General features: G+C 48.3%; 12 protein-coding genes across 24 annotated transcripts; 4 read left to right on the top strand and 8 right to left on the bottom strand.

Annotated features, from left to right (window-relative positions):
• Nucleotides 1–8,340: 8,340 nt before the first annotated feature.
• Nucleotides 8,341–19,377, bottom strand: LOC144722072 (dual specificity protein kinase CLK2-like). 2 transcript variants are annotated; one of them, XM_078600186.1, is made up of 13 exons: nucleotides 19,246–19,377; nucleotides 16,307–16,479; nucleotides 15,665–15,902; nucleotides 13,181–13,274; nucleotides 12,149–12,215; nucleotides 11,935–12,051; nucleotides 11,562–11,728; nucleotides 10,991–11,085; nucleotides 10,534–10,663; nucleotides 10,322–10,404; nucleotides 10,150–10,229; nucleotides 9,667–9,757; nucleotides 8,341–9,115 (listed from the first exon to the last, which is right to left on the bottom strand). In XM_078600186.1, the coding sequence occupies exons 2-13, from the start codon at nucleotides 16,477–16,479 to the stop codon at nucleotides 8,930–8,932; spliced, it is 1,521 nt and encodes a 506-aa protein (XP_078456312.1). In that variant the 5' UTR covers nucleotides 19,246–19,377; the 3' UTR covers nucleotides 8,341–8,929. The 2 variants fall into 2 exon arrangements, with proteins under 2 accessions (XP_078456312.1, XP_078456313.1); XM_078600187.1 differs by lacking the exon at nucleotides 13,181–13,274 and having other exon boundaries at nucleotides 19,246–19,356.
• Nucleotides 19,378–22,955: 3,578 nt separating this feature from the next.
• On the top strand, nucleotides 22,956–54,612 carry LOC144722073 (chondroitin sulfate proteoglycan 4-like). The gene is made up of 11 exons (XM_078600188.1): nucleotides 22,956–23,617; nucleotides 29,000–29,163; nucleotides 30,952–34,647; nucleotides 35,161–35,364; nucleotides 36,982–37,266; nucleotides 37,675–37,851; nucleotides 38,793–38,991; nucleotides 39,760–39,891; nucleotides 41,232–41,407; nucleotides 42,327–42,507; nucleotides 48,507–54,612. The coding sequence occupies exons 1-11, from the start codon at nucleotides 23,524–23,526 to the stop codon at nucleotides 50,633–50,635; spliced, it is 7,437 nt and encodes a 2,478-aa protein (XP_078456314.1). The 5' UTR covers nucleotides 22,956–23,523; the 3' UTR covers nucleotides 50,636–54,612.
• A 24,942-nt stretch (nucleotides 54,613–79,554) lies between these two features.
• On the bottom strand, nucleotides 79,555–87,088 carry LOC144722074 (sorting nexin-18-like). The gene is made up of 3 exons (XM_078600190.1): nucleotides 86,505–87,088; nucleotides 83,018–84,101; nucleotides 79,555–81,958 (listed from the first exon to the last, which is right to left on the bottom strand). The coding sequence occupies exons 1-3, from the start codon at nucleotides 86,865–86,867 to the stop codon at nucleotides 81,705–81,707; spliced, it is 1,701 nt and encodes a 566-aa protein (XP_078456316.1). The 5' UTR covers nucleotides 86,868–87,088; the 3' UTR covers nucleotides 79,555–81,704.
• A 23,409-nt stretch (nucleotides 87,089–110,497) lies between these two features.
• Nucleotides 110,498–119,551, bottom strand: ESM1 (endothelial cell specific molecule 1). The gene is made up of 3 exons (XM_078600191.1): nucleotides 118,566–119,551; nucleotides 114,965–115,123; nucleotides 110,498–112,958 (listed from the first exon to the last, which is right to left on the bottom strand). Exons 1-3 carry the CDS (start codon nucleotides 119,005–119,007, stop codon nucleotides 112,936–112,938), a joined length of 624 nt encoding a protein of 207 aa, XP_078456317.1. The 5' UTR covers nucleotides 119,008–119,551; the 3' UTR covers nucleotides 110,498–112,935.
• Nucleotides 119,552–124,278: 4,727 nt separating this feature from the next.
• ATR (ATR checkpoint kinase) lies at nucleotides 124,279–189,381 on the top strand. Of its 7 annotated transcripts, none has more exons than XM_078600196.1 (49): nucleotides 124,279–124,372; nucleotides 128,341–128,478; nucleotides 129,523–129,614; nucleotides 130,053–130,214; nucleotides 130,898–131,106; nucleotides 132,713–133,408; nucleotides 134,018–134,196; nucleotides 134,673–134,864; nucleotides 136,028–136,209; nucleotides 136,484–136,636; nucleotides 137,681–137,885; nucleotides 139,969–140,288; nucleotides 140,745–140,965; nucleotides 141,849–141,949; nucleotides 143,239–143,413; nucleotides 144,891–145,028; nucleotides 145,789–145,983; nucleotides 146,958–147,143; nucleotides 148,471–148,563; nucleotides 149,507–149,637; nucleotides 150,383–150,526; nucleotides 151,334–151,427; nucleotides 152,145–152,270; nucleotides 153,060–153,266; nucleotides 154,777–154,890; nucleotides 155,326–155,441; nucleotides 156,898–157,018; nucleotides 157,348–157,485; nucleotides 158,056–158,248; nucleotides 158,962–159,164; nucleotides 159,979–160,143; nucleotides 160,928–161,019; nucleotides 161,391–161,482; nucleotides 162,188–162,362; nucleotides 164,059–164,241; nucleotides 164,891–165,041; nucleotides 165,786–165,968; nucleotides 166,555–166,697; nucleotides 167,762–167,859; nucleotides 168,511–168,749; nucleotides 169,559–169,693; nucleotides 171,289–171,489; nucleotides 172,617–172,760; nucleotides 173,940–174,090; nucleotides 175,103–175,259; nucleotides 175,856–176,009; nucleotides 177,812–177,963; nucleotides 179,233–179,338; nucleotides 187,865–189,381. In XM_078600196.1, exons 2-49 carry the CDS (start codon nucleotides 128,420–128,422, stop codon nucleotides 188,039–188,041), a joined length of 8,043 nt encoding a protein of 2,680 aa, XP_078456322.1. In that variant the 5' UTR covers nucleotides 124,279–124,372; nucleotides 128,341–128,419; the 3' UTR covers nucleotides 188,042–189,381. The 7 variants fall into 7 exon arrangements, with proteins under 7 accessions (XP_078456322.1, XP_078456320.1, XP_078456319.1 ...); XM_078600194.1 differs by having other exon boundaries at nucleotides 124,284–124,372; nucleotides 128,330–128,478; XM_078600193.1 differs by lacking the exon at nucleotides 124,279–124,372 and adding an exon at nucleotides 126,219–126,395 and having other exon boundaries at nucleotides 128,330–128,478.
• Nucleotides 189,382–191,944: 2,563 nt separating this feature from the next.
• On the bottom strand, nucleotides 191,945–287,686 carry LOC144722078 (phospholipid-transporting ATPase ID-like). Of its 2 annotated transcripts, XM_078600199.1 has the most exons (28): nucleotides 287,559–287,686; nucleotides 264,382–264,450; nucleotides 251,117–251,175; nucleotides 241,861–241,974; nucleotides 238,382–238,480; nucleotides 236,637–236,698; nucleotides 234,825–234,897; nucleotides 232,588–232,658; nucleotides 231,322–231,404; nucleotides 230,119–230,277; nucleotides 229,577–229,665; nucleotides 223,129–223,325; nucleotides 214,044–214,252; nucleotides 211,833–211,876; nucleotides 210,445–210,610; nucleotides 209,754–209,942; nucleotides 208,826–208,941; nucleotides 205,648–205,812; nucleotides 203,898–204,009; nucleotides 202,829–202,934; nucleotides 200,470–200,620; nucleotides 199,900–200,083; nucleotides 199,172–199,395; nucleotides 197,738–197,821; nucleotides 196,418–196,663; nucleotides 195,387–195,525; nucleotides 194,346–194,476; nucleotides 191,945–193,863 (listed from the first exon to the last, which is right to left on the bottom strand). In XM_078600199.1, exons 2-28 carry the CDS (start codon nucleotides 264,410–264,412, stop codon nucleotides 193,306–193,308), a joined length of 3,861 nt encoding a protein of 1,286 aa, XP_078456325.1. In that variant the 5' UTR covers nucleotides 264,413–264,450; nucleotides 287,559–287,686; the 3' UTR covers nucleotides 191,945–193,305. The 2 variants fall into 2 exon arrangements, with proteins under 2 accessions (XP_078456325.1, XP_078456326.1); XM_078600200.1 differs by lacking the exons at nucleotides 264,382–264,450; nucleotides 287,559–287,686 and adding an exon at nucleotides 262,381–262,814.
• Nucleotides 287,687–293,625: 5,939 nt separating this feature from the next.
• CFAP53 (cilia and flagella associated protein 53) lies at nucleotides 293,626–305,459 on the bottom strand. The gene is made up of 8 exons (XM_078600201.1): nucleotides 305,247–305,459; nucleotides 302,747–302,976; nucleotides 300,465–300,638; nucleotides 299,590–299,893; nucleotides 298,255–298,473; nucleotides 295,511–295,727; nucleotides 294,940–295,042; nucleotides 293,626–294,731 (listed from the first exon to the last, which is right to left on the bottom strand). Exons 1-8 carry the CDS (start codon nucleotides 305,313–305,315, stop codon nucleotides 294,488–294,490), a joined length of 1,560 nt encoding a protein of 519 aa, XP_078456327.1. The 5' UTR covers nucleotides 305,316–305,459; the 3' UTR covers nucleotides 293,626–294,487.
• An 18,310-nt stretch (nucleotides 305,460–323,769) lies between these two features.
• Nucleotides 323,770–337,890, top strand: LOC144722080 (uncharacterized). The gene is made up of 6 exons (XM_078600203.1): nucleotides 323,770–324,642; nucleotides 328,127–328,410; nucleotides 330,423–330,567; nucleotides 331,043–331,207; nucleotides 333,328–333,529; nucleotides 333,702–337,890. Exons 1-6 carry the CDS (start codon nucleotides 324,354–324,356, stop codon nucleotides 335,887–335,889), a joined length of 3,273 nt encoding a protein of 1,090 aa, XP_078456329.1. The 5' UTR covers nucleotides 323,770–324,353; the 3' UTR covers nucleotides 335,890–337,890.
• A 3,223-nt stretch (nucleotides 337,891–341,113) lies between these two features.
• On the bottom strand, nucleotides 341,114–455,867 carry LOC144722081 (unconventional myosin-Va-like). Of its 3 annotated transcripts, none has more exons than XM_078600205.1 (40): nucleotides 455,065–455,867; nucleotides 407,467–407,577; nucleotides 406,402–406,567; nucleotides 404,084–404,228; nucleotides 398,902–399,058; nucleotides 396,278–396,421; nucleotides 395,932–396,013; nucleotides 395,597–395,704; nucleotides 395,168–395,280; nucleotides 394,206–394,471; nucleotides 393,256–393,337; nucleotides 392,856–392,996; nucleotides 392,278–392,403; nucleotides 391,554–391,637; nucleotides 387,761–387,949; nucleotides 386,790–386,887; nucleotides 386,092–386,178; nucleotides 384,319–384,430; nucleotides 383,585–383,796; nucleotides 379,179–379,335; nucleotides 378,269–378,508; nucleotides 377,476–377,724; nucleotides 376,727–376,820; nucleotides 375,417–375,565; nucleotides 374,469–374,591; nucleotides 372,933–373,055; nucleotides 372,043–372,141; nucleotides 370,519–370,743; nucleotides 369,836–369,939; nucleotides 365,551–365,616; nucleotides 362,614–362,800; nucleotides 362,011–362,104; nucleotides 361,457–361,600; nucleotides 359,759–359,913; nucleotides 358,735–358,821; nucleotides 358,332–358,482; nucleotides 353,997–354,282; nucleotides 350,860–351,034; nucleotides 350,445–350,525; nucleotides 341,114–349,035 (listed from the first exon to the last, which is right to left on the bottom strand). In XM_078600205.1, exons 1-40 carry the CDS (start codon nucleotides 455,089–455,091, stop codon nucleotides 348,883–348,885), a joined length of 5,592 nt encoding a protein of 1,863 aa, XP_078456331.1. In that variant the 5' UTR covers nucleotides 455,092–455,867; the 3' UTR covers nucleotides 341,114–348,882. The 3 variants fall into 3 exon arrangements, with proteins under 3 accessions (XP_078456331.1, XP_078456330.1, XP_078456332.1); XM_078600204.1 differs by having other exon boundaries at nucleotides 358,735–358,824; XM_078600206.1 differs by lacking the exon at nucleotides 365,551–365,616 and having other exon boundaries at nucleotides 358,735–358,824.
• An 11,502-nt stretch (nucleotides 455,868–467,369) lies between these two features.
• LOC144722082 (cAMP-regulated phosphoprotein 19-like) lies at nucleotides 467,370–479,492 on the bottom strand. The gene is made up of 3 exons (XM_078600207.1): nucleotides 479,115–479,492; nucleotides 471,330–471,437; nucleotides 467,370–468,908 (listed from the first exon to the last, which is right to left on the bottom strand). The coding sequence occupies exons 1-3, from the start codon at nucleotides 479,160–479,162 to the stop codon at nucleotides 468,696–468,698; spliced, it is 369 nt and encodes a 122-aa protein (XP_078456333.1). The 5' UTR covers nucleotides 479,163–479,492; the 3' UTR covers nucleotides 467,370–468,695.
• Nucleotides 479,493–480,792: 1,300 nt separating this feature from the next.
• PIGO (phosphatidylinositol glycan anchor biosynthesis class O) lies at nucleotides 480,793–494,415 on the top strand. 3 transcript variants are annotated; one of them, XM_078600209.1, is made up of 12 exons: nucleotides 480,793–480,868; nucleotides 482,915–483,428; nucleotides 484,000–484,143; nucleotides 485,646–485,769; nucleotides 486,487–486,646; nucleotides 487,145–487,402; nucleotides 487,796–489,183; nucleotides 489,748–490,046; nucleotides 490,445–490,651; nucleotides 491,136–491,311; nucleotides 491,776–491,846; nucleotides 492,074–494,415. In XM_078600209.1, exons 2-12 carry the CDS (start codon nucleotides 482,924–482,926, stop codon nucleotides 492,201–492,203), a joined length of 3,462 nt encoding a protein of 1,153 aa, XP_078456335.1. In that variant the 5' UTR covers nucleotides 480,793–480,868; nucleotides 482,915–482,923; the 3' UTR covers nucleotides 492,204–494,415. The 3 variants fall into 3 exon arrangements, with proteins under 3 accessions (XP_078456335.1, XP_078456336.1, XP_078456334.1); XM_078600210.1 differs by having other exon boundaries at nucleotides 480,802–480,863; XM_078600208.1 differs by having other exon boundaries at nucleotides 480,868–483,428.
• Nucleotides 494,416–499,458: 5,043 nt separating this feature from the next.
• On the bottom strand, nucleotides 499,459–572,470 carry ATOSA (atos homolog A). Its single transcript, XM_078600211.1, has 11 exons — nucleotides 572,219–572,470; nucleotides 510,604–510,782; nucleotides 510,084–510,298; nucleotides 509,353–509,478; nucleotides 507,090–508,479; nucleotides 505,201–505,356; nucleotides 504,216–504,292; nucleotides 503,481–503,580; nucleotides 502,918–503,145; nucleotides 501,780–502,108; nucleotides 499,459–501,283 (listed from the first exon to the last, which is right to left on the bottom strand). Exons 1-11 carry the CDS (start codon nucleotides 572,232–572,234, stop codon nucleotides 501,130–501,132), a joined length of 2,970 nt encoding a protein of 989 aa, XP_078456337.1. The 5' UTR covers nucleotides 572,235–572,470; the 3' UTR covers nucleotides 499,459–501,129.
• Between the last annotated feature and the right edge of the window lie 4,246 nt (nucleotides 572,471–576,716).

Consider the following 576,716-nt stretch of genomic DNA (forward strand, 5'->3'; position numbering starts at 1 on the left):
CACTCCGAGTAATTCACAACAATTTTCCAAACCTCGTTTTCAAACTCTCCATGCTGGCCTCAGAGATCAGAGCACTGAGCGTATCACTGCTGATATCCTGGCTCCAAATCCAGTATAGTGAGTTGCTGGTCTCAATTACCAATGATTGCACACACGAAAAAAACCCATCGCATTAAATCTGTTATTGCACTGAACTTGGCTAAATTCCAACTCTATAAATAAAAATGTACCAGTTTGACTATTGGACAACAGAAACTTGACACTGTCGCTGGATGGGTGGAAAAAAAGGCTGCCCCCGAGATTGGGTAGGGTGTCACTGCAAGGGATCTCAGTCGTACTTCTCTGAGATCTGTTTCTGAAGACTGTTCTCGAACAGACTGCTGTGTGAGATGTACACACATATATGTGGGCTTTCACGGCCAATATTACGATTCAGAATGTGTTTCTTTTGGGTTAGATGGCCGTGTAGATATGATGTATTTTTTTTCAACAATAAGTCTCCACCACCTGACAGAGCCAATAAAATACAGTTGTCACGTGGGGCAAATTTGCCAATCGATTTGGTTTGTTCAGCAGACTGGAATGTTGAAAAGCAAAAGAAATGTGAGAACTTCGTGTGACATCAGGTGTTGACAACAGCTGAGCTTTCGCGTGCCACTTGACAGTTGTCAATGAATTATCTGTCTCACAAATTAATGCCGATAACACAATCAGGGTAAAACAAATAGTTAAACTGCTGTGCTTTAAGTTATTTAAGAGTTTAAATGTCACATTGTAAATACGTGTCCGTTACTAACATATTTCCGTGCATATTAAGAGCTGACATTTTATACATGAACTATATATTTTTTCATAATAATTCATAATAAAGTTGTTTGGGTTAGATCGCGTTATTTATAAATGTTGCGTAACCCTCCACCACCCGACACGGCCAATCAGTAAAAAAGTGTCATATTGACAAAAGACAAATAGTTCACTACTTTAGCCCACCGGTGTATTGAAGAGTGAATCCACACCATTTACGATTTTTGAGTACGACGTTTCACTGGTAATTACATCCAGCATCATCGAGCAATTTTCCAGAATGGTGAAGCCCTCACTTGCTCCCGGTCTTACCTTTTTTAAAATAGAATAACTTACAAAGCTCACCATTCAAAAATCATGTAATGACTTCACAAACATTTTAACATAATTTCAAGATATTGCGTTGTGAAGCAATAACTTTGATATTACAGTCTCAATTTGATGATGTAATTCAAGTATTTTCTATTTAAACTGTGGTTTCAAAGTGTCTCTATGCCCCAATGAGCACCAAACGCCTCTTACAATGTTAGAAGGGATGTGCCAGTGGTGGACATTCCACATTTCTATGGCAGCAGTGGCCAATTTCTCCATACTCGTGGTGGACTTCGGCCAAAGTGGCAGGGCTACATATTCGCGCCAGGAGGCACTTGGGGAAAAGGTGGCCGAAGGATTGACTCACAACAAGAAGTGTGCGAGTTCACACCTTAATTTGGGGCCAAGTTGACGAAATCACCCCTCCCATGCCGCACGCGTTCGCAACAAACATTCGTCGTCACCCAACCGGCCATGTCAAAACACGGACTTGCTCGCGCGTAGCCATGCGCATTCGAACATACTTTGCGCTGTTTCGAATGCATGCGCTGGCGCTGTGGGTGTCCGATGCAGACTTCGACCATTGCCTCAGCCGCATTGACATGTGATGGTGTCAGTGCGTCGGCGCGCTCTGCTGAACGAGTCTCATCAGGTCTCGGTTCGCCAGGAATGCACGCGCAGCGAGCTTCTCGCTCAAGGAAGGACTCCGCGCGCCAAAACGTGCTTCCCAAAAAAATCACAACGTCGGCGAAAGCCGATTGTATTTCTTCGCGTGCAAATTACGGCGGGTCGCAAATTATCAGCAGGGATGAAATTAACGAGATTGGGAAGAAAAAAAGCTATTTGTTGCTAGTTAAAATTGGTGGATGTTGTATTTACACGTGAATGCAGTATTGATGAAGCGAAAAATATTGACAGCATATATTTAGTTGTTAAGATTTTTTTTGTCACAATTAAAATATATAATAACTTGACTGTTGTGTACTGAAAAGAGCCCAGAGCTCCCTGGACTCTTGCCTAGAACACGTGGAAGTCTACACGCTCTTGTTGCAACAAGTCCAACTGAACTCATGACAAATCAAAACTGGTCCACAAAGTGTCTCCTTAAACAAAATTCTCCTGGGTAAACATTACTCGAGAAGGCTCACAGGCTGTTGGACTGAAATGTTATCTTATTTCTGAATGGAGAGATAGATGCTTGCACGTTCATTAATTGTATCGTTAGTTAATATATTCAAGCAATGACCGGTAATAGTTACCCGATGGAAAACTGTTGATTTTACAAAAAAAGTCACGCTTTCTTGAATGTTCTCTTGTCCTCTGTTTGAATCACAAATTGTAACTCAAAGAGTGACATTCAAGCTTCCGTGTTACCAAGGTGAATACAAACCTTTGTGTACATCACCTACGTGTGCATCTACCGTGCCTATCTTCACTTGCATTCTGTCTAGAGAACCACCTTTGAAAAAAGCATTGGGCTTTTTAATCCTGAATTATATACTTTTTTCTTAACGTGTACGTTAAATAAATATGCCTTTATGTTCATTATTTCAGTACATTTAGATTGTACACATTTTAGTCTTCAAATAATTGTGCAAATTATTACATTTGGGGCAACAAAAATATTTCATTCATTTCTTATTTTACATTATCAAAAACAGACCAGCTTAATTTTAGGTTTTCATTATAAAATATTGACAAGTTATATTAATACCATACGATTAAATAATTAGATTAAGATCAAGAGGTCCTCATAGCAAATGTCACCAATGCCATCATACCAGGGCTGCTGCCCAGCCAACAACAAAGCTTTAAGGTCTGCAATTATGGTGTCGCACCATCGCTTATTCCGCCTGTTTAAATAAATATATGTTGCCATGGCCTCTAGTTACCTATTCTTGGTTCTTTCGGTAAAGTCCCGTCAGTATATTTGGCCCCTTCCAACCTGCCAATCACAATCATATTTCTCACCATCATCAGCAAAGCCTTCGATATTTTCTCAATTGTTTTTATACCAAGTTCAATTCTAAACTTCCAAATTTCCGACTATATTTTTTCCATTACTCTATTCATTTTCCACATATGCTGGTACTCAAAGCTAGAAGTGTATTTCTTGTCGTTTTGTTAAGTTGCGCATCTCTTACCAATACACGAACAGATGTCCATTCTGCCTCAAATTCACTATTTTAACAAAAAAACGAGATTTTTGTCCTCTTAATAATGTTGGAAAAACCAACCGTCTTAAATAAACACATCTCTTCCCACAACGCCCTGCTCCGCAATTTGCACATTTATATCTAGATACACTCAGCCCGTTTTTGCCTCTACATGTCCTTATTAACGATGTACTGATAATTGTTATTCTTTGGGTCTTTCGGTAAAGTCACAAAGATAGGTTCAAAGAAAATAACAAAAAAATAACAAAAAACTACGACGTTTCGATCACAACACAAGCGATCGTCATCAGGATGACGATCGTGACGATCGTTTGTGTTGTGATCGAAACGTCGTAGTATTTTGTTATTTTTTGTTATTTTCTTTGAACCTATCTGTGTGACTTTACCGAAAGACCCAAAACATATGAATTCCAGCAGTCACGAAAGCTTTAAGTCATGATTATTATTGTTATTTACAGATCCTCGTAATATAAAATGTGATACAAAATACATCAAGCTCTGGCACACCCATCCCATCACTCAATATCTGCTGTGGGTGTCCTCTTGGGAGTGTTCTTTCATTCGGCTTACACTGTCATTAGTCTCAGCCACCGGCGACCATCGATCCGAGCAAAGTATCTTGACCAAGCCCCCATAATTTTCTTAAGGCAATACTGTATGACGTCTACAACCTGCATATGTATTCAAATCCACGTTTTCCCTCTTTTTTGTCCGTCAGCGGAATTCCAAGCATGCACCTCTCCATGCTTTTTGTGTGCACTCGTTACATTGCAGGACTGAGAGATGGCGACGCTTTGAGGAGGCCTTCATCCAGCAGTGGATCGATCATGGCTGATGATGATCACACACAAGAATTGCAAAACTACAATACTTCAATGGGCCCTATGGCACCATAGGAGGCCTCATGATGTATATCCTTTGCCAGTACCAAAATATAAGAATAGGTTTTCCCCTTTTTTTATGGCAAGAAAACTGAAACCTTTTTACAAGGAATCATGTCTGCCTTAACCACAATACTTGTGGTCAGAATGCACACAAAAAAAACACTGATAATGTATGCATTGTCCTTGAAACTGAAAGCTGTCTCTGGTATAGACCAATCAGTTTCAAGGACAATGCATATATTATCAGTTTTTTTGCATTCTGACCACAAGTATTGTGGTGAATGCAGACATCATCCCTTGTAAAAAGGTTTCTGTTATGTTGCCAGAAAAAAAGGGGGAACCTATTGTTATACTGTGTTGATGGTATTGCTATACAATTATAGAAGAGGATTTACTAAAAAATTAAATTTCGACGTGTTAAGTCACGTCGTTGAGCTATCATGTGGCCAGGTCGCATCTGAAAAATAATCTAATAGCTTAGTGGGCTTTACCTAATAATATATTTTAAAAAGTTGTATTTTTTCGTGGTTTACCTTTCCTATACTTTGCACTTCTGTCGTGTTTTTGCGTTGTTTGTTGTAACGTTCTAACCCACCCCTACTTGTCATCTTTGAAAGAGCTTTACAGCTCATCGGATTCCTCCAGTATATTCTTATTTAACGAGGGCAATTCTGAATGTGCCAGTTTGTGTGCTGTTGTATTGTGGTTGCCAATGTTTTTTTCTTCCCATTGTGTTACCCATAACAGGTTTTGTTTTCTTTACGTGGGCAGTACTCTAGCATGTGACGAACCGTTGATTATTGAGGATCCTTACCGTTTGACTAAATATTGGGTGCATTCCTAATACGTGTTTTTTACACATTAACATGAGCACAGGGGTTCGACTCACCTTGTCTTCCTCACCAGGGATGGGAGGGGGGAATTATGTGTTGGTCCCCTAATTGACTGGAATTGTGGGTCGCATGGTTTAGCTTTTGGTCCAGTCTTGGGGAAATCACGCCAGGAATTGCGGCTCTCTCATCTGCCCGCTGGACCTGGAATTTGGATAGATCTTTTTTGAAATAGCACCGAATCTCCTTTCAAATACATATCGCGGTTATCGTAACCTCCGCGATTAGCACGGTTGGCTACATACATACAAAAAGCATACAGCTCTGTAGGCAGATCAGCCAGCGATATCGCAGAGCCGAACATTCGCAGTAAATTTGTTTTAAGTGTAGAAGGAAATACTGTGCCCAAATTCCAAATCTTTAAATGACGAGAAAACCCATCACAAGATAAACGTTAGCGCAGACAAGATAATTAAGATTTAACAACACACACAGTGATGCGGACTGCATGTGAAGCCTCTCATCAACCTGATCAAACAGTATTTTTAACATCGTTTTTAATGATTTCATAGAAAATTTTATTTTCTCAACGGTTAACATTCTTTTTTTGTATGTTGAACTTCTTTCGCATCGTACGTAGCCAAACCGTGCTCATCCGAGGTGTATGAAATCAATTACTGCTCACCACGGCCATTCGCATTCATAGAAGAAAATGCAGACTTGAAGTGACATCAATTCATGTCACATCCAAACCTGAGCAAGCCCCGAGTTATTTGCTTGTTACTGACCTTAGTTCCCCTCTTCAAGAGCGTCTCCTCCACACACACTGCATCCCGGCATCACCGCGATGCCAAAGCGAGGTCTCTTCTCTTCTCACCAGCCTCATTTAACTTAACCCACCTTTATGTACTCGTTATGCCGAGATCTGAAGCCACCCCCTCCCCAATTTGTGACCGACACGAATAATCGTTCTTGCAAGTCTCAACAATGGTCTCGCATGCCTCTCGCCATCACTCACCGGGCATGCAACTGTGTTTACCGCTTTGATTTTACTCGTGGTGACTCGTGGGCATATTTTCACCTCTTTGCATAAACTCAGCTCACCTTGCAGGCATTTGTAAGAAAGGTTCTTCTGTTCTCCCGACAGCGATTGCCCACCCAAGCAGTACAAATACACCAGTCGAACAGCCCAGGTGTGGCGAGGTAAAGCGTGGGTGTTCCCATTTTGTCCAAGACGTCTTGCCAGCAAGGAATATTCCAGAATACTCTCGAGGTCATTCAAATCGACCCTTTCGTCAACAGTGACGCGAGCAATTGTAGAGCCGTGCCTCAATGTTTTACCTACTCCCAGAACACTATATTCTTAGGTATCCCTCTGGATGCGTACACCGCTTTTGTGGTCATATAATTGGGGTGAAACGATGCCTATTTTAATGATATAGCAACATTATACATACTAGATTCGAAGCTTTCGTGACTGCAGGAATTACTCTTTGGTTCTTTTGGTAAAGTCACGTCGAAAATCAAATCAAATAGAATACGACGTTTCGATTGCAACAATCATCATCAGGTAAGAATAAATGAGAAAAATATTACCAAAGAGTAATTCCTGCAGTCACGAAAGCGTCGAATATAGTTTGAACCACCTCTACGGGGTTCCCTCACAACTCACACTTAACTTCTAATTTAGCAATCTTTGGGAGAACGTAATCAACCAGGCTATGCGTTAACTGTTAGCCGACTCTGTGTTGCATTGCATTACTCTGTAATTTTACTAAATTTGTCAAACGTCCTATTTCTCGACATTTTTCCTCGCTTGTCTGTTTCACACTTAACTTCTAATGTAGCAATCTTTGGAAGAACGTAATCAACCAGGCTGTGTTGCGTGTTAACCGACTCTGTTGCATGCATTACTTCCTAATTTTACTTTCTCAAACTTCCGATTTTATTTCTCCAAACAATGCCGTGCTGGTTTGTTTAGTCCATTCTCTCCTCCGGGCACTATGGTCCGGAATTCCACACAACTCTGTCCTTTACCCCCCCCCTCTCTGCCCCAACCCCTCCTCCGCCGAGTTAAGGCCTCGACAGTGGTACCGTAATTCTTTGGAAGAGCGTAATCAACTAGGTGGGGTGTTGGCTTGTTAGCCGACTGTGTTGCATTGTATTATATTTCTAAGTTGTATCTCATTCATTCTTACCTGATGGTTGTTGCAATCGAAACGTCGTATTCTATTGATTTTTTTTTTCTACGTGACTTTACCGAAAGAACCAAAGTAGTATGTACAGTATTGAACCGCGTAAGAGTTTGTTTAATGCAATTTTTATTTCACCTTTAACCAGGTGCAAAACTCTTCAGGGGTTATACACCCCTTGAGGTTATAAACCTCTTGCTTTTGGGGACGCGACATTGATGCAACTGGTGACGCCGAATCACAATTCATTGAATTGGGGGGGAGGGGGCTATATAACACATTACATCCCGGTTTAATTTCTAGGCCAATTCAAGGGTTCTCAAAATGAACTCCCGTGTTCGCACACACTGGCCTGCGTACACAAGGAAGCTGCATACATATTGCAGCCTACTGGGAAATCAAGCAAAATCTTAAATGCATGTTTAAAAGAACACACTGCCGCATGAATGTACATCCAACAAGCCGATGCAAATGTCGGCAACGTTGTGCATCGGCCAGTTAAATGTAGCTCACGCACAACACTGGGAGGGGGGGCATTCACACAGCGATTGTTCGTAAATGTCAAATTTTGGCAGACAGATGACAAGTTTGTAGATAGGACCCTTTTCTGCATTCTTCAATTCGCACGTTTTCTGGAATTCTCTCAAAAGCATGAAATCAACTTATCCGTTGCAGCCTGCGTGTTGACATGGCAGTCCATTTGGATATGGCAGATATTAGCATTTAATGTTTGCAGAATATAGAGCAGGCATGCCCAATGAACGAGTGTCAGAAGCATCCAGCAATAAGTGAAACAAGTTAATTCATAATAAAGGTTGTTGGGTTAGATCGTGTATGTCGTAACCCTCCACCACCCGACAGCCAATTAGTAAGGGATTTTCACGTAAACAAAACGCCAATTAGTTACTTCAGCCCAACGGTGTTGTTTATACTTATGCGATCGAACCCAAAAACCTTTATATTGGTCGCGAAAGCCTACTTATTTAATTATTCGTTGGACATTTTACTATTGTAACGTTAACCCGGTTTTCAACAATAGGCTAGATTCATGCATTTGTTCATGATTTTGAAGAATATTGGCCATTAGCCTCAGCCACTGCTAGAAATGAAAAGTATGACAAGAAGCCACCAATAAAACAGAAACTGTATATCTGCGTTTAATATAAAAGTACATATGTGCAGAGCTCACATTTAAACTATGAGAATGACATATAAATGGCCCAACAAGGCACACATAAATAACTCAGCTCCTCCAGCCTAAATTTGTAGATAACAAAAAAATTACATTTATCTTCTGAACTTACACCAATTATTGCTGGGTTCTTTTTACATTTAAGTAAAAAAGGTTTTTTTACCCAAACGTAATTAAGCTAGTATGTTATTTACATGATCGGGAAAAAACATCTGAACTGGTATTTCATAACTTGAATAAATAGAATGGCAAAAGCTTCATTTCAGGACAAGCAGTGTTAAAAATAGCTTTTGTCACCGGCTAAATAAAGGAATCTGGGGCAAAAAAAACCCAGCAGCAAAGGCTATTTTGTGACATAACACTGATGCAAAATACAGAAACAAGGAAGGTAATCCATCTAACCAGACCAAGCACCATCATGTAAAAGACAAAACATGTTAACTGTCAGGAATTCCAATAAAAATGGACCACACTTGTAACCCTAAAATGCCTCTGTGTGACAAGGTGTGGGTGTCCATTAGCGAGTCGTGGCTTCACATCATCTGCTCAGGTCTCTCGGAGTGTCTCGCCGCACAGCTGAGCGCTGATCCTGTGCGAGCAGGTCAAAAAAAGGGTGCTTAAGAGCTTCCCCCAGCGTGATGCGCTTTGACGGCTCATACTGCAGCATCTTCTCAATCAGGTCAAAGAGCTGGTGGTGCTGGGCATCATCGCACACTACGTACCTCTGCGGGAATAGAAGAGACAAACCCGTTAAATAACATGGCAGTTTTAGTTAGGATTATATTTAAAAAAAACACAAAATGCAATGTTGTACAGCATTGTGCGAGTGACAAATAAAATAAAAAGCCCATCTTCTCTCTCAATGCACAAAAAAACACATCCATCAAGCCGAGGGCCATCAACCAAGATTGTTAGGTTTATCAAGTCAATATCTACACTCAAAGTAACATTGTTTTATAAATATGGTTATTTACGTAAAAGCCTGTCTCAAACCTCTTTTCAAACAGTGCCAACAGCTATATGAAAAACGTATGAATAACCTAAGTTTCTTAATAACCTTAGACATTTCGGGTACTTTGTATTGATTTGCTTAACGAAAACACGTTAATTTTATGACAGCCAAAAGGGAAAAAAAAATCAGCTCTTGTAAATATTATAACTAAAATCATACGTTCCAATTACATAAAGCTATACAATATTCCCATGATTATAGAAATCATGTTTATTTGCATTCACTGGTAATTAAAATGTTAATCCAAGCACAAATAGACTTACCCTCAGTGGTTTGCAATTTTCCCGCACGTATTTTCCAGCAGAACTGTTTTCATCCCAATCCAGATGACCATGGTGGAAGTACTTCTGCTTCCTGTAGTAACAGTCATTAGAGTCAATAGAGCACAAATTTTGTTCCAAGCATTAGAAATTAAAACTCACTTCCAACTGAATCCCAGGATGTATTGCATTCTCGGGTAAAACATTAAGTGACAACTAGTGATGTCTCCACAACGCTAAACAATTTTCAATGCATACGGTTAGTTGTCAACATCTAATAATTTGATGTGACCAAGCTATAATTTAGTTTGAATCGTGTCAAATGCTAGTCGACAAAAAGGTGCTATCACGACTGGTGACTTTTTTTCACCATTACTAACAAACATTTCTAAGAACACGGTCATCTCATTAACACGGTAACATGCATCGCATATTGAATGCTTGCGCGTTTTCCAAACTACACGTGACAAAAGTGAAGAAAATTACCTTGTCCTTCTGACCATGCGAGAAGGAATCAGACCCAAGGTCCTCTCCATCATGGCCAAGTGCTCTCTGTTGTCATGAGTCTGCAGAATAAGATAAATTCACAAGGTATTGCAATGCATGTAGACACGCAGGCCACGCTCATATGCAAAGTGTAATTGTATATATGTCGCACCTGGAACAAGGTGAACCCCAAATAGAACTCAAAAACAATGCATCCGATGCTCCAGACATCACAAGGCTGCGACCATCCAAGCTCTGTTAATAAAAGACAAAATAACAGTCCTTCATTATAACGCACAATTAAATCAGCGAGATAAGAGTTGATGTTTGTGCACTGCAATAATCAATGTTGACATAAAATATTTACCGGGCAACTGAACTCACCCAAGAGGACCTCTGGCGCTCTGTAATGTCTTGTCGACACAATAGTGCTGTGATGTTCATAATCAAAGGTTGCACTTCCAAAGTCCACCACCCGAATGTCTGCATTTCTCACAGTTCTCTCATCCCGCTTCTGTAAATATAAAAAACACATTCAAATAAGTGTATAGGTTTAAAAATGCACACGCTAATCTCATACGTAATGCACCCATGATGTTAATGTCTCAAAGTGCAGAACGATAAATGTGGTTAGACCAATGTTCAGCAGTTTTATATGCCCCTGCCATGATGTAATCATTTTGTTGAATGGTTGTCATGTGTTTCTCATTATCCACGTCATCAATTACCCATTAATGGCCCTGCATTACTCAGCACCGACTAACAGTGTTTTACTGTGTAAAAATGTGCTCGCACTCTTATGTTTAACGTTAACAAATGCACAAACTGCTAACATACATACTTTTTGTGGGTTGTATTTGATGTCATATTCTGAATCCACAAACAGAATGTTTTCAGGCTTCAGGTCTGTGTGGGTCAATTTGTTGTCGTGTAAAACTGCAAAGGCAAAGAGAACACATTAGTATTTTGTAAACTAAATATTTATGGGTCAACTTTCCCAGTATAAGTATTTACAAAGTTTGTATCAATATATTAATTATTTTTAATCTGTCCCCCCCATACTCAAAATGGTGCTCAATGTTACAAATCTCGTTCACATTTACAGAGCAACTTTACAAGATATGACCAACACGCCATCTACCACTGTAGATGGGCAAAACTGAATTTACCACTCAAGTTGGGTAATTTAGCACTCAACCAAAAGGTTCATTTCTACACGATCACAATGCCCTCATGCTATATAAACATCCAGTTCACTACATCTTTTTCAGCACCTTTGGCAAGTGTTTCTACGTTCAGAAAGTCAATACTCACTCACCGATTGCATAAAAAATACAAATCAAAGCAACCTCGTGTTGACAAACAAATAACACTTGTGTTTGCCTCAAATGCACGAACGCTCATATATTTACATTTGATGGCGTAGCAGAGTTGGTAGGCCATGAGCCTGACTTGGTGCAGTGGGTATGGCAGGTAGTTGTTCTCCTTGAGGAAATCAAATGTACTCAGGCCGAGCAGCTCAAAAGCAATGCACATGTGCCCATGGTAGTCAAACCAGTCGTACATCTGTACGCACAGACTGCAAAGCACACAAAAGGATTCCGTTTTCAGAAGTGTTTCGCAACAAACAAGACGGCAAGTTTTGAAAAATTAAAACGTTACAAAATATCCGAATGCTTATTTGCATTAAAAAGTTAAGCACTTGTTGTGCTTTAACATGAAAAAAAGGGCACGTAAAAAACTATTTTCAAACCTTCATACGAAACGTAAATGCATCACACTTACTATTTATTTCGTGGATCCTTCTCATTGATTTTCTCCAAAACATTGATCTCCAGTCGTGCAGCTTCTCTGTATTTGTCTACATTTTTTATTATTTTAAGTGCAATTTTTGCTTTCCCCCTGTAATACAAAACACAGAGCACAACTAAGCCATGTGGCACTCTCTTACTCCAGTGCAAAATAAAATAAAGTTATTGGTTATACAAACCAAGCTTACCGGTCATGATCGATGCAATGGACCACTTTTCCAAAGGTACCCTCACCTAAGGTACTGATGATCTCATCTAAAAAAATAAAAACATGTATTTAATGTTTCACATCAAAACATCTGAAAGAAGCATGACGTAACTTATTTTATGCTTGATTTTCTCTTTCGATAAATAACAAATACTGTAAAAATTGCAAACATTCGCGAGGTTCCAGCCAACCGTAATCTGTTAATCGAATAAGATTGCTCACTACTGTGCACATTTGGCCAATATGTGCAAATCTGTTGTCATGTCATGCATTTGATACAAGCCAACAACCTTCCCATCATTTCATGCAACTATATAACTATGAAAAAATGTCAAATACGGTGGTTGCTGGATATAAGCACACCCCCCCCTTTTGAGAGCAAAGTCGGATGTTGCTTACATCAGAAGTGTCCTTGTTTCAGAAGTTTCCCACTGCCTCCCTCCCCCCCCCCCCAAGTGTAAGGATGTTGTATACATCAGAGCTGTGCTTCTCTAAGATGCGCTTATATCCAGCAACTACCGTACCTTGATGCAGTGGACTAGTATCAATAAGGGGTAATGGGTTATTAAAGGAAGTTATTACATATCCAAGTTTATCACTCGTGAGTAATAAACATCAATGTGACATTAATATGATATGCCCATTGTCCTGAGGGTGTAATTAATTTAAAAAAAAATCTCCCATTAAATAATTTTTATATCTTGGCCAATTTTTGTCACAGGGACCTAAAATAATGGGCGTGTTAATATGTTCATGAATATGCTTTTTTATCTCAGATGTTCAGGTGTGGACCTTTAGTCGAGTTGACATGGAATGGCTCTGATTGATAAGTGTATTGGACATTGCATTCCTATGATTGTCGCATATATAATCAAGCTTCATTTATCTACCAGATAGCACATATTGTATATTAACTTTAACAGCATATTTAAAGACAGAAGACAACAACTTTTTTGTACATTGGGAACATTATGCAACTAAAGAGCACTAAATGTTACGAAAAACGCTGTACATCTCGCTTGTAGCCAGTCGCCGATCCGATAGATCAGATGGCCATCTTCATCATCTTCCACACTCTTTGCCCTCCTGGTGCTCTGCTTGCTCCGCTGAACCAGGCCGTGCAACATCCAACCCATTCCCGAGGCCACACAATCGGCAGCACGTACGGCCCGGTGTTGGCATCAAAGCACATTTTCAAGGGTGGGTAGCCCGCGAGTTTCCGGTTTGCCAATCATTCGATGTCATATGGTACATGGGATGTAACAATAAGGATATTGCAAGGCACATGTGAAGAAACATCACTATTCCATACACCATTACATACCTCACGTGCTTACAATTAACAGAACAGTGAAATAAATAGCAATCATTAACCAATATCTTCCATATTACAAAAATTGCATAAGTGTAAAAGCAAATAAAAACAAATAACTGACTAAAGAAACAGTGTATTTTGTTAATAGTTATAATACATAAAACACCCTCATCTCAGTTTTTTTATTCAAAGCTGTTTCATGATTTTATGCCAAAACCTAAAATTGCTTGTTAATGAGTATAAAACATATGAACCAAATTGAATTGCTTAAGGTCCGTGTGGAACGAATTAAAATTTTTAAAAAGGCAGAAATTCCTTAAAGCAGTGGTTCTCAACGTTGGCAGTGTACATTTGTCAAACATATTGATCAAACTGCAAGTGGGCACGATCCCTCCTTCGACTGCCCACTCCAGCAGCGGTCTCAACCATTGGCCATCATTACTTTTAGCGATGTGTCCTGCCCAAGCTCACCACTTACTTTCCTTTGGATTCAACAATAAGCATCCCGTTATTGTCCACCACCCTAGCTTAAAAAAACACAAAACCATTCTTGGATAGTAACTTTTATCTTTTGGAAGGAGGCACCTTTGTACCCGTTATTGCCAGGAGGCAGTTTTGGCCAAGTCAACCATCGTAGATTAGACAGAGCAGATGCTGCGGATGTTGTTCCAAAGTCAAAAAAATAGAGTGACACTGGCTGTTGGGATGTCCCTCTTCAATGCATAGAGTTTATAAAACTCGGTTGAGCGTAGGAAGTAGTGGGCCCATTAAACAATGAATCAGTCATTTTTCATGTACGGTATATCTATGCAAGCAGCCTGTGCCACCCCAGATCTATGGGTTGCGAACCGCTGCCCTAAAGCTTTCAACCTGAAATGGCCAGTTTTTATTACACACCATAAGTGGCCATTGCACAATTGAACATGTTAACTACTATAATTTTATCAATTGGGTTCCGTTGAGTTACATCTTGCAGGCATCTCAATTAGAGCTATTCCCTCCACCACGTGACAAAGTCAAACAAATCGCGTTGTCACACGTGCAAATGTGCCTACAAATAGTTTTGCAAACTAATGATGCTGGTTGTAATCTCGACTGAACCATCATTGTATACAGCTGTCAAATTGTTCCTTTCTTTTTCAACATGGATGGTTGTTGAGAAACAACATCAACTGACTTTGGAAGGTGGTTCAGGGTTATAGATCTATTTGACATATACCTACATGACTGAACCCAAAAGAAACCAATTATTAATAGTATTGGTCGTGAAAGCCTTAGTATGGAATTTACTGCAATTTTATAGTTGAATATGGATAAAGTAGTTATGAAAACTGAGTAAGGGTGCAAAGTCCACATATACAAGTTATTTTACCTTACAAATTTAGAATAAGTTACAAAAAATTACGAATTATTTTTCAAATAACAAAATTTACCAAAACAGACAAGATAACTAAAAGTCTTCAAATTACTTCTAGTTTTTTTCCGAATTAAGGGTTCATTCACAAAAAGCAATTGTAGCAAGCTACATTTCAATGTACATATAGAGCCCTAAAGTTGTCAATCCAATGAAGGATGATAGGGCCTTCTTACTGTGCGGTCAATATAATAAGTTATTTGACCATACTTCACCATATTGGTCAATGCAGGTTGAAGGCAGGAGCATTGATATGGCAACATAGAAGTATAGTGCAACAACTGGTTTTGCTGCACCTATTCTGCCCACCATTGAGCCCCACATCCTGTAACAACCTGTCATGCATGGTGGTCACCCATCCAAGCATTATTTAGTCCAATACCTGGTTTTGCAACCAAGATCTGATGAGATCGGGCACATTCCAGGTGATTTGATCAAAGGCATAATTTTGCCAATACTTTAAGAGCAAACAAACACATTTCGCTCGACTATTTCAAGGTAATTAAATGTGACTAAAATAGAACGCAAAGTCACCATGAGCTGCAAACTTGAAGGCCACAGTGGAAATTAAAAACATCCCTCTTCATTAAATCTATATAAAAAACACACTAGTTTCGCTTTTTCATTGTGTTCGTGTCTGTAACAAGAGAACAAGCAGTCGAACTCACATCGACTGAACCCTCGTGAAAAAATATCTAAGGCATGCTACCTGAACAAAGCGAGCATCTACATTGAACATAGCAAAGACGGTTCGAGAAAGTACTCACCGAGGAGGAGCGACTGTACGAGCGTGTGCGATGTCTTCTCCTCCTCAGCCGTCGCCGGCTGCTGCGGTAGCTCTCGTCGTGATCGTAATCACGAGAGCGGTGACGATAATCGAATGACTGAGGGGGTAAATTGAAGGCCTCTTCGTAGAAACCCTCACCTCTATCCCTTACATAGTCCCCTCTGTAGTCAGCGTAGTATCTGTCGTCATACATTCTCTGCTCGCATGAACGAACATAGCTGAAAGAGAAGAATTGTGTCACTTATATAAACAGTCACCCAGCGGTGGCACTTTGTTTCAAGAACTCAGATCACAATCAGAAGGTTGTGAATTAGAATTGTTAATAATCCTTCCAGATAAAATAGCGCTTTGCAGGAAGTCAAGAGCAGATGACGTATGAACATGCTGGGAATGTAAAATGTTTACTGCTTCAGGTATCCAAACGGAAACACCAATAAAATTATCGCCCATGATAGAAACATGGTATAACATAACATTCCTGCAGGAATCACCCAGCACTAACGTTTACGGAAAGGAACATGACGGGAGAACACAACAGTCAAACAATCGCCACTATATTAGGACTTTGTGGGAAATTGTGAAAGTTGCTACACAAACTGGTTAAGACGGCAAAATGTTTTACCTGAAAGAACGCTGCGATTTTGTGTAGCAGCTGTCATTACGATTGCGTCTTGGAGAATGCTCCCTGCTACTGGATTTCCTCCGATGCCTCTTGCGGCTGCTGTAATCGTCTCTGTATCTGTAACTGTCCCTGCTGCCTCGGTCCGATGACCGAAACCTTTTCGGGTGAGGCATCTTAAACAAATAAAAAAAAACACATCATTAGCCATATACAGTACAGCCCACATTCCACATCGCTTGTCAAGTGTTCACCAGAGCGCAACCTGCCAGGGATAAGTTAGCCTATGGTACCTATGAAATCAACACTGCTTAACTGATGAAGACTGGCCTATGGTACCAATGAAATCAACATTTCTTAACTGATGAAGACTGCCACCCACGAATGTATATTTAGATTGTCCAGCACTGGCTCAGGGATACAAAAAAAAACGAGTACCATGCGACACATTTGCGCGCACGAGGACATCGTTAATACATCATCTGTATTTACAGTGTATTGGAAGTTTTTTTTAAGCGTACAACTTTTGAAAATTAGTGGAATGTACAAGTACAACTTTCCAAGGTAAAAGAAAAACAGTTTTTCTTTCCGGTATTATTTTAGTTTCAATGAGTGGCGGCAAGGTCTATTACGCAGGATTCTAAAAAGGAAAGCCTCGTAATCAGAAGCACGTGATCTTGCAATAAAAACAGGGGCCATAACGTGGCTTCTAGTAGACTTTAAAATACCCTTGTTTTTCGTTACATCATAAATCACAAGTTCGTGTAAAACTGTGTAAACAACTGCCTTTATGCAGCATGCTATTCAAAAGCAGTTGTATGTCACTCATAGCTCCACGAAGGTGGTGAAATCATCATACGTAGGCGTCAGTGAAAATGTAATAAAAAAAGAAAACCATTGGGAGTTCTTGCATAAGGTTGTATATGGCCGATGAGTAGACTTGCATGCATATGTATAAGCAATGTTAAAAAAATTAAGGAAAGGAGATATGGGCAACGGTGATCAGCATATAACTGCACAGACCAGAAGAGCTGAATAGGGCCAAATGTCCTGAACTGCAACTCAGTATTTAGCAGCGGGTGCGGTGTAGATTGGCCACGATGCTATTCAGAACATGTTCTCATTGGGAAACCGCAAGCTGCGAGAACATGTGATACCCGAGGTATGAATCAAGGTTGGACATGCCAAAACAGTTCTATCATGCATGCAATTTAAAGTAGGGCCCTTAGAATGGCTGGGGAAGCAGATTGAGTTTGTTGTTGAGGTTAGCAAAACAGGTGAGGCAAAGTTATGCCAGTAAAGTGGGGACTACTATGGCAGAAGTGTGGATAATTTGGATTTTAAGTGTAGAAGTGATATCAGATTCTATCAATGTTCAGACATGTCCACACTGACCTAGTACGCGGTTCCCACTAGAAAAAAGCCCTTGGAAGTAAATTCAAAGCGCTTCCCCGCTCAAATTAGCATGTCATGCTAATTAATATACGCCGACAGCTGGAATTCAGCAAATTTCACATTTATGAGAAGCAACATCTCCATCAGACAACCAGTTTAATTCTCACAGCGTGGCACTCACTTTATCGACCCCAGGAAGATGATTATGATGGGTTGCATCAACCCACAATTAGGCTTTACATTTTTCTCAACATTCCCAGTGTGCGGCTTTGCCCTCAAGCACCACGTGGGCAAATGGCGGCATACAAAAGTTGGGCATTTAAACAAAACTCCCCCCCCCTACACCAACATTGCAAGTTTGGTATAATAGAGGGTGTTTTGGGTTAGATCTCGTAAATGTGTTGTTAAACCCGTCACCACCCATTTATAATTAAGCGACATGCGCTAAAAAAATCCCCTCTATTATGGATATTGGTCGCGAAAACCTACGTGTTAAACAAAGTTTCGCATTTTGTGGTTATAGTGCCACATCCAACCAAGTACGATGACACCGATAAGGCAATGGAATATTCGAGAACTTCAGAGTACAGTACCACTGAATTCTGGAGTAAATATAATTACGTTGTGTTTTTACTGACGAGCGAGAAGTTTCCCAAGTTACATAACAGCTCTCAGTGCTTCCTCTTCATACCCCCAACAATCCACTGCCATATTTGCCCCAATTAAGTGACAAGTGACGTCAACACGGTTCTTTGTGCCAAGCTAGGTGCACCTCGAGGCCACGTGGCCAAAGTGTTATGAGATTAACGGCCGAGATGACTGGCAGATGGACAAACCAATGCTGTGTTTGGTGGCGAGAGACCATTGGCAGTTGTGAGCCTCGCTCCTTTACCAACGGGCCACTACGAATTACAACCACCACCATCCACACCACGACCACCACCAACCACCTCATCATCACCACCATCAACCATAATTATCACATCAACCATAATGATCACATCAACCACAGCCATCGCCACCTCCAGAAAAGACGTCGTGTGCGATGGCGCGCTAAACAAAACGGCCATAACGTGAACCCACTCCAGCAGGACACGGATGAGGGGTGGGAGGATGCCGTGGCGAGGGCCTTCACCCAGCAGGGTATCGACCGCGGCCCGATGGATGACCGCGACCGGCCCCACAACGGCTCCATCATCATCACAGCAGCAGCAATCCGCCCTCCTTTCTACAACAACCGCAGTTTAAACGGGGAGCGGCAGCAGCCTTGCCAAAACCATGGCGACAACCGTTTTAGTTAATGGTTTATAAAAAAAAATGTTTCCGTTGAGGTTTAAGAATTTAACATTTAAATTTTCGGGTGGCGGAGAAGGGCGAGGAGATCCCGCCCGCTACAACCGCCGCCATCTTTTAGTTCTAAGGCGCTGCGACGTCTCTCGGTTTTATTTCAAATAAAATTCCCTCCTCTTCCTACGCATTGAATTAAAGACATCGGCGCGCAGCGCACGATAGGCCGTCGTCTACGGGTAACCTCAGCGGCCGCTCACCTTGTGCGCCGCAACGCCCGTGTGCTTGTCCCAAAGGAAGTCCGTCGTGGTGGTGGTGGAGGTGGCCGCCGCTGCCGCGAACGTCGCCGTTGATCGTCAAAGCCGTTCGAGAAGATGGCGGCGGCGCGTGACGTCACGAGCCGCGCGCGCGTGACGTCACCGCTCGCGGGGAGGGGGCGTTGGAGGGAGGGGGAGGTTGGAGGGAGGGGGGGGTTGGAGGGAGGGGGGGGTTGGAGGGAGGGGGGGGGTTGGAGGGAGGGGGGGGTTGGAGGGAGGGGGGGGTTGGAGGGAGGGGGGGGGTTGGAGGGAGGGGGGGGTTGGAGGGAGGGGGGGGTTGGAGGGAGGGGGGGGGTTGGAGGGAGGGGGGGGTTGGAGGGAGGGGGGGGTTGGAGGGAGGGGGGGTTGGAGGGGGTCAAGCTGTGATGGCGCCAAAATAATAAACAACAACAAAGTCACAGCAAGAAAATTAGAAAAAGTGGCGGTTTTTCAAATTTTCTTGCTGTTTTTTTCACACCTGATGATGATTGCTTGTGTTGCAGTCGAAACGTCGTGATAATTTTATTGTTTTATATTTTTATTATGTTATTGTTTCCCTTCTACGTGACTTCACCGGAAGAACCAAGAATATGAATCCCTGCAAAGTTATTTAATCTTGATTTGAAGCTTTCGTGACTGCAGGAATCCATACTCTTTGGGTTTTTTTCAGTAAAGTCACGTAGGTAGAAATACAATAAAATAAATCACGACGTTTCGGGCGCAACACAAGCGTCCGTCATCAGGTGGGACAACCACAGCAATAAACAAATGCTGAAGTGGGCAAAAGGGCTGCTGTAACAAGAGGCTTTATAGGTAAGAGAGGGGGGAAGGAGCCAGGGAGGAGAGATAGAGAGAGGGGTAGTGGACTGCTTCAAGCTAGAGGGATTACAGGGCGAGCAAGAGCACGACAAAGTAATGCTAATGTGAGAAAATCAGCATGTCAATGGTACAGGATGCTGAAATGAAGGTTGATCTTCATTGGCCATGCGAACTCGTGATCGTCAATCGTCATTGCGCACCGCGGGCAGTAGGTGGCAGCACTGGCGGACAGCGCCAATTCACGCGGGGTGGTTTGGCAGCAGGAAGCCTCCAGTGGGCAGCAGAGGCTGAGTTGATGGCAAAGGCGACCACTCAGCTTCAGAGTCAGTCCCGGATTATCCCAGTAGCAAAAGTAGCCACATATGTAGTAGCTACGGGCCCCGCACTTTCAAGGGCCCCGCGATAAATGATTTCAAGCTATCAATTCCGGTTCAGTGATTCTGCACTATTACTATAGTACTACACTGCCTTCAACTTTTTTAAATTAACGACTGGGTGTTTAAAGTTAGCGATTTGTAGTTTTATCTGGCTGTATAGCAAATGAAAAAATGCAATTACTTTACTGTGCAAGTAAAACATATGTGTTTTAATATTTACGTGTTTTTTATTTAGAGCCCTTTTTATAACATATGCTACAGGCCCCGCACTAGCTTAATCCGGCACTGCTCAGAGTGAAGGTCATCAACATCAGCAGCAGCGACAAACAAAAGCAACAGAAATTTGGAAAATTATTTGATGAAAATGCGTTGTCAGCGGTAAACAAACACAAATAGCAAAAACTGAAGACTTTTGTCCATAATACCGCCTTCAGAGGAAAACATAAATACTAAGACGACGTTCCGGACAATGGCTTTTGAGAAAGGGCCATTGCCCAAAACGTCGGCTGCTTACTCAAGAACCCCATTGTGGGGCAGGCGCGTGACAACACGTCTCGTGCAGTACAATACAATTTGAAATCACGATCTAAGTATAACCTCTGTACACATAGAGGCAGGCAGTCGTGGATTTGAGCCCGGATTTGAACAAGGGCAGGGAATCGACATCAAACGCACGGCTGTTGGAAGAGAATTCCAAACCATAGGGGCAACAGAGGTTACTTATAGAGCTCCGCATGCAATACCAGAATCTTATAATATGATATACTCTTGATACATATTTGCTCGCCTATAAAGTAACTTGCATGCATAACTCAAGAGTCCGTGTCTCGTCGCTACCCTTACCCTCATTCTTCCCCTTTCTGGATGATCCCCGACCTGACAGTGTTCTTCCTTTTAACACGTAGGCTTTCGCGACCAGTATCATTCATAATAAAGGTTTTTGGATTAGATCGCGTTATTATAAATGTTTCACAACCCTCCACCACCCAACATGGCCATCAGAAGCAGGTGGATGGCTTCACTATTCTGGCAAATCGGCCGAAGATGCTGGATGTAATTACCAGCGAAACGTCGTGCTCAAATTCTAAATGTTGTTGATTCACTCTTCAAACACACCGGTGGGTTGAATAAGTAATTAACTGGCGTTCTCATCAAGATTGATAGCTAACTAACTGGCGTTTTGTTAACGCGACACATGTTTTACTGATTGGTCGTGTCGGGTGGTGGAAGGTTGCGACACATTTATAATAACGCGATCCAACCCAAAAACCTTTATTATGAGTAGTAATAGATTTTTACCCTTTCAACTGGTACAAAACTGACACCTTTATACAAGGCATCATGTTTGCAATAACCACAACACAAGCAGTCAAAATGCAAACAAAAAGAAACAACTCTGATAATGATATGCACTGTCCTTGAAGTTGATTGGTCCACACCCGAGACAGCTTTTCTTAGAGCCTAGTCTCCATTGGTGTTGGGCTATGAGTGTTCTTCATAGTGCGGCCCCGACAATACACAACATGTGAAAACACCCCCCATCATCATCGTGCTGTCAAACCCCAACGGTTTCAAATGTGTGGCGGCCCTCACATTGACGATGTCTAATCGGTGAAAGTGGCTCCCTGTCTGAAAATCAGTGAAGAACCACTGCCCTACCCACCAGTGACATAGCAGCTCCACTCTCAGCTCAGGGGGTTGTTGGTGCTGCAATCGGTCAGATGTGGTGCCCCAATATTTGATTTTGTCTCGCATGATCGCCAACACGTTAGCGCTCTAAATAAATTCAAATAACACGTGTAACGTAAATTAAAGTGATTTGAAGCTTTCGTGACTGCAGAAATCCATACTCTTTCGTTCTTTCGGTAAAGTCACGTAGTGAGATATAAAATATAATTATTTTAAATAAAATATAATTATTTTAAATACAATTATTTTATTTCTAACTACGTGACTTTACCGAAAGAACCAAAGAGTATGTAAATTAAAGTATTACCATGAAGGACATTTTAAGCCGCGTTTTAATTGAGTGTTGTTGTTCTTTTACACTGCTGTTGAAAACATCTCTCATAGTGGATTTTAAGGGGGCCCCCAACTCGTATCTTTGGCCATCAGGGGGGCCAAGACACCCCCCCCCCTGCATGCCCCACGCTCGTGTCGCCACTGCCAGGGCTGCTTCGTGACCTTGTGTATGAAGAATCACCGCCCGTCTCGTATTTCTACATTGCGGCTCTCGAAATACTGAATTGTTCATTGTATTTTACCCAATTCGAACAACAACAACAAAATGTAGCTCGTCTTGCTATTCCCTCTTGGTGACCCCTTGCGCAGCCACCAGTGACCCCTTGACCCACGGGCGCCTTCTGCCCCAAGACCCCCACGGGACTCCACCGGGCAGCCCCCCGCGTGTCCCCCCGCATCCCTCCACCCGAGCCCGGCTGGGATTTTAACGTCACGCGTCCGCATTCCTGTGTGGCTTCCAACGTTGGTTCGAGCCACATTTTTATTCGTCGCTGTAGATGTTAGCGACTTGTGTTCTTTTCTTTTGTATTGCTGGTGTGCGCTGCGGGTTATAATACATCTCTAGCGGCAGTCGTTACTTCTAAAGCGACGGGCTACAACTTATAGCTGCAACAAACACAACGATGTAGGCCAGGGAGCGAACACACCGGCTGGATACGCGCTGAAGGAAAGCGCGTCAGTGTTGGCGATGCGCGTGTGTCGTGGCGATGATGATAACCCGTGCTCAGTTGTCAAAAGTACTGTCCTTTTGACGGCTTGGGTAGTCCTTTATCCAGCAGTGGATCAAGCATAGCTGCTAGCTACCGCTAGTGATGAGATTGAGAGAGGAATGGGCTATCTAGCGACCTTTCTTTTCAGTTTCTTTTGATGACTTTCCGATTCGTATCTAACCAGGGAGTTGGCAACGCAGGAGGAGGATCAGAAGCGACCCCATCTGCCCGGGGCTGAAGCTGCCTCGCCCGGCCAGGAGGAGGAGAGGGCCGTACCCCCCCCCCCAACGGCCCCACGTCTCAAGACGCCAGCCATGGGCTCACAACGCGCGGCCAGAAGTCGGGGGGGTCTTCTTCTCGCCCTCGCCGTGGTCACCGCGCTGAGCCAGAGCGACCCTGCGCTGGGCGGTGAGTTTGGGGTGAAGCTAATGATGGTGGTGGTGGTGATGTGGTCACATTTGCTGGTTCGTCTTGTTGGTTCGGGTGGTGCTGATGGTGGTGTTGTGGTCACATTTGCTGGTTCGCGTTGGTGGTACGGGTGGTGCTGATGGTGGTGTTGTGGTCACATTTGCTGGTTCGCGTTGGTGGTTATGGTGGTGCTCATGGTGGTGGTGGTGTTGTGATCACATTTGCTGGTTCATGTTGGTGGTTATGGTGGTGCTCATGGTGGTGGTGGTGTGATCACATTTGCTGGTTCGCGTTGGTGGTTATGGTGGTGCTCATGGTGGTGGTGGTGTTGTGATCACATTTGCTGGTTCGTGTTGGTGGTTCATGTGGTGCTGATGGTGCTGATGGTGGTGTTGTGGTCACATTTGCTGGTTCGCGTTGTTGGCTCGGGTGGTGCTGATGGTGGTGGTGGTGTTGTGGTCACATTTGCTGGTTCGGGTGGTGCTGATGGTGGTGTTGTGGTCACATTTGCTGGTTCGCGTTGTTGGTTCGGGTGGTGCTGATGGTGGTGGTGGTGCTGTCGAGGGGAGAGGTTGTGTAGTGGTTAGTGCGCTGCGCTACGAACCCAGCCGCCCGATTTCGATTCCCGCTCACGGCCAACATCAGTGACCGGTCATGAGCCTCCCCTGGGTCGACTCAGCCTCAAATGAGTACCTGGTGCGTTGTGTAAACATCCGACAACAAGATAGACAAAGGCGGCCGTGCGTGGTGCTGGCCACCCACCTCCTTGTGTGCCGACCTTAATAGGTGCTCGCTAACAGCACTTGCTCCAACAGCCTGATGAAGGCTATGGGGGGGGAGGAGGAAATCTTTGTCTCTGGTGTTGTGGTCACCTCTGCTGACAAACGACTGCCGTAGATTGTCGCGGTTTTGCAGAATATCAGCCGGGATTGTGTTTTCATGTTGGTCGGCGCGATGTCGGAATTTTCAATTCCTGAAGAAGCTCCCAGTAACGCGGAGTGGAACTCGGGGCATCTTGCCCAACAACACGGGTGACAACCTTAGAACCAACCTGTCGAGAGATGGAGGTCATTCACAGACGTTGCAGTCAACTTGACTGGCTGTCGAGTTAGAATTGAGGACATTTTGGGCACCTCTCTACGTGCACATACACACACATATGCCCTTTTTGTCAATCCACTGCTGGATGAGGGGCCTCTCCAAGCCGTGCGGTTTGTGTGGGGGTTAATCGACCATACTTCACCACGCTGGTCAGTGCGGGTTAGTGAAGCCAGTCAATATAGACACGAGAGCGTAGCAGTACAGCAACAGCAATGGATTTGCCTTCACCGATCTACTGCTCACAACGAATTCTTCGTCGGAGCCTATCACAAGCCGTGTGTGCGCATGGTGGTCACACATCCAAGCACTATCCAGGCCAAAATCCAGCTTCTACTTGTGAGCTCTAACAAGACCGGGTGCATTCCGTGTGATTCGGTCAGAGGCTTAGGTCATCTTTGCTGGCTGATAAACCGAAAACTAAACACTCAGATATGGGCCTTGTATGTCGTGACTGTTGTTGTTGTTGCATGCCAGCAATTTAATATTCTTTTTAATTATTCACACTGCTCTCTAGCAACTGCATCTGACATTGGTGGTAATGGTTGAGCGAGGAGGACGCTGACACGTGCTAAGTTTAGCAGCACTCTCTTCTCCTGCAATAGTTTGGTGTCAGTTAAAACCATGATATGTGTTCAGAAGTGCCGTACAAAGAGCGTACGAGGTAGGGCAAGCATGTTCCTGAATCCATCTGTGCAAAGCTTGAGTGTGGATGTGGAATTTCAAACAACTGACCAATTGAGGGTTGCCAAGCGGAGTGAAGATTGTCCGTTCCATTTTATAGTTTCTACAAACTATGTTCTGGCATGTACAGTGCATGGTAAACATGTCAACGTTTGTGGGACGTTGGCCCAATGTCAACCAATGTTTGCAGTATGGAAACAAAGGGTTTGTGAATCCATCTGTGCGGAACTTTTAGTTCTATCCCAGAGAATGTGCAGGTATTCTCTAATGCAAGTCTCGAGTGTCAGTGAGGCTTTTCTGGGTTAACGAATGAAAAGATGAAAAAGCACAAATGGAGACCTGTCATCAAGCATGCAAGGTTCCACTTTATCAACTGCACTTGCAAAAACCTGGCATTTGATTTCCGTCGGTTTTCACCGCTTCTTCTCCTTTGCCACAGCAGTCTCCAACAACTTCTGCAAAAACTAATTTCCGCTAAAATACGATGGATGAGTCTGGGTCCGTGAATTTTTTTTTTACGCAAAGGGGAAAATGATTGCCGATTATGTTGCATTACGCTCGTGTTATGAAGACCAGATTTATAACTTACCAACTGTGGTTTCATTCTAACCATCGCACGAAGCAACTTGAGCCTCGCTGTACTGTCTGAGTACAGTATAACACATTCCAGAGTTTGTGGTTCCTAACGTCATACCAGGTGTTGTGCTTAACATGTTTACTCCAGAACATTCGTCTGTTCTGAATCGGCTCTTCGAGCTCTCATGCTGCAGACATATTGCACCAACAATCTGGAAGTTATCTCAATTCTTGCCAACTAAAAAAAAGGGCGATCCACTTCTTGTGATTCCAAATTGTCTAGCCCCTGAATCTGTCAACAATAAAGAGATTCTTTATCACCTGGAGTCATTATTATCAATTGTGAATGACCATCAGTAACATTTCCAACGAGCATGCTCTCGATGTAAGTATGTTAGCCAATGGAACTCATATCTGGACCTCTTGTGTTGTGAGCATGTTGGAGAATCCGTGTTTATCTCTTTTGACTTTTCCAAAGCGTGTAATCGTGTCTGGCATCAGGCGTTCCTTGCCGAGCTGCTGCCGTGCGGTGTCTGCCCTCATCTGCAAGGATAGGGCCTCTGGCTTTCTTACTCACTGAAAAATATGTTCCTATAACTTTGCTCAATAAAAAAAAGTTTCTACTTTTATACTACTCTATGTTAAACCGGAATACTCTTCATTCGCTGGCCACTTTGCCTTGAATGCCTCCGGCTCCGTGCCCAGCAACTGGTGATAAATATCATGCCAAGTATGACGCCCCACTCGAACAAAAATCGAAGATATATGTCTTCGAAGATATATATTCCTATCACCGAACCTCTCCACACCGGTTTGTGACGCTCGCCTTCTTCATTCACGATGCATTTCCTGAAGCTCGCCGAGATGTTCACGCAGCACCATTTCGTTCGGCAAATCGGGAGAGGGGGTCAAGGACGAGGATCGCGTGACCTTCCCTTTGTGTCCAGCTTTGTCGCTTCGTGTTTGGGGAAACGGAACATTGGAAAGCCACAGCGGCAGCATTCCTGGGGCCCGTGGAGGCACAGGTGTGAACTGTGAATGGGAGGAATGCGTTAACCACAGTTCTCTCCACCTTCCACCCTGTAAACACTCTCATACACACCCCATGCCTTCCTGGCATGCAACACAAGATCGGCGGTTTTACCTTTCGCTCTCGAGCCGTTTTTGCTCAGGAGCAGCGGTTCTTAACCTTTACTGCAGCCTTGCGCCACTTTGGTTCTCAATCGCTAACAACATGCATCATGTGAATAAATACAGAGGGTTTGTGGAAACAAAGTAGTTGTACTACAGTACGTGCTTAATTTGTTGTTTCGATTATTTGCCTTCTAAAAAAAAATCTGCACGTATCTCGCACCCCCAGAAAGGGCATCTCGCACCTGTGCACCCCAGGCTAAGAACCGATTGCTCCAGAGCCTCGGCTGTGATAGTTCTTGCAACAACTCCGTGGCTAAATTTGTAGGCGAATGAGTCATTCCGCAAGTAAAACCGTGAATTAATGACATTTCTAAACGCAGTTGAAACGCTCATTGGCCTGCTACATTGCAGTTGTATTCAAACATATATTGCCGAATAGGTGTCGGAGCAGAAACTGATTTTCAGAAGCTTTTCAGAAAAGCATAAAGGGTGCTGTACTCATTCACACGTATAGGTGTAATGCGATTACCGTAAGGCTTTCCAATCTGACAAAAAATGTAAAATGTCACTGCAATTATCTTTCGAGGTGTATCTATTTTAATAAAGCATCTTCAGTTGAATTGGCATGTCCACTGTGACCTCGTTAATGCACTGTGCCAGAGCTGTGTGAGAGACGTGTGTGAAGCAACTGGTGTGCACACAATGATGGGTTTGTCTAGAAGAGGCGTGGTGTCCCGTGACGGACTGCTGATTACATGTGAAAGTTCCACTTCAAACTTTGGCAAAACAACAAAAGGGCTGAAGTATGCTGCAGAGAGACATATCACCCAGGGATCTTGTTATGATAAGCAGATGCCTGCAGATAAATATACAGTACTGTGCATTAATATAGTAGAAGTACTATATCTATAGTAGATGTACTATATTAATATACAGTGTGTTCCAGATATCCCCTTTCACATTTGGAAGAAAGCCCAATACGCATAAATGGTGAAAACATGTGTTGTAATGAATGTCATTATTCATTGTGACGGTTAATATTTTATTCTCCAATCAGATTTCTGGAAGAAAAATATATAATGTCATTACAGAATAATATTAGCGTCATGCATTAGATATTTTTGTTCATTATTACACATGCCCCCTTTACGAATGAGATGGTGAATCTTATTGGCCTTTAACTTTTTAAAATGCCACTAAAAGGATACATACAGCCGGGTGCCCCCCCCCCCCCCCCGTGTGTTGTTCAAGCCACTCTCGTGCGTTGTTCAAGCCCCTCTCGTGCGTTGTTCAAGCCACTTTCATGCGTTGTTCAAGCCACTCTCGTGCGTTGTTCAAGCCACTTTCATGCGTTGTTCAAGCCACTTTCATGCGTTGTTCAAGCCCCTCTCATGCGTTATTCAAGCCACTTTCATACGTTGTTCAAGCCACTCTCGTGCGTTGTTCAAGCCACTTTCATGCGTTGTTCAAGCCACTTTCATGCGTTGTTCAAGCCACTCTCGTGCGTTGTTCAAGCCACTTTCATGCGTTGTTCAAGCCACTTTCGTGCGTTGTTCAAGCCACGTTCATACGTTGTTCAAGCCACTCTCGTGCGTTGTTCAAGCCACTTTCATGCGTTGTTCAAGCCACTCTCGTGCGTTGTTCAAGCCACTTTCATACGTTGTTCAAGCCACTCTCGTGCATTGTTCAAGTCACTTTCATACGTTGTTCAAGCCACTCTCGTGCGTTGTTCAAGCGACTCTCGTGCGTTGTTCAGGCCACACTCATGCATTGTTTAGGCCGCTGTCATGAGCTGTGCCACTCTCTTGCATTGTTCAAGACGCTCTCGTGCGTTGTTCAAGCCCCTCTCGTGCGTTGTTCAAGCCACTCTCGTGCGTTGCGTGCACGCAGCTTCGTTCTTCGGAGACAGCTACGTGGAGCTTCTGCTGACCGAGGCGTCTGACCAAACGGAGCTGAGTCTGCGCTTCCGTACGCACCAGCGGAACGCGCTGCTGTTCCTGGCCGCAGGCAGCAGCGACTACTGCCTGCTGGAGCTACGCGCCGGGCGCTTGCAGGTGGGCGCCTGGGAGAGTACTTTTGTTTCACAGGAAAATAAACGAATTTGTACGTTGCTGTTGTTGTTCTTGCAACATCCCGAATATGCTGGGATTACACTGCTCAACACACTTTTTCTGGCATAAGGTATTCCAACGGTTTTAATGTAATTTTGTGGTGCTGATTCCAAATCTGGCATCAGTTTTTGTCTATCACATCAGGTTTTTTGAGATATCAAATATTGCATTTTCAATAAAAACTGCAGAAGAAAAATATTAAATAAATGTGGATATCTACATAAAATGATATTATAAACACACTATCCTAAAAATACAGCACCATATTTTAACATTAAAGCAGTCACTGACTCGCAACAACTTGCAATCATAAGTGACAGAGTTAATTTTGGGTAAAATCAATGAAAATGGGGTGTGCCGATAGCATAAAAATGAGATGTGATAGAGCAAATCTGAGATCAGATTTGGAATCAGCACCCTGAAATTAGTCTAAAACAGCTGCAACAGACCATAATTTTTTTTTTTTGACCAGTGTAATTTGGTACTTTTTGCTTCAGACTTTTATAATGTGCGTAATATTTTCGGCCACGTTAAATTACAAAATCGAGGGGAGTAATCTTTATTACATGTGTAGTGAGCAAATGAGTTAGCCCACCCACAGCAGGGGATCATCTTTGTTTCTGCAGCACAGCACGATATGATGAACTAATCTAGCACAAACATCTGGGCTGACCTAATGCACTGGAAAGCTGTGAGTACCGGATGACAGGTGAAACCTTGTAACCGATCGAGGGATCACTGCACGCCTTAAACCACTTGTTTTAACAACTGTAAGCGCTTTGTTTATCGTTCGTCAATCACTCTCTTCATACTGTTTTAAAACACACACCTTGAAATACGATTCAAAAACGGCATTTCAAGCATCAGCTTTGCATTGTCCACCATCTGATCTCTCACGAATAGATCGTTCGGATCCCAGAAAATGGGTTGCCTTTCATCTCTGTATTCACAGATTCTCTTTGAGGGAGAATAACATGCTTAATGAAGATTAATTGTCCTTTAAAATAAGAATGTTTACATATTTGAAAAGGCCTTCCCGTACCGTATTTGTCATGGAGAGTGTTTGACCGTACTTTACCACGCTGATCAACGTGGACAGGTGATGCTGTTGCACAATACTGCTTAAAATATCACCATTGATGTTAGCCATGGCCTAGACTCGAACTTAGCTCGCTGGATTCATAGGATAGGGCGCTAACAATCCAATTACCAACATTAACATGTAAAGGTGAATCTACAGTGGTGTTTAGTGGCAAAGGCGTTCCATCCTTACACTCGCAGAAAGTAACATCTTTAATCGATGGAATAGCAATCCACAGTCGAGGGAGAGTCAGTGAAAAATAGGCCTCCATAACATTGACATTGTTGAACCTTTGCGGCGAACTCCCGCTGATCTGCAACTGTATTTTTAGCCAGTGAGTTAAAAATAACCTATGCACACTTATTGGCAGGGACACATGTTCGCTGTCCACTTTTCAAAGGCATATGCCAAGTCCAGGGGGTCTGGGATACAACGGTGACAAACTGCAATACTGTATAGTCAGTATTGTAGATATTGTTCATTTGAAACAGCAACGAAAACACACACCTCTGCAGTATTAGGGATTGGATCGTTGAACTGGCATTACATCTTTAATCAATTTACTACACTGATGCTCTTAACGTTTTTTTTTTGCAATCTACGTTTAATGCTTTTTTCCCCATTTCCTCGTATGTTTTGCACGGATGCAGCTGCGAATGGAGCTGGGCTCCGGAGAGGGCATGCTACGGACCGAGCCTGGCGTGCGCATGAATGACCTGGAGTGGCACCGCGTGAGAGTTCAGCGCAAGGGGGAGGCGGTTACCATGACGGTGGACGGCCGCGCACCCAGCTCAGCGCGCCTCCCAGGTCAGCTGCAGGAGCTGAACATCCAGCACGGCCTTCTGCTTGGCGGGATCGGCAGCCTGGAGCGGCCCTACCTCACCGGCCGCGGAGGCGTGCAGTCCTTCAGGGGCTGCGTGGAGGAAGCGGTCTTCAATGGGCACGACATTCTGGCGTCCCTGCGGTCGTACGCCGGTCACAAGACGGTGCACGAGGTCTCGGCAGGCTGCAGCCCTGAGTTTGAGGCCAACCCCGATGATGCCGTTAGCTTCTTCAGCCCGTGGTCATACTTGGCGTTCCCACCCGTCTGGGGGGACAGCGGCAAGGCGGTCTTTGAGTTCCAGGTGCGCGTGAGTGTCAAGAGTGGCATCTTGCTCTACCACTTCCGGGCGGGCAAAAATCCTCCGTTTGCAGCGCTCGAAATACGCGAGGGCCGCTTGTGGTCACTCCTCAACGTCGGCGAAAGAACCGTGGTCATGAGTCCCAAGACCATGGTGAACGACAGCCGCTGGCACCACGTCCATTTCGCTTTCACCGCCCGGCACGTCACGTTGAGGGTGGATAACTATACCGTGACAGAGAGCTTCGTGGTGGTTGACACCCGCAAGTTCCTGGAGCTGCGGCGCAGCGGCGAGCCCCTGTTCGTCGGCGGCGTGGACTCCAGCACGAGAGCCGAGGCGCGGAGGAACGGCCTGGTCTCGCTGAGGGGCGGCAGCAGCCGAGGAATGGGCGGGTCGCTGCGCGGCTGCTTGCGCGACCTGAGGGTGGACGGGGAGCGGCGGAGCCTGCAGGACGTGCAGGTGTCCAAGGACATCGCCGTGGGCTGTCGGGACGGCGTGGCGACAGCAGCCCCGACCGCCAAACTCAAGGCGCCCGTCACGCCGACAACCAAACCACGGAGAGTTAAGGGCACCACGAGGCCGACTGCGCCGCCGACAAAGGCGCCAACGACCACTGTTGCCACCACGGCTGCCGCTACTTCCACCACCATTAAGCCCACGGAGCCTCCTCTTCTGCTCCTGCACGAGCTGGAGTTACCGGAAGGGGGGAAAGCAAACTTGAATTACAAAAATATCAGAACGAACGTGAACCTCCAGGCACTGGGAAATCGACCATCGCAGTTGTTCTTCAGAGTTTTGAGCGGGCCGTGGCACGGCAAGATTAAGGTCAGCGGTGCCGTGCCAGAGACTGAGTCAGATGCACCGAGCGCAGGGCACGTGGTGTTCAACCTCCTGGATGTGTCTCAGGAGCGGGTGGTGTACGTGCACGACGGCTCCGAGGCCCCGGGTGACACGTTCACCTTCGAGCTCTACGTGACCGGCAACAGGAATAAAATGCCCGACGTCGTCCTCAATGGACTGAAGGAGCGGTACGTCTTTAACATAACCGTGTTGCCGGTAAACGATCCTCCGGAGTTGGTGCTTCCAACCGGGAACCTGTTCACGCTTGTGGAACAGAGTAGGAAAAAGCTCACCCCGGACGTACTGCAAGCCATCGACGCGGACACAGACGCCGCCGAGCTGAAGATCTCCGTCCTGGGCAACTTGAACGCGGGAGCCGGTCACCTGGAGAGCACACGGGAACCGGGCAAGGTCATCACATACTTTTCATACGCGGACATGCGGGCGGGGGACGTGTACTTTGTGCACCACGGCTTGATCAGGAACTCGCGGATTGCTTTGCGCGTGAGCGACGGGGAAAAGGTGAGCAACACCGTGGTGCTCCGGCTCCTCGCTATCCCCGGTGAGTTTGGCGTGGAGAACAACACCGGGATATCCGTGTCGGCGCTGGAAGGATCGGCGTTGATTCTCACCGCAAACCTCTCGGTGCGCACCAACGCAGCGGACCAGGACGTGGAGATACAGTACAGCGTCACGGAGCTGCCCAAGCACGGGGAAATCCTGCGGCTGTACGAATCCAACGGGAGGTGGAGGAGGGCCGAGTCGTTCACGCAGCGCGCGATGGAGAAGAAGCACGTGAGCTACGCCCTCAGCGATGGCGCCAACATCGCCGCCGGCGTCACCGATCGCTTCCGATTCAAGGTGTCCGTTTTCGGAAAGGTTTTGGAGGAGCCGCAGGAATTCGCGATCCGTGTCAGTCCGGCGAAGCTCAAGGTCGTGAACAACAGGTCCTTGGAGCTTGACAAGGTCGAGCGAGCGCACTTGACGCAGAAGAACCTGCAGACGCGAGTGGAGGGGGCCAAAGTGAGCGACGCAGACATTAAGTACGACATCATTACCCTGCCCGCTAAAGGTCATTTGTACCTGGGAGACGTGAAGTTGATGGCCAATGCGTCGTTTACGCAGCGCGACGTGAGGAGTGGAAGCGTTTCCTACTTGCTAAAGGAAAGAGCCAAGTCCGACATGGAAGACATCGTATGGTTTCACGTTGTGGCCCAGCGCCTCAAGTCCAAATTGCACAGTTTTCGTTTCACAATAAAAGCCGATTCCGAGGCAATTGAGGTTACTAACAATGGGCTTAGCGTCGTAGAAGGCGAGGGAAAACTTATTACGAAGAACGAGCTGTTTTTGAAAACCCTAAACACACAAAACTTTCGCTACCAGATTAAACAAAGCCCAAGGCATGGAAAACTTAAGAAAATCAACCTCTCCGACTCTGCAGATAGTAACGACAACGTAACAACCTTCACAAACGAGGACATAGTGAGCAAACGGCTCATGTACATCCATGACGATTCCGAGACCGCCGAAGACCGGTTCACTTTCTCCGCCACTCCCACGGACCTGAATTTCTCGTCAGCGTTCAACGACGCCTTCAACGTCACGGTGCAGCTTCGGAACGACGAGAAGCCCGCCCGCACGGTGGACCGCGTGCTCCGGGTGGTACGGAACGGCCACAAGCTGCTCACCCTCTCCGACCTGGCTTACCACGACGCCGACGTCGACTCGGACGACGCCGCGCTCGTGTACACGAGGCGCGGCATCCCCAACGGCGAGCTGGTGGCGGAGGACGACCCCGGCAAGAAGCTCTACCAGTTCCGCCAGGGAGATCTAGCGGAGCGCCGGGTGCTCTTCGCGCACCGGGGCGCAGACCAGGGTCGCTTCGTCCTGTGGGTGTCGGACGGGAAGCACCAGGTGACCGCGCTGTTGGAGGTCGCGGCGAGCGAGCCGTACGTCCGGGTCAACAACGGCACGGGCCTGCTCGTGCGCAGGGGACACTCGCGGGCCATCGCCGCGGCGAACCTGAGCGTCGACACCAACGTGGACGTGCGGGACGACGGCGACGTCGCGTTTCGGGTGACCGAGTCGCCGATGCACGGGCGGCTGCTGCTGGACGGCCACCCGGCCGAGTCGTTCACGCGGAGCGACCTGCGGATGGGTAGGGCGACGTACCGGCACGACGGCGGCCGCGGCGGGCTGCACGATCGCTTTCGATTCGTCGTGGAGCTGCGAGGGCACGGCGAGGGAGCGGAGATGCGGGTGGAGGGCTCCCTGTCCGTTCGCATATTCCTGGAGAGCCACGAGAAGCCACCCGCCGTCGTGCGCAACGCGAGCCTCGTTGTGGGAGAGGAGGAGCCCGTGTCCATCGGCAGCGCCAGCCTTCAGGTGCGGCGGCGGTGGCGATTGCTGCAGCGATGCTCCTGCAAAGTTCAGCACGAGCGTCGGTGCAGGGCGCAGAGATGACAAAGTGTGTGTGATATTCATCGGGGCTGACGACGAAGCGATAGCGCGTTTTACACTTGTTGCAGAGATTCACAGATCGATGCCAGCAGCCGTCCTGGTCAATTTTGTGGTTTCATGAACCAAAAATACCACGCTGTCTGCTTCACAGGGTGGAAAGAGAGTCAGCCATGTGCCAAATTAGGAAAATTGCCCACTAAATCCAACCCTCACCCCCTCTCCTCCCAGCAGTATAAACGGGTACACCACAGTCGGCCAGCAGCTCGCATGTGGCGAGATCAATTGTGGGCAGCGTGGAAGAGTTGCCAAAATGTCTCCCTCTAGTGGAGGCCCTCGTGCCAGCGGTGGCTTGAGGAGAGACATCTTACCTTTCCCTTCCACGCTTGGTCAGCGCGAGTTACACGCGCCCGTTGTCGCTGCGTTCCCGCGGTGCGGCAGGTCACGCACGAAGTGAGCCCGCCGGCCGAGTTGGTGTTCACGGTGAGGGAGCCGCCCCGGCACGGCTTCCTGCGTCGTCTGGTGGCGCACGGGGAGGAGGAGGAGGAGCAGTACGAGGGCTCGCTAGCGCAGCAACTGGAGGCTTTCACGCAGCTGGACGTCAACTTGAACCGCGTGCAGTACGTCCACACCTCGCCTGGACAGGTAGGCGCTCGCTCGCACCATTTTGAGTGACATTTTCCATTTCGAGGGCAAGGCGGCATTTCCACCGTCGTAAGTCTTGACTCCCACCAAACCACGAGGTTCGCAGGTTTAGCTTTCCTGAATTTGGCATTCGATGGCTTTCTCGTGGTCTCGCGCGAGCAGAAATAAATGGCAACATTTCTAGGTTGGATCAATCCCTCCATGGTACGTATACGAGCGTTGTGATATACAGCCGATATATTTAATATTCCGATGTCAAGCATCCAGTGATTGGTGACTGGTATCGGGTGAGTGGTGAGGGTCAGCTGGGTTGATGACTGGTGAGTGGTGAATTTCAAGTGAGTGGCGTGTGAGTGTTACGTGTCCACAAAATGGGGTGCCCTCGAGTGTCATATTTTATGAGGCTTCCCCATACCGTATGGCAATATTTCACCATCAGGAACCGGTGGTTTTTCACTTCATTTGACAAAATTCCAGCTCTGGGAATTAAAATATCAGTTTTACTGTCGTTCGACAGTCACCATTCCCATGGCAGGAGAGTCCGACGCGTACTGTAAACGTCCTTCAATGAAAATAATTGAAAGTCACAACCAAGTCGGTCGGGGATCACCGCTATAGCACCCTCTAGCGGCCTCACAGCCAGCCAGCCTTGGACTCTCCTCAATCTCCTCTTGCCCAGGGAGCTGGGCAACCTCCCGACCGCACACGTAATAATGCTACGGTCATTCTCCGAAGTTAAACACATTAACCACGTGTTTAATTAGCCACTATCAATCGGTAGCATCACGGTGGCGAGATGTTAACTACCTCACTTGTATACAGGAGGTCGTGGGTTCGATCCCGAACCTGACGCCTGTATATTTGGAGTTTGCGTGTCTCCCCATGGTTGCATGGATTTTTCTCCGGGTCCTCTGGTTTTTCCCTCGACATTTAGAAAAGTTTTGATTTAATGCTTTCGTGACTGCAGGGATTCATATTCTTGGTTCTTTCGGTAAAGTCACATAGAAGGGAAATAATAAAATAATAAAAATATAAAACAATAAAAAATTCTCACGACGTTTCGACTGCAACACAAGCAATCATCATCAGGTGTGAAATCCACAAGAAAAATTATTGCTGTGGATTTCACACCTGATGATGACTGTTTGTGTTGCAGTCGAAACGTCGTGAGAATTGTTTCCACAAGAAAATTTTCTTGCTGTGGATTTCACACCTGATGATTGCTTGTGTTGCAGTCGAAACGTCGTGATAATTTTTTATTGTTTTATATTTTTATTATTTTATTTTTTCCCTTCTACGTGACTTTACCGAAAGAACCAAGAATATTTAGAATTGTGTGTAGAGTATTTGGCTGCTATAAATTTCCACGTGATAAGCCACTTTGTTGAGCTATCATTTGTGACCAGGTCGCTTCTGAAAAATAGCTATATAGCTCGGTGGGCCTTACGTGGTAAAAAATAGTTTTATACCGGGGTTTATAAACCCGCAAACAACCGTCCGGCAACAGAATGATCAACATTAAAGACATTGGCGATATATTTTCAAAAATTCGTGTTTTTTTCCCCTCCCCTCCCCGCCCTACCCACCTACCCACCGACCTCTTGAACGGCCCCGCAGCTTAACGACAGCTTCTCCCTGGACGTGGGCAATGGCGTGTCGGCGCCACTGCCGGCACTGCTGGTGGCCGTCGACGTCCTGCCGCGCCTCATCCCCCTGCGGCTGCCGGGCGGCGGCGTGCTGGCGGTGCGCGAGGGCGGCTCCGCGGCCTTGCTCGTCACCGCCGACAGCCCCCACTTCGCGAGGCGTCAACTCGAGTTCCGGGTGTCGGAGCCGCCCAAGCACGGGCGCGTGGAGGGCGTCGACCAACCTGGAGTGGCCCTCGCCGCCTTCACCAGTCGGCAGGTGCGGGGGGCCGTTCCTCGGCGTCGAACCTCTCGCCGTGACGAGGCCGAGGTCGTCGAGGCGGGAAGCTCTCGGACGATTGGGCGCCTCGGTAGCTGGGAGATGTTAACCACCTCACCTGGTATGCAGGAGGAGTATTTGGCTGATATAATTATGCACGTGATGATAAGCCACTTCGGTGAGCTATCATTCGTGGCCAGGTCGCTTCTGAAAAATAGAGCCACATAGCTGGTAAATAAAAAAAGTAGTCAATAGCAACTTCACAACGTAGCGGTGCGCTAACCACCGCTCCATCGCCGCACCCCTGGTTTGTATCGGGAACGGTTGTCAGCACCGTCGGCCTCTGCGATGATGACCACGGCCACCCCACCCCCCCTCACCCCCCCCACGGCCGCTGCGTCTGCGCAGGTGGAGCGAGAGCTGGTGTACTACGTGCACGACGGCAGCGAGACCCGCGATGACAACTTCACGCTGGTGGCCGTCGACGACGAACTGCACAAGCGCAGCAAGCCGACGGTCGTGCCGGTCGCCGTTTCCGCCGTCAACGACGAGCCTCCCGTCGTCACCGCCAACCAGGTCCTCAAGGTGAGGAGGCGTCGTCGCGCGGAGCCTCGCGGGGGAGCTGGCCAGCTGCGTGAGTTCGCGGTGGCGTAGCCGCATGCTACTTGCTGCCGTGCCACTCGCTGGTGCTTTACGCGGCTACATCGTGCGGGATGTTCCCGAGAGCTGTGGATACCTGTTAGTGCTGTGAGGATTTCATTCGTGTCCTTCGATTGAGCAGATGAGAGGAGGATGAGTCATCGAGTATTTTGGTTTCGTTTTATGAGTCAATTTAGTATCAATTAACGGATCAAATTAATTGAATGGTTAATGAATGTCCTGCGAACGTAATACATCACACTTACGTAAAAAACGAATCGTCAAATTGTCAGGCGATTCTACCACCGAAACACCTCGGGTTCTGCTTACCGAGCCCCCAGCTGCAGAGAGAGAGAGATGGTGGCATGCCCCAAAAAGATTCGTTTGCCAGCTGTGGCTGGATAAACATTGTCTCGTGTTTTTTCTGTACGAATCGGTTTACTTTCTATAGAGGTTGATTTTTGTGGTTTGGCTAGCACACCAGACTTGCTCACCAAAGGTCACCGGGTCAATCACCTGGCATGGCATTTGAAACAGCGGTGCAAGTTTCTTCATTCCTCCCGCCTGCTACCCAGCAGTGTAAATGGGTGCACCAAAGTGAGTCGATCGGCAGGTTACGTGTGGTGGGGTAAAGTGTGGGTACTCCTACTTTCTCCAAGACGTCTGGCCAGCGTGTAAGGTGAAGCCAACACGGGGTCTCTAGAGCTCCCTCCAATGGAAGTCCTTCCACCAACGGTGGCAGCATGAGCAAGCAATTTCAGGGCAGTCCCTTCTCTTTTTTTGGAAATTTGTTCTGGTTTTTCCAGCGCTTGGACAATGGCGAACAAACCGGAGGTATTCGTGAGTGCGTAAAGTAAAAGTAAAAGCGCATCCAAATGCGTTGGCAGGTGTGGGTAGGCTCCGTGACGGAGATCACGTCAGCCGACCTGAGGACGGAGGACAAAGACACCACCCCGGAAGAGTTGGCGTACTCCATCTCCCCTCCCAGCAACGGCCTGGTTGCCCTGCGGGAGCGGCCAAACCAGCCGGTGCTCAACTTCACGCAAGCGGACGTCGACTCGGGCTCGCTCGTCTTCGCGCACCGCGGTGAGGCCTCCGCGTCACGGAACTCTGCGTCGCTCGCTCGCAGTGGCGGCACTTTTGACAAAAAATTGCTCCCAAGGCAAATTTGTAAACACACCGGGCCCAAATTGTCGTGCGATCTCGTTCGCCCATTTGCGACTGGGTCCAAAAATACATATTGGGGGGCTGGTGAGGAAGATGTTTTGCAGCTGCTGAATATACGGGGACTTCATGTGAACTGAGAGTGTAAAATAAGCTATGAGGCATACACATTAGAGGTAATACAATATTTTAATTTTTTTAAATGTTTTTTATTAGTCTGATCACATTTACAATTTCCCCACACAGACTGGCCGACCGGCCCTCAGAATGGACCGACCCTCCAGCCATTTGCTCGACGGACTGCTGCCCTATTGCCAGTGCGGGCCTGTTTGTCCTTTGTAATAATACTATTATGATGCGATTCCTGCAGAAATTCGCGTTCGATTCATATGAATCCCGCCTGGATGGTTCCCACAGGAATTGCGATTCCTCTCCAGGCGATTGCTCCATTAAAATCTGCATGAAATTGAATGGGATTCTGACAGGGATTCTGTCACAGAGGAGTCTTGTGCTACAAAGAGATGCTATTGCCAATGTGGTTGAGCTGAGCTTCGGCTATACTTAGATAAACATATGCCTTATTCCAGCTGGCCACTCCAGCTGGCTATGTTTCTGTACTGTACCCACGTGCTTTAATTAAAGCTTACATCGTTTTTTTATTTGATTTCATATCCTCACCTCTGCCATTAGGAGCGACCTCTGGAGGATTCAACTTCCAGGTCACGGATGGAGTGAACTTTGCTGCTCGTCAGATCTTCAGCATCACAGCCAAGCCGCTCGTCCTCAGTGTGGAGGTCAACAACGGACTCAGCGTCTATCCTGGTGAGGGCCCTGGCACGCTCGCGGAACTCTTGCCCTTAGTGTCGCCACATCCCGTGCCCTTGTGGACACGCGCGTCGCGTTAACGGTTGATGGCGACAAAAAATGATACGTTTTGTTTCGTTTATTTTCACACATATAGCAAAGTTCATCCGGCAGCAGCAGCAGCAGCAGCTTGATATTCGTGAGCAAATCAGGATTAAACAAATATTCGTCACATATGTATCGAAAATGCTTCAGTAAAATCAATTGTGGTATATAGAAAATGCCTGCCATTTATATTCCCCCGTTGAGCTGCATATGAATGTTGACACTTTGCTGCCTTCGAATGCATTTTTGGAAAAAAAGAAATGAGGAAGTTATCCAGATTTTTCTTTGCTTGTGGTGCGAAAACTCATTGAATCAAACAAGGCGGAAAGGAGATGTGTTGGCAGCGATGCACAATAACAAATAAAAAAAAATAAAAGTACTCGCTATGTTCACAATTAAAACTTAATATTAATTGGAGATTTATGTAATGGTCGTACATTTTAGACAATGGCTCTTCTTCTCGATAGAGAGAGGGCAGATACATTGACATATCACTGAAGGTCACACTTTACACTAATGTCTGTAAAGTGCACCCCCCAACTATTACTCGATCAACATGTCCACTCTCTCTGTTCCCAAGAAGAGCCTTTGACCATAACACACAGCTAGCCAATTCTGAAATACAAAACAAGTCTCACGTTCTAATTTTCAATGAGATTAGATGAACACATCAGAATCAGAATATTTATGTATCCTAGAGGAATCCGATGAGCTATCAAGCTCTTTTTCACAGATGTCCAGTCGCGACACGGGGTCAGAACGTTACAACAAATAGTACAAAAACACGATAGGAGCGCAAAGTACGCCTTTTGGCGTCCTCTGGTCTAGCACCGTTTGAGACGAGGCTCAAAAGAAAGCTGTCTCTGGTGTGCACCAATCAGTTTCAAGGACAATGCATATATTATCAGAGTATGTTTTATGTTTGCATTCTGACCACAAGCATTGTGGTTAATGCAGACGTGATTCCTTGTAAAAGGTTTCAGTTTGGTGTTTTAACAGCTTAACAACTGTTTTGTTGCCAGAAAAAAGGGGAAAAACCTATTATCATATTTTGGTACTGGCAAAGGAGATCCCATGCTCTGAACAAATCACTTAAAAATATACAAATGAAACCTAACCATTGTATCATCTTATCAGGTAAAGCCCACACGGCAGAGCTATCGAGCTGCACGTTCCAGGCAATTGTAAACTCAAGTCACGAGACGCTCTGTGCGTGCCTCTGCTTCTCTGTGTGTGCGACACTCCCCATCCAGGGTCCCTGCACGCTATCACTGAGCAGGACCTCAAGGTGGTCACCAACGACGACAAGTTCCCCAGCAACCGCTCCGTCGTCTACTCCGTGATCGACAAGCCCGGGTTGGGCCGCATCGTGCGGACTGGAGCCAACAACAACGCCACGGCCGCCGTAGACAACTTCACCCAAGCGGAGGTGCGGGCGGCTGCAGCACTCCACTGCAGTTTGACAAAAGCGTAAACCCGAAGCCATTTCTGCTTGGGCCTTTCGGGGCATAATTATTGGCCATTCAAAGTGTCTCTTTAAATTATGGGGATGCTGCATGAGGACATTTAGGCACCCCCCCTCCTTCCCCCAACCTCACTTTTTTTTCCTTCTCCTACAGAAGTATTGGAGCTTCGGAAGACACCACGGGGTTGTAGAGTTTGTTGAAGCAGTTTATTGAAACATGCGGGTCAGACCGGTCTCCATTGCACTGTAATCCGAAATGTGTTTGGTGCTGGTGTCAACCCCCCGTTCATATCCTATGTGTTGTGTACCTGATATCGTTTTGTTCATAAAATACTTTGGAAGAAAAAAAATACGGGATGCTGCCGCCGGTGTATCGGGTTAGCACACCGAACTCACAATCCAGAGGTGATGTCGCCGGTTCGATCTCCCACTGAAACAATGGGGAGGTTTCTTAAATGCCCCAAACACACATCCATCCATATCAATGGGTGCATAAACAGTCGCGTCACGTGTGGCGAGTTAAAACGTGGGTGCTGCCACCACCTTCCTCCAAGGTGTCTGACGAGCATCAAAGAGTAGGTCAGCTAACGCTCTATCGGGGGCCCTCTAGAGCCTCGCTATCTTGGAGGCCCTTCTGCCCGCAGTGGCGTGAGCAAAGACATTGCAGGGCTGCACCTTTAGTCTGTTGTGGGTGAAATGTCTCGTAACCACGTGGCAGTTTGTTCAGATTTCATTCTGCGAAAAGGCAACAGTACCGGTGTGATAACGCCCCGATCCATCTAGCGGTAGCCAAAGTGCAACTTATGTATGCACGTATGTTGAACTTCTTTCGCACCGTGCGTAGCCAACCACGCTGATCGGAGCGGCGTTTGTGATTGGCCAGGTGGCGGAGGGACTGATTGCGTACGAGCATCGGGGAGGCGACATGGGGCAGTGGAGCACCACAGACTCCTTCGTCTTCCAGGCTTCGTCAACGCCCTCCAAGCTGCCCGCACAGACCTTCCACATCAGCGTGTCCTTTGACAACGCGGCCGGGAGGAGCGGCGTGCTGCTCGCCAACACAGGTGACCGTCAGTTTAACACGTAGGCTTTCGCGACCAATATTATTCATAATCAACGTTTTTGGGTTTAGATCGCGTTATTTATAAATGTGTCGTAACCCTCCACCACCCGACACGGCCAATCAGTCTTTTGTCAACGTGCCACTTTTTTACTGATTGGCCGTGTCGGGTGGTGGAGGGTTACGACACATTTATAAATAACGCGATCTAAACCCAAAAACGTTGATTATGAACAGGTGACCGTGCGCGACGATCGCAGCGCGTTCACGCGAACACACGCCGACCACTGAACGATCCACCACCGTCGTGTCTCAGTAGCGGGGGCATATTTGGGCATCGTCGGAGCAATAAATAATATTCAGTTTTATCTCTATGGGACCTTTTCGCCAATGTCAAAGTATGGAAAATAATAATAGGTTTTACCCTATAGAGCAATAAAGCAGGTGTTAAGATGCTCAAACACCACTTTGATACCTTTTGCAAGGCATCAAGTCTGCATTGACCACACGTAGTACTTGTGGTGAACTTGCACACAAACATGCTCTGATAATATATGCACCAGATTTTCACTTTCTACCATCATCAGTCTTCTTTAGCCATGGTCAATCGACTGCTTTGTCAAGGCCTCCCCTTCCCTTAAGCTGTCATTTTATTTTCCGCAAATCCCATTGTAGACCGGGGCCAGAGACTTGTAAAATGTTCCCTCTGTGGAGCCCCGAGGATTAACAAAAACAAATATTGGGTGAAGAATAGAGAGACATTTTCAAAGAAGACAGTGAAGCCTCTGCAACACAGAAACACCCTCTGTAAAGTATGTAAAATTCACAATAGAGGTTCTATTGGTTAGATCGCGTAAATATATAAATGCATCGTTAAAACCCGCCACCACCCGACACAGCCAACTAGTAAGGGTTGTCAGGTAAACAGAACATGCCAATTAATTACATCACGTCCATCCATTTTAATCCTTGTAAGGACACATTTAGCTCTACTTGCGTCGCTCTCCAGAGAGGGCAGGTCCTTGTCATCGTTGATTGTTGCTCACGAGACGCTACGACAGAAAGTGCGCGAGACAGCTTTTGCATCGTGCTTGTTTTTGTCGGGACACTTTGTGCCTAGCGTCGCCTTTGCCACGCAGACCGCATTGTGTTCTGCATCCGGTGTTATTTTCCTCGTCTAAGCGCAACTGCTGGGTGCACGTTGGCAAAAAATTATACTTGCACGTAAAAAAAACCACCACGCCGTAGTGCGTTAAACGGTGTAGAGCGCAGGCGACAGGGACATCAACACACAGTCGCAAGATGTGCAACTGTCGTCAGAGATCTTAATGTGCGGTTGTGATCACTAACTCTAAAGAAAAGGAAGCCATGACAAGTGGCTTAGGACATTTCTCTAACTACTCTTTGGATCCTTGACACATTGCTTTTCCTTTGGCTGTTGGGACATTTTGCATTTACACCGATTCGTAAACAAGGTCTAATGTGACTTAGGCCAGGGATTTTTGTTTTCACTAATTATGTATAATCAGTAGCAGTATTGTTGCGAATAATAAGAGCAATTACTTAGCCATGGCACGAGCAGGTGAGTAATAATAGTAATGCTATTACTCGTAATTACCCTTACAATTTGTATTATTATTATTATACTGTATGTAATGGGCGAAGACCCCGGGGCCAGCCCAGGACACGCTCGGCTGGTCTGGGAACGCCTGGGAATTCCCCAGGAAGAGCTAGAGTCGGTGTATAGTAGTGTAGTGTATAGTGTGGTGTATAGTGTATAGTAGTGTATAGTGTAGTAGTGTATAGTGTGGTGTATAGTGTATAGTAGTGTATAGTGCAGTAGTGTAAAGTGTAATAGTGTGTAGTGTAGTAGTGTATAGTAGTGTGTAGTGTAGTTATAGTGTAGTAGTGTGTAGTAGTGTATAGTGTAGTGTATAGTGTAGTAGTGTATAGTGTAGTAGTGTAAAGTGTAGTCGTGTATAGTAGTGTATAGTGTAGTAGTGTAAAGTGTAGTCGTGTATAGTAGCGTAGTGTATAGTGTAGTGTATAGTGTAGTGTATAGTGTAGTAGTGTATAGTAGTATATAGTGTAGTGCAGAGGTGTGGACTCGAGTCATGTGACTTGGACTCGAGTCAGACTCGAGTCATGAATTTGATGATTTGCGACTCGACTTGGACTTGCATAACAATGACTTTGTCCCACCTATGAGATGTGGACTCGAGTCATGTGACTTGGACTCGAGTCAGACTCGAGTCATGAATTTGATGACTTGCGACTCGACTTGGACTTGCATAACAATGACTTTGTCCCACCTCTGGTGTAGTGTATAGTGTAGTAGTGTATAGTGTAGTAGTGTATAGTGTAGTAGTGTAGTGTATAGTGTAGTGTATAGTGTAGTGTATAGTGTAGTAGTGTATAGTGTAGTGATGTAGGGAGGTGTGGACCGCCACTACTCAAAGCGCTGCCGCCGCGACCCTCACCAGACAAACGGACTGAGACACGAGCGAGCGAGCGAGCGATAGTTTTTGGCAGTAATTTCAGGATTGACAATCCGCTCAATGCGTCTCGCAGCAATCACTTCTCCAGACCCAGCACCGTGTGGCGCTGTCCCACAGCAAATACTCTGAGATTTTTGTTACGTTCATGACGGAAATTGGGAATTTATTTGATCTCAGTTACGTTAAAACTGCATGTGCTCGCGATTTTAACTTGTGCATGTCACCAAATACAACAGCTACAACTTGCTTTTATTTGTATATTATAAACAACTATACATATTTTATGTATCTCTTTCACTGTATGGAATTGTCTATTGTTATGTTTATGGGTACTGGTGTGATGGTGCTTTTGTTTGGCAGATTTGTGCCAGAAGGCACCACGTGTTTACACAAGAATTACATTTACTCTGACCTGATTAAAGGTCCGGAGATTTTCATTTAATTCAAATACTATTTAGAAATATATCCTTGCACAATTTTAGTTACGAAAAAAATGATTAGCTTTGGTGTGCGCTCACAGACATGAGAAATGCAGAACGGTAGTGAGATGTTAACTACCTCGCTAGGTATGCAGGAGGTCGTGGGTTCGATCCCAACTCTGTTTGCACGTTTTCCCCGTGACCACGTGGATTTTTCTCCAGGTCTTCCGATTTTTCCTTCCACCTTTAGAAACATACGTTTTGAGTATTTGGCTGCTATAAATTTCCACATGATAAACCACTTCATTGAGCTGTCATTTGTGGCCAGGTCGCTTCTGAAAAAGAGCTACAGCTCAGTGGGCCTTACCTGGTAAAATAAAAAAAGTTTTTTCGTTTAATAGTTCGAACGTTCATCGCTTAAAACCATATGCGTCGAGAAGTAAGCCAACGCAAAAACCACACGTGCTCGACTTCTGCTCCATGCTCTCTTGCGCTCATCACTTCCTGTGCCGGGCATGAAACGCTCTGTCACGTGCCACCGTTATGTAACTGGAACATTTTCCCCTTTTTTGCTCAAGAGCAAAATGGGAGTTTTTTTGTATCGCGATTTTGTCAAAACTACAGCGATTTGGATTTTTACATATTGCATCTGCACGTCAAGAGCATCTTGACAAAATGGGACGCGATCGATATATAAAATCCAAATAAATAATTAGATACATCTTTTCAAGAGAAATAGAAAAAACGGATTTCGAATTAGCCCCAGGTTATGGCATGATTCATTTGCCAATGTTGGGTTTAATCTCGTTAATTTGTAAAAAAACATTTATGTATTTTTGATGGGTTTTGTTGTTGTAAAACGCACACGTAATACATTGTAAACGCATAACTTAAAAAAAAACGTACATGTAAATCGGCTGTTCTTCTGCAAGACCTCCCCACGTGGTATCACTGCTTTTGACGTCACACCAAGAAGACATGTGGAAATGCGACACTGCCCACTTGTAGCACAGGATCTCCAATGGAAAGGAGCATGGCACCAATGCTCGTTTGAGGATGGTGGCACTCTGAAAAGTTTACTCGGTTTTTGCCTCGCCACTTCACGCTCGCACGCGAACCGGGCTGCGTATTCACAGCGTTTTGTGGGGCTTTGTCCACACTCGGTGTCCTGCGCTCGCTAATTTACGTGCGACACGGTAAATATTATGAACAAGTTCGTCAGTCGCGAGAGTAACGCCAATGCCAAATGAAGGCAAAGAAAAAAACGAGCCTTCGTGCGCAGAAAATTGTTGAGCCTATTTGAGGAGACCTTGACCAGGAGCAGTAGTGGCAGTGAGTAAATGAGGGATGCTATTGAAGATAATTACGCGGGTTGTGGGCCCTTAGCCATGGGGGTTGCAAGCGATTGATCATCGCCGTAATGTGGGACGATCGCTGGGCATTCGAGGAGTCTGCCAATGCACGAATGCTGTAGATGTCTTCCAGCAGTGAGCTCCCTTTCAGCAATGGGTTGTTGAGCCAACCGTGAGTGGCTGAAAGAAATACCAAACCTCCTCTCGGAGGCCAAAACAATCCAGATAGGTGTGAGACCATTCAGTGCGGGTCCCTTCATGGAGGCGGAGAACGAGGTTCATGAAATATCGAGCAGGGGTGGGGGAGAGAATGGCAGCAGAGTTGATTTCATTGCGTCAGTTGTGATTTAATAAGTTCACCAGAAAGAGGGTTTATTTTGCAGCGCACAATTCAACCGATATTGTAGCCAAGAAGCAAGATCGTGGATCGCAAATAGCATCCTCAACCAGCATTCCCTGACGTTTGAGAATATCTCTTGCCTGTGGTGGTTTACAAAGGCAGAGATGAGGCAGCGACGAATTCTACAAAGCGCTGGACCACCAGGCAGTGTCGTTCCTTGCGGGAGAGTAGCCGACCTTTATCCAGACGATCGAGGGTCCTGTTACACCTTCTGCTGCAACCGCTAAATGATGTACGCTGTCCCAAACTGCCCTAAGCACGGCATCCCACCTTCACACGTGCAGCATGCGATGGTGCGCTTCCTTGGGGAACATTTTTAAACGTGTAAAGACACTAGTCGCTTCACTCCTCGTGTTCATTTTTCAATCTTAATCCACCAACGACGTGTTTGCACGAGGTCGGGTGGAAATAAAACACGTATATGTTTAGGTTTAAATGTAATGTACATTGAAATGTTAGAAAAATAATTAGTAATATAACGGTACGTCCGCAGTGTACAGAGAATGTATGTGAGTATGATTGTAAATGGAAGATACGGGATTTATAATATATTTTTGGGTGAGGCCACGTATGGAACTGTACTTTACTTTGCGATCGTGTCTCGCTGGATTGCACGTGTTAACACAGGGCAGGACTATTTTCAGCTGTTTTCTTGAAGATTGGAAACAGCTTGCGGAACCATATTTGTGACGGAGTACAGGCACATGTTACATGCACTTTTATTACTTGGACAATCGTGAGTGACTACAACCATCCATATATAACCCATTAATTTATACACAAAACAGCTCCCCTGTTGAGCCTTATAGACTGGAGGGCAGTTGCGAATAACTCGCCACAATTACTGCCTGTCTGACGGTGCAGTCTACAATGTGCCGGCTTCCTTCGTATCCCCAGTGCTGTTTACACACCGTTTAAATCGTCTAAGACTGAGTCAACCTAGGGGAGTCCCAGACACTATTTTACCCACTGACATTTGCCCTGGCCAGGAGTTTTAACGTAGGCGTCAAAATACGTGGCGTAGTGCGCTGGCACAATAAACGCGTGCCGTGAACACACGCACGCATACATCCACGTACTCAGAACGTAAAACCTGTAAACGGTGTAACATTCCAGAGCCAACACAGTCGTGCTGCCTGTGACGAAGGTGTCGCGTCCGCCACTCTTGAGCTACGTAACGTTCACGTAAACCATCGAGGGACACTTGTCGGAGCAACCGTGACTGCTCAAGTGCTCTATTGGGGTGTTTCTCCGCGGAAATGTGTTTCCCAATACACCCGCGTGTTCTTACGCTCCCTTTGACATCACGTCCCTCGTTGTCCACGTGTTGACAGGAGCGACGGTGGTGGAGGGCCAAGAAGTGGCGATAAACAAGTCGAACCTGGACGCCTCGAACCTGCTGGCCAAGCTCGCGAAGGAGCTGCGCGGCTCGCACGAGGTGTACCTGCAGGTCACCGTCCTGCCCCGCCACGGCTTCCTCTGGCTCGGCAGTTTCAACGTGACCAAGGAGAAGCCGTACGTCTCCCAGGCGAACCTCGACCGCCACGGCTTGCGCTATCGGCACGACGGCTCGGAGGACGCCCGCGACAACTTCACCTTCGTCGCGTTTCCCAACCCCAAAAACAAACGCGCCGGCCGACCGGATGGCAGCAGTGACGCCGGCGACTCGCTCGTCGTCGAGGAGGTCTTCCTCATCGACGTGCTGCCCGTCAACGACCGGGCGCCGGAGCTCAAGACCAAGACGCCGGGCTTGAGCGTCGTGCAGGGCTTCACCGCCACGATATCCGAGCGCAACCTGAAAGTCGTCGACCTGGATAATCCCGCGCCTGAATTAAAGTTTACGATCATCAGCGGACCGAACAACGGGCGCGTCGCGTTCAACGACAGCCCGAGCGTCGCCGTGAGCGAGTTCACGCAGGCGGACGTGGACGCGGGCCGGGTGGTGTTCGTGCAGGACGGGAGTCCCGCATCCGGCGTCTTTTACTTCCGCGTGACGGACGGCGTCCACCGCCCGCTCTTCACCCTCTTTAACCTGGCGGTGGAGCCGCTGTCCATCCGGCTGGTGAACCACAGCGTGGTGGAGCTCGTGCAGGGCCAAGCGACGATCGTGGTGACGCGCGGCCACCTCGCGGGCGAGACCAACGGGCAGAGCGCCGAGATTACGTACCTGGTCACGCGCGGGCCGCAAGCCGGCCTCTTGCTGCTCAACGGCAGCAGGGTGGACACCTTCCCGCAAACCGAAATCGACGCGGGCTCGCTGGCCTACCGCATGACCAACATGTCGGCATCCGAGGACGACTTCGAGTTCAGTGCCCTCACCGCCGAGAGCAACGTCACGGGCTTGGTTGCCAAGATTGCGGTGATGCCCCTGGTTAAGATTCCCGCGGACCTGGCACTACCCGCCGGAGCGGCCACCCCCGTGAATCTGGACATGCTGGACGCGCGAGAGCTGGCGAACCTGACGGGTCACATGCCGCACTACGAGGTGCTACGGCCGCCGCGGCACGGCCGGCTCACGCGCCGCTCGCTCCGCGGCAAGCGGGACGCACGGGGGGTGACGCGTTTCACCCAGAGCGACGTCGAGATGGGGCTCGTCCTCCTGGAAGTCGGCGACGTAAACCTAACGGATGCGCGTCAAGCAAACGATTCCTTTAGGTTTGTGCTGAGAGCAGAGGGGGTCCAGCCAGCGGCGGGTGAGTTTGCGTACAGCATAGTGCCTCTAGATCCTTCCGCAGTGCCCAATATAACGTCGCACCTCGAAGCACTTTCAGAACACGATTCGTCGGTGACCCCCCCTGTCACGGGAGGCACTACTGCCGTGGACTCGAACGTGGCCACGGAGGAGGCGGCGTTGCCATTCAATGCGACCGTGTCCCCTTACAGCGAGGCTCCGGCCAGAAGGCCTGCACCCCGATGGAGGAACAAAATTTCGGATCGCTGGGGCAATCGCAACAAAAACAGCAGTGCCGACCCCGACGACGCCCTCGACCCCAGCCCGTCGTCGTCGTCGCCCGATCTGGACTGGGCGGCGGCGGAGTCGGTGGACGAGGGCAGCGGCGGAAACCTGAACGTCATCGTCCCCGTCGTCGTCGCCGCCGTCGCGCTCGCGATCATCGCGGCTTTGGCCTTGCTGGCGATCGCCAGGAGGAGGAGCCGCGACGTCGCGAAGGGCTTCCGGGCTCTCAAGCCCAACAACCTGGGCCCGAGCCGCCTGCTCACAGTGGGCCACACGGAGCGGAGCCCCACGGTGCCCACCGTCACCGTGACGGCGCTCGGCGGCGGAGGATCGCCGTCCGCGGAGGCCGACATCGTGGCGGCCATGGTGGCGGATGCCCGGGCAAACCCGTCGCCACCCCCGAGTCCCACCGCCCTCCCGTACACCTGGTGCCACTTTAACGCCGACATGCTGCAGTACTGCCGAGCCACAAGTCCCTCGCTGCGCAAGAACCAGTACTGGGTGTGACGCGGGAAGGCGGAGCGTTCCGTTTCGGGGGGGGCGGAATGCGGGGTCGCGGCGTTCAACCCCGTATGCCCCCCTTTCTGGTGCGGCTCGACCGAGGTCGACCCGTGGAGGTCGCTCACCCCCACCTGACCCCCCCGCCCGCCCCGCCGTGTTTTCTCGCGGGCCGTTGAGAATGGGCGATTGCGTCCGCTCCGTTTGTTTTGTCTCGTGTAAATTGACCCGAACACATGCCGGGTGGGCCTTCTGCCTAGAGGACTGCTGCTGCTGCTGCCGCCCGTTGCGATTGGCTGGAGCCAACCAAACCAGCGGCATTACGACGGCCGCATATTAGAACGAAGCCTGTGTTTGTGCTTTTCTTTTGGTGTGTCTACGTTCATATCTCGTTGGTACCATTTCTCTTTTGTTTTTACATATATATAAACGTTGTGCAAAGAGCGTTTTGCCAAAAATACGGCCGTCAAAAAGGGCAGGAAAGAAAGAAAAGCGTTATAATTTGACCAGTGTTATCAGTGGCTGAATAGAGAGTTTGTACTTTTTTTTATGAAAGGTGCCACATTTTGAATTTGTGACAAACGTAATTACCGATATGAAGCAACATGTGTTCAACGAAACAAAGCTCCTTACGGATCAATGTTTTCCCAGTAAAATTAGTGTTGTTCGGGCCGACCTTCACAAGGATTCGCTTTACTGAGTATCATCAGCAGGGTGTTGCCTGTTAAATGCTACCGGATAGTATAAGAATATACAGCAAATACCGAGTAGCGTTTGTGAGCATTTTACAATACATTTGGAATCGTTTTTAGCATCACTGCGCATCAATATTGTCCCAACATTGGATTGCTCATCATCGTTATTGTTGACCTAGCGTTGTAGAAGAGAAGCGGAAACATAAACTTGGACTTCTTGTTGTTATTTTGGTTTGCCAGTCAACGTGGTCTTGGGCTAACCGACCGCATCCCATGTGAAAGCGTAATTTTTTATTACTATTTTTGTATGTGGATTTTAATCGTCAAGGTTAAGAGGTCACGATGAGCGGGGGTGACCGGATTGCTTAGAGGTCAGATCACTGAGCTGGCAACCACTGAGGCCGTGGGTTCAACTCCAGGCCTATGATTAAATCAGCTTCTCAAGTATAGAGAGTTGATGGTTCATGAGCATTACTCTCAGTTGAAGACAGGTGGGAAAATGCTGCTTCCTACCGTATGGACGATAGGTCACTTGAAGACATATCAGAGGTAGCTCTGTGGTAGCCACTTCCATGGGGCCGTTGTTGCACTGCTCTGCAAGAGATACAAATTTATGCCTTAATTAAAATAAGAGTTCATCATGGCCAATGCTGTTGATACCACCACCACTTGCCATTGCTTCTCTCCACAAGATCCCACTTCCCTTGCAGTGGTTATACACAACTCTTAAAGTATGCCACGATCTGGCTTGAGACCGTATGCTTTGTCTCCAGACTTTGGGTGCTCACTCTCATACCTGTCTCAGTAATCTGCCCTCCAAATATGTTTCTTTAATAATTGAATGCGCAATACAATTTTATGGTACTATACAATTTTAATGTTTAATGCAGCAACATAATGCCAATAAACATTTAGTGGGCAAGTAGAATTAGTTGGGATATCAGAAAGGTACTTTGACCAACATATCGACATAGTGTAGAAAATAAGTGTTAAATATTTAATCTGGATTTGTATATGTTTTCTACCCACATTTTGAGAATTATTTTAGAAACTCCACAGACGAAAACATGAATAGGCTTATACATTTCTGTCTTTGTTTATGCCAATACATATTTCAAATTATACTCTACGTTCCAAAAAAAACCCTCTGAAAAGGTAGTGAGTGAGTCAATGTTTATCCGTTAGGCGCTCGCTGTATACACACGAATATAATTCTCAGGTGATATATGCAATCCAGCATTGGCTAACGTGTGGCCGCGTGTGCTCTGGTAAACTATTGAATCGAACTACAGCTGAGCTATCCCGATTATGTCAATGATCGACTACTCCAACGATTATCGTGCGACTACTTGACGAATCGGATTACGTGAAAATATTTGGCGGAAAAACACTGTGGAAAGTAAGGTAGGTGACAGACTCATCATCAGCCGGGGGTTTCCTGCCTTCATTATGCTGGGTGTTTGGCGGGCGGTCAACTTTTTTAAGGGGCCCGAGTATAAAAGGGGCTGAAGACAAATTGTTTTGTCGTTGATGAACCAACTTTTGTGGCCTCATCGTCCCTAGCCACAAATCAACCCCAGCCAAAAGCCCCCTTGATTCTGACCCGCAGATATACCTGTGGTTGGCCAGGCAACACCACGGCCGACGAAATTGAAGCGGGACGCAAGTTTTTTCTCTCAGCGGAAATGTTTATTTCGGTGCATAATTATTTCAAGGGTTATAAAAACCAGGCTCTCTTCAACCGCTTACGTTCCACTCGGAATGCCTTGAGAGTTTCCTTTGTTACACCAGTGTTTTTATTATTATGTAAGATGTCTTTCAATAATACCACTAGTTGTTCCCTACGAAGGGAGAGAGCATGACTATGCACGGATCTGTATTGCATATGCCGTGGTAGGATGCTCAATGCACGAATTGGCGGTGTCATCTGTCGTTACATGCTGTGCTGTGCTTGTCACGTTCGGGCTGTAGTTAACCCCGGGGTGTCTCTGCCACGACTTGTATTGGCTTCAAAATGTGCTTTCAACAGCCATTGTCGACACACTTGGTTTGTTTTATTTTTTTTCTCACGCACGGCTGCCAGATACTCAAATTCAGGTCGAGTCGGCCCAAGGAAACGGCCCCACGCCAGCTGCCAATTGCCGCTCGTTCGCTAGGGGCCGGTGTGAGGTCGTAGTTCAGCGATTAGAACTGCCGCTTCACACTCGCCGGTTCACTCACCCCAGTTTGTTGGCATTGGTGGTAGCGGGAAGCTACGGGGTAATACGTTTGCAGCCAGTTTCCAGTGGTGCTCAATTAAAGTGACTCTTTCGTCGTCGAAATCAGTGTTCCTTTATAGGGTGATCCATTCCTAATGTGCCACAACTGTCCGCCAAGAAGGGAGGTTACCTACCGGGTGCTGTTAACGACAGAGAAGGGTTCACGGGCTGCACAAAGTTCCATTCATTGGCAACCGTCACAGCCAAGTTTCCAAATGTGTGCGTTATCCCATTGAAGGGTGTGCCACGTTATTGTACGCGAAAAATAAGAGCATGCTCATTTGACACCGACACTATATACAGAACGAGGCAGTTCCATTTGGGAACTAGAGTTCAATCGCTAAGTTTTTATCACTCGGTTACAATGATCGTACCGACATGTATTCACGGCATACGCACGGCCCGCTGTATAATATCCACACGCTGCTAGATGGAGGCCCTTCACACGGCTTGAGACTGTGGAGATTGTTTGATCGTACGTCGCGCGGGCACATCAGCTCGGGTTGGTGAGAGGGGCTGTCCGGCCGGGAATTCGAACTCGGGGGTCATGCGCTTCAGGATTGAGTGCGCCAATCACTGCACCACCGCCCAGTCTCGATAAAGGCATTTGTTTGATTCCGATAACCGGTGCTGTATTATGCAATCGTTATGCAATGCAGAGATTGTCTTTTAAACATTTTAGGGAAACTAAATATTTATAAAAAGTCGTATCCACATATTGTTCGGGTTATTTTTTTTTACAATCATATAATATCCGGCCAGGGGCTTCTGTGACAAGGTGGTCTACTCACAATAGAAAGGTCAAGAGTTGAAGTCCCACTCGGTGGTCATCGACTCCACCCTTCAGTCTTTCAAGGTGTATAAAATAAACACCACTTTGTGGCTATTTAGCATTGGTTGTTTTATGTAGAGACTTTTCTTCACCAAAGGAATGTGGAATTTCCACTCTCGGTTTCAGAGCTGCTATAGGAGATGAGCACCCCCCCTCCCCATATACACACATTGTTGAATAAAGACACTTGGTTTGAAGAAACATGTATTGTGGATGAGTGCGTTGGAGCGTGATGAGCCGAGGTAATCCTTGGACTTCTAATTGTGAGGCACGATCCCACATTGCCATCTGCGCGGGTGTTGTGGATTCTGACATGGAACAAAAATGTACTTAACAATCACATCTGCTAAAGTGTTTTACTATCAATTGTCACCACTGTCTTGAAATTATCAAAGCAAATGATTAACTTTTTTGCGTATTTTCTTATACAATGTGTAAGCACAGTATGCGCTATGGAAAGTCCATAATGCTGATAAAATTGCGTGTTGCATACAGCGGTGTCAAATAATGTCACCTGTGGAGGCGGTCCAGTGGTCGTGAGTGGATATGCTCGGACAGAAACCTGCGCCCGAAGTTACAGTGATCGTTGGCATTTAAGGCTGCTGAGGTTTATCGGAGCTTGTGTCCTGGATACAAGGACGACGACTTCGCGTGTGAGAGTGGGCCAAGCGATTCAAGGGCAGCAAGACAGACATTGCTGATAGTCCTATGAGAAGCAGACCCATTAGGCGAGTGATCCCAACGGAAGCTTGGAGAGCGGAGAACCACGTGACCGAGCTGGAGTCAGGGACATCACGGAGGCATTGCAGATTGGCCATGAAGCTGCACAATAAATGTCTGAAGTGGAGTAATCGTTAGGTGCGCGTGGTGTGTGTGATGGGTACCAACATTATGAACACGTGTCCAAAATTTGACCGATCTGCGGATGTTACTGCAGTAAACGTGTGCTGTACCGCAGATGGTGTGTTGATTCTAGATTGAAGCTTTCGTGACTGCAAGGATTCATACTCTTAGTTCTTTCGGTAAAGTCACGTAGGTAAAAAATGAAATTAATAAAAAATAAAATAAAAATATACGACGTTTCGGAGGCAACACAAGTCTCCGTCATCAGGTGGGACCGTCACAGCCAGATTTGCTGCATCAAGTGTTAAGGTTGGTGTCCCGATAGCAGAAGTTCATCGGTCCTCGATCATGCTGTGGGTTACCTGCGGAAGTGGCAGTGCCGTGACCGAACGATGCTCCGTTGGGTCAGTGTCTTCTGTAAGTAATGAGGATTTGATGTGTTCACTGTGTTCCTCATGTTAAGGCATAATAACTATACCATCACGTTCTGAATATAAAGTAAAATGTTTATATCAAAATATTTATCGTTTAAAAAAACATGTACGTGTCCTTAATATAATCTCACTTTTACTACTGAATACAAAGCTATACATTTAATGATGCATTGATTGATTGAAATCTATTTCTTATGCTCACAGTAGATGCATCTAATTGTGCACGTAATAATCGAATACCTCTACAGGTGTATGCAAGTTAGATGCCGTGTTACACTCGGGGTTATGGAGTGAATAGAAAAAAAACTGAACAAACGAGGCAATACAAACAAAACGGTACGAGACAATTCCAAGTGGTACAATTGTAGAGGCATTAATCGGCACTCTCCATTCTGTTAGCGGGTAGCTCCCCGTTCTCGTCACCAGGAGGCGGCAGCGCTGCCACGCCAGAGTTGGTGACCGTGGCCCAAAGGGGCCAACGACAATCCCTGGGAAGCCGATCCTGGGACACAATCCCCCGGACCCCGGGAGGGGGGACCGGGGGATGATGTCACCTTCCAGAAAGTTCTGGAAGGGAGGCGTGGCTAGGGCGGAGCAAGCCACGAACCAGTAATATAAGCCGGACCTCTCAAGGGTCCGGCTCAGTCATCATGGGGCTAGCAGTAAGACCCTGGACCCCAAACTCCGCTGCCCTTCGCAGGGCCGGAGCTGAGTGTGGCCAGTGGTGAGACCCTGGGGCTCCCCTCTCCCGATGTCCTTCTCAGGGCCGGGTCTGAGCGGACCAGAGGTCAGGACCCGTACACCTTGGCACGGCCGGGTCGGGATAGCCTCCCCTAGAGCCCCCTAGAGCCCCCTAGCCGGAGGGATACAAAGACGTGCAGGGTGGTCCCAGTGTTGGGCGGTCGTGTAGCCCAGAGGCCATTCACCTCCTTAGGTATCGGGTGGAAGGGGCCGTTACCCCTTTGTGTTAGGGACCTGTACCCAGATTGCGAATAAACATCGTGTTGCCTCGCAAGAAGTTCTCCAATTATTTACCCACTACACAAATTATACGAAAAGGAAGTTTATCGAATTATTTCCCTGAATCGTAACAACTTGTCCACACCGTGGCCGAGTCGCTGCGTGATTCAGCCGCGGGCATGTTCGTTTAACACGTGGGCTTTCACGACCAATATTATCCATAAGAGAGGCGTTTGGGTTAGATCGCGTAAATATTTAAATGTGCTGTTAAACCCGCCACCACCCGACACAGCCAATTAGTAAGGTTTGTCACGTAAACAAAAACGTGCTAATTCATTACTAGTACAGCACTACACCGGTGTGTTGGAGAGTAACCCCACAACATTTACAATTGAAGTACTGTGACGTTTCGCCGATAATTACAACCAGCATCATCAGGCGGCAGCCAGAGTTGTGGAGAAATCCTCGCTCTACTGAGGACGCGCGTGTTAAAGAAATCCAGCTTCTCACGATTACGTAAAAAAGGAACGCGTCATTATCATTGTAAAACACTGCATGTTAAAACAATATGCGGAAACACAACTAAATCGTTACCGTCAGTTAAGATTTTAGTTATCCACAACGGTAACGTTGTAAGTTCACGTGCTTCACTGCATATAAACGGTTACGTGTTTTATCAGCTGTGAAACAGGTGACTTCATTCTGGTGGTCATCTGGTCTTTTTTTTTGCAAGTGAGCTTTTAACGCTTTGCAAGTGATGAGTCTGCAGGTGTTGTGAGCTCTGTGTTGGTGCTGTGACGTTTGTGTTTGTGCTGTGACCAAACATCAAGAAGGGACAGGCAAGCATCTTCAGCTGTTATTCTCCCTGCCTTTCGAGCCCCATCCCAAGAATGCATGCACAGTCGAATATTTTCAGTCAAAACTTAAAGGACATTTACTCAGCCCTGAGTTGGAGTGGTGGCCATTCGGGGTTTTCTGTATTGTCAAGAGTTGTGATGCATTCTGGGATGCTCTGCATGAAGAGCGCCTATATACAAGCGAAACTGTGTTCCGTTTTTTTGAATAAATACCACATTACCTTGAATTAAACGACAAAACATACCACTCGTGTCACAAATATGTTGCCTGTGAGTCCCCTCTCATCCTGGGTGGATGATAGAAAGTGAAAAGATGTTTCTCGAGAGGCTTTCCTTTGAAAATTGATGGGGCTCTGGGTTAGCGAGCTTTAGATTTTTTTTTAAAAGCCACGTTCACGACTGCATCTGCCGCCTCTGGTACGCAGCTGCTACATTATTGGAAATGTTTCACAGAATCTCGAGAGTCTCTCCCATGGGATTCCACTCCCAAGCGGTCACTTACCAAGGCAGACAGCGTATTGATTTTGAACGTCACATTCAAAGCTAGTGACCAGAATATTCGGGTGTACTGTTAGCGGAAAATAAAAACAACTCAGAAGACATTTTCTGTTGTAAATATAACAACAAAAATAACCTCGGTTCAAAATCAATCGGGTGAACTTTCTTTGTGTAGGATCGCTATGTGTGTGCATTGCGTGGCGTTCAAGCTGCGTGGAAGCTGAATGACCAAAGAAATCTGAATTAGTTGAGAATTAAAAACACACGTGACCTCTCAAACACTGCGATTGGTTGGGTGGCTGCATTCGTGGAATATGTTGAGCTGCTGGCAATACACGGCCAGTTCTCAAGTTCTGCCCAGTTCTGTATCTTAAGAGCCTTGCTGTGTAACTGCTGTGTTTATTACAAACGCGTGCTCTGCTGTTAAGGCGTTTTCATTGCTGGCTGTACAGAAATGCAATAAAATGCAGCTGTGGCCCCTGCTACCACATGACTGGTTCAGACATCGCTCGCCACTGATGGAGGGTGCTCGTGGTGGTCACGAATCAAACTCGGGAGGATCACTTGCAGGTTTCTTACGTAATACTCCGTGATGAAGATTCTTCGGGTTCAGTGTAAATTCATTTGGTATTTCCGCTAAAACAGCCAAACGTTTGGCTCGCCATCGAACAAAGAGGGTCACCGCATCGCGCGCTTTCGAATGTGCTTCTGCGACCGTCTGGAACGCTCTTCCTTGCGATATTAGGAAGCCACGGTGAGCTATGCACTTTTAAATCATCCAGTTTGAAAACGTATTTATCTTTAACTGTTTTTGTGTATTAGTCTGTCGTCCTTCTCCCGCATCTCCGATTAGCGCGGTTGGCAACGTACGGTGTGAAAGAAGTTGAACATACACACTAAAGCAACTCCATCAAACTACAGCAGCAGCGTCCCCAGGATGTCTATAGCATGGCAGCTTTGTTTCGTTTCACATGAACACTGTACTACAGTTTCACGCTAGTGTTTCTGTCGAAACTATTACATTAAACCCGTTTATTTACTAGGGTTGTTTTGTTAAATTATTCTCTTACAGGGCTACTGACCACATGAGTAGTGACTAGGGGCCAGACGTCTTCAGCAAACTCAAGCATAAACTCGCCCCGATGATACCACACTAAGTCTGATAACCACTGTTACCTTAAAGAGAAGTGCCGGTGATGTATGGTTATTATTATTTTTCTCTCAGGGATTTTTGTTTCGTAACAAGACGCAGCAGGAAAGCGGCAAGATTTCTCAGAAATGTGGCTGATTTCTCTGCGGCGTCTAGACTCCACGTCGCTAAGGCTGCGACAACAATGGAGCTGCGTTTGTCTCCAAAAGAAATATGACTTTGCCTTAACCCGATTTGTCTCGTCTTTCCCTCCCAACACACCAGTGGTGTGGAATCTAGGATTCATATTAATCCCAAGTAATTATAGCGTCATTTTTTTTGCTTCACGGCTTCACATTGGGAAGTAACGGATCTGCCTGCACTGGTTGTGAGAAACTCGAATCAAGTGGCCAACCCCCTCTCAACGCTGAGTGGAAGCCCTGGGCAGATGGGGAGAGAGGGACACACACACACAGAGAGAGACAGAGACACGCAGCGAGACACACGGTGAGAGAGAGAGACGGAGTAGAAAGACACGGAGGACAAAGACAGTGAGATGCACATATCGGAGAGCGGGTTGGAGACGATTAGACACAGAGACGGAGGAAGACCATGAGACAGACCTGGCGATCCACAACTGTGATCAGCAGTGACAGGCGCAGAGACGGGGAAAGGCACAGCGAGAGAGATGAAGACACATACTAGATGCATTGCTAGAGACTCACAAAGTTGTAGAGAAAGATGTCGACAATGGAGACAGAGACACTGACAAGAGAGACACACCGTGTTCGCCTACATTGAGACAAACAACGTGAAACACGGATATGGGGAGAGCTTAGTGTCGGGTTAAGCTAGTGCGGGGCCTGGAGCATATGTTATAAAGGGGCCCTAAATACATAAAAAGATACATCAATATGAAAACACACCTTTTTTTTGCTTGCATAGTAAAGTCATTGTATTTTTTCATTTGCTATACAGCCAGATAATACGACAAATCGCTAACCTTAAACACCCAGTCGTTCATAAAAGTTGAAGGCGGTATAGTACTATAGTAATAAAGCAAGTGCAGAATCACTGAACCGGAATTGATAGCTTGAAACCATTTAGCGCGGGGCCCTTCAATAGTGCGGGGCCCGTAGCTACTAATGTAGTACTACATATGTAGTAGCTACTAATGTAGTACTACATATGTAGTAGCTACTAATGTAGTACTACATATGTAGTAGCTACTTTTGCTCCTGGGATAATCCGGCACTGGGAGAGCTACAGACATGGGAGGCATCCAACCGGCGAGATCGAGAGATTGACACAGCGACAACGGACATGGAGACGGACGCATACATTGAGAGAGAGAGAGGTTTGGGGAGGGCAAAACGACCATGGGGCGGGTAGAATGATCCATCTCTGCTGCTTCTTTCGTCGGGACTCGCAACCGCTGCATCTTCGAACGCGAGCGTGACTGTGAGTGGCGCGCCCGAGGCATTCCCGATGCTCTGAGGATCCAACTCCCTCCGCTGCCCTTCCCTGCCGGCTTAGAGTACAATGGTCACAAAGCTCAAACCCTTTTGGTTGTCGCCATAGCAGCAGCAGCAGGAGTAAATTGTGCGAGGAGAGTGGTGGCCGCCTCCTCCTCCTCATCATACAAGTGGGGCTCTACAACGACGCTCAGAGCGGCTCAAACAAACAAACAAAACCAACAACAACAACAACCACGGAAAAATAAATGCAGCGGTGTCGGCTTGGGATTATTGTTGCCAGAATTCGCGTGACGGAAAATCGGTGAACATGACTCACTGCCGTTTCCCCTCCTCCCCCCGCGTGGCTAAACAGTTACTTTTGAGCAACGTGACATACTTGAGTGGCCCTGGTCAAGAATAACAACCGCGGTGAGCGCCGGGCTGACTTGCCTAGGAATGGAACGCGTCTTGGAGGAGGACGTACAGCGGACGGAGACGGAACGATGAAATCTGCTCGCGTGGCGAGGTTGATCGTTCCAAATGGATCGTTACATTTTTGTTGGGGTGGGATGGGATGCTGTACTGTAGTTTCGTGGTTCGCTACGAAGTCTGCCACCCGGGTTCGATTCCTGCTCAGGGTCACCACCGCCCAGTGACGGATTCTGTGAACCGGTCGCAAGATTATTGATTCGTCCCCAGTCATAACTGCAATGAATTACAGAGTGCACCAATCTAATTAAACGTTGACGTTCAGAAACCCATTAAAGGAAGCAGTCGGATGGTTGGATTAGTCAACTGCTCGCAGCTTCACGAGTCCTGATGTATTTATTAAACGAGGGGTTTGAAAATATTTCCGCAGCTGGAGCCGCACGTGCCTAGAACGACTCGTCAGCCGTATGGGGGTGATTTCTTTTACTCGACAATACCAAAAATAGCTGCAGCTCCAGCTTTTTTGTTTAAAAAAAATTACAAAATCATCAAAAACAAAAAAATCTCACAAGCCCTTTCAAATACGGCCCGCACAATGAATGATTTCAAAGCATTGGGGGAATCGGTAGCACGGTGGTTTGTGCACAGCACTATGAAACCTGGATCTTATCGGTTCAATTCCCGGCCATGGTTGGTAACAAACATCACCATGCTGAGCTGTGCTGGGCATGCTGGCCCGTGACCAGCATGGTGCAGTATGGTCACAGCATGTCAGAGGTCTCATCACAAAGGGCTGTGAGAATATTGTAAACAATTACAACCAAAGAATATAAACTCTCAAAAGTTGAAAACAATCGTTCTTTTACACTCAAGGCAGACATGGTATTTGCATGTGGGAGATGTTTTCATAACTACAGTAGAAACGTTTTATTTAGACAATTATTTTTACAGGCATAAAGAAAAATATGCGTGACGTTCGTTACAAGTTTACATAACTTGTCATCCTTGCATGCTTCGCTTTAATGAGAAGGAGTCTAAAATAGCTGTTCCCATCTTGTATCCAACTCGCACCAATATAACAAAGTGGCTCGGGGAATGACGGTCACGTGCACTGGGCCCAACTACGGCTGACAGCTGTAAGGAGGCGTTTCGCTGCTGCTGCTGTTGCCAGGCTCAGGATACGACTGCTCGAGTCGAAATTCCGAGACACCGCGACACTCGGATGCCGAAGCTGCTCTTTATCACAAGCAGCTGTGTGCTTGCACGCTCGGTCCGCAGACACGGTGATCATTGCCCCTGGCGTGACAAGAGACGGCTCGTGTCGGAAGCACGGACGTGAATTCGAGTCACCTTATGCCCCCTTGGGAGCGCTGGGGATTGTCGCATTACAGTAATCGTTAATGTGTTAGGGTAATCGGATTACCAGAGGTGGTACCAGTGAAGATATAGAATTGTGTGATCTGGTTATTGTTTCTTGGTTCCTATGAATGTATTACTTATTCATATTCTTAGGTTTTTTCGGTAAAGTCACGTAGGTAAAACATCAAAATAAATACAAATAAAATAAAATAAAAATAAAATAATATTTATTTTATTTTATATTATTTTATTTTTATTTTATTTTAGTTTTATTAATTTTGATGTTTTACCTACGTGACTTTACCGAAAAAACCTAAGAATATGAATCCTTGCAGTCACGAAAGCTTCAAATCTAGAATTAATGTATTACTTGTTTTTTTTGTAGGGAGGGACATCAGAATCAGAATATGTATTTGTACTGCAGGAATCCGATGAGCTATAAAAAATATTTTCACATGTCCAGACATTAATTATGATTGATGCAAAGGCAGTAACAGCCAAAAGGTAGAGGTGACGCTGTAATATTTAATCAAAGTGTTGGTGCTTCCAGTGATAAAGCAGCCGAATGTTTGTTAAATATTAATAAAGTTGTCATAAAAGTCATGGAGTCAGGGTTACTGCAGTGTACTTTTAAAATATTAAATTACTCTACAGAATTGTACGTCGTTTATTGAGAAGTAATACGTTTTGATTATTAAGGCTTTGTCTGTTCACTCAAGAGCTACTGTTAGGTAACTATTCATATGGAAATAAAAAAAAACTGGTCATCATTAAAACATTTATTTTAGATCAGGACCCCATGGTGTAAAGTGGAGTCTCCAACTCTGAGTATCCTCTCTGTCTCTCTGGTCTCAATTTCCTCTGCAGGCCACTTGTTATTGACGAATGTGTCGACGAGTTTGTTTTATCCCCTTGAACGAGACATAATAAACAACGTTGCGTGTCTCATTGTAACAAGTGTCCTACGTGACTGAATGCAGTGTAACGTGTTAAATACAACGCAGTACCCTCATCCGTAGACAAACCCAGGGATGTACGCACGCACAGGTCCTCGTCTTTGCGGCTAAAGTCGTGCTGTGTTATTTAAGTAGAGACACTGACGCGGCCACATTTCCCGTCGGTCAGAGCACTAAGCAGGCGCCGCTGAGAGCCTGGGTTTGAGAGTCGCGCACTCAGCAGCCGTCAGTCGTTCAGCGGCGAGCGGAGTTTCTCACACCGGTCATCAGTGACCGCGCACAACAACAACAATAATTATCTTTTATAAAAGCCCGGCGTTCCGTTTGTCTGTCCCTTTTTGTCCGCCAACTAGATTATAAGAGAGCCTTTCGGACACTGGCGGAGCCAGTGGGGGTGTGGGGTGGTACGTGCCCCCCCCCCCCCCAATTATCCGATCGAAATGAGGGATTTTGGGGTGTATTAGTAATAAATCGGCATTTTGACAGGACAATAGTCTGAGTCCATAATTGGCAATAAGTAACGGAAAAGCAGTTATAAGTGACTCGCAGAATTGTGCGCAGTTGCGTCTACAGGACACGACTTCGCTGAAGTCATTCACCTTCAGCGAGCGCGATGCCGATCACACAACGCGGTTCGAATTCGACCCTCGATCGATGGCTGAGCCATCGCCACACACGCGTCGAAAAAAAAGCAAGGGACAAGTCCTTAATTACTAACAACTCCTCTATCATTTCTCATTGCTGGAGGGGTTGCCCCCCCTACCTGAAAATCCTGGCTCCGCCATTGCTTTTGGAAGGCCTGATTAAAATTATAGAAAGTGAACCCCCAATTCCCTCCAAATGTGGGGGTAAAATGTTGATCCAAAAGGGTCACAACAATTATCGCCCACCCCCCCCCCCCCCTCAAAGAAAAAAAAATCACTACCCTCCCAAAAAAATTAATCTCTTTTGTAGGCACATATATATATACCAACACACCCTACATACAATCGTCAGTAGTATCTGCACACATTGGGGGGAGGGCAGAAGAGGACATCAGTGGGGGCGCGGCGCGACGCGGCTAGAATCCAGAATAAGGCGGCCGCCGAAATTCTGGTAATAAAACAAATCCTTTTGTGGCTTTTCACCGAAATTGGCTGCATTTGAGCTCTGAAACTTGATTCGTTTTTGTTCGCTTGATTGACATTCATTAAAACAACTTTTTTGTCAGGGCTCCTAAACGCGCGCACACCTAATGTGGATGAAGATGTATTTCGAGAAGGAGTGTCTGCGGAAGGAGTTACGTGGTATTGTCTTCTGCATCTATCCTCTGACACGGGGTGATGCACTGTTAGCTGCACATGTCAGACTGCAACGTGTCTTCGTCTCGGGACATAACATTAGGAGGAATGAATTGTTTGAAATTAAGCCTAAAATGATTTTGTATGCGCTCTCGAGTGACGCTTATCCCCACGTCTGGCCTTGAGCCAGCGTTGTTGGACATGGCACATTCTTGTGGTAGCAACTTGAACACCCGCATAGCAAAACCATCGTTAGTATCCCATCAGGCAATGGGGCAGCTTCACAGGCTAAGTCTTGCACGGTGTTCTGGGTCGACAGTGGCCAGGGATTGGATGGCGATTGTAAACTTGAGGCTTCGTGCGATGTTGTTGCCATAAAAAAAAATACGTAAATTAAACTAGACATCTTTATCATAGATGAAGAGACTGCGCTTAACGCATTGTATCCTCGTTTTATTTTCATGAGATCAGGGTGGAAGCCCTGCAATTTCCTCTAGAGATCCCTTCTAGAGGATGTCATTGGCCTACTCTCTCCACGCTGGCCGGACGTCTCGAAAGAGGGGTTCTATTTTCATTTTTAGAAAGACAAAAATACATATTTTATTTCGATGTGATTTCTCAAAGTCTGCAAATCTATCCAGAATTAGTTCCTAAAAATATCTACTCGTGGAAGGGCAAAGCATTTGACAGCGCTGGCGGGGCAGGCAGTCTTTCCCCATCCTCCACATGTTCAGGCACTTAGGGGTAGTGGTGTGGGGGCAGACCCACAACAGTTCATTACCTCCCAGGCTGGGGGCAGCAGGCCATGGGAGGGGGATGGGTGCTGTGCTCACGTTCCTGCCAATGGTTCGATTGAGCGGCACTCAAGACCTGACAGCGGCGTGTGATATCTACCATCGAGCCCTGAGAGCTTACTCGCTCGCCCACTGGAGTCGACTTTGACAGCTACCGCAGGGAGGCATCTGCCGCTTCGCGAAGCCATCACACCAACGCATGAGATCACGTGGCTGTACTCTGGGCAGCACTGCACACTATGAACCCAACCATCCGAGTTTGATTCCTGGCCACGGTTAAGTGATACTTGAAACGGTCCAGGGCCCTCTCATCAACGCACACAGTCAAACAACAGCCATGACTGATACTGTACGGGAGAGGGCCTCTATTTAGCAGTGGATTGATAAGGAACTGTACGTTTTCTTTTACATGTTCTGATTAAATGCAATGCTCGGCTGACTGATATGGTTTGAAAATAATTAAACATTCCAGGAGCACAATTGGCAAGTAATGTGGTATACTGTAGGTCGTTTGATGAGTCACTAAGAGACGTCCATCGATTTCAATTTGGTGGCTGGATAACAGGGTTGCCACCTCTGATGTACAAACAAATAAGGACATACCATGGAAAGAATAAACAAATTTCTTTTAAACGGTCTTTTTGTGTTTAGTTTGTTGGGCCCTACCCCGCACCTCCGATTAGCACGTTTAGCTACGTACTGTGCGAAAGAAGTTCAACATACCGGAAGAGTGGCGAACTTAGATATACGTGCATTGTCTTGAGTGGTGTATACTTTTCTTTTTTTACACAACCGACAGAAACCAGGAATGTTAATGTCTTCCCGGGAAGACTGAGCGAAAGATTTCCCGTGGCAGCAGCTAACTGTACCTCAACATGAGGGCGACCCTGGGAATACCGGGACAGGCGGCTACCGTGACCAGAGAGCCTCCTGGGCAGTGTTGTCATCACCGTGTTTCACAGTGCACACATTATTTTCACAGTGTACAGATTTCAGCCACAGCTTAGTAATGTCCATGACGCAGCATTACCTAAGTTCTGTATGCCATACAGTGGTTGTGTAACACCCTGTGTAACCATGCACAACACTTGGTCACTCTGTGCCGGTTTCATTGGCCAAATAAATAAATAAAAAATTACGTCCCAAAAAAAGATTAGGTTTACTCTAATTTCACTGCAGTGGTTCCATAAAGTATCGGCCCTTTAGCATAACATTTCTGCAATCGCCTGGCTCAATTCGATCCACACACCACGATCCTGTCGACTTTAAGCCATTCTGAAAGTGCAGACTTGGGAGTGGCAAAAAAATATGCTTTAATTTGGAGAATTTGATGTCAGTGTTGTTGGAATTGCATAAAGGAGCCGATTTTTCCACAAAAACTGCCATCGTTCCACAAAAACGAAGCACAATGATTGCCAAAAACTCCACACGAATGGGGCCCAGAGTGTCTTACAGACCAGCTCTGCAGATGCCGCTCTGAACCTAGAATTAAACATATTCATCACAGCAGAAAGTCAAAATATATTCCTGCTGTTCTCAACCAAAAGGAAAGGAAATGGAACAGAGCGAATAGCGGTCTTTGAGGTTTGGGCGAGAGGTGGGAGGAAGAGGTTTTGGGTACACGATGACTCAACGGCACCATTGTATCAAGACTATTATTCGTAATCATTGGTTGTTGAGTGTGTATGTAGGACATACTTCTTACATTCGTCAACACTTCACTGTTACATCCATTGTGGTTTCAAAAATTCTTAGGTGTCTGCTGCAGTGTGTGACCATTCTGAGTGTCTTCCGGCTCAAATGACCATGTAGGCGTTGCTCATCTCTTGTTTACAGCCCGGAGCCAGCGGTGAAATTTCCACTTTTCTATGGCAGGGACAGGTCTATCCATAGGACAACCACTGTTGACTTCCCCATTATGTGGTGTCTCAACGTGTGCCCATTATCTCCAAAAATGAATGTACGTATGTAGAACTTCTTTCACACTATACGTAGCCAAGCGTGCTCATCGGAGGTGCGAATGAAGGATCTGCGATCGTGAATTTGTGTAAGGCAAGCCAGTTCTCTCCTTGGCATGTTTGCAGATGCTGTCGTGACAGTGCAGAAGCATAGTTTTGTATTTTAGTGGCAGTGGTTCCATTTCTAAACCACTCTCCTAATCTTGCGTATGGAGATATGTTCGGGAGCTAAATACCGGCGTCGCGGTCTGTTAGCCACAATGAGAGGGCTACAGGAGAGTGGTTGTGTTGTTTTGTTATTCCTCCTCGGTTGAAAGAGCCCAGGCGATAGTGGTTTCGTTTTTGGTCCATAGATTGGAATGCATGGCCACAATCGCACTGTGGGTTATCTTGAATGTTCCATTCAGACCACTTCTGTTTAATCATTACTATTTCTACGTTGACTCACATTTTAATCACACCGGGGGTTCTTTTCATTCTCGAGACCCAGGTATCACTTTAAAATTAAGCGTACGTCTCAACACAGACAAAATATGACATTAAACAAATATAACATCCATTAGAAAGGACACGGCAAATAATTAACATACACGTGCTATTAATTTGGTTGAATATTTTCATGACAAACTGTATTCAGCCAAATCAACCATTGCCACATTCGGTATTCACGCCAACGTTTTAGTGCAAGGCTATATCGTGAATGCGCTACGCTTCACAGACGAGTACAGTCGGCAGGAGCTTCACAATAAGGAGGTGAAATGTTGCTGGGTGGTTTAACTCAAGTAGGTATTTTCATGAGTAGTCTTTGAATTTAGACAGTTTGGACCACGACTCTGGCACAGATGGTCTACTCTTTTTTTGGAATAACCTTTCGGAATCTTTTTTTTTTCGAGTCAAGCCTCCGATTTAGCACGGTTGACTACATAGTTTTTTTGGTTGACGCTACTGCTTTGTTAACCGGGTTTGGTTTCCTGGCTCGAACCGCAAGCCTCTACGCCTAATGGAAAAAGGCACTACCGGTAGGCCACGTCACCGCCCCAAACGCCCTCGATTGACTGAGTGCAACATATGGCAGTGTGTGCAAAAGGTTTATTGGAGAAAGCTTTCGAATTGCATCATCTCGAGTGCCCTGGGTCCACATTACAGTTTGTGCTGCTCACCTATTTCATTGTTTCAGATTGCTTTAAATGGATCAAAAGAATCCTTGTAAATGCCAGGACGGGAAATCAACTGGGTATTAATTTTCATCACGAGTCCTTTAACTTGTGTCAGTTGAAAAGTAGCGTTACACTGTAAGCCTTCTGATGATTATTCAATGACCTGTTGGATTTATCATTAACTTTTAGTATAAACCAATGCTGCTTGGTATGTTAGCTCACTTTCACAATCGACGTGACGAAGGCAGACACATAACACATTCCTGCGGAGGGAGCTGGTAGGAACGTTGGGTTGCTCGGTCAATGGCCAGGGTCAACGGCGGCGTGGTGTATTCCGCAAATATGCCCGACTGTGAGGGCGGGCACAAGCCGGTGTGAGTAGGTTAAATGTTGAGTTTTATAAGGGCACCACGGGATGACCAGCCCCTCCCCACCCAGCCCCACCCCTCCCACCCCCCACCCAGCCACCCCCACCCAGCCCCTCCCCACCCAGCCCCTCCCCACCTTCCCTTCCCCACCCAGCCCCTCCCTCTCCACCCAGCCCCTCCCTGCACGACGGACACAATAATCCCCTGTGGACTGGTGTAACCAGGAGGTTCCTACCAGTATTAAAGTACTATCTGAAATGAGCAGCCAAACTTAAGGAACTGCCCCAGGGTGAGGCGGTGTTGGGATGTGTGCGATGACCTGGACCAGAAGTTGGCAATCTGCGGCTCTTTAAGACTCCTGCTTCGTTACGTCGTTTATGAAGGAGGACCACCATCTTATATTCACACGCATTGCGGCTCCTGAAATATTGGGATGGGTTTTCTTTTTTCTTCTACCGAATTCGAAACAAAATTACTCTTTTTGTTATTTCGATTGCCCACTCCTGGCTTAGACTTCTACAGTCTGCACTGTAAGGTTCGCCTTTTGACGACGTGCTCTGAAGGAGATCGGTTCTTCACCTGCTGATGATCAACACTTTGGAATTTCTGAAGTTGTAAATATTATTCAGTCCAGTCATGCAATTTCCTGTGTGCTTACAAGATGGTGCATGGCTGCTCTTGCGTAAACATCATTCTCATCCTCAAACAGTTATGTCAGTATGTTGAACTTCTTTCGCACCGTACGTAGCCAACCGTGCTAATCGGAGATGCGGGGGAAGGACAACAGACGAAACACAACAACAAGCAGTTCTAAAGAAATGAAAACAGAAACTTGCGGCAGCTCGATACCTCCTCAGGCCTCATCCCACACTTCCCACCCCTCTCTCCCACCCATAACACCACTGTGGCACTCACACGGTTTGTTTTCAAATAATTCACAGCCCTTTGTCAATGGAATGCTACGTGAAGGCCTCCCAACATCATCTTTTACGCCGCGTGGCTTGTTTGGCCATACGTCCCCACGCTGGCCTGCGTGGGTCGGTGAAGAAGGCCCGGCCACCCGGTTCAGATTTCGCCCTAGCTGGGAATTCAATTGAGATCATTGAGTTCATGACGCAGTGTTGCTAACAGCACCACCACTACCGGCCCCCCATCATTACACTGCAAAATTACTTTGCCTAATCTTTTCAGCACACTTCGATGTAAAAAAAAAACACAGTAACTTCATGGATAACTTATATGCAGTATTTCCAACATCAGACTGCAGATCCTGAATGATGCTGGTCCTTACGTTGCGCCGTCAATGTGATTTCATCATCATCATCAGCCGTGATCCTTCCCACTGCTGGAAAAAAAAGATCTCCCCGAAGTGTCACCGTCCCTCGCGGCACCAGCACACGTTTGTCTGCCGCTTGCTCGGTAGTGACTCTCTCGCGACGTGTCCTGTCCGAACGAAGCCAGCTTACTCCCCCCCCCCCCCCCACGGTCAACGCGATGTCTAACACATTCCTGCGGAGGGAGCTGGTAGGAACGTTGGGTTGTTCGGTCAATGGCCAGGGTCAACGGCGGCGTGGTGTATTCCGCAAATATGCCCGACTGTGAGGGCGGGCACAAGCCGGCGTGAGTAGGTTAAACGTTGAGTTTTATAAGGGCACGACGGAGTGACCAGCCCCTCCCCACCCAGCCCAACCCCTCCTACCCCCCACCCAGCCCCACCCTCCCCACCCTCCTCACCCAGCCCCACCCAGCCCCTCCCCACCATCCCCACCCTCCTCACCCAGCCCCTCCCTCCCCACGCAGCCCCTCCCTGCACGACGGACGGACGGACACAATAATCCCCTGTGGGCTGGTGTAACCAGGAGGTTTCTACCAGTATAACCTTCGGGTATATGCCTTCCCGTAGCCTCATATCCCATGGTGTATGAAGAGAAGTACTGTAAATATAAATGCCTTCCCCGGCCTGTTTTGCAAACCCTTACATAGTTTTCTCGTGGCACATTGGCTCACGCTCGGTTCGTTTTCATGCTTTTTTTTGGTTCAGCTACAAATAATCTCAGGGATGACAAATGTACTCCCCTGTGCGATGCAATGCAAGCAAATATCTTGCCTGCAGCCCTTCACTTGGACGCTTCTTGGCAATGGGAATATGACCGCTGGCAGGCGCATCCATGTAAAACCAGGAAACTCGCCAGCTCTACACTCACCCGAATGGAAACCTCCTTTCCACAATAGGCATTCATCACATGAGCAAAACACATTTCACCGGCCAGAGGTTTAATTTTTTTTATTAAGAAGCAAAAATTGTGGCTTGTATTTAGCTTACAACACGTGTCTAATTTATGCGACTGTACGGATTTATTTTCAGCATTAAAGTATCTCACAAAAACAATACCATTCTTGACTAGTTTATGTTGTAAATGTGGATGCTTGCAATAGTTTAATACAATGGTGGATATAGGTGCATCAGGAAACAAAGAACCACGTACATTTTGACTTAAAACTTTTGTAACTGCAGGAATTCATATTTTTGGTTCTTTGGGTAAAGTCACGGAGATAGAAAATAAAACTAAAATAAAAATTCAAAATAATTGCATTTTTATTTTATTTATTACATTTTATAAAAAAAAATGTATTTTCTATCTACGTGACTTTACCGAAAGAACCAAGAATATAAAAGAACCACATCTTTTGACTTGTCCTTTTCAGTGTAAATTACATTTGTCGTACACACATAGAACCGACACTTCTATAGAAACCTGCATGGGCATCAGAGGAAAGAAGCACATATTTGAACACAGCCACATGCACGCCAGTAACTGAGATCATGTTTTCTCGAAGTCAAATGTGAGTTCTGCATGCTTCGTATACATTTTCATGTGTGACCAAGTGGCAAAGACAAAGATCCCCCATATAGCCTTCACAGACTCTTGGGAAAGCGTTGTTAGCGAGCACCTCCGAATTCCGGAACGGCACACGAGGGGGTGGGTGGCCAACACCACGCCCGGCCGCCTTTGTCTCCCTAGTGGCGATGTTTGCACACCGCACCAGGTACTCATTTGAGGCTGATTTCCCAGGACCGGTTCAAATAATCGTCACTGGTGTTGGCCGGACTCGTGGTGAAGCGCACGAACCGTGACAGCACCACTCCCCAGCGTGGGAGACCACATTCGCTTTGATCTGCTCACTCCTTTTGGCCCGAATGCTGCGTTATCAGCTTGACCGTGAGCTCCACGTTTATTGTGTTTCTGCAGCAGCTGGGAAACAAGATGGTTTGACTTTCAACGCAAACGTGATTTGTAACGTTGAAATTTACCCGTGTATCGATTCATATTCTTAGCTTGTGTTGCCTCCGAAACGTCGTGATTTTTATTTTATTTTACTTTTATTAATTTAATTTTTTTACCTACGTGACTTTACCGAAAAAACCTAAGAATATGAATCCTTGCAGTCACGAAAACTTCAAATCTAGAATAAACGTGTATCGATTGTTAAATTGTAATGTGCAATGTAATTGAGGGAGTGTTGTCTTAGACTGTTGTTGTTATTGTTTTGCAGCCTTGCCCCAAGTTTGCATTTGGTGTTGACATATTGGCGGGAATTGATGTACTTGTCAAATTTGTACAACTATACTTTATATTCATTCATTAAAATAAATTCCGACGTTACCTTTTCTCTATCTTGCTAGTGCAGATGTTACTGTAAGGGAAGTCCACGTGTTTTTTTCAAGCAAAGGGAACGGAGATAACAGAATGCGCCAATCCCTCCGAGGAACGCCACTCTCAAGAGGGCAAACCAGGTAGACATTCTTTGCAAAGTTTCTTTCACTTTGGAGTGGGTTGTGCTGCTGGGTGGCACCCTGAAAACAGTATAAAATTCCAACCACTTCCAATTACCTCTCCCCACTTGGCTGTCAATTCAAATGCGGAATGTGGAACATGATTTGCAGGTGTAATTGCGCCTCTCTCTTGACGTTTCCCCGGCTGAGCCCTCGTCCCACCCACCTTAGATCTCATTCCACGGTGTGGAATGCAAGCGGAGACAGAATGCATTCCACATATGGCAAAGGCGTTTGGGCGAATCCTGTGGTGGAAAACTATTGCACAGCTACTTTCTTGCAATAGTAGATATTCCGTTTACCAATATTCACTATTCACGTCCAAATTAAGGAATTAAACACGACGCACTTTTTTTTACCACGGTTGCCAAATAGAAGGGCCTATCAACCGCGGCAAGGCAGGAGGAGGGCACACACGACGACAACACAGCAGATAAGAATGTTTATTCAGAGGAAGTGGAGGAAAGTAGTTCCAACATCCATCAATTCGAGGACAGGAGGGAAGGGATATTTTGCTCCCTACAAATATGGTAGTTGAACACAGTACTGTACGCGCAAGACGAAACGGCCAAAAGGGATGCTGGTATAGCATAGTCAAATCACTCAGTTTCAGGAAAGACAAATGTTGCAGCTTACAATGAGGTGCAATAGTTGAACACAGTACGGACCAGAGGAAACAGTCAAAGTGAGTCCTTCACGTAGAGTTCATGTAACGATGACTGGTGGTCGAAGCGATAAGAGTGATACATTACTGAATGAGAATGAGAGGGATTGTCGTGGATCAGCGAGCACAGCATCAACCCATCAACCGATACGGTGCCGCCAGCGATGGCAGGATGTTAACTCCCTCGCCTGGTATGCAAGCAGGGCCTGGGTTCGGTCCTGACCCTGATGCCTGCTGTTTATTTAGAGTTTTCACGTCTCTTTCCCCGTGGTCGCTTGGATTTTTTTATATACGGGTTTTCCCTCCACCATTTAGAATCAACGTGCGTTAAGAGTATTTGGCTGTTATACATTTCCACACTGCGATAAACCACTTCGTTGAGCTATCATTTGCTATCGCCAGGTCGCTTCTGAAGAAAGATCGATTGAGCTCAGTGGGCCTAACCTGGTAAAATAATAAGCAGCAGTAAGTCCTTGATAATTACCTTCCTATTTTCCTGGCATAATATTTCATCCTCATCCAGTGTTCTTGTAGCACTGTTACCATATTTTCATCTTTATAGCATAATCGATCCTCGTTCTCATCGTTGTATTTCACCTTTTTCCCTCCCATGTCTCTACACAACACCCCGAGACGTTTCTGCTTTTTTTTTTTTACAGAATTTATTCGCCTTCGATCTTTTTTGCATGAAGCAAAATTACATGTTCGGGAAAGTCACAACAATAATTATTGTACACGTGCACATCAGGCACATAATGCAGTTAAAATATGCACGCGTGGTATACACATCTCTTTATTTCAACTCATTGAAACAGCATGCAGTTACACAACCCTGTGTCAAAAAAAAATCACATAAGTAGGAAATTGTAACATGATTATATATTTATAGAAATGGTTTTAATATTAACACAAGAAAAAAAATCCATTGTGACTTGCACAATGCAATAAAAAATTGCACTTTTATCTTTTTAAAAAATCTAAATATGTAATACGAGAAAAAAACCCGGACAAAAAGGCATTAACAGAATCGGTTACTTGAAAAGACAGATATTCTGAAAGGCAGACAGTTTATCTTATTCCGATAACACGAGATTATTGTTAAGTTCTCCACTTAATTCATGTGACAGTCATACAAACAACTCTCCTGCAAACTCCGAGAAGACTTATTTACAACTTGCCTAGGTTCTGACCACTCAAGCACAGCCGGCAATGTATCGCGATACCAGGACGACAAGCGCACTTGGCAACGACTTCCTCATGGATTTTTTCGGATTGTACCGCGTGTTATTCCGCGTGATGTCCGACGTTTCGCTCCACGTGCCGGGAACTTATCCAAGAACTGAAATATTACATTTTCATAAAATAGAAAGAAGAACTGAATGGAGCTCCCCTCCCGAACAAGCTCAGAGGCACGTGGAAAAAATATGCCAGGCGTCTTGTTCAACGGCAGGCGGTACAATTTTACAAACGCGTTGGAGAGCTACAACGCGTTGGAGAGCTACAACGCGTTGGAGAGCTACAACGCGTTGGAGAGCTACAACGCGTTGGAGAGCTACAACGCGTTGGAGAGCTACAACGCGTTGGAGAGCTACAACGCACACACGCCGTGGTATAGTGTTTGCAAGTGCCCACTCAAATTCAAGAACTGATGTAACAGTGACAGCATTTGTAACAAGACACCAGGTGGGATTACTTTAAATACAATCTAATGTTATAGCAATGTGTTAGGTGGGGGGTGGGGGGGGAAAAAAACCTCAACTGGATAGGTCTTTAATAAAAACCGTATTTTTTCTAACCTAATGAACAAATCTGAAGTCTTCCTTGTGAGTACCACCAAGGTCCCAGGGCATCGACATCCAATGAGTTGACGACATCCGTTACACGTCTACTCTTACTTCCGATAGGAACGCACGTTTTAACTAATGAGATTATTCTGCTGCTATAAATGTCCAACTGACAAGGCCACCTCGTTCACCTATCATTTGTAGCCAGGTCCACTTTTGAAAAGTAAGTTAATACCTCGGTGGGCTTCATCTGGTAGGATGGGGATAGCTTAGTGTTGTGTTTGTATGTGTTTGGGAGATTTTTTACCTTTCCACTCCTATCATGTTTTGTATTGGTGTTGTGACGTTCTTACCTGCTCCCACTAGATATCTGTTATAAAAAAAAGTGTTATAACTCATCGGATACCTCCAGTATGAATACATTCTGATTTGACTCTGAATATAAATTGGATGTGTGTGTCTGTGTAAATGCCCACAATGCAAGGGCCACATCTCCACTCGAGTTCGAATGGCGATTCGATGGCGTCAAATGTCCTAAAATAGGGATGGCGCAAGTCCCAATTGAGAGTTAAGACGTCTCTCATGCGATGATATAAAACATTGTTGTTGGTCTTAGCCAGGGCTTAACATTCCCAGGGAATATTTTCCAGGGCGCCAGATTATCCCCCCCACAATAGGCAGCCAAATAGTCAAAATAACGAGTCAAGGAATGGCTCACGCAGCTTGTACCACTGTAACTTGCTGAATATCTTCACTGAAACCCCCCCCCCCCCCCCAATTGGATCCAGAAAAATACGAATTGAAATATTTTACTGCGCTCATGATAGTATAATTATCACTCTCGTAGCTCAGGGCGCAATAAAAGCCACCAACCTATGTTGCCGTGTAGGCAATAACTTGAGAATGGGAGAACTTGTTTCAAAATCTGCAAGCGTGCAAGCAATGCATCACAGAGCGGACTTAACGGGGAAATAATGTACACAGGACAAGCATTGGACAAAAGGGTTCAGTATACCGAGAAAAGGGGTCCCACTTCAAATCCCATTGCACACACTCCGACTGCAGCATCTGCAATAGTAAAGCCATCCTAGCAGCAGGCATGCACACAGCGTTGTACTACTACTACACGTAATGTAAATATACAATTGTATGAATCATACAGAACTGTACAGTACAGTAATGTTTGTAGTAAACTGTACAATGGCCTGTATCAAAGAACAGTAATACTGTATACAGTAAACCACAATGCATAGATTTGTTTACTTAATTAAACAAACTTGGAGCCCTTCTCCAACATCCCACTGCTGGCCAACTCACATGGGCTCCCCCCCACGGACATGTCAGTCGTGACGGTTGTTCGACCATACTTCACCCCGGTCGTCAGTGTGAATCGGTGAAGAAGCAGACGGACCCAGGACTGGTTTAGATATTACTCGCCAAATGTTCGCCACATTCCAGAACGTTTTCTGTCAATATACTCGTAGAACCTGTTAACGACACGTCCCAAACTATCGCATTCTCTCAACAGAGTGTTGGGTCCTTCGTCACTTTGCTAAAACCTTCAAACCACCGTAACAAAAACGTGTTAACTCCATTACACGTTGACCTACATTTAGTTTGGATTATTAGCCGCTCTGTGTCTTGCCCTCACTGCCAGCCTGCTGGGATGGGTGGCATTTCCACAACAGAATTGGGGGTTCAGGATGGCAATGAAATCCGGTGGCGACCTCAAAGCGCGGACCCCACGAGGGCTTTCTGTTCACACACACACATAGCAATTGTGCAAAATGCAGATGATGGTGTAGCCGCTTTGCGAAGGGGGGCGCCGATTGGGAGCCGTTGCCAAACGTGATGATGCACGAACAATCACGAGCAGGCCAAGGAGAGGGGCAGGGGGGGGAGACCAAGGAGAGATTGAGCCAATGTACGGCGAGAACTACTTTAGGGGGCAAGCAAGTTAATTTGGAAAGATGCCGAAAGCACCAACAGGAGCTTCTTGGCCACCGACAATATTTTCGTGACGTCTTGAATGTTGTTCCCTTGTTTGATTATCCCCCCTCCCCATATTTACTGCATTCCTTATTATTTACAAATACAAGCAAACTCGTATTTGGCCAATCATCAAAAACCATGACTCCTGAGCCAGGTGCATCGGTGAGGCTTTCTCAGAGTAATTAATCGCTGCCGCTCTCATAACAGTAGAGGTGTGCATCGAGTTCAAGCCGACACCTTCCAAGAAGGAGCCCGGCAGGACGTGGGGGGCATGATCAGCCATACAAAGCTTACCTTCTTCGACTGCCAAACACACACCGAGACTTCCGTTTACAAAAGCTCGTACAATAAAGACACGGGCTGCGTGACACGCCTGGCTGCGAGACGACAGCTCTTCGCTGATGGACCCACGCAGCACAGTCAATACATTTGTTTCCTTCCGCAAAAAACCCTGGTTCCCTCACGGTCGGTCAGCCGTCACGCGATCCCCGGCACCCTCGCGCACAGCAATCTTCTGTAACCACGAAGACGACGGCAAGCTGGCTGCCAAGGTCACGTTCACTTCCACAACAGCACCGCGATGTTCAACAAGACGGCTCATTGGAGGGGGCACGGGGGGGCACGGGGGGGCACGGGGGGGCACGGGGGGGGGGGCTACGGTGAGCCCCACTGCCCCATCTTTGACAACGCCAAGCAATGAATGTTGAGACCACCGGCAGATGCCGACCTTGAGCTGGGCCCCGGAGGTCATCGAGGAGACGTGCACAAGTGCGCCGCACATTTCTATGCCGTGCATGATGGACTCAACACGCTCGTCACAAAAGAGACCGCTTCGGACACTGCGAGGGGAAGAAGGACGATGCATGGATATATTTTCCAGCGGAGACTTGAGGGCGTTGCTGGGGGTACGGGGCTCACCGAGCAATCCCTGTGGGAACAATGCGCTCAGCCACCAGCTGGAGGGACATCGGAGGAATCGGCAGGAATTGGGTTACCTGCCAGCCAACCTAAGCTGCCATGTCTGCCTGCTTGCCTGGGCTGCTGACCTGCCTGTCTGCTTGCCTGCCTGTCTATCTGCCTGCCTGCCTGTCTGTCTATCTGCCTGCCTGCTTGGTTGCCTGTCTATCTGCCTGCCTGCATGTCTGTCTATCTGCCTGCCTGTCTGGCTGCCTGCCTGTCTATCTGCCTGCCTGCTTGGTTGCCTGCCTATCTGCCTGCCTGTCTGCCTGCCTGTCTATCTGCCTGCCTGTCTGCCTGCCTGTCTATCTGCCTGCCTGTCTGCCTGCCTGCTTGGTTGCCTGCCTATCTGCCTGCCTGCCTGTCTGTCTATCTATCTGCCTGCCTGCCTGCCTATCTGCCTGCCTGCTTGGTTGCCTGTGTTCTCCGCGTGCCTATCTGGGCTGCTCGCCTGACTGTTTGCCTGCCGCAGCTGCCACGCCTGCCTGCGTGCCCGAGCTGCTGGCCAGCTGACCTGCTTGCTTGCTTGCTTAAGGTGGAATTGTTTATCAGCGACAAAGACCAAACTCTCTATTGTTGTGAACTCTTGTCAATGCTCGCTGTCAAGCATTATAGAATTATGGTTCTTGGCGAGTTCAATGTGCATATTGACGTGGACGGAGATCCCCTTGGAAAGGATTTCATGAGTTTTTTTGAGCACTGTTGGTTTTGTTGAACACGTATGAAGCCCCGCGATGCACATTCACGGTCGCCCACTTGATCTAATTATCACCCGTGGTCTTGACACCCAGAATTTGTCTTATCAGCGATTCTTGCAACCTCAGTCTATTTTGTTATTACTTTCGAATAATACCTCGCCTAAATAAACCCCCAAGACTATTGTATGAAAACACAAGTCCCAATTCTTCCACTGCTGGGAAATTCTTGGAAGCTTTCTCCACTTCAGTTCCTATTTAATGTAGTGTACTCGCAGACATTTCAACAGCTCCACCCTAAGTACTATTTTGGATATCGAGGCACCCCTTACAAGAACAAAACATAAATTCAAAAGGTCATCCCGGTGGTTTCATGATACAGCTCGGGAGCTTAACCGTGCGAGCTGTAAGCTCGAACGTGAATGGAGAAAAATTACTCAATTACAGTTCTTATATCTCACCTGAAAAAAAAATCTGATTAAATATAAAGCTGCTCTGTCTTCAGATAGATCATCAACTATGGTATAAACATGTAAGAATCATCCTTGTGTTCTATTTAAAACGATCGCTAAACTAATAAGCTGGAGTTCTACATAAATACACAATTACCAGCGGGTTGTGATGACTTTATATTCATATTAGAAATCATATCAGATAAAAGACTCTACCTAGATGATAAGTTCTGTAATAGCCATAAAGCTACTCAGGCCATGTGAAAGCAGATCATATCTTTGAAGTTTTTGCTTCTATTAGCCAGCTTGATCTGATCTATTTAGTTGTTGGGACAAAATTAACTACATGTGCTTCATACCGTTCCCACTAAATTGTGTCAAGACGTATTTTCTACTTGAGATTTTTCTATGCTTTCTTTCCATGGAATATGCAGAGAGATTGACGCCTTCATAACATCCAATCCTTGCTTATAGCAATGCTTTGTTTTCTGGCATTCACGGAAATGTGAGAGACCCGACTGCGGCTTGTGAAAAACTCCGCTCCTGGGGATTTAACAGGAAGACATGATTACATCACGCCGGTATTGGCAGCCCGAAGTTTGCTTCCTGTGAGATTTAGGATAGATTTTAAGGTCACACTTATTACCTAGCATTAAACGGCTTGGCCCATTCATATGTAAATATTTTTAACTCCGTATATATACCAACGCGACCAGGATGCAGGATTGCTCACTTACCCTAAGGGTTTAAAAAAACACAAAGGTGGTGGTGCATTCAGCTATTCGCCCCCCCCCACCCCCAAATGATGAACTCTGCTGCTGCCTGTTTCCGTATGGGAGTTGCCAAAGGTTTCGGTTTTTAAAGCTCGATTAAGACGCTTACGCGAGCTATCGTTCACTTGTTTTACACTCTATAGCATTGCATTTTAAATTAATCTCTGTGATGAATGTTTTCATCACTTATTACTGCCGCATAGTTATCGACGGAATTTGATTTCCGTTATGCTGTGGGTTTTTGTTCGTGAAGTGCGCTATACTGAATTAAAACATGTATTGATTGTGTAAGAGCAAAGAAGGCATCAATGTAGTAGTAGTGTGGCCGCTAACGGCGATCTAAAGGTGTTTAGTACAGCAAAAAAGATGTGACGAGGCTCAGGTTATATAAGGCTTTAGAACACCGTGTTTTAAAAGTCATATTTTTGTAACTGTCATCAGCTATTTTGGTTTATCAGTGAGAAAACTTGCAGTTTTACAACAAGATGCCAAAGTTACCCGCATGAGAACACGCAGAGTTGGTGTGTTGTCTCTGTGTTACCCCGGCAACGAGACTGCACACTGCCAGGGGCGAACACGGAACCCCCTTTAAATCTCAAGCGTCTTAGGAATTACATGGAATCGTCACTTTAATGGGTGGGTGGGAGTATGTGTGGAGTCACGTGCACTAGACGAGTATTAAAATAAGTACAGCACAGAATGTTGAGAGAGAAAAAAAATGATAATTCGTATGCACATTCCGTTATAATATTTCAGTATCTGAGAGTTTGTATTTTCAATTTACTGCGGACACTCAAGTCATTTGAAATTCATTGCCTGTAAGTGGGCGGAGAGGGGGGGGGTCGATATTTGAACATCGCAGACTCCACTGTGACGCAGGCGAGCTTGAAGCACACCGTGTTTTCCTCACCTCTTCTTTCCAAGGAAAAGCCGAGGAGGGGGTCAAAGACTGCAAACGTCCCGTGACACGCGGAGCGATTAAAATCGCCCCCCTCTTACATTCTTTGCGGTCAACGTGACCTGAGCAACACAGGCGGACCGAAGAAGCAGCCTCGACTTGTGCTAAGACATTACTTTCATTTTTTTAAAAAGGCGCAAAACGGCTGCAATTTTCCGCATCGACTGAAAAATCAGAAATACCGTAACATGTTCCCTGGGTCATCTGCTGTTTGAGGGGGGTGGGTGGAGGGACAGCTTAGTATGCAACAGCTGACTTATCCTTCTACAAAGAGCCATTTCACAAAAACGCCTGCGTATTTCATAACCCGTGATAAATGTACGATGCGACACTAAATATGGCATTAAATACGTCCAGAATACATGCTTTTGCTTAACTGTTTCATGCATCATTTGTCACGCGCAACAGGGGTAAGGAAACCCTAACTACATGCTTGATTTCTACTACTTCATTGATTCTTCTTTCTTTCTTTAATCTTCCGTTGGCAAACAACAGCTTTGAAAATCTCGCCTACGAAACATTTTCAACTCGAAGGCTTTCAGGTCCTACAATAGGCACAAAAGTACGTGTCAGTGCGTGTCCAAGTTTAAACCTGTTTTCAGGACACCTTGTCCACAAAGGCACCGCAGAAAATTCGAAACGGAAGTCCGCAGCGTTCGTCACAAACCTCCACTGTGAGCAGGGTCCTCGCCAACAATGCTCCGTCACAGATTTTTGTACTTCTGTAAGGAATCATCCAGGCGACCGGCGATGGCCTGGTAGAACGCAATCTGTTGCTGGAGGTAGAGCTGCATGATCTGCCCAAAGTCCTTCACGCGCGTGCAGTGAAAGTGGTTGAACTCCGCTAGGGTCGCGTGTGACACCGTGTTGGTCCGCGTTTGAACCTCCGTCAGCTGACCGGCATCCATCTTGCCCTCGTCGGCTGCCCGCTGGCTCTCCTTGACCTTAGCCACAGCACCTGTTGGCCACACGGAGAAACGATTGCGCTGAATTATAAAATATCTCTAATTATTATCCACTTCACATGTTGATATTCTTAAGTGAAAAGGACATTGCTTTTTTTCAAATGTCATCCGGTTGCCATGGTTATGATGAACTGCAATGTTAACTTTTTTGTATTTTTAGCATTTAGTAAATAAAACGCCCTTTTTGAGTCGTGAGCTACGTATGTTATAGGTGCTTTAAGAGGGTCAGATAACTTTTACAACAAATGTGTGGTACAGTGCACCTTTCATGTCAATAAATCATTAAATAGTCATGCCTTGTTTTAAAATCATAAAGTGAACGAAAAAGACAATAAAAATATGTAAAATGTTGCTATATAGAATACATTTGGAATGTTCTACCACTGGCTAGAACTTATATAATGGGCTTCAAGGAGAGGAAACTAAACTGTAGTCCAGTGTTTATTAATTGTAGGCCTCTTGCAAGTTGCACCATCGGGGGCATGATGCAACTTCCGCCAATGCCGTGAGGTTCCTGCAGTGTGCAGTGGCATCATTTGCATGTGAATATAAATAATTGGTATTCACAGACGAGTAGCCAGCGAGGGATAAACGAGGACTGGAGTGGAGAAATACTGCTCAAGCTGGTAGAAATCTCAACTATGATGTGCTGTTAAGCCTGACGAAATATATTATAATTCCTAAAATGGTGTTTATAAAATACTTTAGTTTATACATATTTAGGCAAGCTTGTCATGATAACTATTACAATATAGTTATTTGAGTTAGGCCTCACATGAAGTTTAAGATTCAAACTATATAAGCAAATGTATTCCCTTTGTTCCAAGTGTCTGCCTAGCAACAGCACATGGTAGATTAGACGAGAGTTATCACATTACACGTGACAAATGACGAACACTGCTATACTGGGACAACGCAGTACCAATTTGACAGGGTTCTAAAATTGATGGCACCTAAACAATAGAAAAATATCACAGCAGCATTTTAGGTTATTCTCTTCACGCCAATGCCAGCTACTGTATATGAAAAGATTTGACGTAAACAATCTACACCTTTTTGTATGTGAATGATGTCTGGGAAATTGGCGAGCAGTCCTTGGTAGAGGCACGTCACGTCCATCAGGGGCTGGAGGTCCTGCTGTGGCTGTTGTGCAAATAGCTCCCCGATTGCCACGTAGGTGTTGCCTGTGTGGGCGATTGCTTTGGTGAGGTTGTCCGAATAGTGCTGGTCATCCTGCTCAAACGACTGTCCGAGATTCTCGAACACCTGGCCCATCTTCTGAAAGTCGCGCTTGTAGTCAATGCAATGTTTGCGTGCCATCTCCCCAGCCGTGCCATTGAGCAGGACCACACTTTCATCCATTCTTTTGGAGAAGCTTCTGAAAGATTCGGTCCGTGCCTCGACGTCCTGCAGGTCCAGGTGTGACGTTGGCGGTGCACTGATGGTCAGGTAGAACTTGGCTCCCACGGCATCATCTTTCTCAGCCCTTCGCTTGCCCTGCTTCCACGCTTTCTCGTCGGTGCACGTGAGAAAGTGCTGGAAGGCGTCGCACTGCGCGAGCACCGGATGGCCCGTCATATGATTCATCCAGAGGATGAGGCCCCGCCTGCGCTTCTGAACAAAGTCCTCCACAAAGCGCCCGGTCGCCTGCTTCTCGGGCAGGTGGGGCACCGACACCACGGGAAACTTCTGCACCAGGCGACCGTACAACCAGTCGAAGTGCTTATAACGACGGCTCACCGCCCTCCCCGTGAACGTGGGCGTCAGGCGGTAGGAGATGAAGCTCTTCATGCCTTTGAACTTGGTCTGCTTGGTGGGGTCCTCGATGGAGCAGGTGAATGGGAACGGGTTGTCGGGCCACGCCGGCCCGCGGTCCGTGATGTCGACGCGGACGCGGTCACCCACGTTGACGGTGCAGCCCGTCACGTCGCCCGAGATGAACGCCTCGCCGCCGGCCTTCACGTAGCGAGACAGCGACGAGACGCCCAGGGCGGAGGTGACCGTGCCGTTGGCCCCGAACTGGCCGTGGGTGCTGCTGCTGTCCACGGTGGACGAGTTGTCGTCCCAGTCTGCATCCCAGTCGTCCTGGTCCTGCTCTGCGGGCTGCTGGGGCCACGTGCCTGCTGGAGCTTGTTGCTGATGATATGCACAACAGCACGACGATGGCGGTTTGGATACGTCATCTACTTTCACGGTCGCAAAACTTTAAACATGTTGCCATCATAACATTCATGAATACCACGAAATTTGTTTTTATGATTAAAATATCAGCTGTTCTCTTCAAAGTAAAATCCACCAATTTTATGTCTAAAATACGTTATTTTTTTACAAGTCTACCAACCTCGTGACCCTCTAAATTTTGCAAATGAAAACTTGTCAATGGTATCGCATCTGGTTGCAGTGGAAAGACATTACATTGAGTATCTTTAACAAGGTTCCCTCCATGTTAAAACCAATTTCATTACAGTACCCCAACTAGAAATTGCCCATGAAATGTCACGAGTGAATTCCCCTCCCACCCTCATATACCAACATTCTGTAGTAGTGAATCTCCCAGCCCTTACACACAGACCGAAATCACAAATATCTCCCACGTGGCCTTGAACAAACTTTCGGGGCAGGTCCTGATATCGCCAGCGCCACTCACGGCCGCCTTTGCATCACCAATGCTGAGCTATTTGTTCTATACACCAGGGACTCAATTCAAGTTACAATGATTGGCGATACTGCATGGGCAGAGGTGCACGAGCACAAATAACAAAATATTCAATACGTTCGGCAATAACACTGCCTCAAAAGAACATGTAAAGTTTTGAGCCATTGGCCCTCTTTTAATAGCACGTTATTTAACGTTGAGTCGACCTAGAGGAGGAAAATAAATGGTATAGACACACGGCACTTTCGCATCGGCGGTGTGCAAACCACAGCACCACCACTCCCCAAACCACTGCACCACCACTCCCCAAACCACAGCACCACCACTCCCCAACCACTGCACCACCGCTCCCCAAACCACTGCACCACCACTCCCCAAACCACAGCACCACCACTCCCCAAACCACTGCACCACCACTCCCCAAACCACTGCACCACCGCTCCCCAAACCACTGCACCACCGCTCCCCAAACCACTGCACCACCGCTCCCCAAACCACTGCACCACCGCTCCCCAAACCACTGCACCACCGCTCCCCAAACCACTGCACCACCGCTCCCCAAACCACAGCACCACCGCTCCCCAAACCACAGCACCACCGTTCCCCAAACCACAGCACCACCGCTCCCCAAACCACAGCACCACCGCTCCCCAAACCACAGCACCACCGCTCCCCAAACCACAGCACCACCGCTCCCCAAACCACTGCACCACCGCTCCCCAAACCACTGCACCACCGCTCCCCAAACCACTGCACCACCGCTCCCCAAACCACAGCACCACCGCTCCCCAAACCACAGCACCACCACTCCCCAAACCACAGCACCACCACTCCCCAAACCACTGCACCACCACTCCCCGCACAGAGACAACAAAGACAACGGATCCTCTGAAGCCTAGCGTTGTTGTTGGAGCATATTCTGCGAGATAGAAACACTTAAGTCAGCACACACACACAAAGACACTGAAACACACACATTTTAGACTAAAACAAACGTATGGATTAAGTTTTACTGCATCCAGATTTTTTTTAAACGCTTCCCAGCAGCTTCTCAACTCAAAAGACGGGGCAGAGAGGGTTCTTGCAAGAGTTTTTAAAATATATAACCAGTTATTAAGATCAGCACGGTGATAATATTCGTTCACGGCTTTACCGATGACAACTCTCGGTCATAAATGCCGGAGTTAGTTATACAACTCCGTTAGTGACTCAACTCCGTTAGTGACTCAACTCCGTTAGTGACTCAACTCCGTTAGTTACACAACTCGGGACGCCGTGACGAAGATCCTTACACTGCATGTGCACAGTCCTGTTTAAGTACTGCCATGATGTAGGCGCCATGGTGCTGGTGCTTGCCGTCTTATCTGCCGACGAACACTTTACCCGGACAGCGCCCGGGTGTTGTAAGAATCTAAGCAGGGTTATAAGCCTGGATAGTCCTTTTTAGATTTGCAATCACCACGTTCGTAAACACGCAGGGCTGCAATAGGCGTTGTGGACAGAAGAGGACGCGGCTAACAGCCATCGCTATGCACCAAACCTTCCCAAATCCACACTGACCAGTTTGGTGAAGTATGGTCAAGGGCCACACCCGGCAGTGTATTGACAAGACTGCCGGCGTGTGCACTTGACTGCTCCACGTGCTTGCGTGTTCTAACCCATTGCATGGCCACACCATTGAGCCGGTGTCTATCCACTGCTGGGTTGAAGATCTTCGTCACTGAACTCAGCGCTGCTGCTGCTGCCACCAATTCAAACATCGGAGTTGATCATTTTAACAAACAAAAAAAGACCCGAAAGGAAAAAAAATCCACATCCAACGTCGCAAATCCCAAACACATTATTATTATCATTATCTCTCGGTCTCTCTCTCTGTATCTCACCTGGTTGTAAAAAGTCTTGAAATTGTGCGACTGCTGCTGGTTGCTGGCGCTCCAGGCTGCAGCGGTGGCGGACTGCGCCAGGCTCCCATCGCGAGCCGATGAGGCCACTCCACCTCGCTGGCTCCCGGCCACATCCCTGACACCACCACCACCACCACCGTCACCTTCGTCGTTGTCGTCGGGCAAAAACTCCACGTACGTGGCCGGGAAGAGACCTCTCTCGCCTCGGATGTTGGTGCCCTCGAACCATCCGTCGCCGACGCCCTCGTTGAAAACCGTGAGGACCTCTCGCTCCCTGATGGAGATCTCGCCCTCGTTCTCGCTCTGGAAGTCGTACAAGGCGCGGGCCCGGCGCGACACCATGGTTCAACGGCGGTGCAGGACGATGAAGACGATGATGGTGGTTGAATAAGGATGGAGGGGAGGATGAACCACCGTTTTTGTTTCTGAAGCCGAGCAACGGTGGAGTTTGGTGTGTGAGCGAGAGGGCGGAGCGTGTGAAGCGTGATGGGTCCGGTCTGTGTGTGTGTGCGGGAGAGGAGGGAAGAGAGAGAGTGTAGCACGCCCTCTCTGTCGAGGCGACGTCACTAATGCTAATACACAAACAACAACAACAAGAAGAAGAAGCAAAAGGGAGGAAAATCCCACGAATAGCCTCTAACCACGCCAGGCTGTTTGGGGCCAATGCCGTTTGCGAAAGTGTTGTGAGCCCGGCTGCCTTTGTCTCCCCAGTGGCGATGTTTGCGCACAGCAACAGGTACTGGTCATCCAAAGGCTGAGCAAACTACCGTGCCTTTTTGTTTGAACTTCTAGAGAATAATAAGCAGGGAAACGAAGAACGCGAGCGTGGAGATGGAGCCATGGAATCGTTCGTCTGGTGTGCTTTTGGCGGATGATCGCATTGCTGGATTGCGAGTGGCCTTCATCCAGGAGTGGTATGACAATGGCTGATGATGATGATGCTTCAGTACAGATTGGGGGAGAGGGAGAGCCGTGTTTGGGAATCAAAGTCAAAAGACTTGTGTCCGATTGTGTCCGCAAACCGCTCCCCATAAAACTGGTGTCCGATATTAGGAAGCCACTGGTAGCTCTGCACTTTGAAATCTAAATGTTTTTTTTTTATGAATTTCTTTAGAACTGCTTTTGTGTATGTATTTAGTTGTGTCCCTCCCCCACACCCTCCGATCAGCCACGGTTGGGTATGTACGGTGCGAAAGAAGTCCAGCGTATTTGCTGTACCCCGTGCGAACCTTTGACAATGTGTTAACAATGTCAATGTGTTCAGTAAAAGATACAAGATGGCTTGAAGCAACCATAATTGACAATGATTAACTGTACAATGGTACAGGGAGAAAGTTAAAGGTGCAGCCCTGAAATGGCTTCCTCGGGCTACTGCAGGCGGATAAGGGCCTCCGCCATCGAGGGGAGCTCGAGAAATCCTCATGGGGCTTTTGGCCTACTCTTCCACGCTCGAAGTGAATCGACATCCAGCGGCGGATCAAGCATGTTGGCACGGGACGTGTCCCTGTGTTGCAACGCAGTTCACACAGTGACTATTCACTGCTGGATGAATGGCCTCCAACCACAGTCCATCGGAATTGATCTCTCATCCATGCACATCCTGGCGGTATCGCTGAAGTCCTCACACTGCGTGGACCACGATGAACCACCTTTGCATTTCCACAATGTGCCGTACGACAGAAGAAGAATAAGAACTAATCTCGTCGTCCCATCTCCGTGATGGTCGTTCCCACAAATCGTCGCCAAGTTACTCAGCGTCGCCCATTGCGCGTTAAAGCCTCGAGAAGAGTTAACGGACGCACACAGCAAAAGACGCGGCGTGGATTTCCGGATCGGTGGATCGGGATTGTGTTTGGCAAAGCAATCGCCGCTCCGTGATCCGCAACTCCGCTCCGAGATCCGTGATTCCGCGGTTTCGCGCGAGCCCTGGAGCGGAAGCGCCGCCGCTGATGAGCTGGCGTCTCAGACTGCTCCAGAACAGACAAAGGATCGAGATTTGAAGCTTTCGTGACTGCAAGGATTCATACTCTTAGGTTTTTTTCGGTAAAGTCACGTAGGTAAAATAATAAAAATAATAATGTAAAGAAAATATTTCTTTTATAATTATTTAGTAAAAATAAAATAATTATTTTATAATTATTTTATAATTATTTTACTTCTATTATTATTTCTATTATTTTTATTATATACATATTTTTTTACCTACGTGACTTTACCGAAAAAACCTAAGAGTATAGACAAAGGATCCCCTCCCACGGGTGTAGCGTACACAGGCCGATGGGGCAAGTGCTGTTAGCGAAGCACCTATCATTAAAATGCATATTTATGTACTGGAGGAATCCGATGCGCTATAAAGCAATTTTTTTTCACAGATGCCCAGTAGGGGCGGGTCAGAACGTTAAAACGACAAACAATATAAAAAAACACACAGCAAGACGGCAAAGTACAGGAAAGACAAACAGAACACTCAAAACAATGTACAAGTAAAACTAAACCAGTGTTTCTATATTACCAGGTAAAGCCCACTGAGGTATTAACTTATTTTTCAGAAGCGACCTGGCCACAAATGACAGCTGAACAAAGTCACTTATTGTATATGGAGAGGTGTAGCAGCAAATCAATCTAAATGCACGCTTATGGTGGTTACGTAACGAGGTGATTGGTGTGTTCAGAACTCCACCCGGCCGCATTTGTCTCTCTCTCCACGACTGTTATTTTAGACACCGTGCCGACTACTCATTTAAGACTGAGTCAACTTAGGGGAGGACCCATGACGGACCAGTCTCGATTACAATATCACTCGCTGCCACACCGATGTTATCCGTTGAAACTCAGGTGGGTCGGTTGTAATCACTGCGCCACCGCTCCCCAACCACGAACAACGCGGACGTCCTGATTAAAAAAAAACACCTAATTTAGAACCCAAACATCACAAACCTCCTAGGTTTGACATTCCTCCTCAAATACACTGGTCGATGTATTTTGAACTTCTTTAGCACCGTACGTAGCCAACCGTGGTAATCGGAGGTGCAGGGGAAGGACGACACACTGAAACACTAAAAGCAGTTCTAAAGACAGATCACTCAGTTCTAAAGAGATGCGTTTTCAAGCTAGATGAGTTCAAAGTGCATAGCCCGTAGTGGCTTCCATATATGTTGGAAGAAGAGCGTTCCAGACGGCCAACATCAACACCCCGATGCAGACATCTTAAACGGAAGATTAAAGACAAGCCACAGTAGTGCGATTGTGGCCTCTGCAACCCAAACTATGAACCGTTTGAAGGAGCCTGCGCTCCTACAACGGAGGCATAGCAAAACTCCACGAACTCTCCCGTCCCGAAGCCCCTCTCGTCGCGACAAGCAGCAGACCTCGACATTAGCTCCTGCACACATTGACATGAGCAAGGGTGGAACCAGTGTGTCGGCACAAGGGGACACTGTTGGGTTTGTGTGAACAATTCAGGAATCTCCTCCCCTCCCTGTATGCCCTGTGCGTTCTTTGGCCATGCCAAGCCACGCCGGCCAATGCTGGTTTGGTGCAGGCGGGAGGAGGGAAGTCAACAAGTCCCGTGCACTGAGCACAGTGGATTTTGCTGCACTGCCATCTGCCGATGGCGGGAGCTCAGTGGCAGTCGATAGCGACCTGCTGCTACTGTTAATCGTGGTGGTCGTCCATCCGAGCACACTCCCTACCAACACCGCTTCGGGCAATTTTGCCAATTTATGCGATTTTGTCCACTAGATTTAGTGACTTTATAGCAACAGCGTACAGTATTGTCAAAGCAATCACAAATAAATACATCTCAGAATATATTGGGCCGAGGGCGTTGTACAGAAGCAGGAGTGGTCCCAGGTCTACATTTAAAGGGTCATGTAACTGTTTACCGAGTTAAAGTTTAAGTGTCCTACGTAATTTACTAATTTTCAAATACGAAAACGCCCAACACCGTCGCACGACCGATTGGGCCTCATGACATTGGGTGGCTAAGAATAACGCGATGATGTCATTCAACCAAGATCGCATGGCTGTAAGATGACTAAACGAGTTGGCGGTTTCCGAGATAACGCCCCGTCCATCTGGTTTGGTTTTATGATGACCTCCCATTCCTGACCCACATCCTCAACGGAGATCAAAGTGGCTTTTACTGGCTGCTCCTGACTGACGTGGCCATCAATCCCCAACCATTCAGAAACAATTATCAAGCAAAAAAGATGGGATGAAAGAAAAAAAAATCCGTTTACAACTATTATAAACATTTCAGTGGGTGAGGTGTTCGTGTAGCAGTGGATTGGCTGAGTGTTGTTAAACGACGCGAGCAGCACTTTCTGCAGTGTTGCTAGATATGCGCATGCCCTCCATCAGAGGGTGTTTTCACGGGAAGACGCTGACTTTGATATATTAAATATTGCACATTATTTATGGAAAGTCCATCCGACCTTGTTTCGATGTTATAACATATCTAATTTTATAACTTGACTTTACACGTAGGTGACACGCGAAATGTTAACCATTTCCCTGCATTTTGGAATTCCCAGTGGTTATAGTGTTTCAAGACACGACGCAAATTAGTGTACGGTCCGCAGGTGATGTATAAGTCACCAATGCCAGCTGTCCTCACAGCACCGAAATAGGACGGTTTCCCTTTACAATGCAGTGCGATTGACATAAGGTGGTGGAACATATGAAAGGTACAGCCCTGCAAATCCATGTTTACACCACTGCTGACAGAAAACCATCTGCTAGGAGACGTTCTAGAGAGCCCCTCTACAGAGTATTTGGCCTACTTTTCCATCCTGGCTCATACGTCTTGGAAGACCTGGGAGTGGACCAACACTTTACGCCACCAAACGTAACCTGCCGACCTGTGTAGCACGCATTTAGACGGCCGGGTGGACGGTACCAAAAGGGTATTTCTGCGCGCATTTCCACCACGGTTGGTTACGGAACTTGTTTGACCTTTAGGAGGAATTACCAACAACAACAAAAAATGCTTGAGGTTGCAAAGAAATATGCTGACCGATCGCTGTTTGTGCGGTAGCCTCACTCCTCGCCGAGCTGAACGCTGCAGCTTGATCAGCACTTGTCTCGCAGCGGGGGTTAAAACAACACATGTGTTTACAACTATGTACCATCGATTCACTTGCTTCTAGCATGGACGGCCACCATGCCGACCACCGGCGTGGCTTGTTTTGTAGGATGTTGGGAGGCGTGCTGCATTATTAAAGCCACGGTGGAAACATTTCGGGTCGCCGTTTCTCTTTGGCTTGTGCGTGTCCGATTCCGTTATTTTCCACGAGGGTGTCGTTACCTTTTCAGGAAACGTGCACAGAACAATTGGAACCTGGCACCATTGTATAAAGAACTAAAGTAACAGTAATATTTACGGTGCATATATAAAAACGATCACGAAGCAAAACATAGGCAGATATATCTACAGTATAAACTAAGTAAAATATTAAATATAATAAGCAGTTACATTGAATGGTGACACGGTTGGTTTAACATTTTCAAATCATATATTTTTTAAAATATTCATGTGTATTTTTATATATCTATAACGCCTGTTATCTCGAATATGTTGAGACCGGGATGCATTTATTGTGCGCCTCCTCTTTCGTGCGAACAAAACTATCGCAACAGGATGCCGCTTACAGTTTTATCCGTCCGTGTTTATGTTCTGCTCGGTTAACACCAGCAAAGTGCACACGCGCAGTGCACGTGCCCAGCATTTTCCAGGAATCGCCTGACATTGCGCGCCCACTGAAATACAAAGCTCGGCAATTTGTGTTCCGATTTCCAAAAAACGATTGTAAAACGACACCGAGCCGCGCCGATCTGGCCCGGGCACGAACCCCATTCCGTGTCCCGTCTCTTCAGGTAGCTGCGCGGCACCACAATGATCGGCTCCTTCCTTTCCAGGATTTTACTGCATCAAGAAAGGCAGAAATAACAAAAACTAACAGAGCTACGTCTGACCGAAAATCACAGAGTAAAACACAAAAACACAGTAATTACAGCTATTAAACGGCAAATAAATACGTGACAAAAATAGTTGCTTCAAGAAATTACAAATGACAAACCGAACCAAAAACAGCAAAACAATTAACGAGGGGAGAGGCAGGAGAGTGCGTGGAGGGGAGTAGAGAGAGATGAGAGGGGAGAGGCAGGAGAGTGCGTGGGGGGGGGGGGTGAGATGAGAGGGGAGAGGCAGGAGAGTGCGTGGAGGGGAGTGGAGTGAGATGAGAGGGGAGAGGCAGGAGAGTGCGTGCGGGGGGTAGAGTGAGATGAGAGGGGAGAGGCAGGAGAGTGCGTGGGGGGGGGGGGAGTGAGATGAGAGGGGAGAGGCAGGAGAGTGTGTGGGGGAGGGGAGTAGAGTGAGATGAGAGGGGAGCGGTAGGAGAGTGCGTGGGGGGGGGGGTAGAGTGAGATGAGAGGGGAGAGGCAGGAGAGTGCGTGGAGGGGAGTAGAGTGAGATGAGAGGGGAGAGGCAGGAGAGTGCGTGGGGGGGGGTAGAGTGAGATGAGAGGGGAGAGGCAGGAGAGTGCGTGGGGGGGGGGAGTGAGATGAGAGGGGAGAGGCAGGAGAGTGTGTGGGGGAGGGGGGTAGAGTGCGATGAGAGGGGGAAGTTGGGCAGTCGTGACTGCCACCTTGAAATCGACCCGGGACCGGATTGGGAGCAAGCCGAGTAATCGCGAAACTGCGGTCACGTGGTCTTGTTTATCCACGGACGCTTTGAATCTGCAGCAGTCGGCAGCACGGCGCGTGCCAAACGCTGAGCTCACATGCACACGAAGCTAGACAACCAAATACATATATATCGGCAGGGCACGTCTGCGTGGCGGGGTGCGCTGTCACGAGACGCATCTCCTGTGCTACAACAGCAGTGACACCGGCCAAACGGGAGCATCAGCGTGGCGAATTAAACACAAACGTACCGCTTGGGGTATGCCCCTAGAAGCGGGTTGTATGCCATCCCGTTTGCGAAATACAATGACAACTTTAACGTCAAAACCTTTCGATGCCGTCGACTCTTCAACCATCGGCCACTGGGTGGCGCCCTCGCATCGTGCACCGCTCCCTCTTCGCGCCGTATGGACCAGAAAACTAAATTTCGCTGGACAAGATTGCGAGGTAAAACGTAATGGGTTGACACGGCATGTGATTCCCCTGCTTTGGGAACGAAATTTGGGTTTCAAATTGTGGACGACGACGAAGACCACAACGAGAGCGTAGACACGTGGTGTCGCACTTCTCCTGTCCTCCTTCAACTCCCCCGGCCTCTCGTCTCCTGACGCCGCTGTCTTTTCAAACACCCGACTCTCGTCTTGAAATCGCTCCATGGCCTTGCCCCACCTCAGTGTGCAACTCTCGTCTCCTTCTATGCTCCGTCTCGCCATCTTCATTCCCAACCCTCTCTCTCTGTGTGTGTTTCTCTTCTCTCTCTCTCTGTGTGTGTCTCTCTTCTCTCTCTCTCTGTGTGTCTCTCTCCTCTCTCTCTCTGTCACTGTTTCATTGCTTTCATGGCTTTATTTTGGTGATTTCGAAAAGTGTATTGGTTTAGCCATGTTTGTTTGTTGTAGTACAGAGTTATACTGATGGCCTTAATCTAAGTTACGTGACTTACGTGACTTTACCGAAAAAACCTAAGAAGATGATTCCTTGCAGTCACGAAAGCTTCAAATCTAGAATTAATCTAAGTTGTCTTGTGGCTGTTGTTGGTTGTTTGACTTGCATCCCACTGGGATGTTTGCACACAGTGTTGGTGTACGGTGATTGTTTTCTGCAATATTTTGCTGTCTTTTCTTGGATTTTCTGTTTGCACTTAGTCACATATTCACTTTAAGATGTTTTTTGTTCATTTTTTTGTTCATGTTTTTGTTTTTTGTTTGTTGCGGTTGCACCCGATTCAAGAGCCGAATGGCTCACAGGGCTATACCTAATAAATGAACTTGAACTGTCCCTTCTTCTCCGTGTGCTCAATCTCGTTTCCAGTCCTCCCTCCTTGCACCCCTCCACTGGAATGAACTTGTAATGGGTGGTCCAGATGTCTTGCGACCCCTCCCCCCCCCAATTGATTTAACCCGAACATGTTTTTCTTTTGCATATTCACTTCTGTTTTAAATAAACCTTACTTCTAAACAAATGACGTTTTAGATAATTAAATGGGGGTCACAAGACCTCGTTCCGCCCCTCTCTTAAAGCCTCCACCTCTTCTCTATCGCGCATTCTCTTCCTCTTCTCTCTTCCCGCCCCTCTATTTCTCCTCTCCCCTCACCCCCACGCACCCCTCTATCGTGACCACCCTTTCCCTCATCCCATGCACGGCCTTGCCATCTTAATAATTACTTTGTTCATACAGTTTTTTACTATTATGTTAAGCGCCGTGATCAAAGGCGCTTTATAAATATAAATTCAGATACGATTCCAACGGTCAATATTGCCGTGCTCATTGCAGAAAACTTAGATTTCATGAACACGCCGCGTATGGCTAAACATTGTAGGAGGCCCCTCTAACAATTCGATACAAACAGATGAAGTAACTTTTTTTAACCAGGTAAGGCCCAAGCTCAGAGTCGGGATCGAACCCACGACCTCCTTGCATCTCGCCACCGCGGCGCCCAAATGTAATGTCCTTTGTCAAAGCACTGCTGGTTGAAAGTCTCTCTACACCCTGTCGCTCGTGGGAGTTTATTGGCCATAACTTTACCGGGCTGATTTGTTCGAGTTGGCGAAGGAAGAGGCCAGGACCGGTTCAGATAATATTCACCGCTCATGATTATCCGTGGCCCGGAATAGAACTCCGGTGACTTCAGACAGCAGTGTGCTAACATTGCAAATCTCTGGCATGTTCTAGGAGTGCGTCTGTTGCTCATCTCCGTCAATACCGTGGGACGGCTGTCCACACATTTCTGTTGCGTGATACACGGATCGCGAATTTAGGGGAAATTCTAAAGGGCGCCTTGTGTGCTTCAACTCTGCCCTCGTGCCGGCTAGCGAGCGGCGTGACTCCACGTGGAATGCGTGGACTCGACACGTTGCAATTCAGGTTTCGGGTAAATAAGTGTGGAATGTTTTGTGCCACTATTTCCTGCGATGCAGCAATTTTTTTTTCCTTTCCACTGACCGGCAATAGAATTACAGCTTCCGCCATGATTCCCGTTGCGCGACATTTTTCTCAGCGGGCTCCGTGCTGTGCTTGAGTCACATTTTGCGTAAGTTTTCTGATCATACCCTCGTCGTTTCTTTCCGTGTCATAAAATGACACGCTCAACAGCACTATTGATGCTCGTGAAATTTCTCAAACAGACATTTCATATCAATCGCAAGACAGGAGGTTTTTTTTTGTATTTCCGGCTTGTGTTTAATTTTAAACTATTGTTCGCTTTCCTCCAAAAGGTTTGGATGACTACTGTCCTGCATTCCTGACGTGCGTCCATCATTGTGTTTCGTTTATTGTCCTTCCCCCCGCACCTTCGATCAGCACAGTCTGGCTACGTACCGTGCGCAGGAAGTTCAACACACATGCAGAGTGTCTGTGAGCGCTGGAGGTCACGACAGTTGATCCTGGGACGTGCTGTTCACTGGCCCACCGGGTGTGCCACTCTCACGAGGAGCGTCCAAGCATGCGGGGCGAGCTGTAGGATCGTAGACGCCGGCTCCTCTATCGATAGCATCACAAACAACTCCGAGCGGTGGGACAAAGCGGCGCTCCATCCTAACGGTGCCCGGGTGCGCGAATTTCATCCCAGACGTCGGCACTCACAGGGCTCGAGGCGGGAAATTCAAAAAAACTCAGTCATTGCAGTTCGTTACCAACTCTTTTGTTGGTTGCCACAAGTTGCACAACGAATACGCCGATGCGAGGATTGTAGTTTATTGTTAAATAAATATCCGTTGTAAACGAGCTCGCAGCAAGCTACAACCATACGGAATCTTTGTAAGTAGGGGGGGGGGTAAGACCTCGTGATCTGGTTGCTGTTTGCGGTCGTGGCTAATGGGAAGCTGCCAGTGGTAGCAGAGTGATTAAGTCGGAATTTGAAACTCCCCGGGCTCTTGTATACGCGCTGTCGATGCATTTCATTTTAATGTACAACTCGGACTCAGTCTCGTTTCGTTTTGTGAAGACTGTGGGGGGGTTGACGGACAACCCCCGGAACTCTGTATTTTGAGGAATGTAAATAAACCCTGCTGTCCCGTAACCCATTCTGCATCCCGGCGAGTTATTTCACGGTTGCTGATGGGAAGGGTTCACTTCCGCTATTCGTCTCTGTTGTTTGCGGTTATTGCACAAGCAACATCGATGTATTGGCTCCCTCCAGTTGTTTATAAGTCGATTCGTATTCCATTATCGCGTCTGCTCGAGTTGATACAGCTGCCCGTGGGTTTCAGTTTACGCTGCGCCCTTCATCCATACTGCTCTTATTGTGGTGGTGGTGGTGGTGATGATGTTGGCTCGATACAGTAATTCGATCCGACTGCATATTATTTAGTCTCAGCGTAGCTGCTTGTCCATCCCATTCTTTGAATCCCGCCATCCAAATTCTGTCCCGTCCAATTTCAGCGCTACTGGGGTTTTGTTGTTGTTGTTGTGTACTCAGTTTTTTTACATTTTGCGTTCCTTGCCCAGTCAGCGATTAGTTCCACTCCGTGCCGGTTTTTCATCTCGTTGTTTCCTCCGGTTCGATCGTCTGCCGGGCCTTCGCTAAAGCTTCTCCGCCAAGTCTCATCCTCGCCCCGAGTTGCCGCAGTCGACCTGTCAGCCTCACGCGACCAAGCGCGACTCAAACCTTGATAAACTGTTGGCTCACTCTGTGCATTGCAACAATCTTCCAAGTGTGCCGATACTATGTTTTTTTTTTATTCGGTGGAATGAGAAATGAGGTGCCCTGAGCCTGTGGTGGAAATTCCACATTGCTATGGCCGGGATCAGTTTTTTTGTAGAATAAACACCGTTGGTTTTATGCAAAGTGCAATTAATTTTATCAGCCCCAGAATTATGACAACAGGCTAGGTTAATATATAAAACAGATTATGTGATCTTCTTGGTTCTTTCGGTAAAGTCACGTAGAATGGAAATAATAAAATAATAAAAATAAAACATAATAAAATAATTCTCACGACGTTTCGGCCACAACGCAAGCAGCCGTCCTCAGGTGGAGAACAGGTCTGTCGAGAAGACAGAGTCTAAATCGAAATCAGATTATGTGAATTACATATTTATAATTTACAGCACTTTTACAATCCACTGATGGATTAAGCCCTCCCCACGCCGTGTCAGTCACGGGGGTTTGTTTGACCATACTTCACCACACTGGTCAGCGTAGGTCAGTGAAGGGGTGAGGAGCCCAGAATAGATTCAGATGTCGCTCGTCAGTGATGTTCGCCTTGGCCAGGAATCGAACTCAAGGGGGCGGGTTCGTCGCGTATTTCAGCGTGCAATATCCAGATTGTGAATTAAGCCCCCAAACCACAACTCCACCCAACCGGTTACATAAGCTCTACTACATATCTCCATAAGAAGACAAGTACAAAGATCTCCCGTATAGCCTTAACAGACTGTTGGGGCAAGTGCTGTTCGTGAGCAGCACCTATGAAGGCCGGCACGGCCCACGTAGGGGGTTGGTGGCCAGCACCACGCCCGGCCGCCTTTGTCTCCCTAGTGCTGATGTTTACACACCGCAGCAGGTACTCTTTTTGGGCTGAGTCAACCTACGGGAGGCCCAGGAGCGGTTCATATAATCATCACAGGTGTTGGACGTGAGCCGGATATCGAACTCGGGTCACCGGGTTTGTAGCGCAGCACAGCAACCGCTAAAACTACCACTCTGCGCACACACACACACACAATAATCATTGAATTGAACAATCCGTGAAACGGACCATTCACTATTGTAATAACATTTCTTTTTTACTACATTTCTCATTGTAGCAAAGTAGACTTTTGGTATTTAATATAACTCATGCCCTTCATTAGCATAACATATTGGCATTGATATGTTTGGCCGTAGATTCAACTCAGGACGCAATGACCTCTCCTTTTGAAATGCATTACTAACGCCTTGTTCTGAGTAAGGAGACAGGAAGAACGCACGACATGGGAAACATACCGTGTGCTCCTGTTGCAACATCATTTTCCGTAGAGACAGAGAAATACCATTGAACTGCAACTACAAAAGACTTTACCGATAGCTTAAAGCATGCATTCATCATGTGCGTGTATACCAAGAAATTAAGAGTTCGTCATCTATTTTGTCATATTATGTATCTGATCCCCCACTTGTATTCAGATTGTGCTCTCAGCTGTAAGTCAAGGGGCCACAATCACCATTTGGATCGTTCACATTTCGTCAGAGCAGAGTGCAAGTCCACGTGCTCGAGAATGGCCCACGGAGCTGGACATCACAGAGCTTCTTCCGAGATCCCTTCAATTGACATTCTGCACGACACGGTAGGGGGCAGCACTTCCTTGCCCACTCTGCCAATGAGATTTCTGCAATGTCCATCACGTGACAGTGAAAAACCGAAACGTTTTATTTTCGGACCTGGAATTTAGTCAGGTTAAGATTGTTGGTGTGCGTTAAATGGTGACTGGCTTGGGACCATCAACTCACTACACGTGAGAACCCAGTTTAATCGTTGTCTGGATTCTAACCATGTTATATAAGGCACACTTTTTTAAACCACACTATATTAGGCATGCAAGAGTCCCGGCTCTCACACATACGCCTCCCCTGTGTGCAGCGTCACGGCGTTGCGCCACGCTGCTCAGCATTCCCACTTTTCCTTGCCAAGTTTATCCCTTCTCGACAAGGCGGCGGTGTCCACTTTATCGCTCGGGCGCATGCCCCAACAACGCCCTTTATCTCAAGCCCAAGGCCCCCGCAATCTCTCTTTGCTCACACTGGAATCGTTCCCATCACCCCCACGCGTGCCCGTTCGATTCCTGGGTAATTACGGGGTGCACAGCGCTTGTTGAGTTTCCCATGATCCGCGCTTGGCGCTGATTCAGAGGTTGCAAATGGGTTTTGATTCCTTACCCGTACCCGTACCCGGCCGCACCAAGGTCGCAAACGGGTACCCGTACCCGGCCGGGTACCCTACCCTACCCGGCCGAGTACGGGTAGGGTACGGGTATCGGGTACCTGATTGCGACCTCTGGGATGAAGCCATGTTGCAGACGCGGGTGGGTTGATTCTAGGAACTTGAATTGTGAGAAGAGACAAGACGTTGGGAAATTAGTGACAAACGGTGACTCACCAGTGACTCACGGTCTACCCGTACCCGGCCGCACCAGGGTCGCAAACGGGTACCCGTACCCAGCCGGGTACGGGTAGCCGGGAATCGAGTAGGGTACGGGTATCGGGTACCCGGTTGCGAGCTCTGCGCTGGGGGACCGCTGTGCCCGAGCAACGGAGTGGCGAAGGGATGATTGTTGGCTGTCCCTGTGCCGTAGGCGTGCTTGCCACTCAACACTGGCAGAGCCTGCCGTGCCTTCTCGCCCGGTTTCTCTTCAATCGTCCGTAAGACGGAACAATGCCACCCACTGTGTGTCGTGCTGGCAGAACGCGATGACAAACGTGTCACCTTAGCAATAAGTACATATTTGCCTTTTAGTGGCGTCAAAAACTCTCGTGTTGAAAAAAAAGGAGCGTGTGTGTGTGTTGAATGTTATACACGCTGGCATGTTAAAGTGTTTCCCATGCTAAAAACAAGCGTCGAATTGTGCCCATCTTTATCAGTGATCCTGAGCCAGTGGCTAACATCTCATTCGCTTTACATGCGCATGTTATCACGTGTGTCTCTCGTGCCCGTGTAGACACAATGTGAACATGCACATGGAAAGCCCCTTGCCCTTTGTCAATCTACTGCTGGATGATGCCCCCCCCCCCCATGGCGTGTGAGTCGTGGGGGCTCTTTGACCAAACCACACCACGTTGGTTACCAATGGTTGCTGAAGGCTGGGACGCATATAAACGGGAGCATAGTACAGCACAATATTGTATTTGACTGCGCTGCCGTCAGCTGCCCACAATGTAGCCTTGCAGCTGCCGATGACACAAATGCATCATTAATTAATACAGCCCTAAAAGGGAAAATGTATTTTTGTTTTGCTAAGGGTAATGTTATTCAATATTGTGTCGAGTTTGTTGATGTGTTGTTGATATTTTGTGCAATGGTGGTCGCACATCCGAGCATTCTCCCGGATCAATCCTGCTTAGCTTCCGAGGATTGACGGGATGGGGTACATTCTGTGCGATTTGGCCGTACGAGACGTGTAACGTGTACGTATGCGATGTTTATTTATGTTATACTATCATGGTGTGAGTCTGCCAGTCAGCTGTCTGAAGTGCTCCAGAAAATATATCCATACAATGACAGAGGCATCAACCAACTCGAGCTGCTTTCTGGGAGAGATTAAAAAAAACGCTGCAAAGAATGAATGTTCTGATGTAAAAGTGTGGGGAATGCCATGCATATCATTATCACCCGGAATATTTATTGTGTCAAATGTCTGCACTATTTCTGTTGCTCCTCGGTAACAATTCGTAGATATTTTTTATTCTAGATTTGAAGCTTTCGTGACTGCAAGGATTCATATTCTTAGGTTTTTTTCGGTAAAGTCACGTAACTTTACCGAAAAAACCTAAGGATATTTTTTATCTCTCGTGTTTTTCATGTAAATAACAGTGAACAGGCATAGACCAAAAACATCAAGGCTACTGGGTCAGATCACGTACAATAAACTTCAATATCTCGGACTCGTGACCGTGGTGAAGGGTGACCGGATTCAAAGAATGGTGATGATGGTAGCTTTGGGAAGAGAAAGACCACACGATCTGACTGGGCGTCGAACATCGAACACTGGGCAGGATGGAAGACGTCTCAGTTGAAAGACGCAGCGATGGACAGTGAGAAAGTGGAGAGACACTGAAAGGACATATCGGCGAAGGACACAGTCATGCCCCAGCAGCCCGAAGAGCCAAAGAACGAGACGACAGAGAAGACATCCAGGTATACAACTGTTGAATTTGTATTCATCAAAAGAGACAGTGGTGATGTCCCCCTGTGTGCGTGTGTGTGTGGTCGTCTGCGACTCTCGTATAATTAATCTTGTGAATCATGCGAATGAGTAACAAGATACGACTTAAAAAATGGCTAGACCGAATGTGGTGAAATTTGTAATGAGTAATTCAATCTGACAATAACAGAACAGGGCTGGAGTCTTGGAATTGGACTCCGTTTATGAACGTTTCTGAAGAGATTCAGAATCTGGGCAGCTATTGAAAACGTGTGGTTTTGTACAGCCAGGTGCCTTCGTCAAACATTGAGCCTTCGTGTAATAATAAAAAATATATTTTTTGTATTAATAAAAAATATATTTTTATTTTATTTTATTTTTTCCCTTCTACGTGACTTTAACGAAAGAACCAAGAATATCTTAACACCTGTTTTGTTGCCAAAAAAAAGTGAAAACCCTAATATCATATTTTGGTAAGGCCCACTGAGCTATGTAGCTCTTTTTCAGAAGCGATCTGGCCACAAATGATAGCTCATCGAAGTGGCTTATCACGTGGAAATGTATCGCAGCCAAATACTCTAAAATGCATGTTTCTATATGATGGAGGGAAACAGCCGAGAATCCGGAGAAAAATCCAAGCAATGATGGGAAAACATCCAAATATACAGCAGGCGTCAAGGGTCGGGATCGAACCCACGACCTCCTGTATACAAGGCGAGGTAGTTAACATCTCGCCACCGTGATGATTAAAGAGAGACACGCAAACTCCAAACATACAGCGTCAGGGTCGGAATTGAACCCACGACCTCCTGTATACCAGGCGAGATAGTTAACATCTCCGAGCCACAGTGGCGCCCCTACCGCACAATGGCCACGACGCAAGGCTCGCAGAGCAAGCAAAGCGAACGTGCCAAGATGAATGACTGCGATTGGCTATTGACACATGAGTGTGATGGCTGGCCTCTGCGTGTGTCTCTTGATGCGAATGATGGGGCAGTGTGAGTCCACACTTGTTTGCAGTTTGTGGAACACACCTAACCTCTGTGCTTTACCATCCCATGCAATGCGGTCACATGATTCATAGCTGCAGAGCGGTGCAGTTAGTTAACACTTTAATGTGAACTGAGTGCACATGAATAAAACAATAAAATGTGAATAGTTCGGATTGGCTCCTCTTTCCCGTTTCTCTTTTACCATTCTCGTTGCAATCTCAAAGTAACGGTGCCCTTTTGAAAATGGTTTGGGTAATGTTTCATTCTAGATTTGAAGTTTTCGTGACTGCAAGGATCCATATACTCTTTGGTTCTTTCGGTCAAGTCACGTAGGTGAAAAAATAAAATAAAAATAAATTAAGTAATTTACGACGTTTCGGGGGCAACACAAGCGCCCGTCATCAGGTGGGATAGAGAACAGCTCTCTTGACAATTTCAGCAATTGTTTTCTTGCTGTGGTTGTCCCACCTGATGACGGGCACTCGTGTTGTGCCCGAAACGTCGTGATTTTTTAATTATTATTTTTTCACCTACGTGACTTTTACCGAAAGAACCAAAGAGTTTGGGTAATGTTTGTATATCTTTATGAAGGATGATGACGATGATGATGATGTGATGACTGGATGGTTCACCTGTTTAATTCCTATATTATACTGGTTGGAACCTCCTGGTTACACCAGCCCACAGGGGATTATTGTGTCCGTCGTGCATGGGAGGGGTGGGGCTGGGTGGAGAGGGGAGGTTGTGGGGGGGCTGGGTGGGGAGGGGAGTGTGGGGAGGGGCTGGGTGGGGAGGGTGGGGCTAGGTGGGGGAGGGGTGGGGCTGGGTGGGGAGGGGCTGGTCACCCCGTGGTGCCCTTATAAAACTCAACGTTTAACCTACTCACGCCGGCTTGTGCCCGCCCTCACAGTCGGACATATTTGCGGAATACACCACACCGCCGTTGACCCTGCCCATTGACCGAGCAACCCAACGTGTTCCTACCAGCTCCCTCTGCAGGAATGTGTTAATCAGAGCACTGAGCCCACACTGCTGAGATCCTGCGTTGAAATTTGGGCAGCCACTCATTAATTTGGAGAGATGCCCATGATTAAACTGGGCACTCAAGTGTAATGAGTTTGATAGTCTCAGCACGATAACCATTGTCTTTGTAACGAACATAACATTCGGTTTAAATTTAAGCATACACTTTTGATTTTACAGAATTCTGGGATTGGTTTGGTTGTTTGGCAAGATATTCACAGAGTGGATAATTGACCTCTTTGCACAGTAAAACAAATATACAATCCACGGATTACACTCTGTCACACAATTTTTGTTCCTGGGTAGTGAGTGTTATTTCGTAATTGCTTATGCCTAAAACGTATAGAAAATGGCTATTATTCCCCACAAACATTTCTTTTGTAACCAAGACAGTGATATTTTGAAATTTTCGTATTTTCAATGAGAAAACGGGCGATTTTGTGTCTTTTCGTTCACATAAAGTCAGAAGAAAAAAAACATATGAATCAAAATTAACATGTATTTATACTAAAGTAATACAAAAATTACTACAAAAGATTTAGAAGTGAGTCGTTTTTCGAGATTTACAATCATACTGTAAATCACTTTCACGAATCAGCCCCCAAATGTAGTCTCCCATTATGTTCTCGTTATACTGTCCTTGTTAGCGGCGTTCAAAGTCCAGTATACCCTGGTGGAAGCGCTCACCTTGCTCCTCCGAGTGCGCTCCCATGTTCTCTTTGAATTTATCAAGATGAGCATCAAGTATATGGACTTTGAGGGACATCCTACAGCCCATTGTGCCATAGTTCTTCACCAGAGTCTCAACCAGCTCCACATAGTTTTCGACCTTGTGATTGCCCAGGAAGCGACGAACCACTGCGACAAAGCTGTTCCAAGCCGCTTTCTCCTTACGAGTGAGCTTGTTGGGGAATTAATTGCACTCCAGGATCTTCTTTATCTGTGGTTCGACGAAGACACCGGCTTTAACCTTTGCCTCAGACAGCTTAGGGAAGAAGGGAAGAAGTATTGAAGGTACTTGAAGGCTGCCGACTCCTTATCTACAGCTCTGACAAATTGTTTCATGCCGAAATATGCCTTGTAGGCCTCACACATCTTAGCAGATGCTTCCACGGAGTACTTTTTCGCTCTTGTCTTGATAAATTGGCCGCAGACATAGCAAAATGCGTCAGCCGGATGCTTGCAGCCTTTTGATGCCATCTCAGAAAAATGCAGATATGTATCCACTTAGGTAGCTGGAAGTAAACTGAACTAGTGGGCTTAAGGCCCCTGTATTTATACTACTATTTATATTACTGGAAAATTCTAGAATTTTCTCGAAGTTACTCCAAGTTTACTCAGCACTGAATCTATCTGGAATGTTCTGGAAAATAGGTCAATTTCAAAATATCAATGTCCTGGTCACAAAAGCAAAGTTTGTGGGCAATAATAGCCATTTTCTGTACTTTTGAGACATAAGCAATGAGGAAATAACACTTACTATCCAGGACAAAAAAAAAACAATTATTACACAGTGTTATAATAAAATGTGACCGTTGGAGCAAGTCAGACAATGGATTCGGTCAATTTTCACTCATTCCCAAACTTTATCCACAATGCTAAACGTCCGAGAGCACGACAGAAAAAAAATTCCTTCTCCGCATAGATGTTTAACCACGCGGTAGACGAGCCCACAAAATACGAAGATAACAATATGCGAGCAACACTCACGTCATTGCATTGCCGCATGATATTGTAAACACAGCGTTAGAGCGTACTGCGCCTTTCGTGCCACAATGGTAGGAACAAGTGCTTCCTTCATTTCGTCGGGCACATTTTCACGTTCCCTCGTGCGTGAACACCACTCGCCTCTTTTGCTTGACGCACCCTCCGCATGTTCTCAATTTTTTCTGGCAGAGCGTTTTGTGCGCGGCTCCACAGGGTTGCACGGTGGAATTCGCTTCATGCGCCCCCACCACCACCACCACCCCCACCACCACCACCACCCCCAGAATGTACCCTCTCTCTTTTAACTATTTTTAGGCTTTTCAACCGACATCGTTCGCCCCCGCCTCACGCCACACCACCACCACCACCCCCCCCGGCCTCCGTCCCCATGTGCTGTGCACACTGTACACATTCTGGAGAGTTCAGCTAATAAATACAGGCCACATGGCTGACCTGCGAAACTTGTGGCACGAGGAGCAGAAACTCGACTGAAGTTTTGCGATTCAATGGGGGTAGAAGTCAGCGGCGTGAAGTGAGCGTGGCAGCTCAAATGTCGGCCTCCGTTTGTCAGCGTTTTCTCGTAAAATTATTTTGGTAATGCACCATTGTGGCTCAGCGTTAGAGAGTTTTTTTCTGAAAACCTTCTTTTTCATTGAAACGTTGAAATGAAACAAACATTAAACATCAAACACGTTGAGCAGCTTGATATATTTAAAATATGAAAATGTAGTTTCATGAAAGAGCCAGATCGATGAACATAATTTTTATTCCAACACGGTCAACGGGGAGGGAATTGTTTGATGTTTGCTTTAATGAGGCTATTAACAACGGCAATGACAGATTTTGTCCTGCCTTTTTGTACCCTCTCATTCGTACTGTATTTTGTCTTTGGTTCGTCAGTGACGCATTTTATTTTTCCCTGCGTCTGCCTCTGTCAGATCGCTCATCAGTTTGTGCTCGTCAATCTGGATATTGATGTAAAATCAACAAACAAATTATTCATTCTCTGCCCAAAGGCCGGTTCTTGGCCCACGCTTTCTCCACCCAGTATAACCCTGTGCTCCCTCTTTTAATTTCCAATATTTCTCTCTTCCCAAATAATTTAGTTGCTGCTTCATTTTCTATCTCTCGGTCTCTTTCTCAGAATCCTCCCCTCTCGACAGCTTCCTTCGGCAAGCCTTGAACTGCTCACTTGTTTAGAACAGATTTTTGTGTGTGTATAAGTTGTCCTTCCCCGCACCTCCGATGAGCACGGTTGGCTACGTACGGTGCGAAAGAAGTTCAACATACATAAATGTACATACTTCCTCTCTGACAATGCGCCCTATCCAGTTGTAGCTGCCAACGTGATCACATCCAATCCCTGCCGAACCAGTTGATTTCTAATTAAATGCCAAAACCACGTTTCTAAACTCTCCAATCTTCTAATGATCTATTTCCTTTATCAATATCCATATTCTCTTTAGCAACAACCATACCACCAACATCACACTTCGCACCAGACTTTTGACACTCATCTCCCTCTGGTCTCTCTCAATACTTGGGACAAGGTGCACTTTGTTCTGATTGAACACTGATTGGCCCAAGGCAATCCCTGGTTGTAATTTCACTTCAGCTTTTGCCATCTCCTGTTGTCATGTTTCCTACAATATTTAACCCGTTGACCCGTTCCAGCTGGTTTCCTTTAACGGTCACGTTCAATTTGTGTCCACTCTTCCGTAATATTTCGTAACTTTGTAATTTCACCAGATTTATTCTCATTTCGATTAGTTAACCTACCAAACTCGAAACATCAACAAGCTTTTTTAAATTTTGATAAAAAAAATGTCATGACTGCAGGGATTTATATTCTTGGTTCTTTCGGTAAAGTCACGTAGAAGGGAAATAATAAAATAAAAAATATATAAAAAATAAAATTCTCACGACGTTTCGACTGCAACACAAGCAATCATCAGGCGATGATGGTGATGATGATTGCTTGTGTTGCAGTCGAAACGTCGTGAGAATTTTATTGTTTTATATTTTTATTATTTTATTATTTCCCTTCTACGTGACTTTACCGAAAGAACCAAGAACATCAACAAGCTTCTATTGCCCCTCCTTAGAATCGGCCAAAATATATTTTTCATCAGCAACCCCAACTGATTGAAGTATTTGGCCAACCAACTTTCATTCCTTCATCAATGTTTATCCCAGCTCCCATATCATTGCCTCCGCATAAATGTACCGTACCGCATAAACATATCCGTGTCAGTACGCAAACTTGTCTACTCCCTCTTGTACGATCCTGCCTCTTACCTCATATCTGCGATATTGCCCACTGTCGCGTCGAGCCTGGGTGATGGAAAACAATCGATTATCGGGTGAGTGATTTGTTGCACGTATCGTTTGAGTCAAGAATCGGAGCATTGTTCTGGCCCTACTTTAAATATATATATACACCAAATATATATTTTTAGATAAAATACTTTCCTGCAAAAATATTTAACATTTAAAAGAAGTTAATATTAAACGTACATTTTCAGTTACACCCTTTCATTCCCCAGTAAAGCCTGGCTCAGTCCTCAAAACCACGTTTCAGGAATGCGCTGCTTTAGATGTTAGGTCCGCACTTCTCGTTTCACCAACATCACCGTAATTCATGGTGCCTAAAGCAAATGGCATTACATCAGTCGAGCGAACATGCAAGGAAATGCTTTAGCAAAATAATTGCCTCAAAGTATGTAAACCAAGTTGGGCTCAGAAAGAGAGCACCCTTTGTGCACACAAGATGCTTTCCACTCACCGCTTCACTCTGGAACTCCCATCATCTATTTTCCAAAGTTATTATGATTATTACTGTGCTTGTTTATACAGGAATGCCTCCCCCCCCCCGAGTCTCATCGCTCTTTTTCAAGAGAGCCCTGCCACATTTTGTCGCAGTAAGGGGCCGATGATTGAAATGTTATTTCCGATGGAGTAATTTGTGATATTAACCATTGCAATGGTTAATATAATGGTAGTAACCACTGTAATGGTTAATACCATTACCATACACCATTACAATACACAGTGGTATTAACCACACAGTGGTATTAACCAGGGTGCCCACTGGATTAAAACCGTGAATCCTTGCAACGAGCAGTGAACGCGCTACCGCTGAGCCAAGTCACTGCCCGTATAAGGTTATAGCGGGGAATGTGTTAACATTTACCTCATGTGACTTTAAGAATGCTTACTCTTTGGTTCTTTCGGTAAAGTCACGTAGGTATAAAATAAAATATTTAAATATTTAAAATATGTATTTTATTTTATACCTACGTGACTTTACCGAGAGAACCAACGAATATGGATTCCTGCAGTCACGAAAGCTTCAAATCTAGGAATGCTGTTTGTTGATAACCGCTTGGCATTTTGGGCTTTTGGGACGTGCTCAGTAAATCTTTTTTATAATATCAACATATGCTGCTCGTTGATATGTTGGTATCAGAATTTCCTTTGTTGCACCTGCATGATGGCATCACCTCTCTCCAACCCGTGACCCTGTCGCTCATGACCGTTTGTTGCCAAATTGTCCGATCGTCACAACCTCCGTGCAGACACTGACCCTTGAACTCCTCTGGCTGTAGTCCTGACGACGATTTAGCCTGCCATAAGGCGAGCCGTGTAAATGCTCTAACTCACCGCGTGGGTTAGTCTGCGAGTGTGTTTTTTGTTGTTGTCGATGTTTTAATGATTGTTAGCTTTAGGTTGGGAGGTGTGGGTAAAACATTGCTCACTCTGTCCCACCTGGTGTCTCACCATTGTTCCAACCGCTCTGAATTTTATTTCTAAATAACTTTTCTGTTTCCCCTGGCCAGAAGATTGCATCATTTTAAGTGACTTCCACAGTTTACCGTCATTCCTTTTTGGATTTTCTCACCGTGCGGTTTTAGAAAGTGAGAAAATGTGCAAGCTAGGTCACGGCAATGTGAGGTTACTTTGTGAGAATTCGCTTATCTCTGAATCTATTACCATTTTCTCTGATTGCTTTACCACCGAATTACCTCCATTCGTAAAAAAAAAAGTCAAAATAACTCCGAACTTTAATGAACATTAGGTGGTGCTCATTTCCCCTGGTAGCTGTGAGCCAGGAGTGGAAATTCCACTATAAACAAGGGCCCCTTCATCCATGGAGAGAACCCAATGTTGACTGCCCACACAGCTGCAGTTGCCTTGCGCCAACATTTTTGCACGAGGGCTTTGACCCCCGAGTTGGATTCGAACTCAGGTGACAACGATCCCAGTGGCATTATCATTATTGGACATCTGTGAAAAAGAGGATCATAGCTGGTGGGATTCCTCCAGCATATATATTATGATTCTGGTTAATAATGAGTAGTTTGTGAAACAAAACTATGCGTTCTTCAAGGCAGGGATTTTCTAGCAAAATAACTATTACTCAACGCGATTCATTGCTTCCTTTATGTCTGTGGACTCTGCAATTGCCTCCCCCCCCCGTATGAATTCCTATGCGTAGCACGTGCATGCACACTTAGGTGTGGTGTGTTCCGCACTGTTGCTACTGCACGTGTAGCATATGTTTAAACATGTGAAGCATGATCTGTCTGCAAACTTGGGGAACGGTCTCGTTCTGGTCAGGAGGGCAAGGCCAAATTTCTGAAAGGCGGTCCAAAACGGATGTGATGTCACGTCTGTAATCAAGCCACTGCTGTATAAATTCTTTTTTTTTACCAGGTGAGGCCCACTGAGCTATATTGCTCTTTTATCAGAGGCGACCTGGCCACAAATGATAGCTCAACGAAGTGGCTTTTCAAGCGTACATTTATAGCACCCATATACTCTAAATGCATGCTTCTAAATGTTTGGGGGGGGGACCAGATGACCCGGAGAAAAATTCACGTGACCACGGGGAGAATATGCACACTCCAAATATACAGGCATCAGCGTCGGGATAGAAACCACGACGTCCTGTATACCAGGCGAGAGAGTTAACATCTAGCCACCATGGCCATCCCAAGCCATATCAGTTGTGGGAATTGTTAGTGCGAGTTGGGGGCAAGAGTGGTGCAGATATCGCCACGCATGTTTGCTGTAGCAAGGAGTTGAACTGGGTTCACAGCGGAACTCAATAACCATTGCTCCACAGCTCTATGCATTCATTCATCACCATTATCATCATCATCACAATTAAGATGGATGGTAAGTTTTTTTGCGAAACGCCATCCCAAAACAACGACCAAAAACAATGCTTGACACATGATAAATTATATTTAATTTACAATAATATCCATATACAAAGAAGCAAGATAAAAACAAAGAGAAATTATCCATAACTGTATTAATGTCTATGCAAAACGTTTATAACTAATGCATTGTAAACACAAAAAACTGGTTTAACACTGTAAACAGTATAACCATATTATCGATGTTAATATAAATCAAACATTTCTTAATGCACCCATTAAGAAACCAAATAGAAATATAAAACGTACACGTAGCATATATCACGCATTTTGCCACACGCAATAACCGAATAAAGGAATCTTGTCCGTTTAAATAAATCTTATCATTTATATTTAACTTAGCTAACAAAATATATTATTTCTGTAAAAAATATCGAATCGATCACAGAAAAATCTATATACGGTTTGTTGAGTATGTGAACTGTGCTGTTACCGTATTGTCTGGAGGAGAAAGTCTGCTCTGTCCCCCTGTATTTAAAAGCAATATTTTGGGGTGCGTCTCATAATCCGCTAGGGGTCCGTGCGTGTGACCAGATTCGTATGGAAAGGCAGCTGAGTGTGGTGCTGGCCACCCACCCCTCATGTGCCGTGCCGGCCTTCATAGGTGCTCGCTAACAGCACTTGCGCCCCCCTCCCTCCCCAAAAAAACCCCTTTATTAGGGGAGTCTGTTCAGGCTATCCGGAGGATCTTTGTCTTTGTATAACTTTACGGACAAAGGACACACATGCGTCTCATAGCCCCGGAGTGTACGCCGATTGTGTTTGTCGAATGATGTGGGTAAAACACTCTTAAGCACGAGAATCGGTCAACAGGTGAATGTTATTACATCCATTCAAGGGCACTGTGTCTGCTTTCGACTTACATTTTTGCAATACACTAAAACCAATAGCCCTGTTGCTTACAATGATAACAATAATAACATATTAAATATATATTTTTAAAGAAACATTTGTACAAAAATAATTTTTAATTTCTGCATGGGTGCCCACATATGAAGCACATATGTTGTTATCCTTATAGCTGAATTCCCGTGTCACTAAACTATGAGTCTGAAACCACACAATCGATTAACAGCCTTGGAGAGATTGGTAGGAAGTTCACCGAGTCGTGTTAGATTTATGAGCTTGTGATGACCTAAAATAAAGTGTTTCAGTAAGGAGACTTTTAATATTTCTCTGACATATATCAGAACTATTTTAGCATTGTGTAGTGAATGGCACTTGACTGTGTACAATATAATATATACATGCAGTCCCCGGGTTGCAGAAGACCCAACTTACGAAAACTTTCAGGAAATGCTCCCGTAAATCGTGTTAAAAAATGTTTTAATATGCTGATTTTTTTGCGTTAGTTACGAACCCGCGAATAGTGCAGCGCGGTTAGGATGCGGTTGAATACCGCGGAGCGAGGCGTAAGGCGACCCACCTTACACCTCACGCCACAAAAACGCCGCCTTCACCAAGCCCGAGCTTCATTAGGTTTAAGGTAAGTAAATTCTTCTTCGTAGCGTTACCTAATTCTTTTCCAGTACTGAGAGAAAACGAACTAGCAATCGAGTAGGGGAGGCACAACGATTTCCGACATACGGAAAATTCGAGTTATGGATCGTTTCTGGGGAACCTAACTGTTCTGCAACACCGGGGACTGCCTGTATTTAAGCCTGTATTTGTTTTGTTCCCATATTTTGTCACTGAACATTGGAAGAGCCACGAGCTGGTATTCGTTTTTGCTCCTCTGAGAGGCTCAAAGACAAATGCCATTCATCAAGAATAAGGCTGCAATATGATGACAACTGTATGGATCAAGACAATGTTTATCGAAGGGTGGACCTGCTACACTGAGAGAAATGCATTCACTGGGAAATCTGGCCAATAATGCAAGACAAATGTGAATAATTTTGTTGTTTTTGTTTTCCAATAAAATTTCGGTCACACAATGGGTAAACACTTTTTTGGAAATTGAACTTGTCATTGTTAACCGAATTAGCCGTTTCCACACTCAAACCCTATGACTGCTGATTGTGTGCTGAATTCCCACTTGCCTGTCTTCCAAAATCAACCTCTCAACACACCCAACATCGGGAAAAGTGGAAGTATCAACTGGCTTTGGGCTTCTCTGGTCATCACAAACACGCCCATGTCCAAACTGCATCCATTCTACAGAAATTATAAATGGTGCCATGATGCTTTGGTATAGGTTACAGAATTCCAGTTTAAACAGGGGCAATGGTTAATTTTCCCACGACTGTTGATCTTTGCAAAATGGATTTTAAAAACTTGTATTCTTACTTGCAAGAAATAAATGTTTCTGCTTCACTACAATAAAGGGTATTTTAATTTATTGAATACTATACTTAATACATATGCTCAAAAGATGTGCCCCCAAAGACCCAAAGACTGATCCTGCTGTCTCTGCTTCATTTGGGGGAAGTCTTCTCTCTCTCTTATCCAGTTCTGTGCCAGCGATCTGTAAATGATAACAAAAAAACAGACACACATGTTAAACAGCTGTCACTCCACACCTCGTATTAGCAGGGTTGGCTACGTACGATGCGAAAGAAGTTCAACATATATACAAACGTACTTCCCAGCACAACGTTTCCACGCAGCTATCATTAACGGAGTAGTGGTGAGTGTTCTAAACATGCACATCATGTTACTTATGTCCAATTTGGTAAAAGATATAGGTGCATGGTGGCGAGACGTTAACTACCTCGCCTGGTATACAAAAGGTCATGGGTTCGATCCCGACCCTAACGCCTGTATATTTGGAGTTTGCATGTTTTCCCTGTGGTCGTGTGGATGTTTGTCCAGGTCCTCCGGCTTTTCGTTCCACATTTAGAAACATGAGTTTAGAGTATTTGGCTGCTAGAAATTTCCACGTGATAAGCCACTTCGTTGAGCTATCATTTGTGGCCAGGTCGCTTCTGAAAAAGAGTTATACAGCTCAGTGGGGTTTACCTGGTAAAAGAAAACAAGTTGTTTTTTCACTGGTGGAAGGGTCTCCCTAGAGGATGTTTGCTCTCCTGTTCCTGGCTGGCCAGACCTTTCGTAAGCGGTGGAAGTAAACACACTTTACTCCACCACATGCGGCCTACCGATCGAATCTCTAGGCATTGTTCTCCAACTAAAGAAATACGTGCACTCGTGCGTTTATATGACTCCACAGAGGCTTTTTATCTGTAGATATGGGCAAGTACAACTACTATACTGACATTTTACATCTCCGATACTTCATTAGCATGATTATGCGCTTGGAATTAGAGTTCATACAATATATTTTCAACAATTACTACTCATTTGTGAGTCGGGATCGTTCGTGGATGGTCGACAGTGCGTAAAACAGGTGTTATAGGATGTGGGACTCTGCTGTGAGCAGCAGAAAGCAGTGTATATATATCCACAGTTGTACTGTACTTCTATATTCCCATGTCTAGGCTCCCTGCCTTCACCAACCTGTGCTGACCAGCGTGGTGAAGTATGGTCAGATAAACCAAACAGTGCAAGGAGACCATCATATAGTATTGGGTTGACAAAGGTTGCACATGGTCCAATGTAATAAAGCAGAAACAAAGCTAAATTAATTCAGCAAACTAAATTTCCTTGGTAAGTAAGATGTATACTTTATGTCTCCCTGGCTGGAGGTGGTGATGCAAACCACTGCAATGTGACATTGGTGAACGATACGGAAGTGGCATGTGAGAGCCACAAGCAGGACAATGAGGTGTTTAAGTGAAGCTGAGGGTCAGATGAGATGAGGTCATGGGCAGTGTTTGGCTCATTGGCTGTCATTCGGACAGCCCTCATTTTAAATCACCTTTAAACTGTGAAAACATTCCGTGGGACGCAAATGGGACACAGTTAGCCAATGTTTACTTGTGAACTGCATGAGATGTATTTACTCGCAAAATCAAACTTGGCAAAAAAATGTAGGGCCCCCAAGCAACCTATGAAAAAAATAGAGGTCCTATTTTTGGAAGTCAAGCAAATATCATTTAAAATTCCAATCCTCCTATTAAAATAAGCTCATAACTTCAACAACACTATCAATATAATTTAAAAAGCCACTAGTCTACCAACTTAATTATTTCACACAAGTGGAATGTATTAAAGGTACATAGCGTATCCAGCATATACTGTTTCTTATGAATTAATTTATTTTATTTTTACCTTGCTTTCAGATATTCTTGATCCTATTTGTAAATTCGCTGTATTTATTTATCATTTGTATTTTTAATGACAATAATATTACATTCCCTCATTTTCGAGTCACAACACGGTAGGTTTTTCCATGTGCCACATTGATGTAAGTTTGTTGTATATAATAATGTTTTGATTAATTTACAGTCACTACGACGGACGCATACAAAATGTACTTGTTTCCTAGCGCGCCCCAAATGGACTGCCGCTGCTTCTCCTGAGCGGCTCGAGACGTGCAGCAGCAGCACGCGGTCGCTCGCGGGAAAAACTCACAGTTCGTGTGCGAGGCAGCCAGACGCTTCTTGGGCGGCGTGCGGGCGGCGTTCTGCACGAACGGCAGACGGTGGCACTTGCCGCTCTCCGGCTCGCAGCGGCCCGACAGGCAGTTGCAGACGCCCGAGCAGCCCAACCCGTACGTGCCTGCGGGGCAGTCTGCAGCCCGGAAAGGTGGGAGGGAGGGTAAGGAGTGACACGAGGTTGTCAATGTGTGTATGTATTTATGTTGAACGTCTTTCACACCGTACGTGGCCGACCGCGCTAATCGGAGGCGCGTGGATCGACAGCGATCGGTGCATTCGCGTCGACCGTGTCCCAGCGGTAATGTAACGCGTCTGCCCGCTTGTTGCAGAGGTTTACGGTTCAGATTGGCAGGCTGCCCTGGTTAGTGCCGAAACTGAATTAACTGTCAAATACGCAAGGGTCTGCTTCAAAGTGGACACTAAAGATCCTGTGTCATCGTTGGGCGCGACAGTCGAAATTCGTCAAAATTTGAAAATGTGCCCGCAAAATATTGGATGGGGATGACACATTGCAACATTTCCACCATACTGCGAAGCTGCTGCAAACTGTGTCCGTGAAACATACCGCCTTCGTGATAGCCTCGTGCTATATGAACGGCACGAATACCAAAACGTAGCAATTTGATCTATGTGCATTTACGTACGAACCTTGCAACTTTTCACACCAGCGGCCATAGTGTGGCTCAACACACATTCGTGTTTCATGAGCATATAATAATATTCATACATCGTAAATAATTTATTCTTGCACACGTGAACGTAATAATCTATTTAAAACAATGAATTGATTCATTGTTGGCTCCATGAGTCAAATGGCTGCAATATAAAAACAAATATTTCACCGGAGGTGTGGACAGAAGACTTTCCCACACTTCTGCTGAGGAATTTACAAAATCCAGCGTGGCACAGATCCACAACTAACACCGTGTCCTGCCAAAATCTGAAAGTCTGGCTCTTGTATTAATATGTAATTTCACGCATATGCTAATGATACATACATACGTATATGTACATATTAAGTCCACCTCAAACATCCCTGTACTCAGGCAATGGCCGTTAGTCAGTTATCTGGAGAGAAAAAATCCAAAAAATATTTTATGAGTCTGATATGTCTATTCATGACGTGAATAGTCTGTATAACCCATAAAGTATAAGTGTGTGTAACAAACTGATTCTTGCAACAACTGCCTGTAATATAGGCACATACACGAGCGAATGTAGAACGAATGGATGTGTAGTTAATCCATACGAATGTTTTAATGTTAGGTATCAAAGTCAATCCAAAATAACTCTGCACCAAAACAAAAATGGGGTGGCACTCTTCCATTTACAGCCATGAACCTGGTGGAAGTTACACATCCCTAAGCTGCGGAACCAGTCCCGTTCCATGATACAATCCACGTGTTCTCAATTTTACGTTTCATGTACAGGTTGAGTGCCACAGCTGCCCTGGAGTATGTACCTAGGCATGGACCAAGACCGTTCATATATCATTTGTCACCGATTGTTGGCTGTGGCTGGGAATCGAACTCAGGATGCCTGGTTCTTAGCTCAGAGGACAACAGCTCCACCCCAACGCACAGCAATAGCCGCCAGTCGCCACTGAATGACGGTGATGTGATCCCTGGTGCTTGCGTCAGGCTAGGTGCACATTGAGGCCAAGTGAAGTGTCAAAGGCTTGCTAGCAGGAGGTCACGAGGTCAGACCCAGGCATCAAGATTCAACTGACGGACAAGGTCCATGTAAGTGTATGTATGGATGTTTAACTTCCTTTGCACCGTACATAGCCAACCGTGCTAATCGGAGGTACGGGGGAAGAACAACAAACTAACACGCAAAAAGCAGTTCTAAATAAATGAGTTTTCAATCTAGATTAAAAAGTGCATAGCTCCCAGTGGCCTCCTGCCTATTATGTGATACGTGCCCCGAACAAAACTCTTTGGAGATTGATTCCCAAACACGGCTCTCCGCAGGGAATAGCAGGCGTGGTGTCGGCTACAGTGAAGACAGTGCATATCTTGTAATGTTCCTGTATGAGAGTCGGTCATGTTGATTATGCTGAAATTAGTAACTGCCCTATGTAAACAACATTATTTAGGTCTTTCTCACGTCTCTCCATTGGAGAGACTGGTCCCCAGACATGGAAATGTGGAATCTCCACCGAAGACTCAGGCTGTGTACGACCATTGTAAATTAATTCGAGGAAATTGAAAATTTCCACTGAGAATGATGCAAAGGTTGGCTTAAGATAAATGAGTCATATTCCACAGGTTTGATATACATGTGGACCATGAGGTGACCTCGCTTAACACGGCAAAGGATTATACTACTCTGCATGCCAATGGCTACTAAATACAAATGCAATGTTGTTGTAACTTGAAAAACTCCGTAACCTGAGGCAAGGGCTCGAACCCAAATTCTTTGTGCGTTTTACTCCACTTCCTATTGATCTACCCCCCTCGGTTACAGCTCCTTCACATAGTAAAAGCTGCTTTTTCAGCCTGAGAAACGCATGCCATTTGGCCCTCACATCGTCCAGTGCACTGGTTCCCAAATGTTTTGGACCCCTGATTGTTAAGGAAGTCACAGAGGTCCACTGTCACCACCTAAAAAATACATTCTAATTTTGCAGACCTGAACCAATCCAATGTTTTTATTGTAAAATTTCAAATTTGAAACCACTCTGAATCAGAGTACACACGTCCACTTGTCATGGACAGCGGGCACACAAGTTGAGAACCGCTGCTCCAGCAGAAGGCTGACCTGAATGCAAGTTCATCATACACATGCGATCGTCATCCCAGGAAAGGTGAAATCCATCGCTAAACATTTCTCAAGTACAGACAGGCGTTAAAGATTTTTAAAAAACCATTGTTTTCGATACAGTGCCTTTCATGCCAGGGCATGTGAGAGCACTTTGCACGCGACTAAAGCAAATAATTGGAAGGACTTTTCGGTGGATTATTCTCCTAAAGCATCATAAATTGAGCACTCGTTGGCGTGTCCTCTCCACTTAAGCTCCCTGCCGTGGCGCGCTTTCGCTGAAACTTGATGCCTTCGGTGTAACGCCACGCATCAGAACAGCGTGAGGAACTTCATTCAGTATTTACCAGGCATGCTACAACAACAACAACGACCGCCATCATCAACTAAGTGGCGGTGACGTGACCGCAGACTGTTTGGGCAAGACAATTTGCACTAATTGGCACGTTTTGTTTCCGTGACAAATCTTAACAATTGTCTGTGAATGGTGGTGGCGGTGGTGGTGGGTTAACGACACATTTATATTTACGCGAACTCACCCATAAACGTTTATTATGAGCACCTACGAAGACCGGCATGGCACGCGAGAAGAGGTGGCTGGCCAGTAATCACGCCCGACCGCCTTTGTCTCCCCAGTAGCGATATTTTTACGCACCGGGCACTCATTTGAGACCGAGTCGACCTCGTGATAACTTCCCAGGCATCGGTCCCCGTCTCACGAAAACCACGATCTCAGAAGCTCAGTGCGCGCACCACCACAACCACCCCAACAAAAACAACAACAACAACAAACAAACAACCGCGGAACTCACCCTCGCAGAGTCCGTACGTGTCGCCGAACTCGTCCTCGCCCGCCGGGCGGCATCGCAGCCCCTTTGCGCACTTGAGCCAATTGAGCCCCACCACGGCCGGGTAGCAGCGCTCCCCGCGACCCGCTGCGCACACGGAACAGCAGCCGCAGTCGTCGGGCACCGCGCGGCGGCACCAGCGGCGCGCGGGCAACGCGGGGCACGAGAAGGCTTCGCAGCCCGGGCAGTCAACCGCGTAGCCCTTCCACTCGAAGGGCTCCAATGGCTGGTTCTGCACTTGCTGTTGTTGTTCTTCTTGCTGCTGCTTGTTGTGTTGTTGTTGCTGCTGCTGCTGCTGCTGTGAGTCTTTGCCGGGGTAGGGAGGCGACACTCGGGTCGCGTGAGTCAACTGCAGTTGTAGGAGAATTGTCATCACCGTCACCGTCGTTATCGTCAACATTTTCATCTTCTTATTGCTGTTATCGGCTGGAGTGAGAACGAGGGCGCTGGAATGAATTCGGTGGGGGGAAAAGAAAGGGTCTATTTTTTATGTCAAATCGGTCCCGGTCAATTTTAGAAATAATAAATATCTGATGCACAGTCGATGCTTGCCGCAATTAGCGCGGTCTGAGTGCGGTGTTGACAGAGCGCGCTGCACTTTATAAGCGCGTGTTCAGCCTGCTGATGCGACTGCCGCTATCGATTGCTGTGCTGCTGCTGATGGTGGTGATCTTGGATGGTGATGTTGGATGGTGTTGGATGGAGGAAAGAGTGACCCACGCTGGTGCTGGGTTCGTGTGTCGGTCGGTATGAGACGGGACACGGCGAGACTGGCTTATATGAAGGGCCCTGCAAAAGGGGCGTGTGTTGGATCAGGCGTACACACCATCACCAACACAATACGGCAATACGCGTCTCACAACCTCTTTTTCCGGATGTTTGAATAATGTCTGGATTTTTGCTCTTCTTCCAAATGGTTATTTAAGGAATGAACTGTCAATGTCCACAACGCGCACAGGAAATGTGTGGGCAAGAGGCGTGCGGCGCGCCTGTTGAAGAGAGACACCCAGCCCAGCTGAGATGCGTAACGCGTGGTGTTTGCACCCAGAGGGGGTGGTTGGCAGCGAGAGAAGGGTGGGGGATGTTTGGTGTCTCCCACCTCTGTGTATGTACATGACGCACGCGTTCTGTTGAACATTTTCCACGACGTTAGGAGCTAGACGTTCCGCGGCCAGACGCAGCGACGCCCGCTGCTTGTTAGGTCTCCCGTTCATTCCTTTCGGAGCGATGTTTGCGGTGGTTCCCGCAGAAATTCCTGAGAATTGACGCCAACGCCCCCTGGTTCCGTGGGCTCCGCGATGTGACCAAGCGATGACTACACGCGAGATCCTCGTTGTGCGGAACTTTTGAGTAATTATCCGCCGTTGTTACGCGTCGGACTTTCTCCCCCCCCCCCACCACACACACACCAAGAAAGAAAACAAACAACTCCATAAATGGGATTTGCCAAATTTACCGCAATACGTCCAAAAGTTCATCACGGCACCCTGGACACACGGATCGTGCCCCCATTGTGTGTTCTCCAACATCTCGGCTGTGCTGGTTACAAATGCTTTTGCTATGCGCTGTCGAAGATCACTCTGGATTTTTGGTTAAAAAAAACCCCCTTCAAGTATATCAGAAATATGTTCCCGGTTTTGTTCCCGGACACAGACTTGGCAGCAGTGAGCATTGGTGACTACTATAGTGATACGTCCTAATAAGGCACACCAAGTCTATAACTGTGTCTGTCTCACTGCTGCCTGTCCTGATGGTCACAGTTGCTCAATGTATTCACGGTGACTCGTGAAAATATTACCATAATGTGTAGTTCTTCCGGAATTGGTGGGTTTTGTTTGCCCCATGCACGCAACTTTTGTGCGTACGTGCGATGCACGTGTTGTGGAATCCGCTCCGTGCTCCCCAGCCTGCACTTTTATTTTCTGTTACGGTAAATGTTCTCGTCATTTACGGATTTTAATTGAAGGAATATGTTGCAAGCATTTAAAGCAAGCAGTTCAAATTGCTATTCCATGAAATTGCTCAGTTACTTTATCATGCCACTTCTGGCGGATGCTGATTTTTGACGAATTTTTAATGACGAATGATGCCTCTATGGACACTCGATATATTTAGCACCTTTGCATGATACACATCCAGTATCCAGCGATGTATCGAGTATATGTACCGATACAGAAATATTAAAATTAACACAACATTTATGCAGAATGGCATTGCCATCTTTACACTTTCTCCTGCAGGAAGTACTATAGCCTCCTGCATTCAGTTGTACATATACATTATGTAACGATTTATTATATATTGTATCCCTGGGAGGCTCCCAGAATCAATTTGGGGGAGGCCCCCGGCCGGGTTCAATTGATTCTGAGGGAGGCCCCCAGGCCCCCAGAATCAATTAAGCTCGAGCAATGAATTGAACTCGGCACCGGCCGGGTTCAATTGATTCTGGGGGAAAACCCCCCCAGAATCAATTGACCTCGGGCAATGAATTTGCCCGCTTTCCATCGGCCTTAGCGTCGCACTCGTGCGGGATACCAATTACACTGCGGACACGTACGGTGGGTACTTCGTGCCATCCACGATAGGGATCGTATACTTTTAAAAAGTGTTTATTACGAGACTTCGAACACATTACAGGGCCTAGGGATGGATCTGAGCTGTGAGTAAGATTTTGGGGGACAATTAGATTTGTTTTGTTTCCCTGGCTATTTGCCGAATTTAATAATCAGCGGGACTGTTATGGCTGATTAAATTATTGATGTATCTCTGATGAACTTCTTTCGCACCGTACGTAACCAGCCGTACTGATCGGAGGTGCGGAACCGTACCTCATGATGCCTCTTCATAGAATGGGATTAATGAATGGCACCATTTTTTACACGCTTTTATTTAACTCACTCTGTTGTTGTCATCGTTGCATCCTCAAATCTTTAAACTCAATTTTGTTGTTGTTGATGTTCTGATGTGGTTGATCATTCCACCGGTGTCTGCCAAGAGGAATGTCAAAGCCATGCCGACCTGCAGTGTGGATGTTACGTTCTATACAGCACTGAACATCGGTTAATGCATATAAAAGTACCCTTTATATGTTAAGCTAAGATAAAGCTGCAGATACCATCATGGCCAGGACAGTTGATGGCAACTACCACACCTCGCCCAAAATAGCGAAATATAAAATAAGCACGACATTTGTCCAAGATCTTTTTTCATTTGACTTCCTCAAAAAATGTTACTCCCCCTTGCGCGTTTAGATATTTGTGGTATACTGCAGATAAATGCAGGTTTTATGGCTAGAATATTTGCTAGGCTTCTGTAGTTTGTTTTTATATCACACGAGTAGAAAACCAGTTGCTCTGCAACGGAACATATGGTATACATTTCATACACACTCTTCTCACAATCCTTCCGTACTCAGACAACTAAAAGTAACCTGATTTTTTTTATATATAATGTAATGGAATGCCAAGATATGTATGATGAAGGTTTTTATATCCTCCAGGATTTAAAGAATGCTGGACAATATTATGGTGAAATAATTATATGGAGGACACATTTAAAAGTTAGAGCCATTTCAAATGAACCATGTCAGTCTTCGGAGTTGTTATCGATCATACGTCTTCTGAACTTCCGGCGGTTCAATTCAATCCAACGTTTAATCCCGTTTAGCCAGTTACCCAGCTAGCTTCGGTGGCGACGGCGGCAGCAGCCACTAACAGCAAAGTTATTGTTGGGGTGGAAAGGAGCCCGACCAGCAGCAAGCCAAGAAACTCGAAGCATAGATGGTTTTTTAAATCGTATGATTTGGGTAGTTAAGACTGAACGCAGGATTATGATGAATATTCCTAAAACTAATGTGATGCCCACGCAGCCGTCGTGATTGGTGGGCGTTTCCTGCATGTTTACTGGTGGCATCACAGGCGATATGATCGGTTGATCGTGATACAAACATGTTACTATATTTTTCTATTTGACTATATACAATACTTTGCCGAAAATTTCATGCACGCGATCATGTAAATCTGGTTGAAAAATCTCATCACCGCCGTTTTATCATCGCCACTTTCGACACCATTGCCAACACAGTCCCTTTTTAACATTACATGAATTTACGTCATGTAAATATGTATAATTTAGTTTATGATAATAAGTAATGAGTAGGTCATAGGTACAACATTTTTGTTGCATTATTCGTGAGACTGACTCATGGTGTCACAGACAAGGCAGCCATGACTGCAGACAACTGACCCATATGCATTTTTTGGTTAAGAGCTGGCTAATCTGTCTCTGGAAGGAATGCCCACGACTGGTTAAAACGTTCCGGAAGGAGAGCCCTGCCCTACCTTGTAGTCATACAATTATGAGTTTTAGGTATTTTTATGCCAAATTTGGTAGAATGATTGTGTGGTGGCTGTGAGTGTGAGGAGGCAGCAGGGTCATGAGGGCCGTGTCTGTCTGGGTGATCACAATCCATTGGGAGCGGCCAGGAAAAATTCCCACTCTAAAATAACAACAAGATAAACAATGCACGGCTAATTACACAAGGTTTACTTATTCGCAAAAGTTAACCTCTATAATCTTCCCCAGGGTGCAGCCCGTTGTATGTCCAGTAAGTTGAACCTCTTTCGCACCCTACGTAGCCAACCATGCCAATCCAGGGTTAGTTTGACCATACTTCACCACTCACCAGGCTGCATGGTGAGTGCGGGTTGGCGAGTCTTTAATAACGTCGCTTAAGTATCTTAATCTGCATCCTCGTTCCATCCACTTGATTTCAAAAGTTCATAGCCACTTACCAGAGGTGGGACAAAGTCATTGTTATGCAAGTCCAAGTCGAGTCGCAAGTCATCAAATTCATGACTCGAGTCTGACTCGAGTCCAAGTCACATGACTCGAGTCCACATCTCATAGGTGGGACAAAGTCATTGTTATGCAAGTCCAAGTCGAGTCGCAAGTCATCAAATTCATGACTCGAGTCTGACTCGAGTCCAAGTCACATGACTCGAGTCCACACCTCTGCCACTTACACTTTGAGCGTTGATGGCTTAAGTGGTTGTGATCACCCTCACGATTAATTTTCATCCCACTCATTGTCATATTTGTTCATAAGCAATGTCATATTTGACCAAAAAAAAAAACACGACACTGTTGACAAATACTATCATCACTAATTTTGTTAAAGTTAACACTGACTGGGAGCATTGTTAAGTGATACCCAGTTCTTATATAGCTACAACATTGTGTTTTTTTTACTGTAATGCGGGTAGTTTGGTTGCCTGTAGGTGAATTTCCAAGTATTGCAATGTGAGTGGTACCGTTTTTTGTTGGGTCAGTGGTTGTTGGTGAGTTTTTCAGTGTATGGTGAGTGTTGTTGGTGGATCTTGTGTGGGCTGCTGCTGCTGATCAGGCTCAATATAACCACATCTGGGAGACAAAACTCCATAACTGGAGGTCTTTTTCAACGGTTTTACTTAACTTGATTTCTCTGTTTTCCGTAGTCAAATCTTGTAATCAAAATTTCATCCACTTCATGTTCAATCAATTTTGCAAACGTACTCAGATCCGGTGGCAATGCATGCCTGTATCAAAATCAATTAATCAATTAATTCGCCACTTTAAAGCAATTAATCAATTAACATTTTATATGGACGCTTTATTATTTATATATATTTGTGTGTAGGTCAAAAACGCCGCGGTCCCTAAACTGTGGCATCGGCTCGCACACAACGCAGGCGCCACGTGGCTCTCAGGCGCCATTGACGTCCTTCTCGACCGTGAGTTAAACGAAATAAAACCATTTAAATAAAACCGTGTTTTTTATGTAAAGCTTTCGTGACTGCAGGGATTCATATTCTTGGTTCTTTCGGTAAAGTCACGTAGAAGGGAAATAATTAAATAATATTAATATAAAACAAAAATTCTCACGAGGTTTCGACTGCAACACAAACAATCATCATCAGGTGTGACATCTACAGCAAGAAAATTTGAAAAACTGCCACGTTTATCTAATTTTCTTGCTGTGGATTTCACACCTGATGATGATTGCTTGTGTTGCAGTCGAAACGTCGTGATAATGTTTTAATTTAATATTTGTATTTTATTATTTCCCTTCTACGTGACTTTACCGAAAGAACCAAGAATATGAAAACCGTGTTTTTTTTACTTTTAAAAAGGAGTTTATTGTACACGTTGTTTTGGTCAGTTTAACACGTAGACTTTAGCGACGAATATCCTCAATAGAGATTTTTTTGTTAGATCGCGTAAATGTGTCGTTAAAACCGCCACGACCCGACAGCCAATTAGTTTGTCACATCAACAAAACATGCAAATTCGTTACTAGTTCAGCACACCGGTGTGTTGGAGAGTAAACCCACAACATATACAATTATTTTGGTGTTACTCTTTGGTTATTTCGGTAAAGTCACGTAGAAATAAATTAAATAATAGAGTACGACGGTTCGATTGCAACACAAGCAACCGTCATCAGGTAGAACGAAATTTGAGAGAAAAAACACAGACACACAAGCGGAGAGACAACATAGAGAGACCACAACATAGACACAGAGTTCAAATCAAGTTTTATTTTGGTGTTGTTTGAAACCACTGGTTAGGCTGTTGGTGTTATTGTTGTCTGTTCAGAACACGGCCGGTGTTTCTCCCTCAGTTCTAGAGGGGTTCATCTCTCACATACTTTGCTGGGTCTCTCCTTCAAGCCACAGAGGGGTCAATCTCCCTCAGACATTGCTGGGTCTCTCCTTCTTCAAGCCACAGAGGGGTCAATCTCCCTCAGACTTTGCTGGGTCTCCTTCTTCAAGCCACAGAGGGGTCAATCTCCCTCAGACTTTGCTGGGTCTCTCCTTCTTCAAGCCACAGAGGGGTCAATCTCCCTCAGACATTGCTGGGTCTCTCCTTCTTCAAGCCACAGAGGGGTCAATCTCCCTCAGACTTTGCTGGGTCTCTCCTTCTTCAAGCCACAGAGGGGTCAATCTCCCTCAGACTTTGCTGGGTCTCTCCTTCTTCAAGCCACAGAGGGGTCAATCTCCCTCAGACATTGCTGGGTCTCTCCTTCAAGCCACAGAGGGGTCAATCTCCCTCAGACATTGCTGGGTCTCTCCTTCTTCAAGCCACAGAGGGGTCAATCTCCCTCAGACTTTGCTGGGTCTCCTTCTTCAAGCCACAGAGGGGTCAATCTCCCTCAGACTTTGCTGGGTCTCTCCTTCTTCAAGCCACAGAGGGGTCAATCTCCCTCAGACATTGCTGGGTCTCTCCTTCTTCAAGCCACAGAGGGGTCAATCTCCCTCAGACTTTGCTGGGTCTCTCCTTCTTCAAGCCACAGAGGGGTCAATCTCCCTCAGACTTTGCTGGGTCTCTCCTTCTTCAAGCCACAGAGGGGTCAATCTCCCTCAGACTTTGCTGGGTCTCTCCTTCTTCAAGCCACAGAGGGGTCAATCTCCCTCAGACTTTGCTGGGTCTCTCCTTCTTCAAGCCACAGAGGGGTCAATCTCCCTCAGACATTGCTGGGTCTCTCCCTCTGACATGGCGCCTCGCGCGCCACTCAATTCTATAGCCGAGATAGGGCACCGCGATCTGATTGGCCGCTAGCGGGGCACGTGACGTCGCGTCAGCTCGCTGGCTTGTAATCTCCCGCCATTTCCCCGTCTTCTCTCTCTCGCTCCCGGCCAGGAGCGAGCGAGCGAGAGAGAAGATTGCTTCCCCCTCAGCGTTCCCACTAACTCTCTCTCATACACACACACCACACAGGAGGTACTCAAACGCACGCGAGACCTTGCGCCGAGTGTAAGTTTCGTGCCACGTTTGTTCCCTCACGCGTGTGTGGAGTTTCGCCGCCTCTAGAAGTGATGAACTCGTCCTGTCGGGCGTTTGCAGGATTCACGATCATGTGGCAGCTCGGCTCCCTGCCGTGATGATGTTAAATGCGTGGCCGTCGGAGAGTAAAGCGGAGACATTCGTTGGGTTAACGATTCACCCCCCTTAACACTACAGTACAGTATAGCGATTGCATCCAAAAAAGGTGGCGAGATGTTGACTACCTCGCCTGGTGTACAGGAGGTCGTGGATTCAATCCTGACCCTGACGCCTGCTGCTGTATATATTTGGAGTTTGCGTGTCTCTCATCATCACGGTGGCTATGAGATGTTAACTACATCATCTGGCGTACAGGAGGTCGTGTATTCGATCCCGACCCCTGACACTTGTATATTTGTAGTTTGCGTGTCTCATCATCACGGTGGCTAGGAGATGTTAACTACATCACCTGGTCTACAGGAGGTCGTGGGTCCGACCCTGACGCCTGCTACTGTGTATTTGGAGTTTGCTGCGTCTCTCTCCCCGTGATCGCGTGGATGTTTCTCCGGCTCCACAGGTTTCCCTCGTGCGTTTAAAGAGCATTTGGCTGCTGTGAATGTCCACACGATGAAGCCAATTCGTTGAGCTATCATTTGTGGCCAGGTCGCTTTTGAAAAGCGCTACATAACTCAGTGGGCCTTACCTTGTAAAATAAAAAATGTAGTTTAATTGAATTGACGTTTTAAACATTTTAAGTAAATGTAGAGACCTCTAGTGGCTGTTGTGGTGCACATGAAGCCATGGCTACCAATGCACAATGGTGGTGCTACTTTCGACCTATTTTCTGACTTGTAGGGGCAAACCTCGTTAAGGCGATGTCGTGATGATGGGTGGTGGTTGTTTTATATTCACTTGAACGTAGAGGTTAGATGACACGATGTATAATTATGCATCTAAACGTGGTTACATCGTGGTAGAGTATGTGACATGTGAAGCACATTATTAACCATGCAGTTAATAAACTAAACAAAGGTTTGGTGGGTAGAGAAATGCGAGTTACGCGACAGTGTCATCTCGTGGAAAATCAGGATAACATTCGCAAAAAGACGAAAAAACATCAATACTTTAAGCTCAAAATCTAACCAGAAAAGTTAGTTAACATTTTCTACACTGGTGTTCCCTGGCCCCTTGCTCTTTTAAGTATCTGAAACTTGAAATATTTGCCACAGAAAGGCTGCCAATTATGGGCCTTTTTCAACGGTTTTACTTAATTTGACTCCTAATATTCTTGGTTCTTTCGGTAAAGTCACGTAGAAGGGAAATAATAAAATAATAAAAATATAAAACAATAAAAATTCTCACAAAATATGGAACGCTTCACGAATTTGTTTTATATTTGTATTATTTTATTATTTCCCTTCTACGTTACTTTACCGAAAGAAACAATAATATGAATCCCTGCAGTCACGAAAGCTTTAAATCAAAATTTGACTCCTAATGTTTGTCGTGGTCAAATCTTGTAATCAAAATTTAGTCTAATTACTGTTGTCCAATCAATTAAAAATTGTGCACACGTACTCACATCCGGTGACAATGCATGCCTGTATCGACATCAATTAATTGGCTCTTTTAAAGCAATTAACATTTAGTATGGACGGCGCATTATTTAAATATTTATTTGGGTACGACAAAAACGCCGCGGTCCCTAAACTCTGGAATTGCCTCGCCCAAGAAGAAGACACCACGTGTCTCTTGTAATCAAGATGTCGTCCACTTCCCGTTGTCCAATCGAGTTATTTACTTGTTAGAGCAATTTAAAATAAAACCGTTGTTTAAAAAAACTTTTTTAAAGGAGTTTATTATTCAATTTAGCACCTGCCATTAGGAATTGAAATTAATTGTGACTTGCCTTGTAATTATTTGAGTGGCTTGACAGGGCACAGATTTCAAGGCCGCCACCAATGATTCAAGACTGCAATTTCATTACCTGAGTGGTAAACACGGCAACAATAACGATGGCTTCGGGGAACATAGGGTTGGCTTCTTTGGTGCCAGCACTTGACGAGGTGGCAAGGTGAGAGCACCGCACACACTGACGAACGCCACATTTTATCCAATCGAATTATCAAGTGGATCGCCGTTCTCAGTGCAACGTTTTCAATAAGCACAAGTGGATTGTCGACCTGGAAGCATAGGTGACGACATCACGTAGGAAAGGCAATTTTAACTCCCATTAAAATCTGAATGTAAAGTAAGGTAAACGTAAGTTTCGTGTTATGAACACAGGGTTTAAATGTTAAAGTAAACCTAAAGTAAATTTAAGACTAAAGTTCTATATTTTGCTCATGTTCATGAAAATATGTCGCCAAGGAAGTTGAGATACGAGGGAGTGACTACATGGGAAGGATATAGATTCCGTCTACTCATAACAGTCAAAAGACTTATTGGTGTATTGTCCCTGTGTAATGCTGTCAAGCTCTGACATCTGTAAAGGAGGCGTGTGCAGCTTGGGTGAGGCTTATCCTTCAAGCGTCAGTTTTTAATCTTGACTTAAAGCTTTCGTGACTGCAGGAATTCATATTCTTTGGGTCTTTCGGTAAAGCCACGTAGATAGAACATTTCCAAGTTTTGGGCAGCATTTGATCAGTTTGGCATGTTTTCAATTCCCTAACAGCAATACAACTTTATACTAAGATTTAACTGCTACTGGATCATCTTTGTAAGGGTTATCATGACCCCTTCTACAGATAGATGGACGGAGCTAGTGCAATTCATGCTTTTAACCTGCGTGGAAAAAATAAAAAAAGAGAAATGATAAGTAATTATTTTATGACCACTATTGTAGATCCATGGGTGAGAACAACCTACTTTCCTATACAATCAGGTTTTTTTGCTGTTTTTTTAATTGATAAAGATATTTGGGGATACAATTAACCTTGGTTTCCAGATTACATTTTTGCAATCAATTTGCATAGAATTCAGTGCAAATTTTTAAAAACTCAAGCAAACAGATGCAATTTATCGTAATGGTAGAAATGTCCTGGTATGGCATGGCTGCTTTGTCTTAAAATGTTCTCTGCTGTTCTGTTATTGAGTTGTGTTTCTCTGCCATGGTCAGGGCTACCCAGGAGGAGTATCCTGCATTGGTCCAAAAACCCAGACGCATTCTTTGTCGATTTATAGAACAGTATTTAACAAACATCAATGTCGGTAAGTCTTTTTCAGCATTTTTCTCTCCACTTTCAGACATCTATTTTGACATTTTTCTGCTATCCCCTTTGACTTATGCTGCATGTCACCAAGTGGCTATTTGGGTACAGTTGGTCATGTCTAATCTGCTGTTCATAATATCTTGGTATTCAGAGCTGTTCTTTGTTATTATAAAAAATAATGTCAATAAGGCTTCAACAACAGACGTGCACATTGGTGGTAGTTTGTGCCTAAGGGAAGAAACGCTTGACAAGCCCGAGAGGATGACCCCCATGCAGATGAAGCGATAAGTTCAGCTCATGTGCACGAACGAGATGATTCTGGCATCACAGGACTGGGGGTGGAAACTGCATGGGGTGGCCTTCATGCAAAAGTATATAAATCTTGACAGTGTTGCATTACTAACTTTATTGATATATTTTTTTCTTTTTTGAACAGTTGCACATGAACTTGGGGAGAATATTGGGAGTCAACAGTGTGCTATGCTTGTGAAATTCATCAAGCACATAGTCCAGTCCTCCCCACACATGTTTGTGAACCCAGGTCTTCCTGCATTGGCCTCCACCGACCTCGGGAATGAGATGACTTCAGGTTCTAAAGGTATGATTGTCGTTAAGTATCTGAAAATCAACAGTTTTTTCTCTGAACACAATGATTTTCCTCCATGCCTTGTGATTAATAATGTGGCCTCAAATGAAGTGAAACCATTACAATTAAACACTTTTTTTTAAATAGTCATCCATCATTGATACATAGAAACACTGTAAATAATATTTAATAAAAGAAATGTGATTGAATGAGTCCCATAATATTGCTGCACTTTATATTGAGTTGGATCAAGCTGAGAATCCTGTGCAGAAAACGCATGTAACAGCACAGTAAGTTGATCTGGGAAAATGAATTCAGGCCGAAAAGTAGTATACTTGTATAATTGATCTCATACCCGAAACAGGAATATTGAAGGAGAAAGGCTTTAATGGACAATTATTGCAGCTTTCAAATATTTTTGTCATATATATCTTAACAATAATCATAAACAATCTTCCAAAAGCTATTTGTATTGCTTTTAACTAAATATTAGTAAACAGGTTATTTTTCCTCTAGTTATATCTTCATCAAAACAATATACATTCAACTTATACCTGCAGAAATAAATTAATTCGTACGTGCAGTAAATTTGGTCATTTTTACCATTTACCAAAATGTAGTTTATCAAGAGTATACCTTGTCATGTTGTTTGGCTGGTAGAGTCGTGCATTGTAACCTGCGTGAGTGTTGTGCAGACTTCTGCAGCTGGATTGTACTGCGGCTTCTGCGCATTCTGGCATCGGGCGCGTGCAGCGTGCTACATGGCAGTGTGATGGAGGCAGTAGCGTTGCTGCTGCATGTTAGCCGACTGCCAGCCGTGACACTTTTCGCACAACTCTGCCTCGACTTTCTTGGCCTCATGAGAGACCTTGCGTGCATTTCACGTCAGCAGCTCGACTCACCGGTACACAGTGCCTGGAAGCCCTCATTGTACCCACACACTGCTTTGGTTTCAGATTACGTTTCCCCTCTTAGCTTCTGTTGAGAAGAGTAAATATCTGCAGTAGATTTTAAATATTATATACTGGATCTTGTCTGTAAAATTTCACGCTTCATTCCTCGACAAAATGTCACTTGACCTAAAGGAAATCCTATGACTGGCTCAGGTAAGGGGCCAACCGTTTAGTATGCACGCATTGAGAGGGCAGGGGGGGTTAACCCAAATGCGTACCCTTGCCTATGGGGGTTCTACTGACTGTACGTACACATAGGAAAGGGGGGGGGGGCGTGGACTATCTGTTTGCTTAAACACGTTAATATTATTAATCCTTGATCGTTTCTGCGTGGATTAAATATCAGCCGTTCTATAGGATTTGGGGGGTACGTCAAGCGTACGTACGAAGGTGGGGGGGGGGGGTGTAAAAAGTACGCATGCGTACAGAGAGGGGGGGAGGGGTCAAGTTTTGACAGATTTTTGCGTACGTACTAAATGGATGGTCCCCAAGTGCTAGAACTTAAAAATTATAGTTTTACCTTCATTATAAATGAAGTTTTCATTTATTAACTGACCTTGTCCTTGGCATACATCAATATTCATTTATTCCATGCTTGTCGCTGCATTTCTGTCAATTATATTGAATATGTAAAAAACTAAAATAGCATGATGAAAATGTCAAATCCACAATTTTATTTAATCATATGCGAGATACAATGGACAGAAGTCCAACAAAAATACAATAAATATTATTAGAGTTGGATAAATGGCTCTTGTGGCATATTTTGCATATCAGGGCACTGAGCCAGCAAAGCTAATATATTGGGTGCAATGTCTGGCTGAGTTACTAAAGCGTACGTGTTAAGCTGACGAAACATCTAAATTTTTTTAACGTTAATTTGGCCAACCCAAATTGGACGGCGCAAATGTATTAATACACTTATTAGATGAGCAATATGTGTTGTGCTATTGTTTCCAATGCATGACAGAGCTAGAATTAGTTCTGTGGTGTCATTTTATTGACATTTTCTCAAATGTAGAACTCTTGATAAATAAGGGATTCTGTATTGTGTTTTTTCAGGCAATGTTTTTTTAAAATAAAAATGCAATTTCACCCTGGATTTCACCTACTCTTTACCAAATTGTATTTCTTTTCCAAAAAGTAACCTGATATCTTGAGTTATGGAAAATATGATGTCATTTTGATTCAACACCCTTAAAAAGATTTAACTTTCTTTTGAGTTAAGTAAAAACTACTTTTTTAATTTTTGTTGCATGTCTATTTCACCAAGTTTTTAAATCTCAGAAGTAGAATAAATCTAAGTGACTAAAAAGTTTAATACGATGCTTTTGTTGCTGTCATTTGTGACCATGCTGAGACCATCAACTCGGTGCACATGAGAACCATGTTTAATCACAGGTACTGCTTGGATTCTAATAATAGATTCCAGAAGTGCTGGGGCAGTACTATGACATGACATTAACCCTCTAAACAACCTGGCCATTTTATATATGGCATATATCTTAATTTGGTGATTGCTTTAATGCCACTTCGAATTACTTTTGTAACCCATAGATGGATGTCACACCTTGGCCCGTGACGCTCGTCGGGAGGTTTGCAGTGGTCCCAACGGACTTCCTGCAGGAGGCGTCACTGCAAGTTGACTCCCACAGCAGTCTGGAGCTTTTTCAGATATCTCTTACCAAGCTGGTGCTGCCCATTCTTCCGGACATTGCCCATCTGCTAGATGGTCATCTGCCCGAGCTGTGGGCTGTGGCATGCTGCCAGCTGCAGATGGGCCGACCGCAACTGAAAGCAATTTCCATGACAGTTCTCGCTCAGCTGACAGAGATGGAAGGGCCTTCGCATGACCACCTGAAAGACTTTTTAGTGGAGATGCTGGTAGGCGTGATGGAAATCCTTGCTGACAGGAAGGTGGAAGAACGGGATGAAGATGCATCCGTAATGGAGGAGCCGTTCATGCAGCTGATGGCAGCCATCTTCCCATCGCAACGCGAGAGCGAGCGAGAGCCGTATTGCCCCCCCGAGTGCCTGGACTGGCTCATTGATAAGTTGAGGGACTTTGTAAGTAGGGGGCCTCTGCTGCAGGTGAAAAGCTTGGCGGTTCAGGCAGCATTGTGTGGCGTGGTCCAGCACGTGCTTTGTTGCCCTCCGGCCGAATACGAATGTGCTGACCGCATAAGGCGTGAAAGAGTGGTGGTCATCTGCGCACACCTGATTGGAGTGCTTGGTACTTTTACATCACAGAAGGTACGTTGATATCGACACTGTAAAGAGTAAACTCGAGTAAAGTTTGATGTTGCAATGTAATGTTTAAAAAGGTATTTCTAGGGACAACAGACCCTTGACAAGATGCAATGGTAATTTATTCAAGTTAGGAAGACTCAACCCTGGTATATACGCAGATGCAGGGTATGTACATTCAAATATATCTCGGCTTGGCTGTATACTAACGCATTTTGGAAAGTAGTTTTTTTTTAAATATGCATGTATATTAAATACACAAGCAGGATTGGTAAGACCAGAAGTTATTGCGATATCAGCATCATGGTAGTATCTGGAGGGTTTACTGGCAATGCTGTTGATGTCAACAAGCCCATTTCTGCCAGATCTATCAGCTGTTCAGCTGTGGCACAGCTGACATCCAAAGTCTGCTCTAATAGAAATCCATCATCTGGCTTTTAAAGGTTTTTTCCTTTGCTTGCTAACCTCAAGGTTGTCAGTGCAATGCCTGCCTTGGTAACCTACCTGTCTCTTCAGCACATACTCTCCAGCCCACACCATAACATCTTTTAAAGAATAAGCATGTATAAGTGACAACTCTTTCCCAGATTTCTGAATGTAGTTTGCACTTCACAGCATTTTATCAGGTGCTTGGTCATGGCCATAATGCATGAACTTGGTGTCTTGAGCGAAGAAAACGTGTGGCAGGACACAGACCACAGTACCGAGCCAAGATCAGAAGTTCTTGGAGAAGAGATAAATTGCAATGATCAGCTGGACTCTGGCCCCGCAAAGAAGAGGCCTTGCCTAGACAGGTATGTGAGTTGACGTGAATCTACTAAAATAAGCATGGTCCCACTTTGCTGCAGGTGAGCTTGCCATCAGATAGGTGCTGTATTACTATGGTTTAACAAAATGTATTTCTTGTGTCTCAGTGTTTAGTATCACTGCTACAGCGCACATTTTTCTCTAAAGTCAACACTTTAAGAAGAGTGGTGCAATTGTGTGTGTCATATAAAAAACATGTATTTATAAAATGTAACTTGCACGATACAATTTTTTCACTCTTTTGTAAGTATAACAGTTATTATAGAATATTAAAAAACAATGCACAGAGAGCAGACGGGCATGAAAAGTATCCTTTCTGTTTATTGCAAAATAAAGTGTCATACTCTGAAGACAATGTAAGGTGTATGGCCACGACAAGTGATTAATGGGACGGACGTGGATGTTGATACTTCTACATAGAATACAAACGTTCTCTGAGCCGTGGCTTGGTTTTTGCCATCAGCAAGCAGACAGGCAATGGTGAGGTACAGAGCGGCCTGCTGCACAAGCTGCAGGAGCGTCTGGGGGTACTGCTCACTCAGCTGAAGGACAAGTCACTCCCAAACACCTTGGATCAGCTGGAAGGAGTGGCCACCATTGTGCATGTCATTGCACTGGTCTGTGCTGGTGTTGCCCGCTTGGTGCCAAATGTCAGGTACCTATTAAACTCTGATACGTTTTGAATATCAGGCAGGTGCTTTGTTTAATGTTCTAAAACTCTTGTCGTAGTCTATCAGTGATGTTCAAATACTGGCAAGTATTATGAATAACACTTGACATTTATTGAGAAGCCTAATCACAATGTGTACTTCCTCCTAGAACGGTTTGTAAACTGTTTAGACCTTTGAATTGTTGGAGCTATATTTGAAGTGTATTTCAGTAGATAAAAAAATGGGGCACTGCAACATGATATTTTTTTGTTAAACTCACGCGAATCTGGAAATACATGTAGCCCACTTTATAGCAGTCAAACCTTTAGCAGGATTATTTAGCTGTGTGAAGCCTGGTATATAATTGAACCTTATGGCGGTACCCCAGGGTACCATAGTACCCCGGCTCTCGCATAATGTCCGTGTTGCAGTCATTTTTAGTCTGTTGACGGTCAACTCGTCTCGACGAGCTGTACACGATGCACTATGGTGCATACGAGCGTTCAGGGTTTCAGCGCAATCGTCCTCTCTGTGTTTCGACATCGCGGAGTAGCACCGATTTTCGGATTGAGTGGTACCCCAGTCGCGGAGTTAAGTACACCCCTGGAAAAAATAGTGACCCAGAAATAAAATATTTAATTGCCTCGGCCATTTTGTATTATTTGGTACCCTGGGGTACTGCCATAAGGATCAATTGTAGTAGTTTCAGAACAGCATTGAGTCTTTGAAAAATTAAAAAGTTGTTCACTATACCAAAATGTAAACTATACTTATATTAATCATTATTATAACAACATTTTGGAATATATCTTTATCCAGTTTCCAACCACTACCCCTATAAGCTTATTTTCTGTATTTACTTGAGGAGAAAAATGTGCACCTTCAAGTCACTATATGGATAAGAGTAAGAAGAGGGTGGGAGCATGTAGTGGGACATTTAGGTGGTGAGGAAATGGGAGTGGCATATATGTTATGGAGAAATTGGTTTTCCTGGCTATGGATTAATACTTGTTGAACTTCTTTTTCACCGTACGTAGCCATCCGTGCTAATCGGAGGTCCGGGGGAAGGACAACAAACTAAACACAAAAAGTAAAACCGGCACGGCTCTAGCCTGTTTGGAACATATAGTGAAACAAAGTTCGAGTCTTGTCTGGTTTTGCCTTACAGGGAGCCTCTCAAGGAGGTGCCACGGTCAGTCGTGGATAGGACCTGGATCCCATGTAGGGAGATCCTCACGCAGGTGGTGCAAGTGCTGATGGCTTACTTGGAGGGGCTGGCTATGGGTCCCTTGACTGAGCAATCACTTGCAAGGCTTATCTCCATCATCGATGGGTTATTGCTCATGCATGGTATGAATAGCCTTCCTACCATATCCCACTTTGTGTCATGGCCAAGAAAATGTTTTGCAAGTCGTATCAATTGTGGTAATTAATTGCAGTGGGAGAGGCAGGTTTCTTTACCTTATAATTGAGTGAGGGTCCATTTGGACAGTCTGAATTCATGTGAGGAGGCCTGATTTCCTTGCATTCACAGATTGATAATATTCATGGCTGATGATGGCTTATTCTTGAACACAATGCATAATGTATCCACACTGCCTTGCTCCTTACGACTGAATTTCAGTTCACTGTACGGTGTTTTCTACTGATACCCTGGAGCACTTGTGCTGGGTCCTCTCCCTGCCGTGGGTGCACAAACGCAAGGAGAAAACTGAGGTCGCCATGAAGAGTATACAGGAGATGACATCTATTGGGCAGCGACTGGAGGCTGCCTTCAGTGAGTTCAGCCCACAAGATTCACTCGTCGCAGATTTTAGCTTCACCGTGAAGTATGCTGTCCTCCACAGCTGCCAGTGGAAGCTTGTGGCTCATATTTGAGGAAGCAGTAAATTATGCCTTGGATTTTCTCAGCTCCAGATGCCTCTTGGCACAAGTGTTTTTTAGTTTAGGAATTGTAATTCAATGACATTGACACTTTCAGACCATCATACCAATGGAGTCATACCAGAATTCTATGCAATTCTTCGTGAACTTGTGTGTTTTAGATCCCGGTATTTGAGCTCATAATTGTTTTACATGACCGAATGATTCACATTGTCATCATTGCACATTTTAACTGAAACTGGAAAACCTGACATTTCGGCCTTAGGCCAGATCTGTCACTGAATGGCAGTTTCTTATTGATCTTGTTAAACATCTTTTTTTTTGTTCATGTAGCTGTAGTGATATAAAGGTAGCTGCTAACATTACAAAAACTTATAGAAAGCAAAGTAGTATTTTTACATGAAAATAACAAATCACTGGCATGTTTTCATAATAGTTTGTGGTTCCTCGCCCATCCGAGTTCTCTCTTCGAGAGGGAGTGAATACTGTCCGCATCACAAGTTAAAATTGTTATTGTACTTGCCACTTTTCCGATTTGCTTATAATTGACATTTTGATTTATGCATGTGCTCTACAATTTTCTATAGTATATTTTGGCAGGGAAATTAGCACAAAGTTGGTCACGAATTCTTGTCTTCCGAATGTTTGAGTATCTGTAGTGATAAGTCATTACATTCCATTTTTTTAGAATTCAGTAACTTAAGCTCATTGGTAGTGTGCTTGCCATTGTTCGTATATGCATATAGTTGACTTTTTGATTCATGCATGTGCTCAGTACTTTTTTATAAAGCTCATCTGGCAGTGAAACGACCACACAAAGTGGGTAATGTTGGCTGCAAGATTTTCTATTTGAAACTGGATGAAAATAAGTAAAAATTTTTTTACAAATGGGTGGTAGAAATTGAGTACAGTTTTGATCTTGTTTGTGTATCCCCAGCACCATGCTTGCGAGCACGCTGCTTGTGCCTGCTTGCGCTGCTGCCCATTGACATTAGCTCAAGCTGGCGCATGGTGGTGCTGCAGTTGGCGTCGGAGAGCTGCGCAGAGGAGGAGCGGGCAGCCGCAGTGTGGGCTGGCCCAGTGCTCCTACGGCAGCTGCTGAGCCTCAACGCCTCATCTGGTCTCGTCCGCAGTGTGTTACAGTGGGTAACAACAATATTGCTCACTTTTTTCTGAATTCTACATTTTTATACTTTAATAAAATCTGAACTACAAAGTTTTCACCATGTGGCATCTGATATTGCCCAGTTTTAACTCTGAGAAAAAGCAAATAACTAGCCAGAGTTTCTAACACATCAAGGGAAATAGATCATCATGGAAAATGCCAATGATAATATACCTTGCCTTCGTTTTTATTGTCTACTAGCCTTTTGCCCGTCCAAGGACGGGTGTATTGCAGTAAATCTCAAACTTACAAGCGAAAAGCAGACCGCGACGTGATATTCATTGCATTAATGCGTGTGCAATTTGTAAGGGCGCAGTGACACAGACCTATTTCATTTTAAAGTTATAATCCCTTGTTCATCACGACGTCCTTTTTACTTTGATCGCTCAAAAGCTTTACGGAGATAGCGTGAAGTGAGGGTTCTGCCTTTGCTGTGAGGGTTGTAAGTTCACGCCGAGGAGGGGGGAGGAGGAGCCTCGGCCCCCCATGTGGAGTGACGTCAGCTGCTGATTATTAAGGAGGGGTGTCCATTTGGAGAACGTCACCTGCTTATGATTATTAATGAAGGGGGGTGTTTGATGTGGAGTTGCGTCACTTGCGCATTATTGTTAGTGGGGGGGGGTAGTACTCCATATTGAGTGACGTCACCTGCTCATGATTATTAATGAGGGGTGGGGGGGTATCCATTTGGAGGATGTCACCTGCTCATGAATATGAATGGGGGGGGGTGGTCGATGTGGAGTGACGTCACGAGTGTTAAGGACAGGCATCCCTGGGTGATTAGAATAGGTATTCCACAGCTATTGCAGTGACCCATTATATTGATTTAGGTCTTCTCCTTGATCACTGATTTCTCAGAACCCATATAAACCTTTCAGTAGCCAGTCCTTTTCCATTCTAACCACTTCTACCCACCCAATATCATTATCCTTATTACATAAACTTTCTTTCCACTTTATCATTAACTTTTTATTTTCTCTCCCTATCATTCCTTGATATTCCTAGATATTTTCCCTGCATCTATGTTCAAAGCCTTTCGACTTCTTCTTGATTGGTTAAGCTCAAAACAACACGAAGCTGACATGTTTTTTCTAAAATGGTATAGTAATGCACAACACAAATTGCAATTCCTTACAGGTGAGTCACATGCTAAATGGCTAATTACTGATCTATTACATAATTGCATACACCCCCACCTCTGTCTTTGATCTCGAATCCTGATGGGGTTCAACAATGATAACGTCATCCTGCACCATTTAAGACTGGAAGCAGGTGGATGGCTTCACTATTTTGGCAAATCCCCCGAAGATGCTGGATGTAATTACCAGCGAAACGTTGTACTCAAATTGTTGTGGATGCACTCTTCAGCACACCAGTGGGCTAAAGTAGTGAACTATTTGTTGTCAACGTGACACATTTTTTACTAATTGGCCGTGTTGGGTAGTGGAGGGTTGCGACATTTATAAATAACGCTATCTCACCCAAAAACCTTTATTATGGAGAAATATATCTAATCAACAAGGCATGTTCAATGCACATGTTGCATTAGCAGCATGAGTTTTGATGGACTTTAGAAACCACTATGAAAGTCTAGACTGGTTAACTTTAAGGTTAAGATATGTTTGAGGAAGGATTAATTTGTACATTGCTGCACAGGTCACAAAGCTGTACTTTAATAAGGCAACTAGAAAAAAAAATCTCACCCTGAAATATATAGATGTGGAGGGTGATAGGAAGTTATTGGCAGTATCGGAGAAGTTACTTTGACGTCTAGAATAGAAAATGTCAATAAAGAATTACCTCATCAAGAAAAGGTTATGATGAGTGGAGCATAAACATAAAATGCCACATTCAAATTGCATATTTTTTCCATAAAATATTGGTCCTTAGAGTCAAATTGTAAAAAAGTTTGCAAGATTTGATATTTTTTCTTCACAAATTAAGCCATTAAGAGACATTTGTGCCAACTTAGTTGTGCCTACAGGTACACTTAAAGTTCTCACTCTGAAGAATGGTAACATAAAAAAAATACTTGCATTTCTCCATTGTTGCTTTGACAGGGAAAGACTGACCGACCCATCAGATGCAGTGCAGAAGAAATTGGCAGCTGCCATTGGCCCTCTGGCCTGTGTGCTGTCTGGCTGTTCGAGTCTGCTGTGTCGACCGTTCACTGCTGCCCTTAAGAGCACAAGTGAATCGGCCATTGGTGATGAGCTGCTGTGCCACAATTTCACACTTGGCTGTGGTGGTGGTGGCAGCTATGGTAGTGGAAATGGAGGGGCGCAGCCCAAATCCAGTGGAAGGATATGCTTACCAGCTTCTACCTTAACGCCATTTCTACTGTTGCTTCAACCCAACACTGCTCCCGAGGTCAAGCTTGGTGCGTATGAAATGGGTGTATAAAAAAAAGTCATGAATATTAAAGGCATTTTAATGTTTCAGTGAAAACTGATTTTTAATGATGGCATGGAAAGTGATGGTAGTTAATATTCATGAATTTTCAATTCACCGATGTCAATATATTCCTACAATGTTTAGTGATATGTTTTATGATAATCAGGCCTTGTACTTAGGAACACCACAGGTATTTAATTTCTAAATTTAGTTTGTTTCAAGATATGGATTAGATTTAGACTCATTTGATGCTCAAAAGTAGCTTGGTGGTTCAGGGCTCGTAATACTGAGCCAGCGTCGCAGAGGTCTTTGGTTCAATTCTGGGTAAGTGTGGTCAAATAAGGCCTGCATTACCCGGACAGCATGGGGAGTCCCTCATTCAGCAGTGAATTAACAAAGGGCTGTACATAATTTGTTAACACCTTGACCATGCTGTCTCCAGCATTCATTGGCAGCCTGCCCGAGCTGCTAGTGCACATTAATATGCGTGGCGGCGATGGCAACGGTGGAGGCAACTCGGATGTACTAGACATCATGGACTCCTGTCTTGGTTTAATGGAAGACAAGGATCTGGGGGTGAGGATGAGCTTCAGCCTGGCTGTGCGACACCTCATTGCTGTGCTCGGACCTGAGGACAAAGCGGAGCCCAGCCCCTGCAGTGAGGTGAATAGGTGTGCATGTACTAATGAGACCAAACTTGGCTGGGTGTGTCGAGTGGTCACAATGCTGGACCTGTAATTGACTGGACAAGGATGTAATTTTGTTGGCTTGTGCAGATGGAGCCGATATGACACTCATTAACTGAGTATTTAGGAGTAGGTTTATAATTGGCTATGAGAGAGCGGATACAGAGAGTACATGTAACAATCATTTTTTAATTATTAATGCAACAAAATGTTACTTACCTGGCATGGTGGTGTTGCTTCTTGTGGTTGGGTGGGTTTGAGTAACAATGAGGGTATGCCGGGACTGTATAATTCCACATACATACCCATAATTCCCAAACCGCTCAGCTGCGCAGCCCAAGGAATTACTTTGTGGTCAACCACTCAGAAACCTCGTTAGAACGGGTGCTCTCCATGTTCTACGACAAGTCTGGATTAGATTCTTGGTTTAGACTGGAGGAATCTGATGAGTTATTAAGCTCTTTTTCACATGCTCAGTAGGGTGGAGTTTTCCCTAATAGAATAACCGTGTTATAACAAAAACGCTTTGTGTGAAAAAACTTTAAGCGAGGACTTACTATATTTTAAAATAAAAGGATACCTCAGGAACAATAGAATAAATAAGGGAGATTTGAGAAAAAAGCAAGTTAATGCAAAACAAAAAGCAAACATACACTTATTTATATCATGTGAAAGTGTTTGTAAAAGTTTATTATGCCAATAAAAAAGGATATGCATTATCACTTGTAGTTGTGCACAGTTACTCCATTTGTTTTTTAAGCAGAATACTCTTGATAGCATATCTTTAGAAAGAAGGTGTTACTTTTTTAAGCCAGCTGATGAGTGGTATTTAGTGATATGTGAATGCTGCTTCTCTGAAGTTGCTGATCTCCAAGCTGAAAATGGCCTATAAGAAGGCCAAGTTGGCACGAGATGAGAGTCTGCGCACCACCCTGGCGCTCACCACGGGGCAAATCAGCAGGTGAGTACCACAGCTGACCAAGTACCAGATAGTAAGTGAGAAATGTGGTGTGATAATAAAGCATGCTTGTATTTCGGTGGCTTTAAGCTGCAATGTGGATCATGTCAAATGTATGTTGACTGCAGGACAATGAGGTGGTTCAGAAAGTGTGTGTTTTATAAGACTGAAGCAGGCGTTTTAAAGTGTTCCCTTTACATGCCTGCATTTTTCTCTGTACCCCTTCTCAAATTCAAAAGTAATAGAAGAATTTACTCGATGTACGTAAAGCAGGACTCTTAAAATGTGAAACTGAGTGATGGACAATAAAGGATTTGCAAATGAAGGAGTCAATTACAGTATTGTATTGATTAAATTACCTAATCGATGTGTTGTCCCCAGCTTTATACAAAATACAATGAGTGTTTACAAAACAATGCACTTTACATAACATTTAAATGTAACCGCATCTGAAGACACTGTACGTGTCTGTAAATACAGAATAAAAAAACACAGCGAGACGTGTGTGCATATCTTGCGTGCATTTCAGCATTCGGACGTGAATGCTACTCAAACGTGAGATGGCCTTTTTTTTACATCGTTGGTTTTGGTGCTAAAAATAGTTATGTTAAAGTGCAATGAGGAAGGGGCAGACCAGGGTATATAGTGAGAGTAGCTTGCGTGTTGAATACACACAATGAATATTACACCCACTATGCATACAAACAAACATTAAACAGTACATAATGAACAAAGAAAATGTTAAATATAACACTTAACCACTAAATAATCCACATAACATGTTATTCTTCATATGAACATAATGATTACTGCATAAACACAACACGGTACAAATGACAAAAGTCTAAATCATTTTGAATATCAAATGAGCATTGAGGCAGTGCTCATCTACTGTTTACAGTCAAACAATCATGCAAATTCCATATTCGTATGGGGGAGGTGAGTCTCAATAGGTCAACCACTGTTGAGTGTACAACTTTCATCAATACAATTAACACAACATAAAAAATATAGTAAAAAAAAAAATACCACGCAATAAACAATACAATACTGACTTTACCAAATAATAACAATACATAATCATAACGCATGATATTTAATAAATGTAATCCACAATCAACTCAAATCAAAATATCGAAATGTTCAACAACTCCATTTGTAGCTTGCTTATTTGAAGAGTGATACCCCTCGGGATCATAATACCACTGATAATAAAGATGGTAGTGATTTTGATGATGGTATTGATGTCCGTCGATTGTCATGATGCAACTGCTGATGTGGATGTGTTACAGGGTTGCTCAAGGGCACAGTGTTTTGCTGTGCATGGTGCTGAGCCTGGTGCACAGCGTCACATCCAAGTGGCCCCTGGTGGCTGCCACAGCACATGGCCAAATCCGCCAGCTGGCCAGTGTGCGAGGCATCTCCCCGCAGGCTTTGTTCAGCCAGTTCAAGAAGCCCATATGTCAGGTGAACATACTCCCAGCCCTCTAGACTGGTGATAACCTGTGAGCGAGTGAGTTCGTTTTTATGGGAAGAGTAGTATTGCTGCATTACTATATTAAAATGTTAGGTAATGGTCCAAGTTAAACCAGATTCTGAGTCTGTGCCATACATTGACTTTGAGGTTAGGTCACTTCAGTGGATCACATGTAGATGATGACCTTAGGTGCATGAAATCGTCAGATGTAGGATAACACTTTTTCTGTAAGAGGCAGTAAACCAAGTAGTTTGTATGCCTCATGATATTGTCATTATCTGGGTATTCCTCTTTCCTGCAAATGACTCAAAACGTAATTGGCCAAATAACATGGTTTTAGTGCCCATACATAATCCATCCACAATGTTCGTATTATCTGTAATTAATGTAAAATCTCTAACGGGAAGCGTTACAAACCAGGCCTGTCCGCACAGATATTCCTTGATATAACGGCTGCAGATAATAGGTGTTTTTTTTAATATGATCTAAGTACTTTGAAGGCATAATTAGTATTCTTTGGGTTTCATAGAAATAGACATTCCAAGAGGAAAGCTAGAATTTTTAAGATTTATGGTTTGATAGAAATACGTGAGACTCGACCAGCCCAAGCCAAGGCTTAGTGCCAATTTTTGGATTGGGTTAAAATGGCCTAAGGCTCAAAGGGCAAAATGAGGATACAGTTGTGATTTTTCGGATTCAGTAGATTCTTTCAATTGAGGAGCATGACATTTAGTGGAATAGCACACAACATTTTAAAGTAAAATTGCCATTTGAATGTTTAAAACAGCTGGAGAAATGTCCCACTGGCTTGAATAGCTGTCTTATTTGGATATTGTTATTGACCATCCCTGGCCCTGGCTAAATACATTACCAGGTTCAGATGGCATTTGTTTAGCCGCATAGCTTCAATAAGGAATGGATACATCTGCTACCTTTTCATGTTATTATTAATAATGTGTTTGATTTGTTCTGTACATTTATATCCCTTTTGTGTAAAAAATAGAAAAAATGCACATGCAAATTGACAACACTAAAACCCACAAATATAGTCTGTCATAAATATGCTGTTCATACTGCCTCCTACAGGCACACATCACAATCCTGCAGGTGGATGTCAAAACACAAATCATGCATAATTTTCCAACACTGCCTCCAGGAATTCATCATTGCTAAATACAACCCTGGCTAAATAGATTACAATTTGTGTTAACTTAAGCTGCAAACTTTTGTGATGTGTTTTTTTATTGATAAAATCCATGTCATTTAAATTCTATGTATGTTGTGAAAATGAAATGAACAGCCTCTAAAAATGTCATCAGCCTGTCACCCGCCCCCCCAAGATTATGCGATGGCACAAAGGTGAGTATTCTTGTCTGCCAGTTGCTCTGCCCATGCTACTCTGCCACTGCTCCCTAAAAGAGAGGCTCCCTTTCTTCTGCCCTCACCTCCCGGTTGTGGCGTGTGCAGTTTCTGGCCAAGTCGATGCACGACTCTCAGCAAACTGCCAGCTCGGAGCCCTTGCCCGAAGAACGAGAAGCCTCCCCAGATGTCTTGTCTGAAGTGGCCAGCGTGTTTGACTTTCCTGATCTCACCCACTTCCTAAACGTAAGGGGAATCTGTCGTGTGGTCTTAAGAAGTTTCTTGAGCAGCAGCCCATTGCGCTGAGGACTTTGACACGTTTTGGTTAAACAGTGAAATTGCTGAGTGTCATTTTTTTCTTTTAAACCTTTACTTGCAATACAAATACCATGGTGATGTTATGTCTATATAAATAAGCTATGTAGTATTATTTGTATTGCTGTTGGAGCATAAAGAAAAAAATGTGTTGAACAAAGATTGTGTAAACGTGTGTGGTGTGGTTAAAATTAAGTCGGTCATATTAGATCATAATGTAACAATAGTACATAAGGATTTGGCATTTCATATTCAAAACGCATTTGGAGTCAGTTTATGGATGTAAAGATGTGAGAAATAAAATAGGTTTTCATAAAGAAGGAGAGAACTCTACTTATTTGAATAAAATTCGTAGAAGACCTTACAGTCTGCTCTAATGTACACTAATTTTTTAAGTATTTTCTCAAGCAATTGCATTAATTTTATTAACTATGTTTTATATAAACAGTACATTTTAAACCCAGAAATATACTAGAAACCCAGAAAGACTAGGATAAGGGGTTGGGGGTTATGTGAGATTAAGTCAGAGATATAAGAAATGCAAGACCACTTAACATCTGAAACATAACTTCAACTTTGCATTCAATAGATCAGAAGATCTTAGGATTTGTGTCATCGCATATTATACAGGTTCCAGCAAAGGTAACCAACTTATTCTAATACTATCCTGACATTGTTGCTCTCGTTGTAGAAGACGTTGCGTTATCTGCTCACGTTCCTAGTCGCGAAGGCGACGCCTGCATCCGCCACGCTCATGGGTCTGCTGGCACAACAGCTTCACTTAGGCTCTCGTGAGGCTCTGCTCACCAACTTCAAGTATATTTTCTCTCACCTGGTGTGCTGCTGCTCCAAGACTGAGCTGGAGGCTGCTCTGCTGTTCGTGCAGGTCGGTGTTCTTCATTGCAAGGCCTGCGAGCCACTGGCGGCCCCTGGTGGCCATTAGTGCGGCCCCTGACGTGCAGCCCCCGACAATACGCAAATGTGAAAACACCCCATGATGCTGTCAAACTCAGTGGGTTTCAAATGTGTGGTGGCCTTCATACTGAAAATTAGTGAAAAACACTTGTCCAGGTGTAACCCACGTCACCCCCTACTCTCATACTGTCCAGGGGCTGGGTTTATGATTTACGCTATCCAACTAAGATTGACAGTATTTATGCATTACTATTGACTGTCCATCTGTCTGTCCTGTTTATTAAGGAGGCAAAATTTGAAGGTGATTCAGTACAAACTAAGCTTTATCATAGCATTGCATTGCTATTAGGGACTCATCCTGGCAAAAAACTGTCAACTTGATCTAAAGGATGATCCATAATTCACCAATATAACACATTTTAAATGATTTGGCATCTTTTGCCATTGCGTGACATCATGACTTGAGGCTAATAACGATGCTGAAGAGTGAATCTGGTCTGCCCTGATTGCCTTACACAGGGAGGTGCAATGGCCCAGGCAAGGAAATAAAGAAATGCATCCCTGACCCTGGAGCCCTGTGTAAAGTTTATACATTATTTATGAACAAGATGCCGTTATCTTATGTGTGATGTAATCTCATTTACAATTAACTACAGCAATTACATTTAAATGCTTTCGAGGCCGAGTTCCCTCCATGACTAGGCCTGCCTCGCCTGGTTTCCCTGCCTCAGTGTTTACGCCTTTCCAGGCAAGGGAATCATGGCCATGCCAGTTTAGGCCCAAGTCAATATCTATCGTCATCATAAACCATGATCTATCCACTTCTGGATTAAGCGTCCAAGATCTTAACTGATCTGGTGCATTTCGGGGGATTTAGGCATATGCTTTCTATACTAATTATTACTGCAATTTGCACACCATCTTGTCCATGCGTTGGCTGAGCAGAAGGAGACAGAAATTGAGCTTGGCAGCCTCCTGCGGCAGGACTTCCAGAGCCTCCACAATGAGCTGCTGCTGCGGCTGGGCGAGAGTTACCGGCAGGTGTTCAACGGACTGGCCATGCTGGCCTCTTTCTCGTCCTCGGAAGCTGCTCAGCACGTGTGTGGTGATATCTCCTCATCTCAGCAAATGGTGCGCTTGTACGAATGCATGTGTGCATGCACGCATACATGCATGCTTTCACATATGCATGTAGGCACACAGGCGTGTGCAACTAAGCGTGCATTCACGGACTTCCTTAGTGTAATTTGATGAAAAATAAACAAATGCATACACGTGCACACACAATCTTGTACATTTAAAGATTCATTGTGAACAGAGAAAGGAATTCAAGTCTTTGCAGTGCTTGATTTAGTTTGAGTAAGGAATGGCCAATAATCTAAATTGTTAAATAGCTTTCTTTCTTTTTAAGTAAACACAAGAACTGAGTTGGCTCTAAGACATAGATATATGGAGAGATGCAAGGCAGAGAGATTTACACAGGGTCAGAGACGATGAGCATTGCCTTCCCCGCCTTCCACTCTACCCACACTGCTTGACACTACATGGAGTGTCGAACATTTTTTTTGCCAAGGATGCTATGTATGTTAGGGCATACCCGAACGTTACTGGTACAAGAACAATCTGAAATATATAATGGCCGAAGCCATTGATTTAATTACACACTTTGCCAGATCCCATAGCTGTTGCCAGATCACCACATGTGACTTATTTGCTCCTAGTGATGACAATTAAAAATGTATTGTATTGAAAAAGAGAATAGCTACCAAAACCATAACTACAGCATAAGTTAGAGACGTGGATATCTACTCTCCATATTTAAGAACCACATGTATCAATAATTTAAGATTATTGTCGATGGAAGTACAGATCACATAACTACTTCTGAGACTCCTTAAAGTAATCTCTTTTAGCCACAGAGGTGTTTCATTTTTCCACACATCGTGCTATATCGACACTCATTGTATGGTCGTCAAGCCAGAATTTTTAATACCAAATTAAGTTAAGGATGAAATGTATTGATATTATTTTGAAGGTATTGTTAATCAGGTACTATGACCTCTGCTCAATACACTTGATCATTTTAGTATGGGTGGCTACCCCGATTTAAACCCAGGATCTTAGTTGTGCTGGTCCAGTGGTCTGACTCATGCCACCACCTGTTTACATTCCATCCGCAGCTGTTTTATACAGTCATGAACATTTCCAATTTTTCACAAATTAATTGTGTATGATCCTATATTTACATACTCATTTGACCTCATTCGGCTACTCTCTCACACTTCAGTAAGTGATATTTTAATCCTAACATTCATTATGACCTTTACGTTTCCACATGATGCAAAGTTTACACTAATTCTTATTATTTTCACTCAGATGTAAATATTGTTTTTATATTACCACTTTTGCCAAGGCGTGCCTGTTGAGAGTTATGTGTGTTTTGCACCTGGGCATGCAGGCCGAGTACTTACAACCCCGGCTGCTCGGAATTCTGGCGTTTTTCAACCTTCAGCTCTTGAGTTCTGGGACCAGCATGGAGGACAAGAAAAAGGCGAGTGGAGCTATAGCCTGCTTCAATGCTTAACAGCAATCCAATGAAATTAAGGCCAGATGCGAAGGAACTCTGACATTTTTAGCAAAGATGAAATCAAAATAAATATTTAACAATTACTAAAACTCTTTTTGTGTCAAATGACCTTTGTCACAAATTACGTAACCTGTGACACCCTCAATATTAATCCCTATAAAATTACCACTTTAAAGGAAAATGCAAGTTGCTAAACAAATTGGTGCTTTGTCTTAAACAAAAACACCATGAGTTTGCAGTGCGATAAGTGAATATGGAATAAAACAACTATATCTAGGATTTATGCAACTCTGGCTATGGTGGTTGTCACAGATCCCTGATGGGTTTCATGACTTAACAGGGCAGGGAAGTTGAGATGCCTAGGACAGCGTGAAGGAAGGAATAAGGGTTGGGACAGGCTCAATCACATAGTCGCAGGGAAGTAGGAGGAAACAAGAATGAGCGGTGACTACACCACATGGGAATGTGTTTATATGGGCTTGTGTGCATATATGATTAATACAAATAATTATTTGTATTTCTGAATGTGTTTGTGTGTGATTGCAAAAATATGTCTGATGTATGTTTGCGGAGCGGTATTGCATTGAAGCCCAGTGACCCGAGTTCGGTTCCCGCTCAAGACCAATACCAGTGACGATTATCTGAACCAGTCCTGGGCCTCCCCTAGGTCGACTCGGCCTCAAATTATTTGTGCGGTGTGTAAAAATCGCAACTAGTTATACAAAGGTGAACAGGCGTGGTGCTGGCCACCCACCCCCTCGTGTGCCATGCCGGCCTTCATAGGTGCTTGCTAACAGCACTTGCCCCTACAGTCTGTTAAGGCTATACGGGGGAATCTTTGTATTTATATAAAACTTGCTTCCCACAACTGCAGTGTTGGAGTTAACTGCAGTATGTGACTTGACAGACACTTAACAGCCTGGTGTCCCTGATGGAGCTCATGGGCTCCAAACACGTGACGTCCGTACGGGTCAAGATGATGACAACCCTACGAACAGGGCTGCGCTACCAGGACGACTTTCCCGGGCTCTGCTGCAAGTTAGTGGTGCACAGTTGTTGCTTTATAAATTTTATTCACAATGATAAGCAGGGCTTCATGTAATTTATTGTATTAAATGTTATGTCTTAATTATGTTATTGGACAATTTTCATATTTGGAGAGATATGTTTTGCCAAACTAATTTAAAAACTAGGTTTATGATTTATCTTTTGGCAGGCGCTAAGACCATCAGGTTATCCATGACAACCTGAATGTATCTCAGTCTTTCCAAGTGATATATGTATGTGGACCTATCGCACATAAGTGTTAAACAGCCTAAAAAGACTTCCCATTGTCGTCCTGCAAACACATGGCGCTGTGGATAAAATCCAGTGCCGTAAGTACTGCGACCTAAGTTGATATAAAAACCAGTCCTGCCCCCCCACCCCAAGCAGATGTGGAGTCATGCCAATACACATTGGTCAGTGTGGTGAAATATAGCCAAACAACCCCCTTGGCTGAATCCAGCAGTTAAGTGACAAAGGGCTGTACATAATTTGTTAACACCTTGACCATGCTCTCTCCAGCATTCATTGGCAGCCTGCCAGATCTGCTGGTGTACATATATATACGTGGCGGAGATGGTGGAAGCAACTCAGATGTACTGGGTTCTAGCTGAACTCGGCACAATCTTCTGTGTGCCATACCATCTGTAAAAGTGTTCGCCAGTTGTACCTACTCCACTGGTATAATCAAACTCACAAGTGGGGATTTAAGTGTACATGACTTGTGGTTGTATTGCAGGGCATGGGACTGCTTTGTCCGTTGCCTGGAACTGACATGCCTAGGCCCCCTGCTGAGCCAGATCAGTGTGGCCCTGCTCCCTCTCATGACACGAGAGCCCAAGAACGTGGCCTGCATTTTCCACTACATGATTGTGGAGAACAAGTAAGGACCGCTGTTTTGGAACGGCTTTGCAAAACTCTCGTGTGTTATTGGACCATCTTGGGTAGGTATCGCACCTCCAATGAGCATGGTTGGCTATGTACGGTGCAAAATAAGTTCTATATACATGCATAGGTATAGTGTGTGATGCAGTGTTGGAGATAATGTTTATTCAAGGAACTATAAAGTTTGGAAGAATATTAGATTGAGGTGGGAGTAGTCAGGCTTGAAAGTGTCAGAATCTCTGTTATGAAAGCTGGAAATAGGGAATGAGAACAAAGTAAGATTATTTTAGTTCACTTGTCAATACCAATATGGGAATACATTTGATCCCCCATTTTGTAAATTTGATAGCAAACTTCTCTTAAGCTCTACAAAAGAAGAGATTTGATGTGAAAATAATGAGGAAGAGAAGTAAAGGAGAGTAATTGGGCGAAGACGATGTGAAAAAGGAGAGATTTAAAAAAAGCCATTCAAACATGATAACAGTGTTGTATGGCTCAAATTAAAGTGCTATTGACATAGATTGTACCTCGTTCCGAAGGTATGACATGCTGTTCAAATGTCTTAACAATGTTGGATCAAGCCTATTTCATGCTGACATAGAATCCAGTGTCCATTTTGCATCTTCCAGAACCCTTTGGTAATGCTACCACAATATTACTCTGGTTTGGCATTCAGACTGTCTTTCCCATTCATTCTGGCTTTAGGCAGATCGCTATAAAATCTGGTTCCACTTGTTAGGATGTACTGTTGTTCGTGTGTGGAGTGAATGTTTACAGCGTCGTTTGTTTATTTCATGGCTAACAGGAATGCAGTGCAGGATTATCTGCATGAGGTGTACTTCATGCCAGACCATCCTGACTTAGGCCCCATCCTGGATGTGCTGAATGCATACAGCAAGGTGGGATACACAAAAATAAACACTCCTTTTTATTAGCTTTTTATATTACTGTTACATATGCTGTGATTGAACATACATGTCCTGTAATTTATTGACTCCTTAATAACACCTGAGGTAGTGGGGCTGATAATATCACCAACTAAGGTGGTCTTAAGTGCTAATGCTGATAGCTGCATTGTGAAATTTATTTAGGCTGGGGGAGTCCCAAGCCTTATTAAAATTATATTTGCCACTACGTAAGTGGTTGGTTAGGAAATGACCAGGCTGAAACCATCAAACTCTCTCTACACCTGGGATCCTGGTTTTTATCATGAATAGCTGCCCAAGTTTTAACCCACACCCTTCCTCCACAGCCTCTGCCTATCCTTCCTGTTTTGTATAGCTGCTCAGGTCCATGGCTCTGGATCTGAACGAGCATTAAAAAGAGTCCAGATGTGCAGTGAAAGCAAATGTGGATTAATAGATATCGTATCCATAATTTTTACTGATGCATACCACTAGCTATTAATATATAAGCTTGGCCTCGGCTTTTTAATGGTAGACTCCACCTAAAATACCATCTTAGGTTGCAAGTCAATGTTAGCACTGGAGGGGGGGGTATGCTTCTTACTGGTTCCAGCACTGTCATGCGGCATGTCTACTTTAAGTAGGTGGTTGTAAACTACACTTACCCTAGTGGTGTATTTTGACTACATACGACATCTGTGTGCATTACAGGAGCAGTCTCGTTCGGCAGACCTGGTCGCGGAACTGCAGCGGTTGATGCGTTCCGTGCAGCATGAGAACCTGCAGATCCGCATCCATGCACTGTCCCGCCTGCGCCACACCCTCTACCAGAACCAGGTCCGCCACCCAGACGCTTTTTGTTTTAAACAATACACATTTTCCTCGAGGGCTTCAGTGCATGCTGTTATAACTACTGACATTTGCATCCTACGAAAATTGTAAAACTCGATCACAATTAAATATTCAAATATACAATAGGATAGGTTTATATAAGTTCTTGTCTATGACATATAACTTGGAATGTTTTTAGATCCTGTTAGATCTCAGATGCTAAGCAGGTTTGAGCCTGAATATTGCTTGAATGGGCAATGACCAAGTACTACAGAATGTTATAGGCTGCATGTCTGTGTTGTGGGCAGCAGAGGGAAGTACAGAACAATTTTTTTTACTGTTTTAAGCTTTGCCATCTATGTTTCTCGCCGTCACAAAACCCCATCACTCATAATGCATGTAAAATATATTTTGACAAAATAGGAAGTTTTTTTTTCAATCATTTCCTCTTAATGTCGAGGCTACAGGTGGCAGCAGGTTTCCCTGTCCAATTGGTTATCTGTTTCCCTCCCTCTGGCCTTTGTTTTTCCACATTGGCCTTATTTGTTCTCCCAACTTGCCTCATCTGTGGTCATTTACTTGTCTGACCTAGCCTTCTGTTCCTCTCAACCTTCATTTTCCCCACCTCGCTGTTTCCTTCTTTCTTTGGCTATGGCATTGCCTGATTTTCAAATGTCTCACTCAATCGTCACCTGCCTTACTGAGCCTTTGTTTTTGTCAGCTCGCCTTTTCAAGGGCATTGCAACTGAGGCTTGGTTAGCACTAAGTGTGGTTTTTGTTTTTGCCTGTAATCAGGGCAAGCTGATGAAGTACGCGTGGGAGAGTGAGACAGTAGAACCCGTGATCTCGCATCTGGTCACTGTCCTGTTGGAGGGTTGCCATGATGCCGACCTATCTGCACGCCTGCTCTTTGGCGAGTGCTTGGGCGAGCTGGGAGCGATAGACCCTGGCCGTCTTGACCTGTCTGCCAGTTGTCAACCAAACAGAACTACTACATTCCTGGTAAGAAATCTATTACACTCCTCCGAGTAATTAGAATAACTGGTTGCTCAATTTACATTATGATTACTATAGATATTCCAGATGGAGTGCAGACATACGGTGTTGAATAAGACATGATTTTTTTAAATATGAAAGAGTACGTATACATGTACAGAATGCTCACATGATAAGTAAATTGGACTTGCAGTCCAAGGATCGCTGATTCGATTGCCTGCTTAGTTGATTGGCAGGTCGCGTGTGGTGGGCTTCTTCTTTCGTATTGCATTGTGAAAAGCAACAGTTTTTATTTTTTCTTAATGATCGTCGTAAATGAATGCAAAGGTTCCTCATCCAGTCCAATGATGTGGTTGACTTAGTGTGGATTTCAGCGATACCGTCAGGATATGCATGGATGGAGCATTCATCGGTGATGTGCTTGTTGGTTTGGACTTTTCCACAGTCGCAGTTTGGCGATCCTTTGATCTTCCATTTATGGAATGTGTACGCGCATCTGCCGTGTTGTGTTCGAGCGCGGTTCAGTGTGGTCCATAGTCGTCATGGAAGAGAGAATCCCGGTACTTCCACCGTCGGATCGTGAATGATGTTTTTGTTTGCCACGTCCATAGCCGCCCACGATTCAGAGCACCGAGTGGCGGTGTCTTTATTGTCGGCTGCTAGAGCGGAGGCGCGTATCCAGAACGGTTTCCTGGATTTTAGCCTTGGGCGGCGTGGGGGTTCCTTTAGATCTTGATGGAGCGGCAGAGTGAAGTTTTTCATTATCTTGTTGATGTACTCCCGTGTCGTCGCATCATCGCGTCGGATGTTGGCCGGAGCGATATTCGCCAGCACAGGAAGCCACGGGAGTGGAGTAGACTTTAGGGAACCGCTAATGATACGAAGCGCGTTGTTAATTTCGACATCGACATGGTTCGTATGAGGGCTTTCACCCCACACACCGGGGCACAGTACTCCGCAGTGGAGTGAACAAGGGCCTGCGTCGATAATCTTCAATGTGCTGGCATCGCTTCCCCAGGTTCCTGCAAGTTTCTGAATAATATTCACTCGTGCTTTCGTCTTACCTTTAGCTTGTTTGAGGTGATAGTAGTTAAGCGTCCGATTCAGGGTAACTCCTAGATACCGATTGTGTTCATCATGCCTTAGCTTCACCCTGCAGAAGTTAACGTTAAAGTGTGGATACTATTGGATACTATTGCATCTTCCAAGACATCTGATCAGCCTCGAACAGTAGACTAAATACCCTCTAGAGAGACCCTCTAGTGCCATGTATGGATGGGGCCTCGATCATAATGTAGTTTTTAAGTATGTGTCACGAGCAATGTCACAGTCTACGACTAAAGATGATGATGGGTAAAAGGAGTTAATCTCGTCACCTTATCAATTTAACTTTAGTACTACCACTACTTTGTAACTGAAAAAAATAATTGAAGAAGAACCATTGTTTGAATGGTCATGACATCGGAGGTATTGTTTCGTTCTTGTTAATAAGAGTTGGTGCACATTTGCCAAACAGGCTGCAGTGGAGGAGCCTGAATTTTCTCGGGAACTGCTCACGGAGCTCACTCGTGCCTTCTTGGCCACGGCCGACAATGTGCGAGCACAGGATTGTGCTGCCTATGCAATGCAGGTCAGCCCACTGCTCACACAAGTTCCCCATCGTGACACCCCTTCCCTATCCTCTGATCAGATGCATACGCTCAATTGGAGTTTTTTGTTTATTATGCTTCTGCTTCACGTTGAAATTTTGTACACCTATACATTTTTACCATCAATTTAGCCTGCTGATAAAGTTTGAACTGGTGATGAATTTTCCTAAACAATGTTCCTTTAATATATTGATCTGGAAGGCCGATTAGCTGATAGATTAAGTGTTCATTTTATTTCCCTCCTCAACTTACTTACATACCTAAATCGCATTTTGGTACAGCCTTTTGTCAATGCACTTTTGAATGAAGGCATCCCTAAACTGTCGGTTATGGATGTTGTTTAGGCATACTTCACACTGGGCTGTGTGAGTTGGTACCATTTCTAAACGTTGTTTTTGGTGGCCTTGATTGAGCAGGAGCTTCTGCAGATCTACGCCTGCAAGGAGGGCACTGAGAGCACTCCCGGGCGCTGCCTCTGGAGATCCTTTCCTGACAATGTGCAGGAGATTCTGGAGCCACACCTGCACACGAGGTTAGCACGGTTTTAAATAACAGAGTTTTTAAGTTTGACATTTATTGGTCTGTATAATGTAGTATCAAGAAGTGGTATTTTACTATGACAAGCGTTAACGCCAATAATATATCCGTCATAATAAATAAGATAATGGAAGATCACAAGTTTATAAGGGCATTACCATACAATTTGTGAAATGTAGTAAAACCTTAATCTGAAGACCCAGTAACCCTGATTCTCAGATTATCCCAAAATATTGACAAACCCCCTCGGTTCCACAATTTGTAGAACAAGATAAGTCGTTATATACCCTTTTCTTAAAAGCCTTTGTTACCAGTGGACTTCCACTCAAACTTTATATAACCCCGTATATTCATAAATATTAATGCCAACTATGGAATGAAATACCTTTATGAACTGTACAGTTAAATCTAAACCCTCTATAATTCCATTCAAAACGTTAAGTAAAAACTGTAATCAACCACTTGATATGTGCTGTCATGCGTTACTGGAGGTAATACATGTACAAGGGTCTGTTAAATCACTTCAAAATCAAATACAATCTTTATCAGCGTATTAATCTTCTGGACCCATATGTCCTAAGTCTCATCAACATAGTGTTGACCTGTTCAACCCATGCTGATAAGCTTCCTATCATAGGAAAGAAAACATACATTCAGTGGGATATGTTCAACATGGTGTTGTGCAGTAGACCACGTGGAGACGGGATTTACTATAAGGGCTGTTGCCGTTTATTTACACTGTTTCACACAACACTGGAACTCACACCAGAGGTAGGTGCTCTATTTTTGGTCCTTACCCTGGACTCCCAAACTCTACATTGTCCTACCCTCGGCTATCCCTTGGGGCTCTCTCACTCGTCTGACCAGAGCGGGGGTTCATCCAACACCGCCCGGCGACGAGGAGAGAGAACCCTCTCTCTCTCTCAGCTGATTCTTACTGATTACTCGGGGCCCTGTTCTCGGCTATCCCTTGGCTCCTCCCACTCGTCTGCACGGGACGTGGGTTCATCCAACACCGCCCGGCGTTGAGAAGGGGGAGAGACCTCTTCCAGCCGATCCTTGCTCTGGCTCCCCACAATGACCACACCTTCGTCACGGGGGTCCCCCTTAAGTATCCCTTTGGCGGCTCCTCCCCCTAGCTCGGACCCGCCTTTGTTGCCGAAGGTGTGCCCCCTTACAGCCCCCGTGACATGACGTCATCCTCGGCTGTCAACTCGCTTGCACCTCCCTCTGTTTGCTCCCTCATGGTTGCTCACACTACTCCTTTACAATGGTGCAGAAAACATGAAAGAATTATGCATTGCTGATATGTTGGATTGTAAGTAGTAAAGTATTTATTGTGTAAGTGGTGGATTTTTTCCAGAGCCAAAACTCTACTGCATATTGCCATATGTATCTTTTTTGTGATTTGGGCATTGAGATGTTAAAGGTGTATTCATGTTTCACCACAGGTACATTAATTCATCACCCATGTTCAATTGGGCAAAACTGCGGAAGCCGATTTATGTCACGAATGTGAGGAAGACATTCCAAGATTGGGCATGCACATGGGCAGGCTACCTCCTCACCAAGGTAAACACACCATTTATGCAAACAAAATTAAAGCCCTATTTTAATAGATATCCCTGAATATATTATGTTCAGCCCTTTGTCAATCCAAGACCTTGCCACACCGTGTTGGTCATGAAGGTTGTTTGACTACTCTTGAGCATGCTGGTCAGTGTGGATTGATTGAAAAAGGAGGTGGGGAGGGGGGGGGGCTTGGACCTGTTTAAATGTATTGCATTTCTTATTGAAGCTTTTTTTTTGCCATTGTGGTGCCATGTGCATTTCCCTGCTACCTGTGAATTGTGTGGTGGTAGCCCCTCCAGTTTCAATAAATGTATCTGCTGCTGCTGCAGGTGCGGCAGGAGCCAGCACGCAGGGTGTTCACGTCGTGCAGCATGATCATCAAGCACGATATCAAGGTGACGCTCTTCCTGTTGCCGCACATCCTCGTGTATGTGCTGCTGGATGGTGACGTATCCGAAGAACAGGAGGTAATAGTCGCAGTTGGCATCGTAATTTTTTAAATATTCAAAACAACAACTACAGCAGCTTCTTTTCTTTCCTACGATTATAATTCTTGATAGGTTTCTCCAGTTTAGTTTTTTCAGATTTTAGGCATGTACACTAAATCTCAAAACGTACATACAAGTACTTTAGAATCTGAGTGTGTATTTATACTGCAAGAATCATGAGCTTTTAAGCTCTTTTTCACAGATGTCCAGTTGGGGCGGGTCAGAGTTTCAACAACAAACAATACAAAGACAAGATTGGGGTGCAAGGTATAGGAAAGCTAAGCAAGTCACTAAATAAATATCAAAGTAAATAAATTATACAAGTACAAATTGCACATTTGCCAGTCGCATACCGTTGTCTTCACATGTGCAAGTTTTGATGGTGAAAATGTCATCTTTATATTTTGAACACTTCAATGATGCTTGTTCTCCACTTTCTGCCTCCTAAAGGTACTTCCAAGCATACACTTGTACTTGCATGTAAACTCATATGATATACATACCTGTATGTATTTATTTATATGTAATATCCGTTCTTTTCTATGGCAGGTTTTTGATGAGATGTTGGCAGTATTACAGCATGACGTGGGCCAGGAGGGGTCTGAACGTGCTGATGCGTCAGACCTCAGTCAGATGAGTGCCCAGACCATATTTTCGGTGCTTGACCACTTGACCCTGTGGTCTAGGCATAAGTTGAAGTCGCTCAAGAAGCCAAATGGAGTCAAGTCCAAAAGCAAAGCTGGTGGGCCATTACTTTGCACCCTCAGGCCAGCAGGTCACAAATCATTGTGCAGACTCTGATGTGTTAATTTTCTCAAATATAATATAAACCAAAATGACACTATATTATATAATCCAAAATGTAAAATAGTCACATTTTCATTGCTAGAAAAAAATACAGATTAATAATATAATTTTTAACGTACAAAATATTACTTGATATTACTCATGAGGCCATAATTTAAACAGAGAGCACCTAATTAACTTGTGGTTTTGATGTGACCAGGGCACACACTGAGCAAGAGCTTTGCTCGAGTCCAGTAAACATTCTGCAAATTCATAGCCCTCATGGTAATAATGTGAAGACCACTCCCCAAAGTGAGAATTATTTTTTATTGTTATTTAGTTACCTGTTGAAGTTTCATTAGAACTTGAGAAAGTGAAAGTAAGTAGATTAGTTTGTGTATTTAGAGTAGTATTGTGGGTTACACTTGGTTTTTGTGGTGGAGATGAAGAGATATTGCTTTAGTAGGGCAGTTTTTTAGATGTACGCTTTTAAAGAGTCAAGATGCATACTTCATTGTTTAGATTGGTGTTTGAGGTATGAATGCTCGATCTTAATTAAACAATACAAAAGCAAGCAAGCCTCAGACCTTTGAGTTTAGGAAGTATGTATGAAGAATGTGACATGCAGTTCCCGCTCTTATTTTTGTGTTTCTCTCCTTGGTTGGGCAGGCACGACGAGTAGTGCAGTGGTCACACACACCTTAGGAAACGAGCAGTACCAGCGAGTGCAGAGCTTCCTAAAGCGCATTCCCCAGAGCGTGCTCTCCTCATCTTCATTCCGCTGCAAAGCTTACACACGTTCCCTCATGCATTTTGAGGCACACATCGGAGAGAGCAAGCAAGACATACAGAAGCACCTGGCATTCCTGCAGGTGAGAGCTAGTTTGGATATCTGCAATTGTGAAGGGTTGTATAGGAGCTAAAACACTCATGAGCACCATGACCCAGGTTATGTTCCTGGCCATACAAGCAACCTGTAAATGTTGCTATCTTATTCTGGCCTTGGCCTTCTTATGTCAACTTAGTTGGAAAGGATAATCTGGTATGGTTAACCAAGATCAGCTAAATAAGCAGACAATGGCAGTTACGAAGTGGTACTAACGCCACTACAAAACATGAGACATCTTTAATTGGGGTATTCCATGTCATGTCAAAACAACAGGTTATAATAAATAGCCTTACTCCCCACTTGTTTTCATCATATTTTTAGAGTGGTAGTAACCCTAAATATGCAGATTTTCTTTAACCAAAATGAAAAGTTACGCCTGGAAGGCTCACACTTAAGTAACTGTAACGTCTGATACAATGCAAGTACAAATTGAAGAAATGTAAATCTGGATTATATTCATTGGAATGTATTAATTGCCTACTATTTCAAATTGCCAACCAAAAGGTCTTTGACCAATGAAACGATCAAAAATATATCGAATCGTGCTGTAAGAGCATACCTTGGATGTTCAGTGTCAGTGGTGCAAGAGTTGTGGAATGTGGCGCAAGAAGGTAATGGCAAGATGTCATGATGGCAACATAATTGGAAGTGATGATCTTTTGTCGTTGTGTGTGTGCTCAATTATTATTGTGGATATGTCTGCGTGAATACCTATCTGTAACACAACCACATGTATGTGTTTTTTGTGTGTGTGGTGTGCGTGTGTTTTGGGAACTTGTGGCGGTTGTGGGGCCCAGACATTGTACGTAGCCATGGATGAACCAGATGGCGTGGCGGGCGTGACGGCACTTCGCAAGGAAGAGCCATCGCTTCACGAGCAAACGCTGGAGCACGAGAGCATCGGACAATTGCGTGATGCTACCGCGTGTTACGAGAAAGCCATCCAGGGCGAGCCACACAAGGTGAAACGTCTTGCTTGGATGGTCATTTGGGTTGGTCTGGGCTAGGATTGCTTCTGGCTAGGTTTGGCTTGGATGGGATAGAGTTTGACCGAACCTTTCTGGGCCAGGGATGACCTCGTTTTTAGGACTTGGGATTTCCTGAAGCTACACTGGACTTTCATGGGCGGGAGGGGGTGGCTGATTCTGCGTATTCACGCCCATTTTCATTTAAGCTTGGTAAGCTCAGGGGACGGTCCATTTACCATTACAGGCTTAACCTGCACTGCTCCAATCCATGTGCCTATTCTTAATAAGCCATGAACCGCTGGGGGCTTGGCCTCTCCAGGTTCTTTCACTCTGCCCCTCTAGTCATCCTCTCCATGGCCAGAGGGAATGCATAAAAAATTGTGTATCTAATAACACATTTTTGGATTAGTTTAAACTCTCTCAAGATGAAATCTAAATAAAAAAAAATGCGCTTTTGAAAAAAAATACATGTTTGAAACCGACCTGATCCTGCAAACCTGGTTGGTGAACTGAGCCTTCTCACTGGTCGTGAAAACGTTACGTGATTTGGAATGGGTTGTGGCTGCAATGGTTTAGGCTTTTTTTGGGCTAGGGCCTACCTGGGCTATAACTGGTGAGGTATATACACTGGGTTAGTCAGCAAGTACCTTTTTGAGTCTTGAAGCATGAAAAAAATCTCCCAGGTGGGAAAAGACTTCATACTGTGTTGCACTGTTGTTGGATGAATGAAGGTTTCCTGTTTTGGTATTGTTGCCTCTCGCGGTGTTCGGCAATGCAGATTTCATACCGTCACGGGTTGCTGCGATCACTGCTTGGCCTTGGGGAGCTCTCCACTGCCTACTCTATGGTGAACGGCATACTCTCCCAAAGGTAGTGCTTTCCCTAGCTGCAGGACATGAAAATATAAGTATTGCTTGTCAAGAGATCACCTGCCATCGTGTCACCGTATTATCTCTGTGAAGTAACTCGTGAATTTTTATATAGCTGACATTTATGGTTTTTGTAGAATCTCCCATCAGCTGGCAAAAAATGTGTTGCTGCCAACACAGGATAATTTGTAATTTATACATTTTTTAATTTGTTTCCTAAAAATCTGTAAAGTAATTGATTCCAAAGTGAATGAATATTTAGAGTCCAAATACTGGCAAATGCCCTTTTACACTCCCATAACATAGCTATAGTCAATGGTTACTCAAGCTGACCTTTTACCTGTACTTTGAACGATCATTGTAACCACACAGGCCTGAGTGGACAAATGAACTCAACGTGTACCGGGTGGAGGCTGCTTGGAAGCTTACCCAGTGGGGTGACCTGGAGACCTGTCTCACCAATGGTATGCATGGCTATGCATTTAATTGTGTAACGATCTCATTGGTCTGTTCTATTGATCAATCATTTGTCCATTAATCCACTCCAATCCCACCATGCCACTTACATTAATCTTCTCGCAAATGATTCTACCATCTTGCTCACTCACCAACTTATGTACTCCATCACTATGCTAATCGTTTCACCTACCCACAATGTTAGCATACCACCTCCTGGGCCACCCATTAAGTAATGGATGACATCACCACAGAATGTGCTAGATTGGGTGAACTTTAAGACCACTTGAATTGGTGCAGAAAGTATTGAAATTCCTTGGCACTATCCTGCGATCGCAACCAACATCCAGTCCTCCAAATCCACTTACCATTTGACTTACCCACCTACCGATCCACTCATCATGATTTAGGTTCATCTACTTACATACCAACTCACCCACATACCAACTCACTGCTATACTTATCCAGATACTCACATACCACCCACCTTTTCATCAATTCACTTACATTGGAATGTTTCAGTACATTTTCAGTAACATCATAAATACTTCAAGATGGTGGACCTAACACACCTCAGGTTTTCACAGGAGTTGCATTATGATTTCATTCCAGGACTGATATTCTAAGGTACGACGTCTAGGTAAATCCCTTTTCCAAAATATGAATGATATTGGTTTTGTTGGTCTTCCATTACATGTGCGGTATTCGCTCAGAGACATCTGGCTCCTGGAGCATTGGACTGGGCAAATTGCTCCTAGCGGCCAAACAGGGTGACCGCGTAACGCTCGAACGCCAGCTCAAGGTGGTGCGTGCCGAGCAGATGGTGCCCCTCTCTGCTGCCAGCCTGGAGCGTGGATCATACCAGCGTGGATACGAGTACATCATCCGGTGCGTCTGCGCAGGATACAGGATGGTCGTGGGTCATGGTGTTTAGAAGGCATCGCACAACTGCTTGGCGGGGGGGGAGGGGCAACTTTTCTAAATACTCATGCCGGTTGGGGTGGCATACCCACCACATGCCTCAAGTTGGTGACTCATACTCAAATGTGGAGGAAGGCAAAGCATATATATCTGTATGTATGTTGAACTTCTTTCGTACCGTACGTAGCCAACCATGCTAATCGGAGGTGTTAGACTAGGTGGGGGAGGATGTTGGACCCATTCTGAGAGGTTGATGGCCAAGACTGTAATACCTACTTTAATTACCAAGGAATGTCCTTAATGCTCATAACGTCATTCCACATCGACCAGCCCCCCCTAATTAATATTCATGAGCAGGTGACGTATTCCAAATGGACACCCCCCACCCCTCATTAATAATCATGAGCGGGTGACATCACTCAACATAGAACAGCCCCCCTCATTAATAGTCATGAGTTGGTGACGTCCTCCAAATGGACACCCCCCCATTATTATTACCGACTATAAGGAGCCAAGAATGTCTGTGTGCAACGCTCGTGACGTCACTCCACGTCGACCAGCCCCCCTCATTAATAATCATGAACAGGTTACATCTTCCATATGGACCCCCCCCCTCATTAATAATCATGAGCAGATGACGTAACTCCACATCGAACAGCCCCCCTCATTAATAATCATAAGGTGACGTCCTCCAAATGGACAGCCCCCCCCATCACAATAATTAGCGGGTGACGTTGCTCCACATGGGGGGCCGAGGTGCCCCCTCTCCCCATCCTCGGCGTCAACTTACAACCCTCACTACAAAGGCAGAACCCTCACGTCACGCGATCTCCGTAACGCTATTGAGATCTCAAAGTAAAAATAACGTCGTGATGAACAAGGGATTATAACCTTAAAATTAAATAGCTCTGTGTCGGCGCGCCCTTACAAATTGCACATGAATTGATGCAATGAATATCACGTCGTGGTCTGCTTTTCGCTTGCAAGTTTCAGATTTACTGCAATACACCCGTCATTGGACAGGCAAAAGGCGAGTATAAACAGATTAAGGTTCGCACGTTGAGCCTGTGAGAATTAGAAGCTCTCAACAATGCGATTTTTCTTTGAAATGTGAAATCCACGATCTAGATAGTTGATATGATTATCACAGTGCAGAAAATATTTAACAAGGCTTAAGGCGTCATGCATAAAACATCTTTGGTCAATTTGTGACAATGTGGCAAATAAAATTGGAGTACATGCAGGAGTCAGGTGATATTTTTATTCTGGGTGTTACAACTTGTATTGTTGCTTACTGTTCTTTCCAACTAAGGCTGAACATGTTTTGACATCAGCTCTGACAGTCCTTAATAGGGGGGGCACAATAACTCATAAGGATGATCCTATATGAACCAACCTGTAGTATATAGTTATGTTGGAATTAGAGACTTGCCAATAAAACCTGGCAAATTGATAAAAGTTTTTTCCAAAACATGGAGACAAAGCATAGCAAAAAGGGATATATACCAATATGTAAGAACCCTTCCCCCTGACAACTACCCATTGGCTTCCATTTTGCTAAATACACATAATCTATGTGCATGTATTGTGTTTCCAAACTTGAAGTTGTTATTGTTTCTTAGCTTTGACATTTTCTGTTTTGACGTTGTTAATGGTGGTGTAGGCTGCACATGCTGAGTGAACTGGAACACAGCGTGAGCCGCCTGTCGGCCGGTGAAAACTTAGAGAATCGGAGCGTTTGGTCCTCGGCGTGGCAGGCGCGGCTTGAAGTGACGCAAAATTCATTCCGTGCCAAGGAGCCGATCCTGGAGCTGCGCCGGGCCCTGCTTTGCCTCGCTGGCGATTCGTGAGGACTGGGATTTGCACCGCACGCTTAGCATCGACCCAGTATCACCTTCATTGACACAGCGATGTGGCTGTTAACACTAATGGAGAGTTATGTATGCTGCGCACAGGACAGAAATTAATTCAGAAGATCCATTTAAAATCATCTAATCTGTGATCATTTTATACTTGGCTAATATTATCAATGGTCTGGAATCGATTTGTGAAAATGTACATTATTTGCAGGTTGATGTTTCATATTCGTTTTTTTCCCACGAATAAGAGGAGTCTTGCTTCAAATGTTTCCGATTATGCACGATCTTTTTGTGATAAGACGAGTCGTGGTAACATTCGTACTGTTTGCAGTTTTGTGTGGGTAATTTTACGGATAAAATTACGTATTTTCATGGATGTAATGATGCACCAACAGTGTTCCCTACATCAGAGCAGATCGGAGGAGTTTGGTTTTGCTCATTACTGTATACATACCTCAGCCCTACTCTAACTGTATGGATTTTGCTCATAGCCTGAACCAAAACTCATTAGTTCTATCCCAGTCCTGCCATCTAAGCTTCTGGTATTTATTCTTAGCATGAACCTAAATCTCTAACCCTAAACTAAAACGACCTCCACCAGCCTTGATCACTAACCCTGTGATGCTGTGTGTGCAGGGATGCACTGGTCGGGGAGTGCTGGCTCCAGAGTGCACGGGTGGCACGGAAGGCAGGGCATTACCAGACGGCGTACAACGCCCTGCTGAACGCACGTGCCGTGCACCCCCCAGACCTGTGCGTGGAGAGGGCCAGGTGGCTCTGGATCCAGGTAGCCCCAGCGCGCTCTACATGACCGGGCTGACACACCCATGTCTTTTGCTCTCAAATATTCGGAATCAGCCGTTCCCAAACTTTCTTTTGCTTGTGTATCCCTCTTTTCAAATTGTATGTATGCATGTGTGTTGAACTTCTTTCACACCGTACGTAGCCAAACGTGCTGTCATGTGATTTATCACCGAGTATTATTTTTTTACTACCACTGTAAAAGAGGCCCACCCCCCTTTATTAATATTCATGCCCGCGTGGAAATTTACACGAACGCACAAGAAGGTCGCGCACTCCACATGCCGCACCCCTCCACAATAACCATGAGGGGGTGACGTCGCTCCACGTTAGGCAACCCCCCCCCCCCCCCCCCATCATTAATAATCATGAGCTGAACAATTTTTCTATTGAATATTTCAGATTTACTGCAATATACACCCATCCTTGGACAGGCAAACAAGCTAGTCATTAATAATGAGACAAGTCATGGGTTAGCTACCACCCATGACTTTTATTTCATATGGCTTGCGGACACAAAAGGCCTACCACTTGTAAACGGCCTGTAAACGATGTCCATCCATCACTTTAGACATCTTAGGAGCACTTACCGCATACATGAGAAAATGTTGGAGCTTGTATGTCATTTTAGCACACTGCCACCTATTGTTTTCAGTAGTTCTGATTATACAATTAATTCGGACCTTTCATGATCAAAGCTTACGTCAACTGATGTGTGTCCTGCCTTTAGGGAAAGGTGCACCAGGCACTGCTGCAGTTACAGAGAAGCGTGGAGCAGCACGTTGGGGGAGAGGGCTGCCGACCTTCTGACCCGCGCCAAACGGCTGTGCTGGCACGTGCCTTCCTCCTTATTGGCCGCCTCATGGAGGAGACGGCTAACTTTGAGAGCAACGCCATCGTCAAGCAGTACAAGGTGTGGGCAAGGAGGGGATGGGAAGGGGAAAGAGGGGCATTCAATTGTTAGCTATGTCCCCAGCACTTGTTTCTGAAGCGGCTGTAAGATGAGGTAAGATAGGATTGACATATCAGAGTGGGTTGCTTTCAACAGGGTTTGTATTGTTATGATAATGAAAAATGGAATATCTAAGATGTTACTTAAAAAAAAACATTGCAAATAGTAATGTTATGAATACTCAATTGGTTAATAACCTATCTTTGCCAACTGTGCAATCTACATATCGGCATTGGCAAATTTAATTGAATCCCTCCAGGTAACAGTTGAATTGGATCTTCCCTCCTAGTTTTCAACACTAATTCTATTCTTCCATAAGTGTCTTATAAATCAACGATTACTCATGTCGACGTAAAAGGGCTAACTTCAAGGGTGTTTTCAGTTTATATTGGCAAAGACAAATTGACCACTTTGGTATTTTATTTCGATGCCATTGGATATTTGGTTGAAAATTCCCAATTGACATTGATGACATTTAAAGGAACATTCTTACAATATTCATGTGCTTGTTTCAATGTACATGGCCTCTGTATATCTTGATCACCAGGAGGTGACCTCCCTCCTTCCTGATTGGGAGGATGGGCATTTTCATCTGGCCAAGTACTATGACAAGCTGATGCCAACAATGACCGACAACCGCATGGAGAAGCAAGGCGACATCATCTACCGCATTGTCTATCACTTTGGGCGGTAACTGCAGCTACCTGATTTTTCAATCTTACTTTCCTCTTTTTATTTAGCCAAGTAAAATATTCTACTTTTGTCTTCCATTGATCCACTTCACAAACAACGCTTTAATGTTCATCCTTTTTTTTGTTTTAGTTCTGGACAAAGTTGTACGTCAATTCTTTGCAATGCACAAAACGTCGGTAGAATTTATATTTCAACAGTGTTAGATTTCACAACTTTTCCCACCCACATTAAAGGAACCCAAGCATCAATTACACTTATTTGATGGCTTTACAATTGTAGTGCAATAACACAGGCTTTTAAAATTGTGTTAATCAGTCGTGGCCATGTAGCACCTCCGATTAGCAGGGTTGGCTACGTACAGTGCGAAAGAAATGCAACATACGTACATAAATATACAGCTCATACATGTGCTAAGTCATGCCAGAAATGAACTGTCACAAATGAAAACCTGATTTTGAACAGCCACCTAAGAATAAGCCAGATTTTCACAAAGTGATATGGTCTCAGCCTGGTTACCAATATTTGACAATGTGGTATTTAATTTGTGTCTAAGGACCTCAATTTGATACTGGCCCACCTACCAAAGTTCTCAGGAAAACATAAAATGAATCGCCATTTGGTGGCCGATGAGAGAGAATTATTTGGCAAGAGATCAGAAATGGTTCTATTCATTGTCAAGTGATCTGACTATTATGCTAAATTTGGGATAAATTTTATTTGGCAAACCCTGAATCAAATCCAAAGCCTTCTGGTATTTTTTGACTTAAAACTTTTGTGAGTGCAGGAATTCATATTCTATGGTTCTTTCGGTAAAGTCATGTAGATTATTGTTCTATCTATGTGACTTAACTGAAAAAACCATATAATATGACCTCCTCTGAGAAGTTCCTATTTCAAATATAAGTACACATCTTTTTTAAAATGAAAGATAAAAAAGAAACACCTGAACAAACTTCCAAAATTGATTATTACTAAACATTTCTCGACACAGAAGCATTTGATTATGCTGATGCTGGTTGCTATGAAATGCTATTTAACACATTTATTTGTATTTTTTGCAGGTCCCTTATGTTTGGGAACCAATTCATATACCAGAGCATGCCCAGGCTTCTCTCACTCTGGTTGGATTTTGGAGCCAAGGTCTTCGAGCTTGAGAGAGGTGCAATGCAATTCCTTACCAAAAAGTCACTGCTTTGATATGGGAATTACTTTGATGGATTTCCATCCATCATCAGCGGGAATGTGAGATGTTACTAAAACTAACCATCTTCTGCAACATGGAATTAAAGACCCTTTGACATAATTCTCAGAAATAGTTGGTACCTTGCCTATATTTTCCCCGAAATCCAAAATGTAATAAAAAAAATAAGTCTCCTTTCTCAATAAGGCAATGGCCTGTGCACATCTGCCCTGACAACTCTGAGTCGGTGAGATAAATCTTACCTCAAATTTGCACTGTCCAGTCTTTCTATAACACAGTCATGCTTTATCTAGAGGATATTTAAATAGATTTCATTCATTTATTTTTGTGCAGGTATCTGAAACATCTTCATGACCTCATTAAAAATAAAATCGTCATTAAAAAACACATGCAGACACATGCATACGCGCAGAAAGAAATTACTTCCCTCATTTAGTCTTTCTTGGAGCAAGTACTCAACGAGATATACGAGAGGGTGGTATGGTTGACACCATGCTCCGCTCATTGATTGGTGACCAAGCTGTACTCGACAGCTCAAATGTGCAGTTTCTCATCTGTCACTTCTCTCTTCGCCAACCCCCATACCATTTCGCACATTTCTACCTCCAGGCAACCGCTCAGAGCGTCAGCATCTGCCTGTTGCAGCCGACCTGGCCAGGATCATCAAGATCATGACGGAACACACAAAACAGCTGGCCCCCTACCAGTTCTTCACTGCCTTCTCCCAGCTCATTTCACGCATCTGCCACCCGCACGCAGCCGTTTGTGCTGCTTTACAGGCTATCATTGTTAAGGTGCTGACACGCTACCCACAGCAAGCCTTATGGATGATGATGGCTGTCTCAAAGGTGAGGATCAATTCCTTCCATCGTCCTCGCCTTCATACTACATCATTCTCTTTTACTATGCTTTCATTCCCGCCATCCATCAACTTAATAAAGTAATAACGATAATGATTTGGTTCAATTGTTTTATAATCATGTGATAGCATGTGTAAGGAAATCGAGTGTTTGGGGTAGTAATGGTATAACACAGAAAATTGAGATGTCACAAGCTACTTCGAAACAATAGAGATGTCAACTTGAGTGTTGAGAGGGGTAATATATGTGTTACTGTATGGGCCAAAATTAACAAGAAAAACTGCAATACTCTTAGTTCTTTCGGTAAAGTCACGTAGGTAAAAAATGAGATTAAAATTAATAAAAATTAATGAAAAATAAAATCACGACGTTTCGGAGGCAACCCAAGCTTCTGTCTTCAGGTGAAAAAAAAAACCTGCAATGTGAGGGAGCATCTTGAACGTTCAAAATAAATTGTGGCAAGCACAGTAGATATAATTAGGAAGAAGTTGCAATGGGTGGGCCATTTTTATGGAAGATTACATGTCATGTTACTACGACAGGCATTGGTTTTGGAACTCGGCGACTTAAAGAAAGACTCAACGCCAGACAGTGAGATGCTGTAACAATGGACTTTTGAAGGACGTGTGTTCACTTTACAGCGGTAGCAAAATGAAGTAAGCTATGGTATTGTGTGGTGGCATTAACCAACATGTGCCGTTGTCATTGATATTGCTTCCAAGACTATTTCCCCACAGTTCCCACGTGTTATAATTGTGGCCACATCTTTCTTTGTCCCCCTTATTAAATGTTCCCAGTCGTCACATACCACACGTGCCGAGCGCTGCAAGGCCATCTTCAGCAAGGCGGTGCAGGTGGATGGCTCCCTGAGAAAGTTCATCCGAGATGGCACAGTGTTGACCGACCTCCTGCTTGAGCTCTGCAACAAGCCAGTCAGTACTCTTTGGTTTTTTCGGTAAAGTCACGTAGGTAAAACAATCAATGAAATAAATGAAAACAACTAAATTAAATCACGACGTTTCGGAGGCAACACAAGCTTCCTTCATCAGGTGTAAAAAAGGCAGAGCAAAATAACTGTAGCGAGAGTTATTTGTGATGAGACATTGTTATATAGGGTAAGAGGAGGTGGAGGAGCCAAGGAGGACGGGCGCAGGATGGGGGGGGGGGGTTGGGGTGTTGGTGGAGCCAGGAAGGTGAAGGTGGTACTACACGATGGAGCCACAGAGGGGGGGAGGGGGAACGCAGAGCGGGGGAGAGTAGCGGTTGAGGTTTAACATGGTTAATCACATCTTTCCAGTCAGTACCACCAAAGGAACTTCATGATTATTTAAGGCCTCAATACAGGCAGACCTCGCTTAGCGTGGCCCCATAGAACGCCGTTTTGTTACGGTGTTCTTTGTCCTGGAGAACATTTTTTCTTCAAAGAAATAGAAAGAAAAACATCTACAAAGTGCGAGCGAGAACACGCAGCAGTGCTGGCCGAGGAAATGTAGAAATAACGTCAGGAATGCATTCCCATATATACTATGGAATAATTACCGCTTTTAGCGCCGATTTGATAGGCACTCCTCTAGGAATGCATCTTGAGCGCTAAGCAAGGTCTACAAATAACAGGGCTAGAGTGGAGCCGGAGTAGGTGATAGATGGACTATATTCGGAAGGGGTTTGAGTTGAAAGAGAATTCGGATAAATATATAGAGACAGCATGTGTGTAATGTACTCACCGCAAAGGTCTCACCCACCGGTCCCCCCCCCCCAACTTCTACGTCACATTGTACAAAGGATACATGGTGAGCAAGATTGTTACATTGATTAATTTTATTTAAAAGTAGTCAATTACCACTTTCAATAATAATCCTCAATGATGTGGCAGGCTGAATTAAATTAGCTCATAGCTTGTATTAGTTCAAAGGCCCGGCTCTAATGGAAACCTCATCCCTGATTTAGGTTTGGCTACCATTTATACAGGAAATAATAACCCAATGGAATGATATAAACATTTGATGATGAGCTCGGCCAAATTAGTTTTTGGGAATATTTTCACTGCTGGAACTTTTTGTGGTGACACATTCCATCCTACTCATGAATTGTTTGTTTTTGGTAAGAGTTTGCATCACAGCCATTGCTGTTGAGGGGCACCACCTCACCATCAATCCCTTTCTCTGCAAGAGCCCGTAGCAATTGTCAGAGTCAACTGAACTCATTATCTATTGATGTCAATAAATGTATTGTCACGTGATGAGCCTATACCACCACACCTGATAGGCATTTGTTGTAATTTCACCACCATTCTAGGACTGCGATCAATGATGAGCACCACTCGGAGCTAGTTTGAGCATGATTTGCCGTCATACATTCATTGGCACACTTGGTTCTGCATAATTGCAGTGGTTCTGATCCTTAATGAAAATGTTAATTTGCTTTACATCTGTCACCCTCGCTGTAATGAGAATTACTGAACAGTGCTACCACCCACCATCCTGGTTCTAATTGTCACCGTCTCCCTCTCCCTTCTCTCATTGTTCAGTCAAAGGACAAGAACACCATGATGACCATGAGTGTAAACTTCCGTGGGCTGAAGCGCTTGGTCGAAGACCCCAACTTCAGCAATGTGCTCATCCCGCTTCAGGCTGTCATGACGCCCACGCTGCCATCGACACCTGGGGGCCACGCCGACCATGACCCTTTCCCTGGCAACATGGCCTATATCGTGGGCTTCAATGACCCGGTGCTCAAAAACTTTTTTGTGGATATATTTTTTTTGCTAAGACATTTCTGAAGTGGTTAATTCGACTATAAATTGCAGTAATGGCATACCAGCCTTTTGCAGCATGTTTCAAGTGCAAATATAGTATTGCCATCTAGTCATTAATTACATTATACTGGTAGGAACCTCCTGGTTACACCAGCCCACAGGGGATTATTGTGTCCGTCCGTCGTGCAGGGAGGGGCTGGGTGGGGAGGGAGGGGCTGGGTGGGGAGGGAGGGGCTGGGTGAGGAGGGAGGGGCTGGGTGAGGAGGGGCTAGGTGGGGAGGGGCTGGGTGGGGAGGGGCTAGGTGGGGAGGGTGGGTTTGGGTGGGGGGTTGGAGGGGTGGGGCTGGTTGGGGAGGGGCTGGTCACCCCATGGTGCCCTTATAAAACTCAACGTTTAACCTACTCACGCCGGCTTGTGCCCGCCCTCACAGTCGGGCATATTTGCGGAATACACCACGCCGCCATTGACCCTGGCCATTGACCGAGCAACCCAACGTTCCTACCAGCTCCCTCCGCAGGAATGTGTTATGTTATATATATTATGACAGGATAATTTTGAGTAACAGTATATTTTACAATACACCTGCAGTTAATCAATAAGCTTACAGGATACAGCTTATATATAATGTAGATTTAATGGCAATGCTTCATTGATACATGATTATCTACAACGCGGTTAATTTATAACACACTTAGAAAGATTGGAAAACGTTATTCGAGTACACTTTTTTGACCAATGCACTAAGGATGTTAAACACACTTTAAAATGATGAACATGAATTTTCATAGAATCTTTTTAAATGCATTTGAGTCTGCAAATACACTAGAATATTAAATAAACTGGAGAATATATTGCACCACCAATTAGCATTGTTGGCTATGTACAGTGCGAAAGAAGTTAAACATTAATAATTTTTCATTTAGTTTCAGTCAAAATCTTAAGGGCATGAAAATGTTTAACAATACACTTTCATAATAGTAATAATGCTAGTTGTAATAGAGTTTTAGATCAACTACCATGACACTTAAATGGAACTATGACTGCCTTTTCTGAGCAAGTGCTTTGTTAACGGAGATGGCATTCCGTTGTTAACAAACAGGTGGAGGTGTTGAATTCGCTCCAGCAACCCAAGAAGATCTGCATTCGTGGCAGTGATGGCCGGTCCTATACAATGATGTGCAAGCCCAAGGATGATCTACGCAAGGATTGCCGCCTTATGGAGTTTAACTCGCTCATTAACAAGGTGACCTTCATAAATTAATAACAAGAGTGGAAGGGTTGTACATCAACCCATACATACATAACACAAACAAATATCCCCGTGTAGCCTTAACACACTGTTAGGGCAAGTGCTATTCGCGAGCACCTATGAAGACCGGCACAGTACATGAGGGGGTGGGTGGTTTGCACCACGCCAGACCGCCTTTGTGTCCCCAGATGTTTTTACGCCCTGCACCAGATACTCATTTTGAGGTTTTGTCGACCTCGGGGAGGCCCATCACTGGTTAAAATAATTTTCACTGGTATCGGCCATGAGTGGGAATCGAACTCGGGTCGCCCACACATAAACATATGCACAAAACTGTAACGCACATTTTTTTATGCCTTGAAATTGCACTTTTATTTTCAGTTCGTGAAAGATGTCTGATTGTTCAAGTAATTTTTACCCAACTTTTGCATTTGGTGACCATCGTTTTTAAGCACACTTTTATTCTGATACTGTGGTGGATCGGCATCATGTGATGTGGCTTAATGACATCATCAAATAGTTGTCTATAATGGAGCATCCTGATGCAGTTTGAAATTATTTTCATTGTTCTCAACAGCAGGCTAAACTGTGTTCTTAAAGGGTTTTTTTAATGCTTGCTTTTTGCAAGATTTGGTTATTCTTTTATCAGTTTGACCAGTTTACTCTCGCGTAGGTCCGTAAGAGCCATACAACTTTATACCAACCCTTTATTTACATTAGATACTTTTCTAGAGTTTGTTTGATCCCCTGCTACAGGCATACGGACAGGCAAATGGTGATATGGAAAGATATATAACATTAACGCTATAAACCTGAGTTGGAATGGGTTACAAATGGGCGAAAAGTGGATAGGAGGTAATTTGTGTGTGCTTGTGTGCGTACCGTCCCCAGTAGCGTTTAGCGCGCTCCGCTACGAACCCGGCAGGCTCACGGCCGACACCAATGACGATTATCTGAATCTATCCTGGGGCCCCCCTCGGTCGGCTTAGCCTCAAATGAGTACATGGTGCGGTGTGTAAACGTTGCCACTAGGGAAATAAGGCGACCGGGCGTGGTGGTAGACATCCACCCCCCCTCGTGTGCCACAGTGCCGGCCTTCATAGGTGCTCTGGTAACAGCACTTGCCCCAACAGTCCATTAAGGCTATACTGGGGGAATCTTTGTCTTTGACAGTGCCTGCGCAAGGATGCCGAGTCCCGGCGACGTGATCTTCGTATTTGCACTTACGTTGTGATTCCCCTGAACGAGGAGTGCGGCCTGGTAGAGTGGGTCAACAACACCGAGGGCTTCAGCAACATCGTCAAAAACCTCTACATTGAGAAGGGTGAGTGTCCTCTTAAAAACACACAGGCTTGATGCTAGTACTTGGGTGAGTTCTTAAAGTTTTGATTTTAAAAATCGCCTTTTGGTTCAATTGTGCGAACATTTTGCTTAAACAAAAGCTCAGTTTTTACTTGCACCCTGTATACTGAATACAAGTCGTGTTTCTTTGAAGAGGCTGAAACGTTTGGGTTAAAGTTTATTGTGTAATTCTTTTAATATTCTAGTTAATGCGCATATTCTTCATTTTCAAAGACATAAAACATTTAATGGCTGAACCACATTTAATGTAGCCTTAATTTAGACTAATGAGTAGTGATTAGCATTTACAAAATACCCTACCCCTTCCTGATTGGTAAATTTAATTTTACAGCACTAGCTTCGCCCATTGCAGAAAACATTACTTGGACTTATACTACAACTTATTCAAAAATAATAAGTCGTATATTTGTATTACCAAATGGTATCGGTCTTTTACCAGACGTGTTTTTAAATCCCCCAAAAAGGAATTGTGCATAAATTTTACTAAATTCAAGCTGGCACCTCTCAATCAAGGCAAGGCTATTGAAATGTACAGAAAACACATTCCACATCTCAGAGGAGACATTTCTAATGATGCTTTTATCATATAAAAAAATATCTCTAACATTATGACAGGGTCCTTGAATAATATGCTTTTGGTATTTTGAAATTGGAAGGAAATCCAAGTGGCCAAATACTCAAACTAATGTGGTGACGCGCAGTCCTACTACTTAAACCACTTCTTGTGGATGTTCACCACTGCATAATATGTAATACTTTTGTAATAAAAAAATAATAGTGATGGTGTATAACTGTGCTGAAGAACAACATATTTGGGTCTACACATCACACACAGCCACTAGTTTCTGGAAACTATAAAACTGTATAGAGGGATTGGGTGGCTTTCGTGACAAAGTAGAGAGGGTTGGGGTTGGGCATAACCAATATCAAAACCCTTTCTACGTGCACCGTTACGTGTCTCTGCGCTTCTGCAGGTATTGGCCTTACCATGTCCGAGGTTAAGAAATTCGTCTTGCCCAAGGAAGCACCGCTGGAACAGAAGCTGCGTATGTACCATGAGAAGCTGCTGCCACCTCACCCGCCTATCTTCCATGAGTGGTTCCTGCGCACCTTTCCAGACCCCACCAGCTGGTGACTATACAAACTCCTCATACATAAATACAAATTCACCTCTCTGTACATAACTAGAAGTACATAAAACAGGTTTGCACTACCATGCAATTGTTAAAAAGATGAATTCCTGGTGCAGTGGTATGGTGATCTCTGGGGTGATAAAAGCACCAGTTCACGTGTTGTCCCGGTGATACCACCCCCTCGTGTACTATATCAGACTTCATAAGTTTGTTAAGATTTTGTCATTCCAATGATATATGCAGGGCAAAACACTATGTTTTGTTTATCATGGTGTTCATCATACCTGTCAAACCCTTATCAGAGTGTTTACCTTATTGCAGACAAATGCAGACCTTATTGGTTACCCCGTGCCCTTATAAATCTCAGCGTTCATCCTACAAAGTCCCATCACAAGGGAGAAAAACAAATAGACAAAAAAAAGTGCCTGTTTTGAAACAGCTGTATGCTGTATGGACCTGGAAAACTCAATATCCCTGTACAAAAATACAGGTAAACCGTATGGGTTGACAGGTATGGTTCATGTGCATATGACACAGTGTGCAGATACTGTGATGTGTGTGTGTGCGCACCCTATGTGCATGTGTGCATAACAGGTACAGTAGCCGCCTGGGCTACACCCGCTCCACAGCTGTCATGTCCATGGTGGGCTACGTGCTGGGGCTGGGCGACCGCCATGGCGAAAACATCCTCTTTGACTCTCTCACTGGCGAGTGCGTGCATGTCGACTTCAACTGCCTCTTCAACAAGGTGCTTCTGGGTGTTGGTGGCACACGGGCTAAATTGGGTGGTATCTTTGTATTTTCTGTTTTGGTTATGCTTGTGGAGTGTTATTACATGGTGGGTACAGGAGGTGCTATCGTCCTGGTGATCCAGGTTCAGTTTTTTTACTTGAACTTCACCAGTAGCACTTGGTATTTGATCATTTTTTGGACCTACCCTATGTTGAGTTCTAATTTTTGTGTGCCAACAGTACCAGTAAGAAAATAAGGTGGCCAGTTTTGGTGTTGTTTAGTTTTAATTGTATTGTACTGCAGGGGTTGGCTCTTGTGGTGTTGTGGTTGTTATGTTGGGGTAGTAGTTATAATAGTGGTGGGCTGCCGCCTCCGCTTGCGGGGGTCCGCGCGGGCGGCGTTCAGCGCCGCGCTCGACCTCACGCCGCGACCTTCGCCTGCGCGCGGTTTTTCTTTGCGTCCGCGTCAACTCGGGACGGTTTTTCCCGTGATGGAGTGGAGGAGGCCATGAGGGCGTGGAGGAGGCCGCAATGGCGGGGATGAGGCCGTGATGGCGTGGAGAAGGCCGCGATGGCGTAGAGAAGGCCGCGATGGCGTGGAGGAGGCCGCGATGGCGGGGGGAGGATGCCGTACTACACTAATCTTACACCGACTCGCTCACACATCCTTCACTCACTCACACAACCACTGACCCATTCACTCATCATACACTAATTCACTCATCATACATTCACTCATCATACGCTGACTCACACATCATACAGTCACACTACCACTGACTCACTCACACATCATACACTGGGAGTGTCATGCTGCCAGCTGTGGCTGCAAGTTTGGTCGTACATGTTATGTATATCGTTTATTGTTCAATTTGAATCACAGTTCCTATGATTACTGTTGTTACATTGTTTTTATAGCCTTGTTTTGGCGATTTCGAAAACATGTGGTTAAGCCATGTTTCTTGCAGATGTGCGGAGTTGACCTTGATAACTTTAATCTAAATTGTCTTGTGGTTGTTATTCTTTGACTTGCATCACACTGGGATTTTTGCACACAGCTTTGTAATACGGTGGGGTTTTTTTTCTGGAAGATTTGCTGGTTTGTCCAGGATGTTTATCTTGCACGTCATCGCTTTAAGATGTTCTCTGTTCATATTTTGTTTGTTGCGGTTGCACCCGACTCAAGAGCCGCGTGGCTCACAGGGCTATACCTAATAAATGAAACTTGAACTTTAAACTAATAGTGAGAGTTGTGGCTATGTTAGTGTTGGTGGTAATGTTTGTGGTGGCATTTGTCGTTTTTGTGGTAGTGGCTAATTGTTGTGATAGAATATATTGTGTTCGTGCTCATAGTGATGGCAGTGGTAGCATAGACAGAATCACAGGAGGATAGGGTGACCGATGACCCGTGATCTGGCAGACAGTGTGCGAAAAATAGACTTTGACCCAGCCACAAAAGTTGTATGGGTGACCACTGGTGGGTGGGCAGTAGCTAGGGCATTGTACATATTTCCAATTTATTGATAACATCCATACTGCATTTAAAATGTATTGTACTTTAGATTGTTCAAGTAAAAAAAACAGTGTTGCTCAATCGAGAGATGCCGTAGTCAAGGGGTGGGTCACTGGGGGGGTACCAAGTTACTCGATTAGTAACGTGCATCGCTACGGCAAATAACAATCATCAAAACTACCATCATGTGTCCATGGTTCACAACTGACCTCTTCGCCCCCCACCCCCACTTTTTAATCATCCCACCTTTTCCATGTCATCATCCTGAATTCTTTAATGGTGTGCGGAACACGTGTTGGCGCGCAGGGCCTGACGTTTGGTTATCCGGAATTGGTCCCGTTCCGGCTCACTCACAACATGGTGCATGCCATGGGCCCCATGGGGCTGGAGGGGCTCTTCCGGCGTGCCTGCGAAGTTACCATGCGGGTTATGTGCGACCAGAGGGAGTCCCTCATCAGGTACATTTCCTCTTAGAATGTGGTGGAATTTTGGTGCTTCTCTGGATTTTGACTTGCCTTCCTCGCACCCCCAACCTGATTACTGGTTTCACAAGTATTGAATTAAATTTTTTTAACATAAAAGTGTGATTTTTCTTTATTTTTCAAACAAAGATTATTTTAAACGTATCTTTATTGTTACTGCAAAACTATATTCTTTCAATATTTAATAAAACCATAATACTGTAGTGGGTGATAAACGGGAGGAAGCTTTCTCTGAGGCAACATGGTTATTACAACTTGGCAACTACAATACAAGTCGTAACGGGCCCTTCACCCGATGTGCTACGTAGCCGGCTAGCTCTCCTCTTGGCTATTCCTACGGCTACCCTGCCGGGGGGAGGCTTGAGTCTTCTCTGATGTCTTCACTGGTTATAAGCTCGGAGCTTCACTGGTACAATTCCAGCCTCACCCTAGCCAGGGGTTCGGCTTTGCCCAGAGGGCTCTTCTCTTCAGGGCTCCAGGTTGGTCTTCAGCCGGACGATACTGAGCCGAGCCGTTCAGGACCCTGGCTTATATACAGGGTCCCGGCTCACTCTGCCCCTGGCCACCACGCCTCCCTTCCAGAACCTTCTCGAAGGCCCTGGAGAATGGCCTCATCCCCCAGCCCCCTTCCCGGGGGCCTGGGGTCCCAACCGTTGGTCCTGATGCTTCCCCCCAGGGATTGCCTCGGGCCAACTGCCCCTCATCATCATCACTCTTGGGCAGGTCCCGCCTCCCTTCTGCTCTCTACTGGCCTGAGCTCGTACTGCCGGCCATGAGTCGTGGCGATCGTGGCCAACCATGCCACTACAATGCTTTAGTTTTTATCCAATTTTAACGCAAGATGCAATGATTAATGGGATGTATATATTTTATTTTAAAGTATAACTCTTCACATGCCATCCTATCTGGGATTCTTTCCATTTTTGGCAGATCCAGAAGGATTTCCTGATAAAACAGACGATGAATAATAATTAATTTTAGCCTTGGGAACACCAAGATGAAAATGTGCAATGCACCACACCTTCCTCTTGTGTACAATAGGTTTAGGACCATGAACACAAATTGAAAACAGACCACAGGAGTGTTTAAGACAAAGTTGAAGTGACCTCAGCATTAATACAATTATTTGTAATAAATACAAAAATAAAAGTTCTACGTAAAGATGTAATCACCACCATTGGCATTATGTCACGCCCATGGAAATGAGCATTGCACGTATATGTGTATATTTTCCATGGGTGCCAGTGTGCTGAAGACCTTCATCCATGACCCGCTGGTGGAATGGAGCCGGCCGTTACATGGGTCTTGGAGTGGTTCGGCCAACGAGGCTGGGGAAGTGGTCAACGAGAAGGTGTGAATGCACACACACAGTTTAACACATAGTAGTTAGTAGTACTAGGCATTTGCGACCACTATCATCCATTAGAGGGGCTTAAACCCACCATCACCACAAAACGTGCCAATTAGTTACTACTTCAGCACACCGGTGTGTTGGAGAGTAAACCCACAACATTTACACACAAACATTTATATTGTTACACTTGCACACCAGCATGTTGGCAGTAGGCTATTCACCCAGGGAGGTACAAAAGCCCCCATCCTAAGATGTTATTTATAATATGGAGGAATCCGATGAGCTACAAACCTCTTTTCCACAGATGTTCACTGATTTTGCCTCGATTTGGTTATGCCTATTCCAATGTATTGTCTGTTGACTGTGTAATGCACTAAGGAAGAAGATGATGTCTGTATCATGGGACCTCCTTTACCAGTGTTAAGTAGTTGTTGCTGTTGTAGACGGAGGTACTCGGAGACGGAGGTGAGTTAGGGGCTTCCGCCAGGGTTTATTAACAGGTATCACTATAAGGGTTCCCTCTTCACCCCTTCCACTATCCCCGTTCCTCCAGTGACCCCGCTTACGTCACGGGGTCTCCCTTAAATACCCTCTGAGGCGAGACGTCACGTGCACTGCCCGGCGCGTGCGACCCCACGTCCCGTGATGTCACAGCACCGGACAGCGCACGCGACGCCACCACTCTCCTCTACTCCTCTACATCACCCCCCCCCCGTGAAAAAAAACAGCCGACCCGGCTGCAAGCACCCCGCAAGCGGGGCCCCACACCGGACCGAAGACCGAATATTCACGAGTTCCTGAAGGTATAACCGGCTGCTAGAAACTAAACCTTAGGGCAGCACGGCCCCTCAAGCAGAACAGCAACAACAAAAAACAAGACAAATAGACCCCGAAGGCCTCATCCGCCGGATAGCGCCGAACGGGCGCCAGGGGCTGGGCCCGCTGAACGGCCATCAGGGCCGTCACCGGAGCCGCATCCCCCTCGAGCGGGTATGCGCTGCTGGCCCGCTCCCCCGTATGATGTCCGTCTCCCATGCAGGTGGCCCGTCAGCGGGCAACAGGCCCACCGCCGTGGCCTCCGGTGACCGGTGGGTCTCTGTCGGCCTCACTCGGGAGGGGCCTGGGGGCACACACACAGGTCGGACGTCACCTCCGTCAGCGAGACCCAGCCGGTCAGGCACGCCGGACACATCATCAGCCGGCCGCTCCGGAATTGGGGGTGGATCCCCCAGGGTAGATGGAACATAACGTTTGAGCCGGGACGGGTGCACTATCCACTGCCGGCGACCGAACCGAATCCGGACGCATTGCGGCCGGCGGACCTCCACAACCTCCACAGGGCCCTGCCAAGGGCGATGCAATTTGGCCGATGTGCCAACGGGGACCTGGGGACAATGCAGCCACGCTTTTTGACCCGCTATCCACGGGAGGCCAGCTGCCTGGTGTTTGGGCAGCCGCTCATTAGCCGCCTGCCGGCTTGCGGAATTCTCGGCAGCGGCCTGTCGCGCCTCGCGCAGCCGGTCAAGCGCGACCTTCAAAGGGGTCGGCACCGCCGACCCCTTCTTGGAGGAGCCAACGTCCATCTGGACGTGCACCGGGGGCTCCGGTTCCCTACCGTACATCAAATAAAAAGGCGAAAATCCCGTGGAGGCATGAGGGGCCAACCGATACGCCGCCAAGACCCCCGGGACGAACAGGTCCCAGTCTGACTGGGACGTGTTCACCTGGTGGCACAGCATGGACGTAAGGGTGCGGTTCAAGCGCTCTACCATCCCGTCTGACTGGGGGTGGTAGGGCGAGGTGCGGATTTTCTTGGTGCCAAGGAGGTCACACACCTCCTTGAGCAACCTAGACGAGAAATTCCGCCCCTGGTCAGTCAACAATTGTTCCGGCGCGCCCTTGTCAAACACGTACCCCTGGACGAAGGCCTCGGTGATAGAAGAGGCCAACTGATCGACCAAAGGCCATGCCATGGGCCAACGTGTGAGGTACTCAACGCCCACCAAGAGGTATTTGTGGCCCCGTTGGGATGCAGGGAATGGCCCCAAAATGTCGAGCGCCACGAGCTCATTAACGCGAGAAACCCGGATGGACTGCAGCGGGGCCCGGTCCCGGACAACTGGGGCCTTCCTCCGCGCGCAGTCGTGGCAACCCTTTAAAATCAGTGCCACGTCACCTTCAACACCCGGCCAGTAATAGTCCCGCTTAAGGGTCAATAAGGTCTTGTGGTAGCCAAGGTGCATAAGCTTCTCGTGAATGGCTCGGGTTAATTTACCACGCAGGCTAGTGGGCACAACCACACAATAGCGTTCCAATTGGGCATCCCAACGCATGAGTAGTCCGTCATGCACGGCGATCTCCGGGGCAGCCGACGAAGCTGAGCTCCGGGCCTTATGTCCGACACGGCGCCGTAGCTTCAGCAGAGAGGAATCCTCCATCTGCAAGCCGGACCATACCTCCCGGGGAAGTCCAAGGCCGAAATCCGCGGGCGACGCCGCACCTGGAGGGGTGTCCGCCTCGGCCGACGCGACCAACTGGGCCGCGGCGTCCCCTGGGGCCTTGCAACGGCTAGAGCCCAGGGCGCAAGCACACCCACCGCCTGCCGGCAATCGGGATAAACCGTCCGCATTTCCATGCTGTGTCCCCTTCCTGTGGATTACATCAAAGGGGTAATCCTGGAGCACTTCGAGCCAGCGAGACAGCTGACTCGAGGGCTGACTAATCTTCAGCGAATATTGCAGGCCCGCGTGGTCGGTTCGGACCGTAAACAGCCTACCGTACAAATATGGTCTATACAACTGAACAAAATAAACTATGGCCAAAAGTTCCCTCCGGGTCACACAATAACGCTGTTCCGTCGAGGACAGAACGCGACTGCCATAGGCTACTACCCTCTCAACCCCGTCGACCACCTGGGCCAGGACAGCCCCAATTCCCGTGTCGCTGGCATCGGTATCGAGCAGGAAGGGTTTCGTAAAATCCGGGTACCCCAAGGGCGGCGCATCCGCCAAGGCCGTGCGAAGCGCCGCAAAAGCCGCCTCCTCCTCCGCGCCCCAGTGAAACCTTTGGCCTTTGGCGGAAAGGGCGTGCAGTGGCTTCGCAATGGTCGCAAAATCGCGGACAAACCGGCGATAGTACGATGCGAAGCCAACGAAGCTACGCACCTCCGCGACAGATGTGGGAGTCGGCCACGTCCGGACACAAGCCGTTTTATCCGGGTCCGTGGCGACACCTGACGTGCTAACAATGTGTCCCAAATACCTCACCGATGGTTGTAGCAAGTGGCATTTCTGGGGTTTGAATTTCAAGCCAGCAGCACGCACTTTGACGAACACCGCCTCAAGGCGTTGCAAGTGCTCGCCAAACGTACGGCCAAAAACAATAACGTCATCCAAGTAGATTAGACAAGACTCCCACTGCAGCCCCGCCAAGACCATCTCCATGAGACGCTGGAAGGTGGCCGGGGCCGAATGGAGACCCATAGGAAGCCGATTGAACTCGAACAACCCCTGGGGTGTGCGGAACGCTGTTTTGGGTCTAGAGGCCTCATCCAGTGGCAATTGCCAGAAGCCGGAGAGCAAATCTAAAGTCGAAAAGAACCGCGCGCCCGAGAGGGCGTCCAGGGAATCATCCATGCGAGGCAATGGATATGCATCAGCCACCGAGATCTTGTTCAATCTACGAAAATCGACGCAGAACCGGAGACTCCCGTCCCGTTTCTTGACTAGCACAATGGGGGCACCCCAAGGGCTAGTAGATGGGGAGATGATGTCCGCCGCCAACATTTCCTCGACAGCCGAGCGGACATGATCTTTTTCCACTGGGCTAAAGCGGTGGGAATTAAGTCGAATAGGGGCCGCGTCGCCCGTGTCTATGTGGTGGTCCAAAAGAGTAGTGCGACCCAGATCAAACTTACTTTGGCTGAATACATCGGTGAACCGCTCGATGAGGTCGCGGAGTTGCCGACGTTCCCCGGAGGACAACGAGGCATTCTCGTCGCACAACGTGGCAATCCATGATGCGTCGGGGTCCCCCATGCGCATCACGCCCGCCACGACCCCTCCATCCGGGGCAGCGCTCTCGGGTGGAGGAGCCGGGGTCGCGTGTGCCAAAACGGCGCCGGCCGGGACTACGACCGGCAAGGGTCCCGAATTGAGGACCTGCAAAAAAAGGTCCTGGCCCCCCGACACGGCTGTCAAGGCGCCCACCAACCCCTTCGTCCTTGAAAAGTAGCTTGACGGGGACAGGAGGATACCCGTCTCCGTGGAGCCCATTTCGAGCGGTTTGCGCAACCTAAGGGGTATCAGGATTTGTGACGCCGGTGGTACGGTCACCGGCACTTTATTCAAGGCCCGTACACCGGCGACCAAGGGAGACAGGACGGTAGGCGATTGTAGGAATTTCAGCCGCCTCCCTGACGGCATTTCCACACAGCCCTGGTCAACGAGAATTCGGATGGGCATCCTAGACAAAAAGTCGGTCCCCAAGAGGCATGGCACTGCCAAGGTCCTGGAGACCAAAATCGGCCCGGCCAACTCAATCTCGTCAACCCGAACCGACGCTACAACGTGGCCCAAGATGCCCAAACTGCCGCCGTTCGCGGCGACACAAGCCCCGCGAACCGGCCTTAACGGACCCACGCTGCGGGGTAGCAGCCCAAAAATGTCCTCCGAAATAATGGTGGCCGATGCCCCCGTATCCACCAGGAGGCGAACGTGCACCCCTTGCACATATCCTGCCACCGCTGAGGAGCCGGCAGCTGCCGCCACCATCCTATGCGCAAGTGCATCCCAGTGGCGGGTCTGTCTGGGCCATTGAGGGGGTGATGACGATGGTGCACCCGACCCTTCGAGGACAACCCCATGACGATGGGTCCTAGCCCCGCTAGATGCATGAGGTGAAGGGAGCGGCCGCGCAGATGATGCGTCGCGACTCGCCTGGGGCCCCGGACCCGATGCCAAGGAGGGTCTAGGAGAAGGTGGAGTCCCTTTTCCAAAGGCCCCCGGGGCATTCCGGCAGCCCCGCTCAATGTGGCCCCGCTGACCACAGCGGAAGCAGGCCACCGTGTCCGCCTCCTGTGGACGGGAAGGTCCCGGCCGCCCCCGCTGCTCCGGACGGCGACCACCCGCCCCCCTTCCTCGACGATCGGGCACCGCCAGGGCCGCGAGGGTGTCCACCCCCTGAGAGGTGACCCCCCCGTCCGGCGCCGGGACCCCCGCACACGCCGCCATCTGAGGCCGTTGGCGGAGGGAGAGGTGCGCCTGAATGTTTTCGGCGACCGCCAAGGATGTGATCTGCCGATCATTGTTGATCGACAGAGCAATTCCTAGCTCCCTTGCCAGGTCAAGCAGCTTCCCCAAGGCCATAGAATCAAGTGCCCTGCCGTACAGGTCAGGGTATGCAGCCTGTGCCAGGGCCAGGAGCGAGCAGCGGAAGGCCAGCGGCAGTTCCCCCTCCTCCCGCCGCCGCAATGAAAACTTTAGCTGCGCGGTGGACGGCGGCTCAAAAACGTTGGCCATTTGGATATAGGCCGCCGGGAGTGTAGCCCGATTGGCCGGATGGATGGACTTGAAGGCCTGCAGAGCCCTTTCGTCCAAGCAGGTCGGAAGCGCCGGCAAGGCCTCCTCCATGGACCAGCCGACCGACATGTATGCCGCGTCGAACCGGTCCTGGAAGGCCGACCAGTCGCCCCCTTGCGCGACAAACGGCGCAACGTCGGGTAACCGGCGCTGCCATTGGCCGCGCGGCGCTGCGAGGTGTGGAAGCCAAGCGGCACCTGCGGGCCACCCGGCGGACGCGACGTGGTGCGGCGGTGGCAGCATTGCGGCTCCCGCGGGCCACGCCGAAGACGCGGAAAGGTGCGGTGGTGCTGCGGCTCCCATGGGCCACGCCGTAGGCGCAGCGAATTGTGGCTGAGTTGCGGCCCCCATGGGCCACGCCGTAGACGCAGCAAAGTGCGGCTGAGTTGCGGCCCCCATGGGCCACGCCGTAGACGCAGCGAAGTGCGGCTGAGTTGCGGCCCCCATGGGCCACGCCATAGATGCAGCGAGGTGTGAAGGCACCTGCGCTTTCGCGACCCACCTGTCAGCGGCGGCGTACGAAGCCACGGCGCGGTCGCCATGGCAGCCATGTCCGCCGGCCGCCGCGTCGCAGCCGTAGTAGCGGCCGCATACGTCTCCCGAGCCAACATGGCCGCCGCGGATTGCGTCGCAGCCAACATGACGGCCATTTTCGGTGGAGCGGTCGCTGGGAAAACGGCGGCGCTTTCAACGTTGGCAGTTGACAGTTGCTCCCGTCTCAAGTGCGGGGCGGTTGGCTGCGTCCGTGCCTCCACCTCGGCCAACCTGACGGTCAGCTGCCCCACCGCCTGCAGGAGCTGGTGCAGCAGAGCTGCGGGGACGCTTTCCGTCTCTGGCGGCGGCGGTGAGCTGGCACTCCCCGCAGCCGAATCCTCCCGCTCCGGCCCGCTCGTTTCCATGGGGACCGTCACCGGGGTCCCGGGCTCCGGGGTCACTGCTGGAGCCTCCTCTCCGCCTTCGGCACCCTCCAAGTCATGTGCCGGTGGGTTCTTACGCCGTGCGCCCGCTTTTGACATGTTGGCGACGGTGTAAACTTCTGACACCAGTTGTTAAGTAGTTGTTGCTGTTGTAGACGGAGGTACTCGGAGACGGAGGTGAGTTAGGGGCTTCCGCCAGGGTTTATTAACAGGTATCACTATAAGGGTTCCCTCTTCACCCCTTCCACTATCCCCGTTCCTCCAGTGACCCCGCTTACGTCACGGGGTCTCCCTTAAATACCCTCTGAGGCGAGACGTCACGTGCACTGCCCGGCGCGTGCGACCCCACGTCCCGTGATGTCACAGCACCGGACAGCGCACGCGACGCCACCACTCTCCTCTACTCCTCTACACCAGTACCAAAATATGAGAATAGGTTTTGCCCTTTTTTCTGGCAACAAAACAGGTTAATGCAGACATTATTCCTTGTAAAAGGTTTCAGTTTGGTGTTTTAACATCTAAACACCTAGATTTTAAGCTTTCTTGACTGCAAGGATTCATACTCTTAGGTTTTTTAGGTAAAGTCACGTAGGTGAAAATACTAAATTATAGAAATAATAATAGAAATAAAATAATAAATCACTTATTTTATTTCTATTATTTTATTATTATTATTTATTTTCACCTATGTGACTTTACCGAAAAAACCTAAGAGTATCTAAACACCTGTTTTGTTGCCAGAAACAAGGGGAAACATATTCTCGTGATGCCTGTACTAATGTGTCTTACACTCGGCGTACCTGGGTCAAACAGTTATGCATTTTATTTCCGAGGCCTGCACACATAATAAACCATCGGCATGTACAACATTTGGGGTTGCTGCATTAGCATCTAGACACTTTTACATTACATCTGAACAGAGATTGTGGTTTTAAATAAATTGTTATAGATATCACATCTTGGACAGGCTGATCCCTTTTCTGACTTGGCACATGTATTCCGTATGTTTTCTGAGAGTTTATTTTTCTTAATGTGACATTAAAGAGCTTGCCAGGATTGCAAGCTGGGTGTTTTCCATTGTTAGGCGTTTGCACAAACATATTAGCCATGTAACTATTTGACCCCCCCCCCCCCCCCCAATTTGATTCGAGAATACATTTGTTTCATTTGTAATGACTCATTTTATTTTCTGCCTCATGTTGTTCTGTCTGTGAACTGTCTTATTGTTTTACTAGCCTCAATGTAATGTTTGAAAATCATTTGCATGAAAATGTTTTTCTAAGATGCAATGAATTGATGAATCGTAATATGACTTATACATTCAATTATAGAAATATAAAAAGCACCTCCTGTTAGTCTGAATAGAATGTTGGGCAAGTACTCTTAGTAAGACATGCACTGACCCTTGAACGCAACAATAAGTATGTACTCTTTGGTTCTTTCGGTAAAGTCACGTAGATAAAAAAAATAACTAATCTCGACGTTTCGATAGCAACACAAGCCATCGTCTTCAGGTGAAACAACACAGCAGGCGGACTGCTGAGGCAGGAGGAAATGTAGCGAGAGCCACCGCAACCAGAGGCCACATACGCCTGTGGAGGGCACAACACAGGGCAAGTGAGCGGGGCTAGGGATGGAATTTGCAAGTAAATGCAAGATCGTGATTTATTAGTTATTTTTTATATCTACGTGACTTTACCGAAAGAACCAAAGAGTGAATTCCTGCAGTTACGAAAGCTTCAAATCAAGAATAAGTATGTAATTATTCACTTTTATATGCCCCAAACAACTATGCACCAATTGGTTGAGAGGTAGAATGTGTGTGGAGTTATGATTTGTATCTTAATATTTTCATGGCACTTAATGTAATATTACACCTCGAAGTGATTGCAAAATGGTTTAACATATTAACCAAATAGCTGCAAAATCTATAACCCTGACGAAAACACATTACAATGAAGTAAACATTCAGTATATTTCCTCATACAATACACACATCTGTTGTCTGTGGGGCCGTGACTCTGTAGGCCAAACAGATTGTGCAGGACATCGAGCAGCGCTTGCACGGCGTGATCAAGAACCCCAACAACAAAGTGCGTGGCTTGCCGCTATCCATCGAGGGCCACGTGCATTACCTCATCCAGGAGGCCACCAATGAGAAGCTGCTCTGTCAAATGTACCTCGGTTGGACTCCTTTCCATTAGGACGGTGATCCTCCAACCATCGACCACCTACCCAACATGGACTGTCTACCATCCATCATGACTTGCCTACCGTCCAAAATGAGCCGACTTAAACAACTTGTCCTTGAATTTTTAAAATGGACTTTTGTCATGGACCACCTGCTTTCTGGAATGAACCACATTATGCTCATTTTTGAGCTCCTCAACAATGTAACTCAAACATTTTATATGTCCCAATCTGTCCCACTCATCACCAAATCTGCAATATGAAGTACCTTTCTCCAACACAGGCTGACTACTGAATAAAATAACCTCGCAACTGGCAATTCAATCAATTGTCTCAAAACATTTCAAATACATTAGTAAGAATTATGTTGTCATTACAACTATGCAGGCAGACTTTGCTTGGCGTGATCCCGTAGAATGCTGATTTGGTATATCCCTGTTTGTCTTGAAGACATTTTTTTTTACTAAAGAGTGTTTGTAAGAATTGTTTTTGTAAAAATCATCTACAGGACAAAGTGTTTACGAGTGAGAACATGCACCAGCGCTGGCTGAGAAAATGTACCTGCCCCCATGAATCGCTCAGCCAATGAGAGGAGTTGATAGCCTATGAGGATGGTGGTGAGGAAGGGGAGGAGGAGGAGATGTTATTTTTTGGAAGTAGAGCCCCCCTCCCATTAAAACTCCAGGAAGCTGAAATTCAGTTTTTTTTTTGCTCTTTCTCTTTTCTGTCTTTTTTCTTGACTTGGACCTGGTTGAGGCTCACCAGGTTTGAGTTTTACTAAAAAACCTGTCCATTGAAGTTTGTTTTTGCCTTCTAAGAATGTTCCTGAAGTGTGACATTGTCTGGTCATTCCACACAATAGTGTTACGGCTTGTTAGAGCCGTAACAGTATTGTGTACGCGAGACTCATCCCGACCCATACAAGTTCTAGCAAGCGCGTCGTATCCCAAGCAAGACGTATTCCAAGACGTTTTTTCGGCGTCAAAACACGACGTATACCAAATTCGACGTATTCCAAAGCGGTCGTATACCGAGGTACGACTGTAAAGCCTGTGGTATAATGACCCAATTTTGCGCTGATTCGATTGGCGCTCACTTCTCCAGGAAAGCACCTTCAGTGTGCCCGGCTAGGTCTGCCTGCAACATGTTACGTATCATTTCATGTTTGAGGTTGCCACTGCATTTGACCCATTCCAAAGTAGGTATTTACATAGAGAAATGCATTGGAGAATGTTTCATTAATGTATTTTTCATTCACTTGAATATGCTTATTATTTGGAAAGAATACATTTTGTATATATGCTTTCATCACTACGACTGTACATCTGATGAAAATAAACTACATCTGACAGCCTTTTGTTTGCCCCTCATAACAAAGGTTATAATCATAACTTTTTGCATACTTTTTGGCAAGAATGTGTGAAGTGAGAAATGCATTAAAAGACATTACGGTCATTAAGTGTTTTGAAATGCCTGCACCAGGGCTACGTCGTCCTCCAGCCCCCACACTCCTTAAAATGGGATCAGGGTGAAGCTGGAGAGTTGTAGGGAAAATCCAGGCACATCTGCTCGCGAGTCTACGAGTGGCAGCCCACGAACAAAATGATGGCTGCCCGAGTTGAAGTTCATGCACCTTGACGCAAAACAGATGCCCGACTGTGAGGGCGGGCACAAGCCGGCGTGAGTAGGTTAAACGTTGAGTTGTATAAGGGCACCATGGGGTGACCAGCCCCACCTCTCCCACCCCCCACCCAGCCCCTCCCAGCCCAACCCTCCCCACCCAGCCCCTCAGCACCCTCCCCTCTACCCAGCCCCTCCCCACCCAGCCCGACCCCTCCCACCCCCCACCCAGCCCCTCCCCGCCCCTCGTACGACAGACAATAATCCCCTGTGGGCTGGTGTAACCAGGTTTCTACCAGTATGATCCACTGCTCAGGTCCATCTTACACCTGGGTTGTGTGCATGCAACCTATGATCGCGTATCGATCACTGACCAAATTGGGATCGATCGTGGGAGTCGAAGTGCCAGATGCCCACACAAAACGGTGGGACTGCTTCTGGGCATAGGTATACACAACATATTTGTTTTTCTAAGGAAGAGATGCAGGATTTGGGATCTCAGGACAACTGGTAAGCTCACAGCAAACTGCACAGATCCTTCCAATTTTTTAATTCACGTGTGGTGGCAGCATCAATTGTTCTAACCAGATTCCACATGAGGGTGTGTTCAATGGAACTCTGGTAATTGCAATACCAGGAATACCATAACCAGGATCGTTTATTGGGAACCATAGTTCTACCACGGATATTAGTAAATAAATGCCAACAGGTGGAGCTGGGGAATTCCTAATGGATGGGGCTGTAGTTGAATGGGCACCATCTTTTGTTGTTAAAGCAGGAGGGACAATTATCTTGGTCCAGTGTGCCCCCCTGCATGTTAAATGTGTAGTGACTGTGCTTGTCACTATGGTGCCGGGGCTTGCGAAGCCACGGCCGTTAATGTGTTGTCATTACGGGCAGCCCGGGTTACGGGGTGTAGTACCACCAGCCCGAGCGGGGCTTGGGTGAGCGCTGGTTAGCGCGGAGTCTCCGCGAGTAGTGTGGGCTCCCGGTGAGGGAGCGTCAGTCAGCCAGGGTTTCCTTGGGGCATGATACGCTGGTTGACCTGCTGTCACGTGACCGGACGATATTGGAGGGGGGGGGGGGCACCGGGGGCGTGGGGCGGTCACGTGGTCCAAAGCTCTTGGGAACCTTTGAGAAGGAGCTCGAGAGGCCTGGAAGGTGGGCGGGGTGAAGGGTGGAGCCAGCCCCAGCCGGGGGCATATAAGGAGGGCTCCGTGAGGAGCACGGGGTTCTTCCTGTGCTGGTGTTAGGAAGATCCACGTCGGTGAGAAGAAGCCTCTAGCCACGCGGTCTGGGAACCAGCTTGGTGGTCCGGACCAGGATAGCGAACCGTGCTTCCCGGGTGTAGATCGTGTTGTGTTACGTGTCAATGCGGAATAAAGTGTTGCTCCCAAGATAACGTCTGCGACTCAGTTGGACTCACTACAAATGCAAACATTTCCAAATATCCTGAGTTCATTAAATGAGGGGTTGATTATACTGAGAGTGGTGGTTTAGTCTGAACAAAGAAGAAACGTCATGCATTTATATTACTATCCAACATGCCTTTGTCCTGGGAGGTACATAATTTAATAGACTTCGGAACCAATGGAAATAACCCCCCACCGATCTTAGCTGTGGTCAGGTATTTAACCCTTGATCATTTGTAGCAGTGCACAAACCATTACACCACCAATACACACTACCCCATCATGGGGTGAAGTATGGTCAAATAACCCCACAACCAACATGGGACAGCATAGGGATGGTTTCATTCAACGGTACATTAACAAAAGGCTGTGTTATTATAACGTTATCTTCTGAGTCACAAAACGAGATGTCGCCCTAACAGGCATGCAGATGGAGAGTACTAACACGTTCAACCAAATTTGGAAACACATTCAACCTTTGTTGCAAGGTGTTAAATCAGGACTTAAAACAAAATGAACACTGCCCACATTAGAATGACATCCTTTATTTTAGCGTGATCTTATTTTTAATAAGGCCTTGGTGTGTGAGAGCATCAGTTTCCAACCAATCAAATGCCTTTTCGTATAGTCTACAAAAGTTAATCTACTTTGCAGCCTTCGTTGTAAATGTTTTCATTCGTAGGTATTTCATAGTAATCTAGTCCAAACACTATAGTCTTGGGCAACTGACGTGTGGTAGGTTTCGTGGCAATTTAGGTTTTTGTCGCTCTGGTGGAAACAAAACGAGGTGATTATGGACAGATGTCGGATTTCCTGGTGGTTGTGGTCAAATGGATGTCTTAGAAATATTTGACAAGTTGGCAAAAAAAAAGCAAAAAAACATGATAATTATACCTCATTATTTATTACTCAAAAGATACCAATCCTTTAAATGTATAAATGTGCAATAAATTATTATGGAATGTTGTATTTACAATCTGATATTACTTTTAGCTCTTTGGCATTAAAACATGCTTGTTTGCCTTCAATATGTACTGTGCTTCCATTTGCTGCACAAGGAGCAAACGGTCAACAGTAATCATTACAATGTATAAACAGCAAAGGCAGGTGACAGCTTAACTGAAAGCAACAGTCCCAGTTGCTACATTGACATTTCGTAACAAATGACAAAAACAAACTCAACAAAGTAAAAACATGTTAAGGAGGAACGAATCAGTGTTTTGGTCAATAGAAATTACTTGCCTCAACTCGTTACCAATTCTGAAGGGTATACTTGGCCCATTATATACTATTCTGCATTGTTTTATTTTCAGAAAAATGATAGTCGTTGCCAAAAAGAAAAACAATGCACAACTAGGGTCTATAAAATCCACACCTTCATATTTAAACTTTAATAAACAGAATGTGGTATAAAAATAAACAGCTTTAAACACCCTTGCTCAAATCTGAAGCACTGCAGTTTTGAAATATGAAACAAACATTTGGGTTTTATTAATATAGTTATTTTGCTAAATTTTTTATGTTTTTTACAAAAGAAATGTACATTTGTAACATGTAATTAGCTTTGCAAACAATTTTAACTAAAACCGTAATGTACACTGTCAGCTACAGAAATATGCTACAAAGGCAACTGACGTTCTGGTGTTCAAGGTACACTTTTTTACAAATGCACGTACATGTGTTTAGAAAATACACACAGCTAACACCGCACTTCCACTACAAAATGCTTTCCCCAACAGAAGCATCTCCATGTAGTTGTAAAAATGAACAAAAAGGCACAACATTGAATAGACGGCTCATGTCGGTGAGAAATAAATTCTACAAATACGTCTTTCTGCAGTGTTTAAAGCTGGTCGGCAGATGTTTTCGTATACACCAATCGGAGTAAAACTACCTTACCATTATTTTTCAACTAATGCCAATATGTAAAAATGTGAACTAGAAGCTCTGCATTGTGAAAACTTTAAACCAAATTTAAGAAGGCAATATGAGAAATTCTGAACTGGTAGCAGACAGTGCAAAATAAGTGTCCCAGTCATCTGCAACAATTTGGGAATCAACGGGTGCCCCCTTATTCCCCTGTTCCTGCTGAACTCGTTGCTTTGCCTCGCCAGCAGAAAACTGCGGCCTGGCAGGGATTTGCTGAATGGTGCTTCACTTCACCCATTTGCGTGAGCACAAGTGTGTCACAACGGTTCTCACAGTGTGCAAAAGGCCTCGTTCAGTCATTGTGTTGTTGAAAGCAATCACTGGATCTCGGTGTCGTTGAAAGTGGCAGTTCTTTCTGGTGTCGATGCCAGCTCTGTTGTTGATGCCAGCTCCTCCAGTGTTACCGCCATCTCCGGCGTCGACCCCGGCTCCGGCGTCAACCCCGGCTCCGGTGTCGACACCGACTCCGGTGTCGACACGAGCTCCGGTGATGCGCACAACAGTAATGAAGCTTCCACCGCTGGTGCAGCTGCCTCTTCTCCCAGCTCCTGCTCGATATCCTGTTCTTCTTGCTGCTCGCTGGCATCGTTGGCTGGCGTATCGCCGCCCACCTTAGGCTGCTGCTGCGAGGTCGGGTCGCCTGCTCGCCGCTTGCCCAGCGACTCGAACCAGCTCGCGCTGCCGTGTGCGGCCCGTGTGAGCAGCGCCGTAGCAGAGTGGAAGCCGCGCATGTTTTTGCCGGACGTGATGAGCTCGCCGAAGCCCTCCTGGTGCGCAAACGCATAGCCCGAGCGGCGCGAGCCTGTGCGGTGCACGCGGTGCAGCCTCAGCGTCTGCGGCTTCTGCTTGCGTCGCTGTCGCTGCATGTAGCGCTCCTGTGTCGGTAAGAGAATGGAATTGCAGGTGCATTCGTTAAAGAAAGTAAGCCTTTTGTCATTTGATTTGTTGAGACTTATTGACATGTCTTGTTTTTAGTGCCTTCAGATACGGTTAATTAGGGAACACATTTTCTTATAAGTTAAATGTTTCGCATATGCGTTATTTAAAAAAAAAATGCTCAATAAATGTTGGCACAATTTTTTAACTAGGAATGTACATGGTGAAAATGTACATCTGTGATGTTAAAAAGTACATTACGTTTACAAAAATACATATATGTTAATGCCATTTAGTCACATTTATTTTCTATAAATATAAGCTAAAACATTTTAGCATTATGTTTATGGGTAATTAGAGTTTGCTTGAAGTAGAATTTCCCAGGAATGCATCCCTTCTGTATAGCAAGGTTCCAGTATCCCAAACCAATCTAAACTTAGAGCTCTGCATCCCGTGTGTGCGCGTGAGATGGACTCGTCACCTTGTCGCTGAGCGTGGGCCGCAAGTCGGTCTTCAAGAAGCGGAATGCGGCGATAGGCATGATGCATACAATGGTGGTCAGCGCAATCACCAGCCACACAGATGGCTGGTTTAGCGTGTTCCGTGCTGTGCCTGCAGTGACAACGCATATTCAACACATCAGTCATTGCTTCTAGCTTTCTTGCGCATGGGACGCCTACCAGAACTTGCATTGGCAAGAAAATATTACAATAATTACATCCTGGAGTTTGCGGGTACAGCCTCTAAGTGACTTTTAAGTGCTGGTGCAATGGAGGTTAATGCAAGTTCATTTGTATGAATGTACCACACTTTGAATTTCAGGTCATGTAGATGCTTGTGTCTTTGGGACCCCAAGTTAACTACTTGGCTGCTCCTTATCTCAGAGCCACTAAACTTAACTTAACACTTGTTAAAACTAAACATGGGAAATGCAGCTACCTCCTCCATTAGTGGCGATTTACCGAGTCGTCCAATTGTAATGGCGGTGATGTGCAATCCATCGATCACTTTGTCGATCATCGCATATCCTTTTGCAGGAGTTACAAATTAAATCTATCTGACAACCCTAGATGCCATTGAATGGCTTCTCCAAATCCAACATAGTTTTAAAAAATGTCCGTTGTCTTTTAAATACCATGTGAAAGAATCACTCCAAATTTAAACTGCCAATTATTTTAGCTGTGCTGGCAAAAGTGTTAAGTTTAAACAGAAATGGTGTTTGCACTGCTTGATCTATACATTGACGAATACTTGTTTTCAGAGATCAGACGCTTGAACTAGATTTCCTCAGCCTGCAATAGGTCACTTACGCACCATTCCTAGTGCCACCCCACTGTAAAGTGAATATCAAGTTAAAGGTCAGCACTCACCCACCTTAATAAAAAGATAAAGACAATATACTCAATCTTGATGCACCAAAAACAACAAATATTCCCAATAAATAATGGTCCTCAGTGTCCCTGATGCCGCCGCCGCCACCACCACCATTATAATTAGGATGGCGTCTGCATCATCACCGCACCTATGAAGCGAAACTGGGACGGGAAGATGCTGTAGAGGCCGGCGCTGTACATGGCGAACATGATCGCAAAGTAGACAGCCACGCTGCCCCAGATGAAAAAGTGGTTGATGGCCGTCCAGTAGGCTGTGTCCAGACCCATCTGGAATGAAAATGCATACACAGTGCATGGCTAAGAGTCAAACCCTTTCCCCCAGGATGGATAATCACTTTCCTGAACAGTGAATATAAAGGGGTGTCCTGAAATAACTTGCCAACTCATATTTAGTTAAGATAACCCTTGGCAGCTTACTTGTGACTTTTACAATCCACTTTGGACCATTTTTATTGTATCTCTCAACAGATGCTTGTGCAATTACTATTTTAATTCACTTAATCTGCCTATTCTCAACAAAAGCCTCCTTTTATGGAATATCAGAATGTGTAGGTTATCAAGTTATTTTCCAGGACACCCCTCATTTATTATTATTTTTTCTGGACAATAAAACGCACTTTTCCCACCCGCAAAAGTTCAGAATCCATTATATAATCTGACAGGCATGTGATGAGATTTAAATACCTTTATTGATACTTGGCACACGTTTGTGGCACCAAAGCAAATGTCAACAAGATGCCAAAAAAATTGTTTCAAACCAGACAGTGGACTTGCAAACACTCTCCAGATGTCCTTAGTTCTTTTGGTAAAGTCACGTAGAAGGAAAATAATAAAATAATAAAAATAAAACATAATAAAATAATTCTCGCGACGTTTCGGCCACAACGCAAGCAGCCGTCTTCAGACCTGTTCTCCACCTGAAGACGGCTGCTTGCGTTGTGGCCGAAACGTCGTGAGAATTATTCTATGTTTTATTTTTATTATTTTATTATTTTCCTTCTACGTGACTTTACCGAAAGAACCAAGAAGATGAATCCCTGCAGTCACGAAAGCTTTAAATCGAAACTCTCCAGATGAACTGTGTTCCCAAGGCCCTCGCAGTTACCCACAAAGGAAGGGGGCAGGGGAAAAGAAGAACAGCTGTGGAGTCGTCGGTCACCTGCAGGCTGACGACGATGATGAGCGACGTGGAGACGGCCACAGCCAGGGACTGGTGGTCGGACAGTCCGGTTCCGTCATCGCGCACCGCCTCCACAAAGGCAGCGTACGGCACAAAGAAGAGCACGACTGACGTGTAGATGCCCTGCCCGATGCAGATGAAAAATTCGCGCTTGTTGAACAGCAGGTTGAGCTGCCCCGGCTCGTAGAGCTTTGGGCAGTCGATGCTCCACTGGTCGTTGATGTCCTGCGAGCGAAAGAATGGGATTTCATCGTGGGAGCTTTGTTCTGGGTCGCAACCGTTACATCTTTGGTTCAAATCCATGGTAGGCTCTCGTATATGGCCAGTTGGTAATCTCAAATCTGGTGAAGAGTGGATTCTTAACAAAAAAATAGCTCTTACTGTACAAATTTGATTTTGAATGAATAGTCCAGCCTAGCTACATAGACAGGTTCAGAATTTAGGTAAAGAGGCAACCAATCACCAGTGCAACGAATATAAGTAGAGTCTACAGTTTTGTGTAGGATAGAACCATGAATGCATTGAGGAGATCATTTCAACGTGCTCTTTTATAACAATCAGACTCTAACATGAATTACTCATTGCGCTGCGCTAAAATGTCTAAAGCACATTTGGGATATTATGGCGGTGTGGAGGAAGAAGAAAAAAACACCGACGCAAACTCAACATAATAATGGCCTGCAGTGCTGTTGAAGCTGTTCCTAATTCCGTGCTGTTTTGATTAAGTGTTACAGTTCCTCCAGCATGTTGGCTTCTTTCATTATCCCTACAGGAATACTACTGCTTACATTTTTTTGTCTTGACTACAGCACCTCTGTTGTTGCAATAATAAAGTATTGGTATTCAATTTTATTTTCACTCTACATATTTTTTTCCCATGAAACATCTGTCAAGAGTTTAAAAAAATTCAATAGAGTTAAAGGCTTGTGATTTGCCAAACCTTCCTTGAGTTATGTGCATGGAACAATATCGCACTCAAACGGTCAGTGCTGGCAAGAGCAGGTTCAGTGTGAACCAAGAAGGCTGTCTCCTCTCTGGTGAAGACCAATCAGTTTCAATTACAATGCATATATGTTTTTGTTTGCTTGTTCACCACAAGTATGTGTGGTTAATGCAGACATGATTCCTTGCAAAAGTTAGTTTGGTGTTTTAACATCTTAACACCTGTCTTATTGCCATAAAGGGTAAAACCTATTTCTATACTTTGATACTGCAAAATAAGTTCTACATACACACAACTTGATGAGAGGGAGTACAGCTAGCCTCACTGTGGCTACGGTGCATCTGACACATGCTTACCTGATCGAACACCCCCATCGCCAACACTGGCAAGGATGTGTAAACAATGTTGAAAAGCGTAATGAACCACTGGTCATACACCGTCTGAAAAGATAGAACGACATAAGATAGGGGGGGGGGGACGTTGAGCATTATTGAACACAATAAAATGGAGGTAAGGCGGGAAAAGAAAAAAACATTGTTTGGATGCGAGATTGGAAATTGGAGAGTAAAATAGTAGAAGCACCATGAAAGGAAGGCGAGAGGATGTGGAAAGACGCATCAACATTAAAAGGGGAAGAGTTTTCCGGAAATGAGGAATTATAATAACGATTGTAAAATAGAAAAAGTATTATGGTAGTGTTCGGGCAAGCTGAGAAAGCAGATTGAAGGAAGGGATTGAAAGTGTAAACCAGCTGTGTTCACTTCTTGCAAATGTGTTTGTTTGCCAGTTCGTATAGCGCTTAAAGCACACCCTTGTGAAAATTCCAAAACAGTCTCAAGGCCAACACATACCTAAAAACACAGCATTCCACTCGCATGCAATAACATGCATGTTTCTCTACAAGCAATGGAATCACGGCTTACCTGGGAATGCTTTATGTAACTCAAGAATGCAGGTTTCAATCATGTGTTCATGGTTGGTTTTAAATAGTTTTTTAAATACATTGGTCCGAAACGGTTTGAATTTTTATGATAAGAATCAATCTTATGTTTATAATTTAATCAATTCTTGTTATGTGCATTAATTGCGTGAAGAAACATGGATGAAGGCTTTAAACCTCACCGCTTATATTATAACGCGCTAGGTCAACCGTAGGCAAGACAAATCATTCGAGTTTAACAGGCGATTTAATTACTAACATTCAATTGCGTCTTCTGACTTTCATGTTTCCTTTGGGTGGAATGTGTTTTGGTGAGAGTGAAATTTCTTCCTGACAACCTAACACTACTTTGGGTATGCAGATAAAATAATGTCAGTGCAACGCAGCACACTTGGGCTATTAATGAGTACCAATTTAGTTTCGATTTAAAGCTTTCGTGACTGCAGGGATTCATCTTCTTGGTTCTTTCGGTAAAGTCACGTAGAAGGGAAATAATAAAATAATAAAAATAAAACATAATAAAATAATTCTCACGACGTTTCGGCCACAACGCAAGCAGCCATCCTCAGGTGAAGAGCAGGTCTGTCGGGGAGACAGTGTTGCTAGTTGGCCTGCGGGGTTTATTCTGCCTGGTGCACTTGTTTGATTCGCTTTCCCATTTCCTTGAAGCTATGGATGGTCACAGTTGAAGCACTAAGCTGTATGCATAATTGGGATGCAGGAAAATGCATTCCTAATGCAGGACCCTCCTGAAATAATGAGTTTCGATTCTACGTGGCTTTCCTGGATCAATAAGTTATTATTAAATGCACCTGTGTAGGCAAGCCAGCGACCCGTGATGCTTTCTCACCTGGGCGGAGAAGCCGCAGAAGAATCCGAACCAGAAGTGAACGAGCGTGAAGGCGAAGTTCTTGTAGAAGAAGTAGCACAGGAACTTGCACATGCGCAGGTAGGACCAGCGGCCGTGCACGAGCAGCAGGCGCTGCAGGAAGCGGAACTGAGCGAAGGAGTAGTCGCTGGACAGGACGGCCTGCATGCCCTCCTGCCCGCTGATGCCCACGCCGATGTGAGCCGCTGCAATGACAACGCGGGGGGGGGGGGGGGGGGCACAGCACGGTGAGTTATCGCCGGCGGCTGGTTCGCTCCACGGGACCTTGCTGCATGGTCAGCGAGGGTCACTAACCAGGGCAACCAGCCGAGTGCTGTGGGACACGGATAATACCCACCGCTCCGGCAATTGTAATCCGAGCTTATTTTCAATCACGATACAATTATGATTCAGTCTCCCATCATTCAAACCAATCTGGTATTTTCTGATTCTGAACTAAAGTTACATTATGCCCCTACTCACAAGCATGCATTGTAACACAGGAGGAATCACATATGGGCATGTGGCCTTCGGCAATAAACTCTTGACTTGTTGCACAACATATTTTGCCATTAAGTGCACAGAGCTACCCGGCCCTCTCATACATTCTCCTCTGCCAGCCCACGAGCTCGCCTACCTACCGCCTTGCTCACCCGCCCACCTGCTCGCCCGCGCACACTCGGTCGCTGGCTCGCCGGCGGCACACTCACTCTTGATCATGCTGACATCGTTGGCTCCGTCCCCGATGGCGAGCGTCACGGCCTTGCGGTACGTCTTCACCAGCTCCACCACCTGCGCCTTTTGAAGCGGCGTCACACGGCAGCAGATCACCGCCTTGCACATGCAGGCCACCTCCAGGAACTCCATCTCCATGTCGGCCTCCAGGGCATGCGCCTGCGGTGGAAGCCACGCACACCCGCCCACGTGTCACGGGCAAATCGGAATGCGGGAGAGGTCTGGGGTGCACCTACCTCTTCACCAACCATCGATGCTTTTCACCAATGCGTGGTGTCCACAGAGCACATGGGACACACGTTTGTGACAGGAAAATTAAGAATAGCCCACAGTGCGGACTGCTAGCACCATTCTCAATACCGTGGACCACATGGTAACACCACTGCCCTCTTACATCATTCACCGGCAGCGTTTCAGACATTCAACAGGCTAATCCTGAAGCTGCCCAATGGCTCGCTCACCAACCTCGGCATGGACATAAAAACTTTCTGGTCAACTCCCTGCTATACGAACACCACCCAGCGGCATGCTGCACCCATCCGTACCAGGCTGTGCCCATTGATGATGATGGCGTACTCCCCCTCCACAGTCGTCTCGATGGATGGGCAGGCCTTGGAAGGATCCTTCACCGACGAATAGAGGAAGCCATTTGCAGCCGAGCCCTTGCTCAGTCCAAGCATCTTGGCCTTTGCGCGTCTGTCGCAGACAACGCAGGAAGACGCGGGCAATGCACGCGTCTCATCCTCAACAACAACGTACAATAGCTCGGCCACCTGCATGTTGTCCAATTGGGCCGTGGACATTCGAATGTATCAACTTTACAATTATTGAACGGATTTATCAAAAACGACATTTTATCTCAAGATGTTGGACAACAGTGCGCAGATGTATGGAAGCTAACGAGGATAACCGAGGAGGTAATTTCAAGTATTATACACGTCACAAAAACATAGACGATATTAAGAGTACCATTAGCAATGGCATTTCACAAAATTGCAGGTCAGGGTCGGCATTTAAATGATGGTCCTAAATTAAATGCAGCACTCTGATTCGAGCGTTCGCCTTGATTGAACGATGCCCCTCATCCTCCCCTCCAGGATCAATACAATGAGTCCCCTTTCATGGAAGGCCAATGCTAGTTTTATAATTGATGAGACTAGCCATCCTCGTCAAGGGAATGAGGAATTTCCACCAATGGATCATGGTCACCAAAGGCTATGAATTCCCCATTGCTTGCTAGAGTTGGGATAATGCAGTGTTTTATTAAATAAAGCATGTGCACTATAATTAGGATGAATGTATTCCCATACAATGTAGTCTTATATAATGTAGTGTCAACATTCAAATGTAGCACTCGAAGCTGATGTTTTAATAAACTTTCCATCTGAATTAAATTAAATTAAGACAGCAAAGGAACACTTTTGGCAGCCATGGAAAAAGTTATCTGTTAACACTGGCAGGAGCAAATTATTAAGTGACATAGGGCATCATTCATGTTGGTAGAGATGCAGCTTCCATCAATACTCAGGGTTAAAACAACCAAACCACCACAAATTGTTCCACTGAGAGGAAAATTTTCCAAAAAACACGATAAGAAAAAATATATATTATTAAAATGATCAAAAGCTAAAGAGCAAGTCTCTTCTGCTGCTATGCGCTTGGTACAGAGAAGTATGGCTTTCGGATAAACAACATCTCTCTTATGCAAGAGCAGCGCAAACATCAAGATGTGTCGTCACTGCGAATGACATTTCCACGTGATCACGGCACAGCATCCGCGGCTGCATGCCTTGTATACCTCACGAAATGCTCTCGTGGAAAATAAAATAAAAATACTCAACCAGCTGCAAATGCTTTACTCACTGCCAAACCTAACACATGGATTGAGATCAATAGATGAGACGAAACAAAGCTGGGGCGTTATTTAATACGAAGCGGCAAAGTTATCCCGATGGTTTGAATTTCAACAAGATGTTAAAGGTGCTCCACAGCCCGGGATGATCTGGGACTTCATTCCCCGTTGTACCGCGCGTGGCAATGCAGACTCGTCGGTAGAATGAATAGCAAGTGAAAAAGTGAGCCTCTCAAAACAAAGTGGATTGCCACGTGCCAGTTGATGGTCGATTCAGCATTTTGTCCCTCCAGAGGTTGGTATTGGATGAGTGGACCTCGCCAAAAGGAATGTGAAATTTCGACCACTAGTTTAGGACCTTCAGTAGTAGATTAACCACCAGCTCATTCTTCATCATGAAGATCACCAGCCCTGACTATTTCACCGCATGATGGTCTCCTCAAAGCCATCGCTTTTGCTCGCGATCCTGCGACCTAATGATCCACCTGCACACGAGCGGATTCCATCGCTCCATCTCCACAGTGGCCATTAGCTGGTGTCCACAGACATGACACTTCACTACCAATTAAACTGGAAGACAAAAAAAACCCGAGTTGCTGATTGAAACCGGTGATTTATATTTGCAGGGAAGCACTACCTAATGCCAGTAGCTGTCTTTTTCGTAATACAGGGACTCCTCTACTTACAAACGAGTTAGGTTCCAGAGGTTCGTAACTCAATTTGTTCTTAATTTCAACTACTCCTGTCGATTCCAAACATGTTGTACAGCATGTACACTAAACACGGGGAATGGCTTTGAAAGTTGTACAATCTCCTGCAGCTGTAGATGCCACTGGTTCTTCACGTTCTGCAGATGGAGATGCCACCACCGCCATCTATTGCGCGGCGGTCGAACTTACGACTCTCGGTCCGAGCAGGCAACTGGACATCGGGACAGGTTGGTTCGTATCTCTGAAAGTTCGCACGTAGAGGAGTCCCTGTACAGTGGAAGTGGATGAGCATTGCAGGGTGAATGAAGCCCATTATGATAGAGGCAGACGACGCGTGCTCACCCCAGCTCCTCGCGAACCTCCTGGACCGTGTGCCCCGACACCACAAACACCTCGTTCATGTCGTCTGTTAGCATGTTGCACGAGTAGCCGATATTCACCGCCGTTTCTGCAACAACACAAGTGCCAACAGCTCACACGGTTATTTCCAAATACTTTCCCACCTCCAGGAGACAAAAATAAATGGTTATGACTGTAGTCGTCACCGTGAATGTGGTACATGTATGTGCAATAACGTTTCAACTGCAGATGAACCGTGTGAATATTTTCCATGCATGTTTGGGTACGATCTGCAGGTCACATTTGGTGCGGAACAGTGTAGCTACTTCCACCTCTTCCATGAAGTCTGCCCAGAGTGGAAGAGATAAAAACTCCGTGGAGGGGATTTACAGATCTCTCTCCACCGGAAGCCCTCCGCCGTCAGTGGCGTAAGCAAGGCATTGTATGTACAACTGCATATATACAAGCAATTTGCTGTTAGTGGAAGAGTCCAACGACACTGCACCAAGGCACCGCAATTTACGGAATAGTTTTGTCAGACACGGCAGTCTACGCGTGTGCATCAAGACAAATGAAGGCCTGATTGGGCAGCCCCTAGCTGCCGTCCGCAAGAGTGATTAAACGCCCTTCCCACATCGCCTGATGGAAATTAACAATGATCGCCTAATAAATTGAGCAGAATGTGTCTGGTGGAAATAAATTTGCTTCAAACCTTTGCACTTAGTCAATTCCATTCAGATTATGAATTTGGCCATGGGTATGTTTAGCACGCATTTATTGGATTAAATAAAGCAAAGCACTGTAAGCAAACTCTACATCAGAATTAAGTGAACATTTTTGCGCACAATGCTTGTAAGAGTTAATGGTAGAAAGCCGCACGTGTGGATGCTGTTAATGCGTGCACACAGCGTGCGCAGTGTACACGCGCCACACCTTTCAAAATGTGTGTATAAATTCCATCATGTGCCTGCCATGTATGTGTCCGGCTGACACTGTGGACACCCTTGCGAATGAGACGCTCCACCTCGGGCGAAATCTCGAGGTGAAGTAGTTTAAAATGTTAAATGAAAACCTTGTTTGTCGCCCGTGAGAACCCAGATCTTGATGTTAGCCAGCGCCAGCTTCGCAATGGTCTCCGGCACACCCTCCTGCAGCTTGTCCTCGATCGCGGTGGCTCCCAGCAACTGTCCGCATTCAGAACACCGACACGCACCCACGGGCACGCAGACGCACGGCCAGGTGAAACACGACAGCGGGCATCATTCGCCGCGAGGCCACGGCGATGTTGTCACCGCGGCGCTTGTACCAGGCGAGGTGAACTTTGAGGTCAAGTAAAGTGTTGGAAGGCTCGCTGGTGGGGAGGTTGCAGGACAGACCCAGATGTTATGGGTTAACCGAGATGATTGGCTGAAACCAAAACAATCCAACCACCTCGCGGTAACATTGCGGAGCGTGGTGATGTTAAATCAATTTCAATCAACCCATGCAGGTGAAAATGCGGGATTAAAATGTGCGTTCTTGCCAGTGAGCACAGAACAGCTGATTCAAACTCATCTGAGACGCATTTTTTTAAAGTTGAACACGCTCGGTGTCACACAACTCATGCGGTCAATGTCAGAAACTCCTGCCAAGTTAGAATGCAGTAAAACACCAGAGCCGTGAGACAATACTGCGGCAAGAAAAGAGGAACAGGCCCTTGGAGAAATCTGGGGAATTGCCACTGCAGTTATAAATTCTGCAGTGTCACTATACTTACGTTTCTGAGTCGATCAATTCACTCTAGGAATACATACAAAAACAGCTAATGTATCATATCTGCTTTACTCTAAAAAAAAGATAAATGAGAAGTCCAAATTTTTTTTTTTCTACTTATTGTTATTGTCCTTGTTCAATGGGTAAAACACACGATAATAAAGCAACAGTGACCACAAGAAAATAAACATAAACTCTACAGATTCTCCCGTCAGACATATCTGGCTTCCCTGAAAGAGACACTGTACTATCCAACATTGGCTCTGGCAGGATACCTAATGATAATGGATAATGGTCGGCAATAGCCAATGTGATATTAGTGGCTATCTCATACCAGTTTGGCTGATCAGTGCAATATAATCCCACTGGTCTATCAACCCCATAAACACATTTCTGGAAACTCTTAATTAATTAAGCTGTATGACGAATGGGCACGGCTTGTACATGGCCGTGGACACAATGGCGAGGCATTATTCAGAATTTTTGGCTTATGTGTATAATTTCAGATAAAGCCACAATGACCGGGTACCAAGAATATGAATGCCAGAAAAGAGCTCTGGGTCGCACCAATCAATCTCTGTTGTTGGTTATGAACCAGAGCTGGCAACTGAATGTTTCTGTGAAAGAGATGTTCTATTCTAAACATAACTACCATTGACTGTTCACTACAAATTACTGTAGTGTTCATTTTACTGATGTTGAATTAACGAAATATAGGCTAAATGGACTCAAACCAGGGCTTTCATGCAAAACCCCGAAAATCGTGAGATCAATGGTCTACCCAACATGGTTCTCTTACATCACAAAACGCAAGCTAAAGAGGGCGTTATATCAAGTGACACCGACGCCACCGGCCAGCGGTGGACCGGCAAAGGGCTGCAAAATAATACGCTTTGTATACGAATGTAACCGGTGGCATTGTAATTTCCCCTTAGTTTAAAACTTAAAAGGTCTTTGCACAGAGGTGAGAATCTCACCCATCCATGTCCCCTCCCCAACCCTCCCACCCCCCCCCCCCCCCGTGTAAAGGGCACGGTGCGAGGAAGCGGCCGGTGCCAGGCACTGCGCACCATCATGTTTTGCTCGATCTCGTCGTAGACGGCGGCGAGCAGCTCCTCGCGGCCCTGCAAGGACGTGTTTGCCTCGTGGTGCCGCTCCTGCCACTCCTCGAAGGAGGCCTCGTCCAGGTCGCGGTACGCCAGGCACAGCGTGCGCAGGCCCTCGCCCGCAAACGCCTGCGGGGAGCGCGGCACGGGGAGACGGGACGTTAAACGCGAAAAGCGGAACGGTTAAACGGTTCGGTCCTCCTCCGTCTATCGTGCGCTCTGGCCTCTCGCGCGCCCCGAGTACACGAGGGGAAAGGCCGTGATGATTTATTGCATTTTGTACGTTATAAAGGGACCCTGCGAATAACATTTTTTGAAATAATATAATGATACCGCAGCAGATCGGTCAATGTGTGTGTGTGGCAGCAGTCGTTACCACATTACGTAGGGGAGCTCAGCCCCCACTACATCATCAACCCCACCCCAAGCGTAACTCTGGGACTGCCAAATAGAGGGCGGCATTGGGTTGCACAGGGAGGTCTTTAGGCCGCATGTTTAACAACTAGGACAGATATGAAGCCCATTTAATGTACACTGGTGATCACGGAGGCTATGTGCGGCAACACTGGGGAATTGTCGAGGGGGGATCCTAAGCCACGCAGAGGAGGCTTTAAGGTTTCGTAACGATTGCTCAACTCAATGTGTAAGGCTCGTTCCATCCGAGCTCGGTGCATGAGTGAAGAGTTAATGAGACGCAAAAATCTCTTGGCGAGACATCCCTGAAGAACGGAGATGGAAATGACGGCGGTGGGGACGAGCGGCAGCAAGGCGTTGCGCTGCAGGGGAATATCGCTAAAAATAAAACGTGCGTTGTTGGGTGTCGCACACGTACAACGCTCAACGCACAAGCAGGCCGCCTGGCTCAAAGCGAAGATGAAATTCAGTTGTTTGATAAACATAAGAACCAAAGAGTATGGATCACTGTATAATTAAGGTTGCTGCACTCTCTGCCACGTTAATTCAGCCACAGTGACACGAAGATGTATCTGCACACAGACTGGTACACCGTTGTAATGATGCTCATCGCCGTCCTAATTTGTCTGCTTGCCAATGCGTTCCATTACATGTTCCTACATATTAAAGGTGTAAGAAGCTTGTAATTCAAGTGCATGCCCATGTTATAGCAAAAATTCAATTAACTTTTACGTTCTACTTTCTGACTGTATTCTCTGGATCTTATAATCAGGAGAATATGCTAAGTACCATCCTGTAGGAGTTGGGGCGACGGCAAGGATTGGCCAAGTGCAAACATTACACGAGAGGAAGGCATCAAACGTAACACAGAGAGAGGTGAGCAAGGGTAACGGGTCCTCCCGGAAACATGGGCACACAAATTCCACGAATGCATACCCATAAGATGCGAAGGAGTCCCTGAGATTCAACTGCTTTAAGTTGACAGCAAAACATGACTGGATGATGATGATGATGACGAGCAAAGAAGTGGGGGGGGAGGCGTGGGTTACGCCACAGGGGGCAGCCTGGGACGGAGGGAAAGGGAAGCCCCCTCAACGTGGCCGCCTCACGCTGCAGAGACGTCGCCCCACGTCAAAGCAGGCGACGTAGGGTGCGCGATTTGGTCGTGTAACCGATGGCTCGGGTGTGGAGGACTTGCCGCCTTCAGGGCAGGGGGCGGCAGCGGGCGGGCGGGGGGGGGGGCAACGGAAGGGAAGATATAACGTGAACTGGCCCGGCTCCGTAGCGTCGGAAAGAGGAGAGTAACAGACGGAATCCAAACACGGGCACACGCTTTTGTGCCGTAAATAACACGAGTGGCCAGTAGGGGGGGTAAGACCCCTTAGCAGTGGTGTGAGACCTGTGGGAGAGTGAGGGGAGGGAGACAGGAGAGGAAAGGATGATAGGAGGCATGTTTGGAGGAGGAGTAGGAGATTTGTGTTTTAGGCTTAAATGTAATACAACCGGCTATGAAGTGTAGACAGTGCATGTGTGTGTATTTTTGTTTTGATTAGAAATGGATACGCTTAGGTTATACAGAATACCAATACCATGTAAATTGCCGGCAATTCTGTATACTTTGGGTTTTGACTCCCTCGACTGCATATATTTTTGTTTGATGCACTTATTTGAGTAACACATAATTGTAGATAACACGACTGCATAGGTTTTCGCAACTTAAAGATCTATATCCGTGTTTGACAGAAATGTGCAATGGCTCGAGGTGAGGCCGAATGAGCTGCTGCTACTGCTGCACTCCGTTGAAATCCCGAAGTTGGTCGTGATTCACAGTGTGCCCTACGGTTTGGTCAAATGCATTGACGGTTGGTGAGACAAATAAACCTGTTAACAGTTTTAAGACAACAAATCCACTGGTGACATGTCCCTGAAAAATGTTAACATTTTAGCTAGTGGCAGTGCATCTTTTGGAACCTCCATTAAAATAACACGTTGGTATATGTAACTGGCTGCATGTAACATGCCAAGCGGAAGTCAGCAACAAAAACCCTGGATCCACTTAAACGGCATTTTATTTGCAAGGTCTCATGGTAATTGGTTGCCATTTATTTTAATTTGCATTTCGAGAAAATATTAAACAAACCGTGGCATGTATTTAAGCGGTAAGGGTCGCCCACATTGCGAAATTGCCAAAAAGCCCTCTGTGACAGACTCACTACGGAGTTAGTGACCGCACCCCAAGCACAAAGCGTTATTACAGGATGGCCTAGAAAACAACGGGGAAACTACCGACACAATAAAATGATGCAGAGCAGCAATTCCTAACATGTGGGCATGTGTACCCCTGTGGGGGACACTGTGACATCTATGAGGAAGGGGAACACACATAATGGTAGTGGTCACATGGCAGTATGGTCATGTGGTGGTCACTAAACAGTGCTGCATTCATGTGTGCACTAGCAATTATAATTTTATATATATTTATAATAAAATAACACATTCAAATAAAGGCCCTGTTAACAGTTTTTTTTCTGGACTGGTTTGAACTTTTGAGTTGTACTCATGAGACCCAGAAGTTCGAATCTGGTGCAGAGTTTTATTTGCAAAGGCAAATGTTGCTCGGGACGGACTAATAACACATCCGTATTTCTAGATGTTTCGAGACACAGCCCCGGTGTCCTTGCTTGACTATGCAATGGCCATCTGCGTGCAGACATGGTGGGAAACTCACACTCAGGTGGTCTGCGGTGATGTTCACGAGCTGCTGGTTACAGGGGTGAAGCCTCTCAAATATCACCGAGTCGGCGCCTTTGCAGTACAGCTTCAGCCGACCTTCAGCATTCCGCACTACCAACAAAAACACGCACACACACACACGCGCGCGTTCGGTCCTGTTATAAAACGTCCGCTAAAAATAATGTGATACTGCGTTCGCGCTGGCGCACAAGTAACAAAAACTCACATTCGTCAATGTCGCTGCCCTCAGACAGCACACAATGGCCCGTTTTCATATGAGATCATTTTTATACATTTTTCTTCCAATTTAGGGCACTTGTTTTTTTTTGCAGCATTTCAGCAAAGCTATATCATGAGACCTTTTTGCTAGTATCAAAGTATGAAAAATAAGAATAGGCTTTACCCTTTCTGGCAATAAAACCGGTGTTAAGATGTTCAAACACCAAATAAAAACCTTTTGCAAGAAATCAAGTCTGCATTAACCACACGTACTTGTGGTGAACATGCAAAGAAACTCTGAGAAGATATGCATTGTCTTTGAAACTGATTGGCCTACACCAGAGGAATCAAGTCTCCAGCAGAATCAAGACAATGCATATATTATCAGAGCAGACTTGATTCCTTGCAAAAGGTTTCTATATGATGTTTGAACATGTTAACACCGGTTTTATTGCCAGAAAGGGGAAAACCTATTTTTTTTTCATACTTTTATATGAAAAGAGAACAGTTTTTTCCCCGTCACCATAACACAGCATTATTTAGAACAATAACAACAAACGTCTCCGCAGGAGTGAGGGGCGAGCACTCGCTGAAAAACCCAAACGTTTAGAAAGAACCAAAGCGGAATTGTACCACCTCCCAGAATTCACTGCGCTCACAGCGACGGCCATCAGACGTGGGGGCAGGGGGGACAAGCGACTGACCGATGACGGACATGCGCTTGCGAAAGTTGTTGAAGTCAAGGATGGCGAGCAGCTGGTAGGTGCGTGGTTCTCCCAGCTCGTGCAGCGTGATGGTCTCGGGCGTGCGCGAGCGGAAAACAAAGCCAAAGTTGCGTGCGGCCGTCACCAAGGCACCCTCGTCGGGGGACTGGGCCTGGTAAGCCAGCTCCCCTGGGGGGCCACGGGGGTGGTGGAGGCAGTGGGGGGCGGAGGGGGGGAACAAGAATTTACGTGAAAACACACGGAGCAATTATGATGAGTCATGCGTGCCCCTGATGACCTTCACAGGTAAGAGAACGACAGTGAACAAAGCCAAGATGTCGCCAAGATGTCGCCAAAAACCAATAAATGTCGGGCAAGGTCAAGTCTACTGAATGCCCTCAGCCAGCAGTGAAAATTCCACATTTCAATTAAAGCCAGTCTGTTATATGGGTTCAGCAGAGGGCAGTGCAACTTAATATTCTGTTGTACTGTACTTCTATGGTCCCATACCTATGCTCCTCACCTTCACAAACCCTCTCTGTGACTGGTGCGGTCAAAAAACCCTCGTGACCTGCAGGATGTGGGAAGGCTCTCACCCAGGAGTGTATTGACAAAATGGGCTGCAAAAGTGCCATGTGGTGAGGGCGAGGGATGCAGGGGAGCGGCGGGGGATGCAAAGATCTCTATGTACCCTCAGTCTTCTCCTCGGGCATCACGGTATGGCAGAGTCCGAGCAAACGGAAGAACTCGTGCACTCCCCACTCGCCCAGCCGTATGGCCTCCAGCATGGTCTGATCGTAGAAGAGGAACCGCCGGTCGGCCAGCAGGTTCCGTGAGAAATCCACTGGCACCGACCTCTGCGATGGGAACGTATGGGAGAGCGAGAGAGAGAGAGGAATGACACAACGAACACAAGCTGCATGATCTTAGTAAACTTTATTTTACCTGGTAAGCCCACTGAGCTAAAGAGCTCTTTTTTCAGAAGAGACCTGGCCACAAATGATAGCCCAACGAAGTGGCTGATTGTGTGGAAATGTATCGTAGCCAAATACTCTAAACACACGTTTCTGAATGTGGTGGGGAAAAAACGCAGGACCTGGAGAAAAATCCACACGATCAAGGGGAGAGAGAACATGCGAACTCCAAATATACGGCAGGCGTCAGGGTCGTAATCTAACCCATGGCCTCCTGTATACCAGGCGAGGTAGTAGTTAACGTCTCACCACCGCTGGCACAGAAGACTTCTCCTGCCGGAGCAAGGCAGCACAGGCAATCATGCCTCAATTCCAGCACCACATGTGAGCCGAGCTAGCGCAACACACTCTGCCAAATAACCACTTTAAATGCCATGTACCAAGCTCCAAACAGGAATAAATAAAACTGCTTCGATTTATTTCTTTAAAACGTAGCACCTATCTGGAAGCGTTATGAATCTCATTCTGTTGTGAAGTTAAACACAGGCAAGCCAAAGTGGTGAACAAAGTCTATTTTATACCGCGAAAGATATGACGTAATATTCAACATGGTACAACACAGCCGTTTAATGCAGACTGTCTACTCATTACGTACATTTATTGTGCCGTACTTTGTTCTAAATTTTCCAAAATGCACATACGCTAAAATGAGAGGATAGCGCAGCTCTTGCTTCAGTACAAAATGTCAGTGGAGCGTCATTGGTTATAAAGTAAAGTCGACTTTCTGTACCTTTACAATGATCATAAGAAATGTCTTCATCTATCGGCCTATTGGTATTTTAGATGTACCCAGCAACAACTGTTTGGCAAACAAAATTTGCATCATATTTCAGCTCATGGTTCTCATCAGAAGTCAAGTTTGGGAAATAAACACCGCTCGTTTACCAAATGTTATTGGTAAGAGGACTCCCTCCAAATGACGGAGGGCCTTGGTACCAACAAAAAAGATTGCACAAAAGCGCGTTATTTGCCATAGTGGAGTGTTCTACTCCGGGACTGAGAATGGCCCAATGATGCAGAAAGAGGCGATTTAAGATCACTGGTTAAGCAGCCACAGTAGTATACAGTGGCGTGTATTCAAACATCAGCAACAGGTTTTGGTTACCTCATTGATTTCCACTTTGTGACCCGAAACATCATATGCTCCTCCTGCAAAGCAAGGGAATGCAATTAGTCTTGGCAATGACATTTTAACACGATTTAAAACTTATCTTAAGTATAGTGCCCAGGACATGGTAAAGCAACTAATGAGCACACATCCACACTGAAATCAACAAACGTGGACACAATGCAACAGGATGTAATAATTTAAGAAATCCAATCCAGTTATAAGTGTATAGCATCTTTAGCAATATAACATAAACATGTTTATTTTAACACCATAACATGAGCATAAAGCACACAGCAGTGAACACTCCCACAAAAAAACTGATACAAGATAGCACCCAAAGTTTGTTCTTATATTTAGAAATCGTAGGTGATTTAGACCCAAACGAATGCTGTCAACAACAACAACCACAGCAACAATAATCAACAACAACTACGGTGAATATAGCAATAGAAAATTAGATTTCATGCAATTCAGTCATGGGTAATAATTTCATTGCAAAACATTAAGACATTGGTAGTTTTTGCCTCTGGGTAGTATTACCATATGACACATTACAAGAGCAAGTGTGCAATTGATAAAAGGTCAGAGTTCATTTTGGTCTAATTTAAATATCCACGAAAGGCGAAACATTCATGAGTGCTTCATTAACGGCACAGTGGCTCCGTGATGTCTTCAGTCAACTCGCCCTAAAGCGAGCACTGTGCTCTGCAAACCGCCCGACCATCACAATTTACAAAGACGTTCACATTTTCCCCTTTCGAGTAGCACAAGGGACATCACACAATGTCCATGTATATAACCTACATGTCACGATGCACACGCACATATGCACCTCCGCTTAGCACGGTTGGCTACGTACAGCGCAAAAGAAGTTCAACATACATACATACAATACATTTCTGTTGTGTTTTAATCATTTTTACGCGCATTTACCCGCCTATCAAGAAAAGTGGACAAACTATATCTGTCTGAATTACAGTTCTAATAGGTTGACATGCGATGCTCAACTGTAAAGCCAATTCGTGATACCACGAATGATTATCCACCACCTTTAAATGGTGAAGTATGGTCAAATACCCCCCACAACGCACAAGCTGAAGTGTGGGGAGGAACTTCATCCAGCAGTGGATTGACAAAACACCTGGACATGCACCGTCAGCTAGCCATCGCGTGACAAATCCGACAAGAGTCAAGGTTGTCCGATTAATTATTTTTGCAGTTGTAATTTTTCCCACTCGCGTCAAAAAGTCAACCAAAAGCTCAATGCCACGTTACGCTCGACCCTAACAAGATACGCTTCACGAGTAACGCATGCAATGCGTGCACACGTAGGGGCCGGGGAGGCAGCAATACAATGCTAAATTTTCCATCTGATGAGATGAATTGAAAACAGCACGATAAATAATGAAATGAATGCACTCTGCTCATCCGGTGAAGCGCATCGCGTTGAAAACATCCACGATTAATAATGAATCTCTACTGTCCCGCCGACTCCGTGCGCGGCGACAGAAAGTTTCGCCTCAACAAGGGGAGGGACGAGGAAGGCCGTGAACGACTGCAGCAGCAACGCCACGAAAACTCGCGTAAACGATACAACCGTTGGCGTGAGACATTACCCATCTTCGTGTTACACTCGTAAAGCGGTGCATATTTGTTTGCTTGTAATACTGTTGAAAGTCTTGGACTGGCAACAGAGGCAAGGTGAAGCAGTGGAAATGTCTTGCCGTTGTTTTCGAATTACAATTGCGCATTACGGAACCTTTTCCGGCAGACGTCATCACGTCTTGTGAATCATTGATAGGGCACGTGACAGGATAAGCGTGTGTGTTTGTGTGACCCTCCACCTGGCTTGCAAGACACTTAACCACATCGGGGAGGGTATCGGTCACTGGGAATGAAACGTGGAGGTGATCTCCTCCTTGGCGAGTGCAGAAAAGCTGCGTGCGAGGGCACACGTGTGTGTGTCTGTGTGCACTTTTGCACTTGCGTGTTCGGGTGTGCTCATTGACAGCCCTTGCCCCAACAGTCAGTTCAGGTCTACATGGGGGGACATTTGCCTTTGTGGAAAAGCATATATATATATATATAAAGCAGAACTCCATTTTGATTCATATTTAATATTGTTTGGTAAGGCCAACAGGAAAGTTTCGCGACTAACCCACAGCGCACCGCAATAATGCAAGGCGGTGCTGCCTCCGTGCGTACCGTAAACGCGGCCGTTGATGGAGCACTTGTTGAAGGTCATGATGTTCTGCGTGAGCGTGCCCGTCTTGTCGGAGAAGATGTACTCGATTTGCCCGAGCTCCTCGTTGAGCGTGGTGGTGCGCACCTCAGCCGGCGTGTCCCGCTTGCCGTAGTACATCTTGCGGTCCCAGTTGATGAAGTAGCTGTGGCCTAACCGTATAACCTCCACACTGCGCAGCGAGGAGGGGGGGGGCACAGACGTCATGCGGGCGGCGAGACCTCAACGGTGCTCGTTATTGCGACGACCGGCCGAGGACATCGCAGGTTATACCCACGGCTGTAGGTACGGTACTCAATACCTATGGCGCCGAGACTATCGATATCTCCGTGTGTCGTGATCCCGCGGGTGCTACGGAAACACAGTAGAGATGGAACGATTGCTTGATTGATCGACTGAAAATAACGCAGTTATACTTTTTAGTGGTCGATCACTTGGTACAATAAAAAAATGGCGGCCGCCCCCACGTCCTGCCTCCATACTTTGTCAACCGCTTATCATACCTTATTACAGACCAATTCAGACCTTATTGGTCACCCCGTGCCCTTATAAATCTCAACGTTCAACCTACAAAGTCCCACCACAAGAAAGAAACACAAATAAATAGACCAAAAAATAAATATATATTTTGCCCGTATTGAAACGGCTGTACGCTGTATAGACGTAAAAACTAAATTTCCCTGTACAAGAATACGGCTAAACCACATGGGATGACAGGGTATGTGCCTCCACGAAGACGGGAAACCCCCGTCAAGCAATGCCCCAGTGTGATGCGGCCGACGATGCCAATGACATCAACGAGCCCAGCCCATCACCTCCTGTCCAGCGGCACACGTGGGAATAGAAGTGAGACTTTTCTTGTTTTTGTATTGTCCGATTATGTTGAGTGATCGTACCGATAATCGGCAGAGTAATCGATTACTTATATTAACCAGATAGTACAGGTCTGCAGTAAAGTATTTTCGTGGTAACTTCAGAGTACACGCATGATACCACACGACAACAGATGGTATTGCTTAATATAGACAGCAACCTGGAATTGTCTTTACCAAATTTCGGTTCCAGGCAATACCTGGGTACTGATTATATGGGAAATTATTTGGTCCGGTGCTAAGCTAACTCGTCTATTTAGAGAAAACGAAGTATAACTTAAGGATCGTGGCAATACCATGGAGTGTATTTTGACCTGATTTCAGGATTTCCAGTAACTCAACATGAAAAATTAGCTAGCGTTACTACCACATCATAATAATACCAAGATTAAAATGCTCACTGGGACTCACTACGGATGGAGTCTCAGGATATATTTAGCCGTGTTTAAAGTTTAACGGATGTGTAAAGCATATCCTGTACACATACACACAGCTATAGCCCTGTCATTGAGGCATCAGTGCACAGAATCATGGCCTGTGTTTTCATAAAACTGCTGAAACTATCGTTACGTACGATGCGAATGTATAGAGAGTTAGACGCGAGCGCTTGACCACATCCCTTGGTCTTGTCAGATCTCGGGAAGCTAAGCAGGGTTGCTGACCCGCTGTGAACAAGTGCCAGTCGCCTGAACAACACAGACGAAAGCGTCTTGTATTTATAAAGGAAATATGGCAAATGATTTTATAATAATCTAAGCCACGGGTCATCTATATAAGTGGTCGCCACGGGTGCTAGACTCACCCCGTTATCCGCAGGTGGTGAAATCTTATTCCCAATATCTGGGCTTTTCCACAAAGGACGAGCCATCTGGAAATAGTCTCCCGCAAGTGCCAAGTTTACCCTATTATCTGCAGCTTTCCTCCCGGATAATAGTTACGCGGGCAAAAGGAGCAAATCGTCCTAAAGATGAGTGTGGATAAGATAATCCACGTGATAGGGAAAGTGCCTCTTAAACCAGAGAACACAAGAGATGAGACGTTTAAACAACTATGTTTCCAAAGACAATACGGAAATTAAGCTATTGCTTTCATGGATCTCTCGTGCCCCCACTTTGCATAACTCGCTGGTCTGTGCCAACATTTTCGCAGCTGTTGTCGTTTGTCTCCTTGTATCTTGAATGTACCCACGGAGTCTCTTGATTAGGAATCTCACTGTCTCAGCAGGGTCCTCATTGGGTGTTTGGTTACACGATTTAGTGCCTGCTGCTGTTGTTGAAACAAAGTCAACTGCTAAACAGTTGAGCAATAGCAAAAGCTAGCAAAATGTAAAAGGGACATCCAACAATGCATTGCAACCTTCCATTAAAGGCCCCCCTAATGGAAGTGGGAGGAACAGTGGTTAGCGCATTGCACTATAAACCCAGCGACCGAGTTTGATTCTAAGCCATAGCCGCCATCTGTGGCGAATAACATCTAAACTGATGCTGGGCAACCCCCCTTCACCAACCTGCGCTTCCCAGCATGGTGAAGTATGGTCACATCACCCCAATGAGCAACAAGGCATAGGGAGAGCCCTTTGTCTATCAGCCGATTGACTAAGGATTGTAATTAGATACACGTGTATACGTGCAGTCAACAGTGTTCACGAAGCCAATCAGCACATGGCCATGTAACACAACGAGTGGTTTCATTACAAATGCAAACACCTTTAATCACATGGCTGTTTATTTAGCTTAAATAGCATGAATCCACTTTAAGACCCTGTAAAGTTTACCGGAGGAATGTTCCGTCTCTGAGTCATGCTCACCAAGCTGATGCAAACACCACAGCCACTGGCGAGCGCAAATATTCCACTTGGCTGAAACAAATGTGTACATGGCAAGCGAAGCGAAGATCCCCCGCGTAGCCTATAGCAGACTGTTGGAGCAAGTGCTGTCAGCGAGCACCTATGGAAGCCGTCACGGCACACGACGGGGAGGGTGGCCAGCACCACACCCGGTCGACTTTGTCTCCCCAGTGGCAATGTTTACACATCGCACCAGGTACTCATTTGAGGCTGAGTCGACCTAGGGGGATGCCCAGGACTGGTTCAGACAATCCTCACCGGTAACCGGCCGTGGCCGGGAATTGAACTCGTGCCGCCGGGTTTGTAGCGCTGGGTGCTAACCGCAACACCTTCGCTCACCGTACACCTAATGAGACAGACACAAGTAAGCAGGGTAATGGCAGGGGTTTTGTTGGCCAAAAGGGAGCGGAGGAATTACAATAATATCTTGCACCTCCGATTATAATCGGAGGTGCGAGATATTATTAGCACAGTTGGCTACGAACGGCACGAAAGAAGTTCAACATACAAAGATTCATGGTGCAGCATTTGTAATACGGACCAACACAGTGGCGGCCTACTGTTCCAAGTGGTGTCAGGATCATTAAAATCCAGATTTGCCATAAGTTGGTTTTATGTTTTGCAGCATTATAAAATAAGGGCCTATCGCTATCTAAAGATAGTGTGTGCCAATAGGGGTACACGCACACACGCTCATTATGAGGCCTTGATGATGTTCTGCATCATTTCTGGGCACAGGCGATATTACAACGGCCAATCGGCTGCGATGTTTTGTGTGGCAATGTACTAGCAGAGCCAATTTCAATGCATGCCAATTGGCATTTCCTTCAGCCACCATACAATAACACTACGTATTTGACTAAACCAAGATACATTCCCAACGGTAAAATAAATAATCGAATCTCGACCCTGACTCACGACCATGTATGGCATTTACAATATACTGAATCGGCAAACCCTCACGATGCGTGATACGTCTAGAGCAGTGGTTCTCAACCAGGGGTACGCGGACCCCTGGGGGTGTGTGGCGATGTCCCAGGGGGTACGCGACGTGATTTATAAAGGTGCGAGAAATTATGTCATACATGAGAGTCATGGGTGAATAATCACGTATGAATCTGCCAATATAAAATAAGTATGATAGAATGTAAATACATACGGTAATCTAGAACCATGTTGGGTCCGGCAAGGGGCTACTCGGTTGAAACAAAACTCAACAAGGGGTACAACCATCCAAAAAAAGTTGAAGAACCACTGATCTCGACCGTAATTCTGCTTCACCCATCACAACCAGATACGTTACAAAGTGACAGCAGTTCCGAGCAATGGAAACAACTCCAGGGAAACGAGCCACGCGACGGACTGACGGTACCTGCTATTTAGTTTTCCTCGGCACCACAAACGACACCATGGGGATATCTGCTTAAAGGACGCGGCGTTCAAGCGCTCGACCGTCAGCGGGTAAAAGTTGCCCAAGCTGAGACACAATCGCCGTGAAACACCTCGGCTATTGTCAGCGCTCGCTCGCAGCGCTGACAAAAGGGGGCGCAAACTCCTACGGCGGCGTGGCTCGTTGCAGCTCGCGTGCGAGTGGGCGGGCGGGCGGCAACGGGTTCCACGCGGCACAGGATACCAACCGCAAACCTTCAACTTAACCGTCTTCATCACAACAACACTCAAATAACATTTGTAAATGTAAATAAGCAGTCTAGGATGGGATTTTTTTTAATGATGGATTGTGTTTTTTTGCTTTGCGCAAACGTCTGCTCTACGTAATACGTCATTCTCCGTGCTCTGCGCGTACACTCAAATGCATTCAGTCCCTTCCTTTGTAAAAGTAAACGTGTCATCTCCATTGGCATTCACTGCAATGTATTTTCAGGTGCAGGCATGTTAAGAGTGGAGCTTCTCAGTGCGGGGTTCATACTTTCTGGACGACCAAAATCAAGGCTGCAAATGCGAATTCATTGCGTGCTCATATCATGTTTCAAACATTGCATATCCCCCACATTGCAAGTACATGCTGACAGTATCCAAGCATATGCTGACACTACACGGACATATTAGACTATATTTATTTATTTTAAACACATCAGGCATAAACGCGTTCCGGAGAGGAACTTGAAACCAAAGTAAAACTACACAAAAGGTGACATTCTTAGGGATCCTAAGGGCAGAAGGGAGGAGGAGAGGTAAGCCAAAGCCATCAAAACAAGCACGCACTCACACTCATCTCCCATTAGCCAAGATGCACCAGTGTTGAAGTGCTGTTGGTTGGCATCAGAATGACACACAAGGCGATTGCGCAGGTCTGCACCATGCCCAGCCACCGTTGTCTCTCCAAATACCAAATGTCAATCATGGCTGTTATCCAGGTAGCAGGGATCACACCATAGTATGCTCACCACTACAGCCACATCTCACAAAAGCTCACACACACACAGGCACAGAGGCAGAGTTGCCAATGCACGCAAATGTGTGCATGCACAGACAGCTGCGCGCGTGTACGCGTGCCTTGAAGCGCGCATGAGGACATGCGCGCGCGCGGGACGGCATCGCGATAGCGCCGTGCAGATGGCGGGGCCTTGGGGACGGTACCAGCGCCACCGCCGCTGCCGCTCTACTACTTGGGAGCGCGCCGACTCGGGGTGCTACGCTAAACCCGGTGGCGGGTGCACAAACACAGCTGCTCTTACCTCGCTGCAACAGAGTGAAGGACGAGAGAGAAAGAAAGAAAAGAGAAAAAGGTCTGGGCGGAATTAAACACACGGCCAGGCTCGTTGTACGCAGAGAAACCACTGACAAAAAAAATGGAAGAGATCAACAACACAAATTTTGCGAATGGAAGATACTAATAAGCCACGTTCTTTTAAACGTACGGGTACTTGCTTGAGGGTATACGTCGGGGAGAGAACACAGAACTGCTCACGACAAACGATTTTAAGTGGAAAGTTGAGTTGTTGGAAATGTGAAAATAATTGTAACAAACACATGTTCCAAGCTTTTATGTTTAACATTAACTTAAATTTGCCAATTAATGTTATAGGGATTATTTTAAAAATTAACGAGCTTGTATATTACGGACACATTCACTTTAGTTCTGCATCAAAAATGAGCAAGTTGGTCGGTGTTTTGTAGCAATGTCAATAATCCAAATAGCTTTGTCGAATCATATGCCATACCCTCATATCACCTCCCGTCCAGCGGCACATGTGGGCACAGAGGCGAGACGTTTTTGTTCAAACTATTATCGTATTATCTGATTAGTCGAGCAGCATGAACCATTAATCAGTGGATACATGATGAATTAACAAATCAGCTAGCCCGGTTCTAAATGTAATTATTAAAATTATAATTGCATTTGTAACACGTCATGTGGTGTCCTGGCCATGGCACCTGAGTCAGTCAGAATTTTCTGACTTCATATCACACTCCGGACACGGACTCAGGTCTTCAACCCCTCCACGGGTCTATAATTTAACTACACCTTTGTGGGCGGTTAACAGTGATTGTCTTATGGCACGACTGCGGAGAATTTACACGTGGAAAAAGAGCACGGTTTTTTTTGCAAGGCGTGCCCTTAAGCAACACATAAACAATGTGATGGCTTCAAGACAAGAAAGATTAGGAGGGGGCCAATGATATAATGGTGAGAAAGAGGAACAGCTTGCAAAGATACCGGCGACGGTTTTTGTGCCGGCTTGGCAGAGACGAATTAAAGTTTGGGTCACAGAATGAGCGAGAGGTGAGAAGGGAGCGAGTCACTCGAACCCATTCCGGTCTGTTGCAGCTTTTTTTGTGCGACCGGCCTGCATATTAAATGTGGAACTCTAATGATGCGTATTATCATCATCGTCGACATACGAGTTGGATTGGGTTGCTTGCTCGTGAAATAAGATCATTAATAAATTAGAGAAAAAGGGCGGGGGGGGGGACAAAAATGAGCCCAGTCGTGTGGCATTGTTAATAGGAAACGGGTAGGCGCCCGCGCTGCGCCAACAACGGCAGGGATGAAACAACCGCATTAAAAGTTGGCGATTCATGCGGTATCGCAGATAAGCAATCTCGGGTTGCTGGCGTAAGACGACACCGGGCAGGCGCGGGTTCCTATCGCTGGCCAGAGATTCCATGGATCGGCTGCGAGATATGTTGATATATAGATATCCATTACGCATCATCTCTCTCGTCGACACACCCACACGAGAGGCACAAGCGCCCTTGGCTTGGGCATGATGGGGCCCTCGCCTGAGGATTTAGTTACAGTTATCGTGGCAGGTGGGCATATGGTAGACACAACACTCCGTGCCATCGCAGGACCGCAGCCTTTACTGCGTAATAATAACAACAATAATAGTTTACACCGACCTTTGTGAATCCACTGTGTCGACTATAAAGGGATGTTTGACCATACTTCGCCACCATAGTTGGTGCGGGCTGGTGAAAGGGTGGAGATCCAGGATGTGTCAAGATGTCAGGACATTTCTAGTTGATGGACGAAATCCGAACCAAACACAAGGCAGCCAAACAAACGTGTCTCCTGCCATGTTTACTTTACTTTGCCTCCTCATTTTGCAAAATGCGAGCGAACCACAGGAAGCTTTGGTGAAGAAGAAAGCAGCGTGCGATATGCGACAATCCCATTGACATTCACGAGCGAGCGTGTGGTGACTTGAGGCACATGTGGTCGGTGCTTCGTGTGTGATGTCACCAGTGGCGGATCCAAATGGGGAGGGGGTATGAGGCCACTGCACGCAGGTTCATATTTAGGAGAGAAAATACATTGACATCCCTGGCCTACAAGGCCAATATAGAACGACACAAAAAAACAAAGATCCCCCATATGGCCTCAACAGACTGCTGGGGCAAGTGCTGTTAGCCGGCACCTATGATGCCAGCACGGCACACGGGATTGTGGGGGTGGCCAGCACCACACCCAGTTTCCTTCGTCTCCCTTGGTGGCGATGTGTACGCACCGCACCAGGTACTTATTAAAGGTCGAGTCGACCCAGCGGACCAGTCCCAGGACCGGTTCAGATAATCATCACCGGTGTTGGTGGCCGTGAGCGTGAATCGGGGTCGCAGGGTTCAGTGAGCTGCGCCACCGCCGCTAACCACTGCGCCACCGCTCGCCACGATAGAATGGCAGGCACGCACACTCATGCATATTGATGAGCTCATGGGTGGAGTCCAAATGCTGAAGCCTGGGACTCAAACGCCGTCTCGTGCCGCCCCAACCTCTTCCCACCTCCCACCACCCTCCCAACAAATGAACGACAGCGCAAACTCATCCAGCGCGCCACATTCATTATTTATTTTCCTCGCACGCACTGCGGACATGATCCCTACAGCCATGGCACGTGGTTAATGTGGTTATTCGGTGTGGTGTGTCAAGCCGGTTAATGTGGTTAAGATGGCATTTTGGTGAATAAATGTTTTCAAATTCTTAAGCAATTATTCCCCCACCCCAACTGCTGTCACCCCCCCCACCCCCGATTATTATTTCTGTGTGGTCTGAAGTCAAGAATGGAGAAGGTTTCTACGCAGCGAGCGGCCAAGAATCGCCTCGCACGAGAGAAGCGCTTCGGGTGATCACGTGACGCAAATACTTCTGCAGTCGCTTCTAGAGGCCTCACCAGGCGGTGCGCACACCAGAGCATAATGCTCTGCAAGGAGTTGCTAGTGGCATGTTAAACAGACGTTAACTTTCGAAGCTGGAATAGGAAAGTTAGGATCCCGAATAAAATAGGTGTGGCGCTTTCCCCTGAACACATGAAAGCAGCGTCATCTCATTAACAGAGACGGGGCATTGCTATATGTCCTGCACTCGCTGAGACAGAGTAAGCTGTAATTATATTCGGGAAAAATTTCTCCACAGACGTGGACTCGACACGGATTTTACATTCATAGGCCGCCTGCTTAAATGCCACGACAACTGAAAACCAGGGGTGGGATTTGGCAACCGGCTCACCGAGTGGATGCCCGCTCCGCCAGTCTGCGGTTTAACGGTCTCCCTCTTCCAGAGCGCGCGAATACCGTGCGCGGCGCGCGTTGCAAGGTTCAATTATTAATATTACTCCTGTAACAAGGCGGCTTACATCTCATCTCAGTCATCTCAAAGCCCTGCAGGCGGTCGAGCCAAGGGGGGTCTCTTGGCGGCAGCTGCCCCCATGCGGCACTGCGCACGTGTACGCACAATGCGTGTATACGCAGAGTGTGTGTGTGTGTACGCGCAGTGTGCGGTGTGCGTATGCGCAGCGCGTGCAAACGCGGTGCCGGCCTGCAAACGGCCCTTGGAGCCTGCCAGCAGAGGGCGAGCGTGGACGGGTGTACCTGACGTAGAGCGAGATGGGCACGACGGTGTTGAGGATGATGATGTACGACCAGAAGGTGAGGAACCCTGAAAAAATGGCGCTGTCCACCGCGCTCTCCCACGGCAGGTACGGCTGGAAGTAGTAGCCGATGGCGCTCTCCCAAATGGTGTTTCCGAGCCCCAGGATGGACCCCATGCACACGAGGAAGCCAAAAATCTGCACACGGTCAAAGACACGTCGTCGTCATCATCATCATCACGATCCATGGGCAGGGAGCCCGCAAATATCCACTGCACATTTCCTCATTTGCTTCCACTGTCCTCTCTGCCTTGTAGTGCCAATATGCTCAAGTAGTGGCCACATCTCGTTGGCACCAATCTCTCACGTCATCGACAAGCCATTCTATTTCTGGTTCCTTACATTTTTCCGAACAACAACAACACTTTTAATTTTCCTCTTGTTGTCCATCCTATACGTGTCCAAACAGTGCCAGTTCCCTTCTCATCATGACCTCCTCGCGTGTTGCTGGGCAGGGGGGAGAGACGGGGCATGGCGGTCAGGGTGCTGCACTACGACCCCAGTGACCCCAGGTTGATTCCCGTCTACGGCTAGCATCGGTGGCTAATGATATACGAACCCCTACCTGCTGCTTCACCAACTAACCTGCGCTGACAGGCGAGGTGAAGTTATGGTCAAATAACTGATATGATCAACACAGTGTGGGGGTGGCCTTCAACCAGCAGTGGATGAACATAGAGCTGTACATCGATCAATAAAATCACTATGGCGAGGACCCAATAACAACATCACCCACTCCCTAGTTTCATCCTTGCTTGCTTATCTTCTGTACTCAGCCATGGCTCTCTCGGCCCACGTGTCACGCTGACCGCAGCAGGGTCTTCGTCCCCGCGTACGTGGCTTACACTCTGCTGTCTATTGCTTCAGCTTGTGAACCTGTGGTGCTACTTATTTGTATTTCATCGTCATTCCGTGCACCGCCTAGAACAGCACCGCAAGCTGCAGCTCCACGTGGTTCTTTCTTTTTTCTGTTATCAGGTAAGGGTCCACCGAGCTATGTAGCTCTTTGTCAGACAAGCGACCTGGCTATTACCAATGATAGCTCAACGAAGTGGCTTATCGCGAGGAACCCACGGCCCTCTACATACCAGGCGAGGTAGTCAATATCTCCTCGCCACCGTGGCGCCTTGTTGCTCAAGAGGGAGCGGAGTGTGTGGCGGTGGCGGTCGCCGTAATAAGGAGAGGTAATTAACGGGGATGGGGGGGGGGGGCGAAGGGGCCGGGGAATGGGAGAGAGAATTGCACGGCTACAGTGCAGCAATTCTCCAGCAGTGCCCCCCCTTTGAATGAGACACTCCCAATAAAACGGCATTTAACCACATTGAGCCGTAAAAACGAGCTTCACAATTGAAAGGGAAACATTGCAAGGCACGCGGCCTTTTACAATGTGACGCGCACACGTGTAATGGTATTGAAATGGAATGGCGAAGAGGTTCAGGTTCCCAGCTTCGACTCGACGCAGAAGAATTGAGAGTGCTACGCCGCGGGCGCTACGACGAAAATAAAAAAACACCGAAAAACGATAACCGATCGCCGTCGTATTTGGGGCGATGGCGAATTGATGAAAAGACATCGCCGCTCGTTTCAGAAATACAAATGATCACTTGATTACCCGAGACTGGAAATCGGTTACATTATGCATGACCATCTGCCCGATGCACGCGGCACACACACACACACACGCGGACAATCTGCACGTGCATTCACCACGCAGTAGCGCTGGCCTTTGCGACAGCAGCACGCGGGTTAAGGACATCTTTTCATTGACGTTTGTGGAAAACGAAAATAAATAAACAAAGGGAAGTGTGATATAACAACACTGGCAAACGCATCTCTTGTACGTACGTACGTTGAACTTCTTTCGCAGCATACGTAGCCAACCGTGCTAATCGGAGGTGCCCAGTCATGGACTATTTTACTAAGAAACTGCATGCAGGGAAACACTACGCACGATTAATATGCATTACATTTTGGTTTTACTCGTTTGCGCCGCAATATTAAATAACGATTTTTCGTCCCGTGTCAATCCACTGCAGGATGAAGGTCTCTATGCGGTGTCACTCATGAAGACGGTTTGACCATACTTCACTGCGCTGGCCAGTGGTAGGTTAGCTACGAGGGTTACCCCATGCCGGTTCAGATATCGCTCGCCGCTCGCGTTAGCCACGGCTGGGAATCGAACACAAGTCGCTCAGGTTTACAGTGCACTGCGCTAAGCACTGTGCCACCGCTCCACCCATAGGCACTGCAGAACAATGTAAAAGACTATTACCAAAGATGTGCAGACATAAGGGACGGAGGGGGGGGGGAGTTGCCCCTCAAAACCTTGGGAAATCGAGGGAGGAAGCAATATGCTCTTCCTCCTCAATGAACTGCCCTCAACAACCCTCTTGGGTACCCGTGCCCTCAGCCCAATCTCAAGACCACCCCATTACCCTGCAATATGGACAGCAGAGTTAAGACGTTGCAGCCAATGCTGCACCTCAAGGTGGACTACGTAATCCTCAAACTGTCGATTGCAAGGCAGCGTCGTCGGTGGAGCATTTAGCATTTAGGGGTAACATGCTCTCAACCAGGTTTGCCAATTTCCCCTATGTCAATAACTCTCCTTTGCCGGCCATCCGGGATCAATTCCTTACGCTCTCTCTGCGTGTTTGGGGCCATCGCTGCCGGGTTCTTGGTCTGCCACCGCCAGTGTTATCAGCGGTGTTTGTTTTGCCACCCTCGAATGACTCGACCCACTTCCTAACATTGCGTTTTACACATGCAGGCATCTTCACACGCAACATCCTCTCAGCCGTCAATTTCAGCAGCCTTAACACCTCTCGCTGGAAATTCGATCGCCGCTTTCTGCTCGAATGATGCGTCCGCTTTGGCCAAGTTGTTTACGACTACTCTAGAGTGCCTTGTGCAAGTACAACCCTCTTGGCAATCTACTGCTGGATGAAGACCTTCGAGAAAATGGCAGCGATGAAGATGGGGACGACAGCTGATGGGCCGCTATTAACAGCGCGGGAGGATGGAGTAGCATCCCGCAGGCGTTACACCGCAAAAGCGGCGGGTGATGGCACCAGACCGCGAGAAGTGGGGGCGCTGGGTTTACGGGTTTATTATTGACACAGAACGTAAAAATGCCAAGTAAACCAACAAGCTGTATTTGATTAGCACACTCGACTGCTAATGAGCCGCAGAAGGGTGAAACCAGTCCAGTAGACAAAAAAAAAGTAATGGTTTACGGGGAGATACAGAGCAAGTAATTTATTAACTAAATTATGCAGCGCAATGTGGAATTAATGCTGCAAACAAGTAAAAGTGTATTGACATTGGAGAAAAAATATAATGATGACGAAAAGTCTACCCAAGCGATTACAAACAACATCTCAACGTTAGCAGAGAAGCTGCGTGGCAAAATCTTTTCAGCTCACACACACAACCGCACGAAAGGCTGCAAGGACACGATAGCTGCCGCCCCCCACACACACACAAGACACTGACGCAACAGGACACGGTAACTTCAGCAACATCTCGCCCGATGCCAGTGACACGCGTTCATCGATTAACATACAAGCGACGGCAGTGACAAGGTAGAGGCCGTGTCATCTTGGTGCACTTTGACCAAGGAAGAGGCTTAGAACGTCGTGTGGCTACTTCCGTCGGCTGGACGCGCGAGAAAGTGACAACCGTCGCTGCAACGAGATTCTCCGCAAAGAAAAGCAAAGCGCAGAAACGTGCGTGTCATCACCCGGCAAAAGCAATTAAACTCACGCTCAATTAAGCAAGCCGCCTCGCGTGAACCGGGGACCACTTAAGCCGCGATCCCTCCTCGCAAGCACACGTGTGGTGACGTTACCAAAGTGAGAGGTCCGCCGGGGATGAATGCGTCTCTTGTGCCGTGAACTTTCTCCTGCCCCGTGGCAGTTCCCGCGACGTGAACATTTTTTTAAAATTTATATAGAATAAAAATGTGTTTGCGAGCTCCCCGGCTAGAACAAATTATGAAATGTTACATGCAAATGTGAAATGTGTTCCCATCATGCGGCGGCACGGGAAAAACTGCAATGTCAGGGTGTCACAAATGAAGCCCCACTTAAGCGCTAGACACTGTGGGTACTCGTACAGTACAAGTGCATGCGCGCTCCTTTCCTCAATCGACTGCTGCATGAAGACCTCCACGTGCACTCCACGTCATGGGGGTTTATTTTATCATATTTCATCACGCCGGTCAGTGAAGGCGGGGAATAGAAACGTATGAATGTTGGACTTCTTTCGTGCCGTACATAGCCAATCGTGCTAATCGGAGAGACACGGAAGCATGAAAGTACAGCGCTACTCTGAATGGTGCCGCACTACCCCCTCTACTGACCTACACGTATTTCCTGTGGCCCTAAGACAGCCTGTTTGTTATGCGTGGTGGTCACCCCCCACCCCCCTCCAAAACCACTGTCCTGGCTCCACCCTCCAGAGCTTCCCATGAGTTTTCGTCGACTTGAAGAAGCTCCCTGCACGTGCAGAGACACTGCCAGCATCCCACCGAACCACCATGCGCGCGGCACAACCCAAAAACGCATCGGCGAGCTACGCAGCACGACCGCAATCACCCACGTGGGTACTGAAATTATGCGCTCCCAGAAGGCTATGTGACTTGGGGGTGCACCCACACCACTCAATGTCGGTAGATCTCGTGGATCTAGTGGACTGTGGGAGCCATGGATTCGAATCGAATCTGGATTCAGATAACCGTCCTTCGTATCCCGTTTAAATACACAGATTACTGAACGCTCTGCTGTCTCTGCCGATGAGACACTGCATGTCAAAAAACCGGTGCAGAGGTTTGCCTGTGTTGCTCGATTTATGCACTCGTGGAAAGCCGTGTGGCCGAAGGGACGTGTAGCGAAAAAACGACTCACGTCACATGGAGGGACAGATATGTGAAGGAGGCGAATTGTCTTGCTTATTTATTTTGTTAGGCAACAGTGAGACCGCTATTATGGTTTAAGCTGATTTTCATCAGACATGTGTGACAGCAGACCTGGAATGGATATCACGATGGGTGTGAGAACACAGAGGGAATTGTCTTTCTAATGTTTGGATCGCGGCTCAAGCCAAACATGTCTTTCATCAGCTAATAGCTTTCATTGGCCCTCGATACGAGCACCCGTGGCTCCCCACATTCATAACCATTCCCACACGCACGGATATCAAGTGGCCAAGTGCCGTCCGCTGGCGACCCGTTACGCCGCACGTCCACGGAAATGCATCCTTCGGAGCTGCTACGACCAAAGCCACCAGACGTGCGCGGAAGCGCAAACATCTTTCAATCGATATTTTCGTGTAACGTGCGGAAAAAAAAGATATCCCCACTGGTTAATCAGCTGTGCGATACACCGATTGACTTGAGTAAATTTGGTAGGCAAAGTACTCATAAAATCACCACAGCGTGCTGCCGACGTATCAATGTTCGCGAGGGTTTAGACTATCCGGTAGCACGTGACCGAGAGAGATCCCTGTATCTGCGGCCTCTCATGAAGATTTAACCGGGACGGAGACCAGCGATGGAAATCCACACCTCGTGAGAAACAGCAACACTCATTCATAATGTACGTGCTGCCATTGCGGAACTTGTTAACAGACGGTCCAAAAATAGTGGCGCATTATTGTAAAAGGCAGAAAACTTGGTACTCATGAACTACCGCCTGCCTTGTTGTTCAGTTATTATCAACGGTGGGCGAATGAGCAAATCACTTTGAAGCTAAGCAGTGTTGAGCCTGGATAGTGCTTGGATGGGCAACCACCATGCACTAAACAGGTTGGGAGAGGCTGCTGCGGGGCTACGTGGTGGTGGGCGGCAGTGGGAAGCGCAGCAAAATGCATCGTTCTACCGTACTTCTATACTCCCGCATCTGTGCTTCGAAGCTGCACGCCAGCACGGTCACCCTGCTAAGGGAACGAGCCAAACGAGCAGTGGTGAGTCCGTCTCACGCACGAACAAACGCACAGTGTGGAAACACTGGGGAACTTTATACAACTTGACATATTCATTATTTTGTATTCAGATATGATAATTTTGTCCGTTACATGATACGCCAGCGTAAACTGTAATTTTGAACCAATTTCTGTTAAAGACATTTACGAAACCGAAATACTTTCATTTAATTTCCAGCAGCAATTGTGTCACCGTCTAGGAAGGGTGAACATCGCTCCCTCTCGTAACCTCTGCTTTGTTCACCACCCACGCGATGGGCTGGGGTACGAGAGCCTAAAATCCTAAAATCCTCGAGATGTTCGCAAACTCCAGCTGCTAACGCAGAGGCCGCGATCAACGTCCGGGCCGTGGAGATTCGACAAACGCTGTTGCCATGGCGACACCTCAACGCGTCCGGGCCACTCACCCACAGCACGAGGGTGTTCATGAGGCGGTCGATGCTGGTTCTTTTTAACTTCGTCCGTCCGCTGTTCTGCATCAGCTTGGTGTCGGGGCCTGCGGGAGAGGCACCGCTGGTGAGCATGCGATCCGTCCTCCGACGACGACAACAACAACAGGCAACTGGGGCGCATCCGCGTTAGGTTGCCGCACAGATGGAAATGTGTTTTTAACACTTTCCCGTTTCGAGATGTCTGCAAGTTGCAGGATGTGGTGGTCCCGGTCACCGCTGAATTTCAGAACACGCGAGCAGTTCGGCGTTCATTTTATTGTGAGAGACGTAGCGCCGTTGTTTTTATAACGTTGTACTCACCGCAGAGAACCATAGCAACATGACCGCCACACTCTAGGATAGCTGGTGCCAAACTCTGGCACACGTTCTCCCGCATGGCCTTTTACTTTCGGGAATAGGTTAAGCTGGCAGAGCCATGAGCGAGGACCTCTCAGGCCGCAGGTCTAGTGGACGTTGACGCGTCTCTGGGGCGGCCCGTTAGGAGTGGCGGCTCTCACCTGCGAAGACCACGAGGCCGTAGCACCACTCGGTGTTGCGCAAAACGCAGCCGCGCAGCAACATTTTGTCGTTGTCCAGCGCGTACGTGTTGCCCCGCCAGTACAGCGTGCCGGTGAACCTGTCCAGCTTGTTGTTGGGCGGTTCGCAAATCACCTCGCCTGTGCGCGTGCCACACACGAGAGACAACGGTCGCGGCTCAGCGAGTCCAGCGACAACGCCGGACGAATTGTGTTCAGCTGCCTTGCTTTAGACCACGCACTCGATAACATGCACAACTGCCGTCAGCGCCAGGACGATGTTACAACTCTATCCCGGCCTCGTCCTTGTTCGGTAATCATCAGTACAGCCAGACTGCGGTGTACTTTTCAGTGTGATGAATCTCATCGTTTTTTGCAGAAAGCGATAGGAAAAGAATGCTTTGCAGATGTCGTGAGGAATAAGAGGTTGCAATGGGAGAGGTGTGTCCAGGACCAGGAGGGCAGATCACCGAGTTGGGCACTGGAGATGGCACTCGGGGTTCCATGACCAAGGGAATGCGTAAATCCACACGGCGGCAGTGGGGAGTAAATTATTGATGGACTATAACCCACCCCAGTGCCAGAAAGGGAGAAAACAATGGCCAAGTATGGGTGGCATTAGCAGCACTGCCCATGGTGATGACCTCTTTTGATGCCGATCACGTAAATAATGTCAATATGTTTACAGCGGGACGTCTTCTGACAATAAATGCCAGAGCAATTTCCGAGAGAAGCTTTCCAACTACGAATACCAAACGACAACTTTAAAAACAGCCAACACGTAACAGAATAATATCGACCCAACATGGCATAGGTCACCCATAGACAGGCAGCAGTGACACAAGAGGAGGACGGATATCCACATGGTTTGGATATATATATTTTTTAAACAGAGTTGATGCCAATAGGCCCAAATGCCTAAAACGCCAAGCGGCCATTAATAGAGAGCGCTATTGAAGGCATAACGGATACAAATTAAATTTGTTTCTTGAACTGAGAAACGCCATAAGAGACCTGGCGAGAGAGACGATGGGAGGGAATTTCAGAGTGCAGCTGTGCGAGGGAAGAAGCGGAAAGCGAAGCGCCGCGTGACCTGCCGCGCGGTGGCCAAACGCCCCGCGTGAAGACGAGGCGACGCTGTCCGGTCGGGGCAGGAGGTGACCGGGAAAGCGGGAGGGAACTTACCGTCAAAGTGCGCCAGCTTGTCAATGTCGTCGGCAATCTGGGAGGTCACGGGAAGAGCCTGCCGCACCTTTAAGTTCGTCTCGCTGCAAGGCGCGGATAAAACAAAGACAAACATCCCCCGTATAGCTTGTAATAGACTGTTGGGGCAAGTGCTGTTAAAGAGCAGCACCAATGAAGGCCGGCACAGCATACAAGGGGTTGGGGAGTAGTCAACACCATGCCCGGCCGCCTTTGTCTCCCTCGTGGCGATGTTTACACATCGCACCAGGTACTAATTTGAGGTCGAGTCGACACACACAGAGCTCGTCGTCGTCGCTGTTGTCATTGTTACGCTGCTGCCTTCACTTCCCCGACGAAAACGTGAATACTGCTACAGCTTTGCACCTCCGATTAGCACGGTTGACGACGTAGAGCGCGAAAGAAGCTTTAAACCCTTTAATTTTCAAACAAAGACTTCTCGGCACACATCGATATTCATTGTGAACGGCAGAGAGATTATTTGAGAACAGTGCACACTGCAGGCGTTTCAAAACATCAAAACTGTTCGCAACTTAATAAAAGTTCAATGTGGGCATCTTTAAAATGGCTCGTACAATGTATAACCTACGTTATTTTGTATATACTTTCTATGCGCCGAATGATAGGCCATGTTTTTATACGTATGTGAGCATCTTTCCTCCTGAACTGATGGAGTTCGATGTTGAACAGTCGATTCAAAATAACTAGAAATATACATCTTAACACCTATATACTCTTTGGTTTTTTCGGTAAAGTCAAGTAGGTAAAAAATTTAATTAAATAAAAACAACTAAATTAAATCACGACGTTTCGGGACACTTGTGTTGCGCCCAAAACGTCGTGATTTAATTTAGTTGTTTTCATTTATTTTATTTTTTACCTACGTGGCTTTACCGAAAAAACCAAAGAGTATAAATCCTTCCAGTCACGAAAGCTGAATCAGAATCTTAACACCTCCGACTTACTCTTGGGCAATAAACCAAAACATTTTTACGCAGCATATTAACAAGACACGCGGGATTTTTACCCGCATTCAGCTGCTTTTGCCAGTTTATAACCCTCGATAAAGATGATATACGACTGCGCATTTCTATAAAGTATGTATGCAAAGCGGCTTTTAGCAGCTCGCGTTTCTCAAGGCGGTGCGTGCGTGCGTGGTCTGCCTCGACAGTGTCGAGCATCGCGTGGCAGAGGACGTGCTTGAGAAGCAGGAGGGCCCCGTTACTGGAGCCGTCAAGAGCAACTTACCCATCAAGCTCCGCCGTCTCGATGTAGCACAGGCTGTGGGGTTCGCTGCTGGACAGCAGCATGAGGTCGGCCTGCGAGACACGTCACGCACTCCGGTAAAGCCACGGAGAGAAAATGCCGAATTTGAGACGAGCGCTTTTTGCACGAGCGGAAAAAACTGCTTGGGAGAAACGTCGTCAGCGCGGTGATCCACTCTACTCGCTCGCAGCCACGAGCATTGCAACGGCGTCAACGTGGCTGACTGTGCATGGGAAGGCATTCCACCTCGAGGATCTACTAAGTTAAACAACCGTTCATTTGTTTACTGAAGAGACAAATACCAAAGTGCCCCAATGCTTTTTTTCGTTTTGCTCTGTCAAGCGATGGGTCCCTGTATCTCCATTTTGGGTTCTGACCCGGTGGTGTATAATCAATGTTTCTGTCTCTCACACAGCACAACCAATGTCCACCTTCAACATCTAGTGCTGATCAGCTGCTACTGATCTTAATCGGATGACAGTGATGCGCTGGGTCAGCGCGAAACTGAATTTGAACTCATGACCAGGGCTCTATCAGCTCCCTACCATGGACATGACTTTTAATCTTTTTTAAATGTATTAATTACAAATTAAATGTATGGGCCACAAGAGGTCTAAAGACAAGTCCCGTTGGTCCAAAGCATGAAAAGTGATTGTTTAAAAATCCGACAATACACCTTCACAAATCCCTCAGCCACCACAGCCTTCTGGGAGTTCACAATTTTTGCAGCATTGGATCAACACAAGCAAACTCTGGACCGGGTTTTGACATTCAGTGTCTCATTGAATGTCAGCAGAGCATTCAATACTCTGTGTATTTAAACGGGTATATGAAGGACGGTTATCTGAATCCAGATTTGATCCAAATCCATGGCTCAAAGTCCACCGGCTCTACCAACACGGTGCGTGTGCAGCCCCATTCACACTGTAAATGGAGGAAGAGGAGGGGGGTGGAGGGGTAGTGACAAGGTGGGAGCCACAGGGAAGAGCAAGAGAGAGCGCGAGAGGTGCCATGGGAGAAGTGAAAGGGAGAGTGGCGATGGCAACAGCTGCCTGTGCTGTTATGAAGGTGGGATCTACGTGCGTGGGGGTGTATGTACGTGTGTACGTGTGTATGTGTGTACGTCCCACGCTGTGATGCTGTGAATCGCGCTTCGCACCTCCTTGGCACGGCACGTTGTCAGTCAGCCGCTCAGTGTGGTGTCTTCTCCCCAACACTTAAGGCTCTGAAGCCCCCCCATAGTACATTTTTGGGTCTGGGGAATCCCAATCACACCATAGCAAAACATAACAAATCTGTGACCTGACCGTGAGGATCAGGGATTCGACCCACTTTCTTCAATTTTTTGAAGATAACAGAAGCGGTGCTGTGAGTGACCTTTTTTGATGGCATTAAATATTATTTTGTGATCGCGAGCGGCCGGCCGAGGAACTTTCCAGGTCCTCACTAACCCGTAAACGCCACTAGGCCTTGCAATGCCAAACAGTTCTCCTGACCTTCGAGCGAAGGTTGGGGTGGGTCGGTAAGCCTTCTCCTTGGGGGTGATTAGTTGCAGCTGATGTGATCAGACTTTGCCTCCTCTCCCCTCAGATAGATGACACGCACGCACACCTCTGTGAGCCAGCGTTTCTGGGAGGGTTCTGCATCTGTGGCCCGTTGCAGCTGCTTTGGCCACCGTTTCAGGCCATAACTCTGAACCAATCTCCCCACCCACCCCCCAAGCGAGAGGCGTAAGAAACAATCTGGTAGGAAGCAGAGCAGGCGAGTTTGCGAGCGAACATCTACGCGCAGTGCAAGGCTGCCAATGTGCCGGTGCGCAGGTGCATGCGCGTGTGTGTGTGCGTGTGTGCATCTGTGAATGTGTGTGGGGAGCATTAGTATAGCGGTTAGCGCGCTACTCTACGAACCCAGTGACCCGAGTTCGATTCCCGCTCACGGCCAACACCAGTCGACTTGGCGTCAAAATGAGTACCTGGTGCGATATGTAAATATTGCCGCTGGGGAGACAAAGGTGGCCGGGCGTGGTGCTGGCCACCCAACCCCTCGTGTGCTGTGCCGGCGTTCATAGGTGCTCATCGCTAACAGCACTTGCCCCAACAGTCCGGGGATCTTTGTGTGCGTGTGTGCGCGCGTGTTCATCAAGCGCTGTGCCTAGAACACATGCGCCGGGGCGAGGTGAACAGGGGGATGCCCGGTTGGGCGAGTGACGCATTTCTCACGGCAACAAATTGGTTGTTCTCCATTTTGATGATGTCCCCAACGCGCACGTTCATCCATTTTTCATTCTGCAGTCTTCCGGACCAAAAACGGAAAATGATCAAATACACAAAAAAAAACCCTTGGGGTAAATGGAACACATAAAGAAAATAACACTTGGTGAAGATTTACTTTTTTTTCCCTTTTCCACCAACCGCACATGTGTTACGACCCCGTTTACATTTCATAGCCTCGAGAGAAATAAACACGGCACCTGATTTGTTTGTTTGCGGAAGTCTCATTTTGTACCGGGATGTTGGGTGAAAATCAGCGAAATTGATGGAAAGTGCATTCCAGGAAACATAGCAGCCTCGACACTGCGGATGTTTTCCAATCTGTAGCAACCTACCGTGAAGCTACACCTGCTGCTACCGGCTACCCAGAACGTAAAATCGTCGTCCATGTGCTGCATAAATCTATTATGCGCATATACACTGTGTGTTTCGTATATATTGGATTTATTACAGGGTGGATAGAAATAAACTATTTCCATTTCCCTTCACGAGCATTGTTATCACAACTTGTAAAATAGAGGGGCTACAGCAGACTTCCCTCCTACACACTGCAATGATAACCAACGTCAACAATGAAGGTGCACTATGATTATCACACCAAAATAATTCCCGTATCCTTACACTCCTCGTGACAAAGTGCTCCCACAAAGCAGGTGTGTGCGTGTGTATACACTTCACGTGGCCTCAACGTGCACATATCCTGGCACAAGCGCTGTGGCGACGTCACCGCCACTTAGTGGCAAATGGCGGTTGTTATTATACATACAGGGCTGCCCAAACGTTAGTAGTAGTAACGACACATTTATATATTTTTATGGCTTAATGACACATTTATATATTAACGCGATCTAACCCAAAAAAAAACTATTGTGGAGTAGTAGTGTATTTTGAATTGTCCTGTGAGCCAAGAGGCTCTTCAATTGTGTTTCATCAACAAACGACAACAACAACACCACCGCCGCTTCTCCGACGCTCGGGACAAGTCACAGTGAAATCAATTAATGATGAACTGTAACAGATAAGCGAAATAAAAAAAAATTGATCGCAAATCATTATCGCAATATAAAAATGTACCTTTTATTTAAGCAATAACAAGTTAAATATAGGTTATTATCAAATAGCGCGCTGTACAACATAGGGTTATTTAATTTATTTTAACAAACGTTCAAATTGACTTTCATTAACATTAATGAAATGCATGAATTCTCCTTTGAATTGAAATGAGGACTTTTTTTAAGATTACAGCTCTGTGCGTGATCTTTGAACACTCATCAAATGGTGTTTCATCTCAAGCCATGCATGGTTGGTTCTTGGTCGAGTTTTGTAAACAATTGATTGTAGGCGACTTCACAGGAAGAAGATGAAGAAAATTTGAAAATAATAGATACAATAATCAAATAAAGAATTAACAATTAAAATGTTTTAATACCAGTGTTTAAATAAATAAAATAACCCTGTGTGTCCTGACTTTTGGGCCATATATATGTACGTATGTTGAGCTGCTTTCGCACCGTACGTAGCCAACCGTGCTAATCGGAGGTGCGGGGGAAGAACAACAAACTAAACCCTGTATATGTATATATATATAAAATGTAGAGGGAAATAGCATTCGCCTCCACCCTCACACCTCCCAAACGGCCACGGCAATGCTCGACCACCCTGCAGGTTCGACAAAAAGGCCGCTCACGCACATCAGCAACATTCACAAAGGCCAAAAAAGTGACCGAAGCAAAGGGCAGACAGTGGTGGTGGTGGACTTACTTTCCGTTGATGTGAACCTGAGACTGTCTGTTGTTGACCTGGTTGTCACTCCTGTGACGGAACTGAAAGCAAAAACGAGGAACACAACATCAACGGATCAAGAGAAGCGTAACGACCGCAGCATTTCCGAGTGGTTGGAGACCGCTGAAAACGAAGCGTCAAATGTCCCTCGTGGTACGAACATGGCAATACAACACCTCTCACTTGTGGCCCTCTTATCTGCAAACTCCCATTATCCGGATTGGCCTTTATTATTGTTCGCAATTTGTCGGATTACACGAAACTTACGGAGGGAACTGTTACACCACAAGGTTGCGATTGGCAAGCCTTCTATGAGGAGATAAGAGGAGAAGTCTGTGGCTTTACACGGCAAGCAATGGCTGGCTTTGATGAAACTGCGCCAACTTCGAATACAAATTTGCGCCTGTTGAAGCGAAAGCCACTTGGTCGACGAATGTCAAGGGTTTTAACAACAACACCTTTTGTCTTGCATCTGAAATCACTCATCCGCAGCACACACCACTTGTCACCACGTCAAATGTTTTTCCCCTCCCAAGGTGAATGTTAACGATGGAACACACGCGGAAGTCGTGGGAAGGCAGGTCTGGTGAATATGGGGTGTGGGGGTGAGATCCAACTATTTTATTTCATAAGTAGCCCCATCTCCCATGAAGACTGGCAACTTGGATGCAGGAAGGTGTTGGCGGAAAATGTGAAAAAAATGTTGGTAAATAAATGGGACGTTGGTCAAACTACCAGGCTACTCCCTCCTATACTAAAGACTTCAAACAGTGGCCGAAATGCAGATTCTACGAGCCTTGGGTGCAACACGTGATTTGAAATGTTTCACTGCATACCACAGGACAAGGATGGTAACTGGTACAAAGGGGCAAAGGTTACGGAGGTTAACCAAGCTGATCTGTTTAATGTGCCCTCCACAAAGTTCCCTAATGAATATAAAACATCTGCAATTATATGGTAATTGATTTAAATTAATTAGATTGCAAATTACATTTGCAATCTGCGTCATTGCAGCATGGGCTTGTCTTAACGAGATGCATTCCTCGAGCGGTGGCAGTTGAAACTTCTTAACTTCAAATTTGGTCAATAATGCAATAACCTCATCGACTTCATAATCAACATCATCATTGTTGTTAGCATTAAGCAAAACTATATTTGGTAGTTTATTGACGTTGTAATTGCAAGCGCATCGTTACATAACCTAAATCGTGTTGGACAGGAACGGTTACCGTATTCTCCGTTATACAAGGCGCACTTTTTTTTATCCTTTCGTAACTTTAACGGAGCGCCGGGAGCAAGTTTGGGTTGCCTCTTACTTTTCAGAGAGCACCTCATAGTCCAGAGAACACGGTACCTCATGCTGTTAGGGAGGGGTCCCGTCGAGGGAGGGGCACTCGTGCGAGGAGTCCAAACGGTACTCACCAGAATGGGACATTTTTGCCAGTGTCAAAGGATGAAAAAATAACAATAGGGTTTTACCCTTTCTGGCAATAAAACGGGAGGTGTTAAGATGTTCAAACACCAAATAAAAACATTTTGCAAAGAATGATGTACTGCATTAACCACATATTCTACTTGTGGTGAACATGCAAACAAACATGCTCTGATAACATATTTGCATTGTCTTTGAAGCTGAGCGGCCTACACCAGAGACAGCCTTCTTCAGGGCCTAATCTCACCAGTGTCAGACCAGGGTAAAACCGCTATTTTTTGTTGATACTCACCAGGTCGTCGGAGGCATCCTTGACAGCGGTGATGGTCAACACCAACACCAAAGGCACGATGGTGGTAAACCAAGACAGGGATGAAATCTGAGGAATCAGCTATCAGAACGGAAGGGGGTGGGGGCGCAAAAACACACACACACACAAGGGGTGGGGGAAAAGAACCCAGAATCACTTCGTGTTCATTTCAACCGAGCCAAAGGCAACGCCGCCCACTGTGGGCTGTGACGGTTTGGGTGATATTGTTACCGTTTGCTTCACTTCACTTTTGAGCACCGTTACATCTTGCTGCGTTCCGGAAAGATTTTTCACGGGCAATTTGTAGATGCCAAATACATTAAGGCAATAAAAGCTCAATTAGCCAAACTAACAGCAATTGGCTGTGCAGATTCAAATTAATTGAAAAACCCTAGTGACCAGTTTGGCTGACTGCTTCATTAATATTGCAATGAACAACTTGGCTTGATTGATAATTAAACACGTGTAGGCACAAAGCTCTCGCGGCACCCTGCATGAATGAAGTCCAAAGCTCCATTTCCTCTCTGGAGATTACAAGCAATGAATGACACGGGCATGGATTTGTAAGTCCTGGGTGAAACTTTGGCCCGAGCTAGCCTAATATTCCTTGCAGCTCCGGCTAAATATCGCTCCGAGAACACGAAAAAGAAAATCTGAGCACTTGTTCAGAAAACGTTTGGCGCGAAGGTGATGTAGGTGGAGGGGTCACGCGGGTGGGATTCCTGCAGCCTGTCAGTAATATTTATACAATAATTAAATAACATTAATTCAGTGCCCCCCTGCACTCAAACCCAAGCTCCCTTTTGTTCTGAGCCCAAACGATGCTATGTTTATCGCGCAAACAATTATTTGTAGGCATAACAAAAATTACGCTATTTTGTCACAGAGAATAACCTGTGGTCAAAATGCAAATGTACAAGTCCTGGCATGAAACCAGTTTCCCCTGCGCGAAAACATCGTGGTACGGGAATAGCAAACCATTGTGACAAGTTCGCGCCCCTCCAATGAGCAGGGTGGACTACGTACGGTGAGAAAGAAGTTCAACGTACGTACGTACATACGCGTGGCGTCCCGAGACGTGCTAACGTGGCGTGTAACTTCGTACACCGTCACAATTGGGTGTGACAGTTGAATTATACATTATGGTACTTTAAAGTCCATAAGAGGTTTTTTTGGGATAGATCGCGTCAATATAAATGTGTCGTTAAACCTGCCACCACCCAACACTGCCAATTAGTAAGGTTTGTCACGTAAACAAAACACGCCAATTCGTTACTCGTACAACACACATTTATATTTACGTGAGCCAAACCAAAAGCCTCTACTATGGATCATATTGCTATGTGTGAAACTTAAAGTCGGTTAAAAAACTGGTGGAAATTAATCTGACGAGTTCACAATGAATTTTGGCGATCCCAAAAATAAAAAAAACCCCGCAAGCCAATATGGCTCGAGGTTTACCTCTGTCACTCGTCGTGAAAACACACCAGGCGTAAACACTCCTGCACAAGGCAATGAACATTCCACTGTTTAATGAGCACATGGAAAATGTTTAAAAATTGAGTCTCAACGCACATTGTTCCCTTTGCCCACTAAAGCTCGGCTCGGCAAGCAAATGTAAGTTTCATACATGTATAATTTAAATCGACAAGTCCCGGTGGGTTAAGGAAAATGAGAACACTTTCCTGCGAGCCGTTACAAAGAGATAGTACAAAGAAACCACCGGCAGTTGTATTGTCACGCAGGAGGCCGGGTTAAAATTGCACTTATCCCGTGACAAGTGTCCACTGTGGTACACGCCCCCTTCCTCAACAAAGGAGGTGTTGTTGATTCACAAAAGACAAGGATCCGCCATATAGCATTACCAGAAAGCGGGGCAAGTGCTGTTAGCGAGCACTTATGAAGGCCGGAACGGCACACGAGGGGGTGGGTGGCCAACATCACGCCTGACCGCCTGTCTCCCTAGTGGTAATGCTTTTACACATCGCACAAGGTACTGATTTGAGGCTGAGTCGACCTACAGGAGGCCCAGGTACCAATTCAGATAATCGTCACCGGTGTTGGCTGCGAGCGTAAATTGAACCCGGGCCGCCGGGTTCATAGCGCAGCACGCTAACCGCTACGCCACCGATTCAAACACACACACACGTGTTATGAGGTGACCTCCAAATATGAAACCCCCGTCGACTGCAACCATAGCGAGTGCTGCCTACCGCGAATGATACACGCACGGGTGAAAAATGTTCGTACCAGAAACCCACCAAAGGTTTGCAAAACAAATCCACCTGCAGAGTCTGACACGTGGATTTGCGTGCCTAAAATCAAAGGTCCGTTGCGGCTTCTCAAACTTCATGGCAGTAAAGCAAACACGCACTGAAGAGCAGCAAGCACGCTTCCACAGCGTTCATAATCCTTTGCTCTTACATCGCTTGAGGGCTCGTTCTTGCTACGTACGTAGTTAATGGGTTTACGCATGTAATCATCGTCAGCCACGCGATATCCACTGCTGGATGAAGGCCTGCACAATTCGTCACCATCCCTCACAATCACGGAGATGGACAAACGACAGCAGCTCGTGTGAAGGTGCTGGATGAATTATTACGTCACGCAACTGTGAGTATTATATGTGTGTATGTTTAACTTATTTCGCACCGTACGTAGCCAACCATGCTAACCGGAGGTGGGGGGGAAGGACAACTAAACACAAAAAGCAGTTGTAGAGAAATGGATTTTCAATCCAGATTTAAAAGTGCATAGCTCCAGTGGCTTCCTGTGGTCAAAATGCCTCCACGCTGCCATCATGAGACATGGTGGCGGCTTTGGGAGGCCTTCATCCAGCAGTGGATTAATCACGGCTGATGATGATCATGATGACGATGTAGATGGGGCAGGAGGAGCTATACTATTACTCTTTACTATTTTTATTTCACCAGGTAAGGCCCACTGAGCTATATAGCTCTTTTTCAGAAGCAACCTGGCCACAAATGATAGCTCAACGAAATGGCTTATCATGTGGAAATTTAAAGCAGCCAAATACTCTAAACCCATAATTGTAAACGTGGAGTGAAAAAACGGATGACCCAGAGAAAAATCCACGTGACCACGGGGAGAAAGAGAGAGACATACAAACTCCAAATATAAACAGCAGGCGTCAGGGTCGGGATCGAACCCATGACCTTCCGTATACCAGGCGGATATGGCAGGGTTCAGAGCAGGTGGACAGGATGTGTTGTATACAGGGCACAGATCAGCGTGACCGAGCTGGGAAAGTGCAGGGGATGTTCCGGACAGCGTCGGGAAAACTCTGCGTGTGTATCCCTCACCCGCCCCCTCCGCTCCCCACTAACACGCAGCAAAAAAAACAACTTCACACATGCGTGGTTGATCATTACAGGAGCATCTGCTCAATTCCACCGCTTGTCAGCGTGCGTCACCACAGAAGTGATTGAAAAGAACCTCACCTGCAGGATGAGCAAGAACAGGAAGTAGGCATTGGCCACTCTTTGGAACTGCTCAAACAGATTGACGGGCAGGAAGGTCACCACATTGTACTTGGAGGTCTTTATCCGGTTGGTCTGGGAGGTACAAAAAAGAGCAGAGGGTAGATGTTACAAACATAAAAAGACTCGCACAGCAGGAGCAGCCCAGTCGGCGACTTGGCAGCAGAGCACGCAGACGCCCTGTCACAGTGAGGCAGCTGCTTGAGGCGCGCGCCGAACGGGAACGCCGAGGTACTGCAGAGCACTCGATGTTACTTCACGTGAATAGTTGTTCACACTGGATATCGCAACGATAGCAAAACTCCTCTCACCTGCGACCCCATCCACCTCGACTCCTATATTCCTGTGATCCGCATTCATCCACTGCAAATTGAATCAAAGGGCCAACCGATGGCAATTCCCCTACAAAGTGGTACGAATTTTATCAACCCCCAAAAGGATGATGGGCCCGAGTCAACCCCCAACTCAGCATATGAACTCCTTCAAACTGCGAGTCGCTCACTATATCACCCAGCCACCTGGAAATTAAAATAAAATCAGTTCTTGTATCTTCGTCTAGTCGAAAGCTGCATTTGCCAGAATCTTCTTTTAACCAACAGATGGCGGCAATCAGCATGGGGAAATGCCACGAGTCATTTTCTAGTGGGGTGCGTCGCCCGTCTTGATGCACAAACTCCGGCAAACTGCGCTCACTTCAGTTGGCGGTCGACGTTCGAAGTGAGGACTGCGACCCCCCTCAAAAGGAATGACGCCACCCCTGTGGCTGCCCCCCCCCTCCCGACCCCCCCCCCCCACCCACCATGATCCGTGGATCAAACAAGTCACTCGAGACACCGGTGTACGGCAGCAAGAGCAGTGTACGCGAACGCTGTCGCAAGAGGTCACACGACGTTAGGAGCAACGGTCCTTCGCTGACCAGGCGTGAAGAATGAATGAAATGATGCTGGCACGTTACTGGGTACGGACTCTGAACATGAACCTCCGGTCTCTCCGCTGCCACTCGGACGGCCTGTCGCCCCCGTGCTGCCGATCGGCATGCGGACCGTCACAGCGCAGGTTCCGCGCGGTTCACGCTTAGACAGGGGTGCACTCCCACCTGCCCTGCTTATGAAACCTGGGCAGGGGGGGGTCTAGGGTGGCGCGACACCGAAGTGTGGGGGCTGCCACCACCGCCCGCCATCAAACTCGGCCCTCTATCCTTGCCTGCGTGGTGCGTCAGGGCAGCTCGCAAGCACGGCGGTCAGAAAAATCTTTAGAGACAAAAAAGGTCTTTGTCGGAGGCGTTACGGGCCGCGGTTTGTCGTTATCTTACAATTTGGCAGGGATCCAAACAACGTACAACATTACGCTCGCCCTCCCCCTCTGTAGACGGAATGCTAACAGGCACTCTTCTCTAAGCAGATGGCACAGCACTCGATCTTAAATATTGTTCATAACCACAAACTTTAACAGTTCTTTAGTTAACCCTTTGGAAATTGCATCAAAACGACTGCTAATATAAGACTTTCAATTCGATCAATACTCTCCATTAGCATACCCATCTACTAGCTGCACGAACAAAATTAAACTAAATGTGTATGGCAATTGTTAATTTACCAATGTCAAAAATTGAACTGTACTCCTACATGTACTCATAATGTTTAGAAGATGTGAAATTCTAAGTTCTATCCATAAAGTGAGTGAAGCTAACTTAATGAGTGCTAAGTAACAAGACATGTTACTGTTTAAAAAACGTAATTTTAAGAAAAATATAAATGCAGTGAAAAATCCTATCATTCCAATAAACGCTGAACATCACGGTCATCTACTGACACTTTCACACAACACGTCCTTTCCAACAAGATAAATAGATTTAAATTGTTAAGGTATTAAGCGTAATTTTTATTTGATCGTGGGATCACGAGGTTTCATTTAGGGATTGGGGTAAACTGGAGCCTTCGACCACCCAATGTGAGGGGTTACATCATTTAGTTAGACAAGGAACACGAGGAAAAGACAGACCCAGAAAGAGACAGGGAGAGAGAGAGAGACACAGACAGAGTGAGAGACACGCAGAAAGACAGAGAGAAAGATGGAGAGACACAGAGAAGCACACAAAGCAAGGTAGGGTAGGGAAAGTGATGCAGGAAACGGCAAATGTGGATATATAGTGACATACAGACATATGTACACAGAGAAAGAGAGATAAATATACGAGAATGGATTGCAGACCGAGTTAGAGCCACAGAGAGATTGATATGCACGGACACGCACTAAATAATATGGACAGGGCAAAGAGAAATGTAGAGACACACACGAGAGCCGAGCACAATGAGGCACACAAACCGGTACCGTATTCCCTCGGTATTCACGGACTGGCTATCCGCGATTCGCAACTGGAACTTTACACAACACCACTGGGAGAGAGAAAAATAAAGGGATGAGATGAAGAGATGGAAGAGAATGTGATGCGAGAAAGTGATGAGATAACGTTACGAGAGATAAAGTGATGCGGTAAGGCACGTTCATTTATAAACTATAATTTAATACTTTAATATCTCTTTGTATTGACTTCATGTTTATTATAATACATTGTCATGCATTTAATAGCTTATTTGCGTATTTAAGGTAATTAATTACAAAGATAGGATTTTGTAAGCCATTATCATTATCCGCGAAATTGGCTCTTCACGAGTGTCTCCGGAACGTGTCCCTCGTCGCGAATAACGAGGGAATGCCGGGCACAACGGGAGACACAGATGCCGAGACGGAACACAGCGACCGAGGCCGAGAGAGAGGAACCAAGACGGGGAGAGCGAACCGCAGAGGCCGGACGAGAGAGAAGCGAGAGGGACGATGCAGAAAGACGACGAGGTATCGTCAGATGCCTCCGAGTGTCGTGCACAATTATATTGCAACAATGTCAACCAGTTTAAACAAAAAAAATAATAAAATCATCGATTCTTAAAATGTATTTAGAATATAATTATGTTTTTGCTGAGTGTCTACTGCTGCTGTTTCCTGTACAGCGCTTCGAGATTCTCCATGAAAAGCGATATATACATGGAAATATTATTATTCATAATAATGTTCCATTAGTTTGAAAATGGATAGCAGACAGAGTTAGAGCCACAGAGAGATTTATATTAATAATGTTTCCATTATTATTAATAAGAGGGGTGGGGAAATGTCTTTAAATGTATAACGTCAACGACCTGCCGCATCGTTAGACAATTCTACCTTAATAGGTGCTTAATTAATCCCAAGCACACTCGCCTGCACGGAGACCAAGAGATGGCAGTAAAGCAAGTGGGATCATGAACCTGTCTGTGTGGCTTTCCCCAGACACTCGGGTTCCCTCGCACACGCCAGCTCACGTCCACACCGGCTCAATTTTCCCCACAAAAAGTAAAATGGCACCGCAAGCTATACTTTGTTAATAAGTTATTGTGCATTGGACCCTGATTAAAGCACAGGAAAGGGGCGCCGACTATAGCATGCATAGATAAGTAGGAACAATGCCAAACGTTGCGGTCGGAAGTGAGTTTTGTGTGCGCGCGTGCGTGAGTTAATTTCAAGGAACTTAATGCTAGAGAGAGAGAGGGAACCGTGTCCCAGCGGAGGGTGCCGGGGTGTGCGTGCGATCGCCGTTATTTCTCAACGGCAAGCGCCGCTGCCGTAGTTTCACGAACGAGCCACCGCGTGGCTCCTCTTCCTTCTCCTCCTTTTCCCTGTTACCTCCTTGAGTCTCCGCACGGACACCACCAGTCAACTCTGGGTTGGACGAAAACTCGGCAACCCTGAGGGAGCCCACGTCGAACTGACACTAAAACACAAACGCGGAGAGGTCCACCTTGAACAATCATATTAATTGAACGCGGTGTTAAACATCAACAACAACTCTTTGTGCGTTGCTGTGGAAGCATACGTGAGCAGAAATCCGTTCCGTGCCTCGACATATACACAGAAATGTCTCAGTCCGTTGAACTACGTATGGGGCGAAAGAAGTTTAACATTGACACCGACTATCGGCTCTGCAGACCAATACTATCCAGCAGCATTTGATCAAGCAAACTAACTCTGGGCTGGTTTCAACCGTCCCGGGCCTCATCAGCAGTCATGCCTATTAAAACGAATCCTGCATTATTGGCAAGCTCACGACAAGTATTCTCAGATTTGGTTAATTAAAATACATCGCCATTACGCGTGTAGAAAATATATCGTGGATGCTTGAACGTGATGAGTAACTTCCTGTACTGTATGTGGTAGTCTCAGCTAGATTGGCGCAAATGACCATCTATTGTACAGCCAGCGTGCACACAACTGCAACTGTTCACTGAGAATTCTTCTTGCCTTACATTTGCGAAGTCATAAAACATTTTAGAAGAAAAAAAATGACAAGATGCGATTTGATAAAGGTGACACTATTAATTGTGCAACATAACACGGGTCAAAAGAGCAAAACATTTGTTTACGGAAGTTGCATATTGTGAAATCATTGGACAAATGTGTGAACAAGGAATCGGTGTATGATAATTCAGACTTTTTTACATATGCTAATAAAATGCAAAACTGTCACCAAAGGTTATATTGCCTTTCATAAGACACTTAAGTAAGATAAATCTAAACAAACAGTGCTTGCGATGACTCATTAGGATAACACTCAGCCTTTTTTTTATTCAACTGTTGCTCCAGTTTTAGAATAACTTGTGAAGCGCAATGTTCCATAACGATGTTTGGTTACGCAAACACACTATTTGGCCCCTACAAAAGGACGCCGCTGCCCAGCCCAAACAATCACAACCCCGGAGCACCTGGGTCACGCAGACCAGCGGCGGCAGATAAAATACAAACACGTGCAGTCGATACGTTTGAACCACTCCGAAGCTGTAATTTACGTATTAAACGTGACACTAATTTAGAGCTGCTCTGTTGTCACATTCACTCGACGAATTGAGAACCTGCGCATCGAGTGACTTGGCAGACTTAAGCGCGTAAACATGGGGTGGTGTTTCAAAGGCGTAATATGTAAAAAGTTCAGATGTTGCTTTCGCCTGCACAAGAAGCAAATACGCGGGTGGCTGCAGAAATGGGATTGTTCACCGTCAAACTGGCAACAACAACTGGAAAAATGTCAAGGAGCACACTTGTCGGTCACTTGCATTGAACATCGTTCGCTGTTCTCTCCCTCGTATGCAACAGTGGCTTCATGCTGCCGAGGGCCAAACAGCCAGAAAACGTTGAAACCGTCCACCGAATGTCCGTCTTGAGCCAAATGCCCTCCGCACATTCCCATCACCGGAGCGAGGGAGCGCACACGGGGTGTGCCGCCGCCGCATGTCCAAGCAAGCTCGGCCGCCTCCGCTTAAACAAACGCCGGCCAATATCCTCCTGGCCACGCGCCAACCCGCACGCATCCCGAGCATCTGCGTTATGGCACAGAAAGTAAAACTAAACGGTGACGGTGAGCGAGCGAGTAAGCGAGCGAGTAAGCGAGCGAGCGCGCGTGTGCGTGCAAGCTACGCTTTCAAGGTTTCTCCATCAAAGGCCACAATGCCGAGAAAGAAAACGACCGCCTGTGTGCCGAGAGGAGACGCGCAGTGCCTAGCAGATACGCGCAGTGCCTAGCGGATACGCGCCGACGATGAGTGGACATCATAACGGTACGGTATTAAAAAAAAGTTTCCTGGAATTTCACAGGGCTTGACCTCTTACACGTGCAGAAAACAGGGATCAACCCACCTATTGTGCACACACTGGCAGAGACTCATCGTATTTCAGCGAGACTGATCTCTCCACCATGCTGAACATCGAACCCACCGCTCTACCGTTTGGTGCTCTATCAACACCACGACTCCAACCTCTCTTAACCTACACTATTTATTTATTTAAGACTCTTCTTTAAATAGATAAATAATCTACCACACGAACAGAGAAAGCGGCTCGGCAGTGCGAACAGTCAGGAGCAAAGAGCTCCAGATCGCATGGGCAGCAAAGGAGAAGGGGACGACCTCCTATAGAACAGAGACCTTGGTTGCCAGAGCAGAGGGCAGTGGAGATGAAGGGTGAAAGTCAAGTGCGGGTAAGCCTACGGAGATATATTGAAAATTGATGGCGCATTATAATAAATGGAGGGGCCTGAGAATGTGGAATTGTTTGTGGGTGTGGCCAAGGGACCCGGAGTGCTGAGGTTGGAGGCGAGCGGCTTAGGGGAGGGCCGCAGATGAGAACGTTACGCAAGTCCACGGGTCACGAGCAAAGGACGTGGCCAACGGCTTTTGGTTCGTCGTCGAACAAAGACGGTCACCGCATCACGCGGTTTCAGATGCGCTTCTAGATGCACTTCTGCGGCTGTCTGGAACGCTCTTCCTCTCGATATTAGGAAGCCACTGGAGCTGTGCGCTTTTAAATCTAGACCGAAAATTAATTTCTCTCGAACTGCTTTTTGTGTTCGGTTTGTTGTCCTTCCCACGCACCTCCAATTAGCATGGCTGGCTATGTACGGTGCGAAATAAGTTCAACAAAGATACAAGAATTTGCACCCTCGGTAATATTGGCAGCCTTAGTGAACGCCATTGAAAGTGTGCACATTTTTCCAAACATCGTTACGTAAAATGCCATGCTAGACTAGCTCGGGCTCGATTCACTTCCCATGAGGCATGCCTTGGGGGTATAAAATTCTCCTCTTAATAGGCACGTAATAAGATTTGTAAAATTCTGCAAAAGACACAGAGCTTTTGGGTCTCGTGATAGGGGGAAAATCGAATTATGATTAAAGTTTAATAGACTACATTTCCAGTCTAATTGTTTATTTCAGCAAGACATGATTAGATTTTCAATAAAGCTATCATCAGCTATTTTTTTTTATTCAATACCGGAATGAAAGCCTCTCTGTGTCGGAAGGAGTGCTGTGCAGCTGTAATTATTTCGTACATACGCCATCGTTTCATTACGCATTCTCTTGCGAAGCCATCCCTTGCATAACCGTCAAGAGACTAATTTTGCGCAACGCTTTTGCGCGTGCCAAAGGACAACGTTTCAAACGACCAAGCACACACACACACGCGCGTTGCCATTATCCCACTATCCTGTTATCGTAAAAAAAACGCCGCGCGGACATAATGAGACCGAATGGAAGCATTAGGTCTCGTTAGGGAGGAAGAGAGGCATGAGAGAAGAAACACGACAAAACGCACACTGGCCGAGCCACGCCGATGGTCAGGCTCCACCTGCAACTTCCCCCGCGGGGAGGAGACGGAGTGTGTGCGTGTGTGTGGCGGTGAGGAGTCTGTCACATTCCACGGCCATACACGTCACTAACGAATGCCCAACTGTTCAGGCTGCTATCCGCTATTACTTTTTTTTTAGCATTCGTTGTGTTTTGTGCATTCCCATTGATGTAGTGCGATCGGCATTGCGCCGTGAGATAAATGTCCATTTGGCATTCTGGAAAAGCGGTGCATGATCACGAGCTACAGAACAACCCATGGAAGGAGAAAACGCAGTGCCAATAATGCAATCCTTCAGTGACCTCTCGTATCCACACTCGGGGCTCCCTCCGTTCTTTCCCATGGGCGCTCCCCGACACGGAAATGCCTCGCAAGCAGGTCATGTGACCCGCCGGATGGGATGGTCACAATTTAAACTCTCATCGAGTCGTTGGCCTAAACGATTCTACGGCCACGTGTTCAGCTCTATCGAGCTGGTGATCCAAACTAGACTGAGAGCATTGTATGTGCTGTGTACAATGCATGTTCATTGCCCGTGTACAATGCATGTTCAACGCATGGGTACACAGCTGCAAAATACATATTCTGCTGGAGGATAGACAGTGCGGGTTAGGACGTCAAGAGGAGGAAATAAGGTGAATCCAGAAAATATAGTGACGTCCCATTTACATTGGTAATTGAAAGTATTTTTAGTAGCCGTGTTTCCTTTTGGGAGGGCAAGAATAATCAGTTACAAATTGGCCAATATATATACACACACACACTGAAAACACGCATGAATACATTTGCTACGATTGTATGTTTGCGAATCGAAACCTGTTTCCGTAAATAAAACACAATTAATTCAAATGCCCATTGGGGTTATCAGTGCAAACAATTTGCTTGCTTTTTTTTATTCATTCCGAATTCCCAAATGTACAACGAAAGGAAACGGCAAGTCGCCTATATCCTCGGATCAAAACTGGGCCGCAAGGTTACACACGCACACCAATAAACTCATCACAATGTGAACAATATTAGGCCTCCTTTAGCCCACTGCAACACGCCACCTGCCAATTCGGCCCACAAAAGCCGGTGGGTAAACAAGATCCTGGATTGTCAAAGGAATGCTCGACACGTATATTGCTCCCAAACACGCGACCACAAGCAACTGCTTATTTTGGTTCGAGCAGGTCGACACACGCGGAGGAATGCAGGTGGCCGAACGCAGAACCTGTAGGTTAGTGCCTACATACATATATAAAAGACAAAGATTGCCCCGTAGAGCCTTAACAGACTATTGGGGCAAGCGCTGTTAGCGAGTAGCACCTATGTAGACTGGCATGGCACACGAGGGGGTGGGTGGCCAGACCCAAGCCCGGCCGCCTTTCTCTCCCTCGTGGAGATGTTTTCACACCGCACCGGGTACTCATTTGAGGCTGAGTCGACATAGGGGAGGCCTAGTACTGGTTTCAGATAATCGTCACTGGTGTTGGCCGCGAGTGGGAATTGAACTCCGGTCGCCGGGTTCATAGTGCAGTGCGCTAACCACTACAAAACTAACACCGTTTTCACACCACCTCCACCATCACCTCCAACAACAACTGCCAATCGCCACTAAGTGGTGGTCACATCACCACAGCGCTTGTGCCAGGCTATGTGCACTTTAAGGCCACGTGCAGTGTTGAGCGATTGCTGGCATGGGACCCAGGTCCCATGTATTGACTAAGATGACCGGCAGTTGCACCACCTGTGCCCCCTACTGTGCCAACTCGATGTGTTTTAGCCGCCCGGAGCTCCGCTGGTTGTTGTGAGCGTCGCTCCTCTGCCCTCCGTTGTTGCTGGAGGGCGACTGCCTGCCATCTGCTCAGTAGCGTCCTTAACGATCTTGACACCGCTGGTATTGCCTCCACCTCCACCATAACCGTCCTCACCCCCCCACTCAGCTGGACAGGGTGAAAGCCAACACAGTTGTGAAGAATACATGAAGTCCGCCGATATTCAAACAGAGGAGGAGTTAAGACTCTTACCGCGTACTGGAATTTCTCGTTGAATTCTCTGTCGTTTGCCTTCAAATGTCGCTGTTCCTCTGCAAGGAGACAGATGTAAACAGTACACACAGGTTGTTATTAAGACGTAAAAACAAACATTTTACCTGTCTTGAGGTAAAGAGAAACATTATTTAGTGAGACAAGAACTCCAACGTGCTGGGATAGAATTCTGAACAAAAAAGATAGAATCTTTCATCAGGTGCAGTTTAGCTAGCTCGTTACAAACACATCTCAAAATGTAAATACAGACTCGAGAAGCACGACGCAAATAAAACAACAACAATCATTTCACGTTATCATTCTTCAATACGTAAAACGAACAAGCCTACATTTAACTGCACACTCCCAGGTGCCTTGAAAGGCAACTTCATCTCATCTGCTAGTACAGAAGCAGGGACGCAAAAATGTCAACCACGCGGTGGTCGTAATTAAGTATGCGGAACATGACAATCTTAGCAGCACAACAAATAGCATGATTTATGCCCCGTGGGTTTTACACATCACGCAAGACAAATTCGCGAAAGGCCCTCTCGTCAACGCCGTCATTACATTTTCATTTCAAACCATGGATATTTAAAAAAAGACAGTGAAAAATTGTTCCAGCGCACATTACGCTTCGAACAAAATAGTATCTGGGGCTTTTTTTTGTTACTTACTGCCAAAGATGCATGGGAAAATGTCATATCCCAGAAGAAATGTCAATAATAAACTGGCATTGCTGAACATTCAGCTATGCCAGTTTATTATAGACATTGTTGAATACAGCAATACCCAGCAATGCCATTTCCCTGCGAGCTTTTCCCTAAACACAGTCGCTGAGCACAGGCCTCAAGATCCAAAATTCCCAGCGGCCAGTAACAAACAGCACAATTTGAAAGTCTAACAGAGCTCTTGAGTTAATAATGGTTTCTTGAAGTGAACACATGGTTACGTGTACTTGGGAAAAGGGCCGATGGCGAAAACGCCAAAGTCAAGCACCGAGAGGGGAGCAGCAGAACGGGAAGTGCTGTGTCCTGCGGTGTGGTGGTGGTGGTTGAACACAGCGTGATGGATGTGACAGAGCAGACTAGGAGACCGAGTCCTCAACACGGGTGAGGGGAATCAACAAGTGGCGGGAACGGTCATCCCATCCACAGGGTACAGATGACATCAGCTTCGTACTTTGCTGTACCGCTCTTCCTAGGAACCGGGTGCTTCCACCCCCAGATACGACGACAGCGATTGTGTGGCAACTCCTTGCCCCGACATCTGCACTCTGCACGGCATCAACGCCGATTCGGAAGTTTGACGACGGCCGCCGCAGCCGCGCGAGGCCGACGCGGCGGAGCCTCGGCAACGGAGAGCGCGAGCGCGGCGCCCTCGCTCGCGCCTCGTCTCCACGCACGGCACCCCCGTGGGCAGGGCGAGGGGGGGCATCTCCTCGCCCCGCTGCTGCTGCTCAGCGCCCATGGCAACCGCGCCAGCCCCCTTGCGCTGCTTGCGCCACAATTCAACCGAGGGTGCTGCTAAGAACGGGGTGCCAATAAAAAAAAACCCGCCCACAAAGGTGCGGAGGGACTTCTTTTCCCTCAGGTATCGGTTCAACAATGTGTTTTACGTTAAATATGCACTGTACACGGTGCCTGATGCCATTATTTTAATACCATCCAAAAGGGGAGGTGGGTACGAGGATCTCGATATATTTATGATTTATAAAACAAACAGGGCAATACTCTTTGGTTCTTTTGGTAAAGTCACGCTGGTATAAAATAAAATAAATCACGATGTTTCGGGCGCAACACAAGCGTCCACTTACGTGACTTTACCGAAAGAACCAAAGAGTATGGATTCCTGCAGTCACGAAAGCTTCAAATCAATATAGGGCAATATCAAATTAAATTGTGTACTATGTGCAAAGAGTCAACTCCAGTAGTACGGACAACGACCAGCTCTAGGTCGACAGGACACAGGTATAACTTGGCACCTCGGATTTTGCAGCCAATATCGTGGGTTGGACCACGTAATTATTTGGCCAAATTTGTGTCTAACGACCATCCATCACCCAATGTAGCCACACAAATTAATTTGTCACGGGGTGTACAAGCATTTAATGGGCCAATTATTGTTTCGGTTTCGCATTCAACTGATTAACAACTGCCACGACCAAACTTAGCAATTGGATACGAAGATTCACTCGAGCCTACGCCAAGCGCCATCAGGAGAAAATACAAATCCAGTCTGGCTTCACCGAAACTGCTACATTTTCTCGTGAGAACTTGAAGTCTCCAACTCACCGGTGAGCCGAAACAATAACAACTGGCATGCTAAACGCCTCGACTGGTATGGTATGGTAGGGCCCGATCCTTAGCAAGACAGCAACACTCAAGCCCTCGGGGACTGATGCAGCACCTGCTCTCCTGACACAACAAAGACAAGGCCGGGCTCAAGGCTCCGGATTCAAGAAGCGTACACTTCCCCCCGCCCCGCCCCCATCCCCACTCCAGCACTCTCACTCAGTGGGGGACACTTGTGGGAGCGAGCGCTCCCATCGTCACTCTAGACTGGGCCGAGATCTCCAAACTTGATGGCGCACGAGAACCTGCTTTTCAAAATCTGGCAGCCGATTGGAAATGTGAAACCCGGGAAGCGCCACCGTCACCACCTTGGTGCGCTCGACGTACGAGAGGAGCCTCTCGCCTCTCGTGGTGTCCGCGACGACTCACAACCGTGCCCAAATTTGGCCGGGGCCGCGGGCGAGCGAGCGAGCGGGCGGCTTCCTGAGACCGACGGCCTCTCTGGCGAGCGGATTTTTGCAACTCGTTTTCTCCCAAGATCTATTGAAAAGGAGCGCCGTTCCTTTCGGTCCGGGTCAACCGCGGAACGAGGGGCAACATCGCAGGGTCACAGCGTGCCAGGGGAGGGAGCGTGCTGCGACATTCATCTCCGCTTGGCGCGGCATCACGCTGTGTCCGTTTTAAAACTGCACAGCCAAAAGCTACAACAACAGATAATGTTTTTAAGTAAAATTGCCTGGGGTAACCTGTGGGCATTTCCACAAACTAGGCAACCTCAGAGTGAAAATATATGAATAATTCTCAAACGTTTGGGGTGTAATTTTTAAGGTAATTATCTATGGATTTGGAACACTTGGGTTATTAATGGGATAAATCAATGGCTTGACACGCACACGGAACTCAACGCACCATCACCGTCCCCGCGTGAATGAAAAACCTGACACCGCGGTCTTGCCTTTCATTATTCATTAAAAATTATTTGGCAGGGCTGCATTGCCAGTGCGGCACAAGCGCAAACAACAACAGCAGCAGCATTGCTCAGTAACACTGCCTTAAGTAAGAAAGCCACTTCGTCGTTGTACCGACGACGCTTGCGTTAATTTTAGGCGAGCGTTATTTGATTAACCATCACGAGCGTTTTCCTCGCGAGCGCCTCCTCACCTCGCCCATTGTACACATCCTGTAAAGACGGGGTGAGACGTGGGCTCACTCACTGGGACGCAGGAGGTACGGGGAGGGAAAGGAGGCCGTGTGGAGAGAGGGACACAAGGCATGGGGCAGGTTTTCCGTGTCCACTCAAGGCGTTCGTTGTAATTACTGGTGAAACGCCGTACTCGTCGTAGTCTCAGTGTACGACAAACCTGTGTAAGTTTAGTCAAATCTGAGAGTTCATCGAATTCATCGGATGCTTCTCTTAGTCTCGTCGAATAAAACGGCAGAAGATGTGATCCACTCTTAAGTCGTTAAATGTTGGTGTGGGGCGAGTGCCAATTCCCCCCCGCCCACCCTTTCTCCCCCAATATCATCAGGTTAGCCAATCGGAGAACTCCGTACATTTGTTAATATACATAAAAACCATAGCCAATCAACATTGTCCGTCTTCCTCAGCGCACCGCAGTCTCTAATCTTAATGCAGATTAGTCGCTTTGATATTCTGTGGGAAGTCAGCCATCGGCGCGCTCAGTCATATTGGCGTCCACCGATAGCCATAGCTGGCTGAAATAATAAAACCCCTGTTGACAATATCGTGGGCAAAAAATTTACACCGAGCCCACCGAGCTTGATTTGCTTATGGAGCGTGACTGCCGGGGAGGGGCCCTTGGTCACCTGGTTTAATCGTGGGCCATTTCCAGGCCAGCAGAGCCCAGTTCCGAGTGGCCGTGTAAACAGCGCCATTAATTGCTCCGCTAAAGGCCACTGACTGCTCGTTAAGCTTATTAAGCCTCAATTTTCACTTTGCTAATCGCGTAACATAACTGTACATTATCGTAGCTTGCGGGTTGCAATACTGTACGCGCAAAAAAAACGGGGCGAGAATGCACGTTTACCATCTTGCACTCTTACAATACTCTGTCCATCCTTTCAAGATGCGACCTTAAAACTCAACTTTTGATTTCAACTTTAAAAGCGCGCTACCCAAGCAGCGATGCCATCGGATAAGGAAAAGCGGCTTGTTTATACAGGAAACAGCCTCGTCTGGTTTACAGAACGTGGGAAGGTGAGGCAGGCGACTTTTTCCATGACCGTACGCCTCACTCCCTCATTACTTAGTTATGAACTTGGCATCTCGCGGCCACAATGACAATCACTCACAAAGGACTGTGGCGAACTGCCCCCAACACTGGGAATGGCAGAGCCGAGCTTGTTCCTGCTCTACCTCGTCTACCTTGCAGATGTGCTCGAGGCATGAGCAGAGTGAAGGAGCAAAGAGCTTTATGAAAAATGAAAAGTCAATCTCGACCGCTGCTATTGTCACTTTAACGCAAGCACCTGCCCGTGTTTAAAAGGCTTACAATAGATCCCGCGCCTCCGTTTATCACGGTTGGCTACGTACGGTGCAAAAGAAGGTCAACATACACATGTACAAAACCTTCCGTAAAAAAACTAACATTTACAGCCCTTTGTCAATCGACTTCTGGAGGAGAGCCTGCTCATGTTGTGTTGGTCGCGGGGGGTATTCTTAACTGTACCTCACCATGCTGGTCAGTGCCGATTGGTAAAACAGCACCCCAGGACCGGTTTAAATATCACTCGCTGCCGCCGCTAGCCACGTCCATGTGTAGAACTCTGATCCCCTCCGCTTCATCGGGGCAGCACCGCACAATAAACCACACTCAGCTCGAACGTGAAAATGATGTTACAACGGAGATGGGTTTGTTGTTTTTTTCACTTCAACATCCATTCCAATTATTCCATCAATATTTTGGAAATCATGGATCACGGACGTAATGGTATTTTGATGCTTGAATGTCATGTTTAACGTGTGAATGATTGCACGTGATCAATCGTGGAAATTCTATCGCCGAGCCCAGCGTCTCCACAATTCTGGCTGTCGCCTCATGAGGCTGGTTGTAATTACCGGTGAAACGCCGTACTTGAATTGTAAATGTTGTGGGTTTACTCTCCAACACACCGGTGTGCTGAACTAGTAACAAATTGGCACATTTTGTTTACGTGACAAACCTTACTAATAGGCTGTGTCTGGTCGTGGCGGGTTTAACGACACATTTATATTTATGCAATCCAACCCAAAAAACCTCTATTAGGAGTAAAATTTCCATACTTCAACCGCCTGAGATGTTGTTAAGGACTGTATATAGTGTAACAGTAGCAACGTACATACGTGTAACAACTGACTAAAGGATCTGTAAATCTTTTAATCAGTTTTACCTACATTTCAGAGCAAAATAAAGACTAAATGCTGCATTCCAGCATGAAGGTACTTTTAGCTAAAGTATGTGTAAACAACGAGCGAATAGGCGTCGCGTTGTTACATGTGTAGTGGTGGTGCGGACGCGCGCCCGCAGTGAGAGATCACGGGGCGGCGCGGGGTGCGTGGTTGGGCACGCGATGTAGGCGTGGTGTTGACGCGCGCGCCGGGAGTGAGAGATTACGGAGCGGCGCGGGGTGCGTGGTTGTGCGCGCTGACACAAGGTGGGAAAGAGGATCGTGGGCAGCGCGCAGTGATTGGTCAACTGGGGTGGGTGCTCTCAGCGACGTCCGCATGAAGGACTATAAAGGGGGACGCGCGGGAGCACTCGGGGGGGGTTGTTAACCAGTCGAAGACCGAAGACGGAGTTCAGAGGTAGGCCCTGAGACCCCTAGTCCCGCTGTCCTTGTGAGGGCCGGGGCCCTGTGTGGCTCGGAGGCGAGACTGTGGGACCCGTGGTCTGACGTCCCTGTGGACCGAGACTGTGGGACCCAGAGTCGAGACGGACACCCCGGCTGGGTGTGTTCCGAGAGGCTACGGGGCGTAAGAGCCCGTGTGGGTGTAGCCGGGGGAACCCCATGGGTTAAGGCTGGAGTTAGCCACCCGTGTAATATAAGTTGGTGTTAATAAAAGAGTGTGCTACCCGTAAGGTCGTCTCCCGCCAAGTTCCTACATTACACATGAACTGGCCTCCCTTCTCGGAAGACGTCCACAGCTATTCCGTCTGGTGGAGGAGCATCACCTTTCTTGATGATGTGGCTACTTCCTCAGTTGTAACATCATTTGGAAAGTCACCTTGCTGAACTGAAAATTATTTTTTTTTATTCTGCGGAATAAGATTATTATTATTATTTTTTTTCTATAGAGATCGGTGCCAAATCCCTCCATTCGATGTGTGATTCTGTTCCGATCATACAATATCGTTCTATCTTGCTCCTCCAACGGCTATCATTTGTGATTTCACAAATCAACTTCATTTTTCTAATCTTCATGCTCAGATCTTTTACTCTGAAATCTTCAATCACATTTGTACTTTGCTACCCTTTATTCGTAACGGTTTGAGAGTGAATGTTACCATTTTACATTACGCCCTCGTACCACCCTATTCTGTGTCACGTATTTTTTAATGATTCCAGATCACTTGTTTTCCCACTTCCTCCTCGCTTTATTATGCGCCATCACTGCACTGTCTATGACAACGCGGCAAACATCGTTATTTATGGCTGGCACGCTGTTCGTCGTCACGTTGCTTCTCTAGGGGGTTTGAATCCGTCGCTAAGCATCAATTTCGATCCTCCACCCTTTTTTTTTTGGAGACTACGTTTCGGGACGTTACGCCCGTCGCATAGTCGACGGCAACGAACGATGTTCCCTCCCTTTGAGCAATGTCGACGCGTGACGGGCGGGAACGCCCGTCCTGCAATTGCTTCCCGTGCCAAATTGAGGACAAGATATCTCCGACTTTGTGAAGCTCGTCCGTCCATCGTCGTCGACTTGAACGTCATTTTTTATTTCGCCAATTGGACTCCTCCACGTCCATTTTCTAGTTACTTTTTGCTGTTGCAAATTTTGTTCACTATTTCCATGCCCCCTCCTGGCTGTCATTTCCAATGCCCTACTCGAGCGCACGTTCTCTTCGCCCGTTCCTCTTTCCGATGCCTGGCAACCAAACATCTGCTTGGCAATAAGTGGAAATAAGAATGACCTCCACGTTGCACAACGTAGAGAACGTTTGTAAGCGCACAGCTGTCGATGTGCCCCTCCATTGAACCTAGCCAACTTAAAAATGGGAAATTTAAAAAAATGTATAGTCATACTGAAACACATTTAAAAATTACAACAAAAAATTAATCACAAAAGAGCCAGAACAGCTGCTAAGAGGACATACATTTGTAATTTTAAGACAAAATGGAGTTTGTAAATGAATTGTTTTCAGTGGGGCAAAGTCGCGTGTGTGCCCTTGCGGTAACCACATAATGCGCGCGCACACGAGAGCGGCACGGGGCTAAGTGGCTGACTCACCACCTTTGGCCAGGAAACTGAGCAATGGGAAGGAATGAGACATATGCCTCCCACACGCCAAGACACATGCTGCGTTCCACACGCCAAGCCACGGCTACGGAGCAGAAAGGCATCCAGTGGACATGGCTGATAGTGGTGATAGTTGTGTAGTTTCACAATGCGCTATTTAAAGCAGAATTATGTTTTAGATGTCCTTCAACATATTTTTTATAAAGCAGCTCTCAAATGTGGACGGATAATGGGGTCTAAATTCAGAGCAAACGTGAAGTACGACAGAAGGCAAAAAGGATCAAGAGTACGCAACCCTCAAACATATAACCAAATGTACAGTCTCTTGTGACTCCACTGCTGGATGAGTGCCTCCCTACACTCTACCACACTGGTAAGTTGGTGAAGGTGGGGAGCAGAGATGTTGGGAGGATAGTAGCACATTACAACAGCATTTTGCCAAAATGCCCTCTACTGCCCACCATATTGCCCCACATGTACGTATCTATGTTGAAATTCTTTCGCACCGCACATAGCCAACTTTGCTAATCAGCAGTGCATAATACAACCCGATTGTTCGAGCATTATTTATGATGAACCCTGTTAAGAATCCCCCCCCCAATATCCGACGAGATACGGCATATTCTGGGTGATACGTACAAAAACGTACGCAATATTAACGATTCATTTCACCCCCCCCCCCCACCGGAATGACGACGAGCATCAGCGGCGTCGGTCCTTCGAGAGAAAGCGCGAGAGCGAGCATCACCGTAAGCCCCCTTAAGATCCGCCGTGTTACGATGGTGCTGGAACTTCAAACCAGGACACGCGCGCTCCTCCCAGCATGGCCATCCGAGGTCACTGCAGCGGGGGGTAGGGGTTCTAAACGCACCCCCACCCCTCCCTGCTCGCAGACACCCAGGCAGTAAATTGGGGGAGCGCTCCCTCCCATACGGAGGAACCATTGCCGCTCGGAACTGGCCACACGGTGGAGAAATGTTTCTTTGGTGGCGCAAACTTTGCCGGTAACGACGAATGATGAAATCAAGCTGCAGTCTTACAACATTTGTTATAGAAGTGCGCGGCAGCACCTGGTTTTGCGTTGGGGATGAACTCAGAATATTGGAATTGGTTGCTTCCGAACTGACGTTGGCCATCTGCCAGTAACTACTAGGCGAAACTATAAATAGTTTTTTTTATATTCCCTACACACTGATACACGCACACAGGGGTGGGCAAGGCGGGGCCGGGTATGCTGGAGAACACTCGAGTGGGGAAAAGGCAGAGACGGGGAGGAGGGGAGGGGCAGAGACTCGTGAATGCGTGGCTGTTTGTGTGTGTGTATGGGGAGCGGTGGCGCAGTGATTAGTGCATCGCGCTTCGAACCCGGAGAACAGTGAAGATTCTCGCTCACGATCGATAACGGTGGTGAATGTCTATACCGGTACTGGGACTCCCCCCTCGGTCGACTCGGCTCTAAACGAGCACCCGGTGCGGTGTGTAAACACGCGCACTGGACAGACAAACAAAGGTGGCCGCGCGTGATGCTGGCCACCCACGCTAACAGCACTTGCCCCAACAGTCTGTTAAAGGCTATGGGGGGGGGGATCTTTGTCGTGTGTCTGTAGGGTAGTGGCTACTGTGTTGCTCTCCGAATCCCGCGCCCACTGGAAAAGGGCTCCAACGCCGTGAGCTCCAACAACAGGGGAGTGCATGCAGATGAGTGGGGTGGCCATTAGCAGTTATAAAATAAGAGGGTGGCTGATTAATGTTCAGTAAAAGAAATGTTGTGCCAATGACCAGTATAAAAATGGAAATCTAAAAGTCAACATCTGGGCTACTTTCTTTGGCTGCGTAGTGCCATCATGCGTAATCCGTCAAACCGAGGACACTTCACATGGTTTCCCAAAATATATTTATATAAAACCTACAAACAAATTGTTTTGAAACTAGAACTCACAACTCACCTAAACCAAAAATATAGTTTGTTTTATCAATATTGACGGCAAAAATGCGTTCATAAAGCATTGGTTATATTTTTGTAACTGTGGCAGCACTCGGGCACGAGAAGGCGAGCGTGCGGTTGATCGGTTACGCACCGTCACTTTGCGTTCGAACATCCGTCTGTGCACTTGCGTGTTTCCATGCGCGCATTTCGCGCAGAAATCTAAACTCAGGCTCCTGTTAAGAGTGTGGCTTGCCAGCTTGTTTTTTTTTACTTAATTTAACCGCATTATTGACCCACCAGAGTTGACGGCCATAATGAATGTTTTGACGGAAAGACAGTTGCCATCACTGTAAGGTGGAAAGACCGGCAGATGTCCAATGTTGTCTTTGGAGTGTTTCTGCTGATACTGGCAGAAAAGTACTTTTTGCCAACACATTAATCAGGCCCATCACCTTTTTTTAATCAATCTGCAGGAGTAATTTGAACAGTTACAAACTGGTGACAACTTTGCTGCTGTGGTAACTTTACAGGTTTACAATTTGAGCTGTAACTCGACAGTGGCTTCTGCTCCCAAACTAAAACACCAGGTCTTTAAAAATGAGGGCTTGGGCACTGACGTTCGGCCCCATTTTCACAAGCGGTCACAGACACGTTCCGACTGCGTCATGCATGAACCCCGCCCTTCCCATGTTCGCACATGAACACCGTCCTGATCGTGTGTTCACATGCGACCCTGTCCAAACTAACTCAAGGACTGGCACACCGACTGCCGGGATATCCAGAAAATGACTTCTATTTCTACGAACCGATTATTTTTAGTTAATTTCCATTAGCCGTCACAATAACTATATAAAAACGATGTTGTCTACAAATCTTGCGCCGGTGAACACTTTTCGCCATCGATACAACGTTTGCCTCAAGACAAATTACGAGCAAAACAAGTTCGGTGAAGAATTGGAAATAACTGTTGGGAGGGACGCAACCGGAAAAACACGGCAGAATATTTATACTCCGGTTAATTACTGGACACAGGGCAGGATCAGTTCCTGTACTGCTATGTTGGGATGCTTGGCCAATACCAGCTGCTATATTCTGTGTGTGTGTGTGTTTAGCTATTGGAGGAAACCCATGCATAACAGGGGGAGAGAACACACAAACTCCACACACAAAGGCACTCAAGCGGGGAGTCCAACACAGGCCCCTTCTTGCCGTGAGGCCCGAGTGTTACACCACTCCGCACCACCCTGCCGAGTATGCCTCTTGAGAGTAGTGGCATTTTTAATAAGCACAGGAATCATATTCCGTCGCTTATGATAGCCTTGATTACATGATTTACCACATACTCAACTTGTTCATAAAGCCATACAGATAAGCAGAGTCTAAGTCACATAATGTAGGACTAATGGACATGCAAAAAATATGAAGGTTAGTTTATCTTGGCAGAAATATTCATCATACGAGTCGCACATGATTTTCACATTAAAATCTAGAATTCACAAAACAGCAGAACAATTACACGCGTGCAAAAAACGTGCCCATCCGCACCGACAACATTCGACATCTTATGGAAAGGAGACTTTACCTGCAGGCTTGATTTTATTTCGACGCCTGTGCATCACCCTTGTGCAGCTGCAGAGAGTGCTTCTGCCGTGCCGTGCGCGGCCGGCTCTCCCAAAAGCACCCGCTCTCCTTTGACGGACGCGAGAGCATCTCTCGTGAACATCGCTGCGTTGCAGGATTCCACCCACCAATGGCCTCATGCCCTCACTCCGTACCAAAGCATTCTCTACCCCAGCAGCCACCCAAAGCCATCCAAGCACCAACAATTCTGCTTTAATCTCCACCTTGCAGTGTGCAAGGCTTGACAAACATGGACCCTCTCTCTCTCTGTCTTTTGAAAATGAGCCACCTCCTTTGTCATGTCACGGGCAAGGCAGGATTCCGAAAAGGTTGTTGCCTCTGGAGATAGCAGCTTATCAGCCACTGCCAGAATTGGTCGTAAAAAAATGTAGAACAAAGGTTTTAAAGCAATCGGCAAGGGCCAACTGTGGGGGCGAGCTTTGGGATGCGATATTTCAAAATGACCTCAAAGGCCAATACTCCACAAGCCAGTTTCTCACACAGAATGCTGCACAGCGCCAAGTCGCGTGCTTGCATTCGCCGTAACGTACGGTCCATCTGGCCCCGAGGTTCTAAGCCATGTTTAGTGCTGTGGATTCAAAAGAACCATAGTTAGATGTCTTCCTAAACATCCACGGACGGGTTAGTGTTTTTGATCACAGGCACAGACCGCTGTAGGGGCATAGCCTCCAAATCGTAGGGAACCAAATAATGGACATTTCAGAGACCAATAAACCGTGTTGGCGAGCCAAATTTTAAGGAAGGCTTTCTGCCATTGACCATGGCATTCTAGCATAAACAAACGACGTGGCAATACAAGCCTCTCACAATACAAGCCTCTGCGTATGTCGGAGAAGCGGCGGCGTTGTTTTTTTTTTGTTGAAACCCGACTTAAGAGCTCCTTGGCTCACAGGGTACTTCAAATAAACTACTACAACTATAAGCCGATGCTTCCTTTGTTCTGATTTTGCCCGATGTAAATCCCGCTGTGCTGTTGGCATCTCGTCACGAGACACCGAGTCCACTGGGTAACCTCGCAGCACAGCGGTGCGCCCCCACGCGTCGCAGACAGACGCGGAGGAGATTTTCTTCACCGGACTTCTCCCCAAAGAGTTCCCTTCTTATTCCCATCCACCACCCCTGCTGTGAGATTGTTGCTTTTATTTAATCCTTGGAGCTGAAATGTATCCAAAATAAAGTGCAGAGCTAAAAACACTCAACAACTCCGTTTCATCACGTATTGTAGCCCGGGCTTGAAACCCAGGGGTTCGGGTGATGCCAGCTCGGCGATCGGAGCGATGAGCCAAGCCAGCTGTGCACATCACTTGCAAACATCTTAATAAAATGATCAAAACTTTGTTCGTGAAGAAGGAACCACTGTACTTAGACGGCGGAGAGTGGAAATATACGACTCAGACGAGGAGTCGGGCAAGAAGATACGCTCTCACCACGGCCATTTAAGGCAGCAATACTAGACATTTTCTGAACACTGGACTGGAGGATTAAACGCATAAACGTGAACGGACAAAGCATTCGCCATCTCGAACTTCCTGTTGACATAGTTATTACAACAACTGATGGAAATGAATCACAGGAAAGCATGGGAAAATTAACAAAGCAAAAGTCACTCGCGTACAAGTCTGCTAAACAAATACACCTCGAATAATTGTATGTATGTGGGAAATATAATAATTGCCGTGGGCATACATGTCCTGCTGTGTCTCCAGTTTGTGAGAGGTCACAAGTTAGAGACTTCATGTCCAGAAAAGAGGGGACATGGGCAGGACATGTCCCTCAGAAGGGATGATGACCGGTCCAAAGTTTGCTTGCTTGAAAAGTGCTGCTGAATAATATTGATCGGAAAATCCAATTAATAGGTCAATGGACTCGCAATGCATTGTATTTATATGTGGAGGCACTGGGATCACCACACACACACACAGGTAGAAATATCTGGACTCACCTGGAGGTCGGGTCTCCCCACAGAGCTTCATCCCGTTAGGCAGGTACAGGCAGGCCCATGGGAATTCATCTGCAGAGAAAAGCGCCACTGGTAAGACTCGGCAGTGCGTCATAGTTCACTCCAAACGTGCGAATGAAACCAAATTCATATTATCGTGCAACTCTCACACGGGTAAACATTTTACAGGTTTAAAAAAAAGTTGCACTCGGATCATCCGAAATGATGGTCAGGCTTCGTTATCTAAAGCCGGGCATTCCAAGGCCACTCCCGCACCTCATTTGTGGGGCCAGGTCGCTTATGAAATGAAAGAGCTGGATTACTCAGTGGGCCTTACTTGCCAAATTAAAAACAGTTTAGTTTTAGTTTCATTTAATAGTTTAACTCGGCGAAAGTCATTCCGCTTTCGGGATTCGTGGCGAGCGGCATTTCATCACGGGCAGTTAAAAATCCACACCGCGTTTTGGACGGGAAGCAGCGTTGAAGCAAGGTAGGATGGAGTTCTCAGCCGCACGTGGTGAAACAGTGACGAGATTGACAGTCGAGAGGCTGTATTGCTGCGCATTGCGTGTCTTATTGATATTCAAGTGGGATGACTCGAGTAATTATTAAATGGGGTTACTCCGAATTGACAGCACGTCACTACCCCTTCCCCTTTGGGAAACCGCACCGACAAGCATTGTGAAGTATGGTAAACAACCCACAAGCGGTTTGAGAGACGGTAAAAGATTAATTTTAGTATTTATTATTCATTATGTAATATAATTTTACGTGTTTACTTCATTATGTTTCTAGTGCATTGTGGGCAGGAGAGAGCAGTGCTATGAATTTATTGCTGCGCTGTACAGTACAGTACTTCTATGCTCCCACGTCTATGGTCACCACCTTCACCGACCCATGTGCATGGTGAAGTACGGTACAGCATGGTGAAGTATGGTCCAGCATGGTCCAGCATGGTGAAGTATGGTCCAATTACCCCGGGACTAATTGAGCATGGGAAGGTGCTCATCTCGCATGAGACTGACAAAAGTCGCTTGTGTAAACAATAATCGTTATTCTGAATGAGACGTAATTTTAAATGATATGCAATCACGACTGTTATCTCACGTTGTTTACCCACAAAAGCCTCACCGGACGATGTTGCTACACGCAACCCCAATTGAGTCATTGGCCGGTCATTTTTTAACACCGGGACGTTTAACCAATTCCAGTTACGTTGAAAAACGTTTGGCACGCGGCAGGCATCCAGAGAACCCGAAGGGAACCCATGGAGAACACGGGGAGAGCGAACAAGCTCCACGCATAAAGTCGCCCGAAGTTGGGCGTCGAACCCAGGCCCTGCTTGCCGCGAGACAAGCGTTACCGCTGCGCCACCACCCTGCCATGCCTCCCAACGATGGTTGTAGAGGGGGCATGGAGTAATGAACCAAAAATTCGCGCCGATAAAGATCTCCACCTCACTCCGCTCCGGCGATTCAGCGGCAAAAGGAGGGGGCGACAAGTTGAAGTTAAGCGTGTCCTGCCCGGTGGGATGGGGATGCCTCGTGAGATAGAATACTGGGACAGGGCAGGGAAGGGCCAACGATCAGCAGCAGAAACATTGAGACTAAGCCCAGGTGGGTCAGGTTGAGACTTAATAAAGAAGGCACGTTAATGAGCCACACCCACAAGCAATTTGATGAATTGTCACGATGCTGTGTCAGAAGTCAATTGCTGTTCGTTTTCTTTGTACCGCCTCGTTGGTATTGGGGCCCGCGTGCCCGGGGCTCTCAAGTGTCACGTAGCACACGAAGCGTGACACGCGCAGTCGGCCCACGTCACATCCTCGCATGTTGGCACGTTAACGTGCTCCCACGCAAACTGAACTCTGCCGAGGCTGACCACAGCCGTCCTCTACCTCCCTCCCACTCACAGCGCCAGCAGGCAAACACGCACAGAGGGCATGCAAGTCACACTCACTCGTACACACAAACGGCTCCGAGTGTTGACCACCACCACTTGACCACCACAATGCAAGACAACAATTTATAGCTGTTATTTCCAGATGACATGCAAGCTGAACGGGAGGGCAGTGGCAAGGTATTTAACGCAATGTGCCATGATCCCAGTTTCTCGAGTTCAATTTCCGGCCACGTTTGACGTCAGCTTTTGACATCTGAATCCGTTCTATGCCCCAAAACTGCCTTCAAACTAACCCACACCGATCGGTGTGGTGAAGTATGGTCAAACCCTCATAACCAACAAGGTGCACGACCTTCATCTAGCGGTGAAATGACATAGGGGACTTCACCACCCTGTCTATCTCATTTGTATTGTCCGTTTAACTTGCGCTGGGGGGCACTGAGGGGTGCCATAGTGGCTAGGAGATGTTAATTCCCTCGACTGGTATGCAGGAGGTCGTGTGGTTCGATCCCGACTCCGATGCCTGTTGTATAGTTGGAGTTTACGTGTTTCTCTCTCTCCCCGTGGTCACGTGGATTTCTCTCCAGGTCCTCCGGTTTTTCCCTCCACATTTAGAATCAACATCACGTGTTTAGAGTATTTGACCGCTATAAATTTCCACATTGTGATAAGCCCACTTTGTTGAGTTAACATTTGTGGCCGGGTCGCTTCTGAAAAAAAGAGCTGTATAGCTCAGTGAGCCTTACCTGGTAAAATAAAAACATTTTAGTTTAGTTTGTTTTCTTTGTATTGTCTGTCATTTGCACTGCCCCAATTGGTACTGTCCGTTTTGTTTACAGTGGCTGCCTCGTTTATACTGTCGGTCAAATTTGTACTGCCTATCTCATTTGTTGTCTGTCTCAAATGTATTATATCTCGTTTTTATTGTCACTCATTTGTACTATTTACCTCGATTATAATGTCGTTATGTTTGTCTACCTGGTATGGAATATTTTACATCTAGTCTCGTGCCCTTGTTACCATGAGCTTGTGTTACATTCACACATCAATTGCATAAATCACCAACAATTGATCCTTACGCACACACGACTCATTTAATAAATTATGAGCCAAATAATAATCGTTGAATAGATGCATTGTTGCATGGCGATCAAAAAAGCAAGGCTAGAAGGAGTGGATAATGGCAGGCCAAGGTAACAACACCCTGATGTGCTAAACCAACGCACAAAGACAATGAAAATTCAATATTTAAGATCATTCACAACTATGCCTGCTAATTCTGAGATATAGAAAATGTCATTTTGGACTGGAGTAAAATGTCCATATGGATTGGGCAACAAACTTAAAAAGACCTTTTTAAGTTTGGGCAATGGTGCAAATAAAACCAATCGTGCTTTTGACTACGAGAATTGACAAATGGACTGCACAAACTTGACACGTGAAGAATATTATTTTATATGCCTTGTAAAAAGAAAAGAAAAATACCAATGCAAATGTCCTACTTGGTCAGAGGTCAGTCACGGAGAGAGCAGCTGTGATCCAGCGTGACACAGCACAGAACGGGAAGAAAGATCGAGCTGTTCATATCAACCCAGGCCAGTTCATAAAATGACATCTCCATAATTCAGACCCAAAGAGGAAGATGCACAAAGTCTCTGGCAGATGGTCAAGATGAAACCAGATCTACGTATGCAAGGAGAAGCCTGGACCTCTAAAAGAATCTTCAATGACTAACAAGGGTGGTGACGTGGCCCCCAGCAGTAGTGATTGTTGCAGAGAGGGTTATGGTTCGAAAGCAGAAGCCGTCACAATTATTACTGCGGGGATATTAACCATAGTAGATGGAATCATAATTAGAATTATTAGCATAATTATTAATAATTAGAATTATGATTATTATAATTATTATTCTACGTGCCGTCTGCTTCACAGTGGTCGTTAAAAATCCACTGACGTTATTAATTGAAAAAATCCTAAAAAATGACACCGGAAATTACTCAATTTGGATTATACTATAGAAACTAAAAACTATTTTTATTTTACCAGGTGAGGCCCACTGAGCTATATAGCTCATTTTCATAAGCGACCTGGTCACAAATGATAGCTGAACGAAGTGGCTTATCACGTGGAAATTTATAGCATCCAAATACTCGAAACGCATGTTTCTAAATGTGGAGGGAAAAACCGGAGGATCCGGAGAAAAATCCAAGCAACCACGGGGAGAGAGACATGCAAATTCCACATGTACAGGCTTAATGGTCGGGATCGAAAACACAACCTCCTGTATACCAGACAGTAGTGAACATCTCGCCACCATACACACACACAGCAGCAGCAGCAATCTTCGCCCCCTCCTGGCAGACGAATGTCCCAGGTCACTCCTGCAAACAAGATAATCCTGGTCTCTTGAATTCTTACCTGCTTAAAAGAAATAAACCTGAAGTGCATGATTGATGAGGCAGGAAAGCACGCGTGGGTCACAAGAAGCAGGCCCTTCGCAACATGTGCCCTTAGCGCCTCCATGCAGTAGCACTCGATAACCCCCGATTAGAGCCTATTTAAATGTATGAATGTTACAGCTGAGGCTTGGGGCTGCCTAAAACAGGAAAGGGGCTGTTTTAGCCTTTCCGTGCAAAATTCTCACAACAGCCGGGGAAGATGAAAATATTCACAGGAGACCCAAGTGGCCCTTGCAAGCCTTGGCTTCAACATTTGATGCCTGGGAAATTGACGACGGCATATTATTCTTGATAAGTTCATCGCTTGTAAATATATTATTTTATAAATGCAGCCTTACAATAAATCGGATGACAGCATCCCGACAATGAAAGCCACGTGAACTCGGAACGTGCGAACAATTTTTTTTTTAAGATCAGGGACTTTAAGATCAGGGACTTTAAGATCAGGGACTCCATTGCAGGTGACAATGAAACCTGATATAAAGCTACTTTCACGATTATTTTTTGTGACAACGGTCAGTCATCCACCGACCACTGCGGGGCACAATCATGCTCGCATCTTGTCAGGGATATTTGAAACGAAGACTTTTACGTTGTACTTACTACATTGCACTTTTTTTTCCACAGAGACAACAGATTGCTGATAGGCAGACCTGCGGTGAACAAGAGGTGGGGGAGATTAATGAAATTACTTTTACCCATTGTTTTAAAGTGCTGTGTCGGAGATCGAACCAGGGATCTCCATAACCCTGACACCACGGTAGCATCCCGCGACAACATCAAACATCGGGGAACTAATCCGTGCCTTTCAGAATAAGCACATCGAATTTAAGTAAAACACGATTGTGAAAAAAGAGGATGTGATGAAAAACTGAATATTTAATATTATTAATAGGATTAATTTAAATTGTGAGAGGCTGCAGTTTATAACTGCAGTGGTTTTATTTCCTTGAGAGTTGTATAATCATGTGGACCGCTTCCAAATGTCCTCCCCGTGGTTCTTAATAAGCAGTGCACGGTACACGTTGTAACCATGTGCCTTGCAAATACCGCTAGAAGCAGCTTTATTAAAAGCTACTTTTGAATAACTTAGTATCCATGCTCGAAGCAACGGACTTTCACACTGAGTGGTGCCTACAGAAGGCCCCACAACACTGCTCATTACCCCCGCAAGTTACATGAAAGTGCATCTCTTAGGCAAGTAACAATGTATCTGCAGTATTCCCTCGTTATTCACGAACTTGCTATCCGCGAATTCCATCAGAGAGAGAAAGAAAGCGTTGAGATAAAGTTATGAGTTCCCTTTATAACCTACTGTATTATTGAATACTTTCAAATTTATTTTTATTTACTTCATGTTTATCATAACCATTTAAAATGTTTGTGTTATTATGACATTTCAATGTATTTAATAGCTTATTAGAAACGTGCGTTTTGAGTATTTGGCTGCTATAAATGTCCACACGATAAGCCACTTCATTGAGCCGTCATTTTCGGCCGGGACACTTCTGAAAAAAAGAGCTACATAGCTCAGCTTTGGGCCTTACCTGGTAAAAATATACATGTAGTAAATATATATAGTTTAGTTTCAGTTTTTAGGAATAGCTCTTGATTTAAAGCTTTCGTGGTCTTTCGGTAAAGTCACGTAAATAGAAAAATAATAGATCACGACGTTTCGATCGCAACACAAGCGATCGTCTCACCTGAAGACGATTGCTCGTGTTGCGATCGAAACGTCACGATCTATCATTTTTAGGAATAATTCATCGAATTGCAACAGGGGCGAATCATCCCAGGTCGAGTCTCTTTCACAAATCAGCCCCAATCACAGACATCAGCTGAGCAGACACTGCCATTTGATCTGCCAAACATAACCCTTTAGAAGTTGAACTTTCATAAATGAGTAACTGCCCGGCTGAAAAACAACAACAAAACAAGAGATCTCACTTTGAATCTCGAGTGGGATTCCCAGGATGAAACCCCAGGACCCCAGACGGCACTGGCTTTACAATTCGATGTCAGCAGGCCAAGTCAGCCATCGCAACGCGACTAGTTTTAAATACCAGGTAAATCGACGTGGGCGTTGCGTCAATAACCTCCCACCGAAGCCTCCTTATAATAGAGCAAGATGACGGTTGTTGTCCGAAAGCTAAAAGGGGGTAAACGGAAAACACAAATAACTAGAGTAGATGACGTCGTATGCTATTATTTAATTTATTATTTTATTTTTATACGTGACTTTACCGAAAGAACCAAAGAATAATTCCTGCAGTCACGAAAGCTCCAAAATTAAGATTGAGCCTATTTTTTATTTTACCAGGTAAGGCCCACTGAGCTATAGCTCTATAGCTAGAGAGCTCGGTGGTCCTTACCCGAGACAAGGGCCGTGATAGTCCCGAGAGCGGTGGGACCCAATTATTATAATTGATCATTACGCTCACAATACAAGCCTCAAACGATGCATCAATTATTTCACGATAACATGCAAATTCCATGCACGTTGTGTGCTAAAATCACATTAAGGCCGAGGCATCGAACAACACGAATGAAACGAGATGCAATTCTAAGGAGAGGGTAAAAATATGTTCCTAAAATAACTGATTCTTGAATCAAATCAATAGCATTTTGTAAATTAATTCGAATCACGAAGATAACTTGGGGAGGTGAGCTGTTACATGGCCCGGTGATGATCACCACTGGTAGCACACATCAACGGTCCAGCAGTCAAATTACCCACGGTCACATTCGGTTCAGACTTGAGTTTCTACTGCATTAAGTGTCTCATTATCGTCGCATTACAGAGACTAAAAAAAGGCCAGGGCATAGCCGAATTAGCAAATTGTACAGGAAACGGTCATCACAGTGCAGTGCTTGCAGACTGAATCCACAAGCACAAGTTCTTTCTCGTGCACATGCGACTCCGAATGATAAAAGCACTGGCGTGGGTGGTTAATTGGCCGAGGCAGATATGTGACGGTCGGACGCGCGCCGCCGTTGTATTTTCCATTTAAATCACCGCAGTATTCCCAGCGCCTCGTGTATTCAGATTTTGTCAGCGCACGCGCTTGCGTAGTCCTTATGGGTTTGCCCGGGCGTATGTCTGCAATATCCTCTGCATTTGCACAAGAAAACCCACAGCGACAGCCGCCCTAATGCAAACAAAACATGTCTCCACCAGAAATGCAACTTTCATAAAAAACACTATTGGCTGGGCCATTAAAGGGCACTAGTTAAATGGCTGATGCCTACACTCTTTCATGCATTGGCTTACGTGCGCGGCTATGAAATACTTTAAGTTAAATGGTAAAAGCTCTCGATAGTGCAGTGCAGTTACTCTTGATAAAGAATGCAGTGTGTGTGCCGTGCCCATAAAACATCACCACTCATATCCTACCAGTGTGCAGCTCAGCTCATGCGGAGAATGCTTCTTTTCTTTAAAACTGCTTTTTGTGATTAGTTTGTTGTCCTTCCCCGGCACCTCCTGACTAGCACGGTTGGCTACGTACGGTGCAAAAGAAGTTCACCACGCAAACATACGTACAATTAACAGCTTCTATGTTGCCTAAACATATCAAGACAAACACATTTTTATAAAAACACACTTACAGCAGCCGTAACTGTTAACCACAAACAAAAGCCTCGTACACACGGGCCGAGCGCTCTCCAGTTCTCTCTAGAATTTGCTGCCCAAAATAATAAAATTAAAAACCCTCATTACACTAAAACTATATGACAAGGACATAACCAATGACCCCAACAATGATGACGTGAACTAGAAACATTTTGATTACTTTTACCCTTTCTATCCCAACAAAACTGGAAAGCATTTTCTTTCGACAAACGGCTCAGCAGGAAAGCTGTTATTCAACAAATGCAGTGCTTAGAGTACACTCCCAAGAAATGTAACAATAACCACGGCAGAATGGAATAATTTTGTACCCAACAAAAGACTGCCAGTTCCTAAGCAAAGAAACCTGATACAGGGAAGACTTCCCCTTTTATAAGGACAGGATTCATCGAGCGCTTGCAACAACCGCTATTGAACGTACGTTCATAAGCTTCTTTCGCACCTGCGCTAATCGGAGGTGCAAGGAAAGACAACAAACTGAACACAAGAAGCAGTTCTTAATGCCTTCCCTTACTTGTGGATGAACGCGAAGAGGACAAAATTTGCCACGCAAATGCCGCTGTTCGTAAAAACGAAGATGGATAATGTGCCACGACTAAAGCACCCGTTGCAACCACGTCCGAGCCACTCTTCTTACATCTGCAAACGTGTGGATAAACACGGGCGAATGCAGCTGCTGCTGCGGCGACTACTTCCGAAACACTTCTGTCCGCGAATAGGAAGAAATTCACGTGCAGATTCTCTCATTCATGATGGGCACGGATAATAGGATGGATCAGCGACAATGTTGGCCAATTCTCAGTAACCCCTCTTCTGCAGACTGATTTGGGACCGCGGATAATAAGAGTCGTGGATAATACGCCCATTGCTAAGAGGCGCTACACTGCACATAACACACATAAATCCGTATGCATAATGTTAACAAGTAAAAAAAATGTTATGGATAAGATAAATTTCATACAGGGACTCCTCTACTTATGAACGAGTTAGGTTCTAGAGGTCTGTCCATAAGTCGATTTGTTCGTAAGTCCAGCTTTACTCCCGTCGATTCCAAACACGTTGTACGGCAAGCACACTAAACACAGGGAATGGCTTTAAAAGTTGTATCATCTCTTGTACATGTAGATGCCACTGGTTCTTCACGTTCTGCAGATGCAGATGCCACCACCGCCATCTATTGCGCGGCAGTCGAACTTACGACTCTCGGTCCGAGCAGGCAACTGGACATAGGGACAGGTTTGTTTGTATCTCTGCAAATTCGTAAGTCGAATGTTCGTAAGTAGAGGAGTTCACGTACTTGCACCGACATACCCTCTTCTGAATTAGATCCTGTAACGTTTGTATTTCACCAGGGCATACCTAAAGCGCTACGTGACAGCGCCACTGGTTTTTAACATAAGTACAGTAAAGACAAGCAATGGTATTCAGTCAAGCTACGCTTTAATTGCTTACGTAAATATTTTTAAAGTAGTAACAAATTGCCCAAGCATATAATTGCAATACACTTTACTCAATCACTCAAGGCTAGCTACACATGAGCATCTATGAATGTAAAAATGATACAACGCAACATGTGTTTATCACATCAATTTATACGTATGTATGTTGAACTTCTTTCGCACCGTACGTAGCCAACCTTGCTCATCAGTCCACTGGTGGATGTTTGTTGTTTAGTTTAACACGTAGGACTTTAACGACCAATATTATCCACGATGTATTTTTTGGGTTAGGGGCCGTCCATAAATGACGTCACGCGATTTTGGACGTTTTTTGCCTCCCCCCCTCGTCACAAAAAGTCAGACCCCCCTCAAATATGACGTCACAAAGCTCTGCCCCCCCCCCCCAAAAAACACAAATCGCTTTAAACTATTGTCATTGTAGTGCGTATTTAATGTGCCGCTGCACTTGTAGGAGAAAACATTTATTAAAAAGTCTATTTAATTAAGTAGAACGTGTTGTCTATATTTATTTAAAGTTGCGTATTTTGATGTGACGTCACATTTCTCAAACCCGTCACACATCATCACAAATGTCTGACCCCCCCCCCCTCCTAGGTGCGTGACGTCATTTATGGACGACCCCTTACAAGTTCAGCACACCGCTTGTGTGTTGGAGAGTAAACCCACAACGTTTACAATTCGAGTGCTGCGACGGTCCGCTGGTCAGTGTGGGCTTGATGAGAGGCGAGCCCAGCACTCGTTCAGACATTCGGTCACCACTGAAGTTAACCATGACCGGGAATTGAACTTAGGCGGTCGAGTTTATCGTGCCGTGCATCAACCACTCTGCCACGACCCCGGACAGCGTACAGTACAATGATACCGGTGATAATATTGCATAACACCGCACACAGAACATTTTTATTCTGTACCATAGGCCTATTCAGACTTGAGTAACTTTACCTTTAAAATAAACCACTATGCCCTTAAAGCCCCTTTGCACCCACAAGGGTTGCTTTTCATTTGTACAGTACATGCACACATGTTCACATGTAGAGTACATGTGAACTCTACATGTGAACGTGTGTGCATGTTCAGTCCGTTTGGCAGCATTCCCCACGTGCTGGTCAGTGTGGCCTGGTGAACGTGGGAGGAGTACAGAACAGCAACGGATTTTGCTCCGCTGCCCACTACTGCCCACAACACCGAACACACCTTTTTTAGTGGGAGATTGCTGCCCATGCAAACACTCTCCAGGCTCACCCCTGCTTAGCTGCTGAAATCGGGCACGCTCCGGGTGACCCAGTGCAGTACAGTATCAGATTTAATACAACATTTTCTATGAGTTTAAACGACAGACAGCCAAGTAATGCTAAATCTGACAAATTTGGCAACTTTGAATATTCAGTATGGTTAAAAGAAGATGCCGCCATCGCTTAACGGTTAGCAACACTTGACTGGCAAGCCAGAAGCCGCTGGTTCCATCTCCCGAGGTGGCAGTCACGATGGTTAAATTCCTCAACTCCCACCGCTTCTGTCCACCCAACAGTGTGAATGGGTACTGTTACTGTTCACCACAGTTGGTAGGTTGGGGTAAAGTGTGGGTACCCCCACCTCTATGCAGGGCGCCTGGAGAGCGTGGAAGGGTAGGCCAAAAACACACTTTAGAGGGGCCCTCTAGGGCACCCTCTCGTGGAAGTCCTTCCGCAGCGGTGCCGTGAGCAAGCAATTGCAGCGCTGCACCTTTAAACCGTTTCCATTCTCAAACTTTTACAGACAATCTCTGTGATATGCGAAATGCGTATTTACGTGTCGCGAAGAGTTCAACGTAAACCAAGACTCCGAGTAATTTACAAGTACAAGACAAACACCGGCACAATGCTCATACAGCACGAGGTAAATAAAAAGGCCTGCTTGTTTAAACACTGTCAGCCCTGATGCAGTGGTGGAAATTCTCATGACAGTGTTCAGTCTCTGCACGGGACAAAGTGGTGCTTGTTTCTATTAAATCCAGATGAATGGTAGGCCGAGATGAGCATGTACTGGCATTAGAACTGGGCCAGATACGTAATGAATATATACATTCTGCATAATTTACAGCCATTCAACAATCTACAATGCTCGTTGAAGGCCTCCTCAGACTGTGGGGGTCGTTTAACCATACTTCACCAAACTGGACCGGTGCTGGTTGTTAAAAGGAAGGGGGGGGCACAGGAATCTATCACTCACCACTGAGTTTTCCATATGGGAAAAAACCAAAACCATCTACGAGATGCACACGCTTCCCCATTGTGCTGTAAACATAGGGTGCAACGGTATTGTCCAACGCCTTGTGGAGCCACAAGGCCGGGCACTGGTGTGCGACAGGGTGACGGGATGTTAACTACCTCGCCCGGCATACAGGAGGTCGCGGGTTCCATCCCGACCCTGACGCCTGTTCTATATTGGAAGTTTGCGTGCCTCTCTCCCCGAGGTAGCGTGGATTTTTCTCCAGGTCCTCCGTTTTTTCCCCTGCACGTTTAGAATTAACGTCTCGCGTTCCAGAGCATTTGGCTGCTCTAAATTTCAACGTGGTGATAAGCCACTCCATTGAGCCATCACTGGTGATAGCCAGGGCACTTCTAAAAGAGATGTATAGCTCAGTGGGCTTTACCTGGTCAAATTAAAATAGTTTTTTATAGTTCAGAGAGTGGAGGCAACCAAGACGACGACCGTCCTTCATCGAGGTGCTTTATCGTCATGAGACACTCGACGACGTTGCACTATCTCCGCCATCACGCATCAACGTCGTCATCCGTCATCATCACTCGCGCGTCTGCTAAATACTGCAGCCTACGGCCAAGTCAGCACCAGCCCTGCGAGCCTCACGTTGCAGTATGCCGCCCCCCATCGTGGATTTACGCCTTCCCCTTGGTGGTCGACCTCTAAGGCCGCTCCTCCCACGCCCGTCCCAATCAAGTTGTTTCATCGCGACGGCGATGGCGCCCACAACAAAATCCATCAACATCATCATTATCATTGCCACCATTTCACAATAGGCATCGTCATCGTTTTATTGTTATAAACTAAGCTATTAAAACATGTTTTATTTTACTAGATAAGACCCACTGAGCTATGTAGCTCTTTTTCAGAAGCGACCTGGCTACAAATGATCGCCCAACGAAGTGGCTTATCACGTGGAAATTCATGGCAACCTCATCTGCGGTGATGATATTGAGCAGTTGATGTGCGATTAACAGGCCATATATACACATCAGTAGTAGGTAAATCGAACTGATATGAAGTGGATACTGAAGCGATTTTTTTCCTCCTATTTTTATTTTACCAGGTAAGGCCCACTGAGCTAATAGCTCTTTTTCAGAAGCTCCCTGGCCACCAATGATAGCCCAACGAAGTTGTTGATCACGTGAAAATTTATAGCAGCCAAATACTATAAACGCATGTTGATTCTAAATGTGGAGTGAAAAACCGGAGGACCCGGAGAAAAATCCACGCGACCACAGGGAGAGACACACGCAAACTCCAAATATACTGCAGGTGTCAGGGTCGGGATCGAACCCACGATCTCCTGCATACCAGGCGAGGAAATTAACATCTCGCCACCGCGGCGCAATCATCTTTGTCATCATCCACAATCATTCACCATCAGACAAATCCTCCTCGCTATCATCGTAGCGCAGTGTGGGTTCATAGCAGTGTGTGCTAACCACTCTGCCACCGTTCCACCATCTTCCTATTATCCACGGATAATTGGAGGAATCACACATATGCCCTACCCTTCAGATAATGAGGACCACAAACAAGAGCGGAGGGAATAAGATTTGCAGCGTGCATTTTCCCAAGCTATTTAAATTAATTCAAGACTTTATTTACGACAGAGTTATAATATAATAGAAGAGCTGCGGAATTTATTTTTTAAGAAACCTCAGTTATAAGCAACACATACTCTAATGCATTAAATAGTCAGTTTAACACGTAGGCTCTCACGACCAATATCATCAATAATACAGGTTTTTTGGGTTAGATCGTGTAAATATATAAATGTGTCATTAAACCCGCCACCACCCAGACTATATACCCAGGATAGCCGTGAACTGAGTGTTAAGCCGCTTTTTGGTCGGGATAAATTAGATATTTGGGCAATTCTTTAAAACAAGCGTTTGAATGGTGTTGTACGAACGTTTGTTGAACTTCATAATAAAGGTTTTTGGGTTAGATCGTGTTATTATAAATGTGTCGCAACTCTCCACCACCGGACACGGCCAATCAAATTCTAAATGTTGTGGATTCACTTTGCAAACACACCGGTGTGCTGAAGTAACTAATTGGCGTTTTGTCAACGTGACACATTTTTTACTGATTGGCCGTGTCGGGTGGTGGAGGGTTGCGACACATTTATCATAACGCGATCTAACCCAAACACCTTTATGAATAATATTGGTCGCGAAAGCCTACGTGTATGTTGAACTTCCTTCGCGCCGTACGTAGTAAACCATGCTAATCGGAGGTGCTGTTTTAACGAAAACCGTGCATAGGGATAATAAAACTCATGAACCCACATCATCTGCAGGAGACTAAGTTGGAACCTGTGATCCAAGTCCAAGATAACAAACAACCGTGAGGCTGTGGATGTTGTTTTTGAGAGAGTTCTTGTCCAGATAGCGAGGAAGATCTCCATCATTCACATCTTACACTCAGAAAAGGCGAAGCCAGAAAATGTATCCTCTAAAAGCTGGAAACATTTGAACCTAGAGAGCCGACATCTTTTCGTTTTCCTTTCCTTATGTTGTTTCTATGGTTGGTGGTGCGGATGTCAAATTGCATATTAAAAAATGAGTAATTCAGTAATATGGTAATATTGCTTAAGAGAGGCTTATAAATAATGCACATGTATGAAAAATTTAACTATACCGTACAGTATTATAAATCAAAGCCTCTGCATGCCTCAAACCAACCTCAATGCACTGATTATATATTTTCACACTCTCCCGATAAGAGTTTTGCGAACATAGCCAGCCAGTGTTGGACAAAGTGCTGAAAGGAACAGAGGAGGGTCGTGAGAATTCAGTGGGGGTATTTATAAAAAGGATCGCCCCTTTGCACCGGCTTGAATTGACCGGTGCATCGGGTCACCTAAAGCTACAACGTGGGGCCCCTAGATGTTGGAATAACAAAAACAATAATTCAGTGCAAACTTAAGACCTAGGCAGTCATGCAAGCCAGCTTAAGCAAGTGTCTTCCAGCAGCAGGAATCCTACTGATTACCATGAGTTCCATTGCACAGTGCATACAGAAATGCTTTCACGGTGCACAATGCTTCCAAAAATACATGCAATCCATGACGGGGGCTTAAGGTGAAACTTAACGTTACATTTTAAAAAACGCCGCACATAGTTACAAAAAAAAGTAAATCACAGCCGCCTTGTCAATCCACTGCTGGATGATGGCCTCCCCACGCCGTGTTGGATGTAGGTAGTTGTTTGACCATACTTCACCATGTTGGTCACACAGCAGGCTGGTGAACAGGCGGGGGGGGGGAAGCCCCAGACCGGTTCAGGTATCACTCACCACTGGTGTTAGATTCGATTTATTTCAGCGGGAAGGACCCAATAGGTTTTCGGTTCTATTTCATGGGCATCCTGTGACTGTACAGAAGTCATACGGTGCACGTCTTAGTTACAATCATGGCTTCATAGGTCAGGATGCAAACAGAAAGTATCGGTAAAGTGCTTTGCTTGTTGGCAATAATAGGAACCAAAACTCAAGTCACCAGGTTCAGTGTCGCTGCAATAACCAACAACTCGGCCAGTGCCCCAGACCCATGCAATGTTACAATGTATTTATACAAAAACGTGTCATCGTCTTGAAACGTGAGCACACACACGACTTTACGCGACAAGCAAAATGTTGATATTGGCATTTGGATGTAGCGTTCTAAAGCAGATACAAAAACACCATCATATCATCAACAAGACAGCTCACATTTCATGCACTACACAAAAAACTGCCGATTTGTATAGTTATCCTATTAGTCTGTTTGACCTTGGCTCTAATAACGCCTCTAAATAAGCGGCATGCATGTCCTCAAATCTTAATGTATGATCCAAAGACTCATCATCATCCGCCACGACCAATCCACTGCTGGATGAAGGCCTCACTAAGCCTTCACCATCTCTCATGGTCTTGCGATTTAAAAATCCACCGTGCATCTGCACGCGAGCTGATTTTATCGCTCCATCTCCACGGTTTGATGAGTGAAGATCAATCGGATGCGTTCCATGCTTAACTTGGAACGGATGCTTTCTAGATTAAATGTAATTGACGCTGATTCGCAGCTCGCGTTTGTGCCATTACGAGTGCGTTTCACGCCAACATCGCCAAAGAGGGAATGTGTCCGAGAGGAGAACGTGGACATGGAGGGAAGACATCAGCTCATGCGCAGGAAACGAGACTGTGGTATCGCAGAAGCAAGAGGGACGACTGTGAGACATTCATCCAGCAGTGGACAGAACATGGCTGTTGCCACTGATGATGGTAATGATTATCGGCAAATATTTGACTTTCAGTTGCTTGGGAACACTTGGCTCTCCCAACTCAAATATGTCCATTTGTCACTGGTCAATCAATAACCCAGAGCATCACAAATGCCAACCCCCAAAAAATAGGGATTTCATTCTCCTTCGTGAACAATTTTCATTGTGTTTTGTTAAAGTATTTCTAATGACAGCATCTACATCGAAACAATATGCCTTTATATTACAGTTTAAACTAAACGTGATATCGAACGGATTCCACCAGACATGATGTATACAGTAAAGTAATTATTAAATTGTTAAAATGATATATCCTTTGAGACTATCACTGGCGTACACAGTATTGTAACTATAGAAACGAGAGCATTAAGAGGTCGAACATTGAAAAGGCTACGGGAAATTAGAATGTGCTTGCAAGACCTTGGGCCGTCGAAAATAATTGTTTTTATGAAAAAGCATCCAGTTCACCATTTCGATAGACTGCAACGTGTCCCCTGGCATGTCACACCTTTAGTAAATTACGAGATAAATATATTTGTTTCATTAAATACTCGGTTCTGTTAATAGCTGACCTACATCCTAAAACGGGGTTCCTCTCCGCTCTGAACAACTTCAGTCCGGCACTCATTTCTACGCGTCACAAATATTATTTCCCCACATCAAAGACCCACTTCTTAAGAAGCTCATTCACCAGCACAAAGTATTCACACACAGTGAATAAATACGCCCCTTTAAAAGAGTACAGAGCCACATTTAAAATAGGAATACCCTTCCCACCACGTGCTACTAATTTCCAGCACGAATGATGCACGCTCTCCCGACAATAAAAAAACATAATGCCAAGACAACATCGGGCCTATTGCGATTCAAGTGCTCCTGGGAAAGCCTCCACATCTTCTTGCCTATTCCGCTTGTGCAAACAGCAGCGTGTTTGACTTTGAAATGCCTCCTCTTTCACAGTCCTCGCACGAAGAATTAAAAAAACACAGAGGACTACTACAGTGGTAGTAGTAGTAGCAGCAGTAGCCTTGTCCAGCTGCTTGCTGCCCAACATGAAGGTGGCCAGTGTTTGCCAAAGCGGTCCATAAGGTTGACACAGCTGGGCTACACAGATGTATTTCATCATCTTTGTACCCACTTACACCCGGGCCGCCCACCGCCCACCTTATTCTCGCAGTGCAGAACATATTGATTAGACAAACACTTGCACTCGCTCGCACACAAACAGCAAGGAGGAACGGCGGCGTACACACTTGTACCGCTCTACATTAAACATTCTTTGCACGGTGTATATATATGTACACTTACGTGACTTTACCGAAAGAGCCAAAGAGTATGGATTCCTGCAGTCACGAAAGCTTCAAATCAAAACTTATTTATGTTGTCGTTTCATTTAAAGACCTTTGTCAATCCACTGTTAGACGAAGACCTCGTCATTCCGTGTCGGGCATGGAGGATGTCTGACCATACTTCACCACGACAGACAGTGAAGCTTGGGGGAGGGGGGTGCTTAGGACTGGTCCAGATATCGTGCGCCGCTCACGTCAGCTGTGGCCGGGACTCAGACTCAGATGACAGATACAATATAGTCGAACTGAAATGTGCACAAGTACAATATTATATTGTCCGACATACTGCAATGTAGAGGGTGGGCTACAGTGCATGTGTACTGTCGTCTGTTATGTGTATTTTATATCAATTGCACAAATGCATAAACATCTCAAATGTATTGGTATCGGAGGTCTCATTTTTGCAAACTCAAATTTTATACACTCCCACACAGCAGAGGGGAACATTTATTTATGGTACTCTTTAAAATATATAGAGGGTGATCCGTTGATAGATACCCCCCTAAAATACTTGAATATAGGGAGAATTGAGAGAAAACAATATACTTTATTTCAAAGCCTCTACATATCTCTTACCAACCGTATTAAAAGTTAAAATTATAAAATCCCTGTAGGATATGGAGCCATCGCTTTCACAATATTAAATCACCTGTTAAGATGGCACAATGGATCATTAGAAATCAGTGGGGCATCTTTAACGGTTCACCTCAATAATACAAACATTGTACGGTATAATATAAATACAGTACAGTTTATTCATGCAAAACTCTTCACATTGGTGACCTTGCATACCCGTAGCGGGGTGACCTTAGACCTTTTGATTATACATTTTTCCCCCGAACTCTGCCCTCAATACAAAACTCTCTCCCTAACCATACTAGATCACGTCCATGTTGTTACACGTACAGGATACACATGGACGATACCGAACTTAATATCGTGTTTTCTAGACATTGCGGAAAGTGCAGAAAAATTAACTCAACTTAAAAATAAACGAAACTATTTTGATGTTACCAGATAAGGCCCACTGAGATGTGGCTCTTTTTCAGACGCGACCTGGCTATCACAAATGATAGCTCAACGAAGTGGCTTATTCACTTGGACATTTATAACAGCCAAATACTCAATTGTTGTACCGTACTTCTATTCTCCCCGCCTTCACCCACTTTCCATGACCGGCTCGGTGGAGAATGACCAAATACCAGTGGGGCATAGCGAGGCCCTCATGCAGCAGTGGATTGACAAAAGGGATGTACAGGTCCATCGAGTAGTATCCGCACTACACAGTACACAACACATGCATACCCTGCACATACTGTACACACAGGGAGTGTGTAATACAGTACACTGCCACCATTAAATTAACCAAGACTAAATTGCTGCCCTGGCAAATCTAGGCCCATGAGACCCAACAGACCCAACATCGAATTACCTGGGGAGGACCTGACTGCAATTCCCTCGGTTCCACAAAACACTGATAATTATCAGTAATTACAATCACCTCTCACAATCATACTACAGTGCCCATGCCTTACGGGGGCTGCATTTGTCAGCAGACCACAATGCAGATTTCATTGTTGGACCATACTATGCTGGGACATCTATGCTCCCCGCCTTCACCAACCCGCAGTGTTCTGCGAGGCTGAGAGTGTAGTCAAATGCCCCTCCATGACCCATGGGGAGGATCTCATCCAGCAGTAGATTGACAAAAGGCCTGTATGTGCATCATGTGATGCATAATACATATATATTCTGCACAAACAGGTATATATGTAGGGGTATGTACACAGCACAGCAGCCAACTGTGAACATATCAATGCTACGACATGCTGCCATGAATTCTGGCCGATTTAATAAATTCAAAGAGAGTAAATAACTTTTGTTAATTTTTGTTAATTTCAACAAAATTAATTTACAGCCTCTTGTCAAAGCCACAGCTGGATCAAGGCAGTTACAGATCATGGGAGTAGTTTGACCATACTTCACCATGCTGGAAAGTGAAGGATGGTGAAAGCGGTGAAGATAGATGCGGGAGCATGGAAGCACAGTACAACCAAATATTTTCTTTGCCTTGCCCTCTGCCACCCACCACGTAGCCCCGCAGCAGCCTATAACGCCTATTTTCTACACATCCAAGCAATAGCCAGCTTCAACCAACGCTTCAAGCCCTGACATATATACTCTGGGTGATCTGGACATTTAGTCACAGGCAGTACTGTCCAACATTCGGTTGATAATTAAATGTTCTGTACGTTACACCTGCACTCCAACAAAACACACGCACACTACTCGCACGAAACACAATGTACATCGTCCACAACGTTAATGAGCTATCTGGCATTTTGTTCCCAGACCTTACAAAGGGGGGGGGGAGGTGGGTCGGCCACGTTGTAAATGACACGCCATTTAATTAACTTTTTTTTCTACACCTTAGAGGAGAGAGATCAAGCGGCCACTGTGGACTACGCAAAAGATACACAACAACACACACCGTGCCGCGTGTGCTCGTTGCCTTTACGGCGTCAACCACTGCTGCACACACACACACGTGTGTAGTGACAACTCTGCAAGCACCTTGAAATGCCAGCAGGCCCCGGTGGTTGCTGCTGCTGCTCCCCGCAAGCTATTCCAGCCGGGCCGTATTGATATTTGCAAACCCTCGCAGCACTCGCTAGGATGTCAAAACACTCAACGCATTGGGGTCAATAATACTGCGTGGCCTTCAAAGGGAAGAAGAGGAGGAAGGAGAAGAAGAATAAAAAACATAATAGGCGACGTTTCAGACAATTTCCCTTCTTTCACAGCACGCAAAGTTGAGTTTTGTTTTTAGATATTGTGCTTGTTGTGACACCACAACCAACTCACGTTGCCAGCTAACAGTTGCAACGCATGACGCTGGCGGTCAATGGATGCACACGGTACAGTACAAACATGTGTGACACACATGTACAACAGCCCCTTGCGTCGATTCCACTGCTGGATGAGGGAGATCTCACTACCCCGACGCAGTGCGGTGTGGAGATGGCGGGGAAGGAACAACACGTGGGAGCATAGACAGCCAAATGCTGTTGCTGCTGCAATGTCCTTTGCTGCCCATCACGCAGACAGATAACCACCCCACTGGAACAGCCTACAACACCTGTTATGCACAGTTAGTCGCCCATCCTTTCGGTGGACAGCGAGTGACCACGCACACACGCGCACACACCACGCGCACGCACTGCCGTCAACATTTTAGTTTCGCTGTAACCTCGAACGGTCTCCTGTCCGTGGCTTAGGGCTGAAAACTACAAAATTGGTTTGCGAGAAAGCCCATCATCAACTGCGGGGTCACATAAACTCGTTTAAGTTAAAGGGTCGCCCTGGTTTTGCCGTGTAAAGCAGAGCGAACGAAAGGGACGATAATTAATTCAACCGGCCAACGGACACGGAACCCTTTGGCCAACATTGGCCAAAGGGTTTCTACGCCTCATCAAACCCCAAACATCGCTGGCCCAACGGTTTCTACGCCTCATCAAACCCCAAACATCCCTGGCCCAACGGTTTCTGTGCCTCATCAAACCCCAAACATCGCTGGCCCAACGGTTTCTATGCCTCATCAAACCCCAAACATCACTGACCCAACGGTTTCTGTGCCTCATCAAACCCCAAACATCCCTGGCCCAACGGTTTCTGTGCCTCATCAAACCCCAAACATCGCTGGCCCAACGGTTTCTATGCCTCATCAAACCCCAAACATCACTGACCCAACGGTTTCTGTGCCTCATCAAACCCCAAACATCGCTGGCCCAACGGTTTCTGTGCCTCATCAAACCCCAAACATCACTGACCCAACGGTTTCTGTGCCTCATCAAACCCCAAACATCCCTGGCCCAACGGTTTCTGTGCCTCATCAAACCCCAAACATCGCTGACCCAACGGTTTCTGTGCCTCATCAAACCCCAAACATCCCTGGCCCAACGGTTTCTGTGCCTCATCAAACCCCAAACATCGCTGGCCCAACGGTTTCTGTGCCTCATCAAACCCCAAACATCACTGACCCAACGGTTTCTGTGCCTCATCAAACCCCAAACATCGCTGGCCCAACGGTTTCTGTGCCTCATCAAACCCCAAACATCGCTGGCCCAACGGTTTCTGTGCCTCATCAAACCCCAAATATTCCTGGCCCAACGGTTTCTGTGCCTCATCAAACCCCAAACATCCCTGGCCCAACCGTTTCAACCCCATGCCACAAACACTGCCAATGCCAGGCCGGGTGGCCACACACACAACATCAACAACATCATCATCATCAACACGGCAGCTGCGATCCCACAGTAACATCGTTGCGCACCACTGGATTTCAACTGCAATACTTCTTGGCGCCTTACATCCCTCTCTGTGTGTGTTTGTGTGCATCTCCCCCTTCGGTAATCTCAGTGGGCCGCCCCCCACGGCACCACCTGGGTCCGTGCCGAGACCTCCTCCGGCCAGCAGCGAAGCCCTTCGACGAGTCCACGTGGCCGCCTCAACGTGCACCTGGCCTGGCACAACGGCGCCGCGGCCTCCTTAAAACGTGGCAACTCTTGCTCAAGTGGCGTTTGGGCCCTCGTGAACTGTAACCCATAGAGAGCAGCAACAACAGCAACAGCTACTGTTGTCGCTGCTGCTTCATAAACCCTTCCTACCCCATCGCACGCACGGAGCCTCCCCCCCTCCTCTGCACCGCCGCTCGAGGAACGAACGCGGCCCTCCTCCTCCACTCCCGTGATGCACCGTGCAGAGAAACCATAAACAATAATATCATCACCATCATCAGCAGCACCACCGTCGCCGTGACAGCAGCTCGATGCTGCAACAATGCACCGCTCGCTCCTCCGATCCCTCCTCGTCCCCCCTCTCCCTCATCACTATTCTCCCTCCTCATTCAATTCTCACCTCCGAACTCCTCTTTACCACTTGGCCATTCCCCTCTTGCCGTCTCTCACCTCCTCTCTCTCTGGTACCCTCCTCCATTAGCTTGCCCCTCTCCCATCATAACCACCCCCATCTCTCCTCTCTCTCTTCCATCATCACGTCCCCATCACCTCATCTCTCCCGTCGTATCTCCTCTCCCGCACGACGATGGTGTCGTTTTAAAGGACATCACCCACACCACCTTCTCTACCGACAGCTTTCCCCCATCCTCTAGCCCGTCACCTCCTCACTCACACCTCGATCTCACATCCTCACGTCTCACCACCATCTCCCACCACCACCATCACCATCTCCCACCACCATTACCTCATCTCTTATCACCACCTCTCACTATCCCTATCATCTCCCACCCTCCCCATCACCCTCTCTCCATCACCACCTCCCACCCTCCCCATCACCATCTCCCCATCACCACCTCCCCATCACCACCTCCCCATCACCCCATCACAATCACCATCTCCCCATCACCCTCCCCATCACCACCCCCACTCTCCCCATCACCATCTCCCCATCACCATCTCCCACTCTCCCCATCACCCTCTCACCATCTCCCCATCACCACCTCTCCCACCCTCCCCATCACCACCCCCCACTCTCCCCATCCCCATCTCCCACTCTCCCCATCTCCCCATCACCCTCTCACCATCTCCCCACCACCATCTCCTCATCACCATCTCCCCTCTACCCATCACCACCTCCCCATCACCACCTCCCCATCACCACCTCCCCATCACCACCTCCCCATCACCCTCTCCCCGTCTCCCCACGCGCGGCCTGCCTGTCAGGCCGCGCGTCTCCGCCCAATGTAGCAGCAGCAGCGCCGCTTATTTTTACTTCTTACTGAATATCCACGCTCACGTCCACAACAACCACTCAGCAGCAGCAGCAGCACAACAACAACATTCCTTACGCACTGGAATGCCGCAGACGCCGTGATGGTGGTGGTGGTGATGAAGACGACGACGACTACGACGATGAAGGCAGCGAGGGCGCTGCTACTGCCGATGCGGACGCCGCTCAGCGCCACCTCACTGACGGCAGGGGGCGGGGCGGGGGAGGGGCGGGGTGGGGGAGGGGCTGGGGAGGGGCGGGGCGAGGAAAGGGCGGGGCTCCGGGTGAGCGGTGGGGGCGGCTGGTGGGGGGGCGCGGGGTGAGCGGAGGTGGTGGGGCGAGGTGCGCGGGGGGGGGCGAGGTGCGCGGGGGAGGGGAGGGGCGCGGGGGAGGGGAGGTGGTGGGTGGGGGAGGCGATGAGTTCGGGGGAGGGGGTGGAGAAGAGGGGGAGGAGGAATGAGTGAGTAGGAGGTGAACGGGAGAAAGAGAAGCAGGGGAGGAGGGTGGGGGAATGAGAGGTGGGGGAGGCGTGGGAGGGAATGAGATGAGGGAGGGGGGAGAAGAAGGAGGAGGGGCCGGGGGAGTGCTGCGAGTGGGGGCAAGTGAAGAGGGGGGAGGAGGAGGGTGGTGGTGGTTCTCGAAGAGGAAGCTGCGAGAGGGAGCGGGGGATCCGCCCTGGGGGAGGGGCAGAGCAGCACCCAGGGGTGGGGCCCTGGGGGAGATTGTGGGGGGGGGGATTCCTGGTGAAGGATGAGGGGGGGGGGTCTGTGGGGGGCGAGGGCCCTTCCCAAAATGTCCCGGACAAATCGTCACCGTGCCCCGTGTGCAATGCGGCTTGGAATATCAACATCCTCCTCTTGTCTGCGGCGTACGCCTTCTTCCCTTTGGTTGGAAGGCCTTGAGGCTCAACTTGACACAGAGGGCAGGGGGGTCGACAGCACAGATGACTGGCGCAGGGAAGATTGCGCCAGACAAGTCGGGGTGGAAGCAGAGGAGAATTGCAGATCTTCGCACTGAGCGAATTGATATTTCATGAACCGCTAGGAAATTCCACGAGGTGACTTGAAATGTTGATCGCTCTATAACATCCCAGAAATTATGCGAGGGACGACCAATGATTTTTGCTCACCGATGCTGGACCGCAGATCGTGGGATTGCGTCGCACAAATCGAAAGTTATCAATTGTTACTCGCGCGATTGGATACACGCCTTGTGACAATACGAATCAATAAATTGTTTAAGAACTCATCGTTAAAGAGTTGACCACGTGAGCCTCTCTGGTATTTAAAAAAACGTACTGGTATTACTCTGTATTCTCATGCATGGGCACAGTATTCCATTTACATTTATTCGATGATGTTTAACGTTGAACTTTTTTCTTACCGTACGTAGCCAACCATCGAGCTGTTTAATGTTCATAAACTTCTATTCATACTATTCAACAGCCCGATGTTATTTTAGCCTGGTCCACGCAATCCTGGATTTCACGTAGCGCTACCACATTTGAAATGCTGCTACGAGATGTTACGTTCGTTTTTTTTCTGATCTCAGTCCCCAACGCTACCCCGGCTGCAGCGACATCGCGGTGCCCGCGACCTCCGCCGCAACGAGGAGCACAGCGGCAGCCCCCCCCCACCCCCCGCCGCAGAGTTGACCCCGCGGCGTTTGACCCCGGCCCTCAAACAGAGGACCGCGCGTCCACCCCGACCCGAGTTCGCCTCCAGTCGCCGCGGTTGCGCCACCGTCGATGACGACAATGATGTTGATGATGATGACGATGTTGATGATGATGATTACGTTGATGATGATGATGACGATATTCTTAGGTTGTTAATGATGATGACGATGTTGATGATGATGACGATGTTGAAGATGATGATGACGATGTTGATGATGATGATGATGATGATTTTGATGATGATGACGATGATGATGATGACGATGCTGATGATGATGACGATGATGATGATGACGATGATGATGATGTTGACGATGTTGAAGATGATGTTGATGATGATGATGGTGTTGATGATGATGACGATGTTGATGATGATGATGATGCTGATGACGATGTTGATGATGACGATGATGGTGAAGACGATGATGACGATGTTGATGATGATGATCGTGGAGCGCAGGGCTCTTTTGCGATCTGCCGAGGGGGCAACGTGGGTCCCGTGGGAGGCGAAGTCTCCCTGGCCCTCACCGTTTCGGTCGTCGCCCGGACATGGAGGAGGAGATGAGACGATGCTGTCACGACGACTGAGCTGGGGCGAGGGTGGCGATGTCGTTCGCCGGCGTGGGTGCGCAGAATCCGTCGCAGACACACGGTCATGTGTCAGGTGGTGGTGGGTCAACGACACATTTATATTTACGTGATCCCAACCCATCAAACCTTTATCGTGAATAATAACATTGATCGCAAAAGCCATACGCGTTAGACTGACCGCCATACGCAAGCAGCAGCAGCACGGGGAGGATGGAGGCGTTGCAGAGGCAGAATAATCTTTGTTGCCGTTGTTAACTAACTTGCGCGCAATTCAGATTCGTCTTTTGATGTCTGCCTCGCTGTTGCCAGTAGGCTGCGGTCGAGGCATGCGAATGACTTCACTTTAATATCGATGCTCGGCTATGCGCGCTTCGTTCAGGTCGTGTGGCTGCTCTTCCGTGGCTTGTATTTTGGATTTCGTCCAGTTCATTCCCAGGGCCAAAGCTTCTTAGTTGTTTTTTCCCCCCACATACTAGGTGCTGCCTCCAGTCGCTCACCAGGTGGCGACTAACATCTGCAATTGGTCAGGAAACGTTGCCGTCGGCTCCTCCGAGGTGACTAAAATTGATGGAAGGTTACCCTTGCATTTTGCCCGTGGAGAGGTCATTTTGCTCCGCTGGTGCTGCTTTCTCATCAGCCCGCCTCGGGCGCTCATACCGCATCTGGGGTCTTCCATTGCCTTCTCCTGCCCTTTGTAGTCTTCGTTGGACCCTTTTACCCGTGTTTTGCATTTTTTCTCAATTTAAGCACCATGTTTTTATCACTAATCCATTCCATTCTCACGATGCAACGGGTTCCGAGGAAGGTCTTGGCGGCTTTCTTTACATAGTCTAAAAACTGGTCCCAATCTATCCGTTTCTCTTCAGAGGGAGCAGAACATCGGTTGTTACCGTTGACTGTGTACTTCTTTCTTGATTTGAAGCTTTCGTGACTGCAGGAATCCATACTCTTTGGTTCTTTCGGTAAAGTCACGTAGGTATAAAATAAAATAAATCACGACGTTTTGGGCGCAACACAAGCGTCCGTCATCAGGTGGGAAAGTTTTCGTGATTTATTTTATACCTAAGTGACTTTACCGAAATAACCAAAGAGTATGTACTTCTTGTTTGAAAGATAGGTCTGAGAGTTGTTTGATATAGCGGGGGGTATTGGAGATGGTCACTCGTTTAATCTTTATACTGATGATAGTTGCGATAACGGGGCGGTGGTCTGAGTCAGGCCCCAGGCTGCAGTACACGCTTGCAAGTTTGCAGAGCGTGCCATCTGGAGTTGATAAGTTTGCGGTCAATTTCATTCTGTGTGTGGCCGTCATTTGAAATCCAGGAATGCCTCTGAAATGCCGCGGCACTGGAGCCACGTGCCACCGTTTCTTGCACACAACTGAGTGGAGCCTTTGTGAGTTGGCGTTCGTGGGATGCCGCGCACCACGTGTACCCATCACAGGTCGGAGGCCATCTCCTGGCAGCGCCAGAGGCAGGCATTGAAGTCTCCGTGACACTTGACGAGGTCTCGATGGGGTTTTTTCAGGTTCAGCGTCTGCTCCAGGGACTAGGGGAAATGGTTCTTTAATGTTGTCAGGTACTGAGTTGGTTGGTGCGGCTATAATTAAGCCACCGAGGGTGTGCCGGAATCTGTCAAACCAGCCTGTCGTTCACTGGGTGCCACTCGATTCAGGCTGACTTGGCTTTGTGGACAGCCGGAGACAATTGCCGTGGCCGGGACATGTTGCGATGAACTCACGTTATCGCATAGCTGCCAACCCCTTATCAGTGCCCACCTTATTACAGACCAATTCAGACCTTATTGGTCACCCCGTGCCCTTATAAATCTCAGCGTTCATCCTACAAAGTCACATCACAAGGGAGAAACACAAACACGTATATAGGTTCAAAGAAAATAACAAATAATTATTATTATTTTAACCTATCTACGCGACTTTACCGAAAGACCCAAGAATATAAATTCCTGCAGTCACGAAAGCTTTAAGTCAAGATGCTTTATAATTTACAATTTATTATTTTATTATTTTTATTTTATTTTAAATGTCTATCTACGTGACTTTACCGAAAGAACCAAGAATATGTATGTTATCGGGTTCACAGCTTAGTGCGCTAACCACTGTGCCACCGCTCCCCCACCTCTCTGTTCGATACGCTCCTGCCAATGTTAATTGCGCTCTCTGCTGGCCATTCTTGGGAACGCGCACTTAGCGCTGGGTTTTCAAAGTCGCGGATTGTTATTCCGTTTGTGAAGCTAAAACCATCGTCAAATGTTCAGCGGATCAATGCACGTGGTGCACAGCAATTCCCAGAAATGGACGTCATTTTCATAACTTTTTATAGGCGCGGGCAATCATTAGTTTAGTCGTGAAATTACTTTATACTCGGGCTTGGTAATTTCAGAAAACTAGGACTGTAGTTCTGGTATAAATTAGGGGCCGTTCATAAATTACGTCACGCGATTTTGGACGATTTTTTGACCCCCCCCCCTTCGTCACGCGGCGTCACAAAAAGTCAGACCCCCCTCAAGTATGACGTCACAAAGCTCTGCCCCCTCCCCTAAAAAAATAAAACATGCTTCAAATCGCTTTAAACTATTGTCATTGTAGTGCGTATTTAATGTGGCGCTGCACTATGATGTTGTAGGAGAAAACATTTATTGAAAAGTCTATTTAATTAAGTAGAACGTGTTGACCATATTTATTTAAAGTTGCGCATTTTGATGTGACGTCACATTTCTCAACCCCCCCCCCCATCGTCACAAATGTCTGACCCCCCCCCCCCCCAGGTGCGTGACGTCATTTATGGACGCCCCTAATGAGCATCTTTCTTGATGAGAGGAATGCTCGTTCAAGTACCACGTTGTGGAATGTTCTCGGGCGAACACTTACTACCCAGGAACAAAAATTGTGTTACACTGATATTTATTGAAAGTTTGTTTTAAGTTTCCTATGGAGCGCCCCCCCCCACCTCGCCCCATGCGTGTGACTGATGGCAGTGCTACTTATACTGATGATAGTTGCGCTTTTGGTTGAGATGTTCCACGGGTTCCTCGCAGTTAGCCGAGGTGACGTTATTCTCGTTTTATTAGAACTTTTCTTATTTTTAGAAGCAGAAATCATCTGTATTTTGTATGGTGTCCATATCATTACGGTACATAAAGAATCTAGTCACTTTCCATTTCCCTATTTATCTGGTTACTACAGTGTAATAGAGCACATATATACTTAACCCTTCCCTTCTGGAAGGTTCACTGTCAACATTTTTCTGATTTTGGAGATTGTTGCCAGTGGTGGTGGTTAACCATCAGAACTCAATCTAGATTTGAAGTTTTCGTAACTGTAGAGATCCATACTCTTTGGTTCCTTCGGTAAAGTCACGTAGGTATAAAATAAAATAAATTTAATCACGACGTTTCGATTGCAACACAAGCAATCGTCATCAGGTGGGAAAACCACGGCAAGAGATTTGTTTTGCTGAAGTGGGAGAGAGATGCCGTGGTAAGAGGTTATACAAGCAGGGAAGGGGGGAGGAGCAAGGGGGGAGAGGGAGGGGTGGCGGTGTGGGGTAGGGGGAGGAAGCGCTGCGTGGACGCCAGGAGAGGGACGTGAGGCAAGGTGGGGGCTGGGAGTGGGAGGCCGAGAGAGCTGGGGATGCTGGGGGGAAGTTAACTCGGAACAAAATAGAGTAGTAGTAGTGGTACCCGGCAGATACGATAGACGACAACCACTACAAAGCAGTTAGGGTTTTACCTGGTTAATAACATCCTTCCAATGATTGCTCAATTTGTATCCATCTTCTCGGTTGAAGTTATGTCTATGTTTATATATCTGCATGCCTTCATGAACAAACCTTTCGAAAAAAGAGGCATTGCTTTGTGAGTTGGGTGTGAGAAAAACTACCAGAAGTATTTATTTCAAAATTGGCAAAGCAGTACATAAACCATCGAGCGAAAGTTGGAAATTTTTCATGAGTGCAATGGGCTGCTCCTAATTCATTTACACACTGTACTGTCGATTTGTGATAATGTATTTACTTTTGGTATAGGAAGATCTGATGAAGACATTGACGGATTTTATTTAACTTAAACCACCTGCAAAAAATGAGATCTTGAGACCGTAAGAACCCAAGGCAGTCTATTCCCTCCTCAAACTAGAACCATGACTCTTCACCAGGTACACGATGTCCCACAATTTTTTTTTATTTACCCCCCCAATTTTACCCCAATTGTGCTATGGATATCAAGGCATGAGAGGATCAGCACAGTTTGGCTATGTACGGTGCGAAAGAAGTTCAACATGCATCCATTCGGATCGCTCTCAGAGCAGTGCAGTGAATGGCCCACGGAAGCGGATATCACAGACCTACCTCAAAACTCCCTTCAAGTGACCCCTGGTCCACAGACTAAGGGGCAGCACTTTCTCACCCACCCTGCCACACAGAGTATTGTTTGTCACATGACAATAAAAAAAAGGCTATTTTCCGAGCTGGAATTTATCCAAATTAAGCTCAGTGCAAAAATGTAATCTGATGGGTTTCTTTTTTGTGTGCGGTCATTGCTGAATAATCTGAGACCATCAAATCACTAACAATCGCAAACCCGGGCCTCATCGCAGATTTGAACCCAGAATGTCAACGGTGCCAACTCAGCGCTCTGACCTCTTGAGCCATCCGCGCACCCCGCCACGTCTCACTGAATGTGTGCGTGGTTAGGCACCAAGCTGTAAGTATATACGCTCCGGCTCTATGCCGAGCCTCCTCCGTGAGGCGTGAACGGTGACTGCACCCTGCGCAGAGGGTGCACAAGCTTGCTCCCCGACTCTGGCCGGGAAAGGATGTCGTGCAGCTTCTCCTGGTAGGCGGCCTGGGCCAGCAACGTCTGCTCGTGCTCCTGCTGTGCCGCCTGGCGCTCGACAGCGTGCACTCTCTGCTGGTGCTCTATCTGAGACCGCAGTGCAGCCTGATGCTCCCAGTTCGCGCTCTTCACCCTGAAGAATAGTTACAATGATGTGCAATAGTGTTTTGAGCATCTTGTGCGGAAATGACTCAAGTTTCTGTATATAAAATGCGGACGTGTATGCTAATTATATTACAGTAATCAAAGCAATAAATGATCTATTAACCTATTATAGTCGATAAATGCAGCTCTATTTCACAGAACCACCACCTGTAATGGGAGTCATGCTCTCTACCCACCTGGCTTGCTGCTCTTCCTCAATCCGTTTGCTTTCTTTCGCAGCTTCTTCCATCAGCTTTTGATCTTGGGTCAGCTCCTGCTGCTTATGCGAATTGCGGTCCACTGCCAACACACATGCACAAAGACAAAGATCGACCCGCATAGCCTTAACAGACTGTCAGGGCAAGTGCTAATTTGAGGCTGAGTCGACCTAGGGCAGGCCCAGGACCGGCTCAGATAATTGTCACTGGTGTTGGCCGTGAGCGGGAATCGAACGCGGGCCGCCGGGTTCGTAGCGCAGCTCGCTAACCGCGACACTACCGCTTCCATTTACCTCACATGCATCCACACACCACCACCCACACACACACCAAACAAACATTATATTCCACATTTAGCATGACAGAGCGGCAGGGATAGTGCAATTAGATTACTAACAGGTATTGAACACGAGGGGATGGTTGGGCCAGCATTCAGGTGCAATCGACTGCCTTTGTCTCCATCGTGCTGTTACATTGACACACCACATCAGATCGTCATTATTCGAGGCTGCGTAGACTCATGCTTTGGGCCTGTAACGTCAGCACGCACGCTTCTCCTGGATCTGCTGCTTCCGTGCGTCCATGACGTCCTTGAAGAGGCGGTTGCGCGCCTCCTTCTCCAGGCGCCACTGCTCCTCGCGCCGGCGCCACATGCGTTCCAACTCGGCCCCCATCAGGCGCTCCATCTCGCGTGCGCACTGCCGCTCCTCCTCCGCCTGCTGGGCCAAGTGCTGACGGTACAGCTGCTGCTCCTTGCGCAGCTCCATCTGCGAAAATGGTCATTGAAACCTGGCATCAGCAGGCTGTGCGGTGGCTGCATTGCAGCGCTGTTATCACGAGCAGCCAAGCATAACACACTTAGCTGCACACATCCTGTCCACTCACTGCCACGGTGGCGAGATGTTAACTCCCTCGCCTGGTATGCAGGAGGGCATGGGTTCGATTCTATCCCTGACGCCTGTATATTTGGAGTTTGGATGTCTCTCTATCTCTGGTCACGTGGATTTTTCTCTGGGTCCTTCAGTTTTCCCCTCCACATTTAGAACATGCGTTTTGACTATTTGGCTGCTTTCACGTCATAAGATACTTTATTGAGCTATCCTTTGTGGCCAGTTCACTTCTGAAAAACAGCTATATAGCTCAGTCGGCCTTACTTGGTAAAATAACAATAGGGGTAAAAAAAAGTTAATTGTTTCCATATCCACTCTACATCAGCTCAATTCACTCACTGATGTGGCCTGCTCATCATGCGTCAACTGCTCGATATCATCACCGCAGATAAGGGGTTGCTAAACAGTAGCCCATGAGTCGCATGTGAGTTAGGGAAGCGGGAGCCAGACATGGGTGCTCCCACAGATTTCTAAATGAAAAATACCACAGCCAAACAGCATGAGTAAACCGGCCACGTGAATGCATGTGTCAAGCCGTGTGTGTATGTCCTGTGGCTCACGGCTATATGAATATTTTGGTATGTTGCTGACACGGGCAGAAAGTATGGCTACCCCGACTGGAGAAAATCAGTTGCACTTTATTAGAGTTAAATGCCTAATTAATGAGATGCTATGGGAAACACTTCAAGGTACCTGCCAACACGTGACACCACTGGGGATATTTCATATCACTGTATCATCATGACTACACAAACGATCCGTTTGACAAAAGGAAATACGAAGTTACTTGGGTGCAGTTTATAAATTGAATGGCTTATGTAAGAACAAAGCTTCACACCCCAGAAAAATGACTTCATACATGAAACGTAAACATTAAATTATTCATAATGAATTATTTAACTGAGGGGCTAATGAGAGTCTGTAACTCTAATTGTGCTCGGACAATGTTAGGCAACAGTCTACTCTGGTGAAGGACTTTACATTGCTTATTAAAGTGTACAAGAAGGTGGCTGGGTGGCTTAGGTGACAGAGTGCCGAGCTGGTACCGTTGAGGTCCTGGATTCCAATCCAGGCAGCTGCCTGTGATTTAAACCACGCAACGAGTTGATGGTCTCAACCCAGTTACCAATGGCTACGCACAAAATCCATCAAATAAAAAACTAATCTGCATATAATTTCTCGAAATTCCAATCCTGAGAATTTAAATATCAGTTTGACCGCCCCCTAGTCTGTGAACTAGAGGTCACTTCAGGGGGAGGCAGCTCGAGCATGAAGGGCCCATTCTCTAACAAGAAGGGTTCATAATAATAGGGTTTACCCTTTCTGGCAATAAAACAGTTGTGTTAAGATGTTAAAACCTAAGTTGTAAAACCTATTCTTATATTTCCATACTGGCCAGGGAGGTCCCATGATGTAGCTGCTCAGCCCGAGCTCTCAATGTCCTGAGAGTGGCATGGTCTTTGTGCTGTTCACCTTTTGGCGTCCTCTGGTCTAACACTGTTTGAGACGAGGCTCTAAAGAAAGCTGTCTCTGGTGTGGACCATTTAGTTTCAAAAGCAATGCATATACTATCGGAGCATGTTTTTTTTGTTTGCATGTTCACCACAAGTATATGTGCTTAATACAGACATGATTCCTTGCAAAAGGCATCAGTGTGATGTTTTAACATCTTAACACCTGTTTTATTGCCAGAAAGGGTAAAACCTATTATTATATTTTGATACTGGCCAGGGAGGTCCCATGAGGGGTCATTATGATTACGCTTGCTTATCCAGGAAAAACCTCACTGAGTCTTCTTCTCAAGACTCTCTTTCAGGAAAGTCCTACCAAGTTGCACGGCTCTGAGAGAGATTTGACATGATTACATGACGCTGATAACACAATCGGCATACAACTGGGGCACATTGACCATTAAAAACAAATATATAAATTAGAGTAAAGTCTACAGCAGATAGCATAATTTGGCAATTTCCACACGAAAAAAAATTACTTAGCAGCTGCAGGAATTGAACTGTTGACTGTGTAAACTGGCTCCACTGGAAATGGCCCTGTCAAATAAACAGATTTTTTTAGTTTTACCAGATAAGGCCCACTGAGCTATATAGCCCTTTTTAAAAAGCGATCTGGCCATAAATGATAGCTCAACGAAGTGGCTTATCACGTGGAAATGTATAGCAGCCATATACTCTAAACGCATATTTATAAATGTGGAGGGAAAAACCTGAGTACCCGGAGAAAAATCCATGCAACCACGGGTATATCATACAAACTCCAAATATACAAGCGTCAGGGTTGGGATTAAACCCACGACCTCCTGCATACCAGGTGAGATAGTTAACATCTCGCCACTGTGGCACCCTATACAGTAAGGTCACCCATGTGGGAGGCGAGTGGATGGACCAACTTTGCGTTGCTGCTGGTCCTGGCTCTCGTTGCTCGACGTCTGCACCATCTGCTCTAGGAGCCTCATGTCCAAATCCATCTCCTCCTGCCGCTCGCGTGCCAGCCGCTGCAACTTGAACCGCACGGACGAGTCCAGCATGGCTCGCGTCTGCTGCCGCTGCCGTTGCTTGTCCTGCTGGGCGCGCTCCTCCTCCACCTTGCAAAGCTCCCGCTGCTCCCTCTGACAAAGAATTAATGCCAAACGGTTACGAATTTGGCATCACATGCAATGCTATTTGGAGAAAAGAATGTTAATCATGGCACTGATGTCCCATTTTTACATCATGTTGCTTTTTTTCCTTTCTCTCGGTTCTTTTATTCATAACCAAGCGTGAACCATCTGAAATACATATCTTTGCAAGACATGCGATAAGATAAGACAGCATATGAGGGTAGAGCTGGGATACAAATCAGAACAATGCCCAAATTAGGACCATGCAACGATCGATGCAAGAACATTATTTCACCGAAGCGAGCGGGAGTGGCCAGTGAGCGCTATAAGCTTCAGCATTGCACACTTCAACAAGTTTCGGAAATAAGGTAGTTATAGAAATTATTTTCTAGTACTAGAAAAAAATTATATAGCATTATTAAAAAAAAATCCAGATACAAATTTTCACATGTTTCGGTTACAAATAATAATATTAAGTGAGTTTTAACCTGCAATTGACAGTGGCCCAAGATCATATAAGATGCATGTGTGTCAAATTTTTATTTCACAGCTCTTCTAAAACATCACTCAAATTTACACCACACAGTGGTCAGTTAGTAATTATTTATATATTCAGTATGTTAGATACAAGCTAGTTCCAGCCTGTTCTATGGACAGGGCCAATATTTGTTCTAAGCTAGAGTGCTTAATAACACTCAGGCGTTTATTATGTTGCATGGATTTTTCTTAATTGCAAAGAATGTATTCCCAACTCTCAACTGAAAACCAGAGGAATTGAAATAAATGGTATTCATTTCTGAAACCCAATAAGATTAGTATGGTAAATATACTAGGCCACAGATTTTTTACCTAGGTTAAAGGTCATAGTCGCTGGTTTCAGAATACGCCCTTACGATGGACGGATGCCACCAGGAAATCCGTGTATTAAATTTAATGTATGTTGATAAAATATTATTTCACCCTTTCTGGCAATAATACAGGTGTTAAGATGATTCTGGCAAAAATGGTCCCATCAATGAATGTATGGTGTTAAAAAAGATCTTCCAATCATTACCACTAAATTAGTATAACATTTAGAAAGTGGCCTATACTCTAGCAGGTTGATAATTATTTAACATGGCCCACCATGAGCTCAGCCTCCTCCTGTTTGAGTCGTTTCGCTTGCTCTCTCTGCTCCTGCGCAGCCGCCCGTTGCTGCTGCAGCGCCTGCAAGCTCTCGCGGTTGCTCTCGGCGCGCTCCAGCGCCTGCCTCTCCTCCCGCTCCGTCTTGGCCAAGCGGTCGCGCTCCCAGAGCTCGGCGAAGAGCCTCTCCTCCTGGTGCTCCCGCTGCCGCGCGGCGTCGCGCTCCGCCAGCTGCACGTGCCGCTCGGTGCACACCTGGTCCTGGTGCCAGCGCGACAGGACGGTGCGAAGCTCCTCGCTCTGCTCTCTGCGAGCGCGCACGCACGCACGCACGCACAGCGGTGGCCACGTTTACCCAATGGTTTTGTCTGAGTTGGGCCACAGCAGCCCGAATCGTGGAAAAATGTGTGTAAATGTATGGCAGCTATTGTATGTACGTATGCTGAACTTCTTTCGTACCATACATAGCCAACCATGCTAATCGGTGCGGGAGAAGGACAACAAACTAAACAAAAAAAGGTTTTGGGTAATCACTTGCGGAATACGTCATACCAACGAATAAAACAGTGGTTATCATTCAATACTGTGAATGATATGGCCCTGTAAGACCCACAAAATCATCGGTCGTATTGTGGTGGTGTACCCTGGCAGGTATGGTGGTGACACCACGAGGCAAACGTTATATAGAAAATAATTCTAAATCATCCAGTGATGGGCATGGTCTCTCTATCTCTCTCTCCAACACATCTCTTCACTCCACACATCTCTAATTCACGCACTATCCTCCGACACCGGACAAGATCGAAACCCCCTCTGCCTTCTCCGGCCATACGCGCGCTACCAAAGCCGTCCGGATGTTCGAGGGAGACGGCACCAACCGAAACTGCTGATCCAGTTTTTGCGTGACCAGCTGCTGCCGCTCACACTCGCGCTGCTCCCTCAGGGCCTTGGCACGCTCGCGCATGCGAGCCTGCCGCTCCAGCGTGGTCTCCTGCGTGCGCTGCAACTCCTCCAGATAGCCGCTTTCCTCCTCCTCCAGCAGCTTGGTCAGCCTGCGGTGGAGCACACACGTGGCACGCATCTCTGGGCATGTAGACAGTGGAAAACGCCTTAGTCTTCCAGAAAACCACGTACATTCTGCCCGACCTGATGGCACTACATTTGCCAGATCTGATGGCATTACATTGGTGTTGAGTTCATTGCAGTTCCTATATGGCATTTAAAAAAAAATACTTCAGTGATTCGAGATAGGCTTATGGATGCTTTCTTCATAAAGAGTGGACAGTTTAGAGAGTGGACAGTGAACAGTTTAAATAACTATAAACCAATGTCTAATGTGTGCATTTATCAGAAGTCCTCAATATATTATTATAAAGTTGAGAAATGTCATGAATGAAAAGTAATTAAGTCTGAGTAATATATCAGAAACTACTACAGTTCTGGCTTTTTAGATGAAAAAAAAACATGGCATTTTTCAATGTAGACAATGATATTTGAATGTGATTATTGAAACATCTTGAAAAAAAACAATTACCGTTTAATTATTTATTCGTGTGCAGTACGCCAGATCTTCCCATCACCAACAAAAATACCCCACCCCGCTGGTTAGTCTGGCTGCAAGATGTTCTACTGTACACACACACACACTCGTGTGTTTATGAGCAAAGAAAATCACAATTACCCGCGTAAAGCACTTCTTCAGTTTGGTGTTGTTGCCAATTCACTTTGGTATTCAGTTTCAGAGCCGGCACGGCAGGTGCTGGAGTGCGATCGGCTGAAAGACGCCCAAGTCACACTTACCGCAATCCTGCCGTGAAATGTTGAGCATCGTTTCCACTCATCTCTACTCAAGAGGCAGAAACCTATTCTCGAGTTTCTTTGCTAAAGCCCTGCTCTCTGGCAAGCCTGAACGGACGTTTTTGAGCAAGTGCTGTGAGCGTGCATCTAAGAAGGCCGATACGGTGCATGAGGGAGTGGGTGATCAGCACCACGCCCGGCCGCATTTGTCTCCCGAGTGGCGATGTTTACACATCACACCAGGTACTGGTTTGAGGCTGAGTCGACCTCAGAGATGTCCAGGACCAGTTCAGATAAACGGCCATGAGCGGGAATCGAACTCGGGTCACCGAATTCGTAGCGTAGTATGCAAGCCACAACACATTACTCTGACCTATATGATAACATTAATTAGAGTAAAGATGACCTCTCAATTCTTACAGGATGATTTATATAGCTGATAAATAAAATATCCCTGCTCATGCAATATATCCTTTAAACTTTTTCTAAAATCCCATGCATGTATAGATATCGTTACTTTATTGCTCACATTCGTACTTAAATGCGCAACATTCTCTACCACCCCCCTAAGAATATGGAGAACGGTTGATGAAATCAGTCAGGAACAAACAATTGATTAATCCAGTGGTTCTTGACCCTATTAGTATCAGGCCCCCCCCAATCAAGACCACTGGTCACTGCCCCCCGTCCCCAGCCCCAAAAACCCAACTAATGTTGCTAAGGCCACAACACGGAGAGAGAGAGATCTCATGCCCACTCCTATAGTCAACACGGTGTTCGTAATCCATTCGTTTAACGTCGTCTATTTGTTTGTTTTGTCACTAACGTGGCGGCGACGTACCCCACGCACATTAAAAAACGTTCCTGCACTGTGTCCATGCTGCAGCCTGCGCCCCCCTGAAAGGCTCTTTAGGGGACACGTTCCCATGGGCTGAAAACCGCTGGACTAATCAGTCACTTGACATTACATGTGCCACTCGCACAATTATTCCCTCTGGAAATAAAACTAAACTATAAAACATTTTTTTACCAAGTAATGTCCACTGAGCTGTATAGCTCTTTTTCAGAAGTGACCTGGCCACAAATAAAAGCTCAACAAAGTGTCTTATCACGTGGAAATGTATCACAGCCAAATACTCTAAATGCACGTTGATTCTAAACGTGGAGGGAAAAACCGTCAAACCCGGAGAAAAATCCACGCGACCAAGCGGAGAGAGACATGCAAACTCCAACTAAACAGAAGGCGTTAGGGTCGGGATCGAACCCACGACCTCCTGCATACCAGGTGAGGGAGTGAACATCACCACGGCGCCAAATGTTTCTCCCCCACAGAAACGTATTTCACGCTCGCTAAAATCCCAACCTTTCTCGGCGGTCCTGCAGAGACAGACTGAGGCCCTGCATGGCGGTGTAGAGGTGGCGGTCCACGGCGGAGCGCGTGGCCCGCTGCTCGCTCCGCTGCTCCCACTCGCCCTTGACGCGCGCGAGCTTGTCGGCCTGCACGAGCGCCAGCGCGTCCTCCCGCGCCTGCTGCCGCCAGTACCCGCTTGCCTGTGCGCTGAGCGCGGGCATGACCCTGGAACCGCGCTCTCGCTGAAAACAATCGAGGTCCACAGGCACAGCGACAAGTAACAGCGGTGAGTAGAGGGATGGTGCCGATGTGAAGCAGGGCAAATGAGTCACCGGCATCAACCGTGGTTTATCCGCTGCTGGATGAAGGCCTCTCGACGTCATCGTCATCCCTCGTAAGCTCCGTGGTGGTTGTACTCTCAGGTGCGAACCCTGATTTGGCTGACATTTACTCACTATTCTTGACCACTCGTCAAACTCCTATCATCTAGCAATGTGTCAAACCGCAGACCACAATTTCGAGCAGCTCTGGGAAGTAATTTATTAAATTATATAATGACATTTCGTGACCCCGCCGCCCCCCCCCCCCTCCAGTCCCCCCCCCCTGGTAAGTTTCTCGAGCCACCTCTGTCTGCCTGACCGTGAACCCAACTATGATTACACAGCTGTTGCAGACTTCTGCAAACCCACTTTTAACAGCCACCACGGCATATGGTCCAAGAAGACTGCGCGGGCCTTGTTAATCATGTTGACGTATGAGCTGACATAGCAGATAAAACATTGAGCAGTGCAGAAGCTATTCCTCTCCCGGTGTTTGTGATGGATGTCATCGGTCAACTGGAAACTCATTTTCTTTTGGTAACGCCATGAATACCCAGACTCCCACTATCCCGTTGTGCTTGCCAATGACCTGTTAAATACTCATTGTGCCTTTTGTATTAACCTTAAGAAGTTACACAATGCTGGAGCAAAGCCCCTCTCCCAGATGATTCCTCGTAATGATGTCGCCACCTACCACAACATCTACACTGCCATACATAATGCATGAACTTTATTTCGGAACAGGTGATGGACAATTGAGACAAAAGCCCTTTTATGCCAGGGAAACCTGACTATGCTAAACAAAGAACACAAATGTCACGGCTGCACACGTGAGACGTGTTTGAGCAGGAAACCACTTTGACATAAAAATAAATAAAACTCGAAACGTATCCATTTATTTATTTATTGAGTAAATATCACTGAAACTCTTGTGAAAACAACTTCCTTTTTTCAGTTTTTTAAAATAAGACAGCCCTAATGTTAGCCAAGATCAGCTATAAGGCAGTGTTAGTCGTGTATTTGTTACCACTGCGCGGTGCTAAGGTTGTATTTATTCAGTGCCAGCAAACTCTGGGCTGGTTTCGACATTCAGTATCTCATCAGCAATGTCGAGCTTGCTTGCATCAATGCTGAACCATGCCCCGCAGGCTGTTACAGGCTGCTGCCGGGCTACATTGTGGGCAGTAGAGGACAGTAAAATACTGTAACACATTCCTGCGGAGGGAGCTGGTAGGAACGTTGGGTTGCTCGGTCAATGGCCAGGGTCAACGTCGGCGTGGTGTATTCCGCAAATATGTCCGACTGTGAGGGCGGGCACAAGCCGGCGTGAGTAGGTTAAACGTTGAGTTTTATAAGGGCACCACGGGGTGACCAGCCCCTCCCCACCCAGCCCCACCCCTCCCACCCCCACCCAGCCCCACCCACCCTCCCCACCCAGCCCCTCCCCATCCTCCCCACCCAGCCCCTCCCTCCCCACTCAGCCCGTCCCTGCACGACGGACGGACGGACACAATAATCCCCTGTGGGCTGGTGGAACCAGTGGGTTCCTACCAGTATAACCTCACCAACTCGGTGAAGTCTGTTCAAACAATCCACACGATCTGCGCGTGGTAGCAGTAGTGGTCGGGGGGGGGGGGCTCATCCAGCAGTGGATTGACAAAAAGGGCTGTACAGATAATAATGAAGACAAAGATCTCCCCTAGAGCCTTAACAGACTGTCGGAGTGAGTCCTGTTATTGAGCACCTATGAAGGCCGACACGGCACACGAGGGGGTGGCCAGCACCACGCCCGGCCGCCTTCGTCTCCCGAGTGGCGACGTTTACACATCGCAACAAGTTACTAATTCGAGGCTGAGTCGACCTAGGGGAGGCCCAGGACTGGTACAGATGATGGCCACTGGTGTTGGTGGCCGTGATGGCTGCACTGCACTACCAAAGCTGTCAACCCACACGGTTTAACTCCGTATTCTGGCACAGGAGAATTGAGTACGACGAAAAAATATATTTAGTCTATTTGTTTGTGTTTCTCCCTTGCGAATGGGACTTTGCAGGACGAACTTTGAGATGTATCAGGGCCACGGTTGTGACCAACAATGTCTCAATTGGTCTTCTGTGATAAGGTAAGGGCACTGGTCAGGGGTCGACAGGCGGTACACAACCAACACGTTACCACGGCGGCGGCGGCTACTCACCAGGGCGACCGCGTGCACGCCGGGTCCGGTCACCTCCCGTCGGCGCCGCGTCCTCTCGAGAGACATCATCGTCGCCTTTCGCCGTCTTCAGGTCGCCTCGCACAATGCGCGTATGTATGATTGATAACGAGTCACTCGGGATGAGCTGAGCGAGCCGAGGTGCAGGCCTCCATCACCGGCCGCGTCTCACAAGCGGCGTCTTCTCCACGTGTCCCCCCCCCCACCCCGGCGTTGCTATGCGACGGCGACACAATCTCCATAGCAACCGCAGCGTCAACAACGCCGCACGCATGCGCGGTTCGTCCACTAGGGGGCGTCGTTGGGTGGGCGTGGCTGGAGATTGATAAAGTATTTTCGATTGCAACACAACACAAACGTCGTATTCTATTATTTAATTTAATTTATTATTTTATCTTTAGACGTGACTTAACCGAAAGAACCAAATAATAATTCCTGCAGTCACGAAAGTTCTAAAATAAAGTATTTTTTCTTATAATTTTCGATTTAAAGCTTTCGTGACTGCAGGGATTCATCTTCTTGGTTCTTTCGGTAAAGTCACGTAATAAAGTAATAAAATAAAACATCGTTAAGTACAATTCTCACAATTCTTGTATTTTATTATGTTTTATTTTTAGTATTTTAGTATTTTATTTAGGTAAGGGGCCGTCCATAAATGACGTAACGCGATTGTGAACGATTTTTGACCCCCCCCCCCCACTCCACTTTGTCACACGGCGTCACAAAAAGTCAGAACCCCCCTCAAATATGACAAAGCTCTGCCCCCCCCCCCCCAAAAAAATAAAACATGCTTCAAATCGCTTTAAACTATTGTCATTGTAGTGCGTATTTATTGTGGCGCTGCACTCTGATGTTGTAGGAGAAAACATTTATTAAAGAGTCTATATAATTAAGTAGAACGTGTTGTCTATATTTATTTAAAGTTGCGCATTTTGATGTGATGTCACATTTCTCAACCCCCCCCCCCCTCGTCACACATCGTCACAAATGTCTGACCCCCCCCGCCCGTAGGTGCGTGACGTCATTTATGGACGGCCCCTAAAGTCACGTAGATAGAAAATGTATAGATCACGACGTTTCGATGGCAACACGTCTCTCACCTTGTGTTGCGATCGAAACTTCGTGATCTATCAATTTTTTACCCACGTGACTTTACCCAATGAAACCAAAGAGTATCGATTCCTGCAGTCACGAAAGCTTCAAATCAATATTAAATAAAGAAACTTATCTTTGGATAATTTTGTCGTGTTAATTTTTTTTAATAGAATGATTATTTCATCGTGAATTTCTCAATGACGATAACATTTTAAGTTGTTCGTATTAGAAACCGTTGCAACACCGCAGACTGATTTGTGCCTCGGGGAGGTCTCGGGGCGGCTGTGAAGGCGTCCGAGTGAGAGATTCCCCCCTTCAATCATTGTGATGAGCAACTTCTAACATTGTAGCCACGCCGTTTGAGACCCATTCAGGGGACTGTAATGAGGCGAAGTCACAACGCTGGGTGGCACCGTGCAAATACAGCAGGTCACAGCCGACACGCTCTAGGCTTTTGGCAGTGTCAAAGGGGTTGTGTAGTGTGGACTTGAGAATCATGGGGATAGCATTTGAGTGCTTTGTCGTTGCGTTTCGTATTGTTTATAAATGCCTAACGTTGGCAGATGAGATAGTTATATTATTTTCACAGGAAGGCCAATAAACATGACGAGGTTTTAAACAGGTCCCTGCGGGGTGGGCTGGTAGGAACGAATAACCAAAGAATATAAACATAATGTATTATTACACTTGTTTAGCCAAGAAAGCCTCACTGAGTGTAAAGGTTTTTGTAGGGTCCTGCCAAGTGTTTGCAGTAGGGGGCGATGTTGCTACACCTAATCGGACTATACGAAGGGAGAGTTTGAGGCCTAGTTCTAGGCTTTAGGCCTAGCTGTAGGCTTTAGGCCGCTGTGAGTTAATTTTTAATTTAAATGTTTTAATTATTAATGTAAAAGCTTTAAATGTAAATGTTTCTATTTAAAAACATCAGGGAATGTAACATTGTTAAACATTAACTCCCTTTCACACACGCGGGGGTACGATACGAATGGAGAGTTTGAGGCCTAGTTCTAGGCTTTAGGCCTAGCTGTAGGCTTTAGGCCGCTGTGAGTTAATTTTTAATTTAAATGTTTTAATTAAAAACTATCTCAGGGAATGAGTTAATTTTTAATTTAAATGTTTTAATTAAAAACTATCTCAGGGAATTAAAAAACTATCTCAGGGAATTATAAGGGAATGTTACACTTGTTTAGCCAGGAAAGCCTCACTGAGTCTAAAGGTTTTTGTAGGGTCCTGCCAAGTGTTTGCAGTAGGGGGCGATGTTGCTACACCTAATCGGACATCGGACGGACGGACGATATAATCTATTGTAGGCTGGTTCACTTCGTTCCTACCAGTATGAGAATACCATATTTTCAGAGGTCACTCACAACAGCTCCACCTAGTGGAAATGTCACGAGCGGCCACTGGACAGAACCTCATCTTTCTCGCTCTCGTTTTCGTTGTTTAATAGCCGAATGTTTGTAATAGCCGTCAGGCATCTGACACTACGATGGCTGTTGCCTAGGGCACAGGTTTCGATTAGTTGTTTAGTGATGATGATGATTATGGTGGTGATGTTGATGAAGAATAAGAATCGAGGTCGTGGGTTCGATCCCAACCCTGACGCCTGCTCTATATGTGGAGTTTGCGGTGTCTCTCTCCCCGTGGTCGCGTGGATTTTTTCCCCGTCTATATTATTTAGATTATTTTCGTGCGCTAAATTTGCACATGATAAGCCACTTTTGTTGAGCTATCATTTGTGGCCAGGTCGCTTCTCAAAATAGTTTTATAGCTCAGTGGACCTTACATGGTAAGATAAAACATTGCTTCGTTTTATTTGTGTTTATATTTTAAGTGCATAATTTACTTTGTGCTCATATCGTATTTTGGATTGTTGTTATAACATTCTGACCTGCCCATACTGTAAATATTCAGATTATTCTGATTCGTCATCGACTAGAAACCCATGTCTAATTTAGAGCTAGGCCCTTGCCTTTTTGGAACATCTGGGAAATTATTTGATGATCTTGCGTTGGCAGTGATGCACAATCGTAAATCTTAAAATAAACACTCATAAAATTATTTGCCCATGTGGTTGCATTTTTTTATGACATCTGGGCAGTTCACCAGCATTGGATTCATGCGAGTCTGGCTCTGCTGAAGTGTAACTGCATATCGAAATCGATCCCGAGTTTTTGCTTGCGTTGAACCAATGATCCTAAAATCATGCGCTGCCTACACGAGGGGTGTATGACTGATACTCTTACCACGTAAATTACTTTTATCTGGTGGAGGGAGTCAGATATAGTAAGGAGATATATAGTCTGATTTTTCGTTGATTTTCTTCTCCACAACGACGCGAATGATTATTTGTGTCTATACTCATATATTCTACGATTCAACAGCTCGCGAGGGAATGTGAGATCCACATGTCCATTGAGCAACACACACGCGGAGCAAGCCCAGCATGCACAAAAACAGGCCAGCCTTATCGAGACCACCAACTCAAGAGAACTGAACGGTTGGCCATTTTGTCGTTTACAACAACTAGACGTAGAAGAGTAGTACGTCAAGTTGTCGGTGGTGTTGGTTCTAGTTGCTGGTGAGACAGAGATGTACAACTCTTGGTGGTGGTCAAATCACCCCCACGACCCACGTGGGATGGATGGGCTGTCCCCTCATCCAGCTGTGGATTGACACAATGCTGCACAGTACATGTAAATACCGGAACGTGAAACACGCTCTCTAAACATAACCTTAGGGCTACAGTATCCGTATATGCCTCCTCAAATATGGAAGTTTGATACAACTTTGGGCCCACTTTGGTCCAACTGTTCCAACCACATGCCACGTTGGTTTGATCTTTGCACGTTTACTGGAACAACACCAGCTACCCAGCCCCCCACGCAACATTAAGCTAATTTAATTACATTTGGGGGTAGTCTATATAGTTGCCTATATTATGATTTTGCCTCCATGATTGTCAATACGTAATTGAATCACAGTATTAGTTACTGCGTAGCATTGGGCGGTACTGTTGGCATGCGGTGAATCTGCGGTTCGGTGAAGAATTATGCCAAGCACACACATGTGTCCTGTGAGCCTTATAAGGGCCTCTGCCATAAACTTTTGCCGATTGTATGACGTTTCTTTTCAAGGCAGTGTTATCGACAAATGTGTTGAGTTTTGTTTTGCTGTTTGCTTCCATCGCATTGGCACGAAATATTTCGGTACAAACCGACCTCTACAGCCTATATAAATTCCCTGTACGTTATCCAGGCATTTTTCTGTGTGTGCCTCTCCATGTGTGTATGTCTCTTGTTGTGGTGTTACTCTGGTTGTCCCTCTGTGCTGCCCAAAGCATCTTTCCTTGTATGTTCTTCTCTGTGTATGTATCTGTGCTACCTTGTATTTCTTATCTGTTCACTCTGTTCCACGTTGGTATGTTCAGCCCAGAAGATGAACACGAAATTTAGCAGTCTTTTGAAATACGTGGTCAACCAGGTTAGTGTCTAACTGTGTTGTTGGCCGACTGGTTTGCATCACATTATGTTTCTAAGGTTGGTTGAGTTCTCGTCTCCCATCTTCTTGCTGTATTTGCCTCCGTGCAGTTTGCCGTTCTCTATGTGCTATGTGCGTGATGTCCCCCTGTGTGTTCCCTCGCTGTGTGTTTTACCCCATTTCCACCTGATGATGATCGCTTGTGTTGCGTTCGAAACGTCGTGATTTATTTTAATTTAGTTTTATTTTATTTCTACATACGTGACTTTACCGAAAAAAACAATGAGTATAGCAACCTAATCCCGTCGAGATTTCATTTTATTCATTTTTATTTCATATTTGTACACCTCACGTTCCATTGCTCAGATGTCTCTCCGCCTCAGGGTGTAAAGGGCTGTTTTATTCCTTTCAATGAATGGTGATTGACATCAGGAATGCATTGCTGGGTGTGCATGGTGCCTTGTGCTCACCAGAACATACCTTAACCACAAGGCATTGTGCCACCAGAAATTAATTTAACTTTTTATGTAAATGCGTTTAAGCGTGTAGTAGTAATGCTTTTATTATTATAGAAGGATTTGATCTGTTACTCAATAGCTTTAAGGTAGCTATTCATATTCCAATAAAAACTGGTCATCAGAATATTTTTTTTTATTCTCAGGCCCCATCGTGTAGAGTATAGTTTCCAACTCTTATTATCCACTCCATCTCTCTGGCCTGTCTATTTTTGTGCTATGAAAGAGGACCATTGCCCGAAACGTCGCCTATTTTAATATTTCATGTTAAGGCCACAGTGTTAATGGACGAATGTTGGTCGGGGTGCTTTGCGTGTTAAATGTTGCTTATGCAACCAATGCCAATGTATTACCCGAATACTTTCACACCAATAGGGGGCGCCAAAGCTCCAGGAGAACGTCGTGTTTCAGGATAAACACTGATCATGCGGTATTATCCGTGGTGGAGTGCAGGCAAAACCCCCCATATAAAAAATATACAAATACTGTACAAGAGACTTGTAAATTAGGGTACAAAAACACTTTTTGTTACCTATGTAAAATATTGATGAATAGGTAGAATCCATCGTCAGCTTTTATTGGTTCTTAAAGCAGCTCATAATGGAAGCAACATAGGTGGAGTGATATTTGTTTATTTTATTCACAGATAAAATAAAACTTTGAAATATTCAGATCACTAAAAAGAACACACGGGGATTTAACAGAAGCCTACAAAAACTAAATTACTTGAAACCTAAATGCACAGGAAGTGGCGTTTTAACAGCACCATAAACCAAGTGGAAAATCCCAAGGTCTCCGACAAACGGACTGGAGGAAATTGAATATGAATCACCCTGTTTAACCAAAAAGCAAAGTGTGTGTATGACCCAACAACACACAGAGTCACCACTCCAAAGAGCCGGATTATCCTTGTCGCAAAAGTAGCTACATATTCTACGGGCCCCGCTCTTTCAAGGGCCCCGCGCTAAATGCTTCCAAGCTATAAATTCCGGTTCAGTGATTCTGCACTTGCTCTATTACTATAGTACTACACTGCCTTCGACTTTATACAAGAACTGGGTGTGTATGGTTTTCGATTTGTCGTATTATCTGACTGTATAGCAAATGAAAAAATTACTCTACAAAGCAAGTTGAAAATTTGTGTTTTAATATTAGTGTTTTTTTGAAATATTTAGGGCCCCTTTATAACATATGCTACAGGCCCCGCAATAGCTTCATCCGGTACAGCCACTCCACACTCAGGGCTCAGAAGCGGTTCCAACTGGGTGGCATCGCCTCGGGGATCCTCAGCACAACCAGAAAACGAGAGCGAACCCCATGACCATCCTAGGCGCTCACAAACACAGACGGAGCAGGCTGGCGCACTCCCAATTGTCCACAGCGCTGGGATTCGGAACAGCTTGGAACTGGGTTTGGAAAATCGCACAACATTCGTCTCAATTGCCTATTACAGTACAGTACTGTCTTTTAATAGCACAGCGCCTACTGAATGAGTTACCACGCACACACACAGCATTGTTATTCATTCACCGCCAGAACAACGCGGCAGAAATGCATTCACTCATATTGTTTTTTGAAGTGCCCCAAGGATAGTAGAATGGAGGTCAAAACATAGCTGCAGGTAGTCAAAAACCACTCAACAAAAGCAGCACTGAGCCTAAATGTGTCTGCAATGCGGCTCTGACGTGGGCAGGAAGTCAACAATGTCAATGAACACATTCCTGCGGAGGGAGCTGGTAGGAACGTTGAGTTGCTCGGTCAATGGCCAAGGTCAACGGCGGCGTGGTGTATTCCGCAAATATGCCCGACTGTGAGGGCGGGCACAAGCCGGCGTGAGTAGGTTAAACGTTGAGTTGTATAAGGGCACCATGGGGTCACCAGCCCCTCCCCTCCCCACCCACCCCACCCCTCCCACCCTCCACACCCAGGCCCTCCCTCCCCACCCAGCCCCTCCCTGCACGACGGACGGACGGACCAATAATTCCATGTGGGCTGGGTAACCTGGCGGTTCCTACCAGTATAATATATGTAAATTATGAGAAAAAAAATCATAACAGAAACATCAGCGCAGGCTGGAAAACCACGAGTTTCAAATAACACACAGAAACGTGTACAAAAAGCACTCAGCATTGCGAATTACGTAAAAAGACAACAATAGTTCCTGAAGAACACTGCCTCTCCTGCCACATCTTGAGAAGGCCTGAGTTCTCAGCACATGAGAACCACTGCGTCCTGGGCTATTTCACAGTTGTGTCGACATTATTTCCTCAATCTCTCTGAGTGGAAAACTAAAATCGACATTGTATGTCGGCGTGGCCTTTTCCCCCCTTCAATTTACGGTGACGCAAAGTGCATCAACATGCTTAGGGGCCGTCCATAAATGACGTCACGCGATTTTGGAGATTTTTGACCCCTCTCATCACACGGCGTCACAAAAAGTCAGACCCCACCTCAAATATGACGTCACAAAGCTCTGCCCCCCTCCCCAAATAAAGCATGCTTCAAATCGCTTTAAACTATTGTCATTGTAGTGCGTATTTAATGTGGCGCTGCACTCTGATGTTGTAGGAGAAAACATTTATAAAAAAAAGTATATTTAATTAAATAGAACGTGTTGTCTATATTTATTTAAAGTTGCGCATTTTTATGTGACGTCACATTTCTCAAACCCCCCCCCTCGTCACACATCGTCACAAATGTCTGACCCCCCACCCCAGGTGCGTGACGTCATTTATGGACGGCCCCTAACCACATGCACATTGCAGACTTTATGAACATGCTGTTACACTATATTGTCAAGCAATCATACATTTCATCACATTATCCCTCTCTTTGAACGCCCAAACGTTACCACTTGTTTACTCTTACAGTACAATGGCTGCAATACTCTGCCACTTTGCTTTATCAATCGATGTTTATTTGGTACACGGGACGTTCCAAGAAGCCAGTTGCCCAGCTAGTTTGCGAGTGAGATCCGTGGTGTTATCAGCACAGAACAAAACTAACAACTTTTGATTTAAAGCTTTCGTGACTGCAGGGATTCATATTCTTGGTTCTTTCGGTAAAGTCACGTAGAAGGGAAATAATAAAATAATATAAATATAAAACAATAGACATTCTCACGACGTTTCGACTGCAACACAAGCAATCATCATCAGGTGTACAATCCACAGCAAGAACATGTTCTTGCTGTGGATTGTGTTGCAGTCGAAACGTCGTGAGAATTTTTATTGTTTTATATTTATATTATTTTATTATTTCCCTTCTCCGTGACTTTACCGAAAGAACCAAGAATAAGACTAACAAGGTCAGAGTGATCCGTAGTGTGTTGTCCTCCCCCCGCACCACCAATTAGCACGGTTGGCTACGTACGGTGCGAAAGAAGTCCGACATGGATACAATAGGCAACATCCGAACAGAACGCTTCAGAGGTGTAGAAAAATAGCCCTTAAGGAGAGGAGGTGAGTGCGAGGTGAAGCGAATTCGATCGAGCCTCACCTGTCAGCATAAAATGATCATGAGCAAACAAGCTTCTAGAAACAGAAGGAAAACAGATGGCGCCAATCTATTCCAGACTTAACTAAGTCACTGAAATTGAAGAACAAGCGTTAATAAATGCAAGAATATGTATGAAATACATGCCTTGGGGACAAACATCCATTTAGTAAATTGTTTATGGTCTTAATAAACAGCAGAGGTGTTGGAATGTTTTATTTGTAACGTCCGGGCAAATAGGCGTGATTGCGATAGGTGCAAAAACAGGTTTCCTGCGAGAAAAATTTAACAGCTGCTCATTTAGAAAGGTTATCGTGTATTATTTTACTTCTGTTGGTGTAACAAATAAAATGGCACCATTGAAGTTTTGCCACCTTGGGTGGTACCGATATCTGGTCTGGCCCAAGGACTAAAAACACCCGTATCGGGAACGCGATAAGTAACAGCAAACGGGTTGGGTAGAGGTCCAGCCGCCGAACTGTCATTACTCTATGGACACCTACAGCGTGGGAATGTGTGAGGCCTGCCCGTTCTTCCCCGGTTCAGTGAAACCCAGTTAACACCGTGGCCTCACGAAATATGGACCCGTGTTTACAGAGATTCCCAGTGGCCAGCTGCGATCCACATCTCTATTCTGCAAATCCTAACACACTTGGAAACCGAGGATAGAAAAAAACACCTCTAAAGCTATCTCAAATGAAAATCCAGGAGCCGGTCTGGAGCACAGGGCCATGCCAATTCCAGAAGTGTGTTTATACAGCGCATTGTAGTGTTGATAGGTGTTGATAACCATCAACAATATAAGCTGTTTTTATGATTTCGTATTATTATTATTGGGAGTGTGGCACGAAAGACCCCGTCACCTTCCCATCTTCTTCACGTTGCGGCAGTAGACAGACTCAGAATCAAATTACACAACACACGGAACACAAGAAACCAAGGGTCTTATCCAGTTTAATGCCAAAAGTAAACTAAACATGAATCATCACTGCTGAAAATAATACAATCATGAGAGGGACCTGACCAACCAATATAAATAGGAGACCAATGGCCAGTTGACTTTAAAGCTTGGGGTGTATTTTAGAACGATAATTCCAGTTGATCATTGAAAGACTCGGTTTAGTTAGCTCAAAGCTAATGATGCGAGTCATCGAAATGGTTTGTTCATGAACTCATTCTACTTTTTGTTTGCATTTTTACTGCTTGTGTTGTGGTTATTGCAAACATGATGCCTTGTATAAAGGTGTCAGTTTTTGTACCAATTGCAAGGGTAAAGACCTATTACTATATTTTGCCACTGGTAAAGGAGGTCTTACCCCGAGCTCTCAATACTATGATCGTGCGCTGTCTTTGAGTTGTACGCCTTTTGGCGTCATCTGGTCCAACACCAATGGAGACTAGGCTCTAAGAAAAGCTGTCTCGGGTGTGGACCAATCAACTTCAAGGACAGTGCATATCATTATCATCATCAGAGTTGTTTCTTTTTGTTTGCATTTTGACTGCTTGTGTTGTGGTTATTGCAAACATGATGCCTTGTATAAAGGTGTCAGTTTTTGTACCAGTTGAAAGGGTAAAAACCTATTACTATTCATTCTACTCTATCGATGGCAGAGGTTGTGCAGCAGAGAGACTTCACGCGGGAATCCCACAGGCACTCTCCCTTTGTCGCCACAGACAAAAAGACTCGGCTACAAAAACTGGAGGGTTTGTTCCTTTCTTTCTGGAGTCCAAGCTTGGTTCACTGAGGTGTGGTACTAAACTATTTTTTTAACTAAACCATTTTTGATTTTACTAGGTAAGGCCCACTGAATTATCTAACTATTTTTCATAAGCGACCTGGTTATCATCACACATGATAGCTCAACGAAGAAGTGGCTTATTGTGTGGAAAAATTATTCTAAATGTGGAGGGAAAACCCGGAGGACCCGGAGAAAATCCACGCATACAGCAGGCGTCATGGTCGGGATTGAACCCACGCGTTCCTGCATACCAGGCGAGGTAGTTAACATCTCGCCGACGAATTTCTCTTGGACAGGGGTCGGCAAGTAAAATAACAAGGGGTAATTTTTTTCCGATTTTGATAAACAAAAAACCCTCTCAATATCTCAATGCACGTGAATAACGTCACGAAAGCAGTCCAAAGAGAGTCGCATGCGCCTCTGGAGCTGCAGGTTGGCGGTGCTCTTGCGCTTAGACTACTGCGCCACATTAGAGCCGAGTGGTGAAACCGCGGGTGGTTTTGCCTTCCGCAAATGTTGATGGATTTCTCACCCATTCACGCATCGGCTCCAATACGCAAGTGCTCCCTCGTGTCGTTCTTTGCGTCTCGTGAAGATGTGTTTGAGGACGCAAAATTGTTAACCTCATTTGCCCTCCGCGGTCGTACGTCTTATTTAGGTATTGGCCGTCTGTCACGAGTTGGCACATAAGCAAAGACATTGCTGGACACAGCTGCCCCGACCACAAGCGTAGTACTGCCATCGTCCATTTTGCTGTGGTCCGTTCGCAATGGAATGTCTGAAAATAAGAGAGCTCGTCCTTTCACGGGCAGCAACGCAAATGAATGAAACAGATTATTATTAAGCTTGCCGGGCCAATAATTTGAACAATTCAACAGCTAGTTTGGACCACACGATTACAGCAATGCGATGTTTCAACATTTCATTCTCATTGATAACGAACATAATTGATGCAATATTCCAGGAGTTGAATCGTCATTCATACTAAATATGATGCAATATCAGGATATCCATTCTCAGGACTTAAATTAAGTGAACAATTTATCTAACTGGAAATATATAGAATGTCTGGTAAAATCATAAGACGGTAAAACCAAAATAAGCTGCAAATCGGTATAAGTCAGACAGGCTACCCAAAACAAAGAAAATAAAAAACCCAAGAGCAATGGCTTGGACACTATTTTAACTTTATACAAAAGCTGTGCTCATATTGGATCATCTTTACGAGGTGCTTGCAACGTTAGTCGGAAAGCGTTATTGCAAAACAGAAACCCATCTCGTATGATTATGGGCAGACCACCGCTCATGCCATCTGAAATAACTACTGTTCTCAAAAAAAACCACCGAGACAGAATGACTTGACAGAATTCCAGCTGGAAAAAATAAAACCTCCCCCTAGACATAACTGGCCAAATACTCTGCAGGGAGACAGGCGTGTCTCTTGCTCCCCGCGGATGTTGTGTGGGGGCCACCATAACAGCGATAAACAAAAAACGTGTTTTTTATTTTACCAGGTAAGGCCCGCTGAGCTATTGTAGATCTTTTTTCAGAAGCGACCTGGCTATCACAACTGATAGCTCAACCTATGAGATCTTCACTCAAAACTGCTCGAGAGGAGTTGTACACCCCTAGCTGCCACTGAAGTAGCCTAAAATACAATGTTTCGCTCCGGATGATCGCTGCAAAGTATGATCTGTGTTTTGATTTAGTGTGCTGATCTTAAAGGTGCATTGAAAAATGTTGATACTCCGACTGATGCTCCTGCTGTTGTGGAGTGACTCATGCAGACAGCTATGGCTACAGGGTTTTGGTAGTATATGTTGTTGACGTCGTTTATTGTGGAAATTCGGTCACAGTTCCTATGATCACTGTTTCATTGCTTGTATGGCTTTATTTTGGTGATTTTCGAAAAGTTTTTTGGTTTGGCCATGTTTGTTTGTTGTAGTACGGAGTTAGACTGATGGCCTTAATCTAAGTTTTCTTGTGGTTGTTGTTGTTTGACTTGCATCCCACTGGGATTTTTGCACACAGCGTTGGTGTACGGCGCTTTTTCTACAATATTTTGCTGTCTTTTTTTGGATTTTCTGTTTGCACATAGTCACTTTAAAATGTTTTCTTGTTCATGTTTTTGTTTTTTGTTTGTTGCGGTTGCACCCGATTCAAGAGCCGAATGGCTCACAGGGCTATACCAAATAAATTAACTTGAAGTGGCTTATCATGTGGAAATTTGCAGCAGGTAAATACTCCAAGTGCATGTTGATTTAAAATGTGAAAGTAAAAACCGGAGGATCCGGAGAAAAATCCACGCGACCACGCAAATTCCAAATATACAGGCGTCAGGGTCGGGATCGAACTCCACGCCCTCCTGTATACCAGGCGAGTTAGTTAACATCTCGCCACCGTGGCACCTTAAGTCATGAAGGAGAAGTGAGCTTCGGTGGGCCAAAGGGACATGTGGTGCTGCATGCGCCCAAACCATTACCCGCTAGCACTGGTCCTGAGGGCCAGATTAATAAATGCATGGCCTCGGATTTTGAGTGTACGTCCAAAAATAAAACAACGTGTGTTTAGAGTATTTCGCCGCTATACATTTCCACATGATAAGCCACTTCGTTGAGCGATCATTTGTGGACCAGGTCGCTTCTGAAAAAGAGCTGTGTCGCTTAGTGTGCCTTACCTGGTAAAAAAAACGTTTTTAGTTTAGTTTATGAACTGCCTTATAATGTTTAACACGTAGGCTTTCACGACCAATATCATCCATAATAGGTTTTTTTGGGTTAGATCGCGTAAATATGTGTCGTTAAACCCACCACCACCCGACACAGCCAACTAGTAAGGGTTGTCACGTAAACAGAACACGTCAATTCGTCATTAGTACAGCACACCGGTGTGTTGGGAGAGTCAAGCCACAACATTTACAATCTGAGTACGACGTTTCGCCAGTAATTACAACTAGCTTCATCAGGCGACAGCCAAATATGGCTGTACTAGTGACGAATTGGTATGTTCTGTTGACATGACAACCCTTATTAGTTGGCTGTCGTTTGGTGGCGGGTTTAACGACACATTTATATGTTTACGCAATCTAACCCCCCCAAAAAAACCTCTATTATGCTTTATAATGGTTGGATCTCAATCCAGCAGCACTATGGTAAATCTTGTTGGTGATTTGGTGTATTTCCACCAGTCGTGGTGGGATTAAACACTTTTTTGTTCATTTTATATTTGATTTAGCTATTGGTACATCACATTTAAATACTAGAACTAAAATAACCAAGGTAAATAACTACTGTACAGGGTTATTGGCATGGAGCCATGGGTGGTGGTTAAACAGGATATATTTATCAACCAACGTTTATCCGGCTAGGTGGCTGTTGTTGTTAGGAATTGCATCAGCCCATCATCCCTCCCACCGAGGTCGATAAGATTTGTACCACTTTGTCAAGTCCTGTGGATTGACTCACCCCTGCTATAAGAATGTGGCATTTCCACCACTGGCTGAGGGCAGTAAACGGGAAATACCCATCACCAAAATGCTCATATATTTGCGCAGAAAGTTACTGACTATTATTAATGGGTACAGCAATAAAGGTGAGGAAATTAATATTAAAAAATAACTGTGGGCTCCCCCCCACACAACCTTAACCCGGCCCTGCCTTGAATGAATAACGAAGGGCCACTGCCCATTCGCCTGCAGTTGCTTGGGCCTCCTCCTAATGTGGAATTCTACACGGAAGCTTAGGGTCGTCTTAAACTTTGGGGGCCGAGCCAGAAAAAAATTACCAAAGGTTTCCCACGCGAAACAGAATAATTCAAAGAGGGAGAAAAAAAAACATCTAAATGAATGAATGAATCTGCTTGTGATCGGAATCTTCTGCGGGGTTATTATTCGCTAAGGAATGTTACGCAACTGGCCACAGAAGCCCCTTCTGGACCCGCTCGACCAACCACTCAGTTGAAAGGGGGCGGGGTCAGTGAGTGGATGACGTCGCCTATTAACCACAAACTCGCGTCATTTGAAGCGACGCCCATATCGTGGAATGACGTCAGCATCTCCTTCCTCCGGGGTTACGTCATCGCCCCTTTTTTTCCCTTTGCCGCGTTTACTCTTGACGTCACACATCCGTGAGGTTCTGTGAGGGTAGCCCTGCCCCGCACGTGACGTCACCACGCGAAGTGGGGAGGGAGGGGTGGTGCGAATGGGCGGGAACCGTCACGACGCGAAAGTGAAGGGGGAGGGGGTGGTAGTGTGAGTGGGCGGCAACGTCACGAGGCAAAGCAAGTGGGGGCGGGGCGAGTGGGCCGTGACGTCACGAGGAGGGGAGGGGCTTGACGCCGTCGCGCGCTGTTACCGATCTCACCGAATGCGGCCGCGTCTCACCGTGAGTACAAAAACCCTCATCGCTTCGTAATAAACGTCTTGTACGCCTCATCTCACGATGTGTTTCGACAACGCCGTTGCCGTAGGCGGGTTTTTCACACAACACCACACCCACGATTTCAAAAGCGGCGACAGTAAAAAGGCCGTTTGGTGCTGCGAGGCGGCGAGACAACAAAGGAGACGGGGTGAGGGGGGGAGCCGGCGAGGCAGCTTCGTGTCCCTCAAACCCCCCACGATCGATTTACACGCAGCGCCGGTGTACGAGGTGGGGTGGGGGGCCCTCTCTCATCATCGTCCCGACCCCCGCTGGTGTTTTTAGCGGGACGGGTGGAGGCGTCGGGCGGGCGGGCGGGGGGTGTCCCGGCCCCGCGGGTGACGTGGTGGTGTTGCCGCGAGGGGAGAGAGACATCTTCACGGTTCGGGACGTGGCAACTACCGCTACGGGGATTTTAGACACCTTTCACCGTCTCCAAAGTCTCCGGACCCCGCCGTAATCGCCAAGATCCCCCCCCCTCGCTCCCCGTGCCGCGGATCGCTAAAAGCCGCGTCGCTGTGCGAGCCTCGTCACGTGGTGGGGCACGAGCCAATCAGCGCGCGCGGGAAGCCGAGCCGCTGCCATCCATTAGAGACAAAGATTGTCGCCCTCTCCACCACCACCACCACCGTGTGGTCTTACAGAGTCGCGGCTTTGAAAGCCGGCACGGCGACGAGGGGGTAGGGTGGCCAGCAACCACGCTCGGCCGCCTTTGTCCCCAGCGGCGATGTTTACACGCCGCAGCGGCTATTAATTTGAGGCTGAGTCGACCTAAGGGAGGATAGCGTAGGACCGGTTCAGTTATTCGTCGCTCGCGTTTGTGGCGGTTAAGCCGCGAGCGGGAATTGAACTCGGGTCACAACAGACAACACGCAACGCGCGGCCCGTACTGCGCATGCGCGCGCCGACGCGACGGCAGGAGGGCGGCGACTTTCCATGTGGGCGGTGCCGAATGGTGGATGGGGGGGTGTGAAGGCGGGGCTTAACGCGTTCGTGGGCGTGTCCTAGTGTGGTATTGACCCCTCCCCCCCGGTGTGGGCGTGTCCTAGTGTGGTATTGACCCCTCCCCCCCGGTGTGGGCGTGTCCTAGTGTGGTATTGACCCCTCCCCCCCGGTGTAGGCGTGTCCTAGTGTGGTATTGACCCCTCCCCCCCGGTGTGGGTGTGGCCCGGCTCGAGTGGGCGTGGTTTGTGTGTGACGCGTCTCGCGCGTTAAGAAGCCGGCGTGGAGCGGATTCGCAACAAAAAAATTCACCGGCCGCCGTCTTGTGGCGAAGCCGAGCCGAGTCGGGGGTGGTGGTGGTGGACGCGCTTTATTAACGGAGTCCGTGAAGGAGGGGGAGCATAAGTTCCGGCTACGCCGCTGGACGTTCTCGCTTGGTGGTATTGTTGGGTTACGTCCGCGGTAGATTTTTTTTTTAGAAGGGGGCGGAAGGTGGTGGTGGTGGTGGAGCTCAGATTGGGAGCGCCGTCGCAGTACTGCCACTCTGCGACCGTCCGAGTCGAGTGCGCGCGGGCCTCGCGGGTTTCGTCCCCGTGGCTGCCTCTCCCGCAGCTGCCGCGTGTGTGTGTGGCCTGCCGGCTTGTAGTTGGCCTCGCTCCCTATAACACGTCGACAGCGTTGGCGCGCAGGGGCGCCGCCGTCTCTGGCTGGTAAGGCAACCCACTCGCTCGCTAATGACATTGCGACATTCTGTACAGGGCGTTCGTGCGGCGGGGGGGTGGTGGCACTTTGGTTTGACCTGCGCGCCGCTGGAGAGGAGAACGTGTAATGTACGTTACGTGAATGTTATGGCGATCGGAATGTCCGCGTAATTTTGTTGACTGTATTATTGTTGCTGTTTTTTTAAAGCCAATATTGTCACTCGTCGGCGTCACGGCACGGGGTTTGTGCGCGTGGTGTTGACTGCCGCAGAGAGCGTGGAGAGAGAGTGGGCCCTGTGTGTGCGTCAGTGGAGCGATTACATCAGTGTTAATTTAAGAAACACCTAACTCTAATTAGCTACGTGCCTTTGTACTGATGCACGCTGGTGATTCACGCGGGCCTGAGGCAACAACATGGTATTTTAACATGTACACTGGAAATCCTTCTTCATCTGTGTTGTGCTGAGTAAATGCGGTTTGAGGGTGGTAAACGAATGTACCGGTTTAATAGAAGTAATCTACAGGATTATCAATCATTATCGCTGACTTAGACGTGCCAAATAAGCCTAGTTATGATGTGCTTGATCTCTTTGCATGTCTCATGACGAAGTATTAAACGAAACTAATGTATGGGGAATTCCGAAAATAACGCGAGTTACGTTTTAAAAAAGAAACCCGATGATTCTCTCGTATGACGTTTAAGACAAATGTAATTGATATTTATAGCCGTAAAGCGGGTAAAACCCCGCTTGGCAGCGTTAATCTTCGTAGTCGGTTTATCCGTGGGCATCTTCTACGTGAGCGGGGGGGGGGGCCTTTGGTTTGTGGCGCTATTTTTTGAGAACCTCAGCGTTCTATTGCAATGGGCGAGCGAGCGAGTCGCGGCCGTGTCGTTGACTCGGCGCTCATTGCCGCCCCCAGCTGTCCTCTCTGATCGGGTGTCGGGCCCGCGCCGTGAAAAAACCCCAAACCTTTTCTCAGAGGCCAAGACCTATTATTTACTCCTGTCACTGCAGTAGTAATGCGGGCCACGGAGAGCGCTCATAGGCACGCAAAGAGTGGCTCCGCAAATGTGGGCTATTGCAGTCTCTCCGATCTCATCCATAACCCCCCCCACACACCCTATCTTTAACCCCAAATGATAACTGTACCCCTAAACCATTAATTGTACGAAACTCAAATTAGCAGGATTCCTTCAAATGTCATTAACTGAAAAGCAACTAATATTACGATTTATAATTGTCTTTTTATGGTTATGTCGTATAATTGTATCAATTTAAGTGCTGTAGGATTAACTCAACACACCGGTGTGCTGAAGCAGTAATACATTTGGCACTTTTGATTTGCATGTCACTTTTATTAATTGGCTGTTGGGTGGAGGAGGCTTTATAACCAACAATGTTTTACACGAACTAACCAAAAAAAACAATTATGAATCATGAACACCGAGGTCTTTGATTGAACGAAAGTATGGTTTAGAATTGGATACAAATCTGTGGGGAGTAGTTGCCAGAGGCTCCGTCTCCCCACATCTACAGAGACGACAGAGTCACTTCCTTTCACAAACTTCTTCGCTATATGGGGAAGTCTTGAGCCAAAACTACGTGCTGTATATTTTAGCTTTCATACTGCTTGTATATACTCGTCTTTTTTGTTGTTCAGCTCGGCTTTTAATATTTGCATGTGAGTGGCATTTCTTATGTATTTAACGCTATTAGGGCAAAGCAGATTGTTAATTCTCTGGCATTTTAACGAACATGGGCAGTGGGATTTGGCAAGATTGTGTTTGTTAGTTGATCCACTTTTCCTTTAAAAGAACATATTTTTATACTGCAGTAACTTTGTTTTATTTCAAATGAAAGTGAGATGCATTTAAACTGAAATGGGCATGCTTGCAGTTAACAGATTGCATGCAGCTGACTTGAGTATTTGTGATGCGCTGTTTTGTTGTGGCTAAGATTTGTCTTTCTTCCACACCCACCCCCCCTGTTTTGTTTTTCAGAACACACACATGTACCATGGATGATAGCTTTGAATGCGAATGTGGTGAGCTGGAGCCACCGGATCACTTGTAGTGCACCTGTGAAGAAAGAACATTTGACATCCTCAAGCTTGAAACACCTGTAGAATTCTTGCACATCCATCCTTTCGTCACCATTTGTCCACTCACGGGCATGTGCTCTAATTTCTCAGTCAGTTTTAGGACCCACTCAGGAACAGATGTGTGACAAAACTGGCCATATTTTTGTTAAAAGTGTACTTTTGCGTTTTTATGCTTTCATTACTTGGTGAAAATAACAGGGCTGCAACCTAGGCAGTGCAGGAAAAGCTCACTTCAAATGATTAGTTTCGCAATTTCTTTAAATAGCTGTACCTCAGGCTTATTTTCAATGGTCTTGTTGAAGGCGGTTAACTTTATGAAACAGCTCTAAGTTTTCAAGCACACAAGCTAAAATAAAGAGAAGCTTGTTTAGGCAAGGTGGGTCATTAATCAAAGTATTCCAACGTCACTTGACCATCTTATAATAATAGGAAGCAGACATTTTTTTCAAATTATCACTTACTGGATATTTTGTGATAGTTGGAGAAAAATTTGAATTGGATATTTCATTTGTTGTCGAAATTGGAAAACCTTTGGACACGATTGGCTTTCTTGGCTGTGCTTTACGCGCGAAGCTTGTTGACTGGTGAAGGGTCCTGCCAAACCATGGCGGAGAAGTTCAATAGTCTGCAGAATCTCCACGGGTTTGAGTTGGGTCCGCGCTATGTGGACCTGAAACCACTTGGCTTTGGCGGCAATGGGCTGGTGTTCTCGGCTGTGGACAGTGACTGCGACAAACGTGTGGCTATCAAGAAGCTGGTGCTGAGCGGACCGCATAGTCTCAAGCACGCTTTGCGTGAAATCAAGATCATCCGTCGCTTGGACCATGACAACATCGTCAGGGTGTTCGAGGTGCTGGGCCCTGCTGGACAGCGCCTTCCCCTTGGCCAGGCTGGTAAGGGTTAATTCCTAATGTAATTTTTGATCATCAGTATTCAAATTAATGTTTTATTTTCACCTTAAGGTTTTCAAACTGAGCTTTTCACTTATAATATGCCAGAGTCTGTCTATCAGGTCGTCCAATGTTTTTTTTAAATACATATACCTTGCAGATAAGTAAATTATATTTATATTAATGGCAACAATTAATATTAGCTAACTAAAGGAAGAAAGCAAAATAATTGAAAACAAATTATTGGGAAATCTCCCATACAAATGTCAATAAAGGCAGTAATTTAATCCTCACTAACGACACTCATCAAATTTACAAAGACATTCAATTGTCACCACAGCCTCTGAACCTGCGCAGTTGTTTTTTCGGAGTGGAGTGTAGTTATGATATTTCTCCAGATTTTAAATAGGTGGAGAGGCTGGTTTACTATTGTACATTATTTAAAGATGATCTGAAAAGTAAAAATCGGCAGGAAATATCAGTGAGCACACAGTGTACCCCTTAAATCTGTTATTTTTCCCACTTATGGAATTTTTTTTCTATTCCTTTGACTAAAAATAACTGGTGGTGACATCCAAAGCTCATCTTGAGATGGTAAATGGACCCTTGAAATTCCTGCGGTGACATCTCGCTGTACAGCCAATTGAGTATTTTGAGAAAATTACACTTCCAGAGGGCATGTTCGTATGATTCTGGCTGTAAAAATGTTTGCTGGTTTATCCCTAGCTTTGCAGGACATGGAGAGGTGTTTGTGTCTAACTTGAATGGCAATGCTTGGTAAGCACTAATATATAAATCACGTTACAAAATATGCAAGGTATCCAAGAGCGGTTAACCATAATTAATCTTCTTATATAAATTACCATTTAGTACTTCTGGTGGTAATGCATATTTAATGGTATAAAAATGTACTTATAATTGGATTAATCATGCATAGACATAAGCATGGAAAAAAGCACAGAATAATAACGAACAATACATATATGTAGCGGTGGTCGTGTATAAGGAAAGAAGCCTAAAGTTTTATTTAGACATTTATTAATGTGCTGTATGTCAATCCAGAATTCTACGTGCTTTGCCCATCCACGTTTTCACTGTTTGCCTCGGTCTCCAGTCAGCATCTTCTGAAAAATGTTCATGGGCCTTAAGGGCAGTGCAAGTTTGTGAAAATACACAATCAGACCAATGCACTTTCAAGATATAAAAATATCATATATGCATATGATATTTTTAGAGGTTTTCCTTTGTGGCGAAGGTGTTAAAACGTATCAACGATATTATATTTTAACATGGAGGCTTTGGCGACCAATACCTTCACACGTGAAGAGCTCACAATTGATGTCATCATATCTACTCCTCTATTTAAGGAACGAAACAGGAGGATTTCTCCACAAATCTGGCTGTCGCCTGATGAAGCTTGTTGTAATTGCTGGCGAAACGTCGTACTCGGATTGTAAATGTTGTGGATTTGCTCTTCAACACACCGGTGTGCTGAACTTGTAACGAATTGCCATTTTCTGTTTACGTGACGAACCTTACTAATTGGCTGTCGGGTGGTGGTGGGTTTAATGATAGATTTATATTTGCACGATCTAACCCAAAAACCTATATTTTTAACAATAGTGTAGCATGTTAAGATTGTAAAATGTTTAGCTTTTCGCTTTTATTCACACTTTAAAAATACTCTGCTCAAAGACAGAGTTACTATTGTTGGTGGCTTAACAGCCAGTGGCGTGACTTGCACAACACATGATTGAATGAAAATCGTCTGGCTAGAACATTTCCAAGTTAGAGACGGACTGATGCATAGACTGTTTCTATCCCAGTGTTATCTGTCCTGAGACTTGGCAAAGGGCAGGTTTTTTAAAAGGCCACCCCACCCAGCAAAATAAAATCAGCTCGTTAGAAAGTGGTGGAGACACAGACGGAGAATGTGCACTTTAAAAAATACACCTTAACAAGCAATCCCTTATCAAAAGGCATGAGTCCAGACAAAGTGTCATTGTACTTTAGTAAAATATTGGCGCTACTTTGCATCACCAATTGTTTTATATGTGTACACCTGTCCTCTGAGGCTGGTTGTGATGACCTGCGGAGCATGTGTTGTGCATGCTGTGCGGATTACAGAACATTTAGTACAGGCTGTTGGACCAACCCGAAAATCCCAGGTGTGACACCAATGTTTTCCCTAATTATAACGGTGTGGACTGTTTGTCTTTTTCAGGGGCAGTATCTTCATTATATGCCACCCTCTGCTTTCTCAATATCATAACTTGTAAACGGAGATTTCATTTATCTTGTTTTAAAAGGATAGGATACACTGTCTTGAGCAGACTGGTCAGTCAAGTGGGATGTTGTAATTGTGCGTGTCCTTGAAAACGTTGGAATGTTGACCCCCAGTGTGGATGTAGTGTGTGACCGGTGGGGCAGGGCTAATTACATTACTGGATCCTCTGTATTAAGACTGCTTAAAGGTTCCCTGTGTGTTCATGTGTGCATAAAGGGCATCAGCTTGTCGATGCTTGCGCTCGATCAGTGAATACATTGTCCCAACAGATTTTGGTGTGCTAGGAATGTGGGACTGAATATTTTGGCCATATTAATGTGATCTAGTTTAGGTGGTATGAGCAATATTTTACATGCATGGCAGGTACCTTTGGCAATGCAATATTTGACTTGTAATGAAATTCCTGAGGAGGGGTGGGTGGAGAATACAACGATGTTGGAAATTTTTCATTTAAAATTTTAATTCCAGTGTTTAAATTGAAAGTCATTTTGCTTAATTGCTTTTTAAACAAGGCAATACTGTGCCATTTTTATTTTAAAATCACCAACTAGTTCTTTGTAAACTGCATTGGTGGTCTGTCTAAATTTCAGTATTTTAGTGCAGACTTTAATTCTACCAATAAATACATGGTTCAGTACACATTCAAGTTTTTATTTATTTGGTGCATGCTACACAGCATGATTAACACATCTAATAATGACCTCAAATAACTTTGTTAAATACATTTTACATCTGATGCATCGCTTCAGATGGAAATCAAATCGCCCAAAATGCGCCCAATCTCGTCAAATCTTGGAAGCTAAGCATGCTTGAGCCTTTGATAGCGATTGGATAAGCGAACAGCACAAACGAATAGGTTGATACAGGACTTGCAGGGCTAACTTGTGACCAGCAGAGGGCAGTGCAGCAAAATCCATTGTACTCTACATCTATGCTCCCTGCCTTCACCAGTCCGCACTGACCGGCATGCTGAGGTATGGTCAAATAACCGTCATGATGTGCACAGGTGTCTGGAGGCCCCTCATCCAGCAGTGGAGTGTTAGTGCTGTCTCCTCAAACCAATGCTTGGAGGGAACTAAGCTATTGCTTCTTGCTTGCTAAGAGTTGGCCAACCTGCACGCACGGCGCAACGTCCTGTTGCCCGCGAACTCCGTTGTAAGCGTTCCCCCATTGCCTTGGCGCGCGTGCGACTGTGTGCAGGCATTGGCACATCGGCACTGGCAGAGCTGGAGTGTGTGTACATCGTGCAAGACTACCTGGAGACGGACCTTGCCCGTGTGCTGGAGCAGGGCAGTGCCCTGTCGGAGGAGCACGCGCGCCTCTTTATGTACCAGCTGCTCCGCGGACTCAAGTACATCCACTCGGCCAACGTGCTGCACCGTGACCTCAAGCCGGCCAATCTGTTCATTAACACCGAGGAGCTGCTCCTTAAGATCGGCGACTTTGGGCTTGCGCGCATCCTCGATCCACACTACTCGCACAAGGTAATCATAATAATTTAGTACCTGTCATGAAGTAAGGTGCTATGTTTTACAGACAGTAGGGAGCAATGTTGCTATAATCTAATCCCAATCGGGTAATTTGCGGGTAATTTCTTGTATTTGGTAAATTTGGACCATGACTGGCATGCAACGGCCTGCTCCTTTGGAATCACGTCAGGGGATCTTTATTATCCACAATGCAGCAGATTGCACACATTTTATCGTTGGGCGGCCTACTGGGTAAAGATGAGCAAGTTTACTTGGAATGCATATATGCACGTGTATAAACAGACAAAAATCTCCCGTATATCACTTCACTTACTGTTGGCGCAAGTGCTGTTATAGTAAGCACCTATGTAGGCTGGCGTGGCACACAAGGGGGTGGTTTGAGCAGCACTGCTCCTGGAAATCTTTGTTTCCCCAGTGCTGATGTATACACACTACACCAAGTACTCGTTTAAGGCTGAGCTGGCCTAAGGGAGGCCAGGGTCGGTTGAGATATTCACTACCGATATTGGCCGTGGCCAGGAATAGAACTCGGGTCACCAGATCAGTATCACAGTGCGCTAACCACTGAGCTATAATATCCACACATACGCAACATGAATCATTTAGGTCATCTTGAAGACGCTGAAACGTTTGTCAGTGAAACAAGAATATATGTGTGTGCTGATTATAGTGGCATATAAAATCACCTGCACAAAGACACGAAACTTCTCATGCGCATATCGATGACATGCACATTAGTCACTAAAAAGCTTGGTTTGTTAGCAGAGCTAACGAATATAATTTTCAGCCAGCTTATGAACAGAGAAATGAGCAAAAACACATACACTCATGCACTCAAATACAAATGCCCCTATAATACCCGTACAGACTGTTGGGGAAAATGCGCTTATCAATCATTATTTAAGGCCGGAAAGTCTTAAGACATTGCAGTTTGGTGAGTACCACACCCAGTGCCAATTTTTGCATACTCGTGTAAGGTTGAGCTGACCTGTGATGAGGCCCAAGACATGTACAGTTATCCATGACCTTAAATCAAATTTAAGGTCACCATGCTCGCCACAATCTGCCAATTCCTGCACCACCGTGCGGCACATTTGCACACACACACTAACAATGACCTTGGCTTACAATACGTGCTGCATGATCAAGCCATTACATTGGCTCCCACTGATTGATGACATTTTGTCCAGATCATGTGAGTATTTCAGAGCTACTCGCATAATCCAGCCTGGTAGGCCATCAAAACAAGAAAATATATGCCGTTTTCAAAAATTCTAGAAAATGGACACGGAGTGCGAACAGAGAAATTAGATTTCAAATTAGCCTAAATTCTCAATGGAAAAAAAAAACACAGATGGTCAGATGTCTCTGCAAACGGTGCTTTACATTTCATGCATAAAGCCATTGGTATAGCCTTTCACAGTTACCTTTCTCACCTTATGCTTACGTGCTCTTTCCATGCTGATACAGTTTCCGTTCCGAGGTTTCCGTTGATAGAAAAGCTGGACATGTGATAGCGTGTTTTTTTTGTAGGTCTGTGCTGGGATTAAAGTTGCCTGGTACTTTTTGTATTGTTGAGATGCGCTACAGATAGTGTGTGTGTGTGTCCGTCATGGTGTAAGTTTCACGTTTGTCCCCAAGGCACTAAGTGGTACAGGAAGGATTTTGTGTGGGTATCAAGTGCCTCGAATCTCATGGTTGTTATTTACTTGGATCATTATTATGAAGCAACAATCCGTTTTCACGTTATTTTTAAACCACATTGAAACGGATTATTTATTTCCAAACTTAATTGAGGAATATTCCAGGAGAGGATGAACCGAAATGAATCCACTTTCATTTAAATCTTATAATTGCTTGCTTAACCAAGATCAATTCTGTCAAAGTTATGCACGCTGGGTTAGCTGTAAGTGTGCGTATGGATAAGATCGTATTTAGATGAAAAAACATCACTATTACATTTTCAAGGAGTATTGAATTTAGATGTTTTTCTGCGTTTCTCCCAGGGCTACCTTTCCGAGGGGTTGGTGACCAAGTGGTATCGCTCACCACGCCTCCTCCTGTCCCCAAACAACTACACTAAGGCCATCGACATGTGGGCCGCCGGATGTATATTTGCTGAGATGCTCTCAGGAAAGACCCTCTTTGCCGGTAAGTGTTTTTTTTTTATATAGAAATAAGGGTTCAAATTGAGCCTTGAGTGACTCCTGATATGGAGTAAGATTTTAAATGTATTTCCAACAATATCACAAGAAATGTGCCTCCGGGCTCTGGAGAACCACCTGGAGAAGATTCCAGGCATGCTTTGAAAACGATGGCGAATAAGTGCCAGCTCTGACTTTTGAAGCTATTAACATACATAAGGTTATCATGTTACAGTATATTATCCGTTTTTTGCCATTAAAAACGATAGGCCCATATAAGTGTTAACATTTTATGGATGTACCCTGGATATTAAACTATTACGAATATTTGGTAATTGTGTGTGCTTCAAGGGACTCACCCTGACACAACCTCGGCATCTCAAAGGCTGCTTTCAATTGCAGCAAAATGGGATCCAATCCCAAGATTTCAGTGGGGTGTGCTTCTGACATACCCCTTTGAAATGTTGGTCACCTGTTCTCAGGAGCGCACGAGCTGGAGCAGATGCAGCTGATATTACAGACGGTTCCCGTAATGCGCGACGAGGATCACCAGGAGCTGCTCAACGTCATCCCGGTGTTTGTGGACAAGGAGCGCCGTGAACCCCCCAAGCCGCTCGCCTTGCTACTGCCCAATGTCAGCAAGGAGGGTGAGTGTCAGTAATTAGGTGGCCACCCAGATCAAGAGGGCCTCTGCTGATCTGTAGCAGTGCGGTCATCCATAGAGATTCTGAAACTGTCTTATGCATACCTAATGCATATGTAATTGGAGTGTGCTTGAACAATGTGTAGCGTGGATTGTGTAATTCTCATTAGTACCAGTTCAGATATCATTTGCAGCTCATGTTAGCTCTGGCCGGAAATTGAATTGGGGTCTCCGGGTTCATAACGCAGTGTGGTAGCTACTGCACTACCACTCGGCTCCCTCAATAGTCATACAGGTTGATTATTTGGAACATAGAGCAACCACCACTGCAAAGTATCCTACATATGTAGTCACAACATTTTGTAATGCAATCAGAAGGTTACCTTCTTCTCCCAGGCAATGTTCAAGTTTGTAAGTTGCCTTGGCTGTATTTCATGATACCATATTTGTAATGGTTGATCCTCTCACACTCAACGGACCTTGGTGGCAGTGACTTTTACATGTTTCCACAGTTATATAATCACTTGTGGAATGGTACATTTTGTAGCGTCATGAGTATAAAATGTTATTTTGGGCAAATGGAAGCCTTGAACCATTGGTGAACCCGAGTGCTGGCACTTCAGATGTGCTATGAACATTAAGGGGGTCGTAAAGTCATTGACTTTACGACCCCCTTAATGGTATTTATTTTAATAAAAGAACCTTGAACACACCTGACAACATTTAGTCTAGTTTGTGTATGTACCATGAGGCTGTTTACATATTTTATCAAATGTTGATATCACATGTGTAAGGTTGTTTATCTACAGTCCAAGGTGCAGCACCAATGCTTTGTTTAGTTGTAAGTGATGCAGTTTACAGTGTAAAATCAGCTTGTCTTGTCAAATCGGTTGCATCTTTATAATAAAGGTCATGAGGATTGTAAATTAAACAATCGTTGCTGATGTTGCAACCCCTTATTTAGAGATGCTGAAGGTGTACCTGCATTCTATAACTTTGAACAATGTTGCTTTTGCTGCCCACGTTATAGTCTTGTGGTTTCTTAGAAAAGCAATAGCGTACACGACTTCCAATTAACTTTTCCGCTGGGATTAGAGAAGTAATGAAATTATTTTTCAAAGGACACTGCCATTAAACAACCACTGCATTTATGCACAATACGACTAAATTGGTTGTCATGACACAGTACTACATAGCGTCACATACATCACATGTAGGTGTTTCAATTGTCATGAACGGTATGAAGTGGAAGTGTTATTTAAACAGATAGAATTGGTAGTAAAACAATATCTTTAGACTGCCTAGATTTGAGACATATTGCGAGCTCTGTACTGGTGTAATGACGACTTAATACATTTCTCTTGATGGCACTTTATTGAAGACACTTTCAATTGACATCAGGCGGAGACCCCACTGCAACAGCCCAGAGTTTCTTGCGCATCTCCCCCTTATATACCGACCGACGCCACGCCTCCCTTCTCGACCCTTCTTGCTGACTGTAGACGCTCGCTCCACCGGCAGACTAGGCCGTCCTCTTTCGTCACCTGACCACGCTCCCTTCTCGAACATTCTCGTAGCCACCAGTCCCTTCACACTCACAACTCGTACCCCTGTCATTTCCTTCCGTGGCCACTAGTCCCTTCGCACCGCACGCAGGCTCTATTGTCATTACACTGGTATACCGACCGACAAGTGTGAAACCAATTTCACAAAGTGTCACGCATTTCAAGGTTGGGAGACATTCACGATTTTGCACCTGGCAGTAACAGACCAAGCACAGCACTGACCTCAAGCCACCTTACAAAGCGGAAGAAATTATTCGGGGAAAATGGCGACAATTCAGGAAAATATGGGTGCATTGCAGTTTAACCACCATGCTGTACAGGAAATAGTTTTTGAATTGGTAGGTTTCTCCATTCACAGTAAGACACCATAAAAGCTACCATTAATATCAGAATTCTTTTTGTAACATTTTGATTGTTTAATGTATTCCTTTGCTGATGAAAGCAATGTGGATAAGATAGTAACGTTAATTAATCTGCTTTGCTATGGAATACATCCTCTAGCATTGTGCTGGTGCAAAGCATATATTTAACTCCCTTGTCTTTGTTGTTTCATGCATAGCTTTGGATTTCCTTCAGCAAATCCTCACGTTCAATCCGATGGACCGCCTGACCGCTGAGCAGGCCCTGGCCCACCCCTACATGAGCCTCTACGCCTTCCCACAAGATGAGCCGGTGGCACGCCAGCCCTTCCACATCGAAGACGAGATCGACGATGCGCTGCTGACAGACGAAAGCCACAGCCAACAGGCACAGTGGAGCCGGTACGTTTCTCAAACCCAAAGTAGGGTTTTACATTAATTTTTGTTCTCAGCAGTCATGACTCTGGTCTTGCGATTGTATCAAAACACCAATTTAATCCTACGGTAATACGATTACCAGCAAGTGATAAAAAGAGTTTTTTTGCCCCCCCCCCCCCCCCCTCTGTTGTCACAGATACCCAGATAGTACCGACACGGATTGGTACAGCCACGGGGAGCTAGACGTCGCCCAGAAGGACCCTCGTGCAATGGCCTCCAGCTCCTCGGACGAGGACGGCGTCCAGCTGGACCCGCGCAAGTTTTCCGAGGGCGAACACGGCAAGTTCAAGGACGGGCGAGGCTCCTGCGCGGCTGGGAACGTCCTGTCCTACTCGTCGTCGTCGTCGCTCGACCAGCTGTGGTCCACCAGCGAGGAGATGCACGACGAGCACCACCACCATCACCACCACCACCACGAGAACAAGTTCTGCGAGTCGGAGTGCAGCCACTCGTGCGGATACAAGGCGGGCTCGCCGTACCACCCCGGGAGCGTGGTGCTCCGGGAGAAGGAGGTGCACCACTACTACGAGCCCAAGCTCATCTTGGACCTGTCCAATTGGAAAGAGCAGATCCGCGTGCGGCCTCCGCGGGAGAAGAAGCGATCGGGGGTGGGCGGCAGCAAGAGCAGCAAGCCCAACAAGTGCGAGCGCAACGGGGCGGTCAAAGCGCAGCTAGCCCAGGAGGGTAAGGACGAGGCTAAGTCTAAAAAGAGTTTCGATCTCGACGCTTTCTTTGCCGACACTATCCGCCTAAGTAGCAGGCAGTTTGATACTCTGGCAGAAAATTCTTACGACAGTACTTTACCATCAGGCGATGCCACCAGTGTCTCTGGAGCAAATGCTCTTTGGAAGGAATGTCAGAATCCATCCGTGAAGCTGGAGCCAGGTGAGTTTGATCGACATCCTTTCAGCTTAGATTCTTGCCCAGATTCTGGCTTGTCCCTTAATGCGCAGCAGGCAGAGGTGGCAGCTGAGTGTAGACACTTGAACACAGTTCGTTTCCTAGACAACTTCTCGAATGTTGGATCTGAACCAGTTAGAGATGAGAAAAAGGAGGAGGTTAAGGCATTTCCTTCGTGTTTGGAAAAGCTAACTGGCAAAACCCCTGAGCAGGAAGCTTCGGTCGTCATCAAAGTGGAAGAAAAGATGGATGTGGAAGTAGAATCTAGGCACAAGTGCTTTACCAAGCTTTTACATGTTGATTCGGAAGCTGTTCAGGAAACGAGAAATGGGGAGAGTCTGGAATATTCTCAGTGTTTGAATGTCATTGTATGTCGGAAAGAAAAAAGATGCCCAAAAAAGTCTTGTTTGAAAAAAGGCCCAAAAAGAGAGGCTTCTGTGAAACCTGGCCTGGATGCAATCAAATTTGCTGTTTCAGGTGTTGAGGATGAGCCTAAGAAATATGATAAATTTGTGGAGGCATTAGAAGAATGTCCATTGTTTTTAGACACCATCATGAAAAAAACTTCAGACACAAAATTAGAATATCATCAAAATGTTTTGCCTTGGGATGATAAAGTTGACAGTTTCCAGGAAATCTCATCCAAGGAGCAGCTAGTTGAAGAGACTAGGCATGTACCTTTTTTTGAAGGCCTAATGAACATGTCATCTGATGAACCTATAAGAGTAAGTACAGAACCTGAAGGAAATAACTTCTGCAGCTGCTTAGAAAAGATATGCAAGACTCCAATATCTCAAAAGTGCTCAATTACAGATGACCTGTTGGAAAATGTGGCTGATGTTGAATACGTGCCCTTCCTGACCAGCTTTTCCGATGCAGATTCCGTTCCTTTAATTGAGGAACGAATGCTAGTTAACGAGTGCTCAAGCTGCCTTGAAAAGTTAATGTGCCGCCAACCTGACACAGAAGATCTCTGTGAACCCCCACTTGAAGATAAACACGAGATTCAGCAGCCAGTGGTCCACAGTTTAAGTTTACAAAAGGAGACAGAATTGGTTAAAGTGACCAAGGATATAAAGGTAACCATCTCAGAAGGACAGGGGCCCATTCTCCGCAGCGAGGCCACAAAACCGGAGGTGGTCGTGGTCCAGGCACCTCTGGGAACCGATGCAGGGGAAGAGAGTCGGGCAGGAGAGGGCGGCGGCGGTGGTGGTGGTGGAGCAAAAAGCGTAGCGGGCAGTGTCATCCCTCTGGTTACCGTGGCGAGTCAGGATATGAGACAGGTGGCTCCGCTCAAGTGTCAGGCGCAGGCGCAGGTACAGGCCGGGGGAGGCCTCGCCCCGCTCAACGTGATGGCACTGCCAGAGTCCACCATACCTCACGTGAAAAACCGCAAGGCAGCCAATACGGTTAGCTGCTACTGAGGCGTCATATCCACACAGCCTTAATTTATACTAACATTTCACCAGCATTGATTCATAGCTTCAAGTGTACATTTTTAAATATTGGTTTGACTTCACTTGGTACACGTCAGCAGCGGTGCACGTTTTCTGGAGGCGGTGAGAGTTGAGGGCGTGCTCATGGGCGCGTCCCCCCTGTCGAGGGTGTACCATCTGCCAGTTGAAATGATGCAGCCTCGGTTCATCCGATCGGAATGGGTGCCAGAAACTAGCTGCTCTTTTTTTTCTGGCCCAATATGAAATGGTAAAGCCAAATTGCATTTTTTCAAATGTAATGGTTGTTAAACTTCCACGTATTAAACTCTTAGGAAAGCAATACGCAACAATGATATATTGTCAAATGTGAGTTTGAAATTACAACAAAAAGTAAAATTGCAGATGTGACTGTGTCAGATATATTAGGTTTGGTACTGCAGTAATACCATCTAATGTTTGCACACTTATTGCATTATAAACTATATAATTTATAAACGACAACAAGCCTTTACAATATATTTATAACATTGAGCTAAGAAAGTAGGCTATATTATTTCCCACTTTTCCACAAGGTTTTACATAAGATTTTAAAATATTGTGGGTTTTCTGATTTCCATTGATTAGGCCCTTATGGTAATTTGTGTAGCTGAAAACAACATTTATGAATTGAATATTCTCTGAATGAATTAAAGTGTACCAAATGTAAATGTTTACCATTAATGTTTTCCCATCTAAATTTGTTTTATTTTTAATTGATAAACCTGTTGGAGGCGGTTTTATTTGTTTAAAGACTTTAATGTGCTCTGAAAGGTACCAGCAGAACAGAGGTTTGGATGTCATTTGGTAGATGTGCAGAGAAGAAGAGTGGTAAACTCCGGTGCATTCAAGTAGAAAATGGCAAAATCCATCCAGGGTCAAACTTCAACAGCATTTTAAGAACTGCGTCAGTGTGGGACTGTCACACCACTGCCACAACACCGGGCTAAACCATTTTTGTTGTTAAAATAGAGGTATGTCAGTAACAATAGCTGTCTGAATCTTCCCTTTGTTTTTGTAGTCTTTAAAATGAACCATGTATGTAAGCTGTAGGACGTCAGTAGAATGAGACCTCTACCTCAGATGCTAAGGTTGGTTGATGCTCCTCTAGTCCGTAAGTATGATGTTCATATTTAAGTTTCTCTTGTCTATCCATGGCAGTGCATTCAGTCCAACCAGATAAAATAAAATAAAAACATGGCAAAGTTGAAAAGATCTGAATTCAAACTATTTGCTATTTATTGCATTATAGAAATAACTTTATTTATGCAAGAATTTTAAGTTATTAAATAACAAAAACTATGAAGCATTGCACATGCGAGCTGAGCGAGTCTTCATACTTAAGTAACGGTGTGTTTTTCCTGCCTAAAATTTTGGTTTTCAAAATGTTTTTTTTTCTAGACTATGTGAAGTATTGCTCATAACTATGAATCTAAATAAACATTAATTCTGATAACTGCAACAGGTTCCCTGTATCTTTAAAAATAAAAGTGTTTGCATCTTGATAGAGCTACAGCAAGTGTTGTATGATGAGTAGTGTCCCAACAGTGCATGCAAGCAACTCCAGTGTTTTGTACATATGTTAGATCTTTTTGGGTTTTTTTATTTCGCAGCACATTTGAAGATCTATAGTCTTGTCCTTATTTCATGTGTTCTTAAAACAACTAAACAAGACTTGTAGTTTGTGCTTCGTTAAATTATAGGAAAACTGGATAGAAAAAACTCTGAAATTAGATGTTTGAAAACCTTAATTATTTTCGAGAACTTTATCGTCTTATGCAATTAAGGAATACGCATGTCCTTGTTTTGTCAATTTTTAATAATGTATTTTTTTTTATCTAAAGGTCTCAATGCTGCATACTTCTAATGCTGTTTGGATTGATGTACTTGGAATCAAACTGAATTACTTTTAAGGCTTGTGTTAAGAACAGTTAAATAAAAAATAATAACATATTTGGCGAGTGTTTTGTCCGCAGCGAACTTGCAGCGTGTTGTGTTTTTCTTGCACCATTGCAGCAGTCCTGCCCAAATGAATGTTAATCAAACAACGTCGTGCATACGGTGTTGTGCACGTGTTGGGTGGAGTGGTGGCAGAGTGGTTGGGGCACTGCAATTGAAACTGGTGATCTGTCCACTTCCCAGCCACGGCTGACATTGGTGGCGAATGAAATCTGAACAACCCTGAGCTAAAAAGTTGTGAAGTATGGTCAACCGATAGTGTGGGGAGGCCTTCATTCATCAGTGGATTGAAAAGGGACTAAAAGCAATAGCAAAACCAAATAAGTGTAAACCATATGGAACCCTCACCAGATGGGATGTTCCAATACGCTTGCACGGTACTGCAGATTATGGTACAATCCTCAACCCTGGTGACCTCACTTCACTGAACTCGCTGACCTGGCTACTTTCGTGATTGAGCATTTACTCCCATCAAAGCTTGGGAGTGGGGAAAAGTAAGTAAGTGTCCTGTTAAAAAAGACAGCGGGCAATGGGGGCATAGCGTTGGAAACAAAGGCCGCCTTCGCTTTAACTTTGCGGTGGCCGAGGAAAAGGATGAGTTGAAGGTGGTGGCTCCCAATCCCCTATATTATCCCTGATGTCTGGAGATAAAAGCCCCAGGCAAGATGTACAGGACACTTCGTCCTGTACTTTTCCCATGGACGTACACAAGCGGTAATGGGTATCAATATTTAATTTTAGTCAATATGGGTCTTGACTTGCTTTGTAATTAACCCGTAAAAACAAAGTTTTTCACTATAAATCCTTTATATGCGTGGCGGCTAGAGTCCTCTCGTCCTCTGGCTTGAGATGGCTGCCACCTATGGGTCAGATGATTGCCTGCCACCATTAAGCAATTGGTAATTAAATATAATTTATTTTTTCCTAAAAAGTGTAAAATTTGGGAATTTTTTTACGAAAATAAATTGGCACGCACAACGAGTCTGTGTGCAAAATGTCAGCTCGATTGGATCACGGGGAGTGGGTTAAAATGACCGAAAGATTTGCACGGTCGTAAGCGCAAGCAAGCAAGTGAACTTAATATAAAGGATTTAAAAAAAGTCAAACTCGAGACCAGATCACGTGAGATGTGCCCGATATTGTCAGATCTCACTGTGAGCAGGGTTGCTGTGTGCCTTACAGGTGTCGTGGGTGGGTGACCATGCGTTGTCTAGTTCCCACCTTCAACCTGCTGTTAACCAACATGGAGAAGTATGGTCAAACAAGCCACACAGCACGGGGGGAGACTTATCCAGCAGTGAATTAACAAAGCCGTTACATGCCGCGCTTCTCATCACGTTTAACGTGACCTGATCGCTGAACTTAACCTATTATTCCAGATTATCTGTGGATAAGAGTTTTAGCACAGGGCAGAACATTTCGTGTTCGGCCAGAAATGATTTTGCGACCTGTCGGGAATTTGCACGATGCACACCTAATAGCGTTTAATGGACGTGGACGAGGATTATGGTTTGATGGCGGTGGCCGCCAGGGTCTGGCTCTGCAGTTGATGAATGTGAAGCGATGGTTTGCTGCTGCCGTCGAATTTCCCACGTCGCGGCCTCACTTGCCGACGAAGATGACGGATTACGATGACTGATGACGAGTGTAATGCTTATGATGACGTATGACGCGGTATGCGTCAAATCCGCCAACTCCTCCTGACAAGTACTGCACAACGAGGTGTTGGGAACACTTCCCCCCCCCCTCTGCTGCCCGCCACGTAGCCCTGCAGCAGCCGACAACGTGTTCGGCACAGTGGCCGCCCAAGCCACTGCAGGCTCACCCCGCCTGCTGAGCTTGCGGGATCTGATGGGATCAGGTGACCTCCAATTAGAGCAGTGGGGGTGCGAGACGTGGCAGGATTTTGTTGAGAAGCTAAATCATCGAAAACACAAATTTAGCACGGGAACTGAAGTGCAACGACTTTGGTTTATTTTATCAAACCTATGTATGAAGGGGCCATCCATAAATGACGTCACGCACTTAGGGGGGGGGGGGGGTCAGACATTTGTGACGATGTGTGACGAGGGGGGGGGGGGTGAGAAATGTGACGTCACGTCAAAATGCGCAACTTTAAATAAATAGACCACGTTCTACTTAATTAAATAGACTTTAAATAAATGTTTTCTCCTACATCAGAGTGCAGCAGTACATTAAATACGCACTACAAGGACAATAGTTTAAAGCGATTTTAAGCGTGTTTTATTTTTTTGGGGGGGCAGAGTTTTGTGACGTCATATTTGAGGGGGGGTCTGACTTTTTGTGACGATGGGGGGGGAGGGGGTCAGAAATCGTCCAAAATTGCGTGACGTCATTTATGGACGGTCCCTATTTTTTTTTATTACGATTGAAAACCAAAGGGGTGCAAGGTTGCAGTAAAGGTTAAGAAGCTGCATTGGAAGTGTGTTAAATTCTAGATTTGAAGCTTTCGTGACTGCAAGGATTCATATTCTTAGGTTTTTCGGTAAGTGTGTTAAAACTAATTTTTTTAAACTGCTTTTTTTAAGTCCATCATCCGCAAGCCTCTGATTTTCACGGTTGGAAACGTACGGCGCGAAGGAAGTTCAACAATGCACACGTCAGCATGTTAAAGCCGAGCCTTAAAGCGTGGCAAGCCTTACCAGGGACTTTAACCCGAGCACATCGTGTGGTGTGTGTGACGAGCGGTGGTGTAGCGGTTAGCGCGCTGCGCTACGAACCCCGGCCACCCGAGTTCGATTCCCGCTCACGGCCAACACCAGTGACGATTATCTGAACCGGTACTGGGCCTCCTCTAACCTCTAGGTCGACTCAAGCCTCAAATAAGTACCTGGTGCGGTGTAAACATCGCCACTGGGGAGACAAAGGCGGTCAGGCGTGGTGCTGGCCACCCCCACCCCCTCGTGTGCCATTCCGGTCTTCGTAGGTGCTCGCTAACTGCACTTGCCCCTGCAGTCTGTTCAGGCTATACGGGGGATCTTTATTTTGTGCGCGTGTGCTCATTTGTTTCGGGAATCTGCATTTCCAGTTGAGAGCGGCGTGGAAATGTTGGCCGTGGGGTTTCAACAAGAGAAGCAGTATAAATGCCATTTATTACCAAATATGTCTATATTGATTTCGTTTTAGTAATGAGGTTTTATATATATAACCGTATAATCGTACAGTGTTACGCGAACGAAAAAAAAACAGGACAGCATTCTTTTTAAAACTTTAAATTCCAAAAACCAATAAGGTAACATTGATTTACAAAACAAAATCTAATCGAATATTCGGAAATTATTTTCAACAGTGAAACATTCGTTTGTAATCATTCTCCTTAATGTCTGAAAGTAAATTATTGTCAATGCATTTCCTGCACGACCATATACACGTATCCACCCGCAGAAGAGACAGACGTCAAGTCTTTACAGCTGTTCAACGCGTGCCAGTTTCAATCCCGCAAATAACACGGAAATCAATCAATCTGTGTGTGTGTGTATATGTGTGCGCCACAAACACTGCGCTGAAATAAATACAACAAATTTACAACGACGACCCTGAATAAATATTCCACATTTTGAAATGAGCCGTATAACATTGGGCAGCACGTGACGGTGATGTCGAGTGGGAAACGTGGGCAGCGCCACACGCAGTCAAGAACCACACCGCCTTGAGACCGTCGTCAACTAGTTTAGGATCTTGGGGTGGAGGAGGGAACAAAAAAACCCACGTTCAAGGGAAAGAAAAGGACAGAAAATCGAGTGTGTAAAAACATTAGGATCTGGTATTTAACCTTTAAGGTTGGAATGAGAAAACAAAGACCAGAACGAATCTCATTGCACTGGAAATGCAAAGCGGCCTCGCGACCCCATGTCGCGCAGTCAGATAACGACACGTGCCACCACGTCGTTGAAGCTTAACATTGTGAAAGGATACAATCATTAAGAGTGCAATTATCTTTCGGATCAGTGGGAATGTTTTAATTATTCATAACACGATCAACGTAATTAAAACAAAATCTTGTGAGGATAATGTTTTATTGAAATTTGTGTTTTGCTTGGTGGTCGCCGGCAGAACACTGAGCAGTGAGGGCTGCTCACCCCTCTGAGTGTGGATGCCACTGTTCATCTGCCGTTTTGTACAGTCGCTCTCAATCAGAAGTCCCACAACCCTTAGTCCCTCTGAGTCACCACGTTCAGACTCAACGACTCGTGCCCTTAGCCAGATCTCACATGGTCGCTGGAAAAGTGAAGAAGTCAACGTTCATGTTTAACGCAGGGTGTTTGAAGGAGAGGTGGGCTAATGGTATTGACAGGTTAGAGATGTGGACTTTTAACGAAACGAATGGAAAATAAGATGCTGGCCTATGAATACAGGTGGATGGTATTAAACGAGGAATATGGTAGGCTAACTGGTGGCTAGCAATAGATAGGTAGCCAGAGTCTTGTCAGCAAAAGAGGTTGACGTTGGTGGGACACCTCCACAGGATGAAGCAGGGTAGGTCATTGAGAGGGACATTGGAGTGGCATCCAGATGATGTTGTTGACCAAGGGGGGAAGAGCTGGAGGCAGACGGTGGGAGTCGCTAGGGGAGGGTGAATATTGGGCTTGCAAACTGTGCAGCTGGGGCATTGAGCAAGAGGATGTGATGGAGGGGCCTGGTGGTATCATCTGATTTCACCATGACAACCTCTTGAACTTACGGTAACAATTACAAACATGTTCCATAATTAACAAAAAAATACATGTACAGCAATGGAAGGCAAATATGAAAGAAAAAAACACATCCTCTGTGGACTGAGATAATGGTTTAGCACTGTGCAGTTGTAGAGAAGCCAACGAAGAACATACTCGTGTGCAAGATGATTTGATGTTCGGAATTAGTTTAATTTATATAATTTCCTGAATTAAGGAAACCTCACCGAGAATAAATTTTCATTTTGGCCCTACATTTACATTTTTAGCCTCTTCCGATGATAATTGCGCATTCGAGAAAATGTTGAGCTCCCGCAAAACACCCAACACATTGAGAAAACTAAAACTCTGTCCAGACAGATCAGAAACATACTTTCTTAACTGCCTTTAATAGCCACCTAATTGCAAGACACACGTCCAGATTATTACACGGCCTAACGCAAACATCTATATGAATTATGATTATTATTTCCAAACATGCTTTCATAAAACTGATTAGTCATATGCCTAAGCAGGCAACTGTGTTCAATGGCATAACCTAAATAGAGGACAGTATTTAGGGCCCAAATAGAGCATTTCTATTTTAATCTATTTCAAAACATCTATTTAATGAGCATAATATGGATCGCAACGTAAGTGTGGTCTCGCACAGCAGTAAGAAATGACATTTTACAGTAATTCTAAATGTCGGAGAACCTCGGTTATGCAATATGACCCATGCGGGATTTTTTGTTTAACAAATGTCTACGGGGGATATTCAGTTACATTTCTTGTTTTACTGAATGCATAAACAGAGGCAAAAAACCAAAGTACCGTACCACAAACTCACCGCTTCATTGTTCTGCCAGAAGCATTCTGCGATATTCATTCCACAAACCAACGTGCTCCATCATAGAATTGTAATCTCAAAATCAAATCGACTTATCTGCTGGATTCCAGAATAATATTCCAACGTGGCACGAAGTCGCTGCTGTCTGTCTGTACAAGGGATTTGGGACGGACCCATGGGATAGAATTCGGGAACAAATCATCACGCGTTCAAAATGCATGATCACAGCTTGTGCTACGATTCGTGATATGCACACTATTCAGTATTGTGGCCAACGCATAATGCCGCATCTATTGCAGTTCGACGTCGGTGAAGTGATGGGCCGGGTCTCATTGCCGCAGAAGCAATTACTGCTGAAGAGATATTTGACAATGCAAACACAACCACCACGTGCATAAACAAGCCGATTCATCCGGATTGATCGCGTTTCCACCCGAGTTAACTTACGAACGCTTGATATGGAATAACAAGGTTTGCGAAATTGATATTTTATCCACAGGCAAGTCAAGGTCATTTTTAATTCGATTTTCGCGGTGCAGTCAAAGTGGAAGTTGGAACACAGTCGTTGCATTAAACAATCCCAAACTCCTCGCCAAACACAACTTTGTGAAATTAGCCCCGCTTGAATATCTCCAATACGCAATTGATGAAAAAACAACAACCATAGGCCAATGTCAAACCCAGCACTACAAAGGCAACACAACAACAGCGCTGCGAGACACGTGGCCGTAGTCATGAACGTCACAAAAATTCGACGACAACCGTTACATTGCACGGACATTCAGACACCCATCTCATCAACGAAGACGGAGGCGGTGTAAGAGACAGGGCTCGGCCAGGAAGGGTGGAAATGAGTTTCCATAAAAAAAGACAAAACCCAAGTGGAATTGACACAGTAAGGGTAACTTTTATTCTGTGCATAATGATATGTAATCTCCCGTTTATGATTTGTCCATTTTGATAATAAGCCTGTGTTTTCTTCTGCTCGACATCCCAGTGCAGCATTGGAATGTAAGAAGTGTTTTAGCCGATTAAACCGTTCCACCCTGGGATTGCATTGCAGCCACGAGACCTCACCGCTACATCTACACCCGAGTCTCATCCTCTCTTTGGAATAATTGGGCTGTAATAATTTACAATCTTCCACTCCGTGAACGACAAACGAAGACTCAAACAGAACGCGTTTCCCCCCCCCCCCCCAATGACACTGCGCTCCCGTCACGTGGGTGGCGAACCCCCCCAAAAAAATTACCCGCGGGGTTTGTAACCCCCCCCCCGTACCCCTACAGCACGGGCCCCCACGTGGTGCGTGAGGCCGCGTTCGCGCGTTCGCGAAAAAAAATGAAAAAGTCGTCGGGAGATGTCTCGCGAGGCCGACGTCGACGAGTCAGAACGCTGCGTGGAAACCGAACAACCTTCTTCACAAACACCGCGCCGATGGATCTGCAGTCATCGCTCGGATTACTGCACAGCAGACATCGCACGCTTTTGATTCGGGGGAGATTTTCGGAGATTTACTTTAGCCACGTAGGGCATTCGGTCTCTTTGTTGTTGATATTTTTCGACACACAGAGCTGCGCGTGTTGCAACCGCTGCCCCCTCAACCACCCAAGGATCACCTTCGCCTGCCACAATTGCTTCCTCGCATCCAGAATGAGCGTAACCGGCAGTGTTGAGCTCTAGCCACTGATGGACAAAGCCTTTCCTCACACGACCACCCATGTCTTCTTCCAGTGCCATGGGCCCGTGTGCAAAGCTCAGTAAATGCAGAGCAACCCGTGTTAACATACGACACTTTTGACAAAAATAAGAACAATGTTTACTCCGGAAAGCCAAAATACGTCTCAAGATTCCCGACTTGGTGATGCTTTAGCTAATTCCTGAAGGCTGCGTGCACGGAAAGAAACCCGACACCATGAAGTGGATGACATTCAGACACAGATCCCCCCGTGTAGCCTTAACAGACTGTTGGGGCAAGTGCTGTTAGCGAGCACCTATGAAGGCCGGAACGGCACACGAGGGGTTGGGTGGCCAGCACCACGCCCGACCGCCTTTGTCTCCCCAGTGGCGATGTTTACACACCGCACCAGGTACTTATTTGAGGCCGAGTCGACCTAGGGGAGGCTCAGGACCGGTTCAGATGATCGTCACCGGTGTTGGCCGTGAGCGGGAATCGAACCCGGGTCACCGGGTCCGTAGCGCTAACCGCTACACCACCGCTCCCCACGTAACATCGGGCACTGTGCCACCTACTTTGCTGCGAGCCCAGAGCGATGCCTCACCCCTCGGATAGTGGCACACGCGGAATCCGTAGCCAAGCGATCCACGACCTCCCGGTTCCTGGATGAACCGGAGCACAGAACCGAGCTCGCGCGCGCGTCACGGCAGGCGAAGAATACAGAACACCCGACGGGCATCGCGTGTTGCGGGCACGCGGTGTTTATTGACTTAGGGGGGGGGGCAGCGCTGACCGGAGCCACGGTGACAGCAGCGTGCTGTTATAGCGGTGCAACGGCGTCCAGGGAGCCACACGCACAACGGCGGAGGGCATTGCATCACTGGGCCACAACGACAACAAACTTGTCACTCCTGTCACTCGTGTCACGCGGCATCAACGGCGGGTTCACGACCGTGGAGGTCAAGACCTCGACACAGAGCATGCATTCCTGTTTTTTTCAGGAAATGTTCCTTTTTTGTTGTTGTTGAAGTCTTAACGTTAAAAAGTATCTAATAGGCACAATGTAACAACGGGTGTTTACATAAAATAAATGTTCTTGTCGGAAATTCCGCTTGGGTAAATGAATGGGTCTGACGTCTTGATTCCACGCGCGAGGCCTCACACAGCTGGACCAACTCGGCGACCGCATTTCGGGTTCCCGCTCACGGTCAACATCGGTGACAAATATCTCAAGCAGCCTCGGGGGGGGGGGGGGGGCCTCCCCCGAGTCGCCTCGGCCTTGACAGGGTACCCGGTGCCAGCGAGTCAAACATCAGCACTGGGGAGACGATGCCGGCCGGGCGTGGTGCTGGCCACTCGCTCGAATTTGTTGTCGTCTTGCCCCCCCCCCCCCCACATCGGCACTCACAAACAGCCCCCACACCAACACGCTGGTGATGGCCATAGCGGAATCCTCTTTGTCTTGCGTGCGAGCGAAGTGCAGTTTGCGCGTTTCTCTTTCTCCTCCCCCCCACCCCCTGTTCTGCATCGGTTTCCTGCACGCTCTCCAATTTCCTCTCGCAGCTAAAAACCCACACACGATGTCACCGGTATTGGCCAAAACATCCCAATGCTGAAATATTACCTGGGGATTATTCAATTGGGATCACGCGCACACGGACGCACGCACACACGCAATATCGACCACCCCTGCTGCAAACACTTGGCAGGACCCTCCTGATAAAGGGTCTTGAGACTCAAAGACCGCGATGGATTCATGGCCACGGGGCACGCGAAACCGAGGCCAGAGCCAAAAGTGGGCGACAGGAGAGAATGGGACTGCTCTTGATGCCACAAAGGCGTTGGTCCAGGTACAACCGCCAAATGTATATTTGTAGAAAGAAAAAAACCCCTAAGTGTATAAAATTAATAAATCTAAGACAACATGACCGACAAGGTACAGGTGACCCAGTACGCGTGGAAACATCGCTGTGCAGCCACCACCACCACCACTGCCACCACCGCCACCACCGCCACCACCACCACCGCCACAGACCAGGAAGCTCTGAGAGCTGCCGCACCTGCAGATAAAAAGAACCCCGCGGGCTCTCGAAGCGGCGAACACACGGCGTTTGCCCTGCCAGGATTGCCGAGAAAACCTCTCACAAAATAGGAAAAAGGATGTAAACTGCATTTAGAATGAAAAAAAATAAGTTTTCATAAACTAAAACGGCATTCGGGTTCTTGCTATTCACTACAACTTACGCGCGCACGCACAGCGTTTGCTTTGAACAAACGTTGGGTAAACGGGCGGTCGCCACGTTCGCACGTGGGTTGAGTATCCTCCTGCGGTTGCGTGGCGATGTTTTGTAAGAGGAGGCACGCGCGCTCTGCGTGCGAATTACGAGACGGCAATCTGGAGAGGAGGCCCATCAATGATTAACCGGCACAGCGGCGCGCGTCCTAGAATTACCCACAATCACTAATTTTGTCAATTCCTGAAAGCTTACTGCGGAATCTTAACCCTCGACGATGAGCGGCGACCGCCAGGTACCGATTGCAACGGGGTCAAAGCATGACGCACGGGCGGAGCCAAGAGACGTGAGACCGTGAGACGCACGCATGGCAGCCGCGACGCACCTGGGTCGCGATCTGGAGGTGAGAGAGGCAAACGTGTGTCCACATTCCGCGCCGATGGCTCCAAGGGTAAAGTACAGACGCCGTTGTGGGTTCACCCCAACACAGCCACGTGGGGGCACTGAAACCCCCCCCCCCCCTCGTGGACTCTCTCCACTGCCGCTCCCACGAATGCTCCACCGGCACAACCTTCCTTCCTTTCTTCCTGACGGTTTCCTTCGGTAGGTTTTGTTCTTGGTGGCACCGCGACGACATTGTATACGACAAAGAAAATACACACAACGGGGAAAACACGCCAGACCCGACGAGAGAGCCGAGAGGTGGTGCGCAACGCTATGGCAATGCAACCGATACAACTGGACAGGTGTTCTGCGCAAATACTCCAAAACATTGTTTGATATGTTTTTAACCTCGCCTATAAACCCCTTGTTAGGCAATTGCTCAGACCCGGATTTTTTGCAACTAACCCTTTATTTGTCGTAACTAAGATTAGTAAGAACTAACCCAACTGCGAAACTGTGGTGGAATGTAGTGAATAACGTTATGAGATGCAGATACCACAGACACGAGCCAATTACGTTTTGCTTTATTTACTGATGGTAGTTAGGCGGGTTGACGATGGTGACTTTGTCAGGGCACAGGAGGGTGGTGGTCCGTGTGGGCGCGCGCGCGAGTGTTTGTACACGTACACACCGGCGCCCTGGTGAGTCCTGGCCAACCTGAAGATACGAGGGCCATCATCACCACCACCAGCGACAACTCGGCCACGGCATGTCACGCGGTTTCTATCTGCAGCGGGCAATGAGTAAGAACCCAGCGGCGTAGCTGCAGAGTGTGCAGGCGGTGAGCGACCGCACCGGGACTCGCGGGCCTAGGGCACCCTGGGGCCTTTGAAGAAGATGGGGGGGGGGGGGGGGATGGACACATAAACCCCCATTTCATTCCTTGCACCAGGGCCCCTGACCTTGCCAACCACGGTACTGACAGCTTGCAAGCACCTCCCTGTGAAGCCCGGAGCGCGCTGAAAATTGGCCCGCGAGCCGCTCGCGTTTCTTGGCAATGTTCATGCTGCCGGGCGATGCTGGCCGCCGTTTAAAACAACAATGACAAGTAAAACGGGAGAGGGGAGATGGCGGCGGCCGTTTGTGGGAGCGAATGCGGAGGCGGCTCTAGACGCGGTTGAGGAAGGCGAGGCTCAGGGTGCCGGGGATCTGGATGGAGTCGAGCCCCAGGGTGGAGGGGTTGAAGGGGAAGGTGACGGGGAACATTCGCTTGGCGTCCATGAGCAGCTGCGTGGAGTTGGGTCGCTCCTTCAGCTGGCCCTGCCGTGCGCGGTGGGGGCGGGGGGGGAAGGGGATGCAGAGTGAGAGGGGGTCCACAGGGCACGGGTGGTGCAGCGGCACACATCGTCGTACTGTGGCCACGTCACTCCCACAGTCCACGCTGCCACGCCTTTTCACCCAACCAGCAGCGGCCAGCCGGGCGAAGTGCAGTCAAATAACCGCCAATAACCCGCAAGGGCACAGGGAACACGTCATCCAGCGGTGGCTTGACGTTTTCACAATGAGGCCGAATGCCTTAGTTGTTGAAATAACGACATCGGCCCCTAATATGTTTGAATATAAATATAATTTTAAGTACTTTGTCAATCCACTGCTCATGGCGTCCACGTAACAGAGGTTGTATGGTCATACTTCACCACACTGGGCAGTGTAGGTTGGTGAAGGTGAAGCCCAGGACAAGACTCATCAGAAAGTGACGTTAGCTGTGGCCAGGAACCAAACTCAGGTCGCCCGGTTCATAGCGCACTGCGCTAAACCACTGCTCCACCATGTAATAAGTTAATAGGCCATTATTGATTGACATGGGACGCATGACAGAAGGTTTGCAGCAATGATGCGGATCCATTTATTGATTCTGTACGAAAGGCTGAATAGAATTAAGATAAAAACGAATATTTGCGTCTTGCGATTATTGCCGACTGGCCTGAAACTGGTACCGCGTAAGGTAGCAAAGGCGATAGGAGCACCGATTTGATCTGCACGGCAAATAAGAGAAAATTATTTGATAACCCCAAGCATGTCCAAAGGTTATCACGTCGCGTCACCACGACGGCCAAGCCATCTCGGGCGGTGGTACCCACGAGTGGAACGCGTGGTCGGAGCTTACGGACGATTGCGCCCACCCACCCGACATCAGCATTTTCGAGAGAACTACAAAGATCAGAAAGCGACTGCCCCGAAGCTTCCCACAATGATTGCCAGCACCCGCGTCTACCACGTCGTGCCTAAAGCCTGGCGATGGAACGATTTAATACGAGCAAAGCTTAAAAAAGGTTAAGTAGCATAGCGGAGCAATTCGTGCGAGTGTGCGCATTAGAACACGTTACCCCCGTCGCGGTTAATGCGCCTGTGGCACCCACGAGCACATCGCAGTGGAATCTCCCGGCATAAACAGAGGCTCTCTTAACGGATCAGCCTGCCCGCTTGTAATGCTTTTGACAGCCTGGGTTTTAATCAAAGGAGCCAGCCGGTGCTCAAAAACCAGGCTGCTCGCTCAGCTGTGCTAATTAGTTTCCCCGATAAGCACGTTACGACGAGCCGCTCGGACGGCAGGGTGACCGCTGTCCAACCGCGCGGCCCACGTGCGAGAGCGCCGTTACGCAATCGTCTCCGCTAAACTCCACGAAGCCGACGTTGGATGCCGATGGCTACAGGTGTCGCCGCCGTACCTGGATGATGCGAATGAACGAGACGGTCACGCGCTCCTCAAACTCGTTCACAGGGGTGTACAGGTTCAGGATCTTCGTAATCTGAACAAGAAAGGCAAGAGACACGATCAATTAATCGGCACGATTTAAAACTCGTTCGCTCGCGATGATGGTTCACCACGGGACCGGCAAGGTGGGGAGTGGGGAGGGGGAGTGGGTGGGGTGGCGCTAGATTTGGGCCCTGCATCACCAAATGTCCCTTTGGCCCCACCCAGGTCTACTCTGCATAGGGCCTACGGTGACTCAGTCTCGATGAATACCCGATGAAGTACGTACACGTGCGTGCGTGCGTACGTGCATACGTACACGTGCGTGCGTGTGTAGGTACACGTGCGTGCGTGCGTACGTACACGTGCGCTCGTGCGCACGCGCGTACCTGCGCGGGCGAGAGCGCCGTGCAGATGGAGCAGATGGCCTCGGCGTCCTGCTCGGTCTTCTTGTTGACCTGCAACACCTGGGCGGCCTCGATGAGGGGCAGCAGCGTCTCCTTGGCGCCGCTGTCCTGCAGCTTGCGGTCCCGGAGCCACTCCTCTAGCTGGCTCACGTTGTACCTGCGGGCGGCGGGGGGACGGCGGGGTCGATAAGGTCGGCGGGGTCAGCGAGGTCGGCAAGGTCGGCGCGCCAGGCCGCAGTTGCCACGCCGGGGACGGCCTCGACCCGGAAGCGTCCGTGCGGCAGAACGCAAACTTTGCGGAAAGTTCCGCTGGTAGAAACTTTGCGCGAACTTTGTTTTGTTTTGTTTCCCCCCTCTGCAGAGAGTTTGGGTTTTGTTTCCCCCGACGCGAGTTCTGGCTTGCAGAGGAGGGAGAGGCCAAGTCGATTTCTCTGAGAACCGCTTTTTGTGTCCAGTTTGTCGTTTTCCCCCCTCCCCCGCCGCACCTCCGATTAGCACTGTTGGCTACGTACGGTGTCAAAGAAGTTCATCGTACAGCCACTATTTTTTTTATTTTACCCGGTAAGGGCTCTTTTTGAGGAGCGACCTGACAATCGCGAACGACAGCTCAACGGAGTGGGCGGCCCATCACGTGGAGATGTGTAGCGGCCAAATACTCTGAAACGCGTCACGTCAATTATAAACGGGGAGGGAAAAACCCGGAGGAGCACAGATGTGTACGCGCATTACACATGAGTAAAAGAGTGCTCGGCACTGTTAAGGGAAAGAGGAGTGTCAGATTTACCTAAAAGCAGACGGATTTAAAAAAAAATCATACCATCCCTTGTGACTGTTCCTGTTGTTGTTATTATTATTTGTGTGGCGTTTCGCTGGAAGGCACGGGCAGGCACAGAGACTAAAGCACACACACGATGCTCCGTCATTAAACTTGGCACGGCGCTCAGCTGCGTGACGTCGGGCTCTTGAGCCGAGGCCGAAGCGAGGCTGGGGATTTCCCCGCGCCGAACAGCGAAGTCGCGGTGGCATCGAGACGGACGAACAGGTCCGACCGCCACCCAACACCGCAGTCTAGCGACACTAAAGTTGAATATGACCTCACCCACGCCACCCACCCCAGCGAACCACAACACAGATCATTTACATGACAATCGAGGCTACAGTTGGAAACTTGGAAATTCCACCGCGCAGTCCCCCAGTCGGAGGGAACTGATAAGAGACGACCGCGTAGGAGATTAGGCAGCGCCTTGCGATAAATGTGGGGTGCGGTGTTTAACATTTGCGGTAATAAACAAACGTGCGTCTGTGTGTACACACAGCACAAGTGTGCGTCTGTTTGTGACACAGCAGTGCAGGGATAAATGAGAGTCAAAGACTTTAAACGCCACACCGAGTGCCTGATTTCCCCAACTGTCCTACACAGTCAGGAATTGACCTCCACGGGGCCCTCTTGCAGGAGGGGGGCTCATGCCAAGCTTTCGCAGTCGAGGCCGATGCTGCTGCCGCCGCTGCCACTGATGCCGCGTGTGATCTCAGTCGAGTAAACTGAAGGTGATTTTTTTTTTCAGCGTCGTGATTTTTTGGGAGCAAACCAGAGAAAGCGGAGGAAACCCATCGCTGAACAGGTGGGGAAAACGACACACCAACTCAAACATGCAAACTCAACACACACCAACTCAAACATGCAAACTCAACACACACCAACTCAAACATGCAAACTCAACACAGACCGACTCAAATATGCAAACTCAAACATGCCAATAACTCAAACATACCAATTCAAACACAGAAAGGTGCCGAGTTGGGAATCAAATGTAAGGCCTTCTAGCTGTGAGGCACGCAAGTCCACCACTGAGAAGTCCACAACTGAGAAGTCCACCACTGAGAAGTCCACCTACTGAGGAGTCCACCACTGAGAAGTCCACCACTGAAAAGTCCACCACTGAAAAGTCCACCACTGAGAAGTCCACCACTGAGTCCACCACTGAGAAGTCCACCACTGAGAAGTCCACCACTAAGAAGTCCACCACTGAGTCCACCACTGAGAAGTCCACCTACTGAGGAGTCCACCACTGAGAAGTCCACCACTGAGAAGTCCACCACTGAGAAGTCCACCACTAAGAAGTCCACCACTGAAAAGTCCACCACTGAGTCCACCACTGAGAAGTCCACCACTGAGAAGTCCACCACTAAGAAGTCCACCACTAAGAAGTCCACCACTGAAAAGTCCACCACTGAGTCCACCACTGAGAAGTCCACCACTGCGCCACGCCGATCCTCGTTGCTAATTCTCAGTAACCTTGCCCTGCCCCATTCCACACATGCTCCGCCGCCGGCACGCTCCTCCTGCCACTTCCCCTTCACCCTCCTGACACGAATACTTTGCATTTCGACGCGATCGTATCAGTCGCGTCAACAAGGAGTCTGTGGCTCACTCCCAACTCGGATCGATCAAGACGCCCTGAGTAGTTGGCCGCTGTAAATGTCCGTGTGATGATGAGCCACGTTCGCTGGGCTATCATTCGCGAGAGCCAGGTCGCTTCTGGAAAAAAATGTGCTTGATAACGCAGGGGGGGCCTTACCTGATCAAATAAAAAAAAACAATTTATAGTTTTACAGTTTAGAAATGGCTTTCTATAGTCCTGGCTCACGCGCGGCAAGAGACTGGGGCCGGTCACGAGTCTGGCGTTGACGTGCGAGCGATCCAAATGGATAACTTCGTCACGCGACGCGACGCCGATGGCGGCGCAACTGGGACCTCAATTTGGGGGGTTCGGATTTGGCCAAAAAAAACGAAAACAAAAGAGCCGACTTGCCGATCGTCTGCCATCGCGTGAGCGTACGCCACGCACTCGCTCGCACACGCACGCACACACTCAAGCACGCACACACGCACACACACACTCGAGCACGCACACACGCACGCACAAACTCACGCACGCACACACGCATGCACACACTCATACACACACGCACGCACATACACACGCATGCACACATGCACACACACACTCAAGCACGCACACGAGCACGCACGCAAGCACACATGCATGCACGCACACACGCATGCACACACGCATGCACGCACTCACACACGCACACACGCACGCACGCACACGCACCTGATCTGCATGCCCTTGCTCCACGAGCACATGTCTTTGCGCAGCAGCAGGTTGTTGAGGGTGGTGGAGCCCAGCTGATAGAACACCTGGCGCACCACCTGCTTCACCAGCTCGGGGTCCATGCCGTGCCGGCCCATCGTGTCGTAGATGACGGACAGCTGGCGCAGGATCGACTCGAGCGTGAAGTGGGAGCCCCCGTTGGCGATGCTGGAGGAGCGCTTGCGCAAGCCGGTGGCCTTCACGCTCGACACGCTCTGGATCGTCTCGTGCTCCAGCATTCCGGGCACTGGCCAACGGCAAAGGCAAGAGTGCACACTTAAAGAAAAGAAACACATTTGTAAAAATAAAAATGATTATCCATCCCAATTGTGCTATTGGTGTCACGCCACGAGACTACCAACAGACTCGGATCTCTTGGCACCTCCGATCGGCACGGTTGGCTACGTGCGGACGCGAAAGAAGGTCAACGTACGTACAGAGAGCGGTGCGACCGTCGTGTGCTCGAGAGAGCGGCTCGCTGAAGCGGGCTTCACAGAGCTACCTCTGAGATCCCTTCAAGTGACCCCACGGGCACAGTAGAAGGCCAACACTCTCCTAACCTGCTCCGCATATGCCAGTGAGGTTCGTCCTACGAAAGTAAAACCGATACTTCATTCTCAGAGGTGGAATTCAGACAAATTACGTGCAGAACCAAATTTTATGCAATGGGGGCTTTTTGTGTGTGAGCTGAGACCACTAACTCGCTGCACTTGAGAACCCGGCTTGGCCACAGTTCGATGTCGAAACTCAGGATTCTAACTCGGGATTCCAACATGAAATTATAACGCGGGATTCGAACGCGGGATTCTAAATCAGGATTCAAACTCAGGATTCTAACTCAGGATTCTCAGCCAGCGCCAGCTCAGTGCCACGACCTCTATGCCGCACGGCAACCTAAAAAGGCGCGTGTTTTAAAACCAACAATTCTAAAACAAAATGTAAGCCCCGCGCACTAATTGCACCGTAAACTCAAGTGCCCCAGCATTCTGAGATCAATGCAGTTCGTGTGCTGGGTTCGTTTTAAAACAAAACCATTGAGCGGCGTCCACACTAAACATGTTTACGGAGCCATCGCTAAAAAAATAACAAAAACATCTAAAAGGGAACCGATAGCTTTGGGCTATAAATAGAGACGACACACGCGTCACAAATAGCTACTTAGATCAATATCCCCGCTGTTACATTTCACAAGTGTTGGAGTTTAAACACGTGTGGGGGGAAAAAAATGTATCGATCAGCGAAGGTGGCGTTTTTGCCTACCAACTCCGGCTCATCGTGTCGAACACGGACGCCAAACTGGTACAATAGATTTGTTTTAAGCGCAGACATTGGTGACCTCTACGGCTGTTATCTTTTTTTACATTGTGTTAAATTGAATGGCCACCGGTGACCCCACGTGACCCCAACAATTCCCCCGCACCTGCGATTGTCACGGTTGGCTACGTACGGCGCAAAAGAAGTTCAACATACAGACACGCATACACATAAACGCACGCGTCACGAGCTCGACAATTGGTATCGGTCAGCGGGTCCGACGCGCAGTCGCATCCCGACTGCGGCGCGATAACATCTGGTGGCTGCGTCACGAAACTCCAGGACCTTACAAAAGATTCACAGACTTGATTTTACGGGGTAATGTCGATCGCGCGAATATATTATCCCTCAAGTTTCCAGCTCTGCCGTCTGGCCGCAGTGAAGCAATCCACGCCGCGCGCGTCACCGAGGCTGCGTTCGCACACGGGGGCGGTCACCCCCCCCCGCCCCTCCGCTACCGGAGCTGTGCCTGACAGCACTTGCCCCAACAGTCTGTTCAGGCTATACGGGGGATCTTTGTCTTTGTGCGTGTGACAAAGTCCCCTTGGTGAGCTCCTCCGGCAGGCAAGGCTGCATTGCCTGGGTCATGTTAGCTGCATGCCCAGCCACCGCATGCCTAAACAGCTTTTGTTCAGCCGGATCGAGGGGGCTAGACGGGCGCGGCACGGGCTAGAGAAGAGATGGAGTGATGTGGTACAGGAGGACGTGGAGCTGAGTGGACTTGCCAATGACTGGTACCAGCTGTGACAAGATCGGCCTCTGTGGAGGAGGCTCGTGAAGGACACTGCTACTGGGCAGTTGGAGGCAGTCGCCCTCCAGCAACAACGGAGGGCAGAGGAGCGATGCTCACAACAACGAGCAGAGTGCCAGGTGGCTAAAACACAACGAGTTGGCACAGTAGGGGGCATAGGTGGTGTTTCGGGCAGTAGTCATCTCAGTCAGTCGACCCATGGCACTTGCTGGGTCTGTCCCGTGACCTCGTGCCAGCGTGCGTTTGACACTTCACGTGGCTTTAACGTGTACATAGCCTGGCACAACCGCCGTGGGGACGTCACCGCCACTTAGTGGCGAATGGTGGCTGTCGTTGTTGTGTGGTAAGGCGTGTCTGGCAAGGCGTGTCTGGCAAGGCGTGTGTGTGTGCGTGGCAAGGTGTGTGTGTGGCAAGGCGTGTGTGTGTGGCAAGGCGTGTGTGTGCGTGGCAAGGTGTGTGTGTGTGTGCGTGGCAAGGTGTGTGTGTGTGTGGCAAGGCGTGTGTGTGTGTGGCAAGGCGTGTGTGTGTGTGTGGCAAGGTGTGTGTGTGCGTGGCAAGGTGTGTGTGTGGCAAGGTGTGTGTGTGTGTGGCAAGGCGTGTGTGTGTCTGGCAAGGTGTGTGTGTGTGGCAAGGCGTATCTGGCAAGCGGTAGTCTAGTGGTTAGCGCGCTGCGCTATGAACCTGGCGACCCGGGTTCGATTCCCGCTCACGGCCAACACCAGTGACGATTATCTGATTGGTCCTGGGCCTCCCCTAGGTCGGCTCAACCTGAAAAGAATACCTAATGCGGTGTGTAAACATCGCCACTGGGGAGACAAAGGCGGTCGGGCGTGGTGCTGGCCACCCACGCCCACGTGTACCGTTCCGGCCTTCATAGGTGCTCGCTAACAGCACTTGCCCCTACAGTCTGGCAAGGCAGGCTCCTCGTTACTGGAAGAGCACGCCAGGAAAGGGGCCAGGTTGAGATCCACCGAATCAAGTTGCAATTGGCAGCAAAGCACAAACGGTGAGCCGCGCCTCAATTCAGCGCTTCTGAGTTTTATATTTTACGACAGAAACCCAACGGCACGAATCGATGGACGCATTTCGCAATTTCATAGCAGAGTTACTCTACCAATGCAAGCTAATTTAGGCTGTGGCTACGGGATTTATACGGAGGGAGGGCTGTGCCTTAATTGAAGCCAGTTACATATTATAATGAACCCATTTATCACCGTGTAACAATTTGAAATATGAATTTACTAAATATCCTTGCCTGGAAATTACAACTATCGTGCGAGTCTTACACACGAGGCCACGCTCACAGTAGCAACGTTCAATCGTTGAGCGAGACCAACGTGTGGCGTGAATCTGAACTCGGTAAAAAGCCCCCCGGACACTCACGAAATAAAATAGCAAAAGGAAACCATCTACTCCCCACCAAGCCTGAACCGGAGATCGAATTTTCATCAGCAGACTTCACTGTCCTAAAGTTACATTTAAAATTATACCTGGCCGGGAGGTTGTCTCTTGTTAATGTCAACATCGTGCATTGACGTGTCGTTTGAATGTGACCGCGCCCCAAGATGTTGTGGAGCCGCACGTGGGCAACGTTTCTCTTACAGACAGGCAGCCAGTGAGTCATTGGCAGCGTTAAACAAAGGCGGTACACAGAGGCTGGAGTTGGACAGGGCCAGGGAGCTGACAGCGCGGACGGCTGGCGGAACGGAGCTCCAGACAGTGCGGGCAACAGCGGAGGATGAGCGACCTTTCAAACCGAACGACGGCACGACCATGTGAGAGCAACTGCAGTGCACGGAGACTCGTGGTCACTCGGAGTACCAATGCGGGCACGTCATGGACTCACGTGGAATGCATTACTCCGAATTGGAATGCCGCAGAGAGAACTGGACCAGACACACGCGTGTGCTTGGTGGACATGTGCGTACAATTAAGTCCGTGTAGGTTTTCCACAATAAACTGGGACGTTCCATGGAAAGAAGAATCTCCCTTAATGGGAAGAGGTTAGAATTACTGAACGTGTAAACGCATTGTCCAGAGTGGTGTAGTATTATTATTATTTTTAATGTTAATACAAAATCCACGACTTTCTAACGTCCCGGGAGGAACTGCACAGTTCCTCGGACAGTCGTGGCAAGCAGAGGACATCCCTGGGAAAGGCAGGACGGGTGGCAACCGTGGTTTCGTGTCATGGAACATGCGCGCCGGAAGGCGAGGGCCGGCACACGTACCAATCATGGGCTGCAGGACAACCTCGATGATCTTGATCAGCTGCTGGTAGATGTGGATCGCCAGGTCGCTCAGCACCTGCCGGTACTCGGTGAGGTCAAAGTTCTTGAGGCAGTGCTCGTTCTGCTTGGAGGTGTTCTGCTGCGCATAGCCCTGAGTGCAGAAACGGCGACCCCACGCGTCACACAAGCGACCCCCGCGCGTCACACGCGCGTCACACACGCGACCCCCGCGCGTCACACACACGTCACACACGCGTCACACACGCGTCACACACGCGTCACACACGTGTCACACACACGGCCCCCGCGCATCACACACGCGGCCACCGGTCGCGCGCCAACACCAAGACACACCGAGACACACACTCACCACCTCCTGAGACACACCAAGACACACACTCACCTCCTCCCCGCTGTACTGCTTGAGGCAGTGAAGCAGGCGGCACGTGTTGGACAGCCAGAAGCAGACGATCTCAAAGTCATCGTTGCGCTTCTGAAATAAACGACAAGACAGCATCAACGTCCGACCCTCGACGGACGCAGCGGCGTGCGAGGGTCTGGGGGACGAGCAACCGGGACGGGACACCCGCGGAGTCTCTTTGTCCACTGGCCAAGGCGGGCACTCGCACAGAGCACCGTGACGCGCCGTGCAGCGTCCGTGCCTCCCTGTGTGAGCGGTGACGAGCGGTGACGAGCGGTGATGGGGCCGTTCGATCACGAGTGAGCACGGCTCGTTGCGGTCACAATAACCGAGAAAAGACGACGACTATCGTGTTGGTAATTGCGCGAGATGAGGAAATCATTCCAATTTGGTAGAAACATGCACAGAGAGGAATATATGAATTGGTTTGCCTTCTGCTTCGTAGTTCAATGGCACACCGACTCGTATGAAACAAAAAGAAACAACGTAAAACGCCGCAGAGGCCCTTTGCAGGCCTAGGTCCAGGAGAATCTATGACTCTCCAGCTCCAGCCTGACGCCAACTGCAGACTCGCCGCTGGAAACATTGCGAATGCAAGTGCCCTTGAAGCTACAACCCCCCGTTTAAAAAAAAAAAACGAATCGTTATAGTTGTTTACAATTGCATGTCATATTTCTCAGATCGTATTCTGGTGTCGAATGACCTCTCAGCGGGTTTTACTCCGGTCACGGCTTCACACCAATGTGCCACGTGTTCGATGTCCTTGCCTTCGGTAGCTGAAGTAGCTACCAAAGAACCGCGTCCGATATCTCGTGCAAATGACCTCCGATCCCACTCTCCAGGAGGGGGGCGACGATGACACTTTCCCGTCGCCCGGCATGCCCAAGACTCGAAATGTTTGATCGACCCGACTGAAATATGCAAGAGCCGGTGAAGTGGGTGAGGAGCGATGCAGGAATGCTGTAGGAAAGAAAGGTTGTCACGTGGCCCAACACAGCGCGTGTACCTTGAGGACTTTCTTGATGCCGTTGATAGTGGAGGTGAGCAGCGAGCGGACCTTCTGGTCATCGTTGGTGTAGTCGGCGTGGCGCACGCACATGAACAGGATGTACGCGGGCAGCCCCGGAAGGAGCCTCTGGGACAGCTCATTTGGCTTCAAGTCTAGCGTCACACACACAGCAGTTACACACACACACACACAGCAGTTACACACACACAGCACACACACACACAGCACACACATAGCAGTTACACACACACACAGCAGTTACACACACACAGCAGTTACACACACACAGCAGTTACACACACACAGCAGTTACACACACACTAGTTGAACACACACAGCACACACACACAGCAGTTACATACACACACACACAGCAGTTACATACACACACACAGCAGTTACACACACACACATCAGTTACACACACACACAACACATACACAGCAGTTACACAGTACACACACACAGCAGTTACACACACACAGCAGTTACACACACAGCACACACACACACAGCAGTTACACACACAGCACACACACACACAGCACACACACAGAGCAGTTACACACACACAGCAGTTACACACACAGCAGTTACACACACACAGCAGTTACACACACAGCACACACACACACAGCACACACACACACAGCACACACACACACAACACACACACAACACAGTGGCCAATGCACACAGCCAACGGACAACAACGATTGCGACCTCCGCCTCTTAATTTGACCATTCGGCTTCTACACATTCCATAGTTGCACGCGTGACGCCACTGCACTGGCGAGCAGCAAAGCACAGCTGGCGTGCACAGAGCTGGCGTGCTTGTGTCATCAGGTGGCATCAATGTCAACAGCCCACGGCGACCCGAACATGGATATACGGTAGGCAACGTACGTATGTTGAATCTCTTTCGCACCGACCATGCGTAGCCAACCGTGCTGATCGGAGGTGCAGTGAATGGAAGATCGTTTACTGTCGTCAAAGGGGCAACGCGACTTGGCCCCCTCTCTACATCCAACGTGGCTTGGCAACATGCAGCTTAGCGCAGCGAGGGGACAGCGCCGTGGTGGAGGATCGGCAGAGCCCTCGCTCCCCCCCCCCCCCGTACCGCTCGTGGCTGTGAACTCCTCGTGGCTGTGAACCCCTCGGTCCTCGACCGTTATCGTGTCCTTTATCTGTCGACGGCGCTGCAACAGACTGACGCGGATAAGCAGGGCGTCGCCAGCGCACGTCGCGGGTTCACACGACCCCCTGCAAACACTGGAGGTGTCACATTCACCGGAGTGAATGTGGCACCTTCAGCAACAAAAGAACCCACAAGAATCGAACGATGACAATCCACCTCAAGTGGCAGCACTGTCTGCTTTGGCCCGTGGACGCTTCGGAGAAACGTGGAGGCCCGATCACAACGCTTCGGTTCCAAAGGTTTGGTTTCTGCCCCTTACGTTAATGCGGCCTGCCCACTTTGGGATCTCAGGGACGTGCGCCAAACGCATTTTGTTGGCCCGGCTGACTAGAGGCCAGTTTGGGAACAAGTGGTCGTGGAAACGAGGCGTCGGTTCGAGGCCCAGAGCCTCTTATTCCAAATGGGGGCGCAGATCTCGGCGAGGTTTCGTGAATTTCGCGAGGTAACCTCCTTCCAGAAAGCGGGCACAAGTTGAGCGGGCCGAGCGCACGGCGCACCGACAACGAGGTTCCTGATGAGGCGGTTCTCGTCGTCGTTGTGGAACTCCAGCATGCCCTGGAACTCCTTCTCCAGGCGCTGGATCGCCGGGTGACGCGTCGCCACCTCCTCGACCGCCGGCTCCGCGTGGGGCGCCACGCCCGCTGCTCGCCGCGGCACACACGCAGGGGGGCAGCCCACCGGGCGTCAACACGCGGCACACACGCAGGGGGCAGCTCACCGGGCGTCAACACGCGGCACACACGCAGGGGGGCAGCCCGCCGGGCGTCAACACGCGGCACAGCACGCGGACACCGTGCCGACGCACGGCATGCGCCAACACACACCGAGCCTACACACGGCACAGCGCCATGCTCTAACACGGCACACACACAAACCGACACATGGCACGGCACCAACACAGCGAGGCTGTGTATATATATATAAACAATATTACTACATGCGGTAGATGGGCTATCATTGTAAGGCTGTAAATGGGCTAACATTGGTGTTCGTGGAAACAGTGGGGTTTTGGGCAGTCATGTCAAGGATATTTCCAGGATATAGCTCTCACCCTCCAGGTCTTTGATCTTGCGATCCAGGACCTTCAGCTGCTTCTTGAGCTTGCGGATCGTCTTCTCCTGGTTCTCGTTCTTTTCCCAGAGATCCTGCACACGGCCACGTGGGGGGGGGGGGGGGCTGTTAGCGCCGGTGAAGCCTGGACACCCACGGCTTTTCATGGCCGGCTGAAGCGAGGCCGAGTGTAGCCGAAATGTTCTCGTGCAGCCCTCCCTGTCAATCCACTGCTGGATGAAGGCCTCCCCATGCCACGCGCGTCGTGGGGGTTATTTTCTATGCCGGTCAGTGAGTCAAGGTGGGGGGGGGAAGTGTAGACATGGGCAGAGGTACATGTTCCCTTGCTGCCTTCTGCCATCAGCCCCACAGGCAAATGGATAAAGGGGCACAACCAACGCGCAGAAATAAGTCGGAGAAACGTTTCACTGACGTCTAAACCCAGCGATGCGACGCCTGCGGTGGTGGCTGCGGTGAGTGAGTGGCGGTGGTGGCTTAGGTGAGTGATGGCGAGTGAGTGGCAGTGAGTGAGTGACGGTGGTGGCCACGGTGCGTGGCGGCGAGTGAGTGGCGGTGGTGGCTGCGGTGAGTGGCGCCGCCGTGCCAGGTTCTCGTTGGTGAGGCGCGTGATCTCCAGCTGCAGGCTGGGCTCCACGCGCGCGTCCGGGGGCAGCTGCAGCGACTGCGCGAGCCGCCCGTTCTCCTCCCTGAGCAGCGCCGCCTCGCGCCGCGACGACTCCAGCTGCGCCTCGTGGCGGCGCGCCTGGCCCTGCAGCTGGCTCTCCAGCAGCCTGCGCGTGGAGCGGCGGTGGGGGGGCGGGCGGGGGGGGGGGCGGGCGGGGGGGGCGGGAGGGGGGGGGATCGGGGGGAGGGGCGTGAGGGGGGGGGCGCGGGCAGCGGGGGAGCCGTGGCGCGGTGAGAAAAACGATGAGAAGTGAGATTACGTCGCCGCTCAATCCTCACATCGGTCCACCAACTCGCCCTCCGTCAATCACCGGCGACCGGGCCGAGACCATCAATTCACTCCGCACGAGAAGCCAGCCGAAGCGGCGCCGGATGGTGCTCAGGTGCCAACTCGTGCTCTTGGTGCTCTCTGAAGCAGGGAGAGAAGCTCTCCTCTCTCCGTTCCCCGTCTCTGACCGATTCCCCTCTCTGGGCGATCGCTGTTCTCCCCCCCGCCCCTCCCCCACCCTGTCTACAACTCTCATTGCTGCTCCTGCCCATCGGCGTTGTCACTTCCGTCGCCCCCAAGCTCGTGACCGACCGTTGCTTTTCTCCCCGCCGCTTTAGTCTAGCCATGCCTTGACACTCGGGAGAAGCGATGCGAGACGTGGGGGCTGGGGGATATACAGGGAATCGGGGTGAATTGAAACAGCGATTCCCAACGCCGATGAGCTATACCTGATAGCCACCCGTTACGACGCCGTCACTCTCGTCATGCGAACGTCTTCCCGTGTGCCTTACTCCGAAACTCTCCTTCGGACCCGAATTTACCTCAGAGCCACGGGCGATCAATGAACGCACGAGGCTATATCCCCGAGTGCCAGGCGCACGAGATGGCGTTATAACGCGCCTAGCCGGAGCGTGGCGGCGCCCACCGTCCGGAGAGGGAGAACGCACGCCTCGCGTTCGTGCTCATGTGGAGCGAGGACGAAACTTCAAAAACAAAAGCCCCGTCAAGATTCCATGGATGTCCACCGCCAAGGTCACGATTGCATTTCGCAACTCCTTTTCGCGATGAATCACAAAAATAATGTTGCCGTCGCTGTGCAATTCTGTTCTCAATTTGGATTTATTTTCCCTTCCTCGCACCCTCGCACCCCCCCCCTCCCAAAAAAAATATAAATGTCATCAGGATCTCAAATGCCGTTATTTGCATGGCAGAGAAAATAAATATCCCGGTCGCGTGCCCGCAGGTCACATTCAGGACAACACACCCAGCATGACACCAGAGAGCCGAGAGGCTGCCTGGGTGCCTGAAGGGAGCCAACGCTACGCACAGCGCCGTTACTGCGACCCGGGTTCAAGGACCGCTTTACAGCTTAAGATTAGACCCGGTTCTCAAGTCCAGCGATTGTGTACACCCAACCCAGTCACGAGTCAACCTCGCACGACCCACCCCCCGACGTGACTCTAAAACAAAAAGAGGTCACACGGCAGCCCGACGCGGAGGGCTTCGTCATTCGATTTGTAGAGGGCCAATTATTTGACGAGCAGATTGCATTAAACGCGCTAATAAAAGGTAGCCGCTTCGGTGAAGTTAATCAAACAGCGGGCAATGCAATCAGTCAGCAGGCGCGTAGATATCCTTCTATGAAAGGGCAACAAGCTATACGGCTGCTGTGCGCGGGACCTTGAAGTTACGCGAGGCAAAGCTGACGATTTCCCTTCTGAGTCATTCTCAACATGGTCAGGGTTCACCTGTGTTTAAATGACTCATCGTCCACTGGTTATCCACTCCTGGATGAAGACTTCCCCAAGGCACTGCTATTACTCTTGGTCCTGCAATGCTCCCCACCATCTCGCTTCCCGAAACTCATTTCATCGCTCCACCTCCGTGGCGGTCGTCCTCTAACGGGCGTCCGTCATCGTCCCTTCGAGCGACGCGTCCTGTCCCCCGGGCTGCCCCCGCCCCCAGCTCACTTTTCTCCAGTCTCTTTGATGTTTTGTTTAATCCACAATCTGCTGCTCCCCTCTCTTCTTGCCTCTCTCGCTTCGGCCAGATCTCTGCTCCTTGGTTTGTTTGTATTCAGTACTTTTTTGAAAAATCTAATCGTGTTCTTTGTACGTGACTTGACGCGTCGGTAAACGTTTTTTGACACTCTTCAATTAACAAAAAAAAGGACAAGCACAGACGCACGTGCATACACGCGCACACACGCACACACACACGCACGTGCAAACACACGCACACACACACGCACGTGCATACACGCGCACACACGCACACACACGCGCATACACGCGCACACACACACGCGCACACGCGCGCGCATACACACACACGTGCATACACGCGCACACACACGTGCATACACGCGCACATACACACGCGCACACGTGCATACACGTGCATACACGCGCACACACACGTGCATACACGCGCACATACACACGCGCACACGTGCATACACGCGCACACACGCACACACACGTCCATACACGCGCACACACCCGCACACGCACACACACGTGCATACACGCGCACATACCCGCACACACACGCACACACACGTGCATACACGCGCACACACCCGCACACACACGCGCGCATACACACGCGCATACACACGCACACACGCACACGCGGAAACAACAAAACCATCGCAAACGCTGAAGGTACACCGCGCCACCCTCTACACGCGTGCGAGCCGACACAATGAAGTCGCTCTAAACGAGGCGGGCACACGTCACGTATTGCGGGCAACGTGTCCAAACTACAGTCGGAAGCGAAACAAGACGGGAAATAAAAACTCTTTGGTTTAACTTGCGAGCCATCCAAATGCAACCACCCGCCATGCTGACAGCAAAGTTTAATAACCTCGTGGTCTTTTTTAACCCCTCATAGGCCAGAACAAAGTCTTCGTCTTCCAGGTCCCGCTCCCGTCTGCCCAGTGACAAGGAGGCACACAACACACAATGACAAACAAAGAGATTAAGGAAGTGAAAGCCAAGGGGGGAGGGCGGGGGGGGGGGAGAAAAAGGTAAAGACCATCAAGGAAAAGAAAAACAAATCACAGATGCAATGAAGTGGCGAATCACATGGCATGCGAGCGTTAACGATCACTTGGCACACGCGGTGCACGTACACACGAGAGATATATTGGAGTGTGGGGTGCACAGTGGAAAAAAAATCGAAATGTAAATGTTTTCTTTTTATTGGAAATAGTTGCCAATTAATTGTGGACCGTAAAAATCTGCACGTCACCGTGAACTTGAACATCGAATTTTGCAATAAAAAATAAATCGGCGACGTGCTTTATATTCACAATGTTCGCGTTACCTCTTGGCATGTCACCTCGAGGTAACGGATCTTTGAGGGTGCTGGCAGCAAAAAAAAATACAGCATCTGTCCTATCTTACAAAATAATCACAATAAAAATACTGACCTTGGAAAACCTGTTGATGAAAAAACTCAATCGTACTTTGTTTTCACAATGTTATTACTGTGTGCGTAATACACGTGTGTGGAATATATTAACGATTATATATCCATTGTTAATAGGTTAATAGCATTAGGTGCTTGATTGGCGGGCACATAAAAGCAAGCTGCATCTGCGGAGCACGTGAACGATGCAGGTTAGGGGTTAAGTATTTTGGAGAAAGGCGGTGGGTTGCAAAAAATATCTCGAGTGACATTTTCCCCTGAGCTCCAATTTAAATCAGTGTCAATCGTTGGGAGATTTTCACTTAAGATGCTTTACGCAACTGCCCCCGCAGGCCCCATGTTAATAAGCAAAGCGTTAGGAAGCGGGGGAAGGGCGACGATTAGCGGGTGGGGGGGGGGTGCGGAGGGACGACACGAGCCTCACGACGACAGCGCGAGAAAACCGGCAACTCCCACCACCAGGGCAGCATCTCGCCATTTGCATTATCCCACGAGCCACCTCGCTCTCGCCTCGGACTACTCTCGCCTCGGACACGTACGCTTCGGAAAACTGTGGACAAGTTTCTGAGAATCCACCACCTCCGTCCGCCCAGCCGGCAGCGTGAACGAGACTCGGCAGCGAGGCTGCTCTCCGAGATCACCGCCGATCGCCGCCGTGGGTCCCACCCCCCGTGCTCCCAGCTGTCCGAGCCAACTGACCGATGCGCGACGGGCAGCGGTAGCCAAATGGCGTCTCCCGAGCCGCGTGCGGCTCTTCAATCCACCACACGTGCGGGCTCTACCGGAGGGGCGCGACGTAGAACGTGCTATCGCAGCCGCAAAGAATCATGAACTGCGCCGAAAATTGTCAAAAATATATATGTTCACACACAAATCTGGCTGTCGCCTGATGAAGCTAGTTGTAATTACTGGCGAAACGTCGTACTCAGATTGTAAATGTTGTGGCTTGGCTCTCCAACACACCGGTGTGCTGTACTAGTGACGAATTGGCACGTTCTGTGAACGTGACAAACCTTACTAATTGGCTGTGTCGGGTGGTGGCGGGTTTAACGAAAAAACCCCTGTATTATGGGTATATACACACTAAAACATATAAACACTTGGCTCTTTGCAGAAGTCACGGGTACTTTTTTGGCTCTTGGTCTGTCAGGTGTTGGCCGCCTCTTGCCCGACAGCTCGTTGAAGCACTGCCATGCCCCAACGCTTTGAAGGGAGCATTGGGGCCTTGCAATGGGTATCACCGTGCGTGTGTGTGTGACCAGCAGACGGCAACACGGTAATAAACACGCATCCGTCGCGAGTTATCCGAACGCCCGCTCTAGCTCTGACCATCTCTGCTCAACCCTGGTTCTGCAGCCACACATAAGCCTTCATATTTTCCTGCCTAGATGACTACAACACGAGCATTAAACTCTAGAACACACTCACAGTTTGTGAGGAGTATACCGCATTACATCCGCCCACAATGTATTTACACTACCCATAAAACAATCTAACATTTAAAAACATCAACTGTTACCATTCATTGCTAAAAGTGTCACGTTAAAAAACTATGGACAGCCTACGAGTTTGTTGGCCTGCATATGTGACGGCACAGGTAACCGTGGTGACCACAAGGATGCCTTCTCATTCTCTGTGCAAAAAGGTAAAGGCGCAACCCTGCAATTGATTCCTCACGCCACTGCTCGTGGAAGGTCCTCCGCTCGAGGGAGCCCAAGACAGCCTCTCTGCAGGAAGCTTGGCCTGCTCGGCAACGCTGGCAAGACATCTCGCAAGACGTTGGGGTACCCCCACTTTACCCCACCATACGCGACCTGCCAATCAACTAAGCCTCATTCTCGCATGCGCGCCCCCATCATTCCCCTCGGGGCCGCCCTGCTGAGGAGGTCGCGTCGTCACGGTTCCCGTCGTCATGGCTCCCGTCGTCACGGTTCCCATCGTCATAGCTCCCGTCGTCGCGACCGTGGCGCTGGTGGAGCCGGCAAGACACTCGCGAGGGAAGTGAATTCCGCTCGCGGAGCACACACCCCATAGACGCCCTTCTAGGCCGCAGCCTGAACGCCGCCAAATACTAACAAACTTCAAATTCATCAGCCGTTATCTATCCACCCCTCGATAACATAGCGCCAAAGTGAAGAGCATCTTAGGGCCGTGATTCCGATAAGTGCAGCAAGTACGCGTGGCCAGTAAAGCCAGCGGTACTGAAAGCCTGACTTGAGGGTTGGTATTTCGGTTATGCACAGATGGTGGTGAAGAAAAACAGCCATTCCAACTTTTTTCCCTTGCTTTCTTTGCAAGAAACTGTTGGAAAGTTTATATTCGGCCAACACCGTGAATCAGGCTGCCCCGTGTTGATACGTGGCTGTGTTCATCGTTTTAATGCCACGAGACGAAATTTTATAGCCGCTCTCGTGATACCGTGCTCAAAAATTAGGAAAGGAAGCCTACAGCCAAATTAGCATGACGTTTGACAAACTTGTTACAAATAGACTATCTGTGTAAAACCACTGTCACAAGGCAGAGCTGTAAGCAAGTACCAATGAAGGCTGGCACAGCTGACATGGAAATAGCATTGAGCCTATCTTTTCCAATCCCTCCCCTGTACTCATTTTTATCCACCACACCAGGCGCGATATTCAAAGCAAAGTCAGGCCAGGAAAGGCGCCGCTGTGGTGAGATGTTAACTACCTCGCCTGGTATACAGGAAGTCGTGGGTTCGACCCCGACCCTGACGCCTGCTGTATATTTGGAATTTAAATGTCTCTCTCCATGGCCGCGTGGATTTTTTCTCCGGGTCCTCCGGGATTTGGCTGCTATAAATATCCACGTGAATAGCCCCTTTGTTGAGCTGTCATTTGCGAGTCAGGTCGCTTCTGAGAAAATAAAGCTGCAGTAAATAGCTCAGTGGGCCTTACCTGGTAACGTAAACATTTGTTTAGTCGATACATCCAAAACCGTCACACGCATCGTTGAATGCCAGGGAGAAAGGGGCATGCACGCGCAAGCGTGGGCATGCACGCGCAAGCGTGGGTATGCACGCGGCGTGCCGTGAAGCCGCCCGCGGGAGCGGCAGGCACCCTGGACAGATGAGCGCGGGCAGAAGCATTCCGGCACGAGCGTCACTCACGTGAGACTAGCGCGTTGTCACCTTCCCCGCCGACCCGCGACCTAACTCGGGGGCTCACAGCGCGTGCCCGGCGATGGAGCCGTGCGATGCAATGCTCAGGCTCACACCCGACATTCATGGCTTCATTCGGATGTGGTTTCTTAAGGCCTGAGCGATGCACAGCATCTGCGCTTGCGGCAAGAGGCACACACTGCAGCCGCACGCCGCGTGTTTCTGGTGACGGTGCTGTACATCTTGGCAACCAGGCGGATTCTTAGTTGTTGTTTCAATCAACTTCTCGTTTCTAATCCAGGCGTCGCGGTCACGTAACCGCACCTTTTACTTTCACCGAACAGGCCGATTCAAACTCGGCGAGCGTCGCCGCTCCAATTGTAATCGAGCGCTCTCCACGCCAGCGAGGCTGCTCTCCGCTTGGGTGCGAGGCTCTCGGCGGGCACGTGGCCGCCGTCGTCTGGGCGTCTCACCGCCCCGCGGCGGTCCGACGAGTTACCGCTCGCGCCACGGGACGGGCGAGTCGGCGGCGATCGCTGCGTGACGTCGGGTGGGGCCGTCACGTGGAACGCCGCGCACACGCAAGTACGCAGCACGTACCTGTTGGCCTCGCGCACGCCCATGTACGCCCTCTTCACCTCCTCCTCGTCGTCCAACTTCTCCAGGTCCTGGGCAAAGCGCGCCGCTGCCTCGGACATCGATCCCTGCGCGAGGCCCGGCGCGAAACGGCACGGTTAGGCAAGATTCGCCCGCGCCGCTCCACACGACTCCACATGCTCCCCCCACCACAGCGACTCCCCCCCCCCTCCTTCCCTAGGCGACACTAGAAGCATAGGAATCGATAAAACATTAACAAATGCAACAGAAACTAAGCTTAGTTTACTGTAAGGCTGAGGATGATGTAAGAAACCAAATTGTCACCGTTTACCCCACGACTGTTTCCCTTATGTAATTCCACCTACATTGTTCCTAATTATGGTTTCGGTGAGCGAGGATGAAGTCAGCGACCTTCTACTGGGTTAGCCCCATCACGCGGGCGAGCTTCGCTTAACCCCCACAGCGAGCCGGGCCTGAGGCCGGACCGTCCGTCAAGTCTCGGCTCCCGTTCACAATCTCACTTGGCACGTACGCACACATGTATGTTGAACTTCTTTCGCGCCGTACGTAGCCGACTAATCGTCGGGGTCCTGGAAGCGGTACGAAACAATTCAGCAACAACCCTCAGACCCCCCGGCGGGGTTGGGGTAAAACGAGCGTCACCACCGCCTCGCTCGCTCGCTCACCTTCTGCCGCTCGCCGCCCAGGATCTGCGACTTGAGGTGCAGCACCTCTTCGCGTCGCACCTCGAGCTCCTCCAGCGCGGCGTTGAGGTGTCCCAGGACGTGGTCGTACGGCGTGCAGCCGGCCGCCCGGCCGGGCCCCGTGGCCCGCTCGTCGTCCCGCAGCGAGTGCCGCAGCTCGTCCAGCTCTGACTTGAGCCGCCGGTTCTCCGCTTCCAGCTCGCTCCGCTGCCGCGGCGGGAGAGGGCGCGCGCACGTTGCATTCGCGAGGCCCGGAGCAAGGTCTTCCCTGGCTCCTCAACTAGGAGCGCTAGAGTCCGTTCTCCTATAACGCTGCGTGTTGTTTTCACGACGCGAATTGGGATATAACGCGATGAATGTGCTGGGGAACGCATTTTTGTAAAACGCGGATGCGAATTGGATGTCACGCGATCGAGCGAACGTAGCTACGTCGCGTCCAGTAGGAACAAGCGGTCGTACGTTTGCCTCGGCAAAGCATCGCACGAGGCGTTGGGATACTGCTGGATGCTGCCGGATGCTGCCCCATGCGCCTCAAGTCTTTGTTCGGCCTGCGCTACGCATCTCGCGTGTCATCGTGGACTCTGCTTTACCCCCTAAATTATAGATTATTTATTCCAACGCAATTTTTCAATAACGCGGTGTTCTTCAGGAGCACAACTATCACCGCGTTATAGGAGAACACACGGGACCTCCACTGGTGCATCCGAGCTGAGCCAGCGCAGGGGCCTTCACGGTGCCAGTGGCCTTCCGCTGCCTATAGCCGCGTCCAAATCGTGATACGCTGGCATCACGAGACACCTGAATTTAGCTTGGGGCCGAGCAGGGCCAGGGAGCAGGGCCAGTGGCGTGTCCGTTGCGTGCGACACAGCGTCGCCGCGTCATTTACATGAGTACCGACTCTTTTATTGTAAGGGATGGGAGGCACAGTGGAAAATCAACCTGTTGCCTCCTGACCTGAGCCAGGTTGTCTCGGCACGGCTCCATGTAAAAAGAGCTCTACGTGGACCATGGTAGAATAACATGTGCATATGCATCCACTGCTGGATGAGGGTCTCCCACGTGGGTCACAGGGGTTATTTTGACCATCCTTCTCTAGGCTGGTCATTGTGGGTTGGTGAAGGTCGGTAGAAGGTCGGTAGAATACAACAATGCATTTTGCTGCACAGTCCACAACAGCTGATTATGCACAGTGATCACCCATCCAAGACCTATCCAGGCTCAACCTTTCTTAGTCCCGAGTTCTGTATGCATGTTCAACTTCTTTAGCACCATACGTAGGCCAAGATTGGGCGTGTTCAGAGTGATTTGGCCACGGCCTATCAGTTAACAAATGACTCCCATTCTACAAAAGGCAACGATTAACCCCGGTGCCGACTAACGTGGCGATGACAATCTCTTGACCTTGCCCGGCGTGTTTATTTTAACGCACCGCCGCAATTACGCTGCAGCGACGTCACATCTTTTACACCCCCCTCTGTTACCGAGCCCAAGGTCGAAGGCTCATACCTTGAGGTCGTCGTACTCAATCTCCTCGTCCGTGCGGGGGTCGGCCGCCCCCTTGGCTGCCGGGAGGGCCTGGTCGGACACCGAGTCGCCGTCGATGCCCTGGAAGCCGACAAAGCCGCCGCCGCCGCTTAGCGCGCTCACTCCCAGGGCCACGCGCGCACACACACTGCAGCCAATCGGTCTCTCCGTGGGTTTACAGTGACGAAAGACCACACGGCATATCAAGGTGCATTCAGAGAAAGCACTCGCACAGGGGTCGGCAACCAAAATAACAGGAAGAGACATTCTTTCAAAAAATTTGGTGTTAAAAAAAAACTCCACATGTAAAGAGCCCCAATTGCGTGTGGTGAATGGCGAGACGGTGGTCCTCCTTAATAAACGACGTCACGAAGCAGCAGCAGCCTGCACTAGCACGGAGAAGGGCGAGAAGAGGAGACGGTGGAGGGGAGTCGGAGAGAAGGGAGAAGAGACGGCGAGAGAGGCAGAGAGAGTGCGCGGTGACACGGACCAACGGTAGCTCGTCCGCCGCTCGTTGCAGAATGGTCCACAGTTCGAACGCAGCGGCCGCCCTGATTAATACCGCGGTCCGCATCGACAGCAACGATGCTACCCGTCGTACGCGTGACAGTGGACGTTAAAGAACCCGCGTCACACGATTCACAAGAGAAGGCCATTGTGTGCCGGCGTCGCGGTCCAGATTTGAACAATAATTCGCAAGTCACTCCGTAGCATCGACACAGAAATCATCGCAGGACCGTGCTGAAAAAGAGCAATCACACAGTGAGGCTTTCGTGGGTAAACAGGCGCAATAATTCGAATGTGAATGATACAAATAATGAAGACAAAGAGAGGTGGAGAGGAAGGAGGGGAGAGGGGGGAGGGGAGAGCACCTTGCCCTCGTGTCTGTCAAGGCGCTCCTGCATCCACCGCTTCTCCTGCTCCAACTCCCGCACGCGCTTCTGCAGCTTCAGGAAAATGGTGAAGTCCATCGCGGCCTTGACGGTGTCCACCTCCTGGCACGGTGGCGGCATCGATCCCTCAACATCATCATCATCATCATCGCAATCACCACCATCACTCGTACCACCACCACCATGTTCATAACCACTACAATCACCAACACCATTATGCCAACCACCACCATCATGATCACCGCCATCACCATAATCATTAACCATGACTAATAATGACCACCACCACCATGACCACCATCACCATCAAGATGGCTAACCACAATGGGATCCCCCGCAATCATTGTGAATAAGAGGTCATTTACCCCCATTGCTGCCAGCAAAGGTTGGTGCAGCAGTAGCAGCAGTTGCAGCAGCATCACCAGCAGTAACAACAGCAGGGGCGGCAGCAGCAGCAGGGGCAGCAGCAGCAGGGGCAGTAGTAGAAGCCACAGGGGCAGCAGCAGCAGCCAGGGCAGCAGCAACAACAAGGGCAGCAGTGGCAGCAGCGGGGGCAGCAGGAGCAGCGCTAATTTCAAAGTGTCACAAGAGGCTTCCAGTAGCAGCAGCAGCAGCAACAGCAACAGCAGCAGCAACAGCAGCAGCAGCGCGTCTGACACCCACACGCGCCCCTTGGTTTTCATCGCCTCCATTAGCACCGGCACACAGCGTAATAGTAGTAGCAGTCGCACACGAGCCCGGTGTTATCTAAATTAGGCATTTCCAAAGTGCAAGCCATGACTTTTCAAATCGTCAGTAATGATCCCCAAAGGTGGTTATTGTGTGTGAACGGGCCCAAATGTCACAGATACAAATAAATACCCTCAACTGGGAATTAGCTAACATTACCAATTATGCTAATACGCCAATTATACGAATACACCTGTTACATCTCCTACTCAGGACGGATAACGAATCCCAGACGAGTTTCACGTGGTTAAATGGACGACATTTAAATTAAATATAATCGCTAGAGGAAAGCGGTGGTCTCAAATCTCCACAACACGCATTCACGCAGGGCGAGCCTTGCATGGGGAAGCAATTCTTGAGAATGGAGAATGACGAAGCGGGAGAGAGGGAGAGAAGAATGTGAACTGCTAGAGCGTTGGGGAACATCGTCACAGCAATCAAGGGCAGTGGGAGAAACGGGGCCACGGCGCAAGTTGGGAAAGTCCCGAGTCACCGACGCTGGGACCGGCGCGACGGAGTGGTGTGGGGGGGGGGGCATGGGGCCGGGCCTCGGCACGAGTGGTGGCGTCAGTGTGGGTGCCGAGAGAGAGACGCTCGCACGCCAACCGAGCCGAGCGCCACACGGCAAACGAGACACGAGACAACTCGGCGCTCGCTCGCGTACGGACGAGACGCGGACGAGCCGGGTGCCGCTGCAATCAATGCTCGAGGGGCAGCCCCCGTTGCGCATTCCGCTGCTGGATGGGTGCGAACGTAGCGGGCCACGGATATGGAGGCAAGCCGCACCTCCAGGTGGCGGGTCAAGTCCGTGGTGTCGACGTCGGACGTCATGATGGAGTTGTAGGCCGACTCCGACTCGTTGCTGCTCTGCGTGGAGCCGGTCCTCCTGTGGCCCGGCTTCGCGGTTGCCTGCGGCGAGAAGAAGCGGAACACGCGCGGTCGGCGGGGCAGTCGGCATCGCCCACTCGGGCATCTGTCCTGAGCAGGCGGGCGGCACGCTGCTTCGCTTCGTGCGGCCCGCGGGCACGCGAGGCCGCTTCGGAACGGCCCTGCGAACGATGTTTTTCCATCACGACAGCGCCGAGTGCTGTTGGCGAGCTCCTACGATGCCCAGGGCGGCACACGAGAGGGCGGCGTGGCTAGCACCGCTCCTTTGTCTCCCCAGGGCTGATTATATACAATGCACCGAATACACAATTAGGGCTGAGTCGACCTAGGCATGGACCAAGATGGTTTAGATATTATTTGTCACTGATTGTTGGCTGTGGCTGGGAATCGAACTGGGTCTGAGCTCAGAGGGCAACCGTTCCACCCCCACGCACAGCAACAGCCGCCAATCGCCACTGAGTGACGGTGATGTGTACCAGTCTGGGTGCACATTGAGGCTAAGTGAAGTGTCAGAGGCTTACCAACAGGAGGTCACGAGACAGACCCAGGCGTGAGGTCCAGGTGCAAACAAAGACAAAGATCCCCCGTACAGCCTCTAACAGGCTGTTGGGGGGGCAAGTGCTGTTAGCAAGCACCTACAAGGCCAGAACAGGACACGAGGAGGTGGGTGGCCAGCACCACGCCCAACCACCTTTGTCTCCCCAGTGGCGATGCTTACCCACCGCACCAGCTACTCAATTGAAGCTGAGTCCACCCAGGGAGGACCAGGAGCAGTTCAGATAAATAATTAATCGTCACTGTGCGTCGGTGGTTTTGAGCGGGAATCTAACTCGAGTAACTGGGCACCTTGAGCATCTCGGTCTCTTCGCGCAGGTTCTCGTGCCGCAGCTCGAGGCGCGAGAACTCCTTGACGAGCGACTGGTAGCGCGAGCGCTCCCCGTCCAGGTCCGCCTGCAGCTGCCGCGTCTCGTCCGCCAGGCGCGCATTCAGCTCATCTGCGACGGCACGGGGGGGGGGGGGGACGTGTGACGTCGATTCTCAACGTGGAGGGAAAAAGCGGAGGACCCAGAAAAAAATCCACGCGACCGCGGAGAGAACAAACACGCAAATTCCAAATATACAGGCGTCAGGGTCGGGATCGAATCCACGACCTCCTGTGTGCCGGGCGAGGTCGTTAACATGTCGTCAACGTGGGGCGCCATGGTGCTGCTCGTGAGCTCGGCACTGCCTCGATAGAGAAGGAAGCTTCGATTTAAAGCTTTCGTGACTGCAGGGATTCATCTTCTTGGTTCTTTCGGTAAAGTCACGTAGAATGGAAATAATAAAATAATAAAAATAAAACATAATAAAATAATTCTCACGACGTTTCGGCCACAACGCAAGCAGCCGTCCTCAGGTGTCCTCAGGTGTTCTTCACCTGAGGACGGCTGCTTGCGTTGTGGCCGAAACGTCGTGAGAATTATTTTGTTATGTTTTATTTTTATTATTTTATTATGTCCATTCAACGTGACTTTACCGAAAGAACCAAGAAGAGAGAAGGAAGCCTGATGAGAATTTATTGAAACACAAATTTACTCGTGATTTTTTATATTGGCATAAGCATATGTACCTATTAGTAGCTAATCAGTAGCAGGCAAACCCTTTGAATGCAATTTTTATTATTATTCTTTGTTCGATTTGGCTTGGGTAGGTCACAGTGCCCAGTACTCAAAGCCATCGATGATTAACATCGTCTCATTGTTTCATTCATTTGGGAGCACCGCATCAACAAGTTTCTAAAGGGGCAGAGACCAGACTCGCACGGGGGTTCCATGCCAGTCGCGCGCGGCTCAGCAGAGTCAAGAGCGCACGTCAGCCCAGCGAGCGCGCCATCAACACGCAGAGAGAGAGACGGACAAAACCAGCCGCGGCAAGAGACTCGCGGCACAGCTGGGCGCGTGCAACAGGAAGCGCAGCGTACACAAGGGTGACGGTCAAAGCGCGAGGGTGACGGTCACACGAGCAAGGGCAGCAAGGGCAGCAAGGGCAGTTGGATTGCTCTTTTGTCAACGCGCTTCTGGACGAGGGCCTCCCCGCGCCGTGCGGGGTCGCGGGGGACCGTTTGGCCAATGGGACGCGGACGGGGTGGGGGCGGGGGTGGTGGGGGGGCGACGCACCGTGCATCTCCTTGTCCTTGGCCTGGATGCGCAGGTTCAGCTCCTCCTTCTCGCTCTTGAGCAGCGCCGTCTGCTCCATGAGCTCAGCCACCACCTGCAGGACCGGGGACGGCGGCACCGACGACCCGAGGTCAACTCGAGGTCAACTCGAGGTCAACCCCTCGACGGATCCGCCGCACAGTCTTCGTGCGCGGGGTGAACGGACGAGCGGCGATCAAAACTCCCGTTACACGAATTGCTCTCGGCTCGCGTCTCCCCATCATCCCTCTTGATTCATCCCATCCCTCCCCAGGTTAAGGGTTCAAAATATCCAGAGCTCCCATCAAGCCTATAGACCGCACCCCCCGCCCCCCCACCACCCGCCTCCCCCCATTAGCTTTATACACTCCTCTCTCATCAATGTTGCAAACCCCACTGTGAGCTCTAATTAGGGCTGTGACAGAGAGTCCGTTTAATTAACATTCGAATTTTGTGGTCGTTGATTACTCGGGCCCTGTAAGTGCGGTGGCTGCCCAAACATTGTGGCTCCCGGAAGCGGGGATCCCCCCACCCCCCCTTCCCCCCGGGTCCCCCCGGCGTGACGCGGCGGGGCGTTGACGTCGCCGAGCGCCCGCGCATCACCTCCCGTCCAGCGGCACGGCGAGCGCTAAAGCGAGACTTTTCTTTTTCAAACTATCTTCGTGTTGTCTGACAACAACACCGGCGACAATAAAACAACAACAACGACGACAACAAGGACGGCGAGTCACCTTCTGGGTCTCCTGCTGGTACTTGCTCGCGTTCTCCTGCAGCGCACTCTTCTCGGTGAGCGCTCGCTCCAGCTGCTCGCGCAGCTGCTGCACCTCGTCGGCGAGCCCGGCGAGCCGCGTGCCCGAGCTGCGAGCCTCGTCGGCGCCGGCGCGCAGCCGCTCCAGCTCGGAGCGCAGCCGCTCCGCCTCCTGCGCGTGCGCGTGCTCCGTGGCCGCCAGGCGCTCCTGCATCGCCTTGCTGTCCCGCGTCTGTCGTCGGGGACGGGGAGGGAACCAGCCGGGGTGGTGGACATGTTAACTACCTCGCCTGGTATGCGGGACGTCGTGGGTTCGATCCCGATCCCGACGCCTGTATACTTGAAGTTGGCGTCTCTTTCTCTCTCCGCACGGTCGCGTGGATTTTTCTGCGGGTCCTCAGTTTTTTCCTCCCCACATTTAGAAACGACGTCGCGCGTCTCGAGTATTTGGCTGCAATAAATTGTCCGCGTGATGAAAAGCCGCTCCGATGAGCTTTCATTTGTGGCCAGGTCGCTTCTGATAAAAGAGCTACATAGCTCAGTGGGCCTTACCTGGCAATACAATTTTTTTTTATAGTTTTTTAGTCTAGGGCTCGGTTCCAACGCGGCTTCTCGACAAACACAAAACGCGACGGACGTTAAACGCGGGGGAGTTGCAGGTCTCGCTCGCTCGCCCCACACGAGCAGGCCGGCCAGCCATGAGTGTGTGCGCGTGCGTGTGCGTGTGTGTGTGCGCGTGTGTGTGCGCGTGTGTGTGCGCGTGCCCTCTCACCCACCTGCTCGTTGACCTTCATCTGCAGCTGCACGACCTTGTTCTCCATGCCCTTGTGCAGCGTCTTGAAGTGCTCCACCGAGCGCGCCTCGATGCGCAGCTGCTTGAGCTCGCGGCGCGCTCGCATGCGGCGCACGCAGCACTGCAGGTGCACGACGGCGCGCAGCTCGCGCTGCACCAGCCGCCGCGCCAGCCAGCCCCGCACGTGCTTCTGCAGCACCACCGCTTTGTGCCGGTACAGCATCTGAGCAGCACAAGCGGGGTGAAGGGGGGGGGCGCAGACGGACGTCGCTCGCGAAACGTGTCGTTTGTGTTTTTGTGTTTTGCGATTAAACGCAGTCGGCAAGGTCGAGGGTTTCCCAGAGGTGGCACGGCCCCCCGCACATTCTGCTCCACCACCCCCCCCCCAAACACCCTCATTTGTGGGCGATAGATAAACTTAAAAGTTTGTTTATGAAACACAAGATACATTTATTTTTCCTTTTCGATAATATTGCAAGTGCGGGATGTCCTGGAACAAAAACTCCCACGAAAATCTTCGCGCGCACAAAGTAGGCTTTTGTTGAGAGCGGGGAAAAAATAAAAGGAGCGGATTATTAAGCTCATTGTGTGACTGCCCATTGTACCTCCCTAGTTTCAGATGATAGGGCCAAAGCTTACCACTGCCCATTCTCTTCCCCTCCCCTCGCCCCTGCACTCCCTCCCGTCCTTCCCCTGTAGCCCTTTCGTGACCCCCACGTGCCCTCTGTCACGGTCACTCATTCCTCGGCCCTTGCCACCTAAATCTCTCGATTTGTGTCACCGCTTTTTAAACGACCTAAAGCGCCTTGGGCCAAGGCGCTCTATAAAATATAAAATAAGACGAGATAAATGTCACCGCGTCTCTTAAAATTCATCTCGCGCCGTCTCCGCACCTGCTGGTATCGCTGCCGAGCGAATATCCCTCGCGCCCGGGCCTGCATGCGGATGGCGGTGCGGCGTATCTTGGCGTAGGCGCGGCGCACGCGGTACATGCGGTACGCCGTCTGGATGATGACGGCCGCCCGCGTTCTCCGCATGAACTGGGCCAGCCTAGGGAGGGGGGGCAGGGGAGGGGGCACAGAGCAGGCGCAGGTGACCCGGCCCGGCACACGGCACCGCACGGCACACAGCGGGGACACGACGCGACAGGTTGGATTTACGCGGCAGGTGAACGAGACTGTAAAGCCCATTTCTTTGGGAGCGCTCTTTGTGTGTTGGTTTGTTGCCCTTCCCCCGCACCTCCGATTCGCCACGGCCGGCTACGTACGGCGCGAAAAAAGTTCAACACACGTACGTACGTGCGTAAACACGAGCGCATTTCGAGACGCTGTGTGGAAACATCGAGTCAATCACGGGCAGAGGAAAGAAGGGCGCTCTTGAGGCTGGAATTGTATTAGGGGCAGGGAGTGGACAGCAAAGATTGCTGGGGACAGCATAGGAGAAAGAGCGACCTCCCACTGAGCAAAGGTTGACTGTAAGTTGTGACAGAAAGCCTTGGTTTCTGGAACGGCAGGTGTGTGGGGAAGAGTGAGACGAGATGGGAGAGGCAGGAGAGTGCGTGGAGGGGGGTAGAGTGAGATGAGAGGGGAAAGGTAGGAGAGTGCGTGGAGGGGAGTGCAGTGAGACGAGAGGGGAGAGGCAGGAGAGTGTGTGTAGGGGAGTAGAATGAGGTGAGAGGGGAGAGGCAGGAGAGTGCGTGGAGGGGAGTAGAGTGAGATGAGAGGGGAGAGGTTGAAGAGTGCGTGGAGGGGAGTAGAGTGAGATGAGAGGGGGGAGGTAGGAGAGTGCGTGGAGGGGAGTGGAGTGAGATGAGAGGGGAGAGGTTGGAGAGTGCGTGGAGGGGAGTAGAGTGAGATGAGAGGGGGGAGGTAGGAGAGTGCGTGGAGGGGAGTGGAGTGAGATGAGAGGGGAGAGGTAGGAGAGTGCGTGGAGGGGAGTGGAGTGAGATGAGAGGGGAGAGGCAGGAGAGTGCGTGGAGGGGAGTAGAGTGAGATGAGAGGGGAGAGGCAGGAGAGTGCGTGGAGGGGAGTAGAGTGAGATGAGAGGGGAGAGGCAGGAGAGTGCGTGGAGGGGAGTAGAGTGAGATGAGAGGGGAGAGGGAGGAGAGTGCGTGGAGGGGAGTAGAGTGAAACGAGAGGGGAGAGGCAGGAGAGTGCGTGGAGGGGAGTAGAGTGAAATGAGAGGGGAGAGGCAGGAGAGTGTGTGGAGGGGAGTGGAGTGAGATGAGAAGGAAGAGGTAGGAGAGTGCGTGGAGGGGAGTAGAATGAGATGAGTGGGGAGGGAGTAGAGTGAGATGAGTGGGGAGAGTAGAGTGAGATGAGAGGATTGTTCACGAGATTCACGCAAAACGCAAAACCGAGCAGTGTGCGCGGAACAGGCAGCACAACAGGCACAGCATTACACGCGTGACACACAACACCGCACGGAACATATTACAAGACGTATGCTGCCCAGAGAATGGCACGGAACGTGATACAGGACGTATGCTGCCAAGAGAATGGAATGCAAATAATGACGCACAGTGCGCTGAGCACAGAGAATATTGCATCCTCATTAAGCGTGATTTATACCGCGTGGTGGAGCGATGCACAGCAAAGCATCGCGGGCAGAACAGAGAGGAAGCTTGTTTGGATTGACCCGCAGCAACTCTTGCGGCGGCGAACGCGCGAGCTCACGGCGACTTGTATCTCTATCGCTGGGGCTGCTGGGAGCAGCGACCGAGGACCTCGCGCGCTGCGCAAGGAAACTGGAAAACCGAGTTGTGCCAATTTTTGTATTATTATATATATTTTTTACACCGCCAGGTAAGGCAACTTCGCGTGGATATTTATAGCAGCCAAATTCTGTAAGCGCTTGATGTTGATTCTAAATGTGGAGGTGGGGGGGAAACTGGAGGACCAGGAGAAAAGTCCACGCGGCCACAGGGAAAGAGACACGCAAACTCCAAATATAGAGGTGTTAGGGTCGGGATCTAACGCATGACCTCCTGTGCACCAGGCGAGGGAGTTAACATCTCCTAGCCACCGTGGCGCCCATTCTCGGTAAGGGCGAACGTCAGTGGCGAGTGGTTTCTGATCTGGTCCTGGGCACCCCCTTTGCCAAGCCATGCTGACCTGCTTGGTGAAATATGGTCAAACTACTTCCATAGGCATGGAGAAGCGATGATGAGGGTTATTTTCACTTTTTTACGTAATATTTAGAAGATAAACAATTATAATGCTGTATAAATATTCAGCCGTTTGTCAATGCATTACTGGATGAAGTCTTCCCCACATTGTGCCGGTCACAGCAACGGTCAGTGTGGGGGTGTCCTCACCGAAAAGATTTAAGCTGCTTGTCAACAGCTAAACGTAGACAGACAAGGCATGTGGCGCACACCCACCCTTGCCGGTTTATATCATCGTGCTCGAAATCTGTTCAATGCCTCTCCAACTTAACTGTTCTAGGAACAGATTGAATTATTATTTGTCAGAGCCAAGTTGCGTCGCAGGAAATGTATCTCTTCTTTAGTACCGATTTAAGTTGGTGCCGTATTTCCGATGTCTTTCATTACAGGGTGGTGGTTTTTGACAATTTCTAATTTGTTAGGTTTTGCTCCGATTTAAAATCGCTTCAATAGTTGTCGTTCGTTTTTTTATTTTACTGGTTTTTTCATTGTGGCGACTCGGGTCACCTTGCAAATGAGACGCACCCTGGTCGCTCGCGTCCTCCCTTGGTGAAACAGATACATTTGAACTTGGAAGGGAGGGAGGGCGCGCAAGACAGGTTCAGATGTCACTCGGCCAATCACGCCAACCATGGCGGGGCATCTTACGCAAGTCAACGGGTTCACGGGGCAGCACCGTGGGCGCTGGCATCCCCTAATTATAGCCACAATTACTAAAAATACAAATTGAAATGGCTTCCTATTCTGGGCATGGGCATGGGTGGCAAATGAGTGGGCACGTAACACTATCGATGTAATCTCCAGGACAAATTGGTAATTAAATCTTTAGATGTCAGAAGCTGAATCCGTGCAAGCATCTTGGTAAGATAAATAAGTAAATGAAAATTGTACAAAATTAACCCGTAAAAACAAAGATTTTCACTATATATCCTTTATATGCGTGGCAGCTAGAGTCCTCTCGTCCTCTGGCTTGAGATGGCTGCCACCTATGGGTCAGATGATTGTCTGCCAGCATTAAGCAATTGGTAATTAAATATAATTTATTTTTTCCTAAAAAGTGTAAAATTTAGGAGAAAAAAATTTTCACGAAAATAAATTGTCACGCACAACGAGTCTGTGTGCAAAATGTCAGCTCGATTGGATCACGGGAAGTGGGTTAAAAAACGACCGAAAAATTTGCACGGTCGTAAGCGCGCAAGCAAGCAAGCGAACTTAATATAAAGGATTTAAAAAGTAGCATTGAAGAGCGCAAGTCATAGATGCAGGCCCACGCAGGGTAGGGTGGCATTTAGGTCGGACACCAAAGATGCAAGGTCGGCAAAGACGAGCCGGCCGAACGTCACCAAGTCGCCTCTCCACAGGCACGCTCACAACCACAGCCACACACTCCGCTGGTTTCGCCTTCCTTAGGCATTAAATAAGACAGCATGAGCATCAATTGCTTCTGCACTAACTTTCTTTTTGTTGTTGTTGTTGCTCCGTCAACGACTCTCGTGATTTAATCGAGTGAGAGCCCACGGAGGTCAATGAATCACAGCGAGAGGAAATGTTGCGATATGGCGTACGAAACTTCAACACTGGCACACGCTGGTTCTACTCCGTTTAATAGTGGCATTATTGTGCTCTTAACTGCACGCTGCACATGAAATGGTGAGCCCCACGTATTCTCCACGGAGACAGCCTGAAACCCAGTAAGCCAGAACCAAACCCAGCAAGGTAGAACCAAGCACTATTTTCAAACAAAGGGATATGGGATTCATTTGGAAGGGAGCTTCTTGCTGTCGGTGATTCCAACATCGTCGCCGTTATAAGCAAATAACACCGGCGGTGGAGGATATTGGGATGAGAAGGGATGGGATGACGCTGGGGTGGGGAGACAAGGGAGGGGTGGGTTGGAGCGCGGTGCGGGTGAGCGGTGGGAGTGTGGATGTCAGGCCAGGGCACTCCCAGCCGCGCTCAAAAATAGCACGATGTACGTGCGGTGTGGGGTTGCCTTGGGAGCAGTTAATCAACAGTCTGCGGCCGTGAAATCCACGTGTTCGCTCGGCAGGAGGATAAGGAGGAGCTGCTGCTGCTGAGCATCGGGTGGACCCGAGGAGGGGGCGAGGCCGCGGGCGCGTGAGTCGGACGTACCGGCGGGCCTGGTGGCCGCGCACGTGGCGCTGGATGGTGATGGCCGCCGCGCGCATGCGCAGGTAGCGCTTGCGCTGGAGCCACCCGCGGATCGTCTTCTGCATGCGGATGCAGGCCGCGCGCAGCTTGTCCGCGCGCAGCTTCTCCAGGTACGCCACCTGGCCCGCTCGGAAGAAGATCTTGGTTTTGCCAAACTGGAACTTGTCCGGGTCCTGGTTATTTTGGCGAGAAAGGAAAAAGACAGCGTGGGCATTTTTCGCTTCCGAGCAATGACGTTTTGATCCACATGGGCCTTGTTTTTAGACTCTCGTGTGTGGATACTTTGCACGTAAAAAACATTGCTGGGATGCGCCTCTTGATGGTAGGATCAAGAACGTATAATTACACTGTAGGGCATAAACACAAGCGAGCATGTCATACACTTTTTCACTGCCGACGGAATATTTTGAGGGTAGACGCGTCCTCTCATGCGCGTGTTTTTCCCTCTTTCGCCCGCCACTCCGTCGTTAACCCTGACCACCAGCGACGAGTCCGACCCAAGCCGACTCAACGATTCCCGTGTGAAATTTCCACCATCACAGACAAGGAGGGGTGGGTGGGGGGGACACACGGCACCAGCACCGCACTCAGCGCGACGTTGCCGACTTTTGATTTGACGCGAACGTGCCAGCTTTGGCGAACGGCAGGCCGGGCCCGCCGCACGCACGACGGGCAGCGGGGCCGTGCGCCCCCACCTTGATGACGTGCTCCAGCACGTTCTGCACGGTCTGCTTCTTGTCGTCGCTCACAATGTCCTTCTTCCTCATGAGCACGCGGTAGCGGTTGAAGAACTCCTGGTAGGTCCACCTGCCGGGGGGGGGGGGGGGGGGCAAGGAGAGCGACGAGGGCGTCGCTTGGCGAGCACTCGGCGGTGCAGACCCCCGAGCTCCTCCGGAGGACGCGGTGTCGGCACACAGTAACCACACCTCTCTCTTACGCAACTCGCTGTCCAACTAGAACCTGCCGTCATCATCATCGGCAGCTACGAACGATCCACTGCTAGATGAAGGCCTCCCGAAGCCGTCGGCATCCCTCTCGGTGTTGCGATGTTATCCTACGCCGTATCGCGCGCTTCCAGATGCGCTTCCGCGGCCGTCTGGAACACTCTTCCTTCCGATATGAGGAAGCCACTGGGAGATATACATTTTTAAATCATCTAGATTGAAAACTAATTTCTTTAGAACTGCTTTTTGTGGTTAGATTGTTGTCCTTCCCCCCGCACCTCCGATTAGCGCGGTTAAATCCGCACGGTGTGAAAGAAGTGTCAACATGCACACACACGGGCTGATTGAATTTCTCCTCCCCGGGTGCGTTCCCTCCCTTTGCCACCACTCCGTCGCTCGTCTGGATCACCGGCCAGCGACGTACCCTGCCCGAGGCCACTTACTTTTCCCATTTTGTAAAAATTACATCCGTAAACCTGAGTACGCTTGCGAATTCGCGTGTTCCTCGTTATGCCCTTCAGTGTAATTCCCAGTGCGCACCTCTCCGCCGTTATTTATTCACTCGTCAAAGTCCTCGTTTCTTACCCATGTATCACATCGCCTGAGGTACGCCCGATCTAGAACAACGATTGCAAATGGAATGGAGTGCGCGACTGCAAAAACGTCACGGCCGAGCCACCGAAAAGCTTACCACTGCGCCATCTAGCGTCGTCTTCTTCCTATAGCAAACAAAAGTAAACCCCAAAACCGAGAATCGACCAAACATCCCAAAAGCAGGGGACGCCTCCTCTGATACGTGCTGAAGTTTCATTGGGGAAGCATTTACAAAGTAACGTTTTTGCGGAATTGACAAAAATGAATTCTGGACTTTGTCAATCCACTGCTGGACAGAGGCCCTCCCCACGCCACGTTGGGGCCCGTCTGACCTTCGCCGCACCGATCGGCGCAGGTTTGTGAACGTGGGACCCAGGACCGGTTCAGATATCCACTCGCCACTGCCATTAGCCGCGATCGGGAATCCAATTGAGGTCACCAGGGTTCATTGCAAAGGCCGCCGATAACCACTGCTGCCCCTGTTAAGCCAACAATAATTCTGATGAAAACATGAACGGTCTTTTAGCCTTTCGGGCAGGAATATAGAAGGTGTTAAGAAGTTAAAAGACCAATAAGACGAAATGGGAATATTCATTGAAACTGGAGGAATCCGATGAGCTACAAAGCTCTTTGTCACAGATGTCCCGTTGCTTCAGAGAGACGTCCAGTAGAGGCCTATCACAGTGCACCAAGTCTGCATCAACCACGCACGCTACGTGGCAACACGTGACAACATGTTTTACCAGAAGCATGTTGTGAAACTGGCAAAAAGGGTCCCCGTAGATCCAACAATAACTCTCGGGCATATTTCTGCGCGTCTTGGGCCCTCTCTTCCCCCCCTGCTGTGGAATTAACGGGCGGGCAAGGCCGCGGGCGGGCAAGGCCCGGGAGGGCAAGGCCGCGACGTCCGTGCCGTCGTCTCCGCCGTACCTGGACGGGTACCCGGCGGCGCTCAGTCGGATCGTCTCCAGGACCCCGCACGCTCTCAGCTGCTGCACGGCTCGCTTGGGGTCAAACCTGCGCACGCGCGAGCACGCACGGACGGACAGACGCACCGACGCAGCCACGGCAACGGTTAGGACCGGGAGAGACGCGAGTCGCGCGCGGGTCATTTGGCCGTACTTCACTGTGCTGGGCGACCGACGGTGGGCGAGCGTAGACGTGTAGGGTAGAGAAGTACGAATGTGGATTTTTTTTTACGCGCTGCCTTCTGCTGCCCGGGAGCAAAGCATTATGCGCGAGAGTTAACGGCCAAACCCCAGACTCGAAATACGCTGGTAACGCATTAAACACGTTACCAATCCGTGTGTATTCATCACAACTCTCGTGTTTTGCAGAGCACCATATGATTTTCAAGGTTTACTGTGGTTTGCTACGACTGCTGCTGTGGCTGCTGCTGCCGCTGTGGTGTCGCTGTGGTGCCGATCGTGTTGTTGCTGCTGCTGCTGCAGCTGCTGCTACTGCTGCCGCTGCTGCTATAGCTGCTGTTACAGCTGCTGCGACAGCTGCTGCTACTGCTGCCACTGCTGCTACAGCTGCTGCTACAGCTGCAGATGCTGCTACTGCTGCAGCTACTGCTGCGGTAGCAGCAGCTGTGGTGCCGCTCGTGTCGTTGCTGCGAGGTTCACGTGAAGGCCATCTTGTCATCGTTGGGCTTGATGCAGCGCACGTAGTGAGGAGTGGTGGCGTTCAGTGTCTCCATGAGCAGGTGCAGAGAATTCCGGAACTGGAAACAAAAGCAAAGGGCCGTCAGGGAAGAGCCTCACATCGCATCTCAACAATTCCCACTGCCCCTGAAGGAGACTTGCCAAGGGCACCCCCGGCGGCAGCTGTCCCTGTACGGTACAATTCGTACGCAAATTTGGACCATGACACCGGCACACTTTGTCTACCTCTCATGGCAACGTGGGAACGCGCCTTGGAGAAGGGAAAAGTTGCCGGTGGCGTTTGGAGTGGGAGTTGTTACACGAGAAGCAACACCATTCTGCTATAACCCCAGAACGTCCCTTCGCGTGCCCGTCAAGGCCCTTTTGTGTGAATCTCTAAAGTAGCCGTGATAGCGACTTTGGCCAATGTTATTTTAACAGATGCACGGGAGACTCGGGAGGAACAAGCGCTCCAACATAACACGGGTAAAATCAAGCCTGAGGAGGGATTCCCTCGTGCCCCCGCCAGCGAAGGCCCTGCCACCAGGAGTGGCGCGAGTAGCATTTGCAAGGCTGCCGCAAAACAAAACAAATGATGATGAGCCCCAACAGGAAACCACGCTCGAGTCGAAGCTTCAAGAGAACGTGACAGACACGGCGCAACACAAAGACCGGAAGCAAGGCGGAGGAGTCGAGACGCAGACCCGGCAAGAAGCAGCACAGAACGGAACAGGACTTGGGAGGCAGCGACACATCGATGAGGTCACAGCAGGAGCCAGAAGCGCCCCAGCGGGTCGCAAAAACCGAGGCACCGACGACGACCGGAGGCTCGGATCTCGCGGTCGCCCAGCACAGGACCCGTGGGCCCAAAGTGCCCAGCGGGCGGCAACAAACGGCCCCGTCGGGGGTGCAACGGCCGAGGGCGAGTACGTGGGAGGGGCGGCGGGCCTCACCTGCAGGCCGACGCTGCGCTTGTGCTCGCGGCTCGAGCCCTTGGCCCCCGGGCGAGCAGAGCGCACGCTGTGCGAGGGGGGGGGCGCCCGGCTCCCCGAGCCCGCCCTCCCGCGCGCCGGCGCCGCCGTCGTCGCCGCACCGGCTCCGTCTTTCCCCTCGTCCTGGAAGAGCTCCGCCACCAGCTCAAACTGGCGGGGGGGGGGGGGGGGGGGGCATTGCGGGGAGGAACCCAACGCGCATCACACGCGGCTGGCACCGGCGTCTGCACGTGCGCGTGTCTCTGTGGGGTAGCGGCAGCGCCTCGGTTGGCGCGCTGCGCTTACGAACCGGACGACTCGAGCTCGAGCCCCGCCCGTGGCTGACGTGTCGGTCGTCGCGTGCGACGTCGCACAGCTTTGGCCGTATCGCATTGACGCAGACAACAGACTGCTGGGGCAAGTGCTGTTGTCGAGCGCCTATTAAGGCTGGCGCACAAGGGGGTGGGAGGCCAGGACCACGTTCGCCCGGCCGCCTTTGTCTCCCCAGTGGCGATGTTTCCACACCCCGCCAGGTACTCATTGGAGACTGAGTCGACCAAGGGGAGGCCCAGGACCGGTTCAGATTATCGTCAATGGCGTTGGTGGTCAGGAGCGGGAATCGAACTCGGGTCGCCAGTTCGTAGCGCAGCGTACTGAACCACTGCTCTAGCGCTCCCCGCTCACAACTCTGATTTGCACGGTTGGCTATGCATGGTGCAAAACAAGTTCAACATCATACGCACATACTCGCTGATACGCACACGTTCTCAAACACACTCGCACACAAACACCGCCCAACAGATTCGGTCGATGAGCGGTGACCGTACACACATGCGGGTTAATGAACGCGTTGCACGGACGCCAGTGTGCGCTGCTGTACAGAGAGAGTGTCTGGGGCTCGGGCAATAAGATCCAAAGCAACCAGGAGACCATGCAACGTGAACCAGACATGCGGCGCCGTGGCACAGACACTGAAAGCCCCATCAAGACAAAGAACCACCACGTGGGACAGCCACGTACCCGGCTGCTTCGTCCCCCCCTCCACCAACGTCTCATAACAGATGCCCATCTCCATTCGTCGCGCACCGCTATAACCGTGCACCCGTTATTCCAATAGGGACGAATGGCATTGTTAAATGAACGTTTTTGTATTTTCCCCCAACGCCGATTCGGGCAAAGTCGTGCCAACGAGGCAGTTCCACGAGGCCGTGTTCGCCCGCCGGTCAGTGAGCTCGCGACCAGAAGCGGACGGTCGATTCCTTTGAGAGCCCGCTAACTTCCGTGGTGAACTATGAACAAAAAGAACCAACAGCTGCAGAGGCGAAACAAATATACGGACAACGTGGCATCATCTTCTGCAGGAAAAGGCCACATTATGAAATCCCAATTTAATGTTCGCATTAACGAAAACCACACACCCTCTGTAAATACTGTCCCTATTCGCTCTAATAAATGGTAGAAACTACTTTTTTTATCTTTCTCGCCAAAGCAAAAGCAAATAGGACATGAATTTCGGTGGCATATCAATGGCAGTTATCTTTCTCTGTAACCTGGCACAGACCAACAAGGGGCAAACATACCTCGAAGAACAGCCCGTAAACATTCATGAGACGTTTGCATTTCCCACCACATTCACAACGCCCCATGAGATTCGGTTCGTCCTAAGAGGTCCTCTTTGTTCACGGCAATTTGTTTTCCAACGTACACATTTCAAGGCTTTTGGGGATATGCTACCGACACAGAGCGAAAGACCTTACAAATGGTGATGTCACAGGGTTATTTTGATATCTATTGCACACCACAGGCTGAGATTGGGTTAATTATCCACGGAAATTACCAGGTGCAAAGCCCATGTAAAATGTCTCGGCAATAAAAAGCACACCGACTACACACACACACACGTGCTTGTCGCGCCAACCACCCGTGGACAGCTGAGAAATATCCAAGCGCTCGCACCGACCCAGTTTATAGCACCCGCAGCACCTGCATGAAGTGTTAGTAGGGTAGCGCATCGGTCGAAGGTTTAGTACGCAGCAGGGCGTGAACGACAAAACGCCTCCATGGACCGGCATAGTCCCCCGTCTCATCCCAAGCAACACCCATCACACGGAGCTGTGACCTAATCACGACACTGTGGCTGCTATCACGGAGGTGAAAATATCTTCGTGAGCACAGTCATCGTCCCTTGCCAAACTCGGCACAGGCTCCTACATCCAGCCCACTGGCTATCACCGCCCACCGCGCTGCAACTGTCGGGGTAACGTTGGAGGCGCATTCTGCCTTGGGGTCGTGAAACAAGCCGGAATGCTCGCCCGCGAAGGGGGCACGGGGTTCACCTAACTCAAGATAAATACCGAGTGACCAAGTGGCTCATTTTCATGTGGAAATTTATAGCAGGCAAATATTTAAAAACGTGGGGGGGAAACCTGAGGACTCGGAGACAAATCCACACGACCACGGGGAGGACGTGTAAACTCCTAACATACAGGTGTCAGGGTCGGGATCGAACCCATGACATCCTGTATACCAGGCCAGGTAGTTAACATCTCACCACCGTTGCACCCCATTTTCCTGAACTCTTCGGGAGCCAACGTCAGACACCGCGCTGAGCAACGCACGCGGCACGACCTGCGAACAACTTCGCAGAGCTGGTTCACACCGACGACGACGACGACGAGGGCGGCCATGGCGGCGCTTGTTTAAGTGTGAAATGAAACACCGCAAGCAGAGAGACGGTCTTGGACATGCAAATCGAGGAGGTACGCAGAAGCTCAGCGGCAGGCAGCGGGGGCAGCGTGGTGGGGGCACACGTGCGTGCCGACGAGCGGTGCCGGTTACCTTCTGTAGAATTTCGCCGCCGCCGGGGGGGGGGGGTGCCCGTCGGGTGGAGACACGGAGGACGGGACACAAACGCAAGCGTGAGAAGAGAAGAGTCACAAAAGCAGACTACTGATTGGTCGGCGCCAGCGGTGATTGGCTGGTGCGGAAGAGGGCAACCCGCTCCCCGCTGAGAGGGGGCAGCGAGGAAAGTTCACGCCGAGGGATTTTGTTTTCTGCAAGAAAAGGGGCACTTTTTTTTTTGGTCAGGTATAAAACGTCTCAGAGGTTGTTGTTGTTTTTTTTTCTTTCAAATTTCTACGCGGAAATATCTGGCCGAGCAGCACTGTGGCAGCGGATTCTGGTTGTGACTGCAAGGGGGGGGGTGCGGGGGGCCAAACTAAAATCCCAGTCTGGGGTCAGCTCGGTCCGCAACCCTCCGAGATGATATGTGCCACTCTGTAGAAATGTAATATCACTTCTAACGATAAATGGCTCCAGACCATCTGCTGTTGGAGGCCCACGAACTGCTGCAACCTCTCCTGAGCAAGGAGACAACCACACAGTAACGTCTAAGATACACCTGTTTAAGCCAAGAGTCTGTTGGAGTGATAGCAAGGTCCTATCGTGGCTATCGCGCCTTTCACTTACAAGCGAATGCTTTGACCAGAACCAAACGTGGTTTGATTGCCCGTCTCGCCAAATGCGGACACACTCCCGCCACAAGCGGCACTCGTTACAGGCTCAGCGCTGGTTTGGCCAGATTTGGATATCGATGGCCGCATCATCTACATACCGCTGCCTCCGAAACAGTAACGCACGTATGTAGGAGGGACACATTTTTGCGCCAACCTGCACACGTTATTTCCAGCGGACGGGGATTCTCATGGACTGGGGGAGGAGGCCGGAAAGTTGGCTGGGCTAGCGCCGTGCCTGCTCAGGGCCACGAGACCCGTACCTGGCTGGCCTTGAGGATGTTGATCTGCTCCTCGTAGACCGTGTCCCGGTTCTTCTCGAGGAAGCCGTCACACTGGTACTCCACCTGGGCAGGGTGGCACCACCCATGCGGCACCGTTACAAGCGGCACTCATCGGATGAAAACGCGCAGAACTGTTCACTTAAACATATATACAATTTTTTTTTATAAACAAAATGTAACTAAAAACTATGTTTTATTTTACCAGGAAAGGTCCACTCAGCTATGAAGCTCTTCTTCAAAAGCGACCTGGTGATCACAATGATTGCTCAACAAAGTGGCGTGTCACGTGGACATTTGAGGCAGCCAAATACTCAAAACACGTGATGTCGATTCTAAATGTGGAGAGAAAAAACGGAGGACCACGAGAAAAATCTACGTGGCCACGGGGAGAGAGAGAGAGATACGCTCCAAATATAGCGTAGGCGTCAGGGTCAGGATCGAACCCACAACCTCATGTTTCCCATAATGTAGCAGGCACTGCTCATATCTTGATATAACGTACTTTAAAAGTATATTTTTACTTGTGTGAATTTGTAATCACTTTTTGGGATTATTGTGGGTGCTTGGCTTGCCCACACATCGGCGCTACCATCGCTACCCTGCGAGCTCTGTGACCCAGCCACGGCCCAGTCACCGATCTGCAGCAGTCCCCACAGCCCCCACTCCGGGGCCCGGGGCGAGCTACGTTGCGCAAGTCGCTCACCTTGTCGGCGAAGTGGCAGATGATGAAGGCCACGTTGGACATGCGAGGCTTCAGGAAGTGCTTGCCACGCCCGAGGTGCTTCTCGTACAGCTTCTGTGCCCAGCTCTGGTCGGAGCCCTTGGGCATCTGCGTCGGGAATCGCAACAGCAGCAGGACGTCGTTAAACGACGGGAGAAAGCAAAAGAGCACGAAGCAGCGGTGACGTCGCCACGGCATTTGTGCCAGGCGAAGTGAACTTTGAGAACACGTGAAGTGTCGAAGGCCCGCTGGCAGGAGGTCACGGGACAGACCCAGGTTGACCGAGGAAGCTGGCAGATGCGCCACCTGCGCCCCCTACTGTGCCAACTTGCTGCGTTTTAGCCACCAGCCACTCCGCTCATTGTTGTGAGCATCCCTCCTCCGCCCCCTGTCGTTGCCGGATGGCGACTGCCCCCAAACTCCCCCTGCATCCTTCACGAACCGCCTCCACAGAGGCCGATCTTCACACCGCTGGTACCGGTCATTGGCGACACACGCACACACACACGTGTCAGAATCACAACGACAAACGAGCGTGACGAGGATGACGACTCCCTCACCTTGCACTCTTCGTCCAGCAGGTCGAGAACGCCCAGCTTGGCCTCGATGAGGTCGATGCACGGCTGGTTGTCGTAGAAGTCGATGAGCGTCCAGGGGATCTCCTCCCGCATGTACTCCTCCTGCTCCAGCTTGAAGACGTGCTGACAAGTCGCAAAAACCACGGACGCGCGTGAGTACGCACGCGCGTCCGTGCGCGCGTGCATCTGTTGACCGCCCCGGCAAGTAAGGATGCGGAGAGCGTGCCGACGGATGTCTCAACACGGATGCTCGCGGTGCCGCGCGTCACCTCGCCGAAAGCGAACCGTCAGCACGGCAGAGAGATTTATTTCCTACCGTGAGATCTCCGCGCCAAGCGACCGGGCCGGCGCTTTGATCTTAGTCTCCGTGTGGCACACTTACCAGGTTGAACTGCTGCTGTAGCTTTTCATTGGCGTAGTTGATACAGAACTGTTCGAAGCTATTGATTTCAAAGGTCTCGAACCTGTTCGGAGGAACAGACACGGAACCGGAAGAGTTCACGACGATTACAACATCGTTCCTCGCCCCGTCCACATTAAAGGCCTGCCAGCGAGAAACGACTTTACCAGGATCTATGGCTTGACGCAGCCCATCCATCTGCTACCACGTGGGCATGAAAGAGCACAAGATCAATATGTGTGTGTAAATAATGTGATAGTGGACTCCCCCCTCCCCTCCTGCATCAATCCACTGTTGGACGAAGGCCTCCAAAAATGGCAATCCCAGTCAAGCTGTAATGAGGCCCAGTTAAACAAGACGACATTGGGGAAACTACACACCGCACCAGGTGCTCATTTGAGGAAGAGCCGGCCTCGGGGAGTTCCTAAGACTGGTTCAGATAATCGTTACCGGTGTTGGCCGTGAGCGGGAATGGAACTCAGGTCGCCGGTTTCGTAGGGCAGTGCGCTAACCGCTACACTACCGCTCCCACACACAAAGATCCCCTGTATAGTCTGAACAGACTGTAGGGGCAAGTGCTGTTAGCGACCACCTATGAAGGCCGGCACAGCACACGAGGGGGTGGGTGGCCAGCACCACACCCGACCGCCTTTGTCTCCCCAGTGACGATGTTTGCACATGGCACCAGGTACTCATTAGAGGCTGAGTCGACCTAGGGGAGGCCCAGGACCGGTTCAGATAATCGTCACCGGCGTTGGCCGTGAGCGGGAATCGAATTCGGGTCGCCAAGTTCGCAGCGCAGCGTAGCGCTAACAGCTACGCTACCGCTCCCACACACACACATGCGCACACACATGCGCACACATGCACACACGCACACACGCACGGGCACACGTCTCTCCGCCGGGGGGGAGGGGCCCGGCATCCCGCACCCGTAGATGTCGAGCACGCCGATGAAGGAGTGCTGCTTGGTGGAGGAGCGCAGCGCCTTGTTGATGCGGAGCACGATCCAGGAGAAGAGCTGCGCGTACACGTGCTTGGCGAGAGCGTCGCGAGCGTTCTGGGCCTGCGCGCGCCCCATGGGCTTCACGTAGGTCTCGGCGCCCGTCGAGATCTTGCGGTGGCACAGCCAGTGCGCCATCTGGTCCCTCTCCAGCCCCAGCAGCTCGCAGAAGATGTTCAGGTGCTTGTCTTCCTTCTGCACGGCGAGACACCGCCGTTGGGTGGGGTGGGGGGGGAGATACGAATATAGCGGTGTAGTGCGGTGCATCATCGTGTCGTGTAGCGTATATACATACTACACCACTGTATGTATGTACGTCGATCTTATTTCGCACCGTACATTGTCAACCGCGCTACTCGGAGGTGCGGGGGAAGAACAAACCAAACACAAAAAGCAATTCTAAAGAAATTAGTTCTAAAGAAATTCGTTTTGAATCGTGCGGTCACGGCCCCAGCCACCCGTTTCATTTCGAAGGATTACAATAATTATAATTAAAATGCTTTATCATCCTTCCCCCGCACCTCCGATTAAGCACAGTTGGCTACGTGTGGTGAGTGTGTGTGTGTGTATGCATGTCCGTGTGGTGTGCGTGTGTGTGCGTGTGTGTGTGTCAATGGGTACAGCGCGGTTAGTGGAGCAGCAGGTCGGACGTGTGTTGGGGTCAAGTGTGGGTATACCCACCTCTTCTAAAGCGTCTAGCCAGTATGGAAGAGTAGACCAAATACACGGGCCTCCTACTGGAGTGAGCTTCAGAGAGCTCTATAGAGAGCTCCCTCTAGTAGAGGCCCGAGTGAGAACTCCATTGCAGGGCTGCACCTTTATTAATTTGCTGTACGCGAGTCTGGGGTTGCCGTGCGAGCCTGCGGCGCGCGCGTCCCGCAAGCGACTCACGTTGACGAAGCAGGTCTCCTGCTCGCGGTCCTGCGACTGCACGTCCACGTTGCCCAGGTGAAGGATGCCGGCTATGATCTTAAATATCCCCATCTGATAGCTCGCACCGATACCTGCGGGAGGCACACGGCGGCGGATGGGGGGACGGGTAGCGCGTGCGGTCACGCCCCGAGTGGCGACAAACAGAGACGCAGCACCGCACAATGACGCTTTTGCCCACGTAGCAGAATCTGTAAACATCTTGCAATGAGTATTACTCTTATTGTCGCCAAACAGCCGATGGGATTTCCACAGCAATATTGTAAATCGGTACGCGCGAACATTTGCGATCACAGAACGCGCGCGTCGACACGGGGCGTCAAGCGGCCCTGGCGATAACTTGAACTCCGAGACGGCGTCACGACTCGGCCGTGCGGCCCCGCGACCCACCCAGGAGCGCGAACGCTCGCCGAGTGCGCTCCAGGTCCTCGCCATCGTCCACCTCCTCGATGACCGCGTTGCCGCCCTGCGCCGTGTAAGCGAACGCCTCCGCCGGTTCTGCGCGGGGAGCGGGAGGGAGAGGGCGGCACGCGGGGACCGCTCACGCAAGCGCCAGCGGGCGGTCGTGCAACAGCCCTCGCCCCCGTGGGGCTCTCCAGCAACGGGCTGACACCGGGCAGGCAAAGTATGAATATTGTTACTACAGTACTACAATAATGAGCTAAAAATGGAGCGAGCGTGCCGTGAGCGTGGGGGCATGGAGGGGCCCCGGCTGGCCGGCTCACCCAGGCGGAGCTCCTTGAACTCGGGCAGCTCGGCACTGGCGCAGAGCTGGTAGAACACGTGGTAGTTCCGCTCCTCCTCCGCCTACCCTCGGCATCACAGCACACGCACGGACACAGGCACAGACACAGCACACACGCACGGACATACAGCATACGCGCACGGACACAGCACACACGTACGGACAACACGTACGGTGCGAAATAAGTTCAACATACATACAGACACAGCACATACACGCACGTGGATTTTGCTCCGTCCTCATCCCCAACTCGTAGTAAAGGGTGCAGCTACCCAAGTAGTGTGCGGGCTTGGCGGGCAGAGAGCACAGGCGCCCACTCCCTTCACCTGGAAGACGACACGGGACTTCTCCAGGAGGTACGTGCGCATGTTGGCGCCGACGATGAGGTACTGCCGGTTGAAGCCGATCTCGATGTACTTGCCGAAGCGGCTGCTGTTGTCGTTGCGCGTCGTCTTGGCGTTGCCGATGGCCTGGGCAAGGAGACGGAGAGATCGCGCGTGCGTGTGTGCATGTGCGTGTGCGTGTGCGCGCGCGTGTGTGCGTGTGCGTGACCGACGCGCACACGGCTGTGCAGTGAGGTTGCCGCGGGGGAGGGATCGGTACGTGGGAGCACTGCTAAGGGATAGTGATGACTTGAGAAAGACTTCGTCCAGCAGTGGACTGATCATGGCTGAGGATCATGATGTATGTATGTAGAACTTCTTTCGCACCGTACGAAGTCAACAATGCAAATCAGAGGTGCGGGGGAAGAAATTAGTTTGTCAATCTCGATGATGATTTAAAAGTACGTAGATCCAGCGGCTTCCTAAAATAGGAAGGAAGAGCGTTCCAGACGGCTGCAGAAGCGCATCTGAAAGCACCGATGCGGTGACCGTCTTTGTTCGATGACTCGTCTAACGCCGCCGCGAGGATGACTGGACTTCGTGTGATGGTTTATGACGAGATCAGCAGGGCATTGCGGTTCATTTGTGGCATGCACTTTGTGTGTGCGATGAGTGCGACCTTGTAATGTTTGATGGTGATGGGATGGCTTGTGCTATCGCTTCCCTTCATGCGTATTTGGCCCCCGCTTTCAAAAGTGAATCTGAAGTGGAAAAAAAATCTTCACTCTTCGCATTAATGATAAAAGCTAATGGCTCACAACAAAAACATGTCCTCGTATCGATCTTATCGCGTGCGCACAGCAACATTATTCGTGAGGGAACTATTGGTGAAGGGGTGGGGGGGAGGGGGAGCCCACGACTGAATCAGATGTCACTCGCACCACTGATGTTCACAGCGGCCGTAGATCTGACCGCGGCTGCTGGGTTCGTAGCGCGGTGCGCTAACCGCTGCACCACCACCTCCCCCCACCACCAACCCACGCTCACCACCCGCATACTTCGGGGCTGCGCTGGGAGGGGGTGATTTTTTTTCTCACTGAGGAAAACTCCTCGCGCTCATTGTTGTTGCACCCGCCGGTCATCAAACTCCAAAGTCATCTTAGCGTGGGACTGGTGCGATAATTTTCTTTAACTGCCAACGCTTATGTTAAAAAAAATTTGACACCGAACGTTTCCTAATTCGGTGTTGCTGTTGTCGGAGCCACGGCGTGATGCCAAGAAACTTCCCCCAGCACACACACACACACGAGAGAGGAGCGGTCGTGCCACCTTAGCAAATTAATGTGGACGGCTCGACCAGAGGAGTTCAATTATGTTTCTTGTCCAACACTCAGCTTCCCAACATCAAACGGCGCTTCCTCGACACCGTGGATCGAGCGCCGTGCTCGTTCTCTGGAGGGGATTAATGACTTAAATTATCATTTCAAATGTACGACGAATTGGTCGAGAAATAGAAATTCACCAGTCAACGATGAGAAAGCCGAGAACCTTTGGGGAGGAAGCTTTCATCTCACGAGTTCCCCGGACTTTGAATTCAGGTACTCGGCAGGACTGGTTGAATAAACAGGCAGCCGCATTGCCTCACGAGCCATGCCGCTGGAACGTCGCGTGCATCACTTAGAATTCTCTCGCCGCTCACACGTGACCAGAGCAAAGGAATGAAAGCTACACACGCAAACGTGCGCACTCCAGCTCCAAATCCGCAAACGCCACTATGCTGCAACTTCAGGGCGGTTTTTGTAGGCAATTTCAACATACGTTAGTTTTAAATTAAGTCCTAGTGCTTTTAAAGTTCTATTTTAACATTAAGGCTTATGGATGTTAGAGTGATAGGCCGACAGACATACTTGGGAAGAGGCCCAGACTGGGGGTCAGCAACCAGATGTCATTATTGACGGGGCATCACGGTCAGGAATCGAACCTGATCCGCAGCCATCGAATCAAACGGCAAGCAATCACCACCGTAACTTAGCAAGCAAATCACTGCCAGTGTGGTTCATTTCCTGCCAACTCCATCGCGCCGACAGGTACAAGGAGAAGATGGGAAAGAAGCGGAGTGAACATGAACGGCCAGGGTGGGCCTCCACTATGTGACCTGCGTGTCCTCATGCCCTCTCCTGCGCCTCCACCCCACATCCCAACTTTTGGCCCGGTGCTCGAACTGGTTTGTGGCGTAACATAAAAAAAAATCAATCCGAATTGTATCCCGATCGTGCTGCCAGCTTCGTGTCATGCGACAAAAGCACCCGTCCAGGTATCTCGCAGAGCTGTATGAACCTTTGTCGTGCTTGACAAGTCCCCACGGGTGGCAGTGGATGTAATAAAACGACTTAGATCCCTCTGAGTGAGCCCTATGTTCCACGCACAGCAGGGGGCAGCACTTCCTCAAACCGAGGGGGGGGAAAGGGATTGCACCCTCGTCGAGCAGGAATGTGGGCGCAACCGATCAGCGCGAGGAAGCATGTCAGAGCGGTAGGTCGGTCCGGTCCGGTGGTCGTAGGAATGAGGCGTGAGGGGTGGCAGTGCGTGAGGCGTGGGGGGTGGCAGTGCATGCGGCCCTCCCTCACCTCCATGATGGGGTTGGAGGCCAGCACCTTCTCCTCGATGTTGGCCTCGCTGGCCGAGCCCCCGACCGTGGCGAAGTATCGCATCGCGTACTTGGCCGACACCGTCTTGCCGGCGCCCGACTCCCCGCTCACGATGATCGACTGATTCTTCTCATCCCTGGCGACGCGCGACGAGGCAAACCGGGACGGCCGTTACCTCGACGGTTACCTCCATGGAACAGCGAGAGACCCCACTCTGGACAGAGATGATGCTGAAATTTGTTTTTATGTTATAAATGGAAGATAACCATCAAGTCCAGAGTGGTGTCCATGCTCAACTGAACATTAGGCCGTGCTGTCTCTTCTGGCCCTCATGAGCAATGAGTCAACATTCCACCTTCATGCGCTGGGTACCAACTTATCCGAAGAAAAAAAACGCAGTTGGCCGTCCAAACAACGTTACAAACATTTTTTTCTCTGCCACATGCTACTTGGCCAGAAATTAAATGTGTAAGCTTCCGATTGTGCACTCGTGTGCTCTGACGACATGCCACTTAGACACACGACACAGGAAACCATAAACATTTACTTCACTGATTACTTGATAATGTTAAGCTGGGACAATAAAAAACAAGTTGCATTGAAATATAAAAAAAAACTGATGCCAATTAGTTAAATAGCACTGGTTATTGTTCTGTGCGTCTCTGCCGGGCTGTGTAATGCGGCAGCTTGAACCACTGGTATCTGTAAATGGCAGCATTGGGCAGCGCATTCGACCGCTCGCTGCAGAGGTTCACGCTTTGAATACGGCGGCCGCCCTAGTTATGAATGGGGTGAGAATAACCACACTGAAACCACTACACGCCACCTGCTTCGTAGTGGACGTTACAGATCCCCGGACGTCATTCCACAAGACGAGGCCGTTGTGTGCCGGCTGGCGTCAGGGTAGAAATTTAATTAAAAAAAAACACCGCAAATTACTCAATTGGCATTATAGAGTACACGTATAGGAGCACTTTTCACGCTTTATATTTGTATGTTACCAGGTAAGGCCCACTGAGCTATTGAGTTCTTTTTTTCAGAAGCACCCCGGCCATCACAAATGATTGCTCAACGAAGTGGCTTATCGTCACGTCTATATTTACAGCAGCCAAATACACGAAACGCGTGATGTCGATTCTTAAATGTGGAAGGAAAAAACATCATCGCTCCCTACTGGCAGACGAATGCCCCACAGGGTATTGCTTGCCAATGAGGCTGTTCTGATCTCTTGCGTTCCCACCCGGTTAAACAAATTCATGTTGAAACTTGGACGAGACCAGCTGTGCCTCCCACTACCACATAACTTCCAGCAGGTGGCCCGTGACAAATGCCAAGCGACGGTGCATTTAAAATGCTCACGGAACAAATCTAGTTTGACCGCAGACACGTCTGAGACTTAAAAAGCCACCGCATTTGCAAAGGACGCACAATTATTCCCAGTTCGTAAAGTGTCATGGATGAATAAATATCCTGCAAACTTCATGCATCGGGGTGGCAAGGGTTGAACTCTGGTATGAGCAAACCATACAAACGTAACGGCACGGCCTTAGTTAAACGCTCTCAAGACAAACCTGGACCAATGCAAGTCCCGATAGTGAAAGGCATCCCGATGTGGAACATAGACCACAGATGGTGAAGAGGGCAGCTCTGAATTTGAATTAAGACCGAACGAAACACCGGGGAGGTTACTATGAGGGCTATCGTGCTCTCATAAAACTCCCAGAGTGCTGTGAAGTTCTACAGGTCTCCATCCTCGGCCCAGTGCCCCGTGACACAAAACCCTACGTAATAATAATAATAAATTGGTGTTACACGGATGTGCTAAAATATTTGTTTTGTTTTTAAAGTAAAAAAAAATCACAGAATAACGCACAACTCGTTTCATACCAATTTGTACAAGAACTTGGCACGCGCTACCTTTGACCTCTCTCTCGTCAACAAGCGGAACGTAATCCACGAGCTGCGTGCGCTGAAGACTCTGCAGGGCCCTGCGAAGCATTGGGAGGGGTGCTGGGCTGTGCCCCGCGCTCACTGCGCCACCCGGCATGCGGGCATCAGCCTTCGGCCGCTCATTGCCAAGACAGCGACGGTGCAGATCATCGTTCCGTTCAGCGGACCACAAATTCATCTTTCTCAGCGGGGGGGAACTCAACCGAGCCGGCTCACCCCCAGCCGCCGGACCACGCAGCGCTGATGATGCCCGTCGGCGAGACTCTGAGTCTATCGCCCCCGCTGGCACCGCCAGTGAACCTGCCTTGCTCGGTGCGTACAACCATCCCGGGAGAGAAGAAACGCGGCAGCGGAGACTGAGGGCAACGCGCTAAAGCTCCGCAACGGATGCCGCTCTTAGCAATGTAGATGATCATCTACCCTTGATTAAAAACTAAAATGTCACGGGTAAATCCCCGTAATTTGTTGAAAGTCGCCCCGCTCGTCACAACAAGACGCATTCCACGTGATCGATCTCAGCCAAAATGTGCTCACGAAATCTCCGCCAGCTCAGCCTCAGTGCCTGCCTTTCCTTTGTTGATGTTTTTATTTTGTAAACGACAATAAAAGCTAAAAACTCGACGTTAAAACAAAGCGTTAAATTCCTGGGCGCGATGTCGGAGATGAATCGCATTGAACGCTGTCGCGTGCGTGTGGGAATAAATGAGGTTTTGGTAGGATTTTAAAAAAGGGGCATTTAGACAACGTACTGTCATCGCTATTATTGTTCTGACAAAAATACTTCTGACCACAGCGCGGTTGGACCTGCAAGTGTCGATAATTAGTGAAATGCCACGTGTGAGGATTTTGCGCGTTGAAGTGCGTCGCTGTTGAGCAACACAAGTGCCACTGAAACACAACCACAAAGATCTCAACGTGGCGGATAACAGGAAGGGCTGATGCACGGATAATGGGAAGACGATTGCACTTATCCACGTCTCCCATTCCCCTCATCTGCACAATCGTCGATAACTGGAGGAGCTCGTCTGCGGTAAAAGGGGAAGACTTGTAGATCGGCCTGATCGAACGGATGATGATGGTGGCAACTTTGGAAATGAGAGTCACGGATAAGAGGAATTGAACTCTAGTATAACACAATGCAGTCCGGCACCATCACCATGTACCGCGCAACAAGGCGTACCATTGTATCGCAAACCGTCGTTACCATGGTGATGTCAACCCCCATGCCAACCCCACCTCCCCCTCTCGTACCCTCCACCAGCCTACGACATTGCAAGTCAATTTATTCATTTCATATTCCATTTTATATTCCGGAGTTTGGGTGAAAGAAAAAAAAGTTTTCGCTTTGCATCCTTGCCAACTTGTCAAGGCTCAAAGTTACCCAGAAGGCACCACTAAGGTGGCTAATCTCTCCGACGCGCCATCTGCGTGTGTACCGCCGCGTGGCGCTGGGCAAGTTGTCTGACGTACGTACGGACGTACGTGTGTGTGTATGTATGTTGAACCTCTTTCGCACCGTACGTAGCCGACCGTGCGAGTCGGAGGCGCGGGGAAAAGATTGTGTTTAGTTTGCTGTCCTCCCCCCTCACCTCCGATTAGCACGATTGGCCGTGTACGGTGCGAAAGAAGTTCACCATACACACAGAGACCCATAGACTCGCACAGAAACTCATAGACTCATCACACGTAGGCCAATGGACTCACACACTGCATCGTGCACTTTCAGATACACTTCTGCGGCCGTCTGGAACGCTCTTCCTTCCGAAATTAGGAAGCCACTGGAGCTGTGCACTTTTAAATCATCATCGAGATTGAAAACTCATTTATTTAGAACTGCTTTTGGTGTTCAGTTTGTTGTCCTTCCCCCGCACCTCCGAATAGCGCGGTTGGCGCGAAAGCAGTGCAACGCCACGCACGTGCATGACGTGCCGGCAGATTCCCACCGTGAGCGCAACGCAGGGCCATTCGGTCGCAACTGCGAAAACCCACTCGGTCGCACCACGGTGGCCATCGAACATTACTCACAGCGGGGTGGGGGGGAGCGGGGGGTTGAAGGGGGGGGTTGAAGGGGGGGGTGAAGGGGGGGGGGTTACACGCTTAACGGTCACCCAGCTCATTGACCTCCACCTGATTGGAAGAGACAGTGAGACGGGGACGCGCGCTTTGGTGACGAGAGAGAGAGAGAGGACCTTTGTGTGACCGGCGTGCATTGGAGCCAGCGGCCAGCGCCGCCGTCTTATCTACGCACGTGCACACACTGGGCCTTGTGTCGGTCTTCGTGTGCCTGGTCGCCGCGTGGATATTGAACCCGGCGCGCTTCGCGACGTCGTAATTCTACACCGAGAGTAGCGACGCCACCCCTTTTCTTTCCCGTGAGAAGACCAATAATGGTCGTAGTCATTTGGAATCTTTCACCCAGAACAGCATGGGCGTGAGAACGAAGGAGTCATTCCCTCACCCCTCATTCCTTCACTCATTCCCACACACCTCAATTCTACACACCTCATTCCCCACACACCTCATTCCCAAACACCTCATTCCCAAACACCTCGCAGAGTTTGTAGAGGAAATTAAAGCGGCACGTGGAATCCCAAGCAGACGGAGAGAGAGCGAACGCTAAAGCTCCCAGCAGCCGCGCGTTAGAAACCTCAATGCAGCGCAGGCTCCCTGCGTGCGCAACCACGCCGTGAAGCAACACTCGCGTCTCACACGCACGCACACACGCACCGCGGCCATCGCTACGCCAGCCACTGAGTCAACTCCGATGCAGCGTGCGGGGGCACCATCGGGGGGCCCCATTACACGCTCGCTACGGCCAGATGGAAGTTCTGGCTACGGGGTGCAGCAGGAGGGGGGAGATGCGTTGCTCTGTTCCGGCAAGCCACTGGGGAAAAGTGTTAAACCTACAGCTTATTTTTTTCATTAACAAGGGTTTAACACAGGCCCACACACGCAACTGAATGCACCACTACCATCCCAACGTGAATGAAAGTTAGTTCGTCTGAGCACACGCGACAGATGGTCAACTATAGTCCTAATTGGCCGAAACGCTACGTCCAAGTAAATAGCCACTCCCATCGTCGCACGAACGGCCACTGAAATGTACATCCAAAGTTTGTGGACCTGCCCCGGTGCTCTTCCCTGCCCCATTCCCTCCCCGGTGGGGGGGGCACGGCCCCTCTCTCCTCCCTCCCCGGCGCGGGGGGCCCACCGTGCCATCTGCTTGTAGGCCTCCTCAGCGACGGCAAAGATGTGCGGGTCCATGTCGCCCATGTTCTGCCCGCTGTAGGCGAAGATGATATCCTCGCCATAGATGGGCATCTGCTCGTAAGGGTTGATGGCGACCAGCACGATGCCTGCGGTGAGACCGACGAGCCGACTTAAGGGAAGGCGGTCCGGGGCGAACACATCGAACTCATCAGAGTCCATCGCGCGAGCGTTTATTGCGCTATCTCGCCCAACGGGGCCCACCTCTGTTCATCCCCTAGGCGGTGAACCTGCATGCGGTGCAAGAAAGCGGAACGTCAAACGTCAGCGTTTACATCCGACGCGCACAGCGTGGGGGGGGGGGGGTGCAGTGGTGGCCACGTGGCTCGTGCGATGATGCGCTCCGAATCCGGTGACGCGAGTTTCGATTACCCCCCCACCCCCTCCCTCGGCCGTGCCGAACGTCGGTGGCGAGCGGGAACGCAACCGGCACCTTCATGGAGCGGCACTGATCGGAATGGTGAAGTATGGTTAACCAAACACTGCCCCTCCTCTTCCCCTGCCCCCCCCCATGACCGACACAGCGTGGTGCGGCATTCATCGAGGAGCGCATTGACAGGGGGGGGGGGGGGGAGGCTCTATTAATTAACTTAATAATATATTATCATGAAAAAGTATGCATGTCTGCTTATGCATATGCATTTAGTCCTCAAGGATGGGCTCATCCAACTTAAGTGAGAGAAAACATTCATGTCCGTGTTGTTTTCATGCAGTCATTGACGACTGGGCACAGACAGTCACACGCTCAACCAACCACGAGCTGGAGTCTCTTCCGGCCGCATGGAGCGTGCGTCGCCACGCGGCTGACATTTCGAATTTGCTCACAAGTGTGAAACTAAAAACCAAATGTTTTTTTATTTAACCAGGTAAGGCCCCACTGAGATGTATAGCTCTTTATCAGAGGAGGACCCGGCCACAAATGACAGCCCAACAAAAGTGGCTTATCGTGTGGATATTTATTGAAGCCAGATTCTCTAAACGCACGTTTCTAAATGTGGAGGGAAAAACGGGAGGACTGGGAGGAAAATCCACGCGAACACACAAATTCCAAATATAGAGCAGGCGTCAGGGTTGGGATCGAACCCACGACCTCCTGCATACCAGGCGAGGCAGTCAACATCTCCTAGCCACCATGATGATGATGATGAGAGAGGGACACGCAAACTCCAAATATACAGCAGGTGTCAGGGTCGGGATCGAACCCACGACCTCCTGTATACCAGGCAAGGTAGTTAACATCTCACCACCGTGGCACCCTACCTCTCTGCCCTGGGCTTCGAGAAGGTGAGTAGCTAAATGAAATGTATGAGATAGTAGCGTTGCTACAATTCACTATGACCGAGCTAATCAAATAAATTCACTCGACCAGAGAACGGCGTTTAACCCCAGGTGGCTTCACACATTCAAACCCAGGATCCTAGCGGTGCCGGCTGTGAACCGTACACACGGCCATGCCAACTCTTGTGGCCTACTGAAACCAGCGAGGGGGTGCGGGCCACGATGGTGACAGCTCTTGACTCACAACTGAGATGGTTGAGCGTTAAAATCCCTGTAAGGGGTCAAGTCATCGTATTGGTTTATAAACTGAGAATGAGACAAAATAAAATATTAAATGAGTACCACCCTTGTGAAAGTCAATAGTGGTCACTCTTTCAGGGTAACAAATACGAGTACTGCTGCATTGCTTGCTTCGGCAACATCTTTGTTTGTCTTTTTTTGCGCGATTTCACCGGGATTGAGCGACCGGCATCGCGTGCCGAGTTTGACCGCTCAGAACTCTCGCGGGGCAAGTGGAAACAATTCGTGTGAGAGGACGGCTCGCGGAGGTGAATATCACAGAGCGACCTCCGAGAATGTGTCAAGCGACCTCGGTTCCACACAGTAGTAGGCGGACGGCACTCTCTCACCCAACACCTGCCACTGACAGCAACATTCATCGCATTACAGTCAAACCAATATGATGAACTCTGAGAGCTGAAAATTAACCGATTTAACTGCAAAGGCAGTTTTGACATGCGCGTGGTTTTTTGTATGTTTGTTACGCAGTCAAGCGTAAGTGACCGGGCTGAGAACGGCAACTCGGTACGCGACAGGACTCGGTTTAATCATCCGGAATGAAATCTGGAATCTCAGCAGTGGCAGCAGCTCAGCGCTGGGCCTTACAAGCAGCACCCCCCCCCCCCTGAACTCCCCCACCCTGCCCCCCCAACCACCCCACGTGACCAGTGCCCGTGACGCATGCAGCAGGTGTTGCGCGCATACCGCAGTACGTGTATATGTGGTTGGACTCGGCAAAGCGGACTTTGAGGTTGTGCAGCACGGCCGGCTCATGCAAGTAGCTGAGTGCCGTCAGATCGTTCTCTCCCACCAGAATGTCGGGGTTGCGCAGGGGCGGGAGCTGCCCCCCCTCCAGCGGGTGCTGCACCACCTGCCTCGCGGGGAGACGCACCGCATGCCACGCACCACCATCATCGTCGTCATCATCATCGTCGTCGTTGTCGTCATCGTCGTCATCGTCGTCGTCATCATCGTCATCGTCGTTATCATTGTAATAGTCGTCATCATTGTCATCATCATCAGTCATCCTCGTCATCATCGTTGTCATTGTCATCATCGTCGTCATCGTCGTCATCATCGTCATCATCAATTTCAACATACATACAAGGTGTCAAATGTGTGTAAGGTGTAGGCCAATCAGTTTCAAGGACAGTGCAAACATTATTGTCAAAGCATATGCTTGCATTTTTTTTGCTACGAGCATATGTGGTTAACGCAGACTTGATGACTTGTAAAAGGTGTCTATTTGGTGCTTGAATATCTTAACACCTCTTGTATTCATGCCAGAGAGGGTAAAGCCTTTCTTATCATTCAATAATGTATCTAACGTCTGGTATCCTGGAATGTGTACACCAACAATATCGCCGTGCCATGCCTCTTGGACTCAGGGCTGAGATGTATAATTTAGATTTCAATCATGCTTTACAAACGCAATTAAATGAACCACTTTAATCTTGTGTAATTTAGAGAGTGGCCATCTGTGTGTGTGTGCTGGTTGTCTGTGTGGGCCAACACCAGTGACGATCAGTCCTGGGCCTCCCCTAAGTCGACTCAGCCTCAGATGAGTACCCGGTGCGGAGTTGTAAACATCAGCAGTGGGGAGACAAAGGTGGCCGGGCGTGGTGCTGGCCACCCACCCACTGGTGTGCCGTGCCGGTCTTCGTAGGTTATCGCTAACAGCACTTACCCAAACAGTGTGTGAACGACACAAGGGGATCATTGGTGTCGGTGGTGCTGCCCTGTGTGGCGTGTGAAGGGTGCGCGACTGACCCTGCCATCTTCGAGCCTAAGCTGCAGCAGGCGGTCTCCGTCGCGGTAATCCTGGCAGATCTCCGCCGACACCCACACCTCGTCCGCATTCGGGATCCATACCTTGGTGAGCTGCAACGAGGCCACGCACGCGCACAGACGGGCACAGACGCGTATACACGCTTGAGCATCTCTTGTGTGAGTCCACAAAAATAAAGTAGTGTTGACCTTCATCAATCCACTGGTGGAAGAAGGGCTCCCCCCCCATACTTCATTCTCAATGACAGCCACTGTTCACCGTTTCATAACATTTCTTCGTCGCGGAAAAATGTATTCCAATGCAGCATTTGCCTTGCGGTCGAAAGGGTTTGAAAATAATCGGAATCCCGCTAGAATCGGCAGGTAGGGGGGCTGGGAAGCGAGCGCACCATTAGCCGCAGCGGTCATTCGACCGTAGGCCACCGGACTCGGTCGGCGGCTGTTTGGAGAGAGGGAACCAAGACCCGTCGAGGTAGAACTCTGCCAGTGACGTTAGCCGCGGTCGCGAACCAAAACCGGGTTGCCTAGTTCGAAGCTCGACGTGCCGTGCGCAGCAACCGCGTTTGGGAGTTATTGGACCATACTTCACCGCGCCGGTCGGTGTGGGGCTGTGAAGGGGAAGACATCGGAGGGAGCATGGTACATTACGGCGATGTAGTTTTCAGCGCTGCCCTCTGCCGCGCTGGTAAGCACGTGCAGGGCAAATGTACTGAAGTAGCCAACTGATGACGAATCTCCTCCCCGACGATTCGACGAATCGTCACAAAACTGGGTTCGATTCGTCATCCAACAGGCACCACCACGATGCCTGCCAGGAGGCAGTAATTGGAATGCGATTAGTGGAAAATAAATAAACAGATTCCAAAAAAAAGGATTAAATTCACCATCTGGCAAAATGGCACGTAATCTGAAGAGTGCTGGACTCACAAGTATAACGAAACAAGTACAATTCTAAATCAGCGGTCAACTTAGTTCAGGGGTCGGATCTTTACGGACTGCTTCGTGACGTAATGTGCATGTGTGCGTGTGTGCTCTTGCGGCTCTTGAAATATTGAGCTTGGTACAAAATTCGACAAAAATGGCTCTTCGTGTTATTTTGCTTGCCAACCCCCTGACTGAGCTCAACATCCCTCCATGGTTGATAAGAGAGAGAGAAAGAGACACACAGCGCCATTCCGTGGTAAGCAAACGTAAGTAGTCCCGAGGTTGGGAGATTTGGGCCCCAACCGCGGCAAACGAGGCTCGCGCACCGCGAGATTTGTGCCGCCCCCTTGGGCGATTGGCGTCGCCCCACCGCTGGCCGGAGCCATGGACGCACTTTTACTTGAAGGCTTTTCACACATACACGCGCGCGCGTGCGTGCGCGTACACAAGCGGAGGTGTTGTACGTCGTTCCGCTTGTGAAGGATCCCCCTTCACAGGGAAACTATTGCGCAGAAAGTGCAGTGTCGAATTCCGTACTCATTCAACCACGGCCTTCGAGGGAACGTGACGAGCTGTGTGTTAATTCCCCGTGACACGGCACGTCGAGGAATGGCACGCGATCACGGATTAATTAACGCAATTTCACGTCCGACTTTCACAGAAAGGCTCCTGATTATTTTCTAACCCGCGTTCCGCTATCACTCCTGTTATTAAAGCAACATTTTTCTTGGCAAGGGTACCTCACTGAATACAGCACAGGTAGCAGGGCGACAGCGTCTTGGCAACTCGAGTTCAAATTCCAGCCAGCGTTGACACATCACCATCGCCGCGAGCAATAACAGGACATTTTACTGCGGTCAGTAAAATTAAGCATTGCTTGCTGACATTAAATTAACTTGTGACAAGCCAACAACGGACTGGTCATCGCCGTAACAATTTGCGTCTCCCAAGTGTCTCTCTGTGTCCCTGTCCGTTTCTCCTCCCTCTGATGTGCACAGGTATTGAGACGGCTCCGTCAATATGAAACTGCATCTCTGCAGGTCGCTCAGGTCAACAGATAATTCACAACACACTGGGGCCCATTCACGTCAACAGATTGAATTCGAGGAGTACCCAGACCGAGCGGGTCATCACAGCTCCATCTGCAGACACCTAACAAACGTATCTCTCCAAGCAGCTCTCGCCCCCCAATTGATACCCTAAACAACAAAAACACCGCGATAGACACCTCACTCACATAAACTGTCGGCCTACACGACTATCATCCCTGTGCACGGCCCTCTTCGCCGTGCCCACTGCTCTGCACCGAGTGACCACCGACACCCGCTGCCATTGTATGGGATTCTCCGCGCTCGCACAAAACCAAATGCCACCGCTCATCAGTCAAGCGCCCAACTGCTTGAGCGAGCCGTTCCCTCGGCAGCTCAACTCAAAGGCCCTTTTATGCCCCGCCCCCTGTGAAAACAGATGCTGCCTCGTGCAGCGTCAAGGGCCCCATGTAGTCCCTTCCTCCCGATCCTCATCTTTCCTGATACTCTGTTCCCTTTGATCCATTCCTTTTACTCTGAATTCCCAATATTTCCTGTTTTTATTTTGTCCACACATTACTGTACATCCTTGACTCCACTCCCCACCCCGTGGTTAGCCACCGGCAAAATGTAGTTCTACAACGGATACTTCACCGTTACAACAACGACAACGAGCATCGGTTCTCACGTCCGATTTGTGCAAACAAAAACATAACTGTTGACGAGTCACCGGCTGATGCTGGGATGAGATGGGACTTTGGTATTTCATGTGAACGATGCTCTTTTGAAAACTGGTGGAACTGTCACGTGACTGGCCATGCAAGCTGCCCTCCAACACAGCTGTGGCCAGCAGTACGTGTCCACGACTACTCGGCAAGCATTGGCGCCTCCGCAATGCGGCATCATAAGTGTCCACTTCCAATACGCGGCAGCCACCGAACACGATTCTGAATGAGAACGGGTTGTACGTACGTATGTTGAACTTGTTTTGCACAGTACGTAGCCAACCATGCTAATCGGAGGTGCGTGGAAAGGACAACAAACTAAACACAAAAATCAGTTCTAAAGAAATTAGTTTTCAATCTAGATTTTAAAATGCACAGCTCCAGTGGCTTCTTAATATCGGTAGGAAGAGCATTCCAGACGGCCACACAAGCGCATCTGAAAGCGCGAGATGCGGTGGACGTCTTGGTACGATGCAGTGACCGTCGGGTTGGTTGATACGTTACTTTAATCAGACGTTTACAAACAACATGAGCGTACGAACGATTGTGACTTTGGATTGGAGCGAATGTACCTGCCACTTTAGAGTGGTAGCTCACCATTATAACAAACCTGAAAATGACACAGATTTCCAGGTGCGACTCAAGAGAATAAAAGGTGGCAGAAAGTAAACGTGACTGAGTCTTCTGACGTTGATGCGATCTGAAATAATGAAAAATGTCATGATTTGAGATTACTCTGCCCCATGTGGTAGGCCTACGAAAATGTTTGCTTTGGGTTAAAATTTAAAATCCCGTGACATATAGGAGTGGATATATACCGGCACTTTAAGAGGTCCAAAGTCAACGAAAAATGTCAATGTTCGATGGCCCGTAACTCTGAGAAAAGTTAATCTCGAAACGTAAAACTTTGACTCGGAGTGTCTCTCACAGAGTCCCGCGACTTATTAATGTCAAGAAGTGTTTGACGGCGACGCTGATGCCTGCTGAGATGGCTGGAGCGGAATGAACCAGGAATAAATCACGCGTGCGCGTTTTTTTCTGAACAGCCTGGTGGGCAATAATTTGTGTTGCATCAAGCAGCTCCTTTAGCCCCATGAGGCTAATTGCCTTTAGTGAAATACTCGGGGCGGTGAAATACATCATACTATTGTCTCGTCAATCCACTGCTGGATGAAAGCTTCCTTGCATGCCACACGGCTCGTGAAGGATGTGATGACCGTACTTCACCGTGTAGGTTGGTGAAGGTGACAGGAGGCATTAGAGTGGGTGTAGTAGTCTGCACTTGAATACAAAGTAAACACAAGGCGATGGGAGTTTGTATCATTGCCAAAGTAACGCTTACTGCATCGAGCCACGCACCTTGCAGATCAATGTGTCCTTGCTGGCATTCCAAAAAGGCGCACTCAGGATCGCCTTTGCCAGTACCTTTGAATGAACAGGCTACACCCTGCTGACGAGACGCACTCACGTCGAAGCGAGTCCACAAGTTTACCCTGGTTCTTTCGGTAAAGTCACGTAGAAGGGAAATAATAAAATAATAAAAATAAAACATAATCAAATAATTGTCACGACGTTTCCGCTATAACGCAAGCAGCTGTCCTCAGCTGCTTGTGTTGTAGCCGAAACGTCGTGAGAATTATTTTATTATGTTTTATTTGTATTATTTTATTATTTCCCTTCTACGTGACTTTACCGAAAGAACCAAGAAGATGAATCCCTGCAGTCACGAATGCTTTAAATCGAAGTTTACCCTGCTTAGAATAATGTGAGCACGATGCGCTGGGCCAGAGGTTCCCCCGGTTGATGAGATACATGTTATTTAATTTTTGAAATGAAATAAATCCCCGAGCTTGTTTATTTATTTAATCTGGCATCAGCCGCAATTTGCTCCGGCAGCGGATTATGTGATGCGTGTTTTATTGTGTGATCAAATCACCTGCCATGCACCCAATAATCATCAGATCTCAGAAGCTAAGCAGGTTCTGGGCCTGCTGTTTTTCTGCCTTGCCTAAGCTAGGATTTGGTGTTGATAAATCGGCAGTATATAAGTATGCAATTTATACTTATATATTTTTTATATTTATTTCACTTGTTTTCTCTATTTTGCCCTCCGATAATGTTTTTGTGCATTGTGTTGCTGTTGTAATTTGCTGACCTGCCCCAAACTGGGACATGTCTGACAAAGACCTTCATATCGCTCACCGGACTCCTCCTCCTCCTGCAGTCGAAAAATTCTGATTCTGAATAACACTTTGTGTGGGCGACTGCCACGCACGGACTGTCATACGGTTGCAGAGATTCGTGGTGAGCAACAGAGGACATTGCAGCAAACGCCACTGTTGTTCTGGACATCCTTGAGCCCTGCACCACCGATTAGCAGTTGGCTGCGTACTGTGCGAAAGAAGTTCAACGCACGTACATCTATGCTCCACGCCTACACCAATCGACACTGACCAGTTTGGTAAAATCATCATTTCACGATGCGTGAAACATGGTAAAACAACCCCCACGACAGATGCATCAAGGGAAGGCCTTCATCCGGCAGTGGATTGACATCGGCTACGCGGCCTCCCTAAAACTCTATTCGGCAAACTGCCCGAGGAATTTTACCTATCTACCCAGCACGCACGCACGCACCCATGCCTGCACACACCCAGCCCACATTGACTCGGGAATTAAAGCGACAACAAACGATATCTATCGCCACGGTTCCTCTCGAATAACGATGCGGTCCGCCCCCCCCCGCCCCCAACCCAAGTGCTGGCACAACATGCACGCAAATCGCTTTGCGCGCACGGCGAGCAGATTACAAGCTCGTAACCTCAGCAGTCACGCGCGCCAGGATCTTGTACAGTTTCACGGAGAGCGATTAGTAAGTGACACGCAGCACTCGCGCACAGCCCTATGCACTATTGTGCAGCAATAGTGCATAGGTGTCACCTTTGCGGCTCACCTACATCTGCTCTCTCGTACACGTGCTCGTGCTGCTCGTACACACGGTGGCGAGATGTTAACCACCTCGCCTGGTATGCAGGCGGTCGTGGGTTCGATCCCGACCCTGACACCTGATGTATATTTGGAGTTTGCGTGTTCTCTCGCCCCATGGTAGCGTGGATTTTTCTCTGGATCCCCTGACATTTTTCTTCCACATTCAGTAACGTGTTGAGAGTATTTGGCTGCTATAAATTTCAAAACGATAAACCACTTTGTTGAGCTATCATTCATGGCCAAAGTCAAGGTGACTTCCTGCTCCAATGAGAATGACGCAGTGCTCGCATTCCTATGGCAGGGGCAAGTCTACTGCCGACTTTCCCATAAATTGGTACTTATTTTATCGACCCCGGTGGGATGATTGGCTGAATCAACCCCCCAAGCAGGTTTTTAACTGGCGAGTTTCATGCTGTAGGCGATAGACTATAGTCCGAGCCACCCAGCCACACGCGAGGAAATGATTATGAAGGCATGGCAGAGGAAACTGACAACAATTCAATGAAAAGAGGCTTAGTATACAATGGAGAGAGTATAAGCTGACAAACATCAAATGTGTTCATGGATTTCACTGTACATAGAATTGCGTGCACGGAAATGGACAGACGCGCAGCCGCAAAGACGCACAGACGAGACACAGACACACTGACGCACAAAACGCAGAGATACACACAACGCACAGACGCACAAAACGCACAGACGCAAAAAACGCACAGAGGCACAGATGCAGAGCCACACAGACGTACAGACGCATGTCTAAAAATGACATGGAAATTCTGCAAAGGTCAAATCGAACCAAAATTAAACCACAAACTCCGCTTGCCCTCGAGCCGGCGAGGTCCTCAGCTGCGCCAATCGGTTCCTCTCCCGTGACATTAGACCAGCGGGACACGGTGTCCAGACAAGCGGGGCGAGGCCAAAACCAACGTTGGGGCCAGCACGACTACGGTGCTCACCAACCGCGTCGAACGGACAACACCGAAGGGAAAAGCACAAACGCGCGTCAACGCACACGCACGCACGCACGCGCCAAAACAAAATTCGCTCTGGAGATGAGATGATCTCCTTCTTTATTGTGGCATTTGTGAATGATCCGTGCACACGTCAGCAACAATGGCAGTAAGTAGATGTGGCCGACAGAGATAAGCCGGTCTGCGTAGAGCACTGATAGCTCAGGAAATACATCCGGCAGAGACTACAAATTGCATTTCACTCAACCTGTCCCCAGTTCAGTCCCTCCCCCGGTGAGAGAAAAAAAAATATAGACAATTGCCAATTCAAGAAATGGATATTTTTAGGGATTTCATACATCATATCTGCGTGGTTCGTGACATCCTGATGAGTCTACAAGGTATTCCCCGTTCCTGCTGAGAAAGGTAGTTTCAATGTTTTGACCGATTTCATCGTTCACCTTCCGACAAAAGGTTGTCAACGTGGCTGTCTTAGACATTCCTAATTGCTAGAATAGGTTGACGTTCCTATGCGTCCAACCCAGAATCATAGCACACAGGCATGAACCATGCCATGGGTATGCAGATTCAAATGGCCACGTCAATCATTTAAGTCAAATTAAATCAATCACGAGGAAGTTCTCAAAATGATGATGTGTGTGCAACGCGATCAGTGCCGAACTTGGACTTTGAGTTGATGGGCAGTGGAATATCACGGCGATGTCATTTCCCAGAATTATGGTACAAGACGGAGTCTGTAGATGGCACAGTGGTCTGTGACGAGGTGTGTGTTAGTGCAGCAGTCAGCGCTACGAACCCGGCGACCCGAGTTCGATTCCTGCTCACGACCAACACCAATGACGGATTATCTGAACCGGTCCAAGGCCCCATTAGCTCGACTCGGCCTCAAACGAGTACCTGGGTGCGGTGTGTAAACATCGCCATTGGGGAGACAAAGGCGGCCGGGCGTGGTGCTGACCACCCACCTCCTCGTGTGCCGTGCCGAATTTCATGTGCAACTCGCTAACAGCACTTTCCCCAACAGGCTGTTAAGGCTGCACAGGGGATCTTTGTCTTTGATGGCATGCGGGGTCTGTGACGAAAGTGTGTGTGTGTGTCCCTGCCGGGCCAGGCGAGCGCGTTCACTTGATGGGAGGGTGGCTTTATCGGTGATTGCTCGTGAATAAAATATGGCTGTCCCGGAATAAAAACATGATGGCCAGACGGCAGATGGCAAAATCTCTGCCTCCTCGCATTGAGCCGAGCTCACGTGGCAGCACTAACGAGGCTTTGGGCAGCGACCAGGGTCGCCACCTTTTCCACGGCAAAGCAAACCCGCACGTATCTCTCGGTCGACACGAGGTCCATTCTCAAAACTGTGCAGTTTACCGCAATGAAGTTCAACGCAGCCACACCGGTACCAGATCTTGGCCACAAATAAAATTCCTGCCGCCCGAACACCGATGCCAATTCCTGGATTGTCTGGGGTCCAACCCATGGTGAAGGCATTTTGTGCCATTTCAAGTTGGTGAAGCCTCCGTGAGATACCCTGGATTCGCAACCGCTCAAGGGCAGTCAATGTCAGAGCTCAGAGCAGTCGGCATTGCCCCATTCGTTACACTGGCCCCACAAAGCGTTTCTATAACGAGCCGAGCCCAGGCACACAGAGCATTCTCTCAATGTTTATCAGCGTGGCCTGAGGCTGCGTTGCTTGCACGTAATTGTTTTCGTACTTGGTGCCATTAGCAATACGTTAGCTGCTTAGTTTTTGTTTGCATTATAAATATAATCGGAGATTTTATATTTTAGAGCTTCACACAATTGCATACGTAATTAATATATTCCTGCAACAACAAAAAACCCAGTTTAATTTCTATTCTCATGCATTCTTTACAATCACTTGTAAAAGTCCACAATAAAATTAAAACTCATGGTTAGAGAGCGGTGCCGGGTTTCCTGGTCGCCGTGAACGTGCGGTGGAAAATAAAAACATTACGATCAAAGGTCCGATAGCGAGGGGGGGGTAGAGTGGCTGGAGTGGCCCAGCGGTGGAAGGCGATGCCTGCTGTCGGTGAGCTTAGCCGGGATTTCAAGTCGCAAGTTGATTTGGTGAAGCAAGGTGCCAACTCCAAGAAACTGGCATAGATACTCATTCGTAAAAGTGATCCGCATCGTCAAACTGAGACTCCTTCCCCTCTCCTCCCTCCACTGTTTCACATCCGCTCCGAGCTCACAATGCACACCTCGGCAGCAGCACCTCTACCCAAGTCGTTTGCCGTTTACTTCTCGTGGTTCCCGCTACAGTTGTTTTAGTCGCTCGATTGAATTCGCTTCACTTCACGCTCACCTCCTCTCCAACCGTTCGTTACCTCTTCATTTTATTTTGGTGAGATTTGGCTGTTTATTTTGTTATTGTTGTTATTGTGTTTTTCAAGCACTGTTTTGGCGTGCACCTGACGCGTTCTGCTCCGTTGTTGCCTATTCTGCCGCACGGATCACTCTTGACGTTGTTCTTGTTGTTGCTCTGTGCCGATAAGCACCGCAGATCCTCCTTGCAAACTATAGCTGGGCAACTGGCGAAATGGGACATTCCGTGTAACCAATACACACCGATTGATTGATGAGTACAGAAATGAGGCGAATAAAAATCAGCACAAAAACAAAACCGTGAGTGCCTCCCCAAATATATATTAAAAATAAATCATCAGCTGAACACGGCGGGAGGAAGAGGGTAAAATAAGCAAACAAATAAATACAAACCTCGCTATAGCCCCGTGACGGAGTTAAGAGCTGGGCAGCAGACCCCCCCCCAGCCCCCAGAACAGTTGAGACTAAGCTCCCGGGCGATGTGTTATGGGACAGAATGCCGTGGTGGCATCTGAACATTCTGTTTGGTTTCAATTGTTGTGGTGAATTGGGCCCCGTGGAACCAAATGTAAAAGGTCAAGGGAGCGTGAAAATGCAGACAAAACAAACATCGTTCATTTTTGTTGTATCATTAATGTGACAACTATACAATCATACAGATAAGAAGATTTTCTTCTCATGTGGAAGGATTTGTTTTGTGTCTCTCCCCGCCCCCCCCCAGTAAAGCGTTTCCTCCATCGGAGATCTATACTGTACCTGTCAACCCCTTATCAGTGCCCTACCTTATTACAGACCAATTGAGACCTTATTGGTCACCCTTGAAAACTTCAATGTTCATCCTACAAAGTCTCATCACAAGAGAGAAACACAAACAAATAGACACTTTTTTTTGTCCGTATTGAAACGGCTGTGCGCCGTATGGACCTCAAAACTCAATTTCCCTGTACAAGAATCCGGAGTAAACCGTGTGGGGGTTCACAGCTGTGGAGATCCCTGGCACGCGCGCCCACGCTGGGCATTCCCGGTCACCTCTCCATCCACTCCATGGGGACCCTTGGGGCGCCATTTTGCTTTACCGCCTGGCTAAGCTCGTTTCTGAGGTTTTAATCCATCGGCCGCTTCCCGCGCGATCGGCGGCGTCGCTCCAAACATTCCCTCGACCAGCAATCCTCGGAGCACGCCTGAACGGGCGCACGCAACGTGCAACAAACTGACGACGGACACACGGATCTCAACTAACGGAACGCGCTAGATCTGCACTTGAAACGCGGAAACTTTTGAATCCGCGAGCTGCAAGCTACTAATCATGCTAACTAAAAGACCGACCTTTTCTGCCCCCAATAGGCCATCGCGATGTGCGTATGCAACCTGCACTTGCTGACAAATGACGACATGACACATCTTTAGAGTATGACAGGAGATTTTTGGTGATGATCACATGGGCACCTGCTTTTTTTAAGAGAGGGGGGGGGGTATCACAGCATTCTTACACATTCTTTACCGCTGACAAAATTGCCCTTCCAAATTCCATACACTCTGGGGAGCCAGAACCTACAGTTTAAGGAGCGCATGACGTGTACTTGGCAACATCCAGGAGGTTGGCCCGTTTCATTAGTTTCATTTTTACGGAGAAACATTACAGGCAGTGGCCCGGGATACACAGTCATAACTCGCAGTGAGTGGGCGCCTTGGTGCAGTTTTGTCAGCTGATAGAACAAACTCATGTTTGATAAACTAAACTTTTTTTATTTTAGCAGGTAAGGCCCACTGAGCTATATAGCTCTTTTTCACAAGCGACCTGGGCAGAAAGGATAGCTCAACGAAGTGGCTTGTCATGCGCAAATTTATAGCAGCCAATTACTCTAAACGCACGTTGATTCTAAATGATGTGGAGAGAAAAACTGGAGGACCCGGAGAAAAATCCCCGCAAAAACGGGAAGAGAGAGACATGCAAACTCCTTCGTAGGATTGCTCCTACTACTGTATACAATCTCAAGGCTTTATGTCTAATCCATTGCTGTGATCAATGTGTCCGATCTAAACGGATCAGGGTAGAAATTAGGTTGACATTTGTCCACAAATCTGGCTGTTGCCTGATTAATCTAGTTGTAATTACTGGCGAAACGTTGTACTCAGATTGCAAATGTTGTGGCTTTGCTCTCAAATACACCCAAAAAAAACTCTATTATGGTTGATATTGGTTGCGAAAGCCTACGTGTTAAACAGACATTATATCTTCATTTCCGAAAAAACACTATAAAACGATCAACTTAACGTTGAAGACTGAATATACTGCTGCCGGCTATTTGTCTAGAGAATGCAAGTGAGGATATTGGCACCGGAGGACCCAGAACTATACACGAAGAGGTGGCCACAGAGATGCCCGCGGGCACGTGTGAAACATTTCTACAATCGGGAGCGCCTCTGTGACCGACGTACAAAGGACACACGTCTACAGACAGCAGCAGCAGCAGCAGCAGCTGGTGCTGGAGGAATACGCCCCAAGCAAGAAGATGAGCCGCGACCAATGTGACAATTAGAAGAGAAAAAACAACTACAGCCATCGTCCGCTACTCACATTGCTCGCACCCGTGCCACCTCAGGGCAGGTGCGCCACCGGTGGCACGCACGCCGGTGTGCACGGAGCGGGTCGACAGCAAGGCGCACGCACCACCTCTGCACCACCTGTGCACTACCTGTGCACCACCTGTGCACCACCTGTGCTCCCCACTGAGCCCACTTGCCGTGTTTTAGCCAATCGGTCCGTTACCGCGAGGACTGCTCCTCCACTCTGCTCCGTTGCCAGAGGCTCGGCTGCCATCTGCCGCCTCGTAACATTTTTCCCGAAAACTTCTTCCACCGAGGCCGATCCCGACATCGCCACTCGCCGGCTGTCGGCAAGTCCACTCAGCCCCAGATGGCGTTGTACAACATCCGCCCACCCTCCCTCTAGCCCGCAACAACAGCCCATGGAAGGAGCGTTCCTTTTCTTTCCCATTGCCGGATAAAAGCCCCCTTCATGCCATGTTACGCATTGGGCGGAGGTGGTTTGACCATACTTCACCATGCTGGTCTGTGCATGTTGTTCACATATCGCTCGCCACTGATGTTAGCCTTGGATGGGAACTGAGCTCAGCTTGCTGCTGGGTTCAGAGGGCGGTGCGCCAATCGCTACGCCACCGCCCCATCCTACAGATGTTGCGTAGAAAGGAAAATCCCCCGTTCAGCCTACACAAACTGTTGGGGTTATCAGCGAGTGCTGTTAGCGAGCTCCTATGAAAGCCGGGATGGCACACGAGGAGGTGGGTGGCCAGCAGCACGCCCGGCCGCCTATGTCTCCTCAGCAGAGATGCACTCGGTACTCATTTAAGGCTGAGTAGATCTAGGGGAGGCACAGGACTGTTTAAAATAATCGTCACTGGTGTTGGCCGTGAGTGGGAATCATATTTGGGTCGCCGGGTTCGTAGCGCAGTACGCTAACCACCACGCGACCGCTGCCCAGGCACATATGCACACAAACGGTTAAGCGCGAGCGAAGATTGGTTGTCAAACTGACACGAGAGGGCAGGACATTTCACGACAACCGCCGGTGTTCATTTAACCCTTTCCTATTTCGACGACGTACACTAAAGTAAAATCACTCTATCGGTACCGAGGCTCCTACAAGGCCATGGCACAGTTTGGCGCTGGCTATCGCAGAGTGCGGTGATCATGTCGCTACAGTTCTCTGCGGTGAGTACAACGTCTTTAAAAACAGCGGCGCTACTACGCCTCTCTAAATAAAATTACAAAATTCAGCGGTGAACGGGACCACCGCACCCTGCGACTTGCAGACGTCTCGGCCGACTGCCCCACGGCTCCGTGAGCTTCACGAGCAGCGCCCTCAACCTCTCGCCCAGCCGCACGCAACCCCCGACCTGCTCGAGGCTCCGGACGAACGAGCGAGAGTGTCCACCGAGCCCGGGAAAAGGTCGTCCCGTGATATGGACTGGAGCCAGCGATCGACGTGCAAGTCTGCAGAGAGGGCGCAGCGGCGGCAGCGGCGGCAGCAGCAACCACTCAGCGTGGCTGCACGTGGCACGCCAGCAAAGACATCGATGCTTGCTAAATATTTAATGTGAGGATTTACCACATTCATAATTTATTTACTTTTCTTTACTGTTATTTACACGAGGTACCTTTCCTTTCTTTGGTTAGAGAATTCTCTACACTTTGAAGACGCACCTGAAGCGTTTAAAACATTCCCCAAGAGATAATATTTTATTTGCCCACGACCAAATCTAACGTAGCTTCGGCCGTAGCGCGTTCGCCGTTCGTTGCAGAGGTTCACAGTTCGATTGGAGCGACCACCCTGGTTACTACCGCGGTGGAGTGTAGTCACCGAAATAATGGCACGCACCGTCCGCTTCATAGTGAACGTGAAATATCCCGTGACGTCATTCGTCACGAGATCTTTAAATCGCACCAACCATGCTAATCGCTCCGCCGACTAGCACGGTTGCTTACGTACGGTGCGTAAGAAGCTCAACGTACGTAGACACAAGGGTAGGCGTCAGGATCTAAACTTGAGAGATTACCCGCAAATTACTCAATTGGACCATGAACAGCAACAACGTGGTAAGACCCTCATGGGAAAGCGTCATGACACTCAGTGTGACTTTCCTGGGTAGACGGGGGTAGGAGTAGTAGTGTCGAGGAGTGGTGTGAGCAACCACGAGGGAGCGAACAGAGGGAGGTGCGAGCGAGTTGACAGCCGAGGATGACGGCATGTCACGGGGGCTGTAAGGGGGTACCACCTTCGGCAACAAAGGCGGGTCCCAGCTAGGGGGAGGAGCCGCCAAAGGGATACTTAAGGGGGACCCCCGTGACGAAGGTGTGGTCGTTGTGGGGAGCCAGGGCAAGGATCGGCTGGAAGAGGTCTCTCCCCCTCCTCGTGGCCGGGCGGTGTTGGATGAACCCCGCTCTGGTCAGACGAGTGAGAGAGCCCCAGGGGATAGCCGAGGGTAGGAAATTGTAGTGTTCAGGGTCCGGGACAAGGACCAAGAATAGAGAGCACCTACCTCTGGTGTGAGTTAGAGTGTTGTGTGAAACAGTGCTAATAAACGGCATCAGCCCTCACAGTAAATTCCGTCTCCGCGTGGTCTTGCGGCACAACAATAATAGGAATAAGCTTATCACGGATAACGGATTGGATGGGCGAGCTCCCGTGCAATAGCGGGCGTTCATAGACCGCGGAGCTACGCTGTGGGGATCAAATTCCGTTGTTGTACTGCACCTCTGTGCTCACATCTATGCTCCCTGCCTTTACAAACCTACAATGACCAAGGTGGTGAAATATGGTCAAATAACCCCCGCGGTGCTGGGAGCCAGGTACTGACCAACGTAGCGTCGAGATGCCACGGAGCAAGGCAATATGAGTGTGATGATGAACAAGTCAACGCTCACAGTAGTCTCCCTGCTGACAGGGCGGGGGGCGTACCACGAGAAAACATGTCAAGCTCCCTGAGCAGGAGGGGGCAGCCTCTCCACACGACGACCTCTCTCCAAGTCCCGACGTATTAAACTTCGCGACAATCTCCTCACGGGGGGGGGGGGGCGGCTTGTCCTTTCACATTCCACGCAAAACTCTAAAGTCAGCAGGCACAAAAACCGTAGCTTCACGTTTGCAGCTACGCTTTACCTCGACAATATTAACAGCAAAACGCAATCCAACGACGGCCGAGCCAGCGGGCTGTTTGCACCGGTGCCAATGCAACCGGTGCAGCTGCACCACCTGGGGCCCTGTGTTGACGTCGGCGTGCGATCCGCGGGGCCCCGTGTCCCGATGGGCCATCGCGCACCGTGCGACGACGGCCTTTGTCCGCCCAACGCCACGGGCAGGCGAGCTCTTTGATCGCGCGTTTGGTGCCACAAAAGCGCGGCCACGTCGAGCGAGCCGTGTTGGCGCGGCGCGGGTTAAACGCAATTTTCACCGTCGCCTTCGGGCAATTTCTGGCTTCCTCTAGCAAATGTTCAAATTTACTACCTCCATTAGGCTTTGTCTCAGTTCATGCAGGACTTATGGTCGAGTTTTGCAAACGACGGATCTTAGGAGCCTGCACAGGAACATTTTGAATGTATATTATTAATAGATAAAATATTCACTTCAAAAATAAACAGTTACATTTTTTAAATGCGAGTGTTAAAATAAATGAAATAATCCTGGGTGTCCTGACTTTTGGGCCACTCTGTCTGTATATATATATTTAGATTTATCAGAACTGTCAAAGGAGGACCCTATCGAAAATGAGCCTTAAGACTCGGGGTAAACAAATTCAAAACACCACGAACATCACCCTCTTACCCACGTGTGTACATCCACCCATTCATTCGTATAAACCATTCACACGTGCAGGGGCATTACATGCCCCTTGTGAATACGTGGCATCCATCAGGACACGTTTTGCCTTCACACGTTTCTCCTCATGAGCGGCAGGAGGCCTCAAACTCCTCGTGGAAATCACCCCCACTACTCCGACGACCCTGAAATCCCTCTGGCAATGGAAATTGGACATTTCCAGCGCCCCAAAACGTCGCTCGTTATTTTTACCTCCAACTCGAACGCCGCAGTGTCACTGACGAACGCATTTGCTGCTTGTGCTGTTGCACCAATGCCAACGAAGCATCGCCATACATCGTAATTTTGTTTTAAGTCTGTCTTCAAGCGCATGTCTTGCAAAGTGTTAAAAGAGTAACCTCCTTAAATGGACAGCTCAAGTTTGTTCTCCGAAATTCCAGTGTGACTAAGAAAGCATTTGATATTCTGCCAAACCAAATATTCATTCAATATATATTATAAAACTCAAATGCCAACTACTGTACTTGGTTTTTTTGGAGGGCACAGGAAGACAGGCCTGTAGTACAGTGAAAGCAAGCAGTGTGTGTGTGTGTGGGTAGGGGGCACATCTGGTGCATCTACCAGTCAACTCAGTCAGCCAACCCATGGGCCCTGGGTCTGTCCCGAGACCTCCTCTCAGCGAGCCTTCGAGACTTCACGTGGCCTCACAGTGCACCTGGCCTGGCACAGGCGTCGTGGTGACGTCACCGTCACTTAGTGGCGAATGGCGGCTATTGGTATTGGTGTGGGTGTGTGCATCGTTATTTGTGAGGTTATGTAGTGTGTACGCATTGTAAGAGAGTGTGCATATGCACTTGCATCATTGCATGCATGCACGTAAGGGTTTGTGCGCATGTTCACGTATGTACATACAGCACTTTCCCCAAAAGGCTACACGGGGGATCTTTGTCTGTGCCTTGTGTGTGCCTCTATATCTGTGCCGACCTCACGTAGACACGTACATTTACACATCTGGTAATATCTCCCCCCACCTACTCAGAGCACAGCAGCACTGTGGCACAGCGAGATTGATGCTGTCATTAGAAAGCCAGACAGTGGCCAGCCGAGGGCCTGGGACGCATGCACTCCCGGGCTAACGGCAAGGCTCTGCGGTTTAGCTCGGAGGGCTGGCAACCCCCGCAACGTTCCAACGTAACCTAATTACCGCAAGACCAACAAGGGAAGCAGAGTTTGTCGTAGAGTCGTTGTGCCACCAGACGAAGCCTCGCGACAGCTCAACCCAAACATCCGGAAAGTTGTCAAATCGCCCGGTTGGCATTCCCGGCTTCCTGACACCTGGGGAACATGAAGCTGCTTCTGCACCTGACAGCGTGTTCACTGGCCATGGGACGAACGTTGTTTGCTCTGAAGACGTCATTTGCGTCGCAGGAGTATTTATGTACGTAGAACTTCTTTCGCACCGTGCTAATTGGAGGTGCGGGGGAAGGTCAACAACTAAACACAAATCATTTTTAAAGAAATGAGATTGTAAATCTAGATGATGATTTAAAAAAGTGTGCAGCTCCAGTGGCTTCCTCATATCGGACAGAAGAGGGTTCCAGACGGCCGCAAAAGCGCATCCGAAAGTGCGCGGAAGCCGGTTTTTCAAGAAAATAAAGAGTGAGTTTGGAAATGGGAGCCAGATGCTACCGCGGGGGTAAGTGACATAATTCCTCGCATTCCGGAAGAAACCATCTTTGCACACCGACGACGAGTTGTCTGCTTGACGAGCAACCACTGCCTGTTGCGTCAGCAGCCAAGCGTCTACGGCTCCTGCGGGCGTGCGATCTGGACTCTCGCTTCAGCCGGCGTGCAGGTGGCGATGGCAACTCGGAATCCAAACGCTGCCCATGGAAACGGAGGCGTGTGAAGATGTCAGCGATGAAAGCGGCCAAACCATTTATCCTGCTTCGAGCGGCAGAGAGACCCCACGTGGATATGTCAAACGCAGCGACACAGTAGGCGGTCGTGTTCACTGGAATAATACATGTGCTGTACATCCCTTTTTGCCAAACATGCGTAGACACATAGAAGTACAGTACAACAACAAATGTTACTGCACTGCCCGCCACGTAGCCCAGCAGTCCTATGGCACGGTGATCGACCCATCCAAGCACTCTCCAGGCTGAACCGCTGCTTAGCTTCTGAAATCATATGGGTGCATTCCGGATGATTAGGTCATAGGCAGTAACCGTAATCTAACTACCTGGGGCAATACTGTACACTACAATTATTGGCAATACAACTGCTGTAAAAAGTGTCACTGAATTACACGCATCTCTAATAATTCTCGTAACATTATTCGAGATAACGACCGACTCGTTAGGCGGTGTATTAGGTCACCGAGCGAAGCTTCTTCCAGACAGGGCTGTCAATCACGGCAGCATCCCGAGCGGAAATGACAACGCCACTGAGATTCTCTAGGGGCGACACACCCTGCAGCTGTGACTGGCGCAAGGTCTTGTCGCAGCCACCGATTTGATTTCCCACCAGAGCCGTTCGTTACGCCCGAAGTGAAAGTCAAGAGCATCCACGGCACCGTGCGCCGTGAGCGATGGAACACGGTGCACTGCTACGTTGTTATAAAGTTTAACGTTTTCTGCAACAACAGGAAGACAAAAACCATAACAGAAACATCAACCATAACCATGTCAAGCTGCGTTTGCCTCCATACTATTTGAGAACATTTTTACAATTAACTTGTATGAGCTCTCACGCGGTTTAAATAAATAACACAAGGTGAAATACTGAATCGGTGAAAGACACTTAAATAGGAATACGACAAAACTGTAATTACCACCGGCAACTTTTAATTTATTAACAAAGTGGTTTTCGGAGCATCTCTAATTATGTATTATGAATGATGGCAATAGGTTGTTTACTCATAACATATTATTCCTTGCGTACAAAGTGTCCCATTTACAAAGCCAGAAAGAAATACGATGGGGGACTGAGAGATGAACACAAAGTGGCATGAACTTATTGTTCTACGAACGGTAATCACATTACAAAACTAACCGATATCGTGCCATAATCAGCCAGCCAGGTGGCACCGGCAGACCCCCTGACTGGCAGTCGGAAGGTCAAGAGTTCAGATCCTGGCTGTGGGTGGGCTCAGCCTCGAGTTTCTTCAGGATTAGATTTTGTTTTCTGGCAACATTTGTGCAACATTCCCTCTGGTCACTGCTCACCTGTGCCGGCGGTTATGCACATTGTCCACGCGTAACAAACGAGCAAACTGGAGACGCCATCCTGCTTCGGCGAAACCTTGATGCTCATCCGGGAGACTGCCGGGTCACGTGACGCAATGCACGCTCACGTTTATAGACCTCTGGGAACGTGGCCCAATCGATGCTCCCTGTCAATACATTCCAAGGTGACATATTTATGCCGGGTGCCATAAAATCCAACACCAGGGTGTAAAAAATAATCGATATGAGTTTCCCCGGTCGCTCTCGAGGCCGGAGTCACGCTCATCCCCCCGATCACGACCCAGAGTCGACATTATCATGGTGGTGGCCAGGCAATCCACAGTGAAACCGCTCTCGGCTTTCCAGGAAGTCAGATTGGATTTTATCGATCGTGTAGGTGTGAAGGTCTGAGGGATGCCCTCCCCCAACCTACAGGCTGAAATGTGAACGCACTATGAGTCACGCTCGCCCGCGTCTGGCTCGTGTGAAAAATATAACCCCGTTGGCGCAGCGATGGGGCCAGTGCAGGCCTGGTACCCGGCTTAATAAAATATATACAGTCCTACAAAAGCAGATATATTTATATTTTAACAATACGTGCTGTTAACAATAACCTTCAACATGTATGGAAACATCTCACTGCATAGAAACTGAGGGGGGTGTGGGTAAGATTCATGTAGACGGTGACCCGGCCACGTGTCGTCACGGTGCATTCTGGTAAACTGAACGTGGAACGTGGAAAAATAGAGAGTAGGCTCAGAATAAGAACATTTGTTTACACTGCAGGAGTCTGATGAGCTATAAAGCTCTTTTTCACAGATGTCCAGATGGATGGGAAGTGCACAATGACCAAGCGAAGCTACACGGTAACTCTGACCTGCGCCCTCTGTGGGTCTCCACTGGGCCTCCTGGCGATGCCTCATATCCAGAGCGGTGTAAAAAAACAACAGTCGGTGATTTCCCGCTCCGATTAATACTGAAGAAGCGGTGCTCATCCCCTGTTGCTTGACCATACTTCACCACGTCGGTCAATGGAGTTGAAGGGGGCGGGGGCTAAGAGCAGTTCAGATGTCCCTCACCACTGAGGTCACCCAAACCGCCCCCCCCCCCGACCACTGTCCCATGCGTCACTGACATCAGTGGTAGAGTCGTAATAATGACAATGTATTACCTGCCCATGCAGGAATGCTCAGGCCGTGGGACGTTAACTGCCGCGTCACCGCTCCGCCCCACGTCTTGGTGAAGACGGTCAAACGAGTCGCCATGGACTGGCAGGGCGCAGAGGGAGGCCTTCATCCAGCAGCGCAATTACAGATTTGATCAAGGGTACTCTTCAATTCGTGAAACTACGTTCAGCATTAATAATAAAGGTTTTTGGGTTAGATTGCGCGAATATAGATGTTGTCGTACCTCTCCACCACCCGACACGGCCAGTAAGGTTTGTCACGTAAACAATGCGCCAATTAGTGACTACTACAGCTCACCGGTGCGCATTGGAGAGTAAATCCACGACCAGAATCGTTATTTGTCCTGCAGGAACCTTGCGGGCTATGGAAGCTCTATCTCCACACATTTCCAGTCGAGGTGGGTCAGCAACCAATCACGTGCGCACAGCCAGGAGCTGCTACACTGCGGGGGAGTGAGGAGGAGCTGCCAATATTCTCTACGTCCCATGGGCAAAAACATCAAATCGCAAACAATGCTTCTTTCCATGTCTGTGGCGCGCACTGCCCTGGGAGCTGAGAGAGAAAAAAATATTTTCCTCTCTTCAAAACAACGACAGTTTACGCCCTCACGTTATGGGGAGTTGAGGCATTTCGGTTTTTGTTGTTGTGTTGTTTGAAATCCAATAAAGCTGTTGTTTTCACAGGGCTTTCTGATTTCATTGCTTTTGATCGACTGTATTTTTGTTTCCACCTAACGCTTTAAAACTCTTCTGCCGAATTTATTGCAGATTAATGCCCGTTCTCTCGTACGGCATACCACTGGGCTCATACCATTAATTTTATGCAAACGTTCTGGTAACAGTGATGCACCGATATCTGTGCGGCAAATTGTGCATTAAACACAATTGCGATGATGATGATGATGATGAGGACGAAGGTCATTGTTGTGAGCCCACCGAAGCAGCACCTGCTGCGATTTTGGCCTTAAACGGATGACGTGAGGTGCCCTGACAATGTTCACATGAAAGGAAGTTGTAAAGCGGAGCGAACCGATGCCCCACACACGTTATTACGTGGCGCACAAAAAAATTAATCATCCGCTTACTCTTGGCCCAGCTTGGAAGGCTGCGATTGATTAATTGGAGAACTTATACTTGGGTACGTGTGCGGCGAAACAATTGGTGTGCAACATGAATTGGCAATCGTCATTAACCTGCCTCCATTCCTCCCTTAAAACAACCCCCATCTCTTCTCCCCTAGCCCATCATCATCATCATCGTCATCCTTCTGCTGCTACTCCCTGCCACTGCCCCGCAGCTACAACCACACCTACAACAGCTCCTATCACTACCCATAACCCCTATCACCACCACAACCCCTATCACTACCCCACCCCTATCACTACCAAAATCCCTATCACTACCCCAACCCCTATCACTATCCCAACCCTTATCACTATCCCAACCCTTATCACTACCCCAACCCCTATCACTACCCCCCAACCCCTATCACGACCCCTATCACTACCACAACCTCTATCACTACCCATAACCCCTATCACCACTACAACCCCAACCCCTATCACTACCCATAACCCCTATCACCACCACAACCCCTATCACTACCCCTACCCCTATCACTGCCCCAACCCCTATCACTACCCCAACCCCTATCACTACCCATAACCCCTATCACCACCTCAACTCCTATCACTACCCCAACCCCTATCACCACCCCAACACCTATCACTTTCTCTACCACTACCCCAACCCCTATCACGGCCCCAACTTGCTTAATTCAAGTAATTTGTTTCAACTCGTATCTGTTACAAGTCTGGAAAGTACTGCTTGTTGCTGGCCTATTTACACTTGGAGAAAATGGGCCTGTTTGCACTCAGCAACTTGTAAAACAAAATAGAATGCAAGCATTAGTTCCTGAAGGATGGCGGCTCCGACGATTGTCACCGTTTGACGAGTTTTGTGATGTTGGCACAAACTTAAGGGCCGGCGTGGCATCTGGGGCGGCGCTGCCGGAATAATTCCGGCGTGGCGGCACGGCGACGTTTGCCCAAACACCCTCCCCTGCTCCTCTGTCACGTGGAAAAAATGTTCAAGGAAAATCGGCAAATTTTCACACGAAGAAACAAGTGACTCACACATATATATGAAACACAAGGTCTTGAGACTCGACGAGGCTTTGCCTGAACGATGCTCGCGCTACGCTGCGTGCGTTAAGCAGGCGCCCGCAACGGCCTCGGGCCTGCTCCGAACGGCGAGCGAGAGGCTCTTTTCAATGTTGCCCTTCGAAGGCCAGTAAACAAAAGAGAAAGACAAGCGTTCCATTTGCTGTTGGCAGAGTGCGGCACTTTGAGGCCTCGTGTTGAAGGCACGCTTGCCGAAAGGAATTTCCACGTGTTGTGGGCAAGAGCCTTCACTTGTAAAAGGGGGTGCTCCCCCCCCCCCCTTTTGTTTTTCATAAACTAAATTATCAAGAATATTTGTGTACGCACGGCACCCTACACTGCTACCCGGACTAATGAAAGGCGGTAGTGCAAGTCTCGTTTCAGCAATTGTATATACCGTGACTAGGAGACTGCAGAGTCACATCCTGCTGTTTAATCAATTACAAAACATTGCTCTTTTCACCGAGGCAGCAAATTTCTGGAAAAGCGACAACAATGCAACTCTCGAGGCTCCTCCTCAAACACAACAACATCGACACATGGGCCGCACAGGGCGCACACGTTCTGCCCAATCAGCACACCGAGAACCACCCTCCGAGGTCGCCTTCACGCAAAGCCCACCGCTGCAAGGAGTCGCGGACTTTGGGCTAAGACGGGCAACTCACGAGCCTAACGCAACACCGAAGGCAAAAGGCGGCATTTCCCGTGTAACAAATACACACGTCGATCGAGCGACCGATTCATCCGCTCGTAGATTCGCAGAGGGCTGCGCTCGCACGTGCTTGTCCCGCGCAAAGTTCGTCGACGGCGCACGAACAGCGAGACGTGCGGTTTTTGTTTCTTCCCCGACATCGGTGCCATTCTCTGGGCACGAGCGACCGGCGACTAAAAAAAAGTTCGCGCGTTTGTTGGAAGCGCGTGCCGGTTTGCGGAGAGACAACGGCTGGTTGTGGCCGGCTTAGGCTGTGGAAGGAGCTCCGGCTGAATTATTGATGCGCACAGGCGGTGAGCACATGTCCACGCGTGGGTAGGCTCTCGGCACACAAAACTAAACCGTTTTTTTTATTGTAACCAGGTAAGGCCCACTACCTGAGCTGTACAAAGCTCTTTTTCAAAAGCGACCTGGCAATCACAAATTAGAGCTCATACCGAGTGGCTTCTGGTGTGGATATTTATGACAGCCAAATTCTCCAAACGCGTGGTGTTAATTATAAATGTCGAGGGAAAAACCGGAGGACCCGGAGAAAAATCAACACGACCACGGGGAGAGAGAAAGAAAGAGACACGCAAAATCAAAATATACAGGCGCCAGGATCGAACCCACAACCTCCTGTATACCAGGCGAGGGAGTTAACACCTCGCCACCGTGGCGCAAGCGTTGCGAACAGAAAGCAATCATCTATGATTCACGTTGTTCATTCCTCACTTATGCTTTTTATCAGTTTTTTTTTTTATTTCAACAGCGCTATCGGCACACGGCCTATAACCAAATGACTGGAGAAAAGTGGCCGATCTTGAAAGCCAAGCAGGGTCGAGACTCGACGGTTCTTGGATGGGCCAACGTCATGCACGGCCAGTTGTTATAGGCTGCCGAGGAGTTGCATAATGGACAACGGAGGGCAGCAAAACTAAATCTATTGCCATCGTTAGCAGTTGCACAATGTGGGAATATCGTTCGCAGGTGCAGCAATGCAGGATGCCCCACCTGTGTCCAGGCATTTATTTGCTGTCTGGCTTCAAGTCGTCCGCTTTCCACGCTGTGGGGAGCTGTGGGACATTCCACGAGGGATCAAATCTACCCACCCAGCCTGACGTCACCCACCACACCATCCCCACCCATCCTGTCCTGCATATACAATGCCCCCTTCGCTCTCTAAACTTCAATATGCCCAAACGTCCGCTCAATGGAGGAACAAAAATATATATTTAACGACTCTTAACTGCTCTTTGGTTCTTTCGGTAAAGTCACGTAGAAATAAATAAAATAATAGAATACGACGTTTCGATTGCAACACAAGCAACCATCATCGGGTACAAATGAATGAGAAAACAAACATAGTGAACTTGGAAATATAATGCAATACAACACAGAGAGTCGGCCAACAAAACAGTCAACACCCCACCTGGTTGATTACGGTCTTCCAAAGATTGCTAAATTTGAGAGAGAGTGTCTGTCTGTGTACTCATTTGAGGCTAAGTCGACCTAGGGGCGTCCAAGGACCGGTTCAGGTAATCGTCACTGGCGTGTTGGCCGTGAGCGGGAATCGAACTCGGGTCGCCGGCTTCGTAGCGCAGCGCGCCAACCACGACACCCAACGACACACGTGCATACTCCTCCAAAAATAATTAGAAAAAAAAGTTTCCGTTGAAAGCTTTGATCAATGGAAGTTCATTAAAGGTGTGGAAAATTTTAAAAATAACATGAATGTTTTAGCAGGGTTGGACATGGAAATTGCCTGGTTGCACTTGAATTTTTTACTGTCGAGCGTTATTAGCGTCGACGCAGCTCCGGAAGAAACAGTGGAGAGGCTTGTTACAGCCCTTGGTTCACTGTCAGCGTGAGGAAAGTAACTTTGTTCGAGCAATAAGGCCTGGGCTGTGGCCAAGAAACATGAAACTCTGCATTCAGCCGAAACTTTGAGATGATTCTAAACTAAGTCAACAAGACAAATTAGAGCGGTCAAATCAACGCGTTTCGAAGCTGTAAGTTCACCACCGCCGCCGCCATCATCCTCAGCCATTCTCTATCCACTGCTGGACGAAGACCTCCCCCCCCCTGTGCCGTCAGCATGCCTTGCCGGTCCTGCAACACCACGATCCATCCCGACTTCCTGCACAGCACACGGACTGATCCCATCGCTCGATCTTCACGGCGGGGTTAATTCGTCCCGGGCACGTTCTCTCCCGTGGCTGCCATTCCGTGACAGGTCTCGCCCACAAGTCTCATCACAACCGCTCTCGAGGTCGGTCCGCTTGCAAGGTCGAAGGGAGCAACGTTCATCCCACAGCGGGTTCTACTGACCAGCGTCAACAAAGGACACGCACGGCCCGAACCCGGCCTAAATCTCGCCAGTTTCAGGGCGGGCATGGAACATAGGCACAGTTTCCAGATCAAAGCCTTACAATACAGCGTGAATTCATATGGTGCGTAAATGCGGCCGCGCACGTATGTATGTATGTGTGTGTTGAACTTCTTTTGCGCCGTACGTGACCAACCCCGCTAATGGGGATGTCGGGAGGCCGTAGATAAGACGGCTGCAGTGAAGTCGAGTGGGGGTGCGACGCAGGCCGCTGAGGGTGCGCCGCTAACTCAGATAAGGGGGGGAGAGGAACAGGTCCTGCAGGCAGCCACGCCTCGACGTGAACGCGGGAAACGATCGGCGATATCTCTATATATAGCACCGTAACACCTATTGTGCAAGGCTGCATAAAAGCCCTCTTGCATGCCATCCCTATTACGCTCTCTCTTTGACGCATTCATTGTTGCTTAAGCGTGGGGCGAGCGGGCGGGCGGGCTGGCGGGCTGGCGGGCTGGGGCAAAAGCTGCGATAGAAATGTCACAGGGAGATGCCCGAACGCTGGCGCTGGACAGATAAAGGACTTCGTTTTTTTTTACATCGCGGGCCGCACTCCGCGCCTTGTTTGCTTTGACTCGACCGGTCAACACCCGAGATGCGGCGACGTTTACAACCTGCCCCTATCGCACAGCATCAATAATTAAACTGACAACTCGCCAACTCTTTTGTCAATCCACTGCTGGATAAAGGCCTTCCCCCAACTCGTGGCCGTCGCTCGCCACGCGAGCCGGCGCGGTTTGATAAAACCGGAGCCCGTGACCGCTTCAGGTGTCACTCGCGTCTGGAATCAACCATGGCCGGAAATGGAAACTCAGGTGGGAAGTTTCATAGCGCGACGCACTAACCACCATGGCCACGGCTCCCCCCAACCCAACAACGGCCTATCAATGACAACGATGACGACGATGAATAATGATTGCTAGGGTACGTTCCCGTCATGCGACCCGTCAGGTGGTCTCCGGCCACGCGCCACCACCAACCATCATCAGCATCCGCCCCGAGATCAAAGTCCCGTGTGAGACGCAGGCCCAATAAAGGTGCTCGTGAGCTTCGGCGCACGGCGTTGACACCCCACGCTGTGGCTGACGGCCGCACGGCTCGAGCAGGGGCGGCCGCGTTTCCAGTCGAGGTGGGACGTGACGACGGAGCGGCAGCCAACGGAGGGAACGCAGCCCGACAAGAATCCGCCTACAGATGCGGAGGGAGCGCGACTGTCTGTTCACTGTAACGCCGAAACCTCACGTGTTTTTATTTGCCGTGGTCATTGTTCTTTGACCAAGGTAACTTTTGAAAGAAATTTGAGAACGAGTGCGTTAGTTCGCCTGGGGGTGGTTTAAAAGTGGGTTTGAGCCAGGATTTGCTGGCTGATGACCTGGCACCGTGCTGCCTGAGGCAAGTTACTTGACCAATCCACTATTATTATTGAGCTTGTTTACCCAGGAAAGCCTCACCCGAGTCTCAACTGTTTTTCAAGAGGGTCCTGCCAAGTTTTCACACTCGGGACGATGTTGTTGCTGCTGATACGTGGTCCCAGTGGAGAAATTTCCACTAATTTTTAAGCATCAGAATGTTTTAGGCCAATACCAATTACTGTACATTGTATTAGCTATCAGAGGAAACCAGAAGTCGAGGAGAATTTGTATTTATTTTACCAAGTAAGCCCACTGAGATATTTAGCTCTTTTTCAGAAGCGACCTGGCTATCACAGATGATAGCTCAACAAAGTGGCTTATCATGTGGAAATGTATAGCAGCCAAATACTCTAAAGGCACGTTTCTAAATGTGGAAGGGAAAACCGGAGGATCCGGAGAAAAATCCACGTGACCACGGGCAGAGAGACACGCAAACTCCAAATATACAGAAGGCGTCAGGGTCGGGATCGAACCCACGACCCCCTGCATACGAGGCGAGGTAGTTAACATCTCGCCTCAGTGGCGCCATTTGCATGCTGAACTGGGGGGGGGGGGGGTGGGGGGGGTGGAGAACACATAAACTGTACAAATGGAGGTGCCCGAGTCGGGAATCGAACCCAGGCCCTTCTTACGATGAGGAACGAGCGTCACCGCCACGTCGCCCTGCCACCCAAAGCTCTGTTAACCGTAACCTTGCCGACGATGGCCGCACCATGGGGCCCTCCAAATGTCTACCGTCAGCAGAGATAATAATGGGGTCTGGCATAGCCTGGGCGCTCTCTGACATCCAATACATTCTCAAGTTATATTGCCCATGCCCAACATCGCTAAAAAGCACTTTGGCAGCGTTCAACACTCTCGTCAAAATTAAAAACACAAAAAAACGGAAACCTATTGGCCTACGGGCCCTTCTTGACAGCACATAAACAAACGTTGTGCTACCGGTTCTGTGCAATGAATAATGGTCATTTCCTGAAGTGTTGCCAGTTATAGATTTATTTTTCATTTAAAGCAAAGGATGTTGACGAATGTGTTGATTTTTGTTGTTGTTGTCAACTGTGCTTGTTGCACCCGCAGCCAACGCAGCAGGTGCACCCATGTATATAAGATTGGCACAGCCGAGGGTAACCATCTGGTATTACATACAATTACTTTCCCAAACACGCCGAGTAACCAACAACAGTGGGCAGATGTGTACACGGCGGCGCTGCAGGCACTAACACAACGATGTGGGGGAGATCCGAGGTCTTTTTCCCCTCGCTTGAGGCATGTGCAGCAGCCCACTTGTCGTCAAATCGCTGCTCGATGAGGGCCAGAATAAATCGCCGCAATTCTCTCCGCCAAGCCGCTTGCTACACGGCAGCCTCACGGGTCACGGAGAAGGCCGGCCCGGCGGCCGCTGTCAACATTCCTGTGGGGCCTTAACGGAGCAGCAGCAGCAGCAGCATCGGCGGCGCAGTTTGGTATTAACCCACGCTTCCTCTGCCCGGTCCCTGCGCGACTCACGACAGTAAATGACTGTGGGTAGCGGCTCACACGGGACACACAAAGTCCGCTTTGTAAGGCACCCACCACCCACCACCGCACCCACCCAGTGACACATGAGCACGCAAAGGTGTCACACGCAGCACGACTTCTTGGTGTTGCAGTAAAACGCGAGTTTGGTTTTAACGGTCACACTTTTCCAAGAAATGTAAAGCTCCTGGCTTGAACGCTTTTGTGAGTATTGACGCACTTTTGGTAGGTTTTGCCAATCAATCTTTTCCCCGCGTTGTCAAGTATTACGATGAATATCCTTCCAGGGGCGGTCTGTGCCGCTGCCTGGGCGCGCGTGCCCCCGTTTAACGCAGAGGCACCCCGGGAGGTACCGCCTACGGGCGCACGGCAATCACGGGAAGCGTCTTCGTCGGACACGTGTCTCGGAGCTCCCTCCGTCAGCAGGAAGCGCACGCAGGAGGGCAGCCGACTTTGTCACCCCCCTTCACCGATCGGAGCACGAAAGTTGTGTCTTTTTAAGTCAATGCACTGGGATTCTTGCGTTGGCGACCACATCGAATGATGCCCCTTCGATTTGACCGTGGGATTCCAACCTCACAACCGTCAAAGGGTAAGGGCCACGTTGCCCAGGTTGGCATTAAGCAGCGATGAACGCTGCGCGTCTAATTTGTGTACGAACAGACGCGTGGTTTTCACGCCAAAGTAACACGACGGCGAGCGCCTCTGGATCAGAAGCAGCGTGGGGTTTTAGGGGCTCAATGTTTGCTATCGCCGACTCGAAGATTTTTTTTTTATGCAAAATCCACGCCGAGCGGCCTCGTAATTTGTGTGCGCGTACGTGTGCGTGCGTGCGTGTGTTTACACTAATTATTAAAATCCGGGGCACCTTGCGGCCTTTACAATCCCCATGCCTTGGCGCGACGCTGTAATGGGAATGCCGATTTCCCAGCAAGCCGGCTCGTCAATGTGAAGACTGCACTCTGTTTAAAAACCAGACAAATAAGGGGCAGGGGTTGGAGTTGTGCCCTAAAACTCCGGCCATCTGGTGCCCCCCTCCCGCCCATCACCCCCACACCCATCGCCCCTCCCCCCCATAAATAGAAACTCGGTGCATCCACAAGGAAGGACACACCCCCCCCCCCCCCGAAAGGGTTGGGAACCGTTGCCGAAAATACACGCGACTCACAATTATCGACCGAATCCATCTCATTCCGTCCGTCGCGTTCACACTTTACGCATCCCCCCTGTGGCGCCTATCACAGTCACACGAATTAACTAAAAGTAAATGAGAATGTTAGCCACTTGCGTTGGCTTGGGGTGCTTTGGCACGTGCCCCCCCAATGATACAATCGAAATCCCGAATTTCCATCGGATCATTGGGGTTTATTCGTAATAAATCGCCATTTTGCGACCAGCACTGCCACTGTGTAGCATATATATTATTACGTGCCAGGGACTCTATGAGATGATAGGACAATAGTCTGAGTCCATAATTGGCAATAAGTAACGGCAAAGCAGTTATAAGTGACTCAGAATTGTGCGCGGTTGCGTATACGTACACGACTTCCCTGAAGGTATACCTTCAGCGAGTGCGAAGGTATACCTTCAGCGAGTGCGAAGGTATACCTTCAGCGAGTGCGAAGGTATACCTTCAGCGAGTGCGAAGGTATACCTTGAACTATCATTACTCATTGCCCCCCTACCTGAAAATCCTGGCTCCGCCATTGCCCACTGAGCTATAGAACTATTTTTCAGAAGTGACCTGGCTATCACAAATAATAGCGCAATGAAGTGGCTAAACGTGTGGAAATGTATCGCAGCCAAATACTCTAAACGCATTTTTCTAACCGTGGAGGGAAAAATCGGAGGACCCGGAGAAAAATCCACACGACCGCAAGGAAAAAAGAGACATGCAGACTGCAAATATACAGGTGTCATGGTTGGGATCGAACCCACATCCTCCTGTATACCAGGAGAGGGAGTTAACATCTTGCCACCAATGCACCCCCATCAGAGTACAGCCATACCGTGGGTTTTATTATCAACTAATTGGTGACTAAAACCATCAGAAGTTGCCATGGCAGAGGACCCAAATCACTGTTGCAAAGGTTGTGGATTCACATCCCGGTTGGAGGTAACTCAGCCCTTCCTCCCTCGAGGGTCGGTAACATTACAACCAATTTGTAATAAGTCAACAGTGGTTAACGCTACAGAGTCGACCGGCTTCCCGCTGCAGCAATGTGGGGATTCACTGTTTCTGGGGCTGTGTCAAACGATATCGACATCACCCACGCTCGCGGAGAACGAATGCACGTCGGCACTGGCTGACGCACCGTATCATCGTCATCATGATTACGATGACGAGAAACTCGGAGGCGACAAAGGCCGCGTTGCGCCCACCGCAGCGTCCACGTGGTCGCCGTGTTGCAAGGAGGAGGCCTCCTGCAAGGCCAGGCCGGCGTCGCAGCAGAACCGACGGAGCCCTGAGAGCCCCTCGGCCGGATGGCCGCACGGTGCCGCGACAGAGACGGTCGAAATCCGCTCTTCGCCCCGATGGATACGGATGAGGCGCAACGTGGCCAAACGGACGGGTACATCTTTGAACGTGACCGACGGATGTTCGATTCCCTCTCACGGCCAACACCAGTGATCAACAACACCAGTGATCAACAACACCAGTGATCAACAACACCAGTGATCAACAACACCAGTGATCAACAACACCAGTGGTCAACAACACCAGTGATCAACAACACCAGTGATCAACAACACCAGTGATCAACAACACCAGTGATCAACAACACCAGTGATCAACAACACCAGTGATCAACAACACCAGTGATCAACAACACCAGTGATCAACAACACCAGTGATCAACAACACCAGTGGTCAACAACACCAGTGATCAACAACACCAGTGACGAATAGCTGAACCGTTCCATGAGCCTCCTCCCCTCGGTCAACTCAGTCTCAAATGAGTACCTGGTGCGGTGTGTGAACATCGCCACTGGGGAGACAAAGGCGGCCGGGCGTGGTGTTGGCCACCTACCCCCTCGTGTGCCGTCCAGGCCTTCATAGGTCCTACTCGCTAACAGCACCTGCCCCAACAGTCTAAGGCTATATGGGGGATCTTTGTCTTTGTAACTCCAAACCGTGAGACACGAGGCCCTGTTCGCAGCAGTTTAACACCGGTGACGCATGGGGGGGGGGGGAGCCAAATGTGTACACAAATCATCCCAACGTGAGATCGCACCGCGAGTGAACGAGCGCGGAGAGCGTTCACGCTCGCAGTGCTGTTGAGTAAATTCGTGCCGTACCAAAGTGCCATTTATCAGACGTGTGGCTACCGTGAGCGGCTCGCCTTAATGTGGCAAGGGCCAATTGAGGTGTCAACAGAAGTGGCACACGTTATCGCGAGCGTCTGCCCCAATGTGCGCTTGCCGTGTAGTTGTGCAAAACAGAAGAGCTTCATTAGGTTACAATTACAATAATGATGAGAATGTATGCGTGGTGAAACCCTGCGATGTTCTTTCCATTGCCTTGCGTTTTCCTGCATCCACCGCCCCATTTTTTCTTGTTAGGTTTCCACAAAATCCCCATTGGCACAGGCTACATGTTGCTGCTTACAAGCATCCACCTAACAAACGTCTTTAACCCCGTGCATGAATCCGTTCAAAATTCCTTCCCTGCCACACATTTTCCGCCTCTTTCACGAACTGGGACATTTGTCAAAGCCACGACATCCGCTCCGACGTGGCATGTTGCTGTGCAGCCGTCACGCTCCCCATGTTGTTGCCGCCGTGGCGAGATGGTAACTACCTCGCCTGGTGTGCAGGATGTCGTGGGTTCTATCCCGACCCTGATGCCTGTTGTATTTTTGGAGTTTTGTTCTCCCCGTGGTTGTGTGGATTTCTCTCCGGGTGCTCCGTTTTTTTCCTCCACATTTAGAATCAACATCACGCGTTTAAAGTATTTGGCTGATATTGATTTCCACGTGATGATAAGCCACTTTTGAAAAAGAGCGACATAGCTCAGTGGGACTTATCTGGTAAAATTGAAATAGTTTAGTTTCTTTAAAAAAAAGTTTCTAGTTTTATCGCCCAGCTTCTCTTACTCAAATATTCCTTGAATCTCGACGCGCGTTATGCAAGGTTCTGTCGCTTCAGACGTCTCCAGAAAGTTTCACACTCTTTAGAGCCAATGCTACAATAGCCTTCATGATCACAGCTTTTAAAACGTTTAGCTTGCATGCGTGCCAATTCAGCGATTCACCGTGTGAAGGGTGGAAAGGAAAAGTGAAGTGTAAGACGCAGTGTGATTTAATTAACCGCCCCATTGGTGGCATGTACTTTAAATAAAGTGGACGGCAATGGTGCAGGTTCACGATGAGTTCAACTTCACGAAGCCGTTCACCCATTCCGAGGTACGTCGCCGGGGGTAATTGTGACCCTTGCAACCGCCTTCTGTGACAACAGAGCAAAGGACACCTTGACTAGTCTGTGTGAAACAGGCCGGGGCACGCACGCTGTCCACGCCGCCACTCTCATTGCAAATTCAAAATCCACATCCTTTTGCTTACCCAGGTGAGACACTGGAGGCCTGCATCACTGCACGCCGCACTGTGCTGATACAAGGCGATGTGGACAATCGGTTTTACAACACACGGAAGCGAGTTTTCAGACTTGTCGTTTAAAGCTACAAATCGTTGGCCTGTGATGTCACGGCGTCTTTGAGACCCACTTTACACAGCCGATGACGAGCTTTGGTTCTTCAACTCAGATATGACCCACGCTATCCGGTCTTAACTGTGGCATCCCGGCTACCAGGCACCGAATCCGTACCTTCGTCAACAGCACAAGACTTCTTCAACTCATTTCTATAATGAAATGTGGCTTGCGTTGTCCGTGTTGTTTTCTCGTGCCCACCCTTTCGCCCCTCCTCCATGACCCCAGCATAATAGAGGTGATCGTGTGTGTTCTTGTACAAGACAGTGGTGGCGCAGCGGTCAACACGCTACGCTACGAACCTGGCGACCCAGATTCGATTCCCGCTCAAGGTCAACACCAGTGACAATTATCTGAACCTCCCCTGGGTCGACTCAGCTTCAAACGAGTACTTGGTGCATTGTGTAAACATCGTCACTGGGGAGACAAAGGCGGCCTGGCGTGGTTCTGGCCACCCACCCCCTCGTGTACCGTGCTGGCCTTCATAGGTGCTCGCTAACAGCACTTGCCCCAACAGTCTGTATATACGGGGAATTTTTCGTCTTTGTGTTCCTGTACAAGGTAGCGGTAGCGCAAAGGTTACCGCACTGCGCTACGAACCCAGTGACCCCCCAGGTTCAATTCCTGCTCACGGTCAACAGCAGTGACGATAACCAGAATCGGTCCTGGGCCTCCTCTAGGTCGATTCCGTCTCAAATGAGCACCTGTTGTCGGTGTAAACATCGCCACTAGGGAGACAAAGACGGCCGGGCGTGGTGCTTGCCACCTCCCCCCCCCCCCCCCGTGTGCCGTGTCGGCCTTCATAGGCCCTCGCCAACAGCACTTGCTCTGACAGCCTGTTAAAGGCTATACGGGGGATCTTGGTCTTTGTTCCTGTACGAGTCTGTGCCAGCCTCGTCGTGTGTCGTGGCAGTGGCGACAACAATCCCTGCAACCTGCACTCAGCCGCTCAATTCGATGCCAAAGGGAGGGACGCGAGACTAGTCCCCGGGCTTTCCCCCAAGTTGACTTTGCCGTACATCGCAACCTGGGCACGGTGTGTAAATAACACCGGGGGCCTCCGCCCTGGAGACAAAAGGTGGCCAAGCGCGATGCTGGCCACAACACCTCTTCGTGTGCCATGCCAACCCTCAAGTAAGGGCTTGCTAACAGCACTTCAACGCCTGCTGCCTGGCGGTACGGCCGTGGTGTATGACCGCAATGCAGAGTCAACTTTATGACAGAGGTTGAGAAACAGTGTTGGCAGCGATGGAGAAACCTTACCGCCCCCTTATCAAAAATAAGTCATTTGCAGATAGCGCGCCGGGGAGTGGTGCACAAGCAGAAATAACAAACAAAAGACACGCGTCAATAACACTGTGGCCTTGAATAATTGTTAAAAAAATATCGAATATGTGACGTTTTAGGCAATGACCCTTCTAACCAGCCCACCAGTATCTTAACAAAGGGTTAACATCGGACGACTGCCGCTGGACCACTACAAACCATCCCTTTTTTCACAATGTAGTCTTTCCATTCACCATCAGCTTAAAAAAATTCCTCCAAGCACAATTCCCCCCCTTGCCTTGGCACGAACAGAGGCGTCACTACCAAAACATTATCTTACGTTCGTTTGCAAGACAGTCTTCAGGACGAGGGGTGTTGGTGATGCCCTGTCCGCCCGGGCACGCGCGCCCTACGTCTCTGGAGGAAGGCTGCTGTTCCCTCATAACCAGGTCCTCAGAAAAAAGCAGCGCACGCCCAGCAACTCGACACCTCACAAACATCACGGATCAGCAGTCTGCGGGGAAGCACGGATAACATCGACAGAGCGCCTCCCCGGAGAGACCGCATACAGATCAGAGGAAAATAATTACACCGCACGGCGCTGCTGCATCGCTTTATATGTTGTGTTCCCCCACTCCTGATTTTGACCCTGTAAAGCCTTCGACAGCAACTCTGCTGCTGATGCTGCAGGGAGGCCACGGAGACGGAGAAAATCGGCGAGTCAGTCGAAGGCCAAAGCCGTTCCCAAACGGGCGGCCCCAAGGCCACTCGAGTTCTACCGAAAGAGAATTTCACGCAACGCTGCAGCGAATGACCTCGTGCCGTCTGGAGAGCGGGGGGTGACCTAATCACAACACGTGTTTATACCGTCCTTTAATTGCCCAGCAAAGCCGAGCCTCGGGACTCTTTTCGCAGGAGGACCCTGCAGGCAAATGCTTGACCTACTTCGTACAGTGAGTGTTTGGCACCCGGAGAAAACCCACACGCAAAAAGGGCGGGCGGACACCAAAGAATCCACGTAGGTTTTCGCGGCCAATATCCATCCATCCATTATATAAGTTTTATGGCTGTCCGCCTGATGATGCTCGTTGTAATTACTGGCGAAACGTCGTATTCAGATTGTATCTGTTGTGGATTTGCTCTCCAACACAATGGTGTAGTGCTGTACTAGTAACGAATTGGCCACGTTCTGTTTACGTGCCGAAACTTACTAATTGGCTGTGTCGGGTGGTGGCGGGTTTAACGACACATTTATATTGACGCGATCTAACCCAACAAATCTCTATTATGGACCAAATAATCCATTGCCATACCGCTAGTGCCGGGACACGTCGCAGCCCAAGCCGACAACACCCCCCCTATTCCTGGGCAGTCTCCCACTAAAGTGATGACCAGGCCCCAAAGTCTCGCCGAGCTTCCCATGATCTGACAAGATCACAGAATAGCACTTAATAATTCAGAAGTGTATTTGATTTGCCTAGGGAAGGCTTTCCTGAGTCTCAAGACTCTTCTACAAGAAGGCACTGCACTGGGATGTTTGGCCAATTCCATGTGCGAGTGTTTGGTTAATGGGGAGGAAACAGGAGGACCCCAGAGCCGATGAGTCTCGACAGCTCAAAGAGTGGCATGCTCACGTCTACAATCAGCACACATTGCTTCTCGTACAGTGCCACTGTATTCTAGCGCACTGCAGGGGTTATGCTAAACAGCGCTGTATTAATAAAAAGGCACGCGTGCTCCCAAAGGCCTTCGTTAAGACCGCCGTTCTGTCGGATGCCCTACGCAACGTAAAAGGGGCAAAGCAACTTGTTTTGCAAGGAAAGCTCGTTGCGTTTCAGGTCCCGTCCAATGTTCACAATTTTCACCACTATTGCCTTAAAATGATGGTGGTGATGATGATTATTGTTAATTATCATCATCATAACATCGCACCAGCAAAGCAAGGGACAAACGCGCGAATAATTGTTGGTTACAATAGAGGTTTTTTGGGGTTAGATCGCGTAAATATATAAATTGTGTCGTTAAAACCCACCACCACCCAACACAGCCAACTAGTAAGGGTTGTCATGTAAACAGAACGTGGCAATTCGTCACTAGTACAGCAGTACAGCACGCCGGTGTGTTGGAGAGCCAAGCCACAACATTTACTCAGATTGTAAATGTTGTGGCTTGGCTCTCCAACACACCGGTGTGTACTGCTGTACTAGTGATGAATTGGCCACGTTCTGTTTACGTGACAACCCTTACTAGTTGTCTGTGTCGGGTGGTGGAGGTTTTTAACGACACATTTATATTTTTACGCGATCTAACCCAAAAAAAACCTCTATTGTGGATGATATTGGTCGCGAAAGCCAACGTGTTAAATTGTTGGGTAACAATCAAATGGCGCTCAGTGGCAGAATGTAAAAAACCCCAAAGCAACAGCCTGTTTCTCACAGCCAGATGTATTGAGCATTGACAATGGCACGGCACATGTTTTTGGCTCGACACAAAAGAGCTCGCAGGTTGCTGGGGCCCCATTGCTCGGAGCGGGTTTGCCCTTCTCACAACGCTGTCTGTCTGGGGCGGCCATCCCTTTCCTTGGCGACATAAACAGAATGGCATCTCTGGCCATGCCCAGCAGCTCTCGGGCACAAAAGCGTGACAGATGTGGACCAAAGTCCCCCCCCCTGCGCTCCTCAAATAAATTACGGAATGAGAGATCGCAAGTCGGGGATTGCTTACGATGGACATTTCTGCCATTAAAATAACCCGACGGGTACCGAGCCAACTTTTTTCACGCGCCTTTCGTGAGTTTTATAGGAGAGCAAAACACGTGGATGTGCCCCCATTTAATTTATCTACACATAGACAGGCAGGCAGATGGTCATGTAAACAAAAACAAAATGCACGATAGGTAAAGCAACATAAATTAAAGTTCTCAACTAAAAAACTAATTCAGCGCAAAGTGATTTAATCAGCTGTCGGAACACGGCAGGAGTCCCGCTCTAGCCGGAGGTGCAAAAGCGCCTTCGAGAGGACATCACTTCTTAAGCCTCGCACGTAAACTCATCGCACGTGCAAGAAGAGCCGCTTTTTCAGTTGTTCATGAAAACTGCGTGCACACTCTCGTGCCCGTGTTGCACGGAGGCTAACGGCGCAAAAACAAAAACTGAACGGAAGGCGACGGAATTTTTTGTTTAGAAAACGATCGAAGCCGAGACGGAGCGAGAACATCTTGCGCTCGATCGAAAAATCGCTCCTCTGAAGCGGGACATCCTATTCAAGCCCCCTCCCTCGCCCTCAGCCCCCCAGCTATGGAACTAAATGAATGGGAAGTGGCTGGGCGCACCTTGACCCCGTGTCACCGCTGCGTTCGCGTCACAGAAGCGCCGAGCCGGCACGGCCGTCACCTGGGCCGTCACCTGGGCCGTCACGTGCGCACGGTCACAGGTCGTCACGCGCACTCGGCCCACCGCCTTGTCGCAACGACACTAAAGTGAAGCTAATCTTATTTTTTATTTCACCAGGTAAGGCCCGACTGAGCTCTGTAGCTCTTTTTCAGAAGCGACCTGGCTATCACAAACGATAGCCCAACGAAGTGGCTTATCACGTGGACATTTATAGCAGGCAAATATCCTAAACGCACGTCGATTCTAAATGTGGGGGGGGAAACCGCAAAAGACACCGAGAAAAATCCACGTGACCACGGAGAGAGAGACACCGCAAACTCCAAATATACAGCAGGTGTCACGGTTGCCGTCAAACTTATGAGCTCCTGTATACCAGGCGACGTCGTTCACAGCTCGCCACCAACGCAGGCGGTGAACTTGTACATAACAGCAGACGGATATGAGCACGATTCATATAAGCACGGTTCTGATAGAAAAAACTGCTTCACGTTATGTGCAGGATAACGTGATAAGCCACTTCGTTGAGCTATCATTTGTGGCCAAGTTGCATCTGAAAAAGAGCTATACAGCTCAGTGGACCTTATCTGATCAAATAAAAACAATGTTTATAGCTTTAACTTCTGATACAAGCGCACTACTTCCATAGCTGTCAACCCACACAGTTTACCTGTATTCGTGTACAGGGAAATCCAATTTTTAGGTCCATATGGCGTGCAGCCGTTTCAACACAGGCAAAAAAAAGTGTTTTTGTCTAATTGTTTGTGTTTCTCCCTTGTGATGGGACTTGGTAGGATGAACGTTGAGATTTATAAGGAGTACGGGGTGACCAATAAGGTCTGAATTGGTTTGTAAAACTGGTAGGCGCTGATAAGGGGTTGACAGGTTTGTACTTCAGATATGAACACAGCTTGGCCTATCTCCAAAGAGGTGTGCCTAATTACAGCATCTGCTCAATTTAACCACGAGGGCTTTGGTGACAAATAACATTCACGATCAAAGTTATTTTGGGTTAGATCTCGCAGATGTTAACGCGTCACCCCACACAGTCAACTTCGGAAGGCTTCTCACGTGAACAGAACGTGCCAATTCGCTACTACCTCAGCACACCCGTCGCGTGTTCAAGAGCAAATGCACAACATTTACAATCGAGCGCGTTCTGTTCACGTGACGAACCTTACCGATTGCCTGCGTCGGGTTGAGGCGGGTTGTACGACACATTGACACTCGCGCGATCTCTAACCCACCGACAACGCAATCGTGAGTGGCGTCTACTGCTCTGCAAGTCGCAGATGGCAACGTGGGGCGACCGACTCGTTCGACGCACGGCTCAATTCGAGGGCAGTCCAAAAGCCGTGACGGAACCTTGAAGGGGATTTCGGAACCTTGAAGAATTTTTGAACCTTCAGGATTTCGGAACCTTGAAGTATTTCTGAACCTTGAAGAATTTTTGAACCTTCAGGATTTCAAAACTTTGAAGGATTTCAAAACTTTGAAGGATTTCGGAACCTTGAAGGTTTCAGAACCTTGAAGGATTCAGAACCTTGAACGATTTCGGAACCTTGAAGGATTTCAGAACATTGAGGATGTCGGAACCTTGAACGATTTCGATACCTTGAAGGGTTTCGGAACCTTTAAGGATTTCAGACCTAGGCCCACGACCTCACTCGAGTCGCTGTACAGCGACGCACGCCTCTGCCATACCTGTACTGCACAGCTGTCTTGCCTTTCCACTGCTGGATGACGGGCCTCCCTCATTTTGGCTCAGATGCTGCTACGCAGCGCAGCTTGGCCACGGTGGATGAATAATAAATAAATTGCGATGTCTCGCTCCCCGCCCCTAGCAGTGGGGTGAATTTTTCCGGATTCAAGGACGCCGTTGGTTTAAGAAACAGTTATTTTTTGTGTTCTCATTATAACTGCTCTAATTGCATTAAAAAACACCTCTGTCTCTCATTTGTTTAGAGCCTTGTTTGCTCCGTCAGGCTAAGTGCAATGCCAGCAGATGATTTGTGCATCATTAGCGTGCGATATGCATAAACATGAAACAAATATTGAAATTTTTGTATGCAATAAGTCATCTATAATGAGCCATAACAATCAATATTCATTGATGAACAGATGCATCTTTACACACCCCATATAAACAAGCACGCGCTAATGAAGCGTGGCAGTGTCTATTTCGCAAGGGATGAAGTACAGTACAGAGTATTTGTCATACTCTATCCACTGCTGGATAAAGGCTCCCCCCCCCGCCCCACGCCATAGCCATGCCTAATAATCCAGTGCTGCTCAAATCCATGTCACTCCTGCACGTTAATTGATCTCATCGCTCCATCTTCGTACTGGTCATTTTCCCCAAAACGGCGTTTTCCTCTCCTTTCGCTGCCATTCCATTACCAGTCTCGTCCATGGGCATCCATCAGCCCCAGTGATGTGTCCTGCCAAAGCCATTTTAATTGTCCATATTGTCAATAACTGTACAAAAAAGTTAAATTGGCAAACGGAATACACATTTCCATGCCAAGAATTCTCAATTAAAATATTAAAAACCGCAGCGTATATTTAAAAGCAATAAATAATCGCGGGGTTAATACTGTACGCCGTCGTGAACACACTGTGACCTGGTTAGATTTCCGCACACGCCGAACATCTGTGCCAATCTATGTCCCAACCGATCCTGACCAGCAACCAGCACTGACCAGTGCAGCGAAGGAGGGTCAAACATTACCCGTGACTGGCAAAATGGCTTTAAGAGGGCCTTAATCCATGAGTGGATTGACAAAGAGCTCAACACAGAACACTGTATCAGTACAGGTCACAGCATAGACTTTCCCTGGTCCGTCTAATAAGTATACCGGTGTAGATCACAACGACTATGGTCGGCAGAGAGAGGAATAATTGGAAAAAAGCATACTGAGCATCCATTGCAAAACAAATACCACGCGTATTTTAAAATCGATAACGAAACTACGGTTGTACAGGCATGCTCGCTAAATTCCTTAGAAGGCTATCTGCATACTCGGCAGTACATTCACATTTGAATGGGGAGTCTTTTTGAGAGGCAAGCAGTTACACGCTTGGATGCCGGTCAAGTACGCAGTCAGCAGCAATATTATTGGCAAGCTTTTAAAATAGTAGTAGTCGTAATAACAACAACAACAACAAGCACCGCAGTGTGTAGAGGCACCTTCACAGGCACGACACTCATCCTTACCCCAGCACAGTTTGAGTTTACATGATAAGTATTCAGTTTTCTTGGTTCATTCGGTAAAGTCACGTGACTTTACCGAAAGAACCAAGAATATGAATCCCTGCAGTCACGAAAGCTTTAAATCGAAAAAAAAAGTATTCAGTTCCCATTGAGGTTAAGTCTTACCACTGTTTTGCAGATGTGAATGTTATGGGTTTTAAAAAAAAATGTTGAAGGCATCGAAGGCATGCGACTGAATACAGCACCCTGCTGTAATACAGCATTTTACTGTTTTAGTTAATATACTTTGGCATTTTCATAACATTAATTCATTCGTGTTGCTTTCCACGGTTAGGATTACAGATTGTCGCTTTGAAAGGAGCAACGTATTGCTCTATTGCCCCTGGAAATGTTATGTCCATCCAACTGCAGACGTCCGATGACAAAAAAATGCCACGCTCCTAGGTCAGTCACTACAAAGACTTCCCACACAGCTCAGCAACAATGCCAGTGCCCAGGTGTGTATAACGTTCGGGCAAGAATGGCAACAAAGTGCTTTCAAAAAGAATGCGTCTTTAATTAGCCTTTTGCTCCATACCAGAACGATTATCACGTGGGTAACATTTGTGTGCAAATTGGTGAAAGCTCACACATGCCTGTCAGACACGTGTAAATATAGCCTACGAGGATTCCCCACACACAAAGCACGGGTACCTTTTAAATCGACTGGCTTACCAGCTTGCTCAAAAAATAAAATATTCCCGCATACGCCTTTACAAGAACCTTTAAGTATTCAGAGGTGCTCAGTTACAGCCCTTGGCAAGTTGTGTGCAGGCCCCCAGGCTTCGCAGAGCCGGCTCAAAACGGGGAGAATCCCTGTGCAGACCGGAAGGAGGGACTTCAGACATCCAGAGAGGGTTACACGCGGAAGGTCAACGGAGCACGGTCACGCAGCACGGCTGCACGCAGCGTTGGCTCCTGGGGCCACATGCGGCAATAAGTGGGTCGCTGTGAAGAACAAAACACGGGAACAGAGGAGGACGGTGTGGTAGCAACAAGAGATGCAGGGAGATAACGCGCACACTGAGAGACACACGGAGAGACACACGTTACGCAGAAAGACACAGGGTGAAGTATGTAAAGACACAGATAGACAGACAGTTAGAAGACACACACACACACACACGGGGGGGAGGGGTCACAGAGACAGGAGGTACACGAAGACATTCACATGGACACAGCAGAGAGAGAGAGAGAGAAGCAGATACTTCTAGAGAAACACAGAAACAGTGAGGCAAAGAGAGATGGACAGGGAGAGTGATGCAGAGATAGTAAGGCGGACACACACACACACAGACAGAAACACGGACAGAGGCTGACACAGCAGCACAGAGAAACCTCTCATCCCACAAAAACACAACCAGGCTTCATCCTCCCGACAACCTCAACTCCGCTATCCATTTCCAGCCCCGAGTACAAAGTCAGGATCTCATAGGGCATCCGACTTTGTACTGAAACGTGCGGTAAATATTAATACACTACTGTATATAAACATCACCAATGTCAAAATATTTTCGTTTTTTTATTGATTATATTGCGGTTACTCTACAGCACTTCTGTCAATGAAATGTCACAGGTCTGGTCCCTAACCTGGGCAACGCCACACTGGCAGCGAGGTTCGTGCGGATTAAAAAGTGGGCCCAGATGCGCCGTGCTGATCAAAGCTCATCTCCCTCTGGCAGTCGTGAGTCGCCACTGGAAATTCGACGTTCCGATGGCAGGGGCACATTCCATCCACAGAAAATGACTCGTTGGGGACTTCCCACCGAGTGGCAAAGCCTCGGGCGAGTGGCGATTGCCGGTGGTAATGACAGGGTTGAGTCTACCACAGCTGGGATTCGAATTAGTCACCGCATCCTTTGCCAGACCTCCTGCTCCCAGGCAGGTTGTATTCTGTCCCTACCTTGTAGAGCGTAACGCCTTTTATCTGTCGCCACGATATCCGGCGCCCTACTCACGTATTGCGACACCAACAGATCTATGATCTATCTCTTTCTCTGTGGATCGGCACTCATGTTTATCCGTAATTTCGTTGAAAACGTGAATGTCAAATGTACTTTATTGATAATTACGGGTCCCATTACCCATAGTGCCTGTGGATAACAGGGAGGACAATGACAGTAAGATATTAGATTAAGCTTATTAATTATAAACGGGTGATGGTGAAGACAACGATGATGACGGTCATGAGACGACCAAATAATTCCCTGAACAGACATCCAAGTAAACCTGCAACGTTGGGCCATCACTGGTATGTGGTTGGAACGTTTGAACCAACTTTGGACAAAGTTGGCACAACATTGTTCTAACTTACTAATGTTTACTGGAATTGGAGCAACAACTCAAGCTGCTCCAGTCTTCCTATTATCCGCGCGTTCATCTTGCTTATATGCCAACCACGGATAACTGAATCTCATCTGCCCCTAATGCACCAAAATGTGTGTTCTGTCTGTCTCTCTCGCAAGACAGACGCATCGTTTCTCGACGGCTTCTCATTCGGTGCCAACGTGTTTGCAACTTTGCCTGCGACCGATTTGTGGCGATGCGAAGTGGCAGCGACGGCTCAGCCCACGGCGGAGTTCCCGGTGTGTTCGAAGAACTGTGTAGTGCTCCACCGGCTTTTGATTTCGCGATTTAAAACATAACAATGTTGGGGGAGAGGGGGGGGACATTTGACAACGGCGATTACAGCACGGAGTGTAGGTGTGGCTTAGACTGGTATGTAGTGGTGGGGAGGGCACGGAATGTGTTTGCATAGCAGGCTCGCATGCTTATTAATGTCAAGTTTTAACTTGCGGATAATGAAACACTTAACTTTTAAAAAAAATTAAACCATTAATTGTTGCGGTAAGTATCAACACACCCAAAAAAGAACCCATGGAGAAACGGCCAGACCGAGACATCTTTTTGGAGTTTGGACTCAACGCACAGGTCAACATGCAAATAAGAAACTTTAACCGCCTGGTTTGCCACTCCACGGTTCGACCCCCCCTCCACGCCGCCGTCCACTCCACCTTCTTCTAGCCCGCAGCGAGAGGGACAGCCCTCGAACAACGTGGAGAGACAGACAGAGACAGAGGCGTGTGTCGGGAAGGGCCAGGGAAGGGCCAGGGAAGGGCCAAGCGATTACAGACCAACACGGGGTAACGAGGATGCTCGCACCCAAAGCGGGCCAGGTGGATGGGCCAAGTAAACAAACAGGGCAGGTGGGAGGGTGGGGGGGGGCAGCAGGTAAAGCGACAGGTGAGCACACACACACAGGTTAGCAGGTAGGTAGTGACGTGTGGGTTGTAATGGAAGAGCACACAGACAGGCAAGCAGATAGGCAGTCAGGCTGAGACTCAAGCAGATAGGCAGTCAGGCTGAGACTCAAGCAGATAGGCAGTCAGGCTGAGACTCAAGCAGATAGGCAGTCAGGCTGAGACTCAAGCAGATAGGCAGTCAGGCTGAGACTCAAGCAGATAGGCAGTCAGGCTGAGACTCAAGCAGATAGGCAGTCAGGCTGACACACAAGCAGGTAGGCAGTCAGGCTGAGACTCAAGCAGATAGGCAGTCAGGCTGAGACTCAAGCAGGTAGGCAGTCAGGCTGAGACTCAAGCAGATAGGCAGTCAGGCTGAGACTCAAGCAGATAGGCAGTCAGGCTGAGACTCAAGCAGATAGGCAGTCAGGCTGAGACTCAAGCAGATAGGCAGTCAGGCTGAGACTCAAGCAGATAGGCAGTCAGGCTGAGACTCAAGCAGATAGGCAGTCAGGCTGAGACTCAAGCAGATAGGCAGTCAGGCTGACACACAAGCAGGTAGGCAGTCAGGCTGAGACTCAAGCAGATAGGCAGTCAGGCTGAGACTCAAGCAGGTAGGCAGTCAGGCTGAGACTCAAGCAGATAGGCAGTCAGGCTGAGACTCAAGCAGATAGGCAGTCAGGCTGAGACTCAAGCAGATAGGCAGTCAGGCTGAGACTCAAGCAGATAGGCAGTCAGGCTGAGACTCAAGCAGATAGGCAGTCAGGCTGACACACAAGCAGGTAGGCAGTCAGGCTGAGACTCAAGCAGATAGGCAGTCAGGCTGACACACAAGCAGGTAGGCAGTCAGGCTGAGACTCAAGCAGATAGGCAGTCAGGCTGACACACAAGCAGGTAGGCAGTCAGGCTGAGACTCAAGCAGATAGGCAGTCAGGCTGAGACTCAAGCAGATAGGCAGTCAGGCTGAGACTCAAGCAGATAGGCAGTCAGGCTGAGACTCAAGCAGATAGGCAGTCAGGCTGAGACTCAAGCAGATAGGCAGTCAGGCTGAGACTCAAGCAGGTAGGCAGTCAGGCTGAGACTCAAGCAGATAGGCAGTCAGGCTGAGACTCAAGCAGATAGGCAGTCAGGCTGAGACTCAAGCAGATAGGCAGTCAGGCTGAGACTCAAGCAGATAGGCAGTCAGGCTGAGACTCAAGCAGATAGGCAGTCAGGCTGAGACTCAAGCAGATAGGCAGTCAGGCTGAGACTCAAGCAGATAGGCAGTCAGGCTGAGACTCAAGCAGATAGGCAGTCAGGCTGAGACTCAAGCAGATAGGCAGTCAGGCTGAGACTCAAGCAGATAGGCAGTCAGGCTGAGACTCAAGCAGATAGGCAGTCAGGCTGAGACTCAAGCAGATAGGCAGTCAGGCTGAGACTCAAGCAGATAGGCAGTCAGGCTGACACACAAGCAGGTAGGCAGTCAGGCTGAGACTCAAGCAGATAGGCAGTCAGGCTGAGACTCAAGCAGGTAGGCAGTCAGGCTGAGACTCAAGCAGATAGGCAGTCAGGCTGAGACTCAAGCAGATAGGCAGTCAGGCTGAGACTCAAGCAGATAGGCAGTCAGGCTGAGACTCAAGCAGATAGGCAGTCAGGCTGAGACTCAAGCAGATAGGCAGTCAGGCTGAGACTCAAGCAGATAGGCAGTCAGGCTGAGACTCAAGCAGATAGGCAGTCAGGCTGACACACAAGCAGGTAGGCAGTCAGGCTGAGACTCAAGCAGATAGGCAGTCAGGCTGAGACTCAAGCAGGTAGGCAGTCAGGCTGAGACTCAAGCAGATAGGCAGTCAGGCTGAGACTCAAGCAGATAGGCAGTCAGGCTGAGACTCAAGCAGATAGGCAGTCAGGCTGAGACTCAAGCAGATAGGCAGTCAGGCTGAGACTCAAGCAGATAGGCAGTCAGGCTGACACACAAGCAGGTAGGCAGTCAGGCTGAGACTCAAGCAGATAGGCAGTCAGGCTGACACACAAGCAGGTAGGCAGTCAGGCTGAGACTCAAGCAGATAGGCAGTCAGGCTGACACACAAGCAGGTAGGCAGTCAGGCTGAGACTCAAGCAGATAGGCAGTCAGGCTGAGACTCAAGCAGATAGGCAGTCAGGCTGAGACTCAAGCAGATAGGCAGTCAGGCTGAGACTCAAGCAGATAGGCAGTCAGGCTGAGACTCAAGCAGATAGGCAGTCAGGCTGAGACTCAAGCAGGTAGGCAGTCAGGCTGAGACTCAAGCAGATAGGCAGTCAGGCTGAGACTCAAGCAGATAGGCAGTCAGGCTGAGACTCAAGCAGGTAGGCAGTCAGGCTGAGACTCAAGCAGATAGGCAGTCAGGCTGAGACACAAGCAGATAGGCAGTCAGGCTGAGACTCAAGCAGGTAGGCAGTCAGGCTGAGACTCAAGCAGGTAGGCAGTCAGGCTGAGACACAAGCAGATAGGCAGTCAGGCTGAGACTCAAGCAGGTAGGCAGTCAGGCTGAGACTCAAGCAGATAGGCAGTCAGGCTGAGACTCAAGCAGATAGGCAGTCAGGCTGAGACTCAAGCGGGGAGGTAGGGAGGCAGGCAGTCACGTGTGGTCTGTAATGGTATAGAACAGGCGGCCAGGGAAGAAGGTGATGTATATACAGTAGGTATGTTGAACTTCTTTCGCACCGTACGTAGATAATCGGAGGTGTGTGGGAGGGAGGGTGTAAGCATCCCTTGAAACGAGGCAGGGCCAGGAGTGTGCACAGAGATAAATAATCTACCAGCAGGTATACAGTCGTGATGCTGCCTCCAATTAGCACCCTGACTCAAGCATCTTCTTACGTGTTCTAAACACCAATTAACAACACGTCACATACACACAACGTGTGGAGAACACACATGGATATAAATGTGCATCATGTGCTCAGAACGTAAAATATTCCTGCACTACTTACAGAATGCACGCACAATCAGCACTGCAGAATATACCGCACAGAGAGTAAATACAAACATGTACAGGGCGTATGCTTGTACACAAACACGTCATCATTGCAGTGACATCAAGTACACGCAGTACACAAATTACGAAACGCAGATAACACAGTACACACACACACTACTGATTATTATGTAACATACACAGAACATAATGATGTACGTGTACTTAATGTACATGACACACAACCCAGGTACATAGCACACGGCACGCTACTGCGTGCAGTACACACAGTACACACAGTACACACGTACAGTACACACAGTACACACGCACAGTACAGTGCACACACACAGTACACACGTACAGTACACACAGTGCACACAGTACACACGTACAGTACACACAGTGCACACAGTACACACGTACAGTACACACAGTGCACGCAGTGCACACAGCACACGCAGTACACACATCACACAGTACACACGTGACACAGACTACATATCACACACAGTACACGCATCACACACTGTACACAGTACACACACTGTACACAGTACACACATCACACAGTACACACATCACACACTGTACACAGTACACACACATGACACACCACACAGGTGACACCACACAGGTGACACACCACACACATGACACACCACACACATGACACACCACAGAGATGACACACCACACACATGACACACCACACACATGACACACCACACACGTGACACACCACACACATGACACACCACAGAGATGACACATCACACAGATGACACACCACACACATGACACACCACACACATGACACACCACACACATGACACACCACACAGATGACACATCACACAGATTACACATCACACACATGACACCGCCTCACCTTGCAGTAGAGCTCCGTGGTGGACATCGTCACCGGGGCATGGGGCGAAAGCCAAGTGCAGAACGCTGCACCACTCCTCCACTGCCCTGCACCACGCTAACCTCCACTACTCACCCACACTAACCTCCACTACACTCACCCACAGGGTACACCACGCTAACCCCCACTGCACTGAACCACACTAACCTCCACTACACTCACCCACACTAACCTCCACTACACTCACCCACAGGGTGCACCACGCTAACCTCCACTACACTCACCCACAGGGTACACCACGCTAACCCCCACTACACTCACCCACACTAACCCCCACCACACTGACCCACAGCGTACACCACGCTAACTGACACCACACCGACCCACACTGACCCACACTGCTCTGTGCATGCGGCAGCACCGAAGCCACACAGAGCCTCACCGCAGTGCCCTGACCACAACTACCCTCGCTCGCGGCCCGTCTGTGTCAATGAATGGAGCAGCATCAACGCTGCTGCGTCTTCCGCTTTCGTTATTTTACGCCGATCACCGCTTCTTGCTTCTTGCTGCTGATGATGATGCTGATGATGACCGTGGGTTTTTTGTGTTTGTTCCGCCGATGATGATTAAGATGACGACGATGAAGCTTAGACCCCCACAAAAAAACCTCTTCCTTATAGGGGGGGGGCGGAGGGGGGTGAGAGCCACGAGGGTGATTTGGAGCGGGAGGAGGAAGGTGGAGGTGGAGAGGAAGGTGGTGGAGGGTGGTGGAGGAAGGTGGAGGGAGGAGGAGGAAGGTGGAGGGGCTACCACGACTCCCCTCACTGCCGGGTTCGGGAGGAGCACCGCGACCCGCCCACTCGGGGCCAGCGCAGCCGGTGAGTTCCTCCCCCTGCTGGTGGTGGTGGTGTAGGTGGTGGTGGTGTAGGTGTAGGAGGTGGTGATGGTGTAGGTGGTGTAGGTGTAGGTGGTGATGGTGTAGGTGGTGGTGGTGTAGGAGGTGGTGGTGGTGTAGGTGGTGGTGGTGTAGGTGTGGGTGGTGTAGGAGGTGGTGTAGGAGGTGGAGTGGGTGGTGGTGGTGTAGGTGGTGTGGGTGGTGGTGGAGGTGGTGGTGGTGTAGGTGGTGATGGTGTAGGTGTGGGTGGTGTAGGTGTGGGTGGTGTAGGAGGTGGTGTAGGAGGTGGAGTGGGTGGTGGTGGTGTAGGTGGTGTGGGTGGTGGTGGAGGTGGTGGTGGTGTAGGTGGTGGTGGTGTAGGTGGTGGTGGTGTAGGAGGTGGTGGTGTAGGAGGTGGTGGTGGTGGTGTAGGTGTGGGTGGTGTAGGAGGTGGTGGTGGTGTAGGAGGGGGGGGAGTTCCATGGACGGGTTACACAGATTATGCGACTTCACCTGCTTTGTTAATTATAAAAAATACCAATTTTTTTTTAATTTTGTTCCCAGGTATTTACATTCGCGGGCGTCAATGTTGTTGCTATTGGCCACACTCATGGGCCCCCTTAGCGTGTCGGTGGTGGACGCCGCCCATGCTTGTAGCTGTATATGGTTGTAGCTGTATATGGCTGTAGTTGTATATGGCTGTAGCTGTATATGGCTGTAGTTGTATATGGCTGTAGCTGTATATGGCTGTAGTTGTATATGGTTGTAGCTGTATATGGCTGTAGCTGTATATGGCTGTAGCTGTATATGGCTGTAGCTGTATATGGTTGTAGCTGTATATGGCTGTAGCTGTATATGGCTGTAGCTGTATATGCTTGTAGCTGTATGTGGCTGTAGTTGTATATGGTTCTAGCTGTATATGGCTGTAGCTGTATATGGCTGTAGCTGTATATGGCTGTAGTTGTATATGGTTGTAGCTGTATATGGCTGTAGCTGTATATGGCTGTAGCTGTATATGCTTGTAGCTGTATATGGCTGTAGCTGTATATGCTTGTAGCTGTATATGGTTGTAGCTGTAAATGGTTGCCCAGAGTCAGGCTTTGCAGGCTTGCAATGAGCATCGGTGGCTGTGCCGTGCTGATGAGTCCCAATCATAAAAATACACGAACCCGGCCTCCGGTTTGTCTCTCACACCGCCTTGGCCGCTTGCTGACAAGTGGGGTCTCGTTTGCTCAAACGGATCGTTTGTTGAATTGTGATTTAAGGGGTCGTCCATAAATGACGTCACGCACCTGGGGGGGGGGGGGGGTCAGACATTTGTGACGATGTGTGACAACACGTTCTACTTAATTAAACAGACTTTTAATCAATGTTTTCTCCTACAACATCAGAGTGCAGCGCCACATTAAATACGCCCTACAATGACAATAGTTTAACGCGATTTGAAGCATGTTTTATTTTGGGGGGGGGGGGGTGAAGAGCTTTGTGACGTCACATTTGAGGGGGGGGGGCTGACTTTTGTGACGCCGTGTGACGAGGGGGGGGGGTCAAAAATCGTCCAAAATCGCGTAACGTCATTTATGGACGGCCCCTAAGACAATATGAGCCACTGTGAATGGCTTCGAGGAACTGCTGCCGGTTTTTTTTGCGAGTTTCAGGGTTGCCGGGACATGTGGCGGACCGATGTAGAATTTCAGCTGAGAATATTACTCATAATCGAACCACAGAAAAGCGCAACAACAAAAAAATCCAATTGTAAACAAAACGCGAAATGGAATTTCAAAGTCATTGGTAAAAGTGATATCGCGATTATCGTGGAAATTATATCGTGGAAATTATATCGTGAATTATATCGCGGCGAGGCTACGATAAATTCAATAATTTGGTGATAGAACTGCGTTGGCAGCGGTGCACAAGAACAAACAAAAAGATGAACACATTCGTCAATAACAATTGTGACCTTGAAAAGTAAATTGAAATAAAGGCGGTGCTATTGAAAGGTGAATGTTGTTCTGGGGACTGTTTCAGTTGAATAACCCTTCTCCACAAGAGGTTGTTTTGTGGGTTAAAATCGCGTAAATACAAATATGTCGTGAAACCCGCCACCACCCGACAGCCGACTAGTAAGGTCGACTACTGAGTAAGGTTTGTCACGTTTGCTAATTGCCTGTGTCGGGTGGTGGCGGCGGGTTTCACGACACATTTATAATTACGCGATCTAACCCATCAATAAAAACAACCTTTATTACGGTTAATATTGGTCACGAAAGCCCACTATTGCTACTAACGACTACCGAGACGTGTGAGATTGAATAACTCTTGCGGGGCAGGGCTGAGCGGATCGTACCACCCGCAGTGGTACCACGATTGGGAAGAGGTTCCTGGTGAGGGCCGGGGCCGTCACTTGGGCCATCAATGTCGGTGACACGTAGCCTTGAAACATAAATTATGTTGGCGATGCGACTGCTGTAGCGTTGGCAGTGGTGCATAAGCACAATTGACACACACGCACACACAAATACAGCCATTCGTCAGCAACATTGTGGGCATAAAAAGTGAAAAAAATGTACTTCGCGTGAAATGGTGAAACCGAGTGGTCTTCATCGCAAGGCCCGCGGGCCACTGGCCAAGCAACAATACACAAATGGTGACAGCACCCCATCATCATCATCGTGCTGTCAAATCCCAATGGTTTCAGATGCGTGGCGGCCCTCACGCTGATGATGTCTTATCGGGGAAAGTGGCCCACCCTCTGAAAATGACTGAAGAATACTGAGCTAACGTTTCTATTCTGCCGTTGCAGATGAATGCCCCCCCTAAGACAACCAAAAGTGCAAGAAGAAGAGGCATTTTGGTTTTGGAATTCGGTTAAGAAATAAACTCCCCCATCACTACATCGAGAGCTGCAGTGCACGCGGTGAATACGCGACGGAGGGTTCTTAATCATCACAAAAAGAAGATCGTGAAGCAAAGCCTCAAAGAGCCGCGGGTTGCCGGCCACTCCTGCACCTACAACATTGTTGGTGATGACGGGGCCACGGTCAGTGGTCGAGACTAATGACGGAGTGGCAGCCCAAAGGAGGGAACCACGCCCGCGTGGACATCCACTGGCAGGATGAGCCATTCAACACTGCCCATGGGCACGGAAGGATCTCTTTTTATTATTACACACTTTTATTTAACACGATTTTATTTACACGCTTTTATTTAACACGCTTTTATTTAACACGCTTTTATTTTACACGCTTTTATTTTACACGATTTTATTTTACACGCTTTTATTTTACACGCTTTTATTTTACACGCTTTTATTTAACACGCTTTTATTTAACACGCTTTTATTTTACACGCTTTTATTTAACACGCTTTTATTTTACACGCTTTTATTTTACACGCTTTTATTTAACACGCTTTTATTTTACACGCTTTTATTTTACACACTTTTATTTAACTCACTCTGCCTGTTTTTGTCGTTGTTGTATGCTCAAATCTTGTAACTCAATTTTAACCCACTTCCCAATGTGGTATCAACTGCAAGCTTGGTATACTTACGTCATATTGATGACAATACTATATTCTATCATAAAAAAATATTTTTTTAAACATTATTTTTAATATGTTATGTTTCGGCTTGGGTCTAATTATCCACGGTAAGCTGACGTTGGCTGTAAATGACAACGGTCCCTTCCGTTATGGCAAGCTTCGGGGCCACTTCCTGGAGTCGTGGAGTTCTTCCATTACTAGTACGGTACAATTCATTAAAGCGTGTTTAAAAAAAGTTTTTTTAAAATATTACTTATTTGGTTTAAACGTGGCATGACTGTGAGAGACGGCAACGGCTTGGAATGGCCTTCACTCAGCAGTAGATAGACCCTGGCTATTGTTATTTAGTTGTATGGAACTTGATGTCGTGTCGAGAACTCAAGTTCAGGAGCCTTCATCGCGTAATGACACTAGCGCCACCGTGTGGATTAGTGCGGAATTGCCCAAGTCCACTGCTGGTTAAATCTTGCTTTCGTTCAATGTTTCTAATGATTTATTTGCTTCGGAGTACAATATCAAGAAGTGTTACAAGCTTAGCATATCCTTTCGTATGTAACGACACGTGACTTGGTATATCCAGAACGATTAATACTGGTAGGAACCTCCTGGTTACACCAGCCCACATGGAATTATTGCGTCCGTCCGTCGTGCATCCTAAAATGGGAGGGGTGGGGCTGGGTGGAGAGGGGAGGGTGGGGAGGGACTGTATTTCAGAATTTCAAAATATGTTTCAGACATCTCTAATAGATATATATCAGAACGTCAGCAAATGAGCACGATTGGTTATTTTGTAGAATGTGTTCTTGCTGAAGAGACATCTCATTTCATGAAACTCGTGTTGTTTAAAGTTGGGATAATGTTGCTGGAGGCTTGGATTGATTTTCGTAAACCACGAAATGTTGTATAATTATAAATTCGTAACATGTATTTATACATTTTATAGGGATAACTAATGTTATAGGCAAAAGGCGTTGGCTGGTCACGTATCTAAGCAAAGAATAACACAACAGTGACAGTGATACCATCGGGATGTTTCGTTCACGCCACGTCTTACTATTATGATATTACGAGTGAGCCGATGCTGCTGCGTTCCCAGTAATAAAAGTTTATTTACAAGCCATGCTGGACACGCCAAGAACAGTTCTGCTGTACAGGCACAACACACCACATCCATGCATCTCTCTCAAAAATTTTACTCTGCCACTGTGGCTCCCTCAAGAAACACGGCAGCTGGCATATGCTCGTTTTTACCTTCTGGTCAATGCCTCAACAAAATAAAGGCCGTTTTACTACTACTCCAATGAAATCAACTGCCAGTCCTAATTAAAAACAGGCATTGCGAAAAGCCAAATGTGCACCCATTTTAACGGAATGCGATTAGCAAATTCAAATGCTCAAAAGCTCAAGCAGTGAGTTAATAATTTTACGAATGAGGTTGGAGGCACCATCTCCCAACTATTGTCACTAAAGGTAAACGTTTAAATCCATCAGCTCTGCTTAATTTGCAAACTAAGCTGGTCGGATGCTATGTAATCTACCAGTAGATTACAAACAGTTTTTTTCCCACATGGATATAGAGCACAACATTTTATTGAAAACTTGCCATCTAACAATATTTCCATTTGGATTTGTCGAATGAGACATTTAAAACAAGGCTATTTAAACTTTAGGGAGTACAACAAAATCGTGAAATTGGCACCACCCAAGAGGAACAAATAATTCGCTTGAATCTTTTGACACCATTGTCACAACACCCATATTTTTGCCAAAAAAAATGTGCAGGCGGTGGAAAAAAGCAGATCACAAACCTACCGAGGAACATCCATTACTTATTCCTACACTTAATAAATAAGCATACTTGTCTCATTTGTAAGACTGGGGATATTTTAAAACTGTAGCCATCTAAACGAGAGCCTCTCTCCCTATGGTTGTTTCTTTCCAAACGAGAGCCTGCGATCGAATGCGGGCGCAGATAACTTTACCAATTTTCTTGCTCTAATGAGAGGGTGCATTTTGGAAAACCTTGACAGACCACATTATCTCACTGTGCGACATTTCTTTCAATGACATTCCTCGACAAAACTCCAACGAGTGTGTTCATTATGTCCAAGTTACTGGCTAAGACAAATACACGCGACATCTATAATGCATAAACAATTACAGTTAAAAATAAAAGCTCTAAAAATGTTTGACAGAATAGCATATCCAACGGTTACTATAAATCTCTCAGCTAAAAATGTTAAGTTTGTGGGGAACCGCTCACTATTACCTTTGAACATAAGACGAAATGAGCGCGTATGAAACGTGTTGAAACATACCGATGCTTACAATGATTCCCTTCTCGTTTAACATAAAGGAGGTATTTACGTCATTACTTTGTTGAAGGTAGGCAGAATCAAATCAGTCACGGTCAAGCAGTGAACTATGACATGACAGTCTTTAAGCAAGAACCTAAACAACCAATTCCATGATGGACCAATGATCTTTATAGCAGAAGCAAGGCGTAGTGGCTACTGTCAACAATCTAAAATTCCTCACGACGCATTATACTAACGTCGTGCTTTAAAATGGGTAACAAGTTATTTGAACCAATATACTGCAATGAGAAAAACACATTAAGAATGAAGAGACAACATTGAAAGGGTACAATAGTAATGATACATTTGCCTGCCCAATAACGTATGTAAGATTGTGCCTAAAGACGTGTGTAAACATAGGGTGTCAAACTTATCAAGAGATTATTTCACACACTGTCAGTCATTAAAAAGTTAACTCGTGCTATATAATTTGACTTGGCAACCATCAGTTACCAAACCTTATCACTCATTTATGTTTCGTTTTGCCTCTTAGCTGTTTGTGCTTAAGGTGAAAGAGCATTTCTTTTGTAGCCACATCACTCCTGTCGGGGTCTTGTTGATGCTCATACATGCTCGTCACAAACACGCTTTTTGTTTTAATATTTGACCGTAACGGCACGTGACACTGGGCATAAGAAAGCCAATATATTTCAGGCACTTCAAAAATTAGTGATAAGGGTGGCTGGCAAACTTCGAGTAACTCTTTCGTCATTTAATGTCAGCACCAGACTTGTAGCACGATCTTTAAATGTTGCAGGTTTTATACAAACCGATTTATTTTTTTGCCAATCTCTAGACAGCACTCCCATTGTTTCACCTGCTATAAACATAACGTATTTAAGATCATCAATGACGGTCTCATTTGTTCATCATTTGACAATACCAAGCTTAATGGAAAAGCCCATTCTTTCTTGTTTTATAAAGTCTCGCCACAATGCTTAGTCATTTGACACCTTGAATGTATACATTTGCGAAATGCAAAGCCGAGAATGGAATGTTCATTGCAAGGCAGGTGAGATATTAGGGAGGGAAGGCCTTGAGCCTAAGATGTTACGAACAGAAGGAACTATCGTTACAAGTCTTAGCGCACACCATCACATCTCCACAGCTGTAAGGAAGGAAACGCCTAATTGGGGCAAGCGTCTGTTTTACTCACAACACATCAACATGTCCACAACAGAAAGACACAAAAAGGAGTCTTGCTATGGAAAGGTGACAACATAAAGCCACTTCAATTCACAACACTTCTACACACTTTGACAAGTCAAACGAAATCATAGTTTTGGAAATACTACGATGCATCCTCTTCCTATAAAACGTTAATAAAGTTTAACAGAAAAAAAAATAAAAGATCCTCCAGGCTTGTTTTCGTCCCAATATATGCTGCACACACATGAATACACAGGAACATATAGGTGGCTGGGAGGCTTAGTGGGAAGAATTGCTCGCCACTGTGCCGAATTGTATGGATCATCACTTCAATTCCCACAAGACCCTGGTATTGTCCGTTTTTTGTAGATTGGATGTTACAAATAATCTCCATTACCGGTTCCTAGGAATAGTCGACTGTGTTGGCAGTGTCAAATTCTACTGGCAAATAACATTAAGGAAAATCATTTTTCCAAGCCTCCATGGGACAAGATTCTTATGGGTTTTTAGGACTTACCCGGTCTTATTAAAAGGAACTCAATTTAAAGAAGTGTTTCAAAGCGACATGGTCATTCGTCTCTTTTGCAATGAGCGAAAATGGTTATTAACTAGTTAAAATGAATTGATATTTACCAGCGTGAATTTTCATGAAGTTTCAAGCGTGGCCATTAGAGCAGTCTTAAGATTGATCCCATTCAATGTTCTCAAACGTGATAACAAAAATATCTTTTGACTTGGAAAACATGGCTTCCATATATCTTAGCTGTATCCCAGTCTTCTAAAGTGCAGGTGGATATATTTTTTCATGATCTTATTGGGGTTTACAACCATATGGCATTGAGCAACTGATTACACAATGCAGGACCACGCAGACCATCGCTATTGTACCAGGCTTACTGCAACAATTCTCACCGAACTCATTTGAGATATTCTTAGGTTTTTAATTTTGATGTTTTACCTACGTGACTTTACCGAAAAAACCTAAGAATATGATTCCTTGCAGTCACGAAAGCTTAAAATCTAGAATCATTTGAGATACTATGGCAAATGTAGGTAGAGGAATTGTTCGCGTCATTGATATTTGTTCATGGTAACATTTTGTGATTTGGGTTACTTGTCAAAGGTTTGTATTTGTGAATGGCGCCGCGTCGCCTGCGAGTGTTTAATTTAAGCGACAGCGACGTTTTAACCACGAAGCTTCCCGGCCACTCATGATGAACAGACTCGGCTCAAGTCGTCGTTTTACCACCCGATATACAACATCTCACTCGGGGTACACCGAATATACAGTTTGATTTTAGATCGAGCCAGTATCCGGTAATATTTTTGCTATTTGGGTATCTATTACTCAATGTGAATATAAAAAATGTAAGTACATATTCAATATTGACATTTTAATCCGCTTTTGTTACCATCCCACTGAATTAGTCTAAGTCACCCCTAAACCTGTATTCTCTGCATGATCCCATTTAAACACGCGCTTTTAAAATGTTTCGTCTCATTGCAGCATTTACATTCTACATTATTTATCAGTGTATGCTACGCGAGTTTGTTTTTTGTGTATATATAAAAACTTTATTTGGTTTCAAATTCAAACCGGGTCAGATATCAACTAATATATTCGGCAAGATAGCAAGTCCGATTCAGTGCACCCATAATTATTCCCAGAACTCTTTAGGCAACACAGAATTAACTTTTTTCTTCCACAACGCATGCTTACACACACACACTAAACTGACGGCTTCAATCCGTTAATGTCTTTGCGTTACACAGACGGAACTAAACATCACAGCCGACACGCCCACAGTCTTCCAGTACTGGCAAGGCAAATGTGGTGGTATACGCCTGTAATAGAGACTTGGGAGGCAGAGTTGGTGGACCACACAGATGGAGAAGCACGAAGCCCACAGGAGGCAGCACAGCAAGTACATTGATGGCAGGAGGCGATTCCTCCCCAGTTTATCGATTACCTCCAGACACTCGGGTTTTATTCGACTAGCATGAGCGTAAAAATATGGACGGGGCGAAACTTCCCAAGCAGAAACATCTTGAAAGACCGATGACCACTCAGAATTTCCTGGGCAAGGAATGTCAAAATGTACACATTGTGGAGTGCCACACTGTACGGGTGGATTTCCAGTGTACGAGTTGTTAAAATGAAGGTCCTAAACAGGACACATGCCAATTTAAAACTGTTGCACCTTTATCTATGACATCGACATTTCTCATGCAAAACATTGCTTTGCAGCGGTTTAATTGAAATGATCCATTGATAAAAACAAGCTAAATACGTTACATATTAGCATTGGCTAGGTCAAGGGTTATGGCGGTTTAACCATGCTGCTTTAAGTCGTCGAACGTGAAAGTTAATCATGAGGTCATCGATCTACGCTCTCTGCTCACCTGCTTAACATGGGCTGTGAAAAGCAGCTCGAATTGGCAGTCGGGTAGTCCTATGGATAGTTGCGCATCCTTATGGACACCGTACATCGGCTTCACCGTTTACAACTGAACGCTAAACAGCATGGTATTACTCCTCAAATCTGAACTGACCAAAGCACATCGCGCTGTATGTGTACTCGCCACAAACCCGTTTAACATGGGCTTAAAAAGTTAAATTTTCAACCAATTGTTTTTTTTCTTAATTTTATCTCACCCCTCCCCCCACTTTCAAATACACTCCAGTTGTGAAATTTGAGTCGAGTCATAGCAGGACATTTCCATCTGTGTCCGGTCATCGGTGAGAAGACAGAGGCCGTTGATTTGCAACCTCTGAAAATCTGGGGTTGTTCAGAGGTGGTTGTCCACATCCACACCCATGATTCCAGATGTGCCGGCTACGGTGCTAACATTCATCCCCCCTCCCCCCGATGCACCCAGCCACCTCTATGTCCTGTTTATATTCGCGTGGAATCACCAAAGTGTGCTATGAAGGAGGTAATAATGACCGTGTGACTATCACGAGCAAATTTAGGTGACTGTGTATCATAAAGCCGGAGCTGCAAACTGCTCAGTTAAAGTTTAAACATTTAAAATTACACGTTCCAACACAACCATATTTCCCAAAGCTTCCCTTAGAAATATTTAAAGCAATCCCCTAAAAAGGTAATACAGGTAGGAACAGGTTCCACACTGCCCACCAGGGATTGTCTGTCTGTCGTGCACGAATGCGCTGTCCAACAAAGTTCCAACCTGCCCAATCCGAAGGAACGTGTTTTTGAAACACCGGCTTCAGATTGAACACAACCTCAATGTTTGATTTCAAGTCCTCCTTAAGAAGCAGCGTCTTTAGAAAACCGCCACCACACGCAACCAATTACCTTGCGTATGTCATACCTCTCAAGGAGTTGCAAGAGGGTGACCACGATGGGAAGGTTATTGGCGTCATGCGATGCAGAATTCTCGACCAGAACAATTGACCCCCCCCCCGGCGTGAAAGGTGGGCACGAAGCTGCGGGGGGGGGGGCTGCTCACGAATGTTAATGCGCGACTGCCCAACCCGTCTGGTGTGCCTGGAGTAATTGTGACGTCACGGACTAGCGACGTCACGAGAACGGAGGGCCCTGCCTGTTCAGCGTCGACTTGCGGGGGACATCAGCCACGAAGCACGCCGCAAATATTTACAACGTATGAATGTTGAGATCACCCCCCCCCCCCCCCTGCAACATTCTGAAAAAATATGAATCGTCATGCATGCTTACATTACATCGCTGTATGCGTGGAAATGTATATTTTATAGTAATTAAACCTCACGTTGCTGCAGAATGTACATTTGCAGGTATATTCGATAAACAGTGATAATGCGAAGCCTTTATTACCTCCTGATATTTTCACTGTCCACCATTGTATTTTTTTTGTTTTACCAACCTTAACCTTTTAAACATTTACCTTTTCGCAGCAACTTATAATCCAAGTGCACTTTTGCAAGCGCTTCAACTCCTGAAGACGGCCGCAGTCGTGCGTGGCAAAAGCTTAAGAAACGCCGAATAAAGAAACCCCAAATAGGAAAATGAATCCACGCTTGAACTTTAACCTTTTGGTCAACCACCACTCTATGATGCGCCACATGGCAATGGCAGGCCTGCTCCCACAATGCGAGGCGGCGATACGCAGGGGCTGTGGGTGGCTCTTTGGCTCAGTTGAGGCTGGACAGCAGACAGAGAAGACTAAACAAGCCTCAAGGGGACCTTCTAAGTTGGGGTAGGTCGCAATTGCACCGTGCCGTTTCTCAGGTGCCAAATCCACATTTTGAAAACCCGAGAACATTTTCCCATTTTGATAACATTATAGAATTATAGAATGCATTTGACAGTAGTGTCAGAAATCTCTTATCATTATGAGATTCGGTTTGATCATGCAACTCCTCAACACACAGCTTTTCAAATTAGTTCATGGGCCGGAGCAAATATTGGTACCACCTCAGGCACCACACTTTATTTGTACAGATTGTATTATATGGCTAATAAGAGTGAATTGTTTTATAACCTACTCATTTCAAATGGTTATTACACAATCCATTATTAATGGCCAAGACATTTGTATCACTAAAGCTACGACACCTCAAGCGGTACCAAGAAGTGAGATATCTAGTCTGGGCTCACGGAATCATCAGAATAAGTTCAACTCCGATTGGAATTTGTACAATCGAGCTCTCCACTGCAGTGGACTGCCCGTATTGTGTGCCTGCAGCCTAGTGCTGTAGCCATGTGCATCTCACTGCAACGTCTGTCCTTAGGTATTCTTCACAACAGAAACGTGTTCCCTGCCGCAAATTAAAAAAACAACGGGTTTGCACCTGAATTGTATGAGGCCTTCATTGAAGGCACATGGGGACAAATGCTGGAAACTTAAGGCCTAATTTTTTTCTTTACAACTTACACTGCGAGTCACATTGCTGCATTCTGTTCCTGTGTCTGAGACGTCACGTTTTCAACCGGAAATTCTCAAGTTTCACTCCTTGGAAGCAGAATCCATTTCAGCTCTCCCGTGTCCAGCGACTCATCCTCATTCAGCCGTATTATTGATCATGCAATGTGCATTCTGACTCTGCTAAACGGGAGAGGTGAAAATCTGGAATGGATTTTGGTTCCGGAGCATCGCAGATGAGAACGACTGCTTTTAAATCACCACTTCACAAATAAGGCTGCAATGAACGCAAAATAGGCCTTTAAAAGTGGAGACAGACAATTATTATTCAGAAAAGGATAAATGTTCAACGAAAAGAAATGTTAATTACAAAAGCTGCTGCACTTCATTAGTCAAGAGTGTTCAATGCAGAACGAGCAGCCAATGGCGAATGACAAAAACGACCAGTCACTCCATTACCAGATCATCTGTAATTAATGCGAAAAATTGGACAACCCAGCAGAATTCACTTTGCTAATTAAAATGAGGTTCAATTAAATTTTGCCAAGATACACGTATGCACACGTGCAGTACACACTTGCACGTGGGGTACACACGTGTATAAGCACATATGTACCAGTGTGTACTCGTGTGCAGCACATTTATCCCCTACAACCTGTATCGAGTAGACAGGGGACGTCCAAACGGGACGGTTGTATGCAATGGTGTGCGTGCGCGCGCGAGTTTCAACACCCCTAGCATCCTACAGTAAACCCCAAAGCCTCGCGAGTCAGATGGGGGGCAGACGAGGGTACGAGCGAGTGAGAGTGTGCGTGCGTGGGGCGGGCGGGCGAGGCGAGGCGGAGAGGCGGCACGTGGTGCGTTCAACCCAGCAGCTTGCTGGCGACCAGCGAGGGCTTGCGCTGTGGCAGGTCCTGCGGCGTGGGGATGTGGTCTCCCGTTACGGGCTCCTTCTCGGGCCCGGCGTCGCACGCGGGCTCGCTGTTTGCGGCCGCCGCCGCCGCAGCCGCCACCGCTTTATTCTTCTGGTTCGCCTTGTACATGTTGTAGTCGCCGGAGTCGAAGTACTTTTGTTGCTGCGGGGGAGGAGGAAAAACACAACGCGGGAGAGGGCTCATCGATGGCGAGTCGCGTGGCATTGTCGTGCCGAGCGAGCGTGGCTTAACCATGCCCCGCTCTCGATGTCACACGTTGCAAAATTAAGTTGGCCACGAATTTGGGAAGATTGAGGGAAAATATCCCTCGTGGTTGAACCACGACAGCTCTCCCCTACTAATGTTGATGTTAAGTTGAGAAGGATTGAGATCATAAGTTTGAGAACCATCCATTGCATGTACTTTTTATCAACATTACAAGGTTTTTCAAATAATTGTAAACATATTTTTAGTGGTGAATTAATAATAATGGTGGCAATACAGTTATCAGCTTAATCAATTGCAATAGATAATTATGCTCATTATCTACGCGTAGGATTGGGCACGCAAGAATAACTTGTTTATTATTTATATGTACTCTCTTGTACGTCATTTGTTCAGGTGAACCCTGCAGCCACTAGACGTTCTACATTTGTCAATGTAAAAAAATGAAATGTGACCATGCCTCGAGCCACAAGGGGAGAAAATCGCTCTATTCCCAGTGGCGATGGTGGCAGCAGCTGTTATTGATGCTGGTCATGGATGTGATAAACAATGCCATAAGGTGGCTTTCGGCATTGGTTATCATCGGAAAGGTCACATTTCTAAATGGGATACGACCTCACCACTGCATCACAGGCAGCGCAATCAAGACAGCAGGAGGTACTGTCACCCGTACACGACAGACTGGGGGAAGTGGGAGGCCAGCAACACAGTTTAGCCTCTAACAGAAATCTGCGTGGGACAACAGGGTAGGTGGAGAGGATAGTTTATAGCTCTTCACTTTAGTATAAAAAAACTGTATTTAAATACATATAGTTTATTTCCATGTTTTGTTTTGTTAAAATATATGCATAAAAAACAGTACTGCTCAATTGAGAGTCTGTAGACAAATTGGTGGGACACCACAAGAAGGTGCTTTACCCAATAAGGATGCAGATTGGCAATATTGATGCGGTAAAATGTCATTGCTTTACAGGTAAAAACATATTAATCCACGCAATTACAAACGTTGCATGACAGTCGATACATTTACAATGAATGCAAAATTACAAAAGACAAGATTAAAGAAAAACCTCAATGGGCCAGACTAATATGGGGGAGTCACGGTTTGGCTCACTGGAAAGCCTGACGAGCCACAATTTCAATAAAAATATATTTTTAAATCTTTGCTGCCTGGTGCGCAGGCAGGTAAGTGCACGGTCATGACGTCACTGTACACATCTGCGCAATGACGTCACCCTTGTCCCATAGTGTTGAGCCGGATCGTACATAGCCAACTATGCTAATCGGAGGTGCAGGAGAAGGACAACAAACTAAACACAAAAGGCAGTTCCAAAGAAACGAGTTTTCAATCTAGATTTAAGAGTGCATAGTTTCCAGTGGCTTCCTTATATCGGACGGAAGAGCATTCCAGATGGCCGCGTACTCAACAGTATAAGTACACATATCAGGGTGTGCATTCCAGATCCGCGTTCGTGTACAGACCAAGCAATATAAAACCCTTATGGTGTGTGTGTGTGTACTGTGCCGTTTAGCACTGTCGATGTGTCCGTCGGTCCGAAGTGCATTGCACCCATGTGCCAAACCACCCTCCCCCACCATCACCCCTCCTCCCTGCCATCCACCACTAAAGAGCATTCTTAATTACATCGTATTGGTTTTGTACAATTTTATTGCTCTGACCTTTTCATTTAGAATGTTAAACATAATAGTACAGCTAAATGTGAAATCCAGTTGTCTGGGTTCTCACCGTACATGTAATAGCACTGTGGGAGGCAGTGCCATGGTGGTCTGTTCATTGCCCCACAAACCCAATTAGCTAGGTTCAATTCCTGGCCACGGCTAACATCAGTGGACGAGTGATATCAGAACCAGCTCTTGGGGCTCCCGTAGGTGGACTCCGCTTCAAAATGAGAGCTGGTGCAATGCATACATAAACATCAGCACTGGGCAGAGAACAGTCTATGAAGTCTGTGTGGTGGATGTTTGTCTCTGCGTGCTTGTGGGGAGTGGTAGAGTAGCGGTGAGCACATTGCGCTCTGAACCTGGCGACCTGGGTTCGATTCCTGCTCACTCCCAACAACAGGGACAATTATCTGAACTGGTCCTGGGCCTCCCCTAGGTCGACCCAGCCTCAAATGAGTACCTGGTGCGATGTATAAACATCGCCATTAGGGGGACAAAGGCCACCGGGCATGGTGTTGGCTACCCACCGCCTCGTGTGCCACAAGGCTGGCCTTCATAGGTGCTCGCTGACAGCACTTGCCCCAGTCTGTTAAAGCTATACGGGCGATCTTTGTCTTCATCTTTGTTTCATGCGCACTTGTGTGCATACGCAAAGGGGTAGAGTAGGGGACGTACCCCTTTGTGTAGACGCTTCATGAGGAAGGCAGAGCCCCCAGTCTTCGGTCCCAGCTGGGGGTACTTGGCTCTCAGCTTGGCCTCTTCAATCTGTTCCAGCGGTACTCGCTGCAGCGCACACATACACACACAAACCCCACACCGTCATTAAATAGTCTATTTTAATGCTATCTGTTGTGCGTGGTGGCATGTGATTCAAGTTTTTAACTAGTAATTAGCAGCAGGCTCAGCCCACTTTATATCAGCTTTAGTGTCGCACTGTTGTACCAAAAAACTTGAATTACTCCAAGTATAATGTTGGATTTGGACACCCATAAAACCACCTCCAGGTACGCAATTTAAAAACATCAAGCAGTCCAAAGATTCAGACACTGGTTATGGAGGCAAAACTCGACAACCTGCTTAGCTTCTGAGATCTGATAGAATTATGCACATCTCGGTTGAGTTGCTCACTGGCACACTCGACTATGTTTGTTAAACATTGTTAGAGCTTATATCAGTTGACACTTAGGAGCAGCTAGTGTCATGTAACTTTATTCAAAATCATCTATAAAATGTCTGCTATCGCACGTGAAATTCTGCTGTAGGTCATCGTGGAAATGTAAAAAGGCGATTTCTAAAATGCATGCTCATACAAAAACTGCATGAACCAGGTCATCAAGATCAATAACACTACCAGGTTTGTTCCTTATAATTTCTTATATTAGTTTAATCGATTTCTCAAAATGTTTAGATGTTATTTATGCATCGTTTGTCATTCCCCCAAATGTATCCCCCCCCCCACTGTGCCATCAACATATTGTCATGAGATGAAGTCTCTCTTCTGAACTCTCTCAGGCCTTCTGGCCTTCCTAGCCTCGAATGTAAAACCCATTGGCCTGACAAAAACAACTCAATAATGTGCAATTGTGTAAGAGAAAAAACTATTAATGAGAATGCAGTGGGATATTGCACAACATTTAAAGAGTTCAAAGTTATATGGGGGGGGGGGGTGTAGAGATTTTGATATTAAGCCTCAGCTTAAGACCACAGTGATTGACATGATGCAATGGGTTCAATAACGATGGATTCACTACGCCACGTTGCAAAACCTTGCAACAAAAGTGGGCAGCTAGTTTTGGGAAGCTACCAACAGCGTCTATTTTGACGTGTGCAATCGGATTAATTGTTAATTGGAACGCGAAGAAAAAAAGTCATTATACACCCATATTGAGCACACAAAAGCAGGCCCGGATTCTGCTGCTGGGAAGCAGAACCAGCCTGGTTATGAGTGCTTATGAAGTCACTTCCCATTACATTTATAATTACTTATTAATTCACCACCGCATGTTACCTGTGAAGACAACAAACCCCACCCCCCAGACAATGTGTCACTTTCCCGAAGCGGAGCCCACAAACTTAATGTTGGCGCAATGCCTCAGGGAGTGTTACCCAACACATGTGTAGATCACAATTCACATCCATTCAAAAAATCTGCACCAGTGTCTGCTTCGTGTTAGGGGCTCAACAAGCGTAACACCGCAGGGTCATGAAAACTGTACCCCCCCCCACTCCCCAAAGCTGTGGCCTGTATTATTTGGCATAGTGCCTTGTTTGCATGTGGAGATGAGACACCTTGCATTGCAGGGCATTAATATAAACAAACAATGGCATCAAGAGTTACTTGCTGGAATCTCCCCTTACTTAACCTCCTACCACGTGTGTAGTCCTTGATCAATCCTTGCCTTGATGAAGGCCTCCCATTGATTTTCTGACATGGGAGTTTGCTTGACCATACGTCAATATGCTGGCGAGTTCTCGTTGGTGAAGGGGGTGCCCAGAACCACGATGGACATCGCATGCCACTGATGTTAACCGTGGCAGGAAATTGAGCTCAGGACAGTGAGGTGCTTGCTATTCATTAATTAATAACACTACTATATCCCAGCCTCCCATAAATGTGTGCATAATAAAAAAAAAGTTGTATTATTTTTATACTTCACCCAGAAACGCCTCCCTTCGTCACAACACTCTTTTTCAAGAAGGTCCTGCTAAATGTTTGCAGTGGGGAGGCAATGTTGCTGCGTGCAATTCCAATTAAGTAATTTTGCAGGTAAATATTTCAGCATTTAAATGCTTGGCCAATACCAGTTACATTGTCTTTTTTTATGCTATAGGAGGAAACCGGAGAACCTGGAAGAAACCGATGCAGAAGAGCGAGAGAACATATCAAGTCGAGACTAAAAACAAAAGGGGCCCCCTTTTGCTGTGAAGCACCGATGTTAACACTGTGCTGCCACCCTGCCTGGACGAGTTTCCCATTCGATTAACAAATGTTCCCTTCCCCCTCTTAAATCCAGATTATTGCATTTTCAATCGCACACGACTGGTAATCAGTTGCTTATGCAGCCTTAACCTAATAAATGGTTTTGCAATATAAATAGATAACTGGAATTTACGGTATATTTTAAACATCCTACCATATTTATCAAATACACGTCTACAACTCGCATGATATACACGAATATGAAATTTGACATCGACGTGAAATTTGCAAATATAAAAATGTAGTCAAGTACCTGCACTTTAAATGCACACAATGTACCATGAATTGCATTTATCATATCCCAATGCACTTTGTAAATCCATCGTTCATGTACAGAAACTATTGAATTACATGCATTCCTAACACAGTGGAGCCACGCCTTGCACATTTGGCCTCTATTCATAGTATCTTAAGGGGTCTCTGTGCTTATCACCAAACCAGTTTGAACTGTCGATTTCTAGACCACAGGAAATGTTTGTTGGAAGTTCCTGTAATGGAGAGAGCGATGAGGTGTATAGATACATTGCAAAGCAAAAGTGCTCGAACTATTGATTCCTGAATGGATCACATCTTTAATTTCAGCTAAAGAGTTACCCATTTTAATTGATGCTAATGCACAAATTGGTTGTTTTCATGACATTACTAGTAAATCCCTTCACTGAACCATTATCACCACCAACACCATTATTGTTACTATAAGTATCTCATCAAAATCATAAAAGCCAACATCACGATTACCAGCAATACAACTACCACAATAACCATCACTGTCACGACCACTACAACCCTTGCGATCACCACCCGTCTTATCGGCATCATTACAAAACTATCACCACCACTGATCCCACCATCTTTACCACCACTATAATCTACACTTCCACTATCAATACTAAGACCACCACCATTATTACCAATGTCACAAGCTGTCTAGAAGTAACATAAAATTTAACCAAAAATACCCCCCTCCCTATAATGTATATTGTAGTCGCATGGCTTTAAAGACTTGCAATTTAGCAACGTCAACAGAAAACCTACAGTGGATTTAAAAACAAAAGTAAAATGTTTCATGAGATTTATTTATCCATTAAATTAATTACTGAATATAATATCCACCTTCAATAAAGATGGTAAAAGGTAGCAACAAATTTGGTGGAAGATACATGGAATGTATCGTCCCCAAAGGACATTAATACTGCGGACTAGAGTGCAGGAGAACAGGGGGGGGGGGGGGAGCAGATACACAACGCAAATTTACCGAGTAGGCAATGGATCAACGTTAACGTTGTAGCCCCCCCGTCGGTACCCCCCCCCCCAACTTCTTCGGGACCGTACTGATCCAACCAGTCGTGAGAACGAATTATGCAAGCTCCTACTCTACAAATCCCGGTCTCACCACCACCGGCAGCTGTGACGTCGTGCAACCCTCCGGGTTTCCAAGCCCCCCCCCCCACGCCGCGTTCTGCAACCCAACGTTCTGCAACCCAACGTTCTGCAACCCAACGTTCTGCAACCCAACGTTCTGCAACCCAACGTTCTGCAACCCAACGTTCTGCAACTCAACGTTCTGCAACTCAACGTTCTGCAACTCAACGTTCTGCAACTCAACGTTCTGCAACTCAACGTTCTGCAACTCAACGTTCTGCAACTCAACGTTCTGCAACTCAACGTTCTGCAACTCAACGTTCTGCAACTCAACGTTCTGCAACTCAACGTTCCGCAACTCAACGTTCCGCAACCCAACGTTCTGCAACCCAACGTTCTGCAACCCAACGTTCTGCAACCCAACGTTCTGCAACTCTAATGTTCTGCAACTCAACGCCGACGGTCTTGACGGCAGCCAAGCGCAGCTTAATCAGCGAAATGGTTTACCGAGCATCTGTCAAAAAGTGCTTTGTAGCTCATCAGATTACTCCAGTGTATATATATAACAAAATCTCATTATTCTGATTACTGAGGTGAGCACGCTTTGACAATGCAAACAACTGTTTGTTATAGCAGACTGCGTGTTTAGTCAATAATATGAGACGGATGATTGATTCACCGTTACATGCGAGGTGACAGTGCACGCATCATTGATTGAAACGAACATGCGACTGGCTGATGACACGAGGGACATCACACCCAACTTGGCATATATTGGCAGTTTACACAGGGCCATCTGATCAAGCTAGGATGTTGAAACCTTCAAGAATATGGCCCATGTGGATACTTGCAAGGACTTGAGCCAGACAAGCTGTCAGTGGTAAACACATTATGCTGGTTACAATTGGTATGCTGTCAATGATTCTACAGGGTAAAGTGACTGGATGGCAATTAGTGTCTTGGTTTTGTGTGGTATTCAAGGGAATAATTATACATGGCAAAACACAGTCTAACCTCAAATAAAGAATAATGGACAACCTTTGAATGAACTGTAGCAAGTCTCATCAACATGCTGGCAATTGCTGGAATATATGATTAGACTTTAATGAATAGATGACAAATTGAATGGCTGAGTGATGAAAAGGAGCACATTAAAAGGTGGAACTGAAGGTCCTCTGGGCCGACACATAAAAGGGGACATGTTACGTCACTGAAAGAGTTGTATACACAGTTTCTCAAAGACAGGGGAAAGTAACACTAAATAGCCATACGTGAGCAACGCTACTTTTCGAGACAGGCGTGTGATGCAGCCTAGGGAGGCTGGGATACTACTGGTCTCTTGGCAGCCAACAGTGGGGGAGGTTCTGCTGACAACGCTACGAAAAAACTGACAATGTGGATGTTACGACCCGTCTGGCTAAGAGAATAGGGGTGATGGGCCTGAATTAGGGGTGGCAGGTGTCACATTTATAGTGCTACACAGTGGGGTGTAGTTGGGATTTGTGCACAATGCCAGGACGCACTACTCTGTTTATGTCAGTTAACAGCAAAGTTGGGGCAAGCCAGAACCTAACTAACAGGGAGTTTGAGTTGTGTGCTTGTAGCGTATGTATGTATGCAGAACGTTTGCGCCACACTTAGGTAATCGTGCTCATTGGAGGTGCGGTAACGAGAGATTACGTGAATGAACGCTTGCTAAACAGGATACATTTTCCAAATAAAAATGCGCAATAAATCATAACCTACGAGGGCAGTCCAATTATTTCACGATTGCAAGATGTTTTAATTTGCCAACAGAGGCAGGAGATCATGGGAAGTGAGGTGAGCAGACTCAACCACTTAGCCATGTCATGAGTATCGTCGACACAAAATACACGTGTGAGAAGGTCCAGTGCTTCACTCCGAATAGATCCTGCAGATGTTGCAAGTTCACACTCACACTGAAAGGTATTTAATCCCACAATCTGTAGCCTAAAACTGCTGTTTATGTCCCAGTCCAGGTCTAAACTATAAAAACATCCACATACTCCAACTTTTTTTATTGATGCTTTGGTATTCTCTATAATATATATTTTTAAATAATTATCGTATATATTTGGTATTCGTGCAATTTATTTGTTTCAGAGTCTGCAGTAGTTTCGCAGATGCTTGTCATGTGTAATTCCAATTGAGGGACTTGTATATATATTTGTTATTAATCAAATGTGGATTATGACGCTGGGACACGATGGCCTACTCATTTTGAAGGGGCTGTTGAACATTCACTGTGAAGCAGACCGTGCGCATTTTATGGTGGCCTGCCGATTCCCAACTGCAAACCTCGGCAACAAGTGGCAAAAGCACTCCCAACTTGGCCATGTCACCACCTACACGGCATTAGTGAACATAGGCCTTTGCAATTCCTTTCTTGAATTAAGATCTCCCTTTTCTTGCAAGTGGCGAGCAAACCCCGTGCGAGTAAGTGTCATATTTCTGTGTTACCTACTGCCAGTGTTACTAGAGTGTTGCATGACTTGAATGTTGTTTTCCTCGAATGTGTTTGCTACCCAGTGTCTGCAATGTTTTCCTTTATATGCTGCAACCTCATTTTTTTCCCACCAAGGCCCTCCACGGGTCATTCTAGTAAAATAGTTTAAGCCTGAATGTTTCTCACTCACGCAAACCTAATCAAATCAAAAGTCAAGCACAACATTGAAACATACGGGTGACAAAATACACACCATTCCAAACAGTCTTAGCTTTTAATCCCACACAAGTGTAGGTTCCACATCTTAAGTTCTTGAGCACTCAACTCATCTTAGCTGGAATAATGATATAAAAAAAATATTCGCTGATTGTAATTCTACAAAACAGAACGTCTTGAACTACCCAGGAGTAACATTTCAGGAGTAGGACTACCTTGTCTTGCTAACAATACAAGTATTAGCTACGTTTAACTTGCTGAATAACAGCTATATCACCTGTAGCAGGAATAATGCATCTCAAATGAGCACTTACTTTTATTTAATAAATAAGGAAAGTCTTATTCCTAAAGGTGACAAATCTCAATCAGTTTCACCGATTAAATTATCACCTTTGTAATGAATATCAATTGGGCTTAACCAGATGCAATAAAGCATGTAGAATTACCGAATCTCAAATGGGGATTCACCTGATTCAATAACATTCACGGACACATCACACCGTGGTGATTGAGGCTCTAAAATGAACCATCACAAGGTTAATATGAAGGAAATGTCTCCCAGTGAAGCCAATGCGACATAACTTTATTCAATGAAGCGCTTTTCTAGGGAGGAAGTGAACCTCAAATTCAATTTTAGCCGATTAGATTAAGGTGGTGCTGGTAATAAACTGGGTCAGTGGCTCCCTGGTCGAGCGTACGGCTCGCAATCACAAGGTTGCGACTTAAAATCGACGCTGGGGGTAGAATCGGCACACCATCATCCCTCCGGATCGAGTCAAACGAATACCAACATTGTGGGGAAATCGGCAGGAGTTGCTTTCTATGGGTGGGATTCGCACCCGGCCACATCAATGTGGAATTTCCTTCACTGGCTCAGGACACCTAAGGCAGGAGACGAGCAAATCGTTGCCCATTTAATCAGTAAATCGCTGACTTTTGAGGCGGTAATAACAATGTGGCCTCACCTACTTCAATGAAGCATGCGTTGGCATGTATGAAATGAACACCTCGCAATGTGTGAGGAGATATGGGAGGGGAGGCATTGTAAAAGTTTTATTCTAGAAAGAACGTCTTGCTTGGTGTTATCGATTACTTTGCTAGATGCATGACTTTAAACAACCCATACAGGCCCGTCACTTCAGCCCCACCTAGTCCTCGTGAGGATGCGTTGACACATATCGGGGGAGGCCGGGCGGGCCCTCCTTACCCGCTTCTATAAATAATGCCGCGTGCGGTGGCGGACATGGGTCCTGGGCCGCGTCATGCACACACACACGGGACGCGTGGCCCTGCGGTAGACCCCCAAGGCATTTACACGAGAGAGTGACATCAGCCACACGCCGAATTACAGAGGACGTGGGGGGAGCCGCGAGCCCCTCGACCAAGGCCACAAACATGTGGAATAGTTGCCGCCGCCGCCACCGCCGCCTGTTACCTGGTTCTCCTTGTCCTTAGGCTGCGCATCGCCCTGCGGATCCGACATCTCCTGCTCACTCGCCACACGGGCCCGGCGTTAGCGGACGAGAGAGAGAAGGAGGAACGCGGCGCTTGACTTGGCGGTGGCCGATAAAGCCGCGGTGGTTTAGTGAAGCTTGTTGTGAGCGAGCTGCAGCGAAGGGCGGGAAGCTTCTCTCTCCTCGCTCGCTCTCTCTCTCCGCTCTCTATCTCTCCTCTCTCTCTCCGCTGTCTCCGCCCTCTCCTCGCTCTCTCCGCTGTCTCTCCGCTGTCTTCTCGCTGTCTCTGCGCTCTCTCCGCCGTCTGTTTATGCGTTCGCCGCCACACCGCCTCTCTCGCCCTCGTATTGAAATTCCCACGCCTCGTGGGCGGGGCCCGCCGCGTCGCGCGCTCCCCATTGGGCGGCATCCCCCCCACGTGGCCGCGCGGGCCAATAGCGGCGCGCGAGCGCTCGCGGGGAGCGCTTATCCGCGCTGCGGAATTGGAATGGCGCCCTCGCCAACAGGGCCGAGGTGGCGTTCGTTGGTGACGTCATGGGCCGAGCTGCGGGGGGGGGGAGAGTGGGGGGACTTGGGGGGAGGGAGAGGGGAGAAGAGTGGGGGGGGGCTTGGGGGGAGGGAGAGGGGGAGAAGTGGGGGAAGAAGAGTGGGGGCTGGGGGTGGAATGAGGGGGGTGGTGGGAAGTGAGGGGAGAAGGGTGGGGGCTGGGGTGAGGGGGATGGTGGGGAGTGAAGGGAGAAGGGTGGGGGCTGGGGGTGGGGTGAGGGGGGTGAGGGAGAGTGAGGGGAGAAGGGTGGGGGCTGGGGTGAGGGGGATGGTGGGGAGTGAAGGGAGAAGAGTGGGGGCTGGGGGTGGAATGAGGGGGGTGGTGGGAAGTGAGGGGAGAAGGGTGGGGGCTGGGGTGAGGGGGATGGTGGGGAGTGAAGGGAGAAGGGTGGGGGCTGGGGGTGGGGTGAGGGGGGTGAGGGAGAGTGAGGGGAGAAGGGTGGGGGCTGGGGTGAGGGGGATGGTGGGGAGTGAAGGGAGAAGAGTGGGGGCTGGGGGTGGAATGAGGGGGGTGGTGGGAAGTGAGGGGAGAAGGGTGGGGGCTGGGGTGAGGGGGATGGTGGGGAGTGAAGGGAGAAGGGTGGGGACTGGGGGTGGGGTGAGGGGGAGTGAAGGGAGAAGAGTGGGGGCTGGGGGTGGGGGGGAGAAGGGTGGGGGCATGGGGGTGAGAGGTGGTGGGCGGAGCTTGGCCATGTCAATCAAACAGAATCGGAAAATGTATTTGCTGTTACCCAGCGTAACAAACGCCGATCTAAACTCATCCCTGTCAACCCCTTATCAGTGCCCTACCTTATTACAGACACATTCAGAACGTATTGGTCACCCCGTGCCCCTTATACATCTCGACACAAGGGAGCAACACAAACAAATAGATTTGTTTTTGCCCGTATTGAAACGGCTGTACAGTACAAGAATAGGGATTAAACCGTATGGTTTGACAGGTATGCTCAACAAACATAAAAAAACCGGTTACAAATGCGGCTTTCATCGATACACATTTCTAGATGGTAACCGGTTTTCCCTCAGTTTTGCACTTGCGGTTACGGGCAATGCAAAAAAACCCACCAATTAAAAATATATAAACACCGATCTGAAGGTAAAAACAACCTCTGATCTGGCATGGGCCGCTCGCTCCACATTTCGTCTCGGGAAGCCGCCGCCGCTGCAGCCTTCGCGCCGGAGCGGTGATGTACACAGCTCCTCGTGTCCTTGTCCTTCTTGTCATTGTTGTTGTTATTAACATCTCGTCGTCGTCGTCGTCGTGTTGTGCAAAGACAAGAATCCCCCCCCCCGTGAAGCCACCTTCATCAGACTGTTGGGGCGGGTGCTGTTAGCGAGTTGCAATCCTGTGAAGGCCGCCACTGTGGTACACGAGGAAGGGTGGCCAGCACCACGCCCGACCGCCTTTGTCTCTCCCCCAGGGGCGATGTTTACTACACACCGCGCCGGGTACTCGTTTGAGGCTGAGTCGACCTAGGGGAGGGAGGCCCCAGAACCGGTTCATATAAAGTCCAGCGCCGGTGTCGGGATTCGTAGCGCAGCGCGCTCACCGCTACCATCACCGCTTCCCACAAACACACAGACACACACAGACACACTGACACATAGAGACACTGACTAACACACGGACACACACACAGACACTGACTAACACACAGACACTGACAAAAAAACAGACACTGACTAACACACAGACACTGACTAACATATAGACACTGACTAACATATAGACACATACAGACACTGACTAACACACGGACACACAGACACTGACTAACACACAGACACATACAGACACTGACTAACACACGGACACACAGACACTCACAGACACTGACTAACACACAGACACAGACTAACACACAGACACTGACTAACATACAGACACATACAGAAACACTGACTAACACACAGACTGACACACACAGACTAATACACAGACACTGACTAACACACTGACTAACACACAGACACATACAGACACATACAGACACTAACTAACACACAGACACACAGACACTGACACACACACAGACACAGACTAACACACACACAGACACAGACTAACACACACACAGACAAAGACTAACACACACACAGACTAACACACACACAGACACTGACTAACGCAGTATAAATGTGTCATTAAACCCGCCACCACCCGACAGCCAATTAGTAAGGTCTGTCACTTAAATAAAACATGCCAATAGTGCTGTTGCTTGCATGGTCGGGTTCACACTGCTGTGGCTTGTCTGTCGAATTTTACATTTCTGGACGAGAGGTGTGCATCGGCCTCCCAACACGACTGCTCTTACACCACTGCCAACACCACTCCCTCTTGATACAACTACCGCAAGGGAGCAGCATCTATTTTGTCATCTTGGCTTTGCTCCCTAACTTCAACAACCCGTACTGACCAGCGTGGTGAAGTATGGTCAAACACGCTCCACAGAAGATGAAGGAGCATTGACTGTTAAGTGAGGGTGAACTGCATTAGAGCATCGTATTAGGTAACGTTGGTACGAGGTGCAGAAAAGAGAGGGTCGATTGGTAAGTTTAGCTGGGAGTGAGGAATGAAAGAACATCTGTTAAGAATTTGCAGCCAGTTGGGGAATGCAAATATTGAATACCTTTTACAAAACTTGATTCTCGTAAATGGACTTGGAGGAGCTCAAATGGTGAAATCAGGAATGCGATTGCCTTGATTCGAATCGACAAACCCCAGATTGTCAAGAGACGTCTCTGCCCAGAACAAATGTAGCACAGGAAGCGATCTCAGTCGGGGAGAGACGAGTTTCACTCTAAAATAGCCAAATAGAGGTCAAGCAGGTTAAACGTGAAGGCGCGATAACATAAAAACATCCAGCTCACAAAGTGTCCGAGTTATCACAACTTTGAACTTTACTGGAATTATTTATTCAAACCCTCCATTGGTTTTTACTTTTCTTTAACTTTGTAAATCTTTAACTAGTACAGTAGATTAATGTTTAACAAATCACGTGCGCTGTGTTATTTTGACATTGTAGGAAAAGGTGGCGCAGTGGTTGCCACATTGTAACAGTACTTCATATCATGGGAATAGTCGGCACTGGGGAGACGAAGGTAGCCTGGCGTTGTGGCGGCCACACCACCCTATCGTGCGCAGTGCTGGCCTTCTTGATAGGTACTCGCAACACCTGCGCCAGCAGCACTGTGTAGGCTACAAGGCGGATCTTTGTGTGTTTTTTTGCTGCAGTGTGAGACCATGGGGAGATGGGGCTGCCTGGGCCTGCTGGCTTGGCTCTGTCTCCTCTACTGCACGGGCCTGTGGGTCTTCACGCGCGGCTTCCTGCTCAACCGCTCCGAGATCGTCCGCAACAGCTCGTGCGCCGACTTTCCCGCCCCGCCTGGCCTTCCCACACCGCCGGGCTCCGCCACCCCGAACCGGAGCTGCTGGTCGGTGCCCGCGCGCTACCGCCGCGCCGTGCTGGTCGTCATCGACGCGCTGCGCCTCGACTTCGCCACGTACGACGCGGCGAGGAGCGAGCCCAAGCCGTACGAGAACCGCCTGCCCGCGCTGCACGCCGCGCTGCAAGCGACGCCTCGGCACGCGCGCCTCTTCCGCTTCCGTGCCGACCCCCCCACCACCACGATGCAGCGCCTCAAGGCCCTGGCCACGGGCGGGCTGCCCACCTTCATCGACGTGTCGAGCAACTTTGCGTCGGCGCGCGTGGAAGAGGACAACCTCGTCGGGCAGCTCGTCTCCGCCGGTCAGTGGCGCAGCGTCGGGTGGGAGGGGAGGCACTGGAGTGGACTGAGCCCCTCTCCACCCCCCTTCTGAAAGCAACATTGGAGATATAAAGAAAAAAAAACACAAGTGGAGAAAGTATTCGGTGGTAGAATATAGGTTAACTCTTTGGAATGGCCTGCGTATTAAGATGAAAGCAGAGTGCTCGAAAGGACAGAGATGATAATGCTCTTTCGGTGTTGGGAATATCTCTCGGGGAAACGAAGAGGAATTAAGAAGAAGAAGAATGTTCGTGGTAGATATACTAATATCGACCATGTTGAGAGACAAGACACAATGAGAAGGTTCTATGGAGAGGCCACCAATGCAGGGCAGGAGTAAAGGGAGACCGAGCGATAGAGGGATGTGGTGGAATTAAATATGAAGACAGTGAGTGTGCCTAGGGAAGGCTCAAATTAGTAGCACAGTCCAAGATAGGTCCTAGGGCACTCAATTAGAAGCTGTCGTTGAGCACAGAGCATAAACTTGCCTGTGCCCACCGGAGGCCATGTTTGAATTGTAACGCCGTGACGTGGGTTTGCTGTGCGGTGCAGGCAGGAAGCTGGTGTTCCTGGGGGATGACACGTGGATGGGGCTGTTCCCCACGCATTTCCACCGAGCCTTTCCCTTCCCGTCGCTCAACGTGCGCGACCTGCACTCTGTGGACGATGGCATCTTGCAGCACCTCCACAGCGAGGGTGAGAGTCCGTGTATAATGTATACAGAGCAATGGTACAAATTATTGTTCGACTTTAAGCTCTGGTTCTGCACCTCCGAATTGTTGATTGAACAATGCGTCCGATTCATTATGAATTGTGCATTGGTATCCACGGACGAAATGCACCTTACAAATGCAAATTATAATTGTTATTTTTCATTTAGAAGCGCCATTTGGGTGTGATATTGAATACTCAAACCTCGTGCCTTTTCAGGGGATGCTATATTTCACTCGGGATGGAATGTGATTTCACACCGTTTAGTATGTGATGATAGATTCATCAAAGTTATGCCTCCGAGTGGTAGTGCCTTCTCAGATTCGTTTATTTTGATAAGATAACCATAAACGTTTGTATAAACAGATTTTTATTTTTCAAATCTCGTAGAACAAACACCACAATCAACTCTTGTCAATGAAGATATCAGGGGACATTCAACATTTCTCAGCAGTTGGCATGATTTGCTGATGCCTTGCAAAAAATACCGAGTTCCAGTTGGAATTGAACCACACACCTCATACTGGTAATGACAAAGCATACCCATACTAATAATTATTGCAAAATTATAAGTTACATTTTGCAACGTTTCATGTCTGGTGAGCCTCATGGCATGGTTGGCTACATACGGTGCGAAGGAAGTTTTAACATACATGCGTAAGACATGGTAGGTGGAAATCACATTCTTCGTGCCTTTATAATTGTTATTTTGTAGAAGCGGGAAAAGCCTCCGCATAACAGTAGCTTATCCTCCGATGCCATCATCAACTCTTTTCAAACACCCTGAAAGCCCCCTTCTAATTTAATGTTTCCGTCACCAGGAAGTAAGGAAAGGCACTTGCGTGATTATACCCTTTCAACTCGGGTGGTTCTGACGGATCCTGTTGTCCTTATTAATGCTTCAATAATTAATGAACATAAACTAATTGCACAATTAACGTTAATCATGAATTGAGCAATGCGGTCCGAGCTCCCACCACAAGTTGTCATTCAGTGCAGGGGTAGTAGCACAACTAAATTGACGTTTATCCTGTGGCAAATTATATTGTTCAATTTTACGTGACATTTATATCACCATGGACTTTCAACGATTCACACTAAAATACCACCAATTATCTTAGTTGAAAATGATAAGAATAACAGGTTACTTGAAAGCTAAAACCAAAACGCATTCACCATTTACCTGCGTAGAATGTGGAATGGAGGTGAGGACATAGACTGCATCGTCGGTTTTTATTAAGTAATCAGCTTATTTGCCCACGTGTTTACGGTCGTGTGTACAACGAATCGCCGACCTTCCTCGATGAGTGAGGAGCAGCTCACAGTGCTACGAGTGCACGTAAAAGGCGTGAATGACACGCTTAATCTGTGGAAAATATGCTCATGGAAAGTTGAAAATTAACTAAACTGTTATAATTTCATGCAAGCAAATGCAACATGGTTTGTCCATGTGTTGTCTCCGTGTGCGCGCGCGCCTGCCTGCACAGTGGCCAAGAGCGACTGGGACGTGATCATCGCCCACTTCCTGGGCGTTGACCACGTTGGCCACCGCCTGGGGCCGCTACACCCGGCCATGTCTGACAAGCTGTCGCAGATGAATGAGGTGCTCAGGTTAGGACACCTTGCTCGCCCGCTCGCCCACCGGTCTGCCCAGCAGCTTGCCCACACGCCTGCTTTTCTTGCCACCTGGTTTTCCTGCTACCTTTCCAGCCTGCTCGCCAAACCACCCTCCACGCCTTCCGGCATGGCCCGTTCACGTGCTGCCTCACTCATTCTCCCGCTCGCCCGCCGGCTCGCCGCTCTCTCCTCTGCGTGCGGAGACAGACGCTCCTTTGCGTTACGCATGAGAGCACGCTTGTGTGAGGTACCAGTTCGTTTTGGTTTGTTAAGCCCTCGTAGTATTGCTGACAGGACCGTTGCGTGTAACAGCTCCATCCTAGCTGTAAGGTTGGCACGTTTGTATTGCATGGAAGGTATGTGTGTAATTGTGGGTAGCGGTGGTTTAGCGGTTAGCTTGCTGTACTTTAAACCTGGCGTCCCGAGTTTGGTTCCTGCTCACGGCCAACACCAATGACGATTATCTGTACCGATCCTGGGCCTCCCCTAGGTCGACTTAGCCTCTAATGAGTACCGAGTGCGGAGTGTAAGCATCGCCACTCGAGAGACAAAGGCGGCCGGGTGTGGTGCTGGCCACCCACCCCCTCAGTACCGTTCCGGCCTTCATAGGTGCTCGCTAACAGCACTTGCCCCAACAGTATGTTATGGATGGCTATACGGGGGATCATTATATTTGTTGCATTCTCCCGCTTCCCCTCTCCCCCGCTGCAGTAACCTGCTGCGAGAGCTGCCGGAGGACGCGGTGCTGCTGGTGATGGGCGACCACGGCATGACGGAGACGGGCGACCACGGCGGGGAGAGCGAGCGCGAGACCAGCGCCGCCCTCTTCGTCTACAGCCCCATCCCCGTGTTCAAGGGGGCACAGCCACGGGTGCGCCCGTCGCACTGCCTCGTAACCCGAGGGCACGAGGGTTTAATACAAAAATAAATCAATCTCAGTTTCAAAGTTGACATTCGAGGCGCAGAGCAGAAGTACACGCGAGGAAGGATATTCCGAGCAGCTGAAATCGGCTGGTGGCCAGTCGCGTGACTGTGAGAGTTGGAAACAGCCTGGGCAGAACTTCATCCCGACAGTGGATCATCACGGCGGACGTTCAAGATGGTTTGGATTGAGTAAACAAATAGGAGGCATTCTTTTCAAAGTATCGCTCGTAGGTTGTGCTGCTTCACATAGATGGTAAACCCTGCTTTATAAAGGGTAACAAACAAATGTCACTTTTAAAGCAAGATGTTTTCATCAAGACTTGTGGTTACTTGTGGCTAGTTTGGCACTACATTTGAAAAACAAAAATCAGATTTCACACATTCGTGAAATAAATATGTAATCTATTTCACTCATTCATTACCGATGGATGCTGTGCGTGCACAGGAGCCAAGGACCGTGTTCCAGACGGACCTGGTACCTAGCCTGGCGCTGCTGCTAGGCGTGCCCATTCCCTACAGCAACCTGGGCCAAGTCATCCCAGAAATGTTTGGAGGCGAGGATGATGAGGAGGAGGAGGGTGACGGCGGCCTTCCCAGGGAGGGTGAGCCCATTCCTGCGGACGGCGAGAGTGTGGAGCGAGAGGAATCAGAGTTGGCTCAGCTGCCGATGCATCTACAGGCGCTGCACCTGAATGCACAGCAGGTACGTCACGGAATTTGGATTAGAGGCTTTGCTGCCTCTTCACCGCTGTATAACCGAGCTGCGCCAGGACCATCTCGAAGTCAGCCCAGCGCCGGTCCGTGACCTCCGGATTGTTTTTCCATTTCAGAAGCCGAGCCGTGCACCAATGTCATATGCAATCAATGTTTCATGAACTATTAACGACTGTTCCCTCCACATTCAGAAACATAGGTTTAGAGTATTTGGCTGCTTGAATTGTCCACGTGATGACAAGCCACTTCGTTGGCTTATCATCACATCTGAAAAGAGCTATACAGCTCAGTGGGCCTTACCTGGTAAAATAAAAAAAATAGATTAATAGTTTAGTTTAGCTGTCGGCTGGTGCTCACATCGCTGCGTGCGTCTCGTTTCCAGGTGCAGCGCTTCCTCGACTCGTACGCGGCGCTGTCCGACGACCTTCCGCCGGACGGCCTGCACGCCCTGCGTCGCCGCTTCTCCGAGGCCGCGGCCGCATACGATTCGCTGGCGTCGTCCCCGAGCCCCGGCCTCCGTGCCACCGCCGCCACCGCGCGTGACGTCGAGGCGAAGCTGCGCCGCCACTTGAGCGGCGTGCGCAACCTGTGCGTGGCGTCGTGGGCCCGCTTCAGCGTCCCCGCCATGTTCGCCGGCGTCGCGCTGCTGCTCTGCGCCTGCGTGGCGAGCGCCGCCCTGAGCCGGGCCGCGCCGCGAGAAGGGCTCCCTGGGGTCGTCGCCACGGCGGCGCTGGTGGGAGCGCCGGCGGGGGCGGCGGTCGCCGCCTTCGCCGCGGCGGCGTCCGGGACGAAGGCCGAGTTGTGCCTGGCCACGCTGTGCGGCGCCAGCGTAGCCTCCTTGCTGGCTTTCGTCAAGGAATGTCTGGGGACCCCGCCGACTCCGGCTCCCGCCGGTCCGCAAGAGGCCGGCGGCAAGGACTCCGGCGTGGGCGCGAGTGTCACGGCCGTGATCGCGAGCAGCGGCTGCCTCGCGCTGCGCTTCTTGGCGCCGTTCTCAAACAGCTACTTGATCCAGGAGAGCCAGGTGCTGCCCTTTCTCCTCCAGTCAGTGGCTGTGTGGTCCTTGCTGAGCTTCAAGTGGTCGGGGACCCTGACCCTGTCTCTTCCGGCCGGCGGCGGAGAAGCGTCGAAGTCCGCTCAGCAGCAGCAGGCCGTAGCCGGCAGCCCCGCGCTGCGCCGCCAACAGAGCTGGTACATCGTGGCACTGACGCTGGGTCTGCTGTGTTGCTCGCGCCTCGCCCTGACGCTGCGCGTGTGCCGTGACGAGCTCACGAGCTGCGAGCCTTCGACGCTGCTCGTGCCGCCACCGCCGCGGCAGCCGGGCCGCTCGCGTGCCGACGGCCTCCCGCTGGCGCTGGCCGCCGCGTCCCTCGTCGGCGTGTGGGCGTTGACGCGGGCCGCGCTCCGCCACCTGGGCAACCTGAACGATCTGCTGTCGCCACCCACGCTGCTGGTGCGCCTGGGCCAGCCCGTGGCGCTGCTGTGCGTGTGCTGCCACTGGGCGTTGGCGCTGCTCCCCGAGCGCGGGCGCCAGGCGTCACCCGTCCCCGAGTGGGCGCAGGAAGCGTTCCCGCGCGCCGTGTACGGCGTCGTGGCGCTGGGGCTGCTGCTGCTGCTGTGGCGGCCGCTGGCCGTGTACGTGAAGCGCCGTCGGGGCAACGCCGCCACCGCCGCCGGTGGCTCCGGCGACGCGGTCCCGTTCGTCGACTCGCTAGGGGGGTTCGCGCACCCCGAGGAGAGGCTCAGACACGTCATCCCACAGATATACAGGTGCCTGACAGACAGGACAGCATTGTGATCTTTATATTTCCTACAATTTGTTTCCCTCTAGCCCAGGGGTCGGCAACCACAATAACAAGAAGAATTTTTATTTTCAAGAGCCGCATTGCACGTAAATATGAGATGGTGGTCCTCCTTACCGATGTGGGCCCCATGATAACCGCAATGCTTTGCGCTCCAATGCAAGAGAAGCAGCGAGAGAAAGAGCATCTGGGCACCACAGTGGAAAGATGTTAACTACCTCGCCTGGTATAGAGGTCTTGGGTTCGATCCCGACCTTGACGCCCGCTGTATATTTGGAGTTTGCACGTTCTCCCCGTGGTTGCGTGGATTTTTGTCCGGGTCCTCCAGTTTTCCCCTTCTACATTTAGAATGAACATGCCTTCAGAGTATTTGGCTGCTGCTATAAATCTCCACGTGATAAGCCACTTTGTTGAGCTGTCATTTGTGATAGCCAGGTCACTTTGGAAAAAGAGCTACATAGCTCAGTGGGCTTTACCTGGTAAAATAAAGTTTAGTTCATCTGGGTCTGCCCCCACCCCCCCCCTCACCAAGGCACGTGTCGCGCTCGCTCGACGTCCAGCTGAGTGCGACGACGACGCCAGCGGCACCAGCAGCAGCCGGTGCGGACGAGGGCGGCGGCGGCGGCCACAGCGTAGCGGCGTTCGGCCTGGGCTCGGCGTACACCGCCACGCTGCTCGTGCTGCTCACGTGCCTGGGCCTGCTGCTTGCCATGCTGCACCAGCCCGGCGCCGTGCCCTCCTTCCTGCTGCTCTTTGTGCAGGCGGCGCTCATGCTGGAGCGCCGCGCGGCCGCCGTGAGCCTGCACGCGTCGCCAGCGGGGGACGGCGCAGGTGATGTCACGCGACGTGGCAAGGCACCCCTCGGCAGCGGTGCATCCGCTGTGGGTGCGAGGAGATGTTTGGGTACCCCCGGGATGTTTAGATTTGGCTCGGAGGCATCCGCAATATTTTTTATGAGAATCGTATTTGTTACCCCCTTCAACAAGCGGACGCAAATGCTGCATATATTGATGTCGGAACCTTTAAATAAACAGTCACGCAATCAGTGGCCTCTTCACTAATTGGGAGTGCAGTAGGATTTCAAAGTGGGGGGGAACTTCTGAGATCCCATCTGTTATAGAACCACTGATATACCTTGTTAAAAACATAACCCACGCTAGCTTTATTGTAACACCCACAATCTGCTTGCACCGCACCGTCTCCCGTGGTGTTCACCGCTCAACCCCCAGGAGGGCTGCTGTGCGTGCCGCTGCCCGATGTGGCCATGTGGTCGCTGGCCGCCTGCCAGTTCTTCTACGCCACGGGCCACCTGCCCACCTTCCCCGCGCTGCAGTGGAACGCGGCCTTCGTCGGCTTCCACGGAGGCCACGGCGGGCACGTGCTGCCCGCCCTCCTCGTGGGACTCAACACCTACGCGTCTCACGCGCTCTTCGCGGGTACGCCTGCATCCCACCCCCCCACCCCCCACCCCCCACCCCCCCCCACCCCCACCCCCCACCCCCCACCCAACCTCGCACGCGCCACCTGGGCAGGCCACGCTACCGCATCGGTGACATGCAGCTAGGTTTCACCACGGCAGGTGATTGAGAAAAGTGAAGCTTTGTGCTCTGGGGTGCATGGAGTCGTGCGACCTAACGCGAGTGAAAACCTGATATGCCGTGGGCTTCTCTTAACTGCCAAAAATCATTTGCAGTGACGGCGAGTTACGTCCTTTAAAGTGACTTGTTGATCCATGGTCGTAAAATGATCAGCGCTTTGTGGGAAATAATAAGTGGTTGCTCTTTGGAGAAACTGCCATAGGTATGTGGCTTTTCCACCACCGGTTCAGTGCTGCCTACAGAGATCAATGCTGTCCGACATTGGTTTAAAGCGTCGAAACAATACGACTTAAAAAACCGCGGTTGCCGTCGCCGCTCCCAGCCGGACTGCCGCTGCTGCTCACGTGGCCGTTTGCGCGCGAGGCCGGCGCGGCGCGGAGAAGCCCGGCGGACGAGGGCGCCACGGGGATGGAGATGCGACTGCACAGCCACCCCACGCTGCTGCACGGGGCCCTGCTGCGCCTGGGCGCCACCTACCTGCTGCTCGTCGGGCTGCAGGTGACGCACGTGGGGGCCCTCCCCCCTTCCAGCTGCACCGGGGGTCAGCAACCTACGGCTCTTTGAGGACGGCTTCGTGTGACGTTATTCACGTGCATTGGCGGCTCTTGAAATATTCAGTTTTTTTTTTACCGAATTCGAACAATATGGCTCTTCTTGTTATTTTCGTTGCCGATCCCCTGAGCTCCACACCGACCGCACGATCAGAGTCATGGCACCAACCCATGGACGGATCCATGGGTTGTACGTAGCTCATCCTATAGGCCCCGTGCCTTTCCTTCGATGGTCTCCAGCCCCTTCCTTTTTAAACTGCATTTACATTATCAACAAAGAAGATGAAGCGTGGCAGAAGCAGGGATACACGGGTGCTCCGCGGCCGGCAGGAGCGAGTGGATCTCGAGGAAGAGTGACTGACGAGTTGTTAACTTCACCCTCGTGCCGTGTGTCGTCCGGTCTGCGAGCAGCTCACGGCAAGCGTCTGCGCCGCTGCAGTGCTTCGCCGCCACCTCATGGTCTGGGGGATCTTCGCTCCCAAGTAATTGCTCGCATGCAGCATTCATAATACGCAGCACATATGGGTTTACAGAAAATGTACATTTTCTGACTTTTAAGTAACACTCGACTGCCTGTCCTCATCAGGCCATCTCGCTAAAAGTGACTGGGAACGTGCGTCTGCGTATGTGCGTGAGCGTGCGTGTGTGCACGTGTGTGTGTGCACGTGTGTGTGTGCACGTGTGTGTGCACGTGTGCGTGTGGCTGTAGGTTCCTGTTCGAGGCCGTGGGCTTCGTAGTGAACGGCGCGTGTCTGCTGCTCGGCGTCGCGTTTGTGCTTCGCGTGGACGCCGCCGTCGCCGCATTCTTCCGCCGGCTCTGCCAGGCGCTGCCGTACTAGTGGGGCAGGAGGAGGGGTGGGACGACGGTCGGCAGGCTTGAAACAACGACAACCGTGAGCAGTGGAGTCTGTCAAAGCGGGGAGGGAGGCCGGGTGGAGAAGAGCGATTTGGGTTTATATGGAGGACCCAAAATGCGCGGAAGGAGGCCATGGAGGTGATGGGAGTGAGCATTGTCCTCACGCTTTTGCAGAGCAAATGCCAAATCTATGGAGAAGACCATCAGTAGGTCCATAGGTGTACGGTTACCTGCAATGAAGCCCGACATGCAATTGCTGAAACAGTGACGGTGAGCCACCGTGAACTCAATAATTCAACGACGCAAATCCACCGCACATCAGCCGAAGCCATTCCCCCGGCTAACTCATCGTGGCTTCGACTTGGGAGTGTTGCGATTCTTCGAGCCATACGAAAGAGTAAGAAGGGGAGACCCCATACTCCGTCGAACACGACCCGTCTACACGCCGGGCAGGGAACGCGCGTCTTCGCTGGTTAAGTTTCGCCACTCTTGGACATCACAAGTTCGTGTGCCGATGCCGCGGATGTGGGGAGGTGCCAGTGGAGCATCCAGCTGCGAGTGCCAACCACAGACCTCGTCTGCAACCCACAGCGATGTGTCACAAACACCGATGTTTTCACAAGCACGAGCATTTAAAGTCTCGGAGCACCGAGGCCCCCCCCCCCCCCCCCGATTGTGAGCAGTTCATCCCTTGTGCCTGGTAAGGCGTGGGAAGGAACAGACAGTGGTGAGACGGGTCGTGTACACGACAGCAGCGGTAGCGGGAGCAGAGGGCATCGCGGAATTCGATTGCCGCCTCTCCCAGGCGGTTCATTTGCCGCGCTCACACCGTTTCTCCCGTTGGCAACGCGCGACGTGCTAATATCACAAGACATTCCGACAACCGTTTCCGGAGGCTACTCTTCGTATCATAACTTAATGAACAATGAATATGCAGTATCGTTTATTTTCTTTTTTATAAGCATATGAATTTATATAACAACAAATCAGGTTTTCATAAATATCTAATTTGCAAAGAAATATCAAATATTTACATTTAAGGCAGACTCGTTGCGAATTGAAGAGTTCATTAGCCAACTGTTCAGTAGTTCAGGAGCCAACTGCACTGAAAGTTAAAGAAAAACAGCATGAGCTTCATTGATTTTCCTTCAAAGACTCCTCCTGTCACGACGAGGGCACCACTTAGTGGATTAAGGGAGAGGAGAATTGGCTCCCTGGGCTTGTAGAGACCGACCAATGGAGAGCGCACACAGCCCACGCTGGAGATGTTCCTATGCAAAGCCAACGAACTGGATGGTCTGCTTAGAACAGTGACACGCGAGACCACGGGCAGCCAACGAATAAATACGTCTTAACCCTTTAACGCAGATTTGACCTGGTCAACTTCTGGCTGGAATCCCCTCCCCAAAACAACGACGCCTGCCGCGCGCCGCTCCTTTGAGAGATGCCGTTGCGCGAATCCAATCTCGCATTGCACGGCAACAGGTACCGAACACCCGAATGGATTGGCAGCCTTGCAGCCGTCCCACCGTGTTCTTGGGTGGAAGATCTCGACAGGGTCCAGTGATCGCTCTGTAGTGTACGCCTGGCGTGGGGAAACCTACGCCCCGCAACTTTGTTTCACGTGACCAGTGGTCGCAACGTTGCACGTATCCGTCATTGCAAGCGTCTTGGCCGCACCAATTGGTTGCGAGAGTTGAGGATATGTTCGACCCGTGTCTATAATTTTTGTGTGCTCAGTCACGACTGTCACTGCGAGTGTCCTCTTGCAGTGACAGGTGTGTGTGGCCCGCCAAAGAGATTTGAATGTTTGGCCCTCTGTAAGGAAGCTGTTGTCCACCCCTGGCTCTCTGAGTGTTATGCATTGGGAAGATGGATTGTGTTGGTCTCTGACCTGTGAAGGACACAAACCTTTTGCATGTATGTGCCATCGATTTTTTTTTAAAATTCGTTCTGGTGTTGTTTTTTTTGTAAGCAAATATTTATTTGAAATTTTTCAACTTGAAATGCAGCTCGGTCTGGGTTTTTTTTAATTGAGGATTTGCCTTTAAGATTGTCGCTACACTGCACAAGACTTGTACGCGTTGTACGTTTATACTTGAATTTAATATATCAACATTGATGGTGTAAAAACTAAAACAACCCATCTGTATGTTCAGTGATTACATTTCAATAAAAAGATAAATTCCCTGGTACATGGTTGAAGTCCTCCCTCTGTATGCAGAATCGTTTTTTTGCGTGTGTCATTTTCTGAAATTCGCATTCACGTTGTATTTCGTGGACGTCAGGTTTTCCTTCGATTCCGTTCTAACGACATACGAATACGTCGTTGGAATGGAACCGTAAGAAAAAAATAAATAACTATCAGTACAGAGGCTCCCACAAGGCCAAGCGGGAGGACGTGTAGCACGGTTTGGTGGCAGCTATCAGTGCGGTGGTGTCACTACAGTTGTCTGCGGTGAGTAACATATCTTAAACAATGGCACTGCGCATCTCTAAATAAAATTAACTCAACCGCTTGCGAGTTTCGGAGATCCAGCGGTGAACGGGACCCCACGCTGCAACTTGCAGACGTCTCAGAAAGGGTTAATTGGAGGTGAATTTGAGCTTTGTTTCAGCTCCCGCCCCTTCTTGCTTGTGTCCGATCTTTCATCTCGAGGCCCCGCTCCTACCTCTTGAGGCATTCGTGTGGACGAAGTCTGTCGAGGTGCGTGTTTTTTTTACGTGGGAGAAATCCAGATAATCCATACAAATGAGCGGACAACACGTACATGACATGTAACCAGCCTAATTGATGTACTGTATTCAAAAAGCACACCCAACTCCGCACGAAAAGTGTTTGTCGCACGATTTCCGTGTGAGTAAACTTGCGGTGCCGTCATCACGACAACCCCCCAAAATAAAGTCCGCTCCGTTCACAGCCTTGCACTCGTTTTGTTGCAGTTTATTTATTTACTTACGAACATTAACGTTGCAACCACGTGAACGATCATCGTCTCGAGTCAACCTCTAACCTCCAACCTCCACAAAGCGTTCAACGCGAAACATTCAGCTGACCTCTGGATGGGCACGACGTGCGATTGCGCCGTGCCGTACCGTGGCATTGCCGACCGCCGTACAAGGAGTTTTGAGAATGGGCCGTTATAATTGCGCAAACGCTAACTGCAACTACCGTACTTGTCAAATCACCCATAACACAAACGCGTCCGTAGTGGTGTTTCGTCACAAGAGGTCGAAGGGTCACGCGAGGTCAGCGCGACATTTTTGTTAATATTCTCAAACGCGCTTTTTTATTTTCTTAAACCACACCCTCAAGTCTTCTGTGCATAGCAGGAGTCGTGTTGCAACGAACAACATACAATGTTTAATCATCAAAATTATAACATTTGCTTGATTTTCAAACACGCGGTATTATTACAAATTAAAGAGTCCCCAGGATCCAGCGAGCCCTGGGCGGTGCTCACCTCTGTTGGTCCTGAGCTAGCAGTGGAAATTCCACATTCATATGCTGGGGCCAATGCTCAAACAACGACTTCTGTGTTGACTTCTTGCCAAGTGGGGCAGCCTCACCGGGTGGCACTCAATCTGTCGACTCCGAATGGACTGCGACCAGGTCATGGGACTTGGAATGGTCTTGAGATCACAAGCACAACGGATGTCGGGTTGAGCCACGCGGCCCTCTCGTCAACGCTGCAAAAATAAATCGTTCGTTCGCCCCCACGCACGCGTGCGTTCAGCAATATGGTGAGTTTGGCACAGAGATTGCGTTGCGCTCGGGGTGACCCTGGTAGTATATATATTGACGGACGTCAAGGTTTCGTGAACAGGCATTGCGAACCACTTTCTTAAACGGATTACGAGGGGTGTGAGAGCTGACACTGGGAGAAAGAGACGACCACTGTAAACTGAACAATTGCTAAAGTTCTAATGAGAGTGACAGAGCTGAATATGGGAGGAATAAAATCTTTGGTCGAAAGAGAAATTGCTCTTGTATGAACAAATCACGATTTAATACCACGAAAAAAATTAACTCTGTTGAAGCCAGATTGCTAAATAAAATAAATCACAAATTAAAAATTGCTTAAAAGCAGCACCGAATCAAGATGAGATAAAACATTTTTTTTTTCATCAACTTGGAAGTGGTCCATTTGGGAATCAGTGACGGTGACAATTCGTCATATCTGTTTACAATAAGCCTATTGGTTTCCATCACAAACGAACTCTCGCTAACGTGATCTTGTTAAGCAGACCTAAACGCAGAGCCCCACCAAAATCAAGACTCCCAGCAGTGGCCACGTGGCAATTGGGGGCCCTCAACCAGCGTCACACTTCCCAAACGTTCTTCACACGCGGATGTTCCCATTGGGCTCCCTCCGACAGGAGGTTCGCTATGCCTGGGCACAAAGGGCCACGGTGGAGGAAGAGATTGGACCACAGCCGTGGCCACGTGGCTCACAGCAGCGTGGTGCAATGAGCATCTTCGGCTGGGAGATGCTCGCGTCCACTCTCAAGGAGAAGTAACGCCGAGACATCCACAAAGTTTCACGGCAATGGGGAGACCCTGGGGAGAGGGCCAGTGACTCGTCAACTTGGGTTGTCCGCATTGGGAAGCGTGGGAGCACCATAGCGGCCATCATGTCCACATTTTTATAGCCGAAAACCAAAACTTGGGGTTTATTTTTTCTACGATTTAAATACTAAGATGAAGAGGCAATATTCACGCAGTGTCTTGAGGTGGCCCCTTGAAAAGCCTTTTCAACTCAACGGGCTCTCACGTTATTACAAAGTAAATGAACGAGAGGTTGACGCAGCATTGGCAACTTTAATTTAACACGTTTCACTCAGCCAGGCGAGAGCCTGGTGAAAATCACTTCTTCACCAAGACAGACGCCTCCCGCCACCAATCAAAACGGAACATTTTTTTAAAAAGTATTTTTCTTTTAATCTTTAAAACAAACTAAAATATAACGTTGTAGCTGTGGGCAATTTTGCCATTTCGGGATTAGTTCTACGACACTGGCACGCGACGTCCCACTGTCATGATTTGACAGGGCCTTCAACGTCCAGCAGACGATGATCTTTGGCGGCAACGTCCTGCGGGAACTTACTGGGCGGCGCGAGTGGGAGTTGATCCCCCCAGTGTGTGCAAATGACCCGGAGGGGAACCGTCCTTCCCCGCCTGCGGACACAGCCGAGTACGGTCCAACAAAGAACATTCCTCGCGTCCGGCCGTGCGCGCAACGCACAAGCGGCGTGGAACGGGGGGGGGGGCAGCCTCGAGCCGTCGTGGACGATAATTTACAGCCCTTTGTCAGCCGACTGCCGGATGACGGCCTCCCCCGTGCCGCGTCGATCGTGGGGGTTGTGCGACCGGTACCACGGTGGTTAGCACGGATTTGTGAGTTGAGAGAGAGGGCCCAGCACCGGGCTCAGATATGATGTTAGCCGTGGCAGGGAATGTAACGCGGGTCACCGGCGTTCATCGTGCGGTGCGCTCAGCAATGCGCCGCCCCGCTTCCCTCGAATCGTTAAAATGACAATGATGATGACCCCTCTGTGTTACTGCAAGGTTCGAGTTTTTTACGTTTTAAAACTCTTGGATTTTCTTCGGGTAACAAGCAGCCTGCCCAGTGCACACACAAAAGCGACGTCCGTAGCCAAAGCTGTCCTTCCACGCCTGCGACCCGCAGCGCCGCGTTGCAGCCGCGGCGCTGCCACGAGCGGACACGGCAGACGACTCCTCGCCGTGCTTCAAGCCCCCGGCGAGACTCGCGATAAAAACAAACGACGGATCAACCTAGCGATCGGTTTACTTAAGTTAACATATAAATTATAGGCTATACTTGTCAATAATAAAAAATAAATTAGAAAGAAGAAACAAAAGCACTCGGCTCAGGTCACACAATCTACAGGAATAACGTCCCGCGAAAAACGGAAACTCTGGGCGAGGCGGGCGCCCGCGGTCGTGTGGCGACGCTAAAGTGACAAATCTAACGCTAGGGAAAACACGCGCGTCAAAATCTGCGGGTACTGTAAAGTATTTAAGAATTGCACTTTTGAAAACTAATTTACTCTTCTCTTTCCACTCCAAAAAAAACATTATAGTAAAAACAAAACGGCCTCCCCTGCTCGACCCACCGAGCCCCCTCGCCTGCATATTCCGTCTCTCGCGACAGAGCACACACGCGCGCCCTCTCGGACGCAACGCGCCGCTGCCTCGCGTCGTCGCTCCGAGGTCGCCGCTTATTGGCGTGGCGGCCGTCCTAAGGGTTTCCCCGGTCCCGAGCGGCAACGGCACGGCGCGGCGAGCGGCTCCGGCGGGCGATTTGGGAGAGCCGCACCGACATCCCCAGTACCGCGGCGCGATGCCCCGAGGTGGGTGGGGGGGGGGGCAGATCAGTAACCGGTAACCACACGAGGCAACACAAACTTTTAGTTGGCTACCGAGAGTGAATTATGCGATGACCTGCTCGTTTCAAATGGTTGTCGCGTAATTGACCGTTGGCCGGCCAACTAAAAGGAAGTGGAAGTTCTAACATGATCCCACCTCGGGTGGCAGTGACGAGTGAAACATCTGGCCCCGGCTCAACTGGTTTAAGTCTCGCTCTGATACTGGCTATCGCTTAAAAAAAATAACTATTGATTAGCATTGCTCACACGAGGTATTGCCCAATGTTAAGAAGGTAACTCCGTATATTGAGCAACACCTATTCAACTTAACAATCAAAAGGCATCGCGGCCCTGAAATGGAGATGCAACACCAAGATTGATTAAAAAAAAAGTGTCAATAATAGCCCTTCTGAGATTGCCATACTGGTATATAACCCTGGTATCGTGGGCGGTGGAGTTGATACCTGCAGGTATCGGCTCAGCAAATACTCAGGTGACCTTGCTCCGAGTGGACTCGGAGCAATCGGAGGGGGGTAGATCTGGAGGACACTCCCTGGAGGTCTTGCTGGGCAATTCCGGAGGTCTACGGCAAAAAGGTCAGGAGATTCGGTGGAGAGCCCGGGACCTTCCAGGCTCTGTACAAGAATCCAAGACGTTGCCACATTGGGAGCCCTCATTGCCCGACTGCTCCGACTGCGGCTCCTTGGCTCTGTCGACGCTCCCACGCGCCGCGCCGGCCCCCAAGGGACGGCCGATTGAGAGAGAAACGACCGCGGTGGAGAACCACGTTGACCGAAACCCCCACCGGCGAAGAAACGGCGACGACGCCACCTGCAGCGAGGAGTGAGGAGAAACGCAGCTCGCGTGGTCAGAGATGCCGGAGCGGTCTCGCGCTGCGAGCGGCGTTGAGTATTAAAGCGTCGTCTCCAACGCCAAGGCTGGAGCTGAGCTTTTGTGCAACGCACGAGGGGGGGGGGGGGGGGGGCGGTGCGAGGAGAGACAGAAAGAGATGTGGGGGGATGAGTGGGGAGATGAGTGGGGAGATGAGTGGGGAGATGAGTGGGGAGATGAGTGGGGAGATGAGTGGGGAGATGAGTGGGGAGATGAGTGGGGAGATGAGTGGGGAGATGAGTGGGGAGTCACGAGAGAGTTCCCTTCTAGTCATAAGGGTTCCCACCGTAATTATTTGAACAAGTGTAATAGTACGTATTCTGCTCTCTACTACGCCAATTGGTAAATGGAATTACAGTGCCCTCAACGTCCGATCGTTGTATAAAACCAAATTGCACTGCAACGCATGGATGTGTACCGGCTTTGTTCACCCAGCCGAGTCCCAAGGCTGTGTTTCATGAAGGACCAGCTTGGGATGTGAACCAATTCCTGTCGAGTGTTTTACGACGAATCGGCATTCCAGACGTGGACCGCCACGCCTGTGCCACCGTACACGTCGCTGGAGCGAAGTTAGCAAGAACGCGCGGACCGGGTAGCGGACCGGGTAACGGACCGGCTGATGGACTGGGTAACGGACCGGGTGACACCGCTTACGTTGCTTGGTAAAGCCACGGAACGGCTCGTGTGTAAATGAGATTAAAAGTGGCAAACACAGATTTTAAGATGCCGTGGCTATTTAAAAAAAAGTCCAAGTTGTGTCTCTGCCTGCGGCAGCGGCCATCTGAGAGGTGGGGCCCTGACGCGGCACTGGGAATGGCGTGTCGATGCAGAGTTGTGGGACTTCCTTAGATAGGTCTCAAAATGTTTTTCTACCTTTCTTGTTGTTATTTAAGTATTAGTATTATCTCACATTTAAAATGTAGATTCTTTATCCGACTGAATTTTGTACGTATTAATCTGCTGTTGAAATGAAGCATGAAAAATAAACCACGTTGTAGTTCCGCGAGTACAACTCAATTATTTTTCAAAAAGTAAACGTGTGACGGAATGTGTGACGTGACGAGATAGAGACACGGCATGGGTGAGTGGTGAGCGAGCGATGGGCGAGCGACGGGCGAGCGATGGGCGAGCGATCGGCGAGCGACGGGCGAGCGGTGGGTGAGCGACGTGAACTCCCGGGGGCCCCACGCGGCGTTGCACAAAACCACCCAGAGCCGCCATGCACCAGCTCCACTCTCGCGCCCGCCCGGCATCTCAAACACACGCCTCATCGCACCGACTCTAACCACCCAGAAATCTAGACACTTTCACTTCCTGTCCTGAACTTAAATAATTTCACTTTCACCTACGCGTCACTGAACCTCGGGGACACTGGAGATCACTGCAGTCTCCCCCCTCTGGCCACGCCCCGGGTGGTTTGGGTTGACGTGAAGCCGCACCGGTGCCGTGTGTATGCACGTCGAACTTCTTTCGTAGCCATCCGTGCTCATCGGAGGTGCGGACATACGTCGCTGGCGTTGGCCGCGAGCGGGAAATCCAACTCGGGTCACGCCGCGAGATGGGTCGTGGTCACGGGGGGAGGGGTGGGAGGTGGGGGGGGGAGGGAAGGCCGAGGCAGGGGGGGGGCATCAGAGCCGCGGGGAGTAGCGCGGGTTCTGCGGCGTCTCCGTGTACGACTTGAGCTCGTACGCCGCGCCCGAGTCGATCTCCATCGACTTGCGAGAGAAGAGCAGCCGGATGTCCGAGTGCAGGTAGATCTTGCCCGACTTGGAGCTCAGGAACCTGCAACGGGGGGGGGGGGGCAACGGCATAACGAGACGGCTCGGCGAGACTTCGACACTTCATATGCCTTCAAAGTGCCCTAGCGCCATGGAGGTCACCACCACTTGGTAGCGAATGGCAGTTATTGCTGCTGCTGCTGTTGTTGTTGTTGTATACGCGTGCGGTGTGCGTGCGTTCCAGGAGTGTAGCGGTTAGCGCGCTGCGCTATGAACCCGGCGACCCGAGTCGGATTCCCGCTCACGGCCAACACCGGTGACGTATATCTGAACCCGTCCTAGGTCTCTCTTAGGTCGACTCAGGTCAAAACGAGTGCCTGGTGCGGTGTGTAAATTAGGCGGTGTGGTGCTGGCGACCCACCCACTCCCCTCGTGTGCCGTGCCGGCCTTCATAGGCGGGTGCTCGCTAACTGCACTTGCCCCAACAAGTATGTGAAGGCTACACACGGAGGGGATTATCTGGCGTGCGTGCATGTGTATGTGCGTATGTGCGTGCGTACCGCAGGTGGATGAGGTATCGGAGGGCCCTGTCCTTGGCCCCGTCGGCCGGGGGGGCGCTCGCGGGCGACACGCGGTCGGAGGCCTTCGGAGGGGAGGCCGAGCGCAGGCGGCCAACGGCGGCGGCGGGCGGCACGGCGCCGTTGGTCCCGTGGCGGGCGTGGGGGCCGGGGCCCGGCGTGGCGGGCACGGCGGGCGTCCCCGCCCTTCGCGCCGTGGGCACCGAGAACGTCCTCTGGCGCAGGAAGGTGTGGTGCCCGCCCGGCATGTCGCGCAGGTCGTAGATCACCACGAACATCTTCACCACCGTCTTGTTGGGGTTGAACAGCGTCTGCTCGGGAAGGCGGCACCGGCATGGCGAGGGCGTCACTCCCGCCCCACATTGGAATACGACTCTGCTGTTGTAACATCGGTATCACCAATGGCAACAATTATCTATGTATCTATGCATGTGGATGATGCACGTGGCTGGTGCTTGTACGTAATATGTGCGACTGTGTGTACGTTTTTGAGTGTGGATGTGTGCGAGCGTGTCCGTGCGTGTGTGAATCTGGCCACGCGAGTGTAATATCCGTTCCAGGCCAACACCGGTGACAAACATCTGAAACGGTCCTGGGCATCCCCTAGGTCAACTCAGCCTTAAATGGGTACCTGGAAATGGTGTACAATCATCGGCACTGGGGAGACAAAAGCAGCCAGGTGTGGTGCCGGCCATAAAGACAAAGTTCCCCCCTATAGCCTTAACAGACTGTTGGGGCAAGTGCTGTTAGCGAGCACCTATGAAGGCCGCCACGGCACACGAGGGGGTGGGTGGCCAACACCACGCCCGGCCGCCTTTGTCTCCCTAGTGGGGATGTTTACACACCGCACCAGGAACTCATTTGAGGTGGAGTCGACTTAGCGGGAGGCCCAGGACCGGTTCAGATAATCGTCACCGGCGTTGGCCGTGAGCGAGAATCAAACACAGGTCGCCGGGTTTGTAGCGCAGTGCTCACCGTTACACCACCACGAGTGCCATGTCGGCCTCAAAAGGTGCATGTTAACGGCGCTCGCGCCACCTCCGCCGTACCGTCCGCGCGTGCGTGGTCTGCGCGTGCGTGTGCGTGTGTGGTCCGTGCGTGCGTGTGTGCGCGCGCGTACCACTTGTATGGTGCCGGCTCGCGGAACGTGGTACCCGCGGCAGCCGTGGGAGCGCAGGCCGAGGACGCCCAGGTAGGGGGAGGGGGCCCCGTCGTGGGCCACCGAGAAGAAGGAGACGTGCACGGGCAGCACCGCGTGGCGGGGGCAGAAGGAGCCGCTGGCGCCCAGCTCCGCCGTGAAGCCCGCCACCGAGCCCAGCGCGGGCAGCCGCGCGTTCAGCACGCACTCCTGCGGCGGACACGGCCAGCGTGAGGCTCGGGCAAAGATCCACGGGTCGCAGCGCCTACGAAGGCCGCTACCGTGGCGCACGACGGGGTGGGTGGGTGGGTCGCCAGCACCACGCCCGGTCGCCTTGGTCTCCCCGGTGGCGATGTTAACGCGTCGCACGAGGGTACTCATTTGGGGGTCAAGGAACATCACACGAGTCTCACAGCAAGTCATGCCGATTCTCACCGAACCTCGCCGAACCTCGCACGAGAAGATACACCGATCCTCACTGACGCTCACCGGGTCTCACGCGCACGAGACTCGCGCGCCGGCGTCGCTTGTCGAATCTCACTCACCTCGAAGTTGCCAAGGAGGCAGCGTGGGCTGCTGCAGGGGCCGTGCGGCGCAGGGGGCTGCCGGCCGCTCTGCTCGTCCACGGGCGCGACCACCTTGGGGCTGCGCGACAGGCAGAGGGGCGCCAACGCACGACCCACGTCACCACCTTCGGTTCGCCGCGATGCGCCGTATAGAGCGAGCTTCCTCGCGTTCCGCGATTCTCTTTGCAAGCCGAGAGTCTTAAGCGGCGCTCGCCACAAGGGAGCCGACGGGCCTGGCAGTCTATAGCGGCTACCGCCGCGCCCGCCCTGAGGTGCTGCAACGCCCGAGGGAGTGCTCTTATCCCCCGCCGTGAGAGATGTCAAAGGAGGGAGGGGCCAGCGCGATCGCACGGCCAGGTCTGTCCCGACGGCGCTCTCACGAGACGGAGAACGGCCCACTCAAGCGGACACTACAGAGCTACCCCCCGAGATCCTTTCAAGTCACCTGGGTCCACGCAGTAGAGGGCACAACTGCTCTGCCACCTGAGAGTAGTGTCTGTCGCATCAGCCAAACTGATGTTTCAATCGTCAGAGCTGGAATTGATCCAATTTAAGTGCGAAAACAAATTTAACGTGACGATTTGTCTCGTGCGCTCTAGGCGACCAGGCAGAGGCCATCAACTCACTGCACCTCGGAACCCGGTTCGACCGCGGGTGGCTGCCCGGTTTCGAACCCGGGGTCGCCAGCTCGGCGCTCGGACCTCCGGCCCTCACCTCTTCACGTGCCCGTTCTTGTGCAGCAGCGAAGCGTCCAGTTCGAAACGCCCGGAGATCCCTTTCCTGAAGGGCACCTGCCGAGCACAGACAAAGCACAGGCTTTAGAAGCAGCCGGGCCCAGCAGGGCCACGTGGAATCTCCTCGGCTAAGTCGACAACAAGTCGACGGCACAGGGGTGGACTCCGCATCAGGATCACCGACCGTGACCGCTGCTCCTGACGCGGTTACCTGGCTTGGCCACCTGAGTGTCCACGTCAGCCACAGGAAAGGGTTAGACTGGGCGTGGGCACCAAAGCGAACGCAAGAGAGACGTCGCCGAGGGGGTTTAAAGTTAACCGGCCGTTATGATCACTCGGCTAAAATTGGGGACGTGGTGTGAACCAACGCAAAGGGAGGCTCCAGCAGCGGCGCAGGGAAGCTTTCGTGCGGCTCCATCCCACGACCTTCCTACGGGAGGAGTTCGGTGGTCTTTCAAGCAGCTCCGAGCAGTCCCAGCGTGATCAAGGTTTCGTGATGGCCGACGCTCACCCGATTGGTAACCCGCTGACGGTGTTTTAAGTTCCTGATGGGCCCTACGGTAAGGAAAGGCTTCCCCGAGCGTGCTGTAGGGGAGGGAGGAACGCTCGTAGCATTGAGGGGGAGAGCCAAGGAGCGAAGCCTCTCAAGTTCACGAGGATGCCGATGATCAGAATCTTTGTTTAGACCGATGAGCTATGAAGCTCTTTTCTCACCGATGTCCAGCAGGGGCGGGCGGGCGGTCAGCGAGTTACGACAGTGAGCGACACGCACGCACGGACAAAAACCGATAGGAGTGCAAAATAGAAAAAGAGGCAAGCAAGTCACGAAATATAAATAGAAAATATAAATAACCAAAACATTAAGTAATCGATTCAATAAATTAATTATACGAGTCCGGCTGAGGAGCGGCACGAGCGTGTGATCACAGCGCACGGCAGACGAGTTTGTGCGTGCGCGGCCTTACTGGGCTGGAGGCGGCCGGCAGGCCGGTGCGTGGGTGGAAGGCGACGGCGGCGGCGGGCAGCAGCAGCGGCGGCTGGGCACCGTTATCCAGCAGCCGGCGGCTCACGGGCCGCTGGGGCGGGGGGGGCACCACGGCCGCCGTCCGGCAGGGCTGCGCCTGTGCCGTCGGAGGATCGCCGACCGACCACGTGAGAAAATGTACGGTCTATGGCAAGAGGGTTTCTTCTCTCCGCCGTTGTCGATGAGATTGACAGCAAAGCACGAACGGCTATGGCTCCGGAGCCGCGTGCGGCTTCTTAAGGACTGTTTCGCGAGGTCATTTATCAAGGAGGGCTGCCGTATCGTATTCACGTGCACTGCGGCTCTTGATACAAATAAAAAAAAAATATCTTCTTGTTATTTTGGTCGTCAACCCCCAGACCAGTCAATATCTATCACCACTGTGCCCAGCCGTTGTCAACTCTCGTGTTCATGTCGAGTGCAGCCTCGGTGCCAGGGCAGGGCTAGAGTTGACCACGAGGATGGGCACAGTTGAGGCGGGGTGACCGGGTGGCACGCGCTCGCCGTCGCGCCAAGTCGGCAGCGCGTGCCCCGCCAAGGCCTGGCCGACTACTGCAGTGATGTTCCTGGCGGCGAGATGTTAACTACCTCGCTTGGGGCACAGGAGGTCGTGGGTTCGATCCCGACCCAGACGCCTGCTGTATATTTGGAGTTTGCGTGTCTCTCTCTCTCTCTCATCATCATCACGGTGGCTAGGAGATGTTAACGACCTCACCTGGTATACAGGAGGCCGTGGGTTCGATCCCGACCCCGACGCCTGTTGTATATTTGGAGTTTGCGTGCTCTCCCCGTGGTCCACCGGTTTTTCCCTCCACGTTTATAAACGAGGTGCGTTTAGAGTATTTGGCTGCTATAAATTTCCACATGATGATAAGCCACTTCGTTGAGCTATCATTTGTGGCCAGGGTACTTCTGAAAAATAACTATATAGCTCAGTGGGCCTTACCTGGTGAAATAAAAACAGTTTAGTTTTTAAATGCTAGTTTACTTTGTGAAGCGGACGCGAGTAATGTGGGTCGCTTGGCATCACGGAGATGTTTGTGCCGTTGTGTGCCGGCCACTGTGCGTCACAAAGATGCGACCCATCACTTCTTCACTGCAAGACGGATATGTTGCCATTGAACACTTGCCTGATTAAATCACAAACGCTATAAGCAGATACTAAGTCTCTCCTTCATTTATCTGTCTCGCCACAATGATAATCAATATTTACGCGGAGAGACAGATGTATGAAGGAGGCGCATTGTCTGTGTATATATACTTCGCTATTTATAATCTCCACAATGACACCCGCGATTGCTTGGTGTTATGATTAAACGACGGTCCTTATGCAGACAGCCGACTGAACCCAAGCCGCAGACTCATCATTTTCAATCAAACAACAAACACAAGTTACCCTCCATCACCGTGAGCGATGCCCCGGAACGAGTGCACAACGTAGACGAGCTGGAAGAACGGGCGTCGCAATTTGGCACGATGCAACGATTTGGCGTGATTAATGCGGCTGCAGTCGGACTCGAGATGCAACACGAGCGTGAACACGCATCGCGCACAACAAGTCCGCTGAACGAACGAGGACGTACGCCCGCGGGCACTTGGGTGAAACATTCTGAAGCGGTGAGCGAGAGCGAGTCGGGAGCGTTTCCTGCCGAACTGAACTCGATTACGTTCGTCGACAGCTGCCTTGGACGTAAAGAACGCAAACGTGGCACCCAGCAATGGACTGACACGGGGTCGCGATCTAAACTAAACATTCGACGCGCGCGCGTGCGGGCACGGCCCCTTGAGGTGACCTCCCCTCGCTCGCACGCCCTTCCCGCCTCCCCTCACCTGGCAAGACGCGCTCTGCCCGGCGGGGATGCCCGGCGACGAGGCCAAGTAGCACGCGGACGCGGCCGGCACCAGCGCGGGAATCGTCGTCGGCGCCGCGGGGGTAAGGGGGCCGCCGGGAGGCCGGGGGGAAGTCCTGACGCCGTCGAGCGGCAAGGTGCCCGGGCGGGCCACGCCGCACTTGGCCGGCGGGGACTGGCAGGGGTCCGCGGCCCTCGCCGCCTCCGCGGCCGCCGCGGCCTTAGGTCTGTGCGGCGATGGCGACGGCAGCAGCTTGCGCTTTACGCGCGATTTGAGCGGCAGGGCGGCTCCGCGCGACGACATGGGGGTTTCGCTCCCCCCTCGGCCCCCCGCAGCGCCTTCCGGCGCCGGCTCCTCGCCGTGCGGCGTCCACCGCTCCGGCTCGTCGCCCGCGAGCGCCGCCTCGACGGGCGTGAGCGGCGGCGTGAGCGGCGGCGTGCCGGCGCGAGCGTCGCCCGCGTTCTTCAGGTTCCTCCAGGAGGACGACGGGGGGGCGGCCGCGGCGGTGCCGTCGGGGGCCGCGCCGGGCCGGCACCGCTCGGGCGCCGGCGGGGACTCGGCCTTGCGGCGGAGGTCGCGGGCGGCGCCCAGGCGCACGGCACGCAGCGACGTCTCCAGCTCGCACAGGTCGATCTGCTGCGCGATGCTCGAGATGATCTCGCGGCTCTGGTAGATGGAGCCGAGCGGCGAGCTCTCCTTCGCCTCCCGCGCCAACTCCGACGTCGGTTCAGCGGCGGCGGCGGCCGCCGCGGCGGCAGCGGTCGTGGCGATCACAGAGTAGTTCTTGGACAGCGCGCCGCGCAGGCCGCCCGTAGTCCTCCTCTCCGCGGACGCTTCCGGCGGGCACCTGTAGGGCTGCCCGGCGGGCCTGGGCCAGCACGTGTGGTTAGGCGCGGCGTCTTCCGGGCACTCTCGCCGCCGGCAGCCGGCAGTCCTGGAGCAGTCGCACCGCTCGCACGCCGCGCCGTTGGAGCGTATGTACGTCAGCACCATCTTGCCCACCGCCTTCTGCTGCCGCCGCTCGGCCTCGGGAACGAACCGGTCGTAGTCGGCGCGGCACGCGAGCTCCGACTCCGCGCCGTCCTCCTCCGCGCCGTCGAGGCGGAGCCGCGGCGCCGTCCCCCGGGGCTCCGCCGCGCCGGGCTCCGCCGTGCCGGCGGAGGAGACGGCGGAGGAGGAGGCGGCGGCGGCGGCGGGGCGGAGGGGAGCGTGCACGCGGCACTGGACGGCGGGCGGGGCGGGCAGGCGCGGCAGGGCCGACACGGAGACGCGCAGCGTGCGCGTGCAGGCCAGCGCCGGCACGGGGAACACGTGCTCCTCCGGGGACTCGGCAAAGTCCTGCTGCGTGGCCTCGCCCGGCGCGCACACCCTGGCAACACGACGGGCACGTGGGCAGGGTTCAGCCTCGGCGCAGCAGGGCGGCGACGACGACCGCGACGACGCTTCTGCCGCTGCTAGGACAAGGGCTACAACTCACAGTATGGGCTGTTTAAATGTACAGATTTGTCTTTCGTGGACAAAAGACAAATAGGAGCTGTGTTAAGCGAGAGGGTGGGTTAGGGGTGAGCGGGTGTGTGGGTGTGCGGGGTGGGATTATGGGTGAGATATATAAATGTGTCGTTAAACCCGCCACCACCCGACACAGCCAACTAGTCAGGTTTGTCACGTAAACAAAATGCGCCAATTCGTCACTAGTACAGCACACCGGTGTGTTGGAGAGTCAAGCCACAACATTTACAATCTGAGTACGATGTTTCGTAATTACAACTAGCTTCATCTGGCGAAACGTCGTACTCAGATTATCAATGTTGTGGCTTTGCTCTCCAACACACCGGGGTGCTGTACTAGTAACGAATTGGCACGTTCTGTTTACGTGACAAACCTTACTAATTGGCTGTGTCGGGTGGTGGCGGGTTTAACGACACATTTAAACTTATGCAATCTAACCCAAAAAAACTTGTATTATGGATGATATTGGTCGCAAAAGCCTACTACGTGTTAAACTGAACGGGTTATTGCGCAGATTAGCAGCTGGTGACTGGGTTGGCATGCTAAATGTGTTGTTGGGCAAGTAGACTGGCGAATGAGTCAGACTGGCGAGTCGGTAGGCAAGCGTGTTGGCGGGTGAAAGGGCTGCTCAGTAAGGGGGTTATAATGATTGAGCGGACTGCTAAACGAGTGCTTTGGTGAGGGACCGAGTTGAAAAATCTAGCGAGCGAGCGAGCTGCCGCCAGGTCCTCACCGATAGAAGATGGAGTGGTTGAGCTTCCCGTGCGCGGCACTGAGCCAAGCGCTCAGCTGGGAGAAGTGGATGTAGGAGCGCACCGCCTGCAGCAGAGTCCCCTCCGACACGGCTCCTTCGCCCGGCCTGCACGCAACGCGCACGCACGCAGAGCCCCACTCGTACGCCGCTGTCTGGTCGCGGACCTTGCTTGCAGGAGGTGGCGGCAGTCGGCGCCTGCTTTGATTGTCGCTGCTAGCGGTGGCAGCCTGCGTCTGATTAGTGACGGCTGGTACCTGCCAACTGCTGGTGGCGGTGTCTGGTTGCTGCCGGTGGTAGCTAGTAGCTGGTTGGTGACAGCTGGTGCATGGTAACTGCTGGTGGTGGCGGCTGGTTGCTGGAGTCTGGTTACTCGTGGTGGAGGTGGTGCTGTTGGCTAATGGCGTAACAACAGCAAGGGGCACCAGCTGGTGCATTTGCCAGTCATCTCAGTCGGTCAAGCCATGGCACCTGGATCTGTCGCGCGATCTCCTGTCAGCGAGCATACGACACTTCACGTGGCCTCAAAGTGCACCTGGCCTGGCGCAGGCGCCGTGGTGATGTCACCGTCACCTAGTGGCGAATGGTGGCATTTGGTATTGGTTGGCAAATGCCCGGTGACTGCTGCTGGTGTTAGCTGGGGACTTGCTTGCCGGAGCGACGGAACGAGGTGGGGGAGGGGGGGGATGGCGGGAGGAGGGGCTGTCACTCACCTGCGTGGCGCCAGGTGCAGGGCCCAGCGCTCGAGCAGCAGCGACCCGCGTCCGCAGGGGCCCCCATCGGCGTCGCCGGCCTCGGAGCCGCAGGTCGCGCCGTGCCGCTCGTCGCCGGCGCAGCAGCCGGCGCGCAGACCCACCTCCACCATGACGGGAACGGCGTTCCTCCACAGCAGCAGCACCCGCGCGCGGGTCAGCTGGTACAGCCGGCACTGCGCGCGGGCACGGAAGGGGCACAGGGGCGCGGAGGCGTCTCAGCGACGGAGGAGGAGGAGCGCGCAAAGACGCGGCGCGGATAACATTCACGTCTGGAATTGCGCCGAGGGGACGGAAGAGGGGAGCACATGGGTTAGGGCATCTTTCTGAGCACCGAGGAAGGTAAAGCGTGGTGTGGGTAGAGGGCAGAGGGAGCAATAAATAACTGGGCTCTCGGCGCGGCAACGCAATTTACACGAGACTGCAAATGAGTTTTTTTAAGTTTCAATCCTCTACTCGCCCACACGCACCCCACGCTCACCTGTTCGCTGCCGAGGCTGCACACGTGCGTGCCGTGGCGGCTGGCCGCGCGCTGGGGGCAGTGCGGGCCCTCCGCGCGGCCCTTCACGGAGGCCTCGGGAGTGCGGCCCTCTGTGACGAGCTGCGTCAGCGCCACCAGCAGCTCCTCGGGCTCCCACTCGCCGCCCTCCGGCGGGGCGTCTGCACGGCACGGAGCGGCACCGAACTGTCAGTGTGGCACGCGCGCCGGCGCACTCGCTCGGCAGACCCACGGCAATCTCTGCCAAGGCGCAGCGGGCGACGTTCACACGCGTGGGAATCAAAACTCGGATCGCCGAGCTCATAGCGCAGTGCGCTCACCGCAAACGCGGATAAGCACGCACGTAGCCGCGTGCGATCGTGGCACTTGTACGTTACGCACGAGTAGACACGCTCTACGTATACATGCCCTTTGCGGGCATACACATAGACACACGGATCTCGTGCATGCGTGTAGATAAAAAAAACAACAAAACCAAGATCCTCTGTGTAGCTTTTAACAAACTGTTCGGGCATGTTCTGCCAGAAAGCATCGACGAAAGGCGGAACGGCTCACGAAGGGGGTGGCTTGGATTTTCCTCACCGGCCTTGGCTACGGGCAAGAATCGAACTCGGCTCGCCGGCTACGTAGCGCCGGCGCGCTCGCCGGCTACGTAGCGCCGGCGCGCTCGCCGCCACACCGCACGCGGCAGAGACGCACGCGCTCGCACGCACGCGGCTGTACACAGACGGTGGGAACCGGCTTCACGGCCGCGATGCCCATGGGTTATGCATGAGCTGGCGGCGCATTGTGAGACGGAGCCGACCCGGCTGCCTCGCACGGCACAGACCGACCCCCCCCCCCGCCCGCGGCTTGGCGGTGAGCCGGTTTGCCCTTGCTGGCCGGGCTGGCTGCCGGCTTCCCCAGCAGGTTGCCAGCCCGGTTCCTCTGCCAGGTCATCAATTAATCCCCCGGGGTGGGAGAGCCCCACGGTGTAACTGCGTCAACTAAAACCTCAAATGGTTGAATCCGATCGTTGAACCCCCTCCCCTCCCTCCCCAAAACCGGACCCAAATGGTTGAGCCCTCCATGGTTGAATTCGCAGAAGTGAACTCCCGCGGTCGAATCCAATCACCGAACCCCCACAACAGAACCCGATGGTTGAACCCTCATTACTGAATCTTAACGACACAATCCCCCCGCGGGGTTCAACCCGCTCCACCCCCCCCCCCCACCCTCATAATTGAACCCCAGAGTAAACGTATCATCCTCTACAACTGAACCGCATGATTGGACTCCACGGTTTTAATCCCCGGGGTTGAATCCCATGGTTCAAACGCCGCAGTCTAACCCCTATAATTGCAACCGGTGAAACCCGACGTGGCCGATACTCCCAGAATGGCGAATAAACAACAGCTTGGGGGCAGTGCCACAGGGCGGGCTTGAGGGGGGAACAAAGGGTAGATTTCAGGTGCAACGACTTGGATAAAACTCCGCGGTCCATCACCGACGCAAACGCGTGCGCCGACTAGTGGACAAGATGCGTGCACAGGTGAGTAACAATTCTAGGTGCAGTTATAGCGCAAAGCCAACTTAATTTTTTTTGTTCATCGCTTTAAATACATAAAAATCGCACGCTAAGTTTTCTTCCGGGGAGTTGAAGCCACCACGTTGTCTGGACGGTAATGCTACCCCCCCCCCCCCCCCTTTGGTACAGTGTCCAACACACGCACTCTCTATCTCTCGCTCTCTCGCATGGAGGGGGTTGCGCTGCTCTTGAAGGGGGTTGTGAATGAATTCTTCATCCCGTGACGTGACGCTGCGGACGTAAACCGGGACAACGTTGGAGAGGAACGCTGCCACGGCCGGTGGTAGCGATGGCGATGGAAATTAGACATTGCTATGGCCAGGTGCAGGTCTCTCCGTACAAGCATAACTGTATCTAATCACAAAACGGTACGGATGTTATCCAACCCAGATAAAACTATTGGGATTTTAACAACCTTCCAACTGTTGAGTCAAGCACTCTAACCAAGCCATTGGCGGAGCCAGTGGGGGGGTGGGGTGGCACGTGCCCCCCCAATGATCCGATCGAAATCCCTAATTTCGATCGGATCATTGGGGTTTATTAGTAATAAATCGGCATTTTGAGACCCCCACTGCCACTGTGTAGCATATTATTATGTACCAGGGACTCTATGAGATGATAGTCCATAATTGGCAATAAGTAATGGCAGAGCAGTTATAAGTGACTCAGAATTGTGCGCAGTTGCGTATACAGGACACGACTTCCCTGAAGGCAAACACCTTCAGCGAGCGCGATGCCGATCACACAACGCGGTTCGAATTCGACCCTCGATCGATGGCTGCGTCATCGCCGCACACGCATCGAATAAAAAGCAAGGGACAAGTCCTTACTTACTAACAACTCCCATCATTTTTCATTGCTGGAGGGGTTGCCCCCCCTACCTGATAATCCTGGCTCCGCCATTGAACCAAGCCACTGTCGGATATTTCCTTACGTCAGTATCTCAGCTTGACGGTGCCATAGAAACATTTCACCGGCAAAATATTTTATTTCATATTACATGTTCCACAAAGCCCAGTTGTGTCCACAAAACAATGAGACCCTTGTATGTTTTCATTGTCTCTTCTTTAAAGAGGTTTAATGCCCTTTAATTCCCTTTGTCATCGCGTTGCAGTGATGACAGCCACCCAATGCAGAGTTGCTCCGCAACATGTGTTCATAGGCACTGCTGATGCCATTGTTTTGACACGTACATTTATTGTTATTTACCTCCCAGTGAGCGTTTACTGACAAACAATAATGAGACACGCAGGTCCCATCAAGATGCAGAGACGACACGGTGGCTGTGAATATTGCCTCTAAAGCAGAGTTCACGCGTAAACAATGATGATGACAAGGTGGAACATTAATTAAATGTCATATAAATAAACACAGCGCTACACGGTGGGCAGCAAAGGGGCATCGCAGCAAACTCCATCGTCTAACTGCACCATGCTCCCACACCTGTGTTGCGCCGCCGTCACCAAGCCGAACTGACAAGATTGGTACACCCAGCCTGGTACAAGCACCAAGAAGAAGACATCACACTCCGATGATCACGGCCGGCTACGTACGGTGCCAAAGAAGTTCAACGTACGTACAATCAGCGGAAAATTGTCAGCTGTTGCCGTCTGCCCGTCCGTCTGTGCGTGCGCGTGCGCGCTCGGCAGTTTTAATTCGGCCACAAGGAACCGTGGCCTCATTGCCGTGCACCCAAACGCGTCGGCGACAAGCCGGCACTTGTAGAAATTCCGATCCTGCCCGCCGCCGCCACCGCCGCCGCACGTCACGGTATTTTCGGTGAAGTTACCAGAACCAAAAAAAATCTAAAGCGAAGGGAGCGCGCACGTTTACACACACGACCTTTTCGAGGCTTCGCGTTCAGACGCACGTTTCCGCCTTCTTCTTCTTCCGGAGTATTTTTAGTTCCCCTCCACGATGGCATTCTAAATATTGCGGCGCGGACATTCCTCCCGCGCACACCAAACAATACCTGCCCGTAACGCAAAAGGCAGGTGAAGACATGCCTTGTACACGCGTCACCATCGTCGCCTAGACGTCACGACAACGGCACGTGCAGGGGGATCGTGGTGGCGACTGGCTCAGTCTCTCCGGCTGCACGCACCACAAGGGTTGACACTTACACCTAAATCCGTCACCGCACGTGATCTCTAGCGTGACTCGCTCGCGCGCACGCACGGCGGAGGACCGGGTTATCCAAGTAGTCGGCACGCTCCCCAGTTATTGCATACGTTCAAGGAAGTGTACTCGCGCAAGCCGAGGCGGCTGATAATTCCACTGTCATCAATTAATCCTCATCATTAACAGCGGCACCTCGACTACCATTCACACGTGGCACCCACATCAAAGCCACCAATATAATCACCAACCACAGAACCTTCTCCACTCTACCTCTGTGTGTTGTTGAAGGAGGACAATAGGTCAAAACGTTGCCCAATCAACGCATTTTCTTTTTAAAGGAGCGTTCCTGATGAATTTGTTGAGATGTTTTCTATTATTTGTGAGAGTGCACCACTGCACAACGAAGTATCACAAAATATCCTCCCCCCCCCCATCTCCAATCTTGTCCTTCCCCCGTACCTCCAATGAGCAGGATTGGCTACGTAGGGCACGAAAGAAGTTCAACGTGCCAATTAATAAGTAAAAAAAACAGGCACCAATGCATCTATACGGGAAAGTCTAACCTTAGCAGTTACGTGGTTGATAAAAAAAATCAGACAGATGCTGAACGCACAGCCAATATGAGAAATGCTAAATCACGCCTGATTTATCACCTGCCTGCGTGACTTGGCTTGAATTCTAAGCGTGTACGCCACCGTGCGGGCTCCACACTCGATCACGCAGCAGCGCTCAAGCAACAGGGAGGGAGGGGAGGGAGGGCAGCAGAGCTCTGGAGGAAGACGAGAGGCTGACGGGAATCAGGATGCGAATTAAGCGCCTGGGGTGTTGTGCACGGTTGTGTCTTTGCGTCTGCATTGTCAAGAAGCAGGTTCGTTACATCTTTTATTGAGAACAACCAGGCGATGCTATCAGTCGAAGGCAGCGCACGTAGGTTTCTTTAGGACTGCTTTTTGTGAGTCGTTTCTTGTCCTTCCCCCACACCCTCCCATTAGCACGGTTGGCTAAGTAAGTACGGTGCAAAAGAAGTTCAACGTACAAGACGTACGAACAGAATGTTAAAAGGCTTGCTCGAACATTATTGCTGCGAATGATGATGACCAAGGAGTGCCCCAAGACTATTGCAAGGGGGTCCTGCATTGGGATGTTTGGCCAATATCATGAATGTGTGTTGGCATGTGCAGGAAAATGGGCATCAATAGAAAATAACGATTCAGTGGCTGAAATTCTCTGTCAGGGGCAAGAGCTACTATCTCTAGAGCAGTGTTGGCATTCGTGGTACCTAATTGATCAACCACGGAAATAAAGATACCATAAGTTTATTTCAAACCAGAACTTTAAACCAGCACACTGGAGGTCTCAGACAGGTGGTTATGATCATCGGAATAAGAAAATTTCTTATACGTAAATTTTCTTACCCACCAAGGGTTCTTCCCAGTGTGGCGTGAATGAGATATCCACCACAGCTGTACCAGCTGCACAATGAGATCACTCACCAGGACACAACCGCATTTTTTAAAACAAGTTTTACCAAAATAGTTTTTTGGTAACCTGGTGTACAACCGTCACACACACACACACCACGCCGTAACCGCACGAATAACAACAACCGGTTATTTTAGAAAGTTGAAAAATATGACGATACATCTTCAAATCCAGTGCATGGTCAACCCCCAGTTGGCTGAAAGTTACGGATCTCAGTAGGCAAGAGCACAACTCCAACAACCGCAGTGACACAATCGACCGGGCGTTCTATTTGTGCTGTGGGGAAGTAGCCTGTGCTGGTTTTGTACCCTTGTTACACACTCCCCAGGTGTTACGCAGCAACGTGGTTGTTGCGTCGTGCGTGTCATCACCCCCCATCCCGCGTGCGAGACACACGCGCACAGACACACCTGTTGGACAGGTCAAATGAGTACCTGGTGCGATGTGTAAACGTCGCCACTAGGGAGACAAAGGCAGCCGGGCGTGATGTTGGTCACCCACCCCCTCGTGTGCCGTGCCAGCCTTCATAGGTGCTCGCTAACAGCACTTGCCCCTACAGTCTGTTAAAGGCTATAGGGGGGTCTTTGTCTGGTAATCTCCACCCTCCTTTGTCAATCCATTGCTGGATGAAAGCCTCCCAAATGCCACATCGGTCACAGGCGTCGTTTTTTTTACCACACCTTGCCACGCTGAGCAGTGCGGGTCGCTAAACTGGAAGGCCCAAGAGGTGTTTGCATGTCACCCGCCGCCCACGCTAGCCATGGCCAGACAGTGTTCGTGGCACTTATATTATGGGGCGAGGACAAGGTAAAAAAAACACACGTTTCTAACAGGTTGTTCTTGAAAGAGTTGGATTTGTCTACGAAAGCGAGGTTTTCTCCCCACACCATTCTAAAACAAACACCCAGAGAGGAAGCGACACAATATCCCTCAACTGGCCTCTCAAGGTAAGAGTCAGAGGGGCTCTCTAGAGCGAAGGTTTCATCGGCCCATCTTATTTGATCAGTTTGTAAATCCAACGCAGAAACAAAACGATGTACGGTGAAATATACACCAGCCCGTGAAATGGAACTTGTCAATTCCGCCCACTTGCTCATCTGCTCGCGAGATCTTTCTCTGCGACTGACACAATTACAGAAGACTGTACCCCCGTCACAGGGTGTCACAACACTCTTGGCTATTCAAAACGCTACCAACGATTTCCAACGAATCACGCTGACTTTGCGCGTACAGAATTTAACAATAAAGTAATAATTTACAGTCAAATGAAAACGCACTGTCGGACAAAGGCCTCCCCCCTAAGCCGGCTAACGTCGTGTTGGTTTGGGGGTCGTTTGACCATACTTCACCACTCTTGTTAATGCGGGTTAGTGTAAGATGGACCCAGCACTGGTTTAGATATTATTCGTCACGTATGTATGTTGAACTTCTTTTGCACCGTACGTAGCCAACCGTGCTAATCGGAGGCGCGGGAAAGTCACTGAAGTTAGCCGTGGTTGGGAATGGAACTCAGGTCACCAGGCTGATAGGGACGTGCGCTAACCACCGCTCCACCCGCTTACTCTGCTTGTGTAGTAATATGTAGACATCGCATTCTGCTAACGAATGAGGAATTGGGACTTTTATAATTAGCTGTGCTTGTAAAAAGCAGCGCATTGGCAAACCATGACAAAACAGATTGAATTAAATGTCCAAGTTGCGCTCCTGGCTCCAGGGCATAATGTAACGAATTACTCGTCTCATTCAACAACCCCCACCAACCGCGCAGACACACACACAGGGTGCGCTCCGAAACACAGGTTACGCGACAGGTCTATGTCTCCGCTCCTTCGAGGGGTCTGCATTACGCAGCCAGAAGACGGCACACTCCGACGATGTGGTTCACTCGCTGCTCACACTAACCAGTGTACGCGGTGTCTAAACAGTGCCGTGCCTCTGCCCCAAGTGATGCGAGGGGGTGTGCTGATACTGGATCCTCCTAACCACGCGGCAAAGCGTGGTGGCTCCACGCACATCACTGGATGGATCAACCATCGGTTCCCGACGACTCCTCCGATGCACGCTTGAATGCGGATGATGGGATGAACTGGACGCTCAAAACCTTTTAGCCGCATTTTCTCGAGAGAGAGAGAGAGCGAAACAGAGGTTGATTGCGTGGAGAATCGGAATTTGCAGGGATGGGTTACGCGTCGCCATTTGTACAAACCGCGCGATCAAATCACCCAGAATGCACCGGATCTCATCAGATCTCAGGAGATAAGCAGGATTATGATCCCGGATAGTGCTTGGATGGGTGAGCGCCATGCATTACATACACGTGGCGGGGCTATGTATGCACGTATGTACGTTGAACTTCTTTCGCACCGTACATAGCCAACCCGTGCTCATTGGAGGTGGGCAGAAGAGTGCAGTGTGACAGAATGCATCGTTGTACTGTATCCTCTGCGATCTCAACGTCTGCGCTCCCCGCCTTCGCAAACCCGCGCTTACCATCACGGCGAAGCACGGCCAAACCACCTCACGTGACGCGAAGAGCTCCTCATCCAGCAGCGGACCCACAAAGGCCTGTAGTCACAAACTGAAGCTCTCGGTCCGCACAAGCGATGGCTGTACCCGGCGCTCTGCTCGGTTGGGGCCACTCGCCGCCGCACAGCCTCGGACCCTTCTCCCCGCGGGGAAAACAACACGCACAGATGAATGAAGGAATAAACGACCAAGGGGGCGAATTAATGAGCACGCAACGAACAAAGCGAGGGCTGAAACCGTGACCTGCGCGCCAAAGCAGGCGAACGGCACTACGTATAGAGGCCTTCACGGGGTAAGTAGGGGAAGAAAAAAACCCAAAGCCATGATGGCTAATTGAAGGCGGTGTCGAGAGTGGGACAGCCTGTTCCGTGACACCCATTACTGGCTTGCCACCAAGACGTCAAGACCGTCTCAGGGTCGTTTCTCCGACGATTGTGGGGGCTGTCGTCGTGAGCCACGGGAGGCGGCGGAGGAACAGAATCAGAATATTTATTTATACTCCAGGAGGAATCCGATGAACTATGAAGCTCTTTTTTTAACAGATGTCCAGTAGGAGCACGGGGTAAGGACGTTACAACACCAATGCAAAAACACGTTCGGAGTGCAAGTACAAGAAAGATAAACACATCACCCAAACACATGCAAATACAACACTAAACCATCCCCATCCTACCAGACAAAGCCCACCGAGGTGTTACTTTATTGTTCAAAAGTGACCTGGCCACAAATGATAGCTCAACAAAAGTGGCTCATCATTTGGACATTTATAGCAGCAAAATAATCGAAATAATCTCAACGCGTGTTTCTGAGTGTGAAAGGAAAAACCGGAGGACTCGGAGAAAAAAAATCCACGCGACGACGGGGAGAGAGGCACTGCCAAATCCAACTACACACCCTCCGAGCTGCGCCGGAGAAGACTCGGCGATTTTGCCCTCGCCTCGTCGTGTTAGCGGTGTCGTTTTAGCCGGTACCGTCTGCGTGGACGTGACGGACCGCATTCTGCAGAAAACCATTCCCCCGAAGATGAAATGCCTCCCCGAACGAGCCTGCGGACCACTCGGATGTGCAAATCACTCCCGCCACGATTGTCCGCCTTTCTCCCATTCAATAACGGGGCCATGTGCCAGAAATATTGCCTTGTGCTGCGCCCGAGAGCACGTCTACCGCGGAGGTGTTTCGATGGGATCGGCGCGTGGCGCAGGCGTTGGGCGAACCGTTGCGCCACAGGATCGCGAGGGATGGCGACGGCCGGGGGAGGCCTTCATCCAGCTGTGGATTGATCGGGGGCCGTGTTGACATTTCTCAAGCGTCCCCGCCTCGGTCAACTTAACTTAAAAATCAGGCTTTAATATCCATTTTACCGATCGGTGAACAAAAGTGTCTCGACATCGAAATTAATGCACGACACCCGCCCCCCACTCCCCGCCACCGCCGAAGAGCATCTTGAGTAAATGTTTTGCCGAATGAAGGTTGTTATTGATGCAACGCCGCTGCGCTTTGTTCTGGCACCACCACCACTACCGCCACTCCTTTGTGTAGTACCGTGCCGTCCTCAATACGTGCTCGCGAACAGCAACTGCCGCAGAAGTCTATATTCGAGAAGGCGTGGGACTCTTTAAGTACGTCTCAAGCCGTAATGCTCATATATTGCTGTCCAGTGGAACAAAGCCCGGCTCTACACTAACTGCCTTTTCATTAATCAACGAGAGCGAGAGAGAGAAAAAAACGAAATCCACTCGCACAACTGTAGCCCTTCATTGTCTAATTGTGAATCGGTGCGTCGTGTTCAGCACACGTCTCCGTGGGGTTTAATCCCAGGAGGGGGACAGGCGATGAGCGTGGCGGGACAGGCGATGAGCGTGGCGGGACAGGCGATCAGCGCGGCAGGGCGCGTGGAAACTCACTGCTAAAAGAGCAAGCTTCGAGGTCGCCTCTCGTGTTTTTATTTCATTTATGTCACGTGCGTTTCGGTTGTATCCCTCACCCCCTTTGTCATCCCTTCCCCCTTACTTAAAAAAAGTGACCCTCATCCCTTTTGGTGGGACCCCTCCCGTACGGTTTGGGGCAGTGAGCCCCGTTCCCCATCTTTCTATCCCCTACTTTTCATAACCGGTTTGGCTTATGTGTTGACGGTGTGTGTGTATACGTGCGTCACAACGTGATGCATCGGGCCCGCACGTTGTCTCAATTCTCCTCGTAAGCCTCCTCTCCCAACCCCCCCGCACCCCCCCAAGCCGCGAGCGTCCGTGGCACAGCCGACAGTCGTAATCATAACAATGACGATGACGATGATGATGACAGTGGCGGCATCATCCTCTACGAGTCACGCACACGAACCGCCGTGTCTACCACCGGCGTGCGTCAGCGAGAGGCGGCGGGTCACGCCATCGTAGACTGAACCGCCGTCGCCCTCGGCGCGCAGCAGGGGAAACAAAAAACCCATCGACGTCTGGCACAGCTGCTGCCAACGTCAAACGGAGTAAGATGCAAACAAAACCTCCGAGTGGGATATCTACTGCTTGGTGATTTTTTTGAGGTGTGCTTCGAGTCACCTTGTCGGGAATTTAACAGCTCTGGAGAATATCAGAAAAAGGTTAACTCTGCTGCGGAAAAGCCAAGCTTAGCTCACGGGGCTGCTGTGATATTTTTGTATATTCATTTTTTTAAAAGTGCTTTCTTTAATGACATCGTAAAAGCATTTCTAACGTTACCTCCAAAGTCTTCACAGAGCCAGCGCACAATGCTGCGCTCCTAACAATGTCAAAATGCTGCACCCCGTTGCCCTTGCTGCCCTTTCGTGCGGCCGCCCGTCCCGCCGTGCTCCGAACGACGCTGATCGCTCTCGAGTCCTCCGACTCCTAATTGGAATTGCGGCAGAACATCTCAACTCGGCACGGTGGCACCTCCATGCGCAAACGGGGGGACACGCGCCCCGGTTTCAGCCAATCGGAGGCGGAACTGTGTTGCTATGCTCGCTTAGAAGGCACCCCCCCACCCACCCCCCCGCTCCCTCTCTCTCTGCGCGCACACCCCCCCCCCCCCGCCCGGGCTGCACACGATACATACAGAGTGACCGTTCATACAGAGTGACCGTTCAAGGTGTGCGCGCGCGTGCGAACGTGCTCGTTATGATTCATAGCAGCCGCCGCGGTCAGATAGTGGCTCTGTTTGCTGTGCCGTGTTCCGCGACGTTCCGTAGCGCAGCCACACCGACCCGCCCGGCCGCAGACTGCAAGATTTGCCGTTTGTCCGTGTTTATTCTTCCACTTTGTACGGATATCTTTAACCCACGCCGGCAGGACGTTCGATGGAGACGACGCATCTCCGTTGCGTGAACGTCAAAACGTTCACCTGCCTGCAAGGAGCAGCGGTGCAGTGGTGGTGGTCATTCATAGGGGCAGCTCTGCAGATTGCACTTTCTCATGGCAGGGGCCAGCAGCACCATCCACAGCAAGACCACCGCTGACTTGCCACCAAGCGGCACTCCATCCACAGCGCGGGGCTTGTAGCACCCACGCACACGTGCCTACGCAGACCGCGGCATGTTCCAAGGAACGCTCTCTCTGCTTGAACTGTTTCGAGGCACCAAATGTTCCTTCAGAGGTCCAATAACTCTTGGAGAATTGGGGCCAACACACAACTACACGATGACCAAATCTCACGAAAGACGCCGCTAGATATTTCTCAATCAATGTATAACAAGCTGGATAAAAGTACTGAATAAAAGCAGTGCTATTCAGTGAAGGCGACATTGATTTTTGATATATACATGTTAACATTCAACAGATGCAAAATCATAACATCATGATTTGTTAATGAATGCACTAAAGGGGGCCTTGAAATCTGCTGTTTGGCTTGCCACTAGAGGGCACCACTGCCGATACAGGATCCCGATAAGTTGGTGTTCCACCTGTACCGCAGTGAATCAAGCCCTGCCTGGCTATTAATATCCACACTCATCACCGGAACAATACGATCCCTAGATATTAACGACTCGATAGATCATTTTTTGTATCATTGGTGCCGTTGCGGAGAGTACATCTGTCCCTCAACATAAAAAATAAAGGTATGTTTTATTTATACAATCCCATCAGTCACACGGCCTTCTGGCACCACAACATTTCAGCAGCATTGGCTCAATAAAACCAAACTTGGAATAAAAAACTAAATTACATTTCTGGGTTGTAAACAATAGTGTTACGTCGCGTCTCAATGCAGCAGCATCGCAAACGAGAATCATTCATCGCGAATGCACCGTTGTCACATTTGGCCGATGTTCGTGCTCATCGCAGGCCACGTGCGTGCTTTCCCACCGACGCCTGTGGCTCGAGGCACAATGCCCAAGCGTTGTCTCGAATGCCACGTCTCAGACGTGCGCGCACTCAAACACGAGCGCCGACGTTGATGAGGTCGGGGACGCTGGCACGCACGAGGCTTTGGCCCGCGACGCGTCCACGCAACAGGTTCAACGTCGTGCTTTGAGAAGTCTTCCCCGTCGTGCCCAGCGACGATATTGACAGGAGCAGTTCAAACCCACCCGCTCCTGAGGGGTCCGTGCGGGCTGCCTCGGGTTGCTAATCCAAAGGCGAGTTTCGCACGGAATCCCTCCACGGATTTCGTTGAAGAACTCTCACGAACGTGCGTCTCATTTCACGCCACGGAGCCACCCCCCCCCCGACCCCGCCCGGAGCCATCGGCTTCCAACATCGGCCAAATCCCCCCACTGCCCGGGGTCCGAGAAGTGACGAACGCTCGCGTGCAATTTTTACCTTAAAACAAACGACGACCACGACAACAAAAATCACAAGGAGGTAAGCGCTGTTGAAAATTCCGTGAACAAAATATTATAATATAATATTTTTTATAATGTAATGATGTAATATAATTAAATAGCATACAAGGAATTAATATATAATTATATATTCACGTGATATATAATCTGTTACAATTATGTAATGATTATACATAATAATTGTATTATGTATAATTAGATTATCAAGATTATAATCACATAAAATATAAAATTATGGTGAACAATGTGTATACCATTACCGTGGCGGCTACAACAGAACGACAGTTGAATCCGTGACAGCGGTGGCTGTGAGTTTTGTCCTGTAAACATTTGTTTGAATGCGAGCGAGGGTGCTGAACAATCGCAGAAGGCATGACTGCACACGCCACCGTCACAATCATAATTCAAACGCGCAGTAAATTCACGAGCCAGCGCACGGGCCAGCCACGCGGCTTTGCCTCGTGCAAAAAAACACAAAAGAATACTAATCACCGCACTTACATGTCATAGTTTTTTTGCAAAGGGCAATTTCTAATTTTCCAGAGGAGGGAACGCACGTGAGTGCACGTACGCGGCGGCGCTGGACCAACGGAATCGCCAATTGCGTCCAAGAGGCTTGGGATGTCAGTGGGCCTCCCAGTCAAATAATCTCCACAAAATATTACAAAAACGAAAGCGACATGGTAGGGAAAAGTCCACGTTGATATTTCTCGCAAATGGCATCCCGAATGCGCTATCGAAATGACGCCGTGGAACCATGGAATTTCCTACCGAAACTCAAGTCAGAAGGGCCCCCCCCCCCGCCACCCCCGTATGTCACGTCAGGAAACAGCCCCACAGACGAAGACGCCAGCGAACCAATTTTAAAAAGGGCGTCAACCTCGAGCCCTCTCTCCCCTCCACCTTTTCACTCGGCAGCGGACTGACAAGAGGGCCTCCAGTAACTCGGCAGCATTCGGCAGAAATCTAGGCGGCGTGAGAGGCCAAGCATGGAGTGGCGAGCACGGCAAAGCCGAGACAACGCACACAGCACTGACACAGCACCTGTTCAATCCAATGAGGATTTCTGTGTAATCCACCGCCATCTGTTCAGGGACTAAAGAGCCATAAAGAGAATTGTTTTTCTTCCAATTTGAGTTGGGGGCCAATGAGTGATCATTTTAAATGCGAGTAAGCGCCCTAAATAGGTAAAGTGCAGCGCACAAAAATACGGCGGTGTAAGCAGGTGGACGGCGTACACACGCATTTATGTTTTGTTCGTAGCAAACATGATATCATGTCAATCACCTCCATTTTGTACTCCCCAATATAATTTAAATATTACTTTTCTGCGTATTTTAATGATGGATAATTCTACACGTGAAACGTTTTCGCATAAATCCGCGAGAATAAAAAAAAATCTACAACGCTTCAAAATTCAAGTGCAAGTCTCGACCACGGCTGCAGTGTGAAATTATCTGCTCCAACCATCAATGGAACAACCACCGTGGATGTGCCTGCAACCGAGACACGTCGGAACACTTCAATCAGCGTACGCCCTCGCAATGCTTGAAGTGAACGCTGCGTTCCCTGTGATTGGTCTGGTCGAGAGCGAGCCCATGCATCTTAGCCCTCGGATTTCTCTCACTTCCCTCAATCCGTCGGAACGGCACTGTGGTCAGAGTGCTCGACTCACAGCTGCGAGCACCACTCTGAAAGTTATCGTTGTTTGCTTTGCTATGAATAGCTTGGCCCCAGCAATAATATTGTGGACTTTCAATGACGGGCTCAAGGCTGTCAAGAGACAAGCGCTGTTCCGCCCCTTCGCCCCTTCCACAAAGAGAGACGCAGACTCTTTTTGGCTAAACGTTTTCACAATTGCACTATTTTTTTTAGTCAGCTGTATCCTGGCTGTGCGGTCACCGCCTAGGCAGAGAACAAAAGTAACTATAATTTAGGACCTTTGGGGCCACGTCACACAAGGGCACACTGGACTGTGCTCGCTGAGGCTGCTCGGACGGGAAGGCGGTTCTCACGTCGCGTCTGGATGCTGAATAATCCCTCGGAGTTGGGCTTTACACAAATGTACACTGCACGTACGTGTACGATCCAATGATGGATGGCAGCCTCCCAGTGCCATGGCGGCTCACACGTTGCACAATTAACCCTCTCCCGTTCCGAGACGTCAGCAAGTCGCAGGGTGTGCAGGGTGTGGTGGTCCCGTTCGCCGCTGAATTTAGGAACTCCTGAGCGGCTCGGCGTTCATTTTATTTAGAGAGGTGTGGCGCCGTTGTTTTAAAAAAACATTGTACTCACCGCAGAGAACTGGAACGACACGACCACCATACTCTACGATAGCTGGCGCCAAACTGTGCCACACGCCCTCCCACATGGCCTTTCGTGGGAAATCCTCTTTACCGATAAAAGTTATTTTATTTTAGTTTTTCATTCCGATTCCGTTTCGGTGACGTACACGTACGTCTTCGGAATGGGAAAGGGGTTAAAAAGCTCAAATAAACTAACAGAGGTGACTGGTTGGCCAAGAGGTGAGAGCGCTGAGCTGGCGTTGCCGAGATCACGGGGTTCAAATCGGGCAAACAACCAGGGTGGTGGTTTCTGAGCCCAGTCAGATGACTGCACGAGAGAAAAAATGCAATCGCAGTGTGTTCATTGTCTAAATTACAACTGTGAGAGTTAATAGATATCTGCTTGACTGCGATATCATTTCCAGGACATTAATGAGGCTGACGTGTAAGGCGCTGCGCGGCAGGAGAGGGATTGCCACATTGCTATGGCAGGGGCCAATGTGTCCATAGGATGACCACTGGTACTAATTTTATCGACCGCCGCAAGGATGAAGGGCTGTCAAAACCTGCCTCGGATTTTTTTATGCGCAATCGCGAGGTTTGCAAGTTAGAATATACATAACCATAATTGTTAAACAAAACGTGTAAAAAACCCCCCACAAAATACTCCATAATTGGCAGGTCTATGACGCGCAACATAATACTGTTTTCACGAGTAAAATTAACACTTAAGTGGCGATAATCTACGAAACAACACACCTCCTCCTCGTGGATCGAGTCATAAAATAAAATCTGCTGAGCAATTTCAGAAATAAATGCCCGTTGACGAATTGCCGGGTAGCAGCCGCAGCCGCCCCCATTCAAGGGCACCGCACGCGGCACCGGCGAGCGCACGCTTTCCCGTACGTGCGGCGAGAGAACGCGGACGACGCTATTAATACGGTGGCGGGGCCGACAAAGCGTACGACGGACTCGTCAGCCGTGCGAGTCACGAGGACCCATCGGCTAAATCGTGCACCAGTCGGGCGTTTTTGAAAAGCGTGTTGTTCGTGGTGCTCTCGCACTTTTTTATTTTCAATTCGCTGCATTTTCATGCGTCCGCACGTATGCGACACACGTACAGCCCCTCTTCCACAACACTCCTTGCATGCAGGGCCTCCCCGTGCTGCGTGGGTCGCATGGGTTATTTGACCATACTTCACCACGCTGGTCAGTGCGGGTTGCCGAAGGTGCGGAGGAGCGTAGACGTGGGAACGTAGGTGCGCAGCACAACAAAAGGATGATGTAACATCGCACTGCGCTGCCCAGAACATCGCCCCAGTCGACAACGTCGGTTACCCATCCCAGCACTATTCGGGCTCAAGTCTGGTTAAGCTTCCGGGATCGGACGAGATCGGGCGTCTACGTAACATGCAGCCGGGCACCGCAGCCGAAAAGTCTCTTCTTCAGCGGAGGGCCGGGCGCCTTGGTGGCAGAGGCGTGCTTCGGCAAGTGAATTATCCGTGGCCGAAATGTTGATCAAACATTTTTTCGAGGAGACTCCCGCAGGACCCGCAGCATTTACGTCGGGGAGGGAAGGGAAAAAAACAAACCTCCGAGCTCTCTGTTGGTTCAAATCCAGGTCAGAAACCTGAGACTTCAGCAAGCTTTCACGCGTCGAGTGACGGCGGTGTATTTTTCCGCACGTAAAAATAACCGCGGTCACAAATTTGTTTTTTTGACTTAGTTTGGCCAACGCGCAAGTTGCGAGCGCTAAATTTGCATCGACGCATATTTATACCGGATGGATGACTGACACGTGCAAAGCTACTCTTCATATCGTGAATGAGCGCTAATATGGGCGGGGGGCAGCGTGGGGGTCAAGGGAGACCCCTACCCAAGAGACAAAAAACTGAAGCAACAAAATAATCATTAGAGCAATAAGACAAATAAAAACATTGGAACTCGGTCCGTAATGCAGCTGATGAGCGAGTTAACCCTGGACTCATCACCCCTCGATACGAGGCGGCGTTATTGTTGCATGCTGGACGTCACTTTAAAAAACACAGCTTTTGGAATAAAAAAAGGTGGCTGATTTGTGTGCGTACCTGTCAACCCCTTATCAGTGCCCTACCTGATTACAGACCAATTCAGACCTTATTGGTCACCCCGTGCTCCTTATAGATCTCAACGTTCATCCTACAAAGTCCCATCACGAGGGAGAAACACAAACAAATGGACAATTTTGTAGTGCCCGTATTGAAACGGCCGTGCGCCGTATGGACCTGAAAACGCACGTTCCCTGTACAAGAATACGGGTTACACCGTAATGGGTTGACACGGCCATATGCGTGCCAGGCCCTGTTTCGAGAGCGCCCTTTCACTGTGCGTCGTCGTCCGTACACGAGACCCCCAAAGGCACCCCGGGGCCCGCGAGCCGAGCGAGTGGGAGGAGGCGTGCGCGTCCCAAACAGCTGTTTACTATTTGCATGCTGCCCACGTGGAGGGGATGCAGCACGCGCGCGCGCGCGCGAACACACACACAGAGACGTGGCAACAGCTGATCGAGGTGAAGGAGGGGGGAGGGTGCCGTGGGTGGGGTCTGTCAGCTAATCTTGGCACAGGCGACTGCCGCTTTAACTCTCTCGCTCGCGATAAGTGGTAGGTGTGACACGCCATACAGCGCTGTTTCTATGCAATAACCGGAGCCCAACAGAAATCTGCGGAAGCCTTCCTAGTTTTTAATCCATCATTCGTGGAAAGATATTTTCGCGCAGGTTAAATGACGTTAACTTATCGATTGACGTTGCATGGACGTGGCGGTTTAATGAATATCGCATCTGACGCGAGCGAGCGTCAAGACCGAGGGCGGCTTCTTCCGTTGTGCTGCCCGAGTGACGAAACTGCTGCGTGGTGTTGCCAGTACAGGGACTCCTCGACTTACACACGAGGCAGGATCCAGAAGTCTGTCTGTTCGTAAGTCGATTTGTTCGTACGGCTGTCGATTCCAAACACGTCGTAGGGGGTGTACACTAAACACGAGGAATGGCTTTAAGAGTTGTATAATCTCCTCTAGATGTAGATGCCACTGGTTCTTCACGTTCTGCAGATGTCGATGCCACTGGTTCTTCACATTCTACAGATGTAAGATGCCACTGGTTCTTCACGTTCTGCAGATGAGACGCCACTGGTTCTTCACGTTCTATAGATGTAGATGCCACTGGTTCTTCACATTCTGCAGATGTAGACGCCACTGGTTCTTCACGTTCTATAGATGTAGATGCCACTAGTTCTTCACGTTCTGCAGATGTCGATGCCACTGGTTCTTCACGTTCTGTAGATGCCACTGGTTCTTCACGTTCTGCAGATGTAGATGCCACCGCCGCCAGCTATTGCGCGGCAGTTGAACTTACGACTCTGTCCGAACAGGCAAACTGGACAGGTTTGTTCGTATCTCTGAAAGTTCGTAAGTCGAATGTTCGTAAGTAGAGGAGTCCCTATATATGCTGCTGGGCTTGTCACTGGGAACTCCACACACGATGACCAAATGTTGGTGGTGGGGGACCGTCGAGTTAACCTCACAGATGTCTCCCCATCGACACAAAAAAACAACGCTGACTTATACACACACGACTCCGTGTCTGCCGTAAGCATTACTACTGCCGCTTATGAGATCGACACAATGCACTCAGCGCATCATAAAATTCAGAGGTTAATCATAAACGTTTAACCCCACCACGTTACGCACCGTGCGTTGGAACATTGATGAAGTCTGTATGTTTTGCGAACGCTAGCCCGAGCTTTCTTTAACCTTGTACTGTGCTGATGCAGTGCTGTCAAAACATTTTAGTCTCTCAAATAATGAATAGTACTGTCATAAGAATGTACAATTTCCACCACAGGCCCATGCTCATCTGAGCAGGCAAGCAGTTCCATTTATTTGACTGCTAAAATGCGATACGGCGTGCGTGCTCTTCTTTTGAAGCAAACTCAAACAGTGCTCTGCACAATGCAATTTCTTAAACGATTATTATTATATTTGCCTGTCTGCTGTGGAAATATTTCCAGCCCTCGCCACTTGTAGCAATTCTTTATTTTTCTTTCCAAACCTGCATTGATAAAAACACATATTTCGCTAAAATAAAAATATGCACTCACCCCATGTCCTCTCCTCTCTCTCCCAACCACGCCACAGACACCCAATTATTTATTCCCCCCACCATTTCCACACTCCCATTTCCTCGTCCTTCCTTCCACCTCCACCGCCAGTCAAATGGACACATCTTTCTAAAACCCAGACACTATTTGTTAGGGCTACCCCCACCCCCCCCAGATGCGACCAATCCTAACGTATAGCGGCATTTCACGGAGTTCGGTCTTAAACGGCAGAGGCTAAGCGCAACCCCTCTCTTGCAACAAAGCACAAAGACATCTCTCTCTTGTAGCGTGCGGAGGGACGTGAATGTCAGCGACTGACGGCCGACCAAACGCGCAAATAACTCCACTCGTTTTTTTTGTGGTGGAACAAGCAACAACCGGTTGGAGCTGGGGACACACGCTAGCCAGGGGGGAGAGCCTTTTTATTCGTGTGTCCAGAAATTGACCCAGTCGCAGCAAGCAGGGCGAAGCACCGCCGATACAGGCTGGAGGTGCGCCCTGGGAACACTGTACACGTTCCCGATCTTGGGTGACAAAGACAGACACACACGGAGAGACGTGCACATATGCGTACCGTGCACGGCGTTCAAGGGAGGGAGGCATAGTGTGAGCCCCGGAGACAAGAACGGCCTCCCCATGGGCCAATGGGATCGTCTCAAACGGACTGACGTGCCGGCCCTCGAGTACACACGCACACTGATAAGCAGCGCACGTGGGTCTGTGTTTCTATGTGTGAGCGGTGGTGCAGCGGTTAGCGCGCTGCGCAACAAACCCGGCGACCCGAGCTCGATTCCCGCTCACGGCCGACATCTGAACCGGTCCTGGGCCTCCGCTAGGTCGACCCAGCCTCAAATTAGTACCTGGTGCGGTGTGTGAAAAAAACATCGCCACTAGGGAGACAAAGGCGGTCGGGCGTGGTGCTGGCCACCCACCCCCCTCGTATGCCGTGCCGGCCTTCATAGGTGCTCGCTAACAGCACTTGCCCCAACAGTCTGTTATGGCTATACCGGGGGTCTTTGTCTTTATCTTTGCACATTAAAACGCATACGCATGTGCGAATCCAAATACATAGACTATGCACACACCAGAGTAGATATATACAGTACGCACACACACACAGATATTTTTTAGCCGAGTTAAATGAAATTCAAATACCAAATGGCCACTGAATCAGAGTGACGCTTTCTAACACGGCTAAGAGTACAGATAAAGATCCCCCCTATAGCCATAACAGTGTTGGAGCAAGTGCTGTTAGCAAGCACCTATGAAGGCCGGCACAGCCCACGAGGGGTGGGGTGGCGAGCACCATGCGTGGCGATGTTTACACATCTCACCAGGTACTCATTTGAGGCCGAGTCGACCTAGGGGAGGCCCAGTACCGGTTTAGATTATCGTCACTGGTGTTCGCCCTGAGCAGAAATCAAACTCGTTGTCGCCCCAACAGTAAACACACAACAACAACCGCCATTCGCCACTAAGTGGCGGTGACGTCGCCACGGGGCTTGTGCCAGGCTAGGTGCACGTCAAGGCCACAGGCGCGTAGCACGCGCGCAACGTAAACACGAGCGAGGGGGTCTTCCCGGTGATGCCGCGGGGGTTCGCGTGCGAGGGGGGGAATCACTTTTTTTCACTGCAAGCAAAAAAAAAGTACAAAAGGTCACCGGAGGGCAACAACGGGACATCGATCGACATTTAGTTTTGGGAGAGTGCTTGGTGGGACGGACAGGGCCTCTCCCTGATGGTGGGGGCATTGGGAGAAGGGGCAAGGGAGCCCATCATCGTCATCGCTCGCTCCAAAGTGCCGAGGCTGCGCGTCTGCACGAGAGGTGGATTTTTCATTGGCGAATTGAATGGAGGAAAGTTGATTTCGTCACTAATTGTCCCATTGAACTTTCGCCTGATGCGGGTCTCGGCGGACTAGCGCCTTTGTTGACATGCGGTGGGCCTAGCGGACGTCTGACGCACAGGTTGTATGTGCATGTCGTACACGCAGGAGCGCACGCGTACATTGTGCACACTTGCATATGCAGTACTCGTGGTGAACGGTGGAGAAATCGGGGACATTTTTGAAACTTTTTTTTTCTTCTTCCTAAAGAAGTGGATCGTGTTTCACGATAGAGCCAGAAACGAATACTTCTTTTCTACGCACGAAACTCTGCTGCACATACTCCGATGGGGCCCTTTCCTGCCACGGAAAGGAGGTAGGGAGGGGGGGCATGTTTTTAAAGATCTTTGTCTCTAGGGCTCTGGGCTCACGAAAGGTCAAATGAAAAAAAGCCCTGTCTTCAGAGTTTCACTCCTCCTCCTGTATTGAAGCAACAGATTATTAAATCTAGTCAACGTCTCTCCCCCCCACCACCCCCATTCCTTATCCAGACACTGCGGTTATTTTCGTGTCTGTTGGAGGGTCTGACTCAGTGCTGGAAACTCCACATACCCATGGTAGAGGATAGTCCAAATGGTTGCCCACTCAGAATATCGGTCGGGAGTAAGACGCTGCAGGACGTACGGCGATGAACAGTATTCATTTAAGACGCGCTGCACTGATCTGTTGAACTTATCTAAATGAATTACTTATTACAAAAAATATTAACTACCACTAAAACATTGTAAAACATACACCAGCGACCGAATATCTTCATGTAAATATTTACGCAAGCCTCTCTCTAGAAGTAATTCACGTCCTTGGGTCTGAAATCGGAATAATGTACACACACACACGGGATTTTTATACAATAAAAAATTATTACATCATGGGACCTCCTTTGCCAGTACCAAAATATGATAATAGGGTTTTCCCCATTTTTTCTGGCAACAAAACAGGTGTTAAGATGTTAAAACACCAAACTGAAACCTCAGTACTACTTTGTGGAAGAAATTAACTGTGGATGTTCTATGGACTTGCCCCCTTCATTTAGAAACGTGGTATATCCACCACTGGCTTAGTGATGTAAACAGGAAACGAGCACCGATTTAAATGCCCACATGAGCAGAAACTCACTTTTGACGAAATCCCAAAAACAAAGTACATTTGGAATCCGGGTACTTTAATTAACTTCCCACACCATTTCTGTCGAGCTAAATGGAACACGAACTGCCGTACTCACAAAGTTCTGAAACTCGCCCCCCCCCACACCCCCGACGTCGTCGTACCGGGATAGGAAATTAAGGGGCTTCCTTAAAACATAACCCTAACAAATCTGCGAGCGGGACTTCATGTCGTAATTCAATAACAACACGACTGCACGCACACACGCGCTTTTGGCAACAACACAGATACCCGCAAGTTGTCCACGTAAAAAAAACACATTCTGCGAAACGGTTTCAGTTTGCGAGCGCCTGTTTAAGGCGTGGATGGGCACGTGCCAGACGGGACATGTCCAGACGCCGTTCTATCCCAAGAGCCGATGTTGCCACAGAGCACATTGAGGGTACTCATTTTAGGCTGAGTCAACCTAGGGGAGGCTCAAGCCTCTGGGGTTGTGGCACAATGAATGTCCCTACTGGTAGAATTAGGCAATACCGATTTTCCCCCTCCCCCCACCCCCACCAAATCCCCCTTTAAAATTCAGTCAATTACACCAAAGTTGACGATTCGACTCGAGATATCAAATGTCCTGATCGTAGTGGCTGCAGAGGTCACGTGAACCCATTACACACAACTCGTAGCATTCAAAAATATTGATTCTTGCACACGCGGTCCTAAGCACCGTGCGATTTAAAATCAACAAACACAATCGATGACGATGCAACTCCGTGGATTGTTACACCCTGGGACTGTGTAGCTCGTTACTGTATAAACAACACAGGACACAGCACACACAAAGACAAAGACGGCCCGTACAGCCCTAACAGACTGTTGGGGCAAGTGCTGTTAGCGAGTAACACCTATGAAGGCCGGCACCGCACACGAGGGGGTGGGTGGGTGGCTAGCACCACGCCCGACCGCCTTTGTCTCCCTAGTGGCGATGTTTACACACCGCACCGGGGACTCATTTGAGGGTGAGTCGATCTAAGGGAGGGTCCAGGACCCGTTCAGATAACTCTACACTACACTCTACACTACACCACACTCTACACTACACTCCACTCTATACCACACTCTACACCACACTCTACACTCTACACCACACTCTCCGCTTACAGGAGTGGCAACTGCTTGCAATGCGAAGCAGGCACTGGCCATAGAGTAGCGGAACATTGGGCTAATGATGAAAGCAAGGTGGCAGAAACAAGGCTCACTATGCTCTTTGGTTATTTCGGTAAAGTCACGTAGGTGAAAAAACCCTCGAAGACTCACTATGCACGAACGCTACTCGCGTAAGGAAAACCGTACACATAACAAGGGGCGTGTGCTGAGAGTCGAACGAGAAACAAAACAAACGCATTTCCCCCAAAGCAGCGACGGGGAAAGCCGACACTATTTCACTTTTACAACCAATCCACACGGCACGCACCACGTGAGAACGTCAAGGAAACTCACGTTGGGTCAGAAGGGTGAAGTATGATTTCGCGACAGCTGAAAGTGCCTTCAAAACAGCCTTGACCCCCCCCCCCGCGACTTCCCCGGCCACTGCTGGCTTATTTAATGCAGCCCTGGCCGAGCGCAAAAAAGAAATGCCACTTGTGCACACTCCTACACAGAGACCTCCTCCTGCTCCTCCTCCTCCTCCCTCAGATTTCCCAACTCCCCCCCACCCTCCTAACAACCCCCTCCTCCCACCACCTCAAACCCAGCCACACGCTGCTGGAGGCAAGTGCTGTTAGCGAGCACCTATTGTCACGGCTCGGAACCGCGCACGAGAGGGTAGCGTGGCGAGCTGATGCTCAGACACCAGGTACTCATTTCAGGCTGAGTAGACCTGGCTGAGGCCCCAGAACCGGTGCAGATGTGGCGAGCCACTGGCGTTAGCTGTGGCCAGGAAATTAACTCAGGTGGCTGAGTAGTTAGCGCATTGTGCCAACAAAGCCTGCACTGCGGCTCCCCAAAACACGCGCGTACAAATGATACCTCTCTTAGGTCTGAATAAAATGTTGGGATACCAGAACTGCCACATCTGTCTCTCCGCTGCTACGGTCAAGACTATGCAATACAAACCTCTCATTTTATCCTGGTAATATCTCAGCGAGGCCCAGGTGAGTTCTGATACCACTTGGCACTGACGAAAACCACAGCACACTTGGGCTGTAAGGACATTTTCTTGGTTCTTTCGGTAAAGTCACGTAGAAGGGAAATAATAAAATAATAAAAATAAAACATAATAAAATAATTCTCACGACGTTTCGGCCACAACGCAAGCAGCCGTCCTCAGGTGAAGAACAGGCCTGTCGGAAAGACGCTGTCTTTCCGACGCTGTCTTTCCGACAGACCTGTTCTCGTCGTGAGAATAATTTTATTGTTTTATTTTTATTATTTTATTATTTCCCTTCTACGTGACTTCACCGAAAGAACCAAGAAGATGAATCCCTGCAGTCATGAAAGCTTTAAATCGAAATGCAAGGATATTGTGCGATCCATCGCACCGCTGCCGGGCAACACACGCACATGTATGTTGAACTTATTTCGCACCCTATGTAGCCAACCGCGCTCATCGGCGGCGCCGGATGTAGACCGGGCACTTTTGACATGCTGTACGCGACGTGCGAGCGACTAACCAAGGCCACCACCTCGGGGTTGGTCTCAGTCGGAGTTCATCCCCCGTCCATTGTCCACGTTTTAGCACCGGCACGGCCGACCGAGTCTCGCTGGCCACCTCCTTCAATGCAATCTTCCAGGCAACCACTTCAATTATTCAATATCCTATTTGCATTCAGCGCGGCGAACAGGTCGACTTTGTGGCACGGGGTGAGGAGCAGGAGCTCTGGAAATGTGTTTTTGTGTCGCTGGTGATCTGGTGTTTTGCAATGTGTTCCTTTCGTACCCCCCCCCCCTCTTTTCACCACCCACATATCGCTAACCCCCCCCGCCACCTCGCCCCCACTGTTCCCATCAACGGGCAGCAATAACGCAAAGTGTTCTGAACGAGAGAGCTATCGCAGGCAAGGCAGCCGCAGTAAAACAAGATCCTTTTTTTTACTGAACTCCGAGGCAAGACTGCACGACGTTGCCAGGAAGTGGTGTAGGCGGCAAGGAGGAGGAGGAGGAGAGGGGGGTGACCTCCACCAATGGTGGCGGTGGAAGAAGTTGTTACTAGGTGGGGTGAGGTCGCGTTGGAGCCCGAGCTCGCAACAGCACCCGTGGCCAACAAAGCCGGAGGAGTCGCAACGAATGGCATCGCCACGGGGAGGAAGAGGCGGGTGGTGGTGGTGGTGGTTGTGGTGGGGGGGGAGAGGCCGGCGGTTCCGAGAAAGTGGCTTGAGCCAGGATGAGTGGCAGTGGGACAAGTTGCTGGTGGTGGTGGAGGAGGCAGCGTTGAATGCAGTCTCCGCTCCCCCAAGGTTCAACAGATTCTATCCGTGACCTCGGCAATCAAACCTCACCGAGTCCGGCGAATCGCCGACGATTGGTGCAGGCAACCGATGGTGGTAGTCAGCTTGCAAAGAGCCGCAACATGTTCCCGTTAGTTTTCTGCCAATGTTTGTTCCCAGTGAGTTTGTTTTGTTTGTAGATAACGTACTTACAACAATGGCATGCTAACAAGCTCCCTTTTTCACGTTTTTAGTTCGACGTCATAATTTCCTATTCTCTTAAGACCGCCTCATCGGAAGCGACGTCAACTGGTTATTTCGCACGAACGTACATTAATGATTCCAACATTTTTTGTTGAAAAAATTTACATGCTTTCTATTAACTCACTCTGTCTGTTGTTGTCGTATCCTCAAATCTTGTAACTCGATTTTAACCAACTTCCCAATGTGGTATCGACTGCAAACTTGGTATTACTAATGTCATACTGATGACAATACTATATTCTAATATTAAAAAATAAATAAAATATTTTTAAACATTCTTTTTTTTAACTCGAGTTGGCTGTAAATCACCACGGCCCATTACGTTATGGCAAGCCTCGGGGCCACTTCCTCGAGTCGTGGAGTTCTGCCATTACGAGTACGGTACATTTCAATAAAGAGTGTAATTTTGAAAAAGTTTTTTTAAATATTACTTATTTTCTTCCAGAATTTCATAACCGTTATATAATACGCACGGCGCACCCTTCCATTTGTCTTCGTCTCTGCTAAAAGGGGCTCATGTCTCTGAGAAGACCTCTCACGAGAAAAAGAAAGGACCGACTTAAGTAGACCGAGCCGTATTTTTGGAGATGTTCACAAGTACAGACCGCTCTCCTAGAACGCTGCGCGTTGTGAAAACAACGCGCATTGGGATACAATGCGATGAACGTATGATTGGAGAATGCATTTTTAAAAATATATAATGCGGAAGACGAATTGGATATCACGCGATGGAGCCAACGGAACCACGTCGCGTCGAGTAGGGACAAGCGGTCGTACGGCTGCCTCCGCAAAGCATCGCACGAGGCGTTGGGATGCTGCTGGATGCTGCTGGATGCTGCCCCACACACCTCAGTATTTGTTCGGCCTTCGCTACGCATCACGTGTGTCATCGCGGACTCTGCTTTACCCCCTATATTATTTATTATAACGCGATGTTCTTCAGGAACGCAACTACTACCGCCGTGTTAGAGGCTGTGCACACGAGGGGGTGGGGGTGTGCAGGCCATCCTGCTGACGTGAGGTTGCCGTGTGAAACTCAACACTCAACGGACCCTCACCAGACACTGGTCACCCACTGGGCACAACACTCACCAACCAATCACCGCTCACCACTTTGCTGCGAGGTGGATTTGAGGAAACCCGTTGTGTAAAATTCTCAGAGGCCACAAATCGATTTTTAAAAAATATATATACCCACTATTGTCATTGTAAAATAAAATAGCTGATCGATGCAACCTATGACCCAAGCACTTGGTAGGCGCTCAATCCCGTCAGATCTCAGAAGCTAAGGTGGCTTGACAATTGATACTTCTTAGATAGGCAACCGTGACGCATGACAAGGCACCTTAGAGCCCGTGGAGCTACAGTGTCGGTAGTAGGGGGCAGGGCAGCAAGAAAACACTGTTCCACTGTACTTCTATGCTCCCGTGCCTATGCTGCCCTGACACCAACCCGCACTGACTAGCGTGGTGAAGCACGGTCAAATACCGAAAGACCCAAAGAACACGGTCAAATAACTACCAGCATGGCACGGGGAGGCATTCATCCAGCAGTGGACTGATAACGAGCGCGTAGATGTACGTGCGACTAGGGCTAGGCCGATGCTAAGCATACCGAAGCACTAATAGTATTACAACAACAGGAGGCTCGGAGTTTCACTTTAAACCAGGCAAGGGGTCGTTGAGAGACAACGAGTCACTTTTGCAACGTTTAGCTGGCACAAAAGTGAGTGATGAGGCATGATGATGACAAAACGAAGAGGGCTTACAGGCACGCATGGGAATACATCAGCATAAACAACAAAAACACACAGATACTTCAGGAGTGGTAAACGGGAACCAAGCGAGTAATGTGAAACACACAAATGTTTACAAGTGTCAAAGTAGTGATGCACGTGAGAACATTTAAAAAGCCATTCACAACAGTTAGAGGTACAACATTATTGTTGTCATCATCAGCCCTCATCAACCCACTGTTGGGTGACAATCTACAAGCTGTTGCCACTTCTCGTGGTAGCGCATTGAAACAATCCAACCGAGCATCTGGACATCAGCTTATTTTAAGCGCCCCATTTTCACGACGGAGGTGCGGTACCGTTATTGAGCCAGTAACGTGAAAAATTGAATTACGGTCGATGAAATATGGCATTTCCATAACCCGAGCGGATATGAAGCCCACCTGTAACTTTTTACCTTCACCGTTGTATGTATGTTCAACTTCTTTTGCAACGTACGTAGCCAACCATGCGAATCGGAGGAGCGGGGATAAACAATCGAAATTCTGCTCAAAGTGTATTGTGATTATCAAACGAATGATAGAAAATAACAATAATTTAGGAAATGACGAAACATCCAAAAGCAGAAGCCTCAAGCAAAAGGAGAACTTCTTTCGCACCGTACGTAGCCAACCGTTGCCAATCGGAGGTGCGGCAATACTGGTGATTTCGCACGCACGGCGCGGCAATGTTCAAGAGCCGTACATCCGTACGGTGCCTTCCAGCAGATGCTCAAGCTGCGCAGCGGCAGCGCTCGACACACACGTGTCAATCGACTTCACAAAGGATGCTCGAACATTCCTCAACGCGTCCACATTGATCGCAGCGTGCACTCCGCTTGTATTCTCAACAACAACAACAATGACGACGTATAACGGCGCCCGTCCTGGTCCCCGATTTTCGCCACACGCCGTTACGTACGTACGTTGAACTTCTTTCGCACCGTACTTCACCAAGCGCGCTAATCGGAGGTGCGGAAGACCAACGTTATAATCAGAGGAGCAAGAGGATTCGTGTTTATGATTGTGCGATACTGCAATGTGGTCTGACGGAGCCACAGGAAAGTGTGGCTCAGGTAACACATAGCTGCACGAGCGCCCTTGTTTTGTTTGTTGTATTCCTGCTGTTTGCATCACGGAGAACAGACTCATAATTGAGAAAGGGCCAAGCGAAATATCGACACGAGGGAGGCGGGGGAGCGTGTGTTCACGGCACATCTGCGGCACGTTGTCGCGTGTGTGACACGTACACGCGGCATGCTAGCCGCACACGCACGCAGTTCATCGCCGGGGTCATCTTTAAAACGCAGTACCTGGAAACGTTCACGACTTCCAAGAAAACGGCCTCACGGGACTTCGAAAATTACGCAACGAAGGTTGTAATTTAGGGGTGGTTAGAGCTCGGGTGAAACAACTGCTGGAGCCAGATTTGGCTTTGAACTATAAACAACAATTGCCGAGGGTTACATTCTGACCGGCTGACAAGACACCCCTGTCAACTGGGCAAGAAAAATAAACAGACAGGCTCGAACTGAATATTACCTGCATACACAAACACGCGCGCACGTGAAGATGAAATATAAATAATCGTCACCACACCATAGAGTACCTGTGGCATCATGTGCCAGCAGGATGATGCAATACGCGTCATTAGCCCGATCTGGTGAACAGCCTACTTCAAATACACATACAATAAAGCAATAGACAGGGGGCGGAGCGGTGGCACAGATGTTTGTGCCAAGCGCTGCGAATGCGGCCACCCGAGTTTGATGCCCAGCCACGGATGACATCGGTGGGACGTGGAGTCTGAACCGTCTCCTAGTCCCCCCCCCCCCGTCCCCCGTCGTCGTGCTATCCAGCTCGGTGAAGTACGGTCAAACAACCTCTGTGTGTGACACGGGGTGTGAAGACCTTCATCCAACAATAGACTGGCAACAGCCTAAAAATAAGCACTGTTATATTATTAAAGGATCACACTTTTTTTTGGGCCACCACCTATTTTTTTGTTACATCTGGCAGAGCTATAAGTTAAGAGAGGCGGTGCTGTAGTTAGATAACAAAAATACACCGTCATAATGTTGAATAACTACTTTACAGACAGTAACTGTCCCCGTGATAACAATGACCCAGCAGCCATGGAGAGGTAGAATCATCGTCACCGCTGGCTCACGTCCACCAATGTAGACGAGAGTGTCGCTTTTCACGAACAGAAGAGCCGGGGAACGCCCCGACACAGCAAGGTGTTCACCGTTTGTGGGGGTCGTCAGTGGCCTTCTGCCCTGCTGACAGCAACAGCGGCAGCATGCATCTTCGCACGTAATCCTCTTGTTGTCGTACGGCTGGCGTAGACGCAACAACTTACAATTTCACATTTTGGTGGGCAAGCCCAGATTCAAAACGCGTTCGGAGCAGCGTAGTGAATATCGCCGCGACGTCTCCTTCGTGTTTGTGGATCGGGCGTCAAGTCGTGACAGGTCGTGACAGGTCATACGTGGCCTACTTCTGGTTGGTACGGGACGACGATGGGGCTCCGCCACAGATCCCCGGATGAAAAATTGATGGCTCCTGTCTCTCCTCGCTCAACGCACGAACGTGGGGCGCAGCAGTGTGAGACGAACCCAGAGGTTCGCGGCCCCGGACTGCAGTGTGCTTCTCAAGTTAATTTGAGCCAGGATAACAACAAGGCTGAGGGGCGTTGGTGGGGGGGGGAGCAAGGGGGTAGTTTTAATAAAAACACTTCCAAGTTTCCACTGTGCGAAACGTATGCACGTGCGCACAGACGACCAAATTATACCACGTCCTTAGGCGAGATTGTATTCGACAACAAGGTAATTTCACAATCATATCAATGGCTGCGCTTCGACTGGAATGAGTAAACCCACTGCCATTTATAGCGACTCAAATTGTATTTATAAAGCCCAATTATTAATAGACGCTGGGCGAAAACAAGCCCAGCAGTCGTCAGAGTTACTTTTATAGTCATGTGTTTTGTCAGGAGCTAAACATTGTTGGCAGCGAAATATCTGATGAGAAGGATGAGTGGCTTCTTTTTTTTCTTGTGCGTCTAACATCTGCATCTACAACCGCAAGCCATCAGTCGTCCTCCCCACCAGCCAAACGGTCCATGTCAACATGTACCAGCGGCCAGGATTGTCACTGAAGAGAGGGGGCAAGCGGGCTCGGGACGAAAAGGGGATCATCGAAGGCGGCCACGCGGTTTGTTTTGGTACAGAACGGCCTGGCCGTGCGCGAGTTTAGTCGAGCTCGATTACAGAGCTGGTGGATGCGGCCAAATTTACAAAGCGTCACGGAGACGGCGGCGAGCCTGGCGGCGCTCTGACAGAGCGGCAACAACGCTGGGAGCCGCCCCGCCTGCGCCACGGGCATCGAGCCGAGGCCCACAACGCGGGCCGAGGGCTCGGCGAGGCGGAGAGCTCCCCCCTTGGCGGGGGGGAGGGGGGGGCAGTGAAGAGGTCGGGTCGGTCGGCACTCGGACGCACGCGCGGCGGTAACCCGACACACGGCCGCGCGCTCGGTTTCACCGCGTCGCCGCTCGAGTGACGCTCCGCCGTGAGCATGGCTCACGAGGCTCTCGCTGGCACGATCTTGGCTGCCCTGCTGGATGCAGTTGTTTAGACTTAGGAATAGCATCAATTGTAAAGTTACACTGCCCCCCAAGGCAATCGTGAAAGTACACGGGGGGGATGCGGCGATGCATTGGATTGCACGCCACGCTGTGAAGCCGGCGTCCTGAGCTCGACTGCTGGCGATTCCACTTCACCAAACTAAATAGCATGAACAGTATTATATGAAATTATTATGATAAAAAAGCACTAAAAAGTGTATCAATAACCATGACATTGCAGGAGTCTTTAAGATAAATAATGGATCCCAACGATCCATACCTCCGATTTCCACACCTTCGATTAGCACGGTTGGCTACATACGGTGCAGAGGATGGTGAATTAAATTTCATCTAGTTAGCGAAAAGGGTATTAATTTCAACAACCGTAATGGAAATTCTACATTCCTATGGCAAGGACATTATATAATCTGCAGACACTCCATGTTGACGATGTATCTGCTCGGATTTTTGCTGTATCCCAGCAACGGCCGTCATATGGAAACCTTCCAAACTTGCCCCTGCGTGGCCTGCCATATACAGCAAATGTACACACGCACGTAAATAATTTAATTATATAACACGATTGTGACAACACTTAAAAATGGCAACGGGGTTTATAAATAGCCTTTCTTGATCTGCAGGGACATCAGACACTCCTTTTTAAAAATAAGCCTCCTCTGTAGAGGGCTACCTGCCTTGTATGGATGCGTTTCCTCTCCCGGGCTGCACGTGAGACCAGCGGCGATGCGGCTTTGTCTCCTCGTGTCACACGCACGGCAGCCTTGTTTTGGCCGATTTCTATTTAAATTGGACTTCAAGCCGCCAACAACGCAGCGGACATTTGTGCATTTCTATTTCTTTCCGTTGTTTTTTCTCTTCTCATGAAAGCAATTTGCTCAAGGTGGTGCCTTACAAAGCGCCCGACCCAGATCCCAGCTGGGGAACGACTCGGCCCACTGTCCGACCCCGAGTCAATAAAATGAGTACAACTTTGTGGAATGTGTGGGCAGACGGGTGGCGCGGTTGTCGGCACACTGCGCGATAAACTCAGAGCTACTTCGAGTACGTCTATCATCAGTGACGAGTGAAATCTGAACCTGCCCTGGCCCAAGCCTACACCAACCTGCACCGACTGGTACGGTCAAACCTACCTCGACGGCAGACAGGATGTGTGGAGGCCTTCATCCAGCTGTGGATTGACAAGGGTTCTAATAATTTGTGGGATGTTAACATTGGTCATTTCACGGGGAGGACTGGCCCCTGCCATGAGTTGGCATGAGAGATTCACAGCTCCCCATTTCCCAGAGAGAAACAAATTTGTTTTCGTACTGCAAATTGACACAAAGCCTGAAGCATATTCTAGTCTGCGATTTCCCCACCATGAATCAACCTGCATATGACGACACGGCCCCTTCTCTCTCTCGTGCCTAAATGTGCCCGTGCTCTCTACGGCTTTGCAAATGAGCAGGTGGCTCATTCGTTACACTTGGGATTGATTAAGTGAAGCAATAAAAAAACGAAATAGTTTTTTCCCTGTACAGTCATTGGCGATTGGTGTGAGACTGTCTACTTAGAAACATCGATGGTGCTGTCTTCATGTCACACACAAGGTCTCTAAGCCCTCCGAGCCTCCAGGCCATCACCGCGTAGTTTCACAGTTTCGGGTGATGCCATCGAAGAGAGCAAGAGTTAGAACTAAAACAAGATTTCATATGGAATTATTTAGGGTGAGAATCCGATGGGATGGTCAGTTTGACACGTAGACTTTCGTGACCAATGTTATATTCGTAATAAATTTCACAATTCTGGCAAAAATCGCCCGACAATGCTGGATGTAATTACCAGCGAAACGTCACACTCAAATTGTAAATGTTGTGGATTTACTCTCTAACACACTGGTGGGCTGAAGTAGTAACTAATTGGCAAGTTTTGTTTACATGACAAACCTTACTGGTTGGCTGTGTCGGATGGTGACGGGTTAATGACACATTTATACTTACACAATCTAGCACAAAAAGCCTTTATTACGATGGGATGGTGTTCGTCCAAATCACAGCGTGGCTTTCTCTGCAGCACTTTAGAATTCCCATCACTGCCTCTGGGCTGATTTGAACACAGAAGAGGCACTGTGTTTGAAGCAAGACAGCAGCTGTAGCCGATGTGCTCAAAACATAACCAAGCCTGCACATTGAATGGAGCAATTTACAGAGCCGCCCAGTTATTTCTATACGCAATCATCATGTCCCATCTCCACGGGACATCGCTAACGACAGCAGATCACCGTGTACCAATGTCAGTGACGCGATCTGAAATTCAAACGTAACTCACATCTCCAAACTCTACACAAATAACAGAAATTGTCCTGAAATGACCACTGCATCGCTGGACTTCTTCAGAAAGAGATAATAAATCTCAATGGGCTTTCACCTGGGTCGAATAAGGGAGGCTGATTTATTCATGAGCTGGGTGCGATGGGAGGCGAGCGGCGGTGCTGTGCTGAGTAAGCATTGTACTTCGCGTAGATAAAACGAGCGTCACCTCGTTTTTGGGGTCACGATCGCCGGACCGAGGAGCGATGGGCGGCTGTGGCGTGAAACGGTGCGTGGGTCAGGGGAGCGGCGATTGTACGTGGCAATCCCACGAGCGCCGGCCGATGGACAGGCCCCCCACCCGGGCCGGTGGCTCTAACGCAGCGGCCGTCGCACTGCACGCAGCGGCGGAGGCGGGCACGCGAGATGTCTTCCCGTCGCTCGCTCGCCCGCCCGCTCGCTCTCAGGCTTAACGGGAGAGCCGGTGAAACGTTGTTGTTCAACAGCAAGAGTAGCCGAGTTGTTTTAATGTCCAGGAGACATTGTGCAAATTCAACGCCTGGCTTGTAAATGACCATTGTTTTTCACGGATTCTTTGTTATTGATTTGTGCCAGCTGTTGTTTACCTACAAAAGTCACAGTCCAAGGGGCCAGATCAAATAGTCAACTTGTTAGTACCACCTCAGATGGCTACACAACGTCTTAAAATTGACAAATGAATGTAAAATGTCCGTTCCGTACTTTCTACCCTGTCCTCCTGGAAGAGACCAGTCTCATCAGAGCCCAGAAGCGAAGAGGATTGAGTCTGGAGTCTGGATAGTGGATTGCGTCTGGGGTCTGGATAGCAGATTGAGTCTGGATAGTGCTTGGATGGGTGAGTACCGCGCATAAAACAGGTGTTATAGGCTGCTGCGGGATCTTCTTGGGCAGCATAAGGCAGTGAAGGCGAAAATAAAACATTGTTGTACTGCACTTCTATGATTCAACACATCTCTACGCTCCCCGCCTTCACCAACCCACAATGACCAGTGTGGTGAAGTATGACAATAATCCCGATGACCCACACAGTGCGGAGAAGCCCTCATCCAGCAGTGGAGTGACGGAACAATTGTAATTATTCATAGACTGTTTATACATGCCATTCCAATATTTAGCATGACTGGTACACTAGAGGTCAGTTTCAGAGGTCAGTTTCCAGCCGATTAGCCTGAAGTGTGAGCGTGCGAGTGTATAAAATGAATTGCTACATCAGGAGTTGTGGTGGTTCGTGCTAAGCCAGCACCGCTGAGATTTTAGGTAAGAATTCGGGGCTCAAGGTAAAGACGGCAGATGTTCACGTTCGTAGCAAGTACATTAGCGGAGGTATTTTGTTTTTGCAACAAAGACAGGATAAACCAATCTCTCATCTGCTCAGCAAAAGACAGCACAGTCTTAGAGAATGTGTAACACAGATTATTAAGAGATTAAGTTAACAAAGAGATAAGTCATCAGCTCTTTATTCACCATAATAAACTAACATTTAAATCCATCACCCACTGAGTCTTCTGATACATTCACCAGCATCATTTGTTTAGAGAAGGAAAATGTTTAACCAGTGTAGACTTCCCTGATCACCGAGGTGGCGTCGATTAAACAAACGCAACTGGATTTGCTGACTCGGTTGTGGGGAAGGGAAGAACCGTTCATGCACCCAGCGGGCAACATAGTGGGCCACATGGCGGGCCACACGGTGGGCCACACGGTGGGCCACACGGTGGGCCACACACAGTGGGCCACACACAGTGGGCCACACATGGAGCCACACGGCGGGCCACACGGTGGGCCACACTCAGCAGAACCAAGCCAATCCGCACAAGGGCACACTGCGCTCTCTCGGTACAAGGCAAAGATGCAGCCCCAGAATCTCTCGCTCAAGCCACCGCTGGCGAAAGGGCCTCCACTCGAGGGTCCTTTAGAGGGTTATTTTATTTAGCTTACGTTGGGGTCATTTCATTTATTTTAACCAACGTGCAAACCGACTTCCATTGACGTGAATGCATGCATGGATTATCTTTTGATATGAATGTAGGATCTTTTTTTTAGATTACAGATGTAATCTTTGAACATTTATCAAATAATGTTTTGTCTCGATTAATTCATGGTTCTTGGTCGAGTGACCCCCGCATGAACATGTAAAATGTAATACTAATAATGTTGACAGCTAACATTAACTCAAAGAATCAACTATTAAAATGTTTTAATGCCAGCATTAAAATAAAATAAATAACCCTATATATGTCCTGACATTTGGACCACCTTGTACATACTTTAATTACACAATGTATGGTTAGGATTAGGTAACAGGCGAAGGAACATTCAGTTCAGTCACACGCACAATTGAGCATTACAATGAACCCATCTGGATGCTGCAAAGTTACATAACTCGGCTGGCCAACAAAGTCGGGGGCTGGCTCACTCCGTCATTGTGCAGAGGTCGATACAAATGAGTATCGCTGAGTGGGGAAACTAACCGTGGTCGCCTGCTGGACAGATTTGTACCACTGGCTTAGGGTCACCAACAAAGATCACAGCCTCTTATATATGTATAAGAGATATACTTAACGGTAAGGATTATAGCAAATTGGCTCCGCTGTTGTGAGACGCACACGTACAACCCAGGAGTCTGCCCCTTGCTGGACGAGGCGCCGTGCCGTACATAACATGGATGGACATTATTTGGCCATACTTCACCACGCGGGTCGGCGCGGGTTGGCGAATGGGAGTGCGCAGACATCAGCCATGTCCGGGATGCGAACGCAGGTCTGCCAATTGACAGTGCAGCAGTGGCACACCGGCTCCAGCCCAGCGTTCGGATTACGACTGCCCAACAAAGATTAACGACAACGAAAAAAACGGTCCAGAAATGAAACGTCGCCCCCTTCCACAACGGTACAGTTACCCCCCTGTCTCTGGTGCCTCCCAACAATGAGCTCACGTCATTGAAATCGTCGCACAGCTGGACGTTTCACAAGAGCGCACGTCACACGCTCCCACATCGAACCGATACGCGACGCGGCTCAAATACGCACACGCGGCACACATCACCGAAGGAAATCGCGCAACAGCTAAACACCGCCCTCGCCCCCTCGTGTGGCAATCTGCATCAGCTGTTGCGGCCCTCTCTGTTGCCGGGTGCCCTGTTGAAAAGGGAACAGCAGCGCGGGATTGCGGCGCGTGCAGTTAATCCCGAGTCTACGGCGGCACGACGGGACAAGCGCGGCATTAACGGCGAGGGGAACACTCGTGATGGGAAAATGGGCGAGATGTTAACTACCTCGCCTGGTATACCGGAGATCGTGGGTTCGATCCCGACACAGACGCCTGCTGTAAATTTGGAGTTTGCGTGTCGGTGGATTTTTCTCCGGATCCTCCGGTTTTCCCCTCCACATTTAAAAGCAGGCGTTTACAGTATTTGACTGCTATAAATTTCCACGTGATAAGCCACTTCGTTGAGCTATCATGTGGCCAGGCCGCTTTGAAAAAGAGCTATATCGCTCAGTGGGCCTTACTTGGTAAGAGAAAAAGTTTTTTGGTTATAGTTTATAGAAACCGATTTCCACATCACAGCTCTCGTCATATTAAACATGAAGACACGATGCTTTCCTATCAACCGTGGCAAAAAGGAGAGAGCCGGTGGAAATACGATGACAAAATGACGTGAGCAAATATGGAAGCGTGCGCATTCCTTGAAGTGTCACTCGTTTGAATACCCAATCCGTGTGTGCCGATTAATAAAGCTGAGAGTCCACTGCGAATCATTACCGCTTATAAAAGTTATACCCCGTGCTATCCTCCGATTAGCACGGTTGGCAACGTACGGCGCGAAAGAAGTTCAACATACATACCTTTTGCGTTTAGCAGTGAGTATGCCTTATTCTGTTGAGCAACCTTGTTGAACGGGAATAGTTTTGAGTCAAGCTTTGCAGCATTCTCTGTGCGGTTTTTCAACGAACACCTGGAAACTAATTTTCATTTTAATCAACTAGCGCAAAACTGGGACGGGTTAAAATTTCCCATGCCATTCGTTCTTCACCGATTCCCCGTGTTGCTGTAAATAACCTCGGTGGCAGCGTATCTCTGCATACAACTCCTCTCCGATTTAAATGTCGTTCGTTTTTGGAGACAGAATAATTCATACGTGGTTGGCTGACTTTCCATGCAAATTCAATCGGTGGGAGGAAAACGCGGTGCACTGGAATCGTGACTCACCTGCGCATTGCGCGATCAGGTGCCACGGTGGCTCTCGTGTGTGTCTTAGTTTGGTGTGGGGATGTGCGACGCGAAACATCGTCGCTCTTCTCATGTTCATGATATCGTGCGGTAGCAACATCGCCCATTCATTTGAAAATAGAGAGAAATAAAAATGATACAGCGATGAAGCTGAGAGGCGTCATGGAGAGGGCCTGAGCTCTTAAATTGTCCTCGACGGTGAGCCTACGAAGGTTCCGTCATTAGGACAGCTTGCAAGCAACAACGGCGCATTTTTAGGCGATTCCACAGCATTGCAGCAGCAGCAGCAGCGGGAGTGCTGCTCGTCCATGCCCTCCAGTCAAATGTTTATTACTCTCACAGATTATAATTTTGCTGCGGCTAAAACTGACAAATGTACACCCCGAGACAATGGCAAGCCGCCCGCGCGGTAACGTAACGCAGACGGACGGCGGGCCCGCACGCGGCTGAAACAATAACCCATTTCCCTTTCAGGAAAAACAGAGAATCAATCTGTTCGTGGGAACACATTACCAAATTGTTATGCGTGCGTGCATGTGCACGTGTGTGTAAATGTAATCTGCATGTGTGGGGAGGGGGGGTGGTGGCGAAGGCAGTGTATCGTAGCGGTTAAGTCACCACGCCGCATGCAAGCCTGGCGTCGTGAGTTCATTTCCAGTAGTGAACACCACCACCAATGTCTGGGTATTATCAACGAGGTGGATTTAGGATAAACTGAGTGCCGAGTGCTGCGCTGCGTTAACATGGACAGGTAGGAAATAATAGAAACGAATTGTGTCAGGGCCCCGAGTCCACCCACCCCACTCTGTGTGATGGTGCTCGCGAACAGCTCCTTGTGTAATAGTCTACCGAGGTCAATAAATTGTATCTTCATTATTATGGCTACGGGTGTTTTTGTTTTTGTATTACAATGTGCTGTTCAGCAATCTACGCTCCGGAGCAGACACAGTGCGCGCGTGTGGATTTACACCGCTGTAATGTACACATGTTATACGTTAGTGCAGTTATATTTCACGTGTGTGCTGTTCTTAGATTGAAAACTCATTTATTTTAGAACGGCTTTTTCGTGTTTAGTCTGCTGTCCTTCACCCCCCCCGCACCTCCAATTAGCGCGGTCGGCTACGTACGGTGCGAAAGAAGTTGAACATACACACGTACGTACGTGTTCGAATGGAAGGAAAGTGTTCACGTTGCGTGCGATCTGGTGAGCAGTGTTGTGCCACAACGCTGGGTCCCGTTGAGAATCGCAGCGAGAGCGTCGGTGACGTCGTGAGGAGCGGCGCTCGCTAAGAATCATCAGAATGTTTATTTTTCCTGGAGAAATCCGATGAACTCCAAAGCTCTTTTTTCACAGATGTCCAGTCATTCTCTCACTCGTAACAACTCGGTTTTACAAATCTGAGAACACTCACCCCACCCCCCAAAATGTACCGCGCATGCCGAAAAGTGGGACGCTTCCGAGTGGGCGACCAACACGGAGGAGTGATGAAATGAGATTGTGCGCAGGCGCAAAGATGGGGACCGTTACATCGCACGACATCATGGGACGGAGACAAACAGCCGAATATCCAGCGGTGAACTGACAGTGGCTGAGGTCGCAGGTGAGAAAGTCCACGTCTAAACTCCGCCATGTGGGAAACTATAAATGGCTGTAGTTGTGGTGCTGCATTAGTGTACTTTGCCAACAAGCAGGGCCAAACTTGTTGTGGCCGTGCGTGTAATAAAAGTCGACTATTTCCTGATAAACCGGGACACCGCATGCTGGATGCACGGGCTGTGCGGGACGCTGCCGATGGGATATCGGGTTTAGACGAAAAGGCTCAATGGGTTATTTTGAACTTGGCTGGCCTATAAATGTAGCGTCCTTTGTTTTCACGTTTAAGAATTTGACATACGCACAGGCCATATATGAACTCTATTTATAACCGGGCGAGAGTCCATTGCAACAAAAGATATCCTCATTCCGCAGAAAACTTGAGAGGTAAAAAATATATATATAACAACTAACTTCCGTGCAAGTCAAAGATTAGATGAAACATATTGTCAACAAAAACAAACACGCGCAGAATATTCGCGAAAACAAATTCGCCGCACGTGTCAGGCACGCAGCAGACACGGCGCTAATATGACGCCAGCCCCTCTGAGCCATCCTGGCCACCTCCAGCAAAGTGTACTCGGCCCCCCCTTGGTCAATCCAATCCGCTGCTGGATGAGGGACTTGCAACGCCGTGGGGGTCACGCTTCACCAGGCTGGTCAACGCGCGTTGGTGACACCTCAAAGAATAAGCCAGAGGTGATTATATTTAGAGGCTGTTTTTGTAATTACATGGGTGACAGTGTTGGATATATATATTTTCTGTTGACACGTTTTTTCCTGTTCTATTCCTTATGCCCATGAAATATCGTTATGTTTAATCGTGCTTTTTCACTTTCTCACTCGTAACAATTTGTTGAACAAATCTAACTTGGCAATATTTTTTGGGAACAAATTGACAATGTTTTCCAAATGACAGTTTCATATGCATGTTATATGAAAAAAGATGGTGTTCTAAAATGCCCATTTTATTGATAAGAAAACCGTGCCAATGCCTTCAGTGGCAGCGGAGCTCATTTTTACACCGGCGGGCGAAAGATTCCAGAAGACGACGCCAGCATCGGGAGCCGCCGCAGTCGCCCACGAACGGCCGGGACCATCCGACTGGCCGGAACGCGAGGACCCCGATGACTGTCGGAGTGATCCGAGCGGTGCTGGCTTAGTGCTCGTGTGTGGGCATCGGCCCACCCTGCCCCGCTTCTGAAAGCTCAGCGAGCGGCAATGCGCACCCAAGCTCGCTTTGTGGCAGGCCGGTAACGCTGCAGCGGGAATCCTGGGCACGGGACACTTTTCCCGGTTGACCCGCTGGGAAGGCAGGCTTCATCAAAGTCGCCGTACGAACGTGGCGGCGATAAATGATGATCTTGAAAAAGAAACAAAGCTATTTTTTATTTTACCAGGTAAGGCCCACTGAGCTATATAGCTCTTTTTCAGAAGTGACCTGGCCACAAATGATAGCTCAATGAACTGGCTTATAATCTAAACACACGTCGATTCTAAATGTGGAGGGAAAAACCGGAGGAGCCGGAGAAAAATCAACGCGACCATGGGGAGAGAGACACGCAAACTCATACAGGCGTCAAGGTCGGGATCGAACACACGACCTCTTGTACACCAGGAGAGGTAGTTAACATCTCGTGGCATCTCAGGCAACATCATAAACAAAGTTGGTACTTGCGCCTTACACGGGGTTACGCACAGCAGCACTGTCTCATCGGGTGAAGTGTGAGGTCGAGTTGCAGGCAAACCAGTGGGGCCGTGGCCAGCGTGCCTTCCTGCCCCTGCGTTTCACCAGCCCTCGCGAAAATTCACCCCCCCCCCCCCGCGAGGACTTGGAATACTCGTCGAGCGAGAAGGCTCTTGCCTCTTTATCAATTCCACACCGGCCGCGCAATATGCTGCGCCAAATCTCTTCCACTCCGCAAATATCATAATGAGCCGGCGGTACGAGGAGGTTTATAGTCTTCGTGGCTAAGCAGCAAGGGACCCCGGCTGTGTGTGCCTGTGCATTGGGAACAAGCTTTAGAGAGTGCTTTATTGCCTCCGTGTTGCACACACACGGCACCTGCTATCGCCACGCAAACACAATCCCAGCCCAGCTCGACGTAGCACGGACACACACCACGCGTGTAAACGCAGACACCGATACCCTGCCTGTGTGCCATTTCACGCGTCTTTCTCCTTAACCGGCTTCGCTTTGGTTGACCATCGTGTGTCCTCTTGACAAAATTTTAAAACAACAAAATGTTAAATTTGCCCTGAATAAATTTAACAAGGGCGAGCTGCGCAAGGCGGTTACGGGGGATCTTTCTCGCGGTGCTCGTAGAATTCTGGGATCGGAATCTTTATTTATCCTGGAGAAATCCCATGAGCTATGAAGCTCTTTTTCACGCAAAGTGAACAAAAAAACTAACAAAATTTACAGGAGTGCAAAGTATAGGAAAGTTAAATAAATACACTACAACCAAGCTATTCATAATATCCAACTAAGCAATTGTTTTAAATTACCAAGGCCACTGAGCTACTACTTATTTTTCAGAAGCGACCTGGCCACAAATGATAGCTCAACGAAGTGGCTTATTGTGTGGAAATCGATATCAGCCAAATAACGATCAGTCATCATCGCCCATGATCAAGCCACGACTGAATGAAGGATTCCCAAAGCCGTCGCCATCTCCCAGGCCTGTGATGTGACAACCCACGAAGCACCTGCTATGGTGGGTGTTGTCTTGGGCACGTTCCCTACTCTGGCTGCTACTCCACCATAAGTCTCAACCACTGCCCTCACCCCTGTTTGAGAAGTGTTCTGACAAATTCAGGCTTCGGACTGGGGCAGAATTCTGGATAGGTTACCTTAATTTCATTCATTGAGATACGGACATTTCACGTGAAACTAAAGATCGCTAAATGCACCCCGATTTGGCAAGGCGCGTCTGCTTCCGGCGTGCAGAGAGCACGCGACGTTTGGTTGTGCACAAAACGTGGCGTGACATTCTTAACCTCGAGATTGTTGTTCCTTTTTTGGTAAATTGCGGTATATAGAGAATTCTTTAAGGTTATTTCACAACAATAAATTGTTGAAGCGGTGATGCCACGAACCCAGCAACCCAAGTTCAATTCCCCGCAAAGACTAAGATCGGTGGTGAGTGGTATATAAACTGGATGCTGGGCCCACTTTGACCAGCATGGTGAAGTATGGTCAAACAACCCCCACAAATGACAAGTCGTGGGGAGGGCGCCACACACAAAGGGCTGATACGGATTTCTAAAAATCGTAAATTAATTTTCTAAGAAGCACATCTGGATGTTATGAGCTGTGTCATATTCATAGTGGTAGGTCCCAGCCTTGTAGCTTAGCAGCCGATTGTGGGGATCAGCATCTCATTCCTGCAGAACTACAAAATACAAATCCGTCCTACAACAACTACATCCGTCTGGATCCGTCTGCAAAACAAATGACGGATCTCAATGGGCTCACTTGTTGAAAAAAGGCAGCGAATTACATTTAAAATGTATTATAATGTATCGTGACCTCAGTCAGGGGTGTGGTGATGAAGATGAACAGCTTTTTCAGTTACGATCTGATTTGCATGCTAATTCAACGAGCAATAAAAGCAACGTCGTAATAACAGGCATGACGGAGTTTTAAGTCCTGAATCATAGCCGTTGATGATGCCGTACTAAAAACAACCACAAACAGATGAATGGCATATCGACACAAGATAACCAAACAGGAAGTATTTGCCATATCTTGCTAAACCCTGCCACCACGTTGGACACAGCACAATCAGAGAACCAACATCTTGTGCATGGTGCCTCTGGGTCTCCACATTCTCTCTCTCTGCTATCACCACTCTCCACTCATCATCACCATCTTCGTCAGCCATGATTTATATCCACTGCTGGATGAAGGCCCCCCCCCCACCAAGTAGCCACCTTTAATGGCTTCACAATGCAAAAATCCTAGCTCCCTACACAAATGCATATTTGGCCGCTCCATCTCCACCGTGGATGTCTTTCGGGCCGTGTGTATAAATATTTTTCCCTCTGGCTGCCGTTCCATCATTCATCTCGATCACCAGCAGTGACCCCTTCCAGTGGAGTTTCCCGCCCAAGCCCCACTAGATTCTACTAACAGACAGAATGATGCCTTGAACCCTGCGTATGTCCCATATGTCCCTCTTTTAGATTCCCAGTGTCATTCTAGGCACACACCTCCCCAGGCTCCTGTGGGCACTCTTTCGCCTCGTTTCCTTTTCCTGTTCAAAAGTTGTTGCTGTTTTTAACCACGTGTCACAGACAGAGAAAGGGAAAAAACTCAAACACGCTCCGTCAATAGCACTGCGGCTTTTTAAGAAGGGAAAATGTATGAGAGGTGACGACGTTCCTGGCAATGGGCCTTCTTCTTCACAGCACATGAATAGAATCAGCATATTTATTTATACTGGAAGAGGAATCCGATGAGCTATAAAGCTCTTTGTCACAGATGTCCAGCAAGGGCACGAGGTCAGAACGTTACGACAACAAACAATCCAAAAATACGACAGGAGTACAACATAGAGAAAGGGTAAACATATCACTTACATTTCGATTTAAAGCTTTCAGGTCTGTCATTCAGACGCTGTCTTTCCGACAGACCTGTTCTTCACCTGAGGACGGCTGCTTGCGTTGTGGCCGAAACGTCGTGAGAATTGTATTTTATTATGTTTTATTTTTATTATTGTATTATTTCCCTTCTACGTGACTTTACCGAAAGAACCAAGAAGATAAATCACTTAAAAATATACAAATAAAACTAAACAATGTTTTTGTTATCTTACCAGGCAAAGCCCACTGAGGTATCTACTTATGTTTCAGATGGCGACCTGGCCACAAACGATAGCTCAACGAAGTCGCTTATCACGTGGAAACTTATAGCAGCAACATCATCTAAGTAATCTCAAACGCATGTGGAGGGTAAAGACACGTGGAGGAGCCAGAGAGAAAAACTAAATCCACGCGACCACGGGGAGAGAGCGGCCAGATAGATGGAGAGACTAAGTTGGAGACACTGACCCTTTTACACCACGGGGCCAGACAAAAATGTAACTTTAAAAAACCTTTCCGGATGAACATATATTTTAAAACGTGTAAGCATGTGCATAGTTACCTATACGGAGCTATTGAGTGACAGACATGGAGCTCTGTTAATATACACTTCTTTAGTAACTCTTCTATTGTATAGGAAATACATTTTTCTCTCTCTCTACTCTATCTTTATCTTCCATTATCTCACTTTACTATTTCATAAGAATACATCTATCTTCACTCTTATCTCAGCGTGCACTCCGTCTTGCCCGAATTCCTCTCCAGGGAGTTCACGTGGGCTCTTTCTTTATAACATTTTCGCTCTTCTTCCATTTCACTGCATCTCGATTTATGGAAAGCACTTTAAACAAAAAAAATCTCTCCCACGGATGATCGTACGCAGCTACTTGCTTCATTTGCTACAGGACCGGTTTTGAACAAACATCCCTCCGGGTGGCTACGAGGCACAGAGAGCCCGACTTCACAATCGGGAAGCCGTGAAATTACCTCCCAACTACGAGTCGACTCATCGGCCTATCATCCTTCCCAATGTTGATAAAATAGGTACTACTCACTCGGTGACAGGTCAAAAAAGCAGTCGTCATGTGGAGGAACCGGTCTTGCATTAGGGACGTGGACATTGCACCACCATAATAAGCGCTGTCCATCACTCATTTCACTACGGAGGCACTGAGATGTCTGTAAAGCTGCAACTTCAGTTTTTGTAGGCGGCCCCACAACAGCTGTCATTTTTCCACCTGGCAGACAAACGCGGGTCAGGTGCCGAGTCACCATGTGCCCACAGGGACAGCTGCCACTGGGGGTCCCCTATAAATGTGCTGTGGTGAGGTGCGATGTCAAGCTTGCCGAGACACCGCGGCGTACAAGGTGCCATTGACTTCCAGGTGGCTTCACGCGAATTGGCGGTCGCATAAACAATGCAGCGAAACCGAGTGTGCGAGAGCACGGGTCTTTGTTGCTATTGTTTGCCATTGATATCTGCTTAAAGGGTCTTTGTTATCCGTGTGCGCTACAAACGGCTCGAGACTCAAAAATAGTAATTAGTTTTTATGACATTTCAATACAAGTTATATTCATACACTTAAATATGTATGTGTGTTGAACTTCTTTCACAACGTACGTAGCCAACCGTGCTAATCGGAGGTGCAGGGGAAGGACAACAACACTAAACACAAAAAGCAGTTCTGAGTTTTCAATCTAGATGATTTAAAAGTCCACAGCTCCTGGGGCTTCCTAACATCGGAAGGAAGAGCGTTCCAGACGGCCGCAGAGGCGCACCCGAACGCGCGGCGACGCGGTGACCAAGTTTGGTCGATGGCTAGCAGCCAAAAAAATGTAAAGTAGTGGCCAGCGACAAGCTGACTGCACCAGGTCCTCCTGCACCGTGCAGTCCCACCTCTCCTCTCTATCACGCAACCCCCTCACACTGGTAGCCACCTCTACGCAGCCAGCGTGCGAAACAGCGCAAGGGCTACGTGATCCAGCCGGCGCAGCTCAACGAACATCCGTATTGCTTCGTAATAATATATTCGTGATAAATGTGAAAGCCACATTTTCCCCGATGGAAATGGCACAGCTCATTTGTCACATCACCATTATTGCATTGCTAATAGGAAGAGCTCACGCCACTACAAATCGATGTGTGTGTGTGTGTCGTGGCAATGTGTATGCAATACAATGCAAACTATGCACCAATAAGCCGATAATACACATTGCAGATTTCAGGTCTAAGATCTGGACCAGGCCAAAACTATTAAAAAAACACACGTTACTTTTAATTTGTTCCATTGTCAATGAGCAGACTGAGGGCTGATGCCCGGATTCTAACCCAGCATCTCGGTGACGCCGACCCATCGCTACGACCCAGGTGTAGAGAAATCCCTCCTCACAACTGATTCCTTGCCGCTATTTTAAATTCTGCTTCAACACCCGAGCAACATGAATGATCCGAGTATTGAATTATTTCACATATTTGAAATCAACATTTCGTCTTTTCTTTCCCATAATCCAAAAAGTTTTTGTTCAAAAATAAGCGTGCGCTCAGTCAACCACCCGGCGCAATCAAACTTTCAAGATGGGTTCTCAGGAATGACTTTGGACAAATTGGTTCTTGAGAGTGGGGCGCCCACGGTACCTAGGCGATGTTAACTACCTCGCCTGGTATACAGGAGATAGTGAATATGCCACGGTGGTTAGGAGATGTTTACTACCTCGCCTGGTATACAGGAGGTCGTGAAAGTGCCATGGTGGTTAGGAGACGTTAACTACCTTGTCTGGTATACAGGAGGTCGTGGGTTCGATCCCGAACCCGACGCCTGTATATTTGGAGTTTGCGTGTTCTCCCAGTGGTCGTGTAGATTTTTTCCCTGGGTCCTCCGATTTTTCCCCCACATTTCGAATCAACATCACACGTTTAGGGTATTTGGCTGCTATAAATTTCCACGTGATAAGCCACTTCGCTGAGCAATCATATGTGGCCAAGTCGCTTCTGAAAAAGAGCTAAGCTATATAGCTCAATGGGCCTTACACGGTATTCAAATAGTTTAGTTTATGTCCTTCTGTGGTGTAGGTTTTCCACTCCTACGGTGGGGATCGGTGTCTGCATTGCAGCAACTGAGGTTGGCTTTCCACGTAGTGGTGGTGCGGCCTCGCCAGTTAGAACTCATCTTAGAGAAGTCCAGATAAATTACGGACTCAGCCAACAGTGACAGGTCATGAGGGCCAGTGATCTGTGGACTGAGCCGCCTACGCTGTCATCAGGGCTGCTGTGACCAGGTCGCTTCTGAAAAGGAGCCATAGAGCTCAATGGGCCTTACCTGGTAAAAGAAAATAAAATGCCTTTATAGTTTATGTACGTACGTGAGATAGGGGGTGAATACTAAAGTGAATTGATCCGAGGGATTGCGGTGGGCACCTACGCGAGCGCGTGGGTGATCGTGGGAGTTGAGCGAGTGAATTGATTTACGAGTGAGTCAGCAAGCGAACAAGTGGAGTGACCGATTGAATAATTGTCATTTGTGTGAAAGGGAATAAGCGAATCAAGGGGCAGTTAGTGACTCGGTGGATGAGAAGCCCGTGCGTGCGAGTGAGTGGGTGGGCGAGTGAGGTTGGCACATTAGGGGGCACAGGTGGTGCATCGGCCAGTCATCTCAGTCAGTCGACCCGTGGCACCTGCAGGGTTTGCCCAGTGACATCCTGCCAGCGGGCGTTCGACACTTCACGTGGCCTCAACGTGCACATGGCCTGGCACAAGCGCCGTGGTGACGTCACCGCCACTTAGTGGCGAATGGCGGTTGTTCTTGTTGGGCGAGTGAGGTGCGTGCTTGTTTCGTGTTACCGCTGCACCAGCTGCAATGCTTAATGAGAGCGGAAGGCATAAAGGAGCTCGTGTGTGCTGCACTGCCATCACAAAGCATTCACAAACACGGCCCATAAAATATTTTACTTCCAGAGAGCGGGAGACGGCGTTTATCACTTTGACAAACGTGACTTGAACCTGACTGTTCACATTACGGATGTAATGCCCTTCAACAAACAGTCCAATGTTACCCAGGTTCTACAGTGTTTTTTAATGTAATGGTCTCATCTCGAAAATAATACTTTAAAAAATCCAGTTTCACAATTTGGTTAAAACACTCGTTTAATAAAGTCTAGCTCTAAGGGATTATTTGTGAGATAGACATCGCAGTTTGGTTACGTATGATATACCCTTGAAGGAAACAAAGCGAAGTGAGTGATTGAGAGCCTGCCTGTGTGTGCGAGTGGGTGAACGATGAACTCTAAAAAAAAACCACCTCCCATGACAATGTCGTTCCCTCAGGGGTGTTATGATTTAACAAAAAAAAACACACGTTTCAGTCTGTGACGTGGTTTTGACGTAACAATTACGATCCACTTTAAGTCACGTCAAAATGCCCCCCCCCCCATGCTCAAAAACGAGGATCGTACAGCATTCATTTTCATTGCCAGGCCTGAGTTAGTCATGGAAGTTTCACATTCCCATAGGAGATCCAATCTTGCCACAGGACGACTAGACATTGTTAGATATCGCTTGCCGCACGTGTCACCAAATCTCATTCAACGATCAACACAACTCACAGCAATATCTTCATTCAGAAGAAATGGTAAATGAACGACTCAACTGCCTAACGGAAACTATTGCTCACCCTCTTCTTGTTATTTTAGTTTTCCGACCCCTTGCCCTTAAATAATTCGCAAAAATATTAACAATTAACCGCCATGTGCTCCCACCTCGGTGAAATAAAGGACAAAATAAAGGACGAAAGGAAGGGGGGCGGCCCGGCTATTCGCCGTGACCACGGGGACGCGAGCGAAACGCCGCCGGCGCGTGACGCCCGGCACGCCGAGCACCCCACGGCAATCACGGCAGCCAAGGGGGGGGGGGGGCAGTGACGCGGGCGTCCGTCCGCTCGCCCCCCGATTGACCGCTTGTGTGACGGGGGGAGGGGGGTTAGGTGAGAAGGGCGTGCCGTGCACGAGCTGTACAAACAGCTGACGCCCTCGCCCGTCAGCCGGCCGGCAACGCACCGTTTACATTCACGTGCAGCAGCCGCCGCCGCCACAACAGCAGCAGCAGCAGAATGCGCACGCAAGGATAACCTTTCGGCACGCGTTTAAAAGAGCCGCACTGTCTGGGGCAGGCACAGTGCGAGCAGTGGTGAAAAAAAGCTCCCCTGGCGATTTGCAAGTGGTGGTGGTGGCGGCGTCAGGAGGATGGGAGCGGGAACAGCCTTTGCCAAATTTGAGTCGAGTTGGGCAGTTTTGTGAAACTCATTGATGACTCATCGACTCGAAACGATGTGGAAGTTAAAAAAAAAACCCCGGTCCTTCGTTTACGCATGAAAGTTTCAACTGCATCTCGTCTGAGTCAGAGTGCGGCTCAGGACGTATGGCCAATACCTTTGTGAGTAATGCTCAGTGTGGGATGAAACCAGAGAAAACCCACGCAGTCACGTGATGGCACCAGCGAGCCGATGGCCAATTGTTGTGAATGACGTCACAGGGCACCAGACGTCAACTTTACAGCAGGCTCGATGACAGCGTAGACAGCTCAGGCCACAGATCACTGGCCCTCATGACCACGAAACTTGAGTTCAAAGACCCGTCACTGTCGGTCGAGTCCGTCATTTATCCGGGCTTCCCTAAGATGAGTTCTAACTGGCGAGGCCGCACCAACAACACGACTTGGAAAGCCAACAACAGTTGCTGCTACGCAAACACTCATCTCCACCGTAGGAGTATAAAACTTAATTCCAGATTTGAAGTTTTCGTGACTGCAAGGATCCATACTCTTAGGTTTTTTCGGTAAAGTCACGTAGGTGAAAATAAAATACAAATAAAAAAACTAAATTAAATCACGACGTTTTGGAAGCAACACAAGCATCCGTCATCAGGTGTGACTGCTCCAGCAAAATTACTGTAGCGTATGAAGAGAGCTATTTGGAGACACGTGTTTGCCCCCCCCCCCCCCTAGTACCCTATATAAACACGTGTCTCTAAATAGCTCTCTTCATACGCTACAGTATAAAACTTACATCACAGAAGGACATAATCGAAGCAAAACTATTTAAATTTTACCAGGTAAGGCCCACTGAGCTACATCGCTCTCTATCAGAAGTAACCTGGCCGCATATGAAAGCTCAACTAAGTGGCTTATCACGTGGAAATGTATAGCAGCCAAACATTCCAAACGTGTGATGTTGATTCGAAATGTGGAGGCTAAAACCGGAGGGCCCGGAGTAAAAATCCTCGCGACCACGGAGAGAGAGAAAAATACAGGAGGCGTCAGGGTCGGGATAGAACCCACGACCTCCTGTATACCAGGCGAGGGAGATAACATCTCGCCACCGCGGTGCCCAATGCTTCTTTGACATGAGTGCGTCCCAATGCTTGTTTGAATGTGGAGACACTTTGACAGGGAACCGTTTATCTCAAAGGTTCATAGGTCAACACGTTCATTATGAGCACCAGTCATAGGAAGGCGGGGGGGGCACAGTTAATTGATTTAGAAATGTAATTGTAGATAACTTTCTAATCTGCTGTCAAAGTCATAACATGTTTACAACAAATATTGTCCTCCGTAAAACACATTTACCCAAACAGTGTGTGTGTGTCATTTTATTATTTTAGCCATTTTTATTACGCAGTGCCGTACAGCATGAGCCTCTTGCATCAAAGGTCACACTGGGTGAAAGAAGCGTTCTCTCTCTCCTCTCTATTGATCTACAAATCATATTCTTTACAAAACCTATCTGTAGTCACAAGGTGCAAGCGTGACCTGCAAATTATTTATAGATGGTGTTGAAAAAAGAGGCTTTTGTGAAGATTTCATCTTCTGGGGCAGTGTCATTGGGGCTACTGACAAAAGCCCCGAGCCTCAGTGCTCTGAGTGTTTAACCCGAACAATGGCGAGTGGTGTTCGTGACACCACCACCACCTCCTAAGCCTTTGGGTTGAAGTACGTCGTTAAATGAATTATGTCATTTGACGGCAGCTCCTCTGAGAGAATACAAACTCTTCTCGGCGTATTTAGATCACCATGGAATATATTTCGTGTTTCTTTCGGAATTATCACCCCAAGGATGTAACCGGCACCCAGGCGGAAGGTTTAGCTGTGCTCCACAGCTCTCCCGGCATATTTGGCGATTGCAGCGCGTATTGTTCGGCACGATGTCCGACGTTTTGCTCCACGTGCGAGCAACTCAGTTCCTGAAGGGGCTCCCAGCATGGGCCAATAAACGAATCAAGTGCCTGAATAACCCAAAGAAAGAGCGAGGTTGTTGCTACTCACTCTGTGAAGGTTCTGATACTGGTAGGAACGAAGTGGACCAGACCACCAATAGATTAATGTGTCCGTCCGTCCGTCCGTCCGTCCGTCCGTCCGTCCGTCCGTCCGTCCGTCCGTCCGTCCGTCCGTCCGTCCGTGTATCAACATCGCCCCCTACTGCAAACACTTGGCATGACCCTGTCCGACAAGATGGCCGCCCGCTCCCCCTGCGATCTGTGAATTAAACAAGATGGCCGTCGCTTCCGGCGCCTCACGGCGAAACTTTTTGATCGACTGACTATGGGCGAACTCATTTATTCTGGTGGGTGAACAGTGGCGGGGAGGGGTGGAGGAGGAATTGATGATAAAAACAAACTTGCACCATCGTTACAGCTGCCGCGACGAGAGATGTGGGAGGAGAAGCGGCGACCGCTGCCTTGCAGGTGAGAGGTGCGTGTGTGTGCGCGCGTGTGTGCGCGTGCGTGCGTGTGTGTATGCGTGTGTGTGTGCGTGCGTGTGTATGCGCGTGTGTGCGTGTGTTTGCGTGCTTGCGTGTGTGTGCGTGTGTATGCGCGTGTGTGTGCGTGTCTGTGTGTGCGTGTGTGCGTGCGTGTGTGTATATGTGTGACTGTGTGCATGTGTGTGCGTGCGTGTGTGCGTGCCCGGCCCACTCGAGCGGCGTGATGAATGGGCGCTATTGGGCTTCGGATCGTTATTCACGGTGAACTGGAAGCGTAGCAACACAACTTCATTACGTGTGCGTGCGTGCATGTGTGTGTACGTGTGTGTGTGTGCGTGCGGTGTGTGTGCGTGTGTGTGTGTGCGTGTGTACGTGTATGTGCGTGTGTGTGTGCGCGTGTGTGTGCGGTCGATATCCCTGTACCGGTATTAGTATTATTCCTACCAGCCCACCCCGCAGGGTCCTGTTTAAATTTTGATCATTTCTGTGACCAAATATCACTTTTATCCATTGACCATGAGCCATAACGAAGCACAGCGTGGTACTGTCTATCCAACAGCAACGTACGGCGCACTCACGGACATCGCTTCTCGTCATCTCTTCATTCCTTATGATGCGTAGCCATGTACGTGCGCATGTTGAACGTCTTCCGCACCGTGCGTAGCCAACCGTGCTAATCGGAGGGACGCGCAGCCACGTCACGCCTAGCGCGGCGTCTAGCGGTACCTTTGCGTTGTCGCCGGCCAGATACAAATCCCAACCGCACTGTACGAGCCCCGCGTCACTCGCACCCACGTAGGGGAGCCGGCTGGAGGGCAAAGGCAAAAATCCCCCGTATAGCCTGAACAAACTGTTGAGGCGAGTGCTGTCAGCGAGTAGCACCTATGAAGGCTGGCTATTTGGCACAGGGCAACAACAACCCCCGCGCCATTCGCCACTAAGCAGCGGTGACATCACCACGGCGCCTGTGCCAGGCTAGGTGCACTCTGAGGCCACGTGAAGTGTCAAAGGCTCGCTGCTGGTAGGAGGTCACGGGACAGACCCAGGTGCCATGGGTTGGCACAAGGCACACGCGCACACACACGTGCACATGCGTACTCGCACAGCAGGCCCTCCGTCACGCTCTTCCAATACCCTACCAGTTGCCCCCACAAGCCTTGTGAACTCGAGTTCGTTTTGAAACAAACAGCGGCACAGCAAGCGCGTGTCTAGCCGTCTGTCTTGAGCAATGCCAGCTTTGCCCACGAAGCCAGATTCGTTTGCTTCGTGCAGGGCATGCAGTTCATTTGGCACGCTCTCACACTCTGTATGAGTTCTATTTAAAAACACAGCGAGTTTGTATAAATTAGTTTATCAGTGTGTGTGTGTAGGCAGGAGGAGGTGGATAGGGGTAAGAGGACTGCGCTACGAACCCAGTGACCCAGACTTGAATCCCGACCATAGTCATCATCAGAACCGATGCTGGGCCTCCCTGAGCTCGACTTAGCCATAAATGGGTACCTGGTGCAGTAAGCACTGGCATTGGGGAGACAAAGGTGGTCAGGCCTGGCCACACCACCACCTCCTCCGGGCTGTACCGGCCCTCTTAAAAGCATTTTCTCCCACAGTCTATTAAAGGCGGCACTCCTTGTCCATGTCGGGAGGTGTTGTGGATAGCCGTGCATGTGTATGTGGGTAAGCGGATGTGTACATTTGTTTGTATGCGTGGGCAGTGTGTGTAGAATTTGGCAGGAGGTTTGTGGATCGGTGTATTTATGGGTGTGTCTATTGGCCGTAGCACGAAGGTGCTCACTAACAGCACTTGCCAACGCAACAACGGAATACGGTGGAGGAATGCACACAACAGTGAGCAGAGCATTCGGTGGCTAAACCACATTAAAGTGGCACAGTGGGGAGTACAGATGGTGGAGTGTGCCAGGGTGCCACGGTGGCAAGATGTTAACTACCTCGCCTGGTATGCAGGAGGTCGTGGGTTCGATCCCGACCATGACGGCTGTATGTTTGGAGTTTGTGTGTGTCTCTCCCAGTGGTCGCGTGGACTTTTCTCCGGGTCCTTCGGTTTTTCCCCCCGCATTTAGAATCAACATCACGCGTTTTAGAGTATTTGGCTGCTATAAATGTGCACATGATAAGCCACTTGGTTGAGCTATCATTTGTGGCCAGGTCGCTTCTGAAAAAGAGCGAAATAGCTCCGTCGGCCTTACCTAGTAAAATAAAAAACAGTTTATAACCGTTTTAACTCTGGTCTGTTAACCGGTAAAACCTATGCAATTTATATGACTGACCGTCAGCCAGCATGACTTTGACACTCTATGTGACCTCAAAGTGTATCTAGCCTGGCTCAAGCTGTGTGGTGACATCATCACCACTTCGAGGCGAATGAAGGTTGTTGCTGCACATGTGTTTATGTTGCAGTTGGTGAGCAGTGGTGCAGTGGCGGAGTGGTTTGCGCGCTGCGCTACAAACCCGGCCACCTGAGTTCGATTCCCGCTTACGGCCAACACCAGAAACTTTTTCTGAGCTGCTCCTGGGCCTCCCCTAGGTCGACTCAGCCTCAAATGAGTACCTGGTGTGGTGTGTAATCATCGCCAGTGGGGAGACAAAGGCGGCCCGGCGTGGTGCTGGCCACCCAGCCCCTCGCGTACTGTGCCGGCCTTCACAGGAGCTCCCTAACAGCACTTGCCCCAAAAGTCTGTTGAGGATATATGGGTGATCTTTGTCTTGTTGCAGTAAGAGAGAATGGGCCCACCACTTTCCCTCAACAACATGGAAACACCTTATCCATTAGCCATGATTTACGGTGAAGCTTGATTGCGAACCCAGCATCGCCATATCAGCTGAAAGAGCCACAATCATAAACTTCATCCACTTCCCTCTCAAATGCCACTTTCAGCTGTGCACAACGATTACATTCTCTCCTACAACCAAAAACAGGTGGCCATTGAGTTCAGGCCACATTGTGAGCTCGAATGTGGCTTGTGGATGGATTCCCACTCCCGAAGAAGAAGAACACGCAAGTTCATCTTGCATACGGCCATCCAGCCTGCTGTAAAGTGACAACTTCTGGTCTCCCTATATGTCCCCACACACGACAGAGGTCAGTAGATGTGCGTGCTTGGACATGGCGTGCATGGATGAATGTTGTGTGGATGTTGCCGATTGCAAGATGTCATGTTGGTAAATGCAAGCCCACAAACCACGGTTATCTGGTTCATGCCTTTCAATCGCTCTTACCGAAGTGTTAACATCGTAGCTAATTCATGCACAGAAGTCACCCAATAAGATGATTCTGCTAAATGACTTGAGCCAATAAATTGGATAGAATTGATCAAACTCATCGATCTATGAGAGTACAGATAACCACCACTACCATGCTCAATGACCACGACATCCCAAGCCCCACCTTTCGTCCAACATTCAGAGTCGTTCGGCATTGCAAGAACGAGTGTGGTGCTCATTGGTTGCTGAGGAATTGGGGAACTACCTTGGCAGCCAGTGATCGTGAAACGTGCCCAGCCACCACATGTCCTAGCATCTCAATGTTTTACTGAGCAGAGGGATGCTGAATGTGACACTGCGTGTGATAAAACAACCTGTAAATTTGATCTGATAAATGGGAACCCGGAGCAGAGTAAACTTGCTGTTGGCTGGTACCAGTGGTGTCAATGTCAACTTCTGCAGAGAGAACTTTTAAAACGAGCCGCTGGTGTGTGGCAGTGGCAGCGCCCCGATGAAGATACGATGAAGATACGATGAAGATACGAGGACGTCAAGTGATGCCCAAAACAACAAGCCGGAGCATCCGGTCCCTAAAGGACGGCAAGTTGGCATCGTGTGCAGTGCGTAAGTGGAGAAGCTGCTAGCCATCTTCGCAATTGGCTACTGCGTAGGCTTTCATGGCCGTGCCATACAGCTCTCCGATGTATTTTCCAGGTCTTCCGACGCGTCGTTTGGCATGATGTCCGACGTTTCGTTCCACGTGCTCGGATACCGAGCGAACGTCGGACATCGTGCCAAGCAACGAAGAGCAACAACCCCGTAAACGCAACGGGGAGAAATCCTCGTCGTTTTCACCCGCATCTGGGTCTGTCTCGTGACCTTCCAGTGAGCCTCCTCCACTTTACACGGCCTGAAATGGCACGAGCCTGGCAAGAGTGCAGGGGTAATGTCAACACCCCTGGGTGACAAATCGCAGCTGTTTTTGTTGTGTATTTGCGTGGGGAGCAGTGGCGCAGCATACATTGCACCACGCAATTATCTCTGCAAGCCGGGTTGACTTTGACGGTGTGTATGTATGTATGTAGAACTTCTCTCGCACCGTACATAGCCAACCGTGCTACTTGGAGGTGTGTGTGTGTATTAATATGGAGCAGGACACATCACGGCACAAACGCTGCGCTTTACTCCCAGCAGCCCGGGTTAAGATTCCTCGTCAGGCACGCAACAACCCGTGGTGTTTTGTGAGTGAACGCAGCCTGATGACAAAGGCCACCGTTATTGTGCGGTGCCGGTGCCCGTTACCAACAACGCATGTTGCGGCACCACGGGGCTTCAACGGGCGCTCGCTAAAGCGCACGCACCTGCGCCAATGGGTTCAGGGCTAAGCGTCGGAGGAGCCTCGTTTGATTTTTTTGCGCGAACGCACGTCCGTGTTTCAGCACACGAGGACCCATATGCTTACACGCGCTCTTGCAAATTGTCACGCAGTATGCTTCCCGCCCCCCTCCAACATTATTACCGTATCTCTGCACGGCCACCACCACCAACGTTAAGTGTCCCTTCCCCATCACGCCAACCCTTCCCCCTACATCCCTTGCCGACTTGCCTATACCCCCCCTTCACATCCCACCCCCCTCTTCACCCCCCCTCTTCACAACCCCCCCCCTCCTCCTCCAGTATTCAGCCATCTCCCCCTCTCCTCATTTAGCCCCTCCCCTCAAACCAATACCATCAAGCTCCCCTTCCACACGAACCCAGCACAACCTTGTGTCTTTATAATTGCGTTACGCTCGCTTACCCAGAAAGGCTCAGAGTCCCGTGACTCTCTTCCGAGAGGGTCCTGCCAAGTGTTCGCTAGGTCGAGTTCAAATTAGTGCGTTATGGGTATTTATTTTGTTCGAAGCACTTGCATATGTATTTAGATTTACAGCCGATCCACTGTTAATCCACTGCTGGATGAGGGCCTCTCCTAGCCATGCTGGCCACGAGGATTGTTGGACCGTACTTCCGCCACGCCTGGTCAGTGCTGGCTGGTGAATGAGACGACCAGGTTTAGTCCACATATGACTCGCCGCCAATGTTAACCATGGCAGGGAATTGAACTACGGTTGCTGGACTCGTAGTGTAGTGACGTAGCTGTGTGGAAGTTTGCCTGCACCACCAACCGACACGTCGCCCCAGGTCTTCCCAGACATGACAATGCCATCTCTATTCTCCACGCTTCTTAGGCACGGAGCTCATTGATGAACACCTTTATTCGCCTTCAAATATTCGGGATCTTGTGCCTACGATCCATGAACGTGTCTACGTGCGTGTGTAACGCAAGCATGTGGCGGGGCGGGTGAACGTGGATAAGCGAACTTGCACGATGAACCCGGCGACCTGAATTTGATTCCTGACTACGGCGAACCGGTTCGGGATCCCCCCCCCCCCCCTTCAACCAACGCGGCCTGGCCGGCGTGGTGAAGAATGATCAGACGACCCCAATGACGGACGCCACGTCGGGGAGGTCTTCAACCAGGAGCGGATTGTGCGTGAGCGTACATGTGAGCGTGCGACGAGGGGAACCGAATTATCTCTGGCTCTCTTGCCTACAACACCTTTTACCCCAATAGCCCTGGCCACCCAAATGTCCCATTATCTGTGGATTAGCCCTATTATATATGCAAATGTGTGTACAATAGGAAAGGGGCGGGCAGAGCTCTAGTCGTATGTCATTATCCTCGTTTGTCTGTAGATAACTCGCAAATTAATCATCAGTTAGGCCCTAAATCCATCCGATTCCCCGTGATTACCCACGGATAATGGAGATGAATACTGACTATGATGTTCTTTTTTTCCTATTATTTGTAGTTATCACAGATAAGACTTTGTTTCCGTAGCTATTAGGAGGAACACTTCTCTTATACCGTACACACACTTGCTCAAGAAATGAGACGGCTTCCCCACTTTGCCCCAGAAAACACGAGTTGTACCGTACAATAATGCACGTGTCAACCCCCCACACCTGTACGCACGTACGTTGAGCTTCTCTCGCACCGCACGCAGCCAACCGTTCTAATCGGAGGTGCCGGGGGAAGGACAACCACACCTGTGCGAGGTGCCGGGGGCTGTTTTGACCATACTTCTCCACCACGGTCAGTGCGGGATGGTGAGGGTGTGGACGAGTAGACACGGGAAGCATAGAAATACAGTACAGCAATGGATGTTTGACGCGTCGCCTTCCCCTACGCACCGTGGCAACATGTGAGTGTGTGTGTGGTGTGGGGAGCGGTAGAGTAGTGGTTAGCGTGCTGCGCTACGAACCCGGCCACCCGAGTTCGATTCCCGCTCACGGCCACGGCCAACACCAGTAACGATTATCGGTCCTGGGCCTCCGCTAGGTCGACAAATGAGTACCTGGTGCGATGCGTAAACATCGCCACTGGGGAGACAAAGGCGGTCGTGGTGCTGGCCACTCACCCCCTTCGTGTACCGTTACGGCCTTCATTGGTGCTCACTAACAGCACTTGCCCCAACAGTCTGTGAAGGCTATACGGGGGATTTTTGTCTTTTGGTGCTTCACCCACCCACACGCTGCCTCTGTCCAGGTTCAATCTTGCTTAGCTCTGGAGATACAACGGGATCGGGCGCATTCCACACTATTTGGTCGTCACGTAGGCAACTGTTGTTTTTTTATATATCTGTAATGTACACGCTCGTTAACCCTCCTTGTCTATTTGTGCACCAAATATGGGCACAATCTAAACTATAAAAAATACTTTTACCAGGTTAAGGCCCACTGAGCTGTATTGCTCTTTTTCAGAAGCGACCGGGCCACAAATGATCGTGGCTATTCATATGGAAATGCATAGCAGGCCAAGTACTCTAAACTCGTGCCGTTGGATCTAAATCTGGAAAGAAAAACCAGAGGACCCGGAAAAAAATCCACGTGACCATGAGGAGAGAGACACGCTAACTCCAAATATACAGCAGGCGTCGGGGTCGAACCCACGATCTCCTGTGTACCAGGCGAGGTGGTTAACATCTCGCCACCGTATTTGATTCATGGATCTTACAGAGACTCATGTTGGACCAGTGTCCGAATGGTCGCCGAGGTTTGTTTTGGTCGTAGACATATCACGGCCTTTTGCAATGAATATTTGACAGGATGCTGACGTCAAGGACAGGAACACTGACCAACACGCGAATTGAGCCCTGGTTGACAAGTGAACAAGCTGGTAACAACTGTCCTTGCCTGCACCGTCTGGCAGTTCACCAGCATTGATTCAAGCCGTCCTCACTCTGCCATCTTCAGTCTGCTGATGAGACACTGAATTTCAAAACTGGCCCCAAGGTTGTTATCCTCTTTTTACGGAATCAATGCTGCTGATATTATGAACTTCCAAAAGGCCGTGCAGCCAATGGATTACGTAAGAATACTTGACAGATATATGACGAGTACATTGTCTGAAATTTGTTTACCTTATACATTTGGACGTATATGTGTGTACATAGTTCCATACGGGAGTGGGTAGTGTAGGGGTTCGCGCACTGCGCTACGAACCCGGCAACCCGAGTTCGATTCCCGCTCACGGCCAACACCGGTGACGATTAACTGAACCGGTCCTGGGCCTCCCCCTAGGTCGACTCTGCCTCAAATGAGTACCTGGTGCGGTGTGTAAAAGCATCGCCACTGGGGAGACAAAGGCGGTCGGGCGTGGTGCTGGCAACCCACACACCCTCGTTTACCGTGCCGGCCTTCATAGGTGCTCGCTAACAGCACTTGCTCCAACAATCTGTGAAGGCTACACGAGATACATTTGTCTTACTTTTGTTTAAAATTGCATACAGTTTGTCGATTGAGTGTTTGCAATCTACAGGGTCATACATTTATAGATACCCCACCGATTTATAATGCCCCGCTCGCTTTCTTGCCAACAGACGATTACATATTGTAAAAGTGCAGGCCTTCACATATCGTCGTGATGGATGGAGATTAGCTGGAGATGGATACGATGCTCTGAATGTAACAGTTGGCTTCTCTATACGGAAGTCTCCCGATTCTTTGAGTGGGTCATCTATAAATGGGTCCCCATATATTTCAACTGCGTGCGTATGACAACACGCCACGTTTTGAGTCTACGTCTCAAAAGTGGAAAAATCTTCCAGGCCGTTAATCTCAGCTTCGCAACTTTAAATTGACGATAGATAGACAGATGTTGTCTGCTCACATGTGCTCGTACCTATCAACCCACACGGTTTATCCTCTATTCTTGTACAGGGAAATTGAGCTTTTAGGTCCATACTGCCGGCATACAGCCCATTTCAATATGGGCAAAAAAAATGTTTTGTCTGTTTGTGTTTCTCTATACTTTTTGGTTCTTTCGGTAAAGTCACGTAGCTTCAAATCAAGATTGTTTGTGTTTCTCCATTGTGATGGGACTTTGTGGGATGAACGTTGAGATGAAAAGGGCACGGGGTGACCAATTCGTTGTGGTCTGTAATAAGCTGGGCACTGATAAGGGGTTAGCAGGTATGTGTGGTGCTGTACAGCGCAGTACAAGTCGTACTGCTGGCAGAGTTTAGAGGCTGGTATAAAGAAAGAGTGCTGAGGATACGCATTAAAGGAGACTCAACTCTCAGGCTCTGTACTTGATTCGGAGAGCCCAAACCCTTGTTGTTCTACAATGAAGTCAAGTTCACGTATAAAGTGTGCATAGTGGGTTATTAATATACTGAACCGTGTATCCTTACGGGGTTTTGTATGGGTTTTGCGGATAACATCGCGGATCCTGATATCCGCAAGATGTGTCCTGCAGACACGTACGGCTGACAAATACAGTAATTGTACATGTGTGTAAACTTTAGTGACTTTACAGTCTTCTCGTATCTACAAAGTACACACGGATGCACAACGGAGGAGCGGTGGCGCACTAATTAGCGCATTGCGTCTCTGGACGTGGTCTCACCCGGGTTCGATTCCCGACCACGGCTCATCAGTGCCGACCAATGTGGTGAAGTATGGTCAAACAACCCCATGGCTGACATATACAGTGGAGGGGCGGGGGTGGCTTCATCCAGCAGTGTATTGGTCGTGGCCGATGATAATCATGCCCGATAAACACGTCCACACACTCCCCACACTTCAAGTGCGTTAACGCACAACGTAGTGAGAAGTAGAAGGCTGCTGCCATGATACTGATTGGTATAGCAACAATAATAACATATGCCGTGCGTGTTGTGTAGTTATTGTACGACGAACTTCTTTCGCACCGTACGTAGCAAAGCGATGCGCGGTGTTTATTTAGCATTGTAGAGGCATTGCTGGAAGGTTTGAACACACATGTACATGTTGTCGTGTTGTACACAGTGAAGTACATGAGTGAACAGTTTGTATATATAGTTATGGTAGTGAAAGAATACTGTATATGCGTTATGGTAGTAAATTGTGCCAGTGTAGTGCAGCGCACGCAGATTGTACTCACACTCTGACAGGATATTACACATTTAACACTAAAGGCTTTCGCGACTAATATTACTCACGATAAAGTGTTTTACCACGACGGATATTACTACACGTAACACACACACACTGCGGTAGTATTACACGATCGTGGGTAGCACATCGCCACACACTACGAGTGTTTAGTTTACACCGTGTACACATACCAAGAGCAGTTTAGTACAGCGTGTCGCACTAACACTTCCACAGTATACAGTACACACAACACGCACGCCAAAGTGCTCACGATACACAACTGTGCACACACATTCCGTCGTACAGCACACAGTACACACCGTGACAGCATACACACACACACTTGTGTGATACGCACATTAGTGAACTGGAGCACACACACATCAGTAGCACAGCGCGGACACTTCAACAGACGTAGCAACAACACCCACCACCATCGGGCTTCATATCGACTCCAGGGGCTGAGGCGCTCCTCTCCCGTCCTCCTCCTCCGTTCTCCTCAGGTCACCGCGCCTCAGGCGAAGTGCGCGCTGGCGGCTGCGGCTGCGGCGATCACCTCGCCCGTGGCCGTGGCCTTGACGCTGACGGCCCCGGCAAGCCCGGGCCAGCAACGTCCGTCCCCGACCGCGGCGCTCGTACGACTGAGCCCCATGTCCATCGCGCGCACCGACCCCCGCCCCCCGCGTGTGGGGGCGGGGCTCCGGCCTCGGATGAGGCGGGGCATCCACCGCTTTCGAGTCGTTCCATTGGCCAGAGGCTCAATCCCGGGGGGCGGTGGCATCGAAGCGCAACAAAGCCGCTGATTGGTTGCAGTGTGTGTGTGTGTTGCGGGGGGGGGCTTTGCGTGCGCTTGGTGGAGAGGGGGGGGGGCTCGGTCTCGAGACGGGGGGGGGGGCGCGCGCTTTACCGCACCAGGCGACCAATCGGCGGATCCGCCAGCGTTTTGTTGTCGTTGCGTCTCGCCCAATCAGCGGCGGGAGAATTGACGGTGACGCGGCCGCTCGTCGCGTCCGTTGACCAATTGGGTGTGCGGGCCGCTTCTGTTGCTGGGGGAGTGGGGTGGTGACTGCCCCCCCCCCACCAACTCCTCTGCTCACCCCCCCCCCGCACACACAGCCCCCACCCTGCCGATGATGGTGTTCGGTGAAGGCGCAGCCCTGCAATTCCCTGCTCACGCCACTGCTGGTGGAAGAGGGCCTCTCCACTTGACGCCACGTCGACCTAACCGAGACGTTGTTACAAGAGGCGGGGTTACCCACGCTTAGCGCCACCACGGAACCCATGGACACGCGCGTCAGCCAACTCGTGGTTGTTCTGTACCGGTTTATACGACTCGGCAGGATGATCGGTTTCAGAAACTTTGCCCCCCCCCCCATTGTTTCGACTGATTCAGCTGCCGCGGCGGGAGATCGAACCGGTGTCCTCTCGATCATTAAAGCCAGAGTGGCTTGTCCCATTGAGGAAATGAAGAAGGGACATTGCCCGAAACGTCGCCTGTTATATTTCCTTTTTTACTTTTGAGGACACATATGTATTGACGAATGTGTTGATCTTTTTGTTGTTGTTATTTGTGCGCTACTGGCAATTCAGCGTCACCAAATAATTTGTTTAAAACTAGATTTGAAGCTTTCGTGACTGCAGGAATTACTCTTTGGTTCTTTCGGTAAAGTCACGTAGAAAGAAAATTAATTAAATAATACAATACGACGTTTCGATTGCAACACAAGCAATCGTCATCAGGTAAAAATGAATGAGAAAACAAAGCTAGTAAACTTAGAAATATAACGCAATACAACACAGAGAGTCGGCTAACACAACAGTCAACACCCTACCTGGTTGATTACGTTCTTCCAAAGATTGATAAATTTTGATTTAAAGCTTTCGTGACTGCAGGGATTCATATTCTTGGTTCTTTCGGTAAAGTCACGTAGAAGGGAAATAATACAATAATAAAAATAAAACAATACAATTCTCACGACGTTTCGTTTTCACACCTGATGATGATTGCTTGTGTTGCAATCGAAACGTCGTGAGAATTTTATTTTTTATTTTTATTATTATTTTTTTCCCGTCTACGTGACTTTACCGAAAGAATCAAGAATATTGCAAAATTTGTTTAAAACATTTTTTTCCAGTCTGCTTGGCGGGGCGGGGGCTGGCAGCGGTGTTGATTACGCGGCGTTTTTGCCACAAATTTAAGCCGAACATAACTGGCAGGGTATTGCTTTCGCTCTTATTGCTGTGAGAGCCAGCCTCAGTTTTTTCATTGGGGGTGACAAACATTGGGCCCCATCGTCGTGGCCTTAGAGGCACCACTGTCGTGAAAATGCCAAAACAACAACAACACAAATATCGTGTTAAGTGTTGTTAAATACCATGGGCGGGGGCAATTCCCCTCCCAAACTGGACACTTTTATTAATTAATTTTCAGTAGTTTACGATTAAGATTAAAAATTACAATTGCATGCAGCCGCAATTCCGAATGTGAGGGACAAAGCAAACTCCGCCCGTGTTAAATACCAATTGTCTCAATTCAATGTCTTTTCATTCAAATACATAATGGTCAACTAATTGTTGTTCGAGTACATTACGTGTTCTTTTGTTGAGTAAACCTGGCACCACAGATAGGGGTGTAACTTCACTTGAGAGCCATGAAACAATGAGAACCTTGTCGAATGGCCTCGCGGCCAGCGCATGGAACACTCCCTACCCTAAGTGGCAATTGTAGTGATACACTTCGCCAAACACACAAAAAAACAGTTTTTATCTTCCAACAAGGAGGATGGATTGATGGCTACTCAGTGGGGTTCCAATTACATTGGGGAGATCTCCAATGCCTCAAACGAGATAGATCGCTTCTCTTTCTCATGGGAAAGATCCGATAAGAAATGTAATTTTTAGTTATTATACATACGTGAGATGCTTACGTGAGTAGGTTACACTCCGAGACGAGTGGAAAAGATGGGGCCAGACAGCCCAGAGAGGCCAGAGGGTTCAGACAGACCGAGCCTGAGAGCCTAGAGGGGAAAGCCCAGGCCAGAGAGGCCAGAGGGGGCAGAGAGTCCAGAAGGGTCAGACAGCCCGTGCTAGAGAGGCCAGAGGGGCCAGACAGCCTGGACTCGAGAGGCCAGAGGGGCCAAACAGCCTGGACTCGAGAGGCCAGAGGGGCCGAAGAGGCCAAACAGCCCTGGCCAGAGAGCCCAGAGAGTCAGGAGCACCCGTGATGTACACATGAGCCGGGCAGGGTGCACTGCTGTGCTTGTAAGCTATGCATCGCATGAGAACGGCTCAACCCTTATTGACATCAACGCGAGTTCATAATCATCACTCTGACGCTTTCAGCAATCCCATCACGACAATTGGATTATCACATCTTATAATTGACAATCACTGGAACGCAAGGCAACATCGTCTCAGACTATATGGTGCCAATGGTATTTAGAATTTAATATATGCGTAAAATATTAACTGTGCTTCATATTTTAAACACGGATTGCCTTTGTTTCCATAGTTTGACTTATAATCATCATGGCATGCACTGGGTGTTGCCTTATTAACCTCAATTCTGCGTTAAGTCATTGATTAATTTACTTTCGTTTTTTATTGTGTAACAGTATCAAGCATCATTTGAACCGAGTAACAGTTGCATATTTGATGACTGTTACTCAATTTTTTACATAAATAAGAGACGTGTTGCATTAAAATATATTGTGTGTGCTTGAACGTTGTGTCCAATCCATCCATTACATGCGAGACGTAAAATAATCTGGACAAATCAGGCTGCCTTCTGTCATTGTGTATAACGAATCAATCATACCCCGAGACAAATCAAACCTGACAATAACTGGCAGACACCTTCCAGATCGACGCCGTTGACGACAAGAGTGGCAGAACGATCGCCAAAGGAGCACCGCGGCTCGCATGCCGTTGGAGGGTTCTCATCCCGCAGTGGACAGAACAAAATCTGGTGCACAGAAGCTGACGTGTGAAACTGCACATGCACTATAACACATTCCTGCGGAGAGAGCTGGTAGGAACGTTGGGTTGCTCGGTCAATGGCCAGGGTCAACGGCGGCGTGGTGTATTCCGCCAATATGCCCGACTGTGAGGGCGGGCACAAGCCGACGTGAGTAGGTTAAACGTTGAGTTTTATAAGGGCACCACGGGGTGACCAGCCCCTCCCCACCCAGCCCCTCCCCACCCAGCCCCTCCCTACCCTCCCCACCCAGCCCCACCCAGCCCCTCCCTGCACGACGGACTGACGGACACAATAATCTCCTGTGGGCTGGTGTAACCAGGAGGTTCCTACCAGTAACAATACACCTGTATAGCGATGCACTTGTATAAGTGTATTGTTTAATTGTTATCTGTGTCCTGCACGTCGTCAATTGCAATGCTTTGTCTATAGGTGGTGGGCGAAATAAGTGCTTCCAGCCACTTTCATGTGTTGCAAGATTCAAGGGAACTGCAGACATAGGTGATTTGTTGTCTCTGCCGGCACCACACGCCACTGGGATAGCGAAGTAGCTAAGCAGAGGCATGGCCAGTGATGGGGGGTATGCCCCAGACGACGTCCGTTGAAGAGATGGAGCGAATAAATCAGCGTGTGTCTAGGAGCCGGATTGTTACGTGGCAGGGCCGTGAGTGAAACATATTACCTTGGGGAAGCCTTGACCAAGTAGTGGATTCATCGTGGCTGAGTATAGCTCTCAATTGAGCAGCAATCACTATCATGAGATTTTGTATAAATCCCACCCGAGGTCAAATTGGGCCATCATCATCACCACCATCATTCCTCCCGCGTCTGGCCGCGCTATGGATTTGACCGAACCTCACCACAAGAATGTGGAATTTCCTCTCCTGGCTCAGGATCAACAATGATGGTTATTATTAGCTTACTGTATACACATCACATTGCATAACGTGTAC

Source organism: Lampetra planeri, chromosome 13 (assembly GCF_965212315.1).
Source record: "Lampetra planeri chromosome 13, kcLamPlan1.2.h2, whole genome shotgun sequence".
NCBI lineage: Eukaryota > Metazoa > Chordata > Hyperoartia > Petromyzontiformes > Petromyzontidae > Lampetra > Lampetra planeri.

Excerpts from the sequence above, each read along its gene's own strand:
- PIGO (XM_078600209.1), top strand. The coding sequence starts at position 482,924 with ATGGGGAGATGGGGCTGCCTGGGCCTGCTGGCTTGGCTCTGTCTCCTC. Across the intron at positions 486,647-487,144 it reads TCAAGGGGGCACAGCCACGG|GAGCCAAGGACCGTGTTCCA; the intron begins GTGCGCCCGTCG and ends GTGCGTGCACAG. Across the intron at positions 491,847-492,073 it reads TGGGGGATCTTCGCTCCCAA|GTTCCTGTTCGAGGCCGTGG; the intron begins GTAATTGCTCGC and ends GTGTGGCTGTAG.
- LOC144722082 (XM_078600207.1), bottom strand. The coding sequence starts at position 479,162 with ATGTCGGATCCGCAGGGCGATGCGCAGCCTAAGGACAAGGAGAACCAG. Across the intron at positions 471,438-479,114 it reads CTAAGGACAAGGAGAACCAG|CGAGTACCGCTGGAACAGAT; the intron begins GTAACAGGCGGC and ends TGTGCGCTGCAG. Across the intron at positions 468,909-471,329 it reads TGAAGCGTCTACACAAAGGG|CAACAAAAGTACTTCGACTC; the intron begins GTACGTCCCCTA and ends CCTCCCCCGCAG.
- ESM1 (XM_078600191.1), bottom strand. The coding sequence starts at position 119,007 with ATGAAAATGTTGACGATAACGACGGTGACGGTGATGACAATTCTCCTA. Across the intron at positions 115,124-118,565 it reads CACGTACGGACTCTGCGAGG|ACTGCCCCGCAGGCACGTAC; the intron begins GTGAGTTCCGCG and ends TCCGGGCTGCAG. Across the intron at positions 112,959-114,964 it reads GGCTGCCTCGCACACGAACT|ATCGCTGGCACAGAACTGGA; the intron begins GTGAGTTTTTCC and ends TATCATTTACAG.
- LOC144722073 (XM_078600188.1), top strand. The coding sequence starts at position 23,524 with ATGGGCTCACAACGCGCGGCCAGAAGTCGGGGGGGTCTTCTTCTCGCC. Across the intron at positions 39,892-41,231 it reads CGGACTCAGCGTCTATCCTG|GGTCCCTGCACGCTATCACT; the intron begins GTGAGGGCCCTG and ends CTCCCCATCCAG. Across the intron at positions 41,408-42,326 it reads ACAACTTCACCCAAGCGGAG|GTGGCGGAGGGACTGATTGC; the intron begins GTGCGGGCGGCT and ends GTGATTGGCCAG.
- LOC144722072 (XM_078600186.1), bottom strand. The coding sequence starts at position 16,479 with ATGCCTCACCCGAAAAGGTTTCGGTCATCGGACCGAGGCAGCAGGGAC. Across the intron at positions 15,903-16,306 it reads AAATCGCAGCGTTCTTTCAG|CTATGTTCGTTCATGCGAGC; the intron begins GTAAAACATTTT and ends CTTCTCTTTCAG. Across the intron at positions 10,664-10,990 it reads TCAAATACAACCCACAAAAA|AAGCGGGATGAGAGAACTGT; the intron begins GTATGTATGTTA and ends TTATATTTACAG.
- LOC144722078 (XM_078600200.1), bottom strand. The coding sequence starts at position 262,558 with ATGAGGCCATTGGTGGGTGGAATCCTGCAACGCAGCGATGTTCACGAG. Across the intron at positions 232,659-234,824 it reads AGAACAACCAATTTGTTGCC|GCCGACCTCATGCTGCTGTC; the intron begins GTGAGAAATGCG and ends CGTGTCTCGCAG. Across the intron at positions 205,813-208,825 it reads TCACCGCAGACCACCTGAGT|GCGTTTGCGGGCGAGGGCCT; the intron begins GTGAGTTTCCCA and ends CGCTCCCCGCAG.
- LOC144722080 (XM_078600203.1), top strand. The coding sequence starts at position 324,354 with ATGGCGGAGAAGTTCAATAGTCTGCAGAATCTCCACGGGTTTGAGTTG. Across the intron at positions 328,411-330,422 it reads ATCCACACTACTCGCACAAG|GGCTACCTTTCCGAGGGGTT; the intron begins GTAATCATAATA and ends CGTTTCTCCCAG. Across the intron at positions 330,568-331,042 it reads AGGAAAGACCCTCTTTGCCG|GAGCGCACGAGCTGGAGCAG; the intron begins GTAAGTGTTTTT and ends ACCTGTTCTCAG.
- CFAP53 (XM_078600201.1), bottom strand. The coding sequence starts at position 305,315 with ATGATGTCTCTCGAGAGGACGCGGCGCCGACGGGAGGTGACCGGACCC. Across the intron at positions 299,894-300,464 it reads AAACTGGATCAGCAGTTTCG|AGAGCAGAGCGAGGAGCTTC; the intron begins GTTGGTGCCGTC and ends GCGCGCTCGCAG. Across the intron at positions 295,043-295,510 it reads GCAGCAGATCCAGGAGAAGC|TGGACCGCAATTCGCATAAG; the intron begins GTGCGTGCTGAC and ends GTGTGTTGGCAG.
- LOC144722074 (XM_078600190.1), bottom strand. The coding sequence starts at position 86,867 with ATGGTGTCGCGCCGGGCCCGCGCCTTGTACGACTTCCAGAGCGAGAAC. Across the intron at positions 84,102-86,504 it reads TCAAGACTTTTTACAACCAG|CAACAAGCTCCAGCAGGCAC; the intron begins GTGAGATACAGA and ends GCATATCATCAG. Across the intron at positions 81,959-83,017 it reads CATCATTCACATACAAAAAG|GTGCTGTGGCTAAGGTCAAG; the intron begins GTGTAGATTGTT and ends TGTGGCCAACAG.
- ATOSA (XM_078600211.1), bottom strand. Across the intron at positions 510,299-510,603 it reads GCAGCCTCGGCAGCGAACAG|TGCCGGCTGTACCAGCTGAC; the intron begins GTGAGCGTGGGG and ends GCCCGCGCGCAG. Across the intron at positions 502,109-502,917 it reads GAGCCGGCACCATACAAGTG|ACGCTGTTCAACCCCAACAA; the intron begins GTACGCGCGCGC and ends CTTCCCGAGCAG.
- ATR (XM_078600196.1), top strand. The coding sequence starts at position 128,420 with ATGGCTTCGGGGAACATAGGGTTGGCTTCTTTGGTGCCAGCACTTGAC. Across the intron at positions 151,428-152,144 it reads TGCTGAATGCATACAGCAAG|GAGCAGTCTCGTTCGGCAGA; the intron begins GTGGGATACACA and ends TGTGCATTACAG. Across the intron at positions 172,761-173,939 it reads TTAACTCGCTCATTAACAAG|TGCCTGCGCAAGGATGCCGA; the intron begins GTGACCTTCATA and ends TGTCTTTGACAG.
- LOC144722081 (XM_078600204.1), bottom strand. The coding sequence starts at position 455,091 with ATGTCCACCACGGAGCTCTACTGCAAG. Across the intron at positions 387,950-391,553 it reads ACATCCTCAAGGCCAGCCAG|TTTGAGCTGGTGGCGGAGCT; the intron begins GTACGGGTCTCG and ends CCCCCCCGCCAG. Across the intron at positions 376,821-377,475 it reads ACCAGCAGGAGACCCAGAAG|GTGGTGGCTGAGCTCATGGA; the intron begins GTGACTCGCCGT and ends CCGGTCCTGCAG.